This window comes from Zeugodacus cucurbitae, chromosome 4, assembly GCF_028554725.1.
Source record: "Zeugodacus cucurbitae isolate PBARC_wt_2022May chromosome 4, idZeuCucr1.2, whole genome shotgun sequence".
Lineage (NCBI taxonomy): Eukaryota > Metazoa > Arthropoda > Insecta > Diptera > Tephritidae > Zeugodacus > Zeugodacus cucurbitae.
In genome coordinates this window covers 67781772-68322115 of record NC_071669.1, presented here as the reverse complement: position 1 = coordinate 68322115, position 540344 = coordinate 67781772, and the positions used below count along the sequence as shown (strand labels likewise).

Below are 540344 nucleotides of genomic sequence, written 5' to 3'. Positions count from 1 at the left end.
CACTTCAAAGGCACACACATACACCCAAATCCTTCTATATGCAATATATGTATGTGTGCGCTGTATTTGTTGCTGTGTTTATGCTATTGCTCACATTTAGCTGTGAAAATCCTTACAGCTTCAACGCCATCAGTGCCTTTAATGGACTAATACTCACACACACACTCACTCACACATCTGCACTCTCACACTCTCAAATACATACTTCCATACATATGCACTTGCATTACTTGCCTTGATTTAGCTGGCTTCCACTACAAGTTTGCTTCGAGCTGCTGTTAATCTCATTTCACCACAACTTACCGCACTTATGCTTCGACACATTCACACACATATTCATACACATCCACATACAAACTCATATACATGTATATTCTCAGTAAATGCCTCTAACACTTTGCGCTTCAATTAATCCTTTGTTGTTTGTTGTTGGTCTTGGCCAACTCACCAGTACTATGTTTAACTATATGATCACGGTGTTGTTGTTGTGAATCATTCGATTTTGTGTGTTAGTTGGTGGGGAAGCTGTAGAAATTTATATTTATAATAATTAATTTTCATTAAAATTACAATAACAACAACTGGAATTTGATATCTTCAGCGCAATTAACTTTGCTTTAAGCTTCAAAGTGTTTGAGTGTGTATATGTGTATGAGTTTACAGTGTATAGCGATTTTAGTTCGATCGATTAATTAGTGAAATTAAAGTTTTCGTAATGCTATTGACACTCCAACTAGCATTATCTGGAGGATTGTGGTACGTTTAGAGTAAATCAGTTAATGTATATATTTCTCAGGTCTTAGTGCAAATAATAGATTAATAATATTTTATAAACTTCTCATTTATAATTTTCCAACAAGTGGTAACTCTGTACTAAATAAACAATAAAATAATTGAAAACCCAAAGAAAGTATTGAGATTGTGTAATGCTTTCTTAATTTTCTTACGCCTGACAAGTATTTCTTTACTATTTTACTCAACTTTTCTTTTATGGATAGATGGCAAACCTGCTTTTATTATACTCTCACCACAAAGTTGCTAAAGAGAGTATTATAGTTTTGTTCATAGGTTGTTTGTAACAACCAAAACTAAACGAGTTAGATATAGGGTTATATATACCAAAGTCATCAGGGTGAAGAGTGGAGTTTAAATCCGAATGTCTGTCTGTCCGTCCGTCCGTCCGTCCGTCTGTGCAAGCTGTAACTTGAGTAAAAATTAAGATATCTTGATGAAACTTGGCACACTTATTTCTCGGCACCATAGGAAGGTTGCTTTCGAAAATGAGCAAAATCGGACCACTGCCACGCCCACAAAATGGCGAACCGAAAACACATAAAGTGCCATAACTAAGCCATAAATAAAGCTATGGAAATAAAATTTGGTATGAAGGATTGCACTATGAAGGGGCATATGTGGATGTAATTTTTTTGGGGAAGTGGGCGTGGCCCTGCCCCCTAATAAGTTTTTTGTACATATCTCGCAAACCAATAGAGCTATATAAACCAAACTTTGTGTAATCGTTTTAGCCACTTCCTAATACAGTCCAAAAATGAAAGAAATCGGATAATAACCACGCCCACCTCCCATACAAAAGTTAGGTTGAAAATTACTAAAAGTGGGTTAACTCACTAACGAAAAACGTCAGAAACTAAAATTTCACATAAGAAATGGCAGATGAAAGCTGCACTCAGATTTTTTTACAAAATGGAAAAAGGGCGTGGCGTCGCCCACTTATGGGTCAAAAACCATATCTCAGGAACTACTCGACCGATTTCAATGAATCTTGGTTTGTAATAGTTCCCTTACATCCCATTGATATGTTGTTAAAATAGGCCAAATCGCTTCACCACCACACCTACTTCCTATATACCAGAACTTCGAAGACGATCTGAATCGTTTACTTCACAATATATAAAGTAAGCACTAGTGAAGATATCGGTGCAGAACTTTGCACAAATACTATGTTAATAGTGTGGAAGTCCCATTCTAAAAATCGCCGAAATCGGACCATAGGTTTTTAAGGCCCCATATATCGAATACGGGGACCTCGGTGCTTCTAACCTAATATTATGGCTTCCAACTTTCAATGGACTTTATACAATATATATGACGAATATGTGGGCCAAATTGTGTATTATATAATATAAATAAAGTTAAAAAAATAAATTGCGAGAGTATAAAATGTTCGGTTACACCCAAACTTAGCCCTTCCTTACTTGTTTTTTAATTTATATACTTAAAACTTGTAAAATACTCTCCATATCTTGCTTTTTTGAAAATTATCATATAGGTATCTGGAGATCAGATATGGTATAATATATTATACCAATTGACCAAAAAACTGTAGAATCTATAGATATTAAGACAAAATGTAACATTTACTTTAACAACAAAAAATCCAACTTCATTACTACTGAACTATCTCGGCAACTATAACGTCTTTAAAGACTTAAGTCAGCCATTCGACACTGTTTTATTTTGCATACAAATGTGCGTCATTTTATTGTCTGTCATAACATAAAAATCCAATGACAATTCATGTTAAATGTTCGACGAAATTGCTACGTTTCTACAACACTGAGGAACACATTTCACGGCTTATAAATTTGCCTGATGCGAAAATGAATTTGTACAGCATTTCTGCATTTGACGAAATTGGCTAGTGACATTAGTATTAAGGTATTTGTATCTCAAGAAATCATAAAAATTTGGTCTGTCACTAATTTAGTGTACGCTCATTGTCATTTGAAATCTCGTCTAATTCCTGGTAGCTTTTGGTTTAGAGTATATTTTAGTGCTACTACAGACTAACGTGTCATCTGAACAAACTGAACGGAATCTGCTTATCTGATCAGTACAGGTTCTGTGATCTGGCTGCGGAAACAACTGAGCATCTACTGGACTGACACGCGATTGCGAGGTTAAGTAGTCAGGCAATGTGGTATTTGTATGCCCAAAGGGAAAGTTTTGCGTCCATCAGCCCTGTTGCGCTACTAAGTCTTAGAGCTACAGGACTGGAATGGTATGGTCGCAGTGCGATCCTCAAATCAAATCTATCTATCTATCTATATTTTTTACTTACAAAAATGCTAATATTTGTATTGTATTTAATTCTTGAATGGAGTGCCATAAAGTAGAGGGTAGAGTGAATATTGAGTGAAAATATTATAAAGTCATTACACAAATCGGCCACAAAAAATTATGATGTCCATTCGCTTTTTCTGTTTACCTTTTAAACCATTCTACCCAATGGATTCACTATGGCACATAACGAAACTTGAAACTATAATATGTTAAACAACCCCCTTCGAATAAATAACACTAAAGGAGACCAATGGGAGCTTCAATTTATTGATATTCTGCTTGGAGGCCTCCTTGACGAAAAATGTTTTTCAACTTTGGCCTCCGACCTTCTGCTATCGAAAAGGTCTAGCAGTAACTATAAAATTAGTCGATATCTCTAGGGTATGTTGGTAATCACTATGAAAACACTAGGTTATGCATCTCAAGCCTTTCCCAAATAATATAATTTCTTGTCTGAATTATAAATCAATCTTAGCCTAGAATACTCTGACATGAATCATTAAATACCGTAAAAGCTCATCAAATAGTCATATATAGAGACTCACGATCACAACCATCAAGGTACTCAGTAGAGTGAGTTTTTGAAAAGTAAATAATATTAGAATTGTTAAGAAAGTTCGGCAATTTTGTGAAGAAACCTGAAGAATCGCATTTTGAATGATAAGCCTTTGAAGACGTAGCGAGCGGAAAATTATGAATCGAAAATGGTTAGTATCTTATGAGTTTGAAGATTACTAATTGGTTATTTCATTTAAAAAATATTGTAAATGTTGTTCGATTCGTCAGTTCAGAGTATAACGAATCGAACACAAAATTGGTATAAACTGGTATAAGCAAATGTTTATTGAATAGAAAGTTAGTAAGTATTACCAACATGATTTCTTGTATTGCATTATACTAGATAATTTTGTTGCTAGATTCCAAGGAGCTTATATACAAGTCGTTGTAAATATTACTCATAAAGCTCAGCTCCGTTCCACTCTCACTTCTTTGAGGCACTTGAAATTAATTCAAGTTCATAATTTAACCTTGCATGGCCAGCTTGTTTGTCAATGAAATTAAACAATTACTTTTTGTTATGCAATCATTTCATAAATATTTAAACAGTTAATTTACAAAGTATATATGTATATGTATATATTAAGCCATTGCCACTTTAATCGAACAAAGCCATTAGTTGCAATTGCAATTTGCGCAATGCCTTGATTATTATTCATGAACTGGTAAATGATTCTGTTGCCCAAAAGCATAGGCTACAACATAGCAATGCAATGTAATGTTGTTGTTGCAGTAACAACATAACCGGCAAATCGAAATGCAACAGCAACGGCAACATAGTCCCGCAGAACAATTGCAACTTTATCAGCATAAAACCAATTGAATTGTCAACTGCCAGCCAACGAGGACGTGGACATACTCAGACGACACACACTTACACACGTATACCGTTACGTGCAACAGGAAGCACTTTGAATATGCTCAGCTGTCAGCGGCAACAAAAGTTTATATCCCTAACAACATGCTTTGTTACCTTTTGCAACGCTTCCGCGCGATGACGTTTACAAAAGCAATAACAACAACAAAAACTACTGCGACAACAATATTAGAATAATAACTGTGGCAACACCATCACATCAATAGCGAGAACAACAACAGCAATGTCATTGCTGCTTTGACCAACGGATATGGAATAGTATCACGTAGCTTGGCTGCAGCTGCACAGTCAAACGGTACATTTTGTTTTCGCTCTTTTTTCGCCCAGCTCAGCAGCTTTTATATTGAAATTGCATGAAAATTGCATAGAAATGAACAGACGGACGGAAAAAGGATACACACGGAGAACAACAATCAGTACACTGTCTGTGTTCGAGAGCCTTTGGTGTTGTCGCAGTGGCCCCTTCAAACCGTCCGTCCACGCGTCTGTTCGTGTTGCACGAACCATTTGATTATTTCAACGCTGACGTTGGCGCTGCACGTTCGTCCGACGACGACGGTCGAGTGGACGTGCCGCGTATTTAGAGCAACCAACAAGCGGCCACAACGAGAAGTCAACAACTTTGTAGTAGTTAGTCACCAGACAACGGCTGAGAGCACTGGCAGCGCTGATGGCTTCGGTGGTGCAGGCAACATTCGTGGGGCCGGCGGTGAGCTGCCAACAGCAGCGGTCAGTGGCACTAGCACGTGCGCCGTGGTCGAAGACACCATTGACATAGTTTTCAACACGGTTACACGCCTCACTTGCAGCGCTGCACGGCACTGCACTCCTCTCCGTGGCACACACACACCGAGTTCAGTAGCCGGCTTCCTTGTTTGGGCTACTCCGTGGCTTTTTCATTATTATTAAGCTCGTAGCCGGCGCATCTCTTTAAACTCCCTTTGCCTTGGCATAGCCGCTGTTGCATCATCTCAAATGGGTGAGCACACAACAGCTGATGCCAAGCCTCAGCTGCCTTCGTTGCTGCCTTGCAGCGCCGACACCGACAGTTACTCATCCGTTGCTTGCCTTATTTTCTCTCCACGTTTTTCCCTGTATTTGTGTGTCTATGTGCGTGTACCGTTTCAGTGTCCATCGTAGTGGAACGTAATTTTTCTTTAACGTTCCCCATGTTGCATGGCTTCGTTGCGGTGCACGGCGCACGGGTTTGGGCGTAAAGCTCTTGAGGCGAGTTGATTGAATTTTTGCGCTTTTGCTCTAGTAATTTATTTAATTTGTGCAAATTGAATGAAATGGTTTCGTTAAGGACTGTCGGCTGTTCTTTTCGTGCTGTGTGTGTGGTGATCAGCTGGCTGTAGGGCTGGTCCGAGTACTGCTGGTCCATATTATGTATGGGCTCGTATTACTCTGTGATTAGGTTTGCTTTTGCTAGCGGCAAGTTTGCCATTGTCTCGTTGCTTTTGTGTGTTGGAATTTAGGACACACAAATTGTTTTAGGTTAGTAAGAATAAAGATTGAAGCAGAGGCTGAAAAATGTTACAGAATTAAATAAGTAGTACGTATAGAGGTGCTTGGAAGAAATTTAAGTTGATACAAAGTTACTTTCACCGGTTAGGCAAACCAACGGCGATATAATGCAGATATTAAGGATAGATTGAAGGCCCTTATTGACATTTAAGTTGACGCAGATGTTCAATAATTCGAAATTTAGAACATTTTTTTTACAGAAAACCCAAGAAAAAAATAAAATCTATAATTATAGATATTATGTATTTTTTATTATTTTTACCGTTACGCCGCCATATGCTACCCACAAAAGACTTTCGCCACACTCAAGTCTGTAAAACATTAAAACTTACATTCCACAGTGTCGCATAAATATAACACAAAAAGACTCCGCTAAAAATTAAGCAAAAGTCTAAAAAAGAAGTAAATAATATGCAAATATAGATACATACCAACATCTCATAAATAACTGTATACATTATACAGTTTTAGCGAATCGCTGTAAAACACTTTGAACGGCGAAAGTTCCCCAAAATGACCGCAGGCGAACGCGTTTTCTGCGACGCAATGAATATCCACAGAATATCAAAGCAACAACAACAAAACACACTAAATAATTCACAACGGAGCATAGCGGTAATGGTAATGGCAGCAAACCCATTTAAAGCAAATCGCGTATTCCCATGAATCCATTTACCGTTAAGTGTTTCTAAAATATAAAATTGCTGAGCGAAAGTGACGGCATGGAAAATGGTGGGAAATTTTGATTGCTGCGGGAGATTTGTGGCAAGAGTTGGAGAGGGTGTATGGGTGAAAGGAAAGTAAGATGGGAAGTTGGTTGCGGGTGGTGGTTTCACCAGTTAGTTTAGTAGGGAACAAATGTGGCAAGATTGAATGATATTATAGTAGAATACTGAAGCCTTCATGGGTTGTTTTATAAAAACTGAAACTGAAGTTCCCTTAAGGGGTTACATGGTTTTCGTGGGTTCGAAAAATCGATTTTTTATTTATTTTTTCTTATTAATTTCTACAACATCCCAAGAATATTATGCTAAATTTTCAAGTCGATCCGAATCATAGTTTCGGAGATACAGCCTTTGGAAGGTGTGCGCCCCAAGTCAAGTACTATTATTACTCAAAACTTTAAACGCGTTTTTCTCGGAACCGTGCTTTCAAAGTCGGTTGTCAAATGTTTTTGAAAACTACTCAACCGATCTTGTTGAAATTTTGCACAGGTGTTCGAGATACAATTTAATTTGTACGAAGGATTTTTTCTCTTTTCAATTACAACTATTTACAAAAAACAAAAAAAAAAAATGTCAAGCAAATTTGACCGAAATTTTTATTTTTTTGGAAAAATGTCTTCCAAAATTCCAATGCTTGCTTTGTTTTGTCCTTCGTTGAAGCACGAGTTTATGGTCTTACATAAAACACTTTTTTGTTTTTTAATTTGGATGATCCTGTCAGGAATTATGATGACCATTTTTCCCAGGGGTCACCGGAAATGACGTCACAACGGAGGAGTTTTAATTTTTTTTTTTTAATTTTAGAAATTATTCTTTAAATGTGTATCTATAAGAAAGACCTTTTTTTACCCGACAAAACCCATGCAACCCCTTAAAACAACCGGCATTTTGGGCTTTATTGATAAATTTTGGTCGGTATAAACTTGATTGTTTCAAATTTTTTTTCATAGAACTTCACCTCGCTCGACGGTTTCTTGTGGGAAGTTCCAAAATTTTTGTTCGAACCAGACAATCATATATTGGAATGGTGTTTAGTTGAACTATAAAATTTGCGGAAACTTCTCATATCGCCTGGATGGATTACTCGTACAAGTGAAACCCATAAATCAATATTAGAACATAAAACTCAAACAAACATGTTTGTTCTTCTTAAAGACTGACTATACATTTTCAAGGGAAGTCATTACTCATTTACTAAGTACAAATCAAGCTAAATTTAAATATCAAAGTAACAAATATTAAGTAAAAGAGCCTTCAAGACGAGAGTCCACCAACAAAAAGTAAAGGCTGCGCTAGCCATCCTCTTCAACCCACCACACGCGTATTCACCACAGTTGGTTTGGCAAACTTTTAACGAGTTTTTACTTAACTTTTCTCTGAAGCATTTACCAAGCCACACTTCACACTCGGCTCGCCTCCAACCGGGTAGCCAAGTGAAGTTGCACATAAACTTTTGTTGTTGCTATTGTTGAAGCTGTTTGGCGAAGTTGCAATTGCTGACGGTGTCGATGCGATTTGTTTGGCAGCTTTGCATTTCTTATTTTATGCACAATTCTTTACATTTGTGAGTTTGATTTTCTAATATGCGCCATTAAAATCTGTTTTCCTTTCTGAAGGTTGTGTAAAAATATTTGTTATTTTCACTTTAAACTTTGGTGGGAATTTAATTCAATATTCGCTACATTTGTTGACTTTTTCTAAAAAGTTTATTTTTATCTCGCAATTTGTTTTTATTATTTTGTACTTCATTTTTATTTTAATATTTTTTTTTGGCTTTCGGCTCATAAATCCACTCGAACTCGCCGCGTCGTGTGTGAGTGGCACCAAAAATATTCGATATCATTAAATTTAATTGGCAAACAAGTGGCGTAAAAATACTCAAGTGCCGTTGCTTCCACTTCAGCTGACTTGTTGTTGCCACACGGGCAAAAAGGTAGACACGGCAAAGCAAACAAAACACGTGAAACAATATTTATGTGTGTGTGAGTGTGAATATATTCGGTGTTTATGTTTTTGTGTAAGTATATGTATATCCTGCGGTGGTCTCGCCTGTTGCCACTCAGATTTGGCGTACAAATAATAACGAATGAAAAATCAAAACATCTGAGGTGTGAGTATTCTGGCTTCAGTGTTGCCATTTCAGTTTTTTCTTTTAATTTTTCGAAAATAAATCTAACAAGTAAGGAAAGGCTAAGTTCGGGTGCAACCGAACATTTTATACTCTCGCAATTTATTGATGTAATTTTATAAAGACAACACAATTCGACCCATATATTCGGCATAAAGTTCAATAAAATAACGAAAATCATCATAATTAGTATATGGGGACTGAGGTAATTCCTAAACCGATTTCACTCGTTTTCACCACCAAGATACAATGTATCGAAGACTATACGATCACTTAATTTAATATTAGTTATAATTAGGTATATGGGATCTGGGGGAAGTTATGACCCGATTTTTACTATTTCAGGTACAGAGAGAAACTTTTATAAGTTAAAAATTCAGAGGGAATGAATTACATTAAAATATCTGAGGGATTTACCTATATTTTCGGTGAAAAATTAACTTTAGGGACTGAGTTCTTCATGTTTGATATCAGGGGCCTTGAAAAGTCATGGTCCGATTTTGACAATTTTTCCACAAGTGATGTCACAGCTCAATTACAGTATTTGTTCCGCTAGCTTCATTGGTTCCTTATGAATACATTATAAAGTGAACGAATCAGATGGAATTCAAAATTGGGTTATATGGGAAGTAGACGTAGTTGTGAACCGATTTCGCCCATATTCCACCACTGTCAGCAGGGTATCAAGAAAATATTATATACCGAATTTCATTGAAATCGGTCGAGTAGTTCCTGAGATATGGTTTTTGACCCATAAGTGGGCGACGCCACGCCCATTTTCCATTTTGTAAAAAAATCTCAGTGCAGCTTCCTTCTGCCATTTCTTATGTAAAATTTGGTGTTTCTGACGTTTCTCGTTAGTGAGTTAACGCACTTTTAGTCATTTTCAACCTAACCTTTGTATGGGAGGTGGGCGTGGTTATTATCCGATTTCTTTCATTTTTGTACTGTATAAGGAAACGGCCAAAAGAAACGACTGCAGAAAGTTTGGTTTATATAGCATTATTGGTTTGCAAGATATACACAAAAAACCTATTTGAGGGCGGGGTCACGCTCACTTTTCCAAAAAAATTACATTCAAATGTGCCCCTCCCTAATGCGATCCTATCTTCCAAATTTTATTTTCATAATTTTATTAATGGCTTAGTTATGGCACTTTATGTGTTTTCGGTTTTCGCCATTTTGTGGGCGTGGCAGTGGTTCGATTACGCCCATTTACGAACTTAACCTTCTTATGGTGCCAAGAAATACGTCTTCCAAGTTTTATTAAGATATCTCCATTTTTACTCAAGTTACAGCTTGCACGGACGGACGGACAGACGGACGGACAGACAGACATCCGGATTTGAACTTTTCTCGTCACCCTGATCATTTTGATATATATAACACTATATCTAACTCGTTTAGTTTTAGGAGTTACAACCAACCGTTATGTGAACAAAACTATAATACTCTCATAGCAACTTTGTTGCGAGAGTATAAAAATATTCCATTTAATTATAGACGGATGTTTTTATGAGTATGTGATTTATAGAATTCTCCAAAAGATTACTCTACGTTAAAAGTATAATTTTCATTTTAAATGTTGAGTCGTTTATTCCTCAGCAGGCTCCGATTTAAACTAAATTTTTCTTTGACCCCCTAATAACATTGCGCACCCTTAATATCTCAAATTCAAGACCAAAGAATAATCAAAATTTCACATTAAAGACCACCTCTCACTAAACTAACTTTAATATCAAATATGAGGCTTGCCACATACGCGCAGGTCACATAACCGGAAGCAAAGAGCAATTTTTCAAAATTACTTAACCATTTTGCTTTACCACAACCCCCTTGGCGACCTCCTTCGAATCGACTAGCTGGCGAATTATTTATGAGCGCATTGTCTAGACGTATAGCGCCATTGGCGGAAGCCACACGCATACGCACACACTTACTATACGCCTGGAGATGTCTTTTTATTTCCAGTTGATAATACTCGTAGTGAATTTCCAAAGTATGTGTGAATGGTTGTTGTAGTGCAAAAGCTATTATTGTTGTAATGTCATTATGCTACAAAATTGTCGCATTATTAGCTGTCGCACTGCATAAATTAGCATAGATTTTTGGTATTGTTTGAAAATGTTGCTCATACGCTGCGTTGGGCCAATGAAATGTACGCCAAAGGATGGGTTTTAAAGTTTAAAAGTGATGAAAGTGTTTACGTAAGAAATATAGTAGACGGTTTTAAAGGGTTTGGGTGTAAAAAATAACGAACAGAGTTGCCACCTATCGAAAAATGTGTAGGCGTTGTAATAAAATAGGTAAATGCGAACATACATATATTTAAGAAATCTTTACAGAAAGTATATTTTAACGCTTTTAAGACAAGAGTTGCCACCTATTTTAGAAATAAACAATAAATAGCACCAAATTTGTAGCAGATGTATATAATTTGAGAGATCCGTAGACAAAATATTGCGGAAAATTATAATAAACAAAATGTAGCAAAGAGTTGCCACTTATTAAAAATAAAATTTAAAAAAATTTTACGAAAAAGTTGCTAAATTAGAGTAAAATGAAAAGAGTTTGATATGATGAAACACATTAATTTAAATATTTTCTGAATAGAGTTACCGCTTATCATAAGTAACGGAACTTATCAGAACAAATTGTTTGCATGAAGAAAATATTATTCAAAAATAACACCCACAAGGCATTCTGCATGTGTCAAATTTAGAAATATTTAAAAATGTTATTTGGAGCTGCCATCTTTTGAAAAAAGAAAGAAATTGAGTGTGTTATTTTAAAATATGTATGAAAAGTGAGGGACTTAAAGAAGCAATCCTGCCTAGACCTAATGAATATTTGAAAAAATGTTGTTAAATTTAAGTGAGTAAAATTTTTGTGAGAGTTGCCATATATTTTTAATTTCAAAAACTATAAAGTTAATCTATTGTATTCAAACTTTTTCTAATAAAAATAATATTCCCTCAATTTGACAGTTATTACTTGAATAATAAATTAAATTCACACCTTCCATCCATAATGCGCTATAAAACTCGCATATCACTTACAAGCAAACTGCATTTATGCTGCCAATTCCAATCGCTTAACAATTGATTGCAACACGATTTTTCTCTTTTATTTGTCAGTTACATGACAATTATTTGATGCCGTTAACATTTATTTTATAATTATAATCGTGTTTGCATTGCGAGATTGCAACAGACACCCAGATATACACATTCATATTTACGCAAACACGCTTCAAATGCGCATAATTAAATACTTACATGACACGCGCGAATATAATTAAATATTTATTAAGTTACTACAAACGTGGCGCCCAGAGTATATGACAAATACATGACGTAATGGCATGTTTATGCAACATGTGCAATGTTATGTTAAGTCGTGCGTGCAATACTGGTGGATATATTTTACAGATTTTTGGAAAAAAGATGAAGTAAAGAAAATAAAGGAAAATCCAATGTAAGTAATTTCTAAAAAAATTCAATGTTCAGAGTTGCCACATTATTAAGTTGAAGATTCATAAAAAACTAATTTAATTTTTTTTTAATTTGATCCGATATGGTATTGAATACAATAAATGTAAAAAAAATGTTCACCAAAAATAATTTTTAGAGTTGCCACTTGAAAATATTTAGAAAAAATATTTGATTATTTTTTTTAATTATATTTTATTTACCGACATCAAAAATGAATTTAAAAAATATGAGAATTTAATTTGATTAAATTATAAAGTTGCCACATTATTCACACAAAATTTTAAGTTTTGATTTTTAATTTTTACTAACAATAAAAATTAAAAATATATCACAACCAACACTTACATAACATAATTTAATATTTTATAATTATTTTCAAAGCAAACGAACTGCGAAATATGAACTACACATTCAATTTACAAAAATCTGAAAATCCATCCTTCACTATCATTTTATAAAAAATAATATAAATAATTGTACAATGTACATCAATAAACGCATCCACATTAATTTGAATGCTCGCATTCAATCCAAATGCAAATATTTTAATTCGCTGCACAGCTTCATTAAAAATCAATATATTCTCAACAACCAGCACTACGACCAGCATTTTCAATTGAATTATGCATTGAACTGTGGCAAATAGTGTTGCCACTGTAACACGCGGCTAACAGGCACGCACACACATCCATTACAAGCAAACATTAATCTACATTTTTGTGGCAATATTTCAATGTGACATAAGTAGACTTAAGTCATAGCAGCTATTTAGGTTTTTGTAAAAAATTTAGCATTTTTTAATCTAAATTTTCCTGTATTTTCAAACTACAGACTCATGGGTTTTGTATAAGCTAAACCCCATACTGGAAACTCTCGTAATTTAACAACAATAACTTGAAATGTTGCCATTAACATAAGTCGACTTATGCCGTTTTAACATGTTGCCACAATTCCATTTATTTATTTATATACTTCGTTGCCTCATTGAAATGTCATTTCATTACATTTATTGGCGTGAAAATTTAAATTAAAATGCAATTATCACAAGCTCAGTACATGGCGATTATATCTGACATATACCGAGGTATTTATATCATCGAAAATGTCCGTTTTATTTTCAATTTCCGCTTAAAGCGATTTTAGCGCCAAATGCATTTTAAATGTGAATTTCATTGTTTTTTTTTTTTTTGTATTTTCTGCTAATTAGCGAATGTGAATAATTTTACGATATCTCATGTCGAAATCTACACATAAATGAGTGCTTTACAAAAATATATTATTACTCAAGGGAATTATAATTTGATTTTTAGTAATTGTGAAGGTATAAGAGAAGATGAAATCGAAAAAATCTCATAGAAATAACGATGCTTAATAAAGGAAAGTATTTTGTGATGAAATTTGGTTAAAAATCTTATAATATAAAAAAGTGGCGACCAAAAAACACAAAAAAATCAAAAAACTAAACTAAAAATTCTTAAATATCTGGCAACTCCGTTCCAATTCTGTGACCTATTTTTTACAAATCGTAATTTTTCTTAAATAGAAATATAAATAGACATCATTAACATAACTAGGTTTAGATATTTTAACGCAATTTATTTCATATTAAAATGAGCTGGCAACCCTAATATGTAATTATAAAATTAATTTCAATATCTTTTAGCTTTCATTAATTTTCTTATTTTATTCTTATCCAAGAAAAAAATCTCAAATGAGACTACAGCTCGATTTATAGCAACTGTGACAATATTTCAAAGCCCTCGAGTTTCATTTTCCCTACCATTCTTCGTTCTAATTTTTCTTGCACTCCATCTTCAATAGCTTTCGTTCACTATTTTATTCATATACAAACTTTTCCATTATTTCGAAGTCACTAAACTACTCTACATCTCTTCCCCTCACCCTCCTACCCACTGGCAACTTCAACAAAGCGCTTAAAGTCCACTCCCCCTCCTCCGTTTGCATTTGCATGTAAATGTTGGCAAGTTTAAGTCGCGTTAATAATGCGACAACAAGCAATAAATTAGTAAACATCGTGTTGAACATAATGCACAATGCCCTCTTGCAATCTTGTAACGCACACAGCAATCGCCAAACGAACTTGCACCACGCAAACGGCATTCGCAACAATTCTGCTTCTCCCTTGTATACTCTCTCCCCGTGCATGCCGTGGCGGGTGTTCATCGTATAAAGTGTCTGCAAGTGCTTTTACAATTTGCACGTTGCACGCCTCTTTAACACGCCGCCCTCATTCTTCCAAGCGAGAAATCGCATTTTTCACCCAACAACACTGCACTATAATAACAATAACAACAACAATGCTATTTGGTGCATATATATATTCATTCACCAGTCCCCAGAAGTGCTCTATATATTTTGTAATCTGTTTTTTATATAATGTTGCACGTAGATATTTATATACATACGAGTATATATGTTTTACATGCAACTTAATGTCCAGAGTGAGACTCAGGGACAAAGGGGAGCTTTGGACTATGCTAACAAATTGGAAACCACTGAATTACTATCTATCTGAGTTCGAAAACTTAGTTGTCTCCAACTGAAAAAATATATATAATGATTATCCCAACTCAGACGAGGTTTACCAGGAATCAATGGCTTTGCAAACGATTAAGATCTCTCTTGGATAAGCAGTGCTTTATTTCCAAAAACTTCGGTATTCAACCTAATGTTGAAAACCACCTCTTTTCCGGAATTTTTTAGATAATCTGAGTACTAGAATCTTACACAGACAACATGTTCATAAGACACAAAAATACCAAATCTAATTTTCTACTATTGAGAAACAAAAGTGAAAACCAATAGTATGCTCTAGATCCACTCAAGTTATAGTACAATCAACTTTCATATTATTGAAGCCAGTTGTCTTGAATAAGGATCTTAGAACCAAAATCCACCAGATTCTTTCATTATTGCAAAAATGCTCGTTCACCTCTTTATGAAACGATGGTTCCAACACGTCTCCTATATATTTTACTTAATGTATTTAGACCGCTCATTCCATATTTTCTAAAGTTCTCCGATTTATAGTTCCTCCCGTTTCGGGTGTTTAACGGAACCCTTAGACTACCCTGGTAAACCTTGGTTTTGAAATTTGCGAAAAAAAACCTTCAGTCATTAGCTTCTACGACTACTCGCTTTACCCTCCCCACAGCATTTTTTGTTGCCCATGACAAAGGTCCTGCCAAGGAGACTAGCTTTAAAACTTTTAAAAATTAATTTCGCAGCTGCAACAGCTAGTGGCAATGGTAACGGTAACGACAATGACAGTGGCAATGGCAATGGCAAAGGCAATGACCAAAATAACAACAGCAACAAATAGCAAAAACAAAATTGTCTGTTGCAGTACAATTTTAAAAATGCAAAAATTACAATCTAATGACACTCGCTTACTCGCTGCTCGCGCTGATAATGATGATGTTGCAGTTGGCAATTGAGTTGATGACGTTGCCGAAATGCAGCAGAACAACGAAAGAGGTAAACAAGAGATACTAGAGCAGCATGAACTTCGGCGAGGGGGGATACGATTAACAGCTTTGTAAACAGCGCAAAATGGTGGCACGAGCAAGTTTTTGCGCGTGCAACAAAAGTAACGGCATAATAAAGGCGAAGGAGAAACTTTGCGCAACTAATGGGCGAGTGTTGAAGAGACGAATGAATAATGCGTTACTGCAAGTTTTGTCTACCACTAAGAAGAGCGCAAAACAAAGAGGAAGCTAAATGAAGCTAGACTCGCTCGTTTGAACTGTATTTTACATTTTCTTCAAGTCAACTTGCAACAAAACTAAATATTAAAATTTTACGAAGTTTCATTTGCGAATTCATAACTAGAAGTGTTTAGCATAAATTTCAGCTATTAACTTAGTATAGCTATTGAAGCTGCAAAATGGACAGTACATATGTATACCCAGAGAAATGCGACAAGATCAAGAAGCTTAAACAGGTAATCTCCGCAACACCAAAATTGGCCTGACGTTCTCTCTACCTCAAACTTCCTTGGTCCTTGTCTATAACTCCCTTAAACTAGTCAGGCTCCTAACTTCACCTAGCATGAATATCAGTTCAACTTCACTTTGACCCTCGCAAAAAACCAGACCAGATGTTAACGCCTATAAACTAAACCTGTCTATCCTTGCATGACACCCACGAATATAAACAAACCAAACCTCAAGATTATTGACCCTTCTAAATATAAAAAAAACGTAATGTCACCTTACAAATAAAAATTTAAACAAATCTGACATCACGAGATCCCCCAAAAATGTAAACACACCAGCTATCCCTTAATATCAATATGTAAATAGACCTAAAACACGCGACCCATCAAATGTAAACAAACCCCTGTCAAAGGTCAATGACCTTTTGTTTACATTTTGGCCAAGGTTAATGACCTTTCACCGGGTTTTGTTTACATTTAGACTTTAATTGGTCATGTGACGACAGGTTTGGCCACATTTTAAGAAATTATGTGATAACTTTTTAGTTTTTTTTTTACATTTGTAGTAAAATTTCTTTACATTTGGGGATCACGTGAGATCAGGTTAGTTTAGTTTTTTAGTCGTGACGTGATGTGAGGTTTGTTTGTAGTTTTGGGCATTATTTGTAGCCAGGTTTCATTATATTTGGAGGATCACATAAGACTTGAAGATAGTGTTTTTATAGTTTAGGGGATCACATGATATATTGTCAGGTTAATTTACGTTTCAGGCGGTCACGTGAGGTCAGGCAAATTTATTTTTTTTAGTCGTCACGTGATGCCAGGTTTATAGTTATGAAGATCATTTGAAGGTAGGTTTGATTATATTTGGAGGATCAGGAAAGTCTTGAACATAATTTTTTATGGTTTATGTGAAATATTGTCACGTAAAGACGAGTATGTTTAAAATTTGAGAAATAACCTGAGGCGATTTTGATAGTCGCCTGAAGACTAGTTTGTTTACTTATGCGCGAATCAGATATGTTTACTTTTTGAGGGTTAAATTAAGTCAAGCTTTCCAAGGTCTTATATATCTTAATTATAACAACTTAGTTATTTTCGGTTTTTCAGTTTACTTTATACCGAATATCCTTTAGAATGTCAATAATTTTATTTTGATGTAATTTTAATAAACAAATAATTATTTGCTTAATTGGAATCGTCGAGTTTTAACTTCAAGTATAAAATTATTGTGGCTTTGCTAATACCTGCCTTTATTTCTAGCAAGTTAGGAGGACAACATTATGCCATTGGAATACAAATGAATGTCAAAGTTGATAATTTTTATAATTATGAAATGAAATATTCTCAACTACAGCATGCCATAATTTACGCTGATTTATGAAAAGTAATTAAAATTATCACAAATTATCTCATCAAAAAGTGCCGATAATTCATTGTGCCACAAAGGATTACTGTTCTGTGTGTGTTGCCTTTTGATGTCTCCATGGACTTTTGACATAATGCACTCAGGCCGCACGCTCGGGTTTCATAAATCAGTTTTATCTACTCGCTGTGTCCAGTGTTAAAGCGAGCAGTCAACCAATAAATTACAAGCTCTTTGATTCGCGTTTAAATGGAAAATAAATATTTAAAGATTATGGCTAAAAACTGGCTCTTGAAATTTGCTTTGTATTTGTAATAAATTGTAATATTTACATGGTATTAATTACAGAGATATATAGTATTTAACAATTTATCATAAATTTGAAATATGTTAATATCTCAAAACATTTTTTCATCCATAAATATTTATATTAAAATTTATATTATTCTACAAATTGTTTTTGTATTTATTTATACCAGTTTATTTGACTTTTGTGCGGCTTAACAAAGCATGTTATTGATACTCTCAGTGGGAATTATGTGCAGCCAGGTAAAAGAAAAATATTTTTTGAATTAAGTGAAATTAAATTCAGCTTGTGTGCTCATTAGAGCAATGAATTCGAACTGCGTGCAATACGCGGAGCGTTTGATAAGTAAATGATATTTTATTATATAATATATTTATTATGTTTCTCTTGATTGAAGATATTAAATCTGAGCTCGGAGTAGAATGAGATATGTGTATAAATCTGAACTAGGTCGGTAGATTTGATATACTAGCTCCATTCAAAAATTGTAGCATGGGCGTGGCACCGCCTACTTTTAGATAAACTGTCATAACTCACAAACTACTTGATCGATTTGAATCAAATTTAATATAAAACAATTTTCAGTGCTAGGTGTTGGGTTAGTGCTAGAGACCGTTCCAGTATAAAAAGGTTATCGTAATAAATTTAACAGAAATATTGTTAATGACATATGAAAACTTTTTTTATAAAAATGGGCCTGGAAGAATAGATAGATTATCAAGTAGTTCAGTAAGTGACCACAAAATCATTTTTTTTGTCTCATTACGGTTTTAGGTCAAGGAAAAATACATATTTTCTGTTATAGACATGTCGAAACACCCTCGTACACGCACAAAAACTCCATTTAATCCATATAAATGAGCAGTGATTACAGCATTAATGCGTTGATTTGCCAATATTAACTTATACACAACTAATTAAAGCATTACATCAGTGCAAATATAATATTTAAATTGCAATTTTTTTGGCAAAACCGTTATGCAAAATTCAAATAGAAGGACGATAAATAAAATGACGCCATTAAAATGCCATTGATGTGAAACATTAATTTAGCTAATGAACCTACGCACTTTGAGTTTTAAAATATAACAAATCACACCATGAACTCTGGGGACACTGGAACATACATATTTGCTTAACACTCGGCTGTCAGGCAGACAGTAAATCATCAAAGTAATTTCACTCGACAACTTGGCTGGCAATGCCTGCATTTCAAACGCTTCTCAGCCGCTGGAGAGGCGACCGCAAAAACTCATTCATTAATTATCAAATTATTTGCAATTACGCGTGGAGCGCCTGGCCGAGCGCTTTGCCAACGCAACGCTTTTTGGCAGCGAAGTGAAAATTCCACGCTTTTAATTACTCGCCGACAATGTGCAGCGCAATATTGCCCACAATGAGCTACTGGAGTCTTTTCAAAAAGTACAAAAAAGAGCACAAATAATGGCAGCGCTTGGCTTGCAGCCAAATGTTGGCATCGAAGACACGCTCATTGCACAGCAATTTATGAATTATGCTCGTGAAATTGCTACTGCATTTTGAGTACGTGCTGCCAAGGGTCGCACTTGAGCATCGCGCGCAGAGCAGAGAGAGACTCCCAACTCCGCTGATGCTGCTGCTGCGGGCAACTTTCCGTTTGCCGCCTTCAACTGCAATTAGTGGCGCAACGCCACGCAACAGCGATAAAATTCGTTGAGTGTCCGCCAAACTGGCAATGACAGCTAACGGAAATTGCTAGTCACCACTTGGGCAGCGCCTCCGTCGTCATGCCGTCCGTTCGAGACACGCTCCCTAGTTTCTCCGCTGCCTCGCTGTGTACTCATCGCTGCTCATAATTTTGACGCCTAGACGGTGTGTTTATGCGCCACTTTGCGAACTCTTTGCAACGCGCACTGCTGTTGGCGCTGTTGCAAGTGTTGCTATGACAATCGTTGCTGCAACAAACACCCGGCATGCACTGCTTGTAATTCTTGCTTCACTAACTCGCTATTAAAGTTCCATTTCGCTTGCTGCGATTTAATGTATTTCGATTGCAGTCGCGCGTGTCTGTCTGCCGAAAGCTGTCTGTCTGCGGTGGAATGCATCATTGTGAATATTTTGGATTCCTTCATGGTCTGTGCTTGTAGTGGATTTGCTTAAAGTGTATCAGAGATTTATAGGAAATATCTTATACTACGAGGAACTTCATTCAATTACCTGACAAAGAATTACAAACGAGGTCAAATCATCAAGTTTTTCGAGGCTATTATCATTAGCATTATCATAGACCAAGTTTCGAATTATTATACAAAGGCCTTTAGAAATATCATAGCTAAAAAACCTCCGAAAGACTTTCCTGTCATGTGGTGTAAGACTAGAGATATGACGGGTTTAATGTAGTAGAACAAAGACGGAGTGCATCTGAGCCTGTCCTTGCAAATGACAAAGAACGTTATCGATTTCGACACTGAGTTCTTCATGTGAAGGCCTTGGGGCCTTGAAAGTTATAGTCCGATTCACCGGAACCAGATGTTACCGGAATCGGAAATTATGTTACCGGAACCGGATATGGATAATCGTGATATTGACACTCCGAACCGGAAATTTTCTTATGGGATAACCGGATATGATGTTATGGGAACCGAAACCGGATATGGAGCAACCAGACCGGAAATTTTGTCACCTGAACCTGATATGGGGAAACCTGATGTTGACACCCTGAACAGGAAATTATGGAACCTGATATGGAACATCCGGAGCCGGATATAGGGTTACCGGAACCGGAAATTAACAACCGATAGCGGATATGAGGTGACCGGAACCGGGAATGAATTTCATTGAAATCGGTGGAGTAGTTTTTGACCATTAATAGTTTTTGACCATTTTGCATATTTTAAATCTGAGTTAGAGAGTTAACTAATGCCTTTAGTAATTATTAACCTTTGTATGGAAGGTGGGCGTGGTTATTATGCGATGATATAAATTTCAGTCATATGTAATGTCGTACGAGAAACGACTACAGAAACTTTTGCTTATATAGCTTTATTGGTTTCCGAGATATTCTCAAAAAAAAACATATTTAATAGCGGGGCCACTCCAACTTTTCAGAAATAATTACAACCAGAAATGATTCAACCTTGTGCGATCCTTTATACCAAATTTTATTTGTATAGCTTTATTAATGGCTTAGTTATGACACTTTATAGATTTTCAGGTTTCTCCATTTTGTGGGCGTGGCAATGGTCCTGATAATTTTGATATATATAACCCTATATCTAACTCGTTTAGTTTTATGACTTACAAACAACCGTTTATGAACAAAACTATAATACTCTCTTAGCAACCTTAATTGCGAGAGTATACAAAAAAACTAAAAATTATGGAAGAATTATTTCGTGGTGGCAATGTGGAATACATATAACCCTAAACCATTTGATTTTACTGCTTCAAGGGATAAAATAAAATAAAATGTCTTCCCTTAAGCTTTCAAAAAGCTCTCTTAAATCAAATATATAATTTTACAAAATCATTGTATTTAATCACACCAAATTAATACTCTCCCTGAACAAAGGATTTCGTACCTCGAAATACACAAGCACACAACCCGAATTTATTTGCGCAAATAAATTTTAATTACATTCGCTCGATTAAACATTTGAAAGGGCGGGTTGTCCAAGAGTAATTACCACGCAAATTGCAGGCAACTTAATTACAACAGACAAGCGGAAAAATTGTCGAACCTTTTACGACCCTTTCTACACAACAACAACTTGGTGGCTACTTGCAGAAGCTTAGCTGTTAAATTCAGGCGTGACCGCAATCAATCATTTTCGACGAAAATCAAACAAATTCGATTCTACCCACGATAAATACAATCACAAAATGTTGAAAAAAGTAACAGAAGACATGTAAAAGAAATGGCAGAAACCGAAAAAAGAAGATTGAGCAAAAACGACAAGTTGTTGTTGGTTGTGGCAAACAAGTGACAAGAACTCAATGAAAGCGAGTGAAAACAGCACGCGAAAAACAGGTCAACAAACCAAAAAAGGCGACGCAAACGAACCGATGCGCACTGAGAGATAAGGTGTTTAAGGAACACCAACAACAACTGCAAAAAATACAAATCAAACAACAAATCAGCCACAGCAAAAAGTACACGTACGCCAAAGCGCCAAAGAAGCTTCAATTGCCGTATTTCGCTACAGAGGCAAAGAGTTGTGATTGACCTGATTTTGGTGTGTGGCAATGTGGAACTCTCTTACCGCTGCCGCGCTGCTGCTGAAATACGTATGTATATGCACATGGTCGTTAATAACGGTTCTGCATATATATGTCAGTTGGAGCTGGTACCTGCCTCACTCGACAACAGGCAACGCTGGCGCAATTTGTCGTCGTCGCAGCCAGCAACATGTCTCTACAATGAATCCGCAGACACATGAGTAATGTACTCCAAATCGGCGGTGATTTGGAAAGATAAATACTCGCAAACAGAAGACATTTACAGATTTGCATACTTTCTTACTTAAATTTATATGATTTCGCCTTTGTTGGAATACTCTTGAAAACATATTCTCGTTTCTTTTGAAAATAAAATTAACCTCACTTTGGACATTTCTGAAGAGTTTTGGTTTTGAAGTTCAATATATTTGATTGTTGGTGAGTAAATGGACTTAAAAGTTTGTCATTGAGCTTCATAATCCATACAAAATTTGAATGAGGTTCAAATCGATGGCCATATAAAACTATTCGAGGTAACCGACTAAACTTTGTAGAAGAAGTTCTAATGTTAGATTGCAGTTAATCTTAATATAACCCACACGATTGAAGTACCATCGATTGTGTGTACCATAACCAAGTTGTTCTTTAAAATAGTTTTCGAGTATGGTTATGAACCGTAGGATATAAAAGGATCGTACCTAGGGACAATCAATATATTCGGTATGGTGGAGATCTGGATCCTATAAACAGAAATTGTCTGTCCTAAAGTCTATGATGATAGCCTTCTGGTGTTCTAAGTCCGTCCAGTAATGAAAATTTCAGTCGAAGGCATAAATATCCGTACTTGGATGGTTTCATACATCGTTTATAATTCAGTTTGATATGAATTCACTTTAAAGTAATGCAATTAAAGAACCCCCGTTTTGGTTGTATTTACGACTTACACGCGCCTATACATTTCGATAAAAAATATTACAAGTTTAAGCATTGCTTCAACGCCCTTGTCCTTTAAAAATGTTTTATATATATGTATATTTTTTATACTTTTTGCTTTCCCCTCTTCATCTCCCTTCCCTTCTTCTCTTCATCTGAAGTTTATTGGCACTCTCTGTTCATGCGTTTGTGTGCTTAATTTCCCCCGTTGACCGTACAGCATGTGTTGACGTGTGATTACCATCACAGCAAGCTTTTAATGTGCATGCCCTCAGTCAGATCGTTTACGCTTTTTGATTAATTGAAATTTCACTTTTTCGCCTTTTTTTGCACGAAATCATTATGTTCGTCCTTATGAATATTTATGCGTGTACACGTGTGTCGTTAATAAATGTTTGCATGTAAATTTTAATGCTCGTGAGTACTTAAATTTGTATGTATGTAAATGGATATGTATTTATTTTCACGTGCAGCAAACACGCAAATTTAAGCTACGGTTTAATATACTAGGTGTGCTCAAAAAATTCCTCTCTCGACGAACAAAAACTAAACTCTATAAGTTACTCATGATTCCCGTCCTACTTTATGGTGCAGAAGCGTGGAAGGTGCCAACATCCGATGAGATGGCACTAGGAGTTTTCGAGAGAAAGGTTTTGCGGAAGATTTATGGTCCCTTAAACATTGGCAACGGCGAATACCGCAGACGATGGAATGAGGAGCTGTATGTGTTATTCGACGATATAGACTTAGTCCAACGAATAAAAACTACGCTGGCTAGGTCATGTTGTTCGAATGGACGAAAGTGCCCCAGCTCTAAAATTTTTCGATGCAGTACCCGCTGGTAGCCTAGGAAGAGGAAGAGGGAGACCTCCACTCCCATAAAAAGACAGTGGCTACGCTGGCTAGGTCATGTTGTTCGAATGGACGAAAGTGCCCCAGCTCTGAAAGTTTGCGATGCAGTACCCGCTGGTGGCCTAGGAAGAGGAAGAGGGAGACCTCCACTCCCATGGAAGGACCAGGTGGAGAAGGCCCTCTTTCTCCTTGTAGTTCGTTCCTTATTTTTGTGATCTCTATGGTCTATGATTTTTAAATGGGTATTCTTCTGCAATCTAGCTGTGTATCTATTGGGGTGTTGGCCTTTTTTAGAGACTCCCGAATACTTTCTGTGAGGAATTCTTATGTTTGAAACTAAACAGAAAACGGTCTAAATATCTGACTTATCGATTATTTTGGTAAAACTTACAACGTGGTAACTCTATACAAAATCAGTCTAAAAAGTCAGTCAAACCAAATAAAACTGTAGTCTTAACCAAAAATGATGTAAGAAAGAAGAAAAAATCCCAACCAACAATATAACGATATTTGTCTGTACACAAAAGCAAGACACACAGGTAGAATTCTAAAGTAACGAAAATAGAAACAATTTCAATCGTTCGAAATGCAAAGTGTCGCCTTTTCAAGTTTGCATAGCGCGATAATACATTGTGTCAATATTTGACATCCATCACGCTGACTGACGACCAACAGTCGCCGTTCGAAAGCAATACGAATCGCACTGTGGTAGCAACAAAACAAGCCCCAAATCAATGCCAACCGTGCCACAAAAGTGAGTGAAAAACGAAGGAGGCATTTGACAAAGGCCAAAAGAAGTTGGTAAGCAAAGGCTGTCGCGCCAGACATTTTCGCCACTTTTTGTGTTCCATTTTACGCCGAAATCTGTTTACAAACACCATATCAAAAGTGACACAGCCAGTTTTGGGTAACACCGGTGGCAACAATACAGCGGCAGCAGCGTTATTCACTAGCTATGTAGATGTTATGTTGTTGTTGCTGGTAGTTGCTATTGTTGTCATTAGGTACGCTTAGGGGAGACGCTGTGAGGGTATCGACGCTGTGAAATGATCGACGTAAAAGTGGCCAATATTGAGGAGTGAAAAATAGCAGCAACAACAACAACATGCCACACGAAACGCACGTACTGTAAACAAGCCAGGCAACTGTCACTGTCAGCCACCAACAGCGAAATCCAAACAAACAAAAAGACACTTCTTCACACACACACTCACGCACATGCGACTGAATTGTCGCTAAAGGTGGCTTAAATCGAGAAAAGTGAGATTTTTCACCGTCAACAGTATTGTTTACATGACGGCCATTGCCTTGATGGACACACAGCACAGTGGAGTTGCATGAAGTGCTGCTGAATTCATCATGCCACATTGAATGGTGACAATTTGTGTGCGCTGTTGTTGTTGTTGTGCTGTGGCAGCAATCGAAGCGCAAAATTTTTCGAAAATCACTGTGAATCTACCAGCGGGTAAACATGGAGCTCAATCATGTGGCATGAACGTGGGGCATTTAGTGTTGTTGCGCTTTGCTGCATTCGGTTGGTAAATAACAAAAGTCCGTACGATACATATGTAATGGCACTAACTCCAACTCTCTCATCAGCGCCTTCACTGCGCCATCATCATAGCAACAACAACAACAACCGCCACTGTTGTGCTCACATCCGGTATCACATTCGATTCAATTGAGATTTACCTGTACGTGACTGAAATACGTATGCCAAGCATGCAACACGACGCCGCTGAGGCAAAACATGTTTACAAGCATAGCAACGTGAGAAGTTTTATGTGTGTGAGGCAAGCGGAGATTTGTGGATCACAAAGACCCGGTAGGAAAATTTTATGAAGGTAGAGGCACTGAGTTGGACTGAGAACGGCTAAAATGTATTGAAGAGCGTAATGAAGATTGTAAAAGAGGTTAAGAAAGAGCCTTCAACTTTTCTTGGGCCCACTTCTAGACTTTTAGTTTGCTAAAAGATCTATTGCGACCCCGGCAAGCTTTGTGGAAATCGAAAGGAAACATTTTACTAAGGAACTCTTCATACAATTCTAACTATGATGGTCAATATGAAGACCACGACTGGGGCACTAGCCTTATGTTAAATATACAATTTTTTCTCTTAAAAAATTAAATGTAGAATTATTAGCTCAAAAGTCTAATTTTTTCATATAAATATAGAATTTTAAGAAATATTTTTGATTAAAAAAATTAGAGCTGTTACAACAATTATAATAAAAAAATATTTTAATTCTTTTTGTGGACCCAGTTTCTTTTAATCCTATTATTGTAACCACTCTTCTTGTAATATATTTTAACTCAAAAATCCGTAAATTTTTTCCGACAGGGACGCCTTTACAAGCCCACACACCAACGGGCATATCAGTGAAGGATGTGAAAAACTATTCGAAAATAGTTTTCCAATTATGCAGGAAAGTTGTAATTAACAAATCCACACACGCAATGAATTAAACCGTTGTTAAATAATAATTTCATGTTGAAAACTTAAAGACCAGATAGTTTCTTTTAATGGGAGAGACTTCTAGCGCATTAAAATAAGTATGCGGGAATTGAAAATAATTTAGAGTAGATAAGGCAAGTCTTGAAAAGTTGAGGGCAACAAAAAATATGTAAATTTTAGCATTATAGAGTAGACCAAAACAACCTTGATAATTCGCAAAAACAATCGATAGGGAAAATAATTAGCTTTTTAAAATCTTACAGCTTCCAAATTACTCAGAATCATTTGCTGAATGGAAAATAGGACAATGGAAGAAAGAAGTTTCATTTATTGAAGAAAGTTCATTTAAAAGTTTTTCTTCGAGAATCTGATTATGAATATGTAGTAAAGTCGAGTTATAAATCATCTATCAATTTTTGAGACAATATTACGATGCTCAGTCCTACCGTTAAATTTTCTCCGAGAATCGAAATTCGAAGAGAGAATAGAGAGATGGAGAAACGAATCAGGAATAACTGGTGACCAACAGAAGGTGAATAATAGAAGGAGGTGACCAATAGGAATGAAAATAAGTTCGATGAGGTTTTGAATATTCGATTTCGGGATTTGAACCTGACTTTTAAGTAGTGGGGAACCTTAAGGGGTTACATGGGTTTCGTGGGTTAATAAAATTTTTTTTTTGGCTTATTAATTTCTACAATATCCCAAGAATATTGTTTTAAGTTTTCAAGTCGATCCGAATAATAGTTTCGGAAATACAGCCTTTGGAAGGTGTGCGCTCCAAGTCAGGTATTATTGTTACTCAAAACTTTAAACGCGTTTTACTAGGAACCGTATTTTCGACGTCGGTTGTCAAATTATCTCGAAAACTATTCAACAGAACTTGATGAAATTTTGCACAGGTGAACGAGATTTACTAGTTCTTGAACGAAGGATTTTATTTTTTTTTTTTTCAATTACAACTATTAAAAAAAAAACACAAAGAGTCAATCAAATTTGACCGAAATTCTTATTTTTTCGGAAAAATGTCTGCCAAAATTCCAAATTTTACTTTTTTGTCTTTCATTCGTTCAAGCACGAGTTTATGGTCATACCTAAAACACTTCTTTTGTTCTTTAATTTGGATGATCCTGTCAGGAATTATGCTGACAACGCGGACCTACCCTTTTTCCGAGGAGTCAACGGAAATGACGTCACAATGGAGAAGTTTTAATTTTTTTTTTTTAATTTCTGAAATTATTCTTTAAATACGTAGCTATAAGACAGAAAAAAGTTTGAATTAAATAAATTAAAAAAAAAAATGTTAAATAGACCATTTTTTACGCGACAAAACCCATGTGACCCCTTAAGTGAGAAACAACAAAATATATTTTAAGATTGAGATATATTTTGACCAGACAACAGATTTTGACAACTTCTTAAAGAAAGTTTATGCGTATTACTCTAGATTATTACCTATATATATATTATAAAATATTTAAAAGTACGAGAAAAATGTGTCAGTACATACCTACATATTCCCACCAAATGCGCAACGACCGCGCACCGGGTTTCTGCTAGAATGAGCATCTCCACTGCAAACATCAGTGCGTATTTATGGAGCAACCATATGGCTGTGAGTCTCATCCACACATCAACATAACTGGCAATATTAGCCCACAACGACAACAACAAGTATGAGAAGCACGCAGTTAGCAGCGCATCTGTGATGAAGTCAAGACGTCGCACATGGCTGGGCTCGCAGAGACTCACAAAAGGTAGCTGAACGTAAATGGAAGTATGTAGATATGTATGTATGACTATGTGGGTATAAATAGGCGGCAAAATATTTGCCAACAACAAAATACGAAATCAGATGGGCGCAAAAAATGGCAAAAAGTGTAATAGGCAAACAAACAGACATTTACACATATACTTAATACATTTTTATACATATGAGCTGAGGCAAGTGTATTATAAGAGCAAGCCGACACACACATACAAACATAAACGAAATCTAAGCAAGGCAAGGAAATCGACAATAGAAAGAAATGTTTTGTGAATATAAATTGTGTACGTTTGTATGTGTGCGTGTGACAAAACTCTCAAGTAAGTTGGAAACTGTGAGCGAAGGGAGTAAAGGAGGTAAGTGCTAAGCGAGTAGAGATGGAGGCAGTTGCGTTGCATGCGAAGAAAGTCGCATGCATGCTTGTGGAAAATATTGCAAACTGTGACATATCTGCAATAAATACGAGTTTATTTATGTATTAACATGTGTGTGGGTGTGTGTGTGTGCTTTGCTATTTGAGTATTCGCATGCAGTCACAGACTGCTGGTGCCACCTCCCCATTGTCTGCAAGTTGTTAGTGTGTCTTGTGTGTGTGCGCCCATAAACTAGCATAGGGGAGGCAGCATGTCATCAGCCAAGAACTCATCGTCGTTCTCATATGCGGCGGCTGTTTCTTATGAGATTCTACGTTTCTTCTTGCCACGGAGCGTTGTTGCCGCCGCTATGCTGGGCCTAGAAAAAATGCGCTGAGCTATGCGATGACTTGCATGCCGCAACGTAGAAATCTTATAAGACAGCGGAACGTACGCTTGTTGTTGCAGTTTTTTTTTTGTTATTGGCGGTTGTGGTGGTGGTGGCTGCTACGCGTGAATGTCGCATGCCGGGAACAGATTTTTCAGTCTTGTTCGACAGATTTGTGCACCAAATGGAATTTATATCGGAAATGGCGCATAAGAATGGCACATTTGTAGGCTGGCTGGTTCATGATATACACATGTATGTATCTATGTGCAGCATGCATGTGCTGCAAATAATTCAAAAAGTATTGGAGTCTTTCAAAGTAACGGAAGACTTGGCTATTTTTAATTAGCTTCAATACCCAATCGCTTCAGGGCAATTACTTGCATTAGGGATTTCAAAATAGCAGTATGTATAGCAGAAAATAACTCTAATTACAATAGTTTGGTAGATGTCTTGGCTACCGCTCGAGGGCTTGAGTTTAGACTAAATATTAGATAAAATTATTGAAACAATTTTCTTAAGATTGCAGTCAGAAGGAGTCCTAAATATAATTGTTCGAGAATGAAAAATTTTCCTCATATAAACACAAAAGCCTTCCGAAGACCCTATATTCCTCCAAACGTCTTAAACCATCTAGACTCGTAAAACAGAATCTGCCAAAAGAAAGACATATTGTTGATACTCGAGCTCCATTTCGAATTCTGGAAACCACAAATATTATCGTACTCATGTGGATTGCTATATCCGCAAAATTCCACAAAGATATATCGAGAGAGATGAGCTTCATCGCATTATACCATTGTTCCTTCATAAATGATCCTACAGTCTCCGAACTACGAACATTATACTTGATTCGAGCTCAGATCAGCAAGTACAAAAGCTCTTTTTCTGGTCACATTGGACCAGAGGTGCCGAGGATTTATACCACCTACCCTTCCTGATAGATTCGAACCCTAGTAAAATTTTGCGATATGTAGGCATTTAGAAGGAAAAAATACCAGTTCCACCTTAATTGGATGTACAACTTGACAACTACTTTGGAACCTTAAATTTTTTTGATTGCCATCAGCCCGCTAGCATTAGTCATTGGATAGTTACTTCTACAATAAAATACTCATTTCATTTGTCCTTTTTACTTTTCAGTAGCGCCAAAGACAACTAAGTAGATATCTTATCAGAAGTCATCCACCGACCAAAGTGCGGTCGTTTATAGTCTGTCAGCGGTCAAACTTGTTTTGATATCACACAAAAGTCAAGCATTGGAACGTGGAAACTGGAAGCCAAAAAGACAACAACAAAGAGAGTAATATACCAAGCGAGAGAGGCAGATAAGTGAGAGCGTAATCATTAAAGGTGAATCTAAAGCGGAAGGCCGTTCAAGTAAGCAACATTACGTTGCGCTTGCACTCTGCAATACGTTCCACATTGCATTACACGGAATGAGAGCGTAAGAAACTCATACAAATGCACCAGAATGGCACTCGTATCTCATAGATACAAAAGACACTTGTAGCCAATGTAGCATTTGTATGCTGATGGTGTAGTGGCATTCACAGCTGGTCGACAATTAGACGATACCATCCACAAATGATACACATACACACACAGACACATTAGTGGTAGTGGAGATAAAAGTCGACGCTGTCGTCATGAACTGCGCAGTCGACAGCGCTGCTACTACAATTATTATTGCTTAGCTGTGCCTGTTGCTGCTGCCATTAATGCTACCGAGATAGTGTTAGCCGACTGTTGGCAACGCAGTCTCTAGTGGTCGCATCGTCAACCGACAATTATAAACTGTTTCTGAGTGGTTCGCTGTCGATGTCAATGATGGCAGCGACAGCATAGTCTTCATTGCTTTTGACGTTGGCGTCGTCGTCGCTGCCGCCATCGCAGTAGTAGTGGATGGTTGGTGGTGGTTGGGGCCTCTGTTGATATCGAGCAGATTGAATGTGCATAAAATTTATGTTCTTTTTAGTCCATAACGACGAGTCTGCGAGTGTTAACGTGCGCGTACGCAAGACAATTGTTGAGCTCACTACCGAAGCGTCTGTGCGTTTCAATCGGAGTGTTGATGTTGCTTTAGTGAGTTTTTGGCAAGTCAAGTGGCCAAGTTGTGTGTTTTAATAACTAATCAGAGAATTTAGTGTTACTGATTGCAAAAAAAAATTATAAAAAAATCAAACTAATTTTAAAATTATTTTAGTGCGAGAATTTTGAGTGAAAAAAAATATTAAAAAAATAATTTTCATTTAAAAAATTAATTCAGTGTTTCCCAATCAGAAATAAGTGCACGCATATTTTATTCCAAGTTACAAGTGTTGATTCTCCAATAAATTAAATAAAAAGTGCGAATTGCAACAACTGCGCAAATTGCCAAGTTACACACTCACACAGTAACAACAACAACAACAACATATTGTAACCGGCTTAGTTGGCGTTCAACGAGCCTAACAACCATTGAGGCAGCCAAGAAACCAATGTAACTGCAAGTCTTCTGCCTGCAAGTCCAGCTGAGTCGTGCCGTAAGCACCGCCGTGGCTATAGATAGCGCTAAAATACGTGTTGTTGTTGCAGTGGCAATAAGAAAAAATTTCAAATAAATGCAATAAATACAAAGAAAATAAATGGGAATTGTTGCAAAACTTCCATTAAACGAGTTTGATACATAAACACATGCAACACATGCAACACTGTCTTACAAGTGTATAAGTGTAAGTGTATTATTGGTGTCGGTGTGTGCGCGCTCCGGAAAAACCTGTTGCATTCACACGCTCGCTGGCCACCACAAACGTTGGTGCATTCATACTGCTGCAGTGTGTGTGTGTGTGTTGCATGCAACAAAAAATGTCCCGCTGTTGAATTGCATGTGGCATGAACGAAATATATATTATATTATTGCTGCGAGGCCAATAGAATAGAAGGCACTAAATAATCGCATTGCCTTAACTTAAGGTAAGAAATTAAAGCGTGTGAGTGGTCATCTCTGATCGGTGCTTTCTTGTACTTATGTATTCGAAGTGAGTTTGTCGAGGTGGTTCTTATTGGATATATGTAGGGAATACAAAGCAACTAAATGACTTTTCTTGTGCGATTCGTGATATGTAGAAAGATAAATATAAATTTTATAAACGAATGATTCTCTTCCTTTAATTTCCAACTGTTTGAGTCATTGGATATTGCCAGGATGAGTAAATAGACTCAGTCTTTCCAAGATGTATGAATGCGCTTTTTACTTTTGCATCATATTGCACCGAGAATTAGTCTTTGTTGTACGTTGGAAAACTAGAAAGTGGGAGATGTTTAAAATTATGTCATAATAATAGACTTGAAAGCTCTCTACTAATCACAACACACATCAGTTTATACGCATTTGTAAAAAATCGAATCAAAGGTAGTTAGACATGGTACTCTTTTCCAAATTTAGGCGAAATCAAATCTTTCAATTCTCTTCATTTTGAAACTATATAAGTGAACTAGCCATAATAATTGAATATTCTGTAGCAAAAACGAAATTATATCGATCTATTTTTCCCCTAAACCCATATATACAGATTTTCGTGAATTTTATTGACTTTAATATGGATATATCTGCCTTCAACTGAGGCATAAAATATAAATTACAACCAATGTGTTTCCCATTCTAAGCAACAACCTGTTCTGTGCTTGACTATTTGTCCGCCGGATCACTAATTAAATACAATTTACAACAACTACATATGTTGGCCTACAATCCAACTTCAAGTCGAACATGAAAAACGTCCACCCACGAGTCAACAAAAACAGCGAGTTTCATGTCAGCAATGTAAATAAACACGAAACATATGAAGAATAAAGCTGAAACTGGCGCTGGAATGTATGGCACGATTCATAAATAAATAAAAATGCTCTAGAAATATAGTGAAAATGTAGTAATGGGTGTACCAAAAAGGGCATTGCAACTCGAAATCTTTAAGCTTGACATATTTGTTGACTATTGTCAGTGGCGCACGCAGGAAAAAAATTTGGGGGGGTTTTAGGTAAAAAGACAATGTTCCATTATTTTATTCAGAAATTGAAGTCTAATCTTCTTTTAATTTGGGCCATAACATTTAAAATCTCTTCCTCCGTCACGTCTATATCTCTGTGGATATTCAAGAGAGCCATTCCGTTCAGGCGTGCTTCTCCAGTTTTATTTCTTAAATATGTATTAAGCCTGCGAAATGAGGAAAACGAGCGTTCACTTGAAGCGACAGATATAGGGATTATTGCTCCAATCTTTAAAAAACGATGCACTGTTTTGAAAATTTTTGCATCGCAACAATTCAACGCGTCTTAAAAAGTTTTGGATCTCTTTGTTTGATTTAACCAGTTCCTGAAAATATATTCAAAATTTTAGTTAGAAAATATAATCTGAAGAAAAGATTTTTAACCTTTTCCACATTCTAAATTCAGCAACGAAATCATCGGGATCTTCTACATCAGCGGTTAAGTTAAGACACTCAAGTATTTTTTTGCAAATAGCATAATTTTTTTTAATTTAAATTTATTTCACAACAGTTTGCTCATGGAACGAAAACTGAAAGTCATAATAAAAATTTTTCGAATTTTTCCTGTATTATGATTAACAATAAACTCTAAAAAAATAATAGAAACCTTATTGGTGACTTTTCAGTTCAGAACTAATTTTCAAAAGAAGTCCATTTTCGACTCACAATTCCCCTTAAATCTAAAAATATCCAGGCAAAGTCCAGTTTATATTTTTCTGGGTTTTTTAATTGGCCTACATTCCCACAACTTTTTGATACTATCCAGATACAATAGGTTTGTTTTAATTTAACATTTTCATAGTTTCAAAAAATTAAATTCTATCAGCAGAAAAGTATCAAAATAGGCCGTTTGTGAACAAAAAAGTATCAAATCACAAAATTTAGAAGATACAATTGTATCAAAACGGCAACGCTGTTAGTGACTAATGTATTCATTTATTTTACATATTCATACATCGTCGGAAGAAAGATTGCTTTGAAAAAAACAAATTACAATTTTTCAAATGACTATGTAGAATTAAATTATATTATTTAAAAATTCAATTACTTTGGGGGGGTTTTAACACCCCAAACCCCCCCCCCCTGCGTTCGCCCCTGACTATTTTAGTATATCGAAGGATCGCAAAAACCACTTAATCAATTATTTCTTAAAGCTCAAAGCTTCTGTTGTTGTTGTAAAAACATAAAATAATCTAGAGAATTCCGAGGTGACAATCATAGGGCGGATAAAAGGCCAGGTCCATTCCGGTTACATAGACCTGAATGCGGTGGAAGCAACTAAAAGCTTTTCAACCAGACTGCTTGATTTTCTGAAAAAACATTTCACTGTCAATATGAATTATTTATGTCTACAAAATATGATCACTGGATTGCAGACATCCAGAAGAGAAAGAGCACTTCAATGTCACTAACAAGCAATTTCATGCAATTTTCTCACAATAACTCTTATACGTACGAATTTTCATCCACTCACCTCGAGAGGATTATAAAACCATTCAACGAATCAACGAAAATTCCATTTTGGCGAATAAATTAGTTACATTTTCAATTTCAATGCCTACATTTTGAATTTTTGTATAGATGGTTTCTCAAACTATTTCCGACAGGTGGCGCTATGGTTGATAAAGTGTTAAAATTCATATTTATCGCATGAAATAATTATATTGGAGTTGAAAATACATTACCTAAGAAATGCATTCCAAAATAAGGAATAAATAAGATTCAATTAATGAATTAATCATTATCTGACGGTTATTGAAGCGATAACTTTAAATTGAAACATCAATATCTCTACATTAACTTAGGATTCATATAGGGCAGCATTGTTTGCATACTGGTTTTTCCTTTAGCGAAAATCATAACTGTTTCAATGCATACAGAATGGAAGACTGCGGAACTTTTTGATCCAGTGCTGGAACCTGGTTTAAAACTTAACCATTCCAGTTTTGAGAACATAAAGCTTACAGATAACCTCTTAAATTGTTCACTGGATACGGCACTGGTGTTCGCGAATTTTTAAGTAAAAAGTTATATTCAGAAGAGGTTAATATATTTCTCGTGAGACCACTTGAAAGTAACATGTTCCAACACAGCGCAGTTCTTTTTTATTGGAGAACAGTTAAGCGTAGCAACTAACTCTAGCTTCAGAAAAAAAATTAGCAAATTCTTATTGTTACTCTGTCAGCTTTTGCACTATTTTACATGCATTTTAACAGCGCTTTTCCTAGAATGTAGCATGCAACAAGTGACAAGACAGTAATAAAAACTGTATGAAGAAAAAGCAAAATAATGTATTTCTAAGCAAAAACGAGTAAGAAATGCATTGTGAGATCGATATACTAAGCGTAAGAAAAAAAATCACTAACAATATTCGCGCATGAATATTTCATTTGTGGAATGCGGTTGCGCATGCGCGGCAGTTAATTTACAGCCATCGCAACAAGAACAACAACAACAGTCTTGGGTGCATGAGAAGCATGGGAAAAAATGGGCATGTGGAATGTTGTGGTTGGGAAGCGTGAAAATATTATATGTTTATGCACACACATTTGAGGTTATGCGTGCGTAAGCTGATTAGCATATTGTTATAAATTGCTGTTGAGTTTTTTGCAATAAAATTTCTTACTAGTGTACTTAAGAACAAAACCAAATCATAACTTCAACTACTAACAAATTACCGTCGTGTAATTTTTATTACCAACACTTTTATTACGTAAGAAAATTAAATTTAACAAAATTAGCGAACAATAAATTGTTTTTAAATAAATTGCCAGCGAGCGCTCATTTGCGGCAAATCATGAATTTAAGCAGCTACAGATGGAGTTTTGTACAAACAAAAAGGTGAATTGAAAAACCTGATTTAACTACGCCAACCATTAAAGCTGCTGGCAACGTACAGTAACAACAACAACAACAGATGTGCAAAAAACTGTGTATTTAACTAGCATTGAGCATTGGGAATAAGCCGCCACAGTCACACAGCGCGACCAGTAGTCGGAGAGAACTAGAAAAATCCTATTAAAAGTTATTGCAATCAACAGCGCTAAAACACACAGACACATACACCTGCACATATACACACCTGTAGCAAGGTAAGTGCACACAAATCACGTGCAGGCAGCGTCGTCAACCTGTGCTTGCCACTTGCTTGCCCCAAAAGACACTTATTTACTCGTTCGGCGCGAGATTTGTTCGACAGCGCGAATATTCGGTTGCCTAGCTACTATCTTGATAGGTGTTTGTTGTTGTTTTTTTTTTTCATTCTTTTGTTTTAAGAATTGCAACAGCTGCTAGTGCTTGCCCCAACCTGTAGTGGACACAGCGCGCGCTATAATTTCAACTTTTCATTTCTTATAACTGCTTTTTAGTTGCTGATATTTAGTTGTTGTTGTTGTTCTCATTCGCATACACTCAAGGTGAGTTGTGACCGACTTTGATCTGTTAATGTAGATAATTTAGAATTGTAGCACCTGTTTCGCGTTGATTTGATAGTCAGCAAGAGAGCAGTTTAGAGCAGTTCTTAAATATTGCAAGGCTAGTTGCTCATTGGAATTTTTAAGCTCAAATTTTATTAAATTTTCGATCTAATTGGAAAAGATAATTTCTAATCTATTCTTCTAAAATCGTTTTGGCTCCGAAGCCCGAAATCGGCTAATGTTCCTCCGAATATCTCTATCCATGCGGGCTGTCCTAAGCATCATACTCATTTTAATCGATTTATCAAGGTATCCAATTGACACTTTAATTTGGGGATACGATATTGAAAAAAAACTCTGGATCTCTTGATAAATAAAGTATATTTCCTTATTTCACAAAAAATATATCAGAAAAGCTCAAAAAGCTTTCACTTTCTAAAGCTAACTTAAAGCTCAAAGCTTCTATTGTTGTTGTAAAAGCAAAATACTCCCCCGAAATGCTTCCGAGTTGACAATCCTTCGGATAAAAGACCAGGTCCGTGCCGGGTACATAGATCCGAATGTCGTGGAAGCGACTGAAAACTTATCAACTCGACTGCTTGATTTTCTGAAAAAACATTTCACTGTCAATATGAATTATTTATGCCTACAATATATGATCACTGGATTGCAGACAAGAAGAGAAAAAGCTCTTCAATGTCACTAACAAGCAATTTTATGCAATTTTCTCATAAAAACTCTTAAACGAACGAATTTTCATCCATCCACCTGGAGAGGATTATAAAGGCAACCAGCGAATCAACGAAAATTCCATTTTGAAGAATAAATTAGTTACATTTTCAATTTCAATGCATGCATTTTTAATATTTTTTACAACAATTTTATAACAAAAAACAACGCTACACACGCTCGACTTGCTGACAAGAGTGCAGTGGAGAAACGGTAAAATAATACAAAAATGCAAATTTCGCCTCTTCACTCTTCCTACGAATACACAGGCACACTCGTGGGCTTTCACAACCAATAACATAAACATTCCATTACAAAAACAAAAACAAAAGCAATATTATTATGCCTACTCGTACTGCTGCCTCCGCTGCTGCTACAGTGTGGCAAGGAAGATATGCCAAAAATTCACTGACAACCCATAAACAAGTCGATCAAATTGATGAGGAACGAACAGGCGAAGACAATCATAATGATTATGATTGAGGTGAATAGCAAGCCGGAAGGCATAAACAGATGCGGAAAATGCTCGCTTAAACCACATACATACATACATACATATATGTATGTATATTGAGTATACTGTCAAAAGCAACAACAATAACAATTGAGCCAATTTAATACAATATCCATTATAAACATACAAACATACATAAATTTAATGTTTATGTACGAAATTTTAATATTTATGCTACACCGTGAAGTTTATTGGCCGATATCGTCCGGAGTTCATAAATGCTGAAAAGAGGTCACCATGGCATTTTAAGTTGGTAATAAATTTAAAAATTTAATATATAATAAAGTGGTAGAAAAGTAAAAAAATCCACGAGTTCATGCTGACAAGTAACTCCTTGATATATAAATTATTAAATATGGATAGTTTTTGATTTGGTTTGGATGAACTGCTGACGTCTGAGAATGTTCTCTGATAAAGTCAAACGATTTTAGAGTATATTTAGAGTTTATGGCTCCTCCCAAGCTTTCAATTCAATACTTGAGCTAAGACTCCATTACTACGAATTCATTCTTGAGAGTTGAGGGTCACAAAGGTGTCAAATCAATTTCAAATAATTATTTTTAAATACCCTTGAAGTACATTCAATGATTCAATGATATATAAAATGCTTCTTGAAGGTAAAAGTAAAGATAGATAGAGAAAAGAAAGAGATTTCAAAGAAAGATTGAAAATGAAATTTGAAGAAGCTAAACTTGAACTAAAAAACAGTGTATCTTACATTTCCAAATTGAGTATTACTCTTTGAGTGCAATAAGACTAGTGAAAATAATGAAAAAAACGCTCGCATTTTCCCATTAACTCGAGTTTATTGGTAATAATATTGTTAGTATTGAATATAAAATTTCCAATAACTCTTCTCAAACATCGCTTTTTTGGACCTTTTTTTTACTTGACAAGTATTTATAAGCTCAAAACTGTAAACTCAAGTTTATAGCATAAAGCGAAGGAGCTCAGTCAGTGCTTCTTACATTCCCACCACTTGCCAGTACTTCATAAACTCGGGTTTAACGCTCTAAGTCTATGAACTACTGTCGAGTTTAACGCCCCGAGTTTATGACATAACTTTAATTCATGTCAAGCTCTGTGAATCACATATTTTGACCTCTTGAAGCTCTTTGAGCTTGCCAAAGTGAGAAAAAGTACGTCAAAAGTTATATATTCTAAGAAAGGTAGTTTTAAGGCGAAATAAGCCCTCAACTCACCTACATCCTCGGCTTTGTGAAGGTCAGCGTGTCATCACGTTAACTCCTTTACACTCACGGACAACCAATACCACTTAACTTTGCAAAGACTCCAATATTGAACTGATTTCTCTTAAGACTAGCTTTATATTCGACGTCCAAGCTATGCACTATAATTCCCTGCAGCTGAGAAATCTCACAACTTTTCGAAACATTAATTTTCCAAGTGTATGCTCATATTCTCCAACATATATGTTTATCATAATATTATATAAAATTTCCACCCAACGTTCATTTTGATGAACTCACCTCTGAGCCATACGAGCTGATCGTGTGAGTTGTCAGCTCTTTAAACTCAAGAAAATTGATGGAAGCGGAAGCGCACATTTTAAGCTACTTATTAGTGGCTTAAATGCAGATAGAACCATTATTATTCAATCACGCGCTACCTGACTGCACTATCGAGCTCGAGCTCAGACAAACCCAGCCCAGGCTACAGTGGCTGATTAGTGGACCAATAATGTTGTAAAAGGCTGCTTGGCTAAGAAAGAGAAAACGTGTGCATATTGACAGTTGGGCCGTTATGTTCGACATGACTTTGACTTGTTGCAACATGGTGAGTTACATTTGATCATTATCTACACACCACTACTACTACATAGAAAGTTGTATCAATATTTGATATGAAATGTATGTGAGTTTAAGTGTTTAGGCACTTCAAAGTGTTAATGTTGCGCAATGAGTAGTTATATATGTTTGTCAACAAGAAATTATTTTTTATTAATAAAAAGGTTTATTCCTGTTTATGTATGAGTGTGTGTTGCCCATTCAAATCACGTTTGATGTTATTAAATACATTAACCAACATTATCGCTCATATCGGTGTTTATTGGTGGATTAGTGTGTGCGAGCACATTTTTTAATTTTTTATTTTTTTCCTTTGAACCACACTGTGTGTACAATGTGTAAATATTTGTACACTAATCGACTTATCTTTTTGTTTGTTTTCTATTGAATTCATGCAACGTCGGCTGGAGACATGGAGACACATAAAAACGATCGCGTCCAATATCTTCTTACCTTTGGAATTTCCATTCTTGTTGTTTTTGGTGTTGTCGTTTTTTTTATTTTTGAAGTGACGACTGAGCTTGTAATGTGAAGCGTTGCTTTGGCTGCGTGTGTGTAACAACGGTGTCAAATTCGGTGCGCAGCAGCTTGGTGTCGCTTTATCTGATTTCGAGTTAAGCAATTCACGGATCAGCGAAAAGTGCTGGTGAAAACAATGGACCACATGACAGCTGTAAGGCCGGAAAGAAAAACGAATACGATTTAAATATTATAGATTTTTATTGCGATCGTAAAATCATCAAATAATAGTAAGCAGCGCTTTGTTTTTAATTAAACCAGTCTTTAACCCTTGTTTGAATGGTAATTAAGATTCTTAAGAAAAAATAAAAAAATGATTTTAATATAGTCTACATCATAATAATACCAAAAAATTTAATGGTAACAATACATTTCGATATTTTTTTGGTCTGCAACGAAATTGTGTTACGCAACAAAAAAACGTCACGCTCACTTTATACACATATATCTCATATAGAGCGCCACCTTAAGGAAGAATTTAAAAATTTCTTGCGATTATAGTGTTTTATCCGAACAGTATAAAACAAAAATCGTTTGAGGGTTGCCACCTGTTTGAAATTTTTATTTTTATTTTACGACAAATAAACACTACAAACTGTAGAAGTTATAGTAAATTTCTTTTGATTAAAGTGTTTTACCCGAACAGTATAAAACCAAATCGTTTGAGGGTTGCCACCTGTTTGAAATTTTTATTTTTATTTTACGACAAATAAACACGACAAACTGTAGAAGTTATAGTAAATTTCTTTTGATTAAAGTGTTTTACCCGAACAGTATAAAACAAAAATCGTTTGAGGGTTGCCACCTGTTTGAAATTTTTATTTTTATTTTACGACAAATAAACACTACAAACTGTAGAAGTTATAGTAAATTTCTTTTGATTAAAGTGTTTTACCCGAACAGTATAAAACCAAATCGTTTGAGGGTTGCTACCTGTTTGAAATTTTTATTTTTATTTTACGACAAATAAACACTACAAACTGTAGAAGTTATAGTAAACTTACAATTTAAAATAATTTTAGCGGTGTTGCCACCTGTTGGGAATTTATAATTTAATAAAATTTATTAATTTATTAAATGGACAATGCAAGAAATATAAATTTTAAGTTTTCTAAATATATGTACATGTATGTATATTCCAAGAAAAAAATGTTTATATATAAATAAAAATTTAATATAATATATACATATGTACACACACTCTTCGTTTGAACTTTTATATTTAAGAATATGGCAATGGTTGACTTCACATTTGTTAAATCCGTTAACCTACTTATTTCTACTGAATATTTCATATTTTTCCACTCCCTCCGCGCTCGGCCTTTTTCTTTTTGCCACAAAAAATCCACAGCTTATTTCTTTGTGCGACAATCCGATTTACTTATATAGTTATTTATTTATTTATTTATGCGCACAAGTTGACATGAAAATAAATCGCCTATCGAGATGAAATACTCGTAGTTTCAGGTTCATTCAACCAATTGGACGAGTTTGAACACAATCAGTTACACAAAGAGTGAAGAGATGTGAAGCAGTAAGTGAAACTATGAGTACAAGGTTAGGTTGTAGGTTGTGTAAATAGTTGGCTCTTTTTAATTGTTGCTTAATAGTGTACTTATTTGGGTAGTTTACCGTAATTATAAGACAATTAAATTGTTCTTTTGGTTTAGGGTTTAATACTTGTTTATTTATGACCACCAAACTTGTTGATTACTGTTTGAAATGAAGCGCGTGAAGCTTGAGAAATGGTTACCAAAAAAATAATGCCTTAGCAAAGTGTTTAAAAAGTGAGGTTAATTGGCGCCAGAAACAAGGGACTCTTAAATGTATCATATAAAACTGGCATGTGCTTCAGTGCTATACTGAAAGTAGGTCCGTCTTCTATAGATAGAGCTTATATGTAGAGCTTATCTTCTTCTACATATGTTAAGTTAGATATTTATCTCGTTGAGTAATATGGTAACTAAATATGTTGCAAGTTACTCGGAGAAGAAATGATATCATATGATGATTCTTCGATAATGTCGTTCACATAGGAGTTGTGGTGTGTAATTATGTGATGTGGCTCTGCTTGGCCTTAAATAGAACCTCGCTTTTGCGGGGAAAATTCTCAAGATGCTCTCAGCTGATTCGGTGTTTTGGAGTGTTCCTCATTTAGTAAATTATCCAACCTTTACAGATACCCAACACCAATTCCTAACCTCGTACTGTAGATTTCTTCGTCACTTCGCTTACAAAGTAAATATTATATTTACGAAGCCTAGAGATTAAATAGAAGTAATGCTCGGTATTGAAACGTCCATCTCTAATCTTGTCATTCAGCTGTAGAAACAGAAAACAGTTCAGGGAAAAGCGAAAACCGTCCAAAAAAGACGATCTAAACGATAATGGAATGATTACTCTATTTAGCTGAAAATTTATTTAAAATAAATCTGTTAAATCTAAAAAAAATATTAAAAATTTCAAACAAGCAGCCTACAAACAATTTTTCTTAATGGTATTCGGGTGTAATTCTCTATAATGAAAATATTTTTCTTTTTTTAATTTTACCTAAGCTGGCGCTGTACAAGAGAAATATGTACATAAAGTGAGTGTAACGTTATTTCGTTGCGTAACACAAATTCGTTGCATTCCACATAAACCTCCAAATGTATTTCTGGCACTTATAAAGATTACTCTATTTAGCTAATAATCTATTTTGGGCGCGTTTTTTGCTTGGTAGACTTTTCATTAAATACCTCGAAGTAGTAAAAAAGTTGAAAGAGACCTCGGTCAAGGATCGAACGGGTCTGATTGAAAGCACCATACACTTGCAAACAAAAATTTGTACAGCTCTTTAATATTTTATTTTTGGCTATCCCCAAACAAGTTATTTAGTCAAAAAATGGGTGAAGACCTTTTCAACATTCCATTCTTTCTAGAAAAATTTGAATTTTTTATATTTGTTTTCCAAGGTTCGTCACTTTTTCATTTCATTATTACAATTATTGTGCTTTTTGAGCAACTCTTTCCCCAATTCTTATAGCGAGTTTCATGAAAACTTTTTACTTACATCATTCCAATGGTTTTTTAGGGCTTCATGTGCTTAATTTCACCAACTTCATTTGCATTAACCAAATAAGAAATGCTTTGCTGCGAGTATAATTATGCGCGCATCCTCAAACCAAACGAGTGTAATTAAAAAAGTAATGCTTTCAATAAACGCAATACTATTACCGTTATACTTGGCAAAAATAAGTTCCTACCAACTACAGTTATATGTACATATATGTTGCTAACATGCAATATAAAACTTCTACCTTTGCAAAACAAATTCCCACATATGCATGAGAATATGCAAATTCGCTAGAGCGCGCTATTCCATATGAGTATGTTGGTTGGTGTGTGGCTTCATGTGCAGGCATTTAAGTGTTGGCTTCCCACTTTTGCATGAATAATTACAATGTTTATAGCAAAATAAAGCGCTAGCTTCCGCTCGTTACACATAACGGTTTAGTACCGCCACTGCTTAGCGTGTATAACTACATATATAAGTATATATGTGTGTATTGGAGTGTATGCAATAAAGCTGAGAATGCAGTGTAGTATAGAAGTTGGAATACTTTCAACGAGAATTGTTTAATATTTGCTTAATTTCTTGCTTACCTACACTAACACACATTTGAATACATATATATACATATGCATTGCTCATTATGCACTCCGATTATTACGCGCTTGTGTGCGTATGTGTGCTTGCAGCAAATTTGTATAGTCAGCTCATCATATTAATGTAATTATCCAAATTTTTGGCATACCAAAGGAGTATTGTGGCAAGCCAAGGTATAAAGAATGTTGTGCTGCATGGTTGGTATGTAAGTGCACTGAGGGAAAAACATTATTTTCATAATATTGGAATTGCATTTAATCTAAAAATCTCAGTGTAACCGACGTAGCTCACAGATAATTGAATAAATTATTCTGCAGAGTCCCTTATAACTTTCTATTTTAGAACATTTTTAGTAATTTGTAGAAATTTCTTAAAAGATCCCTAAGTAATATTTGATGGAGCTCTCATCGAGCTTAATACTCTTCTTATACAGTGGAACTTCCATAACTCGAACTTCTATAACTCGAAGTTCTCCATAACTCGAACTCTTGAAATGGCAATAGAAGGCAACTTCCATAAAAATTTTCTGCCATAAATCGAACTTTTTGGTCAGGGCATAATACAAAATTTAAAAATTTACTGTCGAGGCCATAAAATTTTTTGCAAAGTAAATAAATAAAACTGGGTATAAATCTATATATTACAGCCTTTGGAATTTTTTTATATTTAAATGAAAATTCTATAACTCAAAGTCTCTTTATCTCTAAGTTTTTGTGTAGATTATAGTGATTCGAGTTAGAGAAGTTCCACTGTATTATTCAATAACTATTTATAACCAGGGTAAAGTACACAGAGATCACTGTTTACAGATTCATAAAACGTTGAGAGAGAGGGAGAAAGAGGGACGTATTTACTTGATCCGAAAATACGCCGTTCGTGTCTTGGACTTAATATACCGATTACTATGGAATTTGTTGGCAGGAAATTAATATCTGATCTTAATTAACGAGGAATTAACCAAGATGTCCATAATAAAATGATCCCTGATCAGTACTTCGATTGTTTGGATCTTCACTTTACATTTTAAGGGGGGGTAAGGTTTGCCAACTTTTGTTTCATTTTTGTTTTATTTTTTTTCTGAACCATCAACATCTCAAGAATATTGTGTTAAAGTTTTAGGTCATTCGGAGAAAAACTAACGAAGTTACAGCAGGTTGAATAACGGTACCTCCAGCTATCTGCGCTGAGTGTACAAAACTTTGAATCGATTTTCCCAAATATGTCATTTTTAAAGTCGGTGACCAGCCTACAGAAAAAACTACTGCGTCAATCGTTTTGAAATTTTGAACAAAAATTCTACATATAGCTCTCGAATGACGTCGAGTTTTTTAATTTTAATTACTAACAATTTTACAACAACAAATAGGTCGATTTTTTCGTCTAAAATCGTCATTTTGGCTTGAAAATGGTACCAAAATTGAAAAATTAAAAAAAACTCGACGTCAATTGAAAGATAAACTAATAAACTAAAGAAAGCATTTTGATTTTTTGGTTTCGGATGATCCAGTGATGCTGTAGGCTGGTCACCGCACAAAAACTTCTTTTCGAGGTGCCTGCAGAGATCGACGATAAATCAAATGTTGTACTTTCAAAAATAAACCTACAGCAATAATTGTTTCTAAAAAAATTCATGAAAAAAGGTCCTTTTTCGACGAAACAAACCTTACCTCTCTCAAGAATGCAGGAATAAGGATGTTTGGAGTTGTGGTTCTTTATAAGGTAAAATACGTTTCGGAATCTAATGAAAATATGCATTGAGTGTAATGCCATTTGAGTGGATTATGACAAATGATTTGGATGAGTTTATGATGAACTTGTTTCTACGGTAAGATCGGCTTTAAATTAAATTAAATTATCTTAACCGAAGAGCAGTCAAATTAAGGCACCGAAAATTCTTCAGTGTAACCAAATTTAATTGCATTTCATACAGCGGTTTTCACCCAGACCGAAGTGCTCGAATGAGCACAGTACGAATTTTTTCAAAAAAATAGAAGAAGAAAATGAAATTATTCAAACAAAATTATAATAATAGCTTCAAGAGCATCAGGCAAGTAGGATGCAGCAGCAGACTCACAGACAGTAGCGGCTAAAGCCACTATCTACCAGTACGAGAAATAGATTCCTACTATTCTATAAGTGCTTGGACAATAAGCGAAAGTGCTTCCGCAAACGACACACCAATACTCACACAGCGCCGCAATAAATTGCATGGCAACATCATCTGTTTTATAAAAACGTTGGTTGACGGTGTGCGAATATTTTTAGTGCAAACAACAAATTACTACTGGCTCAGCGCATTTATTTAATCAGCACACACACACACAAACAAACCGACTTAACTGTGTGGGTGTGTGTGTGATAGGATACATGTGTGTGTGTGTTGGTATGGTTGTTGGCGTGCACTTAGCGCATTAACAATTTTATTGCGCACGTCCACAGGATATACACCGTCATTTATATCTATTGTTACACATGCATAAGCTCAGTTGAACGTTTGGAAGCTGCTGCACACTTAGTCCACCAACTAATTCTGGCAACTAAATAAAATGTAGAAATACCTTCGGACTTCTTTTTTCCTTTTTATGTGCAAACAACCTACACACACATCGCTAAACTGCAATTCAATTATTTTTATTGAAAGCCACGTTGAAGTTGTAGTAATAAAAAGTGGAGAATTCGCTCAAAAAACTAGTGAAAATGGTAAAGAAAATTCCAAATGAAATAAACGCGACAAGGCAAGTTAATTGAATGCTGACAAGACAACTGGAAAATTGATGGTGGCGGTTGGGATGGAATATGTTTTCAATGGCATGTGAGGCTGCCCTCCAACAACTGAATAGTTGATGCTTTTCTTTAATTATTTATTATTAAAAATATGCTGAAAATTCATTGAAACTAATTTAATGGAAATATTAACAGAATATCATGTCGATAAAACCACTTTTAAATTCATTAAATTAATTTAGAATTTACAAAAACGTTGCCTACATTAGGGCGTATTGCTAAATATTCTAAAAATGTTATCCAAGTCGCATACTAAGTGTTTGAGCTATACTTTTGAAAATAAAGTACTTTTAAAAATTTCTACTCAATTGTATGGCGTGTATTGTGATCTTAAAATTTGAAATTGAAAAAATGTATGTTTCTAAATTTCTAATTTTAGTATTAAGATGAGAAGACCTCCTCATAGGAAGATCATTTTCTATAGTATTTTAGATTTTCCAGTGCCGAGATGCAAAACTCAGCGGCTTAGCCTTGTAATAATCTAACTCATACCTTATAAATATCCAATCTATAAACTATGGATATTTTTATAAATTTTCCTGCTGGGCCCATCGATATACATTCATTATACACATGTGAAATTAAAGTATAAATTACTTTGGTGGTTTTGCTCTTACAGCCAGTGATTATGTGCTTTTAACGACTACGATATCCGATTGACTTACACTTTTTTTCTTTTGCCACACATTTTTTAATTGATATCAATATATTACTACCTCAATTTAATTTAAGTGGACACGTTATACAGTTATAATTGGTGAATGCATTTTTCATTAGTGAAGATTTTACGATTACGTTTTAATTGCATTTTTTAATATAAAGATATATATTGTTCGATTTTTTGAATATCAGCAGTCAAAGCTTTTATCGAAAGAATACATTTAGGCTCCTTATTAAGCAGCATTAGCAATTTTATTCAAGTCACGCACCTCCTAAAGTAAAGAAAATTCTATAAATCCCATATTGACAGTCCCTATAATGACAATTCTCCTATAAATCCTATTGATCATTATATTCTCGAGATCAAGGACAGCATAATTTGATAAGGCTTTCAGATGATTTCAAGCAGCATACATTTTTGCTACCACTTTATGCTCAGTAACGCTGACTATTGTAGAAGAAAAGTTTATATAGGCATCCCCGAGAATTTTTACTTCGAGAGAACACAACAAGTTCCATTGAGAACGGCTGTTTTATTTACGTCCGTTTATATATATATGTATATATATTTGGCGTAGGAACCGCTTTAAGCGATTATAGCCGAATCCACCAGAGCGCGCCACTCATTCCTCCTTTTTGCTTTTTGGCGCCAACTGGAAACACCAAGTGAAGCCTGGTCAATTTGCACTTGGTCTTTCTCGGTCGTCCTCTTCCGCGGCTTCCTCCACCGGGTACTGCATCGAATACTTTCAGATCTGGAGTGTTTTCTTCCATCCGTACAACATGACCTAGCCGCTGTCTTTTTATTCGCTGAACTATGTCAATGTCGTCGTATAAATCGTACAGCTCATCGTTCCATCGTCTGCGGTATTCGCCGTTGCCAATGCTTAGAGGACCATAAATCTTGCGCAAAACCTTTCTCTCGAAAACCCCAAGAGTCGTCTCATCGGATGTTGTCATCGTCCATGCTTCAGCGCCATACATCAGGAGTGGAATAATGAGCGACTTATGGAGTTTGATTTTGGTTCGTCGAGAGAGGACTTTACTTTTCAATTGCCTACTCAGTCCAAAGTAGCACCTGTTGGCAAGAGTGATTCTGCGTTGGATTTCAAGGTTGACATTGTTGGTGTTGTTGATGCTGGTTCCCAGGTATACGAAATTATCTACGACCTCGAAGTTGTGACTGTCAACAGTGACGTGGGAGCCAAGTCGCGAGTGCCCTGACTGTTTGTTTGATAACAGGAGATATTTCGTCTTGTCCTCATTCACCACCAGACCCATACGCTTCGCTTCTTTATCTAGTCTGGAAAACGCAGAACAAACGGCGCGGTTGTTGCTTCCGATGATATCAATATCATCGGCATACGCCAGGAGCTGTACACTCTTGTAGAAGATTGTACCCTCTCTATTTAGCTCTGCAGCTCGTATTATTTTTTCCAGCAATAGATTGAAGAAGTCGCACGATAGTGAGTCACCCTGTCTGAAACCTCGTTTGGTATCGAACGGCTCGGAGAGGTCCTTCCCGATCCTTACCGGGCGTCCGTTTACCGAGACTTAATTCATTAATTTCCCATGCTTTCAACTTCATTTCAATGGCTTTAAGGAAGAAAGCTTCTAATAATTCGGTAGTTTCGTATTCCTCGGCTGTTAGTCATTAGAAAATGGTTCAAAATTCGATAACTGCAAAAATTTAAACCCTCTCGTGATGGATTGAAATCAGTCGTTGTTCCAGAAAAGACGCTCTAGTAAATATCCGCCAATATATACAATTTTGCAATATATATAGAAGAAGTATAGGTATCTGATGCAATTACTTAACCGCAAACTCATATTGCATAGAAAATTAATTGCCTATATATTCTGCGGTTTTTCGCCATTGTTGTGGCTCTCTCGTGCTCGTCTTTTCTTAGCTTCGCTTATTGTTGTGGTTGTTAAAAAGCACAGTACATAGCTAGTAACTCAGCCAACAAAGTCTACAAATAACCGAGCATGCAATAAAGGCTTTGTTTACTGGCTCCAAAAGAAAAAAAGACGCCAAGCTCAGCTTGAGCCGAAGATGGTGGATAAGTGAGAATGCAATAAAGGTGTAATCAGGCATAACAATAACTGCAGTGAAGCGCTCTGTGCGTTGAAGACGACGATAGGTGGGGCCACTTCTGTACAGCTGTCAACGAAAATTGCTGCCATAGCAATACAGCAACAACAACAACAACAACAGCAGCAGCAATAATGAATAAAAAGGCATGAGCATTTCATCAAAGTCAAGCGCAAAATCAAACATCAAAGCGTGCAACAGTAATTGTTGTCGGTCAATCGGTGCGCTTGATTGGCTACGCAATTGTGTTTGACGAGCCAAACGGCAAACTACATTGTAGCAACAGTGTAGTTGCCACACAGCCATATGACCATGCGCTTCGCTCCTCATGAATGCAACAACTAGTTACGGTTTGTTGTGACCATTTATGGCCAGGGCTGCGCCAACATTTCACTGCAACGATGCTCGGCTAATTATGAGTGATATTTATGTGGCAATGACGACGGGATTATTTCTGTGATTAATGTTCCGGCTTTTTTCCTAAGGCTGAAAGGCCACCATTTATATGATCGAATGTTGTTACAGTTTGCTTTGTTCTATGGATTTTATAATAATTAGATGACCGTAGAAAGTGTTCATAAGGTTTTCTATGGAAAATAATTAAACAGTTAAGCCTATTTAATATGCGGACTATAAACTTCGCTCAGCTGTCATGTATCTGCGTAGTCAGATTTATGTGTGAACTTACGAATACTTGCCACATATCAACATGACACCACATACGGATTTGGTATTGCCGCTGCCCGTTTTGGGCTTTTGCGGCTTCTTAGCGATGCCTTATTTATAACTTTCGTGTTCATATGCGAATCACAAGTCTGCTGACACTGTTTTGTAAGAATGGATATGTGTCTTGTTACAAATTATGCCTTAGTCGGAAATTTGTTACAGCTTTCATTTATGATTTCCGATAAATGTAGCGCTTTTGAGCTTTTATGGAGCTTTCGAACGATTTATGGAAGCTTTTGCATGTTAGAAATAGGTCTCAAAAGGCTTTTGACTATAGAATACATCTCCGCTAAAGCCTAAGGTATTTCCAAGTCATACCTAACGCAAAGGCTAGAAACGTTGGTATCTTAAAATTGTATTTATTTTATGATATACTTGCTTTTCTTAAATATTGATTGCTTTCTTCGTTAAAAATAAGCTAAAAACTTCAGATTCTCTTTCAATAAAATCGTTTGTGATATTTCTTGAAAATCTGATCTCGACAGAAATGCTAAGCTCTTCGATAGGTGGCGCTGTTATTGTAATATTTAAGAATACCGTATTTCTGGATCAGGATAATGAAGTTTCTACCTCTATTTTGTGTATATTTTTACAACGAAAGTAATTCTTAATAAAACCAGTAATTATCTGAAATTTACGAACTAAAAAGTTTTCGAACTAATGCGGTTTTAATTACCGTTAAACTGCAACTGAATTGCAATTTTATTCACGTTTATTATTTCTTTACTTCTTTTCAACTGTCTGCAGTTTATGAACTTCAAAAATATGACATATGACACATGACGGAACCAAAATTCTGTCGATCAAACTGCGCTGACAGTGTCGATGTCGTATAACATATACTCATATACCTATACTAACATAACCTATAATATAAAGCAACTGCATGTCGTTGGAGTTTACCTGTCATATTCGCCATAAATGCGGAAAATTACAGAACATAAAGAGAATTGGCAAAAGTAACAAATGTCAGCAAGTCATGACAGCAATTAATTGACAATTAGAGAATAAATGTGGAATGAAGAATGAAAGAGGAACGTTGGACGCAGAAGAAGGGTTTGATATATAGTATGTATACTTATAGGTGAATATAATATAATAGGGAAAAACAAAGGGATATACTACTATCAAAGAGAAGATATGATATCTTCAATAATAACAAACTTGAAGAAGTTACTCGGTGAACAGGAATTTGAATCGAATGAGGAGGTTATCCCCACAGCGAAGGCCTACTTTGGACCTTTGATGAAGGCCTTCAAGTATCAGGTCATATCTACATCATACTTTGCAAATTTCTCACTTTCTATCGATGCTTTTCATTCAAAATTTGCTTGAATGCAATAGTTCGTTCTTAACATATTCCATAAAAATATAACCCCAAAATTCTTTCGAAAGAAGATAAAGCTGATTGTCTTTTCTTTTAATGCTGTAAGTCCAGATTAAACGCAATTATAATCTTTAAATGGACTCACTATAAAATTTACTGTATTTATGTTTAATGCTAACTTGACTAGAGTTAAAGATTAATATCTGAGTATTTCTGAAGCTTTCAAAACATCAATCCACTATTGCTTTGGAATTAACTCTGATTTTGTTGGTTTTTGTATTTTTTTGTTCATTCCAGAGAGAACAGATGACAGCTCTTCATACCTAATTCTAAGTACTAAATTCATGAATCCTCAAATCTTACCAAATAATCTAAGACGAAACTAAACTAATGAGATCTTATATAATACTTTTTTTGCTCAGATTTCAATCAAACTTTCTTGAGAGCTGTCATTGAATTGTTTTCTCCTGAAACCTAATTCATCACAGATAATTACAACCACTTGCATGTACTACATGTTGAATGTTGAAGAAGTTACTCGGTGAACAGGAATTTGAATCGAATGAGGAGGTTATCCCCACAGCGAATGCCTACTTTGGACCTTTGATGAAGGCCTTCAAGTATCAGGTCATATCTACATCATACTTTGCAAATTTCTCACTTTCTATCGATGCTTTTCATTCAAAATTTGCTTGAATGCAATAGTTCGTTCTTAACATATTCCATAAAAATATAACCCCAAAATTCTTTCGAAAGAAGATAAAGCTGATTGTCTTTTCTTTTAATGCTGTAAGTCCAGATTAAACGCAATTATAATCTTTAAATGGACTCACTATAAAATTTACTGTATTTATGTTTAATGCTAACTTGACTAGAGTTAAAGATTAATATCTGAGTATTTCTGAAGCTTTCAAAACATCAATCCACTATTGCTTTGGAATTAACTCTGATTTTGTTGGTTTTTGTATTTTTTTGTTCATTCCAGAGAGAACAGATGACAGCTCTTCATACCTAATTCTAAGTACTAAATTCATGAATCCTCAAATCTTACCAAATAATCTAAGACAAAACTAAACTAATGAGATCTTATATAATACTTTTTTTGCTCAGATTTCAATCAAACTTTCTTGAGAGCTGTCATTGAATTGTTTTCTCCTGAAACCTAATTCATCACAGATAATTACAACCACTTGCATGTACTACTGTTTCTCAAGTGATACGACCTTCAAAGATTTCCTTCAAAATCCAAATGCGCTCTTCTGCTGCCGTCAATTCTCCCCTTTGCTGAAGTGGTTTTTGTGGCGGCTTTTTTAACATCCACTTCACAAACTGCTTATTCAGCTTATATATGTATATAGCGTGTCATTGTTATTATTGTAATTGTAATTTTCATTTTTTGTTGTTGTTGCATACTAACTACTGATCTTGAGCGCATTGTGCGACCGTTAAACCACTTGTGATGCTCTGCCACTGACTGGCAAATCAACAAACCGCTCGCATCCTCACTTCCTCAACTTCAAAGTATGTGTGTGTGTGTGGATCTTCCGTCACTTCAACACAGCAACTCAACAACTTCAATCAACCGCCTCAACGATCAGTTATGATGGCCGGCACAAGTAGAATGTTGTAACTGCCATAATCGGCTGACAGGCGCAACAACAATAATACAAGCCGTTGGCTACTAGCGCTACTCGGTGCACGTATGTGGAGCGCATGCGTAGTGGAGCGGCAACTGTGGCAACAACAACCGGAGTATGCTTTGGCGCAAACGCACTTGAAAAGTACAATTATGGCGCGCTCAAAGTGATCTTGCAACCGTGTAGATATGATGATTGTCATAATCATGTTAATGACGATGATGATGATCGTGTTGAACGTCAACCTTCATGTAGTTGCAACATTTCATAATGATGCTTAGCATATTACCATTGCTTGTTGCCACCGCCGCCATCAGTCTGTTGGCAGCTAGTTTTTGTTGTTGCCTATTATCTTAGCTTTAGCTGCCGCTGATGGCTCGGTTGATGGGTTTTACTTACCTCATTGTCTAGCATTGCATGCAACATGCAATCGTTGGCAGCAAGCAACTGCAGCAGCAATCGGCGTCTGGTTTCTACGCGACAGCTGCGCGTTGTGCGGCTATTGCTGTGCGCCTGTTAGCTTGGCCATGAAACAGTGACTTCGACTGCCATTATCGCTCTAACTAGTTGGGATGGCAACACATTGCATGTGGCATGTTGCATGCTCGACGCTGAAAACAAGCCAATTGATAGTGGAAGTTGTTTGTGTGAGCGAGTCAAAGGAGCTTTTTTTCTTGCTGAGGTGCTCGCGGCGAAGTGGTAGCGCCGCGTCTGAAGTGAAAGAGTTGCTAAATGTGGTTAGCAATTGTTGCTGTTATCAAATTGATTGCCCGTTTCCTATTGCTAGCGATCTTGATTATGCTAACCGCAATTCGCCACACCATGAAATGGCTGCCAATATTTATATAGCATTCACATTGAGCATAAATAATTGCAGATTTGCGAGGAATTTAATTTGTGGTGGTTCGCTTAAGTGAATATCTGTGTGTTTTGAGTGCTCGGTAGCAGGAAGTTGCAATGAGAATAAATCTTCGACTGGGTTAAAACATGGAATTAGAGAGTTCAGAACTTCCGCTGACTTAAAAAGTGAAGAAAGTGGATGACTACAGTTAGAATTAAATATTATAATTTTTTAATGTTTAAGGTAAAATAATATCAAGGCTTTTGGCAACCATAATCTCAATGCTAGTTAAATCTAATCATCTATGTAATTGTATTATGAACTAATCGTAATGAAGCTTTCACAGGAGCTTTCACTTGTAGTATATCGTAATGAAGCTTTCACAGGAGCTTTCACTTGTAGTATATTGCAATGAAGCTTTCACAAAGATAACTTTCACACGTGGAGTGTGAGCTTTAAGCTGCTAAGTTTTTAATTGTCTTATTTTTGTGTGCATATCTTTCTGATATTCTCTTTCAAGGCCTTTAGAAGATATTAGTTGAAAACTATAAATAATCCACGATGTTATATAGTAAATTAAGCAGATTAATGATTTTAATTTGGATTTCCTTAATTTCAATCTCTAGATTATGAACTACATATTTATTAATTGATATACATACAGCAGCAGTTGGTAGAACTTGATGTTATAATCAATCTTCTTCTTCTTCAATTATTATATTGATAACTTTCAATGCCACAAAAGGCCAAATGACAACGAAACCACTAACATATGCTTTAGAAATACTAGATTAACAACATAATTAAAGAGCTATAAAGTAAGTAGTTTAACATTTTTCAAGACTCAGTGTATATTTTTGATAAATGGAAAACAGTTTGATGTGATTAGTTCAGCTAAAAGCTTAAGGGTACGCAGTTAATTAATTACTTCTGCTACCAAATGAAGCGATTAAAATGTGAACAACATGAAAATACTGAACTCGTGTGAGAAAGAAAGAAGAAGCGCAAACAAAGCTGAAGGCTATGAACATATGTACATCTGTATATATGTATAATATCAATATTAGAAGAATCGTTAATTCTGGGAAGGGTTTTGGAAACTGAGCGTATATTCTGTGAGAAGAAGGGGTATGGCTGTATGCCCTTTGACAACTTCTCAAGTATGATGTTCGGTTCAGTTAAAAATTTAGTGAATTTGGGGATAGGAAAAACACTTTTCATGTAAATAACTTTGGAAGATACAACTTATTGAAGGCCTTCATTTTTGTATTTTTAACCGAATCGAACAAATATATAATATACCCCCCACTATAGAAAATTCTTCAAATCGATTATTATATTAGCAGTAGAAGCCATTCTTTGATATCCTAAGTTATTCATAAAGACATACAATATTTTTCGACGTAAACTTATTTAGTTAAGATGGATAGATTAGTCTGGGTTCCTGGCCACTGCGGAATAGCGGGGAATTGTAAGGCTAATGAGCTTGAAATATTAGGAACGTCACACTAACTATTAGAAGCATGGAAGCATGTAGGAGCACCGTTGTCCTATTGCGGTTTGCTAGTGAACGGATGGGCCTCGGCTGAGCTGGGTAGGCGCTAGTCAGTTACTAAAACCTGCGCAGTCGCAGGACCCTTCTGGCCCAAGGTAAACCGCGATAGGTCTACCGAATTCTTCGCTCTCAGTAAACCTTACCTCTCCTTAGTCGTAGGGGTTCTTACTGGCCATTGTCCCATCGGGATCCACGCAGTTAGGTTAAAAATCTTACCGGACGCTAGCTGTAGAAGCTGCATGGAGGAGGATGAGCGGGAATCATCTCATCACTTTCATCTGGAATGTCCCGCCTTTGCAAGATCAAGAAAGAGATTTTTTGGATCTCACTTTTTTGAGCAAGCTCTCGAAATAGCGAATATAGAAGTTAAAAATCTATGCAGATTTGTAGTAGGCTCAGGCGCTTTGTCGACTCATAATTGCTAATCTATGGGGGGAACTAGGCTTCACAAAGGACTCTTTTTTAAAGTTTACGTGTGTTTCCTTTTGGAAAACAGCCTTACAACCTAACCTAACCCAACCTAGTTAAGACGGCACGTTTTAAAGAATACGGAGACTTTTACCACGGAATGGGAATAAAATATTATTTTTCATGGAGAATCAGCTAATGACAAAGATATGAAAATAGCAATTCTATCCAAAAAACAAAGCTAAATTATAACAGCGCCTACAAATATCATTATTGACTATGGACCAAAATTTGTTTATGAAAGCTGCAAGATTCCATTTCCTTTTGTCAATTGTAGAAATATATATAAACAATTTGGTATCACAGTTTATTAAAAAATAATATAAAAATGAAATTTAATCCTACAAAATCACGTTGATTAACACAACAATGGGATTTTCATAAATTTTTTAAATCATTATCGAAGTTTGTATGTTTTCATTAAAAGGATATGCACTTTAATCCTTGTGGATTTGCTTTATTTTCGTTGCTGTCATAACAAAAGTGACAATATGATGTATGGCAAAAATTTGAATAAAAAATTTATGAGACTTTAGTATAAAAACAATAACAACGCTTAAAACTATGTCAACTCCTGCAGTCATGTGCAAAATGATAGCCGCAACACTCAAAATTGCATATGCAGATGAGAGGAGGAAAACAGGAAATAAATATATATATATTTCGATATACTCTTGCATTTTTTTCAACTCTCAGCATATGCATAAATATTTTTGCATAACCGGTACGCAGTTGAGGCACTCGCATGTAGAATGAAACTAAAAAGAGATGAAAAAAACAAATATCGACTTTTTTCGCATACAATCGATTTGCCTTTTGCACTTCACTTAAAAAGCGTACAAAAAGGTGGAAAGTGTCATGACATTTTCATATGGTGTATATGCACCAGTCCATTACACCAACAAGTGCGCGTGCAGTAAAGTGAATACAAACGAGTGTGAGTACATGTGTGTGTGTGCTGTCCATATGTGGCACCACTTTTCCGGTAGCTTAAACTTCAATTCAACTTCGCTGACACTTAACATGCGGCATATATGACAGTTCAATGGTTTACACTTCACTAAACCGCGATGCCATAAACATATGAAATGCTGGTGAAGTTGGCTCGTGGACACAGCTGGTAAAGGGGAGATGGTGGCGGGCTCACAGCAGCAGTGTTGGTGGCAAAAAACTCAGCACAGAGTTTTTGCAAAGTCAAATAGAATATGGAAAACTTGTATGATATAAAAAAATGCCCTCGGAGAGATAGATGAAAAAGGAAGAGCGAAATAAATTATTTTTGCTTTCACATCAATTCGTTATCGAGAGGCAAATGTATTTTGACATCAACACCCACTAATGGTACTTTGCAAGAGGAAGCTATATTTTACACAAAAATAAGAGCTTATGCAATATAATGTTGAAGAGAAGTGATGAACATGAGTAAAGTGTATCAAGCTTTCTCAAGGTTTGAACCTAATATCAGGAGTATTTAAATATACTTTTCAACAGCGAATGTCTCTAAGTCAAAAATGTCATTCACTTAATCATAAAAAAAGCTTTTTAGCTCACTATTCGATTTCTCAAAGCTTTCATGATAACTTTTATATGAAAGCTACTGTGGAAAGAGCTTTCAAATGTATTTTGGTTAGACTATTCATCGCAAAGAGCTTTTGTGTGGATATATATCAAGTTCCGTGGCCACGAATCCTTTAGGAAAACGAGTGTACCACAAAATCACTTATTTAAAAATCCGATGAAAGCAATTTTCTTGAATATTGAAATCTTTTTCATACTTTCCACTTTTCATGGCCTCACCTCTCCTTTGCTTATCCCTTTTTCCTTTTCCTTTTTTTCACAAGTGTTAAATTCGACAAACACATTCGCGCATTTAATGCTTCATTTGGTTATGCCATCAATGTGGGCTATCATCTGGCAACACCCGAAACACCCGCTTAATGCAATAATATTGTTTGGCAGCGCTCGGCAACGAGACCGTGTCATATGCTTGCAATCTTATGACACACACAACCAGGCATATTTATGTAAATATATGAATCCATACATTGCGAAAATGTTGCTTCCGCCTCGCTGTTTTCCACTTATTGGCTCTGACACAGATTTTCGCTATATGCCGCTTCCTGGCTTTAACGCCTCGGCACATTTTGCATTCGCAGCTGCTGCGGCATTATGGATGCGCGATGAAATCAATTCAATCGAAATGATATGCACGCAGTAGGGTGGTACTTAAGTGAAAGGCTTGTTTTCATTAATATAAACTACCATCTTCCATAACTCCAAAAACTAAATATTTGGAATATTTCACATTACGATTAGATCTGGAGGCATTTACTCTTTTAAACTTGAAATAATAGTTGAAATAATTCCATGCATAATAAGTACACCCCTAACAAATCATAAAAGAATGTGAGTTCAGCAATATTTTTCATATTTTCCTTCTATATTTGTGTCTCATGTATTTCATTTTGCGACACTCTTTCGTATTGCAATCCAATAATCTTATGTGAGTGTGCACATGAAAATCACATTTTTCTTAATAATATTCGAATGGTAGATTGAAAATGCTATTTTCACTATTTTCAGTGAATTTGAGAATGATTTGAGCGCGATGGAAAATTAAATAAAGTCATAATGTGGTTAAGGGTTTGAGCAGATCACTAAACACTAAAGTAAATTTTTTAAGAATAATTAAAAAAAAAATTGTCGGCAATATGCTAATGATAGGGTTCAGTCTCAAAGCTGTCAAGGTGGTTGAAGCTGTTAAGATCTAAGTTCTCTTTAAACTATTGTGAGTGCATTACTGAATAGTTTTAAAGAGTAAAGGGTAAAGATGGAAGAGAAAAGCGCCTAATTGTAGGCAATGGCCTAGTCTATTGTTATTACTTCATAATTAGGCTGATCCTCCGCTTAGTTCTGGCTGATCCTCAACCACACACTTAGACAGCTTAATATGAACTTTTTAATTTCAAATTAGCGAAATTATTACGAATAAAATTCTCGAAAAAAAATGAGAGGCAACATATTTCAAGCTTATGCTCACAAAATCCGGATAGTCGAGAAATAAATGTTGAGTTGATTCCGAATGAATATCACAGTTTTGCTTCGACTATTAAAATGTTCTGCCTGAAATTAGAGGGCCAAAATCTCCATTTGACCTTAAAATAACAACTTTTTAAATAATTCTTAGAAAATCAGTAGATTCTCATTGGATTATAGGTGTCAAAAGTATATACAAATAACAAAACTTAGGCATTATGGATGGTGGTTTTAGTGCCGAAATGGTATAGACTTCTGGTAATAAATTACATAGAATATTACCGTTTTTAATAGTTTTTTGAATATACACATCCTCTAGGCTCTATGCCCATGAAATTCAATATTTCAACAAAACGTTGCTTACTTTTAGGGAAATATTGAATTATAACATCTTTTTACTTAATATCAAAAGTAGAATCCTTATTGACATATAAAATGTAATCTGAATATCTGGGGTCTTACTGCTTTAATTATTCTTTATGGATATATTTTCCTCTTCTCAAAGCTTGTATAAGCAATAAAAAACAAGAAAAAACGATAACTTCGGCTGTACCGAAGCTAATATACCCTTCACAGGTGCATTTCTTTTAGTAACTATGTGTTTAAGCAAATCTAAAGACGTAAGAAAAAGTAAGTAAAAAAAAAGAAAACATTTAACTAATGCGTTTTAGCCGGGTTGTTTGCTAGAAACATTAAGGTTATATAGTTAACCGATCTGAACAATTTCTTCGGAGATTATATTATTACCTTAAGCAGTAATCCATGTCAAATTCCGTGAAGATACCACGTCAAATCCGAAAATTTTCCATACAAGCCATTGATTCCGATCGTTCGGTTTGTATGGCAGCTATACCCTATAGTGGACCGATCTGAACAATTTTTTCGAAGATTAAATTATTTCTATAAACAATAACTCACACCAAATTTCGTGAAGATATGTAGTAAAATGCGGAAGTTTTCCATACAAGCCCTTGATTCCGATTGTTCAGTTTGTATGGCAGCTATATGATATAGTGGTCCGATATCGACAGTTCCGACAAATAAGCAGCTTCTTTAAGAAGAAATAACATCTGCCAAATTTCAAAACGATATCTTAAAAACTGAAGGACTAGTTCGTATATATACAGACGGACAGACAGACGGACATGGCTAAATCGACGCAGTTCAACATACTGATCATTTATATATATACTTTATAGGGCTTCCGATGCTTCCTTCTGGGTGTTACAAACTTCGTGACAAACTTAATATACCCTGTTCAGGGTATAAATATATAATTTCTAATACAAATTTTTGTTTGATCATCAGAAAGGATCCACAAATCACTTAGTTCTGACAAGAATTCACTTAAAAATAAAAAGTTTCAAGTTTTTAAAGAACTCTCCTAAGTTTCATTGAATTTAAATTGAAATTTTATTTTTACATTTCTACAATAGTTCAACGAAATAGTATTTGTGTTTCTGTTTACGCATGTAAACTCAAGCAAACATTTCGAATATTTATTCATTACCTACGCACACGTGAGCGTATTACCTGTAAGCCCTACAAATAATGCAAACCCCTATTTCGTGGTCCATATAAAGCTTTCAGCATTATCATAGAAAATCAAATAAACGAATGAAAAGCAGCAACAACTAAAACAAGCAACTTACCTATATTAAGGGCAAACAAACTTAACAAGAATTTGTAACAAATCCCTACAAATGAAAATAAACAGTAACAAGGGCAGTAAATAGAATAAAAAGGGATGCCATAGCAGCGAGAAAAAAGTAAAATAAGCGATGCTGGACAATTGCAGCGTCGGAAAGTTCATCGAGTCCCTAGTAAACAATGCTTGGCTTGTAAAACAATAACAAAGAAACTACAAAAGCGTTTCGATTTTGCTCGTTTTGGTACACAAAAGTACACATTCCGTTATATTAAAAAATACTAAAGTTGTACCGTATGCGCAGTGGACCCTTTCAAGTTACCCCAAACAACACACAGCCATGCACGCAAGTTTCGCAAAAGAAACCCCAAACAAACAAAAATCAAAACAATCCAAATATTACCGGAAATAAATGTGATAGCACAGGATACCTTTACAAGATGAACACGCACACACACACATAGGTATATAGATATAAACACACGCACTCTTCTTCTGTAGCATAGCAAATTTTGCGCTAAACTACTGACAACACAAGTGTATTCTACTGCTCATCACCGGCACAGAAATGTGTAAGAGACGAGCAAGAAGCAGCAGCAGCTTAAAGCCAAATATATAAAGTACAAAATAAAAATTTCGTTTTTATTTGCACAAGTAGCTTAGATTGCATGTCACTCTGAAATGTCTGCCATTCCACAGAGCCAGTCATATCGTATGTGAGTGTGTCTAGTTTTTGTCCGCTCTCTTTGTTTTTTTCTGCTTTGACAATTTCGGTCTTCATATGACAGTTTACAATGAAGTTCACACACACACACACACATGCGAGTTGTCACATGAGAGCTTCCCGCTTAATAGAGTTTCTAGTCCATTGTTGTGACGCGTCAGTGCTGCCATACCTTGACAGTCACCTTCGTTGAACTTCATAATGCTCACATTTTTACGATTGTCTGCGCAGCATATTAGCTGCGTTTATGTTACTTTGGAGAGAGAAAAAAATGGCAAGCAAGCTGCTACCCTGCAGTCAAAACTGACGGGTCTAAACTAGTTAGTTTGCTGACATAATTTGTTACAGCAGTGTTCGATTCGTCACTGCTTCGCACGTTTAGTTTTGAGAACTGCTCTCTTGTGAGAGTTAATATTTGAAGGCAACAACGAAGTTAAGCAGTTTAAGTAATGGCAAGAGAGTATGTGCCGTAAGTGGTATAACACTTGATATTCTAATTGTACTTATTATGCCAGTTTATGCAATTTATACCAGTTTTTTGTTCGTTTCGCTGGTCTCCAACACTTCAACTTCTAACTAACTAACTTTTTTCCATTATACCAGTTTATGCAATTTATACCAGTTGATTGTTCGATTCGCTACTCTCCAAAATATTATAAATCAAATGGGATCCTCATTGGTGTTTATCTAACTCTACTTTATTATGCCAGTTTATGCGATTTATACAATTTTTTTGTTCGTTTCGCTGCTTTCCAAAATATTATAAATCAAATGGTTTCCTTAATAATGCTTTTCTGATGAAACACTCTCTGGTATGCTACTTTTAGTCAATCACGTTTCTCTTAGTAAACAATTCCATTTCCAGGTCCAACTTTTCACGACAGGGTTTGCAAAACAATCCCCCAAAAAAACAATAACAATAGCAACCAATAAAAACTCAAAATATTGTAGTATCGCAAACGTGTTTTTCAACACATTCATATGAAGTTTATTGAAATTGATATGATGGCATTGTTACATGAAACCTAGAAATGGGAGTACGACCAGCAGAACCCCACACATACACACATACCTATTGTACAAACTCAAATAGACATAAGTACGAGCGTAAAAGTTAGTGATAACGACGGCAACAACACCGCGTCCAACCATTTAGTCGACATATTTATGTAGAGACAGATAAACACACATGACCACCGTCTAAGCCCTCGCATAGTATATATTTGTGCTCGTAGGACACTGTCGTTGCCGCTTCCTATTTCTCTATTACGCCCGTCATTCGTTTATGCCTGTAAATTGTGGTGAGTTGGTGGCGAGACATGCTGTGGGGGAGCGTAACAAATTCAATTCAGTTGTTAAATCGTTTGGAAATATCTTGTGCGAGACATGAGATTTTCGTTTCCACGCTTGTCAACTGAGCGCTTGAACAGTTGAGCAGTTCGTTAAAAGGATACTAGCGTGAGTGTTTTATTTTTTCTGGTGCTTTGTGCAACAGGATATGCGATATGCCGACATTGAAGAGGATGTGTTGAGCATAAGTTTTAAATTTAATGTGAATTTACCGAATGTAGTTTGTATTTTATATAGAATAAAAGTGGAATATAAGAAATTATAATATTTAACTGTTGAGCTCATAAAACATTTTTATACTTTGGAACTTGTCGATCGAGTTCTCTCGAGCTAATAATGAATCTAAATGATCGAGGCTGTGCAAAAAGGCAAAAAGTTTTAATAAAGAATGAGGAATTGTCATTTAGACACATTAAATGACTTCGAACAGACAGAGAGACGCCTCAGCGTAGCTAAAATCAGACCTTAGAGCACCAACATTACAGGGTGACTTGTAAATTTAACATCCCCTTTAGTAAGCTTTTAAGGAACATTGATCGATCCATTTGGTAATCTTAAAAGACTTCGACAATATAGAGAAAATCATCAGGATTACAAAAATTCCACCAATATTGCAGAACGAACTGCATTTTTTAAATACGCATAAGAAAGCTTTGAAGGAGCTTTGATCGAGTGAAAGCTTTCAAGTTTCATCTTCGTCAGCATAAACTCCAGAAATTTCATCCAGAATTTGAGATAAATTTCCGAGAAAAGTCTGAATTATTTCTCCGAAAAGAGTAAGCTTGTCTACCTTTTCATTACTTTGTTCACGTTAAGCTGACTCTTAATCTTCCTCCTAGCATATCTTAACTTGTGAAATATTAAGTGGACTCCGTCTTCTATATTAGATTTTCCCTCGAAATGGAAACGAATAATTTTTGTTCGCAAAAAATACCTTTCCTTTCAATTAACCCTTTCCCTCTTACTCATAATACCGCCAAAGCTTTTAATTTGTATTCAAAACTCACCATACCAACACCACAAGACTCCCTCTGTAATTTCGCTTTATGCACCGCCTTCAACTAATCGACCTTATTTCAAGCCGTTAAAGTGAGAAAAAACGACGACACAGACAAAGCTTTCAATCGCCTAAAAGTATGCTAAGCCAATATGACTTTCCAAGCAACGAGCGAATGTCTGTCAAGTACGCCACTCGCACGAGTTGCATACAAAGCTGGCAGTTTTCATATGCCGTTGCAATCATATCTTGGCAAAGTACTCTCATACCGCACAACAACAACAATGTAAATAACGGAAAATATACAGAGCGAAAACAAAGAAATGGAAAAACTGCATTTCAGATGTGTTGTATGTGTGTTGGTGTATGCAAGTATGTTGCATGTAAATATTTATAAGCTTCAAAACAATGACTTCAAAAGAATTCATGCTCCGCTTCATGTTGTTGCTGTCATTTTACGGAGAATTCAAAAGCTTTGTAGTCGCTTGTAGCCTCGTTACTACATTGAAATGGAGTCTATTACATATTAAGCCATTGTTGGATAGAAGGGGTGAGATGAAGTGAGGCACTCAGATGCATGTGGAATAGGTGACCCGTAAAACTGGAGCAAAACTTTAAAGTATATGTAATAGGGACAAAGAGATGAATTTAAAATTGGTTGCTTCAACATTTTCTTTGTTTAACAAATCAGGAATGATTTTCTTCTTAAAAATACAATGAAATGGGAGAAATTTTATATGCAAAAACTTTGAAAAGCTTAAGTTTGGTTAAGTCTAGACAACCCGGTACGAGAGAAAAGCTCGGCACTAGAGCTTTATACCCCCGATATGGCCTCGTCATACCAGAAGTATTCTTTAAAGTCCCGCAAATGATGTTTATTGTCTCAAATAGCTGCTAGTTAGTTCACAAAGCATTTAGCTTGATTGTGAGGTTAGAAATAGTTATCTGCCATAGGTACGAGACTGACCTTAGAACTTTGTCGATGAAATAAAAAATAATGAATTGAAACCCTTATAAGCCTTATCGAACACGTTAAAGCTCAGAGATAGTGAGCTTGAAACAAAGCAGTCGAAATTTCAGCCTCTGAGCTTTTACAATATTTTACAATTTTTTCCAAAAATTGTTTACGGGCTCATGCAAGTCCTGTACCCTACTTGTACCTTCGCAAATACGCAGACTGCACTCCCCATACTCATTGTAATACACTTTTGGCTTTGGCATTTTTATTTGTGCCCTTTCAAAATCTTCACTTGATGTCAGTCAAGTTAAGTCAAGTCAAGTGGAGTACTCTCCAAGCGACTTGACTCGGTGCTCTACTCCACTTAGCCAGAGAAGCGTGTGTGCATTCGTCTGCAGTTGCATGGATTTTTTTATATATGCATGTGAATATGTGTGTGTTTGTATTTAACGGTAAGTTTGTGTTGTGAGTTGGCGAAGGGCAAAATTCATAAATTATGTACTTGTCGACTTTTGTCTACAAAACCTGCTGAGTAAGTGTGATAATCACAGTTTTTGACAGAGTTGTATTTCAATTTTTGCGCTATTTAATTTTGTATTTGAAATTTTTAGCAGTGTTTTTTTACTGCATTTATGCAAATAACTAGAATATTGTAAAGTGGTATTTGGAAATGCTGTATGGGGTTTTGCGAGCTAGCTAAGCAGCGGTAGTTCATTAATGATGAGCTTCCACTTAAGCATTGAAGCTTTGAATAGAGCTTTCATTTAGCTTTCAAATAGTTTTTTAAAACGGCAAGTTCTTTATGCATATGGAACTTAGAAATATTTACATCTTTATTTCACATTTTAAAACTAAAACTGTATTAATAAAATATTAATTAACGACAAACCTCCGAAGCTATTATCACTAGTCGGTTTTTATATTTTTGTGTTTCTTTGGAAACTTTTAAGCTGAAGAGGCCTTAAAAGGAAGGCAGGTTGAAATTCTTATAAACATTATTAGTGTATTTAGACATACTATAAATACCCAAATTTATTAAGGCATTAGTCTGCTTTAGAAGCCGAAAAAAAGTGTTTTTAAGGAATTTTTTTTGAAAGGGAAGGAAATGATTGCGGTAAACGGAATTTTAAGACGATAGTGTACTATATTTAAGGCTTAAAAACAATATTTATTATTAAAAAATATTGAAATTTTTTCAAAGTTGTAAGTATTTTTCTGGAGCGCCTTGAGTTTGCACTTGTAAATCGATGCCGGTGATGGAGGTCGTGCGATGCATCTGAAACAGTCGAACCAATTTTTTTTTTTTAATTTTTATAAGTTTCTTATATTTATGAACTAAAAAAATACCGAAGAAGTTATAAAATTCCAAATTTTTTCGAAGTTTAAAAAAAAAATTCACTTTTTTAAGAAAAAAAATTTGCCGTTTTAAGTTGTAAAACAAGTAGTTTAAATAATACTTTTATCCAACTTTTTTAGTTCAAATAGAAGATAATTTAATACTGAAGCTAGATCACTTTGGTTTTTATTGATCGGACATATGTATATTCTTTTTGCTATCGCCGGCACCGTGTGAAAATGAAAACTCGAGAAAACGCGCTTTAAAGTCTGCCTGTGCATTCGCACCTGCTCGACGCTCGGCCACTAAAACTGCTCTAGCTTCGAAAATATATAGAATTGGCCTCTGGAATTTTAAAGACATATTCATGGATAGTTTTGGAGGAGATTTTAAACAAAACAAAAAAATCGATTTTTTGAAACTTGTAAAGCCGATTACTGCCTTAAACCCAATTTATTAAAATATAATAAATATTATTACATGGCGTGGCCACCTGACTAGAAATTCAAATTGTTACAGAAAAAGTAAGAAATTTAGATATTGCAGTATAACAGTAAGAAATATATAAATCTTTCGTAAAAAAAATATTAAATGGGGTTGCCACACTTTCCATATTTTATTATTTTCTAGATACAGCAAGAAAAAGTTTTAACTTTCCACCACTTCAAGCATTGCTAAACTTATTTTCAAATCTGAGTAAAAATCTCAGCATGAAAATTACAAAAAAAACTCCACAACGATAACATACGAACCAAACGAACAACACGAAAAGGAGCAAATAATTATGCTGACACTTTCGAAAGCGACTCCCAAGTCATGTTAACATCTTGCTTAACAACTTCACCAGCAACAGCAAAAACAACAGTGACAAGATATGAAGTATGTTACCGTTGCAACTGCATTGTAATGAGCGCACAGGAGTCGCAGTTAAACAACAAAAACAATGAAATAAGCAACCAAACACAGTTACATGCGAGTTGATTGTGTCAAAAGTGTCTTTACACTGAACAAAAGTCATCAAAATCGTGTGGTTGGCAACAATGTTGTATTAACATACAACCCAACAAGCAACAAAGTGGCAACACTGACAGAACGAATGCAACAAAGTAACAATGCACATCATGATGTGTCATAATTGATGTATAAAATGACAACAACATCAGTTGCATGTGTAGCAGTGCGCTAATGTGTGGGCGCTAAGGAAGAATAACAAATGTATGTCCGCTTGTTGCAACACATTTGCACTTGAGGCAGATACAGATACAATGAGATGTTGCTACTGAAATTTCTGCCATGTCATAAAGCCATTGTTCGCCCAGCACCAGCATTGTTGAAAGTCACGGAGGTGAAAGCGCGGCATAAATTTGGTGCCTGATAAAATTTACCGTTCCAAAGACTTTGCGGTTTTCTGCTGTTTGCAACATTGTTTTGTAAGCACTTTGTTGCAAAACTTTAACGGTAAAAAACCACTGTCTAAGTCATTAATTTCAATGCTATTGTCAGCATCAGCTGCATTATTTACTAACTAAGATGCAACAACAGCCATCTAGTGGCGCCACAGCGTAGGTGGTCACGATTTCTGCTGCCGTTGCAAGCAGGAATAAAAGTAAAAAACGACACAGAAAAGCTAGTTGCAGGCAACAAGGACACAAATCATTGGCGTCAACGACAAAAGTGTCGAAAGTGAACTTTAACTGTCTGCCACACAATGCATAAATAGCGTGCAACATCATAAATTATGTTGCGATTGCGAAAGTTCTGCGCCAAAGTGGCAGCGCTGATCAAGACAACAACAAAAAATATTATCACGGCACAACAACAACAGCAGCAAGTTTTATCAGGAACCTAAGTACAACCAATTACCTTGCCGTTAGCTGCAACCTGGCGCACTGCTTCGGTGGCGTCATCGAAGTGCAACCGGCTGCAATTTGTTTACAGCAAACTTTTTCCTCTTCTATCGCATACTTTTTAAGATATTTTTCAGTTTTTATTTTATTTTTTGTTGTTTTTTTTATTCGGGGGTTTTTGCCTCAAAAGTTTGTTGCGCGTCATTTGCCTCGTTGCTTCCTGTTTTGAGTTGTTATTCTTAAGGAAACTTTTAACCCCACACACACGCACATACACACTCAGCTACTTGCAACACATTTTGTAATAGCCATTAATGCATCCCTGCGTTGCGAAGTCAGTGAGCCAAATAATCTTTTTTATAACTTGCTAAGCGCTCAGGTAACAACCAATTTTTAGCTGCAGCTTTAGTCAAACAACTTGGCCTACATAAATAGCTAATGCAAGCATACAAATATATGCAAGTATTGGCAACACTGGCAACACTGGCTCCTTGAAGCCAACGTTATTAGTTAAGCCTGCAGAAAAACCCCTTCGCGGAACTTTAACCATCATAAACTTTGCAAAGCTTTGTACTTTTAGTTTTTTTAACTTGTGCACTTTTTGGGTTCACAGCGAAAAGTTGGAACGCGCACTTTAAAAAATGAAAACAAATTGAAGGTTATCAGGTGCAGCATTTTTTCTTTCGAACCGGGATTATTTTGTTTAGTAGGAAAATAAGTACAGCAGCAATGGTGAGGAGGGGAGAGTCTTTTGCTGGAAGCTTCCAATCCACTCTAGCTTGAGGTTATCAAACCACTGTAGTGTTTTTCATGTCAAGGTAGCAGTTGATATACTGCATCGTAGTGCGGGCTCCTTAAAAAGTTGGGCATTCACTCCGACAACACATCAGCAATATTGCTCTTGGGCGCGATGACGATACAGGTCATTAACAGCAGGTTAGTTAATGAGTGTTTGACGTCTTTATTTATATTCTTCAAGCTTCAAGCTATTTCGTTATGACTACTACTATTTCACTATTGATTTGAATCCAATGAGCTTGCAAGATAGGAGTGAGTCGGCAGTCCCTGGTTTACTTGTGTTAGATCGCTTGATATGAAGACATCGCGTGAGCTCGTCAAACCCTGGATAACAACTAGGATTTGTGCAGTTGTGAAGTCTTTTCAGCTCAGAGTGGAGCGTATCTCAACAAGGTACTTCCCGGCGCTATCATAGGTATGCTGGCTGGACACTGTCCAAAGTAGCTGTGATGATGTGAGAAAAGTTCTTTCCAAACTCGAATTTCCAAAGCTGTTTGGAGAAAAGCGATGTAAAATCATCTGTACACTTCCTCCTCCAATGCCAAGAATTCGCCATATTGATATTAATACACCCCTACGGAGAACCTAATCAACTGACTAGAATTGATATTAGCTGACATAAGAACTACGTGAAGTATTCCAAGCGCTTTGTCGAATTGTGAAAGTCTTTTTGATTCAGTAAGAGTGTTTTTGACATCACAAATGTTCAAGTTAGATCCGCATCATGCCCAGATTTCCGCCTGCATTATTTTTCAACTGACTATTGGGATCGAATCCGAAAATAAACATCACCAAACTGATTGTTTTAATAGTTTCGAATTACTATCCCTATAATGACAGTGACAAGTTACAGCAAGCTCCATTGCCTCAATCTTCGTCCGTAAGACTCCTGCAACCAATGTTCTTGAATTCTTGACTACCCTTAGTGTACTCTAGTATCGACTTTAGCTAAACAAATGCTGACTCCGTGTAAATTTATGTCACAAATGAAAAGGTAATTAAGCTGGCGATTTATCAGCTAATTATTTCTAAGCAAAGAAGAAGAAGAAGCATAAACTGCTATTTTTAATGAGCATATTAAATTTTGTATAAAGCTTCAACTCAGATATGTTTTGTAATTAAAACAAATGTTAACATGTAACCGTTATCAGGAAACCAAAGCCGATATTTTAAGACAAACCAATAAATTTTATCGGTCATAAATACTTTGAGTAAAAGCCATTTATGGCACAGAATTTGATAGTTAGTTATTAAATAATATTAAATAACAGCTGCCTAATAAAGCTCAGGCAACTAACTGTAGATATTAATATACATAAAATATATATAGTATATGCGTATCCTTACGGCATATCAAATTGCCAAAGTTGAGTTCATAATAATCAAATATTAGTAATAAAATTAAAATTAACACACACATACATATTTATATTCACCAATGAAAGCAGAAACATACACATCATCGAAAGCTCATCCTCCATGACTACACATAAAATTCAATGATGTGTAAACAATAACTGCAATAAAAGGACTAGAAACTGGCGCAAAACTCATGAAAGGCATATAAAACACATCGCAGCTAACAAAAACAAAAACAAAAGTGGCCATAACTGCGTAACTGCCGTTGGACGCTTTAAGCTTATTAAGCATTTTATTGCATACACACACATGTGCTCATAAAATCCTAATGTCACCAATGTCTGTCTGTTGTTTGGAAAAAGTTTGCTTATGGAAATTGAGACAGTTTGTTGGCTGGCGTTTGAATTGTATAATATATATTGGCAACAAATTGTAATATGGTTTATCGATAACTTTTAGGTTATGTTTTTGGAGAAAAACAAAGATTAAAAGCTTTGCAAAACTATTCACTCAAGTGGCTTCCTGTTTTGTGTAATATGCTTTTGAATTTGTTAGAGCAAAGTTTACATAACAAATCGGTGTGATGATAGGGTGTTGTTGCACAAATGAATGTAAGTATGTATATATATTTTAAGTATTATACTAAACTTATGGCAGCAGAAGTGACCAAATTTTGTTTTGAACGAGTTTAAAGAGGTTATTAAATATCGCAAAAGCTTGTAAGCTTACAAAAACAACTGTCCGAATTTAAATCATTTTTTGTTTATTTTCAAAATGATTAATGGATCTTAAATTTAATGAATTATTGTAAAAATTTAAGAGATGAGTTGAAAAAATATTCTAATTTAAAAAGGCTAAAGCCAGGATCTTGAACACACCCTTAAAGTTCATGTCGTTTGAAGTTTGCAAAAATCGAAAAAAAAGCTTTCAAAAGCTCGAATTTACAATAAGGACCATTGCGAACTTTATTCAATATTCAAAAATCTTCCCTAAATAATTCAAAATAATACAAGGTATAAGCCAGAAAAGGTCTTACTCATTCAAGTTCTGCCAAATTCATAGCTTTAAGGAGACCAATGTCACTTTTTTGAACTTAGGGAAGATACATTGTCTCCAGAAAAACAAATTCTCTGCAATACTTTTGAGCTTTTTTTTGTTGGCTGAGTGGATTTTGGGCTAAAATTCTGGGTTGAGAGACCACTGTCTAGAACATATGGATAGATATGCATCATGACAACTTCGAAAGCTTGCAAAGACTTGGTTAAAAAAAAGTAAATTACTTTGACTCAAAAAGTCTACATACTAATCTATCTAAATATATAAACTACCTATTAACCTCGTCTACAAAAATGTGCCCGCTTTATAACCAGACGATATCAAATTAGCGGCTGTATGTATATGTACATTTATAACAATTTAAGCTCCATACAGCTGTTGTCGCAATATTAGAAAATCTGCGTGACAACTCGTTTTGGCCGCAGCATTCCAAATATTTAACCGCACACCAAAACCTAAAAACCGAAACAACAACAGTTGCTGGCGAGACTAGAATTTGATATGGGCAGTGGCAAAATACCATTAGAGCCACTTAAATGAAGTTAAAGACTTTGACAAGCCACACAATTTGCCGCAACTGAGATGCCGCATGAATTTGCGAGTCAGCAGAATCAACTCATGCACACATACAAATATTTAGAAATTTCTGTACAAAATATAAAGGCCAAAATTTTGCATCCTCAGACACAATTAAGATTTTCTCGTTCAGTGTGTTTTTTGTTGTGTAACTAAAACCGTTAAGTTGTTTTTGTTGCTGCGCATTTTGTACTGTTTTTGTTGCATTTATTTGTTATAGTTGTACTTAAGGGCTTTTTAGAAGTTTGTGTATGCTTAAAGGTGTTTAATAAGTTTTGTAAGGAGGCTCAGAGTAAGGAAAGTAAATATGGTTGTTATAATTAAAGTCCTACCCGTAGCTTTTATTAAGTTATCTCAGAAGAAATTGAGATTTTTAGTTTAAAGCGAATAAATTACAAACAATCTCATACTAAATCCATCACATCTAAGGGTCACTTATTGGTACAAACAGCCTGGGAGCTTCAAGCAGGTCCATAAAAGCTTTCGATGGTAGAATTAAACTCTGAGAATTTTCACTTATGCGAGGTCTCAAAGGTCTTGGCATCGTAAGGATCGTCTTTATATGTTCTTTCGTACTCTTTTTCTATTTTTTCCCACGTTAAAGAGAGATGAATGAACAAAACAGAGGTCTGCTGTCCATTCTCTTACTTACTTTAATTAGATTAGATAATATAATGTCTTTAGATTCACTGATCCTTCTTCTATATATATCACTACCTCATTTTAAAAATAATTTCTAAGTCCATAAGTATACAATAAACTTTTCCCTAGACATATTTTTAATCTCAACACATTTTTCTTCTCTTTACAGCTCGTTCAACCAACAGTAACAGTAATTTAAGTAAAAAGAAGAACAAACAGCAAAAAAACTTAAAAAGAAGACGGTGCCATTTCAGCATCAAAATGCAGGACATACGTTTGCGCGTCGAACAGCCCATGTCGCGTGTGTCACCAACACAGTCGCGTCGTCCCATACACCTACTGCCACAAATAAGCTTAAGGTATGTTACTCACATAGAGACACATTTCTACCTCCATAGCTAAGTATGCTAAAGCTAATTAAGTTTTCACTCACACAGTTGCAATGAACCGCCTTTGGAAGCTCACCTGCAGCCCAGTCAACATGCAGTGCCGCGTTCGCCCAGCTCCGAGGAGGATAATTCACCCACAGAAATGAATAATTGTCGGCGTATGGCCGATAAGCCGCCTTTGGTGAGTCGACTTTAATGTAATAAAATTTAAGAAATATAAATATTCTTTTATAATGAGCGTTATTTTGAGTAATTTATGAGAGGTCTCTCTATGCTAAGTAACATCGGCAGGGAGATGTAAAATAATCAACTCGAAAGAAATTAATTTAATTTTCCAAGACAGTCCGGTTTAAATTCGGGTCGGATCTAGAGTCGGATTTAGAAAAAAGTGCAATATATTTGACTACAGCAGTGGGGTTCTAAATTATTTATAAGTATTTTTTGTAGTTTCAAGAGCTTTTTCGGCTAAGCTGAATTCTTGTAACGAAACTTTCTAAGATCGACCTAATAAATATCCCAGTATATGTTGTATTTCAAACCTATTGTACACCTTTTTTAAATGGCTTATGAAGACAGTTGTTTTCGATTTCCCTGGGAAGACTTCCGAGTAGAACTGAGCACTTACAAAATGTGATCTTCTAGATTACAGGTTTGGCACGATCGTCTCTACAATGAATGGCCGTATTTAGATTAGGTTAGGTTAATAGGCATATCTTCTCAAATATAGAAGAACTCACTTGGACAGTGTTCAACTGTCCTTTGTTATTCCACAAATCTCTTAATGGATCAGAAGGGCCCTCACGATTCAGCTTGAAATCTATTACAAAAATCTTGAGTCGACTAATGTCAATTCTCGCTAGGGTCGCCGAAGGTGTGCTTACCAAAGTGTTTCAAACGGCAAATGCCAGACATTCGAGTAGGAAATGCTTAGAAGATTCCATCAAAGCTCCAAACAGCTTTGGAAACTTGGATCTAGAACATGAAGCGCAAGTGGATCATGGACTGCCAATTCGCACTCATTCCGATGTCAATGTTGCTAGGGTACGATCTCTTGCAAGCTTGTCGGCTTTACAGTTTCCAATGATTCTGCGGTAACCGGATCACTGAGAAAGTTTCTAAAACCTTCAGACGAAATATAAATGAAATTATTCGGTGCTTTGAAAGTAAAATAGAGCCAAGGAAATATACCACACATGAAGAAACAGTAAAAGAAGTTGAGTTCTTCAGTTTATGTGGAATTTTCGGAAAGATTCTGAAACGTCCTTACTCTTATCAAATCTTGTATTTGGAAGCACTGAAAGAATTTGACATTGGACTCAGTTTAATGAACTAGAAGAGTACTACCAGGAAACGAAAAGAGTACTTCATATTACTTAAGTTGTTGTGCCTTATTTGGCTCATGTATTGCCTCAACTACTAGCAAAAAATTAAAAAAGTGCAAACAATTTCAACGAACTTTTCGGAATTCACACTCAAGTGCAGTCACACCGAAGTTCACTCGTATATTTTTGTATGTATGTAAATGTCTGAATGCGAGTACTTTAGCGCTCGAATTATGCCAACTAAGAGGGTACAAATACTGCGAGATGCAGAATTACAAGTCAAAACTTTTCTTATGGATTTTCACATTCAATTACACAGCCAACACGCACATGCACACACACAAGTGGATGTATTTATACACTGTAGAAACTTCCAAACTTTATGACACACATAAATCTCAGGCGATAAAAGCGTTGTAAAAAATTTGAACTAGAGACACAACCGAAAAATTATGCATGCACTCAACACAAAAGCCTAGAAAAGCGCGCTCCATCCATGTGAGCGTGTGTATGTGTGTGTAGAATTGAATTTCACGCCTGTAAATGACACGCGGCCCAGAAACTAGCACTTCTCCGTGCATTGTCTGAGTGCAGTACCGGAGCGAAGTATAATACGGATGCGAGTTTGCACTGGAATGTGAATGGCATTGTGACGCCTTTCTCATGTTGCAACGCTGCGAGGATGGACTGCATTAGACGTTGTTGTAAAATCGTAAAAATTCCTTTTTTTTTGTTTCTAAATTCGAAAATAAAACCAAAGTTAGCCACTTTGTGTGCAATGTGTCTTTGGACGGCGGCTCGGTTCGCATACAATGCCTGCGGATGCTCGTAGTTAAGACACGAAAGATCCAATTTCTGACTACACAAATGAAATTAAATTTAAAGTAAGTGAATTGGCTTCCGTCAGCGGTTTTGGCATAGACAAAGGTAGTAGAGTAGTATGGATAAGATGTCCATATAAAAGCAAGTGCATAGGAACCCTGTAGGAAAATTTTGGAAGTTTTACTTGGAAGTTCAACGTCTAATAATAAGAGGTGAATTGCTAACATGACGGGGTAGTGGTATAGGTTTAAATCATACGAAGAAGAGTACTTAAGTTGATCCCAGAGCCCCAGTCTTCTGAGGACTGATCCTTAACTTTCAAATGTTACGATGTATCTTTAGGTATTAATTTTTTTATCATATGATATATCTAAGGCTCAAAATTATCCAAACACTCCCATAAAATAGAAAAAGAGGTTGAGAAGTATTGCGAAGACACTTTGTTATTGTTATGTGTTATAGAGTCTTAGTCTTCAATTTAGACTTATCCACAATGAAGAAATCCTCGGACAAACTTCAACTCCGACTCTTCAGATTTTATAAGTGTGTTCTTCCAGTCCTAATAACATTTTTAATCTAACCGCGAAGAGGTTAGGTTAAAGAACATACTCTCATTGTTATCCACTTTTTCCGAGCTACCTCTCTTGAGATTCCCAACCGACATCCAATCAACTAACTTCAGCCACCCAAAATTTCCTGCAGACCTCTTTTAAGAGCATGCAATCACAAAAACATGCAAATGCACTTGAAGTGCGAAATGCTCACTGGCGCTTTGGCGGATATAAAAGGATTAATCGGCTACCGATAAGCTCCCGGATTTTTTACTTCATTTATGCACATCCCAAAAAGCACTTCAGGAACTTTGCTTTGCTTGTCTCCACTCTTAGTGAGCTGCAAGTTTGCATTTGTTCTTTTTTTTTTTTGGTGTGTGCCCATGTCTTATTTACCGGTTGACAAGGTTGTATGTCGTCTAAAAACAAAACAGCTGCCGGCGAGACAGTCTTCGGTCTGTGTTACTGAACTACAGGCCTGCCTACAAATCTTTCGAAGTGCTGCACAGGTTAGTATGTAGGTATATGTGCCCTCAGTTGCATAAGAACAAGCATGCATTTACCCAATTTGCCAGACGGTTGAATAAGCTTACTAACTGCTCGCAAAGACAAGCGCACAAACTTATACTCATCGAGATTTGGTGTCCTTAGCCCGAAAACTCAGTCGACCTTCAATTGCAGTCAATGAACGCTTGGCATTGTTTCTTGCACACTTCATAGTATAGTACAAACATACTTACTTATATATAAATGGTTCTAAAGTGTATGCTCAGCTCCCATTCTTCGCTTTGTCCTTTTTTATTTCCATTGTCTTCAAATTCGTTTCCGTTCAGCACTTGAGCTAAGTTAGCTTTGTTAGAAGAATGGCCATGGTTTTGTAGACTTTTGTTGTTAGAGTGGTTGTGTAAGGGAATATATGGTTTTTGTTGAACTACTTTTTGTATCAGAAAGAGCTTCAAGGTCTTAAAGTTTCTTCCAAGTGACTGCTATAAATATTGGTTCTCATCTCGAAGAAAAAGATAGATTTTCGAAATAAATTTGACCTCGGAATCAACTATTGATGGTATGCGATCTTAGGTATTGAAAAACCCCTGATTTGACTTTTTCAGCTTGTCTAGAGTGGCAAATTATATTGCAAAGAATCGAAACAGTGGGCACTAATTTCAATAAATGCATGGCTTCTAGAACCTATGCAATCGACCTCAAATCCACAAGATTTAGACTGTATAACTGAACACAGAAGAAACTATACATTTTCTTAAATTCTCCCCTGTATTGGCGACTCTCCAAACCTCGCCGAAGACCGTAGGAAAGCTTTCGTAAACTAAAGTATAGTTTTACTCAGCTTCAGACTTATTAAAAAATCACAAAGTAATGTTACAGAAGCACACACATCCAAGTTAATATATATTGAAAGTGAAAAACGTATGATAACATTTATGGCAAATATTCTCATCGGCCCCATACTTGACCACACTCTACCACTACATTGATCTCACTTGACCTCATAAAAGATTAACAATAACCCTTGCCTCATATGTCTAATACTTTACCCCACGTAAACCCTAGCGTGATCTCATAATCTCTTAAAAAATGTAAAAATCACACTTGACATCACCAGAAATCAATATTTGAAGAAAAGGCGAAAAATTCGAAACCAAGCTTGCCCGGCACCTTCCAAACAAATTACAACAATATACTAAATATTTTAAAAAATTTTATGAAAATTTCTGTGTTGGAAAGCTTATCGCTTGTAGTTTTTAAAATTTTAAATTTAAGCAGCTGTCCCTGGTCAAGAAATTTGTCAAAAATGCAAGAATATGGAAATTAAAGAAATTCAATCTCGGCGCTTATAGCCCGTAACTATGTAAAAAATAAGGCTACGGGATTGTAAGTAAGCTGAAAGAATCCACTATCGATATAAACTAATTTTTAATTTTAATAAATTTTTGAGAAAAATTTCATAGTTTTACGAAGTTTTAGGAAGTTCCTAAAATTTTCATTTTTTCATTGCAATTGACCTCATCAGACCTCTTGTAAAACGTAAACAAATTTTACTTCCGTGGTCCCTCTCTTCACTTTACACCAACCTTCAAGTCACCGTAAAAAAATGAAAAAAATATTACCTCATATGGCCCTTTCAAAATGTGAACTAACCTAACCTCATATTACTCTTCGATATGTAATAAAACCACCCTACATGTTACCCTTGCAAATGTAAATGTACTTGAACTCACGTGACCCCTAATATGTAAGCAAACAGACTTTACGTTAACTCAATTTGACGCCATGTGACATATCTAAACGTGACATCACGTGATCTCTAAAATGTAAACAAACCTATTATCACGTGATCCCTCAAATGTAAACAAACCTCACATCACGTGATCTCTAAAATGTAAACAAACCTCACTTCACGTGATTTCCAAAATGTAAACACACCTGACAGCACGTGATCTCCAAAATGTAAGCAAACCTGTCATCACGTGATCTCCAAAATGCAAACAAACCTGACATCACGTGACCGATTTGTTTACATTTCGGGGTGAGGTCATTGACCTTTGGTGTGGGTTTGTTTACATTTTGGGGTGAGGTCATTGACCTTTGGCGGGGTTTGTTTACATTTTAGGGTGAGGTCATTGACCTTTGGCGTGGGTTTGTTTACATTTTGGAGTGAGGTCATTGACCTTTAGCGGGGTTTGTTTACATTTCGGGGTGAGGTCATTGACCTTTGGCGTGGGTTTGTTTACATTTTGAGGTGAGGTCATTGACCTTTGGCGGAGTTTGTTTACATTTTGGGGTAAGGTCATTGACCTTTGGCGTGGGTTTGTTTAAATTTTGGAGTGAGGTCATTGACCTTTGGTGGGGTTTGTTTACATTTCGGGCTGAGGTCATTGACCTTTGGCGTGGCTTTATTTACATTTTGGGGTGAGGTCATTGATCTTTGGCGAGTTTGTTTACATTTCGGGGTAAGGTCATTGACCTTTGGCGTGGGTTTGTTTACATTTTGTTTGTTTATTATTATTGCTTATATTTTGAGGGGTTCCTGCACGTAAAGATTTTTTATATTTTGAGGAGTCAAGTGAAGTCTGAGTTGTTTACATTTTGAAGAGAGCTTCAAGTCAAACTGGGTTACATTTTAAGATTCACATGAGATTAGGTTTGTTTTCATTTTGAGGGATCAAGTGAACCTCAGTTTGTTTAAATTTTTAAATGACATGTGAGATTAGGAGTGAAGTAGGTGGGGTCACGATAAGGCAAGCTTGGTTTCGATTATAAGGTAAAGTGTAAGATAATAGATTTTTCGTCAGGACAAGAGAGATCATGTTTGGGGTCACGTAAGAGCAAGTTTGTTAATCTTTTAAGGTGTCACTTGAGTTCAGCTGTATTTGAATTTGAGGTAAAAAATTTTCCAAAAATTCATTAAAATTAAAACATAGTCTATATCTATAGTAAAATCTCTCAGCTATTATTTGCACAAATTAAAAGTCCCAAAACTGTATTTTTTAAATACTTATGGGGCCTAAAGCGCTGAGATGGAATTTATTTAATTTCCATATTCTTGCATTTTTGACAATTTTCTTGAACGGAGGCAATTGTTTAAATTTAAAGTTTTAAAAACTACAAGCGATAAGCTTTCCAACACTGAATTTTTCATAAAAATTCTCGTAAAATCGAGTACATTGTTGCAATTCATACGAAAGGTTTAGTTTCGAATTTTTTGAGTTTTCTCCAAATTTTGTTTTCAAGTGAGGTCAATTGTTATTGTTAATATTTTTCAGAGGGTCAAGTGCGATTAAGTTAAGAGTCGCGTAAGCTCAATGTGCAACAAATGTAACATAAAGCTAATTGTTTTCATTTAGCAGGAAGTCAAATAAGTTTAGCAGGAAGTCAATTGATGGCAAGTTCGATTGTTTGTATTGTCAAGGAAAGAAATATTCCGTCATAATTTCTTTAAAATATCTAAGAGACTTAGTTATATTTAGGCTTAAAAAATGTACAGAAAGAATTGCATATTTTTTATAACTTGTTACCATAACACTTAAAATTTTAAAATAATATTTTGTTTTTGTTTACTCACCTGCATTACCCAATAATTTCTTTATGGCCTACAATTCATTCACCTACAATTAAATACCAAAAAGTATATTAAAACCCACCATTTTAATTAATTTCAACGTCAAATCAATTCATTTACTCACTAAGTTCGTAAATCCAAGAAACAAGAAAATTAAAACGCAAATCACACGCAATAGATTTACTAGGTGCGAAAGTTTCGCAGCGTTTGTGGTTAACCACGAATTTGACACGCTGAAACTTTTGCAATTTCGCCACCAAAGTTCGAATTGAACCTGCAGCTGCAGATGCTAAGTACTCGAACTTAAACCGCTTGAGGCGCTATTTGCATTTAAAATGAGAAATCGAACTAGTTTAGTGGCATTCATTTAACATTTCCTTCTTTTTCGTATTATAAACGAAATTAATAGTAAATGAGCGAATTAAACGGAAAGCGTGAAACTTCGGAACAAATTAAATTAAAAGTTTAAAGACCAAATAAATAAAGTTTAGCAAAAATATCTCGATTAAACACATAAACTACCTGGAAGCTAGTAAATAGCTAACTATCAGTTGGGTAAAATATTCTAATCTTCAAAAAAACCGGATTAAAAGAGACATTAAATATTAAGCTCCGACTGAAGGAGCATCCGAGGTGAAGATTGTTGCGGATAGTCTCTTAGAGACACCTTCCAAAACACCAGAACATTTCTCCGTTTCTCACCGAACCGAGCTGAGCTAAGTGAGTTCGAAACTCAGTCGAATTCTATAAAATCTTATAAGATATATAGATATTATACCTCAAAATGACTCGTGATCTAGTTAATCCTTCTTCTTAATATTCCATTAGCTGTATTTTGTTTCTAAAACTTCCATTTCAATCCCTTTCAGGTCAAACGTCTCACAATGGGCATGGGTCTGCTGCGTGGAACCGAAGACAGTCGTCCGCTGGTGCATACAGCCTCATCTTCACTGAATTCCGGCTCGTCACAAACCATCTCCGATGGCTATGTGAACGAAGCCATTTGCGAACCAGAGAAAATGATCACCAACAAATTCGGCGACTCTTGCCGGCAATCGTTGACAGCGCTGCCAACGCTGGAAGCCGGTCATATGGGCTTGCAAGAACACACCGAATTTAGCTATAAGAAAAAGTATCTGCGTGAAACGTGTAGTGGTAAGACGAGAAGATTTCCTTTTTTTCTTTAATACAAATTACACCATTCTTTTACAGCCAACTCCAGTCCAAAGATGTTTGCGCCCAGCGCGCCGTTGCGGCTCGACAATCTCAGCTTGGCCGAACAGCACGAACTGAAAGGCGCCGCTTGGTTTCAAGCTGGCATCCCGCGTGAGATCTCATTGGAGGTGTTGTCGCGTCAGAACCCTGGCGCCTTTCTGGTGCGACAAAGTAGCACCAAACCCGGCTGTTTCGCTTTGTCACTGCGCGTGCCACCGCCCGCGCCCAAAGTGGCACACTACCTGATACTGCGTACGCCGCGTGGCTATAAAATCAAGGTTAGTTACATGCCCGATGTAATACGATACCGTTTGCAACGCAGCGAAGTGGAATGCTCATATATTTTCATTTTTTCACATGCTTTTGCAGGGTTTCACCAAGGAGTTCAGCTCGTTACGCGCGCTCATTACACATCATTCGGTAATGCCGGAGCTGTTGCCTGTGCCACTGGCATTACCACGTCCGACGAATATGGGCGCAGGCGCACCGGGTAGTCGACATGGCTCACGAGGCAGTGAATTGGATGGCTGTGATGATTTCGATACTTATGGATCGCTAAATGATTTTCGCAAAATGATGGCCGATTTGAATGTATGACTTTTGAGTGAAACAATGAGTGAGGAGAACGGACTCAGGGCGGCGGTGAGTGGGTGTAACGCTGTAGCAGCGGCAACAACAACTGGAACAACAACAAGTTGACAGCGCATCGGTTGTCTGAGGCGCTGGTGGTGTGGACGAGGTTGGTGAATTGGTGTGTAAAGCAACGAACTTAAACAACAACAACATAGTAGTAAAATGCAGCAGTAGAGGAATGAGTCAGGGCCGGCAATCCAGCAAAGGCCACTAAAGAGCTGATGTTGTAAGCATAGTAAGATTTAATTCATTATCGAGACAATGAGAATGTCAACGAGCACTCATCAGGAGAACATACCACATGTAATACAACAACAACAACAATAACATAATTGACAACCACAGAGCATAGTTCGAATTACAACACAATTCAATCAAGAGACACAGCAACAACAAAAACAATGATTACAACAACAAGGGAAACAACAACATTTATTATAAATAGCATATCGACCACAGCAATGACATTGGCAGTGACCATGACAGTGATACAGGCAACTTTTCTGCAGCACACACACAGGCCGCATCTTGCAACAGACTCATCAGCAACAACAACAACAATCTGCACTACAACTGCATAGGTGATATGCAGCACCCAGAACAGTTAAAGTGCTGTTTGATTAATCAACACCAACAAGCAATACACCAGCAGTAGACACCAGCAAAGGCCAGATGACAAACGAAATGTAGGTGCCACAAATGAGGCAACTTGCACCCACTCATGCGTTGCATGCATTACTGTCTGCTGTTGTCCACTCGCCACTGCCTGTGTAACACTCAACACTCACTCGCCTCTGTGACTTCTGTGTCGAAATTCTGACAAAATGCAGGAGTTTACGGCAAATAGCTGCATAACTGCAATCATCAGCTTTGGCTATGTGTGTGCGTAGGTATATGTGAGTGTGAGACTTGTGTTAATTAAGCTCAGCAATTATTTTAATTGGGCAACATATTCAAAGAAATTGCATTCGTGGCTAATGAAAATCGCAGGATTACAGAAGATTTACAGCACACAAACGAATAGCCAGCTATGCTACAAGTAATGCGTGTGTAAATATATTAGTTAGTGCGTGTAAGCAGAGTTAATCCCAAAATATTTAGGTGTGCTTTTGTGAAGGTATACGCTTGCATGGAAATGGTTTAGTAATTTAACAAAGCCAAGAAGTAATTGATTTATAGTAATTCCAGTAAGGCCGATTGTGTATTTGTATTTATGTATGTATGTATGTATCTACTGTGGGTCATAGCAAAAATTCGTAGTAAAGATGCCAAAAAGACCAGACGAGTTTATATATCTTCAAGCATTAAAAGTGTAACCGCTAAGACGTCTACAAAATGTCTAATAGTTCGCAACTGCTTAAAAGACAATTTCTTATGCAAAGACCTGGCTGAAAATCGAAATGAGTACAGAAAATTAGAAACTTCTATCATTTCGATACCATTATTTTTCTACGATTTGCCAATGACTTCAAAATAAGCCACAGTTTCAGCGATTACCGCTTCATTTGCGCTAAATTTATTTTCAGTGAGTTTCTTTAGAGGTCTGAGAATCAAAACAAGTCGCTGGAGACTAGATGCGAAGAATACGGAAAACATTTTCTGTTGTCAGCCCCACTACTGTTAAGCTTCTGTACATTAACAGTCAAGGCCGCAATGCCAAGCGAAATATCACAACAAGCAAGCATATTTACATACATACAAGCATACATATGCGTCTTTTTGGTTTTTATGTTTCAATACTGTGACTTACATACCTCAACATTTGCAACATCATTTCACTTAATAGATGTATGTATATGTAAAAGTGCTGAAATCCAACTCCACACACATTTAGCGAAACACCAGCAACATTCTGGCATTTTAGCCAGCGGAGCAGCCACAGTCAAACACACGCACTGTTTGATTCACGAAATTAACACATAAAATGCATTGCCAACAACATAATTTTGCTACTAGACAGTTTAAAACGCGCAAAACTTTCAATATAACAACACTACTACTCATTTCCAGTTGTATTTAAATAATAAATTTCGTTTTTAAAGTTCTTAACACCAAATTTGTGTAATTTTACACTCGCGAGACGGAAACTGACAGCTCGCGGAAATTTTTGGCGGATGAAGCTTAACAAATGCAGTGTTGCATTAAAAATAAATTTTTGGTTATTCGAGGCATGCTGTTAATTTCAATTTTTTTTTTAATTATTTATATTTATTTGAAAAATAAAATATTAAAATATTTCAAAATTCGTTAAATATTGTCATAAAGCATTTTAATTAATTTAATTATTCAAAAGACATTCACTAATATATTTTAAAAATTAATTTGTGAAAATTTTGCGCGAATTTATGTACATTAAAAAATATTAGAATTTTATATATTTTATTTTTCGATGCATTTCACTTTTTAATTAATTAAATTAAGTAATATAATTAAAAAGAAAATAACTTTATGTAATAAATTTTTATTAATAAAAATAATTGAATCGCCAGTGCACCCTGCACTCAGCAAACTTCAAATGCCATCTTAACCGCCTCCGTTAGTTTCCGTTTGCGCGTCTACAGCTTTCGCTCTACTTCGCAATTGCGGTTTAAAATTGTGAATTTCGCGTTGAATAATATAGCAATTGAGTTAATTCAACCGTACCTATATAGTAATAAGTAGTGCTTCGAAAGTAAGTAAAATTTGCTAGCGGGCTATGTTTTTTATGCGTTTATTTCGTGAGTGAAAAAGACAGCCGAAATGGTGTGCGCTAAACGCTACAGTGCAATTTGTTTGTGGTTATAAATGAGCAAATATATAAAAAGGCAAATGCCATAGTTCATTCAACAAGAGAAAATGCAAATTCAAGTAATCTATTTCAGTTTAAGGTGAGTCGCGTTGGAATAACTTTAATAGGTTATTTGTTAAGATAAATGCGATTTCGCTTAAAAGAACCAGTCGCCGGCAAAGCAATTGTGTGCTTTTCCTTTTATACATACATACATACATTCATGCATACACATACTGATATTCGCATGCATTTTCGCCAAATTTACTTAAAATCTATTATTCTCACTATAAATTATTTTTGTGCAAAATTCAAGCAGGCATGAGCTTAAAATATAAAACAAATATTTAGACGACATACAAAATTAAGTATTAATAGTGAACGATAATATAATTCCATGTTATTTGCAACAAAATTAAGAATAAAATGTGCCAAATTTTCTAAAATATAGTTTTCCGAAAACGAGAATAAAATATCTATACCTAAATAATCAAATATTTGCATTTATACAACTATATAAAATCTAAATTCTTATCTACAAAAAATATATGTATACGAGACCCAAATTAAGTGGAGCTAAAGTGCATTTGTGTATCAAAATTTAACTTGTAATTGGATAACATATGAAACTATAACTAAAGTAATCATATACTAAAAACTAACAAATTGCTAATACTATATACTGGATATATCGTATTATGGCACAAATAATAATTTAAAACAAATGTGGAAAACATATGGAAACATTATACTTACAGGAACAAATGCTATGTGTGTGCACTTAAATATTTTACAGTTACAAAAAATACATAGTTGTGTGCATATATGTTATGTGTTAATAAAAACGAATTTAAAATTGCATAGAACATTTTATAGATTCATAGACAGGCATGAAAGCTGAACTAAATTAAATTAAAAATATATAAATGGATAAATAAGGATCTTAAATTAAACAAAAAATTATAACAAAATATAAAGAGAATTACTTATATATTAAACAAAAAAAAATGTTTTTGTTTTTGCAATGTTTCAAATTGTAACATTTAGCAAAGGTTATGAGCTTTGTGACTTTACAATGTGTTTATATAATTAATATGAAAAAACAAGCTGTGCTATGCTACGCTACAAAAATTAAACAATAAAACAAAAACAAATATACGTATGAATGCTTATAAAGCAAAGGTATACTAAAAAAATATATATGTGCTTACTGTAAGTATGATAGCTGTCTAAATTCACAAAGGTAACAGTTAATGTATCTTTAATAATTTTGATTAATTAATAAAAAAAAAACATTTTATATTTGTTGGATAGTAGTAAATGCGATACAAATATGCTTTAAATTATTGTCTAAGTTAAGTGCATTCATATATTTATTTAGGCAAAATACCTAATTGTAAAAAAAAGAAATAATTTCATTAAATGTATAACAAATAGATATATGCATATATAATATGTGAAGTACGTAATTATGTAGTTATAAATTACTTGTGAGATAGAAAATAAAATTTATAAATGTTTACTAAAAAATATTTGTACTGCTTAAGTAACTTATAGTTAGTTATGTATACAAAATGTAATTAAATGATACAAATACACAATACAGAAAGCATTGACAACATAATTATTTCATTACGCAAACAATTAAAAGTCAAATAGTAGTATTTTTAGTAAGAAATTTGAGGTTATCTTCAAAGATTGGAGCATCAATTGCTTTTTTTAAGCCTAAGCGTGCTTAATAACTGCTTGTGAAATTGCATACCTCCTACTAGAGCGTCACAATGCAAGTTTTTGAATGAAATATACTTACATTTTTGTTTTTTTTTTCTATAATTTTTCATTTTATTACTTTCAATTTTACAATTATTTTCATATTCTTACAATAGGCTTTACTCCATAAATTCTCTCTGTAGCAAGTATTTAATACTTATATGAATAAAAATATATTTATTTATGTAATATAATTAATATATGTATATGTATGTATACTTATATACTTTAGGTGGTGCAATGTGCAATAAACTGCAGTGCATTTCATTTGAAAAAAGTTAACATTCTCCAGCCGTGCGTCCATTTATAAATGTATATATATATATATATATAATATTGCGAATACATACAAATTACTTTTGTTATTTAAAATATTTGTTTATGCTTTACAAACATTTCTGCAAGTCTTTACTTGTATGTGAGTGCTGTGCTGATGAGTTGTCTGAGGCACATAATTAACTAAAAATTAATTAACACGAATGGATAATTAACTATATATTAAAAAAAAAAAAACTAAAGCAATACATTATTTATATAATAAACATAAAATAGCAGTGAAATCAGTTAAATGTATTATAAACTAAAATTAACCTAAACTCGTACCCCAGACATAATCATTATGTTGTCGGTGCATGTGTTTGAGTCTGTGTACTAAGTATGCATTTGTTTTACGATTATTACGATAACAATATATTTTTAAACGTGCGAATTTTTAGTCAATAAGTGGTTTTTCCTTTTAAAATTTTTTATATATTTTTTTTTTCTTATTTTTCAATAAAACATTGCTTAATTCAAGTTAAATACAACGATTTAGAATCTTAAGTACACACGCGAGTACTTAAAGAGAATTGGAATTATAGTTTGCTTACAATCAAATACGGTTTCAACAAGTATTATTAAAAATTCAACACGCATTACAACAATATATATGTATGTGTTATGTAGAATCGAAATGCCTTAACAAATTGCAAATTAAAATTTTTTTCACAAACTTTTATACTTAAACAGCGCGTATAAGTGTTAAAGAAATTTTATGACTTAAAAATACTAAACAAGAGTTAGTTACACGAAAATGTGCGATTTTTAACAAATTTTTCAAAATCTTCAAACTACAAACTGTCGTGCATTTATACTTTTCTTGTAGTCCGCTAACATCCTACACTTTTATGTTACATGGCGCGTGCGTTATATTATGTTTTATCGAATACTATTCTGCATATTTGTATATGTATAGTTGTTTAAAAATCTATTTTAGGCGCTTGAGTGTCCAAGAAGTTGTGGAGCATATGGCTCCCGCTCCTCGTTTTTGCTTTCTGAGTGTTTGTTTGTGTAAATATGATAATTTCAAATTAACATTTAATTTAGGCTTGAATAGGCGCTTGTTGAATAGTTTAAAAAATATTGAGTTTTTGCAAGAAAACTTCGATCAGATTCATTTCGCTTTTAACAGCAAAAGAGGTTGTGGAATTAACGCTTGCGTCAATTCAAGTTTCCCTCTTTTGCCTCTTTGGTTGTTAATTGCTATTATGATTGCTCGACGTAGCAATATCATTGTGATTGGTGTGGTTCTCATTTGCTTTCCATGACAACAATTTGTTCAGTAACATATCCATGTAGGGATTACTACCCAAACGTGCGACCTGTTGGTGGTAAGAAGTGAAATTTGTAAATAATGCTAAAGAATTAACTTTAAAAGGTAATTTTTGTAAAATTTTAGTGAAAAGTGTGTTATATAATAATCCATTTGTTGTATATGTATATTTAATATTTTCTCATCTAACCTCAAAATTAAAAAAAAAACAATTACCTCAGCTCTCGCTTCTTTGTCGAGCGATTCCAATACTTCGCGCGTATATTGAAAGCTGCCTAATTTCTCAAGCAAACCAATGCAGTATTTCTTAACTTCTATGTCCTGAGTGCGTTGACGCAGAATATCTAATAAATTAAAATATTATAAATAAAACGTGATTTTTTTAATAAATAATGAAAGAGAACTCACGCAAAACCTGCTTATCGTGCTTCTGCGAACGTACGGCATGTATAACGGGAAAACCAAATTTTCCCTCGGTCAAGTCCTCAGCGAAGCTTTTATTTTGCGTATACTATATTTTACAAAAACAAAAATTATTTAAAATTATATATAATTCAATAGAAATTAATAATATACACACCTCCTTCAAGCTGAGATTGCAGTAATCATCGCGTATTTGAAAATACAAGCCAAGTATGGCGGTCAACTTCGTGAAATCCTCCTTATTCTCGCTGAACAGTTGCATCAAACGTATGGCCAACATGAAGAGGCCGCCCGTCTTGCGTATGGTCATTAGCTTGTAATCCGATTCGGAGGGGCAAGTGAAATTATCGCGCCAATAGATTTCCATGCCTTGACCACGATGCAGTTCCAACAGTTGTTCGGTGTAGACATTGGTAGCCTGCAGCAAGTAGTTGGTTTTAATATTTCATATGGCAATTAAAAAGGGAATTTATGAATTACCTCTGGATGGCCCAACTGTTGCACCTTTTGCAGTGAAAGAAAGAGCACATAATTCGCCGCATTGATGGTGCTGGGTACACCGTAAATAGAGTGGGCTACGGGAACACCTCTGCGAAGTATTGAATTGTCTTCAATATCATCAATTCTGTAAGAATTAAGTAAATACGCGTGACGAACAACATTCAATGGCATTCAATGCTTGTGTGTTTATTAATTTTGTGGGTTAGAATTGTTTGCGATGGAAAGCGCGCAAAAAAGTGGGGTTAGTTGTGTTCAAACATTTTAATTATATAAAATACATAAAAAATATGGTGCCAAGCTAAAATAATAAAAATAATTAATTAATTATAATTGCAAGCAAATCTAAAATAATAAAAATAATTAATTAATTATAATTGCAACCAAGATAAAAAGCAAACCATTTCAACGCATATTTCTGCCAGTGTGTAATTAAAAAAAATCATTAAAAAACCAACCGACATATTATAATAATGCGACAAATGAAATGTGTCATAAAATGACAACGACAGCTACTTAAGTAATTAAAATAAATCATATTGCTGCATTGTGCAAAGAAATAAAAGCAAAAAAGTGAAAATTAAAAGTAAAAAATTGCAGCAGAGACATGCCTGGTTATTTATAAAACAAAGAAAAAGTATAAATGGGTGCATTTGCAGAATGTAATGAGGTTTTCCAACTGCATAGCCATACATACATACATTCATTCATTTAGATTTAAATAGCCATATCACTCACTTACTATACACAAAGCGCCAAAGACGGTCGTGTGTGTGTTTGTGTGCATTTCATTAAGGATTCAACAATTTTTATCCTGCTTTATTTGCATTCACTCAATGTCAAGTTGTTTTTGTAAGCGCACTATCAAAGCGTATTGCAAGTATAATAAAAAAAAAATTTAAAATTCACACTTACTGCTGTTTTATATGTGTGTGTGTTAGTTGCAACAACTCTTCTGTTTTCATGCCGACAACGGTCGACGTCATACTTTTGCTATTGTAAGATTTGTGCTTTTGTTTTGTCTTAATTTTTAAGAAGTGAAATTCGTGATATTTTTAAAGTGAACTAGTTACATAGTAACTATTTTTGTAACTACTCATGGACTAGTTTCAAATTTATGCCTTTTTAAAATACGTTTTTTATGACAACGAAATTAATATTTTCACCAAAAAATTGTCGCTTACAACATTTCTTTTAACAAAAAAAAAAATTTAAGGCATCACTGGACAAGAATCTAATTTAAGTCCAACTTCTGCCAAGAAATATTTTATAATCTCATAGTTAAACCAAAAAAGTATCAAGCTTGTATTTCCTTATAATTTATTTAACCGTTCTATATGGTTAAAAATGGTCTCTGAGCTCTCTAAAAACCATAAATTAGGAAACAAATTTCAATTTAGAAGTTGAAGAAATTAATTTTGAGGTCTAAGTTACCCTTAATTACGCCTGTATACTATTAATTCAAGGATTCCGATTTTATGCTAGACTAACTAGTTCAAAATGGAATAGTAACTAGTCCTGAATGGAATAGTTACAAACTAGTTTTGCGAAAATCAATTTTTTACAGTATTATATTTTTATTCCATAGAACACTCGCTTTGAATATACATATCTAAACACTACATACATTTCTCTCTATCTTTAGATTTTACTTTCAACTCTTTGCCATAGTTAGCATGTCTATAGGCATCATTGCTTCCTGTTCAAGCAGCAACACACACACATTTCCGCTCGCCATCTTGCACACATCTGCAGTGTCGCAGCAAAGACATTGCCGATTCACTGTGTAAACTACTATAAGCTAATATTATGTGTTCTGGAAGCTGGCAAACACTTGTGTGCAAATGCCGGTAGGCAACGGTGGAAGAACATGTTGTCGACGACAGTGGCAGCTGGTTAACAAGCCAGCCAGTTAGTTAGACGGAGAATACGATATGAGAAGTGTAGGTATGTGCGCACAGTTAGCTCAAGAGAAAGATAAAGGCGAAAAAATATCACAGATTGATAATAGACAGCTTTTAAGTCGGATTAAGTACGTTTTTTGCTTGGATTGTAGGAAGGATTAGGGATATGATATATCTATGTGCTAGTTTATGCAGTTATTGGAATGCAAATTGTTATGCATAGTTAGGTTAAGTGAGATTCAACCAAGATCCAGAGAACAATTTCCATATGAAACTCATTTTGTCCAACAAAATGCTAGGTTTATTGTGATTTATTATTTTCTTCTTATTTTTTCCCATAATTTTCAGAGCATCACAAAAAACGTTGCATACAATTAGGCGCCGCAAATAACCGACACTAACGTTTTGAGTAACCATTAGCACTATTTTTAAAAAATAATATCATATACCGTAATTTACATTTTCATGGTCATCAGCCATATCGCATTCTAAAGCATAAACAATTGTGGGCATGTGTGTGTGTACGCTTTTCACTTGGCTAGCAAACAATGGATGAGTCATAAATGCGAGAAAATAATTCTTTTTTTAACAATAGAGCAAAGAAATATAAAGAAGCGCTGCACAAGAAAAAGGCTGACTTAAAAGCGATGCAATTGAATTGTCACCAATGAATGTGATTTCATTTCATTTTTTTTTTGCTTGCAACAGATATTAAATGCCATTGTAGATATGCGTGTATGTAGGTGTGAAAGTGTGCATGAACATGAATGCCAATTGATGAATTTTTCTGCGAAATTAAATGTTGAGGAAAATAAGTTGGATGTGTGTGTGTGTGTGTGTGTGCTGAAACACATACAGTGGAGCCTCAATAAGTGGTACTTGACTACAAATAAAATGATTTTTGTACAATTTTTGAGCGCAAACGACACTTTAAATATTTTAGTTGCATTTAGCGAGTACCTACTGTACTTACATATTGTAAATTTATGCTAAAGAGCAAAATCCAGATACAATGCAAAATTAATACGAAGAAATAAATGAACAGAATTGCAATCAACAATCAAGTAGAGTGCTAATTAGCTGTGCTCGAAGGTTGACAAGCGTCTATACTCGCAAATTAAGCTAACCTAGTTCTTTAGAAAGAAATAGTCATCGCAACTTAATATTAAATGCACATTGCACAATCGACAATGAAGGGACAAGTCATAAAATGGCACATGTACAAAGAGCATTGAACAAATCAAACGTACCGTAGGTTTCAAATAAGAATTTACATTCATTTATACACATACATACATACAATCATACATGTCACACATCCAGCACATAACAACAAAATATGAATTTCATTAAGTGAACATAACTGGCAGATCAATGAAATCGCTTACGAAGGGGGGGCCCAACCAGCGCTGAAGACAATGAATTAAAATTGAAATGCGTTGCGTCAGGCCTCAACAAGTCATTACGGGAGATGTATGTACATTTCAATGCAATATTATTTATCCTACGCACAGGCCCGCTAGGAAATTTTAAACGAGTGTTAAAAGCTGCGCTTTTTAATTGATGGTTCCAGGCTATTTATGTTGCTATAACGAATAAAACATACACCAAAGGGTTTGGTACTGGTTTTGCAGACCGAGTTGACGCGGGATTTATGTATATCATCAGTTTCTTGATACAATAGTAAAAATTTAAAATTATTGTGAAGAAAGTTTTAAAATTCTTTTATTTTAAGATTTATTATGATTGCAAAAACCATATTCTAAAGCTCTCTTTATGACCTTAGCATATCAAAAATTAATTCTCAACTACTCCAATACCATATTACAACTTATCTGCCTCCAATTTCTCGGCAGGGTTTAATAGTATCTCGTATTGAATTCTTTTAGACCCCTTTCACACAGGCAATTTTTGTCGCGGCAATTCTTATTTTTATAGGAGAGGGGGCGACGAGGAGAGGAGAATCGCGCCGAGTCTGCTGTGTTCAGGCAACACGCTTTGTGTTCTTATTCGTAACAGTTCGCTGCTACGTAACAGTGTTGCATTTGCACATATTTTAAAATTACTGTTTACAATATATTTGAAAATTTTAATTTAATCATTTAATTTTGTATGTAATTTGCAAATACATATAGAAATATGCATAATATATTTAAAATGTGCTAGAAAATTGAGAATAACGATAAAAATTAGTTAATTAAATATATTTTTTTGCTTGGAAACGATGCGTACAAGAAGTTGAGAAAATTATATGAAAGAGAATGACAGAAACACACGAACAGAGTTGTCGAACAAGAATTGCTCGTGTGAACGCAAGGGGCTACAGCAAAAGAGAATCGCCCGAGAATTAGCAACAGAAGTTGCCTGTGTGAAAGTGGACTTAATAGCCAACATATGCACGCCTGCTTGTTAACCGTTGGTGGGTGAATCGTATATTTTTTTTGTTATTCAGTTGGCATTTTTGCAGCGGCGAAGCAGTGTAACCACATGTTGAAGCCATACACAAACGTATGCAGACGCATATAATATTTTATTGCCTTAATTGTTGTCGCACCATTGCTATGAGACACATACTTCACTGAGTTTGAAGTACATAAAATATACAACAGTGTACAATTATCACTTACAGCTTCCGCAACTTCATTTTTTCTGATATTTACTAGAAATGTATATATGTATGTATGTATATAGGAAGTGCACTCAACCAGTTGCGAATGTTGCTCTTTTCAGATAGCTGGCTATTTACATATTGCTTTACAAAACAAATATTGTTTTTATTGTTTTTTTAAGGGAAATATTTTAAATAAGAGAGAGCTATTTGAATATTACATTATGTGCATACACATATTTGCTATTGAATAGTCTGGTTTTGAAATGCAAGTTCGGTATTCTATGCAATTGAATTTGTTTGAAACATTTTTACAATAACAATTTTTTATTTTTTATTTAATTATAATTATTTGTAAACACACTGTACTGTACTGAAGCCTTTTTATCAGATTTTCATGGTCGCATTTCCAAAATCTCTAAAAATTTCTTAAATGTGTGTTTGTATATCATAAATAAGAATGAATCTGAGTCATATATAATTCTTTCTGTATAAACATTAATCAAAATAGATGCATACAAGTGCCTGAATGCCGCGCCAATTGATTATTGGCAAATAAAGGCATTCATGTATATCAATTCAAACAAACAGGCATATTTCCCAGAATCGTTAAATAAATTTAAGTTCCTTTTTAGGCATCTGAATTCATACACAAACACATATAGTTAAATTGAATGTGGCATGTGCTATGCATGCAAAATTCGCGGCATCTTTCAATGAAGCAACGAAGAGTCAGCAGGATTCGACGAAATTTATTGAATTTGCAATTAAATTTGAAAATTAAATACACTTGCATATACTATAAGTAAAATGGAAAAGCAAAACACACACAAAACGTAAAGTAAACAAAAATTTCGGAATCGAAGTGTGAATTGAATTGAACCAGCCGCCCAAAGACTAAAGCAACGTATAAACAAAGGAACTAAAAATAAACAGCATACATATGTATATTAAACAAAAAATCATTACTTGTGCACATATACAAAAATATAACCTATACAACAGCATATGATTGAGTTTGTGCGGCGCCGCTAATCACATATATTGCAGATACCACACATTGACTCACACCTGCACTTGTAAACAATGACTTGATGTATTTTTGTGGGTTAGGATGCTATGGCCAACTGTGGTGGGGCACTTGCGCCTATTAATCAAACCGCTTGAATACCACACATACTATTAGTTAGTTAGTAGTAGTGTAGGTATTTGTTGCTTAAACTTCAGCATCTCACATGCATTAAAAATACACACATACAAATAAATACTCACAATAAACTGGAATTGTGCAGCATTTGCACAATTTCGCCAATCTGGTGAAGTTTCTCAGCCGGAATATTTAGCCAATGATTGAATGCCAAGGCCAATTCGGAGCGAAATTGTTTGCCTGGTATTTGTTGTATGTAAGCGAACGGCTGCAACAGAATCTACATAGGAGAAATAAAACAAACGGAAGATACACGTAAGCGTAGGCGATTTAAATTTACGCAAACGCGCACTTATGTTATACATATGTATGTTATCCAAAAGTGTTGCGTTACGGGTCAAAGTTAATGAATGAACACTGGTTTATCACCTCATCTTGTTCTTTTTGCGCTGATGGATCACGCGTTTTCGCGAGTATAGAGCACAATTCTTCCATGTTATTCATCACTGGCATTTAGGCAAATGGGATAACTTAAATAAGTACACAAATTTGGCGAGTGTTAAGAACACTTAATTTTCACACGACTGAACGACTTGTCAGACACCACTTGTCTGCTTGGAACAGATTGTAGAACGAAGGGATTAAACCAAAGAAATATACGATGTGTAGGTGATTCTTTGACAAATCACTTGCGTTTGCGATGTAAACAAAAGCAGTTTGAGTGTCACTGTTAAAAGTTTGACAGTTGCTAGGTAAAAAGAGATGCCGTAATCTAGTATTTTTTATGTTGTACTAAAGGCTTTAATAAGAAACTTACTTAGTTGAATGCGCTTGTATTATGGTTTTAATAACTATAAAAACCAAAATATATACTTTTATACCATATATTTCAATTATAAGCTGTTAAAAGCAGTCACCATTATCAAATTTACGATGACTATTTAAAATCCTTCAGTGGCAACACACGCATATGCAACGTGTCAAAATAACTTTTGTTGTCAATTGTTGTTTTGCTGTCAAATTTTTTTATTGAAAAGTGCAAAATTCATTTCGTATTTGTGTATTACAATTAAATAAGTTGAAATCATAAATAATTAAAAGTAAAATAATATAATGGCTGCCTCACAACCAGTACGAACAAATTGGCATCCGACCAAAAAGCATACTGATGTTGAACGGTAAACAATCGATATTTCACATGCTAAACACCACCTGACCATAAAACTGCTTTCACATTCCAGTTGGATTTGCATATATCCCGCATACATAAATAGTAAAAAGACACGTCAAGAAGGACGACGTCTACCAAAAGATATTTGTGTGGAAAATCCAACCTATGCTGAAATACGTGATGTCCTATCGGTAACCAATTTGCGCGTTGCTGTGGAAAACAAGCAGTACTCCAGGGAGCGCAGCAGGGTATAATATTTTTAGTCAACAACAATAAACAATTGTTTACATATTTATTTGCATTTCAAGGAGCTACAGATGCGTGGTCGCATACGTGTACAAATGCGCAACGATGATGGCACGCCATGCAATGCTGAATTGGGCTCCCGTGAGGATCTGATGCGTTATGTATCGACAAGAATACCGCAACTGAAAACACGTCAAGGCAAAACTGGTGATCATCAACAACATGTACAAGCACAACAATCTGCTGGTGGCAAAAAGGGCAAAGGCAAGAGGCGTTAAAAGTGCATAGAAGTTAATGTATTGCAACACATTTTGTTGTAGTATATTTGTAATACAATGTTCAAGAATGTGAAAAATGTAATTGCATATTTGAAAGTGCTAGCGCTAATAAGTAAATTTGCATTTTTTGTTTTACATACAATTTGTTATTGTAACTTATTTTTTATGAATAAAATTTAAGAACAATTACTTGGATTAGTGGTGAAATGTCCGTATGGTTGTGTGTGTTTATATGTAAGATTATTTCACTTAATTTTACACGCTTTAAGGGCAATTCTGCAGTTGAGCTATGTAATTTGAACCATCTTCTTTTAAATATCAACGAAACGTGACATTGCATATTATTTGATTTATTTACAAACGTATACGTAACTTCTCACATACTTAGATACATGTCTGCATTTATATGTATCTCGTTTAACCCGATTGTTTGAAAATACCGAATTTTTCTCGCTATCTTCACCTTGTAAGACCAGCTATGCTGTTGCTAATATCGGGAGCGGCTAAAATGTTGTTTTGTATTCTAAAATATTATATTTACTTCGTTTTTTCTCTTTTTTTAGAAAAGTATATTAAATAAATTTCTAAGGGTTAAAACATTTTAAATATAATTTCAACAAACCAAATATTTGATCTCACTGCTGATGTTCTTCAAACCTTGTTGAGGCTTGTTTAAGGTTGTTGCAAAAACAAAATATTTGGACAGAATTACATAAAAATCTATCACAATTATGTTTATAAATAGAAGATAGATATGTTTTCATTCACATTTTTGATAGTTACTACCTTAAGATATTAAAATTTTAGCTTAGTATAATATTTTTAAAATGCTATAAATTATTTTTTAGTAAAATATATGTTTACTTTTCATAAAGTTATATTTTTTATAAATTTTTGAGAAAGTCGATCTTTCAAAAATTAATTATTAAACCATATGATTTATTCTGGACCTCTTTAACCTAAAAATTGTGCATAAACTGCATATAATCGCATAAAAAGTATGAAATAATATATAACTAACGCAAGTTGACCTTAAAAAGTAACAACAAATAGCGTTTTGAACAATTTTTTTATGTAATAGTTTATCAATATATATTATGCGCCTACAGTTCGTTCTCTAAATGGTACTTTTGTCCAAAAATTTGTTTTTCAACCAATTTTCCTGTCTTAATAAATTACAATAAACATACAAGTTCGAATTTTCGCTATTCTGACTTAAGCCATTTAAACTTAACGCCATCGATATGTGCAATCCGCTGGCATTTCAACTTGCTGGGTCGACAAATTCTCCAACACTCCAACGGGCCAAGCCAAAACATTATTCAAAGCAGAATACTTAGTTCGGTTCAGACAGCATTGAGAAGACGGCACGAAAACAGAAAATAAACAATAATATTTATTAATATGAAAATTACGAAATTTACAAACATTGCGACATAACTCTATTTAACAACATGCAATTGGCCCAAAGCACAACAATTGTGAGCGCAATATAAAATCAATTAATTGCATTGCAGCAGCATTGAGTAGACAAAAAACCGTCGAGTGCAACGCAAACGCACGGGCATTCAATCAAAAAAGCATAAAAAATAAGAAATTGGAAACAACGAAATATATAACGGTTTTTTTCTGTTGTTGTTTTTTTGTAATATGTCAACTGTCGCGACAATGTCCAACAGCTATTTTTGGTTTTACACTGTGGGTTTACTGCTGTTTTGGGTGATTGTGATCACTACGGCCGCGCCGCGTGCACAGAAATCCACCACACTTGCGAAATTTTGGGGTAAGAATCCTGCGCAGGAGCAGCGCTTGGAAAGCAGTTGCAGGTCGCTGTGTGAACAATGCGGCTGTATTGGTTTCTATTGCGGCGAGCAGTGTCTGTGCGAGTATGACAAGCGTTTAACTAATCGCGGAGACAGCGCGACGGGTAACGACACAAAAATCAGCGCGCGCTCGGAGGGCGAGTGCATTGCCGCAATGCAGCGTAGGGCGCGCAAGCAGAGCCTACCGTTCGACATATTCATACAAGGACCAAGCAGTGAGCGTTTCATACGTACCGCCATGAAATACGAAATGGATAAGACGCGCGCCGCCGCCCAGCTGATGAATGCGCCCCCCAAACGCTCCACTATCGCTATTTACCAGCCTTATGCGCCTACGAAGAGCAAGTCACTGAAGGCGATCGACGCGCGTTCGCGTCGCTCCACAGATCACTTGGATTGGTTCAGCGATTTCGCGAACACATTAGTGCGTCCCGCGCCGCTGCGCAAGGCCGATGGCAGCAATAAGAAACGCGAGACACAGCACAGTGAAGATGACTCTGGTGACGAGAAACCCGATTCATGGTTTAGCGATCATCCCAATCGCTTGTTGCGTCCGGCGCCCATTTTCCGCCGTCACAAATCACAGAAGGAGTTTAGTGAAGAGTCGGATGACGAGCCGCGCGACTCGCAGGAAGCGCCAATGCCACGCGTCGGCCACTTAATAAAGAATACCATCAGAAATATACAAGAATCGGACTTTGGTGAGAACTTACGCGCCGGTCTGCGTGATGGCACCGAAATGTTGCAGAATACATTTCAAGGTACTAATTTAGAACTGGTTCCCAAACGTTTACGTAACGACTTCGTTGAGGTATTCGACTCGTGGCTGAAGAGTCAGCAAGTTACCGAGCCAAGTATAGTGATGCCGCCACGCACATCGCCGCATGTTTTCTTGCCTTGGTTCCGACCAGTGCGTTTCTTGCAACGCGTTCAACAAGCGCTGAACTGAGCGGAAAGCGCTCTGTAATACAAGTGCACTCATATATTTAGTATGACATTTTTATTTATTGAAATATTATCGAGATATATATAGGCTTACGCTTTTAATAGTTGCTGAGATATATAATGAATATATATCTGAACTTCTAGGTATATTTGTATTCACAATATTATATATACTGAAGTACTTTGTACCGTTATTATTTTTAATAAAGACATCACCTCTTAGAAATGTACTTATTCTAGTCTGATTAATGAAACCTGTTGAGATTTAAGTGCTTTCTTTCCAACGCTGTTGTTGTACCATATTTTATGTGTTCTTGAAAAAATGTTTATGCTGTATGAATTCTACGCAATGGTGGAAGCAAAGGATTAATTTCTCCATAAGTGATGTCTGTCGGGAGAGCAAGGACCAAGAAGGATTGTTACTTATTTTTACCTCAACTCCAAGTTAGAAGAATGCAGGAATCTACTACATGAAATTACTGAACATGTGCAAATATATGTAGGTACGAGGTATGTGGAAACTGTCGAAAGAATTGTGGTCCCACTTTCCAAGGATTGAAAATGATAAAATGATGTTGACTATAATGGACATAAAGACTGTAGTCCCTATAACTTTTCACACGTTTTCGCCAAGATACCAAAGACTATATCAAAGGTTTTGAAAGTTTTATCGCCACTTTAGCCTAGAGCTAGAGATTTAAAACTGAACTAATAAAATTTGTTTGAACATTCCAAGAATTATTGCTTGGATAATCAGTTCGCTATCTAGAACTCGTTGTTTTGAAAATCGTCGATCTGTATCGCAGCTATGTAATTAAGAAATGCCTTTCAGACATATTTTAAAGAAGTAAAATACAACTTTATTTTGTACTACTACCGGATCGGGTTCTTCACCATCAGAATTTTGAAATTATCAACTTTTGTATTCAACTCTAGTCTACATTCGTACAGTTTTTAATAGAATGACTCAATTTAGTAGAACAATAGGTATTTCTGCGTTAAGAGTCGAAGAAATATTCAGATTTTCTTTTATTAGGTCTAAAGCCTTAAATTTACTATATATATAGACCCGAGTGCAATTTTAGGTTAAACAATGAATTTTTTTTAATAAAAGCGCATCATTGAACTCTCTTTCTCCCAATTTGGCGCCTATTGGAAATATCAAGCAAAACTAGGTCCCTCTCCATCTGATCTTTCAAACGGAGTGGAGGTTTTCCTCTTCCTCTGCTTTCACCGGCATCGAACACTTTCAAAGCCGGAGTTCTTTCGTCCTATTGGACAACATGGCGTAGCCGCTATGTCAATATCGTCGTATAACTCGTACTCGCTCCATCATCTGCGGTATTCGCCATTGTCACTGTTTTGAGGACCATAAATCTTGCGCAAAACCTTTCTATCGTCTATGCTTGTGTGCTATAAATCGGGACGAGAATAATAAGGGACTTGCAGAGTTTGGTTTTGGTTCGTCTAAAGAGGACTTCACTTTTCAATGGCCTACCTACTCAGTCGAAAGTAGCACCTGTTGGTAAAAGTGATTCTGCGTTGGATTTCGAGGCTGTTACTGATGCTGGTTCCGTGACGTGGGTTCCAAGACGCGAATGCGCCGACTGTTTGTTTGGTGACAGGAGATATTACGTCTTGTCCTCATTCACCACCAGACACATTCGCTTCCCTTCTTTGTCAAGGCTGGAGAAAACAGAACTAACGGTTTTTAGGGGTAATAATACTAATAACTGTATATGAGCAAAAAAACAGTTAATTTAAATTTTTATTTCCATTTTTTGTTTTATTTATCATATTTACTAAACATAACACTATAATACAAAGTTATTATTACATTTTTATAAATTACATTACAAATTTCGAGAATTTCACCAATTTCGAAAAACATAATAATTCTTCGAACGTGTAAGCAAGACAGCAAGCTGAAGAATTTGCATAGAACAGAAGAGGGAAAGAGGATAAAAGAAGTAGTGAGAAGTAGATACGAGTACATATTAACGAATTAGCACAGCAAAATAAAGCTGAAATTTAGTATATCGTCTTAATGTTTATCACAGTTTTGTATATACAAACAGGATGTGTTCTATAAATTTATAAGGAGAAGTGTGAAACGAAGAAACATAAAAAAGAAATTGAAGAAGTGCTTTCTTTCTTTTTCGATTTTTGAGAGAGGTAATAATGAGTTTTTGAAGGGGAAAAGAGAGCGCGTAATTGAAGATAGAGAGAGAATTAAAGTTTTTTAAACGGCAGCTTGGATTGGCAGTTATGATATTTAAAAAATAATTATTTTATATGCACTACACACTAAAAAGCAGGGGGCACTTAAAATGTAACACGTTCGAAAGCAGCAATTTCATTTTAATTATAATATATAGTCATAAAAAAAACTATGCAAATTCGTTAACAATTTCAATTTGTTTGCAATTTGCCTCGATGTGCATTTGTATACAACATTTGTTTTTGTTTTTTGTTTTTTGTTTTGAGTATTCTTTCTTTCGTTAAATGTCAATTTTTGTATTAATTATCAAAAGTGAATGTATGAAAATTGGTTTTCGTTTTTAGTTCATAGATTGGCAGTTTCACTTGAAGCATTCGCAAAAATTTATAATTAACAACTACACACTAAATAGCAAAAATAAGTATGTATAGGTATGAGCAAGAACAAAAAGGTATTAACAAGTGTTTCATAAGTTCATAAGTAGTATGTAAGTGTGCTTCGATTTCGCTACACTTTCTTTCTTCGCATTGCATTCGAAATTTCATACGTTTTGTTCTAAGTTAGTACACAATATAAACGAGTATGTATGTTAAGTTTACAGACGGCAAAGCGATGTTTTAGGTGTTTAGGCAGGCGCTTCGGTCGGTTGGTGGCAACCCTCCACATTCTCGGGCCAATCGCATACATTCTCTTGTGGATTGAAAACTAAGTTGGCAGGACATGGCATATGATGTTTGCGTTCACCTTCGCACATGTAGTAGTGAGTGCAGTCATTCCAATCTTTGTGATAGCTGATGTGGCCATCTTCCTCTTCGCAGGTCACATCGTGAGCTAAAGTGGGGATAAATATATTTGAAACACTTGTAAATCAAGCGAAGGGCTCTTTGTACTTACGATCTTTTGTCGTGTAAGCGCCACGTGGGCCATGCGACTCATAGGGGCCCTCGTACTCCAATTCAACTTTGTATTCTTTCAGCTCATCGTTGAGCGCATTCAAAAGTGGATATTTGCCCGCGCCGCAACGTCCCGAGAAATCATCCATATCGATGGACCAAACCATTATGCCACCGAAACCTTGCTCCTTCAGCCATTCCATCTGTAATAATTTAAGGTTTTTGTATAAAATATTTCTGATAAATTCAAAACCAAACACCCACCTTGGTCTTGAGCGAGCGCTCATCGTCGAAGCCAACCCATTGATTGTCACGATATGCGAATGGCACTTGCTGTTCGGAGTCCCACACCAGCGTTGTATTGTCCGCCGCCAAGAACGAGCACACCTCGTAGTAACTCAAGAAACCAGCTTCGTTCGTAAATTTGCCCGCCTTGCCGCCACCAGACGCCGGCGCGCCAATATCGAATTGTGTTTCGTTGACCAGCTCGAATGAACGTCCATATGTGGGCATGCCAATGAGCAACTTCTCTTTGGGCGCACCCTGTTTCACCCATTCGCGCGCACTGTAATCCACAGTCAGTTTCTTTTGATAACCTGTTGTCGCTTCCAACGGGAAGAGTGGTGAGTTGTGTCCAACTGTGCGTTCCCATTGACCGTGGAAGTCATAAGTCATTACATTGATGAAGTCGAGATATTTCGAAATTTCCGGTACATCATAACCGGCAGCAATAGCCTCGAATGAAGCTGGCACTGCGGCTGTCAGCAGCAAACGTGGCTGTCCCGATGACTTGGCCTCACCCTCGAATGCAAGACGTAACTCACGCAACAGATTTACGTAGGCAGCACGATCTTCGGCGCCACGTGGATACTCCCAGTCTACATCAAGTCCATTGAATTTGTAGTCACGCAGGAAATCGATAGCCTCATAAACGAACTGATTCATACGGAAAACATTGGAGGTGAGCTCTTTGAATGGTTTCGAACCGAACGCCCAACCACCGATGGCCAAGAGTATTTGTATATCTGGGTTCTCTTCGCGCAAAGCAATAACTTGTTCATAGTTTTCGGGATCATCGTCGGTAGCTTCGCTGAGCTTGTGGTCTTTGAGTGTGGCGAAGGCGTAAACGACGTGTGTGCATAGTTTGGGATCAACATTTGTGGGTAAGAATTTGCCAGCACCGGGCCGTTTGGCAGACCAACTTGTCAGATAGCAGAATACTTGCGCGGGACGTGCTGTGGGGAAAGTGTGTTAGTAATGCATACTACTTTGAAAATTATTATTTGTCATTTAAACTCACTGTTTTGCTCCTTGGCAACCAGACCTGACTTGATGCGATGTTTCTTCGATGGTTTGCGCACCTTGCTAAGCAACTCCTCTACATCAATCTTGATAGGCGCGGGTTTCTCCTCCTATAAATAATATAATTTTATATTCCTCTGACGATTTTTTTTTTTCAAAATATATATATTTACCTCTTCATCATCATCTTCGAATGTTGCGGCTATCGCGGTCCAGTTAACATCCTTCGCTTCTTTACCACGAGAAATGCCCAGCAATTCTTCACGCATAGCGCCAATCAAGGGATATTTGACATTTCCTCCGCAAACCTCGCCCTTGAAGTCATCCATGTCAACTGTCCAAACCATAGCGCCACCGAAACCGTTCGATTTAATCCAATGCATTTTATTGCGGATAGCACGCTCGTCATCAAAACCGACCCACTAGTAAATGATAGCATTGAATTTTTCAATTTTTTTTTTAATTACGAAAAATCATACCTGATCACCATCCACCATGTAGGGCACTTTCATCTCCTCATCCCAAACGTAGACAGCGCCATTCAAAAGCATCTCACAGATTTCATAATAGGCCAGAAAACCACTTTCCTTGGTGTACACACCTTCGCGACCGCCACCAGTTGCTGGAGCATTCGGACCATGTTTCTCAGTATTTGCCAAGGTAAATGAGCGTCCATATGTTGGCATACCTATTTTGGAGGAAAACCATCTGTTAAAATTGAACTGAGTGGCAAAAAAGTCCGTTTAACTCACCAATCACAAGCTTCTCCTTGGGTGCACCCATCTTGACCCACATGTTAGCCGCATTGTCCACCGACAATTGTTTACGCCATTCCGAATCTGTTGAGGGTGCATACAGCGGTGCATTGTGACCTGTTTCACGCTCCCATTTACCGTGGAAATCGTAAGCCATCAAATTTATAAAGTCCAAGTAGCTAGCTACGGCTGGTACATCGTATCCACCGCGTACATTATCGGGACCGACTGGCACAGCTGCAGAGAGCAGTAAACGTTGTTTCTTCAACTCTTGTGCCTCGGCTTCGAAGGCTTCACGCAATTCCTTCAACAACAACACAAAGTTTTTCTTATCATCTGAACCCTTCGGGTACTCCCAATCCATATCCAAACCATCGAAACCACGTTTACGCAAGAAGGGTATGGCTGAGTAGATGAAGGTCTGTCGTGTGTAACGTGTAGCGGACATTTCCTTAAACTTTTGTGTGCCGAATGACCAACCGCCCAGCGCAAGCAAGATCTAAAGTGTGCCAAGTGATTAACATCCTGTCCCTAATAACGATTAATTAAATTTCACAACTTACCTTCAATTTGGGATTAACTTTCTTCAATGTCATTATGCGATCATACAGACCGGGCACAGTATCCTTTGTCTCATCATTCGCTTCGAATGAGGTCAATTTACCCTTCTTCAAACCACTAAACGCGAAAATGATGTGTGTACACAAATCTGCGGGTATATCTTCGGGCAAGAATTTGCCAATCTTTACACGATACTGCGACCAATTCGTGTAGTAGCACACGATCTTCATGCCACCATCATCGGCTTTGGTCTTTTTACCCTTCAAGTTGGAACTGCTCGCCACCAAAGCGGTGCCCGCAGCGGCAGCGGCTAGCGAACCGCGTGTTTTCGACTTCGAACGACCGCGTGCGCGTGACAAAGTGGCCGTGGTGGACGATGACAACGATGAGGAGGATTGTTGATCCACACGTTTCTCGATATCATCGATGGGGGATTGGGTAGCACGTTTCGTAACAACAACGCTGCTGCGTGAATCGGTCGCGGTTGATGTGGATGATGGGCGACGTAGACGTCGGCGTGTCTTGGCTGTAAAATGAGTAATATAAAAAATATATATTATATTACAGTTGCTTTGAGTATTTTCTATTGCAATTCGAAAAGGTATTGGTAAAGGTCTAAATTTTCTCAAATGGAGCTAAACCAAACTATAACAAGAATTGAGCTTTCTTTGATAGTAATTTGGACTTTGACAAAGTTCAGCCAAATTTAACTTCTATTTCTGTCAAAATCTTTGACAATCCAAAGACTTTGATCTCTCTTATTGAAATTCGAAGAGCAAGTTCTCTGATGTTGATGTCTTCCATCGACTATATACTTGGCTATATATTGGCATTAGTAACATTTCTGAATCCCTGGAGAGGTGGGTAATCCACCGAAACCCCTTCTAACCCCCCAATCTAACTTCCAAATAACAAGTCTTCTTGGCGATAGAAAAAATTTCAAACCATTTCGTATTTTTTTCACTATTTCCTCTTTTTAGATTTTGGTTTCCTATCGGCTTAATAACTACTGCTTCTCAAGCTAAGCTCCTATCAACTCATTTTCAGAGCTCATTAACAGAAACCAAAGCCAAATCCAAAATCACTACCGTTTGTCACAAATCGCTCAATCAAATTAAAGATCAAAGTAATTTCTTTTTTTTTCTGTAGAATTACCGATGGATAAATTCGTTAATCGCTTCAAAAATTTGCGTGTGCGGCACGGTGCGCATGCGCTGTACGCCTCCAACTCATTAATCAACTTGAGATTGTCATTTACTGACACTGAGTACCGCATTAGAGTGTGTGCGCTGACGAAATTGTAATTTACGCGATTGAAAGGCAATCAATTGCGTACTTCTACACAAACACTACTATATATATATATGTATATAGAATCTTAAGAAGGTAATCGGATCAACATAGATCAGTTGGCATTGTGACAAAATCTGCTAGCAAAATTGTTTTAAGTAAATGTTTGTATGTTTTGTTAGCTCATAAATTGCGTTTGCAATTCTCTAAATCCTCCATTTAACGCTATTATCGCCTATCATAAAATGTATATTTAAATGAAAACAAAGAAAAATTATAAGCGTCACGTTTTCTTGATGCAAAACGATTGCGAATACTTCGAGATGATATGGAAACAAATAGCATGAGAAATATTTTGCAGCTGCAGCAACAGCAAATTAAAGAAGCGTCACAATTATACAAACAAACAGCTACAGAAGTCTTCATCCAACCATTAAAGTGCCACAAAACTAAACTCTAAACTTCTAACTTCTTCTATCTGCCAAATGCCTTTCGGTTACTCATCGCATTTAATGAATATGAAATCTCAGGCACGATTTCGTTAGTTTGTTGGTTTTTTACAAAAAACAAAATTGACAACAACAACTATAAGCGTCATCTCAAAACGCTTTGATTAAAGCTGCAGCGTAACAAAGTAAGCGCAGCTGCAATGGCTTCAACTTCAGTTTCTCGACATCCATAAGTATGTGTCTATGTTCCATCGCATAAATTGTATTGTGGAGTCAAACATTTAATTGCCTTTGGTTTCGGAAACAACAGTTGTCAGTGTAACTCGGTCGTTTGCTGCACGAAGCGTTTGCAGTTTAAACGTTTTTACTATTTTACTATTTGTATTAAATGTACGTTTTCATTTTCTATTGGTTCTTAATCATAGTTGAAGATGATGTCTTTGAACTTTCAAGGGAAAAAATATGATTTGCGTGGTTTGAGTTAACTTATTATATAGTTGTCAATAGTTTTGAGCAATACTCTACAATTTTGACAAGTTGAGATGTATTTTTTGCTGATATTAAGACCATAAATATCAGCAAAAAATAATACTATTAAAGAATAAGAATAAAATAATCAGGAAACTAATATCTTAACATTGGATACTTCTAATCGTCAATGCTTGACTCGCTAAATGTGATCTAATCTTAATTATTCCAGTCCGCTAGTGGTTCCTTCCATTCAGCTCATTCAGAGTATTGACATAACGAAGACAACTATATATGTATCTATAATTTGGACTTAATATCACTCCCTTCATATTATCTAAATTCCGACCAATAAAAAATATTTCTTAAAGCTTCGATCGTAATTCAGCAGTCAATAACAAACATCTGAGTGCGTTTCACCATGATTCAGCATGTCATTAGACATATTAACCGATCGTGGAGAACTTTAAAACCCATATGAACCTCAAATTACTTCTTGTTTCGCAGATTTTTCTACTTCTTAAAAGTACAATTTCGAGGAGTTAAAGAACAGATTTTCGCTAAATCTGATAAAGCTCAACTTTGACCCAGTTAGAGATAGTATAATGATCCTCTAAGTGAACAATTTAAATGTGAAATAAGATTAAGACAAAAAACTCAACTCTCTGTATTAAAAAAAAAAACGTTTGAGTTATAAAAATATGGCGTTAGTTGGAAATAAATTGTACAGAAACTACGTTTCATGGATTAGGAGAACCTTACAAAATAAATATGTTTATCGAAAGTTCTACTTAAATGTTCTTACTGTTCAAACAGCTCAAATAACTGAGGCAATTAAGATGATTTTTATACCCTGAACAGGGTATATTAAGTTTGTCACGAAGTTTGTAACATCCAGAAGGAAGCGTCGGAGGTCCCATAAAGTTTATATATAAATGATCAGTATTTTGAACTGAGTCGATTTAGTCATGTCCGTCAGTCTGTCCGTCTGCCTGTATATATACGAACTATAAGATATCGTTTTGAAATTTTGCAGATGTTATTTTCTCTTCAAGAAGCTACTCATTTGTCGGAACTGCCAATATCGGACCACTATATCATATAGCTGCCATACAAACTGAACGATCGGAATCAATGACTTGTATGGAAAACTTCCGCATTTTACTACATATCTTCACGAAATTTGGTGTGAGTTATTGTTCATTGAAATAATTTAATTTCCGAAAAAAATATTCAGATCGGTTCGCTATAGCATATATCTGCCATACAAACCGAACGATCGGAATCAATGGCTTGTATGGAAAATTTTCGCATTTGACGTGGTATCTTCACAAAATTTGACATGGATAACTGCTTAAGGTAATAATATAATCTCCGAAGAAATTGTTCAGATCGGTTAACTATATAACCTTAATGTTTCTAGCAAACAATCCGGCTAAAAAGCATTAGTTAAATGTTTTCTTTTTTTTTACTTATTTTTTCTTACGTCTTTAGATTTGCTTAAACATATAGTTACTAAAAGAAATGCACCTGTGAAGGGTATATTTTATTCTAATTAATATTCAACTGAAGAAGATAACAACTGTTTTTACTTTTTAGATTACGAAAGTAGACTACTGAGTTCTCTGGGTTGTATAGAACCACTTATATAACTTGATTGTTAATTAAATACTAATTGCACAATTAGTTAATTGAGTCATTGGATAATAAATTTAGAACAATAAGGACTTAATTTGCTGAAATTCTCTCTCTATTTCTACCTCTATCCTCAATATGGTCTAATTAAGGCATTGTGGTATTGTTAGTGAATCTTATTTAAACTCTGTCTCAATTAACACTTCATTACCATTTTAAAAGTAGCTAATAAAACATAACCTTCAAAAAAATGGGGTTGCCAAATATTACTTACTTTGCGCACTGTCGGCTGTCTGTGAGAGTAGCGCTAAAAGTAGGCATGCCACAAAGGCCACTCGTATTAACCGTGGCGGTAGCTGTAAAGAAACAAAAAAAAATAATGAAATAAATTAAAATAATAATTATAACAAATAAAGGAAAGGCGTGAGAAACGAAAAATGACTGTGAAGTTAGATAGGAGGACACAAATAACGGCTTAAAAATATTAACTTTTCAGTGATTTGTTAAACTTTTAAGCCCACTTTCAAATAAAACAACAATAATATTTGACAATACGCATGCTAACGCAACAATGAAATATTACATTCACTAAATGCATTCAAATACAGATAAAATATAAAATAAATTAAAGAAAAAAATACAAAAAAAAAAATAAAAATTACAAAAGATCACAAAAAAAATTACAAAAAAATAATTACAAAAATAAGTTAAAAAAAAAAAATTGCACAAAAAACATAAAATATTATGTTAAAATGTGTAAAATCATTTATCATTTGTACAAAGTTGGCATATTTATTTCAAAATCGCGTACACGCACTTAATCACCTGAATAACACGCCGACGAAGGTCGCAGTAGGTGTTCAAAACGCTTACATAAACACAATGGACAAATTAATCTTTTGCGACTGCGCAGACAACCATTTGTGCGTTTGTGTGTCTCTACTTTATTTACTTTTATCTCTATGGTAATCTTTAATTCACTTATTTGCCACGAATTTACGCGCATTTTTCACACACGTGAGTCGCAATGACGAAATTATAGCATACAAGAAACCCATGAAATGAATGCCAAAGGTCAAATGTGGCAGAGAAAAGAAGTAGAAGAGCCGACACCTTCGTCTTACATTTGTGGGTTGCGCTCACAATGCACGCCAACTAACTGTCCGGCACAAAGGTCGCATGCGTTTTGTCTGCAAATTGTTATTGCTGTTGTTGGCGTACAATTTATCAGGTGCTATGGTATAGATAAAGGTCAACGCACAAACAAAGCGCGTGAAGATAACGAAAACAATAAAAATCGGTGTCACGAGCAGCACATGAAGCACCTTGCTTTGTAGATGATATATATATATACTCAGGTCTGTCTGTCTGTTAAGCCTGGTATACACGTGATGTATTCATTGAACAAAAATTTTCGTGCTAATCGCTTATTCTGCGCTTCACATACAACACAATACATTCTCACCTGCCAACCAACAAAATTTTTTGTGTAATTTATTTGTTTTACATTTTCGTCACTTTTATTGAGCTTTAAAATATTTTTTTTCGCTTTCCTCTTGAGTTTTTTTGTATTTACTACTGCTACAAATTATAAATAATTTTGTAAATAATTTTCTGTCTGACATTGACCCAGTTGACGACCGACGCATTCGCTGCGGCACTCATGGTTCACACACAAACAACCAACCAAGCATACACATGCCTTTAGCGGGTCAGCGCCAGTGAACGTCGTGTGCTTTTTTTTTTGGCTGTAAGACACACTTAAACTCCATTCAAATTAGCCAAAAACACACTTAGAGCCAAGTAGTAGTCTAAGTACTTGAAAGTTATTCGCCGGCGTTTTTTGGACACTTTGCAACTGTGTGACTTCCACTTCGAATTGGTTTAAGTGCCACTGCATTGGTGTGGTCTGTCCGCATGCTCGTAATAAATATGCATAGACTATAACAATTAAATGACAATGAAGAATAAATATATATGTATTTTGTGAGCAACAATTTGGACTCATCGAAATTCCTCAACACAATTAAGCAATAAAAAAGTTACTACAGTGTATGCGAGAATTTTATTTATTTATTTATTTATGAATAATGCATTTGAGTCGCCGTAACCTTAACAAATTTTGTGCTCGAGACATCAATATTTTTTAAACGTTATTTATCTACGAAATATGCTTAAAAATTTATAAGTGGAAACATTCGTTCAAATATGCATTGATCTTTGAATTTATTTCATTTAAATTGTTAATTGATTTCAATTTTGCTTTTGTTTTTACTACTTGAAACAGTAGTATCCAAGTGGGTTTCGTAAATTTTCAAGCGAAAGTATATCGATCACTTAAAATCGTAATTATTTTGTATAAAAAAATCGAAATTTGAAAATAGAATTGAATTTCCATAACCCGAACGTCTATAACTCGAAATTCTCCAGAACTCGTACTCTTGAATTGGCAATAGAAGTCAAATTTCATACAAATTACCTTCCGTAACTCAAAAGTCTCTCTAACTCGACATTTTTTTGTAGATTATGGTGATTCGAGTATCGATCTTGGACATTTGTGTCAACATTAACCCAACAAAATATTTGTAGAGATCTGTTTGCATCCCAAACTTATTCTCAACTGAAAATGTCACTTTTTGAGCCGAATTCTCGACATTTGCGGGAAATTTTGCTTTTCATTTTTAATTCAAAGGAAAGGTCGGCAATTAAATTTACAAAAAAACGGCGGAAGCAAAGTTGTAGACCTAATATTCATTTTGAAGATCGAGTAAAAGCGAGAAAATTAAAACATAGATCACTCACTATCAAACTATATTTATCTGTACTATTTAATGAATCAAGTTAGAATTTATCGATAGCTCACTATCAACTATTTTATATGACAAAAAACAAGTTAATATAAGATTTTAATCGATTTTATTAAATTTCGATTATATATAAATTATCGTTTATCGATATAAAATAAATTGATTTCGCAAGTTCAGATAATTTTTATGTGACATAACATATTCATATACATATATCAAAATTTTAATCCAGTTTTTAAAATCGATAAATTTATCGAATCCGTGTTGTTATCGAAAATCTTAGAATAATTTAATTTATCTTAGATTGAGTAAAATAATTTTTAGTGCGACGTAATTTCTAACGAATACCTTCGATTTATTACTTTTGAAAATAATCTAAAGACAACTAATATTCGATTGATTTTTTTAAATGTGAAAAATAATGAAACCTGGTTTCTGATAATAGTCAAGACTTCAAAATTAATCGACGTCAGTACGAATCAAAAAATTTTTTTTTCATAAAATTGTAAATTTTGGAAACGTTTTGGTCCATTATTTTTCTTAATCGAATAGCGTATGAAAATATCGAATTTCGATATTATTTTTTAAATCGATTAAAGTATTGATTCATAAATCATAAAAAATCATGATCTACTGCAGTCAAAATTTTCAAAGTATTCTCACAAACAACGAAAGATCACACCAGTGTCAATACATCAAATTGATCTCATAATAACAACAATAAAAAAATTATTTAAAAATCAAATAAATCAGTCTCCATATTACCACAAAAACGTCATTCCCCGCTTGCGCCAACAACATAACATTTAATTCTATTATTTGTATTATTTTCTTACGCCATCATAAAATTACTTAATGAACCTAAAAACCACTGCTTAATATGCTCACATCGTTGCGACGACTTTTTACAAATTTTACAAACAACACTCACCCACATTTTATGCGAAACAAGTTTTTAGCAGTGGTCATAGGATCAGACAAAGAATTATACATATCAATAAAAGCTTATGAGCAAACTACTGTATATGGATTTGTATGTGATAATTTCTGGCCAAATATTGTATGTGTTTAATATGCAGAACAGCATCGGCTCAGTTACTAGATCGCTAACACCATTTCACACATCATTTGCGGCTAAATTGCGAATTGTCAAAGTGTGACAGGCGACAGGTGACAGGCGACAAGACGTTTCGAATCGAATCTCCGCAACAAAAATCCGTTAGATTGCACATTAACAAGCACATTAACAAATGAACAAAACCACAAAATTATAAAAATAAGCAAAGAACATAAAATAAAGCATAAAATAGAATAAATAAAATAAAAATAGTTAAGAAAGAAGTTTTGAAATAAATACGAGCAACTTCTTGGTAATTTGTCACGGCATACAGTTGTCTACTATTTGCTTGTTCTTTTGCGTTTATTTTGTTGCTTTTGTCATTGGACAAAATGTTAAGTAATTGGAAATTGGCACGAAAATGACTGTGGCGTTGAATTGAAAATAAAGCTGGCGATGGCACAGTGGTGGCGTTGATGGTGGGGATGCTTTAAATATTATTATTTATTATTATAATATTATTAAAAAATATTAATAACATTTTATTTTTTTGTTTCCATTTAGATAATGATGCAAAAATTGTGGAATCATAACGGTTTATTGACAAAATCATCTCGTTAGAATTCTCATTAATTATATTTTTTAAAGGGTTGCCATATAGAATGCTTTCAGTTTCAATTAATTAAATAGTTTTTCTTTAAGAAATGAGAAAAGTAAACAAAATATTAATTTTTCATGTGTCCTGGTACATACATAAATGAATAAATCGCAATAAATTCGGACTAGAGTTGCCAACAGGTGGAATTATTTTGAGTTTTCAACAACAAAATATTAATTGTTTTTGGATTTTATTTTCATCACAAAAGTTAGTAACAATAATAGGGTTGCCAATTGCAAAAAATCATAAATAATTAATTTTTTTTTCATTTTGATAATGATGCAAAATACAGTTTAATCAACAAGTCTCGTTAGAATAATCTTTAATTCTATTTTTTTAAAGGGTTGCCATATAAAATGCTTTCAGTTTCAATTAAATAAATAGTTTTTCTATAAATAATTAAAAACATACTCGAAATATTAATTTTTAATGTGTCCTGGTGCACATATAAGTCAATAATTCTCAATAAATTCAGAATAGAGTTGCCAACAGGTTGAATTATTTTGTGTTTTTTTATAATTACAAATTAAAATAGGCTTTTAGTTTTTAAACAACAAAATATGAATTGTTTTAAGATAGACAATAGATGTCTCTAGGGTCAAGCACTGGTCGATTAAATCGATTAAATCGTTTTATATCGATCTTGGACATTTGTGTCAACATTAACCCAACAAAATTTTGTAGAGATCTGTTTGCATCCCAAACTTATTCTCAACTAAAAAATTGTCACTTTTTGAGCAGAATTCTCGACATTTGCCATTCCATTAATTCCAAGAAAAGGGCGGCTGAGGTTCATTTAATGCTTTCGGGTAGGTACGGTGAGGCTGTCCTAAGTGAACAAAGCCTTAAATTTACAAAGAAACGACGGAAGCAAAGTTGTAGACCTAATATATATTTTCATTATAAAAATCTTTAATAGAGTTGCCACATATTTTTTTAAATTTTTCTTTTTTTAATATAAAACAATTTAACGAATTTAGCGTTAACAAGTGAACCAAATTTTGATATTTGAGTTCTAACTTTTTTAATTATTATATTTCTATCAAATATTTAAGAATGCAAAAGAAATTCCAATCAACAACATTTTAGTATTGCTAACACGTCAACGATTCTTCAAAAATCGACAGACATTCAATTCAATTCTAACACAGTGTGTGAACACCCCCACCAATGCCGTTACTAACCCACCGTCCAACAATCGCCGCTTCGTAATCGCTGCACATTTGCATAAGTCTAAAGCGGAAAGTACTAAATTCACAAAAGGTTAACACGTACAAAGCACCATTACTTTGAATTCGTATGTATGTGTATGTGTGTGTGTGTGTGTTAAAGAGTAAATAGTACGCATAATTGAAATGCAAGCCATGCACATTCTTCAGCGCTTATGTGCTAGTACTCTACAGTGCTGCTTCGCTTCGCTTCGAAGATGCCAGCGGCCAGCTGAAACTGAAGCAAAACCACTTCACACCACACCACACCACTTAGACACAACGCACATGGGTGGGTAATTAATTTTTGTGTTTTATTTGACAAAACTTGAAGCTTTCAAGAAATAAAAAAAAAAATTAAAAACAAAAACAAACATACAAACAAATGTATGGGTCTGCCAAGCGCCAAGGTCAAACGCTACAGCGCCAACAAACGCTATATATTTGTGCTTTTGTTGGTATTTGTGTATGTAAATATGTATTTGTTAATTAAATGTCGATTAGTTTGATTGTACAAAAGAGTAGAAAAAGAAAAAGTGGAAGATAAGAAAAATGATGCGGCAAAAGCCAAACAATAACTAACGAAATAAATCATGCAAAATCTTTACTTCGAGAATGATTCTAAAATGCGGTTTATTTTTAAACGGATCTGTATGAATATATATACAAACATTTTTTTACACCGACAAAAGCGCTGTGCGTCTCAATTCTGTTGTACTCAAGTCAATATTGTTTTTTAATGTTTTTTTGTTTTTGCTTTTTTTCACAATTTATCTTTGCGAATGTCTAGTCTCACCGAAAGCCAAAGTCAGACAAAGCTTGTTTAAATTTGCATAAGTTTTAGTCATGTTTTTGTATTTAATTGTTTTTTTTTTTTGGTAATTGGTCAAAATCTACACGCTGTTCGCTAGAGTTCGAGGCGTAAATACCAAACAGAACATGAAATCGAAAATGAAAACGAAAACAATGAGTTGGCAGCGCAGAAACATCTAAGACCTTTTGCAAAATTCTACTAAAGCGTCTAAACGCTTAAGGCCTTCTTTCTAACTGGTTTCATCACCAAAGCCAAAGTATCCGCCCGTGAAAGGTGTTGCCTTCGCAACAGCTGTCGAGATTTCGCTGTTTTTTTTGCACAACCATTTTGATTGTCAAATAAATTAGATAATTTTTGTATATTAAAAAGAAAGCGAAATTGACGAGGTAAAAGTAAAACAGAAAACTTGTTTTATCACATTAAACTCATTTTTATGTTTATGAGCGAGCTTTCTTTGCATGATATTTTAATTTATTTTTGACATTATAATATTATGCATTAGTTTGACTTCCTTTCTAGTACAAAAGTTGATGTTATAATTTTATTTATGTTTTTTATGATAATTTTACTTTCTATTATACTTGTGTGCGTCATCTTAGGTTTGGTTTGGTTAGAATATATTAAAGAAGTTTGATGAATTTATTAGTCACACTCATTGCTGAGCATGAGCTCACAGTTTTTCGACTATTGAAGAAGGAGTTCCACGAAATTGTTCTGCTCAAAAGTTGACGTTTCTTATTCGATTTTATGTATGGTCTTTTAATCTAATGCTAAGTAGATTCGTTTTGTTATCATTACCGAAACGATTTCTTGCTTTAACTTGTGATATTCATTCTTACCATCATGTCATTAGATTACGAACGGCAAAATAATACTCACGAAATTTCAAGTATAGAAAGTGACAGCTTATGATGGACTATTTTGAGGCATTTACAACCATAAACTTTAAATACAGCAACAACAAATTAAAACGAGCATATGAACCAGTGTTGTTTAACGATTTTAGGGTATTTTTTGTGGACAAAGTTCTTTTCGAACTTCCTTATATCAAGCTTTATCTTATTGTTTTGGACAACCGATAGTAAACTTCCTTCTACCGATTGTCAATTGATAGAGAGATAGTCAAATTGTTCTCAACATCTGAACTAAAAGAATATAAATGTGCTTTGTTTGGCATTGGACACCAAATTTGTAGAATTTTTTCCTCGTTTAATAGTTTTCGAGAACATTTTAACCATCCAGCGACCTCTCCGATATAATTTATTTGGACTTGGAAATAAGACAAGTTCATAAGGGTCTGTCCTTATCCGACAAACATTTTTGTTGATACTCAAATTGAGATGCGTTTGAGAATCAACCTTAACTTCAAATCTCAAACGTTTCTTCTCAAATGCATTTTAATTTGAAAACATATTGAAGTCAAAGCTATTCTCAAACCAAAAGACATATTTTTAGTATGAAATTTTCCTTTGCTCTCAATTTGAGAATGTCAAAATCTCAAACATTTTCTCAAATATGAAACCAGAAAATGGTTTTTCTCAAATTGTATAATAAAATGATGGAAACATATTTCTTTCAAATTGCATAAATGTTGAAATTCAAATTGAAAATTAATATTTTCTCCAACGTTTGATAATTTCAATTCCAGTGTTTGTTAGGTAGATAGACGATGGTTTCAAATATAGTGAAAAATTATTTCTTATGAAATTTTACAATATATGTATTTGTAACATATTCAGTACTTGGATCCTTATTAAGAAGTAAGAAAACCCTTGAAGGTTTTGTTATATATATAGTTGTTCCTTCGACTAAAGTTGCAGATATTATACTCCCAAATTGTTGTTGCACTTCTTAATACTTCACTCCATCTACCATATAACAGTAATTGTAAACTGTAAACTACGACTAGATACCTTTAGCGGAGTTCATGAACCAAATAATGGACATTTTATGCGACAAAAGAGCAGCGAAAGAGCTCACAGCCGAGCAAAACTTCATCAACTCAGTTCATTTTGTGGTCTTAATGAATACGAAAATCAGTTTATGCGGTTTTCAGCTATTAACATACGAAAACTTTGCAATTTAAATTGCAAGCAAAACATTTTTATGGGCCTAATAAAAAATTTAAATGCAAGAGTGAAAGGCAGCAAAGCGTTATTGGTAGCTTTTAAAACGATTTAATGACGCTTTTGTTGAAAGTTTTTATTTTTTGTCGTACAATAAACGATTTAAACTAGTAACACTGATATTTATATATTTAAATATGCAGTTATTAACAAATGAAGTTCCATTGAGCTGCAAAAATCAATATAATGAAACAGTTTGTAAGCCACTGTCAATAAATATTTTTGTAGTGTTTTCTTTGAAATTCAATGAGATTTGTTGCTTTAGAAAATATTTATTTCAACTATTAGGTAACATATGTTTCTTTTAGGTCTTTATGTGAACGCCTGTGGCATATTCAACACAACAAGGCTGCTAATAATAACAGCAAATTGAATAATTGAAAAATTTTAATTCATTTTAACTCCTCACGCGTTTTTATGCCAAACAAAACTGAATGCAGATCATTAAATTAATTAAAGTGCCAACAAATTATTCATTTTCAGTTCTTTTTTCAAGCGTTTTTCGAACAATTTGATAAATCACTGCAATTGCATTGCTTTAGGCAAGAATGAGACTAAAATTTTTGATTAGCTAATTTTTATTGGCAACACACACACACCCATACACTCATGTTACCACTTTTTGACTACAATTCTCGCTTAATGAGATAAGTGTTTACGTATGTACCCAAGTTTGTATATACACGTACATATAGTATGTATTTGTATGCGTTCGGACATTTTGTGACTGTACAACCTTCAACTTAATTTCCGGTTAACCAGTTAACCAAAAGAATTCCATAAAAGTTTTTAGAGCGGCAAATGGCTGGCGCAGAAATAATAGTAAATAGCCAATACAAGTAGAGAAAAACACAGCAGAAATAATACCGACTTGCCAAAAGACAATACAGCAGACAAGGTAATACTTCTGTAGCTGGATAGGTAGGTGAGAAGGGTGAGAAGGCGACATACCGACAAGCAAGCACAAGCACAAGAACAACTAGAGCAAATCCGCATGATCGACAGCACACAGCTGTACTCCTAAGCTGGCACAGCTGCGCCACGCCGTTGGCCCACCACAGCCTCCTCACACACAGTCTTGCCAATAAATTATGTAAATTTATTTCGATTCGCGTCAAGCGTCAAGCAGACTACATTTCAAGACAAATTTTGTTGGATTATTCAACAGCGCTTTGTGATTGAGTAAGTAATGCGGGTTTGCATTATAAAAACTGAGTACCAGCAATAAATATGAGTGATATATTTTAGGCCTTATTGAGTTTATAAATCAAAATGAAGTATGATCTAATGTAATATTAATGAGTTGTTGGAAAAATATTTGAGAAAAACTTTCAAAAGCACATATTTATTTAGAAAATAGTATTTCAAAGTGAGATAAAAGGCAAGCATTGTGTTAAATGTCAGCTAATATGACGTCAGCAAGACAACCGATATGGTCCAATACACTGAGAAGTTATTGTTAGTAGCATGAGCAGCCTAAACTCTTCATAGTCTCAGTCAGTTTACAGCACCTTTTTAAGGGTATCCAATCTCTTGTGGGGCTTTTATGAATGCAGCACGATTGCTTTGGTGTAATTAAGCATATTATTTGATTTGGAAAACTGTTCAGTACTTTTGAAACCTACATTTTCAAAAAAAATACCTTTAAATATTGAATCACTTGAGTCACATTAATCACATATAATATTTTTTATTATATAGGTATGGGGTGGTAGTCTTAAATTAATAGTTCTAGACGTTAGAAACATCTTATACCTAAAAGTTAAATAAAGTGAAAGTTGCCTACATTTAGGATTATATGAATAGCTTGCGAGAAGCAAGTAAGGGAAACAAAATAATAAAGAATTATAAAAACAAAGTTTATTTTAATAAAATATAGCCAGTACTGTATAGAAAGCTTCTCGAACTAATCAAAATATTTTTGCAATTAATTTTTATATTTTATATTATTACTCCTAAATGTAGGCAACACATTAATTCTGCTACTTTGCCAACGAAAGAGTGAATTTTGCAATTAAATTAGAGGTAAGGAGGGTTGCGAATGCTAATAATAAACCGTTTCTTAATAAATCTAAATAAAATCGAAGAACATGTCAAAGATGTGTGATTCATAGCAGCTGCTGGGATAACCAACTTAATCATGGTCTTCTGCCTACTAAATGACTAATGCATGATCATTTTTGTGAGTTATGTTCATCTTTTAATATTTGTAACAAATTAATCAAAGTACAAAAGGAGGATTCAGTATTGTACAGCGATGCGCACCTTACAAATTTAACCACTTGTTCGACCATTTGTTGGTAAAATAAGGCAATTTTCCACTAAATTGAAGGGCTTGACTACAAAAAATACAACTTATTGTCACCACTTAACTTATGAAAGGATACAGAGCTCGCGAGTTTATTTTAAGATAATCGAAAGCTTACTCATGTGTTAACAAGTAATTCCAAAAGTAAATAAAAATTAATGAAAATTTAAAAAATTAAGCCCAAAGTGTTACATAAATGCTTATCACATACTTAAAAATTCATAAATATTTTTATTGTTTCATAATATGTGGCTTTTCTTCATTAATTTCATTTGATTTTTGACCGAGCTTCATTTGCATTAAAACAGGCATGCTAATTAAAATTGTTAATCTCAATATTTTGCACCAACAATTGCATTTGCTAAAGCACTCAAGTGACTTCTTTGCCAAATTTTATTACATTCCCTAAGAGTAACGGTTTTTTAAACCGTTACAGCATTAAGATTTCTTACTTTACAGGTCTTGCCAATATCAAAATTTTTTTCTTCAATATTATTGACTGCAAATGTGATTGTTCACTTGAAATTGCGTCAGCATTAAGTTGGCGGGTTTTCAATTCCGTTTCATTTGCCTTTCGAAAAAATGCGCTCAGTGTGCTATTATAATATGTAGACTGCAAGTGTGAAGCTTAGCTGCTGCTACATTTTCGAAAAAATTATTATAATAATAACACAATAATAACAAAAACATGCCACAATTATAATTAATTGCGCTAGAAAACAGTTTTACTGTAAAAAAAGAAACAAGTTTTTAATGCTGCGTGTAAATGAACTCTTCTGCGCACAAATCTCTGCTCTGTCAATTGTCGGAAATCAATCTTTTTGAAGTGAGTTTTTTTAATATTGTAGTCTTCTACATACAATTCACATATGTTTTTATTTAATTTTTCTAGAAAACCAGAAATATATTCATTAAGCATATGCATTAGTTAGTCAGCGCATTGCGGCAATATCCGTTTGCGCTAGTCATTAGGTGGGCAGGGCTCACCGATTTGCGCATTACTTGAAAGGCTAAAGCGGCACATTTGTGTGTCAGTGTGTGTGAGCAAATACCAAATTGTGCAAAGACTAGATTGTAAATTTGCTGAAATGTTGAAACAAGCGCCATATATGAGCTGCTAATTAGTGGTCAGTGGCACTGTGTGTTAAGTGCTTCCAAGTTGTTGTACGCTTGTGTGAATTTCGCATGGCAGCACACCCAACATTTATGATACCCGCCTGAGAAAACTTAATAATGCATAAGTTGTTATATTGCTCAAAAACTACTACAAAAAATACAAAACTAACAAATGTATAAACCAAAAATGTGTTGACTAATTTATAAAACGTTTTAACAAATTTTATGTTTAACAGCGCTGAAAAAAAAAATTTGATAATTTTATATTTTGATATTTTTTTTATTTTCTTATTTTTTCTATTTTAATTTTTTTCATTTTTTATTATTTTTTGTACTGCTTTGTACGCAACTTATACAAAACATGCCCCTCTATATGACCATTGACTTCTTATATCTTACACTTGCCAGTTCATATTTATTATTTTTATTTTTTACGACCGCTATTCATACTATTTTTATATATTTTTTACTTTACTAAAGATTTTTTTTTGTTTTTTTATTATTTATTTTCTTTTTGTCTTCATTTATCTACGTTTAAGTAAAGTAAATCTTGTGCAGTTGTCGATTTCGTCTGATGTTGCTGATGTGTGCAAGGTTAACCAGTCGTTTAATGCGAATGTGTTGTTGTTGTTGTCGTTGCTTTGTTTGTCATTAAATTATCAAGCGAAATATATATTTTTTATACACTTGCTAGCCTAGTATAACAAGCAGTTTGTGCACGCTTGACAGACTAGCTATTAATTAGTGTAATGTTCTGCTCGATCTCACGATCTCAACATCTCGAAACACTAAATGTCAAGAATTGTCGTTTAATATTTTTTGAAGGCGATCGTCTTTTAATGAAATGTTCAGTGTTTTGTTGGTTATCTTATCATATTTTACTAGCATTTATGATGGCAATTGAGTTATTTAAATTTTGAAGAATTTATGAATTCCGAAATTTCGGGATTCGAAAAATTTAATTTCGGGTTTGTGGTATTTTCGTGAAATGGCTAGTTTTTTGATGTTTAACGTACTTAATATCATAAAGCGGAAACTGAGTAACATCATTTTTGAAAATTTAAAAGGTCCGAAAATTCCGAGATAAATAATATAATTTCGGGATTATGATATTACGAGCGCTTTTATGTTTATCTTCTCATATTTCGCTAACATTTATGATGGCAACTATAATACATGATTTTTGAAAATTTTTTAAATTTCGATATTTCGGGATTCAAATAATCTACTTTCAGGTTTGTGGTATTTTCATGAAATTACTAGTTTTTTGATGTTACTAACTTACTAAATATCACTACATTTTATGAGCTAACTTGCTTGCTGAAATTTTCAAAAATTTTCAATTCCGAAATTTCGGAGTCCGAAAAATATTAGTTCGAGATTATTAGCATTTTACTGCTTATCTTGCGAAATATTACTATATTTTATGTTGCTAATTAAATTGCTTAAATTCCGATAATTTTTACAGTCCCGAAATTTTAGAATTACAAAGATTAGTTCGGGATTGTGATATTTTCATGAAATAACAAATGCTCTTATGTTCGTCTTACTAAATATCATAAATTATGATGGTAATTGAATTGCTAAATTTTTTTTGAAAATTTTCTAAATCCCGAAATTTCGGGATTAAAAAATTTAAATTTCGGGATTGCAAAATTTGATCAAATACCACAATATATTAGGATGACAAATAAATAATTTTATTTTTTATTGCTATTTTTTTTGCAAGTTTCAAAAATTAACATTTCGGGATTGTGAAATTTTATTAAAAATCACGATATATTATAATGGCAAATAAATTACTTTATTTTTGATATTTTTTTAAATTCCGAAATTCGATATTACCGAGAACGTCGCAGAAGTACTCAGTATACATTTTCTATTTTGTTTTTGTAATATTACTGTAATAACACACCTTTTACTGCACATTTTAAGAATTTTGGCACACCAGTCATTCTATCAACAAAAACCATATTTCAGGCATATCTAAGTCTGTATGAATCTTCATTACTGATTTTTTATTTCATTTGTGTAACTAAATCTCTTAGTTCATAGTTGAAACTCGACTGTTATCGATGCCTACATAGCTGGTTACTCAAGCATAAAAACACATTAAATAGTTTAGCCATAGAAGCGAACAACAGAAGACTTAAGCGACGAACTTCATGAAGCAGGCGAAGCCAAACAAAAATTTGTGATTTGAAAATTGCTGAAACCATTAACAGCTGTGCCTTGTAAAATTATATGCTAGTTATGTAAGCAACTACTTATGCAAATGCTAATGTTCAGACATAAGCAGCATGCAACATGCATGGAAATGCGCATAACTCGGTGTATTATTTATGCATGTAAATGTGTATTATTGTATATTACATGCATATTGCAGGTGCGTATGTGTTGGTAAATTAGGCAGTGAGCCAAACCACAATGCGCCCATTCGACAACAACCAATGTGTGTGTTTGCTGTGAAGCCAATTGTTTATGACAAAAACGTGTTGTATACAAGAAGTTAACTGAAAAAATCACAGCTGCACGTCACATAACAATGGTTAGGTGAGGTTGGCTGTTGGCGAATGCAAATGCAATGGCAACAGTCACCAGCAAGTGCGTTGCGTGCCAAAATGAAGAGGGAAAATTGAAAAAAAAGTGAAATAATAGAAAAATTAAAAATAAAAAATTCAAAATATTGAAAAAAAATATTAAAAATTGTTTAAAAATTTTACAAATAAATAAAAATTATAAAAAAAATTTACAAAAAAAAATTACAAAAAATTTTTTTTTTCTTTTTCAATATAGAAAAAATATATATTTTTTTTAATTTCAAAAATACAAACAAAAAAATAAAAAAAGGCACATGCGCATAAAATAATACGCAATATATTTTTTGCATAAATTTATTAAGTGAAACCCACTTTCAGTTCATAACTATGCAATCGCATGCGCATAACAAAAGTAATATTTTCATATATGCAAGTACATATATATTCACTAGGAATCCTCGTTGAAGACAATGGAGACGCTGGAGTGGTGGTTACGCCCGCGCTTCCGCCTGCTGTGATGCAGTGCATATCATTAAACTAAATTTCCTAATATCACTGATGCTTGTTACAATAGCGTGTATTGTGACTTCACTTTCATATTTATTTATATTCGCATTACAAATTAACTGTACACCCAAGTCGTTGCGCTTCATTGCTTGAGTTGCATGAGCGCTTGCATTTCCTGCAATTTCAACAAGAAAAAGGGCTTCTGATACAGCAATTGCGCTGCGCGTACAGGTTCGCCCAGCGCTTCAACAACGCCTAGCGCAGAAAACCGTAAATAAATTAAAAATAAATGAAATTAAGCAAAACTCTTGAGTGCAATGCACCGCTACGCTTGGTGATAAGTCAACTCGCCTCACATGTTGGCATGTCTGCAGCGAAAAACACAAAACTCAAAACTAAAATAAATAAATAAATGCGATGGCATTAAATATCAGCAGAGGGGTGCAGCTGCAGCAGCCGGCAAGCGTACTAGAAACGAGCGTGTAATGTTTTGTAGTTATCAACAACAATGACAACAACAGCAAAAAGCTGGCAAACTGCAACCGCTCACAGCAGCGTTTAAATAGCAGTCGTCCTTGGTTTATCAGCCAATGGCACAGCGCAAGTAAAGTGCATAAAAATAAACGCTTTGAAATTGCAAAAAACATGTGCTGAAACGGCCAGCTAGTCAGGCTACATATGCTTTAAAATTTCGTTAATTTTCAACAGCTGATCTTGTTCTCGCCGACGTTACTCATTCTTTATTTACTTGCAGTGATTTTAAGCAGTTCTTGTCTTGATTTTAGCATGTTATTTTATAAGCTTAGAATATTTTTAATATTTTTTTTATCTTCTTCTATTATATTTATTTCTTCTATTTATTTCTTTAAAAATTGATTTTCTAATTTATATTTCTTTTTTATATTTTCTATTTTTTTATTTTCTAAATATATCTAAAAATTATTATTAAATTTTTTTCTCTGCCTTCTAGGTATACTCAAGTGTCCATCTTTATAATTGGATTGAAAAAGGTCAGTCATATCTATTCATCACCATAATTATGAGTCACAATTAGTCGTTTATCGATATACAAATGTATTAAATATATATTTTCTCCTTAGGGAGTACTAACATACTGGCATATCTTTAGTTTTTCGATATATCGATGTCTGTTCGATAATCTTCGAAATGAAAGACTAATTAATAAATGTATATCGAAAGTAACGGTTAAATTCGATAACAATCGATAACGTTAGAATACAGTTTTAGCATTTAACACAGATTTGGTTTCGCTTATACATGAAAAAATCGATTTATCGATATGTATTAATCGATATATCGATATTTGTTAATCGCTAATTTTACAAACAATATGCAAATATTTTATATTTATCGATATTCATTAATCGACAAATCGATGTATATTAATCGATAAATCGATAGTTTTACAAAATAACAAATTTATTTTTTTTAAACTATGCGTCATTACTTGTATCATGCTTGTTCTATTCTTTGTTTTTAAATTTAAATGTTATGTTAGGGATGAGCTTGCTGGTCGATATCTTTTATAACTAAAAACTGAAGCACTTTTATAAAGAGAGAGTTTCTACGTTAAATGTTCAATAATTAAATGACTAAGATAATATTGAAATTTTTTTCGATGAAAGACTCAAAATTTAAAAAATTAATTTTTCGATAATAATCGAAGAAATGGCTTTCATTTAAATTTTTCTTTAAAGCTTTGAGATTTAAAAATTCAATATGATAATTTCTCGTGAAATATACCGTTATTCGAGAATTTGTAACGATTTGGAATATTCTTAAAAAAAAAAATAAATTATCTATAATTTACATGTACCGAGAATGCAAATTAGGCATCAACTAGTTAGTGGCGACTAATCGGAGACTTAATGACTGCATTTAGTAAATTTCTAACGATGAAATAAAACATTATACGCAAACATGTTTATGACTCATTGTGGTGGCCTCCCACTGCTGAATACCAGATACTGGACCACATTCAACCAAATAAATACACTCAACCGAATGCAGTCGCGTAATATGCATAGCCACATATCTGCATTTAAATTGCACACACAAACGAGCTGTAATATTGGCAAATAAATAATTCAACACTTGAATGGTTTCTAGAGACACTATGGACACTCGATAGCCAGTCAGTCAGCCAGCCAGCCAAGTCGTTTTGCTTGATGGGTGAGTAACTTCCGTTCCACTGATTTGTCACACAGCGTTAGGCAGCAGCCTTGGCGAGCGGTATGCTGCGAAAAACGAACGCTGTAACAAGCATTTGAATAACATATTTTTATTCATTACACTTTTTTTTGAAAATAGTGGTAAGCTTGCGTTTGTGTGCCTGCAGTTCTTGAGCGCTGGCGGCCGGCAAGTGAGTACATAAAATGAAAACATTTACTTGCGGCGCATAAAACATGTTGCCTAATTGCATTTTTTTTTCTTTTTTTGTTGTTTTTTGTCATGCGAAAAATAGGCAATCAACCGCATTTGAGTTGACATTCTCAGCGCTTGAAGTGACAACGACCGCTACACGCTGCTCTAGCGAACACTTTGAAGTTTTCTAAAGTAGCCAAGCAGCATGTAGCTTTACAGCCTTTACAGCTTTCAATGGCTGGTATTTTTCGTGTCACAGCTATAATGTTTTTTTGCTTGTTTTATGATTTTTTTTTTGGTATTTTTCCCCTCAGTTGCACATAAAATATTTGCTAAATGCCATTTAGCTGATATCTCGCTTAAATTCGGCACATAGCTAAGGCTAAGCTGTCATTCTGGTAATTTCTCACTGTCAAATTAACACAAAAGTCGTGGTAATTTTTCATAAGCCAATGCGCCGATGCTGAAATGGCTGTCGCAATGAAAAATCTACGCAAAAAAGTGTTAATAAAAAATGAAAAAAAAAATTAATAAAACAGCAAAATTTATGATAAGTGCTTCCGCCAAATGCCAGCAATTTAAAACAGGAATTTTTTTAGATTATTATTATTTTTTTTTTTTTAATTTTTAGATTTTTTTTTTGATATTTTTTTCTCAACATCACATTATTTTACTTTAGTTTGCCAGCAGCCCAACATTTACATGACACAAATTTATTTAACGTGATTTAATAAAAGTTCAACTCTAGTTAACTTAAACTTCTTTAGCGTTCGTTCTTTAGCAACTCTCTTCAATTGATGCGCTCGTGTTAATAAAAGACTAAGTACACGAACCTGATAACTGCATTAACTTCATCGCTATGACGACAATAGCAATGGCGTTTGGCGAATGGTAGCTGACACAAATTTAAAGTTTTGACATTTTGTTGATTGCTTCACGCTGCGCGCTGCAGAAATGGAAACTTCTTGCGCACGAATTGTTGGCTAAGCGCAGCGATTTGACAGGCCAACAAGGTCGTTTTAATAAAATGAGAATTTTGCTGGAATCTAAACCTCAAGCTGCTTTTATGACATGAAAGTATTTATGGTTTAAATAATGCGTTGATTTCGGATAAATTTGATGAATGGCTCATTCAATAAAAGTTAAAGAGTACCGTTGGAGATATTTTTTTGATTAGTGAATGCAAAAAAAAATGCTCAGTTGTTTAAATCATTATTTTATCTCTATTTTCTCTGTCAAAACTGCTGCTTGAACTATGGAAATCGAAAAAAATTACCAATTTTTAGGCTTTTAAATGAAGTTGGCTGCGGTTGGTTTATCTATATATATTTAGTCATACAACGAGGCTTTAAGTGTCGATCAATTAGAAAATAGATCGAACATTTGAACCAGACTGGAACATTTTCGGAACTCTAGAGAACCCAAAGAGGTAGTGCGTGGAACGTTTTTCTGGATTTTAAGCGAAGTTGGCTGCGGTTGGTTTCTTCTATATATATATCTAATCATAGATAATAAAAGGGATAAAACAACTAAAGGTTGTTGCTGAGCCTGGGTCGAACAGAAAATAGATCGAATTTTTTTAAGCTGATATCAAGCTCAACAATAACTAAAATTCCGAACTCTAGACAACCCAAAAATGTAGTGCGTGGAGCGTTTTTCAGGATTTTAAGCGAAGTTGGCTGCGGTTCATATTTTCTATACAAATTTAGTCATAGAAAGAGTAATAAAAGCGATATAAAAATACAACGAAGACGAATTCAGAAAATTTTACGAAATATTTAAAAACTTTATGCTAAAACAGTCAAAGTATTTCAAAAATACCTTGAAAAGTGGCAAAAGCTTTTCAGTGAAGTTTCAAGAATACTCTCGAAACCTTCACATGTTAATAGTATGGCTATTATATTTAAACAGAATTGTTGGAATTTCAACGAATTAAAAAAACCTGAATTCTCAGATATCTCAGTTATCTCATTTCAAGATAAAAACAACAAATTTGTAGAATTCTACACTTGAACCCATGTTTATTCAAACGAAAGAGCTTTTAACGCTGAAAAACTGACATAAAACGTCTTAAAGAAACCGATTTGAATAGTTGTGAGATAACTTATACATTAAATGGCAATGAGCGTAGCATTGGAAATGCTTAAATATCAACACTGCTATTTCTACAGTTGTAAAATAATAAAATATGCAAGCGTAGAGCAAGTTCTTCTTGGTTGAAGCAACTTCAATACCATTATAATATACCATATTTTAGAAGAGCAGATGACTTGTCATAAACAAAGTAATAAGCTAAGCATTTTTAATATTCATAAAGACAATTAGAAACTGGCAGAAGACTCTACGAATTGCAGACGCAATTACAACTGCGTTTCAAAGAATATGGCAAACGCTTTATTATTATTAACTTAGTTTTTGCTATTGTTTTTGTTATTGCTAAAACACGTTTGCTGCACTCAACAACAATCAAGCTATCAATAAACAACAACAACAGAGACAAAAACAATGAGTGCGGCAAAAGAATGCCGCTTAATGCATGCATCAAACGCTGATGGTAGATATGTAAATATATAACAATCATTTAAAACTCACCAACACACTCACACACCCAGGTGTATATGTGTGCTCTTGCACTTCACCGCAAGCAAGTATGTGTTGTTGTGTCTCGAAAGATCTTCGGCAGATTTTTGAAAACACATAAATTGCACTTTTTTATAACTTTTTGCAGACGGCAGAATTAATAAGCGCCGTCCGCATCTGCTTATAAATATGCATATTCAAATGCCATGTGGCTAAATGAACTGCGCAGCTGCTGTGTCATAAGCCGGTTCGTTAAGAATTCAAATGTTCTTACTTAGTGACAATATGCAAACAAGCTGGCTTCACTTGCAATTTAATTTTTCCATAATTTTTAATTACTTTTTGGTATGAAAATCTATTTTTAACATAATGACAATATTTTTTAGTTCCTTATTTGCTTGCTACGGGAATTTAAGTAGTTGATTGTGGGAGAACAGAAGACTTATGCAACGAACTCGCTTACTTCGTATGAGTCGGGCAGGAATTTAGTAAGAAGTCGGTAAAATATTTTGGTTAAAAAATTTAATTTTCTGCAGCAATACTTTTTTTTTTAATTATTTGTTGTTTTCGGTACGATATTTTATTATTTAAAATTAAAAAAAGTGATTTGTTGCCACCTGCTTGGAAATTTTTAAGAGAAAATGATTCCTATATAAAAAGATTTTCATGTTGGCAACAAACAATCAAACGGATTTAAAAACTTAGAAAATTAGGAAGTTTGAGGATTTTAAGCGAAGTTAGCTGCGATCGGTTTCTTTTAGTCACAGAACGAGTTACAGAAGATGTATAGAAATACCTTTAAGCATCGACAGAATAGCAAATGATATGGATTTTTGCACCAGTTACCAGGCTCAACAATAACTGAAAAATTTTCCCCGGGAACATTTTCTAGGGAACCCAAAAATGTAGAGCGTGTTAGATGAAAATGATGGAGTCCAATCTCATTGGACTTATTTTTAAAAATTAAACTTTTTTCGTGAGCATATCGCAGAAGCTTTCTATAAAACACAAATTTTTATAAGGTTGCCACCTGTTTAGCATTGTAAATTAATAATTAAATGAAACTTTACAATCTAGCTGTCGAAGTAAAATTGTAAATGTAGACTTATTCTTGAAACAATTTTTATAAAGGGTTGCCACCTGTTTGGAATTTTATAAGAGACACTTTTTTAAGATACAAAACGCTACCATATTGTAAACAAATAACTAACCGAATTCAAAAAATTAGAATATGAAATTTTTAAATAGCGTTGCCACCTGTTTAGTATTGTAAATTAATAAAATAATTACATGGCAATTTACAATATGGATATGAAAGTAAAGTTGTAAAAGGAGACTTATAACTGAAATATTTTTTTTCATAAAGGGTTGCCAGCTGTTTGAAATTTGTACTCAAACTAATTCATGATGTTATGTATATATTTTAACATGATCAGCAGTTTATGGAATATATTGCGCTATAATTATATCAAAATAGTCTTTTAGAATAGAAGAAGATTCCTCTTCCGTCTCCTTAAAAAATGCTTTATCATTTCAATACTATTTATTATTAGTATTATATCCCTTTTCTAGTACATTTAAAGCCTGCTATCTTTTAATGAAAACTTTGATTTCAGATTTACTGATTTACACTTTGACTATCACTATTAAATGGTAATACAAGATTGCCTATGGAACTATTTTTAGAGGAGCTGTCATTCATATACTCAATATGCATATAGCAAATGAAAGTGAATGCTTTCAAAAAAATATATTAACTCATATAACACTAAAAATCCGATTTAATTAACTTTTTCTTTCAAATCTAAAAAATAGAGAAATAAAAAGTTCAAAAAAAAATAAAAAATATTAATAAAATCCAACAATTTTAATTTAAAGTTAAAAGGTTAAATTGCGCTGAACTCCGCAATCATTAATCTCAAGTTTTCGATTTCCAAAAGCAAAAACAAAAAAGTCAATTGACTACACCCGACAGCGTTTTGAGCCTTTAGGGCCAACAGCGCTGTTAAACTGCAGACTGGTAGCAAGCGTTAAATTCATTTTTATAAACACAGACAACACAGACAACAACAACAACGACGAAGCTGAAAACTTAATTAGCAACAATTGTTATGGCAATTTTGTTTATTATGAAATCGTTGGCGTTCAACAAATCCATTTTGTCTAATTTTCCACATTTTGATTGATTTCGCCGGTTGCTCGTCGTGCGAATTAGCATGTGTGCAAGTGAAACGTATTCGCTTATGATGCGTGTAGTAATTAACTCTTACACAATCCATATTTGTTTACGTTAATGCGTTTTTTGTCGTCCACTTTTAGCTCTCCTTTGTTGTGCGCTGGTACTTTCTTAACTGATTACGCAAAACGCTTGAACTGTGCGCTGCTATTACATATGCGAAAAAAACGCATTGCGATGTAATGCTGCTTATCCAATTACCGCATTTCTTCTGCTGCTGCTCTTTCGCTTCTTTCTTTTTGCATGCAAATTGCATTTCTAATTTCTCTCGGCGGCGCATGCGCGAAGCGGTGCAAAGCATTACAACTGCATTTTTATTTGAAGCCACTCTTTGCAGACTACAATAAAATATTAGACAATGAATATTCATTTTTTTTTTTTTCAATTTATGCAGCTGCTAATCCAGTAGCTTAGTGAAGTATAACGCTGGTAGACTTTTGTCTGCATATATTATATATGTTCATATGAGCGTGCCGTCTATCATATAACTCTGTCATAATGTTTCGTAATCTTTTTTGTTGTTTGCATTGCTTTTGTTTTAAAAATTGCATATTATTTTTCAATTTTACTGCCACTCTTTGCTTGGCTTATGTTATTGACACACATTGATTAGCCGCTTTAATAAGTCACCTATGGCTTGTGAGCATTTTTTGTCGTCGTTCATATCTTCATGCCAATCAATTAAATGCCGCCTGTTTGGTGACTTTACCTTCATATTTGTGTTTTTGCGCAATTTACAGCTGGCGAACACGCGTGCTCGTGACAACTAATTGTTGTCATTTCGTGTTAGCATTGGAAAACGATTTCGATTTCCATTTTAATTATAATTGTGCAGAAATTCATAAATTTTATTATTATTTAATAACAATTGCCTTGAGTGATTGTGTGTTCTGAAAATTCAGTCGATTGGAATTAACTCTAATTTAAGTATTTATGTGTATATACATCCTAAGATAATTAATTAGTTTTAGATCGCATATTCTGTCGCTTAGGTGGTATTAGATGTTATAAAGTTAATTGAGTAATTAAAGATTAAAAGTGAAAACTATAAATGTCTAATTAGATTCAGTATTCCATTGAAATGTTATGAAATAATTTCACATAAGACTGAAAGACATCCCTACTAATCCTTATAACCAAATTCCACATAACATGGCCAAGTTAAAGCTATTTATATTTCCTAACCCAATTCTAATTGGTAATCTTAAACAACTAAGCTTAATCTAAATTACCAAAATCGAATATATTTTACCATATCAGACCTGATAAGAATATTAAAACCTGACCTAACTCAAACCAATCACTCTTAACCAAGTTCAAACAAATAATCTTATCTAATCCAGGTTAACCCAAGGAAATCTTAAATCAATATAATCAATGCAATCGATTCAAATCGTATCTAATCTAGATTTTAGCTCTAGCAGAGTTCTAATCTTACCTACCCTAAACCATTCAACTTTTAGTTAGATTATCTTATCTTACCTTAATGTTATCTCACTTAACACTGCAATATGCAAACATGTCTTATTTAACCACAACCTATCCCAATAAACATTGTCTAACTAAATGTAATCTGGTAATCCATAGTAGTATACATTTTGATACAGAGCTCTAGGAATGAGAATATAGTATATAGTTAAGCGAATAAAAAGACGGCGGCTACGCTGGCTAGGTCATGTTGTCCGAATGGACGAAAACACTCCAGCCCTGAAAGTGTTCGATGCAGTACCCGCTGGAGGAAGCCGAGGAAGGGGAAGGCCTCCACTCCGTTGGAGGGATCAGGTGGAGAGCGACCTGGTTACACTTGGAATCTCCAACTGGCGCCGAACTGCGAAGGAAAGAGAGGAGTGGCGCGCTCTCATCGATTCGGCTATAACCGGCTAAACAGTTCAACGCCAATCACATACATGCATACATATATATTAAGGTTATATATCTACATATGTATGTATATAGCTCAAAAAGTGAACCCTGAAGAATATGAAGACGACAAGTAAAATTATAATTTATACTTATTTTTGAATAGAGTTGCCAACCATCAGAAAAGTGAAAAGTGAACTGAAATTATTGTAAAATGTGCGCGAAAAGTAAGAAATTCAAGAACTAAAATTTAATTTAAAATATAATTATTTTTCAATAGAGTTGCCAACTATAAAAAAACATAAAATTTTTTCATTTTTCAAAATTTAAAATTTTTACATTTTTCTTCAGAACCACACCATTTTGTTAATTTTTGATATTTTTCAAAAATCGTAGGTCATTGTATAGAAAATATCTTCAACTTTAATACCCTTTTTAATTTTTTTGTTTCAGCTAAAAAAGCTAAAAATATACTTTATTATGTCAAAAAAACTTCGAAACATTCGATCGAGTAAAAAAATTCCCGAAAATCGCCTAATTTTTTCAGGTTACACTGGTACAGCCCCTTAAGTCTAATAAAAAAAATATTAAACGGTCAAAAACTACATAAAAGTAGTTTCGTTTAACATATTACCGATTGAATTTAAAATAATTAGTAAACTGTATTATTAACTACTCCAACCATAATTTGTGAAGAAGCTATTAATTAGAGTAATTCGAATTAGATTAATTAAAAAATTGGGCTAATTATTAGAGCTATTGATTATTCTGAATAACATTTCAAACATCGATATTTCTTCATTCATATTCAGATACACACATATACATTTATTTTACCGCTTAAATGCTAAAACCACTGCTAACCGTGTTTAATCAAGGTAAAATGTTAATTAACATCACTTTTATTTATCAAAACAAAATCGCTGTTCTCACACTTTCGCAAGCAAGAACAACAAACAGTGATGTTGTCTAATTTACACAGAACATGTTAAAAATTTTTGATAAATTGTAAACGGAAGTGGCAAGTAGCAAATTGAGATAGCCAAACAATGCGCCATAAATCTAAGCAAGAAGCCGAAAAACCAAGAAAATCTCATTTCAGCGCAATTGTTTGGTTATTAAGAAGTAAAACTAAACGAAAAAAAATGTTTTTAATTTATTATTGATTTTTTTAAACTACGAATTTTCGTTGGTGTAAATGCTTTGAAAATACAAAAATACAAGACACTCACACACACTAATGCGCAGGCAGGCGAAGGCGTGCAATTAAGCGATTCTCTTTTAATTTCCGCTATTTCTTTGTAATTTATTTTTCGTACCAAAGCAGGAAGCGCACGAAGACAATGAGCGACGCTGAGCTGAGGGGTTTTTTGCAGTTACTCGAATTTTAACAGCAATATATTGTTGTTGCTGTTGTTGTAGGTGAATGCTGGCAAAAGTAAGTGTTTTTATGTGCATATATATTTCTGCATTTCTATATGTGAGTATCGCATTACTGCAACTTGCCACAGTCGAAACACACATTTGCAACGTCACCAAGTCTTTTCAACGCGCGAATAATAATAACTGCAATCTCATATTGTATTTTATATTTGGTTAACCGCATTTATTTGTTGTTGTATGTATGTTTGTGTGTGGCTGTAAGTGTGCAACTATGAAAGGTAACGCAGCAATCCCGTCGCTTGGCTAATTTAATGGGTGCGTGAAGCAGTCGCCACTGCTGTTTACTTGAGCAGCAGTATATATATGTGTATTATATATAAGTAAGTATGTATATATAATAATATATCACTTGTGCTGGCGTTTTTCCAATGCTTGCGGCATTTTTTGTTGCACTAACCTTTTACAACTCGCAAGCACGCATAAAAATTTTAGTATATATATATATATGTATATATATATATATATAGCAATATAAGCGTATATATGTTTGTCTATACAACTATTCGCACACTTTGTACGCATAAAGTACACTGTCGCCAAAGGGATTGGCCTCTTAAAATAATACAAAAATAAAAATAAATAAAAAAATAAATAAAAATAAAAAAATTGTAATAAAATAAAAATTGTTTTATTTTCCGCTAGCTGTTTTGCTTAGCGCTTGTTTATGGCGATTTTTGTGTTGACGTTTTTACACGCCACACACAAGGACGAGCGTTTACCGCACGCACGGCGTTTTCATTACTGTAATTACAGCGAGTATTACTTTGAGGCGTGTTTAGTAAACGTAAATAAGAATTGTACACACACACACACACACATTCACAAATTAACATAACATTTATTAGCGTATATATATAAATATATATATATATTTTAATATTTTGCGGCGACACACAGAACAATCACCATAAATGTGCGCAAAACAACTTTCTCTGCACAGTTGCACTGCAACATTCATTATTGACACACTTATGTACACTACTATATACATAGTGTAAATAGAAACACATATAGAATTCTATATGTACGCTAGTAAGTGTTTAGCATTTGCGCATGCGCAACATTCCCCTATGCATATAGAACTTGGCCAACCATATTTGCGCACACGAAAGCGTTGCTGAGCAAAAAAAATAATAACTCAGCATTGTGGCATAGCGTATCTGTCACTACTGCGCTGCTTTGCATTGTGGTAGGTTTGTCGCTTGAGTCTTTTGTTTAACACGTGCAGTGGCTGGGGTGCTAAGCAAAAGTCAAATATATTAACAAAGCATATGTTTGATGTATGCTTATGACTAATGAAATATTTATGTTTTCACTCTGCTAACTTGAATGAAATGCGAGTATTCATACATTCTATGCTTTCAACTATGAAGGCGCTCGTGTGTGTGTAGTGCAGCGTTTCTTAACTAGTGCAAGCGTGTCAAATACACGTTTTTAATTACAAAGCACCAGTTTTGCAACGATTTTGTTATCTAAACGGATATATCGCAGTTTATTTCCATAAAAATTTCAATCAAATGTAGAATTAATTGCTCAGTGTAAAAAGGTATTTAATTTATATAATTATGCATAAATAGTTATTTTTCTATGTGAGAATGAGTTTATTTCTTTTACGTAAGTAGATTTAACAGGAAACGAGCTAGTCTAATTATTTCTTAAGGTATTTTATTTTTCTTATGATAGTGGTGTCAGCCACTAAGCCACTGAGACGTTAATTGGTCGTAATGAGAATTGGTTTATGTGTTTCATAACGCATTTTTAAACTAGCAGAAAGTTGAATCGTAAGTGTACAATAATTTTTTTAAAAAATATGTTATGTAGATAAAAGCAATAGAATAAATAGAAATAAAAAGGAAAAACAAAAAATAAATTTCAAAAAAAATTAAAAATAACTATGTTCGTTAGCCATAAAATACTAAGAGTGTTCAAAAAATAACGGGAATTTTAATTTCAAATTTCCAATTGTCCAAAAATCAAAACTTTTATGTCAAAACTCCAGCTGAAGCACAATAAAATCTCCACGTTTCTTCATTGCCTACTTTGGCTGCAACAGACACAAAGGTTAAACATGTTTTTATGGCGATTTTCGTTTGTTAAAAGCTCACACTTCGTTGCTTGTTCGTGTATTCTAAGCCAAAAACAATACCGTATTTACCAGACATGGGAAGTGTTTCGACAATTGGAAGAAGTTCAAAAATCGAAAATGCCCCTTATTTTTTGAACGCATCTCGTACACACATTTTTCGCAAAACTTAATTTTATGTTATGTGTATTTGTTAACATTTTTTGATTCCAATAAACCATTTGAGAATTACAGATGACAATCAATTAAATTGAATGAAATTAGCAAATACTTTTTTATAATGATTTAAGGTTAGCCTCACAAGGCTGACGAGTTCTCGGAAACATCATATAACCAACGATGGACATTGAGTAATAAGGAGTGTCTACCATGAAAACATTATTTTTCTGAAGCAAAATATTAAAAAAAATTAATAAATAAATTTAAATTTTTATAATTTATGTTTGATTTTTTTTTTTAATTTTTTCTTGAAATTTTGTTTTATTTCCAATTATATTTTTTATTTTTAAATATTAAAGATTTTTAATTAAAATATTATTTTTTTATGTTTTTTTTATTTTTAATTATTTTTTTTTTATAATTTTCTATATTTAATTTTTTGTTTTCTTCATGATCCTCAACTCGAAAGAGAAAATCTTATTTATGTTTGGAAAATGTGTAAATTTAAAAATATAATTTATTAAATGCCAACGGCAATTTAACAATATTAGCTTTGAGCCAACCCTTTCTAACAGCCAAAAGCATTAAACCGCTCCTCTTTAATTTTTTTTCGCGCTTTGACAACTTCTGTTTGCTCCTTTTTCGGCATTTAACCGAACATGACTACGACATTTATTATGCCAATATTATTTATTATTTTTTGAGTTTTGTTTTTGTGTTTGCCAACACTTGCCATTTACAGTTTTCCTTTTCCATGCGCCACTTTTTGAGCGCTGACTTGCAGATTTTCAATGCAACAGCCAGCATTGATTCGGTTACCGACTCGTTTTTCCACTTTGGGACACTTCGGGCGGTTTTCCATTTCAACTGGCGTTGCGGATAACTTTCAATGCACAATCAGGCTACACACATACTCGTATAAAGTGGCGCGGCTACAATAAAGCACACTACACACAGTGCACAGCGAGTGAAGTGAAGTGGCCGAAGTGAAAGGCGAATGTGTTGTGATGGCGGTCTGTCTGTCTGTTTGTTCATTTGTTTGTTTGTTTGTTTGCCCATATTGGCGGTGTAACTTTAGCATTACATTTTTAGTTATAGTTAGTGTTGTTGCTGTTGTTGTTAATATTATTATTGCAATTGGTTGCGTGGCGCCGGTGTACGCTATGTTGCGGTATTTCACTTATAGTCGCTGCCGAACGCCGGCCGTTGCAGGCCTATGGAATATGTATGTATGTAAGTAAGCTTTTGTATATATGCAACAGCTGAGGAAAGCTCACATACCTACATGCAAGCATGCATGCATAATCATATCCACACACATATGTATCCCCCTCTAGTTACTCGCTTACATATTGATGTTGTGGCAACGTCTGCATGTGCATACGAATCAGTCTGCATTTTCACATGCTCGACAACACACACACACACACACATCTATGAGGCTCTATGGCCTATCATACAACTGTTAGTTCCAGCGCGTCTCGTTTCGAATTCAGCTCATTGGCTGCGCTAACTACGTGTTGTTGTTTGGCATTTTTGGAAATTGTCAGTTTATTGACTACCTTTTTAACGCCATAAACTACATAGTTGATCAAACGTTGTAATGCTCGCGCATTTCAACTACAAAATAAGGGTTTGGTATTTCAGGCGACTAATAAATTACTTGAAAGCAGCCAACAACAACAAAACACCAGCAACAAAAATCATTAAAATGAAGCAGTAAACGACAGCGAACGAACGATTACTTAATGATTATGAGAGTATTGCATGGTCTTACAGTTTTCGCCAACAAAAGAAAGTGACTTGGGGTCAATGGTCATAGGACTGGTATGTGTGCTGTGTGCGATTTAAGGTAGATTAAGTAATAATTGAATTGCTACGACGTGCAATAAATTTTAATTTTGTGTGCAAACTGAAAAGGCTCTGGTATTTGCCACAATAATTACCCTATTGCCAAATTTTAGTAAGATTCGGCTCTGTGACAATACATTTAATTCTTATTGCTATGTCTGGATTATTGTTTTGGATTTTCTGAATAAATATCTTTAAATTTCTTCTCATCAATTTTCGGTTTTTTAATTGAATTAATTGCCTTAAGGGGTTACATGAGTTTCGTCGCGTAAAAAATGGCCTATTTTCAATATTTTTTTTTTCTATATAAAAAATTGTTTATTTAATTCAAACTTTTTTCTGTCTTATAGATACATATTTAAAGAAATTTCCAAAAAAAATTAAAACTCCTCCATTGTGACGTTATTTTCGGTGACCCCTCGGAAAAAAGGTGCGTACGCGTTGTCAGCAAAACTCCTGACAGTATCATCCAAAATGAAAAAGCAAAAATAAGTGCTTTAGGTAAGACTATAAACTCGTGCTTGAACGAAGGAAAGACAAAAAAAATAAAATTTGGAATTTTGGCAGACATTTTTCCAAAAAAAAAAGAATTTCGGTCATATTTTCTTGACATTTTGTTTTCTTTAATAGTTGTAATTGAAAAAAAAATAAAATCCTTCGTTCAAGCACGAGTAAATTGTATCTCGAACAACTGTGCAAAAAGTTTTCGTGAACATTTGATAACCGACTTGGAAAACACGGTTCCGAGAAAGCTTTCCGCGTTTAAAGTTTTGAGTAACAATAATACTTGACTTGGAGCGCACACCTTCCAAAGGCTGTATCTCCGAAACTATTATTCCGATTGACTTCAAAATTTAGGTTAATATTAATATTCTTGAGATGTTGTAGAAATTATTAAGCCAATAAACGAAAAATCGATTTTTTAAACCCACGAAACCCATGTAACCCCTTAAAGAAGCGAAGTCTTTGAAGTAGACAATAAAAAATGTGCAATATCTGGAATACAAATGATCTGCAATGTACATAAGTCCATCTAGTTTTTTATACACTTGGTAACACTTTTCTCAGTTAAACTTTTTCCAATAGGTGGCGACTCCCTTCCAAAATATTTTTAATTTCAAGCAAAATTTTTTCTGAAAGAGTTTCTTAAGTTTGCTGCAGTTGGTACAAATATTATTCTGATTTGCTTTTTTTGATATTTGGCAACTCTATTAGAAGATATGTGTAGATGAGTTACCTCAAAATACTTTCCGGAAGAAGACATTAATTTTGCGCAATTAGTTTTAAACAATTTTCTTTTACTTTCCTCAATAGGAGGTAACTCTACTATAAAATATTATACAAATGAACCCTCAATGACAATTTTCCTCTAACGATTTCTTGAATATCTTATATTTAGAGCATATTTCATAAAATTTCCGATTTTTAGTGGAAACTCAATTCTCAAATATGTATTAATTAAAGATTTATGGAATATCGTTTCGGGAACATCACTGCGGTATGTATGAAGATCTCCAGGTTTTCTATATCTCTATAGAGTCACTTTCAATGTTTTCAAAAATTTAAAGACTGGCCTAATTAGAACAGATTAACATATATCCAATTGAATATTTTTTCGAAAGAAAATATAATTTTATATTTATATTTAAATAATGCAGAATATATTCTTTCAAGCTCCTGAAAGTATACTTATGTTCTTAATAATTTCCGCAAAAATTAGAAAATATGCATTTTAGTGCGCAAATACACATTTTGATTATTAAGAGTTTTGAGATAAACATAAAATTTACAAGCTGAGCTCTAATAAGCATAAATTTATATACATATATATATATATTTACATATATGTTCAATTGTAATAAACACCTCAAATAGCATCAAATTCGCGCGAAAGTTAGCGTCCGTCCGTTAATTAGCATTCATTTTGACTTTGAAAGAAAAATGCGTCTAACGAGGCACTTAACAGGGGGTGTAATAAAAGTTGGACTAAACAATTACTCATACAAACATTAACAATCAAACACACATACAGATAAGCAATGTACGTATTATGTATGTATGTATGTATGTATGTTTAATGAACTTCCACTTAAGACATTTTAGCAACTTCCTGTTCGATCAATGGACAAAATTGCAACTCAGCAACGTGCTAAAAGCAACAACACTACAGTAAAGAAAAGTCAAGTGCCCAGCGGACAGATGACATCGAACACAGGCTTGCAGGAAAAATACACAGAAATCAAATGCTGCTGAGGACTTCAACCTTAATTGCGAGCTTCGCACGATTTTTCGCCTAAACAATGCCAAAGTAAACAAATAATTTGTGAAACAAAATCGAAGAAAATTGTAAAGAAATAAATGAAAATGAACTGCGAATTGACGAAAGCAGACGACAGTTTGACCAAAGTCTTTGCCGCGCATAACACACGTTGCCCAATGGTCATCATCAGCCAGTGTTTTTATAAGTTATTGTGATAATAGTTGTTGTTGTATTTGTTGTAGTTGTAAAGGTATAAGTTGTGGAAGTAGTGAAAACTGGTACTCGCATGTTTACCCATACTACCGTTAAGTGTTTATGCCGCGCTGCAGTGGTCAGTGCAGACAGGATTTATATGCAGACATACATACAGACATACAAATATATATGTAAATACTTGTTTACAGCGTAATTATTGTTAATTAAATAGGAAATCTCTCGATTCCGCACTCAGACATTGATGTGGCACACAGCCATACATATGTACATATATATATTAATGTGTGTGTAAACAAGTATTCATATGCATTGCTATGTGTGTGTGTATAAGCAAGCACTTGGCGAAATTCGCGTGTACATATGTACCGTTATTTGAAAGTGAATTTCGCAATTTTCATTAGGGCAGTAATAACGGTATTTTTTCTGGCCATTATATTTCAAGCAAACGTGTACATACATATATATTTCTTTAAGCGTTTTTCGTGCAATTCACTGGCTTCAATAGCAAAATTCGCGCAAAAAAAAGAAAACAAAAACAACAAAAATGTTATTTTGCTCCGATTTGTTTGAACACAGAAATTTCGCGTAACACATAGGTATGAAAACCTGCTGTGTTGAATTTAAACATGAATTAAGTGTATGAGATTTGTAGCAAATCGAACTTCATAGCATACAAGCGTTTTATGAATTATTTATATACATATGTAAGTATATATAAACTTATATACATGCATATATGTATATTTTACTTATGCGCCTATATGAATGGCGATTTTGATTGCGTACATTATATATGTATGTATATGCAATAAAAATATACTGGTATATACGATCGATCCAAAAACGATTTATGTATGTATGTGCCGCATATATCGTATCTCTGCAACTTTTAGCTTGATTTGACCAAATGTGGTCGAGTTTCGAGCTGGTCTGACTTGTTAGCTGCAAGCAAACCTAATTTTGTGTCAACTAATGTACACAAGCACACGCTGATCGCGGATTCATACATATTCATTAATATATGTATGTATGTATATATGATTTTTAAACTTTTTTCGAAACTTTTTGTAGACACGTTTTTCATTTGAAACAAATGCATTAATACAATTTCAATTATATTGTTTTTGAAATGGTTTAGATACAAAGATATTTATTTATATATAATTATATTTTAAGAAATATTTTTGTTTTAATATATTTAAAATTTTTTTTTCTATTTTTTACTGTGACCAATATTTTAAAAACAACTCTTCTTTATAAAATTTCTTGTAAATCTTGCAGACAAGTTTATAAAAACATTCAAAATGGGTGGATTCGAAAATAAACATGAACATTTTTGTTATAATTTTCATCCGAAATCGATTTAGCAGCCGAAATATTTATACGACACTAAGCAAGCTTAACTGCACTTCATACTTTATTCCAAATAGAAACCATTTCATAACCGCCCTGCTAAAACAATGTCTGATTCGAAGTTTATAATAATATAATTACAATATTTTTGCAAGTCTATTCAAATAATACCCATAAGTTTCCATATATTTCTAATTTTTTTATATTTTAACATGTTTTAAACAAAACATGAAATTATACAAAAGTCTTAAGCTACGAACTTGTTGCAGGAAGTCGTTTTTCTTTAAACTTCTAATTAATATAGGAAAAATATGAATACAACGCCATAAATATATTCAGATATTAGTGTGTTTGAGATGATTTCATTGTCTACTTGCATTAAAAATTCTAAAATGTTCTTAATTTTGTATCGCTTTAATGAAAATTCGAAAGACTTAAGCAACGAACCTGCGATGATGGTGAATTGTTGGATAAATGATTTGGTATTTTTTTAGAAAATAAATGTTTTTTTCAATTATTTTTGAAAACAGCTAATATATGTTATTAATATCCATTGGGCGTCACTGCGACCTAAATATACAATAATAGGAATTAAAACGACATCCTTCAAAAAAGTCTAAGGTTAGTTTTCAACCAAACTTTGGTCACGCCTTCAAGCAGTCTCATAAAATATTAATATCATTGTGCACTAGCTTCAGCAATTTATATACTTATTTTTTTAAATTTATTTAAATAAAATAGCTACAATAATTTTCAACACAAAGTGCTTAACCCGGTACTGCCCAGAACTTTTTACGTTTCAGAGTTTTCTGAAATGATATACACCTATGTATTTCGACCGCCTGAGCACGAACAAGAAATATTTTTTGCGATTCATTATATTAAATTATAAATTTTCTGGATAATGCGAAAAACAAGCGTAGTTGGTAGTTTTATAGTGAAAATTTCAAGTTATTTATGAAAATAAAGGTATAAATTTTGCGTACCATATGGTTATCGTGGATTAATTCGGGTTAAAATATAATGAATCACCTCAAACAGGGCCTTTAGTATACAAAAAAAGAGGAAATTAAATTTTGATAGAGTGAGATCTCTGCCCAACCCTTCAATAGGAATAAAAGCGAAAATATTTCAAGAATAAATCAAATTAAACCCCAAAGAGTTTGGTAATAAACCAACTCTTCATATGACGAAATATGATTACGAACTTTACTCTTGACAATATATACTGCTTATTTAATAATAAATAAAATTGATAAATACTAATTTTATTTTAAGTTAATCGTCATTTGCCTTTTCTTATAACCTATCTAATGAAACATTTTTTTTTCAACATGAAGATACATTAAAAAAGCGACTCCCTACTAAATTTTTAGTAGACTCAAATTAAATTTCAATATATTTATGGCGCATTTTATACCTTTGAATACAAATTTTTGCTTAATTTTATAACAAAAAATAAATAATTTCATAATTTATTAAATTAAATATGGCGTTCTCATAACAATTTGTGAGAAGAATCAAACGTGCAACACACTGGTACGTGATTTCTCCGAAATATTTGCAATTTTTTGCAAATTAATTTCACTTTATTTTATGCTTCATTTTCAGCCAACTCAGTGCATGAAATACCGCTACAATTAAAATGAAAGCACAGCGAATAAAAGTGCTAAATACAAGTCGTCTAATTTTCTATGCGCTCATTTGCAATTTATTTATCATAAAAAAGTAAAAAAATTACAATTTTGAAAGCGTCACCGTATCGTTTAACAAACATCTCATGCCATACAATGGAAAATGATTTGCTGTACTACTTTCAACCGCACATTATGTTTGCTGCGCAACGAAAGTGAAATTTGTGGCAGTCAGCATAAATATGCGCAGACAGACATGCGCAAATACAAGCATTTCTTGTGCATTCAAATAGAGTTGAATTAAAGAAACAGCGAATTTGGTGTAAATACAATATTTTATTTGATTATTTGATTATTATCACATAACATTCGGCGTGTGTGTTTTAAATAATGATTTTGCTGATTTTTTTCTGATTTTGTTCTTCGCAAAAAATCATTGTAATATACATACATACATATTTATACTCTCGAATAACACGTACGAGTACATTGCATGCATTTGCGCTTTAAATGGCCAAATCAGTCATTCACTGCGGCGCATTTATCTATTTGCCTGCATTGCATTGCATTGGCTCTGTGCGGTTCGAGTTCGTGTCTTAAGTCTTTCGTTTCACAACACTACTGCTGCTCGTACATATTTAATATGCGTTTGTGTTTTTCAATGCAATAACTTACCATTTTGTTTGTGATAATTCGTAGACTCAACGAATGAATTCCAGTAGTGATTCGCTGCTATGCGTTACAACAACAAAATATTTTAAAGTTTTACTTTTGTATTTCGTTAAAACTCAAAAAATAGAACAATTATGCGTTGATTTTTTTGTTTTGTCCGCGTATGTGTTTGGTTTTGTGTATTTTTATGTGTTCGTAGCGTTGCACAAATTTACAAACAGCAACAATATGCAGTCGTTGATTTAGTTAAGCTGCAAGTTGCACTAAATTTTAAAGTAAAATATTAAAAAAAATAATAAAAGAAAAACAAAAAAAATTAAAAAAAAAAAATATTTTAAAAGCACTGTTGGAATTATTGTTCGTTTTTTTTTGTAATTGAACTTTCACTATTTTTTTCGGAAAAAATTAAAATTTGTATTTTTATATGAAAAATAATAAAAAATAATTATAATTAAAATATATAATTTAAATAAAATTTTAATAAAAAATTTAAATATAAAAATCAACAAAAAAAAATATTTAATAAGAAAAAAATAAAACAAAACATCAGTCGCTCGAACTAAAAGTAAAAAGTTAATTTGCATTTGAAAAGTGAAATCGTTGCTAGCGCAGTCAATTAGGAACAGCGAAGCTGGAATTTTTTAGCGAATGCACACGATTAAAGCGCTGTTGTTTTACTTAATAAAACTAAAATTAAAAATTTTCTCTAACTTTGAATTGTTACAATAATAAAAAATGGATTAAATTAAAAATTTTAATTAAACAAATTAAAAATAAATATAATTTTATTTAAACAAATTAAATTAAAAATAAATAAAATTGTTTTAAAAACATTGCTTTAAAAAATATTTTTAATAAAAATATTTAATATTTATTTTTTAATAAAAATATATATATTAATTTTATATTAATTTTATATATTAATTTTTTATATATTAATTTTTTTAAGATTAGGATTTTTGCGTAAAACTAAATTGTCACTCCCACACGAAATATTAAATTTTGGTATTTCTTTATATTTTTATTTTTTTTTTCTTTTTTAAGTAATTTTTTTTAACAATTTATGCTCTCTTGATTTTTAACGAATCCATAAAGTGCACACGCAGGCGTTTTATAACTATTGCTTGCCTTTTCACAACAACTTTTTTGGCGAGTTTCTACTATTAACTTGTTTTCATAAAATTTTTTCCACAAAAAATCCCATATCATATATATACATATATATTTCTATGTATTTGTATTTGTTCATGCAGTTAATTTAATAATTTTCAAGTTAAAACTGTTCCACGCTTTTGATTTTGCGCACTAACCGTTCAACTGATCTCAACCGTTGGAGTTGGTAACTGTGACTGAACTGCTCGACTTGTGCGCATACGCAGCACTTCTACCGCCAGCCAAGACCAAAAAAGCCAAACCAGCTCCAACTAAAGACATTACATACATATGTACAAGTCTACTTTTTCGCGTGTGCAGCAACAACTCAATGATTTTGAGTTCTTTTGCATTAACAATGCGCTTGTGTGAGTGTGTGTATGTGAGTAGCTCAAGCAGCCCCAGCAACTCAATGTGTAGCCGCTAGCCAACGACCAACAAGCTAATCAGCCAGGCAGTCAGCCAGCTAGCGAACAAGGCGAGTGAGCCGCAAAGCCAGTTGTACTACATATACATTACCATTTCGTCCAAGCAGCCATGCCTATCCAGTAGCTGGTTTGTCGACTTTAAGCCAAATATTGCTTGTCAGCAGTCGGCACTTGTTTATTAGATTCGATGTCTGTATGTATACACATATGCATGTGTAGGAATATGTATGTCCGTGCTGCTTTATGCTTAACTTTTGCTCAAGCTTTGTCTTTTACTTTCGGTCGGTCTTTCATGGCTTGAGTGTAATGGTAACATTCATCGAAGTAACTCGGACTCAAGGTGCGTGCAAAAATAAGCTTCAATTGAGCGTCACTCAAGTGCGTAATGAAGTCATGCGCTTGTCGTATGCCAACGTTGTAAAGCGTTTGCTGTCAACATAACTGTTATCGCAATGTGAAACTTGAAAAGCTTCAGTCTCATTTTCATCGAGAAATGCCAAGCGTTGTGAAAAGCGGAAACGATATGAATATCCAAAGGAATTTACAACCTCTGTGGATTATTAGAGCCTAATGGAAACAGTTTCAGAATGGTTGATGATATTGAATCCAAAAATCGGTGTATTACAATCCCGAAATTTCGGGATCCCGAAAAATTCGCTGCTAAATATTTCGGGATTCGAAAATTTTACTATTTGCTCAAATTTTCTTATCTTCTTATACAAATTGAAATGATCGCTAAGAAAGATTTTATAATATACGCGGTTATAGCCGTGTCCTCAACAACGCGCCACGCATCTCTCCTTTTGGCAGTTTGGCGCCAATTGGTAATACCAAGTGAAGACAGGTCCTTCTCCACCCGGTCCTTCTATCGGAGTGGAGGCCTCCCACCAGCGCGTACAGCATCGAACACTTTGAGAGCTGAAGCACTTTTGTCCTAGCCAGTCTTTTTATTCGCTGAACTATGTCTATGTCTAAAAAATAAAGCGACTTAACGAAGGTTTCAAGACCGGAGCATCCTCATGTAGAGACCAAGGTGGTAATCTGGTAACCGATGTCCAGGGCATACTGGGATTATGGAGGGAACACTTCTCCGACCTGCTGAATGGCAGTGAAAGTACAACACCAGGAGTTGGCGAACCCGATTCCCCAGTCGATGACGATGGAATAGATGTTCCATTACCCGACCATGACGAAATTCGAATAGCAATTACCCGCCTGAAGAACAACAAAGCGGCAGGGGCCGATAGATTACCGGCTGAGCTATTCAAATACGGCGGCGAAGAACTGATAAGGTGCATGCATCAGCTTCTTTGCAAAATATGGTCGGAGAAAGCATGCCTGACGATTGGAATCTCAGTGTGCTCTGCCCAATCCATAAAAAGGGAGATCCCACAAACTGTGCCAATTACCGTGGGATAAGCCTCCTAACTATCGCCTATAAGGTTCTATCGAGCGTACTGTGTGAAAGACTTAAGCCCACCGTCAACAAACTGATTGGACCTTATCAGTGTGACTTTAGATCTGGAAAGTCTACCATGGACCAGATATTCACCATGCGCCAAATCTTGGAGAAGACCCGTGAAAAGAGGATCGACACACACCACCTTTTTGTCGATTTTAAAGCTGCTTTCGACAGCACGAAAAGGAGCTGCCTTTATGCCGCGATGTCTGAATTTGGTATCCCCGCAAAACTAATACGGCTGTGTAAATTGACGTTGAGCAACACCAAAAGCTCCGTCATGATTGGGAAGGACCTCTCCGAGCCGTTCGATACCAAACGAGGTTTCAGACAAGGTGGCTCACTATCGTGCGACTTCTTTAACCTGATGCTGGAAAAAATAATACGAGCTGCAGAGCTAAATAGAGAAGGTACAATCTTCTACAAGAGTGTACAGCTGCTGGCGTACACCGATGATATTGATATCATCGGAAGCAACAACCACGCCGTTTGTTCTGCTTTATCCCGCATGGATAAGGAGGCGAAGCGAATGGGTCTGGAGGTGAATGAGGACAAGACGAAATATCTCCTGTCATCAAGCAAACAGTCGGCGCATTCGCGTCTTGGCTTCCACGTCACTGTTGACAGTCATAACTTCGAAGTTGTAGATAATTTCGTTTATCTGGGAACCAGTATCAACAACACCAACAATGTCAGCCTCGAAATCCAGCGCAGAATAATTTTTACCAACAGGTGCTACTTTGGACTGAGTAGGTAATTGAACGAAAACACTCCAGTTTTGAAAATGTTCGATGCAGTACCCGCTGGAGGAAGCCGAGGAAGGGGAAGGCCTCCACTCCGTTGGAGGGACCAGGTGGAGAGCGACCTGGTTACACTTGGAATCTCGAACTGGCGCCGAACTGCGAAGGAAAGAGAGGAGTGGCGCGCTCTCATCGATTCGGCTATAACCGGCTAAACGGTTGAACGCCAATCACATACATACATCTCTATGTCGTCGAATAACACATACAGCTCCTCATTCCATCTTCTGCGGTATTCGCCGTTGCCAATGTTTAAAGGACCGTAAATCTTCCCCAAAACCTTTCTCTCGAAAACTCCTAGTGCCGTCCCATCAGATGTTGATGTCCACTCTTCTGCACCGTAAAGTAGGACAGGAATGATGAGAGACTTGTAGAGTTTGGTTTTTTTCGTCGAGAGAGGACTTTACTTTTCAATTGCCTACTCAGTCCATAGTAGCACCTGTTGGCAAGAGTGATTCTGCATTGGATTTCAAGGCTGACATTATTATCGGTGTTGATGCTGGTTCCTAGGTATACGAAATTATCTACAACTTCAAAGTTATGACTGTCAATAGTGACGTGGGAGCCAAGACCCGAATGCGCTGATTGTTTGTTTGATGACAGGTGATATTACGTGATGTCCTGGAAAAAGCAGAACAACAAACGGCGCGGTTGTTGCTTCCGATGATATCGGAGGATGGAGTCATATGTATAAGTTCACTTAAGTGAGGAAAGTTTCTGACTGTCATTCACTTGGGAGTAGCCAGGAACGATTGCTTTGCATGTGGCTCAAGCAGCTCATGACTTCCGGTCTTAGATCAAGTATCCTCTGGATAGCCAACAGACATCCGCTAAAGCGAGAAGGCGAATCCCGCTTTTGGGGTTGTGCGTAGGGCTTGCGACCCACCACATAAAAACGTATAACCAATGAACAGAAAGTAACAGCCTCGGAATCGGGATACTACATTCTCGTTATTTACAATTAACTCAAAATTTATTTTCTTTGCATAAACTTAAAAATTATAATGGCACTCTTACCACTTTCATTCATTTTTAATTTTGAAATTAGAAATTCCAATAAAAAAATTCGCCATTGCGTAAACCAGAAATTTCGGTATCCCAACTCTTAAATGAAATATTCTTATATTATGTTAAGTATGTCAAATTTCCACCAAAAGCTCATCCAAGTTAACGGTAATATACAAATGGCTAATAACGGTGAATACTACTGGTTTTCCTGAACTCTTCCATCAACTAGTTAACGGAACCAGAAAATATTGTTTATAAAAAAAGTCAATAAATTTCGATATGCCCAAAGATAATCGATGATACTTTATATGCATATAGATGTATAATATATGCTTTTTATTTGTTTAATAAATCGCAACTAACTAGTTTCCCAAGCGTACGCAAGCATATTTAACTAATTATGAAATGACGGCTAAATGATTATAATCTCCCACGTTGCTTTATAAAATTAGCATAAATCGATTTTTCTAGTGAAATGGCATTTTTTAATATTTCAATGGATAAACAATAAATGCGCGCTCAGCAACATATTTACGCTTTTCAACAACTGCATTAAAATGCTAAATTAAGTGTTATGGTTTTATGGTGACGTTATTAAAAAAATATATTAACGGTAAAGTTATATTTGAGATACTTTCGTTGGAGAAATTTCTTAGTTTTTAATATTTTATATTTTATTTCAACTCAGAGTAGCATAAAACATGTCAAAAACAAATTAAAAAACCATCTCAAAACTAGATTCAACAAAACTGCGAAAAATAGAAGAAAATGTATAATTTCAAAAACTAGTTTTTTTTAATATTTCGCACAAGTTCACTTTAAGTGTTAATTAAGCGCCAAAACAATTTAGTTCGGGAAATTAATTTATGTATTATCTTGATGCAAAACTGAAACTTTACTTTCTGTATTTTTAATTACTGACATGTGGTTCTATATTATGAAACTACTTTCAAATATGTTTTGTCATCAATGTCTGACGAGCTGAGTTCTTGAGTGCATAATTCAACATTTGACTAAAAATATACATAAACGTGTTATGCAGACAATCTTAAGGTGTTTTCATACGTCCTATATTAAAATTTGGCTTTTGAATCTTAAGCTATGCGCATAGTAGACGCAGCGCAATTGCTCTGCTTCTCTAACTCTTAACTCTGATCCTCTAAGTCTTGGAAGTATCGCCTTTTGACCAATTTTTGGAAATTACTTCATTTTAGTATTATCCTTAAGAGATTATATCTAATTAGGAGCCCTGAAAATGAGGTTTTTTAAACTTTTATCCTGAGAAAATGTATTAATATATTATTATTCTCAGAATTTGTACACATATTGTGGTAATTTTGAAGAATATTGAATAATTTTTCATTTTTACATTTGTAAAAAACATTTTAATACAGCAGATCTCTACTATATCTCTGAAGTGGTCCATCTGAAATGAAAAAATCAAACGGATTTCGTTAAAGTAATGTATAAAGATGTAATTAATCGAAGGAATAGGTGATTATTTCTTTTTAAATGGCGGCTTACGGCCGCTGTTCTGCTTTTTCCCGCATGGATAAGGAGGCGAAGCGAATGGGTCTGGAGGTGAATGAGCACAAGACGAAATATCTCCTGTCATCAAGCAAACAGTCGGCGCATTCGCGTCTTGGTTCCCACGTCACTGTTGACAATCATAACTTCGAAGTCGTACAAAATTTCGTAGTACCAGTATCAACAACTCCAACAATGCCAGCCACGAAATCCAGCGCAGAATCACTCTTGCCAACAGGTGCTACTTTGGACTGAATAGGCAATTGAAAAGTAAAGTCCTCTCTCCAAAATCAAACTATACAAGTCGCTTATCATTCCGGTCCTGCTTTATAGTGCAGAAGCTTGGACGATGTCAACTTGAGATGAGACGACACTAGGAGTTTTTGAGAGGAAAATTTTTCGCAAGGTTTATGGTGCTCAGAACATTGGCAACGGCGAATACCGCAGACGAAGGAACGAGGAGCTGTACGAGTCATACGACGACATTGATATAGTTCACAAATAAAAAGACAGCGGCTAGGCTGGCTAGGTCATGTTGTCCGAATGGACGAAAACACTCCAGCTCTGAAAGTGTTCGATGCAGTACCCGCCGGAGGAAGCCGAGAAAGGGGAAGGCTTCCACTCCGTTGGAGGGACCAGGTGGAGACACTCGGAATCTCTAATTGGCGCCGAACTGCGAAGGAAAGAGAGGAGTGGCGCGCTCTCATCGATTCGGCTACAACCGGCTAAACGGTTCAACGATCATTACATACATACATATAAATGGCGGCCTCTAAATAATTTTGGCCTTAAATATAATAAAAAATGTTTATCGATAATAAAAAAGCTTCGCTTAAGTATATGTTATACTCAGTTTATTAACCGTTCGAAGAATATTGAGAGAGGACTTAAGTTCTCCTTCCAAATCCACTCTGTTCTTAGCCTTAGTAATTACTTATTTAGATTCATTAGAGTGAAGACCAGTCAAGTCTTAATGAATTTCATGATAAAATTTTAATTTATTCAATTTACTGTTATTTTTCAATGTAAGGTCACTCAATGTCAAAAGAATGCGCTGATTGTTCTTGTTATTTAAACAATGCATATTTTCATTTATATAACAGTACATACTTAAGAACCACTCCCCGATTTGCCCAACCCAAGGCTGCTTTGTGCTGCGTTCACGTGGATCCCGAAATCAAAAACACTGCTCTGGGGTAAACACGTGCGTGAGTCACGTTGAGAAACATCTATGTACATTCATATACATATGTATGTATGTATGTGTATCACATAATTTATGCATACTTGGAAGAAATAATATAAATCCAAGCTAATTTCAGTTCATTAACAGCTGCAGATGCAGTTGCTGATACAGATATATATACAAATACAAAAACAAATATAATATTATAATAAAATATTCATAAGTCATCATGTGCGCATATTTTATTTTATAACTAGCCATCCTGTGACACTCCCTAATAAGCGCAATAATAATGTTTTATATATTATACATACACACAACCCTACAACAATATCTGGCAATATTTGTATGTATTTTGTTATCTACATTAATTTTAATTTTGTTTATCCGCCATGTGAGTATGTACCTCAAATATAATCAGGCATACCTGGCACATACAAAACAGCACCTACCTCTTTAACACACCTTTACGCACACATATACAGATGTACTATATATATGTATGTATGTAGTTGTAAACATAGTGTGGTTTGTAATGAAAGCGAAAGTTTATTTGGACTGACATCGCGTCGTCGTGGTTAATTTTACGCTGCGCACTCGCTATCTATCTATGTATGTACATATTTATCGGTAGTTTGTCGCGGCATGCGATAATTGACTAGCTGGCACTAAATAAATGTAAACAAAGGAAAAGGTAGACATGAGTTTACGCACATATAACGTATTTGTTGTAACGTTGATTATATGTTGTTGCAGCTATCAAGTCTCCCTTAAGTGTACTAATTTAACGCCTATGTAGATAGTCGATTTATTATCAGGATAACCTATAAACCCTTATCTATTATATATAATCAAAACATCGACGATACAAATTTTGATCGTTCCGAAATTAACGATAGATAAAGTGTTCGGAAATAAGTATAAAAAAGGTATACGATTTGGTTTATTGTACATTATAGCGATTAGATCAACTATTGTTATCGGTGAAGTGGAATGAGTCAGTGGTGGTAGTATCAAAAATATGATTAAAATTTAAAAAAAAAAAACAAGAAAAAACGTTTACTTCGGCTGTACTGACGTAAGAAAAAGTAAGTAAAAAAACAAGCCCTTGATTCCGATCGTTCAGTTCGTATGGCTGCTATATGCAATAGTGTACCGATCGGAACAATTCGGAGATTAAATTATTTCTATGAGCAATAACTCACACCAAATTACGTGAAGATACCACGTCAAATGCGGAAGTTTTCCATACAAGCCCTTGATTCCGATCGTTCAGTTTGTATAGCAGCTATATGATATAGTGGTCCGATATCGGCAGTTCCGACAAATGAGCAGCTTCTTGAAGAAGAAATAACATCTGCAAAATTTCAAAACGATATCTTAAAAACTGAAGGACTAGTTCGTATATATACAGACAGACAGACGGACATGGCTAAATCGACTCAGTTCAACATACTGATCATTTATATATATACTTTATAGGGCCTCCAACGCTTCCTTCTGGGTGTTACAAACTTCGTGACAAACTTAATATACCCTGTTCAGGGTATAAAAATAGATTTGTATTGCTTACTCATCAGCATATTATTTCGTAATTAAAAATTCGATAGAAGATGGATCCTTCAAAGGGGAGGTATAAACTAAATTGGAAGAATTTAGTCTCGTTTAATTACTATATGGTTTACATAATTTACAAAAACGGTAATTTTCAAACTCTCAGCGTTCTAGTCCCGAATACCAAACTTCACTCTCCTCCAATATATAACAAATTTTCGTTTTAGACGAAGTCCCTCCAAGAAAAATAAAAATATTGTAACTAATCAATGTCCAATTTGTACTCCTAAGATAAAACCATAAATATCCGGTGACTCCTCATACCACTTTCTTTTTGGTCATTTATAAATAAACCAACAATTTAGCCCCCAGTGTGTCCACGTAATTTAATTAAAACCGCTCTAAAAGCTTCAATTGCTTTGTTTTATAATTATCCGCAACAACAACATCTATGTATGGTGATAAAGGGTGATAACAGCTCTATAAATATTTGCGAAAATGCGCAATAGAGTGTGTATATACATATACTTATATACACTTGTCAACATATTTTAAACAATTACGCACAGACGATTATCGAAGCTGATAACTACTGCTGTCATATGTGTGTACATCACCTCTATCTATACCTGGAATACTTGTTGTGCCCACTGTATTATCAGCATTATCGTAGTTTTTTTTTGGAACAAGCGTTTTAATTGCTAACACTTGAATTGTGTTTGCGAATATGTTGTGTATTTTCAATACTTATTTACTAACATACATTGCGAACATATGCTCGAGTACTTGTATTACTATTTCTATTCAACATTAAAACATACAGACATAGATATATACATGTATTCAACATACTATCTATTAAATTAAAAGCGGAAACAGTCGTTATAATTTTAACACCTAAATAAATATAGCTTTAAGTGAAGTGAATGAGAGAAACTTTGAAAACTATTTTCTTCTTCTTCTTGACTGGTGTAGACGCCGCTTACGCGGTTATAGCCGAGTCCAAAACAGCGCGCCACGCATCTCTCCTTTTGACAGTTTGGCGCCAATTGGTTATAGCAAGTGAAGACAGCTCCTTCTCCAGCTGGTCCATCCAACGGAGTGAAGGCCTCCCTCTTCCTCTTCCTAGGCTTCTACCAGCGGGTGCTGCATCGAACACTTTCAGACCTGGAGCACTTTCGTCCATTCGAACACAACTAGCCCGCGTAGCCGCTGTCTTTTTATTCGCTGGATTATGTCTATGTCGTCGAATAACTCGTAGAGCTCCTCATTCCATCTTCTGCGGTATTCGCCGTTGCCAATGTTTAAGGAACCGTAAATCTTCCGCAAAGCCTTTCTCTCGAAAACTCCATCATCGGATGTTGACATCGTCCACGCTTCTGCACCATAAAGTAGGACGGGAATGATTGGGGACTTGTAGAGTTTAGTTTTTGTTCGTCGAGAGAGAACTTTACTTTTCAATTGCCTACTCAGTCCATAGTAGCACCTGTTGGCAAGAGTGATTCTTACTTTTCAATTGCCTACTCAGTCCATAGTAGCACCTGTTGGCAAGAGTGATTCTGCGTTGGATTTCAAGGCTGACATTATTATCGGTGTTGATGCTGGTACCTAGGTATACGAAATTATCTACAACTTCAAAGTTATAACTGTCAACAGTGACGTGCGAGCCAAGACGCGAATGCGCTGACTGTTTGTTTGATGGCAGGAGATATTAAGTGATAGGTTTTGAGTTTGAGAAGTGTTTCGAGGATTGTAAGATTCAATACAACAACATTAATGTAGATGAATGAATAAATATTATTTTTTTTTCAAAAAACAAAAGTTACCGTTATTTTTTAAACACACGTCGTACATTTTAATGTAAAATATTAAAGCTCTGAATGGAATTCTCAACTAATGTTTATACCCGAGAATCACTCGGCGAGGTATAATTTTGGGGTTATAAAAATATCTATTTCATCGCCCAAGAACTGAGCTCGAGCATAACTAACTGGTAAGAAATAACCGAAGTTAAATGGAACAGAACGCTAACTACTCTCGACCAGCTATTCTCTCGAGATATCTTCAAAAATTAGGAAATCAATGATTGTTAAGGATAATTTTATTTATTTTTTTTTTTGTTTTTGCTATAAATCGACTCAGCACACTTCCTCAAAACTTCCACCCTATCTCCACTGACGGTTTGTTTCTGAACTTCGAGTATTTTCTAAGTCTGACAGCATATCCTAAGTACCATTCAGAATCTTATCACCAGTTCAAAACCCCAGCAATGTGACAGCAGATCACCTGAAACAAAATTTTAGCTATTTTGCTGAAGACTAGCGCTTACTTGAATGCTTTCACTTGACGTACACACAACACTTCCTAGCTGCATGCAAAAACAATAATAACAGCAAATTTAACACATTACTATCAGTGGAAGTATTTTCATACATACGTACGAGTATTTTCGAATTAATGTTAATTGCAGGCGCCTAAACACGCTACAAAACACAGATGGGTATTAATGAGCAGAAACCGTGAAATGTGAAATTCAATGCTCTACTTCCTTTGGATGTTAAGTGAATGCGTTGCGGCGTATAATTAAAAGTAGAAAATGTAATTATTTGTAGCTTTGTTAACAGCTACTTGCCGCACGCACTTGCACTTAACACCAAAAACAAAAATACGAAAAAACGAACATTTCTGCACTCTTGCATACGAAAATGACAAAAAATTTCATGTCGAATAAGTAACAAAAACCAAAGCAAAGTCAAGACAATTTCTGCTTTATTTTCTGCATAATATCTCGTTTTTTAGTGAAACTCCCACTCATGGCTGAAATACATATATTTAAATGCACAGTTATACACAAATGTAATGTAAATTTGTAGAAATATGTGCAAGGCAATAGTGAAAGTACTTTCTAGTTTGCTCTTTCCTCAGTACAAATGCCGCATATTGATGGATAATGGCGGGCAAGGCAAGTAGTAAAAGGCTCGATACGGCTGCTCCATTGCTTTGCCATGCATACATACACACACACACACTTACATACACACGTACGAGTCTCCGCTATGCCGCTTAAATATCAATAACGGATATGCAAAACAACAAAAAACGCAAATCAATCAAAATTTGATTTCGTCACAGTTGTTCGTATTAGCATTCGTTTTCGATTAGTTTCATTTGCCGTGGTCAATAGTATGTGTTTTGGCATCAAAGTGGTCAATGAACTGATCTCGCTTGTGATATACTGCGGTAATATAGTTTTGTTTTTTATTACCTCAGTTTCATTTGTGCAAACTCCGAATATGATAAATGCACTAAAATTATTTAAGTTACTTCACACATGCAGAGATATTTGTATATCCATAAAGGCTAATTAATCGTGTTAAAAACGATCTGCTCATTTCGAAATTTAATGTATCGTTGAAACTATTCATAGAAACCCTGTAGGAAAATGCAAATTGTAGACGCTTTGAATTATTTATCTCAAGCGAGTTGCTGAGTCCAGAACTTCTCTGCACGCTATGTGTGAGTTCCGTTCTCTTGCCTAGAAATATTATAATTGTGGAAGCAACAAAAAATATTTGATATTTTATTTTCTGTTGATTAAGCCAATCTGTCTGATTTATATCAATTGATCGTTCGATTCACTACTTTCTAAGCTTTGAAAAAATTAATTTAAGAAAAATTTATCGATCTTTTTAATTTTATGCAAGACCTATCGTAGTACCTTAGGCTCCATTTTTTAAGGAAGCTCTGTAAAATTATTAATCTTAAAGGGTTAGGGGTAGCCAGAAACACGAAAAAATGAAAATTTACAATAATTTTTGACTTATACACAATGTTTTGACTTAAAGTCACGAAAATTTAAAAAAAAAAAATTATAATTTCCAAAGTTATAGCTGTCTGTGTTGACCCAGTTTCAAAAAAATGTCCTTGCGGTGACAATCATAAGTCCTTGGAGATTCTAAAATCAATCGAATAAAAAATATAGTTTTATAAATAGATCATCCTGGGCCTGATCCGAAGCCTTTCTTCAAAAATTAACAAAATAGCGGCCTCAGGAAATTTTTTTAGATGTTTGGGAAAAATCAAAAATCAAAAGTTGAGTTTATTATGTATTCTAAAAGCTGTATGAATTTCACAATTTACAGTTGTCACCAGTTCAAAAAACATTGTTTTGAAATAAACGCATTTAAAGTTTGACATTTTTTTTTGAAAATCCTGACTACTCCTAACCACTTAACATCAACACAGTTTAATTTCAGTATTTGTTTCGTATTCTCAACCCATTTAAAGATGAAGGTTCCATAAATCCTTCAAAGTAACAAAAAATGCACTACAGCGCCACCTATCTAAAGCCGGCCAACAATATCGAAAACCACGGCCCTTAAAATTATATCACTACATAACTTTTCCGAACAATATTCTATTTAATATTGTAAGTACTTTCTGTGAAGAGAACCTCTTAACCTAGCCTCCTACTAACCTAAAAAACATCTTTATTTGTTGAAATTCCCACTTAAAGTTGCCTCGAGCAGTTACGAGAACCGATAACCAGAGTATCTTTTAAAATCGATAAAGACAAGTATAGAAAAGCAAAATAAATCGAAAAGAGATCCGCATCTATTCTTTAAGAGTTCAATTTTGAAGGATATTTGTTACTTATTTTTTACTTTGAATAAAAAAATGTACTCGTATGCCCTACAACAGTCATTGCATATCAACAATTATTATATTGAAATTAATTTCATTTCCGGGACTGGTTTTCAAACAATGTCACTTCATATCAATCGATCATTAGCTCGTAAGAATATACATACATTTATCAAAAATAGTTCAAAGTAATTATGTTGCATTAATATTTCACATTTAAACACAAAAGAAGTGTGGTAAACTTTTTTTGGTCGTCAGCTTCGTCAGTGTTAATGACCTAAGGTAATATTGTCAACTCATAGTCATTTTTATCTTTTCTATCTTTTCATTCCCTTCACCAAATGTTAACGGAAGTTTAATAACCAATACATTTCTGGCTCACAAATTGAATAGATAATATAAGTAGGGAGAAAAACATTTTTTTGTTTAGAAATTCATAATGTTTGTCACAATGTGGGTTAAAAAGTGAGAAGCATTTCTTCTAAACCTAGGTTGGGTTAGGTTACATACTGTTAAACAAACTTCCTTAATAACACAGATTCTCGAATCCGAAATTAATTCCAATTCGCAATCCAAATAAGTCTTACGATGGAAAATGAACGAAATCGATTCACAGCCACGCCTACTTTCCTTATAACACAAGGTTTAATTCCATCTGATTCGTTCACTTTACAATATATACATCGAGCACCAATCAAGATATCGGAATAAAAATGTGTACAAATACAGCATTGAGGGTGTGACAACACTAATCTAAAAATTTTCGAAATCGGACTATAACTTTTCATGGCCCCAGATATCGAACATAAAGACATCAGTGCTAATGGATAATTTCTTTATTGAAAATACCAGTAAATTCCTCAGATATTTTACAAAAACTAAGGGGTTACATGGATTTTGTGGATTCAAAAATTCTACAACATCTCAAAAATATTGTCCTAAATTTTCAAGTCGATCCGAATAATAGTTTCGGAGATACAGCCTTTGAAAGGTGTGTGTTTTATGGTCTTACCTAAAACACTTATTTTTTTTTTTTTTTCATTTTGGATGATCCTGTAAGGAGTTAAGCTGACAACGCGGACGTACCTTTTTTCCAAGGGGTCACTGGAAATGACGTAACAATGGAGGAGTTTTACTTTTTTTTTTGGAAATTTCAGAAATTATTCTTTAACACTTTGAGCCCCGCGTGTCCACCCGTGGTCATTTTTTTTCTGCACCGGTGGACCGCATACTGACGAAGGGTTGTGCTTTAGTTAACAAGCTGGGACCAAAATTTGTTTACTTAGTTTTATTGAATTTTTGCGATTGAGGTGACTTTGTGATATTAATTTTTGATAAACCAAATGCATTTTTGTTGTTTTTTTCCTGAAATTAATTTTTCTTACCCAAATTTGATTCACTATTTTTTGGGCTTTGCAGACCAAATTACAAAGTTCAAGTCAAAAAGGCTTACATCCTGGGACCGAACAATTTTTATTTCAATGGAAAATGTATGCAGAACGTTTCCACCAGTGATCGCAACGTCGGTAAATGAAACACGACGTATGACCACGGGTGGTCACGATGTCGCGTAATGAAAATCCACCAATGCCCACGGGTGGTCACATTGTCCCAAATCGTCAAAACATAAATTTCTACCGGTGGGGCACGCGGCGCTCAAAGTGTTAAATATGTATGTATAAGATAGAAAAATGTTTGAATAAAATAAATAATTTAGGCCATTTCTTACGCGACAAAACACATGTAACCCCTTAAGAAGTAACATTTTTTCTAATAGTGTGCTTCTGTATTAAAAAAATAATGAAATTGTTCCAGCTCCGTTCCGGTAGACTTTATACCATATATATCGGTTAATATTTGAAATATTGTAGTCAAATCAAGTGAACGTATAATCTTGGATATAATATGAAAGCAAAGAAATTAGTCTACTACCATAGTGGTTGGATACACGTATTCGTATAACAGATGACAAGCTCGGCTTCCAAAGTCCAGGTTATGTTATTTAGCTTATGTTATGATAGTCTTAGATATAATATAAATGACAAGAAAAATTGTTTACTATTATAGTGGTGGGGTACACGATCACACTTACTCGTATAACAGATGACAAGCTTGGCTTCCAAAGTCCAGGTAGGATTAGGTTACGTTTTATAGCTACTAAAAACCTGAAGAGATTTTTCTTTTCACTTCTATATCCGCTAATTGGGTTATTATTACAAAATTGAGTTTCAAAAAGTCTTTGTCTTGAGCTTGCAAAGGCGGGACATTCAAGAAGAATGTGATTAGAACATTCCACTTCGTCCACGTCAAGACAACTTGCTTTCTAATATTTTTAACCTAACAGTGTGGATCACAATGGGGCAATGGATAGTTAGAACCTCTACGATTAAGGAGAGATGAACTTTGCCAAGGGGCGAAGAGCTCCGTAGACCTCTTGTGATGCAACTTCTGCCAAAAGGAACTGACGACTACACAAGTGCTAGTGACCCACTGCTTTTTTGAATTGAATTCCCAAACTAGCAATATCGATGCTTTAGTTTTGGAAATACTGCTAACCTATTCATGAACTCTACAAAATTCATTCGAAAATCAAATTAATATTTTAATATTTTTTTTGGTAGTTTGAAACTTTATTTGTAATTGTTGTGATTTCGTTCCACTTTTACAGTTGCATGTACTCGTACTTGAACGAATCGATCGATACAACGATATTTCGATTTCTTCTGACAATCTCGTTTACTTTGTTGATTATATTTTATGTATAGTATGTATTACATTTGTCATTGTTGTGACATTAGAATTGTATACGGTTATGTGTGTATGGGTGTGTGTGTGTGTATTTGATTTGCTATTTTGCATTTTGCTTCTGGCATTGCATTTCGCAGAATTGTTTAACTTTTTTTGCTCACTTCACCGCTGCGCTGTGTTTAACCATATGTATTTATGTAAGTTACTACTATTATTTTGCGTTGCAAATTCTATTTGTTTCAACAATTATGAGACATTTGCATTTGCTCTTTATGTCACCAGCCGTTCACCACATATTTACGTTACGTTACGTTTACGTTTTTCATTTTTTTTTATCTAAAAGTGCATAGTTTATTATGTTTTCGAATGATTTGCATTAGAGTTTGAGTGATTTCAAGTAGCTAAGTTTGTATTTAAGTGAGTATGAGTTTTTATACTAGATTTGCTTTCGTAATTCATTTTTTTTTTTAATTTCAACATCATTGTGAACACACACTTACATATAAATACGAGACGGTGTTACAAGTAAAATGTGTAATATACGAGAAAGCAAAATGGAAAAGGGATAAAATATTATTTTTTCTTTATATTTATATTTAAATTTATATTGTATATAATAATTATAATTTTTTTATAAAATATTTTTTCTATATTATTTATTTATTTTTTTTTATAAAAAAGATACAAGTTTAAATCAAATCCAGTCACTTGAAATTGGTACATTGCAGACAGACAAAGTTTACTTTTTACTTAGGTGAAAATTAAATGCGTACAACAAGTCAAAGGTGCACTCGTCATATTTCCTATAATAATATCAATAAAGTTGTATATATATAATATATTTTATAGCAAGTATAATAAACGCTTTGCTTGTCTTTTCAATATTATAATGGTAATAGAACATTCATAAGTATAAATTTCATGTGAGCATACCAATTTTTTTGTTTGTCTTTTTTGTCTTGAAAAACAAAGTAAATATTCACGCTGTAAACATTTTTATTTTTTATTGTTTTTTCTTCAAATTTTCTTTATTTATTACGTTTTTTATTTGCTTAACTTAACATACATAGCATAGAGTTGCACATGCATACATATGTTTGTAAATATATGTATACTGCAAGTGTGTTTATTTAATACATAATAATATTGTTTGATAATATACAACATTTGCGTCAGTTAAAATGCATTTTCGCATGGGTTCGTGTTAATTATGCTTTTGTTTTTACAACTTTACTTGTTCAAAATCTATTTTATTTTTATTATTCAAGTATTTTAATATATATATATTTTTTATTTTTATTTTAAATGGCAGTTTAAAACCGTTCAACATGCGCCTTAAATGCTTACTGTATGTTACTGCTTTCATATAACTCATTACGGTACTTTTGTTTACCTTTTTCAATGTTTTTTTTTTTTTGTTGCAAGATTTCATTTGACTTTTTTCTAACCTTAAATTATTTTGCATTACTTTATTTTTTCAACTTTTTTTTATATTCTGTTCAATGGCAGAAAAAATAAACGCGGCAGTAATTTAAAAAAAGCATCCAAAATTTTGTTTTTTACTACTTGAGCAATTTTATAAATAAAAGAAAGAGAAATAAATTGATTTAAAATTAAAATAATTTTTTCTTCAAATTCCAGAATGCTCACTCGATTTTAAATCCAATTGCCATACTGTAACCCTGCGAAAACAACCATTCAAGTTTCTACTGATATACTATCTAACTAAACAAATATTTATTTTTAGAAAAATTTGAAGCACAAATCAGCTGACTTCAACAGCTGTTCACATTTAGACTTTGGACATTTGGCTGCAGCTTACTATTATTATTTTTTTGATATTCTAAAACTATTAAAAAAAATTGTAAGAAAGCCTAAAGCGATATCTAGACTGTTCAATAAAATATTCAATTTAAATTTTATTTAAAATTTTTAAAAATTTGTTAAACTTTTCTGTTAATATTTTTTTTTTAAACTCCACACAGTGAGAATTAGTCATGAGTTTGTTAGAACATCTATATTTAAATTTTTTATTTAGTACAATGGATTTCTATTATTCATTAGCGCCACTTCAATGACTCGCAGCTTTAATAATAACCAGAAATGCATACATGCCAAGAAAGCATGGAGTGAAACCTAATTACAGTATAATAACATTATAATTCAACATAACCCATATAGCAGCTTGGTTTCATATTATCCGTTGAATATTTGTATGCTGCAATTATCATTTGGTTTCAACTCTCATCTACTTTTTGTTTGGAAGTTTTCAAAAAATCAATAGAAAATTTACTGAGTGACTTTTTAGTGAAAAATAAACAAATTAAATTTAGAATTATGAGCATTGCTTCTCTGTTACTAACGATTTTTTATATGCAACTCACATATCAATCTATAAGCTAGCTTCCCATTCCGCTACATATTTTCTACATCTCCTTCATAATTTTATTTTTTTTTGTTGCTTTCTTTTTATTGTTTTTGTCTATCAATATCACCCTTAATATTTATGAATACTTTGTTTTTGAATTTTTATACTTTTTTATTTATTTATTCAAAACCCTCAACTTACTGCATATTTTCACGCTCTCCATATCATAAAAATGCAATGTCTTCCGCGCGTACATTATAATATGCTTGCTGCTGTATTATCTGTACGCGCAGTAGTGACGAGGCAGCTTAGTAGTGTCTTTTATATTTGTTGCAAACTCGCATTTATGCATTATCTCACTTTTAAACGGAACTTCTGTCTTCGAAATTCTACAAATACTTGCTTTGCTGCCAACATATTACTTATCTGCTTATCAGCTGCAGCAAAAACTCACTAACATTGCCCTTGCCGGCTGCATACTTAACAAACGACAATTTTTGTGTCATATTTTATTGCCGTTAAGCAACTCTGCTCATTAAAGTTGCCGAGAATATATGTAAAGAAACCCCCTTTTAAACTTAATATAAAGTGATGTGCTCGCAACGTCGTCTACAGCATTTTTATGATTTATTTTGTAAATATAAAAAAACATTTGGTTGTAATAATTAAAAAAAATTCGTTCATTTCATTATAAATGGTTCATTACACAATTCAAATTGTTATTGTTTTTTTTCTCATTCTCATTTAATTGGTACATTTATGTATACATAAATATAGTATATATTTTAAAATCTAACAAACACTTGCAATTAATTGAATGGTGTACACATACAGTTTATAAATGCTTATAATAAATTTATGAATTCAATATTAAATAGTATAATTTTTTATTATCATTATCATTATAATTCTAAAATTCAAATACACGAATTGTGGCATGTTTTAAAATAATCTTGTGTGTGTGTGTGTGTGAGTACCTAGGTAAATATATATATTTATATGCAGCTAATGAGACATGAACTCATCAACTCATTAAAAGTGTTTACAAAACCTAACAAATACAGTCTCATTTCACATATACATACACATATATATATACTTGAATAACACTTCAATATATAAAACTAACTAAAATACTTGAGATTTTCGAAACGATTTTCGAGCATCTACTCTACATATGTATGTTTGTTTGTGTGTCGGGGGCGTTGGAATGAAAATGCATAATGGCGGTGTTTTTATTTTCGTTTTTCTTTTGTGTTATCTATGTTTCCTTTTTGTTTTTGCTTTGAAAATTTCATTATATTTCCTTTCCTCTATATATTTATGTAGCTATAACGTTTCCACACGCTTTTCGGTTTTTGAAACCAACATTTTTTTATGTGCAATCAAGAAATTGTTTTCACTTCTTTAAGTATTAATTGTTTTTGTTTTTTTTTTATTATTCGCTAAAATATGCTTCGTTTTTTGATTGTTTGTTTATATTTTTTTTTGCTTTGAGAGTAGAAAAACTGTTGTGGTTGTGGTGTGGGCAAGTGTGCCGCCGCTGCTGCCGTAATCAATTTGAATTCCACAAGTTTCGAAAACAAATGCGTTTTGGAAATGAAACGCTATTAATAACTTTTGAACGCACGCAATGTGTGCACATAATGCTTTGTTATTGTTGTACGAGAGTCTTTCGGTTGCACTGCACCGCACTGTCGCCCGCCTCCTCTACAACGGCACAGGCATTTCACAAATCTTCAAATTATCTCTCCACACAGCGTTTATTGTTATTATTGCATTTATTTTTTATTGTTGTATTTGCTGCTGGCTAGTCTGTTGGCGACATTTTAAAAATGTATCTCAATCTGTATTACTTAGTCTTGCTCCGTGGCACCCGGATAGTAATATGGCGGTGGGCGTTCGTACTCGGAGGCAGGTGGTGCCATTGGTGGATTTTGATATCTCGGTGGGCCGCCATCCCAATGCCTGCAAAGGAACAAATGCAAAAAAGAAAACATATTTGAGTTGAAATTTTTTTCAAAATCAAAAAATGCACGCACACATATATACATACAGTGGGGAGCAAAACCGTCAACATGTTTACTGAATGCGACTAAAGGTCCTTATATCTTTTTTTCTACGAGCAGTATCGGCAACATTTATACACCAAAATAAAGATAATAATTCAATTTATTAAAAATAGAAAACAGAACAGCTTTTTTTTATTCTTGAACGAAAATATACGATAAATTCCATTTACAAGTCATTTTGACAGTTTTGCACCACTGTATAAGTATGCCATGAAAGTCCCGCTATATTTACCGGAATGGCTGGGTTCGGTAATTCAATGGAAGTTCTGAGTAGAGACGGATTTAACAATTTCTATTAGTAACGTTTTGTCTGTCGTGGCGATTACTAAAAATTTTTCCAGGGGTTTTTTGTGAACCAAAAAAAAAAATGCGAAAGTTACTGCGAGACGTCGAAGATAAAGTTATTGTTTTAATTAAAAACGGCTATTCAGCTAGGAAAATTGCTGAAAAGTTAAATATAAGTCGACAAACGGTAATAAATGTGAAGAAAAGACAAAATATTGTCCAAGTTGTAAACGCTGGAGGCCGCCCGCGGAAGCTTACCGATGGTGATGCCCGTGCTGTTGAGCGATTATTACGCAAAAATGAATGTAGGACTCCTCGAGAAGCTGCTGCTAAGTTAGAACTTCAAGCGAGTACATGGACAGTTCGACGCTCTTTAAATAAAATTGGTATGGTTGCTGCGGTTAAACAAAAAAAAACTGTTTTATCTGAACGAAATGTTAAAGCTAGACTTCATTTTTGCCGAGAACGGAAAGATTGGACAATTGAGGACTGGAAAAGGGTTATATGGTCAGATGAGACGAAAATTAACAGGTATCAATCTGATGGTAAGGCATATTTTTGGCATCGTCCGCAAGAAAAGCTTCAGCGTGGACAGGTAAAGCAAACTGTCAAATTCGGTGGCGGAAGTTTGATGATTTGGGGTTGCTTCACGTGGTGGCATATTGGTCCTTTGTTTAGAATAAGTGGAATAATGAATAAGGAGATATATCTGCATATTCTAAATTCACAGTTGAATGACTTCGTGGACGAATGTGCCTATCCAACGGAGGAAATAATTTTTCAACAAGATGGCGACCCGAAACATACGGCGAAAATTGTCCAAGAATGGCTCCAAAATCAAAGTTTTAAAACTTTCAAATGGCCAACACAAAGTCCCGACCTTAACCCGATAGAAAATCTGTGGGCATACGTTAAGCAGCAGCTGGCTAAGTATCGAGATCCGCCTTCCAACATGGACGAACTGTGGAGTCGGGTACAGACGGAGTGGAGAAATATACCCCACTCAATCATTGAAAACTTGGTTGAAAGTATGCCCAGACGCATAAAAAGCGTAATAAAAAATAAAGGTCTATGGACAAAGTACTAAGCCCTGTGAAGAACTTAGGTCTAAGTGTATAAGTGCAAAACTGTCAAAATGACTTGTAAATGGAATTTATCGTATATTTTCGTTCAAGAATAAAAAAAAGCTGTTCTGTTTTCTATTTTTAATAAATTGAATTATTATCTTTATTTTGGTGTATAAATGTTGCCGATACTGCTAGTAGAAAAAAAGATATAAATACCTTTAGTCGCATTCAGTAAACATGTTGACGGTTTTGCTCCCCACTGTATATATATGTATATATATTTATACATATACAAAAGAATGAAACACAAACTTGTGAAGCAGCGTGTCTGCGGCAATATGTTAGTGACTGCGGCGTGGAATGTTTCAAATGTTAAATAGTATTAGTCACCTTGTGTGTGTGTGTTTCGTTTGTTTTGCGACACATACATTAAATAGCTACAAACATAATTTATAGACAAGTAATAAAATGTTAATACAAAAAGTCTTTTTAGTAGACTGTTTACGAGCAGTTTGGGCTCACTCTAGGCTGTATGAATGAGTAGCAGCATGAAAACTGTTCTGTTTAATGTTGATACTAATGTCTGGTGTTAGTTTAAGCGCATATTTCAAATCAAATATTTGCTTAATTTTTGACGCAAATGTTGGTATGTATGTTGTTTGATGTTGGTGATGAGGATGATGATGATGAATAGCGTGGACACGTGATTAAGAGTATTATGCTTGTGCGATAGCTTAAGCAAACTCACAGACGATTTGCTAGACTACTCATTATTTTTAAAACTATAAAGCAATGCTTTCAAAAATAATAAAATAGTGTATGTTTATGACATATGAGATTCTTAATATTTGCTTTATAAGAAAAGTTTGTTAGAACAAAACTTTTTTTTCTCAAAAATATCAAATTCAAGACCAATACAACACCAATAGCTTATGAAAAATACTTTCATTCGAAATATAAAATACTTTATAGCTCTAACTACAGATTTTATACTAATACACTTTAAGCAAATACTATTACGACCAATATTTAGAATTACAATCACTTTAAGTTTGAATATTTGTAAAAATCAAACATAAGTTAATGTTAATATTCTTGAAATTACTAACAGCACACATTTCAAGACCATTGAAGGTCTATATTTTACTAGAAAAAACATATATTTATTCTTTAAATATTAATTTACCGTTATTTAAATCATTGCGTGTAATTTCTTGTCTACAATTTTACAAATTTATCTTTCATTAGACGTTTTTCCATGTAGTAATTGTAGATTTACAATTATTTTGAGGTAAGAATCACCTAAATCATCATATTCAATTAAATATTACGAAAAAAATGATTTTAACTTAAAAATCAACTTTTTATTCAAAATTTACATTTTCTAAGTAGACATTTTTCATATTTGAATACATTTTCATTCTCAATTTGAGAATCCATGAAACCGGTTGTGCAAAATGATGATGAAAAAATATATTTAAAACATTCGTAAATGTGACTTGCTGAATGAAATGAAATACAATTGAACTTCCATAACTCGAACTCTTGAATTGGCAATAGAAGTGAAATTTCCATAACTCGAAGTCTCTCTAACTCAAAGTTTTTTTGTAGATTATGGTGATTCGAGTTAGGGAAGTTTAACTGTAGTTTCCTTACCACATTTACAATCATTTAAAAATAAATATAAATTTTTAGCGATTAAAATTAATGTTTAGCAAGTGTATAGTAAGCTCACGTAAGCATTAGTAATAGCAAGAAAAAAGCAAAAAATGTTAGCAACTGAACTAGGCATATTCATTCTAATCGTTCGCACACCGTGTACGTAACGAATAAAACACGCAAAGAAAAAAATTTGATATATTAACCAACGCACCACGCATAACATCATCATTATCGAAAATCATCATCAACGTCAGTGTTATAGAACCTAATAGAAACCATCGCCCATCAATGATCTTGGCCTCGTATCAACAGAGCCAACAATACACTTAGCTCTAAGGAAATTAAGATAAAAAATAAAAAATATTTAAATACCAAAAAAGTTACAAAATAAATAATAAAACTACTAGCATATTAAATATTTGAAATGCCGTACATTCGCATACATAGAAAAAAACTGAATACAGTTACGCATAGCAAATTAGCACTAAGTCAGCTGTTTAGTATATGACAGCGGCCAAGCTGAAGTTTATTATCCTATTATATGTATTTGTAGACAATATTAGCTGTTATAAGCGCACAACAATATTATTTGCCTATATTAATTAAATGCATTCAGCAAAATATGAATATCGGGTAGTAAGCACGAAAAAGCAGGGTTTAATGTTTAAGACTTACTTGGGTGCCATGTCGCTGTAACGCGTATCACGCACACCGACAGTTGGTGGCACTCCATGCGCCGTGGAAGCGACAGGATCCTCGTAGTATTCACGACCGCGTCTACGGTCTTTATTCTTTCGGCGCTTGTTCTTTGGTCCACTATAAAAAGTTAAAATGAAAGTGTATAGTTTTTGTGGCAAATAAACTGGGAAATGTGTTTGAAATAAAAAATATAAAAAAAATATTGTAAAAAGCTAAAAAGAACAAAAAAGTTTATTAATACATATAAGCAAAACAATTTTTTTTTTATTTTGACTAAATATATACTGATTAATACTAGCAGTTACTGGTTAAGGAGAGTTTCAAAAAATGTGCAATAACTCAATGAAATATATTCAATACAATAACTACTATCTAAATTATAGAAAATTTAGCGATTAATTTGCTTTAAAATTAAATTTTAAGAATTGATCTAATGGTTATTAATTTTATTTCAATCAAATTTTATCAATTTGGTAATTTAAAACCAAGGTTAGGTATATGCTGCTGTTAATGGATATATCCTCAACTTGTTGTTGCTGAAATCGAAATCCCCTCATAGTTGCGAATGATATAAATACGACGTTAATTTTATAATTTTTTTTTTCAAAAAACAACATTACTTTTTTAACAGTACAGACACTTGAACATAACCTAATATATTATTTATTCATTTAGCTGTGAAGTAAATAATAAATTTAATCAAAAATTACAATTTAAAATTTTTTACCAAGGAGAAACCCCTCTTTGTTCACTCCATTTCAATACAAAGTTGAAACTGTTGCTATATAAAAGTGGTACAAAACATAACCTCAAATTTTAAAACAAATAACTTCGAAAAATTACGCAGCAAAAGAAGATTAAAATGAATTGCAAAGTAATAATGACATTTCAAACAAAACGAGACGAACAAAGGACTAAAACAACGGTACATACAAAAACAAAAATGGCACAAAAGTTATTAAAATGTATTTAAAGCTATTGATATCTTAAATGATGCACTTACTTTGCCAATGGAATATGATCACGTTCACTATATGCGTCATACAAATACTCCCTGAAAAGTGGTAGTTGCAAAAGTATTTATCAAATGTAAGACAAAAACATTATGAAAAGCAGTGGGCATGCAGGAGGACAGATAAAATGTGGATTAATATATGTTAAAAATAAAGAACAATTAGTTTGGTAGTGTTGTTTATTTTAGAAAAGTATAAATAAATGTTTATTAACGTGTTTATTTTTTTTTTTTTAAGTATAAATAGTTAGAGTAAACTATAAACTACAAAACAAAACAGTATTAAAAATAATAATGGTTAATTTTTTTGTATGTTTGTGTATTTATAAAAAAATAAAAATTATAAAAATCTTCTTAGTACTCTCTATTAGGATAATTAGAAGGGTTTACTAAAATCTAGGTGGTAAAATTAATTTTTGTTTCTTTGTTATGCTCTGAATGTTTTAAAGCAGAATTTTCGGTTAAAGTAAACTTAAAATAAAGGAAAATTAGTAAAACCAAACACCAGCTTATTATTTTCAAGTACATATATGTAGGTAAAACTAACGGCATTATTTTATACACATATGCAATACATATAGTAGGGTGTGTGTAAGTTTTAGCACTTACGATTCCACTAGTGGACCGGGATATGGGTCCGACTTCTGATATAAACTAGCCAATTTGACTGCGACCATAAGCGTGGGCAAAAACAGTACAACACACAGCGCGGCACCAGCCCAGAAACCATTCTGTAAAAGCGGAAAAACAAAAAAAAAAAAAACATAATTTATATTTATTACTAGTATACACACAGCAAACCATGAACACTTACCAATGGATCAACAATAGCGCTACACAATCCCACCACACCAGAGTCATAGACATTCGCTAGTGGTGCACACAAGCCGATTTTCTTCTCCACGGCCAACACAACCATTCTCAAGTAGTTCTCTATTTCGCTAGCAAAATAGTGCGTCAAATTTACCGCTGTATTCTTAACGAATTGACGTCCGTCCACGCGGAAGAACAACTGTGCACGCTTAATCTCACTGACCAGCAACGGTATGGACTCCTGGAAGGGACGATCCTTATAGCGTAGACTGTGATCCAAATCGTTGGCTAGCCGTATAAGTTCCACCGATTGATTCTTCATTGGTATGACCCAATTTTGTTCGTAGGTATCCAAATGCAAAGCCTGATTGCGCAGACTCACCTGTACGTCTTTCATGTCTTCACTTTTTTCGATTTTCTTTGCGGTCTGACGCAATTCTTGAGCAATTTCTGTTAACGAATGCTTGGTTATGGTATCGTTCAGATTGTCAATGTATTGGGCGGAGTCGAAATTCTTCAATGCCGAATCGGCCAAATTCAGTATGCGTTGTTTATCTTCGTTACTTAAAATCTCGATATCGGTGTCGTCAAATGATATGCCATCTACTAGCTCGTCCAGTGTCTGATTGATTTTATATTGTGCTGGATAATCGTTAATTTCATGTATATCAATGCGATTGTGTATGTGCAACACTTCGTAGATGGTTTGATTGCGTTGACATGCTGTGATCACGTGTGAAATGCGTAATGGTGGTAAACCACCTGAGGTCGGTTTGCCTTTATTTTGCGGTGGATACAGCACGTTATTTAAGTCAATTGCGTTGTCGAATTGTGCGAATATCTCGTCATTTTGAGGGTCCCTAAAAAAAGGAAGAAAATGTAAATATTGTAATCAGTTCGGTTCAATTGTGTGCCAATAAGTGGTGGACATACTTTAATGGAAGACATACGCCGCGATAGGCGATTAGACCAATCAAAAAGTGCACCAGCGTTACGAAAGCAACCAGTGATATGAAGAGGAAAATCAACGCTACAGCACTGTAAAGAGAAAATTACGTAATAATTTAGCATAAAATATATATTAAAATAGTTGTGATGTGGCGCGCTTACATCATCAAAAACCGTGAGCCGGAGCCCTTATTGCAGCAATCATCGCCATAACCGTCCGGCCGTTTACCACAAATGCCGCAGAACAAAGCAGCGACTACGCAGAATAAAATCTGAAAAAAAAATATATATATTTATGATTAAAATTATTTTTTATGAAAAAAATATTATCAAAAAATTTTATCAAAATTAAAATTTTTTTTTATGACTAATAATAATATTCAGAAAAGATTATTAAAATTATTTTTTATAAATAATAATATACAAAAAAACTGTTTAAATATTCAATGTGACTCACCATTAACAATATAGAGCACACAGCGATGCCAAAGTACAAACGATATGGTCCATATTCCTCTAAATAATCATCGGCAACGCCTGTATATTTCTTAGTATTGTCTTTAATAACTTGTGAAAGTTTGTTAAGTTCCATTTTGATTTCGTTTGAGGCGTGTTGGAAAGCATGACCTACGAAAGTAAGCAAACGATATTAGCAATAATGTCGCACGCAATGTTTGAGCGTGTCACTAGTAGGCATTTACTCATACACACCTGCTTTATTTATTGAATCAATTATTTTTGGTGTATATTTAGCAATTGTTGTATTGAGATGTGCGCGCATTTGATTGAGTATATCACGTCCACGCTTTCCAGCCGAGGCTATGTCCTTACTAATCAAGTTATCTAAATTATCGATGATTTCTGTTACATCCGGCAGCTGTGGGGAAATTTAGACAGTTATTATTTGTATTTATAATTGAGGTGCCAATACGATATAGGTATGTGTTTAGGGAACAGGGATATACATATTTTTATATATTTTGTGTTTACCTTTGGAAAGTAACGGTCTACCATCTGATAGCATTAAATTAGACATATTGATATTAAAATTTTGTAGCAAAACATTTTTTTTTTCAAACAAAATTAATTATAATTAATTTATTATAAATAAATTTAAAATTTATTATAAAAAAAATTAAAATTATTTAAATTAAATTTAATTAAAAATTTATTATAAAAAAATTTAAATTTAATTAAATTAAATTTAATTTAAAATTTATTATAAAAAAATTTAAATTTAATTTAAAATTTATTATAAAAAAATTTAAATTTAATTAATATAAAAAAATTTAAATTCAATTAAATTTTTTTAAATTTGATATTTAATATAAAAAAGTATAGGTTTTAATTTAAATAATTTAACAAAAAATTTTAAATTTCTACTTATTTTTTTATATTTTAATAAAAATAAATCGCTCACCTGATCGTAGTGTATACCGTTAGCATCAAGCTTTCCGATCTCATACTTGTTGAGCACATCCTGGCAGGCTTTGTTATTGCATTTCGTCAGCATTACCAATAAATCGCGCTTCACGCCACGCAAACCTTATAAATAAAAGTGAACAATGATTAATTAACATTTATTTGTAAAAGCAAATAACAGTACTATGAAAGCCTACCATCGCTCAATTGTGAGGCGTAAACGCGCAATTCGTTGGTGATGCTTTTCATTTTCTGTAATTTTAGTCTAAGCTCTGGCAGTTTTTCTAGAAAGTCTGTTAGATAGATGAGCGAAACAGCCATCGATTTCTGTTCCAATTCTTTGATGATGAAACTCGATGTTTCTGCATAAAAAAATAAAAAAAAAACATTTAAAATACAAAATTTGAAACGCATACGTAAGCAACACGCAAATTACCGCGCATTATATTGTCCAGCTGAATGGACAATTGTTTGTAGTTCGTGATGAGCACGTGATCGACTTGCTCCGATGTGAATTCCAAAAATGTGCGCGTATCATTGCTGGCATCACGTACGCGATTTGTGCTTTTCTCAATACCCTGTTGCATATAACTGTTCGTTGCGAATGTGACTATAACGCCGAAACTGTAGAAGAGTCAAGAGAAAAGAGAAAAGAGGGGAAAAACAGTTAGCAAAAAGTAATACGGCGTACAGGTTTACAGGAAATGTAAGCCAATCGGCACAATATCACTTCTTCCGCTCAAGTATTGTATTTACACGCTTTGTAATGAATATGTAGGACGGTTAATTTTTTAGCAGGTTTACTTGCAAATATCGGTTGTGTGTTATTTAGAAATGCCTTGTGCTACTATTGAATGTACTCTACTTACAGCAAACCTGTTGCCAATACGATAAGCAAAAATCCCAAGAACACACGGCGGCAGGTGTCATGTTTCTTGTCAAACGGCTCCGAGCGTCCACCGCAAGCACCAGCGCAGCGACAACAGCAAAAGCATAAGCTATAAGTGTAGAAAACATTTCACTTAGTAAGAATGCTTTGAAAGTGTACTTTTTTTGTATATTTAGTTTAGTGCTCATTAAAAGCGAACATTTATGTATATGAGTTTTGCTTTCTTACCCCACAACTGGCATTGTAACAATTAGCAGTCCAACAAGCAAAACAATTAGCCATATTAGCCAATAATGTTTGACCAAATCAATCCATTCGTTGCGCTCAACTTTCGGACCAAATTCAATGTCGTTTTCCTTGACCACGAGGTAGCCTGTAAGAGATTAAGTTTATGAAATTTATTGCATCATTAAATTGTTAATATTTATTTAAGAAAAAATACATTATTATACATGCATTAACCCACCTTCTGGCAGTGGATGTTCACCGGTGAAGAACCAAATAATTTTATGTGTGATATCGTAGAGAGGCTGCATGCCACGCGCATTGTATGCGGTCGAGCTGACGTACGTGACATTCTTCTTCAATTCTGCGTAGTTTGTCGGCTTGAGATTCAACTCGTTGCCCAATTCGAACGCTTGCGTCTGGCTGGCCAAAGCGCACCAAGCCAATAGCGCAAACAGCGCGCTCCAGCTGAAGATATGGCCACGTATATGATTGGTGCTGGTATGGCGCTGCACTGTTGTGCGACTATTGCCGGCTTCCGTTGACATTTTCACAGTTTTTGCATTTGTTTCTAGTGTTTTTTGGTGCATTTTATGATTTTGCATTTGAAATGGTTTGCAATTTTTAGCGAGAGAAAGTGTAAAGCAATCACTTTATTTGCTACTTTACTTAAAACATGAATCCTTTGGTGTTTTGTTTCGGTTGGTGGTTGTTATTTTTGTTATTGCTGTTTTTGATTTTTGTTTTATTTTTTTATGTTTTTACTACAATGAGCAAACGCAAATTTCCAATATTAATTATTCCAGCGCTCTTGATTTGCTATATTTGCATGGTGTTGTTGTTATTGTTGTTGTTGCTGTAAGTGTTGTCGTGCAATTGATTTGCAAGTGCATGTGTAATTCAATGACTGTCTGTCTGACTGACTGAGTGACTATACGTATGACTGTTTGATAGCTTATGTTGCTGTAGATTTGGCACACACGAACAATGGATGCGCTCGGTATTTGCAGTTACGCTTCAGCAATTAACTACAAATTGCAAGTGCTGCAATGAAATGAAGAGGAAAATCAGTTATTAATTAAATTCATTCGTTCGTTCATTGCAACAATCAATGAAATAATCAAGTTATTACATATGTACATATGTATGCGCGCAGTTAGCACCGGCGCTTATGAGCTTACGTAGTATTTCTAAAGGTGATGTACACCGGTCTCAAGTGGCTCTTTAAACTTCAACGTGATACAATGCAATGTGAAAAAAAACCACAACAACACTAGCACTCACCCACATTAACCAACTAAACGATTTGTTGTTCTGTTCGTAATTGTATTAGTAATTCTTAAACTGAATTTATTCGTAATAATTTTTAAGAGGAATTTTTCAATTTAAATGTCTTTAAAGGAATTGATAAGAATTACAATGGGAAACCCAACAAATAAGAAAGGCCGAGATTCGTACAAAACCAAATGTTGATAAGCAAATGTTGTTCTCAAGTTGTTCTTTATTCCAAAGAAAAAATGTTTTTTTTTTACTTAAATATTGCGGTCGTTGGCCTCTTACGCTTACATAATTTCAATTTAAAATTTGTTTATCATCTCTTAATTGGCTTAAGCTTCAGAGAATGGTTCACGCATGGTAAAGCCTGCTGATTTATGTTGCTGAAAACATAAACACTCACTATATTCTTCACTAAGGGTTCTGCATATCAAAGATCAAGTTTTTTGGGAGGTTATATAGTTAAATATTTTGGAAAACCAAAAGAAGACCAACACAAACGATCTCTTTACTTTAAATGTGTGATCAAACGTTATTTTCTATTGCAAATAATCCATATTGATAAATATGACCATAATGATGACTAGAGTTTTAGATTATCTGAATTCCTTGGAAACTAGCAAATCAGCTCTTATCTCTCTGGACTTTCCGTATGATTCAAAACTCAGTTCATTGTGTTTCTTGCTGCTGCACTACATTCAAAAGCATCCATGCAAGATTTATTAAGTAGAGTTCTTAAAATTGCCTAGAATTTAACGACAATCACTATCGAGAGTGTAGGTGATAGGTGAAAAGTTCGTATCGCTTCTAAGAGAAAATGCTACTAGTAATTTAATTATGTATGTTTTCTAGTCAGTGCTCTGCAAATAAAAACAGAGTTGTGGCAGATTTCAAATGTGATTTCGTGGATTAATTAAACTATAGATTTGGGGAAATGGAATTTCCGCGAATTCTCACAATCTAAAACGCAATTTATTGGAACGAAATTTTGGCGACTGTGGTGAAAAGGTTATCACTGAATTCAGCGTATCGCCACGGATTTTAGATTCTAATTTTTATGATTATTACACATAAGAACAATTCGTGACAATTAATTATTAGTAAAAAATAGTAATATTTCATTTTAATGATGCTATAAAGACACACACAGTCATCAAAATTTATCAGCAGCACTGCAAAATGAACAAGCAATACTTTTATTGTCTTGTTTACTTAGTAAACAACAACGAAAGAGGTGATTCCCTGAGAGACTGACGGTATTCAAGCGAAATCAAGGTAAAATTCAAGCTTCTTCAAATATTTGCGCTCACATTTTTAAGTAAATTTGTTGAAAAGCAATTCATAAACACGTGTTTAAAAGTGTAATTACAGAATGTGTAATAATGCAAATATGGCATTTACACCTATTCAACATAAATATTTGGGCAAGCCACACACCGTCCAATTTGACTTTGGCGGTCAATTAAATTACATATTGTCTATATATGTATATATATGCGTGTAATGTAGTTAAAACACAAAGCTTTAATTTAGTAACATAATTACATATTGTCTATATATGTATATATATGCGTGTAATGTAGTTAAAACACAAAGCTTTAATTTAGTAACAAACTTATCATAATTCACATTTGTGCATGTACATAAATATTTTAAATAGAAATATGTAAATTCACCCACATCAATTCTGATATACATATATTTATGTTTGTAGGTATGGCTGTGTGTATCGTTAGTGTCATTCACATTGAAGAATAACTACTTAAAAATTGTCACCAATAAAATTACTCCCTATTGTTGAACCTCATGAATCACTTAACAAACGGTATACATATACATATATACACATACACACAAGCAACCAGAAACAAATACATAGATACAGCAATTCAAATAATCATCAACGGGGAAAAAACATCATTTATAGTAGCCACTCTCTTTCATATATCTTTGTAGTGGCTGTAATTGTTGAATCATACATACATACATGTTTATAGATAGATAAAGAGGGTTTCAAACCGGGTATTATATAACCTCTATTTTGGTGCGGCACTAATTTTAGTAAATTAAATTATAATTTCCGTGTCAAGTGACCGGATTAAAAGGCACAGAAACAGACAATGTCTTATGGATTTGAATGGACTCTGGCTCTCGTGTGGTTCAAATTGCTGCTAATTAGCTACATATCGCACAGAATTCAAATTAGCTTGAGTCTTAAGAGTCTTTGTCCCTATAGTACTTATACATATAAATACACAAGGATAGATTTGTGTCAACAAAGTTCTTACACAATGTGGTTAATTTGAACCCAAATTTTACAATATATTAAAAGGAAGATAAATATTATATACTATTATATTTTCAATATATCATAATGATTTCAGGAAAATTTCATACAACTAGTTGGTAAATTATGGAGCCTTCCTAATGTACTTAGCACACACATATCCATAAAGGCGGACAATTGTGTTTGTAGAGTTTGTTGGCTACATGCATAAATATTGTAGATGCGCAGCTTCCCAAGCAGCACACACTACACGCAGTTTATGGCACTGCTGATGAGTTGTGTTATTATTAATTTATCATTTGCTTCCTAAAACGTTACAAAAACATTGCAGACATGAATACACGCATACAAACATGTGTTTAAACTTGCGCCCTCTCTTTGAGACTGAAATTTGCAAACGCAAACGAGTGCGCCCTACATACATGCATTCATACTCGAAGGGAGAAAGCCTCAAGTAAGTGTCTTCTGGCTCTTCAAATTGATGAAATAAGAAAGGCTACTAATTGAATACATATTTCATTTTTAAATGTGTTGCTACAACATTACAAATACACATGAGCAGTCCTAAGGGTGTGTCATTATTTATTGTTCACTTTTCAATTTTAATTATTATATTTTTTAAGCGAAAATCAATTTGCATAAAATCAGATGAATTGATTAATACTTCTTTAGAATGATGATGCGGTCAGCGTTCGCAGAAAAACCATGTGAGAGGTAACATTTTATCAGCAAAAAGTTGCCAAAGCTTACACATATGATTACGTTTGCGTTTTGAACACAGGAGAGTTGTTATCGCCATTTAAAGAAAAAAATCATTTGAACCAAAGTCACACGACAACATATTACCAAAACAAAATTAAATTCATTCGAATAAAGAAATAAAACCACGAATTTTAACATCCGTACTTAAGTGCTAACATCCGTTTTTTAATTAAAAAAATAATAAATTAATAAATTAATAATATTCCAAGAATGTTTATCTGATATTTTAGAAGAACTATATTACAAATAACATATACATACACACCGCACTTGTCTATTGATAAGCAAATAAAGTCTATGGCACCGGTGATAACAGAATGAAGCACTTTCTATAATTAAATAAACAAATTGTTTATCTTGGCTGTTGATAGTTGAAGTTCTGTGGATAATAAAGGCATCTTATTCTAACAACAAAACTCATACTTTCGGAAAGCAATTTTCAGCAATTATAAAAAAAACAATAACAAATCACTATAATGCTGCTCAATTAAGTTAAAGAAATATATTAATTAATGGTAAAAAAATAAATTTTAATCAAAGACAAAAAATAAATATAATTTGTTATCAACGAAGTCCCTCATAAGATAACTTTGTGTAAATTCAATCAATACTAGCCAAAAATCCATCAAGCACGAAAGTGAAAAATATATTGTGAATCCAGTTTTTTTTTTCTTGTAAGCAAACACACCTACGATGAAGTGTTGTGGTTAAGAAATACACGCTTCTTCAAGGTGAAATGTCTTACTTTATTTTCTTAAGTTAAATGCAGCCAGACTCATATAGACTCGTGACTCATTTTAGCTAACAGCTTTACCATTTTAATGATTAAATTTATTTCTCTATTAAATTATTAAAGCGCCTTTATGGCAATATGAATGATATCATTATACAACTCTTGTTATAGCAGCACAAAACTTGTCTCAAATAAACTAGCTTAGACTTTCAATAACCGAATCTAAAATAAGTTAGGTTAACGAAACGGCAGCATATAGAGATGCATATAACACCCGAGTCAAATATAAATGCTTATAATGTAGAAACTACTGTCAAACTAACATTTCAAAACTGTAGTTGAGAATGCAGTTGGACTCAAATAGTAAACGAAGTTATATCTATACAAGTAATATCTGTTTTCATCGTAATCAAACATATTTGAAAAACTGAGCGAAACCTATAACTAACTCAACAATAGACGTCATTCTATTGACTCCGTGTCAAAGCATTACTCTTCGCAGTCAAAATGCCTGGAGAAACTAGAGTAACTCTCGTACAATTATGAGTTGAAAGTTAAATTCTCACTTTTCCAGACTACACTAACCTCTAGAGGTGGTCCCATTCTTATAACTCCTCTCTAAAAAGTAAAAAATTCAAGCTAGGTATAAAAACTTTGGGACTATTTTTTTATGAATTAAAGGTAAATAAAGAAATAACTACTTACATATTCCGCTCAATAATTGGATTGGTTTTAATATATCCAATATATAAATAAACAAAATATATATGTATGAACTGTCAATCAAATTTGCTGTATAAAAGAACAAGCCCATGTAATAGCAGTAGCCATTTAAGTAAAAGCTATGCCGTTAGCAGAAAATAGATTGGCTTTTGTGACATTCACACATGCTTTTATATGTTCGTCTTCACAAAGAAAGAAAGACACGGAATGGAATGAGCACAACGCATAGATATGAAGAACGATCTTTAAGATAACTGTGTTGGAAGTTGGTTGTTATTGTTGATAACATGTAATGACAGTAGATGGCGAAATCAGAGGCAACAAGACAAGGTTACTCACCAGAAGTCAAACCGAGCATCACGATTGTATTGTGAACTCAACTTGTTCTAAAAAATTCAAGAAAATGGCAAAGTAAAATACACAGCTAAAGTGGAGAATAGAATAATAGCAATGAAAGCAGAATGTTCATCAAGAAATATGTACATATGTATGCATGTACATATTGTATATAAAAATAGTACATGTGTTGGCTTATGTGTGCACAATAAATGGCAGACTGACGAGTTTAAAAAGATACAAGACCAAATTAATGCAATGTGTTATTATAATATAAAGCTGCAAACATACATGTATATTTATTTATTTGTAGATATGTATGTATGGGAATACATAAAATATTAAAACGCAACGTCGCGCTGCAGAATAAGCATACAACTGCGTACATATGTACACACATTTAGGTGTGTGTGTCTATTAAATCCAGTCTTAAAGAAAATCATGCATACACATAAACCAGTCGACTTGGAAATTATTGTTAATTAAGGCAACACATGTGCCACAGATGAATCATACCCGCCAATTTTTCTTTTGTTTAATAAAAAAGGTTGAAGAATTGGACGTCACCACGGTACCAAGCTACCAACACGGATAGAAGTAAAGTGGTAGAAGTATGTAAGCACGTAGATATGTATGCAGGTAAAATAGAGATACAAATTTAATAAAAAATATTACTTTCGTAATGTAAAGAATAAATACATTCATAATGTAAAAAAAAATATTTTATTTGTTGTATCTTTCCGATTGATAAACTGGTTAAAGATATCTACAATTTATCCGCCTACAAATTGTTTATCACAAGCATATGTATTTTGAAAAATCTGGGACATACCAAAGTGTCATAAACTTTAATTATCACTTGCCCTATTACTACTACCTTCTTAGATAACGTGTGTAAGTAAGTATTATTTTTTAAAAACTGTAACATTAACTTTGGAGCAAACTGAATGAATTCTATACTAATTTAAAAATAATGTAGTCACCAAATTATACATCTTAAGATAAGATAATCTATACTTATGAAGACTTAACCTTTCTGACACTGTTCTGATTTAGGTCAATATGCACATTAGGTCAATATACTCATACATACATATGTACATAGAAGCAGCTTATACATAAGTAGATTTTTGTGTTGTTGGTAGCAAATTTACATTAGCAATAGAAGTTTATGATTGAATATGTTATTTTTCTTCTTCAATGTCCAATTATAGGTTCAATTAATGCAATTATAAATAACCACAATTTGCGTTTTGTTATAATTAAAGCATCAAATTAATAGTAATAATAAAAAACGTTGTCTTTCATACATGCATACACACTAAAAGAGCAATAATGCATGCTTACAGATTATTCTTTATCTTTTTAGATACATTATAAATCACTTGATCTGTTGATATGCAATCAGTCTTCAGTTGTTGATCCCTTTCATATTGGATTGACACTTGAAATATTTTTTGCTTATTCTGAGTTCTTATCAAAACTCTTCGAATCACAAACCAAACAAGTCATTTTATTGTGTTTACAGTAGTAAAAATTTGTAAACATTAGCTGTATTTCTAGACAGTTGAGATATCAACTATGGATAAAGCGCTGCTTGCAGACACACAAACACACACATGCATGCATACTTATTTCCGTTTATTCCGAGGATATGGCATAGAGTTGTTCCGCTCTCACACAATTGAGTTGATGCGAGTCTTGGCGAGAACAAAGCAGTGAAGGTACGAGCGCACTATGTCAGTGGTACTGAACCGAGATTTTATAGCAATATCTTCAAATTGTTTGGAAAAAAACACTAATAATTTGAGTAAAGATTTCTTAGGTATATAATTATCAAATCGCTTTATTCGTTTGAATTTTTCTAGCTTTAGTCAGAAATCATTTTATGTGTTTTGGTTTCCACAATGCTTATTTGAAGAACTAAAATAAATTATTAGCACTTGTCCACATGTAGACACCCAGCTATGAATGAACTGAAGGAAGTCTTGTAACACAAAAAGAACAAAAGAAAGAACTAAGAAGCGATTAAAAATACCAAAAAAAAAAAAACCCAGCGGATGTGTGTGCCTACTTATGTTTTAAGGATTTGACTTTTTTTGTTCAATTATTTTTTATCTTTTAATACACAGTTGTAGTTTTAGCTGGGGGTCATCAAAATTTCAAGTACGCTCGGCAACTTAACACAAATCATTTTACATATATTCACATAAACTCAATTCTGCAGATTAAACAACATTCGAGCACGTATTATTTCTTATTATTCTAACGTGAAATCACATTTTATTTATTTAAAACCTGTGTGTTTTTCGTGCAACATTAATTCACTTCATTGCTTTGATTGTTTACTAAAACACCAAATAGGGGAAAAATCAATTTACATATGTATTGTTAGCAACGACGATGCAAGCAACAAAAAAAACACCATTTTAATTAGGCTAAACCATTTTCCCAATCATTTTATCACAGAGATTCAATTCACATATATTTCATTTGAATATTTATGATTCACCTTTTGTCTTAAACCATTCTTTTTATTTCCAATAAATAGTAGTTTACACAAGAAACTTTCACATCCGCGCCGCGGAATACACCCACATTACTCTCCGAAAATCGGAAATCGCAAAAAACGTCTTCCCCAATCGAAGCAAGAACTTCCACTGAAAACGAAAAAAATCCACAATTTCAATTCCACAAATTGTCCATTTCCCATTCTCATTTCGAAATTCATCATCCATAGAGAGTTGCCAGTGTGTGTTTAGAGCTGTGACTATTCAAACGCAATTGTTTTGATGTGTTAAATATGCAGCTAAGACCATTTATAAGGAGTGCATACAAAAATTTGCAAATCTTTAATCAATTTGGTTTTAATTATGCAATTATCATTCAATTAATTTTTCTTTAATTAAACAGTCAGGTTATTAATCTGGTAAGGCTCGTAATGAGCAGCAATGAATACTAACAGTGTTGTTAAATGACGGAAGGGTATTAAAAATAATACTGCCATAGAGACCTTTTGTACATCAATTAGTATTTACTTTTTCAATATACTCATATTTAACTGAATAATAAAACGATTTGCGTAAGGAAGGTAATAAATATATTTGAATTACTTAATTATATAATCGATATAATATATACGATTTTCGACATTTATTCTTTAACTTATGTCGTTCATTTACTAACTCTTATTATAGCGAATAGGTTGTGATAGCTTTTAATACATAAGCGTATAAGTTTTTTTTTGCTTAATCCACTGGATCCCACTTATCCCATCTCGCAAATTTTCAAACCAGCCTCTGCCACCTTTGAATATTTGACAGTTTATTATTTACAAAAGATGACAGTGGTTTTATCAACAAATACCGTTATCTTAAATTTATAAATATTAATCAAAGTATTTTGGTTAAATTATTTTTGATTAAAGCTTATTATATGAATAGAAGCGTTAATGTCCAATCCGTTCTTTCCGCTCACGGACCGCTCTTCAACAATTTCCTCCAGGGTTTCACCAACATTTTTTATTTCTTTTCTTGGTCGGCGGTGTGCCGACTTTGCCTTTGAACTGGAAGGGCCATTTGTGCAACAATCACATTTCTTTCTTTCGATTTGTGCCACTTTTGCTAATCCTTTTGATGTGGTTGGAGCCGGCTGTTCTTTAATTTCTTTAGCTTTCCTCGGCTTTCGAGCATTGGCTTTCCCCAGTGCCTTACTTGTATGCGCTTTTCCTTTAAGTAAAAGAGCGTTAGCTTGTTGCTTCATTGCATAGTTAGCGCTACCATCGTCAAGGCACCTTTTTCCACGTTTTGGCCCTTGCATATGACCTGTTCTCCCTGTTTTGCAAGCACAGCTTTGACCATTTGCAGCGCCCGGTGTTGTTGAATCTTCACAAAATCTTTTATACAAATGCCGCTGCATTTCGCCCATTAGCGTATTAGTATTCCATCTACCATCCTTCGCTCGGGGTGCGGCTGCGGCTGTCTTTGATCCTCTTTCCTGACAGCTACAGTGACTACTCCTGGACATGCCATATCCATATAATCTGGCTAAGTAAAGTGCTATGGGAATTAAGGGCAACACCAGCCATATCAAAATCAATAAAGCACTCCACGACACATTCTACAATAAATAAGTGTTAGCTCGATGAGAAGGGGATAATAAATGCGCTTGATGGTAATGTACCTGTAAATGTATGTTTACATCACAGTTCGTTGTCTGTTCTGACCCATCCGAAATCTTGCGACACAAACCAACTTGATTGACCAGCCTATCTGTTGCCATGTCCACATAACCGTCTAATTCCTTTGTGTACATTTCGTTTAAACCCGCAATTATTTCGCTCAACTCAAGTTTATCTTGCTTGGACAAACCGTCTTTCACACCCTCGATGCCCTTTAGACATTCGCCTGTAATTTTTTCATAATTCTCTTTAAAGAACTCTACAACCCGATTGCAATAAGTGGCTAAAAGAATGCCGCTTGTGAATACTACACTTGATTGGTATTCATCTATTCGATGTGTCTTAAAGCTTTGCAAGTTACACAGTGACAGCTCCTTCCATTGACCTTCGGGCATATCGCTGTTGGCGTACCTATACATTTCCGTATAAATTTCAGTTAAATGCTTCGGATTCGTGCTATTCTTAATCTCTTCACACAGATTTGTAAGATCGAGATTTTTTGATGTTCTAGCGCTTTGCTTGAAAGTTATTGCGTTTTTCTGTAATTCGGGTGTACCTAGATTCAACTCTGCAGCTGTTCTATTATCTGGTAATCTGAAGTTAATTTTCATATCGACATGGTCGTCGAGGATCTTCTTAAAGGTTTGCTCATCTACACATTGATCTTCTTCATTAAATTCAATGGAGCGTTCATTTTTATTTGTGTCGTCTCTTGTACATTCACTGTTATAACGCCCCGCACCATGCACAAAGTGCCACAGAAATGGATACAAAACGAGTAGAAGAAATAGGAACATCAAAAAAGCAGCTCTGAAAAGGATTGGAAATACAAGAAAACAACGGTTATAAATAAGCAGTTCATAGCTACCGTCACTTACAGTTGGAAAAGACAAGAGCCATTTTCTTGATTGCAGCATCTAGCTTCACTTCTATAACGCTTTCCGCAACATCTTCGCAGTAAAGCAATTAATAATATCGCAGTTATCTGAGAAGATAGTATAAAGTATGAATCAAATGTCAAAAATTCTTCGCCTTAAGCTCTATATCTAAAAATAGACTGGCTTTGAAACTGATTCCAAAACAAGTTAAATTATCTAGTACGTGAAAGTTAGCATTTAAGAACCTGATTAACGCTGTGTCTGAAGCTTTGTTCTCTTTTAAAATGCTCGAATTAGAGAGAAAATTACTTATTTTCTAACAAAAGTGCTAAATTCTTCTCAATTTTGTCTACTCACCAATAGAAGTAGTGTATAGCATATAATATCCAATATAAAAATGCATAGCGGTTCTTTTGACTTATGCTTATCATCATTCTTGTTTTCGTTGGCACCATGCATATCTTTGTCTCCCAGTTGTTCGTTGTCAAATTGTGTTGAGACCGACCGAAATTGGTTACCTTATATACAAATAAAACATGAATAGTGGTTTGTTATAGGACCTTCAGGATTTTATATGTGTACATACATACATACATATGTATAACAGTAATTCGAAATACCTTTATCGCCCAAATTCTTTGTTATTTCTTGAAAATACGGTGATAATGCATTTTTCGTTTTACTTTCCAAATTCACTGGCCAATCCATGGTCGAATTGTAAAGCTTTGAAAAGGAGTAAAAGAATTTGTCCACAATACTGAAGACTCGATAGAAATCCAGGAGCTTAAACATGTAATTTATGAATATTTTTATTATATATGTACGTGGGTAGCTATTTATATTTTTGCATTGAAAATTCATCCAGAAATGTTTACCTTTTCCACTTGCATCGTTTTCACAAGAAAGTGCCGAAAATCTAATGTTTTTAGTAATTTGCGACCAGGATCGGTTTGAGTGATACACGTCGTCATGTTTCGATAGAAAAATCGCATATCTATGTAGTCAATAAATGAAACAGTAATTAGATAAATTAAATCATTGAAACTACACGCAGTTACTCAAGCGCACAGAAATTACAAAGCCAAGCATAAAATATACAATAATAATTAGTGAAACCTGTCGAGTTTAACCAGATTTAACAACAACTTCAGATTTATAATCGCTTGAATGAAATGAATGCTGATGATTCAATAAAAATAAGTGATGAAAGTTAGCGACATCTGTCGACTTTAACAAAATTTAACAATAATATTCGAAAAATTTGGGCTAGTTTATTGCAAAGGTGTAAGACATAAATAATATGCCGATAACCTATAAGTAACACAATCGGCTTTTGCTAAAATCAGACCAAATCCTCGTCTAGCCCCTACGTGTATGTAGTAGTAGTCATCCGATCGAAAATATGGATTTAAGCTGTGTGCTATCTTGATAACATTTATTTAGACTTGGTGTGATCTTTTATATAGTATATAGACCTTTGTATACATACGTACACTCGCTCCACTCCAAGACGCCTAAACATAATACTTCAAATTCGTTATTTATATCTTCCACGCGCTTGTTCACCTCCGTTATATCCTCTTTAGGCGGACATAGATTTTTCGGTGCATCGCTTACAGCACCCCTTGTGGCAGTCCAATTGCGGACTAAATCTAGTTTACACAAAAGGTCTTAAAATAAAAAGAGAGAGACAGAGAGAGAATAATTGTTTTACAAACCATCAGCTGTGCCACGCGCTTGCAGTTGGAACTCATTATAATTTAAACCAAAAACATGATCTAATCCTCGATAGCCTTTTGTTGAATTCTTCTGCTGCTCTTGAATGTGTCTTTTGGAATTGGTGTTTTTTATAGCCATTATCACAAAATAACTTGAAGATTAAGAGAAAACGGTTCATGATAAAATTCAGTTACATTTTAGATATGCAAATTTACAGAATTCCCGCTAATAAAATGAGCATCAAAATCGTTAATATGCAGCGCACACAACGTTGATTACGTCGCTCAGCATAATCTTTGATGGGATTTAGATAGCCTCTGCAGCGCAAACACAAATAGAACAGCCTGCAATTACAGCACACAATTTAACACACAACTATTTCACGCAATACTTACACACATACACACGCATACGCATGCAACTTACCCGATCAACAGTACCACTATAATTATTATTAGCATGGCCATGGCAATTCCGAAAGTTTTCAATATCACACCCCAATTTTCACGATCCTCTATCATAAGTAATTATGCGACATATAAACTTGTGCTGCTAGCATTCGTAACGGCTAAAACTAACATACCATACGCCACCTCCTTTGTGCCAAAATCACTAACGGCATATTGTGCCCATTTCGGTATTTCAACGGTTTCATTCACGTAATCGTCATCTACTCGCCTCTCTTCAGGAATTGGTGTGTACGTAAAGTCACTAACTGGCATTTTAAATATTTGATACTATTCATGGATATACTATTTATATAAAAAATATGTTTTTGATTGATTTAACGTCTTTATTTCAAAATGAAAAAATAAATAAATAAATAAACGGTATTTTGATATTTACAAATTTTATAACGACGTAAAGAAAGTATTCGAAAGTGAGCTGCCAATATTTGTAAACCAAAAAGCAACAAATAACTGGTACACAAGCGTAGTGTAATAGTAATGAATTGAGAATTGTAGTGAGTAGTGTCCTGCTGCTTGAATTTGTTCTCCTTGAATGCAGCTGTTGTTGTTGTAATGTCATTAAACTGGCACCAAAGAGTTCCTTAGAGCTTGCATCTGATTCTTTGTAAAACCCGAGTTTATTTGATTGTTGTTGTTGTCGGAGCAATGTGAAGCATCTCACTAGAAATTTTCAAGCTGAGGGCCGAGTGTTGGCGTATACATTCGAGTTCCTTCCGGTCCTCTAAACGTAACTTATGGACCAACTTTGTAAATTAATTAACAATTTAAAAATAAAAATTGTCTCAACGAATGACAGTTTACTTAGTACACTAATTTAACAGTATAATTTAAATACCGTTACGCCGATTTTTTTGTTTAGCAGCTGCTAATCTATAGCAACAATAAATTAGTGCGAAATATGTGATTTGTAGTTGTCTATTAAATAGATCTAGTGTCTTAATTGATTAGTATAGCAGTGTTCCAAAGTATTAGACGAAATAAAGCTAAAACAAAGTAACTAATGGTGTTAGTAGTGCACTTGTATCAGAAAATTAAATTAAATCATAATTATAAAATAAATGCAAAATAATCTTTATAAAATGGAAAATTATACTTTACAAGTTTAGAGAAACTATACTATAGACGCAATACTAAGCAGTTAGGGTACTCTATAATACAATTTACACTTAAGAGTTACGCAGTCGAGAAGCTAAACTAAATTGAACTCAACCAACCCAACATCAACAACAATAACAACTTTTAAGATATGCAATCGGCGAATCGCACTCGTTCTCTTTTTTTTTATTATATTCCAGTACAACGCTAAGTTTAAGGTTTCACAAAAATATTTCAACTCTCGTTATTATTAAATTATACATTTGAACTTAGTGGAGTAGCCACCTAAAGTGAAAAAAAACTAAAAAAACAAATTGCAATTTAGGTGCATGTATCTGCACACTGATGCACTGATTATGTAACTAATAATTATAGCACAACATTGTATGTGGGAACGTTGGGGACATTGCGTACTTTACAAATTTATTCATCAAATTTTGGTTTTCAAAAATAAAACCATAAACAAAGCTCAGAGCTCTTCTTCTTCTTCTTTCTTTTAATATACTACATTTGTTTTTGTGTTTTTTTTTTTTTTGTTTGTTTGTTTTGTTTTATATACAGCACATACATACATACAGAACGAACATGCATACATGCATTAAAAATACATTTGCTCTTTTTAAATTAAAGTTAAAATTATAAATAACTTCAGTATAGGAATTCATTTTGTTATTAGCTTAAAATTTAGCAACTACAAAATAAAAAAAAAGTCAGCACTTATTTAAGGTTTCTTCTTATATCTTTTCATTTCTATACTCTATATTCCTCTGCTCTGCATTTCACAAATTCTTCGAAAAATACGAAAACAAATATGTCCTTTTTTATATATTTGGTTTTAATTTACTAAAAGCTACAATTGTGCCATTGAGTCGGATCGCATTAGTGGTGCTAGTGGACTCGTCGACTTGTTGCCGCACTCGATTTCGTACTGAACATCCACAGAGGCACCTGCAAATGCAATAAGAAATGCGATTTTATAAAATTTCAAAATATTGCCGTTATAATTATGAATGTGTTTGTGTAACATTTACGCTTTTTTTCACTTGATGTTCGATTCACATTGATATCATTTTTGTCTGGAATGTAGATAGCAACCAAAATCGCTAGTATAACCATAAGTGCGCCAATAGCGAATGGTGGACCTGGTATCAATTCTGTGTATTTATTACTCTCGTTTTGTACTGCGTCATCAGGTTTTGCCAACATGTCATCGTTCAAGTCCACATTAAATAAATAGAAAACTACACCAAATAAAGCCGGGCCCAAACCATTGCAAAGACCACGCATGCCAGTGACCATTCCTTGAACGGCACCTATAAAGAAAATTTTATTTATTAAATATAGATTTGAACCAAAAGTGTAATTGTAATATTGAGTTAATATGATTGGTGCATATTAGTAAATCGGAAAGTGACTCTCCTAAGTTTCTGAATTAGAAATCCTATACAAAAATTGTACCAATATTCATAATACCGGACGTTGGTTAAATTTTTATTGGGAATTGATTGAATTTAAAGTTCTCAAAACGATTCTTTAGTTACCGAAAGTCTCAATTTAGCTAACGGTACTTTAAGAGACAAATCTGGAGAGTATAAGCGAATTTAATATCAAAGAATACAATAAGTTTTCTTGTTTTTTTAATAGATAAACTCTTTAAGGATTGAGTTTTTCATAATCTTTACCCAGAGCGCTGCCTAGCGGCCACTTTCGGCAAATAACAGAGTCACACACATTTTTTCTGTCATGACCTTGGGGTTTTACTATGTGTGCCTTATGTTTTTGGGGTCGCTAAATCCGAATCCGAGGATCAGGGTATTGAAATAACCCCAGAAAGCCAAAATGGCGGATAGCGTTTTTAAAACTTCATCGGATTCGCTTGAAACTCGCACTCGGAGGTTTTCGGCGTCGCTGATTACGAATCCGGTGTCGGTTTTTCAAAATTTCAAATGGCGGACACAATATGGACGTTATTTTGAAAAATTCATCGAAATCGCTTGAAACTTGTTATTCGGGGATTTTCGGGGTCGCTGATTACGAATTTAATGTTACTTTTCAAAGATTCAAAATGCGAACCAATATGGGGGACATCAATATGATTAAAAAAGGTGATAAACTCCGTTCTCTCTATTGTTAGGCCTTCGAATCGGCCGCCTTTTTAACTGGCCAAGCACACTCTACTCGCCAGCGTTCTCATTGGCATTATGCTTGCGATTTTTCAATTAAAAAATAATACCGCTCACCTTGTCTGTCTGGATGCGAATGGATTGAAACAAAAGCGCTTATCGCTGGATAAGTTATCGAACCGAGTGCGGCCAAAATGCCGGCTGCCCACATCATCCTGCAACGAAAAGCAACACAAATTAATTATTCGAAAGCAATCACAAAAACAAAACAATTGCATTTGCAACTCACCATGACTTACTGCCAAGTCCATACCACAATAATTGTAACATTTCTAGTACTAAACCTAAAATAATAGTATTTTTTGCACCAAATACCCTGCAACAACAACAAATTGAATATATGTATTAGAAAGTTTTGCTTACATAAACGACAAAGATAGTAAATTCAATCTGTAAATGCAAGTCATCATGCACATACTCACCGCATTAGATAACCCAAAGTCACTTGCACGGATATGCTTAGCGTACCAACAACAGCAATGAAAACGGCCACTTCCATTGAATTGAAGCCCATTTTCAATTTCAAATAAACAAATATGCACGAGTATTGCCCCGCCTCAGGCAGATATGACAAAAGCACAGCGACACATTGCATTAGTATGGTCTGATCGGAGCCTACCTTCCGCAGCGCCTATTCATTATACAAATTACAACAAATTAAAGTCATTTAATATACATCACTCAACATATATACTATATATACATAATGCTAGCATATAGTTGAGGTTAATACGCATTTGCTAACTTACGGAAAAGGGATCAGCCTGCTCCCAGCTAATGGGCGCGCCCCAAGATGAAGGACGAATTTTTTCTGGCAAGCTTTCGGGCACGGCCACCAATATGAAGAAAACATCTAGAACCGCTATAGCGGTGGCTAGCGCGGCCACCAATGTATCGCCATACGTCTCCATTAACAAAGCGCCGAGTGCGGGCGAAATAACCTAAAAAGAAGCATACAAAGTGGTTGAGTCTACATACTATGGTATTTATTGCATTTGTTTTTTTTTTTTTTAATACTATTTTAGCTTTAATTAAGTTTGCCACTTGTCACACACATTTCTAAGGTATTCATCAGCTCAATTAACATGCACACATATAGACAATTTGTATATGCATAGAGTTGTGTACATACCAGACTGGCGGCGAATGTTGCTGAAACTAAGCCGTACGCACGCGAACGCTCCTCCACGGTAGTGACATCAGCCACATAGGCGAACACTACGGAGAATGTAACGGCCAGCGCACCACTTATGGAGATCATTGCGAAGAACCACCACGAATTGATGGCCATCAGCGGTATTGGTGCGCACGTAAAGAATACTGTGATGAGTAGGAAAAATTTACGCCCCCAAATGTCGGAGAGCGCGCCCACGAGTGGTGCACTCAGAAAGGACAAGATGCCCTTAATGCCCATGACCAGTCCGTTCATGAGGAACGTGTGATCGGGAAACGTCTGATTCAGGGTCTGTAAGCAAGAGAGGAATGGAGTTGTGATTAAAAAATAATAATAATAAAGTATTAACATTTCTTACTTACCGATATTACAGGCATTGTCAAAAGACCCCAGGCAAAGAATTCTAAAAATATAACAACCAAAGCATGGTACACGCTGGGCTCGCCAATGCCGGAACTCTGCAAAAAATTACAAATTTAAGCATTAAATATTTTGGTAAATATATTTATGTGTACAAAAAATTAAATATGGTTAAAAAATATAGAAAATGATAAAAATTATATTTCAGCTCAGTCTGGCTTAGTTCAGGGTTAAATTGTCGAAATTGTCGCTTAAAGCCGTTGAACTCTTATCTGCAATTGTAGTGGTATGGTTAACATGAATAAATTTTTTAAATTTATATGCTGTGGTTTTTACAGGGAATATGTACATTTGGCTTTAAAACCCAAAATGAGCATAGTCTAAAAATAACTTAGATTTTGACATTGTATTGTTTCAGCTGAAGTCAAGGTCACGTGTCTCAATTATTATAAACAACCTATATGAATGTCAGACACTATTTCTAAATATCTATCTTAGTGTCATCTAGCGATAAACCCGTTTTAATTTTAATACATATAAACAGATAGATATAATTACTGTTAAAAATAGTCTAAATTCGGTAGAGCTCAAATTTTTCTTTCATTCAATACTTTTGGTATAGCCTACATATCTTCATAGTATAATTACCAACGTCATACATATGTACTTATGAAGTGACGCATATTTTCTGAATACGAGTATTAACATATGGCATGTATAAAGAGAGCTGTTTCATCAAATTATTCAAACAACAATAAACAAACTGGAGAGAGGCAATATTTACCAAGGTAATGGTGCTACTGAAAGAGATTTCCAAACATTTACAGTAGCTTATTTATTTACCTTTAATATAGAGATATTTATATGTATATGTTATTTCAAATGGCTGTTTGCGGGTAGGAGCGAATAAATAGGCGATGTTTTCAGGTGCTTAATAATATATATATTTCACTACTGGGAAAAGGTTTCAGCGGTTTTACTCTAGCGCATATATAGTCATGTAAGGTTGATGTTAAGCAGAAGAGGTGATTTATATTTTTTCTTAAAAAAAATATATTGTTTGCACATTTTATTATTTTATTAAGAAAGACTGACTAAGCTCTACGTGATCAGTTATACCAAATATGTATATTTAACACTGCATTTGATTTGATTTCATTAAATCACAGTTATTTATTGTATTTGCATACTTTGAATTATGCAAACATGTTGTTGAGCTCATAAAGTGTACAATGGAATACATACATATTAAAATTTATTCGAAAAAAACAAGATTTTATATCTCAAGTTGAATTAAAGCTATTTTTAAATTTTATATTAATTTATATTCAACTATTTTTAGTAGTACTTTGAGCATAAAAAATTACAACGGCATTAAAATAACGTTATTTACATATGTGTGTAATCAAGTATCCATTCATTGTGTGGGAAAGCTTATCTAATCTGATCACTGATTATTGTATTGTCACTTGTAATTCTATAAACATTACAACGCTGGTCATATTTAAATATCATATAGCATAATAATATACTTTATATGTAAACAAGTAAGGAAGGGCTAAGTTCGGGTGTAACCGAACATTTTATACTCTTGAAATTTATTTATTTAACTCTATTAATATAACATACAATTTGACCCACATATTCGTCATATATATGCTATAAAGGTCATTGAAAGTTGGAAACTCTAATATTAGGTTAGAAGCATCGAAGTCCACATGTACTATATATAGGGGCCTTGAAATAGGATATAGGAAGTAGACGTGGTTGTGAACCGATTTGGCCTATTTTCACAACATATTATTGGAATGCAAGGAAAATATCACAAACCGAATTTCATTGAAATTGACCCATAATTGGGCGGAGCCACACCCATTTAAAATTTTGTATACCAATTTAGGTGGAGTCCTTCTGAACCGCCTTAATAATGAAATTTAAGGTTTCTGTTGGTTTTCTTTACTGAATTAAAGCAATTTTAGTGGTTTTCAACATAACCTTTGTATGGGAGGAGGGCGTGGTTATAATCCGATTTCCTCAATTTTTGGATTGTATAAGGTAGTGCCTAAAGGAAACGATTCTAGGAAGTTTGGTTTATTTAACTCAAGTAGTTTACGAGATATGTACAAAAAACTTAGTAGGAACGGGGCCACGCCCACTTCTCTAAAAAAATTACATCCAAATATGCCCCTTTTTAGTGCGATTCTTTGTTCCAACTTTTATTTCCATAGGTTTATTTATGGCTTTGTTATGGCACTTTATGTGTTTTCGGTTTTAACCATTTTGTGGGCGTGGCAGTGGCCCAATTTTGCCATCAATCAAGCAACCTTTCCATGGTGCCAAGAAACAAGTGTGCCAAGTTTCATCAAGATATCTTAATTTTTACTCAATTTACAGCTTGCACAGACGGACGGACGGACAGACAGACATTCAGATTTGAACTCCACTCTTCACCCTGATCTAGCTCGTTAGTTTTGGGTGTTACAAACAACCGTTATATGAACAAAACTATAATCGCCCCTATTCCCGTTGTCGTTATCGTTTTAAAATCACTTATTTGGCATTCCTGTTGGCGTTAACGACATTTATCGAAAATAAATTGAGATTTCCCAATTTGAAACGACTATAGAAACGACATAGAAACAGTCGTTTTTTGTCGTTGCTATAATTGTGAGCGACATAGAAACGACGCGGTTGTTTGAAGGAATATTTGAAGTGAAGATGAAAATTCCAAATCGGAAACAGTTTGAAATTTTAATTTCTGAAATGGAAAAATATCCTGCATATGCCAAAGACTTTAGAAAAGGGATAAATCCTTTAAATTTCGATTTTTTGGGAGCGATATTTTTTTCTCAAAAAAAAAATAAATCTATTCCACCGCCATCTCTCGTCGGAAATTGTTGGCATTAATAAAATTGCATTTTTAATATTTAAGAATATATTTAAGATATGAAAGATCTTAAAATTCAAAACGAAGAAAAAAATAGTACTCCAACAAGAGGAGGAGTTAATAAGCAAATACCCATGTCTCCTTTGGCTGGACCACTAGTTAGAGTAGTCGGATTAGCCAGAAGCAAGGAGCATGAGACGCTGGAAGTATAACATATTTTAGAAAAAAGTTTGGAGGACGCAGATGTCACCACTACTTCTTTTAAAAAATCAAATAAAGATGGAAGACTAACATTGTTGTACTTAAGTACAATAATTACAGTGATAACGTTGTTTAGAGTCAATATAGAATAGCATAAAATCCATTAAGGACTGCTTTAAAAATGTGTCTCGTTGCATAAGAAAGAAATTTTTATATGGGAAAAGAGCTCCTTAAAGTATACTATATAAAATATGTAGACAAATTTCGATAACTTTTCTTAGGCGTTACGATATACTTCAAGAATACCAATTTAGGAACGAAACGACGATAAGAACGACAACGACTTAGAAACGACTATTAAAACGACAACGACAACGGGAATAGGGCCGAATACTTTCTTAGCAACTTTGTTGCGAGATATAATCGATATTAGTTATCGATAACAGGATGATCGAAAAAGTAATTGTCTAATTTGAAAAGATCAAGGAAATTGTTTTTATTTTTTTAATATATTTTTTTCGTATTTTTCAAAAATTATCGCAACATCATTAGTGAAAAGTTTGCACGCATTGCCCTTCACGATAGCAGTTTAACGCAAATGAAATGACCATGCCCACATGGCTGATAATGGTTTAAACTCGTTAAAGTTGGATAATTCGAAAGAATACTATCAAAAAGTTAAATGAGATGAAAGATATGGTACCTACAGTGGCAAAAAATTCAAAATGTTCGCAGTGGGTGTGACCCAGCTAACCCATTTATCCACGAGTATGGTTCAAAATGAGAATTTTTTATTGTGCGCCTAAAAATATACCAAATCGGTCTATATATTTACCTTATAACTAAAATTGTTTGAAACGTCATTATAATGTGAGACCCTGAAAATCTATTGACGCATTTTTGCTAAAACCAAATTTAGAAATTATCACGATATTGAATTAATAACGGTAATTCAGAAACCTCATACAAAATACTATTAACTAAATTAAATAGAAATCTATAGTTTTTCTAAAAAGAGAAGAAATGCCTTAAAGTTCACACTTCTACTCTCCATTTTCTCCTGCATATCTCACTCCTCAATCTCACCTTAAAGTGCAAGCATAGCCAACGAGTCCAGTCCACCCAGCGCCATTGAGTTTTCACCGTTACTACCGGCGGTATTGGCATATCATTGCCGCTTGTTACATAAGATAATGCTGTTGTTGGATCATTATCAGCGTTCGCCGATACCGATCTACTATTTTCACTAAAATTAGCAGCTAATTGATTTTGTAGCATTGCACGCTTGGCCAGCATTAGTTTAGCGTCTGGACTTGCGGTGCAAATATTGTCTGTGTCTAAGTCAGTGATAGTTGTAGTTGTTGTTGTTGCAATGGAAAACGATATATTGTCCTCGGATATGGAAGCTGCATTGTTCGACTCGATTAAAAGCTGTGGTTGTTGTTGCAGTTGTTGTGCGGTAGCAGCCGAAGCGACGATCATTTGCAATTGTGCTTGTGTTGCTGGCAAAGCATGTGCGGCATTTTTCTTCAGCAAATTAAAAGCAGAAGCATCCATCATAGCGACGTTGGCGACATCTGCCGTTGTGGGCGTGGAGGACGTGGTGTGTGAGGCAGTGGATGTTTTTGAACCACTATTATCCTCCGTGGTGTCAGCTCTTGAGAATATTGCTGGCGTATTATTAGTGCGTTGTTGTTGTGGTTGTGGCTCCACAAAAGCGGTTGTTTGTTCATCAGCAAGATCGCTGGTCGTCAAAGGATTAAGCGTATTAATGGTAACAACGGCTATAAATTCATTCTTATTGAGATCACTTGCTAAGTTTGCATTCGCATCCCTCGGTATATTACCGATACTGTAGGTGCTGCTGTTGCTGTGACTGCTACTACTGCTGGAACGACTGCTGCTGCGGCTTTTGATTCTGAGTCGGCCTACGTTGTCGTTTTGGCGCTCGCCATTGTTGCACAGCGCATCGGGTATTGGGGCGACGTTCAGCGCCGGGGCGGTGGCCACATCATCGACCAGCATATCCGTGATGGTGGCCTCATCCTCGCTTTCGTCAATTTCAAAACTGGTCGTATCGGCCTCTGTGATCTCACAGCTGGAGACGGGATCGTCTGTGTTGTTGGAAGTTTCGGCGACATCATGAGACGCTGTGACATCAATGCTCATGACGGCGCAAAGTTTTTCAACTTACTGGTGTGGCAAATGTTAAACATTTGCAAGTAATCGATAACTTTGTGCTCGATAACTTTGTTCGATATATAATTTATTTTGATATCGATATATTTCGATAAATAATAAATTTGATTTTCGTTTTATTTAAGCAGTTGCAGCTGTTGCGCCGCGTATATAATATGGTTCTATGTGGTGATGTGTATGTTTTGTTGTATTTATAAAGCTGTTGTACTCAATGTTTGTTCAATCGCTCACACCATTAAGGCATTGGGAATTCACACAATCTTAATTGCACACAATTTCGCTTGGCGTATCACACTCTTTAAACAAAAAACGATTATGCTTCTCCTTCTACTACTTATTCACTCGATTATGCGCTCGATTTGTCTAAGTAATTTGCGTTTAATTTGCTTTAGTTTTAGCATTTACGATCACAGCATGATTTAATCATATGTATGTATGTATGTATGTATGTATATATGTGTGTTGGTATGTATAAGCGATCACTATGGTTATACTGATAAATATTTAACTGTTCGCCGTTTTTAATAAAGCACTTCACGATTGGAATTATAAAATTTTAATGAACACTAATTCATACAAGAACAGCGATACACACACATACACACATACGCGTGTTACTGTTGTGTGTGTATATGTGTGCTTCGTTATATGAATGCGTCAGCGCACACCAAGCGGGTGGAGTGTGAGCAAGAGACGCGCACAATTGATAAAATTAGCAAACTTTTTTTGTTATATATTTTTATGAAGCGTACGAAACGTGTTTTCACCAATTCAATTCAATTCACTTCAATGCTTTTCATTGACTGCACGCGCGTGACAAAGAATCGTTTCACTGCCGCAATGAACCATTTGGTACTGCAAAGATTCGCGGCTGGCTGTGTGCCCTGGCGTTTTATCAAACAGTTGGTGTTAGTTTTTGACTTGTTTACAACTGTTATCTTCTCGGAGTTGTCTGTTTACACACCGGCCTGTCAGCGGATCTGTCATCCGCCAGCAATTTCACATGTTGTTGATCTCTCTTTTGAGACTTTTGCAGACTTATTAAACGCTTGCTATTACATTTCAATGAGCGCAATTACAGCTGAGAATGTACGCGCCGATTTTCTTAAAAGACACTTTTGTTTGCTTTCTTAGTTTTACTTTGAATATTTCACCAAAATAATGCGCTTATTTTTTGCTTAGTTTCTATATTTTCTAAAGCCAAATTTCACGTGAAAATTTCATGCACTTTTGATTTGTGTAGAAACAATGCTTATGTGTTTACTCGTCGTTTTTGCTATTCCCATTTCAATGTTTTTGAAAAAAAAAATAAAATAAAAATAACAACAATGAAATTATGTCAGTCGCTGTACAGGGAGTGCCAGATAATTTAGTTATTTCGCCAGTGATGTGATATGAGTAAAAAAAAAATATTTTAATTTCACTGTAAAGGGTGCTTGCTCACAGCGGACGAAATGTTTAAAAGCATGACATAATCTAAAAGGTGTGCTAATTCGTTACAAAAAACCGGAATGGAATCTTTCAAATAACACGGCATAATTTTTTTTTACTTTTCAAAATTTGTTCACACAATTTTAATTGTTTATTAACAGTTTTCAGTCTTTCATAAGAGGTTTATAAATAGTGAATTCTTCGAATATGTAATGTTAACTCGAAAACTTTTAAAAACCACCTCTTCTTAAATTGTTTACGGAATTCATAGTTAATGAAAATCTTATTCCGTTTCAATTGCACCGAAGCTGCGCTGTCGTAGTGTAATACTTCTAACGTTTTATGATCTTCAGCGCATGCTATGGTGGCGAGGTATACATTTATTATTATTACAACATATTGTTTATTACTTATTTATTACAAAACCTTGTTTATTGCTTGAAAAACGTTCCACAAAGAATAAATGTCCAATCTGTGAAGGCAAATAAAATGTCGAACACTCCATAAACAGCAAGGCGCCGTACACGAATACGAATACAGTGGAACTTCTCTAACTCGAATCACCATAATCCACAAAAAAACTTCGACATAGAGGGACTTCGTGTTATAGAATTTTCATTAAAACATATAAATTTTCAAAAAGCTGTAATATTTAGATTTTTACACAGTTTTATTTATTGACTGCGCATAAAGTTTTATGTACATGCGTTAAAACATGTAATTCATATTTTTATTTGCCTCCATACCATATAGAAGACTTTTTTTTAAATTGTTCCCTGATGGTAAAATTTTAAATTTTGTGTAATGTCCTAATAGAAAAGTTTGATTTATGGAAGGAAATTTGAATGAAATTTGACTTCTATTGCCTCTTCAGGAGTTCGAGTTATGGAAATTCGAGCTAGGGAAGGAAATTTGTATGAAATTTAGCTTCTAAACGCTATTGCCAATTCAAGTGTTCGAGTTATGGAGATCTTCGACTTATGGAAGTTCGAGTTATGGAAGTTCTACTGTATGTTATAAACACCTAGAACAGGCGTAGACGCCTAATCATTCACCTATTTACATATTCCGTAGTGAAATTCGTTAGTGAAGCGAAGCCTCTGTGAACCCTATTCCCACTAACTATAGCGCCTAATTAGTTAGATAAATACAGTATGTGCTATTATTTTTACACCTACTTTATTACTATTGACTTTTTTCATTACGTCTAGCGCAGTAAAAGTAGCAAATAGCAGACGAAAAGCAAACTGAAATGTGCATTTATGAGATGTACGAGATAGACAAAGCAGTCGATTATATTTTTAAAGTGCGAATTACGCTGACATAACTACCAATAAACGATATTTCTGCTTTAAATAGATTTTTTAATAAATTGTTAAACAATTAACACGATTTTTTGCTAAAATAAAAAAGTGCCAATTAAGTATTGATCGCCAGTGTTGTGAATAAATTACGCATACGCCGTGTTGCACCGCATTCGATTAGCTGCGCTTGTAGGCGTGATGTCACAGGCGCACAAGCAACCATTTGTGTTCTAGACACACACACACACACACATGTAGATTTATGTGCTTACATGGTTGGTAATTTTACGCTTTTTTGAATTTTTTCACAAAATAATTGATATAATGAAGCTTATATGCTTATATATGTATATAGTATATACGTATGTGCTACTATGTATACATGTACATCTGTTTGTTTGTATGTGCAATTATTGGCAGCGGCGTGACAGCTGACTTTGAGTATAACACGCTTATGCGCTTGTTGCAAACTCAAACTCATTGTGTTTATGCATAAAAATTCCTTTGTTTGGCCATTCTCGAATTACAGCATGGAGAAAATGTGCAAAAGAGCAACAAAAAAACGTAAGAACGGACAAACCCAGTTGGCACTGTGAAAAAATTAGCAAAAATTCAACGCACAAAAGAGATGCAATAACAAAATTATCGCATAGTTGGCAAACACATACATATACATACAGGCATATGTACATAAGTATATGCGTGCACATATGTACATATGTTAAGGAAGCCATGGAATTTTACAGCACTAATCAGCGAGCGAATATGCACATACAATGAAGATGACATTTTTTTTTCAGCTACTTTATTTTTGCTTTATTACTTTACTGCCACTTCATTGCCTTATTATAATAGGGCCTTAGAAAATCGATAGGACACTACGTTCTATGAACTTTGCGTTATGCTGCATACACTCGTACATACTCACTTAAGTATATGCTTATATATTAAATAACACTTTCATTTTTTTTTCGTGTTTGAGAACTGGACAGTAACTCGCATTGATTAATTGTTACATATGTATGTATGTATATATATAACATTCATAGATACATATATAATATATAACATGCGTGCATACACATATAAATAGTTATAAATAAACACTTTTCATTAATGTTTCTCCATTAAATATTGATTGATGACACGTTTCGAACACTTCGATATCGGTATTTGTTGTTGTATCACATTGTTGTTTTGTTGTTTCCTAATGACATTGACAGGCAAACTTGCACTACAACAAAATTTCAGCGTTTAACAATTTTGTGTTTTGCATTAAATTTAAGCAAACTATTATTGACATTGCACAATTAATTTTAAAATATTTTGTTTTTTTTTTAGTTTATTTGTTTTGCACTATTTTGCTTAAAATTTGTAGAAATTGTAGAATTTTGTAGTATAATAACTAAAATAAAATTGTATATAAAAGGAAGCCGAGTTTTCACGACCGTTCGCGTATGCACACGTTTCATTTTGCACACACACGAGTGGGAAAAGCGTATGAACGGCGAGAAACTTTTGCTTTCCACAGAGCTTTCGATGGCTTTCGTTTTGTTTTGTTTTTACATCTATAATTGGCAAAAGTTTGCTGCATTGGCCCAGGGCCAAATTTGCGGCCAAAGAATGCAACGAAGTTTTGCAGGAATCGTGTATTAGAGCGATGTATGGCAAGAATATTAATTTTTTTTTGTTTGATTCAATAATGCATATGTTGTATGTGTGTATATAAAATAATTACACAAAAATAAGTAAATTATATTATTATTTTCCTTTAAATAATTTTAAAATTAATGAATTTTAATAAACGTTGAAACGTAATTTTTAAATATAATCAAACAATTAAAAAACATTAAATACATTAAAATTATTTTATTTCTATAACACTATATTTCTAAAAAATATATATAAAAAAAGTTTTGTTTTATTGGTATACTAAAAATTGATATTTTAAAGAAAATAACAATAAGCAGATGTTTGTACAAAATTAATCAATAAGCAGATATTTGTAAAAAATATTGCCTACATTTAGGCGCATAAGCCAAATAAATTATACAATTCACATAATTTCACATTTCAGTTCAATTTTTGCTGGTGCTAAGTTTATAAAATAAAAATAATTCGAAATGCAGTTTAAATTCCAGCAGGCTCGCTTGCAAAGCTCCGCACGCAATGTGTATTGCTTCAAAAGTACTTATTTCATTGCGTGCTTACCAACATCATTTTACTTTCATTCACAATAACAACAACAACAAAACTCACAACAACTACAAACATTACATTCGGTAGTTTACTAAGAAGACAGTAGCTTATATAGCATATGTTCACATACAAACACACACACAAACGTAGATATATGTATATTTGCTATGTTTGTTATCAATAAGAAAGAAAAAGCTCTTTTCCTAACTACTATGGTGTGCATTTAGGTGGGAAAAATGGGAAATGAGCGGAAATGAACCCAAAAATATATGAATAGAGAGAGAGAGAGAAAGCGCGTACGAGAGGCGGAGAGGAGCAACAAGCTTTACGCAATCACGTGTTATACGAATACGATTTCATTCACATATGCATTGCTACTATCCGTTATTCGCCCACAGTCTGTTCTGGGAAGCACATCTCTCAGAGATGGGAGAATTCGAAACTTTTTATTTATGATTTCAAGTGCGATGAATGTGCATAAACCGTATATACAAAGCACAACTATGTGTGTGTGTGTGTATGGCATAAGCTTGAAATGCAATTTTGAATTGCATATGTATGTATGTATGTAGCGCAATATGTATTTTTCAGATTTTCCTGCACATTTCTATAGTTTATTTTGAGTTTGCATAATTTATTTGATTTGTTTTTTCTTTATGGCGCAATATTCATGGAGAATTTCCCAGTAATTGGTCATGCATCAGCAGCAAAAAGTACAAACTAATCGCAAACCATTCGTGACATTGCTCGATATTATTCGAAAACAGTTTGCCAACTTGATGAATAAGTCCGAAATAAAACTGTTAATTTCTATGATTGATGTCACAATAATTATAATAATAGTCTGCTGGTCAACAGTATGCTCGCAGCAGAACAAAGTTACAAGTAAAGCCGCGATAAAAGCGCAGCGCAGCAAAACCAAAATAAAGGCATATGACATAATTGGACCACACGTTCTAAGGCTTTGTGTGCAGTGCAGCAGAGAGCATTATTTACATACAGTGGAACTTCCATAACTCGAACTTCTATAAGACGAAGATCGCCATAACTCGAACTTTTGAACTGGCAATAGCGTTTAGAAATCAAATTTCATACAAAGTTCCTTCAATAACTCGAAGTTCTCCATAACTCGAACTCTTGAAATGGCAATAGAAGACAATTTTCACACAAATTTCCTTCCATAAATCGAACTTTTCGACCAGGGCATAATGCAAAAATTAAAATTTTTCTATCGAGGCAGAATTTTAGGAATCTCTCCATATCGCATGGGTGCGAACCAAAAATATGATATTACACTTATGGATTGCAAAAATCATGTAAAAAAGGCATGGGATACAGACGTAAAGAGCGAAACAATAACAAAATTAAACAAACAAAATTAAAGAATACATGTTTCAACGTATTTAAATAAATCGTTATGCGAAGTAAATAAATAAGGCTGGGTATAAACCTACATTTTACGCCTTTTTGAAAAATTGTATGTTTTAATGAAAATTTCTATAACTCGAAGTCTCTCTAACTCCAAATTTTTTTTATGGATTATGGTGATTCGAGTTAGAGAACTTCCACTGTATTTCAGTTGATTTTTTTGTAGATTTTTTTGGATAAAACCGATCTATATTGTTGTTGTTTTTTTGTCATTACATTACTATTGATGTCCATACATGTCTACATAATATGTATTAGACCTTCGGCATTATAATTAACATGTCGTAAAATATATCGCTTTTTAAGTGAATCCAAAATAATAATTTTTTTATAATAATGGATTATTTTCTTTAATCCGCTTAGAAAATGATTTGGGGAAAAATGTTACGGTTTGTATATCAAACATTTTCCGTTATAACTTCGTCTGCTAATTTATATAGGCAGGTGTGATAATGAATTGATAAAATAATTAATATTAAATTGCCTCCAGTGATTCAAGGGACATACATACATACGAGTACATATATATTTAGCCCTCAAAACGATAACTTATCGATAAAGAAAAAAGTTATGATATGAATTTTAAGTCTGCAACGGGTATTTTTTTTTTGGTTTTACCGCAAAACATACGTTAATATCTGTTAGTATGACGTGTTCATTTTACTCACGTCAAAGTGTATATTGAATACAGTGGGCTCATACAAAACACAACTATAACAAATATGTTGAAGTACGTAAATTAAGCACACAATTCTTAAAACTCAAGTGTATATGTATGCATATAGACTGATTTTATACAATTATCTAAAAAAACGCAAACGTAGCTAATATGACATATGTGTTATCTCAAAAAAAATTGTTGCGGGGAATATGAAAAGTAACAGTGCACATGGAATTACTTACATCTTTATTTAAACTAAATTGAATGTAACTGTCTATATGCATATGTTTGCATATCCTAACAAATGCACTTGTATTTTGTACATATAGTACAAATAAATATAAATAAATTAATGTGCACTTCAGTCATTCAACTGCTTTGAACTGGCTATTTTTAGTATGACAATCAAATTAAGCCTTATAAAAATGGTTTATCCTAAAGTAGCTAGCGATAATCAAGAGACGAGGTACAAGCAATTTAAACCAGGCAAAACCACAACGAAAGCAGACATTATTTTAGTGGATTTGTGAAAGAGAATAAAGCTAAGGAATAAATAAATAGAAAAAGCACATGAGTGGTTTTGTAAAGAAATTTTAGTTAAATACCTTATATATATATGTACATGTGTGTAGGTACGAGTCATACGAGCTCCTATACATATGTACAAGCAGAAATAAACATTAAATTGAGGCGACATCAGCACCGCCCAGCTCTAATACTCATATATATATGTGCTGGAAACAATTCATGTGGGTGAAATTAGCTAGTTGCTGACTGGGATCAGTTTATTCATGGCGACAAATGTATTATTTTGGATAATTGTATATGACTTTTAAACCGATACTCCACGAAACTCATTTAGATAGCTATATCGTGCACTTGCTGTGAATCACCACAAATTAGCATTATCAGGTACTGAAATATTATCTCGAGAACATGATTTGTAAAAAACGTGCGTATGAAATACAACTAATTTAAAATAATATATGTAGGTATGTATATATGTTTTATTTTACTTACTGTAATGACCACGTCCTTGATGGCATTCCGATTACGTATCACCATACCACCGAGCGGCTTTTTAATATAAATTTTAGGCATTTTGTCGATACGATTCAAAAATATTAACTTTTTATTTATTTGTTCGTTTCTTGGAGAATATTATGCTACTATCCAACATGTAGGCAAGCAGGTGTTTCTCATACAATTATTTGTCTTGAATAAAGAATACGCCAATTGCACCAATATTGGTGCTTTGTTCGTGATGCACAGGTTTTAGACCCTTGGATACAATTTTCCTTTTGAAACAATGTTAGCACCAAATAAATTTTACTGGAAACACATTTATGTAAACACAGTTGGCGATGTAGCACAGATCCACATATCGCGTTGCGAGGCTTTAGAGCACCTAATGCAAATGAAAACAATTACTTTGCTATCAGCTTTACTAAGATTAGAGGGCTCAGCAATTGGCTAGCTTATCGAAATGTCCGCGTTATAATTCCTTTACGAATACAATAAATAACACATCGTCTTTCAGCCAGAGCTAGAACTATTGTTACGTTAATTTTTTTCACGTCAACGAAATTGCAAACAAATCACAGTTAATTTATAATGTTTTACATTCTTCGCATTTACGAAAGCACTATAGACACAATTATAATCCGTTACGATAGTAATTTCCACCTCAAATGACTATATTTATTATTATTTCCTTAAGTATTTGTTTAAAATGAAATTGTCGAGACGGGCTAAAAGAAAAACACACTCAGAACAAAAATTCATGCTGCCGTACTTTGTGGCCAGTTTGACGTTTCAATAATTCTCAATCTGTCATTTTTCTCTGAACGTTCAGAATAGGGTGACATAGAGTAGTAAATAATTATTTACTTGATTTTTGTGTTAATAATAGTCACCTTGTAACCTACAGACAGCTATATATAATTTACATATACATAGTAATAAAATATTATTTTAATTATACTATAGAACGTAGCTTAGAAAATAAAAATTGCAATTATTTCAAGTTATTTTATTCTTACAATCCAATCTGTTCAAAGTTTTATACATAATAAAAATTTTAAATTAAAAGCAGACTTATAGTAAAATTACTATTGTAATCATTCATCATCGTCTTCATCACTATCATCTTCATTACCACTGGGATTTTCTTCTTCCTTATCATCATCCCCCGCGTCTTCCTCATCACCATCTTCATCATCATCACCGTCCTCATCGTCGTCGTCATCATCATCATCGCCATCATCCTCTTCCCCACTATCATCTTCCTCCACATCCTCATCTTCTCCACTCTCATTTTCATCCTCATCTTCTTGTTCCGCTTCGCTATCATCTTCATCCTCGTCACCTTGGTCTTCTACCTTAGGCTCTTCATCTTTAGATTTACTTTTATCGCTTTTATCAGAAGTTATAACACTTTTTTCAGTTTTAGCCTTCTTTGCTGGCACAACCGCTTGTTTACCATTGGCCTTATCATCCTTATTTTGTTCAGTTGTGTTAGTTTCATTTTCCACAGCGGCGCGCATTTCTTTCAATTTACGTTTACGCTCCACCTCGGGTTTCGATAGCTTCAACAAGTTTCCATCCTTTGTCAGATTGAAATTGGACAAAACCTCGTTAGCTTCGCGTTTCAATTTCAGCGTACGCTGCTCACGTGGTCCGACAACATAGGGTGCCTCCGCAGGGGGCTCTGCAACGCTAAGGAATAATGGCAATGATGATGTACCCGCGATGTTAATCTTAAGATTTATGCCACGTATATTGGCCAATCCACCAGGATAAGAATTCTTCAACTGCTCTATTACGTACATAATATTCTCCACCAATTGATCGTCTGTGAACTTGTGATTACCGATCGGTATTGAGATAAGATCACCCTTGTCTAGCTGTTTGTAAGCAGTACGACGTAGGGATTTCTCAATTTCCTGTTTCAAGTTCTTTTGATTATCCATACGAACCGAGTGAAAGGTGGTACGTGGTTTTTGGAAGACCTAATTTTTAAAATGTAGTCATGAAGTTGAATATGTCATTTACATATATGAATTTATAGTATACCTTTCCGCAAAAACCAGATACGTGTCCTACTAAACGTCCATCGCAAAGGAAATACTCATACGTGTTTCCAAATTTGCGCACAGTTTCAAATGTATTACATTCGGTTCTAAGTTTATTAAATGGTATGATGGTCAGTCCTTCGATGCCGGCTTCACGGAAAATATCTTCATAATGTTGAATGGTTTGGTCATAATCCACTTTGGCTCCACGTTGTAAATCAGACACAATAATAGCAACATCATCATCTTTATCAACTAACGAATGTTTTAAATTGCTAAAATCATAAAATTAATTTTAATATAAATTTGGTAGATTATTATATTTTCAATAACTTACACCTTTACCATACGTTTAGGAACATTGGGTATTTTGAAGCAGGCCACATTTAAGAAGTATTGAAAATCACTAAAAATGGCCGTTTTCTTTTCAGCCACTTCCTTTTCTACCTGCGTTTTCAGGCCCTTTGCTATTTTCTTAACGTTTTCTGCATTTAAAATTGCATTAAATTTGGCTTCATCAAATTCAGGCGCCTTAAATAGACGTTGTACTGGAGCTTTCTTGGCTTTTACCGATTTATTTTCGAGCCTCTTCTTGATTTGTTGTTTTTTATATGCTCGTTTAGCAGCTTTTTTCTTTTGTAAGTTTGTTAAAGGTGTGGTTTGTTCAACGTGAGTTGGGCTTGCTTTTGGGTCCTTTTTCTTTTGGACTTTAGCCTTCTTTTTATCCTTCGACTTCTTTTCCAGCTTAGCCGCAGCTATTTTCGGTACTTTAGGAGATTCAGCCGGTGCAAGTATCAATGGACGTTTTGTAGCCTGTTCCCCCTTATCAGCAGAAACTTTTGTGGGTTTCTTCTTGGCTGGTTCACTTGGAGGATTTTTGCTAACTTTATTTAATTTATCTTTCTTTTCTTTTTTCAAAGGCTTCACAACTTCGACATCTTTAACAATTGTTTTTGCTACTTTTTCTTTTTTGGATTTCGGTGACTTCTCCAGTACAGTAATTGTTTTCTCCTTTTTGTTTGACTTTGAAATGCCAGCAAGTGGTGGTGCCGGCAACTTTGTTTTCTTTTTCTCTAATTTATCTAAAGGTTTAGTCAAAGATTTTTGCAACTTAACCATCTTTCTTAATTAATGTTCACGATACAATGAGCTCTGAAATACAAAATACTGTGAGAAGTAAACACGTGTGTCTTAAATAGTTTATACAGGGTTGTTCGTATTATAAAATGCTTCGAACGTTGCCACACTGCACTAATTACAAAAAGTGTTGTAAAGCACAAACAAAAATTTGATTTTGAAGTCAGTGGTAATTATTTTAAATTAATAAAATGAGGTACAATTAAAAATGTTATGAAAAGAAAAAATAGTTATTTGAGATGATATATACTTCTTTGTTGGTTTAACGCATTTGACGTGTTTAGTGCAAAACAGTGACAAACGTACTCATGTACACAAATGTTTACTCATGAAATAAATTTCAAAAAAATATATTTTTTCTCTTCTATTTATGTAAGAGTTAAATTTCCAGCTTCATAATAGTGGTACTCATTTAACGTCGTAAACGTATGGCAACATCGCAAAATTACAATGTCGTAAAACAGCTGTTAATTTTTACATGCATTTCATTTTACGACAATCTTGCAAATATGCGAGACCTTTTTTAGTGGCATTCATGGCATGCTTATAATTAATTCACAATAAGCTGATAGGCATTCATGGCATGCTTACAATTAATTCACAATAAGCTGATATTACCACAATATTGCCAAAAAGCGCTCATTTAACATTTGTTGCCATATTGCAAATTTACTATATTTATATCATTGCAACGTTAAATGAGTACCACTAATAATACTTCAATTGCTACAATGCTAAGGTTTTCAACACAGTTTTCTAGTTTGTTTGTTTCATTTTTATCCAAAAATGACACCCTTTTAAATCAGTTTGACAGTTCAGAATTCTTAATAGTGCAATAAACAGCTGTTTATTGTGTTTAAAATACACGTAAAGTGAACAAAATTGCATTCTTTGTTGATCGATATAAGTGCATCAAATGCGGATTTTTACATTAACTGAATGACAGTAACGTTTTTAGTAAGTATTTGCAACTATTTTGACTTATATTACTCATAATTTATTACATTTCGTTTTGATTTCCATAAAAGTTTACCACATAAATGGTACGTATTCTCTTTCTTCACCCTGATTTGGGAATTGGCGGCGCAGAGCGACTAGTGGTGGACGCAGCGCTTGCTTTAAAATCTCGAGGACATGATGTTAGTTTCTTGACAAATCACCATGATCCAAAGCATTGTTTTAAAGAAACTTCAGATGGCACCTTGCAAGTCCAAGTCGTGGGCGATTGGTTGCCACGTAAGATATTTGGAAGATTCTATGCATTATGTGCATACTTTCGCATGATGTATGCGGCCTTGTATGCATCGTTTGTATTGTCACGACGTGAAAATATTGATATATTCTTCTGCGATCAAATTTCTGTTGGTATACCTGTATTGAAACTAGCTAAAAGCCGGCCAAAAATTATTTTCTACTGTCATTTTCCTGATCAACTACTAAGTGCACAAGAGGGTTATCTTAAGAGTGTATATCGTGCTCCTCTAAACTATTTGGAAGAATTTACCATTGGTATGGCGGATGTGACATTAGTCAATTCCAAGTTTACCTTACGTGTTTTTGGTGATACATTCCATCGTTTGAAGATAGTCCCCGATGTTTTATATCCAACTTTAAACACCGATTATTTCGACACTATGAAAAACAAGAGTTCAGTGAAACAAAGTAACGAATTCGGTGTAAAGGGCTGTGAAGACATACCGCGAAATGCATTTGTTTTCCTGGATATTAATCGATATGAGCGTAAGAAAAACCATGCTCTAGCTTTGCATGCCTTCCGTTTAGTCATCGATACTTTACCATCCACGGAATCGAAACGTTGTCGTTTAGTAATTGCTGGTGGTTACGATGAACGTGTTTTAGAAAATTTGGAGCATTACGACGAGCTTCGACAGCTGGTGATCAAACTCGACCTCAAGGAAAATGTCTTATTGCTGCGTTCACCGAACGATGACGAAAAATTCATGTTACTTTATAAATCAAATTGTCTTCTATACACACCCGATAATGAGCACTTCGGTATTGTGCCACTGGAGGGTATGTACATGTCGAAACCAGTTATAGCAGTAAACAGTGGTGGACCAACTGAGACGATTGTGCACAATTCTACGGGATTATTGAGTGAGAAGCAACCACAGAGATTTGCAGAAGCCATGCTACAAATATACAAGGATGACGCGTTGCGCGAAAGAATGGGTGTAATGGGACACAAACGAGTACAGCAAAAGTTCTCATTCGAAGCTTTCAGCGACAAACTCAATAATATTGTGGAAACTATTATGAAACCAACATGGACGAGAGATATTAATGTAAAAAAAGACGCATGAATTAAATAAAAGATATTACGCCAGGTGTGAGCATAATGACATATAATGGCTTTGATTTTTGTATTTTAAGTAAACCAACTACAATGAAAATGAGAAAACGAACATTGATAAATTTATCCGATTGAAATTTTATTTGTCGCGACTAACAATTATCATTTTAACTGCATTATTAAGCTTTTATTCTTGAAGTATTAAAGTTTTTTCAGTTCTTTGCATTTAATACTAAGTGTCATACTTTAAGAATTCCATATATGTAGCAATAAAGGCAAGTTCATTCGAAATGCACAGTAATCCAAATCCGTCTTTGCAATTTACTCACAGCGCTTATATAAATATAAATAACCGAGATCCTTTGGGGGATTTTGGGAAAGCGCCACTTTACTGTCGTTATAAATTACCCATCGTCCATCTTTCTGAATGTGACACACATAGTGTCCAACTTGGGCTGATGTACCCATATGTGAGATGAAAGCTACGAGCTTGTATTTGCCTGCCCCATCGCGATATGACTTTTTACGTGTGTTACCAGCGTTGTTATCGGCCTGCTCTTGTGGTATTTCATCTGTGTCTATGTCCTCAGCGTGTGAGAAAATCCAATCTGTAGCACGCTCAATATTGCCATCCGTAGCTTTCAATGCCTTAGTAGCTTGGCGTTCCTCGAAGCCCATGCTCATTAGCATAGCGACACTTTCGGGGTTCGCAACGAAATCCAGTGCTTTGCTGTCGCCCATGCCACCAGTGGGCAAAACGAAAGGTTCGGAAATATCTGCATCACCAATATGCTCCATTAGCCAATTCGAGGCAGCTTCAAGGCTAATATTTTTAGTATGGAATACAGCACGCTTACAGGCCTCTTGTGGAAAGCCCATTTGCATTAGTTCGCCCATGAGATTTTCATCGAAAGAAAATTTCGGTTTATCGTCCGATTCGGGAAGCGGTTGCTCATTTGGCTGTATGCCAGTGGCTCTCCAGTTGCTGAGATCTAATTCGTCCGGCATGTCAACCGACACATCCAATTTCTTGGGTACCCAATCGGAGCCGAGTGTAAACTTTCGCAAATGCAACATAAGGAAATCCGGCATATTTACTAGTCTCGTAGATCTTTTGGCAGTGGTGATACAGTTAGCAGCCGATGAGTGGAATTGCTCAAGCACCTCAGTTGCGAAAAATCGTTCTAAACACGCGTGTAGTGGTACTTTGTGACGTACTATATTCTTGTCGCTGCTATGGTTTGCACCATCGGCAGCTTTACGTTCTAAATATTCCTTGACCTCGTCTAAATTTGTGGCCTTCTCCAAAGGTATTTGCAAAGGCAAGCAGAAATCATCTCGATGTGTATATTTTACTTTTTTACTAGTATTGCACTCAACACGATCCTCCAAATTAATTGTGAGTGCTTCTATGGGGTTAGCTTCATGTCGAGAATTACGCTCGATTATATTGATAAGGTGCAGATAGAAGTCAAAAGCGTCTTGCTGTTGTTTCGTGCTAAAATCAGGATGGTTTTTGCCAACGACATTTTTAAACATTGCAGGTGAAATGCCAGTACTTTCGGAATCCAATGAATTCTCCGAAATGCTGCTATACTTGCCAGACCACAGACCGTTACCAAGTTTAGCCATTTGGATGTTAAAATCATTAGCGGGATCGGCTGGAAATGCGTTAAAGTATTTCTCCGAACCTTCTCCCACATATCGCTTAATGAAATCGGGTAGTGTGAATATTACCTGTTTAAAAAGAAAAAAACAAAAAAAAAATCAGTTAACACTATATCATTAAAATTATGAAATATAAAAATTTAAAATTGCATATTATTCACCTGCATCACACTATTAATATAACATGAATTGCCGAGATTTCGCATACCGGTGTAGCCTGCACCAGCCAGTGGCTGCAACTCACTATCGCTTTCGGTCAACAGTGACCATTCACCAATGCGTTGATTAATTTCCAACTCTAACTCCACCATTGACTTTTCACTTTTTTTCATAGCTGCCATATTAATGCCGAAATGAGCAAGATGTTTTTCAAGCTGTGGGTCTATAACCATGTCATCTTCCGGATATGAGAAAACGTCAGATTTGCCATCGGCTGTTATTGTGCCCAATTTAACAGCCAATGGATAACCCATTTCTCTGTAATATTCCACAGCATGATCATTGCCACCGGAGCCATCAAAGAATTTACGCCCACAAAGTATTGAACCATCGGTAAGATTCAACCAAAGATTGTTGGTTAAATCGCATTTTTCGCATTTCCAACCAGATGGTGGTATTTTCTTACCATTATCTAATTGTATTAAAGATTCCGCATATTTGGAAACTTGACGTACCTCTCCATCCCATGTACCTAAAAAAGTATAGTCAATGGATTATGTTGATATTATTTCTTTATACGCAATATTTCAGCGCTTACCAGTTAGCGTTTGTTTTTCCAATTTGGCAATAGCAGACTCTTGTGCTAGCAATGCCTCTACAGATTGAGTTACAAGCAGTGGCAACTGTTCATCAGGGAATGGAAATTTCTTATCAATATCCGGCATTACTACAATACTATGAGTATCCTTAATATCATATGACTTCTCATTAGCGTCGTTATAACCACCCTCAACACCGATAGCTAGCCGGGTGATTTTGCGCTCCGGCCCACTTTCTTCGGCGGCAGCGACACCTTTTTTCGGTGTCTTCACACGATGTATATGCAGGAATACTGCATTTCCAGTCTTTTCAGCATAGTTTTTTACATACTGCTCCCCAAAGCTTAGAAAACTACTTAGACTGACGTAAAGTCCTGTTGGAGTTTCCGGCGTATCATATGAATACATGCACTCATCTTTATAGATAGGTGTATTATCGCATGGTACGCGAATTTTGGACAAATGCTTCTGTATGAGTTCCATCACTTTGCTTTTCACCGTAAACTGATAACGCAAAATTGACTTGAGTCTAACTATTTATAGCAAAATATCGCGTTTATACTTATTATTACAACGATAGTATTTTCGCAATTATTCAGCAAATTAATATTCTTTGACATATAGAATGTTTTTAGATTTTGGCAATTGAAACGACTTGGAATTTAATTGAAACGAAACAGCATGCCCAGTACATTAGGTATCAGTACAATTTGAGAAGTGGAATAAATTTAAGTAAGATTAAAATAAATGAAATTTCAGTGTTAACTTAAAATTGCTGAAGTTCTAATTCAATAAGATTTTAGTAATTGTTGAAACGCTCGGTCATCTGTTATCTCAGTTGGCAGAATAATTGCTGCGTAACCGGAACAAATGGTATTTATATCCGGTTGTTGGTTAACAATTTCCTGCTACAAGGTGGTGCAAACCTATTGTTTGCTATACATTTTTGGCGCCAAATATCAGTTTTTTGACAGATTACATCATAAATTGCGCTTTTCATGGATTTGAGTTCTTCTTGCAGTCTTAAATCGGAGAATTGTTAAAATTTGTGAAAATATTAAATGTTTGTGTTTTTTTACGATATTCAGTTGATGATAGAAATCTAGCAATTAAAAATTCTCATGGTTAGAACAACAACACGTTCTATGAAGCTACATATAGACGAAGTATCGCTTCATGGCGTTTTCTAGAGATCTCTTCTCCAGCAAGCTGCGATGCAAAATGCCGCTGACAACGTATAATGCAGTAGTTTTATGGTAAGACCCCAGCAGTTTGAAACGTTTGAAAGTTATGAATTGTCATGTTTACTAATAAAACTACAATTGTTGTATTTTTTCTCGAAGTAAAGTATCATGCCTTTATTCCACTGTTCTGTTTACTCTGAATATTTAATATTATTCTTTGTTTTTTTGCTCACTTTGATATATATGTATTTATGTGTAATATATATATATAATTTATATATTAGTTATTAATTATTTTATTTATTTTATTTTGACTACCATAAACACTACAATTTTAATTTAATTAGAAATTGAAACAAGTGATTATGTCGTTGCGATAGACACTTTAAGAGATGTTTGGTTTTCTGATTTGTTTTTTGTTTTTTTCATATGAATAAATTATATGTTGAACCTTGAAGAATACTTATTTAAGACAAATTGTTTGCATGTTATATGAAGTTCCGTCTTTTTTTTTTGTTTATAAACACCATTAAACTGTCTTTCTTTATATGTGTGTAAGCACGAAAATTTGTTTCACACATTATACAAACAGCTGAGACCGTGTATACTGTTACATATTAGCTAAGCTCTTTTCTTATACTTAAAAACCAGAAACTTCGTGGGATTTGGTGTGTATGTGGCATAACGGTGATTATACATCATATTATATATGTATGTATACATACGTTTTTTAAATAACTTCATACATACATATACATAAGTATGTGTGAGAAACCCATTTTCATGAAAGCCAAGTTCCTCTGCAAATCTTAGTTGATTTTAGATAATATAATCGATTATAGTTAAATAGCAATTAAATTTATCTACAATGTTTTTTACTTTTTCAATTTATTTTTATTTAAAGTCCAAAAGTCCAACTGGTGAGGATGTAAGGCAATAAGAAGAAAGAAAACACTATGTGAAATGCATACAAAGATTTTCTGAAATTATAATTTTGGAATCTCGCAAGCTGTAAACATAATCAGCACAAAAATAATATATTTGTGTATTTATGTTTAATAATGTCACATAGTGTAATCAGGGCGGACGTTAATGTGACGCTCGACCGATATTTTTTGCGAGTGTCGGTCACTAACAAAAAGAGGAGCTTAAAGGTGTTATGTACTAGAGGAATAACAATGGAAAATCACTGGTAACACTTACATAAAACTTAAGTAACTACATCTGTACGCTACCCACATACATACATATGTGTAAATTTAACTTGCTGAGCAGTTTAGCTTGCACACAGTAGCTACTGCAATTAATAAATAATTAAATTTAATTTAAAAAATTCATTCGGTGAAGTCCAAAATCAATAAGTTTCTTGTGTTTTTGTCTATTATTTTCGTTTTGCATTTCCAATGAAGCACTTTTGCGTTTTTAATTTGTTACTAACGCTCTTCAGTGCGTACTACTACACCGGCCATACAAGTGTTTGTATGTATGTTTGCATATACTTTATTGAACTGTGTTTTCAAAATTGTTTTGATTTTGTTTTATGAACTTTACATACACATTTACGTACTTGCATTTAATATTTTCAGTTTATTTGTATTATTTTGTAAACCCTTTAGTAATTGAGTAAAAAAATACATATCAATATCCATCGCCTTATTCTTATTACTTTCTAATATTCTTCAATTTCATAGTTCTACACATACAAACACACATCATGACTTGTCAGAAAACATCTTTATCCTTTAGCTATATTTAAGTACTTAACTTGTATGTAACTATGTGTGTATACATATGCTTTGCGCGTTGCAGAAATTTAGCTGAGATATATGTATATTCGACTTGGCTATCACTTTTGGGATCCAGCACTTGGCTACTTGACGCGTCGTGTAGGCTTTCAGTGTTTGAGGACTTGAAAGAGCTTGAAAATAAATATTTATTGTTTACTGGAATTGATAAGTAATATTTAACAAATTTCAATAGAGTTTATTTAAAAAAATTTAGTTTATGAATGAAATATTAGTAATTGTTAAATGTATGGTAAATAAAAATGTATATTGATAAGATCTGTCAATTTTCTCCTCAAACTAAATATAATACATTTTACTGCTCAGTAATGTTAAGATTTTTGTTTGCGTCAGTACCTGTCAAGCTCTACTTAAGACCATTTTCTACAATGTTAAATCTCTTTTCACGTTAAATCCCAACATATTTCTAATTGAAACAAAATTTTGTGTACTAAAATTAAGCAAAAAATATATTACTCCAAATTGTTTAAACAAATTCATTCTAAACCATCTCTGACTTCATATAAAGCAATAAAATTTCCTTGAAAATCAATTTGTTTGCCATCAACCGTTATATGCTGCTGATAGCACTTATAATCATCGCGCTCTCTTACCCACCATTACGTTTGATATTACATTTGATGTTTAACCTTTTGCTTAATTACTATGCTGTACATTGTGCCCTAACCGTTACTAATGTTAATAATATATTTCTAAACTTGAATCACACTTAGACATTTAGAGATGCTTGATGCTTAAAAAGTACACTTTACCTAGTTATACATACATACATATGTATGTGCACTTTAAAATGCGCACATACTACGCTATGCCATATCATTTTATGAATCATGGACTATTGTAATTGTCAGTTAGTATTTTTTTTTTTGTTTTTGTATTTTTATTATTTAATTATTATATTCAAATATAGTTATTATGTATTATTAATTTGCACTTGGATGATGAAGTTATTTCATTTTGGTTAGCTTGTGCGTCGCGAAAATAAATAAATTCAAATAATGAAGAGTTTAGAGATTAACAATTCTTGCTAGTCAAACTTCGTTACCTGCTGTCTCGCATACATACGAAATAAAGTGTCACGTGTCAACTTTTGAAACTTGTCAATCATTGAAATGAAACATAAAATTATCATTTTAACTTTTTTGTATTTTTGTTACTTAATTAAAAGATAAATTTGTAAATTTATAAAAGAAATGAGTTAAATTAAATTAAATACATATCTCTTCTTAACAGCATAAATCACTCGTTAGGATCACTTAAATTATAAAATATGCAGCTTAAGTATGCAAGCTGTTTCAACATCATTCCATTTAATTATAATTCATTACACTTAAAACTCTGCTCCGTACTTATTCCTATAGATATTTAGACATAGTTTTCTTCTTCGCTATTAGAAAAAAAAAATTAATTAAAATTATTTTAAAATTAAATTACATATAATATCGAGCGCATATATGTAGCATGCGCTTTCATTTCTTTTTTGGAAAATTCCACACTAGAATTAGGCGTATTTGTTGAAAAAAATGAAAATTTCTTTAAATTAGCTTATAACTTTGACAACCAACATGCGGTCGGTCGTTGCAATGCGCAAGCGTAAACACATTTATATTCTATTGTAAATATGTAAATATGCATTTTGCTGTATGCCCGCTCGACTTACATACATATATGGTAACAAATACAGCCAGACTAACGACTAATACTTATTGCGAAAATCATAGTGGCATGCATGAAAATGCAGCCGCAGCACTAAAACCAACAATGGGAATATCGTTAGATAAATCTAATTTGAAATTGGCGAGCGTTTCTTTTTTTTCATATAGAGTCTTTCTCTCAACTAAAATGGGGTACAACATGAAGACATTTAGCATAAAAAATAATAATAATTGTTAGAATATAAAAGCGTGTGTGTGTGTGTCTTAGTACTTCAATAAATCCGCTTGGCGCGCCTTCCTCTTCATACTATGTAACCATTTGTGCCACCTTTTTACTAATTTGCATTTCCATTCATTATGCTTTCATTGTTTTAAAATCTCACTTTGCCAGTTTTATACACAAATTTCTATGTACGAGTATGTTTCAAATAGTTTTCTATAGAGAGTTATAGTTTATAACTTGGTTGAAATTTCCATGAAATGCTTTGTTGCAAATAATTGTACATGATTGCTGTTTTGTTGTTTTTGTTTGTTTTCATTTTCATTTTGCTTTTTTGTTTTGTTTTGTAATTAATTCTGTTGTTGCTGCTGTTGTTGATATTCGATTGGACTGGTTATGGCCCGCAGGAAATCATATTGTTTCTGCAGTATGTTGCGTATGATGCGCAGCCACTCGTTGGTCAGCTCCACGGTGGACGCATAGCAAATTATCTTTAATCCCGGTTTATTCGGATCGGTCGATTTGAGCTGAAAACGATTGTTATCCAATTCTTCCATTTGCATTTTGTTGACCTGTAAGATGAGATTTATTAATTAAAAAGGTATTCGAATATAGGTAATAAATAAAAATAGGTAATAATTTTTAATTTTTTAATTTAATTTTTAATTAAAAATAGGTAATAATTTTTAATTTTTTAATTAAAAAAATATAAAATAAATTAAATAATAATAATAAAAAAAATAAACAAAATAGAATGCGTAATTGAATACTAAAAATTTCTATGCTTCGAGATCGAGAACAATTTTATCTAAATTTGTTTTTTTTGTACATTTTAAGTAGGTTTAAGGCAGTAGTCTGCTTTACAGACTTAAAAAAATCGATTTTTTTGTTTTGTTTTAAATCTCTTCCAAAACTATCCAAGAATATGTCTTTAAAATTCCAGAGGCCAATTCGAAATATTTTCGAAGCTAGAGCAGTTTTACTGGCCGAGCGTCGAGCAGGTGCGAATGCTCAGGCAGACCTTTAAAGCGCGTTTTCTCGAGTTTTCATTTTCACAAGTGTTAGAAAATGGTGCCGGCGATAGCAAAAAGAATATAAAGGGTGATTTTTTAAGAGCTTGATAACTTTTTAAAAAAAAAAAACGCATAAAATTTGCAAAATCTCATCGGTTCTTTATTTGAAACGTTAGATTGGTTCATGACATTTACTTTTTGAAGATAATTTCATTTAAATGTTGACCGCGGCTGCGTCTTAGGTGGTCCATTCGGAAAGTCCAATTTTGGGCAACTTTTTCGAGCATTTCGGCCGGAATAGCCCGAATTTCTTCGGAAATGTTGTCTTCCAAAGCTGGAATAGTTGCTGGCTTATTTCTGTAGACTTTAGACTTGACGTAGCCCCACAAAAAATAGTCTAAAGGCGTTAAATCGCATGATCTTGGTGGCCAACTTACGGGTCCATTTCTTGAGATGAATTGTTCTCCGAAGTTTTCCCTCAAAATGGCCATAGAATCGCGAGCTGTGTGGCATGTAGCGCCATCTTGTTGAAACCACATGTCAACCAAGTTCAGTTCTTCCATTTTTGGCAACAAAAAGTTTATTAGCATCGAACGATAGCGATCGCCATTCACCGTAACGTTGCGTCCAACAGCATCTTTGAAAAAATACGGTCCAATGATTCCACCAGCGTACAAACCACACCAAACAGTGCATTTTTCGGGATGCATGGGCAGTTCTTGAACGGCTTCTGGTTGCTCTTCACCCCAAATGCGGCAATTTTGCTTATTTACGTAGCCATTCAACCAGAAATGAGCCTCATCGCTGAACGGACGTAAAGCGCGAAACACATTTCGAACCGAACACTGATTTTGGTAATAAAATTCAATGATTTGCAAGCGTTGCTCGTTAGTAAGTCTATTCATGATGAAATGTCAAAGCATACTGAGCATCTTTCTCTTTGACACCATGTCTGAAATCCCACGTGATCTGTCAAATACTAATGCATGAAAATCCTAACCTCAAAAAAATCACCCGTTACATATGTCCGATCAATAAAAACTAAAGTGATCTAACTTCAGTATTAAATTATCTTCTATTTGAACTAAAAAAGTTGGACAAAAGTATTATTTAAACTACTTGTTTTGCAACTTAAAGTCAATTTTTTTTCTTAAAAAAGTGATTTTTTTTCAAACTTCGAAAAAATTTGGAATTTTATAACTTCATCGGTATTTTTTTAGTTCATAAATAAAAGAAACTTATAAAATTAAAAAAAAAAAATTGGTTCGACTGTTTCAGATGCATCGCACGACCTCCATCACCGGCACCGATATACAAGTGCAAACTCCAGTCGCTCCAAAAAAATACTTACAACTTTGAACAAAATTTCAATATTTTTTAATAATAAATATTGTTTTTTAAGCCTTAAATATAGTACACTATCGTCTTAAAATTCCGTTTGCAGACTACTGCCTTAAACGCTGACTTAATCCAAACTTTACAAAAATTAATTAATTATATTTCAAAACATAAAACTCGTTTTACCACAATACAAAATTGACTTGTATTTCAACGCACCTGTATATGCGAGCGATAGGTGTATGTTGGACTACTGTATTGCAGCTTCTTGCCATCGATATCCGCAAAAATGATGCTCTGCTCGAATAGGAAAACGTAAAGTTCACGCGGTTTCTGCAACATATAAGCATTGCGGTCAGCCTTTTCATCTTCAATGCAGTAGAGTCTGTCATGCAATAGCAGGTTTCCTTGCGAGTTGATTTTGCCATCGAATTTTTGTAAACGACGCAATTCCATCACTTCATTAGCAGCCTTACAAATCGTCTGAAAGTGTAAGCAAAAGTTGATTAAAATCAAGATTTTTGTAAATCAATATATTTTGAGGTTATGTATGAAAGAAAAAATTTAGAAAACTTACACCCATAATATGCATAGCTTCTTCGACGCCAACCACCTCTGCATCACGCCCAGCAGCACGTGCATATTTGGCAATCTCCTTAAATAACAGTACATACTTCGGCAATCGCTGAACGGGTTTTATGAGCAAATCGTTGAGCTGCGCAGGAAATTCGATTTAAATTTAATTTAAAATATTTCGATTTAAATAAATTTTATTTATTTAAATATACTTACATCCAAGCGACTACGTAGATTCTGTCTGATTTTGTCAAAATACAAAAAGTGCGTGGTCACAATGTGATCCGATACCGGTTTGTTTTGAAAATATTTTTTATACATATCGAATTTGGTTTGATAACGTTTGACTAAGGGACCCAAATCGGCGGGTGAATTGCGACAGCGCACTAATGCCTCCAAAAAGGATCTGCGGAAAGTAGAATAAGAATTGTTTTAAAAAATATTGTTCGCATTTTTTTTAGCTATCACAATTGCCTCACTTCTTATGCCACTCGTAGATAGCTTCAATGTTGCCAAAAACCATGCGCTCTTTGCCGCCCTTCAAATCATCGGGTTTGGGTATATCACTTTTGGGATCCAGCACCTCGGCTAGGTAACTGCGATTGCAAAGAGAAGGAAAATTTATGAAAGTTTCAGGCTTTAGACACACGGGAAGCGCCAACTTACTCATCAACAATGCTTCGTAAGTCCTCAATATATGACTTCTCGGTGGTTATTAATTCATCGATTGCGTATTGACGCGATCGTAGCGCGCTCTCAATATCACTGTTCTCGGTGTTGCGCTGGAAATGAAAAAAAAAACATTTGAATTTATCGACACGGCAAATTTGAAGCTAATTTTAATGATGCGAGAAAAGTGAAAATGGAACTCTGCGTTCATTTCACTTGCATGTTTTTGTTTTTGTTTTAAATATACAATTAATTAACCTCAAGTTAAATAAATATGTATCAGTGCTTACCCCATCATGGTTGTACGAGTTACTGTTATCGTAACTGTCTGTAGCATCTGTTTTCTCACCAACTGTGCTGCAACCGTTGCTGGCACAAACATCAGCATTGTTGCTATTACCGTTTGGTTTTAATATCTTCGATTTTTCCTCGTGTTGTTCCTGTGGCGTGGAAGGAAATAAAACAAATGTGATTATCAAAATGTGATAAATCTTTGTTGGCATTTAAGCGAAGATAAGAAGCATGACAAATCTACTTACCGTTTTCTCTTTGACAATTTGCTCAATTTCTGACAAATCTACGGCGGGATTGCCTTCCATTTTTCCAGCGCTTGCCTGCGAGTAAATGAAAAGACAATATTATTAATTAAATTGAGGAAAATATAAACAAAAATAATATAACAAATATATTATAATAAATTATTTATTTTCGAACTTAGATATTATATATAATATATATATTTTGCGTAGGAACCTTTTACGCGATTATAGTCGAATCCACCACAGCACGCCATTTCGAACTTATAGAAGGAAAATATATATTTGTTTGGAACGATTATACTTGGAGTTTCAAGCTACATACGATTTTTGAAGCGATACCGAAACAAAAGACAGAATTTCTCTAAAATATGCAGCCGAAAACCGCAGCACAAATTAAACCACAAAACCACTTTCCCGAAAGTGGACAGTGCAATAAAAACAGCACATGAGAGGACAATTCGTTCGTGCGTCCGTTGAAAATATATCATACAAATCGGATTTATTATTTTTATTTTTATTTATTATACATGAGTACACATTTTCAAAGGAAACCAAAGCGCACTAGCTATATTTATCAAAAATAAAATCCAGACTTTTTACACGAAGAAGCCGGGACTCTCCAATGACAATGATATATAAATTTCATTTTAAGGCAATAAACATGGACAAAGCTCTTCTAAACTGTTCTCCAAAATCTGTGAAAAATCGTTCATAAAATGACGAAACTTTTCTAGATTGCCACGGAAAGGTCAAAGGTTAGAATGACATGTCAAGGGATATTTGCAAAGGTTGAATAGAGTATGTGTCTGGAAGACGTAGTTTCTTTGAAAAAACCTAGACATTCTGTTTGTTTTCGAATGGTGATTTTATGATTATTGTTATGGCTAAGAGGTTAGGATCGAACTGCCTAATACCAATAAACTTCGAAAGCCATATTTGTAAAAATGGTATAGAAGTTGGAAAATCGATGTGTGTTGCTAACAGTTTTTAGTCAGCAAGCAACTCTCTAGGTAAGCTAAACAATGGAAACATTATAACCTGATATGGTTAGCCACTGGAATGCCTTTCATCAAAACCATTATATTATTTTATGCACAACTAAAACAAAAATTATGAGAAAAAAACACTTTTTTATCTTTCAAATAAACTCTTTCAAAACGTTTCCGAATTATATTGAGTCCCAAGCATGACTATCAAAAAGTTAGGTTAGGAGGGAGAGTTAAACAAGTAAGGAAAGGCTAAGTTCGGGTGCAACCGAACATTTTATACTCTCGCAATTAATTATATATTTTTATTAAGATAACACACAATTTGACCCAATTTGAAAATCCTATAATTAGGTATATGAGAGCTAGGGGAAGTTACACTATTAGAAGAAAAATATTTCCTCTAAATTAAATTAAGATACCTGAGAGATTTGCCGAAATTTTCGGTGAAAAATTACCATGGGGCACTGAATTCTTCATATTCGATATTCGGGGCTTTGAAAAGTTATAGTCCGATTTCGACAATTTTTTCACAAGTGATGCCACATATCATATACAGTATTTGTTTAAAGTTTTATTTCGCTATCTTCATTTGTTCCTTATGTATATATTATAAAGTGAAGGAATAAGATGGAGTTCAAAATTGAGTGACATGGGAAGTTGTCGTGGTTGTGAACCGATTTAATCCATTTACCACACGTGTGATCAGGGTGTCCAGAAAATATTATATACCGAAGTTCCTGAGATATGGTTTTTGACACATAAGTGGGCGATACCACGCCCATTTTCCATTTTGTAAAAAAATCAGAGTGCAGCTTCCTTCTGCAATTTTTTCTGTAAAATTTAGTATTTCTGACGTTTTTCGTTAGTGAGATAGCCCACTTTTAGTAATTTTCAACCTAACCTTTGTATGGGAGGTTAGCGTGGTTATTATCCGATTTCAACTAATTTCATGGTGTGTAGTGGGGTACGTAAGAGAACCGACTGCAGAAAGTTTGGTTTATATAGCTTTATTGGTTTGCGAGATATATACAAATAACCGCCCAAAATCCCAAAAGTGGTCCGATTTTGCCCATTTCGGTCCCAAGGAACATGTGTTCCAAGTTTCATCAAGATATCTCAATTTTTACTCAAGTTATCCGTTGCACGGGCGGACAGACAGTCATTCGGATTTGACTCGTCTCGTCGCCCTGATCATTTTGATATATACAACCCTATAACTAACTCGTTTAGTTTTATGACTTACAAACAACCGTTATGTGAACAAAACTATAATACTCTCTTAGCAACTTTTGTTGCGAGAGTATAAATATGGTGAAATTATAAATATTTACTTTTCAGAAGAGTCAAATCATCAGTGTATATGGCCACATTATATGGTGGTACATGTGAAGTACACAAAAATTCCTTAGCCCTTATTTCTGTTTAAAGTAAGTGAGTCGATGAAAATTTTCGCAATAAATTTAATAAATATTAACCCATGAGATTCCAATGGAAATCTTTGCATTGACAGCAATAAATAAACATTCCGCATAGGTCGAAAAGTTCGCTCATTCCTGCGAAATGTATATTTCAGTATGTAGTATGCAATACAAAAACAAATTTAATTGGCTGCACGAAGTAATGAAATGAAATGAAATGAAAAGCACCTCAACGCCCGCGTTTCCTGTTTTCCATTCTTTCTTCAAGCACACACACGCACACACACTGGTACACACATAAATAAACATAAAATGTTGCTTATTTCTCCACAATGCGCCACTAAAAATATACGCACGTATTTATTATAGGCGCGTCGCGTACATGACAGCGTGTTGCCGATGTGATTTGTCGGTTCTTAATTAAGTGCGTTCTGTGTGCATTCACTTACGAAATTCGGCTGGCACCGAGCTGCTCGCGCATATGCAAAGTGTATTTTGTGAATGACAACAAGACGCTGCATTATTGGGCGCGCGGGTAAGCACTTGCGGAGGTAATGATTGAGAGCAGGCTAATCCGTTGGATGATTTTCTCACAATAAATTAAATGTGTTTTTGAAAGTTATACAAGGAATGTTTAGAATATGAAAAGCAGCTAAGGAATTGACAGTCATGGGATTTGAAGGTAGAGAGGGAGGAGTGAGGAGGAGATTTAAAAAAAAAATCGAACAGAAATTTCGTAAAAATATTCGAACGCAATTAGATATATGAATAAATGATCGTTGTTTAATTATCATTATATTAGGTCTACAACTTTGCTTCCGCAGTTTTTTTTTTGTAAATTTAAGTTTTTTTTGTATAAAAAAAAGAGAAGAAAAAATTTCCCGCAAATGTCGAGAATTCGGCTCAAAAAGTGACATTTTCAGTTGAGAATAAGGGTTAATGTTGACACAAATGTCCAAGATCGATATAAAACGATTTAACCCCAGAGACATCTATTGGAAAACGGCGGAAGCAAAGTTGTAGACCTAATATATAGCTATGAACCTATATATTATTCTTCTTTTAAATATTCATTATTTTGTGTTTTCCTCTTTCAGGCAAGCCTCACAAAACTACTGAGTCCAGAAATTTTATTTCATTTTAACACATCTCGATGAAATTTATGATAATCACGAGATCATAATTGACTAGTTCGAATATAACAGCTAAACACTGATCCACTTAAGGGGAGGGGGTGGTTAAGGTTCGTTTCGTCGAAAAAAGACCTTTTTTCATGCATTTTTTTAGAAAAAATTATTGCTGTAGGTTTATTTTACTTATTATTATATGAAAGTACAACATTTGAAGGATACTTAAAAAAAAGGTTTATCGAAAAATAGCGAGGAATAACGGATTTATCGTCGATCTCTGCAGGCACCTCGAAAAAAAGTTGTTGTGCGGTGACCAGCCTACAGCATCACTGGATCATCCGAAACCAAAAAATCAAAATGCTTTCTTTAGTTTATTAGCTTATCTTTCAACTGACGTCGAGTTTTTTTTAATTTTTTTTAATTTTGGTACCATTTTCAAGTCAAAATGACGATTTTAGACGAAAAAATCGACCTATTTGTTATTGCAAAATTGTTAGTAATTAAAATTTTTGGAAAAACTCGACGTCATTCAAGAGCTATATATATGTAGAATATTTGTTCAAAATTTCAAAACGATCGATGCAGTAGTTTTTTCTGAGGCTGGTCACCGACTTTAAAAATGACATATTTGGGAAAACCGATTCAAAGTTTTGTACACTCAGCGCAGATAGCTGGAGGTACCGTTATTCAACCTGCTGTAACTTCGTTAGTTTTTCTCCGAATGACCTAAAACTTTAACACAATATTCTTGAGATGTTGACGGTTCAGAAAAAAATTAAAAAAAAAAAAAAATAAAAAACAAAATTTGTCAAAAAAAAAAAATCTAAATGAAAATGTATTTTTTTGTGTTCGGAATTTCGTTGCAACAAACACTGGCGAAAAGCTTTATAAACAAGTTTTCAAGCCATGCATTTTTTTCTGGACCACATTTTTATCAGTAACTGTCAAACACGCACTCGCGGTCATAAATCAAATCTCGTACAAATTTCAAGAGAGTTTATAAGATATTTTGTTAAATATCGAGACTCTGTGAAGTACAAGATTTCATAAATTTAAATTACACTTTTATGCAATGTCTTACAACAGAATTCAGAGGCCAGAAAATTGTGATCAAATAACGAGTTTGGAGAATTATTTTGTAAGCACATGCTATCGTGACGTCATCACAGCAATTGATAACTTTAAAACCACTAAGCATGGATTAGCGGGAAACGCTGTTCTCACAAGCCTGAGTCAATAAAATGTATTCACGGAATAGAAATTATGCGTTTTTAATTAAAGAAAAATAACATTTTAGTTTAAAATTTGTCGTATTGGACAATACAATCGGAGTCATCATACTACACATACTATTTGAACCATTTTTATATTTTTTTCGAAAATGATAGTTTGCATTTTTTTTAATTAAAGAGACTTCTAAACTTTTTCACTTAATTTCAGTGATGACCGTTACTCAGCAACTGCAGTTAGCGCCAAATTCAGTGTTTCTAAAGCAATTTTAATAACGAAAGTTATACTTCGATGCACTCTTTTTTGGAAGTTCTAAACAACTGCACATATTTTTTATGGTTTCCTTAGTACTTTCAGCAAACTTACTAGAACTGTGCCGAATACACTATGCACTCTGCGACGAAATTTTCGCCAACCACTGCGATCTTCGTATGCCAGCTTCTTTTTTTTGTGCACGCAAGTGGTCAAGCCACTTGGAATAAGCACTAATTTACAATTTATAGGAAAAAAATCGCGAATTTTTATAATTTTTTTTCGAAAGCGCGCAATAAATTACAAAATTTGTTGCTTTAACTTTTTCAACGATATTTGCGAGCGCACATAATTTTTTTTTTTTTTTTTGGTTTTTTTCAAACAACTTTTTTTTAAAAAAAAAAAAAAAAAAAATTTAAATTCACTTATCAGCAGCACGCGTGAAATTTGCGAAAATATTTGGTGAACAATGTGATCCGTGTAAAATGTATATAAATACTGAGTGCCACAGAAAGCACTCTGGCAGCAAGGCAAAGGCGAACTGAAACGCTGGCGTTGAGAAATATGCGTTGTGGTTCTCACAACCGAACCGCGATCGGTTCAGCTCAGCGGCGTTTATATGAAGTAGCGTGCGATGAGACGAGTGTGAACGTTGCTGAAAAAGCTAAATATGAGGCAAATAAAAAGTCAGTTGCATATAAATACGCTTGTAAGTGCGCGCATGAGTGTGTATGTTTGCATACAAACATCTATAAATACGCCGAAGCAAAGGCAAACATCTCATTAAAAAAATAATAAATGTGCGGAATGACTGACTGACTGACGGACTGACTCAATGGCAAGCGAGTACCCATCGTGAGTATATTTATTTATGAATATATTCATATATATATGTACACGTTTATACCTGTTCATCTCTATAAGCTATATGTTTTGCACTAATCAAGAGATCAACGAAGATTTAGTGGCTGCGGGTGTTCACGCTTTGGCTTTGTTGTTGTTATGTTTGGGTATAAACATTGTGTCGACTAACCGAACGCCACTCTTCCTTAATAACCACCAAAGCGTCTATGGGCGTCTATAAGTGTACTGCATTAATATGCCCGCTCCGTACTAATGCGGCTTAGTGTGTTTATTTTCGTATGAAATCCGCATGATTTCAATATTTTGCATATGAATTTCGGTGTTTCACTACAAATGCTTTGTTTTTGTTTTCATTTCTGTTTTTCGTTGCAATTTTCAAAGCTGATTCAGTGCTTAAAGTGAAGGTTTCTTTGCATAATGACGCGTTGTGGCCGAGCGAAAAGTGCGAGAAATATTTCGGCGATAATATTCGATGACCTTTTTCGAAAAATTTCTGTTTGCATACAAACAAACATACATACTTGATATATATGTATGTAGAAATTTCTTTAGAAAAATCGTGCATAAATTCAAGTGCAAATTTTAGTGGTTTCTTTGTGTGTTCTAAATTTACGCATACAAGGCATTTTAACGGTATATATATATATTATTTATATTTATGTATTTCTTAGTTGTTGAGCGTGTTTTGGCATTTCCTCACTGGGAGTGGTATGTGCCAAAACGCCTACGACAACCGTCTAGCCTTTTTTCTTTTAACAAATAAATACATTTGCATAGAAGAAACACGCACTTAAATTGAAAAGTAAACAAACAAAATGTCTTGAGTGTAGGTTTGTAGGTTTGGCCAGCTAATTTTACGCTTAATTGGTGCTAAATATACGTTGAACGACTGACACTTGTTTGAGGCACTTAAAGGTGAACACCTAGCAAAAAGAAAGGTGGTGAGAATTCAGGAATTTTTGCGTGAGAAAAAAGATTCAACGGAAATGAGTTGTACGACAGGGTCTCTTGCATACTCTGGGGTGTTTTTTAACCGCTTTCACAGTTAGAATTTACAGTATTAAGTACGAAAGCTTTTCTTCGAATTAATTAATCAGTCAAAATGCAATTAAACTAAGTCAATCCCATATTTATTAGGTCTACAACTTTGCTTCCGCCGTTTTTTTGTATAAAAACGGTTACAAATGTCGATGAGCCTCAGCCGCACTTTTCTTGGAATTAAAAAAGAAAAGCAAAATTTCCCGCAAATGTCGAGAATTCGGCTCAAAAAGTGACATTTTCAGTTGTGAATAAGTTTGGGATGCAAACAGATCTCTAAAAATATTTTATTGGGTTAATGTTGACACAAATGTCCAAGTTCGATATAAAACGATTTAATCGATTTCATCGACCAGTGCTTGACCCTAGAGACATCTATTGAAAAACGGTGGAAGCAAAGTTGTAGAATAAAACAGAAAAATCAAACAAGATATGACCTATTAATAGCGCCAGCGCTGTAATCATCGCTCATATTTGATATATTACTCAGGCCATAATTTACATATTTTTTCCAAATAGCATTTGCGCTAGAAACAATAATAATATATGGCTAATAAAAAAAAAAATAAATAATAAATATTGATTTTAAAAGCACATTGCTTCACCCTATACAAATATGAAATTATATGAGCTGTAAGACCATATTTATTTAGTGTCTTCTTTTATTAGTTTTTAAGTGGCAGCAATTTCTTTGTTTACTACAAATATAATAGTAAAATTTACATGTCGGTGCTTGAGTGCCAATTTTATGTGTCTATAGAACTTTTAGTTTGCGACTGCGAAATGCTCAGACCATTACGAAGCAATGCTGGAATGCTTTATTGGCATTAAACACGCAACAACTTGTGGATGCATGCATGTAGAGCGACGACGACTGCTAGCGCCTAATAATAATAACAGTAATAATAAAATCACTGAAGCTTAAGAAAACAATATAAAATGGAAATTAAGGACGAAAACAAAGCAAACAACTACACATATTACTAGTAAACAAAATAATATATCAAAGGTGTGGGAGTTAAAATGACTTTCAGTTTAGCACTCTTTTCGCGCTCGTTTACAAAAAAAAAAATACGAGCATAACATATTTAGTTAAATTATGCGAAATAAGCAAAACACCATTCCACGACACAGTGCAACTGGGCGTATGAGTAACATGCTTTCTAAGAAATTTAACAATTCTCATCACTAATTTCTTATCACAAAATTACAGTTATATGTCTGTGTAATATAAAGAAAAAATACATATTTCACAAAATTTTGAGAAATGCCATATCAACAGAGATCCAATGAAATGTGAAAGACTCCACGAGGTCCACACTTGTGATAACAAAAATTATGCTCCACTTTGCAAACATAAATGCCGAATCATGCCTTTAAACCTAATTAAATACAAAATTTCGTGAACTACACTAAGAGAGCGCAATATACTTGAGCACAGCCATTGACCTCTTTAAAACGAAAAAACCTCAAATATGGAATGTGTCAGCGAGGCGCCATAAGTAATGCGATACGACAGCATAGTACATTAAGAGTTTACGGCTAATCATAAACGTTGCCGGTTTAGCATGACAAAAGGTCTAGTGCACAATGAAAACAAACAAACAAACGCACCTACTTACATACCATATACACACGAGAAGAGCGTCGATAACTACAACTAAAATACTACTGTTCATTCAAGTCTTCACTCATTCAATCATTTGTGTCAAATCGAAATCGTCCGGCGTGTTTCACACCGTCGCTTATTTGTTTGCAATTGACTTACCAAGTTTTTGGAATTCTCTTTGAGATCCTTGGCAAACACGGGCGGACCATTGGCCATTAAATGTGGCTCCTGTAGCGGTTTCATGGGCGGCGGCAGCTCGAGGCCAGCTTCCTCTTCGGCCTCGTACTCGGCTGCTTGTGCGGCATTGGCCGACGCCGATGTGCCATAATGACTCCGACTGCTTGCTGTGGCTGAACTTGAAAGGTTCTTCTCGTCCTGTTCGCTTTGTTTCTGTGTCAACTAAGAAAGGGCGAAAGTATTAAGAAAACAAAGAAATGAATTAGATTAAGTTTACTGGACACGAGTGGTGGACGTAAACAAAGACACTATGCAGGCAATGACATTGCTTTTATTACACATAGTTGTGTCTTGGCTATGTTGCAATAAATGACCTCCATAAAATGAAATATCGAGGGAAGCATATTTTTATGATGACTATACACATATTTTTCTTGGAAAATAAGCTAATAAAATATTATATTCAAGTGAAGTTGAAAATATGATCCCTAGTTTATCGCTGTATTATTTTAATTAGAAAAGAATCTGTCAGAAAGTTCTCAAACCCATATTAAACAGTCTCTTCATTTGATAATTGGTAGTAAATATGCTAATTGACTACATTAAGGATCCCATAATTCTACTCAATAATTATTAGCTATATATCTGCAGAGAACTTCTGCAAAACAGTGTGTACTAATTAAGTTAATTTAGTGCAGATAATTTGCTAATTGACTAAATTAAAGTCTATATTTTTTTATAAAAATTGGTGTAGACAATTTACTAATTAACTTCCTGATTTTAAGGCGTTAGTAAGTTATGGAAATATTACCCAGTTTTTACTTCAAAAACTTTCGCAACAAATCGAATACTAATTGAGTAAATTTAGAGAAGTAAATTAGTTAATTGACTCGATTAAGAGTTAGATTGTAAAATCTAAATTATTTCTATAATTAATTTCTGGTCAAAAAAGTGTACTAATTATTACTTCAAAAACTTTCGCAACAAAGTGAATTGAGTAAATTTAGTGTAGTCAATTAGTTAATTGATTCAATTAAGAGGTAGACTGTAATATGTAACTTCTTTCTATAATTATTTTCTGGATTTTATGAGATTTACTGATTGATACCATCCAAAAGTTGGTACTAATTTAGTAAATTAAGTGTAGACAATTTGCTAATTGACTAATTTAAAATGAATTTAAAGATATCGTGATCCGGTTTCTCCACTACTAAGTACAATACTTACTCTTAAGCTCTTCTCTGAGGATTTCTTGGTAAGTGTTTTATCTGCTGGTGACTTCTCGTTCTTGTTCTGTGAGTGTTTGCGTAGAGGAAACCATTTTGGCCTGTAAAAAAATATGAAAAGGTTAATTTAATGCGATAGAATATTATATAACTGTAATTAAGATCTTAACTAGTATAAATCATTTAGAAATTCCAGTTAATAGAACCAGGAGGTTATTTACGCTATAACGCTCACAGAGAGTCATTGCATTGCATTAAGAATGCCTTAACTGTTTCAAGAAGCAATAGTAGCCATCCACATGGTCATGTGTCTTGTGGTTACATGCTCGGACGCCTGGCCGCACACATGAACACACATACAATATGCTTCTGCATAAATCTAACAGTGTATAAAAGATACCGCTATGCAGCAGGAACGGTACATCAACAAGCTGCTCACTCATTCGTTCAATCATCGCATTGTGTGCGCACAATTAAACGGAAGGAAAGAAGGAAGTCATAAAAAATGTAGAAATTAAGTCCGGAATTGTATGGTTGACCGCACTGTCTCATTGTCAATAACATTTTTGCCTACACCCACACACATCCATATATATATGTATCTGTAAGTTTACATTTACAAAAGCTAAAGCAACAACACTAATAGCACATCAACATATTTTCAGCAATACCACCCTTTTGAAAATTTTTAAATATAAATTTTCCAACAGACAAAAATCATAAAATTCAAAATATTTGACAAAACAGAATCGTCCTAAAGTCTAACTGGAATCTAAATATAATTTTTTTTTGAGTTTTAATGAAACCAAAGCATTTTCATACGAGAGCTGAACAGATGACTTAAAAAAAAAAATAAAAATAAAATTTCTAAAAATTTCCTACAGGGCTCCCATGGCAGCGCAATTATTTCTTATTTATGTATTTGTCTTCGGTAAGCTAAAATACTGGTAGCTGATGTGCCGTTTAGTCTCTAACACCAACACAAACAAACACACAGACGCATAAAAGCGACGCCACTTCTCCTACCATTTACAATATATACTGTGTATGCGGATCCACTGTCCTTACAACATGATACTCCTATGCCAGGATAATGTGTAGGAGTTTTGTGGCACAAGTGCTGTGTGTATATTTGCTACACGTGTGCGGATTGTACACACAAGTACACCTATGTACACACCACTACTATCTATGTTGGCGGTGCTGCAGTCAGTCAGTTTGAGGTCGTCGCCTTAGTCATATATTTGGCGACTCATTAGTGGCGTGTCGAACGCGTCGTCTATTGTGGTGCGTTTTGCGTTTTGCGTCTTGAAAGTTAGGTAAATAAGGATGTGTTTTGTTTGGCTAAGCGGCGACAGTTCACATGTTAATTTGCGTAGCCCTGAGTGTGAGCCACACCGCTCGCCAGTGGGTGGGTGGAAGGACATGTGTAAAAAAAACAGTAGGCGATATGCAAAAAGTAATGTATACAGTTGTATTTACTAAATGTCAATAAATTTATTTATTTGAGGCATTTCATTTCATTGATACGCGCCACAGCCTGGGCGTGGTAGTAATGATGAAATTCGTTTTTCTTGGAAATTATTTAGCTTTTATCGTGAAATATTTTTGTTATGACGGGGTACCATGAGCAAGAAAATATTATTCGCAATTTTGGTAAGCAGGAGAATTATTGTTTTTAATTAAATAAATTATTGCATATATAAAATCGGTTTTATTTTGGTACGATATGCGGGGATTTCCACTTTGTATATGGCAATCCTTATATAGAACATGAGTATGTCAGATCTTGCGTTGCTTTGGTACTGTTTGACATTTTAATCAAAAATAGAAATTTAATCACATGATCTTAAAGGACCTCTATTAGAACTGTCAGACGAGGATGCATAAAAAGAATTGCAGCTTCATTGAAATAACCACTACTTCCTTTGAACTTTAACCTAATTCTTTCTGAGAAAAAATAGTTTTTGACCAAAAATTAAAAATTTAATTTATAAAAAATTTTACGTCTGTGACTTTATAAAAAGTACAATTTTGGAATAAAACCACCGTTAAGGTAAAAAAAATATCATCAGCTTTTTGTCGAAATCAAAGCCGCTTTCGACAACACTGACAGGTGCTGCCTATTCGAGGTCATGGCTACATTTCGTATCCCTGCAAAACTCATACCGTTATGTATAATGACGTTGGGCACAACTATCAGCTCCGTCAAAATCGGGAAGAGGACGTTGCCAGACGGGGTTTTAAACGGAGTGATTTCCTCTCTTGCGTCTTCTTCAATATAATGCGTCGTTAATTTGAACACTATATTTTTTAAAACGACAATGCTAGAGTGATATGCAGATGATATTGACATCAAAGGCCATCTAGAATAAGATACGAATGTGGTTGATTTTGTGGTGAACGAGGGCAAGTCAAAATATCTGATGATCATACACAAAGATTACTCTCATCTTGGAAACTACGTCAATGCTGGCAGTTATAAATTTCAAAAAAAAAAATTAAGGAATTTTTCCATCTTGGAAACATAGACGATTGCAAACCGAGATGGGAAGTTACTTGAAGCATTTGAGAGAACTGTTCTCCGCAAGATCTTTGGAGCCGTTCGCGTGAGCGAGGAGTACCGAAGAAGATGAAACCATAAACTGTTTTCAATATAGGTTGTGTCATGTCGTACGTATTGAACACTCTGCTACGGTGAAAAGCTCCTTCAATTCGAGATGCATAAGGGTGGTCAATGGAAGCAAGGGCGCCCACGCATCGAATATAACAACCAAGTGCATAAGGATCTGTGTGCGCTTGGGATGTAAAACTAGCGTGACATTGCAAAATATAGGGGCAACTGGCGAAGTTTCGTGTTTTTGGCCCAGACCGACCCATGGTTGTTGCTCTCATAAATAATGTAAAGATCCTTTTAAATTTAACTAGCATAAGCTTTAAATTGATACAGGTCTAAGGTAAGTTTCTTTAGTATACGATTTGGTAAACAAAAACATCAGCAATAAGTCTTTCTCGACACACAAAAGCGCAGTATACCACAACTTTCGATAATAATACCATAATTATAATGAATTTTACTAAATTACTGTATGACTTCTACAACTTCATGTACACAATTAAAACAAACAGAACTTTACGAAGAACTCATTAATTTACGCTTTGGTTGAACTCTTGTCGATTTTTTTTATTTTGAACAATATGTACCACGTTTTTATTTTAATTTATATACATAAAAATTACAGCGAACTGCCAAATAATTTCCTCAAATGTAATATTTTCTTTGTTCTGTAAACGAAATTTATTTAAAAATTTGGACTCATAGAGTTACTGCAAAAAACTACAAAAAATAATAATAATAATCGCACATTTTCGCCTTCTGGAACAAGCGCCAAATCACAAATTATTGATGTGTATGTTTGTATGGATATATTTGTAGCGATATGTCGATACATTTCACCTCTTGCTTTGCTACGCTTATCACAAAGTAAATTTTAAATTCAATTCAATGAAATACAAATAAATAATAGCCATACAAGCCATGAGCACGTCACGATAAGCCTACGGGGCCTATATAGTACGCGGCAAGAACAGTAAATGGGCGCGTATCGTAAGGCCACACATTGTGAATCACACTTTTGCTACACTTGATGGTGACTTTTATTTGTGTAATTTTTATGTTTTTTTTTAAGTTTTTTTTTTGCGATTTCCATATTTATTTGTATTCTTTTTTATTTTTATTTTTTACTTTTAAGCTATTTATCGATAATTTGTGTTTCAATCTTTCAATAAAATTCGTTACATTTCTGTCGCAGAATTATATATAATAATACAGAATTTATGTGCGTCGTACCAGGATTTGTACTTCTCCTTGCGGCTCAGCGGTTCCACAGCTGCTGTCGCCGCGTCGGCACAACAAAAACACAAAAAATGCTCGGAATGATCACAATTCAATGATTTCGACATGATTGGATCCTCCGATTTAAAGGCACGTAAAATATTATTCATTTGCGGTGGAAGCGAATGCGGGAAGGAAAGCGGTTACAGACGTCGCCGCAATAATACGCGTGATACACTCCGTTACTCGACCGTTAAAACGTTCTACAATTGTGCCGTTGCAATTCTGCAATGATGACTGCTTGAATTAAATTTAATGAATGTGTATTTTCTTTAGAATATTTATTTGCACTAACGCCGTGAGATTGACTACTTTCTTAGCTGCTTAGCTGTTCGAATGTCTCAGTGTTGACTCAAGAGCGCATATGAGTAATATTCGTATTCCTGCCCGCGATAAGCGCCCCACAATAATCGAAACAAACAAAATACAAGAATTAAAAGCGGTGTTTTTCTATCGAAACGTTCTACCACATGAAATGAGAGCGACCAACTGATTTTCCGGCGATGGAAGTTACCGAGCCCAACGCCACAAATACAGATATGGCGAAGAAAACGACAGCCTGCAAACACAAGTACTTGGGCGACGACGACGACGACGACGCCGTCTACTACGTCAATCCACTTAGTGTAGAAGTTTTGATATGCGCACACAAAGCAGAGCGGAGAATACAATTCAATGCTTAAGAGCTAAGAAATGTGTAATTCGCTACCACTCATACTCATATTACAATATTTCTACTGTTATTATTTTTATTTTATTATTATTGTTGTTATCATTACGATTGTCATTGTTGGGTCTGTTTTGCCTTTGCTTCGTTTGCGCAAATATGTATTCAATGGCGATGCGAAGGAAGCGTGCGCTCATCACTTAACCCGTGTTTAAAGCTAAATTTATTAACCGCCTTACGGTAAATGTGTGTGTATGTGCGCGCTCATAAAAGCGTAGAGTGCGCTGAGTTTTGCATTGGCGTCGCAGCAGTTTGACTATCATTTTACAGGAGTCATATAGTTTAGCTCCCAGCATGTGTGGGCGTATTAAACGCTTAATGTACTCGTATATGAAGACAAAGCGTTATACTCGCTGTAAAAATATTGTTTTGATTTGTTGCACTAATTTGTAGATGACATTTTGAAAAACAAGGTGGTTCATTGAGTGATTCGAAACATAAAAAAACTATTAAAAAATTAAAAAAAAAATTTTAATAAAAAAATGTAAAAAAAAAATTTTAATAAAAAAATTAAAAAAAAAATTTAATAAAAAAAATTAAGATAATAAAAACAAATATTAAAATAATAATAAAAAAACTCAAAATAAATAAATTTAAAAAAATAAAAATAAAATTAAAAAATTAAAATAATAAATAAAAAAATTAATATATAAAAAATTAAAATAATAAAAAAAAAATAAATAAAAAAATTAAAACAAAAAAAATATTAAAAAAATAATAAAAAATGAAATAACTAGATTAAAAAAAATATATATAAAAAATATTATGATAATAAAAAAAAATTTAAAATAAAAAAAATTAAATTAAAAAAAAATAATAATTAATGGAACGCATAAAAATGACTTTCGCCACTGTAGGCTTTGTCCTTAATCGAAAACCGTCTTCAAACTATATTTAACCTAAAATTTTACATACTTTCACTTCTGAGCAGGCATTTATCTATTTAGGCCCATATTTATATGATTTTCTTTTAACAAAATCATCGAGTTTAATTAAATTTTTTTAGAGCAACATTTTTGTTAAATTATGTGGCAACATTTACCAAAGAAATTAAAATATTATTCCCATATCATCAATATACTAACTTACTGTCAATAGTGAAAAGAGAAATGCTACTGACAAACGAAAAATAAAAAATAAATATTTGGACCACCCTTTGTTACATATGATTACAAATCCTATTATTTTAAGTAGTTGTGCATTTTTCTTGGAATTCTTTCGCAACCGCACAAAATTTTCCAAATTACCAATGTATCCTCTACGGCAATCAGCTAAATAAACTTCTAATAAAAATAATTATTCTTAAATCGGCACGGATCGAAATACTGATGGGTGTATTTTCAATTGCAGCACGTACGACATTTATTAATTGTAGATTTAGTAGAAAATCTCAAAAAAATGCTAATTATAAATTTTTCAACGTAATAATCTAAGTTTAGTTCGGTTGAGTTCAGACGATTTTCTTTTTCTATATTTGCTGTTCTGCGAATAGTTCTGTTTTCAGCTTTATTCAATCCGAAGATAGTTCTTATTCCAAAGTTCAAATTCTCGACTTTGAAAAATAGTACTAAACTATTACTATTGTATTATATATTAGTATTATACTTATAAGTATTCGATTTCATACTCCATTCTATACTTCGACACATGTTAATTAGAAAAGGCGGTACGGTTTTCTGAATTGGAGATAACAATCGCTATAAACTCTTTTGGAGTTGTCTTAAGTCAGTCTTTAGGGCCACTACTTTCTTCTACATTTGTTCAAGTTTGGAAATATCGAAAGCTTGCATTTTCTTTTATGTTTCTTATGAGAGCCACAGACGAATTAATAATTAAAATAAGTAATTAGTCAATGGTTGGTGATTCCCCTTGCCATAAAGAAACCATTGTGTTATCAAGAGCGATATTTGTAAATATTGTGAGTGTAATTTTGGTTTTAATTTGCGATAAAAACGAATAAACCACGACAAAATTCTATATTTGCATTAGCTCACTCGTACTCATAAAGCCAATTTTTTTATTATACATACTTTTCAGTAAAAGAGATTATGTTCGATTGAAACGCTTTTATACCCTGAACAAATACAGATTACACAATATTATTTAATCATTGCTTCGATGCAAGAAATCTATTGCTATTCATGGCCCGGTATCATGTAAAAGACTTTGCTAACAGTAAAGGTAGGGAAGAGCACTGCTATTTCCCCTTCTTAACGGAATAGAGCCTTTTGGATGTAAAAAAAAAGAAATGTAGACTAAAACAAGTAAGGAAAGATAAGAATTTTTAGAATGGGGATGCCACAATGTAAACGTAGTATTTGTGCAAAGTTCTGCACCGATATCTTCACTAGTGCTTACTTTATATATTGTAAAGTAAACGAATCAGATCGTCTTCAAAGTTCTGGTATTTATGAAGTAGGCGTGGTTGTGAAGCGATTTGGCCTATTTTCACAATGGGCGTGGTAGTGAACCGATTTTGCTTTGCCTTGCTTTGCTTTTCGAAAGCAACCCTCTCACGGTCCCAAGGAATATGTGTTCCAAGTTTCATTAAAATATTTAAATTTTTACTCAAGTTACAGCTTGCACGGACGGACGGACAGACGGACAGACGGACGGACAGACAACATTTCAACTCCACTCGTCATCCTGATCATTTGTATATATATATAACCCCATATCTAACTCTTTTATTTCTTGGTGACACAAACAACCGTTATGTGAACAAAACTATAATACTCTGTGCAACAGGTTGAGAGAGTATAAATAATGGACATACTAGCGATAGTTTAAATATCACTACTTTTTTTGAGCGCGTAATTTCGAAATCGATTCTAACGGAACCTCAAAGTTTTACCAAATTTCTACGTACCAAACACGCCGAAAAGTTCATTCTACAACGATGATATTGGAAAGTTGAAATATCGCTTCAACCAGAGCATGTCCTTCCATAATTGATGAATAATAAAATCGAATTTCACCAAAAAAAAAATTGTGTTCCTTCGAAAAGATACGGAATTTATGTAGGTTTGTTATTTGCAAAAATTATTTTTTATTTTTAAATTATTTTTGTTTTTGCAAATAGGGTATTCAACAGTTCTTATAATGTGGTAGCGTAAAAAATATACACACCATAATTGGTGTTGTTCTTGAGGTTACTTTGAACTAAAAAAAAAGTGTTACACAATAAAAAAAAGAAATCAAAAAGTAAAGGAAAGAGTAAACACGATAAGAATTTTAGTAGAGTATGACGCCAATACCAAATTGATAAGACGATAAAAATACATACAAACGCATATATATACAATATTACGCATTTGCTGTATACGAAAACATGAGCTTATCGGAGCATATATAACAACATGCAGGTATATAATAATAATTACATACAAACATAATAGATATGCAAAAGTTGAATTTGCATGGTGATTAATTTAAAGTTTTTTTTATAATACATTATTATATTTTTGTTCATTTGTATAATTTGGTCATTAAACTATTTGACTACAGAAGGAAGTCTGAAACATGTATATGCATGTACTGCATATTTCCAGTAGATATGAGGGTGGTTGAAAGCATGGAAAGAATCATATGAAATACAAGTTTACAGTACGCATACAACCTTTTATATGTAATTTCACTAAAATATATTTAACATAAGTAATATCTGTACATTTGCATATTATTCATTCGTAGCGACCTTTGTTTAGCCGCTAATCAAGTTTAAAACCCATATTGTCAATTTCTAAGAAGTGCCCAGCAAAGAAACATAAACACATACATTATGATAATTCATTGCAACGCTTTCAAGAAGAAGATGATCATTGCTAATGACGTCAAGCCAGTGGTACAAACTTCGGTGAGAGTTGTATAAGAAATTACTCTATATGAAAGATGTATGCTTTTGCGGTAAAATTTTCTTGTTTTTGTGACGTCATATTTAGTAATGAGACTCAATTTGGAGATGATTTGATCTTTTTTAAATGTGGTTAACGGTTTAAAACGTAATTATAAACACCACATTCAAAATCGATCTGTCTAAAGGCTTTTATATATAAATAATTCCCAAGCTTGTACCCGCACATTATCCGCTCTACTTTATCCGGGGTTTATGGAGTTGCAACCCCGCTTTGCAGTGTTTGGCCGCAAGATTGAAATATTTCCATAATTTATAATCGAAAATCAAATTAAACACCGATGGAAAATTTCTAACACTTGAAAATTACCAGCGAACCAGATAAATTTTAAGCCATCTTCGAACTGTTGAGGGTTTTATTTGAAGTTCGTGTTCGAAATATTCGAATTTTTAGAGTTTCTGGTTATACATTAAACCTACAAATTAGCGAGTTCGGGAAAGCGGAAGTATTTGGGTATATCATACCTCAAAGTATAAAAAAAACGATGGAAAGTGCCAGAGCCACCTGAAAAGTCTGCGATCTAAGTTCAATAGACTTTATTACTTATAGACCTTCACCATATTCGATTATCTTCATACAATTAGCACAGTGGAAAGCTATAATTGCTATGCAGAACTTTTACTAGTCATAGATATCTACTTTCTTCCGAAATCTCTAATTTGAATAAAACTATTTTTAGGCTATTAAAACTTTATATAAAAGTGACATCGGGTGGTGAGGCTAAGTATGATTGAAGAACCGTATAATTTATTTTCTTTTAATTCTTAAATTCACTAGAATAGTTTTGAATCCATTGAACTATATAAACAACTCATTATGCAACAAGTTAAAGCACTACAAATCCATTTTTAATACTTTCACTGCTCTCCGCTTCCTAGAATAACACTTTCCTCGCTCGAAACTTTCAATTTATCATTAACAAGCATTCGCCTATGCAAAATCTTCACAAAGTTTCTGCTATCCGCTTTAAACTAATATGCCACTTCAGCAGCATTATTATGGAAGTTCTTGCAACACTTGAGCATCACTTTTTCGCTTCTGAAGGCGAACTAGTACGCGTATTTGTCTTGCTGTGAAACTTTCACTGAATTTCAGCTGGAACTTTAACGCTCCTCACTTTCAACTTTAATCCTTTTCAACGTTGTTTTTCTACTCGAATTACAAATAAACTAAAGAAATGAAAACTCACCCGCTAAACCCGCGTCGTTTGGTCGATGAAGTCAAGGGGTCCGGTTTGCCGCGATTGTTACCTGAAAGACCAGTGCAAAGTAAACATTTAAGACATTAATATTTTATAGAATTCTCTTAATTGCATAAAAGTCAGGCACTCACTTTGCTCCTGCATGACATCGTTTGTTTCCTTCCGCGCTGAACTGTTCTTCTGTGCGCTTGGCGATGGTTTAAGTATCGAAACGGGCACCAGTCCTTCCTGTACCGCTGCATCGTCGCTTTGTGGATTTAGGCGCACTAAACAGAAATCTGGCTCGGCGGCTGAGGGCGCTTCCACCACCTCAACTTGTTGCCCTTTAGACACACTCAACTCGTTGGAGCCGGGCGTAGCTATGTAATCGGCGACCACCCAAGTACCCTCGTGGCTGCCAATCTGCAAAAGGACACAAACAACAAAAACATGCATAAGAAACATGAAAAAAGGATAACTTAATTGAATATTTACAAAAAAAAAAACAAGAGACTACAATGTAGGTAGTGGCAATGGCAACAGCTTGGAAAAAAAATAATCAATAAATGTTGGCACGTTGTAGCGATATACTACCTACACGGCTAGTTAACATGGCTTATAGCGCGCCAGAGGCAAGAGGTCAGTTGGACCGACATTCCAGCCAAAGGCATAGCAAGTCGATAATGAAGCATATTAAATAAACAGTGGCACGGAAAGGTAGACATTAAGGCAAGTTAAACCAATGACGACTATGTAGTTGTCAAGTTGTATGGATGCAGTGGTTGTGTATGCGGCAGAGATTCAAGATTCGGTTGTTATTAAAATTTTCGAAATGAAAAAATATGAGGGTAAGTTAGGGAGTATAAACCCATACAATCAACCAAGACTTTAGATAATAATTTAATAGTTTAAAAGTTCTTAGTAGAGATGAGTTTGTTGTAGGGTTATCGAGATAAAGTTTATCTAGAAGATTTTTTTTTTATTTGTGGCAAATGAATGCCTTTATATGCTAAATGAATTAGTTACTTGTGTTAAGATTTATAAAATTGTATTGAATCTATTTTATTTAAACAACTTTTTTTACCACGGCCAGTATGATTTTTACTTGGCGCTGAAATGTAGGCTATATTTTTTAATTTTTTTACTGAATACACCTAAATAATTACTTCATTTTTTTATTCAAAATTATTTTGTTTTTTTCCTCAACATATAATTGTCAAAATTAAATATTTATTGTCTTATATCCAATATAAATTCAATGTATGCGCCTAAATGTGGGCAATAACTGCTAATGCTTGGTTTCTTCACAAAATTTGTAAACATAACCTCAAATAAAAATTGTGTAATGAATAAGAAGTGTGCGTACAATGAAAAATATGAAATTTAATTCTTTTTCTATACGAGAGCCATTCTTGTAAACACATCGTAAATAATCGCACTAGATTAATAACTTATAATTAACGTAAGTATTAATATTTATGTAAGTGGCTCAGTAGGCGCTGAAATGTAGGAAACATTTGAATTTGTTTACAAAATTTGCCAAGATAACCTCAATAAAAGTGAGCAGTAGTTAATAAGAAGTGTTTATATATTCAGATATGCAATTATTCTCCAATTAATATTTTATATCAGCCTATTTGGAAATTTATGGAGCTTTCATGACCAGATTTTTATATTTGACTATTAAGAAAACTTAAAAAATATTTTTCTAAATGTTTCAAGAAAGCGCCTTGATACTACAACAACAATTTGCTAATAGTTTAAATTCCTCATATAAAAGTATTACAAGGAATTATGACTGAAAACATAATTATAATATTGTTGACAGTATTTTCAAATTAATTTGAATACATTAAAGCTTTCATTATATCAAATGGCTTGAATATTTCATGGAATTTGTGTAAAAATTAAAAGAAGAAAACAAAAACAAAATCCATCAAAACTATCAAATATTCAAACTTTTATCGGTCTTTGTAAGCGTATCATCTTTCTGCAACAACAAAGCATGGTAAAATCTCAACACTGCATTGTGGTATCATTTATAAATTCCAGCTATGAGTATACGAGTTATGAGGTAGTAGCGTATCATTTTCACTTCATCAAACAAGCTTTTCATCTTGCTATTTCCAGCATAATGCATTGCTATTGGCACGCTTCTGCACCGCACACAAACACACACACATACACATAAACCAATATAATGAACTGTATTGTCGTCCAACGTATTGACTCAAGGCGAAACACACACAACACACATATTAACGGTAGTTGCTACTAACAAGCCCACTACTCAGCTATTTATTCAGCTGAAGCTAAATCTTTATATTGTGATACATTGTTGGAATTAATTATTCATGAGTTAAATATATATTGTTTGTATGTATGTATGTATGTATGTCGGGCCGTATCGTAGAAGAAATCCTCAACAGCAGTGAGTTGGTGTGTGAGCGCTGCTTCTGCTTCTGCTGTGTGTCGGTAGCTGCAAATGGGCTATAATTGGTAAGGATGAATAGAGGATGATGTTTATTGATTAAAATTGGCTATCCGTCAAGGCAATATAAATATGGTTTGCATAGATTGGTATAAATTATAGACGGGGTTGGTGTTGCATGGTTAAAATACACTGATTTACTGATTTATTTTGCGTCACAGCGCAGAATTATGTACATTGAATTTATAAGTATAAATGTAATAAGGTAGATTCTTTAGTAGCTTAATCCGTTTATGTTATTAAAATATAAAATTTCAATAAACCACATTTTCTTTCACTAATAGCGGTAACTGTAGGAACATTTTATGGAACTTCAGAAGTTTGTCAAATCACCAATTCAATATTGGTTTTGTCGAAAAAAGACATCGAATTCGAAGTGATGTAAATGTCATCAAAATGTACGTTGTCAATTTATCAGTTCATTAAATGAGAGTTTACGAAATATTTTCGTAGAATAGAAAAATACAAAAACATGAAAATTCAATTAGTCTCTAAAAATATATAAAAAATTGACGCTAAAAGCTAAACCTCAGTCTATACTACTATTATAAAGAGAAAATATTTGTATGTGTGTTTTTAATGAATAAACTCAAAAACTTTTACCATTGGAAAGCTACATTCACCCCGAGTAACATAGGCTATATTTATTGCTAGCATCTCAACTTTCTGGAAATCGTTCCCAGGTGAGGTATCAAAAAGACTCCGTGATGGAGAATCTTAATCTGAAATTGAAAATCGTCTGGCAAGTCATTCTATTCGCATCGCAATCGCGTGCGAGAAAGTCGAGTCGAGGACGAGCGCTCGCAGCTGCTTGCTGAACAAATTTTTAAAACCTATAACTATAACTTTTGAAATGTTTGTTTAAACCCGTGCGAAGCCGGAGCGGTCTGCTAGTAAAGAATAAGTTAAAATTTATTTTGTTTATAAATTAAAATTAATTAGCTTACTATTTATTTTATCAACTTAAATAAAATTATTTACTTTAATAATAAAAAAAAAAAATTGCATGATATTTTCATTATATCGCATGCGATATTTTATTTGTGCGATTATTGGTATAAGTCACTCATACGACCTGTCGCACATAAAATGAAAGGAGTTATAGAGAACCAGCTTTGCGCGTTTAATTTACAAATTCATTATATTTTTAAGATAATTTAACCATAATTTAGCTAAATTTTAGATAAATCAAGGTATCAATTTAAATTAAATATATTTGTATATGTTTGCATTAGAAGCAAGGTATTGGAATAGTCTGGTGGTGCTTTTTTGCCTATATTTATATATACCAAATGTGAATAATTTGAAGAAGACTAGATTATTAGATTGGATTATTATATTAAGCAAATGATTTTTACTGTTTTATTTGAGCTATTCAGACTAGCTATAGATATACCAAAAATCACTCATACGCCCCGTCGCACTTGAATAGTTTGGCGTAGCATACCATCAGGCGTAATATATTCTTATATTTAGAGCGGCTAGTTTTTAAAAATATTTTTAATTGAATTGAATGTTGGAATAGAAATATTAATATAATGTGACTCAATTCACATTCATTTGTTTACATTTTCAATTCCATAAATATTTACAATATTTAAATTATTAACGAATTCAGCGATAGCGTGAGAAAACAAGACCTGTTTGTCTTAAATAATTTGTGCAAATATTTTCCAGCTGCCAAATTTTGTTAATAACTAACAAATTAAATGGAAATTCACCTCAAACACTTGTACCGTTGACATTTACACGGTTATGTAATTAGCGGGTAATTTTTTATGCTCAATAAAAATGCGCGCACACCTTTATTTTTTAACACTTCATTACGCAGGCGTGTGTCAGGCAGCGGAAGGCAGTGCCATGCGTAATAATATGCGTGAATATGTATATATAGTATGTATGTATTCAGTTTGATGTGCACACACATGTATACGTGTTTTTATGTGCTTGCCCGCATAAATAAGCCTTTTAAGCGCAATTAAACCGACATTGTGTACATAGATGTAAACAATTAATCTCCTGCAGATTTACAAATTGTACGCTTGCACATGTGAATGTATGCAAATGTAGGTTTGTTTGCATGTCCCTGAAGATATTTCATGGCATATGCATACCTCTGCCGGGTGTACTTCTGCAGAAGTAAATAAATTCAATTAAAATATATTTTACAACAATGCCAGACCACACAGTGCTGGTCACACGGAGGCTTTAAAAATTATTTCAGACTTGAGTTTCAGTTTATTGAATTAAATATATTTATATTTTCTGTATTTTGTATTATATGAATAAAAAATATGCGTTTTGAGGTTATGTGTACTAGCCTAGAAATTTATGGAGTATAAATGGTCAATAAAATTATTTATTTCTTTTTCTTAGAGGCGAGTTTGAGAGATTATTATGACTTTTTTGATTATTGAACATTTGAAAGACTTAAAAGTCAAATAAAATTGTATATTATTAAAAGCATTAAATTTGGATCATCAAAAAAAGTTTGTTCACGAAAGGTGAGTTTTGAATTATTTCTTGTGTTTATTGCTAAAAATCACAAAATTAAATCACATATAAAAATAAATATGCCATAAAAGTATGATTTTTTTATAAATATCAATGACAACCAAAAATAAACTCAACAAACTACTGATATCATAACTGTACGATGTGTGTTCAAAAAATATCGGGAATTTTCCGTTTTGAAATAAAAATGTATTTTTTCGTCTACATTGATGTTGTCGCCTTGCAAATAGTCCCCCATTCTAAATTATGCTTACATGCCTGCGTTTCTTCCAGTCGTCGAAACACTTCTCAAACTCGATTTTTGGGATATTCCTCGCAAAACGACAGACCTTTAAGTTTCTGTCTATTTTTTTGAAATATAAAAAAGTCACACGGAGACATGTCTGTCAAATATTGAGACTGTGGCATCGTTACAATGAAGTGTGAGCTTTTAGCAAGCCAGAATCGTCAAACTCAGAAAAACACGTCTAACCTTAACCACCTCTATAGACAAATTAAGCGAATTCCCATTATTTTCTGAACACTCCTCTTATATTTTATTCTTTTTTAACAAATTTCTCGCACCTAGTAGCCTAACATGCATAAAAAACATTAAATTTATTATTTTTATTGCTTCGGTAACACCAAGTACTCGCCTTCACTTTGTTAATTTACTATGAACACATATGAACTTCCATGTAGCTTTGTTTGCACATATTACGCTCCAAACTAAACATTGCAACAATTTTCATTTTCACAACACACATACACTCCTACATACATACAAACATACATACATATGTGTGGTATTTAATCTCCCACCTGTACGAATATCCTGTATAGAAGATTGTGTTTGTGATAAGCTTTGTGGTGCCTTTGAGGTTACAGGTACATGTGGCAAACATTAAACTTTCGAAAGTCACAACGCTTAGCATGCAATCAATCAACCTAAGTACACATGGTTGTCTGCATGCACAGATGTATGTATGTATGAATGTGAGACTATGAAAGCTTTTGCGCCAACACAACAACGAGTGTTTCACAGGAAACAAAACTAACAGAAATTTATTTATGTATGTATAAAAGCACATAGTAAATATATATATATACATATACATTTGTATGTTTGTATATATGTATGAAAGTATCGCGTATTTGTGGTAGTTTCCGAGAAATTAACGATAATATGTCATAATAAAAAAGGTGTACTACTAACACACACACACACACACTCACACGCTTAAATGAACAGCAAACAAACGAAATGCATTGTGCAAATTTACCTTCAGGCAAACATATGCACATACATAGACATAGTTATGTCGATATGGTAGCAAGTATGCTTTGGTGTACTACAATACATATACATACATACAAACAGATATATGTACAAATATACTTATTTATTTGGCTCATTTCATAAGTGTCTGAGTGTGTGTGCTGCTGCTGCTGCTAACAGGTGCTAAATCATCAATTTACGTTATTAACACGTTCATGAAAGCGTGCCAAGTGAAGTAGCGCTGAAGATGCGCGTGTTGTTAATTATGAAATGGCGGCTGACCTTTCAAATGTCGAGTACTTTGATGTTTAGCAATTAAAATATATTAAACAACTAATTTCATCAAAGGCATTTTAATGAAAAACTACGGTTTAGTGTAATTGATTATAAAGCGCAAATATTTTCAAAAACTCCGACAAATCAGCTTTTCACATGAACACAATAGATAATAGTCAAGTGATATTCGAGTTTAAAAGCTAAATTATGCACACTTTGTAATACTTTCAGATATAGTAATGATTCGTAGCTAATAAGTTGCTGATTTTGCTCCACTTAGAATGTTCACTAACACTAATTTCACTGAATTGTCAAAATGAAGCTAACAACCAACAGTCACACTCCACATGTCACTTGAACTTTATGTTGAAAATCAAAAAGCGACAGTCTTTCAAACAAAATTAAATTCGATTAAGTGTCCATTAATCACTTATGCGCAAAGTTCCTAATAGCCTCTTCACACAGGAGCTAATTGATCACCGGAGCGAATTGACCGGCCTCTGCTCGATTAAAACGCTAATTAAGATCGATTTACCATACAAAATAAAAATCTATTACATTAATTTAAATTGAATTTTAATCGACTTGAAAATGAAATGCAACTCTGCTACAAAGAAGTTGAAACTTACCAACTTCTTATGAAAAGCAAAAACAAAAATGTATAACAGCTGTGTGAAGGGCAAAAACTGGTTTCTAAATCAAAATTTTAATTGATCAATTAATTTGGCTGTGTGAAAAGGCTATTAAACAGAATCGTTAAGTGACACTTCTTAATGAGATCCAGCTAAATATGTATATTTGAGCCTAAAGGCATGTTATTGATCATACTTAGTTCGGTAGCTTTGTCTTTGCCAGAACAGAGAAAACTTGGTGAAATTATTTTTATACGAGGTGTGTTCAAAAAATAACGGAAACTTTACAAATTTTCAATTTTCAATTTTTGCAATTAGGTTGCTATACATGCCTCTGAAGTACGGTAAAATTTTAAGCTCTAATCATTGCTTATTTTGTCCGTAGCAATCGTTAAGGTTAGATGTGTTTTTATGAGTTTGGCGATTTTCGTTTGTTTAAAGCTAACACTTCGTTGGTTGTTCTTGACTGAAAACAATACTGTAACGATTCTCCAGTCTTCCTATTCGTCAGACATGACTGCGTGTAACCTTTTCCTATTTCCAAAAATGAAGAGAACCTTAATGACATTGAATTTTTTAAGACGTCAATGTTAATGTAGATGAAGGAATAAATATAGAAAAAACAAGTAAGGAAGGGCTAAGTTCGGGTGTAACCGAACATTTTATACTCTCGCAATTTATTTATTTAACTTTATTTATATTATATAATACACAATTTGACCCACATATTCGTCATATATATTGTATAAAGTCCATTGAAAGTTGGAAACCATAATATTAGGTTAGATGCACCGAGGTCTTCGTGTTCGATATATGGGGCCTTAAAAACCTATGGTCCAATTTCGGCGATTTTTAGAATGGGGCTGCCACACTATAAACATAGCATTTGTGCAAGGTTCTGCACCGATATCTTCACTAGTGCTTACTTTATCTATTGTAAAGTAAACGATTCAGATCGACCTCAAAGTTCTGGTATATAGGAAGTAGGCGTGGTTGTGAAGCGATTTGGCCTATTTTCACAACATATCATTGGGATGTAAGGAAACTATTACAAACCAAGTTTCATTGAAATCCTGAGATATGGTTTTTGACCCATAAGTGGGCAACGCCACGCCCATTTTCCATTTTGTAAAAAAATCTGAGTGCAGCTTCCATCTGCCATTTCTTATGTGAAATTTAGTGTTTCTGACGTTTTTGTTAGAGTTAACCCACTTTTAGTAATTTTCAACCTAAACTTTGTATGGGAGGTGGGCGTGGTTATTATCCGATTTCTTTTATTTTTGGACTGTATTAAGAAGTGGCTGCAGAAAGCTTGGTTTATATAGCTCTATTGGTTTCCGAGATATGTACAAAAAACCTATTTGTGGCGGGCCACGCCTACCTTCCCAAAAAAATTACATCCAAATATGCCCCTTCATAGTGCGATACTTCATACGGACAGACAGACATTCGGATTTGAACTCCACTCTTCACCCTGATCACTTTGGTATATATAACCCTATATCTAACTCGTTTAGTTTTGGGTGTTACAAACAATCGTTATGTGAACAAAACTATACTCTCTAGCAACTTTGTAAATAAAAAACGAAAATTCCCGTTATTTTTTGAACACATATTTGTTTTCTGTTATTGAAGTGACAGCCTTTTTGTAATATAAATTCAGCAGAAATTTTGTTTTACTTATTTTATTTAATGTTTTTTTTACTTGCAAATTTAATAAAAATATTTAAACAGTTTCTAACATTTTTGAAATTTTTTTCAACTGAAAATCTTCTTATACTCATTCAATTTTATTACTATATTGTATTAAATATATTATTATAATAAGTTTATTGAAAAAGAAATTAATATGTGGCAACTCCATTCGAAATATATTTTAAATTACGCTGTTTCTTACACCCTTATATTCCAATATTGTAGCGTAATAAGCTTGAAGCACCGTTATCGAGAGCTTGTTGCTATTAAGTATAATGCCATTACACAACTTATTAAATATTTGCAATTATCTACTCAAAAACTTGTTTTCTGCTTTCTGCGAAACCCATAAGAAATGCTTTTATTGAAGTTTTCAACATTTAAACAACAACTTTGATGACACTTGAGAACAAAAAAGAAAAAAATACTCTATTGATCACGACTATGAAGGGGAGCGCAAGACGCATGAGACTTGCGAGCACAGAAATTCTTAATAAAATTGTTAGAAAGGAACTAACGCAGCAGCAAGTTGCACATGTAATTTGTCGATGTGTAAGTGTGTGTGTGCGTGTGTTTAATTGCATATTTATGCAGACACACACACAAGTTGGTCGCCAGGACTTGCCTATGCAATAAAGATCGCATTCGAGTGTGACATGTTGCACAAACTACTCTATGAACTATAAACTATTCCCAAGGAAGGCTCGTAAAATACATTCTACACACCATTATAGTCAATACTGCAGCACCAACACTTAGCCACTGGCAATTGAATTCCAACAATCAAAGGTAAACGAGGACCAAACAAACACACACACACACACGGAGAGAGATATATACAAGAAATACATATAGAACAGACATTCATTTGTGTCGCTTAGAATGTTGATGATAGCAGTTAAGGCTTGCAAGCAGTGTATGTATGTCCCTATCTACACCGACCCCGCCGCCGCCGCCTTGGTGGACGCCCAGTGGCTAGGCTATAGCTCTGGCATATCGGACAAATTGCTTGACAGCAAGGTATTACTCGCACAAGTGTGGCTAAGTATCAGCGCACACTCACACACATACACTCTCCCACATGTACTATATGTAGCTACATACATGGAAATGTCAAGTGTCAGTGCGTGGAACCGATGGGGTTTACACGTTCAACTATTTGCTCAGTTGATTGTGCCAACACTGAGAGGCAATATGTACATACGAGTGCCAAGGTACGAGCTAAAGGAGTGCCCAAGCAACTGGTCTTTGCATAAAACACTCAAAAAACAACAAACAACAACAACAGCAGCAAGGACGAAAGCTTGGGTTCTGTCCAGATGTTCTGTGTGTTTAATGGCATAGTAATGGTATACCATTCATATTAGCATTGATACGTTAATGGTTGTAATAATGTGTTGCAAAGCGAATCTACAGGCCTGCGAATGTACGTATGTATATATGTCTGTATGTCTGCGTGTGGGAGGTTGTCCAGCTTTAAAGTAAACTATGCAGCACATTTCATATTCTCAGGTGAACTATGCCTGCTTGTTTATGTGGGTGCGTGTGTGTGGCATAATACTGGTGCTGAGCATGTTGCATAAATGGATGCATGTGCTGGAAAACGCCCAACAATTTGTCCTTGCAAGAATCGCAACGACAAAGAATTCGCAAGTGCACGGTACCCGCAGAGGTGCTCACAATAGGGGTAACCAGGTGGTGACAACATGAAAATGGCTGTGACTGTGGCTTTGGCTTTCCGTTTTGGTAGCGAAATGTGGCATAAAATGAAATCGTGAAATGCATTTTACAGGGTGTTCATAGTGGAAAAAAGTATTTAATTTTTAATTTTTTTTTTTTTTTTAATATTTCAATGATGATGATTTCAGTGGGATGGCCTAAAATTATACTTGATCGCCAGCTGATATTAAAATGGGTTATAGCACTCATGTTTCGATCAAATCTATTATGAAATTGAGGTACACGAACTAAAATGGGATTATATCATAATTTTTTGAAAAAATTTCTTATTGTAAGTTCAAAATGGCAGAATTCGTAAACAAATTTCGATTTTGTGTGCTACAACACAAACTCTCGTTATTTGCGTGGCCTACTAAGTAGTTTATAATTAATGAGATTTCGAAGAAGACTAAAACCTACCTATCAAGTGCCCCTAAAACTATACTTTGAAGCTTTTATTTTATGTAAAAGAGCTGTGCGCCTAAAACTATACATTAAAGCTTTTATTTAACATTAAAAAAGTATCACAAGACTAATAGTACAGATCTAATTAATTATAAAAATAAAAATAATTTTAGTTCTCTTGTTTTGAGTTCCTCTGTAATCGTGTCTAAGCTTTGAGCAACGTTTTCCGAAAAGTAGCTTATTACTTACTAAGGGTTTTCAATTGAAATTACTACTTACGCGCCCATATTCAAGCAACTACCTCAGAGAATATATTTGACTTTTGTTGTTATTTTCGCTTGCGGCGCTAATATTCTGCTGAAATCGCCTACTTAAAAAGTTTGTGCGTCGTTATCTACATACAAATGTTTACTCGTATTTATGTATATATACTGACATGTTTGTATTCATCAATGTAAATATGCTGGTAAGCACATAGAAACATATGTGCATATGTCTCGTATAAAAATATAAAAAGCTTGATGTCTTGGACACTTTCCAAATGGGAAATAACATGAGCACAATTTTATTTTATTTCACAGAATTTGCAATTCGCATTAGATTTTCAATGAATGAATGAATGACTGAGCAAAAAAAATATATATATAGTTATACATATGCATATCTACATATATATGACTGCTGTAAGAACACAGAAAGCTTTTAGTTAACAACGTAATTTTCAAAAGTGTGCGAAAGTCTCTCCTACACTTTTGTTAACTGTTAAAATGTTTTGCCACATTTCGCATTTTTTTTTTTCATATTTATCAAGGTTTTTGCATTAAATGGCGTATAATATTTGTGTACACAGTAATAAGCCCATACATATGTACATACACAGTAGAGACAGTGACAATATGGCAGCCAGACATAGAGGCTGGCAAAAGTACTTTAATCAATTGGTTTGTAAACATTTAAAATTTTCCTATGCTTTAAAAAACAAATAAATAAAAATTAATAAGAATAAATACAAATTTAACAAATCTACTGTAGATGCAAAAACTATTTGGACAAAAGAGAGTGATCTTTAATATAAATACTCAAGTGAAAAATTGTGATAATCTTGGAACAAAAATTTAAAGTTTTCGAAAAAAAAATGATTTTTGGAGATAAAATTATCTTGGGATTTTCAAAACACCAAAAACTGTTCCACATTTACTCGATTTTATGAGCATGCCTTAAGGGGTTACATGGGTTTTGTCGCGTAAAAAATGGCCTATTTTCAATATTTTTTTTCATGTAAAAAATTATTTATTTCATTCAAACTTTTTTCTGTCTTATAGATAAATATTTAAAGAATAATTTCTGAAAGTTTCCAAAAAAAAAGTAAACCCCCCATTGCGACGTCATTTCCGTTGACCCCTCGGTAACTCCTGACAAGATCATCCAAAATGAAAAAAAAAATAAGTGTTTTAGGTAGGACCATAATCTCGTGCTTGAACGAAGGAAAGACAAAAAAGTAGAAATTGGAATTTTGGCAGACATTTTTCCAAATAACAAATAAAAATACAAATAAAAATTTCGGTCAAATTTGCTTGACTTTTTGTTTTTTTTATTTAAATAGTTGTAATTGAAAAAAAATAAAATCCTTCGTTCAAGCACGAGTAAATTGTATCTCGAACACCTGGTCAAAATTTCATCCAGATCGGTTGAGTAGTTTTCGAGAAAATTTGACAACCGACTTTGAAAACACGGTTCCGAGAAAAACAAGTTTAAAGTTTTGAGTAACAATAGTACTTGATTTGGAGCGCACACCTTTCAAAGGCTGTATCTCCGAAACTATTATTCGGATCGACTTGAAAATTTAGGACAATATTCTTGAGATAAGCCAAAAAACAAAAAATCGATTGTTTGAATCCACGAAACCCATGCAACTCCTTATAGCAGTTCTGTAGCGCACAGTTCTTCAAATTACCCTCAACAACTGATCCACTTATCTATTTCCAGCCACTTAAACCGCACACAAACCTCAAAAAATCATATTTAATAAATACTCAGCCATACTTGATTAGATTGCGCTAAAAATAGAATTCTCCAAACAATTTGTTTATCTTTAATTACTTTGAGGAAATCATGAACAATTTGATATTCTTAGTGAAATCACTGAAACACTGGTTGTTGCTGGTGAAAACAAACATAAACAAATTCAAAATAATTCAAACAAATGAAATACCTTAATGATGAGTAAAGAATTTCTGCTTTTGGACTACAAATCCATGGCGCGTGAGACGGCTGAGTGTTACACTTATTTTCGCAGAAATCACAATATTTACGTTTTGTGCTTAATTGTGGCAGGTGGTACGCACAATAAGGCAGCATCACGGAGCAAAGAAAATGATGCTGAAAGTGAATGGTATAGAGGCGGGTAGATGTGCGTGGGAGATGCACTGGGAAATCCCGCACAGTTTCTAGTATCTCTATTTAATGCGGTACTTTTGGCTCAAACTATGCGGTTGTACATATGGTGTTTGTATGTGAGTTGTGTGGGTTTCGCACATTTCATTTGTGCTCAGTGTGAGGAGAGAGGAGATACAAATCAAAGCGATTTATTTCAGCATTTGACAATAAGACATCGGCTGCACAAAAAATGCCCAACAGAGTGTGAGAAACTGTGGCTAATTTCAAGAGGCTGTTCAATATTTGGTCGTATAGTATATAAAGAAAGATGTATGTGAATGCTTTATAGAATGAAAATTTTTAATAAGTGGCCGACAGCTGGCAATGCAAAGGCGCAGTATAAAGAACTCAGATGAATTGGTGGTGCAGACACTCTGCGAAAATTATACTCATACAAACGCATGTAATATAATTATAATTTATATTTTTCATAATTTTTAATAATTAAATTGCGTATATAAAGAAATAAATAATCCTGAAAATTATTATCTTCTAGCAATTAATAATCTAATAATTAATAAAATATTTTTTATTTTTTTATCACCTTAATTTTTTTTCAAAATATTCAAAATTTTTCTATGCATGCGAATGTGTTATAAAACATAAGTGAAAAAGTTTCTAAAATTCAAAATAATTAAAAAAATTTTAATAAAAAAAGTTTGTGGTGTGAAAAATTGTATTGCATAGTGTAGAGTGTATGCTCCGCAATTAATTTATATCCACGTCACTCGTGAAAAACCACACAAAGACGTGCACTAATTGGAATTCTGCAATGCCATGCAATTTCCCTGCTCCAAATGCGTATTTGAGGTGAAATGGAGCTAACAATTCAACCCCCTTCAGATAGTGGAAAGTCATTGAGTATTATTCTGAGAATTTCATACGGTTCAATTTCAACTGTTTAAGGCCGCATTGCGTACTTAGTGCTGAATTGTAAGGGATTTTCGCTTTTAGGAGGCTGAGAAACCGAAGTCTTGTAGGCAAGTTCAGTCAGTCAGAGTCAGTGGGGGTCTCCGTGCCTAGAACTGTTCGACATTTGTTCGAGAGATATCACATAGTATACTCCAATTTATTATTATTAACATTTCCGACAGATATTTTATTAGATATACATATATATGAAAGATGGTTAGGCCTAACACAGAAACATCACAGCCCGTAGAAATTTATCTTTCTCTCGTTTGAAATCAACACACTCTCCTTCTCTCACAACACTCAAAATTATTCCACCAACCTTGAATATATTACTCGACTGACGAAAGAGCCGAAATGAGCCCGGCGAATCGATAGTGTACTGACGCGTCAGGCCGCTATTGACGACGCTCGTCTGTCGGAACCAGGGTAATGAGATTTTCCGACGACTCTTTTGCGGCTTAATAGCCGGTGCTGAGAGCGAATTCGAAACGCCAGTTGCGCCGCCTGCCGGCACATTGGTGGCGGGTGTAAAATTAAACGGTGAATTGGATGTGGGCGAACCGCTGTTGTAGCCAGTGGCGGCAGAGGAGGGCGAACGACTGCCACCGGTCATGGGCTGCAACTCAGCGCTGGGCGTCTCGGCGCAAATGGATGGGCTAGGCGACGGATCGGCAATGGCATAGGGTGCCATGGGCTCGCCAAGTATATCCACACTGCCGTTGCCGCCGCCGCCGGCATCTGGCATTAGTTGCACATCACTGGGCGTGGTGGACGAGTTGCTGCTATTGCCACCGCTAACGCCGGCAGATTTCTGCTTGTTGGCTGAGGGCTTCTTGCTGCCACCGGGCGATGCGCTGCCATCCGAATGATCGATGCTGCTGATGCGCTCGATTATTAATTTTTTTACGGTCTTCATTTGTGGTTTTTAGTATTTTTAATCTATTTTTTGTTATTTTAGTAGACTCTTTGTGCTTTATACGCCTCTTATGCGCTTATAATTAAATTATTAATATTTTTTTTGGTATATAAAATCGCAAAAATAAAGCTACCGTTGTGAGTTTTTTGTTGTATTTTATACTAAATTTTGTGTTTGTTGCGCTCTTTGGTTTGGTTTCTTCAACAATTTGTGACTTGTTGCAAGCTCGCTCTCTTTCAATTAGATTTGCTTATAGTTTGCATTAATTTTGTTGTTGCACTTGAGTAATTGTTGTTGCATTGCACTATTTTCATTTATTTTATTATAATTTTTTATTTTTTTCTTTGGCAAATGTATACCGTTAATATTGAAATGACGAATCACAGATATGTACACTTAATTTATAACACAAAAACGAATATCGCTTACGGACACTTCAAAAGCTGTTGCTTCTAACGCCAAATTAATCATACGTGAATATATATATATAACGGTGTATAACGTTACTTGCACTTTTTTTGCTAATATTTTTCTATTTTTAATTTTTTTTTATTTTTATTTTTTATGTATAAGTTAAATTCAACAATAAAGTAATGTTCGCAATGCTTTGCTCTCTGGACGATGACCGTTTCACTGAAGTGCGGCACGCTCCATGCGAACCAACACACTACGCTTGGCTCGATTTTGAATTCTATTTAAAAATTAATACACCATTAAAATTGCTGTTCTTTGTTGTTGTTGTTGCTGTTGTTGCCAATAGATGTAAAAAAGCCATGTAGTATACATTTATATATAAGCGCCATATGAGTTACAAATACTACAGTTATAATGGCTTAAATGTCGTTGCCAAAGTTGTTGTGGTTGTTGCACATATTGCCCCTTTCACAGCTCAGTTTACAACGGTTAAAAATAATTGCCAGTTGTTGGTCAAAGCGAGCGCTGGAGTCACACGAAAAGCAACCAACCAACCAAATGCTCAACAAATATGTGTGTGTATGTATGTATGAGTGTGTGTGTGTGTAGTTAAAAATCGATAAATTTCACAAAATGTGAACTAGGTTGTGCGTATGTGTTTGCGTGTATGCCATAACCTGAACTCCTGTGATCCTTCGTCACAGTCATGCACATTCGCACACACACATAGAAGTTGGCAAGTTTGCTGTACGAATTTGTAAAACACGCGCATTTTCTCTAAACTAACTTAAATATGCTTTTATATATGTAAATATGTACGCTGTGCACACAATCAACCAACCAACCAACCAACCATCCATCCAACCAAGCAGCCAACCATCCAGTGATGGTTGTGTGTCAACTGACATGCTGTTGCTTGTCGGATATCTGAAAGATGTTGCCTTGACTCTTCAGCAATCAGTAGCGCTGACATGTACAGTTAGTTGACAGCGGAAAGACACATCACATGCGTATACCTGACTAGAAACCAAAAACAACGGAGAGAAAAAAACGAGCATTGCAAATTTTCGCTTTACTGATTACTTTAGTGACTCTTAAAGCTTCGATGTTTGTAAAGACAGACATACATATTTACTTATATATTTGTTTAGTATGCTGTGGGCTTCGTTAAAACCCCAGTTAGCGAAAGCGAAAGCTTTTTGGAATTTTGTTGTAGGCGAAAATCCTTAACAACTTACGAGAAGCACCCTTTGACTCTGATTAAAGCATTACTTTTAAGCACAATTAAGAAAAAGCTCTTCAAGCTATACTATCGCATTAAGATCATGATAAGATCTAATTTTACATGCTGCCACACCACTCTTATTAAATATAAGAGTTATGTAAAACTCTAAGAGCCTTTGGATCCTGGACCGAATGCTATTAAAAATTGCCAAAGCTTTTCAAGAGCTTTCCACATCAATTTAAAGTGTGGAAAGTTTCCCAAAATGAGATTCACATTTTCCGGTCAAACAAAAATATAAAATTTTAGAAAAAGTTTTTCTAATGGCGATCATTCCAAAATATACAATTTGAAATAAATTTATGGACATAAAAAGCTTGCTTAAAAAAGTTTCCTACAGATGGTGCTGAGTTTATAAATTTCGATAAATCAACTGTTTAGATCATTTGTATTGTTATTGAATTCATATTTGAAATAGGAGCGGAATAAAAACAAACAAAAAAAAATCTAAAAAGGTTTATTTCATATTTTTAAAATACGTATACGTTATTAAAACGGTGAGAATGTTATTACAAGAATTGAATGATTAATTATTCAAACTACAAGTTCAGTTCAATCTGATATCAAAAAAATATTTTTTCTAATTTTTCCCCAAAACAAAAAAAAAACATTAAAATGATGCAATCATACTCCCTGCTGGGTATACAACTAACTCTATTTGAAATTTCTACACAAATACATATGTAATACGTATGTATGAGAGCATACACTGTCATATATAAAATGTGTTTATTTACGGAATTTGATGTTGTTAACTGATTAGGGGCACTCAAACTGATGTAAACGAATTTAAACAACGCTTGCTGACATACATATAAACATATGTACATCAGCTAACTAGAGTTAATAATAATAACTTTGATATGAAAATTTTAAAGAACACAATTTACAGCTTAAATGCTCTCTACAAAAAGTAACTAAGCAACGGTAAACTGTGCTATAAATAGCATTTCACTGAATGCGCAGCAAAAATATGCGATTTAATTACTAAAGATTAACAATTAATAATAATAACAATATGCATACAAGCTAATTAGAAACTAATGGTTTCGCCGTGTCTGGCTGTGAAGTATTAGATTTAAATTGAATGAGTGAAACACTCGACACCTGCACAATCGTGCCATCATACATATACATATGTTTGTACATATGAATGCTATAAATCAATAATTAAATGATTTCGAAATGTGCATAATTTATATTTTAATTTCATTTTTCTATATACTTTTGCATTGATATTACTGATATTTATCGCGAACTCATTATCACAAGACTTCTATTTCTAGTACACACTCCCATTTTTCCACACATTTCAATGCCAGCAAGCGCAGGGGATTTTTATTTTACCGCAATAATCGCATGCCATTTGCTTCAGCAAAGCCATAAAGTTTGAGAAAAAAATATTAAAAAAATATTAACGGGATGCTTTAGCAATCAGAAGTGATGTTAATCTACATATGTATAATAAATGTGGGAATTTTTATGTTTGCACATAAATATATAATCTCACATATGAGATATATAAAAGTGTAAGAGCAGTTAATTTATAATTTCTTCAAAAAGAACGGAAACCCAAATAACATTTATATATTAAAAAAAAGATTATCCACACAGGCTTGATACCACCAGCATATTTCGAAGGGCTTCTAACTAGACATTTTTGTATGCCAATTGAGATTCTCTCCAGACTTTGTATCGAAACTTAAGGCATTCGGGTTAATATTTAAACAAAAACCTAAACTAAGGGATATCATTACGAACAGAAAGTGTTCTAGATTTGTTTTATTCGATTGCTATAAAATTATATTATTGGAGACCTTTTTTTCCAAACTTCTTATGGATCACTCCGTATTGTGATTGTTGAGGGTCTGACTAGTTTTAAGGAGACAGTAGTATTTCACAGTTTTACGAATCGATGAAGACTAAGAACGTTCATCAATTAATAACCATCTCGTATGAAAAGGAGCATGGACTCATTTAGAAAACAAAGCTGATGCTAAGTTCAACTTTTATTAAGGGAGGGGTCTGGGTCTGGGATTTTAATCCGATCTAAGCAATATTCTTGAAGTTATTGTTTAATTAGTACGTTTAATTAAACGCGTTTTTCTCAAAACTACTTTTTTGAAGTCCGTGTTCACTGCCATTTGAAAACAACTCGACCGATTCATTTCAAACTTGGTACACATTTTCTTCACATAAAATAATTTTTTTTTTAACATTAAGGGTGTTTCCCACCCTGAAAATGGCGGAAATTTTAGTCGAAAATAACGGTTCACGTTGGCGGTTTAGATGGCCGCCAAAAATTTTTAAATAAAAAAAATAAAATAAAACTAGTAAGGAAGGGCTAAGTTCGGGTGTAACCGAACATTTTATACTCTCGCAATTTATTTATTTAACTTTATTTATATTATATAATACACATTTTGACCCACATATTCGTCATATATATTTTATAAAGTCCATTGAAAGTTGGAAACCATAATATTTGGTTAGAAGCACCGAGGTCCTCGTGTTCGATATATGGGGCCTTATAAACCTATGGTCCGATTTCGGCGATTTTTAGATTGGGGCTGCCACACTATTAACATAGTATTTGTGCAAAGTTCTGTACCGATATCTTCACTAGTACTTACTTTATCTATTGTAAAGTAAACGTTTCAGATTGTCTTCAAAGTTCTGGTATATAGGAAGTAGGCGTGGTTGTGAAGCGATTTGGCCTATTTTCACAACATATCATTGGATGTAAGGAAACTATTACAAACCAAGTTTCATTGAAATCGGTCGAGTAGTTCTTGAGATATGGTTTTTGGCCCATAAGTGGTTTATATAGCTCGATTGGTTTCCGAGATATGTACAAAAGACCTATTTGGGGGCGGGGCACCTTCCTATGGTGCCAAGAAATAAGTGTGCCAAGTTTCATCAAGATATCTTAATTTTTACTCAAGTTACAGCTTGCACAGACGGACGGACGGACGGACAGACCGACATTCGGATTTGAACTCCAGTCTTCACCTTGATCACTTTGGTATATATAACCCTATATCTAACTCGTTTAGTTTTGGGTGTTACAAACAACCGTTATGTGAACAAAACTATAATACTCTCATACTCAACTTTGTTGCGACAGTATAAAGATCGTTGGGGGACGATTTGTTTAAAATTTAACTAAATTTTTATGGTTTTTCATTTTCGGATAATTTCCGGACGAGTTACAGTGAACACCGCAAATTGTTTTTTTTTTTTCAAGACGTCCTAGGGGACGTCTCTGTCACGGGCTAATGGTTTAATATTTTTGCATGAAAAATTTACAGAACATAGTCAAAACTATGCACAATAATGTATAGAAGGTTTGAATAAAATTGCTTAATCGATATTTGAGATTAAAAATCACAAAAAAAAGTGTTTTTTGCGCTGAAACCCTCCCTCAACATTTTCAAGGCGTCGTTTTTGATGTCAGTATATTTTTTGTGATTTTGCTGTTTTATAATAGTACCAATTAAGGAAATGATTTAGAAGAATTGGTTTTTTGCTACTTTTGTAAGATTTTGCATGGGTTTGCCGTTTTATTGCTTCCTTCTGTCAGCTGTCAGAGGAGTAAAAACATGGTGCTCAAAAAATTGTCACAGAAAGAAAATATTTTTTCTCTCGTTTCTTCTAAATACAAATATTATTCCTTTGTATTCATTGATAAAAAACTATATTTTTCATTTCAATAAATACATTTCATACTCCATTTTACTTGGAGTTGGCAATCATAACATAAGTTGCTGTGTTTATTTTCACAATAACATGCCAGATGTGGCGCTGGTGAAGTATGATAATTTGGTTAACAGGTTTGATTTTCATTTGGTGATAACATTGCAAACTCATACATAAATATATACATATACAGCCGAGAATTGTTATGTTGAAATTAAACTGAAGTTTTCTACTGCATTTCGTAGTTACACTGATTTCCATTTGTTTTACATTCCAAATAGAAGCGTATACTAAATAAAACTGTCAACAATTTTTCATGTGTAATAGGAATTTTAATAAAAATATAAATAGTAACGGCACTCCCCAGAATACACAGATTGTGATAGGCAGTGATTTGTCAAAGGCATGCTGTGCTGTGCTGCAGTCTAGGCGCTCGTGCGAAAAATGCAGATTTTTGCCATAAATTTTATATTTTTTTATAAATTTTATATTTACATATGTACATACTATAGAGCTATTTGCTCATTGAAATGCTGGCATGTAAACAAAACTAGACTGTGTTAATATATATCTACTACACATACATATGTATGCATATAATCGCTACTTTTTGCTGTTTATCGCAAATTTCCCCAGCCTCTTCGCGCACACACAACCAGGCAGTGGGAGCGCATGGAAATGCTAATTAAAATAGTTAATTGCAAAATCTTATAACAAAAAGTTTGTAATAGTAAACAATTAAAATAACAAAATTGCATGAGGGCTCTCTTCGCTCGGTTGCAAGCGTATTTATATTCTGAAATTCCCCGAACTGCGCGAACTTACAAATTGCATGTTTGCATTTCTACTCGCGATTCTCAGCTGCCTTTGGCGTTGCATGCACTTTTGAATCAATTTATATTCATTAATTGTTTGAAATATTGTTTACTTGTGCTGGAAGCAGTTAGAAATCGTGTTGTGCAATTGAAATTATGTATTACAATTTAGATTAAAAATGTAGTGTTTAATCAGCTATCCGGATGCAAAAAATGACAAAAACTTAACTTTTTAAATTACTAAGAAATTATTGTTTCTCGTGAAAAGTCAGCAAGCTTGAACTGTAGTATACGATTCGGATATATGGATCAGAATTATAAACTGAGTTGAATTACTCAAGCGTTCGTAGAATAGGCTAGAATAAAAGTATGTAAACTTATCGCGCTCTTTCACATTTCCCTTTCTATAAAAATTACTGCTAACTAAGAATGAACTTTGATAAAATAAAAAAAAATATTTTAGATATTATTTTTTATGTTCCCCTTCGCAATTGGTATATTCTCGAAAACACTCTTTATCAGAAAATAAAAGTTATGAAATTATGAATAACAGAAGAAAGCAATTTAATTAACAGATACTATCAAGCCCAAGACACAAACCCATAACTTATAGAGGGCCAGCAAAGAACTATACCACCTCTACCACAACAATCACAGATTTAATTTATCTTATTTGTATTGATTAAAAAGCCTTAAGTTTATTATAATATTTGCCAAGTGAGCTCTATACAATTATTTTATTGTTTTCGACAGCGCAATTGGATAAAAATCTGTTTATGACTTTGGCCGCCGAGCAACCGAAAACTACTATCGCCAAACTAAGACTGATAAGATATAGATTTCAAATGCTGAGCTATAAGAGGTAAATGTAAGTAAGCAAGGGAATAATGGAACTATAATTAAAGAATAAACTGAACATGTGATTTGAATGAAGGACAAGTTCAAAGAAAATTATTTCTTAACGTTATAGATTTAATTAAAAAATGAGTACCAACTATGTTGCATCAAGGTAAAATTTAGAGATGGCTCTTATCAAGAATAGTTGTTAGGTCTACAATTTTGCTTTTTTTGTACATTGTAGTCTTTATTGTATAAAAACGGCTACAAAAATGTTATTCAAAATATTGGCCGTCGCTAGCTACCACTTTTGACTATCTTTCTGGCAGCATGCGTATTCCGTGACGAAAGAACTCCTCATCTTTCGAGTCGATCCAAGTATCAATTCAATTTTTGAATTCTTCATAAGAACTGAAGTGCTCGTTAGCTAGACCGTGTGTCATCGATCGGAACAAGTGGTAGTCAGATGGAGCAACGTCTTGAGAATACGGCGGGTGGGGTAAGATCTCCCATTTCAGCGTCTCTAAATATTTTTTGACCACCTTTGCGACGATATCGATTGCGGTCGATATCGATCTCCTGTGATGGTTTCACTTGGTTTTAGCAACCAATTCAGCATCTTCGAAAAGCTTCTCCTTTCCACCACCATGCCGGTCTTTGACTTCATAATCTTAAAACGTTGAAACCATTCGCGGCATGTTCTTTCACTTAGGACAGCCTCACCGTGCGTATCCCAAAGCATTCGATGAGCCTCAGCCGCACTTTTCTTGGAATTAACAAAGAAAAGCAAAATTTCCCGCAAATGTCGAGAATTCGGCTCAAAAAGTGATATTTTCAGTTGAGAATAACTTTGGGATGCAAACAGATCTCCACAAATATTTTGTTGGGTTAATGTTGACACAAATATCCAAGATCGATATAAAAAAAATCGATTTAATCGACCATTGCTTGACCCCAGAGACATCTATTGGAAAACGGAAGCAAAGTTGTAGACCTAGTAGAACTAGATGACCCCGAACAACATACTTGCAACCCAATAAGCCAGACACTAGGTCTAGAAAAAAATATGTATAAGAACATTATTTCTCCTCTCCAATCCAATGACTTTTAATACACCTAATTAGAGGATTAAGAAGTTCATGGCTTCTTATAATCTGAACATCCCTTAATACTTTTGAGTGTAAAAAAGCACTTAATTTTCATATGAAAACTACTCAAATTAACCTATTTCCAATGTAAACCAACAACAAATCTACCACTAAGTACCCTCCAAAGCAAACAAGTTCAATAGTCAAAGTAGCAAGGATAAACTGCCCTTCATTGATCCATCGATCAAATTGACAAATATTTGATTTAATAAAGTTCATAAAAATCCTTCGAATTCTGCGCAGATTTGCTGCCAAACTTTTTTGACAACCCAATATGTGATTTGCCCTCAAGTGAAATGTGTGCAACGAAACTGAAAAAGTATAAAATATATTGGGGAAAAAGGAAAAAGAAAAGAAAGGAAACCTTCTTCTGCAGTTGTTACCAGCAAAATGTTCTCACAACACTTTCACTATTAGAAGTACGTCAAAGCACAGCTGTGTGGGTGTGTAAAGCGCTTTCGGCGAATTTGATTACATAAAAGTGTATTTGAAATGCTGCTGGTAAAGCGTAGGAGACGCTTCTTGCTTACACTTTGCCTTTGCTCATATGGTAAATAGACGCTTGCTATGAGTGTACTAATGGACCGAAACCGGGCATACATACATGAATAGTAATTATATGCAATATTTGACGTCTAGTTTTATTTTCAGTTTGATGTTTGTAAGCTTCCCGGCAGGAAAATTGTATACTGAGGATTGGCGAGCTTTTATAATATTCAAGTGTGCTTTCGTTGATCAAATTAAGCTTCGTTGAAAGGATATAAAAGTGTACACGATTTTGAGAGATTTTATATAAAGCTTAGCAGCATTTTATATAATTTACCGTTAATATGAAGCTTTGAGAATTGTAAATATGTAAAAAATAGAATTAATTACAGTCAAAATGTGGTGCTTGAGCTTTCACTTAAAATTGACACAACTCACATTTTCGAAACTAGTTCCAAACTATTCCCAAAATAGTTCCATTATCTTATAAAATGACACTGATAAGATAATTTTGCCTAGGATAACTAACCTCTGAGGCCACAATGACAAAAGCGACTAGATAACTAGCTTTCATTTAAAGCTTTAATTTTTTTCTTTTTCCACTCTGGGACAACTCGCTTTCTCCAAACTAGTTCAGTCAGAGATTTTACCTTAAATTCGTAATATGACCTTAACTCGATATTGTCATAGAGCTTTCATTTAATTAAGCTTTTCAATTAAAGCTTTCATTTTGAATGCTTCCTTATAACTCAAATTAGAATGTAAGAAGTCAACCACAACTATGTTGTGCCTAAAATCGACCTTAGCTGTCAGTAAGTGCAGCTTTCACATATCCGCTAACGCTTCTAACCACTTTCAATTTCACCGCAGGGTCATGTGATATGTCGCGCGCTGTGTGTGTGTGTGAGCATGACTATACGAAGATATGCGGATTTGTGGCAAATCTGCAGATGAGAACTAGCTGGCATGTTATGTGTATTCATCGTACTTACGACCTTCTTCCCACCACAAACAACAACAAACAAGACAAAATAGCAGCAGCAGCAGCAGCTTTGGCAAAACTGTCAGCTGCCAGCCGCCAGCCATCATCAGCCACTGCCATAGCTAACGCCACCGGCGCAATTTACAAGGAATGCGTTACATTGCGATTTTGCGATTGCTAACGAATTTTTGTGGGTCTCATATACTCATATAAAATATGTACTATACAATTTGCCGCTCGTTTGCCTTTTTTGTGCCAACTTTTCTATGCCGATTGTGTGCTGCCCTTTTGTTTGTTTGGCTTGTGTCTATTTTCTAGCGGCTCTGAGTGTGTGTGTGTGTGTGGTTGCTTCGTTTTGTGGCATACACAAAGTTTGTTGGGGAATAGAATACATGTGTGTGGCTGTGTTGCAAGTGTGTGTGAGTGTTTGTGGCACGATGTTGGTGACAGCGACAGCTTTAAGTATATTTCGGTTATCCAAGCATCCCGCAGATGATATCTCGCATAGATTTAACGCTTAGTGTTTACACACACATACATACATACATACATATCTAACTGTAAACCTGCGCACATAGGAATTTTGACACTCGCTTTTAGTGTGGCTGTGGCATAAGCGTATAATAGAATTTGATAAAAACCCAAAAAGCTGCAATATACTAAATGGTGTTCCATAAAAATTCCAACACACACACACACACACACTTAAAGCAATTACTATACATATTTATACATGTAAATATGTCGGTATTTTTGTGTGTGTGTGTGTGCTTCTGCATTTTATTCAAAATCAACCCAATTTTTTTTTTGTTTTTTTTTTCTGCTTGATCATCAAAGTCAATAGCATTCCAGAAATATTTCAACGCGTTGGCAATTTTTTCATGATTTTTATTTTTTATTATTGTTGTTGTTGTTTTTTATGCACTGCAACAAAGTGTTTTGCTAGCTACTGGGCCATTTGCGGCTTATGTATTTTACTAAAACCACCAAAGTTTACTCAATTTAACCAACTGAATTTGTTTTCTTAAAGCTTTTTTTGGCGTTTTTGTTGTTGGTGTTTTCATAAATAACTGTTTGCACTACAAGCTGCATTAAAAAATTCAAGATTAGATAGCACACACACACATGCGGCGGCAACATCTTTTACAGTTAGTTGGCACTTCAAAGATAAAGATAGTAGTACACTTTAGCTACAACAACAGCAACAACTTTGGGCGTAAATGTCAATTAAAAGCTTCTATTGGCAGAAAAGCAGTTTAGCTAAATTAAAATTAATAAAAAAATCAATATTTTTACTAACATTTTAAGCAACACTTAATTATTTAAGATCACACAGGGATTACGAAATTTTAATTCACAAAAAAATTTTAGTTTCAAAATTTTGTCACTTTCAATAAATTTTTTTTCCCAATTTTAAACTTGCAAAAATTTCCAATTTTGAAATTTCAAAAATTATAGTTTTCGAAAATTTTGGATTTTCGAAATTTTTTTTTCAAAACTTTTTTTGAATTTTTTTTCCGAAATTTGTTTTCTAAAACTTTTTTGAATTTTTTTTTTTTCAAAACAAAAAAAAAAACAAAAACTTTTTTTTTTCAAATTTTTCACTACACCAACAAAGTTACACGCACCAACACAAGAATAACAGTTTTTAGCCGTGGAAAAGCGCTACCACTGCAGCAGTCACGAGCAATTTGTAGCCAGTAAAGACGGTCGGAAGAAGTAGTACTTCTCAAGGAGGTTTTTTACTTGTTTCTTTTATGCTTTTCTAATCAGCTGCTTGTAGTTGGAGAAAGTTTAGTTGTTAAGTGTAAGTAGATATGTTTTAGCGAGTAGAGGGAGGAGAAAAAGATCCACGAAAACTATTGCAGCTACATGATAGACCGCGCGGAACGCGTTTTTGTGTTTTTTTTTTGTTTGTTTCGGGAGCGAGTTCAAACGGGCATGCGACCGACCGTGCGACTATTTTGAACACGACCAACCGACACACTTTCTGCACCGCGTTAGACTGTGTGCGCGTTTTTTGGCATACCGCATAATAACGCAACTGGAAGCCAGTAGCAACGGGAAGTCCAACAACAACAATGAAGAGCGTATAAACGACGTACGGCGGCTGGTGAGCTTAACTGCTCCTGCTCCTAGCGCACAACGCACACGAACGAGATAACACAATTAAAAGTGTCGGTGGTCCACGCACGAAGAACACACACCGCCTCACGGCGCTCGCAATCAACATCGTACACGTAGTACATACACTTTTCGCTGGCACTGTAGTACACAAATGGGCGCTTAGTTTGGCGCACGATTGTTGACAAACGAGCGGTTTCGTTGGTAATAAGCAGCAGCAGCCAATAACTATGACAATTGCTATGCGTTGCTACATAAAGTCCACTTTCACACAGGCAACTTCTGTTGCTAATTCTCGGGCGATTCTCTTTTGCTGTAGCCCCTTGCGTTCACACGAGCAATTCTTGTTCGACAACTCTGTTCGTGTTTTTCTGTCATTCTCTTTCATATTATTTTCTCAACTTCTTGTACGCATCGTTTCCAAGCAAAAAATATATATTTCATTAACTAATTTTTATCGTTATTCTCAATTTTCTAGCACATTTTAATTATATTATGCATATTTCTATATGTATTTGCAAATTACATACAAAATTAAATGATTAAATTAAAATTTTCAAATATATTGTAAACAGTAATTTTAAAATATGTGCAAATGCAACACTGTTACGTAGCAGCGAACTGTTACGAATAAGAACACAAAGCGTGTTGCCTGAACACAGCAGACTCGGCGCGATTCTCCTCTCCTCGTCGCCCCCTCTCCTATAAAAATAAGAATTGCCGCGACAAAAATTGCCTGTGTGAAAGGGGTCTAAGGGAATAATGCAGAGCGTAAAGTCGTAGAATCCGCAGGAGCACACGCTCGCGTCCGCACACTCTCACGCTCTGCGTGTGTGCTTTTTATGGCCGCGCGCTCTCACTCTCTCTCTCTGTCGTCGAAAATATTCTGCATTGGCGAAAAAGCTCCATCTTCACTAGCGCCGTGTTTGCGTGTTGTTTTTGCATTTACTTTATTAATATTCTAACAATGCGCCACATTGTGCTTACAAGCAGTCAAAAAAAAAATAAATAAAAATAAAAAATACAAACAAAAACAAAAATGCGTTAAAGAAAATTATGATACGACGACTGCAGGTTAGGAGTAAGGCTATTATCTACCTATCCGTACGTATGTACGCCCTTACCGCTCAAGTGGCGTATAACGAAGCGCACGAAAATAATGCGGTGCTGATAATAAAGTACCAACAACAACAACAATATACATACTAGGTGTTGCCTTAGATATAGCCGAATAATTGTAGCACTCGGAATTGACGTGCGAAATGTGTGGGCTCATAACGACCCTAAGGAAATCCGCATAAGATTGGGTAACTGTATTTTCGGGTTAATGCAATCAAATGTCATAAAGCATTTCGGGGCATGTCATAAAAGTTTGCTGATGCATCTTTCATTTTATTGCTTGCACGCGTACGAATTGGTGAGTGCAGTACGGAAGCAAGAAAAAAATTAAAAAAAAAAAATTTAATGAAAAATACAAAAAATCGCATCAGCTAATCAAGGGTGTATAATGGAAGTACAGAAAAAAAAATTAAATAAAAAATAGTATTTAAAGAATTTGAAGAAAAAGTTTTAATATTTTTCTTTTATTAAAAAACGATTTTTGAACTCTCTTTATTCACTCTTCTCAAAGTCCTGAGACCACAAAATTTGCAATCAAAATTTAGCTTTCTTCTATCACTACTACTATTTTATTTTACTATTAGCCATACTATAGTATTCTTCTTCTTTTTAAGGCAGCGCATAATAACTGTAATTTCCTGACAATGTCACAATACTTTTTCTTGCCGCCCACCACAAGCCATTTATTATCATATTATATTATCACCGGTGGCTGTGTAGGTGGCTGACACCATCAAATGCTTTCATAATCTATACGGACAAATGCAATGCGCCTAATAGTAGGCAATGCTTTATTGTCCTTCTTTCTTTGATTGATAATTCGCAAAGCGGCAATAAAATATTGTCACAATTTATGCACGGTATTAAATAAACGAGGCAAAAAGAACCGTTATTATAGAACGGATTTTCATGAGAAGATCGGTAAATATTATACGCTACAGTTTGGTGGCAGCGGTAGGCATCAGGTTCCAAAAACATGTAAATTTGTAGAAATTCTTATTAACCTTCGAAATTTTATGCATCTTTCGAAAATTAAAATGTATATTTCTAAACTATATCTAATGATATAACTTATCTGGTTAAGTTATTAACACTAATGAGTCTGTTGGGACCTAATTCTCTTCGTTCGAGTTAAATACGCTCGACTGTCTTCCTATCAACTAGGTTAGATTGAATGATTTTGTTTTTAGAAAGCAGCTTAAAAGTGAAATGGGTCCACTCCCGTACCTTCTTCTTGATTATCCAATTTTTCGCAGCATAAAAGTTTGCTTATGTTGTAACTCTTGGTAACAATTAGGTTAGTTTGAATAATTTGTCTCACCTCATTTTGTGAATTCTTCTTGTAGATGAATATTTTAAGATTTGACTATTTGACCTGTCTGATTTGATCTTTAGCATCAAAAAAACTATTTTGTCTTCGCTTAATAAGAAACATTAAAAAAAAATTTAACCTTTTGTTTTTGTAAATTTTAACTATTTTGAGATCTCGACGCTTAAAAAACGCTTTCATGACTCGGCAAATTCCGCTCGTTTGCGGTTAATCGAGGGTAATAGTTTAAGATTAAAAACATATTATGAATAAACTATGAAATCCAAAATGTTTCCTTCAATATTTTTCTACATAATATTTTTAAAACATTATTTGAATTTTGAAAATATCGAAAAAATTTGAAAATTAGATTGAGCAGATTTTGATCATACTAAAAGACGCTTTTAAAAATATTTTATTAGATACATTTTATAAATAGAAACTGTAACAAGCAAGAGATTAACCGTAATATACCATCGTTTATGATTCAGGGGAATTCCTCACGATCGTATCTGGCCTTATATACTATACTGAATGAAAATTTTAGAAAATCTACATAAAAACTGCTGAGAAATAATAAATAGGGTTTTCTTAAACCGATTTCAAGAGGGAGTTCAGATAAATTCTTTAAAGTTTCCAAAACTTGAATCTCTCAAGAGATGATAAATGAACATCCAGTTTTCAAAAATTCTTATAAAATTTAATAAATATTTTGTAACAATTATCTCTCATTTCAATTAATATTGAGCAAACAAGATTCCACGTAGAAGTGGAAGTCTTGTGTATCAAAATAAACATACGTATTTAAGTGCTTATTCATATAAGTAGCTGCTCAGAAGAAAACGCATAAATAAAGTGTTATTAGTTTATGGCACAAAGCTTTTACTGGGGTTGAGAAGAAATGCGCTCGCTCTCTCTTTGCATTTACACTCTCTCTCTCTCTTTGCATTAACACGCACGAGAGCAATATTCTGAGAGCGCACCTGCTGGTGGGCCAGCAAAGGGTGGCTGGAAAGCGGTTAAATCATACAAAAGACGACACAGACAGTATACATATATATGTATGTTACTGCTGGCAACGGATTTTCGTGCATAAATGTACACCAAATTCCAAAGTGAGGTAGGCCAAATATTTGTTTTTGTTTTTGCCCATGTCATATGGTGTGGTGTGGTGGGGGCAGTTACAACAGTAGCTGCCGAGCGCATTGCTGCAGATGCGAGCTGTAAAAGCTGCTGCTTTATTACATATTTGTGGACGGTACGCCGCAGCAGCAGTGAAAGCTTTGCTGTTTTAGTTTACAAGCGTATTTACTTAATTTTATAACTTATTTTATACCATATAATAACACAAGTTACGCATTTCGAGCTTTATTATAATATAAGCCAGCATAAAGCTTCGCTTGTGGAAATCTGCTACTATAATTGCGCAGGAAACTGCGTGTTTATTGTGCAAGTTTTGAGCGGAAAATGCATTCACTGTGTATTCTTATGTAATTATAAGATTCTACTAAAAGATAGTCACAAAATAATTTCACTTAGTTGCGCTTATTGCACCCGCAGTACGAATGTACGTGTGTAAGTCGCTGTTTTAATTTCGCTTTTTCGCTTTTTCATTGCTTTCACTTTATTATTATTATTTCTATGGCGGTTCCTTTAAAGGAATACGGGCAAAAAACAAAAAGCACACGATGAAATCATCATCAAATGACAGCAAACAGGCGCCCAGCCACTCAAGCAAACAATTGTGTATGTACATATTGGCGGTAATATAAACAAACAATTGGCCGCTACAGCAGATTCTTAACGCTTTTTACATTAATTTATGAAAATATTGGCAAACGTTGTTGGCAAGTGCAGCTCAAAACAAAGAAAAAAAGAAGAAAACAAAAATAAAAAAAGAAAAAAAGAAGACGTCAAAAATAATTCAAAGGAAATGTGATACAATTAATGTGTTTGCGTGAAACAGGAAAATGAGGGTGTGAATTATTTTCCCGACTTTTTTTTATTGTTGCCTTGGTATTCTTAGAAATGCGCGAAATGTGCCAATATACATTTGCAACACAAACGCATGTGAAATACACTGGAAAAGCTGATTGCTCACAACCGTTTAAATGAATTCTTTTTTTCTCTCATTTTTTCACATTTAAAGCCTTTTCCTTTACTTCGCGCCGCCATTGCAATTAATGGAATTCAAATCACTTACCTTATTGTCACTATCTGTGGTATTGCCGGAACCGAAGCTGGCCAGTGAGCAGCGATCGTGATCATTCTCCGTCAATGGTTCATCTAAATCGCGTGATGAACGTTGCGACGAGCCAGAATTCTTTGCCGGCGATTTCGGTAATGTAAGCGAGGTGCCCGAAAAGCAGGTTTCTTGCATAACCTCACGCATTTTCTTAACCCAAATCTGGAGAAAAAGCAAAAAAAAAAAGAGTTAGAGTAAAGGTACAATGTTTTTAGAAATTTGAAATTTTCAAAAAAAAAATAAAATAAAAATATTAAACCCAAAGACATTACATCATTCAAATTCATGTGTACCCACCTGTTTGGTCTCCAAACTAGTTGCCTTCAACACAATACGGCAATCGGAGAGCATTGGCGAACGCCCGGTCCACACAGCGAATTTGGTTTCATCACCTTCAATGTGTTCGGTGATGCCCATATCTAAAAATAAAAAAAATAATTGTTAACAAGTTAAAACTAACTGCACAACACTTTTATACAATAACCAACCGACCTGTTGTCATGAGTTTACTCTTGAATTGATATTTAACGGAACCGTTTGAGTCCTTCACCTCTTTGGCGAAGAGTAAATACAATTCAAATAAGAATACGCGCCGCTCACGTCCTTTACGTATCAGCTGCTTTGTATCCCAAGCTTGGAATGCATCCTGCAACACCACCTCACCCAAATTATCAATGGGCACATCACAGTTCTCCAACAATGACAAATGCATTGCATCGTTCGCCTTCTTCGGCACATTCAACATAACCTCCAAACCTTCTTTGATTTCACCATGACTCTCCTCACAGCAGGAGAGCAAATCCTTGAGTAATAATTGGTATTTCGTAATGCGTTGTACGGGCTTGATGAGAAAAGCCGGTAGCGGATGTTCCACTTTGTGTCGATGTTGTAGCTCGTCGAAATAGGTGCCCGAATGTTGTACCATCAGATTATTGGAGATCGGTTTATTTTTACAATAATACACATACATATCGAATTTGGTGGCCCAAGTGACGAAGCAATGGCCAACATCTTCGGGCATTGTCTCGTATTTTTCCAACTCGCGTAGAAATATTTTCTGATGGAAATTGTAAATTTCACGTATATTGCCGAAGAGTGTGTCCTCCTTGCCGGCCAATGCAGCTGGTACACCTTGCCCGGTGCGGAATTCTTCCAAGAAGCATTTGATGCAAGTCTCCAAGTCTTTTACATAGGTACGTTCAGTCTGCATTAGTTCGGCCATAATGAACTCTTTTCTGCGTGCCGATTTGCGTTTCTCTTCGTTAATCTCCTTCGATGCGGCCGTAGAGGATGTGGTGAGTTTGGCCTCCAGCGAGGGATCTGAGTGGCGATCGGTGGTGGAGCCTGTAAGCGATACAAAATTATTTTAGAATGGGCAGATTTTGAATTTTTTAAGCTTGGTCTAAAGCACTACTGTGTCATGAACTCATGTATCACAGTTTATAGTCGATACTCACCAGAGGCAGAGCTAATTGAAGAGTTTGCGTCTGATTCCACCGGCACCACCATTGACATGCCCAATGACTTCTCCAATTGCTCTCTATAAGTGTCCATGCGATTGCTGAAGTCCTTATATCTGTTAGAACAAATAACATATTTGAAATTTGAAATTGATATTACAACAAAATTCATCATAACAAACCTTTGATCGACAGACGCCACCCATTGCTTGATGGCGCTGGCGTGTGCATGTCCCTTCTCCACCAAACTGTCGGCCAGCTGTATGAGCAGTTTAACACGCTCACGTGTCTCCTTTGCCGTGCCGCGGAATTCGTTGTGCTCCTTGAGCAGACCTTCGGTCTCTTCGCGTGTCTTACCCACCAGATTGGTGCGTGAGGAGAGATAGGCCTCGCCTGTGTTGTGTATCCATTCGATGGCTTGCTTGGCGCTGCGCTCGAACAGCACAAACTGCTGGCACTGATCCAGCGATTTCTTGCGTTGTGTCCAAAATTCGAGCACCTGATTCTCCTGCGTCAAGAGCTTATCGAGTATGGTGCGTACGTGCGTCTCGCAGTTGCCCTGCGACTGGTACTTGTAGTACTGTTGCGAACGATTTGCATATTTAAGGAATGTTTCGGCGGTGCGACGTGCCAGTGTGCACGCTTTGAGGAATGCCTCCTTCTGTTCCTGATGCTTCGAAATTAGCTGCACAATTGTTTGAGCTTTATCACTAGAACCGCCGCCGCCGCACCAATCGTCTTCGCGGCGATACTCGCGCTCCAAGCTGTCTAGTACGGAGCACACTTGCTCGGCGGTTTTGTAGAAATTCATTGAGGCGGTCACCAGTTTGTGACGCTCTTCGGCGTAGGTGACCAGTTGTTGCCACTTTTTGGTGACGTCATCGGAGATTTCGCGTATCGATTGTGGATCGTAATGATTGGCATTGATGAGCGCATCGGCGCGATATTTCACCTGCACAGCTGAGGTGTGTGTTTTCTCAATGGCAACCTGTGAACATAATAACATTTATATAAAAAATAATACAAAAAACTTCAAATCAAACCCACCTGGAATTGTTCGTGTTCCTTGCGTAGCTGCTCGGCCTCCTGTAAGCTGTTAGGCGTAACAAAACTGGCCACCAGCATGGCTTCACCATTGCGTATCCACGAAATAACTTGATTGGCATCATTTTGAAACTGGCACAGCTGCACGGCTTGTTCCAATTTGGCGCGCTTCGCCTCAGACAGTTCCTCAAGGTCAATTTCACGCTCGCCCAAAAAGTCCAAGAGGTACTGTATGCGCGCCTGCGCTGTGTGCGTTGCATCAGCCATCGAAATGATGCCAGCCGTTTCGAACATTTGCAGCAGGTCTTGTCCCTGCTGTAGCACCTCGTAGGTAGTGTTCTGTATGTCGGTTACCGAGTCGTTGTGCATGCGTATCAATTGTTCGGCCTTTTGGTAGTCACGTGACAAGTCGGCATGCTGCAAATCCTCCGACCAAATCTCCAATTGTGATGAGAGCTCCATTGCGTCACGCTCGAAATACCGCAAGCGCAGAATTAGATCGGCGCGATATTGACGCGCTGACCACAGCTCCTCTAATTCCACTTTCTGTTTGGTCAGTTTCTCTAAAGTAGTTTCGAGTCCCGATATAGACAAGCTGTTCTCGTCATATTCGAGTGAGCGCATTTCCTGCAACAGCGCTTCGCCTTGCGCAATAGTCTGCATACAACCCTTGAGTGTGCTCTCTTGCTGTTCACGGAATTGTTGCAGATGTCGTTCGATGCCTTCCAGATTCTCTTGAGAGAGCATAGTTTGATCGGTGGACACGTCGGTGCGCAACTGATCAATCCAAGCGGTCACCTCCTTCTCGTGCGTGTAAAATATAACAGCCATTTCTAAGCGGCGACGCCTTTGCTCTACGCGCTCAGCGAAACTGGCCACTTGCAGCTCCAGTTCGCGCGCAACTGAGTATATCTCATTGGGATCTGCTTCGCCACTGCGTGCTAGTTCGTCGGCGGCCGAGAGCAGTTTCTCCGCATTGCTATATGTATTCTGTGCCACATTCTCAAAGTGCTCATGCGACTTTTGATAGACACGTGCCTTCTGCAGATTGCGTCCAATGCCGGTATTCTTGCGCAAAAACACTTCACCATGATTCTTCAGCCAATCCAGCACTTGTTTCACATCCTCCTGGAAGAGACGCAACGCCAGGGTTTGGTGCAATCGGATCTTCTCTTGATGCCATTTCGCCTCCAGTGAGCGGTGGTGTCCCAGTATTTGGTGAATTACGGCGAGCACATGCGAAGCGCCCTCACTGTAGTCAGCTGCCGGGTTTTGGCGTTCGTATTTGTTAAAGCTACTGTTCTTGCGGTGATCGGGCACACCAGGTGGTGGTGGTTGGTTGCACACCTGCACCAGATGATCCAATTGGTAGAGTAGTTTCTTGCTGGTTGAGTGCACCTCTGTGTATGCCTGACACATGGCTTCGTACAGTGACTGATGCGTGCGTATTGCCGTCTCCAAGCTCTGTATGTCCGATGGTAGCGGCTGCGAGGCCTGACAGGCTGCTGCCCATGAGGCCACGCTATTGCAATACTGTTCCGCTTTGTGATGGAAGAGTACGCTAAGCTGTAGCACCGCCGTGCGTTCATCCAGTCCAGCAGCGAAGTCCTTCCAAGTGCGGTCGAGGCGCGTGGCCAGTGTTTTGATGTGTTGCGCCGCGTAATGTTGACTCTCAATGAGGCGTGAGGCCACCGCAAGTATGCGATCAATATTGACTGACACATTCATCGAGGCGACTGCGAATTTCTGATGTTCATCCTGCAGTGATTTGGCCACAGAATAATTGTGACCAATTTCAACGTAGGACATCTGAAAGACATCGCGATTATGCAATATCCAATCGAACATTTTCTCGCAATCCTGCTCGAATAGGCGCCACTGGAAACACTGATCCAACTTGGACTTTTTGTGCTGCCACAAGGTGAGCAAACGCTGTTGCCCGTTGCGTATGAGGTCAACTTGGCGCAGAGCTTTATTAATGGCGGCGGCCATGTCGGGATTATTGGTGGCAGCGCGAAAGGCTGGCGAAGAGTTTTGCGTCTGCGTTGAAGTGCCGGAATCGCTGCCGCCACAATCGGCGCCGGAGCCAACACAGGGCTGCAGAAAAAAAGTATTTTACATTTACGTTAAATTTTCAACAATTGTATGCACTCACCTGTCTGCCGGGCACACCAGCGCCGCCGGCATTCTTATTGATTTTAGCTAGCAATTTCTTGCTCTGCAATTCCAAATCTTCAATCGGCAGATTCTGTATTTTCTTCTTCATTTCGTTGTGATGATCGAGTGAATGCTTAGCGCCATTAACATCTTCGGCGAAATCATTGCGCTGCAAGTCTTCCTGCAGATCGTCGATGCGATCGGCCATATCGCTCGCTTGCCAAAAGAAATCTTCGATTGCCAAACGCGATTCGGTCCACTGTTGATGGTCGTACGGCTGTGTGCCGTCAAAATCGGAAGTCAATTGATGCGCCTCGGCTATTTTGTGTAGCGCCTCGATCGATATATTCGATGTTTCAAATTTGTATTTATTTGTCGATATCGAAGCGCGTTGCTTCTGCCAAAAATTATCCGGTTTAATGAGCACCACGTTGTGTATGTTGGCGCTGAAGTGCTCCTGCAGTACTTTGAGTATTGTCTTTAGGTTGGTGGAGCAATTGCCATTGCCGCGCATATCAATAATGACCGTGAAGCCGAGGTTCTTCGCCGAATCACTGTAACGAAATGAAAGAATAGGAAATTAGTGAAATTAGTTGGAGCCAAAACAAAGCTTTGATGGTAGCGTGAAACGCAGTGGGCTGGGTGAAACGAAATACGAAAAGAGCAATAGAGAGAGAGAAAGAGGGTGAAGGGGGGAGTGTGTGAACGTGCGAATGATTGTACGTGAACAAGCCGTAAAAATAGGAGCGAAAACAACAGGCCGTACACCGGCGTATGTGACTACATATGCTCAATGAGGCAATGAACTGCGACACACATACAAATATACATACAAAGATACATATATGTAGGTAACAGCGATTGTTTAAACTTTAAAGTTTGCATAAATTAAGATTTTTACAATGAATTAATGTGCTGACACAATTTCTTTTCATTAATTTCTTTTTATTAACAAAAGTTTTGATAAACAAGCTTTTTGGCGCAATGAGTGATCCAATGGCCGGAGATCGCGCAGTTTACGCTTAGGCAAGTGATACTAGTGAAATAAATATTTATATAATTATAACTAAAAAAATGCCAAACATATTAAATTGAAAAGATTTAATAAAAAAATTAAAAGAAAAGAAATGATAATAACAAAAACAATTAAAAAAATAATAATAATTTTAAAATTAAAATAGAAATTAGTGACAGCACTCCATATGGTATCGCTAAGACCATAAGTGGGCTATGCGGGGACTGCTGGCCCACCAGACTAACCTAACCTAACCTAAAATAGAAAAAAGTTTATAAACTTTCAGTTCAAGTAAGAACTAAAATTAAGTTTAAAAACAAATTAAATAATAAAATTACAAATAAATTTATTAAAAAGTATAATAATTTAAAAAAATATCAAAAATAAAAATTAATTAAGTTAATACGAAATAAAAAAAAAATAAAATAAAAAACAAAAATAAATAATATTTAATTTATTCAAATTAGTCATAATTTTAAAGATTTTTAACATTAAAGAATTTATATAAACACAAATAATTAATAAGTATTCCACTTATCAACGCTTTACTGTACTTGAGAAATTTTAGGCATTAAAAAATGTGATCACATTATAAAACACTGATAATATTGTCTTTTCAATTGATTCTTCGCTATTATAATAAATTTAATATATTTGTTAGATATTAGTTAACCACAAACCACAAAGATATTTGAAAGCATACACACATACAATCATAGAAAAAGACAAATGTATGTATGTTTATAACCACAAATATATTGTATGTAGGTTTATATGTGTATCGTTAACTCTTTCCAATGTGTGGCGTTGAATGCATAATTAAAAAAAATATATATATAAATGGCAAAATAGGAGCCATGCGACGATTGCGTCTGTCACACACTTGATTCTTTGGGAGTAGACGACAAATAAAATGACGTGGGTAATGTACTCATAAATATGCTATTGTTCTTTTTTATGGACTTAGAAAACCCGTCGGCCCCTTATAAGGGTTATATAAAGTAAAAGTAAAATAATTACGTGTGTACAGGGTGTTGGGCTAGGTAATATGCTTATGGGAGACGCAAGAACTCGCCAATTAGCAGAAAAATAATTTTAGTATTTTTCAGAAATGTAGAACTCTCAAGTTGTTATCTAACATTTGTCGGTTGTTCATGTTCTGCTAGTTTTGTCGTTCTTAAACTACTTCGTTGAAGTTAGGTTCTGTGAAAGTACTGATTAGTTAAGCTCAGATTGAAAAGATTATCGAAAGAGATATATGTAGCTTTAATTTTTAATTAATTAAATTAATAAATTTTGGCGCCGTTCATGTTAGATAGACCCAATGGTACTGAGGACAGTTATCAAAGATTACTATAACCTCAATATCTTGAGTCAACATCGGATCAATACGTTTTTGACTTGATTAAGGTCATTCCTTTATTTACAATAAGTTTCGAAGTTAGCACTGTATTTGATATTATTTTTAATATTTTATAAACAATTTGAGTAAATATCAGAATTATATCAGATTTCCTTTAATTTCTCCTACGAGTATTTCCAACATAAATTATTATTTATATTTGTCTGCAAAAAATACAGGTAGGTTCATATTACTCACACAACGCCTGTTTGTTTCCGGTGCCAAGCACACACTTAATAAATATACACAGACCATAGTCGCATATACATTGAACCACAATCAATATATAAACATAAACAATTCAAAACAAATTCACGATATTCGACACCACAGCCGGGTATACGGAAAGGCAAATCGCACGAAGTTTTGTAGATATGAATGTATGCTGGTTATACATATATTTGTCTGAAAAATGGAATGCACCAGTAATGTATCAACCAAAGCAAATAACTCAGCGTCTGTGAAAAATAGCAACACAATTCGAAATAGAAGTGCCGAAATAAAGTTAAGTAAATATGTAAATATAAACAATATGTATGTATGTCTGCGTGTGCAAACCACAATTGCTGTTGGCGCGCTGATAAGCGACCCAGTGTGATGGTCATGCTGGCTGCTGAATTCAGTCGCTTGGAATTTGCACTCGCTGTGACGCTGGTACGAGAATGTGCTGATAAGAATTGTAGGCGGCACACGACTGCCAGTAACGAGATAATTAGACGCTTTGCTTGTTGTTGTTTTGTGTATTTTTAGAGCCGCAGCAACCACAATAAAATGCACCATTTGGCACTGACAATTGAGTGATAACGCGTTTTCTACTGATTGCGTTTAATATTTTTCTTCAGATATGACAAAAATGCTGCCAAAATGGACGCATTCTTGAAATTAAAAAAAAAAAAATACAGCGCGCTTGGGTAAACATAAATTTAATCAGTTGTGTTGCAATGAGTTATCAAAGAAGACATTAAGAAGCTAAAGACTTATCGGTCGTTTCAAACGCCGTCGAACCCGAACGCTCGTACAAATAGCGTAACAGTGAAGTCTTATCGTTAATAGTACAACAGATAGAGCACAACAACAAAACATAAACAATAATTGATTAAGCATGAGAAAAGATTAAATGGAAGCATGGTTAAAGCAAACCTTTAACCCAAAATATTCGAGACGATAAATGAAAGTTTGATCTTTCAAGACCAGAGATTTCACTCAGAGTACGATTATGTGGTATTTTAGAGGAATTAAGAATAACAATTATAATAACGTAACACTATTAAAACATATTAAGTATTATTCGCATGAATATTTGTCTTCACATCCTTCATTTAATAAATCCCAATGCAGCTTATCGGAAGCATGTACATATGCAAGTATCTTATAGATGCCTCATGTACAATAAACTTAATCACTAATTTCGACAGAACATTATTTACACACAAATATGCACACATTCACATACATTTATGCAAATATAATATAAATATGCATATCACTGCATATGTATATCATGTTGTCCACAAATGGGGCATCACTAAGAGCAACCCGTAAAAAAAAAACTAGTCCCCATACTACCCACATTCGTGTCAATACTTTTCTTTCATACAATTGTTGCATTGCCAATGACACATTTAGTTGGCGAGGTGCGCTAACAGCGCATTATTCAACGATCACTGGATTAGTTTCCCCAATAATGTTGATTATGGCACCACCAACAACTTATGAAAAAATACTCAGTATTAGCTGGCCTTGAACGACTTCGATTTAATGCAGGGTATTTTTAATATTTAGCTGCATATAGATACATAGATACATACATACATTCATCCGAAGTCATATATCATTTGTATTTTTGTATTATTACGAATGTATTTATGCAAAGACGTATTTTCAGCGCTTATGGATTTCCTTAGAAATTTATGCCACTGTGTGTTTTGGCACTGTGGTCGACGTTGCTGACAATGATGTTTATGATGCCGGCGTAGTAGGAGGCGTTGTTCGGCACTCGCTTCTGCAACCAAGCAGGCAGGCAGGCAGGCAAGCAGGCAAGCAATAACGTCGCCAAAGTCGCGCCATTGCCGCAGTTATAGTCACAAGTCGTCGACGTAGCCGCCACCGGCGTTGTTTTCCTCATTTTTGTTGCTGTCGCTGTCGCCGTCACCTTCTCCAAAGTTGCCTAAAGTCTCGACATATCTTTGCAGTGTGCTTCTCCATTGCTGCTCTTTGTCTTTTAGATTTATTTGTTCTTGTTGTTTTGGTTTTTGTTCTTTCGCTTATTTTGCGTAATTTTTCACTCGGACTTTTTTCCATTTGCCTTATTGTACATTGGGGCTGCCTGATTCTTTTATTGTTGTTTTGCTTTCATTTTTTATTTTTAATTGTGCGTTTTGTTGGGGCGTTGCGTGCAGTGGCGAGGTTCCTCACTGCCACTTTATGTACGAGCATATAGTTTTACTTTATTTTTTAGATTTTAATTTGTGTAGTTTCCTTATACGTAAGTTAATGTATTCGACAGTGGCGAAGCCCCTTTCGGTTTTGTAGTGACAATATGCTCATGTAAATCTTTTTTAGTTTTATATTCGTATGCATTTTTCATTTTCTGCATTTCATAATGCTTTTATACAATAACAATAATTCGCTTTTGTTTCCGAGTGCCAGTTTTGAAATCTTTATTATTATGCAAGTTATTATTTTTTCGTACTTTTTACCTAAAACACAATTTGTGCAGGAACACACATATTCATACGTGCATACGTAACTATCGGTTCAAGTATGAATATAATATACCGGCTGGCATACCATATGTGCGCAGGTTGCATTAAGCCTGAAGCCTTGCGCTTTGGAGTCCATAACGCATAGCACTTAGATGAATCATGCTTTAATATACAACCGTGTTTATACAAGTACTGTATGTGAAGTGAAATTTCCCTCACCAATCTTTTGTCCAAAAAGCGGACAGTGGAAGCCAAGAAATGCAAAACACAACCAGAGAAAATGCTAGCAAAATATAAGTGCAAAAATTAAAGAGTGTGCAGGAAATAAAAGCAAATAATTATTTCTGATTAATCTTTGGTTGCACTCGTCATATTGTGTAGACGAATAAACAGGAACAGGAACTAAATAGAAATTTTTAATTTATATTTGTCATTTACATATCCGTTTTGAAAACAAAGCTAGACAACTGTCAAGCTGTAATAAGTTAAGGTAAAAATTGTAAAATACATTTACAAGGTTTTTCAATTTAATGTGTAATGACTAACCTTGGTATCATAATCAAATAGCTGAGCAAACGCCGCAAATCCTCCGGCTTAAGGCGATCACGTTTCGGTGTTGCTGGAAAGCATAACAAGGGACCACCACGTCTGTCACGTCCACCCGTGAGACAGACAACACGTTCTTGAAGCAGTGTTAAAATGTCCCGCGCCCTTTGTCCGTCCATATTTGTTTATTTTTAAATTCCGTAATTAAGGTTATGTTAGTTTCCTTTTTATTGGGTAAAAGTTCTGCGGTTGGCAACGTTTATAGTTGTGTTAATCGATATTTCTGTCGACCTTTTCACGGATTTTACGTTCAGCAAATGTTTTCTTTTTTACCGCCATAACTAATTCGTTTTTTTCTGTAATACACTTTTCGAAATTTATTTATATTTATGTGCACACTTGTTACCACTTTATAATTAATTTTTTAATAGTAGATGTACTGCGAATGCCAACAAATAATGTTGACTCATACAAATAAAACAAAATTCACAACATACCAGATTGGCACACTTCACACATGGTAGGTAATAATGTTGTTTTAATCAACATATACGTTCTAACGATTTGAAATTCTTCACCAATATCTAACTTTTTTCGCAAATTATTTTTAATGTTTAAAAATTTAACAAAATGTAACACTTTACCATACACTTTCCAACTTTGTGCTTAACAATATATTGTTTCTCCACGCTAATTATTTGTTAATTTGCATTGAGCAATCATTACTTGTCGAAGATATTTCCGTTTACAATGCGTCGTCCATTGCTACCATTGCCGCATTTGCTACCCACCGTTGCCGTCACTGTCACTGTCGTCGTCGACGTCGGCCTCAGCAGCATCAATAAAACGACGTCAACAGCACCATTCCAAATTTCGCTTCATTTTCTTTTATTTTAAACCTTTCATTATTTTTGTATTTATCTCTTTTCGGATATTCTTTGTGTTACTCTTCATCTTTAACTACAACTCATTAAACATTGGAGCAGTCACTTCCAAAATAAAAGAAAAGAAAAAAATCACACAAACGCGAATTGAAAGAACTTTTTTGTTGTCGGCGCTGGTTGCGGCTAGCGGACTGGTTCACTGTCTGATTTCGCTGATTGCTGCTTAACTACTTGCCTAGTTGGTTGCTTCTTCTTTATCCTCCTATTACACTCCAACGATTTCAGTTTCCTCCCGCTATTCTTTTGCTCCTCCTGTTGTTGCTGATGATGGTGGTGCTCCGCTGTTTTTTTGCTGTCATTGATTTTTTGAGAAATTTTATATCGCCGAAAAACCACTATTCCACCACAATTTTGCACATCTTATATTCAATTTGCATAACGCGTGTGTAGATTATTCACTTTCCAATTGTATTTTATTTAAAATTTATGTATTTCTGGTTAAAATTACAAATTTTGCTGGAGGATTTAGCTGCCCAATATGAGAACGAAACGAAACAAATTTTTTCTCTTGAGCTCTCTCCAAACTCTCCACTGTTGTCGATGACAACGAAAATACGAATGATGCGAAAGTAAACAATTGCTAAAGGAGAATGTAAATTGAAGAACAAACAATAACAACATTTCGTAAAGAGTATGCAAAGTTCTCTGCTTTCGAAACATTAGAGAAGTTTACTATAAATAAATAATACATGTGTGAGAACAGAAAATATATTAGTCTTGTTTAAAATTAGTTCTGTTGTAGTTTACTTTTTAAAATTCAGTTTTATTTAACTTTTTGTTTACACTGTTCATACTTGAAAATGCAACTCTGCAATTTGGAGAATTTTGTCGCATGGTTATCGCCGAACGAAAGAATCTTCGTTATAATAATTTGTGATCTGTCAAGATAAACACAAATATACGTTCGGGCACTCATATTTAATGTAGCTGTACTATAGACTCAAAAAATCACCAAAAAATATGTATATAATTACATTTAGTTCACTTATTCGTCCAAATTTCATGTTTTGTCACTTGCCAAATAAAATCTAATTCCAATTCTGATTAGAACACCGGCCAAATAATTCCAACATCTCTGTTTTGTTAATAAATGCATTTTGGGTGGAATGTCAAACTGACAATTTAATTTGACAGCTGTGTTTTTGGTGCATTCGCTTAGATATTTCCAAAATTTTCATTTTATTTATTTTTCTACAAAATTCGCAAAAATTCTACGTAAAATCAAATTAACACTCGAACATCGTAAAAGAAAATCAAAACAGAAACAACAATCATTAACTGTGACCTCATCAACACACTCAACGTTTACCAAAAGTGAAGCTATTACGACAACAAAGGAATTATCAAACGAAATCATACAAACACCCAATATGGATACCAATATAAATCGTGTGCTAAACCAAACCTTGCGTCATCCATTGCACGGACTGCTCTTCAAATACACCAATGTAATGAAAGGTTTGTGCTTGACTTTCAAACCTTAAAAGTGCTTAAAATTTTAATATGAAAATTGATAGGTTGGCAGTACCGCTGGTTCACAGTGGACTCACAGACCGGTACACTTAGCTATTATTTGTGTGACTCCTCCTCGACTGGTGAGGAATCAGCGCCATCGGCACAGGTTCTAGCTGGCGCGCCACGTGGACAGGTGCATTTAGCAGGCGCTGTAGTCTGCCCGAGTGATGAAGATTCACGCACTTTCTCAATCGGCTGTGCCTCGGGCGATACACTGAAATTGCGTGCAGCTGACGCACGTTCGCGACAGGAATGGGTCGATGGCTTGCGTGCCGTCGTAGAGAGTCATACGAAAGCTATGGATATAAGTAATGCATCAACACTGCCGCCGCGTGAATTGTTAGCCGCATCAGATGCGATGGTATCGGCGCGACAAGCGCTCTATCTAACCGAACAATGGTGAGTAATTATGTGCGTGTATTTGATGATACATTTTACATATTTATCTCTGTACAATCTTCTAGCAATGCCTCACTAGCGCGTACAATCGAGAATATTGAATGCGCGACATTTTCGCCAACCGATCCGGATTTACTGCTGCTTAAAGCCATTTCGACAGCAAGCACACAATGTTTGCATCAGTGTTTGAGCCTTTTGCAGCGACACGAAGAGATACACAACACAAGCGGAGAGTCAGCAGGTGTTTACTAGGCGCATAAAATATTGTTGTTTTTTTTTAAACAATTGTAGTTACATACATACATATATATATATAGCTTGTTTTTATGTATTCTACTAACTGTTCCATTTTAAATGTTTATAAATTTATGTTTTGCTTAAGCATCAATACGGCTATATGTAATATATAAGACATATACACTTTATTGTATTGGACGATAGTCATATAATCATATAGTTTAGGTATTAAAACATTCAAAGAAATTAAATATACGCACACTTATTAAGCCAAATATGGATTTTTTGCCTTTTAGCGTTATTTTCTTATCGGAATTCATGCGAAGTAAATGTCATAGAGAATAGTACTTACCGTTATCTAAACCCAAGTCACTTAAACACAATTTTAATTTTTCCATCTCTTTGTATATTTTACGGAATAAAATAAAAGTTATTACGTTACTTAGCTTCAATTACAGTTATAATTATAATACCATCATTTAATCGCTCATTAATCGTACATAATTTACTTAGAGAGTTGATAACAAAAGTATTTTAAACTAATTTTTGCTTTGCATACCACTTCCATTGCCCATTTACATGAAAGCGCTGCAAACATTTAAGACTCTTCCGCTGCGGCAGAGCTGTGTTTAGTGGGTAATGAGAAATTTAAATAAACTATATGCACATTTCTGCTTCGTTTTTCTGTTTTTTGTTTTTCTGGAGTAAACGCTACATTTTTTGGTTTGAGTTTTGAGTTTTGCTTACACATACATACATACATATAAGTACAGTTAATACTTTATATACGGCTAGAAAGAAAATGCTTTGTGCGCGCTTCCATCCGTTTTGAAATTATTATGGAACATATTACACATTTTACATTACTTCTGCAGTACTTCGGCGACCATTTGACGGATATTGTGATTTTTAATTATTTTTAAAATGTTTTTTTTTTTTTTTTTTGTTTTTAATTTTAACTCTGCTATGTTTGTTTGAAGTTCGTAATTACAATGGGGAGTTGAATGTGTGTGTGTGTGGAAACATATTTGCTATAATTTTTTATGGCTTAGTGTAATGAAGTTTAGTATGTACTGGGTAAGTCCAATGAGGGGTACTGTTAAGTTAGTTTTTCATTTTTATTATTTTTTAAATTTCTTTATACTTTTGGTAGACATGAGGGTTACTAAATAGAAAGTTGGTATATTGGTTATTGCAGAATTTATGCTTTTTAGGTTATGTTTTATGCTGCTTTAAGTTATTTTTAAAATGTGTCTATTGTTGTTTTTGCTTATGTTCGGTAATAAAATTTATTTAAAATTTCTGTTTTTCTATTTCTTGTTTTGCTTGTTGTTGTTTTTTCATTTTATTTTAATTAATGCTGACTTCAATTAGTGTTCGCCAAGTACAAAGCTGCAATCAAGTGTTGTATCTGGTTACATAATTAAGCTAAAGGATTTGCAACTGTTTTTTGCTTGCGTGAAAAACATGAAACTTATGCGTGTTATTATATATTATTTAGAGTTTATATTTTGATTTCTTTTGTGTGTTTGGTTTATGAAGTTCTTCTCTTGTTTTTATTTAATATTTCTCTCGTTCGTATGTTTTTTGTGTGCTTTTATCAAAAAAAAAAAAATGCGTAAAAAATTAATAATTTAATTATTTGCCTAAAATTCGATTTTGTTTGGGCCGAAACATTTTTTTCTTCATAAAAATATTAGGTACTAAATCAATTTGTTAACTGTTTATACTTTTTATGTTCATATATCCAAAATGTTTTTTATAAACATATAAAAATGCATTATTTATACAAATTTCCTTATATGCAATACATTTCGTGGCTGTGCGTGAAATTGGCAAATTTGCGGTTGAAACAATTAAGAAAAATATTTTAAGAAAAATGATGTGAAAGGAAAAAAATATTTTTTACAAGAAGGCACTTTATAAAAATTTTGAAAATAAATTTGCTTTAAAATTCTTAAATTATATATATTTTAGGTTGCCGTAAATAATTAAAAAAAAAATGAAATAATTAAATAAAGGCAATTCATCAAACAAAAAATATATTATAATTAAATAAAAAATTGACTATTAAAAAAAAAAAAATAGAAAATAATTTTTAGAAATAAAATAGAAGTTTTAATAAATTTTTTTTCTATTAAAATTTTATAAAAACAAAAATAAAGATTTTATAATTGAATAAAAAAATTGACCATTGAAAAATAAAAAAATGTAGAAAATAATTTTTGGAAATAAAATATTAGTTTTAATAAAATTTTTTTTTCCATTAAAATTTTATAAAAACAAAAAAAAATATTTTCTATTAAAATTTTATAAAAACAAAATTAAAAATTTAATAATTGAATAAAAAAATTGACTATTAAAAAAATAAGAAAAATTTTAGAAAATCATTTCTAGAAATAAAATATTAGTTTTAATAAAAATATATTTTTTTTCTTTAAAATTTATCTTTTTTTTATTAAAAAAAAATAACCAAAAAAATAATTCAATATACTGAATTTTGATTTCAAGTGTATTAAAAAAACTTAAAAAAGATATAAAAAAAAATTTAAAAAAAATTTTTTGTTAATCTGCAATTTCATAACCTCCGACTAATCTGCCACATTTCACGAAATTTCTACGGTTTGCATAAAAATCAGTCTAAAATTTTGCATTTCAATATAAATTTTGTTGTTTTTAATTTTGTTAATTTGGTTAATTTTGTTTGTTTTTGGTTTCTTTTGTTGTTCCTAAAATTTTCCTAAAATTCCACAAGTGTATAAATAGTAAATTTTGTTTTGCCTTAAACGCTTCTTCGTTATTTTTAATAATACAATAATAATTAATTTACATTTTTTTCTTGTAAATTTTAAGCTTTTGTTTCCACTTTTTAATATTTTTGAATTTCATTCCGAAAGGCATTTGTTGCAATTTTGTTCGCTATAATTTTTGTTTTTTTCTTCTTCATTTCTCGTTAAAAGGTCCTAAACTTTTAATTTAATATTTTCCACTTTACTTTTTATTTAATTTTTGTTTTGTTACCAAAAATAGGCTCAATTTAAAGCATAATTGTATTTTTAATAATTTTGTTGCTCCAAATTTTATATAAATTTTGTACATTTTTGTATAAGTTTGTAAATAAAAATATATTTTTTATTTAAACTGAATTGGGCACACATTTGGAAATACTTCATGTTTTATTTTTTTTAATAAATATTTATTTATGTTTTTTGTTAGTGCTTTGTTTGTGTACGTTTTCGTCAAACCGCATGCTTGGTTGGAATGTACTTAATGTGGGAATACTGTACAGTGAAACACATACACATTATACATATTTGAATATAAAAGAAGAAATTACTTAATATTTAAGAGATCTCTGCATTGTATTGAGTGAAATATGCTACATAGTTACTGTTGATATTTTGAAAAAATGCAAGATAAATTAAACAATAGGGGCGTTCGTGCAACGAATTCTTTCACTTTTTATGGAAGTATTCGACAAATTTGAAAGAAGAACCAATTATTTATGCTTGAAAATTACAGCGGCAGCCCAATCTGACTTTTTAGACATCCAGCTCCTTATTCAGCTAATATTTTCATGAGCTGAATAAGTGCTGAAGTCTCAAATGTCTGTAGAAACTTATATAAAATCGTTTTCTTATGGTATCCAGTCAGTTTGGACTTATTCAGCTTGAGAAAGTGTTAGCTGAATATACCGCTGAATACCAACACGCTCGAAAAAGCTGTTGTAGAGTTTCACATTTATATATGGAAGTTAGTGCGTGTATCTATGACAGGCTCTCCCGTAATTTGCGCTTTATGTTTGCAAGTTCACTTTAATAGATTTTCCAATAAGTTTAGCTTCCAGCATTTACTCAGCTTAGAAGAAAAATAGCTAAATAAAGCGCTGAATGTCAGAAAAAGCATTTTAAATCTCAAATACAAATTTTTGTATTTTAGATCAATATTTTCATGATCTTCGAAATCAACATCTTCGTTGCTTGAATACCCCTATTGTATGTAGGTACATTTTACACCCAAAACTAATGCAATACCTATGTATATTTTTGTTATTTTTTTTGTTCTTACATTTTATATGTGACATATTTATTTATTATTACTTGTATTTCTTACTTAGGAAGCATACTCTTACTTAGTATAGAATTATATATTTTCTTAAATAAAAAATAATACATTTCCATAAATATTTTATAAGTGTTTCTATCGCTAATGATTTTCAAAATTAAAAACTTGAATTTGAACGAAATCTCTCTTGTGGTTTTGGTGACAATTCGTATATCCTTCTCTGGACTTTTGAAAAAATATATTTCTCTTCAAAAACTTATGTCTGGAGGCACAGTTTTTGAGGTTAATTACTCTACCAAGGAACCGGATATAATACAAAAAAGTGAAAAAATCTGTCAGACACGGAATCCCTCTTCTGAAGACATATTATAGGAGTTTATTATCCCTTTTTGTTGTATACTTCAGGAGTCAATCAAGTTTGAAGAAATTAAAAGGTGTAACCTTAGATTGTAATTGATGAATTACAAGACCCCTACTTTATTATCAACCAACGCTACAAGTTTTGGACTTTGCTCGACTGTAAAAACTTAGCGCGAGTCAAAAAAATGTCTTGTACCTCATAACAGGTGTTAATAATTTGAATAAAGATTTGAAACCCGGAGTCCAAACTATGTCGGATTCAAAGAAAAGGTTAAAGTTCATAATTAATAGAGTTAAATATTGTACCCTGCTGCAAGAACTTTCGTATCTCCGTAAATTGTTTAATACAATAACAGAGAAATGAAATTTTATACCCACAAAAATTATGCCTCCAAACTGCAAGTAAAAATAAAGTACTTCGAATGAACCTAAGAACATCTTAATTAGGAAAGACAATAATTTATTCGCTACTGGTCGTGATGGGTTCGATTTTTATATTACTGGAACTTATATTACCGCTCGTTGCACTCGAGGTAATGCTAACGTCCGGGTGACTGCCAGACGTTGCGGACGTCGTCACCGTGCTGGTACTGCTAACATTGGTAGAGGGCGCCGTGGTGCCCGGAGGTGAGTCTTCGCTGGCGCCCACCAGAGCCGCCAAGTCTTCGGAGAAGAGACGTGTGGGCGAGTAAGCGCTGCTACGCGTTGTCTTATAGCCCATATCCAAGCCTAGCTCGGTAAGTGTGGAGTGTAGGTGTGAATCACCGCTTGGACTGCCGCGACGATGTTCGAGTAGGGATGTGGGGGAAGGACATTTCGCTTTTGTCGCAGTCGCGCTAACCAACGATGATTGATGGTGTTGCTGATGTTGGTGTTGTTGTTGCTGCTGATGCAACTGTTGCTGTTGAGCTTGTGACTGCTGTGACTGTGGATGCTGGTGCTGATGTTGGTGTTGTTGGTAATGTTGACTGGAAGCTGACGTTGCTGTTGAAGCTGAGGCTGCGCCATGATGCGGCATGGAACTAACACCGTAACCGTAGCCATGTTGTTGTTGTTGCTGATGATGTTGCTGTTGTTGCTGTTGCTGTAATGCTTGCTGCTGTTGCATATGTAGGTGTTGCAACTGCTGCTGCTGGCTGAGCACACCGGTTGGATCGCAACGACCCATATGTAATGCCATGGCCATGCTGGGTGGTAAGTTCGGCGGAAGACCTGGTAAGCCAGGACCACAGGGCGATGGTGCATGCCGCGGTCCAAGCATTGTGCCCGCGCCGGGGTTCGATGTGGTACTCAACGCAGGAGATATGCTCGTCTTTGGTAGCGGTACGGAGCCATGCACACCAGGCGCGGCGCCACCAGATCCAGCTGATGCTGCGGCGGCCAAATGTGGTTGCAAATGCGGAGGTATATTAAATAGACCTGGGCCCGAAGGACCCTCCGACGGATGTTGATGTTGTACGGCTGCGGCCAATTGCATTTGCTGGCGTATATTGTGCGCCACAGCAGCCACAGCGGCAGCGGTCGCCTCTTGCGACATCTGATCACCGGTGGGTGTGGGCACACCATTCGGGCAGGGACCACTCATGCCCGGGTAGTTGAGAGGACCGTCCTGAAATGGAAACATGGGCTAGAAATCGTAATACAGTTAGTAATGCTGTGAATAAACCAGCAAAATTGAATTATGTACGACACTTACCGAGTGCCGACCATAGGGTAAATGTGGCACTATACTATCATCCTTGAGATCTTTTGCGTCGCGGAAGACAACTGTCTTAATGACACCCTTAATGTGTTCATCCGGCCAAATGCCCAGCAATATGCGTTGCGGACGACCACGACCCTTTGGGCGCAGATCAGGTCCCCCGTCAATGGAAGGGCCAAGCATATTATGCACACGATTCGCATACAATACGAATGTTGGATAGGGTATATCGTATTTGCGTGCCGCCTGCGATAATGAGAGTCCCTCCTTGAGTACGCTAAAAATTGCCTCGGCCATTGTTTCGGGACGCCACGATTTGAGTGGGCCTCGTTCGCGGAAGCGCAGGTGATGCATGAGACTTTGATTTGTGTTCCAACATTTCTGCCACATGGATTGCAATTGATATTGATAGCTGTCTGCTGGAAAAAATACAAAAAGTAATGCCCAGACGGTTATATCTCAAGAGATTGTCAGAAATCTAATGAATATTTAAATATAAAATTTCAGATACTAGTATACAAACCTGCAATTGTTGAAGAGCTTGATGGGCCCATCCAAGCATGTGAATTCTCCAGCATTTTGGCCTGCAAGAACAGAAAGAATTTGTATTAGTTTGGTCTAACAATATTGAAATTTGGAAAAATAATGGCAAAAAGGGTTTCTAAACTTATGGAAAATTAAGTTGTCTTTTAAGGTTAAGACTGACGGCAAGACTAATGTCCTCAGCATACTTTGTAAAATATGAAAATAAATCTTCTCCGATCTGCTGACTATAGAAGCAGAGAATCACAATGAAATTATGATGAATCCGAATCCCAGACCAAGACGTCGGACTTCATGTTCCATTAGCCGATTAGGAAGAAGTTCGAAAAGCAATAGTAAATCTGATGGTTTTGTAGAATTACTAGATGGTTTACTACAAAGGGCTTCTGAGTATAGGTAAATAAATAATATTTGTAATATTACATTTGGAAGAAATTAAGATGTCTTTTAGGACAGACCAATATCCAGAACATACTTTTCAATTACGGAACGAAATCTTCTCCATCATGTTGACTGCAGACAGTAGAGAATTCCAAGGAGAACACGATAACACCGAAGAGTAATAATTTTTTTTTGGGGGGTCAGCGCTATTGGAGTTATAGAACCAAAGTTATAGGTCTTTATCGATCGCTCTTACTGACTTAAAGGTGAGCATGATTTCTCGAAAGCCACTTTACCGATAGTTTTGAAATTTTTAGATGTTGTTTTTATATTAACAATGACTAGTTCGTGAACAAAGGAAATTGAATTTGGAAAAAAAAATTAATATTTTGGTTGGAAAATTAAATTTTGAGAATATCAATTTTGAATTTTTGAAAAAGTGTACTCAATTTTCGTTTATAATTTTTTGTAATGGTTTTAAGAAATGATGACCAGTGTTTTACAATAGTGACCACAATGGATCGGAATAGTTTCAAACTCTGCAGTTCAGGAAGTATATATGCGATGAAAGAACATTTCATAGGTTAGATTAGGTTTGCAGGCAGATCTCTGCAAAAAAAAAAACAGAAAATCTCACTTAGACAGCTGGCGCGTTCCATTGTGATACCAATAAAACTCCCTATGATTCAGCAAAACGCTTGGAATCCGTTACAAATTTCTTAAGACGGCTAATGTCGATTCTAGCTAATTCGCTAGGATCGCCGAAAAAGGGCCTTCTGAGGTGTTTCTACCTCAGTCTGGCAAAAGCTGGGCAATGAAGAAGGAAATGCTCCATACAGCTTTGGCAACTTGCATCTGCCACGATCCTAAGTACAGTAAGTACACCAATGATCGCGCTGAGATGGACCTTGTCCAGAGAAAGCAGTTGAAAGGACCGCTTATGCTCCACAGAGGGCCAAAAGGACCTGGCCACTGCACAAGTACTGGTAGTTGGCCAGCGTTTGACGAGCTCAAGCGTAGTCGGCATGTCCAGCGCTCTTGCGCAGGTGGACCATGGACCACCAACGAGCTCCCATTCCGACGTCACTGTAGCTAGGGTACCCTCTCTTGCCAGCGATCCCGCGGTGACCGGGTACCCACACTAGTCGGATTGCAAAATAGCTGGAGGCTATTGATAAGGATCTAAGACACTCCTTAACTAGCACAGAGCGTACCGTCATAGATTCCAATGCCAGTATTGCCGCTCTGCTGTCGGAGTGAATACATACCTCTATAAAAGAGGTCACCATACGGAGCAGTGCGTCGACTGCTACTTTGATAGCAGCGACCTCTGCTTGGAAGACACTACAGTGGTCTAGTAGCCTAAAGCTGGTGTTGATAGAGAGCTTTCTGCAGAAAACTTCCCCTCCCACCTTTCCCCTTAGCTTCGATCCATCTGTGAAAAAGCTGACTACACTTCTCCTCCATTGACTTCTCTATTTCAACATATCCCTCGTAGGTATGTGCGCAGAGAAGAAACCTCTGGGGGACGGTTCCGCGGTGCAATTGTGAAGTAGTTCATAGGTTGTTTGAGATATAAATATAATAATAATCCATAATCCATAAATTAGGATTGAATAATATATTGTGAGACTCCTTGTTCCATATCTCAAGTACTCGTGTATCATAAATTATTTAGTGAAAGTCGTGAGAACTCTTAACGCTTTGGAGCATGAATTCTGAATAATAGGAAATCATGGGCTTGCTTACATTGTCTCAAATGAAGTTCATATTCAAGAGGCTTCTAAAAATGTTTATCAAAAATTATAAAATTAATTTTTTTATAAACTTTCCAGGCCTAATTTGATGGAAGCGAATTGGATAGGTGCCTGGAAAGTGTCTATATTTCAGGAAAACATTTTTTTTTGTAGAAACATGGTATCTTTTATACAACAAGTCGCTGACCTATGAAAGCACCCTCTCCTCATCCTGTAGATACTCGTACATACATAAATACAAGCATGCAAGCAATCATTATTGCCAGTAGAGATGTGCGCGCTGCTTTTGCATTGTCACACTTTTTCAACATTCATTGACTTGTTAAAATCGACCTATATGCATACTTATGTAAGCAAGCAAATATAAGAGTATGTTAATAAACAAATACAGCAAATGTATGCGCTTTGAAAAAATCTGCTGAGTGTATGAGTGTGCGCCGACAAACCTTAACGAGTTACCCCAGTTGTTGGATAAAAAAAAATGCAGCAAAACAAATCACTGAGGTGCAACGCTCCCGCTCAAGCCATAAACTGCTTTGCAACCAAAGCAGGTGCTGCACCATATGACTGTATGTCTGTGTGTGTGTGTGAGAGAGTGTTTGTGCGCTCAAGTAGGCAACCAATGCACCGATATACATATACATACATATCAATGTAACAATGTGAATGACTGCAGTTCGCAATAAAGGATTCTCAAGTTTTAACTAAATCGACTAATTGCATAACAAAGTAACATTTTACACAAGTGTAGGGGGGAGGGGTTTTCAATATATTCCACTTTCGAGTGGCTAAAGCCAATGGGGATGGCAGAATAATTTGCAATTTCACTTAAACATTTTCGCATAAAAAATACTCTGCGCTTGTAAAAGGAAAACTTTTGTAGTTGAACAATTAAGCCAGGCACTGCCACTGCAGCTGTATATATGTATGTGTGTTCAATTGTTTTTATTGTTTTTGCAATTGGCACATATATTTACATATGCATGATTATGACGTCTCGTGTTACGCCCCCATCACTTATGTGCCGTAATATGCAATTGTTACCACAGTCGAAATGGCATAGCGGAAGTAATGGGCAGAAAAAAAAGCGACAGCAAGTAGAAGAAGAAGCATGTAGCAGTGATATAGCGTGGCAAATGTGTAGAAGTGGCCGCAGTCGACACACAGTGGCAGGCATAGTTCAAGAAGTCATCGAGAGCTGGCACCTCTTCAAAGGCTATTTACATATTAGCAAATAAAATTGGTGCTTGCACACACATACACACATACACACGCTCACATATTTGTAAAAGTAGTGTTTGTGGTTGCATGCAATAATTATTACAAATACATAGATTAGTGTTAGCGATTGTCTGCTGAATATTTCCGCAAAGCTAACTTGCTTTGAATATTACTAGAACACACACACACACACACATTAACATCAGTAAATGCCATGCGAGCATGCTTTTAAGCATTTTTAACACACGATGACAAAGTTGTAAGGCAATACAACAACAACAGCAACAACACAGTGAGTTTGAATTCACTGCATTTTAAATAATTGCTTCATTATGCTATTTCGCCACAGTGCCAGCGCTTTGTTAGCATATAATGGAATAAATCTATTTTTATCTATATTTGTATGGAGTGCATGTGCTTTGTTGGAAACGAAAGAAACGACAAAAAAATAAATTACTCATACGCCTAGTGGGCACTTAAGAGCGAAAAAAAATGTAGAAAGCGGAAGTTGGAAGTCGCTTTTGTGTTATGCAGGTGAATTTGTTTAATGTCTGCTGTATAATAAAGCTAAATTAAGAAGGAAAATAATTTTTAATTTTTTAGCAAACTTTTCCAATATATTAATATTATATATATTTAATATAATATTTATTTGTCCAAAAACAGTTAATTTTGAATTCACTGTACTTTTTTAACCGTTATTACAAATATAAAAAAAATTATATTATTTTTTTTTCAGAACAGGTGGCAACACCATAAAATAAAATTTTTGCAAAAATGTTTTTAAGTTGTTTTTAGTATTCATATTTCATCTATATATGTATATATATTTTTTTAAATTGCTACTTATTAGAAATCAAATATGGGTGGCATCACAATTTAATACAATCATTTGTAAACATTTCATATTGCACATCTAATGGTTAGAAGAGGTTGTTATTGCACATCGATAAAGACCTGGCTTCGCTCTTTAAAGTACAAACATATTTCAAAAACAACAAAAGTTAGTAAAGGGTAATCCATTTCAAGTTTCCTTACTTTTTTAAAGAAAAACACAGAAAATTCCAATTTAATGGGCAAGGTTTAATATCATTCGAAAGAACATTCTTTGGCATTTATTATCTCTTTCAAATTTTGGCTACGTCTCAGATAGTCCATCCGTTGAGTCCAATTTTCGATGACAGGATCGAGCATTTCGACCGGTAATTGGCGAATGACACGTGTTATTTTTGCTCCAAGGCATGCTTCGAAGCGTGATTGTCCGCATAGAGTGTAGACTTTACATATCCCCACAGGAAAAAGTCTAACGGTTCGATTTGTGGTCAATCGACCGGCCCAAAACGTGATATTATTTCCTTACCAAAGTGTTCTCTCAATAAATCCATTGATTGATGCGGTGTATGGGAAAGTGGCGTCGTCTTGTTTAAACCAAATGTTGCCGAGATCTCGAGCTTCAATTTCAGGTTTCAAATAGTCGGTTATAATAGCGTGTTCGCCATTGTCCGTTACGTTCACACTGACAACATTTTTGAAGAAATATGGATCGACGATTTCACCGGCCCACAAACCACACCAAACTGTTGTTTTTTTCTGGATGAAATGGCAGCTCTTGAATCTCTGGTTGCTCTTCGTCCCAAATACGACAATTTTGCTTATTTACATACCCATAGAGCCAGAAATGGGCTTCATTGATGAACAGAATTTGGCTCGAAAACATCGGATATTCTTGGATTTTTTCAAGAGCCTATAGAGCGATGGGATGCCGCTTGGGAAGGTTGAGTAGCTTTAGTTCTTGTACAAATTGTATTTTTTACAATTTCAATTTAAGATCTCGACGTAAAATGCGCCAAGTCGTACTATACTCTAGTCCGAGTTGCTGCGAAAGGCGCCAAATCCATGGTCTTCGTGTACACTCTCAGCTACAGGTGCCTATATTTTTGTCACTGCATGCTGGACGTGGTCTATTTGGTTGGATATTATCTAATGTTGAGTCTCAAGAAGGGTGATGGGCCATATATTGAGCGAAGCTCGTGAAATACATTCTTTACAGAATGTGAATATTCGTAATAAAGTTGAACAATTTGTTAACGTTATTCAGGCGTAAGTCTATGATAAAGTTAAGTACAATTTTCCAGATGATTCGAAAGAGTATAAGCTTAGCAGAAAGGTTTGTAAGTGTGCCCTTCATATATGTATAGCGAGTGATAATAATGAGTAAATTCGACCAAAATTATACAAAAGTTATTGAAGAGTAACTAAACCAAAAAATAGTGAATTTAATAAAATATATTTATTTGAGTTTGCACAAAATTATTAACACAAATGTCAAAATATCTCAATGCCAAAATATAAAATATATATATATGTATACATTTCCGTTATTCGCTAAGATTTCGATCGAAACTACTCGATACCTGCTATAATTTGCCATTTACTTGAAGTTTAATATGCCGCTGTAATTAATTTAAGTTATGCTTATTACGCTAAGTATACGGCTATATAATCGATGTATGATTGTCTAAACACACACACACACACACACAGACTGCAAATTAGTATATACATAGGTAAGTGTGCGATTTTGGTGTAGAGCACATTGTAATTAGTAACATAAAGCACACCGCATTCAAACCTGCTGATTACATATCATTATATATTATACTATTTGACCAAATTAACAATAGCACAAACCGTGAAACCATGAGCAACAACAAAAGCACACATACATAGATATGAACGCGGTCATAACTGTATAACGCTGATAATATGTTGAAGGAGACTAAGTACATTTAAGTTAGTGGAGTTAAAGTGAACTATTTTGAACATTTTATACAGATTATTCAAGATATTTTAGCTTAGTTAGTAACTTAAAAGCGACAGCTTGAATTTATGCTGAGGCAGTTATGAAGAATATGCGCTGATCTTGATTGAGAATCAAAGTACCCAACTTAACTTAAGTTGACTTAAGCTATTCTAACTTATTAGCACAGATATATGTAGGTGTTATGAGTTATATGAATATATAAGTGAGTGAGTTAGATCAATTAATCAACATAGCTACAACTACAACTACACATCAATATTTCTGGAATATATGGCGGTAAAGTTGAATTATGGAATCCAGCAAGAAATGTGTACCATAGAAAATATTCCGATGTCTCCAGATGGTATTATATATCACTTACAAGTATAAGGAGCTCGTTTGAAAATATTTTCTCACACTAAAAATATCCAGAACTTAGTTTTAATGCAAGTTACTAACTTTTTTGGTATTGCGGCCCATTACAACCCTCGTACCACCTGATCCGCTCCTGTGCGATTGATTAGTTAACATGTCTCAGCGTTCAAAGACACACGAAACTATAATATTTACATCTGTTCGGCTGTGCTCCGCCGCAGTTGTTGGACATTGTAGTTGTTGCTGCGCGAAATTACAAACATACACACACACACATACACACCTAGAGGTATAGAGATATAGAGTACATACTTAATGTCACACCTAATGCCAAATGTGTGTGTGCGGCCTACTAGGGAAGCGCATATAAATAATGCAATGTGCGGCGTTGTGGCGATCCCCAAACCGTTAGGAAATCCAGTCGAAGTGGTCACTTTTACGGCGCAGACAGTGACAACGACGAGGCTTGGCTGCTGATGCGAGCTTTGGCTTTATACTTGCAATTATATTCATCGGTATGTATGTGTGAATGTGTGTGTTGGTCAATTGCAACGGCGGAGTTTACGTTGAGACACAAGTACAACGTATTGTTGTTGTTGCTGTTGTTCTACGGATTTTATAATAATGCTCGCCGTCAGCATTAACCGACGAGCCGTTCAATATTCTGCTGTTGTTGTTGTTGCTGCTTTTGCTGCTGTCAAAGTGTCTGTTGCGGACCCGCCGCAGTTAATTCGCGAGGTGCAACACTAAAATAATAACAACAGCAACAACAACAACTGCAACTGCAACTATGCCAAATATGACTCACGGCCTGACCACCAATCGAAGAGACGAAATTAAGTGAAATGCTGGCAACGCCACCAATACCAGCACCACCACCGCCACCGTCACCACCAACGCACTCACACCAGCCACACCAACATCTGCATCGTCATCGTCATCGTCACCGTTGCCACAGCAATGACGGCAGCAGTTGCCATCGCGGCGACATTGTTCGCCAATGCAGCTCGGTCTGGGTCTCGGTCTCTATCAGCGCGTGTGGCGTTATAAATGATGTACTAGCTGGCGGTAACGGCTGATGAATCGAACGGGTGGGTGAGTGTGAGTGAAGGGGGGCGCGTGTGGCAAGTAAGGCTCAAAGGCAGTGAATGCAGTGGACAATGTCGGCGCGTGGGGTGTGAGCATGGCAAAATGCAGTTGCGTGCATTGTTAATAACCAGTGGCGGCTAAGCAGCCGAGAACAACAGCAACAACAACAACAACAATAATAATGATAACAACAAGTGCAACAGAAATTGCTACAAACTGCCAGCGGCCAGCTAACCTGTGCCGAATCGATCAGCGTATAAAGTTATAGCCGACATATTGTACACATACACCTGTACAACAACAACAACAACAACAACAAAGCACGTAAATATTTGAGTGCAGTTTAGTTGTGAAGCAGTGTGAGAGCAATGCTTTAGCTGCTGCTCAAACGTCGCACACTTGCTGAGTAACTAACGGCATTGCATACATACATACATACATGTGCCTGTGTGTGTGTTGTCTGCTTAGTTAATGTCCGTGCTTTGTGCGCTCAACTTGGTTGCAGCATTTGCCATTGCCATTGCATATTCGGTGAATTTTAGATTGACATTAGTTGGTCGCGTTGTTGCTTCGAACGGGTGTAGATGCCCAGCAGCAGGGCCCCCCGTTACAAGCATATACACTTACAGCTATGTACATATGTATGTGTGTGTGTGTGTGTGTGCTTTTGGTACTCTCTGTGACGCTGTGTGGATTCACGTGATTTATATAGTTCGGTTGGTGGGGCGGGCGCGCGTTTGTACTTAGTGTGTCGGCTATGCCTTAGCCGGACCAACGCTGTTTAAATAATAAAATCAAATTCAATCAATCAATCGCAAATTAACAAATTGACAATTGCCGAGAAATCGATCAATTTACATAATTCAGTTACGTACACATGCATACGAGTAAATATGTATGTACTAACATACATAAATGCAGGCGTTCTTCAGTTCATCTGCATGGGTGTGTGTGTGTGTGTTTAGTAGCTGAAACGGCCAAACTTTGGCCAGCGGAAGTGCCGTGCTCATCCGTTGTGCGGCAGTTGGGAGAGCGGCGCAAATACTCGTGCGCTTCATGTTGTTAAGAATATGTGGAAGATAGCGTATGGCTCACATGTGTCGTTGAATTGGCTAGAAGCATGGCTGTTTTCAGCTTCATTTTTAACTTTTTGGACATTTGACAATTTTTTTTTCAATTTAGGATTGCCATTTGTACATGTACCGATAATTATTACTAAAAATTTCGTAAAATATTGTATAACGTTGACTAAAGCCGGTAAAATATTGGAGTCGTAATCAAAGCTATGATCCACAACATATCTTCAAAATATATTAAAATTTCAAATCTACTGAATACTCGAAACGAATGTTTGTAAAAATAGAATTCTTGGTATGAGCGAATCCTCTGCTATTCCAATTGCCGCTTTCATTTGAAATAATCAGCAAACTTACATTAAGTTATAAGATAAGCCACTCGTTCTCTACTATCTAATTATAGTCTACTGTTCTAAAAATGTTCAAAAAATAACGGCAATTGTAAAATTTCAAAAAATTCACGGGTTTGGAGAGTCCAATTAGCAAAAAAATGTCTATAAATATAATAAATTTTTAATTATTAATATACTTGCCCCTAAAGTACGACCAAACTTTTGGCTATTTCATTGCTGTAGCATACGTTTCGTTTGTTAAAAGCTCACGCTCCGTTGCTTGTTCGTGAATTCTTGGCCAAAAACAATACTGTAACTATGCAGACATGACTTGGTGTGACTTTTTCCTATTTCCAAAAATAAAGAGAACCTTAAAGGTTAGGTGAAATCGCTGAAAGAGCTAAAGATTATTCCAAAAAATCGAGTTTTAGAAGTGTTTCGACGATTGGAAGAAGTACAACGGGGCAATTTTAAAGGTGACAAATTAATTATTAATCGAAACGAAATCTAGTACGAATATATCTTACACACATACACACCTACATCGCGAACTCTTAGTAGAAAGATCTATAGTCAATATCCGAAAATAACCAAACATAACATAACAACATACATATACACATACATATACACATACATATTCGTCATAAAGTCCACTATAATATCGAAAATCGTTATAGATTATATGTATTAGGACTGACTTTGCTTCCGCCGTTTTTTTGTCATTTTAAGGCTTTTTTTCACTTAGGACAGCCTCCGAAAACATTCGATGAGCCTCAGTCGCACTTTTCTTGGAATTAAAAAAGAAAAGCAAAATTTCCCGCAAATATCGAGAAGTGACAGTGTTCAGTTGAGAATAAGTTTGGGATGCAAACAGATCTCTACAAATATTTTGTTGTGTTAAAGTTGAGTCAAATATCCAAGATCGATATAAAACGACTTAATCGACCAGTGCTTGACCCTATAGACATCTATTGGAAAACGGCGGAAACAAAGTTGTAATATATGGGGGCTGCGGTAATTCCTTATATCTAAGATTATACATTGATTTCATTTTGCTAAGATATCCTACATATTCACAGATATATGCGGAATAAAGCCCAAAAATAAGTTTGAAAATACGTATATTAGGTACAGGAAGATTGACCCGATTTGGCATAGATACACATTAGTAGAGGGAGCACATCTCCTTTGAATTTATTTACAATATTTGAGAGATTTGATGATTTGATGATTTGATTTCCTCAGATTCGATATCTGGGGCCTTGAAAAGAAATTTTCCGATTTCGGTGATTTTTATACGGGCTAAGCTACACTAGAAATATAGTATTTCGGCAAAGTTTTGTTTCGATATCTTCAACGATGCTTAGCTTATAAATTGCTAAGTGAACGAATCAGTTTGGCTTCACAATTGCGGTATATGAAAGTAGGCATGGTTGTGAACCTATTTCTCGCATTTTTAGATCATATAAACCAGTGGATAAAGAAAATAACTTTAGAAAATTTGTTTGATATAGCTTTAGTAGTTTATGAGATATGTACAAAAAACTTAGTAGGGGCGGCGACACGACCACTTTCCCAAACAACCGTTAAGTGAACAAAACTAGTATTCTCTGTGCAAAATGATGCGAGAGTATAACAATATAATTTGTATGAACACACTGAGAATTGCTGACGAACCAATTGAGTAATGAAATATTCAAACTACAGTCTTTATTATGATGTAGATGATTTAGAAGAAAATATTATATCTGAAGATAAAGTAAATTTTATTATGAGTTTTCTCTGCAATTAAAAAAAAGTATGTATAGACCTTTTAAACATTTCCTGTAAGAATAACGGTAAACTATTAACGAATCATGGTAATCTGCACAGCAGATTATACATCGTATAGTCTTAACAAATCCTTGTTAGTATATACTATACCTTAAACAAGGTAATATAGCAGAAATCGGTATAAAGATTATTGACAATCATCATCTAGCTGAAAGAATCTTGCCTGCTATACCACCAACTGCTGTTTTCCCCTGAGCAGCAACAGGAAATGGGTGGCACCAAGTGCGATTATAAAAACACCGTTCGAACGCCTCCAACGAAATCGTTAAATTTACGCTTCACTTAAGCAAATAGAAAGCCATGTGAAAATTAAGGATTTTAAATTGTGGCCTTTAGCAGCCATGAGCAAGCATACACACAATCTCAACCGCATATGAGTTCGCACTCAGCGCTCAAGTGCAGCACTTCGCTGTCATTGTGTGCGTATAAGCAATAGTATTTCTTGAAAATAACCACTGCTATTTATTGAGGCGTTAAACCGCGGCAATTGAGTGTGAAAAAACCCTTTTTCTTTGACGGGGGTTAATGAAATTTGTCGTGCTCACAAGTACTCACATGAGTGTGTGTGTGTGTGTGTGTGTAACTGTCAATGCTGTGCTTTTTATGTCGGTCGGTCGGTGAGTTGTTGGGTCGGTCTGCCGTTCGTTAAGATTGCAACCACTTTGCGGTGTCGCCGAAGAGCACTTATGCGTGTGGACAACAACAAGTGGGTGCTAAAGTAACTGTATGTTTATGTGTATGTATGTGTGCTGCTGCGAGTGTTGGCTCGTGCCTGCTGACTTTCTTGATTGCATCCCCAAAAGCAGACTATGACATATTACATACATTCCTAAACGGTTTAGTGAGTTGAAGTGAAGCTTCAAATATACGCCAAATTTAATAAATTCACAGCTGGTGCTGCAATCAAACACACACACACTCACATACGTAGGTTTGCTTAAGCATTCGGCACAAAGTATTCGTTGAGGCGCAGCCGCCAAGTGTTGCGGAAATCGCAAATAACGTAAAATCTGCTCGAACGGAAATCATCGAAGTTAGAAAACCAAAAATTAATTAGCGTGAATATAAACACAGGCCTCGGATGAGAAACCCCCCTTTTGATGACGACCACGGCAAACGTATAAAGGACTATGATTTGAGGGCATGCACCTGGAATGTCCGGACTCTTAATTGGGAAGGTGCCTCTGCCCAGCTGGTTGATGTCCTCATACAACTAAAGGCTGACATCACCGCCGTCCAAGAAGTGCGATGGACGGGACAAGGACGGACGAAGGTGGGTCCTTGTGACATCTACTACAGCGGCCATATAAAGGAGCGCAAATTCGGTGTTGGATTTGTGGTGGGAGAGAGACTACGTCGCCGAGTCCTGGCATTCACCCCGGTGGATGAACGTCTTGCCACAATCCGCATCAAAGCGAGGTTCTTCAACATATCGCTGATTTGCGCCCACGCCCCAACGGAAGAGAAGGACGATGCGACCAAAGATGCTTTCTATGAGCGCCTAGAACGCATCTATGAGCGTTGCCCCCGCCACGATGTCAAAATCGTGCTTGGCGATTTTAACGCCAGGGTGGGTAAAGAAGGTGTCTTTGGCACAACAGTCGGAAAATTCAGCCTCCATGACGAAACATCGCCAAACGGCCTGAGGCTGATCGACTTCGCTGGGGCCCGAAATATGGTTGTCTGTAGTACCAGATTCCAGCATAAAAAAATTCATCAAGCAACGTGGCTGTCCCCTGATCGAAACACGCGCAATCAAATCGATCACGTTGTGATAGACGGAAGACATGTCTCCAGTGTTTTAGACGTGCGTACGCTCCGAGGACCAAACATTGACTCGGACCATTATCTAGTAGCAGCAAAGATACGCACTCGCCTCTGTGCAGCAAAGAACGCCCGTCAACAAACACAAGGAAGGTTCGACGTCGAAAAGCTGCAATCACAACCGACAGCCGAACGATTTTCTACTCGACTTGCACTCCTGCTCTCGGAGAGCACTCATCAGCATCTCGATATAAGGGAGCTGTGGAACGGCATCTCAAACTCATTGCATACCGCTGCAGCCGAAACAATTGGTCTCCGGCAACGCCAAAAAACCAGTTGGTACGATGAGAATTGTCGTTCCGCAGTGGAGAGAAAACAGACTGCCTACCTCGCAACGTTGCGATCGACCACAACACGTTCGGGGTGGGATAGATATCGAGAACTGAAGAGGGAAGCGAGACGCATTTGCAGACGTAAAAAGAAAGAGGCCGAAATGCGTGAGTATGAAAAGCTTGAAAAGCTGGCCGACATGGGTAATGCTCGAAAATTTTATGAAAAGATGAGGCGATTAACAGAAGGTTTCAAGACCGGAGCATTATCATGTAGGGACCGAGAAGGTAATCTGGTAACGGATGTCCAGAGCACACTGGGATTATGGAGGGAACACTTCTCCGACCTGCTCAATGGCAGTGAAAGTACAACACCAGGAGATGGCGAACCCGATTCCCCAATCGATGACGATGGAATAGATGTTCCATTACCCGACCATGAAGAAATTCGAATAGCAATTACCCGCTTGAAGAACAACAAAGCGGCGGGGGCCGATGGATTACCGGCCGAGCTATTCAAATACGGCGGCGAAGAACTGATAAGGTGCATGCATCAGCTTCTTTGTAGAATATGGTCGGAAGAAAGCATGCCTGACGATTGGAATCTTAGTGTGCTCTGCCCAATCCATAAGAAGGGAGACCCCACAATCTGCGCCAACTACCGTGGTATAAGTCTCCTCAATATCGCATATAAGGTTTTGTCGAGCGTATTGTGTGAAAGACTAAAGCCCACCGTCAACGAACTGATTGGACCTTATCAGTGTGGCTTTAGACCTGGAAAATCTACAATGGACCAGATATTCACCATGCGCCAAATCTTGGAAAAGACCCGAGAGAGAAGAATCGATACCCACCATCTTTTTATCGATTTTAAAGCTGCCTTCGATAGCACGAAAAGGAGCTGCCTTTATGCCGCGATGTCTGAATTTGGTATCCCTGCAAAACTAATACGGCTATGTAAGCTGACGTTGAGCAACACCAAAAGCTCCGTCAGGATCGGGAAGGACCTCTCCGAGCCGTTCGATACCAAACGAGGCTTCAGACAGGGTGACTCACTATCGTGCGACTTCTTCAATCTATTGCTGGAAAAAATAATACGAGCTGCAGAACTAAATAGAGAGGGTACAATCTTCTACAAGAGTGTACAGCTCCTGGCGTATGCCGATGATATTGATATCATCGGAAGCAACAACCGCGCCGTTTGTTCTGCGTTTTCCAGACTAGATAAAGAAGCGAAGCGTATGGGTCTGGTGGTGAATGAGGACAAGACGAAATATCTCCTGTCATCAAACAAACAGTCAGCGCACTCGCGTCTTGGCTCCCACGTCACTGTTGACAGTCATAACTTTGAAGTTGTAGATAATTTCGTTTATCTGGGAACCAGCATTAACAACACCAACAATGTCAGCCTTGAAATCCAACGCAGAATCACTCTTGCCAACAGGTGCTACTTTGGACTGAGTAGGCAATTGAAAAGCAAAGTCCTCTCTCGACGAACCAAAATCAAACTCTATAAGTCGCTCATTATTCCCGTCCTGATGTATGGCGCTGAAGCGTGGACGATGACAACATCCGATGAGACGACTCTTAGGGTTTTCGAGAGAAAGGTTTTGCGCAAGATTTATGGTCCTCTAAACATTGGCAACGGCGAATACCGCAGACGATGGAACGATGAGCTGTACGATTTATACGACGACATTGACATAGTTCAGCGAATAAAAAGACAGCGGCTACGCTGGCTAGGTCATGTTGTACGGATGGAAGAAAACACTCCAGCTCTGAAAGTATTCGATGCAGTACCCGCTGGAGGAAGCCGCGGAAGAGGACGACCTCCACTCCGGTGGAAAGACCAAGTGCAAAGTGACCTGGCTTCACTTGGTGTTTCCAGTTGGCGCCAAAAAGCAAAAAGGAGGAATGAGTGGCGCGCTCTGGTGGATTCGGCTATAATCGCTTAAAGCGGTTCCTACGCCAAATATATATATATATATATATTTGCAAAATGTTTAATACAACATAAGTGGGCGCTACAGCGCAACCTCACACACACACACACACACAAACGCACTCAAACACTTGCAGCCTCACTAAGTTGTTGTTTGTGTGTGTGTTGCTCAGATTGCGATAGGCCGTAGACTGCGAGGGTGCAACTTGCTGCTGTTGCATAGATTTACGAATATATCAATACAAATATACACTTACATACATACATACACACATACATACATACATAGAAAAGTGTTCTAACATTCAGTGTATTAGCAGCAACTACTGTAGTGATTAAATTTGATTTTCTATTGCGAAAAAAAAAAAATCAACAACTGCACCCCTCCAGGAGGCCGCACAAACACACAGTCAGCACATATATACATACATACAAGTGGAAAAAGCATTTCACATATCGACAGACAGTTGTACAGCAGCGCTCATATGAGCAACTCATATGAGCAATCATACACATGTAGTGAAAGGATATTGAAGCGCAGGATATTCATAGGCACACACACACACACACTCACTCGTGCATTTCTATGTTTCTAATCAGCGCTTGCAGCGTCGGCAACGTGCTGTTGTGTGCACACAATAAAATAAATAAAATTCTCAACTTTGCAAAATCTCTGCGCACTTGAAAAATAAATTACAACAACTTGCAATAAAATTACAACAAAACGATGTAGCACAACATGTATGTTGCATGTAGAAAATATTGTTGTTGCATGTCTTCGTATGTTTTAATATGAGTACTCGTATTTCATAGATTATTATTTTTTTTTTGCAACGGCTATAGAGTTTATTGATCTGGAATAAAGTCCTTAAAAAACACGGCGCAAGCTTTAGCGTGTAACGGCTCAAGTTATAGCAGTTGATGGCGGTTGTTGAGGCTCCGCGATAGAACTCTCGACATATTTTTATATAAAATTGTAGAATTTTTTAGAAGAGTTTTAATGCCAATGAGTGCATATGATATATGAAATCTGGGAGGATCTCAAGAGTGGTTCTTAGGAAATGTCTAAGATGGTTAAGTTTATGAAAATATTAGATGGTCAAACAGTGGGCAAGCCGGGATTGGCGGCCAGGAAGGTTTTGCTGTGTGTTTGGTGGAATTCGAAGGGAATCATCCACTATGAGCTGTTCCCATTGGGAGACGCTTAATTCTACCAACTACTGCGAACAACTGGACCGCTTGCAGCAGGAAATCGACCAGAAGCGCCCAGTGTTCCACCAGGACAACGCCAGACCACACACTTCGTTGATGACTCGTCAGAAGCTACGAGAGCTCGAATGGGAAGTTTTATCGCATCCACTACGAGGGCTGCTATATATGTATATTTCTGGCCTAATAATGAAAATAGGAATATTTATCAACGAAAATGGTTTTTATTGTTTTTCAAAATATACTCCATCAAGATTTATACACTTTTGCATGCGCTCAAACCAATTTTCGAAGCACTTTTTTTGAGCGATTGTCAAATTGTGAGGGATCCAACGAGAACAAACCTTTTTTACGGCCAGGTGTTCATGCAATATCGAATGTATGCTGGTGGGAGAAATGCATAGGCATGCCTCTATCTGAAGGTATGTTACATGACGGTCTTGCAATATCAGTTCACGTACGGCATCGATGTTTTCTGGCACAACGGCTGTTTTTGGACGACCTTCACGGAATTCTTTGAGTCTTTGAGCGAGCGTCGGCCACGATTGAATTCGTTGTACCAGTTTTTCACAGTGCTATAGGATGGTGCTTCATAGCCATACAAAGATTTTAGTTCTTCGATGCATTCTTGTCGCGATAATCCACGTCGAAAGTTGTGAAAAATGATCGCACGAAAATGTTCACGAGTTAATTCCATTTTTTGGCGGGGTTGCAACACTTAGTGTTGCCTAGGTCAGAAATATGTATAGCAGCCCTCGTATATTGCCCGGACATAGCGCCAAGTGATTACCACCTGTTCCTGTCCATGGCGAACGCCCTTGGTGGTGTAAAGTTGAACTCAAAAGAGCCTTGTGATAAGTGGCCCGAGTTCTTCGCAAATAAGGAGGGGGCTTCCTCGAGGGGGGGGGGGGGGTTTGTAGGTTGTATAATGACACTTTTTATAAAGCATGGAATAGAAGTGCTGCAATTGTTCAAACGTTAACATTCGTTTAAAAATTCGAAATCCGACTACTTATATATTTAATGTTTTTGATTTAAAACGTCTCCTGTTCATATGAAAAAATATATACTGTTGTGTACATTTAGGCGATTATTCGATGAAAATTGTAAATCCGAAAATTTTTATGTCGAATATTACAATGTTTAATTTTTTTTTGGAGAATTTTAAGATATATTATGGTTAATTGTAAGTTCAGAGAGCACGAGAGACGAGGTACATACGAAATTTTTGCACTCTAGTAGAGAACACTTGTTGGCTTTGTTAAGACTTGACTTTTTTAGAATACATACATACATTTGTTCATCATGAAAATATATTTATTATTATTGCAATTACAAATATAGATTTATTCATTTGTGAACATAATAAAACTTGTCTACAATAATCTAATTTTATATTTATCTTTTCCACGACTTAAAACTTTCAATTGTATTTCTAATATTGAATAAAAAGTGCAAGCTGAAACTAAATTTAATAATTTTAATGAAATTATATTTCTGCAAGACTCATCGAAGATTTATTACTCATCGAAGTTTATTTAAGTTGCATGCAACTTCCAATTGCTATTGAGTCTGTCTAACTCAAGCAGTTGTACGAAATATATATGTATGTGTAAATGTAAATAAATGTGAACGTTAACATGATGGAAATCATTATAAACAGGATGCAAGTAATTTCCTGTGTAATTTTATAATATTTCAAATATTTCTGTGTTATTGCAAATTTATTGGCAATTCCTTTCCTTATTGGTATACATATTACTATATATTTATGTATTTAAGTATTTAATATATTTATGTAAGGTTGGAAATTTGATCAAGAAAATTGAATGCGCAATTTGTAATAATAACACTATAAGGCAAAATCGACTTCTTTTCTGGGTATTGGACTAAACTAAATTTTTTCAGGAGATTGAGTTGTAATTGAAAAAACATTATTTTTCCCGGTTTTTTGAAGTTAGCCTTCAAAATTAAAATATTTGGATTCGAAGTTCGAAAAAAGGACTTTTTTAAGAAAGTATTATTAATTACAGAATTTAGTTACTAACAAGTAAGGAAAGGCTAAGTTCGGGTACAACCGAACATTTTACACTCTCGCAATTTATTGATATATTTTTATTAAGATAACACACAATTTGACCCAATTTGAAAATCCTATAATTAGGTATATGAGGTAGGGGAAGTTACACTATTAGAAGAAAAATATTTCATCTAAATTAAATTAAGATACCTGAGAGATTTACTGAAATTTTCGATGAAAAATTACCATGGGACACTGAATTTTTCATATTCGGTATTCGGGTCTTTGAAAAGTTATAGTCCGATTTCGACAATTTTTTCACAAGTGATGTCACAGATCATATACAGTATTTGTGTAAAGTTTTATTCCGCTATCTTCATTTGTTCCTTATGTATATATTATAAAGTGAAGGAATAAGATGGAGTTCAAAATTGAGTTACATGGGAAGTAGTGGTGGTTGTGAACCGATTTCATCCATTTTCCACACGTGTCATCAGGGCGATATGGTTTTTGACCCATAAGTGGGCGATGCCACGCCCATTTTCCATTTTGTAAAAAAATGTGAGTACAGCTCTCTTCTGCTATTTCTTCTGCAAAATTTAATGACTCTGACGTTTTTCGTTAGTTAGTTAACCCACTTCTAGTAATTTTCAACCTAACCTTTGTATGGGAGGTGGGCGTGGTTATTATCCGATTTCAACTATTTTCATGGTGTGTGGTGGGGTACGTAAGAGAACTGACCGCAGAAAGTTTGGTTTATATAGCTTTATTGGTTTGCGAGTTAAATACAAATAACCGATTTGTAGGCAGGGCCACGCCCACTTCCCCAAAAAAATTACATCCAATTATGCCCCGTCCTAGTGCGATCCTATGTTCCAAATTTTATTTCCATAGCTTTATTTATGGCTTAGTTATGACACTTTATGTGTTTTTGGTTTTCGTCATTTTGTGGGCGTGGCAATGGTCCGATTCCGCCCTTTCGAACTTAACCTTCTTATGGAGCAAAGGAATATTTGTGCCAAGTTTCGTCAAGATATCTTAATTTTTACTCAAGTTACAGCTTGCACAGACGGCCAGACGGACGGACGGGCAGACGTCCGAATTTCAAATACGTCACCCTACTCGTCACCCTGATCACTTTGGTATATATGGCTCTATATCTAACTCTTTTAGTTTTAGGTGTTACAAACAAACATGCCGGTCTAACTCCATGTGGCATCTCATGATTTGATCGGTATTCGTCATCAGAGGTCTTGCGCCGGCAGGCTTATCCATGGTGTCGTTTTTACACGCTCTGAATCGTCGAAACCATTCCTCCGCAGCTCGAAGAGATAGAGTACCATCCCCAAAAACACCATTAATCTATTATTTTTATAAGAATATCCCACAGAAACCTCATATTATATGAAAAATATTTTATTCATATTAAAAAACCTAAGCAAAATTCGCTTCTAATACACACTACGGGTCTATACCAGTGATATTAATGCTATTCGTGCGCATTCCCTCTCCTCTTCACCAACTATCTCTATTGGCATTTGTGGCAAAAGTTTACGCAATTTACGCCTGGTACGAGTCCTTTTTTCATTGGAAGTTTATAGGAAATTGGCGCAAAATCGCAATTATTTAGTTTTTGTTTTCGCAAAGTTGTTTGTTTATACTCTTTAACCGCTTTTTATTGCAATTTTTTATTTGTTTTCAATTTGTTTTTTCAAATGTGTATTTGCATATGCGATTCAATTTTTTTTCTAACCACTAAACGCATTGCGCAAAAGTTTAGTCATTGCTTGCGAGTATAACAAGAAACAATAAAAACTAAAACAAAAACAAAAAAACCGCAAGGAAATACCATTTTAATGCGATTTCAAACAAATTAGTGTAATGCAAAACGCATTCGTCGATACAAACAAAAATTAGAATGAAATGCATTTGAGTATTAAAAACACGCACACACACACATAAATACCCATATGAGCATACAATAACGGTACAAAGTGTTTACGACTATTGTAGGCCCTGGCTGTGTGCTGTTTGTTGGCGAAACTTTTTGCACGCAGATAAACGCACACGCTCGTGCACACACCAACAACAACAAAAACAGACACACACACACATTCGCTAACAATTTACATAATTCATTTTCGCTAATAAGGCGCGCAAAAGTTCGCTCAGTTTGAGGTCGCTGCGCAATGCCTCGCTAACAAGCCCAAAATGCCAGCAAAGCTTTCATAAACATTTTTACTATATTTTGTTATTGTTGTACCTAATGCAATTCGTTTTAGTTTTAGCGATAAACTTAAACTCCTATTAAAAATCAGCAAATCCTTGTAGGCAACTAAGCCACAACAACAAAGGCGATAAAGTATAAAGTCTAAAAACGTGCCTGCAACTAATAGCGAGGCAAACGCAACTTTAGCTGATAATAATAACAAGTCGTAATTGCAGTAAGCCGTCAAAATACTTCACATGCAATTCGACAGGCTCTCTGAAACGAAATTCCAAGTAAAACACTAATTTTGAGAGCCTTGGAAAAAGCGCATGTTATATGAAAGCATAGTTGTGTTAAGTGGGCAATTAGTGCTAGTAAAGAGTTCCAGCGATTTAGAAATTTAATTAGACGATTTTCTTATTATTTTGAAGAATAAATTTCCATTGCATTAAGGGGTACCCCTAACCCAAGGTTTTTCAGAAAATCATTTTTTTGTGTTTGCTTTTTTTTCAGTTTAAAAAAATTTTCTAAAAATGGCGTGGCAATAGACCGATTTTCGAAAGCAATCCAAGGAACATGTGTTCCAAGTTTCATTAAGATATCTCAATTTTTACTCAAGTTATCGCTTGCACGGACGGACGGACAGACATCCGGATTTCAACTCCACTCGTCATCCTGATCATTTATATATATATATAACCCCATATCTAACTCTTTTATTTCTTGGTGACACAAACAACCGTTATGTGAACAAAACTATAATACTCTGTGCAACAGGTTGCGAGAGTATAAAAATCGGAAAATGTTGGATCAGGCTCAGGATTAGCTATTTATAAAACTAATTTTTTTTCGACTATGTTTAGATTAATCTCAAATTCACTGACAGTCGTAGTCAAACCAATGCCATTAATATTTATACCCCAGTTGGCTAGCCATTCTTCAACAAATGTTAAGCGCTCCTCTAATAATCTTGATGCTCTGATGATGATGAATCATATAATATTTTTATACTCTCGCAATAAAAGTTGCTACGGGAGTATTATAGTTTTGTTCACACAACGGTTGTTTGTAACACCTAAAACTAAAAGAGTTAGATATAGAGTCATATATACCAAAGTGATCAGGGTGACGAGTAGATTTGAAATCCGGATGTCTGTCCGTCTGTGCAAGCTGTAATTTGAGTAAAAATTAAGATATTGACGAAACTTGGCACAAATATTCCTTGGCACCATAAGAAGATCAAGTTCGAAAATGGGCAGAATCGGACCATTGCCACGCCCACAAAATGGCGAAAACCAAAAACACATAAAGTGTCATAACTAAGCCATAAATGAAGATATAAATATAAAATTTGGAATAAAGGATCGCACTAGAAGGGGGCATATTTGGATGTAATTTTTTTTGGGAAGTGGGCGTGGCCCCGCCCACAAATCGGTTATTTGTATTTAACTCGCAAATTAATAAAGCTATATAAACCAAACTTTCTGCAGTCGGTTCTCATACATACCCCACCACACACTATGAAAATAGTTGAAATCGGATAATAACCACGCCCACCTCCCATACAAAGGTTAGGTTGAATATTACTAAAAGTGTGTTAACTAACTAACGAAAAACGTCAGAAACCCTAAATTTTGCAGAAGAAATAGCAGAAGGGAGCTGTACTTAGATTTGTTTACAAAATGGAAAATGGGCGTGGCAACGCCCACTTATGGGTCAAAACCATATCTCAGGAACTACTCGACCGATTCGAATGAAATTCGGTATATAATATTTTCTGGACACCCTGATAACACGGACAAAAAATCGGTTCACAACCGCTACTACTTTCCTTATAACTCATTTTTGAAATCCATCTTATTCCTTCACTTTATAATGTAAACATAAGGAACCAATTAAGATAACGTAATAAAACATTACACAATTAGTGCATATCATCTCTGGCTTCACTTGTGAAAAAATTGTCGAAAACGGGCCATAACTTTTCAAGGCCCCAGATATCGAACATGTTGAACTCAGCGCCTAAGGAAAAATTTTAACCCAAAATATAGGTAAATCTCTCAGATATCTCAATTTAATTCAGAGGAAATTGTTTTCTTCTAATAGTGTGTCTCTGTTCCAAAAATTTTTAAAATAGGGTCATAACTTTTCCATATACCTCATTGTAGGTTTTTCAAAAGTATCTTCTCCTAGCTCCCATATACCTAATTATAGGTTTTTCAAAAATACGGTGAGCTTTATTCCGCATATATGTATTGTTTAATTTTCTTCAATAAATTGCGAGAGTATAAAATGTTCGGTTGCACCCGAACTTAGCCTTTCCTTACTTGTTCATAAAATATTTTTACCTTTAGCTATACGCAAAGGAGCAAGATCAGAATTTCTAGGTCCATTAAAAGGTGGTTAGTCCACCAAACTTTAAGATTCATTGAATTTGATTTAATGATAGATGTCTTTAATAAAATTTTCTGCCAAGCTTTACAACAACACATTATATAATATTAAAGTACTCAAACATTTCTATCTAGGTGCATCAATAAGCTGCATAGCTGCTCTTTGGATTCCGAATGATTAAATGAGAATAAAGAAGTTTATTTCAAATAAATTCACCGCTCAGTCATCAATGTAACCAGCTTGAAGTGTATGTGTATGTGGGCGGTAAATTCATACATGTTTGTTGTAAAAACAAATGCAATGAATGCATGCAAAAGGGCAAAATTGGCAGAGGATACTCAGGATACTCGGCGCGTTGCATTAAGCGCCATAACCGCAACAGCATCCCACAATTGAGCGACGATGAGGAAACAGGATTTGTACGGACGGTTAAACAATAAATCGAACGGAAACAAGTGTATGAATGCTGAAGCACATACACCCACACACACCAACACACAAAAATACAGACGCCAGCAGAAATGTGTGTGTGTGTTCGCGCATTTATTTACATGTGTTTTTATAACTAAAGGTCACCGATACAGATCGTTTGTTGTGTTGTTGCAGTTTTTTTTGCTTTCGCATTTTATTTATGCATTTTCGCCTGTTGCTGCGCATTGGCTTCGCTTATGGAAGCTACCGGAGGAGTCAATGGGAGTTGAAACGTTTACTTTACAGCAGAGTGACCAGAGGAGAGTTTTTGCAACTTTAATTGGAAATATTTTATTCAATATCTTTATTTGTGATGGGTAAGTGGACTGGCAGGGCTGGAGGTATGTGTTTAATGCATAAGAAATATTAATGCGAGTTTCGGTTTTTAATGAGTTTCGATTTTTTTTGAACGGTAAGGTAAGGTCGTATAAGATAGAATTCTCACTTTGACTCAAGCTTCTAATTTCTTAAGAAATACTATCCTAGCTTGTCGGTAGTCCCACCTAGAAACACTCTTGACAACACATGCTACTATGAATTGTATGTGAAATTTATGTATAGGGGTCGACAAGCCTACAGGATTAACTTAAAGAGGTATGTATAGTAGATGTTGGACACAAGCCTTTTAGGAGGTCAATTGTAAACTGGAGGCCCACCGGAACTGTAATGCCCTCTCAATGCCATGTCCTCTCGGAACCATTAAGTGGCCTGGATAAAGCTAATCAATTCAAAAATGTCTCTAAAATCATGACGGATAATTGCAAATATTTTCCTATAGAACGCCTTGTATCCGCATAGAAGCTGTAAAACAGTCTCTTCTTTTTCTACTTCTTGACAACTTCACCAATATCTCCAGTCTTCTGGCGTGTTTTCCAATCAGACAATGGAGGATTGATATTATACTAGACATAAGACGTCCGCTGACATGCCAGTCGGAACTACATATATAAAGAAAATGGTCTCGGGTATGTATTTGAATAAGTCCTTCGGTTGCACTTCCATAATTTCTTGAAGAATCGTTTACGTTGTAATATTCCAATAACAATACTAACATTCGATAAAACGGAATAGCAGATGTTTCGCGAACTTCTTAAATTAAAATCAAAGGTTGCGTTGCCTGGGACCTATCTTATTGTTCGATGGATAATCCATAACCTTCTTTCAAAGACCTTATATATCTTGAAAACCCTATAAATTTATTAATTAGAGGTTCTGAGCACGCTTTGCCTTTCGAATGGGTGATAGATTCCAGGAAAAGACGCAGCTCAGTGTTATTTTGTGTAACATTTTAGACGGTTTCGAAATCGAAAAAGAGCTATTTTTGAACCAATTGATTTGTATATGGATCCCATGCTCTATCAAGACGGTTCTGCCAGTTGCCTTGACGAGTTTTTTCTCCAATCATGATGCATTTTTTGATGGACTTACATTGCTTAGGTCTCTTCTAACAGACTGATTGCTCATATAGCCAGCTTTTCATATTCAGAGGCTTGAAATTATTTTCAGTGGAAATTACAGAGAGACTATTAAAAAGTTTTTTGCATTGTAATCCCAAAAAAACACGACTGGAAGCTTTAAGGGCAGTGACATATAATCAATTCTATAAATCCATGCTATTTGGTCACCCTATAATGCGTTTACTGTTAATTTAAGTGCAAAAAAGCGTGTGGCAAATGGGGCGTGTGCTAACAATCTGCTACCTGCCACATGCATATGCAGCATTGCTATGAGTTCATAGATGGTTTGCAATGTTCTATGTATGTGGCGGTGTTATATCATGATAACCTCAGTGCATCCATAAGTTACATCCCTACAAACATTTGTGTGTCAGTGTCCACTGTGTTGCAACAACACCTGTTCGCCACTGCTAGCTATTGCATTTGCTATTATTTTTGTTGTTGCATTCACATTTTTTATACCGTTAACCATTATAGTATTGCAGCTATTTTTCGTGCACCAAGCGTCTTTTTTCTATTCGGTTGTAACTCGAATGCTTGTTGCATGCAACTGGTGTGAGTGGCATGCAGTTTGCACGTCATGTTTGTGTAGGTGTGTGTGTTTGATTCACCTGCACAGGTCAGTTGCATTCCGTAATTTCTTTTCGTCGTTTTTTCTGCCATACCACACACGTGACTAAAATGCACAAATCAATTGTAATAAAATCAAATAAAACACAGTTGCAATGAAGTTGCAACGTGCAGTAGCACTCCACAATATTTTATTTGTTGTTTTTGTTTTTTGTTTTTTTTTTCTCCTGTGTCCTATCTGTTGCATTGCCGTTTGGTCGCACCTAATAAATCGCCGTAAAAAGATCATCCAAACTGGGAATACTCGAGTGCTCAATTGCTGTCAGTGTGTTTATTGGCAATGATTTGCATGCGAACACACACACACACACACACACACACACACACACACACACACATACACATACACGTGCACATGCAAATATGCTGTGTTTTATTTGTTTTGATTTGATTTTTACCGCTAGTGCTGCTTAGCCATTGTCGAATGTGTTGAAATGCCATTGAATGTGCGGTGAACCACAAAAGTACCACTATGCGGTTATGTGTGTGTGTGTTAGTCTGTTTATATATGTATTTTACATACTTATATACAGCTATATTCTAAATCCGATGGGAAAATGGCAGGCAGGTAAAAGCGCATTTTGAATTGTTTCAAGTGAATTTGTCCTTTTGATTAGTGGCAATACACATCGACAAGTACTGTTATATTATTGTATCCAACACTTTTACTTGCCACAAAATTACTGAACAAAACGCAAACACTATATAAAGAAATATAATTGAGAGCTTTGTCAGCGAATTATCAAAAAGCTTGGGGAATATTCATTGCATCAGTTCTCGTAAATTGATTTTTTTTTTCAAATTATCAAAAATTTTATGAGTTTGCTTGATTCGCCAGAGGTTCCCACGTCGCCTTCGTCCATACAGCAATGGCAGTTTGCGTCCGATAGGATTCCTTACGTCACCGTATGTACTCGTATGCCTATTCCACAGTGTACAATGAGTACTCCCACTTTGCGGCAAGATTAATCTTTTTTAAGTGCAAGTATTTCAGCCGACCCCTTCCGTTCCAATCTGGGTCAAAGGATTCTCGCAACTGAGCAAGTTAACTAATGTTTACCTAACTCGTGAGATGTCCATTGAACCAGCGCTGAAACTCAAGAGGACTACGGAGCCCCAGCTCGTTCCCAACTTTGTGTAATAGGAACATGGGTGCCCATTCTTGCGAGCTCATCAGATCTGCTGTAAGATGAAAAACATTGTTTGACAAAAGTTGGAAACCACGTGTTTCCAAACTTATTACTCTTACTAAAAACTAAGTCCATGACACCTCTAGCTGAACTCTGTCCACGTTGGTATAGTACTTTAGATATACAAGAGGATAAACTGTTGGAGTCTTCACTTTTCCATTACTTTTTTATTTTTTAGAAATAAATTGAACTTTTATAAATACATAGAATATCATACCGGTTTATAAGTGTGTTATTATGTTCCAAGAATAGTTCTTTCAAAGTTCTCAAGATATTATTTGTGAATCTTTAGTCATATATATGATCGACAAATACACGATTCCACAATCTAAAAGCTGTCTTCATTCTCTTAAGCGGACCCCCCATTCTCGGTTTCAAAAAATCTATTTTTTTAATTTAATTCGAACCTATAACTATTCAACAATGTTCCTTTAAAATTTCATGTGAAATTTTCAAAAACTCTTGAAGATATAGGCAATTAATGGTGGTAGCGTAGGTAGGTTTTATACCCAAGAATTTGCTTCTCAAAACTTTAAACGCGTTTTTCTCGAAACAGTGTTTTTACGACTGGCGCATAAGGTTACTCAAAACCTATTAATCCAATCGGTTCCAAATTTTAATACGTTATTCTATACATATATAGCTATAGTATGAACTAGGATAAATCAAATCTGTGAAGATCTTCTTTACTTTTCAACTTGATTTGTGGCTGAAGAAAAGGCGATTTCAAAAGGTCCGCTATTTTGTTAATTTTTGTGCGAAAATAATAATCGTAGTTCATACCAGAGCAAACAACAACAACAACAACAAAAATTATGTACTATTTTTATTCTTTTTTAAGAAGACGTCTTCAAATAAATGCAAAGTTAAAACTCTAAAAAATAATTTATGTTCATTTACCAGCCCATTGAAAATTATCAAAATTTTGGGGGGTCTCCTTAATAATGTTGTAAGGATTTGTCCTATTTGGTATATGCTAGTTCTTAAATTTTTAACTTATCTTGTAAATATATGTCTTTATTCGTTATTTAATCTTCAAAAATATTCAATTTTATTTGTTATAGTTAAAAACAACACAACAACCACATGCATAACTTATTCGCTCTACTATGTTGAAAAATATTTTGGCAGATTCAATTAAAACGAAATAAGTGAGCAATTCATTTGGCTTAATATATAATGTAATTAACGAAGTGCCAATATACGCAATTTGATGGCAACAAACCAATATACATATATTGGTGGAATATGTATGTAATATAGAAAATATATGTATGTATTTTTAACAGGGGCGAAACCGGTGAACTGACTAGTTGCAGATCATACTGATTCATTTGTATAATAAAATATGTAAACCACTAATCATTAAGATTTCATTGTGCAAAAATATTTTTTTTATATTAAATGTTTTTAAAATTTTGAAATATTGTCTGTAGAGACTGTTAATAACATTTGTATTTTTTAAATTTATGAGTTCGAAATAATACTGTAAAAATTATTTTATTTTTTTATTTTTTCGCCTTGTTATTTCACTCACTGGGTTATCGCAGAACACTTTACATAAACTCAATAACAGCAAAAAAAAAGTCGATCGATCGACATTACAACTGCAATGCGAGAAGTTATGCAAAATTGAAAATTAAGTGACAGATGAAATGTCACATAATAATTATGAAAAAATCGCATGCGTATTTACATACATACATATACACTTAAATATTTGGAAAACTGACGCATTAACGGTGTATTTATATATACATATATGAATATGCAAATATATGTATCATTCGGTTGCATCAAAAATTCATGGAGAAATGTGTATGAAGTGCACATGTAACTCAATTGCTCTCAATATAATTGTCACTCGTTTATTACCGCTATCAATGTTCGTTCGTATGTACATATATAGCAACATATGTATGTATTTTGCTTAAATATTTCACTCCTGAATTAAAGCAAAAGAAGTGTGGGACACAATTATCGCAGAGTAAAAAGTACTTTTTAATGAACTTGTTGACTTTAACTGTTATTTACTCGTGTATTCGATAAGTTTTGAGGTCTTTTTGGGGCAATAATTATGTGCTCAACTTATCTCTACTGGATTGAGATTATATAAAGTCACACTACTTAAATATTTCCATTAGCACAATTCTAACATTCGAGTGGTATGTTTAAGGTTGTTGTGATTGAAAGATTCATATTATCGAAGCATATATCGTCTCATGGCTTTTCAATGACGTCACGACGGTTTCCAAAATGTTCTTATGAATGTGTAGATCGATTTAACATTTATTCGATGTACTGTTCCTACTTTAGTGGCAGAAAAAGAACCCCAAAGTTTTACACTATACTTTCGAGACAATTTTTTTAGTAGTATATTAAATTTTATGCAATGTGTTGCTGCTGTTTAAATATAAAACAATCAAATATTGCAACGATAACATATTTCTTCTTAAAATATTTAACAGGAAATGCGCGTCAATCATATGCCAAACTGAAATCTGATGAGCTGACGAATGGCGAGTTAGTTTTATACTTGAATGGTTGCAATAACTTTTTTGAAGTAATTACCCTCTAGGAAAATGCGAGCAATTTCGTTATTCTTACTAGGCTTTTTTAAAAGAAGTTTTTTTAGCTGATGAGATGCTTAAGAGAATCAACTCGAAAGAATTTTAAACAAATTTAATAAAAAGCCAGATCAGAGTCAAGATCAAGTGAGTGATAATAATGAATGTTGCCTACATTTAGGCACAATTAAAAATACTTAACCATATTTAATAGTAAAGTTTCACACCACATTTGTATTATGGCGAAAAAACTGGCCTACAATTAGAAGAAATCAATAGTGAAAATATACAAATTCGACAAGTTCCATACCAAAGTCGAGAAGGTAAACATTTATACAACTAATATAAAACATGTAGTAGGAACATTACTTATCTATATTTATAAATTAGTCTACTTCGAGCATTGTCTTCCAACACATTCTTCATCAAATAAAAATTCTCATTTTTCACTAGTGAGCCTAGCCTTCTAGCTTCGTTGGCGGCAAGCCTCTAAGCTTATTCAATGGTTACTACTACAACTGGACCCTCTTGGCTTTGTTTACGCGGGAAATTACTTTACACCAACAACAATAACAAGCATAACCAAAGTAAACCGAGCAACAACAAGTGCAACATGAGTGCAAATTAAATAGGCTAACAGTGTGGCAAGTTACTCGAAACTTCTTTTGTTGCAACAATTCAACAAAATTTTGAATAACAAAAACAATGCAACAACAACAACAACAACAAGAACAAAGTAGAAGATTGTGAAGCATTTCTATACATAAATCTAACTAGGCAAGGCATAACTGAAATAGACGGAAATACGCAAAAACAAAGAAGCACACTAACAAAAAAAAAACAAGAACAATGCAAGCGGGCGCTAGCAAGTGTGCTGCACTTGCAACAAAAGACGCTTTGTGCCTACTACAACAATAGCAATAACAATAATGCAACGTAACTGTAACGTTTTGTGAAATATTTGTGAAATTTCGAAATGCGCGAAATGCTGAGACACAGAAAGCAGTGCAGCGTGCGGTATAAGAGGTGTATAATGGTGCACTCATAGACCTTAGGAAGTTGGCGCACTCTAGTGACCATATAATAAAATAAAACAAAATTGTATTATTTCATATGAATTATTCATATTGATCCGGCAGGCAACTTGCATAAGAAATGTTGGCAATTTGAAGAATAACACAAAAAACAACAACAAAAACAACTAGTTGCGCTAGCCTATCAAAAGTGTAAAGGGCTGTAGTGTAGTTGGTGGGCGCTTGCCACAAAAGATGTTGGCCATATGCAAAAATCATCAGTGTGTTGCACCATTGTGGGCATATATGTATTTATGACTGTGTGGATTTCAAATACATACCTTTGCACTCGTACATGCCTATTACATTTGGTATATGACAGCTTATTTACCGTAACTTCAACGAAGAGTTGCAACAAGCAACTGTGGCGTTGTGGCTGGTGGTGCAATAACAAGTATGCGAAAAATATGGTTGGGGTTGGACTAAATGAAAGTGATGGATATGCAACAGTGCGGCATTTCTTTGTTTTCTTTTGCACAAGTGAGGTTATGTGCCGCCATATTGTATAGTGATCTGAATATTATATAACTCGGTAGAAATATGAGTAATAAATGAAGCTTTTTTGGATTTTTTGAAAATTAGTTTAACTTGCATAGCCCTTGGGATGTATACCGTTAAAGAATGTTGAAGAAAATAACCAATTTTTTGTCTTTTGAATTTCGCGGCTATTTATAAAGCGCTACAGAGCTCGTATTTGAATATCGCGTTCAACAGTTATAGGCTAGAGAAATGCTCCGTGAGATTAATGGTGTTTTGGGGATGGTACTCTATCACTTCGAATTGTGGAGGAATGGTTTTGACGATTCAGAGCGGGTGAAAACGACACCATGGATAAGCCAGCCGGCGGAAGACCTTTGACGACGAATACCGATCAAATCATGGAAAACATCGGCATCTAGTGACATCGCCCAGGAGATGGGAGTTAGTCACCAAACCATTTTAAACCATCTGCAGAAAGCTGGATACACAAAAAAGATCGATGTTTGGGTGCCGCATGATTTGACGCAAAAAAACCTTCTGGACCGAATCAACGCCTGCGATATGCTGCTGAAACGGAACGAACCCGACTCATTTTTCAAGCGGATGGTGACTGGCGACGAAAAATGGATCACATACGACAAACCACAAGCGAAAACGGTCGTTGTCGAATTGTCTTAAACAGTTGCCAAGACGGGATTGACGAACAGGAAGGTTTTGCTGTGTGTTTGGTGGAATTGGAAGGGAATCATCCAGTATGAGCTGCTCCCATATGGCCAGACGATTAATTCTACCATTCACTACGAACAACTGGACCGCTTGAAGCAGACGATCGACCAGAAGCGTCCAGAATTGGCCAACAGGAAGGGTGTAGTGTTCCACCAGGACAACGCTAGACCACACACTTCGTTGATGACTCATCAGAAGCTACGTGAGCTCGGATGGGAGGTTTTATAGCAACCACCATATAGCCTGGACATAGCGCTAAGCGATTATCACCTGTTCTTGTCCATGGTGAATGCTCTTGGTGGTGTAAAGTTGAACTCAAAAGAGGCTTGTGAAAAGTGGCTGACCGAGTTCTTCGCATATAAGGAGGACCTGTTTTTATGAAGGAATTATGAAGTTGCCGTCTAGATGGAAACAGATTATCGAACGAAACGGCGCATATTTGAACTAAATCTGATCACTTTTTATACAGTATTGAATAAAGATCAAAAAAGCGGAAGGGAGATATTTAAATTTATAAAAAATGGTTGCCCACATTTAGGCTTTCATAATTTTGTTTAGCAAAGATACACACCAAATATTTTGTAAAAACAAATTATATTAATATTAAATAAATTCAATTTTTGAATATTAAATTATTAATAAGCCAGTACAAAAAATATGGTATCTAACACTTCTTAGTTATTATTCTTGAGTAAATACCATCCCTACTCTGAAAATTTATAAAAATATATATTTACATATAAATTATTTACATCATCGTCTACTATTTATATATACATATATTTATAATAATAATATATAAGTATATATATATATATATAGTCCCTTAGTTAAAGGCACTGTTCTCTCTTGGCTATTACCATTTTGTTCGAACTTCCTTAAATACACACCTTAACTGTAGCACAACGCTCTAGACACTCTCACGTTTACGCGCTTAATTTATGCGCACATTTTAAATTAAATTTATAACGCTTCAATGTCTTGGCAGACATTTTGCCAACTAAGTTAACTTGAAGGTGGTTGCCAAGTATACTCGTGGCTAAGTGTGTGTTATACTATAAATTGTTGTTGTTATTTCGTCAAAATATAAGCGCTTATGTATGCACGGAAGTGGTTTAGCTAGCACATAAACGATATATATACATATGTACGGAAATATATGTTAAGTTAGATGTATAAATACGTAGTCGAGTCAACAGAGGGGCTAAAATTTAATTTATACTCACACGTAAATATTTTTATCTATTTATATGCGCATTTTATGCAAACTAATAAAGCTATTTGTAGATGTAGCCAATTTCATAAGGAAGTAAGAAATTTTCTTATTTAAAGAGGGTTAGCTCATTTTGTATATTTGGATTAGATATTGATAAAATAATATAAATTTTGTAAATATTTACAGGAAACTGATTAAAAAACTCTAGTACTGAATAATTTGCGTGTATTAATGTAATGTATAGCATACATTTAGGCGTTATACAATAAAATTTAATTTATCATTGGTAAATTAGTACATATTTAATATATATACACAAATGATTCGTTAAAAAATTTATTTAAAGCACATAAAAAGCTCAAATAGTAAAGAATACTGCGATGGAATTTAAGTTAGGCATAAATTTAGGCGTAAGAAACTAAAAAAAAAAAATATTTTTTATTGATAAATCCATATGTATTTAATATATATATTCACGAAAGTCATTAAAATGTTTATGAGAAGCGCATAAAAAGCGCAGAAGCTAAACAATATAGCATACATTTAGGCGTTGGACATAAATTAACTGATTTATAACTCTCAAATCAGCTTAAATTATTAAATAATAATCCTCGAAAATACTTTACAAACTCTTTTATTAAAAAATAAAATATTAAAATATAAATTTATATGTATTAGCGTTTATATGGCTTTATAAAGTTCACATAAAAATTTTTAATTCAAAAATAATTTAAACACCTCTAACGCACATTTAATTTGTTGTTAATGAACTTTGTTGAAAGTGTGAAATTCGCTTTTTTGTATAATTAATATTTTTCTAACGCCATTATGTCTCATTTGCTTTCAACACCCCTCCACCACACCCTCTCAGCTAAAGAGTATACGTTTTGTCTACCTTTTATATTATACTTTCCGCTATGCAAAGCAAATTTAATGCTCGAAGACACGCTTGAACGTAAAATAATTAAATTTACTGTTTTAAATATCCAGCAAATGAGATATACACTCAGCCATTCGTCACTTCGCCTGTTGCTTTGTGACTTGTGAAGAATTAAAAATATGAGATAGAGAGAGAGAGAAAAAAAACGCAAAAAAGTTAGACTGTCTGAAGTTTATAATTATTTTGCATAACTTAACCAAAAGTATTACGGCTTAAGAATAAATGAGCTGAAATCGCGTAAGCGAGAAGAAAGCACAGAACAAAAGAAAAATGTTGGTTTAGGGATTTATATATATTTACGGGTGTTTATAAGTATTTATTTAGGGGTTCATGCCACATTTATATATTTACATGTATGTTGGTAAAAATATAATTAAGTTAATAAGGGATATAGAAAGAAGCAAATTAAAGTTTGAAGCTTCTTTTTAATATAACAACTATGACATTTTTTAAATCTTTGTAATCTTTAAAGTGATTCTGAACTGGTTTGCATCTTCATTAAGTCGCAGCAATTTTATTATATACATTATTAGGCAGTGCTTCTAAAGCTAGGCAAGCATAAGAATTAGAACACTTATTTCCACATTTTTTATAACAACAACATCCCGTCCTCGCTTTCTGTGTATAAGCTGGTTTGCGTCTTCACTAATTTAAATCTTAAACTTTTCATTTCGCGCTTTTTAAGAAATGCGCCTAATTGTAGGCAACAATAAAATAAAAATATGAATAAAATTGTTATTGTCGGTTTAAAATCTCTCAAAATATGGTAGATTTGCTTAAAAATCATGTTTACTTTATGTTTAAATATATGAATTTAAGCCTGGAAACATTTGAGATTTTTTTTGATATCCTACCTCTCAAGGAATAGCTCATATGACTCCACGAACTAGTTTTCTTATCATAAACACTGATATTCAGCAATTTTGTGCTCATCCACGTCCATTTTGTACTATTGCTTATGAGTTTCCTAGTTTTTAAGCAGAAATTCCTTGCCATAATGTCCATATTCCAACCACACTTAATTGTACTAAATACATATATAGACACACACTCATGTGGTCATACACATAAATTACAGAGTGTGATTTTTCACACCAGAAAGTATCGCATTTGACACTTTGAAAGCTCAACTCGCACACAAACACATACACACGGAGGAGTTTACAGCTATAGAACAGGCTTCCTTGCCAATACCGCGTGGTGTCAAAGGATATAAGTAATTAGTCGGCGTATAAGTGTGTGTGCGCACATATTTACAATTGCATTAAAAATGATACTTTGCTCAGCGGATATCTGTTGCAGTGCGAAAAATATTGCATTGCCATAACTGTACATATTATTTACATTATTTGAATAATTTAATCATTTTAATTAAATTTGCTTAACGCATTGCCGACATCCACGTCAGTCTGCAACTGTAAATGTATTGATATCCACATGCGTATGAGTACTTGTGTGTGTGTGTGTGTGTGTGTAGCATGCATTTCGGCGCAGTGCAACAAAATGCCATGCAATCCATTGCGTAATAATTCCAATAATGAATAGCTCCATATGTACTATGAGTGTTTGTTATATACTCTCACACATACATACATAGAAATATATTATTGCCTGCTAATAAACACGCATATACTCTCAATTAAATATTATCGATAATATTCGACTCACAAATATATTTGTGTGATGTTGCGATTTGCAGTGAATATCTTTGAAGATACATTTCAATAACATAAGTAAAGTGTCATTAAATTAGAAGGGAATACAAAGGTTTTCTATTAAAATTTAGTTAAATTAGATGAACTAGTCCATCGCCTTTATGAATAAATGATAAATTCATGAATTTTGTGTCCACTGTTTATACAAAATTCCTTTTCAATATTTTAATGTTGTAAGCTATATACAAATATCTAGCTCTGAGATGCAATCTTTAGTAAATGTAATTCTTAGTAAGCCATATATCTAACCAACTAGTCTCAAACGAGTTCATATGGAACTAGTTGCTAACCATTTACAAAGAAATCTTCGCAAGAAAGGACTTCTGAAATAGTATTTTACTTAAAATACTGAAAAATAAGTATCTCCTGTCATCAAACAAATAGTCAGCGCATTCGTGTCTTGGCTCCCACGTCACTGTTGACAGTCATAACTTTGAAGTTGTAGATAATTTCGTTTATCTGGGAACCAGCATCAACACCGATAATAATGTCAGCCTTGAAATCCAACGCAGAATCACGCTTGTCAATAGGTGATACTATGGACTGAGTGGGCAATTGAAAAGTAAAGTCCTCTCTCGACGAATAAAAACCAAACTCTATAAGCTGGCTAGGTCACGTTGTTCGAATGGACGAAAGTGCTCCAGCTCTGAAAGTGTTCGATGCAGTATCCGCTGGTGCAAGCCGAGGAAGATGGAGACCTACATTCCAATGGAAGAACCAGGTGTAGAAGGACCTGGCTTCGCTTGGTATAACCAATTGGCGCCAAACCGCCAGAAGGAGGGATACGTGGCGCGCTGTTGTGGACTCGCCTATAACCGCGTAAGCGCTGTAAACGCCAGTCAAGAAGAAGAAGAGTTCTAATTAAAAATGGACCCGTTCAAAAAATTTTACTTTGAAATTAAGCGGTTCAGGGCCATAATTCGGATAAAAAGTGATTGCAAATAAACTGTAACGCATTAAAGCTATAAATTCTTCTAACAAATCGTTAAAATTTTTACTGAAACGCATAAAAGGTCTGATGTATTTTATCAGAATTTCCTTGGGGTTACACACTACCCCCACTCCAGTCATCCTGGTCATTTTAAGGAATTTCTTTAGTTTTTTCATTGATAATTAGAATTCTCTTCAATCAATTTGACTCTAAACCAAAATTTTTCGATTCACCCATTTTGAACTAGTTGTGGACTAATTGCGCGAAGACTAGTTACAATTTAATAAGTAATAAAAATACAAAAAAATTCTCTTCGATCTATTTGACTCTAAACCAAAATTTAACGATTCACCCATTTTGAACTAGTTGTAGACTAGTTGCCCGAACCCTAGTTACAATTTAATAAGCAATAAAACTATACAAAAATTGTCTTCAATCCGATTATAAACAAAAATTGAACGATTCACCCATTTTGAACTAGTTGTGGACTAATTGCCCGAAGACTAGTTACAATTTAATAAGCAATAAAACATACAAATTATTAATGCGCTATAAACTCGCGCGTGGAATACCACAGTCAGCTATAAGTATCATTTAAATGCTGATATATGTACCTACATATATATATTTTATACTGCACTTGTGGACCAGATAAGTGTACGTTTACAAATATTTATATACATCTGTATGCATATATGAAAAGTATTTCACACTCGAAAATCAATTTGCCGCGCATAATTGTAAAAAATGTTTTCAGTAAACACATTATTTGATTATTATTGCGGCAATCAGCGACGCGACGCGCACCGCTGCTGTGGCTACTGCCAAAGCAACAACAAACCATGCCATTCAACAACAACGCTGGCGTTCATAGCATATTGTCCTTATCCCAACGCATATTTGGTTTACACGCATATTTAGCGCCGCAAATGTGGCGCTGTGTGTGTGCGTGTCGCCACGTAAAGTGCGTTGCATGCCTTAAAACGGCATGTTTTTTGTGCATTTATTATATTAAAAACGCGTTACATACACACACACACACACACATATAACACTTTGCCCACCACAAATATCCGTGCCAGGCGTGACACCAGCAGGCCGCCTCCAGCTCTCCACACCACTTGGCATCCATGAGTGTGTGTGTGTGTGTGGAGCTACTTCGCATGCTTTTCGAAATGGCATAACTTGCGGCACAAGTGGTCGGGTTTTTTCCACTGACATTCGGAATATGAATATAATTGTTGGTTGGCTATATAAATAAATATATGCAAACAGAGAGCTGCATGCATGTGTGTGGGAGTGCGTGTGTGTGTTTGGGGCTCATCAATGACACCGTGTGTGACAGTGGCGCACAATCGGTGCTGCCACGCGCTGCAGGGATTGACAGTAGGACAGAGGGAATGAAGTTAAAATGTTTAATTGCCTTGTATTGCGGTTGGATTGTCTGGCAGTTTGCTGTTGTTCGTGTTGTTGTTGGCATGGTTATTATTATTATTTTTGTTGTTGTTGTTGTTGTTGTTGCAGCCACTGCTGGTTGCCACGCTTGTTTTCACTTTAATGCCGTTATGCCACTGATTGCTGTTGTTGTTGCTGCCACTGCACATTGTTGCTGTTAGTGTTGTTGTGGTCGCTGATATTTTATTATTTCCACCGCTATTGGACAAATTAAAAAATATTTTACATACAAGGTTATTGAGCGCGTAACGTACATTTCACCGTTATCCTTCTTATTTTAATCCACAACGCTGTGTAACGGTTTTTTCGTTTTTTTTCGGTCTTGTTTTTATTGGTCAGCTGAGTGGCGTTTTTACAGCCACTGTGTCAGTGTCGAAATGTGCTACAGCAGCAATAACAACAACAACAAATTATATATCAATAACGCTAACAACAATAACAATCAGTTCGGTTATCGCTGATCATCCGCCCAGTACAAGCTGCCACAATCTGCCCACCCCCGCCTCATATTCAACTGTGTCCGTAGCACAACCATATTCGCTGTCATATTGGTCAGTATTATTAAATCGAAGTTTAATTTTTATGAAGTCAGCATTTGTACGATTATGGAAATGTGAAAGGAATTAAATTATTCCATTTTCGTTAATATTGAATTTTAATTTGCAAGTGTCACTGAGTAAAGTGAGAGAGTGTGTGTAACTGTGGCAGGACACAAGCATACGAGGATACATATGTGAGTATGTAAATTCATTTAGCTACATATATATGTGTGTGTGTGTGTGTTCAGGCATAACCTTCCGAGTCAAAAATTGCTTATTGCATACTTGCAACTGGCGAGTGGAAGGAGGTATTTGAGGAGTATTGTTTAATGAAGATATCTTGGCAACGACAAAACTCAGCGATTTTTCCAGTTTTTTGATATACAACAAGAGGAGAAAGTCGAGCTATGTCTATGTTCATTTCTCATTTAACAGTTATTAGAAGAAAATGAAGGCGTTTGACTCTGACTATATAAAACAATAAAATTCAAAATTCAGATAGTAAGCCTTGTCAAAAAAAAATTGTACACAACATGATAAAACATAACATAACATAGCATAACATAACATAAGGTAACCTAACATAACATAGCATAACATAACATAAGGTAACCTAACATAACATAACATAACATAATATAACATAGCATAACATAACATAACATAACATAACATAATATAACATAACATAACATAAAATAACTAACATAACATAACATAACATAACATAACATAAAATAACTAACATAACATAACATAACATAACATAAAATAACTAACATAACATAACCTAACATAACATAACATAACATAACATAACATAATATAACATAACATAACATAAAATAACTAACATAACATAACCTAACATAACATAACATAACATAACATAACATAATATAACATAACATAACATAATATAACATAACATAACATAATATAACATAACATAACATAACATAACATAACATAACATAACATAACATAACATAACATAACATAACATAACATAACATAATATAACATAACATAACATAACATAATATAACATAACAGAACATAACATAACATAACATAACATAACATAACATAACATAACATAACATAACATAACACAACATAACATTAGATTAAATCAATTTCTTGAGAAAAAAGATAAGTTTGAACTGCTATTTTAAGATTCTAATCTCTTCCGATTTTTTTCTGATATTTATTATCTATTAATAGTAGTTTCAACTTTAAACATAAGTTTTCAAGCGTTGCCAAACTTTACTTAGCAACCGTTATTCTAACGGAAATAATTTCTTAAGCTTAGTCATTGCGCTTACAAAGATATTTACACTAACATATAGATAACTTTATAGTTGCAATCGATTGAATGCGCTGAGACAACCGCTAATACAACAAATGAGGCAGAGATTGCAGCAAACACTTGTATATCAACATATATACTTATATACACATCTATATATATTTGCATGAGATGACATAAGGTGCACGCACATAAGCACATGCGCATCGGCGAGTTTATGCACAGACGCATGACAAATTATGTTCAACTTCACTTTAGCATATTTAATGGAATCATTACCGAACAGGGATACAACACCCCGAATCTCGTGCGCCGATTTCGTAATTATCATATAGCACACACACAAACACAACATACTCACATACAAACTTATGCATTTTGGTGTGTCAGCGTGTAGGCACAGCGAGGTATACACTCGATTACACAACCAAACACGTGAAGTAACTTATAAACACCGGATGGAGGATAGCTCTAAATGGGCACAAAGCGACAGGAAGCACAAATATGCGCACAAACATATGTGAGACGATAATAAGTTACTTATAGGCCAGTAATGGACAAATAGTTATACCAGCATACAAGCATAATTTTGTGATTACTACATTGGTGTAAGGAAAATGTGCAGTGGGAAAATTTTAAAAATTAAAAAAAAAAATTATTATTAACAACAAAAAAATTATTATTAATTTTAATTAAATTATTTTTTTATATTTTGAAAACTATTATTAAGCTCATTTAAGTTAAAAAAGTTATTATTAATTTTTTTTAATTTTTTAAAATATGTAATACTTTTTTTGCGGAATATTTTTATCTAAAAATTGTTTTATTTTATTTTATTAAATTTTTGATCTAATTTTATCTTTAGTTTACCTGCTAAAACGGTTATGTGTTGCCTAATAAAATTCTAGTTATGCTAATTGTGTGCTCAACACTGTAGCGGACACATTAAATATGTAAGGCTAACCAATGCGCACGATTGCCCGTGCATTGGTGGACACTCAGCTCGTCAGTCGGGCAAGTTGACAAAACAGCGGCAAACACTAGACGACATTTATTGGCATACGGACACACACACACATACACCAACATACAGAGATATTTGTACAAACAAACACATAAATAAATACATAAATCACACACAAGTCCACAAACGTGGGCCTTAATATGACATTACAAACACACTCATGCAAACCTAGCACACTTTCGGGCTGACGTTCATCATACGCCAAGGTGGACAACAATATATTGCGTATACGCAACCGCGTACGCACATCTTCACGCACACATCATAATAATTACGAACTATCAACGATGGAGGTGATGGGAGGGATGGAAGTGAGTGTCGAGCATTGGCGACACAACAACACCAGCACTTACTGAGCATCGTAAGCATTACCGTTAGCGCAAACAATTGCAACGTCAACGCTGGCGCTGCCGAAGAGGCCAGCATACATCTACAAGTATGAGTAAATCAGAAAGCATATATGTGTGTGTGTGTGTGTGTGGCGGCATTATGATAGCAAAGGTTATGATCGATGGCAGGCGAGTGTTGTGCATTGGCTGTTGCTTGATTGTCGCCTGACTAGCGTTGCATGAATGTCAGCCTGCCATTTCTATGATTCAATAATGATTGAATTAATTGCGTTAATAATTGACACTATCTTTGATGTTGTAACGCATTACACATACGTTTACATATATATGCGCAAACGCACTCGAAGTATATCTACATACATATTTAAGCATTTGCATATTGACTGCTGCTCGCATGTGTGTGTTGAATTGCTCGAGTGCGTAGTATTTACATATCAGCGAGTGCGTTGAAGTACATACAGTTATATATATATATACATATATGTATATATATATTTACATGTAAATTTCGAGAATTTCAACATTTAAATATGTTTGTAAATATGTCAGTATAATTATTATAAACTGGTTGCTGTGCTCTTTCCCATAAGTTGCTGCCATTACATATGTAGAGTTGTATATGTATGTATAATCACTTTACTTCATGCGTAATATGAATTTTTTGTGCGTAAAGTAATATGGCAGTTTCTATGTACATATGTATGTATGTAAGTATATGTGCGTGTAATTGCTTGAAAAAAAACGCCAGCTTGCTGACAAAATTATCGCAATTTTCAACACAATTATCATTAATTATTTGTGGCAGCATAAATATTTTGTGTCTTAAGGTAGTATTTACATATACCAATATGAACATGTAGATACTACATAGCAACTGTAGAGCATATGTATGTAAGTATCTACGATATATTATATTATATTTAGTTTAGTCAAGTAATGAAATTCATAAAAATTAGTTAATTATTTATATTTTTGAAAGTACATTACATTTTTAAACTGAAATTTTGTTAAGTACGCTAGTATTATCGATCGATTGCAACGAAATTGTGTAGCGCAACAATATTGCGTCACGTTCCAAGTGTACAGTGTGACACCTTAGTAAATACTGCAGCTTTTGAATTTTTTTTTCTGATTTTTCGGGGCAACATTTGTCAAAAAAAATTAAAAGGTTGCCACCTGTTTAGTGATTTGGAGAAAAAAAATTTAAATTGAAAGAAATAGAAATGGAAAATTGGCATACCAAACAGAAGCGGCTTTTAAATGTTTTTAGTTAAAAAATAATTTTAGAAGCGTTGCCACATGTTTCGAAAATTTTAAATACATAAAATAAGGAAACAAGAAATTCAGTAATATATAGTTATGAACTAAAAATTTTGAAGAAAATTTAAAGTTGAAAAAAATGTGTCATTAAGAATGCCAGCTGTTTTCAATTTTTGAGATAAAACTATTCATAAGTTAAATAAATTATTACAATCTGGTGGTGTATAATTATACTTTTAAAGCTTATAAAAATATAGAAAAAACTCTCGTAGAAGCCTCCTCCTTATTTACGAAGAACTCAGACAGCCACTTTTCACAATCCTTTTCAGGAACAAATGATAATCCCTTCGCCGTAGCTTCTCACATGTCATCAACGAAGTGTGTGGTCTGGCGTTGTCCTGGTGGAACACTGCACCCTTCCTGTTGGCTAATTCTGGACTCTTCTGGTCAATCGCCTGCTTCAAGCGCCCAGTTGTTCGCAGTAGATGGTAGAATAAAGCGTCTGGCCATATGGGAGCAGCTCATAGTGGATGATTCCCTTCCAATCTCACCAAAGCAAAACCTTCCTGGCCGTCAATTTCTTCGGCTTGGTCAATGTTTGGGACGATTCACCGGCCTTCGACCACGACCGATTTTGCTTGATATTGTCGTATGTGATCAATTTTTCGTCGCCAGTGACCAAGCCTCCATGATTTGATCGGTACGAGGGCTGCTATATATATTTCTGGCCTAGGTAACACTAAGTGTTGCCAGGAGCAATCTGACATTTCCATTGGAAAGTTTGATATTTTTTAGCATAACATTACTCAGAACGTTTTGTCATTTAATCGTGAATTGTTTTATTTACAGGGAATTAAAAAATTCATCTCGGCCAAAAAATTTAATTAACTCGTGAACATTTTCGTGCGATCATTTTTCACAACTTTCGACGTGGATTATCGCGACAAGAGTGCATCGATGAACTAAAATATTTGTATGGTTATGAAGCACCATAGCATGCTATATGAAGCACTGTGAAAAACTGGTACAACGAATTCAATCGTGGCCGACGCTCGCTCAAAGACGAATTCCGTGAAGGTCGTCCAAAAACAGCCGTTGTGCCAGAAAACATCGATGCCGTACGTGAACTGATAATGCAAGACCGTCATGTAACATACCTTCAGATAGAGGCATGCCTATGCATTTCTCCCACCAGCATACATTCGATATTGCATGAACAGCTGGCCGTAAAAAAGGTTTGTTCTCGTTGGATCCCGCACAATTTGACAATCGCTCAAAAAAAGGCTCAAAAAAAGTGCTTCGAAAATTGGTTTGAGCGCATGCAAAAGTGTATAAATCTTGATGGAGAATATTTTGAAAAACAATAAAACCATTTTCGTTGATAAATATTCCTATTTTCATTATTAGGCCAGAAATATATATATCAGCCCTCGTATTAAGAATGCCACCTGTTTTAAATTTGTAGAAGAAAGCTATTGAATTATTAGAATGTAGATGTATAACTATACTCATAAGGCTTTTAAAAAAATGTTATATGGAAAGAAATTTTTGTTAAAAATATTTTAGAAGTGTTGCCACCTATTTCGAAAATTTTAAATACAAAAAATGAGTATATAAGATATACAGAAATATAGATATCGAGGCGAAAGTTTTGAAAAAATTTTAAGTTGAAAATATTTTAAGAGGAAGAATGCCACCCGGTTGAAAATTCTTAAAGGAAGCTATTGTTGATTAATTTCTTACAATATGGTTTATTAACAATGGGCATTTTAAAAGGCTTAAGTTTTAAAATGTATATATTTTTTTAATACTTGTAGTTTAATAATTTTTTTTTTGAGGGTTGCCACTTTTGAAAGTTTTTTATTCATTTAAATTTATGACGTATACAAAATATTATAATATGGGCCATCAAAAAAGAAGATTTAAGAAATATTTCTCAGACACATTTATTTTAAGGGTTGCCACGTTTTTGAAACTGTTCCTTTAAATAAATTTGTAAAATGAACTCCATATTACAAAATTGTTGGATTTTATGGCAATATAATGTAATGCATGGTTACAAAGTCAAGTTGCCAGAAGATTAAACAATTCGATGTTTTAATTTGTCAGAAAAGATTTGGAATGAGCTGTCATATCGAGAGCTATAGTCTTTGAATTCAAAAATAATTTTAAAAAATTTAAAAGAATATTAAATCAAAAATAATAAATGTTATCTTATCCACCAAAAATAATTATTTTGTAACTATTTGTACTTAAAATTTTATCAAGATTATTTCTGTAGGGTTATAAGCTGAAAACACATGGTTTTATAATACACATGAACGTACAATATATTTATTTATTACATGCACTCCCATATATTCTACCCACCTTTATTTTAATTGTTATCTAAATTACATGCCTAATTTATACCATTAATCAACACATGATTATATTTTTCCCATCAACTATATGATATTTTGACATACATACAAACCGAATAAATTGATTGATATCATGTAATTAGTTTAATAACATGACAAGCGGCAGCTGATAGTAACAACTAAAATAAATCGAAATACCCATGAATTGATGCATAAAAATACAGCTGAACGTTCACACAACCGCATAATTATCAAATGTCAGCTGACATATTATCACATAGAAATGCATGGAATACAAGGCAGCTCACTCGCTACTGGCTTACATGTGATTACTGTAAATATTTGCTCCCCCCCCCTCTCTGTGCGGCAATTTCCTGTCAGCTGAGTTGTCACTGCAAATATTTCGAAAACAACACACTGAGCAGTGAGCGCTGGACAATCTGAGCTATGCTGTGCCAACGGCTATTTGGTGAAACTCACAGCATTGACTGCCAAACAAATTACAATATGGCACCCATAACTTATTTGCCTTGCAAATCATAATAATAAATAGTATTAGTTTTGTTAAAAATTTACATATTGCATATTAATTTCCACTTTTATCTGTGTAAACTTGCTTGCCACTGTCTGATGTGTGTGTGTGAGTATGCGCAGGAGGGCGTGTTCCATGCGAGCATATGTCTGTCGTAGTGCTTGTAAAACTGATAAATTATTGGCTGCAACTTGATTTATTTGCATTATTTAGTTTAAGAGTATGACAAATTTTGTATTTTGTGGGCGAGAGAGCAATTTGTTATTTGATTAACTGGCATTGTAAGGTGTCTTAGGTGAAAATTGTAGGCATATTTAGTGAATATTAGATTACAGAGTAATAAAAATAAATGTGTTTTTATAATTTATTGTAAAAAATTCAAGTCAAATATTCAAATACGGTGGCGAAGAACTGATAAGGTGCATGGATCAGCTTCTTTGTAGAATATGGTCGGAAGGAAGCATGCCTGACGATTGGAATTTTAGTGTGCTTTGCCCAATCCATAAAAAGGGAGATCCCACAATCTGTGCCAATTATCGTGGGATAAGCCTCCTAAATATCGCATACAAGGTCGAGCGTACTGTGTGAAAGACTAAAGCCCACCATCAACAAACTGATTGGACCTTATCGTATATAGTACCTGGAAAATCCACAACTGACCAGATATTTACCATGCGCCAAATCTTAGAGAAGACCCGTGAAAAGAAGATCGACACACACCACTTTTTTGTTGCTGCTTTCAGAAACTCCGCATGATTGGGAAGGACCTCGATACCAAACGAGGTTTCGGACAAGGTGACTCACCATCGTGTGACTTCTTTAACTTGATGCTGGAAAAAATTATACGAGCTGCAGAGCTAAATGGGGAAGATACAATCTTCTATAAGAGTGTACAGCTGGCGTGTCAGCCTTGAAATCCAACGCAGAATAACTCTTGCCAACAGGTGCTACTTTGGACTGAGTAGGCAATTGGAAAGTAAAGTCCCATCTCGGCGAACCAAAATAAAACTCTACAAGTCGCTTATCATTCTCGTCCTGCTTTATGGTGCCGAAGCTTGGACGATGTCAACATCCGATGAGACGACACTAGGAGTTTTCGAGAGGAAAAATTTATGGTACTCAGAACATTGGCAACGGCGAATACCGCAGACGATGGAACGATGGGCTGTACGTGCTATTCGACGACATTGAAATAGTTCAGCGAATAAAAAGACAGCGGCTGCGCTGGCTAGGTCATGTTGTCCGAATGGACGAAGCTCTGAAAGTGTTCGATGCAGTACCCGCCGGAGAAAGCCGAGGAAGGGGAAGGCCTCCACTCCGTTGGAGGGACCACGTGGAGAGCGACCTGATTACACTTGGGATCTCCAACTGGCGCCGAATTTCGAGGGAACAAGAGGAGTGGCGCGCTATCATCGATTCGGCTATAACCGGTTAATCTGTTTCAGCGCCAATCACATAAATACATTGCAAAAAATACTAATTTATGTTCACTCTGACAAAAAGAGCTAAAGGCTAACCCAAAAATCGAGTTTGAGAAGTTTTTCGACTGGAAGAAGAGCTAGCCATAAATATCTAATGGGAACTATTTTGTTTTCAAAAAAAATTCCCGTTTTTTTTGGTCCACACCTTGTAAAAGAAATTTTCATGTTGAAAGTTTTAACACAGAATCTTGTAAATAATTCTTCAAACCTTTTTCTCTTCTTCTTTTATTTCTTCCCTAAGCAAAAATATATGTATGCACAAATTTCATTTTACTTGACGGCCTCATTTCAACATCCGCTCTTTCAAGTTTTCCCACCAGCTAACTGTTTATGTTCACACATTTGTATTATAATGATTATCACGATTATTTCTTTTAAAACTGACAAGTCAAAAAAAAAAAAACAACCAACGACGTTACTCTCCTACACAATATATTATCAGCGGCACAAACAAAGGCGTATTTCCGTGCAAGCCGAACATTCATGGCGTCGCTACAAGTATTTATTCGTATGTATGCCTTCCTTTACCGCTTGGAAAAATAATAATAATCGCACAAAAGTTAGGCTGCTACGTTGAATAACGGGCACAAGCCGAGGACGACATATTAAGATATAGACTACTCAGTATAAAGAGAGAGAGAGAGAGGGTAGAAAAGAGAAGATTACATAGAATAGGGTCGTAGGATAACCACGTATGCTTTGTGCTGATGCTGCTATGTGTAGAGGTGGAAGAGGGCTTTGTAAGCTGCCGGATGTGGTAGAGCACAGGTGTTATTAAAATTCTGATATTATTTGCCTGCTTTTGTTTAAAATGCGAATGAATAAGTTTTTCGAAAGAAAACAATTTTTGTTGTGCACATGCATATATGGATTATACATGAAACTGTGATTAAAATGATGTGTTTGTGGGTGTTTGACTTTTCAATTGCTAGTAGACAGCACCCAGTGAGTAGTGTAATTATTTTCCAACTGTCCTCAAACTAGGTAGGTTTTATGTATTTGGATAGGCAATATTTCGTATCTCTTAGTATTATTAATGAATCCGTAGAGATTTAGTAACTGATGGAGTCCGAAGTATCTGCGGAAGAATCAAGCACTCGCAAAGAGGCCTTTGGAACTGACCTAGATCAAAATCTAAGCTCTACATGAGGTCAAGATCTGGTAATTTAAGTTCTATCTCACATATTAACTGGAATATACGGTCCACTGGAAGTTTGAAAATCCGTTTATTAGATATATGGGAGTTGGAGGAAATTTTGACTCGATTTTTCACATTTTTGGCACCATTATAATGAAAATTATTTTTAGAATATCTGAGAGCTTTACCAGTATTTTCGGAAAAATTGCCACAAGCACCGAGGTCCTAATGTTAGTTATCTGGGGTCTTGAAAAGTTGTGGTCCGACTTATAGTTGCAAATCTACATATACTTTTCCTGGAACTGTTCCATTAGTCCTTTCATATGATATGAATAAAATTCCGATTCTAATTCTCTTATTTTGACGCGATTAACTATAGGATAATCTCACTTTTCAACTACACTTTGAACACTAGCAATCAGCACACGAAATAGTAATGACATTACTCACATTGCGACTTTAAAAATTTCGAAATTTCACAAATATTTTCGCGAAAGTTCTCATATAGTCCATAAGTAACCAGTTTGTTACTACTGCTTAACAAAATGTGAATAATTTTGCTTTATGTGTTTTCTTCAATTGCTCATAATAGAAAGATTTATTAAAAAGATCTAACATCTTACAGAAAGCAAAAACAACAACCAGCATATATATATGTTTATGATTTGTATAAACGTGGGCGGGGTATGAGTAATATTGTGTTTTGGCATGTAGATGCTCTATGAATGTGCAGTGTAGGTATGTACATATATGTTACGAATTATTTTCTTCTTACGTTTTTTTGTCGTAATGACTTGTTATTTGTGACATTTTCTTGTTGCCTTCGTTTTTAATTTCACGCAAAAATGGAATATTCGAAATAAAATCGCGCGAAAGAAAGAAAATGTTTTTCTTCACTTGAAACACACACACACACACACACATACGCTCAAACACACATTTATTTATAATATATGCGCACTCATTTGGCATTTCCATATTGACATGTAGGTGTATATGTCTGCGAATTACTGTTAGTTTAGATAAGTCTGCATGGCGATCAAAACAAAGGCATTGCCACCCATCCATTTGCTGCAGTGCTTTGACAAAATATGTAACACAAAAAATTATTATTTCCAATAAGACAAAGGCAGAGCGGAAAAAACGCATGAACGCATTTGCCTGATTAAAATATGCCGTTGAAGGCAAAAAATTAACAATGGCACATTAAGGCATTAATAACGTGAGAAATATTATGCAATTGCGAGATATGGAAAGCTGTTGTTGGGCGCATGTGGGTATGTGACGATATGGATTTTTCTACTGTAATATACAAGTTTAAAGAAAATAAGTATGATCTATATATTTAGAAAATGTGTTTAATGCAATTTTTATATGAGTTTTGAAAAATTCAATAAATTTATTTACAACAAGTAAAACAGTCATGAATTCGTATGTAACCGCACATTGTAGACTCCCGCAATTCAATTAAAAATTTTTATTGAGTTAAGACATAATTTTACCCATATATAATCATTAACTATATGTTGTAACTCTTGGAACGATTTCAAGTATTTTTGCCACTAAGTTCCATCTTTTCTACAAGAGTGTACAGCTGCTGGCGTACGCCGATGATATTGATATCATCGGAAGCAACAACCGTGTCGTTTGTTCTGCTTTTTCCCGCATTGATAAGGTGGCGAAGCGAATGGGCCCGGAGGTGAATGAGGACAAGACGAAATATCTCCTGTCATCAAGCAAACAGTCGGCGTACTCGCGTCTTGGCTCCTACGTCACTGTTGACAGTCCTAATTTTGAAGGTGTGGATAATTTCGTATACCTGGGAACCAGTATCAACAACACCAACAATGTCAGCTTCGAAATCCAGCGCAGAATCACTCTTGCCAACAGGTGCTACCTCTCCTCGACGAACCGAAATCAAGCTCTACAAGTCGCTTATCATTCCCGTCCTGCTCTACGGTGCAGAAGCTTGGACGATGTCAACATCAGATGAGACGACACTAGGAGTTTTCGAGAGGAAAATTTTGCGCAAGATTTATGGTCCTCAGAACATTGGCAACGGCGAATACCGCAGACGATGGAACGATGAGCTGTACGAGTTATACGACGACATTGACATAGTTCAGCGAATAAAAAGACAGCGGCTACGCTAGCTAGGTCATGTTGTCCGAATGAACGAAAACACTCCAGCTCTGAAAGTGTTCGATGCAGTACCCGCCGAAGGAAGCCGAGGAAGGGGAAGGCCTCCACTCCGTTGGAGGGACCAGGTGGAGAGCGACCTGGTTACACTTGGAATCTCCAACTGGCGCCGAACCGCGAAGGAAAGAGAGGAGTGGCGCGCTCTCATCGATTCGGCTATAACCGGCTAAACGGTTGAACGCCAATCACATGCATACAAGTTCCATCTCACATATTAAATGGTATATTCGATACTAGGAGGCCACTCCGCCTTCGCACGGGCTTAAAAAAATATTTCAAAAGTTATAAGTTTTTACAGATATATACACCCCCTTCCATACATATATATAAAAAGTAAAATGAGGAAAATTCGCACATGAAATTATATATTACATTTACTCTACTCTCTCGCACGCGATTGCGATGCGAAGAGAATGACTGCAAGACGATTTTCAGTTTCAGATTAAGATTCTCCATCCCTGAGTCTTTTTAATACCCTCACCTGGAAACTATTTCCAGAAAGTTGAGATTCTAGCAATAAATATAGCCTATTATGTGAAAGAGTTTTTGAAATCGGCACAGTAGTTTTTGAGTTCATTCATTACAAACATACATACAAATCTTTCCTCTTTATAATAATAGTATAGATAAAGTCCAGCGGAAGTTCGAAAATCCGTTTATTAGATATATGGGAGTTTTGACCCGATTGGCACTATTATAAAGAGAATTATTTTTAGAATATCTGAGAGATTTACTAGTATTTTCTGTAAAAATTGGCCACAGCCACCGAGGTCTTAATGTTAGATATCTGGGGTCTTGAAAAGTTAAAGTCCGATTTGAACATGATTTTCAATACTGGTGATACCACAATATAAGTGAAAGAACGATATATGTAGCTCAAATTTTTGGAGTATTGAAATGCCAAGCCTATTTAGAAACTGCAACATAACGTTCCTGAGATATAGTTTTAGCCGTTCTGTATCATCTATACCTCACATAGGTACCATCTTTACCCATTGTTATTTCCAACTTTCTTCATTGTATATCTTACCACATCAATACTTTCAGAGAAGCCTCTTCGTATTAGAAATCAACTTTAATGCCCTGGCATTACTTCCCGAAATTGACCGTGGTTACAATTTAAAATATTTTCTTTGATATTCAAACGCCGTAAATTCGGAATTTTCTATCGAAAATAGTATCCTTCGTCAGTCTATCTTACTCCTCCAACACCCAACAGTTTATTATGCACACAGAATAGTCTATTGAGCAAATAATATATTATTGGATATACACAAGTAAATCTTAGATTTTCTGGTCTGTAGACTTTATCAATTTTGCATACACACTTGTATTCCATTCCTTTGCTTCATTCACTCTTAAGGCCAAGTGAGCAGAGCAAATGGCAATTTCATGAAGTGTTTATGCACATACAGATTTACAGTCCATTTGTATTGCCTGTTACATTTAGGCAGTTCAAAGACACTTGTAGCTATCTATTATGTTTGCAAGGGAAGATTTTACTTGTGAATATTTACATATTTGTTGTAAGGTATCTGAAAATGTGGTTTTTGGTTTGCTTGTGCGAGGAAGATAAAGAATTTAAGGCTGCTTTACAGGCTTCAAAAAATTTATTTTTTTGTTTTTTTTTTTTAATCTCTTCCAAAACTATTCAAGAATATGTCTATAAAATTCCAGAGGCCAATTCGACATATTTTCGAAGCTAGAGTAGTTTTAGTGGCCCAGCGTCGAGCAGGTGCGAATGCTCAGGCAAACCTTTAAAGCGCGTTTTCTCGAGTTTTCATTTTCACAAGTGTTAGTAAAGTGATCTAGCTTCAGTATTAAATTAAATCTTCTATTTGAACAAAAAAAGTTGGGCAAAAGTATTATTTAAACTACTTGTTTTGTAACTTAAAGTCAATATTTTTTCTTAAAAAAGTGATTTTTTTTTTCAAACTTCGAAAAAATTTGGAATTCTATAACTTCATCGGTATTTTTTTAGTTCATAAATAAAAGAAACTTATAAAAATTAAAAAAAAAAATTGGTTCGACTGTTTCAGATGCATCGCACGACCTCCATCACCGGCACCGATTTACAAGTGCAGATTCCAGGCGCTCCAGAAAAACACTTACAACTTTGAAAAAATTTCAATATTTTTTAATAATAAATATTGTTTTTTAAACCTTAAATATAGTACACTATCGTCTTAAAATTCCGTTTACCGCAATCATTTCCTTCCCTTTAAAAAAAAATTTGCTAAAAAAACGCTTATTTCGGCTTCTGAAGCAGATTACTGCCTTAAAGGTTATTGCTGTGAGAATGCATTTGGGTGTTTGATAAATTTTGGGGATTTCTACAATATTTTTTTTTTTAGAAGCAATTTTTGGGGTGTTTTTTGTTACTATATGTAATTGTGAAATATTTAGTAATTTTTATTTTTTTTTTTTACTTATAATGAGTGCCATTAAATCACTCTGTTAACAAGCAATACCACAAATAAGCCCACAACACCACAAATGCAGAGGCAACAAGAAGTATGATGGAAGCCGAGTGTGAGGAAGTCACGTCAGAACAATAAAAAGCTAATATGGAATCATGTCGACACCCAAAAGTTAACCTTTTTCAAATTGACTTGACGACCGCGACTACATAAACGTCAGCGTCAACACTCAACACCAACAACAACCACACCAACCCTGATGATGATGAAGACAATAATATTGTGGCGGCAGTGCTTCAAGCGCCAGCCGGCAGACGAAGCCAAGCAACAGGAGCGTGTCCAAAACACACACAAACACTTGATTTACCACGAAATGTGTTTGTGTGTGTAGAGTGCACTAAAAGACGCAAGCAGCCAGGCGGACAGCATGACAGGTCGGTCGTTGTTGGCAGACACACAACTGTAATTCGGGCGAAAGTGCGCCGCTGCCGCAAACACACAACGCGAGTGCCAGAAATTACACTTGAACGATGGCAACAGGATCAACTGCGAAGTGGGAATACAAAAAGTGAGAAAAGAACACAAAGAAAAAAAAAACGAAAAACGGCAACCACGAACAAGACCCCAGCAATGGCACATAATAATACATAAGTGCTGCTAAGCAGCAGCGCGTCGTCGCTTCAAAGGCAACCCTCAACAATGCCACGAATGCCACATTCCACAGTTGGACGAGCTGTGAGCATTCAGTTGTCTTGTGACTGCCAAAGTGGCTCGGGTGTGGGGCATGTTGTTGTCTTTATGCTTATTGTTACAATTGCTTTGACTGCGCTTTCGCATTTGGTTGGCTTTTGGTCTCTATATAGACCAAATTATTTTACCAAATGTTTTTACAGCTCTTCTCTGTGCTGTGTTCTTGTTCATTTGTTATGTTTGTTGTTATGTCTTCGCTGTGTAATCTTTCTTTAATGAGGGTTGACGCCACACGAGTTCTTTTTATTGTTGACCGCTCCTGAATATTTTGTTTAAACTTTTCTGACTGTCCGGAACTAATTCCACTAGTCTTCATATGAAATAGCCCCAGCTTCTGTTAAAATATGAAGTATGCTTGAGAAAATTGCCTAACGTCTTAATGAGGTATCGAAGAATGGTTCTATCAAACTTCTTCATCGATATCCGATAAATCCGTATGGTAGACACATTTTAAAACCCAATTCGTAATCAGATCCCCGAGTAACGAGTTACAAGCAAATCCGATGAAATTTAAAAAACCCCATATTGGTTTTCTGGAGTATGTCAAAACCTGATCTGATGGGGTTCAATGGACCTCGGATTCGGATTTAGCGACCCCAAAAACATCAGGCATACATAGTAAGACCCCAGGTCATGATAAATTTGTTGTGTGCCTGTGTTATCTTTATTCGGACGATAAGGTTAAAGTCACAGAGTGGTTCAGAGAAGACATGGTAGCATGAGAGGATTGCAGTCCAAGTAATTTCGCAATGGGTCTCCTAATGGTTTCGATTCGTCTCCCTACAACCACTATGCCTACTTATCTACTTCACATCTCTTAGTACGCATCTCTCTTGGGTTCCAACGGCCTTTTTTTCTATGGAACGGAGTCAATTTTGAATTGGCACTTCTATAATGGAATAAAATATTTTACATTATATTCAAAAAGTCCTTGGTTAGATTCTTCTTGTGACTACTATCACTAGCGGTCGCATAGACCTATCTGTAGCGGGAACGGTAGAACTCCGTGTCTAAACTTTAGTGGAATACTCTCACAAAATGAGATTGAGAAGACATCTAACCGCAAACAACCATTCTTATTTCCAACCCATCAAACATTGATTGTTTTCCTTATTGGCGGTCGTTGCACATAGCTTGTACTTGACCTTGAGCAGGCAAGGCAATCAAAACAAACAACCCGCAAACACTCACACTTAAAAACCAAAAGTGGCGTCTTTCCACAGCATTATTGTGAATATATATATGTGTGTTTTCCCTGTGCAACAAGCCAAGAACAGCATAATTTGCCATCCAACTTCTACTGACCTTCTTCCTCTTCTAAAATCTGACCAACGCATGAGACAACTACAGTTTCTCCGTTTATAAACGATGCTCTTTAAGAGGCTATCAGCCATACTTAGAACGAGTCTGTGGGTGTGATTGCATATAACGGCACCGGCAGTCAACAAACATTTCGTTTAGCAAGCGCCAAGCATTGTCAAGCTCCATGCCGAACAACAAACTTTTGGGCAGAGAATTCTGCTGCTCCTTACGACTTGCTCTTCGTTTGTTTGTATGTGCTTGCATTTGTTATTGTTGTTGTTCTTTATAGTATATGAAGCTACTTGAGTAGATTTTCGGTTATTGGTGACAACTTGACTGTGTGCTTCTGCTGGCTTGTTGCTTCAATGGCGTTGCGCTACAACCACACAACGAGACACTTGTGTGTGTGTGTGTGTGTGTGTGTGTGAGAGAGTCTTCTTCTAGTGACTTGACGGAGTTCCGAGCATTGTGCGCTTGCTGGCAACTTGCTTGCTGGTGTGTCGACTTTCTTGGCGCAAACACATTAAAATATCCATGAAGAAGCAAGTATCCATGTGTGTGCGAAGTGAAGAAAGATGAAAGAGCAGATGATGCCAAGGACCTCATGAATGCTTTAGTTTATGAAAGTGTGTTTGTGTGTGGCGTGGAAGGTGGTTGAAGGCGGGTTAGATGTCTTGGCTGGCTTTGGCTACAGCGTCGTCAACACAATGCAGCTGCCGGGATTCGGCAAGTTGTGCCACTTTTATGGTTTCCCAGCAGAATCTGTTTGCGTTGATTTGCGGTAATGCGTGCAATTGTGTGCGTGCGTGCCAATAAGCCTACACACCAGCTACGTGCGTATATTTAATAAGCCTATGCGGCAGGCTAACATACTGATATACATACAGATATATATATATACATACATTTATATAAGTAAATAAAATTGTATCTCTGGCTTCTATGTAAATATTATTCGTCCTTGCAACCACATGCTTACACGCATTTGTTGTTTGTGTGTGCTATGGTTGTTGTTGTTACATTTATTATGTGGCAAATTTTTGTGGTTTCCGGTTGTTTGCCTTTTTTGCTACTTTCGCCGCCACGCTGCCACATTGAAATTTCGGCAAGCATTTGATGCTGCACATACACACAACTCACGAATACATTTGCGCCACTGTGGGTGTCTATTTGCTTTTCACATCATTTGTTGTTGTCGTTGCAGCATATGTTGAAAAAGTATCTCTGTGTGTATGTTGTATTGGTGGCCTGAAGGTGGCAACCAACTGTTGCATCTAGTATATATTTCTGTATGTATATATATTTTGACGCATGGCTGATTCATGTCCACGCCATAAATTCGTGCATTTGCATATGTTTGTATATATGTATAAATGAGTTTGCATAGAGAATAAAATGTGCTTAAAAAGCTGTGTTTAAATACCCGAAAGGAAAATAATTTACTTTCAGTTTTTTGTTATATTAAAAATCTTCAAATGACTATCATCAAATCTCTATTTTTAATTTTGATCCGTTATCCGGTCTCATTCATATATGCTACCAACTACTGCAACCAACGGTTGTGATTTTTGTGTATCGATTAAAAATCACAATATCTCTCAAATGTTATCGATAAATGTGAAGAGATAAAAAAGCACATATATCTAGCACATACTTACTTAAATCTATCGGCAAAGATTATGTTTGTTTGGAAGAAATAATAAAAAGCGTAAAATAAAATATAAAATATTCAAATATCTCCAGACTTTTGGAGACTTCGATAATATGTCAGGATTATATTTATCGATTAATATTAACATAAACAAAAAATTCACATTCTAATTGAAAACTGTGGTAAATATTAAAATGGTAACATTTCCTATTAAAACTCGATATTATTTCAAAGAAGTTAAAGCAAAGTGAAAATTTAGCATATATTAGAGACTAATCGATATAAATGATCTATTGTTGCAAAGTTCAAAAACAAGAAAATGTAATGTGAAAAACTTTCCAATTTTGATTGGGAATATTTAAAGAAAAAGTATATAAATAATAACCGATGCTTGCTAAGAATCGATCTGATTTGAATAGTGACACCAGTAAGAGAGCTCAGAAATAGCTAAAATACTTAAAAATGGCATTGAAAATGTTATCGAAATGTTATTAGAGAACCAAATAATTTGTGTCACTTACTAAATATGATCGAAGTTTAATTGCTCAATTATCGGTAATAAAAAAAATTTAAATTCGAATAAAATTAATTAATTATCGTTTTGAATTCGATAATAACACTAATAGCGATCGAAATGATGATAAACGTTAGGTTAGGTTAATCTGGCAGGCAATTAGCCACACATAGACCAATTATGGCACTTTGCGATACCAGATGGAATGCCGTCACGTAGTCAATGTGAAGTAGTCGTCGTATAGGATGCTTGCGCTTGATGCGAATTTCAAAAGTTGCTATGGCTTCAAGACAAGAACAACGTTGATAAAACATCACTAGCAAAGTAAAATTAGATATTTTGGTAATAAGTGTAATACAAGTATCGTTGTTAAGTGTTTGAAACTCTTCAAATCAAGTTAAAGAATTTTGTGCTTCGATAAAAACGCTAAGTATCCCACTTGTATCGAAGGAAAATAACAACAATTATATTAAGTTATTTAATTTTTGATAAAAACGATAAACGATAAACACTCCAGCTCTGAAAGTGTTCGATGCAGTACCCCCGGAGGAAGCCGAGGAAGTGGAAGGCCTCCACTCCGTTGGAGGGACCAGGTGGAGAGCGACCTGGTTACACTTGGAATCGCCAACTGATTCGGCTATAACCGGCTTAACGGTTGAACGCCAATCACATACATACATACTCGTTAAAGATAATTAAATTTATTAAATTGTATAATTTTTACTAAAAACGATAATTTTGAAAAATAGATCGGAAAAGTAATATCGATAAAAATTTTTCTTTTACTATTTACTTCACTTTTTTTTGAGTATTTTCCAATTTAAACAGCCTTACTCTTACTTACCTTAAGTGAAAATTAAAAAAAATATCGGATTGAAAGTGAATTTACTTGAATTTCACTCGGAAGTGAATATGTATTAGGTTATATCATTTTTACTAAAAACGATAAATTTTTGGAAAAATATTATCGATAAAATGTATATTTTACTTTTACGTTGTTTTTATTTCTGAAGTATTTTCGACTTTAAAAGCTCTAAGTAGTTTCCAAATCGATTTTCTTAAAATGTCTATATTCACCATAAATCAACGTTATACCACAAGAGTTGAGTTCCAATTTCCTACATAGCATACACTATACATACATATGTATGTATATTTCTTGCATAAACTTTTTATGCATATTTAACACAATTTTTCCAACATTTTCACACAAATCGCAAAACAGTTGGTTTATTGCAAGAAAGCATCGCTTATACACACACCACACATATGGAAATATAAATTTATATATATTTTTGTGTGTTGGTGTGTGCGTCGGCTTCTGTGTTTGTGGGTGCTCAATTGCGTGGCCAGATGATGTTTTTGTTGGCATTTTGTTCAATGTCATTTGTGGCAGTCAATGATTTGCCCGATTAAATGCGCTTAACTGTGGTTGATTTTTTGACACAATATAAACAGTTGATACACACGCACACACAGGTTAGTTTGTGTGTGTGTGTAGGTTTAGTGGCTTGTCTAGTTAATGAAATTTGGCAGTGCGGTAGAATATTAAATAAACAATCTGCATTTCAATAGTTTCTATGTGCATGCATACACGCTGGGTTTTAAATAACTGCGCATACGTGTACCGTTAAATGTTTGCTTTGGACTTAGTAATAATGCATTAATGACTTAATTGCTTTCAATTATATTCGTGCTAAAATTTTTTATCGTTTAAACAAATTTAGCGGTTCATCAAATTACACTAATTTGTGGCAGCTGTGGATGGCAGCAGCATTTGTTGAATGCTTAGGCTAATTTTTGGGAATTGTGTTGGATTATCAGTAGAGTAAGGTAATCATTTGGCCGTGAAGGGATTGATGCATCCGAATCATTGATGCCTAAAACATCTTATCTAGATTTATTTATCTTCGTAAGTCTACTGTTATTGTAGCTCTCCGAACATAACAAGTTTCCTAAGTATTGGTCATGAAATAAAAATTAGTCAATATTCGAGACATTCTCCTTTATGTACTCTCAAATTGAAGAAGAGAAAAAAGCAAGAAGCAACAAAAAATTATTATAATAGTTTTCAAGAAAAAAACCCTCTACAAAATGCATTGTGATTATGCAATTTTATTTTCCTCTTCTCTCGTTTGCCTTTCATTTTGTATTTGCCAGTTTGTTGTATATGTATGTATAATAAAATATATGCCAGTTTTTGCACTTCGCCACTTATCCAAATTTCACAACATTTTAACATTTTATATTGCACGTCATTAAAGACAATTAAATGCAAAGTAGTTTCCTGTTTGCCAAAGTGCAAAAAAATTGTGTACGAAGCAAAGAGAAGAGTAACATGTTAATGTATTAGCAAAACATATGTAAAAAAAATATAAAATAAAAAAATAAAAATAGCATTTTAATAGCTTTGACTTTTGCAGCTTATATGATAAATGAGTGTTGAGAGAAGGCGGAGCAAATAATTATAGAATATCCCAGTAGTCATTGCCGGTATTTTCTAATGTTCCGAAATTGTACGATATGCGTATATGTACTAGTTTTTACCTCTCTCGAATATTTTCAACTCTCTGCTGTTCACGTAGCTTCTGTTCATTTCATTTTAGAATACTTTTCCAGCTATCCTTATAGCGTTTTTAGACAGGAGCTAATTGATTAATTAACTGGCCTCTGCTCGATTAAAAAGCTTATTAAGATCGATTTACCATAGAAAATAAAATCTATATATATTTTTAATTGAATTCTAATCAACTTGAAAATGAAATGCAACTCTGTGACAAAGACGTACGATAAACGTTCTTTGTCTGCGATTGGCTGAATTTTATTTATAAAAAGGGCAACGGTAGATGTCGCTGCTAAAATATTAATCAACCGATGACACTTACCAACTTCTTTTAAAAAGCAAAAACAAAAATGTAAAAATAGCTAATCGTTTATCGAGTAGTATAAAAGGCAAAAAAAAGGTTTCTCAATAAAAATTTTAATTCGTCTATTAATTTGGCTCTCTAAAAACTCTATTACGTTGAACTTAAAAAAATGGCAGCAGTCTGGTTGAGATGTTCTATGAGAATCTCAATATGTCTCTCTTCCTCGCCATTTCAGAAAATTTCAAGATGAACCTGAGCTTGCTGCTCGTATAACCCTTTTCTATTTTGATTTGTTTTAAAAACAGGCTTAAGATGTCTTTAGGATCAAGCACTGCACTGGTCGATTAAATCGACTAAATCGTTTTATATCGATCTTGGACATTTGTGTCAACATTAACCCAACAAAATATTTGTAGAGATCTGTTTGCATCCCAAAGTTATTCTCAACTGAAAATGTCACTTTTTGAGCCGAATTCTCGACATTTGCACGGAATACGCATGCTGCCAGAAAGAATAGTCAAAAGTAGTAGCTAGCGATGGCCAATATTTTGAATAACATTTTTGTAACCATTTTTATACAAAAAAAGCCTTAAATTTCCAAAAAAACGGCGGAAGCAAAGTTGTAGACCAATATTTCGAGTGAATTGGCACGTTAAGCATATCGCTTTCTATCCAAGTCGTATCGCATACCATGTTACATAATGTTGCGACGTTCTCTCATTTGCTGGAATTTTATTTTAATGTGACTAGGAAATACACATTTTCCATATCCATATCAGCACCAAATTTCAAGCTCTAACGATTTATTAAGATTTTTGACAGTTTTTTTATGCTTGACGTAAAAATTGACAGAAAATTGTTAATTCTATAGGCTTAATATACTTTTCATACTTCCAGAAACTGATATTTAAGTAGGTTCAACTTGAGGAGGGCAAAAATTATATCTAGATCAGTTAGATACTTAGCTTTAGTATGATCATGTCTTGATCAGGATGAGGTGAACGCGTAAGCATTCACAAAATTATCAGTAAAGGGATCAATTTGAAATATATTCATTTGTTTAATATTTCATGACAATTCCTCAAATTTTTTTTTGAATAATCTTTTTGTTTGAAAATATTGATCCCAACACCATCTGTAAGTTGTATTCTAAATCATGGTAGCTTTCAGTGAAAGGTATCCTCTCTCATTAATATTCGTTTTCAACAACTTTTTGGCATTATTCGTGTATCAATCCATCATTTGCTGCATTAATCCCGTTTTTTCCCGTGTAGTTCCCGACTTTTTGCGACTCACACATTACTCCGTGTTTCCATTCGTTTAGGAGTACATATGTAACTAGTGCTTTTGAGTGTACCACTCAAATGCTCACCACTGGGCGTGGTCAGTTTGTAATTTTATATATTTGACTTAATTGCGTGTATTTGTGTAAAAAGCACATATATCAGCACATATTTATGAAGAACGGCGAATAAGTTCGTTCACAAAGTGCATTAAACCAGACAGCTATTGTGTAGAGACACATACATGTACATATGTAAGTATACATTGCAACAATAGCAACAACTTGGCGGCACTCACTTTTTTATGACGGCAAGATAAAAATCAAAAGTCGTTAAATTTTCAAATTATTATTGTATTAATATAGTAAAAGTTTGATGTTGTTCACTCTTTTTAGCGCTGTCGCATGCCAATGAGTGTGTGTGTGTGTGCGCACACTCCTTCATGCATTTTATTTTATACTCAAATTAATGCAGCTTGCAACAATGTTGCAAATTGTTTTGCACCAAGCTATTATCGTGTGTTGTGTACGGCAACAATGTTGCTCCTTTTATTAATTTTATGGCAATTTTTTCGTTTATTATATTTTTTGTTGCATATAGTATATAGTATTTTCTGTGTTCGTTGTTTGTTGTTGTTTTTGCAATTTTATTATATTTTTTTGCAGTTGATTTACTGGTTTTCTTTTAATTTCCTTTTATTCACCACGAATTGCTGGCAAGTTAATCACATCAGCTTAACACTTGCAGCGCCGTGTGTGTGTGTGTGTTTGTATATACTGGGTGGCAACTTTGTTAGCATTGTGCTCGTTTTAGCCGCGCTATTGGCATCTGTTGCATGAGCATGGCAATTAGTGCATTCGTGAAATATTTTACAACTGTACAATTAAAAATTGCTCAGTTCGTTTTATTTTGTTTGGAGTTTTGTTTTGGCGCAGTTTGAGAGTCGCCACAAAATGCTCGAGGGCTTTTCGTTTAGAATGCAAGTTAATTAAGTACATATTTGTAGTAAGTTGAGCCGTTCTGGTAATGCAAGTGTATAAAATATTGGAAAGAACTAATTGGTGGAGGCCAGGATAAGTGAAAAATATAAAAGTTTACTCATTATTTGCATAGGACTGTACTGGAATTAATGACTCCTGTTCTCCTAGTTGAATGAATAAAGAAGTCACAGGGCATCAATTATAGAGAATGAGTTGGTTCGGCTAGCAGTTCACAGTCTACTTCGAACAATTCAGGCTCGACTGCTGTAAGGATCTGAAGCACAATTTGCTTACCTATTTGATATTGATTTGATATTTTCACCAGTTCGGCCAAATAGCTTCATAACAGAACCCTATCTCCAGGTGGTCGATGTAAATCCCACTTTGTCAATCATGGAACACAGTGTCCAACACTTCGGAACGTGTTACCCGGGTGAAATCCACGGGTTCTACTATTATTAGGTCTATGATCTGTTTATCTTTGGCCGCTGGTCAGCATACGACGAAGGAACTTCTTCGGTTTGCGCTTAAACAGATCCAAAAACTGCTGTGAAGATGTCTCACGGCTACACTTTTTGTCCGGAGAAAGAAATGCGGCACCCTTTATTGCACCGACCCTTTACAGCATAATATTTCGCGCGGAATATTAACTACACCATCTGAGCTTCTAAGCTTTATCAACACTTTTGTGTTATCATCGATATGTTAAAGCGAGAATGGGGTATTCTGTTACATTGTTCTCTACCAATTTTTGAGGCTTATCGACAACTGATTTGCGACCACTTTTGAAACTCATTAAACCAAATATTGAAGGTCAGCATAGAAAAGGAAGGAATATCCGAATACGAATACTCGTACATAATTCGTGTTTTGATTTTTGCGAGATTTCTCTTCTCAAAATCGGAGATATTTCAATATCGCTATGTACCATTTTTATAAAATCTGCGGACTCGCCCACTTCCATACGAGTTTAAAACAATCCTATGAGTCTGATTGGATTGAAATTTTGACGTCCGACGACAATTATGTACTGACCAGATCGTTGTTATCTGTATGTAGAAAATCGTTATCTGTATTAAAAAAATATATCATTATCTCTTTCATCAATGATACATATTATTAGCTGACAGATTCGAAAAAATATGGAATGTTTGAGGCTTACTTTAGAGACGGCTCTTGAGATTTTAATGAGATATGGCCTGTAAGGATATATGTATATATATTTTTCAATAAATATGGTTTACTTTTAAATGAAGCCTTTCGGCTCTAACTAAAGTAAAGATTCCGATCAAAAGTGACTCTATAAAACGGTTTTTTGCTATAATTTGATTATGACCTCACCTAGCTTTTTAGGAGGATTTATATACATATAAAATTCTCCTGTGTTCACTTCCACTTTGATTCCACTTCTTCAAACAGATTCTACTATAATATAAAAATAGTTTTTATTAAATCAAATAATTTTTCAATCCATATGTACATTTATATGTACTCATTAAAAAAGACAAATACTTTTTGTATTATTTCTGCTGATTAAAAAATTAAATTGCAATTTGTGAATAAAAGAAATCTAAAACAGCTTAAGCCTCAATCTGTCCGCAAATGCGGTGCTTTTCATACCAACTATACTATACAACCTGTCTGTATAGACATATGTAATCGTACAGTTGTCCGCATTGTGGGGGATTTGCGGTACATTATTTGACTACTGTTATTTCATTTTTTTTACTACACTGCATTGCAACTGCATCATTATTGCTTCTGCTATTGTTGTTGTTGCTGTTGTTGCTACTGTGCCGCATTGTAGTCACAATTTAAAAATTTTATTATTTGGCGGATGTTTAATTGTATCTATTAAATTTTCTATTATTGTTACGGACTTGACGGTGTTTTGCTTTAGCTTGCTGTACACATAGTTGTTGCTGTTATTGTTGTTTTAATTTTTCTATTCATTTAATTTTCGTATTTTTCCCAACGACAATTTGCCACTTTTAATAGCACATTTACACAATTGGGAATTTGAATTTTTGTATGTTTTACAAATAACTACTTTACATACAGTTGGCTACAGATGAAGGCAAATAAAATAATATACCTAGGGACATACATACATACATACATACATAAATACACATACATCGTTTTGAAATACTTATTCAACGGAAAACCAAAGTGTCTAGTGAATTGTGACGGTAAGTACAGTGGGGCAAATGGGTATAATTTGCGAGAAAATTATTTTAGTTTTATGTGGGTGGTGAATATACTTGCCCCTAATAACAGAAATAATATTTGTGACCTTCAATGTTATCAGATAACACTTTTATGTTACAGACCAGTCTAGATAGATCTTGTCACACGAGCAAAAAGTTGATCGTAAAAATTAAAATATAAATTGAGGAATTAGCCCTAGCATACCAAATACTATATGTGGAGATCCTTTGTATAATTCTAAGCTAGTCAAGTTCATTATCTTCAAAAGAGTGGAGAAAAAGCGTCGATATTTTTATGGATATAGTTTAAACCAATTCTTGACTCTTGAATTTTGTTTGAGGCCTTCCTCTTCCTCCAGCCGTAACATGCGTTTCAATCCATCAAAAATAATGTCGTAAAGGTTCTAGATCACTCTCAAATAGCTGCAGAATCATCAAAGAAGCTATTCCATTACATAATTATCTTTGAAGCTTCCCTATTTCCCAACGAATATTGATCACTTTTGAAAATTTTCTTGAAGTTATTCGGAAACTGTAATTGAATCCAAGTTCTAAAGTTTCCTCGAGACGGACTCGAAATGCTTATGTAATCTTGAAAGGAGTAAAAATTCCCTCAGCAGGAACAACTATCGTAGTTCATATCGTTTACTTATACGGTGATTGTTAGCACAAACTGTAGGTTTTCGAAGCGTTCCACATGTTCAACGAATATGCTCAATTATTTCGAGAGGAACTCATGACTTTGAAGTAAGCAATTTTTCCAAAAGTCTATACGGCCTTTTTGGCACTTTAATGACCCTATATAACCCAAGAGTGAAAATGTTATAATTTACTTGGCTCCGGAATCCTTTATTCAGTTTTATCTCTTCAATTAGTTTTTTGCTTGAAATTAAACAAGTCATTCGATTTGCAATAAAAAAGTCATTGGTGAAATAAGGAACACTTACATTATTAGAAAACTTTAATAAAAACCCGCTATCAATACCGTTTGACTTAATTGAAGCATTGAGGGACCTCCAAATGTCTCTTAAAATATTATGTTTCCAGTATCTGAGAATATATTTGTGTACTTATCAGTTGTCCGATATTAGAAGAGATACCTCTCGAATATGATTGACAAACTTACATGACAAATATTCGGCTGAATTTAATATTTTCAACTGTTCCACAAGTTCAATAAACATTTTAAGTCACTTTCACAGATAATGCATTACTTTAAAGCAACCATACCGTAAGCTCTTCATAAACCTGATCGAATGATCTATTCTCATCTGGTAATATAGTGCAAGTTTAACAAACTAACCCACTGTCAATGACACTTTGCAATGCGTCACTCGTGACAGGTTGCCTTACTCACATATGGAAAGCGGCTGGGGAAAAGAGCGTGCAAAAAATAGAAGAAAGCAAATCGTGCAGCTTAGCGGCAGACACACCGGAGAGTAACAATTAAACTAAATTTAAATTATATGTAATGTTTGTAGTGTTTTGTGGCTTTCTATTTATTTTTGCAGCTGTACAGATATATCCATACATACTCATATGGATGCCTACGTGCATTTAGCTGTAATTGTAAAAAATAAATTCCCTGCGCTGCCAGCGTCTCGGCGTAATTACAATACATTTGCACAGCTAAACATATGTATATGCTTGTGAAAGGCAAATTGTCGTTGCGCAGACACCTACATACTACTGCCAGGCGTAGTGCCTTGGGGTGGCGCGCTACTTGTTGCGGCACGTCTAAGTAGATGCAACATTTTTATTACTGTATAATTTCCACTTAACAAGAGGATGTGATGCAATCCACAGCAATGCACTGGCTACTGCTAAGTGCGGCTGCCGCAATAATCCAGCGGCAATACACGTTGCAGCAGCAGCGCAGTGGCAACGGCAGCTCTTGATTTATGCTCGTGTATTAAAGTATTTGATTACTTCGCTTTTTAGCTGAAAGTAAAATTTTACATACAAATAGTCGTTTAAACAGTCGTCGAGGTGAGATAATTAATGAATGCGAGTAAACGTGTATTTTTTCATTCATTCAACGAAATGTGCGCTCTGGAGGCTGTGTGATTGAATTTGATGAATGGCTTGCATGTGTGGCGGCTTTTGATTATTTTGACTTATTTGTGTAAAATTTATGCTGTTGACTGGAAAAAACTGCCTAAAGCTTTAAGGAGCTGGGGAAATAAGAAAATTCTAACAAAATTATAAATTTTTCTAAAAAATCAGTTTTGAATATCATTGAGCCGACGCCTCTAAGGCTGTTGCTATGTGAGTTCATTTTGGGTCCACTTTCACTCAAATGGGATTGAAGTAACTGTAAACATAACAATTTATTCCCTTCCTTCCTTTATTCCTGTTTCCTGTTTTAAAACATAAAAAAAGCTTTACCTTTTTTCCGGAAGCTATTTCCGGAATGACGAGAGATGTCCAGAACATGCTTAAGCTGTTGAAGTAATATTTCTCCATACAGTTAGACTGAGGCTTCTAAAACATATTTGAACACTATAATTAATTTTAAAGGCGATTATTAAGATGATGAGTTAATCACATATGATACATGAATAACACCTACTTACGAAAGCATGTCTAGTGGGATTATTGGAGTCTTCAAGTCAGACAAATTTCATAAGTTGCCACTTCTATCCTAGACTTAAAGCTACTAGATATTTTAAATAAGATTCTATCGATCAATATGACTTTATAACTGCAAAATCGTCAACTAAATGCTGAAACTTGAAATTTGATGATGGGTTTCAAAATTTGAAAAAAAAAAAATCAAATCGATCCGAGTAATATTCTTAGAGATATACCCTTTGGAAGTTCCGTCCATCAGGCCACGTCAGTACGAATGTAAAATTTTAAACGCATTTATCTCAAAACTCAATTTTTCAAGTCGGTGGACACGATATCTCCTAAAGTTATGAAGCGATTTTGTTCAAATATTGCACACATCTTTGGAATAACATTAACTAGTTAATGAACGAAGGATTTTTATACCCTGAACAGGGTATATTAAATTTGTCACGAAGTTTGTAACACCCAGAAGGAAGCGTCGGAGGCCCTATCAGTATGTTGAACTGAGTAGCCGTAACCGTCTGCCTGTCTGTATATATACGAACTAGTCCTTCAGTTTTTAAGATATTTTTTTTTTTTTTGAAATTTTGCAGATGTTATTTTCCCTTCAAGAAGCTGCGCATTTGTCGGAACTGCCGATATCGGACCACTATATCATATAGCTGCCATACAAACTGAACGATCGGAATCAAGGACTTGTATGGACAATTTTCGCATTTGACGTGGTATCTTCACGAAATTTGACATGGGTTACTGCTTAAGGTAATAATATAATCTTCGAATAAATTGTTCATATAGTTTAACTATATAACCTTAATGTTTCTAGCAAACAACCCGGCCAAAAAGCATTAATAAAATGTTTTCTTTTTTTTACTTACTTTTTCTTACGTCTTTAGATTTGCTTAATCACATAGTTACTAAAAGAAATGCACCTGTGTGGGGTATATTAGCTTCGGTACAGCCGAAGTTAACGTTTTTTTTTTGTTTTATATTGTTATTATAACTCTTTTTTTCGAGCCAATATATGCCAAAAATTTGACCAAAGAAGACTATGAAAAACTAGGTCAAAAATTCAAATTTCAATATTTTCTTTTTACCTTCGTTCATTAGTTAGATTTGTTTTATTGTTTTTAGATAAACTAATCATGAGTTATGATGTCCACTGCAAGACCATTTTTTTTGGACACATCATGGGAGATGAGGTGCAAACGACTGAGTTTTCGAAATTTTTCATAAAAATTTCATACAATACTGTTTAAACATGTATCTTCGATACGCTGAATTGTTCAAATGAAATATATGATTGCATATATAAAAAAATGGAAAAATACCCCACCTAACCCCTTAAGGGGTTACATGGGTTTCGAGAATTCAAAAAATCGATTTTTAGTTTTTTGGCTTATTAATTTCTACAATATCCCAAGAATATTGTTCTAAGTTTTAAAGTCGATCCGAATAATAGTTTCGGAGATACAGCCTTTGGAAGGTGTGCGTTCCAAGTCAGGTATTGTTGTTACTCAAAACTTTAAACGCGTTTTTCTCGGAACCGTGCTTTCAAAGTCGGTTGTCAAATTTTCTCGAAAACTACTAAACCGATCTTGATGAAATTTTTGGTGTTCGAGATTTAATTTGCTCGTGCTTGAACGAAGGATTTTTTTCAATTACAACTCTTTAAAAAAACTAAATGTCAAGCAAATTTTACCGAATTTTTTTTTTTTTTTTTTTGAAAAATGTCTGCCAAAATTCCAATTTTAACTTTTTTTGTCTTTCCTTCACGCAAGCACGAGATTATGGTCTTACCTAAAACACTTATTTTTGTGTTTTCATTTTGGATGATCATGGCAGGAGTTACGCTGACAACGCGGACGCACCTTTTTTCCGAGGGGTCACCGGAAATGACGTCGCAATGGAGGAGTTTTACTTTTTTTTGAAAATTTCAGAATTTGTTATTTAAATATGTATCTATAAGACAGAAAAAAGTTTGAATTAAATAAATAATTTTTTCATAGAAAAAATATATTGAAAATAGGCCATTATTTACTCGACAATTTGATACTATTTAATTTAATACTATTTTGTAATTTGGTTGCTTCCTGAAATCTGCTTATAAGGTTTTAAAATCATAAATGGCTCTCGCTTTCATCATTTAGCTATAATAATTATAATTGTAATTGATACTATCGTACAAATCAAGCATCTTTTAACAGAGTTAATTTGGTGGCAACACTAATTTATTTTCTGAATCTACTTTAAATATAATTTATTCGTAATTTTATTTTTGAAAAGATGGCAACTCTTTTTGAAATATGTGTCATAAACCTTTTTATCGTAATAATAATCTCCCATTTGATAAACACTCTTTGTTTATATATTGAAGTATATTTATGTTTTTAGACAGGTGGCAACGCTTTCCATAAAAAATACAAACTTAGCACGAACATCCTACTTAGATTTTGAACGAAGATCGGGCCAGTTGTATATATATATTTTACATATGTAGATAAATGTCAATCAATATTATATAATTATGAAGGAAGGTAGTACTATGTATAGACACTAATCGCACCTAATTAACGCTGCGGTGAAAGGTAGACTTTCAACAAAAAAATATATCTTATTCATTCAAACATGCACAACAACAAATTAGCTGTAAAAGCTCCAAGGAAAACCACGCACAGTTTGGCCGGAAGCAGCTATGTGTCACTAATTTCTCGCATGCAACTTTGTAAGTGCGCATGAAGCGCCGACTTGCGGCTTGCAAACAAATGAGACGCTTAGAAAATTTACATAGTAAATGCATGAATGAACGCACGGTCAGCTAAATGAATGAACTAATGAATGAATGAATGAATGAGTGAGTGAGTGACTAAATGTAGAGGCGTCAAAGTAACGAGCAGAAAAACTAGCGCGTAGCACACACCTAAAAGCAGCCATTAGAATTATGCACAAGGAAATTTATATACATACATACACACTTCTAGGTGTGTATGCAAGTGCATATGAAAATATTAAATCATAAATGAGTTCTCACTTCGCTTTGTGCACACCACATGCTAAAAAAAATATATAATAAAATAGCCAGAAAAATAGCAAATGCATATCTGCCTCTATTTGTGTGTAATTGTAGTTATATAGTATGTTGCCTAAGTACTGGTAATTGTACGATTCCCTTGCTATACTCGCACACACACGCTCTCCTCCCTTGTAAGCGTTTCCTGTTTGCACATTTGGAGGGCATTGCATTTGTTGCGGAAATTGCTTTGAATTAAAATAATATTTTTTTTTTCCGTAAATTTTTTGTTGCGCTCTGTAATCACCTTTGTTGTAATTACAGCAGTCTTTCGCATTATTATTGCAATTATTGCAATGACTGTTGTTGTTGTTGTAGTCTATTGTTGCATATGCAAATTTTTCTTACAGTAAATTCTATTGTTGCTTAGATTAGTCGGCAATTTTATTACTTTTGTTTATTAAGTAGTGATGAATGCGCTTTTTTTCGCAAGAGCTTAGTTCTATATTTATTGCTTTTCTTTAGTTTAAAATGTATTTTAAGTTTTTTTGTTTCTTCGTATAAGCGGATGCGGTGGGTAGCAGCATTAGTATTCAGCGCTGAATTGTGGAAATTTAATACTTGGGTGTGTGTAATAAAAATATTTCGTGTATCAGATCATAATGGAAATGCAGTAAGTAAGGTAGTTTGTTATTAGTGTGGCACCATATGGTATTAAATATATGATAGGAGTGGCCATGTTACTACAGTTTCCTTCAGTAATATCAATCTAGTACCGGATAAAAAAACTAAAAAAATTTAAAAACGAGGTCTGGCAGACTAGGAAATTATCGCAGTTAGTTCGGAACTTATGTCTAATTAATCAACTATTTTTTACTTAATATGACTTGAAATCCTAATATGAATTAGGATAATATTCTAATGATTGTTCTAAGAAAATATTAAAATTCGGGTATGGTTTCTGAAATTTGAAATTTAAAATTTTAATAAACCTCCTAAGGAGTAAACTCAGGGTACTGATGGGACATTATACAGGACACTGCGAGCTTAACAAACATTTATACAAAATTGGGCTTAGTCTCGTTAGACAATTTCCGCTTTAACTGCTACTGGAGTGTGTAACACTTCTCAGAAACCGCAGTAGTATTTTGGAGATTTCATATCCAACAGAGGAGCGCATCCACTCGCTTACTTTCAGCACTTTACTCGATTTAGTCAGAATACTGGGACTAACGGAGTCGCTCTTGGTTTTATGGGAGACCAAAGGTCGGAGGGCAAACCTCATATTAGATCTCTCTATACAGAACATGCATTTACGAAAATTATAGTATGAGAGAGAAGTATTTCTCGCACCTTTAAGCTAAATATTACAATTTATGTAGACACTACATCAAACTATGATAAACTTGCTGCTCTCTAAGTACCGATCATACCTGTTAACGAGTCGTCTATTCAGTAATGAGTTAAACGTAAGCTATCTTTTTTAGCGAACGAGGTCACTATTAGAAAATTGGTCTGTTAAGGAAGACTACAGACAGTAGAAACATTAAAGGGAGAATAAACTTCTTCCGTTTCTGAAATAATTATATGAGTAGGCAATTAAAAAGTGAACTCCTCTCTCGGCGAACAAAAACCAAACTCTGCAAGTCCCTCATCATTCTCGTCCTGCTTTATGGTGCAGAAGCGTGCACGAGGTCAACAACCGATGAGACAGCACTAGGAGTTTTCGAGAGAAGGGTTTTGCGGAAGATCTATGGTCCCTTAAATATTGGCAACGGCGAATACCGCAGACGATGGAACGATGAGCTGTATGTGTTATTCGACGACATTGACACAGTTTAGGTAATGAAAAGGCTGCGGCTACGCTGGCTAGGTCATGTTGTTCGATTGGACGAAAATGCTCCAGGTCTGAAAGTGTTCGATGCAATACCCGCTGGTGGAAGCCAAAGAAGATTGAGACCTCTCACAAGTTGGAGAAGGACCTGGCCTCACTTGGTATTACCAATTGGCGTCAAACTGCCAAAAACAGATGAGTGGCGCGCTGTTGTGGACTCGTCTATAAACGCGTAAGCGGTATCTGCGCCAGAAGAAAGATCTATATAGAAGAAGATCTATATATTTCGAAAAGAATTTAAGTAAAAACATTTTGTAAACCTAATTATTTCCATAGAAACATAATTAAATAAACTCTTTGCCTCTTTCCAATGTGTCTTTGTATAACAATCGAATTAAAACATTTTTATGTGACATATAATTAAATATCAAATTCCATTTTGAAATAATAATTTCAAAAAAATTACTTCCATTTCACTTTCTTCTACCACTTGCTGACTCACATACTTAGACAGTTCCGTATTCACATACATACATACAAAAATCATAGTTCATTTTAAATTATTTTGCCACAAATTGACTCTTCACTCTCCACAAGCTACACAACACCAAGGGGATGGCATTTAATAATCCACCAAGGCCAAATAAGAAGTTCGAGACGCAATGGCATAAAACCAATAATTTATGTATGCTCTTCATGCTGCCACGCTGCGAGACGCCGGAGTGCGACGAAGGATATCTACCCACTTCGCTGCGTAATTTTGCATAAATATCAAGGCTTGCAATCAATGTAAACTTAATGATATTTATTAAATTTTTCCTATACCACACACACATACACTCACAACCACATATAGACATACATATATATACATATATACATTTGCAAAATAACAAATTTAATAATATTACACTTGTGCGTCAAATGAAGCGTTCAACATTTTCGCTTACAAAGCAACTGCTCGACTGTGTGGCTGGGGGGTTAAAGGCGGTTGAGGCAGTCATAAAGTTGGTGGTATTACTGGTAGCGCTATTGTTGTTGTTGGTTGTAGGTTGGAAGATTGTGGTAGTGAGTGGTGCGCCTGTGATTATGCTCAGCGCTGGGTGGCGCGCTGTGTGTCGCCGTCAAGGACGCAGGATATGTGAACAAGTGTGATTTTAGTAGCAAGTGGCTCAGTAGGAAATTTGCAATTTGATTGAAGAGACTTATTGAACTGACAATAGAATATGAAAAAAAACGATTTTAAATTTTTTTATAATAATTTTTAATACAAAAATTATATATTTAATTTGTTTTTAAATTTTATTTCAGCCATTTTCTTGCGGCAGGTTTAATATCAAAGTCATGATCTCGATTTTCATTTATAAGTGTTTGTATGTGAGCTGTTCCTTGCTATAAGGCACTTATATACATTTATAAATCTAGATATCTCATATTAGTATATATACATATACATATATAGTATATACACTTTTCCATATCTGCTTTGGTATTTAATTGATATGCAATAATTTCTTGCCTATCACAGGTCTTTAAAGCACTCGAGCGCTCGTATGGCGGGCGCGCCTGTAAGCCGCAGCAATTGATTTTTTACATTTATTAATATTTTTTGTTTTTGTTTTTGTACACACTTCTCACATATCTTATGTGTGCGCGCATTATTCATTTATTATTATTATTATTTGTATGTTATTGCTGTGGCATTATTTTGCTGTTTCTTGAATAAAATATCTGCGCCACTCAATGCAATATATTCATAAAATATACATATTTATATATATCTCTCTCTGTGTGTATATATTTATTGAGGTTTATGCACTTGTAAGCGCCGTCGCTCATGTATATTTATTATATTGTAAATTGTATTTTTGTTTTATTGTTCTTTATGGAAATATGAAAAATATGTGTTCTCTGCTATATACTTACATATTTATACATATATACAATATATATATAATTATATGTACATATTTTCATCCCAACCGCGTAAGCTCAGAGTAAGGGCGCTGTTTCATACGTCTCACACTAAGGGTGTGCTGTTTTGCATTAGAATATTCAAATATGCAATCAAGCAAAATATAAGAATGGAATAAAATAAATGTGCATAAAAAGCGAAAATTTATGAATTTATTGTAATGAAGGCGGAATATGCGAATATGTTTGATTTAAGGGAGAAGAAGTCATATTACAGATGATTATAGGAATTATGTATGTATTAAATGTGAAATATTTCTTTGTGCGCAATAATTTATGATCAGCGAGCATAACAATTAAATATAACCTCTATTTATAGGCATAATTATACTTTCATATTAGGGATGATTAGAAATACACATGTCAGCAAAACTCTATTTTATGGAGTGTTGAGAGTATGTAACCAGCAACAGAATCCCTCAGATATTAATTATTTTTTTGAGTAAAAATATTTAAAGTGTTGTTGTTGTTGTAGTGGCAGCAAATATTTTCCAAATAATTTAGAGGTATGCTGTCAGGACAGTCTTTAGCTGCGAGACCGGGTCCAGGTCCGTTCCGTTTACCTAGACTCGACTGTCTTGGAATCTTGCTAGAGGTTTCCATTCCATTAGAACAGACTATTTATATCAGATGTTCAATAAATCTGATAGCACTTGAATAAACTTGCGGAAAAATGTCCTTTGACGCTGTTAGTTTCGAACAGAGTTCATGCCAAAAAATATATGTGTTTATTAATTTTTTACGGTATTTGCCATTTGAGTCACTCACAATGTTAGAACTGGTCGGATTTACGACAACTCACAAAATTCACGATAATTATTCTTGAATTTCTTGACCTGGACCTCTTATCGACCTCTTTTTCGTATTATATCGTGTAATATATGTCCGAATCGGATGAATGTTCTGATTATAATATTGTCTTTACGTTCTTAATTCGGTTGATAGTTGACTTGGTGACGTCATTCTGGGGTAGTACTTCAAAACAAATGCTTTTCAAAGTTTCATCGAAATAAAATTCTGGTTTAAGTTTCCACTGAGACGACACTATGAGTATTCGAGAGAAAAGTTTTCCGGAATCTTTATGGTCCTCAGAACATTGGCAACGAGGAATACCGCACACGTTGGAACGATGAGCTGTACGAGGCTAGGTCATATTGTCCGAATGGACGAAAACACTCCAGCTTTGAAAGTGTTCGATGCAGTACCCGACGAAGGAAGCCGAGGAAAGGAAAAGCCTCCACTCACATAAAAAACGTGATTTGGTAGATCTCTGGAGTTCGTGACCAAGATACATTTGTACCAATATGTTAAAATATTTTATTTGTCTATAATCTAACACATTTATAAGAAAAAATCCATAAAATTAAAGATAGAAAAATGAAGAGCCAACTAATGTTAATGTTGTTGTTGTTAGTTGAGAGCCAACTAAAACCATTTAAAAGTAAGAGGATCGTTACCAGGGAATCATTATGGTTTGCAACATAGATTGGAAGAAGAGGATGTAACCATTCCGTGAAAACAAAGGTCAGTATTTTCTAATAAGTGTTCCTTTCCTCTTTCCTTTAGTAAATTCCCATAAATATTGGGCCTTCCAATGTGATCTTCATAGTACAGTTGCTTGTGATTTATCTCGCTGCATAAGTAATGTAAAGAAATATAAATATATATAATATAGAATCTGATATATGTATGAATGTACGATAATGTATTTATCATGAGACATTTGGCTAAGCTAAATGCTTGCTCTGCTACAAAGGACGATGCCAACTGTTTCAAATAACAGAGATATAATAATTATGATAACCCAAACTCGCACAACATAAAAAATTAATAACCAAATGTGACAAAAGGAAACTAGAATATAGAATGCAAAACAAAAACAACAAATATGAAAGCAAAATTAACTATGAAATTCGAGCGGAAGATGTTCCCTGATGTTTTAGCTACATGCGACAAGCAACCCCTAAAAATTACATTTAATTCGAATTTGACTATCAACAGTCGAAATATAATTTTAATTTATACAATAAAATGCAGCAAAGCAAAAAAAAAAATCGAGCGCATGAAAATCCACCCTGATTTCTATGATATGCAAGCTGACAATATTATTTGACGCCACCACAGGGCATTAGTGACCGATACACCCCGAACTTGCAACACCTTCAACGCGCTGGCATATTCAAATTTCATAAAATATAAATACAACACCGTCTGCCATATTTTTATTACAAATATTTATTATAATCAAAAAAAAAGTTCTACGAGCGCTTGTCGAAGCCATTAAAGCGTTCCCCCAACGCCAGACGACAATCTCTCCGCTGGTAATTTATTAAAAAGAGCGCACATAAAAAGTGCCTAATACACAGCAAAACGCGTAAAAAATTTGAAAAATATAAAAAGTGGATCTACGCAGCAGTGCTGGCAGGTCTGTAGCCACAAATACGGGATTCGCGGCGTTCGGTTGCCCTTGAATGGAAATCGAAAGTGGCGAAATATAATAATCTCTGCTGATTTCTCATGCCAGCAAAGTGGAAATTGCTGGCAAAATTTTAAAAAATATCTACAACAACAACAAAGGCAACTGCTGTGACAAATGCAACAACAAGGCGTAATGTGAAAATAAGCCCGCGAAATGCAGACAATTCATATTTACAATATATTTCACACACACACATATATAATATATGTATATATATATTTATATATCCACATCGCGTATTTTATATGTCCACCGAAGTGTGGGTGCCCGATGCATGTGACACCACCAATAATACACAGCAGCCCGCAGCAGCGGAGTCTTGGATTTAGCAATTGCCACTTGAGGCCGCTTAAAACGGCGCGGCGACAATGAAAGTGGGCTCGATGTCAAGTTGTTGCCGCGTCGCGACATGCCACATGCCACACATACATACATACTTGTACATAAGTGCGCGTATAATTTTTCATTAAAACTTGGCTATAAAACTTTTTTAACAGCTTTTATTGCCGTCACCGGCGTTTGCAATATTAATATATAGATTGTATTTATGAATATTTAGGTGCATTCATATATATTTTATTAGGTTTTGTGTTATAAAGCAAAATTTTTTATGGCTTGGAGAACTTATTCCTCCTAACAAAAACCGTAAAATTTGTGTAATCACAAGTTAAATGCTTCGAAATCCGAGAACAAGGCTGAAACATGCATAATCTCTGTTAAAAGTGTATTGATCTCGTGAAGTCTGACACTCCATGTTCAGTTTGTAATTTGAGTCCCTTCGTGTTTTCGTCGAAAATCGCTTAAAATTTACGATTTACATAAGGAACAATAAGATGTTTTGATTAATAAACCTGAGCTTCAAACCACCACAGTAAGATAAATTGGTCTTTTTATACTCTATACCAGTACGTCCAAGTAAAATATCTTGAGTTATAAAATACCAAATAGGCATTTAGTGAACTCAATTTCCTAATCGGATTAGATCTGCAAAAAATAGCACTTGGACGAATAAATTTAGTATCGATTCTTTTTTCGAAGTGACTTTCATAGGAACACTTTCAAATCCGCTATGATTCTTCAATATCATTTGCAAGACGTCGTTTTACGAAGTACTCTGTAAACAGTATCTCTTATCTCGTCCAAGCAATCAACTCTGTGTAGACCTACTTAAACTAAACGCGTCAATATAACTCGGAGCTACTTCCAAAAATTGTAAAAGTAATCGCTGTTCCATTAATATCAACTCACATTACACAGAGAGAGAGCCAGGGGCAACCATTCATTTCTTTTCCGTAAGTGTTTACTTTTATTTGAATACAACCTATTGCAGAATAATCCAGGAACAATGGTGGGACGTCTTTGGTTTCAATACAAGACACTTTGGACACTGAATTTCAGCTATGAGTTCCCTGAAGCCTGCTGAATTCTGAAGCAATAAGTAGAGATTTCTCCAAACCCCGGATTGGAAACCGGATTTATCATGCAGTTCCAAAAGGTAAGGTCCATGAAGCTTCTACTTCATGTTAGGTCCGGGAGATGTATTGCGGAAGTTTGGCTTATGTTTGGGTATGTTTCATCTATTTGAGAAGCGAAAAACAGTTTAGTTTACAGCATTGGAGGTCCTTTAGAGGTCAGTTTCCTTTTCGTATACGGTTATGAGAACGAGTCATCCCGCAGGACTATGTTATCGTGTTAGTTTTTGAAAGTGAAGATGTTATATACATAAGTCTCTCATATCAGCGGATTGGTTCTCTGTATTTTTATAACTCTCCTTACAAGTGGCTGAGGCAAGCTTTTATGCTAGAATGACAATTTAAAATGGTTTTCTCTGTGAAGTCCCTTCAGATATTTCTTTAATAGAAGGACGGTTGTTTAGCTCGGCATAGACGATATCATATATATATTTTTTTGTGAAAATTGTAACCTTGTAAGGCGAATTTCGGCGAAACAGGGGAACTGGTCCGAATACATATTAATTCCCTCAATAAATTTGCGAAAGGATCAAAGTGCTTTGTCTGTTCTTGAGGATCTATGTCATTCATATTAAAAGGTTTGCGACATCACAAAGGACTGGCGTCTTTAGCTGTCTAAGTGGAATCTCTTGCGGCTTTGTAACATCGATCTTCCCTATAAGCTAATCTAACCTAAACTTGTAAGACTCCAAAAAGTTAGAGTTAGTTTCATCGAAGATGCCTTTCGAGTGCTACTTCTTTCAGCATTTTTAAACGCTGGTGAAAGAACTCGTTCAACTTCAACTTGCAGTACAACTATGTTGCATGCAGCTCTGTATTATGCGATTAAATTTTTTTCTGCTAACTAATCAATTTAGTTGCAATTTCCATTTGCCGGCATTTATTGCATATAAAAGTGTAGTATTTTAATTACAGCATTTGAATATACTAAAATCTTGGAATGTTTCCTTTTATTGCAATGCCATATCCGCTGCCTTCTAAATGCATTTATGTCTCTATGTATGTGTGTGTGAATATCTATTAAATTATATTCATTGTTGGCTCCAGCACTTTTCATTTGCCTACTCAACTAGGACGCTCGCTGGCAAATGAGCAGCGCAGAGGAGTGCGGTGCCGTGCCGGGCAGCCTGCTTGACTGGCTAATAACAGCGCTGTGTGGATTACATTCTCGGTTTTGGGCTGCCCGCCATTGCATTTAACATTTGAAACATTTTAGCGCAATCAATTGCATTTAAAAGCATTTTTCCTTTTTATTACTTTTAGCTGCAGCAAAGTAATGCAATCTCTTTGCCACATGCGCAACGCACACACACACACACACTCACACAAATGCCGGCGCACTTACGGCTAGTCACGTCGGTATTGTTTTTCGCCAAAGCGAAGTAATGAAAATGGAATGCACATAAAATTGGTATCCTTGTTACGATTTGCGCGTGGGTGTCTGCCGCATGCCACATGCCACAAGCTGCCTGCTACCACCGAACGACCGACTGCATTTCTTATGCCACACATAAACATATACACACGCAAAGCTAAAACTTGCTTGCGAAACAACTGCAACAACAAGTGAAACAGTATAACGGTGTTGACTCAAGGGTTAAGCACCAATACACTTGCAACGCGATAGCCGCTTGCAACATTGTAGGCTGCCAGCGTGCGCTGGGATTGAGTTGTATATAAATATATAAACAGTTATGTATGTGCGCGTACATACTTTGTTGCAACGCCTGTGGTATGTTGCATGCAACACACGGCTGCTGCATTAATGGCGGCTCAGCGACTGCACTATTTTACTTGCAACACATTATGACCGGCCAGCGGACACGCTCTTGGCCGCGTAATCGTGACGTTCGTACGTTGCACAGTAACACAGCGTACAACAACAACAATAGCAACAACGAAAAGAAATACAAATACAGAGTGCTCTTGATGGAGATTTGTTGCAAGTATGAGAAGTACAGGCAGGCAATGCGAAAGGAAGTAAATTTTTATATGACTGCCAATGCAACTGCACTCATACAACAAAAACAACAACAACTCAAACATATAAACCACTTACACCCACACCCACACACATACTAGTGTTTACAAGCCGTTGTTGCACTCAGCAACCGGCGGCGTCCAATATCCTGCGACTGGTCAGTGCAACAGCAGCAACAACAACAACAACAATGGAGTGCACAATATGTAATAACCAAGGATGTGTGTGTGTTTGTAATCGCCAATCACTTTGCTCCCATCACCCCCGGGCACCAATTGCTCATGCCACATGCAACACATACATACCAATAAACGCGCAACACCACCACCACCACCACCACCACCACTACTAATATACCTACAACTACTGCGACTGGGTCCAGCGCACTAATATTTTATTACTTACATTTCTGGCGCGCTGAGTTGAGTAGTTGCGTTGTAAATTTTATAGTTTTGTGGTACTTAAGTTCTAGATACAAAGTAATTTTGCGGTTGTATTGGTGCATTGCCAACTAACTGTAATGCCAGAGTCAGCCGCCACACAGCCAACCAGCCAGCCTTGCAATGACCGTGTTGTTGCCGTGGCTAGATTTACTATCCTGTGTGCAACACACACGGATGTGTGGTGGTGAGGTGATGTGGGTGTTTAGGCATCGCCGGGGCATCCACTTATTTGTAATTCAGCTACAGCTGCGATTTTTATTAGCGCCTTGTGTGCGAGAGTTGAGAAATTTGCGAATATTCGCAATAGTAACTTGTTTTAGAATATTAGCAGATGTTAGCTACAAATAGCGGTACATGCAGCTATATTAGAGAAATGCAATTTTTTTCTTCGATATTAAGTGTGTTGGAGGAAGAGAAAACAGCGTTGCGGCATTAAAGTTTAAATGAAACATTTTCAAAATTATGTTTTTACAATGTTGATAAGCTGATGAAAGCTTAACTGAGCTTTGGAAAGCTTTCACAACTCTCTTCTGGTACAAATAATTTCAATAAATAGTTATTCGAAATCATTATATGCATCAATTCTCCATTGAAAGGGTGCAGTTCAATATTTTACTTGAAAAGACATTGAAGAAGAACATCACTTTTATCCAAAACTAGGTTAGGCTGGTTAGCTATTAGGAGTCGCCTAAGGTCCCTGAACCTTCAACAAATCTGGCATATTTGTATGTAATTTTTTGGGGAAAGTGGGTGTGGCCCCGCCCCCTACTAAGGTTTTTGTACATATCTCGTAAACTACTAAAGCTATATCAACGAAACTCTCAGGTGACTTTTTTTCAGGTATTTCCTTATATAGTCCAAAAATGGAGAAAATCGGACTATAACCACGCCCACCTTCCATATAAAGGTTACGTTGAAAACTAGTAAAAATGCTTTAATTCAGTAAGGAAACCAACAGAAACATTAAATTTCATTATAAAGTAGGTACAGAAGGGCTCCACCCAAATTGGTATACAAAATTTTAAGTGGGAGTGGCTCCGCCCACTTATGGGCATATCTCCGAAACTTCTCCGAAACTACTAATATCAATGAAATTTGATTTGTAATATTTTCCTTGCATCCCAATAATATGTTGTGAAAATAGTCCAAATCGATTCACAACCACGCCTACTTCCTATATACCAGAACTTTAAAGACGATCTGAATTGTTTACTTTACAATATATATATCACTAGTACTCACTGTGAAGATATCGGAACAGAACTTTGCACAAATACTACATATATAGTGTGGCATCGCCCTTCTAATAATCGCCGAAATCGGGCCATAAATTATCAAGGCCCCATATATCGAATATGAGGACCTCAGTGCTTCTAATTTTTTTCTCTCTCTCAGATATTTCAAAGAAATTCGAAGGGAATATCTTTATTTTAATAATATGTCTTCGTGCCTAAAATACGTGAAATCGGGCCATAATTTCACTTAACTCCCATATACCTAATATTAAGGATTCCAACATTCAATGGACTTTATACCATATATATGAAAAATATGTGGGTAAAATTGTGTGTTATATTAATAAAATTAAATAAATAAATTGTGAGAGTATAAAATGTTCGCTGACACCCGAACTTAGCCCTTCCTTATTTGTTTCTTTTAATATTTTCTTGAGAACCCAAAATGTTCAAAAAATGTTACTAGAAGCAGGCGAGTTGATATACTCTCAACTGCGACAAGCGTCATAGTCAAATCAATAAAAACAGTTTTTTTAGCATCTGCATACGAATTTATGACAACATTTTTCTTGCAAAAGTGGCAAACAAGTGTCCAAAGTTATATTTGTGCTTGTCAATTAAGTTGGTGTGAAATGTTACCATGATTGAAGTTGACAGCTTGTTGCTACTAGAAATCATTTTGCCCGATGCAGTGAAACCACTTTGTCAATATAGTTAATGTCATTAAAATTGACATAGCGGAAATCGCACGTTAGTCTAAGCTAAATCCTTGAGTAAATAAAAATAAAACAGGATCTTTCGATTCGGTAGTACTTGGAGATTTGCATAGCTAGCGAGCAAGTGGCATACAACCAAGAGACTGGTATAATAAATTTCAGATAAAAGAGAAGGTGTTTATACCAATTTGAATTGGTAATTTTATTATGTCATTTATTTTTCCAAAAAAATGAATTTTATGATTAACTTCGGTGACATTTTTGATATGAAAAATCAATCAATAAAAAACAAAACCGTCTGTACTTTAACTTTTCAGCACCACAACAACATAGATCAATGCAAATTATAGTTGAACACTTCAGGTCCACAAATCAAGTTCTTAATTAATATAATAACTAACAGCTTGCCGCTTGGTAAACAAAAAATGATGAATGGTTTTTAAGATATAATTGCCACATTTTTGCCAACACTTCTTCTACGATAATATATTGCCATAAATTATTCATATTTATTAGAGTTAAGAGGTGGTTAGTTAGCGAAACACGATATTTTCTTATATCGTCCAGTTTTGACCAGATCAAATAGCAATTTGTTATTTATATTCCCAAACCAGCTGCCATAAATTTCAAAGTCTATGTCCATGCAACGATAAAATATAGTGTGCAACATGTGTATTTACATGCGGTACGGGTGCTCTTGTGCATTAATTGGCAGCGTTTAGTACGTGTAAATGTTGTGTAGCAAGTGACGGCTACGGGTACCTTTAATCGACAGTTAACTGCCACAGACGTTTCACTCGCTTGTGCATATACATACACATGATAATACTTATATTTAGGTTGCCACACAGTTAAATACATACATATGTACATGTATGCGTGAGTACTGTTATTTGTTGATATTTGAAAACAATGTTTTCTTTTATGTGTGCTCTTACCTAAATCTAATGCCTTTCGTACGTCAATTATTGCGGTTAAATTAATTACAATATTTAACAATTAAGTTAATTTCATTATATTGAATTTTTAAACTGTTGTACACACATGTCATAATTATAAATATACATAATCCGCACATATGTTCGAATACACCTACAAAGCATGCGTGGACAAGCACCCTGTTGGGAAACCGGTTGGTAAACTGAGATTCATTTATATAATATTACTTGATTTATGAATAATATAATTTCATAGAACATATCGAATTTTTGGTTAAGGTTTATTAATATTGTTTTATCGTACGATTATGAAAAAATATAATCATTCGACGACTATCACGTTGCTAATCTCCTTTTTGTTGCTGGTCTGCATGATACCAAGTAAAAGCGTCGGTACATGAAACTGTTAGATATAATAAATTTGTTGATGAGAAACTTCCTTAAACGGGAGTACTAACACGATCATATTTTAATTCTTCGTTCAGTATCTGCTATATAACATAATGTGTGAACATATTCTTGTCTTGATAGAACTTCCTTTAGTTAAAAGAAAACTGAAGAGCTCCTGTTCTCAGACCTGAAATAGCTCGATTAAAAATCTAACAGCGAAGTGTATCCCCTGTTATCGAAGGCGGAGACCTTGAAACATTCTAAATGGTTCCACAAGTGATTGGCAGCTGTGACTTTGAAAACTACACCGTCGTGTAAATTATTATTAAAGATAATTGATTCAATTTATATTCACCAGATTTCTTAAACTGTCGCATTTTTATTTTTTAAATATTAAAGAAGTGGTTAGGGATAAGAGTTTTGAAAAATGAGAACATCATCACTAATAGTAAATATAATTCTGAAAATGTCGATGGATTAATTTTAAGTTTATTAGTTTATTAAGTTTAATTAAGTGGCAGTAGGTCAATTTTATTGTGACCTTCAATGAGGTTTAACTAACCTAATAACGTTTTTAGACAGCCAAATTAATGGATAAATTAAAATTTGTATTGAGAAACCCTTTTTGCCTTTTATACTGCCGAACAAAAGTTGGGGCAAAGGGGCATATTTGGATGTAATTTTTTTGGGGAAGTAGGCCTGGCCCCGCCCCAAAATCGGTTATTTATATATCACGCAAACCAATAACGCTATATAAACCCAACTTTCTGCAGTCGGTTCTCTTACGTACCCCACCACACACCATGAAATTAGTTGAAATCGGATAATAACCACGCCCACATCCCATACAAAGGTTAGGTTGAAAATGATTAAAAGTGGGTTATCTCACTAACGAAAAACGTCAGAAATACTAAATTTTACAGAAGAAATTGTAGAAGAATGCTGCACTCAGATTTCTTTACAAAATGGAAAATGGGGGTGGCAACGTCCACTTATGGGTCAAAACCATATCTCAGGAACTACTAGACCGATTCGAATGAAATTCGGTATATAATATTTTCTTGACACCCTAATGACACGTGTGGAAAATGGATGAAATCGGTTCACAACCACGACAACTTCCCATGTAACTCAATTTTGAATTCCATGTGATTCCTTCACTTTATAAGATATATATAAGGAACCAATGAAGATAGCGGAATAATACTTTACACAAATACTGTATATGATCTGTGACATCACTTGTGAAAAAATTGTCGAAATCGGACTATAACTTTTCAAAGCCCCGTATATTGAATATGAAGAATTCAGTGACCCATGGTAATTATTCACAGAAAATTTCGGTAAATCTCTCAGGTATCTTAATTTAATTTAGATGAAATATTTTTCTTCTAATAGTGTAATTTCCCCTAGCTCTCATATACCTAATTATAGGATTTTCAAATTGGGTCAAATTGTGTGTTATCTTAATTAAAATATATCAATAAATTGCGAGAATATAAAATGTTAGGTTGCACCCGAACTTAGCCTTTCCTTACTTGTAATTTAAAAAAAAAAACTCAGCCAATCGCAGACAAAGAACATATATCATACGTCGTTGTCGCAGAGTTGCATTTGATTTTCAAGTCGATTAAAATTCAATTAAAATTAAATGTCGATTTTATTGTGTATGGTAAACCGATCTCAATAAGCGTTTTAATCGAGCAGAGGCCGGTTAATTGATCAATTTGCTCCTGTCTAAAAGCGCAATAAACCTCTGTATGGATTTATTAAAACTTTTTTTTCGAAAAAATTTTAAACAACTGAAAATTGGTCTACTGCAGACGTAAAGCTTTACTGATTAAAAAAAATACATTAGCGTCTAATATTAAAATAAAACGGTTCTCTTAATAATAATAATTTTTCTTCACAGTTTTGCTCATTAAAATATTCCTATTGAGTTTTGAAATTTATACAATGTTACCCACTCGACTACGCCACAAAGCGCGCACTTAGTTACGCAGTGCAAGGACACTTGCCTATATTCCCACAAACGCACACAAACTGAGAGCGCAGAGTGGGAGAGTAAGGCAAAAGCCACATAAAACCTAATTAAATATTAATAAAAAATGTTAAGTTATTATAAAGTGAAAGAATAAAATGAAACAATGGCGCTATGGAATTGTGGAAGTGGCGGAAGTACAATGGATTTACGTGCGAGGAATGTGGGTCACACACACATATACACACAAATACATATTATATTATATGCAGACATTTAATGGACGTCACATAGATAAATATTGCCATAACTATGAAATATATGTATGTGTTGTATTTAATGAGTGCCTGAGATTATATACACACATGGTGACATACTCGTATGTATGTATATGTAATGTATAGTAAATAAAGAAGGAAATTAAATATGTAATAAGAAGTGATGGCAAAGGTCGAGAAAATGATTTGGATTGTGGAAATGGGAGAGTGCGCTTAATTAGCTTGTAGCACATTATAATTTATTTAAGGGAAAATAGGAAATAATTGCTTTCTTTACATAAATGGGCAATCACAATTTAAAATTCAATCATTGGAATATTAAAGCAAATATAATTGGGATTTTTAAACGATTTTTTAATTGCGCACAAATCCTCAGCTAATATTGTAGGGTCGTTCCTGAATGAAAGTAGCATACGACAATATTGTTACAATGTCAATCGTGAAGGTGATGAGTTTTCAATGATTTTATAGAACATATGATCACTGATGTCATTAAAATGTTGTTTTGTAGAATATAGTTGGAATAGGAATATCGAAGAAATCTGCTTCCGTTGTTAATATTTTCATAAAACAACGCGAATAATCGAAAATTTCGGAACATCTTCCAAACATACATAGCTGTATTTAAAAAAAGAAAATCATCTTAAAATTCAGTATGCCTTGCGTATGATTCTTCCAACATTATCAACATATATAGAGTAAGAAAAATATGAGCAAGCTCTGGTCATAATTATCTGAGACAAAATCAGGCATCATCTTTGTATTGTCATAAATTTCGAAATAAAAGAAAGTCAACAAATCAAGCGAAAATTATGTATAATAATTTATCAACTTCCATGATCTGTATTACTAAGTTCAAGAACCTCTTTAAATCTTTTCCGGCCCATACCAGTTTAGGCAGATCTTGTTACCACGATATTGCTGCCTATCGCCCAGCATATATATATTTGGCGTAGGAACCGCTTTGAGCGATTATAGCCGAATCCATCAGGCAACGCCGTTGCCAATGTTATGAGGACCATAAATCTAGCGCAGAACCTTTCTCACGAAAACCCCAAGAGTCGTCTCATCGGATGTTGTCATCGTCCAAGCTTCAGTGTCATACATCGAACGGGAATAATGAGCGACTTATAGAGTTTGATTTTGGTTCGTCGAGAGAGGACTTTACCTTTCAATTGACACTCAGTTCAAAGTAGTACCTGTTGGCAAGAGTGATTCTGCGTTGGATTTCGAGGCTGACATTGTTGGTGTTGTTAATGCTGGTTCCCAAATAGACGAAGCTATCTACGACTTCAAAGTTATGACTGTGAACAGTGACGTGTGAGCCAAGACGCGATTGCGCTGACCGTTTGTTTGATGACAGGAGATATTTCGTCTTGTCCTCATTCATTTCACATTTTTATCAAGTCTGGAAAAAGCAGAACACACGGCGCGGAACCATTTCCAGCTTACTTTTAAATCCTTCATTAACACCACTGTACTCAAAAATTCCCAGTAAATATGAGGTGAGTTATGAAGTCGTCAGAAGCAAACTCGGCTCCTACAAAGGCCACACAGAACATTACAGATCCTATAGAGTAAATTAAAACTTTTTGATGAGGGACCGTTGCTCTGTCTAATGGTCCGTCTCAAGCAGTATATGGCAATAGACAACCTTACTCTCCCTACGAAAGTTTGCTATCGAGGGTAAGCTCTTGAAGCCTGACACCTTGGTAAAGAAACTGTAAATTTTTTCGTTTTAGATGTCATAAGAAAGTTCTTTAACATTATTATCTGACACAAGCTACATATTCCATTCAGTTTTGCTGTATAAAAGTCGTAATACTTTCTTCCATACAAAAGTCTATTTCTGCTGCCATTAAACTTTTTCAGTTGAGTTTTTGTTGTCTTTTTTTAATTATTTCATTTTTTTGTGCGCAGCATTAAAATACGAGTATACAGACTTTGTATAATTATTAAAATTTCATAATTTTTTCTACTTCACTGCAGACTTTTCCGCATTTAATTTCTTTCATATCTTTTTTCGATATTAATAATATGCTATGCTCGCTGTATAATTACATTTATTTAGCTTTCAACTTTCTTAAGCGCGTGTCTATGTGTGTGTTCGAATGTATTTTCTTCGCGGCGGCTGGCTTTTCATTTTCATTTTAATCTAAAATAAAATAATAATAAAAGTATGAAAGGCAAACGAAAGCAAAAAAAAATATATATGATTACAATAAAAATTGAAGTAAAGCAAAAAAGTAGCAACAACAACAACAACAATGAGGCGAAGAAAAATGAGAAAATCGATTTTATGCAAATTGACTTTTGCGTCGCCGTAATCATAAATGAGGATTTCTTTGTGCGTCTTCGCCGCGTCTCGACAGCCGTGTTTCGGGTGCTGCATGGACGGCAGGGTGGTGTGCGGCAACAGCGGTGCGACGCAATATTTTCTTTGTACTCATGTACATACCTTTTACTTATTATTTATTCTTTAATTTTATTTGTTAAGACAATGGCAGGGCGGCGAGTGAATGTGGCGCAGAAAATGTGAGGCTAGCGGAGAGCATGAGTGGCATGCCACACATACAAGTCGGTGGAAGACTGGGTGTCAAGCGAAGACACGCGGAAAATTGGTGAGGTGTTGAAGGAAGTGTGGCATGTTGTTGTATTACAGTTGTTGCACGTTTGTGTGTTGAAAGCTTCAAGTGCCAATATTTGTTGGCAATGCTGTTAAGACAATGTGCATAATTGAAAAAAAAAAAAAAATTGAAGTTGAAATTAAAATTAAAATTAAAAGAAATCGTAATTAGATTTGTACAGCTGAAAAGCAACAACAACGTAAAAAGTGTGGAAATTATGCCACTTTGGTTTCATGTGCTGGCTGTTAGTGTAAGCTTTTGTAGGGTTGCCCGTATTTAAGAACGTTCCCCTAATGTCTAATAATAACCTACACACACTTTGCTTTTAATCAATGAAAAAATATTCTTTCAAAGGTTTATTAAATTATACTGACCGGTCAAAGGTCACTGTCCCAAAATTTTCGTTTAACATTTTTTCACCCGGAGACTGATGTGCCACACAATGTACTTTAGTTTTTTCATAGGGTTGAGGGAATAATTGATTTAGTCTCGTCGGTAAGTATTTTACCGGGTCGGAAATTCAGGCCTGTGCGTCATCCGGGTAGACTTGGTATGCATGTACCTTAAAGATTTTATGATCAAGGTTTTGGAGATGTCAGTGAGTCAAATATTCAGTCAAACTAATTCCAAATATTAGTATTAAGTGCCGATCCCAAACTCTTCACTTTTGCGAAAAAAGGATCTCGTGGATCCCTTGAGTACATATTGTTGGACAAATAGAGATGAAGAGTCTAGTTGTAAACTGGGTTCGTATGACTCATGGCTTCGATGAGAAGCTTGAAAATCGCTTGTTACTAGTAGCTCTCTATATAGTGCCACTTTTAGATGATTACTTCACTGGGATAATAAGCTTGGCACCATCCGCTTTCTCAATGAAGTCGAAATCAAACGAATCTGAATATATTTTACGAATTGCGGCAACCCTATTATACGATCCTCAATATGTAGAATACGACGTTGCCTTTAATACTTTTAGATTCCCGTACAGGGGTATAAAATCGAAGAACCCAATCGAAGTCCACCATTCCTTACTTCTACTCAATTTTGCTATGATTTCTATAATGCTGTAGCATTTCAATATTTCTTTTATTACCAAAACATACACACAAAAACACTCTCTAAAAGTATATTTTCCGAATTCACACCAAAGCAAAATCGCGTTTACATCAAAAGCGATGTACCCCCAGCAACTTTGTAGAGTCGTGCGCACATTTGCGCTTTACGGGCGCATTCCTTTGACGCTTTGTTTCTCTGCGTGATTTTTATTTTATTTTCACTTCACTTTTATTTCGACTTCGCCATTACCGGCTTTTTATTAGTCGCCAATTTAATAACATTTCTTCATACATTTGCTCTGCCATTCGATTCGAATTCTATTAGTTTTATTTGTTTTTCGATATTTTCCGATATTTATATTCGCCGCTCGTTGCACACTCACATAGAGGCGAGTATATTTTGTATAAGTAATAAGCATATAAATACAAACATACAGACAATGGTCCTCTTGGACGCCTGAATTGGTGTGGATTTTATGGCTTTCTGCGGGTGGCCACGGCGGTCCAGGTTTAATGGTCCGTTCGCTACATTGTCCCTTTAACCGCCAATGCGGACTTAACCTCAACTTACTCGCATTTATTTGCTTAGTTGCCGCTGCTGCCTTTTACACTTATTTCCTTATGATTCTATACATTGTTGTTGCTATTGTTTTTATACTATTTGTATAAGCGCGCGGCATTTGAAGCTCGTACACCAATTTAGCTTAAAACAACAACAACAACGCAAGTACAACACTTTCGTTTGCGGCTAGAAGAGCATCACCACCGAGCAAGGCTGATTGCATTGGATCTGAGCAAGGAAGAACGCAGTTGCCTCAAATGGTTCGGTCGGTATGTTAAGTTTGCAAGAAAGAACCCGTAGTGGTTGAAATTTTGTATATGAACTGTTCATGTGACTACTTAAATATATTGCATTCTAATTAGGTGCACTGTGGAAAACCTTTGATAAGAACACTACAAAAAGCTTCTGGAAAAAATTTTTTGCAGGACAAAATTAGCATGAGCTAGTTCAAAAGGACACGTTAGCCAAATTTACCTCTCTATTAAGAGAGCTTCTTGTTTCTACATCTGCTTAAGAGATATTCTTGAATGGTTTTTGAGGGATTCCTGGCTAAAGTTGTGATCCGTAAATTCCCATTCATTCATACTGTTTTTATTGTTAAGCCACCGCAGTTTAACTCTGAAGATCTCAGTAATGATATTTACTATCTTAATTAACTATCTTAAGATCATTCCGCTCTTCTATGTTTAACCAGCTTTGACAATAGCACTATCTGAAATGTGAAATATTCGAACTTCAAACTTTACCGTCCTCATATTTTGACCAAAAATTGGAACAGTTGGCTAGATTTGATAAACCTTCAATTTTCAAAGAGGCAGCTCAAAAAACGAAGTCACAGATGACCTTCGATATTGCATTTTCGATATACATATGTTTCGGGTACTAATGGATAGAAATGGCTCCAATTACGGTTTAGTAATCTACGGTATTTTTTTCACAAAAGTTTGAAAAATTTTTTTTAATGTATGACCCCATCATATTCTGCTCTACCACAATATGAATGAATATCATACAAATACATTACTCTTCAAATATTCTCCTAATTTATCACATCTGTATTGAAAAACCGATCATTGACCTATTGAATTAAAACTGTTTTTTGATGCTTTCACCTAGAGAGCTTCCTCTTGCTTTTTTTTTTGTTATTCTAGGAAGCTTTCACGCAAAATGCTCAAAGATTTATTTTACTTATGGAGCTTTATTTTTTCATTCACTGTTAAAATACATTACTCTTCAAATATTCTCCTAATTTATCACATCTGTATTGAAAAGCCGGGCTTTGACCTTTTGAATGAAAACCGTCTTCGAGTGCTTTCACCTAGAGAGCTTTCACTGTTTTTTTTTTTGATATTTTATGAAGCTTTTATGCAAAAGCTCTGCGCTTTGTGTTTGATTCTTGACATTTTAAGTAAAAATCGGTTTTCAGTGCTTTCACCTAGGGAGTCTTTGAACTTTCATTTGTAGAGTTTTTGTTATTTTACTTATGGAGCTTTATTTTTTCATTAACAGAGCCTCTGCTTCTCTTCTTCCGCACAATAGCTACTAACACAGAAGATTTAGTTGCTTTGTGGCTTTCTTAAATTCTTGTCAAAAAGTTTATGGCGCTTAGAGGAAAATACAATTTTAGTTACTAAGTTTGGAGTGCAAAAAATATATTTATGAATTTCTCTTTAAAATTTCAACAATTTCTGTATTGTTTTCCTTAACAGCATATAAACTATTTGTGCAGCTCTAAAATATAAATTTCACTAATGTCTTTCCACTCTAGAAATTATAATTGCTGCAGTAAATTTGTTCTACAGTTTTTATTGCTTTTAATTATTCTAATTCCTTGTTTTGACCAACTTTTTTTTCGCATGTCCTTCAAAGTATTGAGTCCACACATTTTGTTCAGTTTTTTTTCTTTTTTTTCAATTTTAATTTTTATTGCGCTTCATTTGGCCAGCAGTCGCGCCAAACCGTCGGCGGCCATACTGCTGCAAAAATATTTAATTATATTTCATTTATTACTTTTTGTCATTTATTTCTTGCATACATTGTACAGCCAACAACAAACAAACACACACACATACATACATATGTATTTGTATATCTATAAAAGCTGAAGGTCGAAGGACCCGCTGCAGTTAGATTGGGTTTTTATTATTTTATATTTCATTGCAAACTGCATTATTGACGTCGGTCGCCCAATGGTCGTGTGGCACCAGTGCGCCCCCAACTAACCCCCCGGGCCGAAGCTGCCACATGTTTTTCTGCATATTTATGCAGCGTTTTTGTTGTTAAGCCAGTTCCCACCCCATAGTCAATGCTAAATGCCACCGTTTTGCTGGCTGGTTCGAGGAAAAGTAAATTAATTTAGTTGAAAGCAATAAAGTTAAAGCTTTGTTGAGTTTTCCAATTGGAATTCGCTGCAGCTAAATAGCACACGAACGAACACACTTTGGTATATATTCAAAAGCAGCGACGCAAGCAGCGCGCATAAGGAACCAGCTAAGTTTGTATGTGTGTATGTGTGTGAAATACTTTATATTAATGTAAGACAAAAGCGACAACAACAACAACAACATCCAATCACCAACAAAGAAAACAATAATTGTAAGAAGAAGAATGCTGACTGTTTAAAAGAATGTTGCGCACACACACACACCGCGCACACTCCTTAGCCTACAACCATGCAACTTACAACAATTACAAGAATAACAACACTGCATTGCATGATGGCAGTGGCTGACCGGCTGACTTGCTTCTGATGACGCTTAAATTGCCGAGGTGTTGATGGCATTAGGAGTTGGCTGGCCTGGCCTGGTCTGCATGCCGCGTGTCGTGTTGCCAGACAATGCAACGTCTAAGTATTGGTGTGAACGCATATATTTTAATTGTTTGTTGGTGTGCGTGGCGTTTGCTTAGCAGCTGCAGCAGTTCTGATTTTTTGTTGCAAGGCGAATGTGCCACAGACACACGCACACAAGCGCTCATAAACGCCAGCGTTGAAGGGAAAGTGTTGAAAAGGTCAGGTCACTATATTATTACTACTGTTGTTGTTGTTGCCATTTGTTGTTGCTTTATATATAGTGTTGCCGTTGGGGCGTTGTAATGCCCACATCGCGTTGCACGAAGCTAAATAACATTTTATCGCATTTATATCGTCAACTGTAAAACTGGCAATAACAAATGCGCAAAATGTTGCAAGCCAACAACAGCAATAACAACAAGCGTGTTGGCAATATTATTGAAATACGTAAATACATATAAATATGCATTAGTGTGTGTGCGTGTTACTTGTAAACAATTACACTTGGCCGCTTACAGTCCACCACCCTGTGTTGGGTGTTTATAATTTACAATTGTTCGTGACCTCGCGCTTGTTTTTGTAAAAAAATAAAAAGTTGTCCAATAAAATATTGGCCATTAAATTGTCCAAAGTTTGTTTTTTCATTCGTTTTTATAACCGAAATCTAGAATATTCAATTGCTTATAATTAAGCATGTGGTATGTGTCATCGATGATCTCATATTTAGGTGGATTTGGGTCTTAGCTGAGAGCTTTTCTAACTTTTATTAGAAATATAAAAACAAATATATATGGATCTGAAGTATCCTATGTCCTGAGATCAAAAAATCAAAGCCACTGAAATGTGACCCCTGTCGCGAGGGTCTGTCAGGTCCTCGTTTTCATATCTAAATAACTCTAACCGAGATCATCATAGATTACTGTCAAAGACGGTCTCTTACCCGTACATATGCACATATCTATTTATCGAAGTATCGGTTAACAAGTCTGTGATAATCGGAATGGTCTACAGTTGCGGATATTTTAAAGAAACTGATAATTAATCGAAGAAAAAAAGTTTAAGTTCACAATTAAATGTTTTTCGATATGCAGATAGATTAGGTTAGGTTAGGTTGTAAGGCTGTTTCCCAAAGGGAAACAAACGTAGACTTTAAAATATAGTCCTTTGTGAAGCCTGGATCCTCCCCTAGATTAACAATTAGGAGTCGACAAAGCGCCCTGAACCTACTACAAATCTGCAGAGATTTTTTACTTCAATATTTGATATTTCGCAAGGCCCATCTGTCCATTAGCTTCCAACCTTCTAATAATGAGTTCGTCGTTCCTGACTTTGCAAGCTCATCAGCTTTACAATTCCCCGCTATTCCGCAGTGGCCAGGAACCCAGACTAATCTAATTGAAAAGTATAACGATGCCACCGACAGTGAGGATAGGCATTCCTTAACCAACCCTGAGGGCATGGTCAGTGAACCCAGTGCTAGTATCGCCGCTCTACTATCCGAGTGAATCGTCACTTCCCTAAAGGTTGTTGCGTTTCCGGTAGAAAAACACTGCAATAATCGAGAAGCCTGAAATTAAGGTTGATGCGAAGCTCCCGACAGTAAACTCCCCCGCCTACTTCGACCCATCCGTAAAGAAGTTCACCTCGCAGATATGCAGATAAGGACGCATTAAAATGAATCGGTACTCTGCGGTAGATCCGTGTTTCTAGTAATAATATTTGTTGTTCGAATTGTATTTTTCTCGCCTCATTTAATTAGAGACAGAATATTCGACTGGTGTGTAAAATTAGAATATAATGTTCGTACAAAGGCGGTGCGCCAAACTTTGTTTTCAATAAATCGATTGTGACATTCGCTGAATTGGCTTGTGACGCCCTCCTGTTGGAACCACATATTGTCCAAGTCCATATTATCCAATTCGGGCCAAAAATATAAGGTTATCATTGCGCGCGATTTTGACGACTACAAATTGGACGTAGCGCTCTTAAAGTTGAGGCCATTGACTCCGAATTTCGGTGGTCAATTTTATTAATTTCGACTCATTGTTGGTTCATATATCTTACAATGATGAAATGGCAAGCTTGACTGAGGAGAAATGTCAAAAAAGGGGGGAAAATATGGCGTCGTTTGCTGTCTCTATCGGTCTACTTTTGTGGCGTCCCTTTTGACTGAGGAGAAATGTCAAAAAAGCGGGGAAAATATGGCGTCGTTTGCTGTCTCTATCGGTCTACTTTTGTGGCGTCCCTTTTGAAAAACCCTTTATAAGATGTCTTAATATTAATAACAAAATAATTGATAATTGGAAATAATTATAAGAGAAAAGTGGATTAAGGAAAGTGATGTCATAAAAGTGAATGTTCAGGTAATCCATTAAAGTAAATTCTCACATGACAGATCACACGATAAAAGTATAGTTTTCATAAAAACAGTATTCGAAAAACGTACCTTCTTGTAAACGAAAGCGATAGGTATGAGTGATATGCATTATTTATCATATTCGAACTCAAATTCGAATATAAAATATATCTTACGAATTAAAACTTAAGCAGCAATCACATGTCAGTGCATAAATAATTTTGAATATCCGTTTTTGAAACACCTTTCATTTCGATTTACATGCCATTTCGTTCAAATTATAATTTATTCCCACTAAAAATTAAGCGAAAAAAATTTAACGTAGATATTTATATGTAAATTGGTGTATATACACCTCATATATCGGCATACAAACGACTATTACGCGCACAAATGAGTTGCAGCGCGGAATGAATGATCTCACAAGCATTAACATCGCCATTTCTATGTATATTATGTGTTGTTATGTTATATGGCAAATGTTATTAAATTCCATTGCCATCGATACATTAAGGCAGTTTATATTTTTAATTACATTTTTTTTAAATCATAAAATACATTTTATTGCTGCAATAATAATAATTATTCAGCGAAAAACCTCGCTTGTGTCTTTGATGATTTCATTTTATTGTGCTATTTCGCACACTGTTAGTGCTATGCGCACGCTACATAGGTGTGTGCGGGCGTGTGTGTTTGTGTTTTTATTCAACATTTTTATAAGAATTTAATGAAAGTAAATAAACACATAAAAAATGCAAAAAATTATTGTAATATTTGAGAAAATAAATCATGAAAAAGTTTGTTGCTTTGATCGAGGCGGCAAATTGTTTGAGTGGAAAATGTTGTTGTTATTGAAGCTCCACATACAATAGAGAATATTATTATATAATTCAAGAGGAAATATTGAAATAATACTGAAAATATGGAAGAAAATGCGACAAATGCCAAAAGTACTATAAGTAGTATTGGAGGGGAGAGATAGACAGTGAAGAGACATGTGAATTTGTTCTAAACTAAATTTCGGAAGAACGATGAAGAAATGGAGCTATACAACAAATTTACTTTACCTTATTTTTAAAAAATGTGATCTTTTTTACAATAAATTGATTTAAGAAAGTTGTTAGGTCTGCTCATTTACCAAAAATGTTCCGAAAACTCAACCCGTATCCTACAATTTTGTCATTTTAAACTTAATTAATTGTCAAGATGCTAAATCTAGGATATAGGATACTCATACTTCATTAGAACCATTATAATTCTTTTCAATTAAAAGGCACCTATTGAGTAAACACCTATGTATAATTGGAGAGATAGTCTATTTCAGCTCGTAGAAGGATTAGATGAAACTTTAATTTAGTCAATTAGAATAATTTAGTCGCTTATGGAGAAGAATTACTAATGGACTCAATTTAAAGACTAACTGATCTGAAAGCCCATGTAAGTGTTGTGTTAGGAATATAGTAAAAAGAGATGACTAACATTAATTGAGTCAATTAGTATATTGATCGGAGTAAGTTAACTAATATAAATACTTAATTAAGAATAAATAGATAATATTGATGTTAGAAATAAAGTTAGAGTTGATATTTCATTAATTGATTTAATTAGGAAATTGAATTGAGAACATTAACTAATCGACTAAATTAAGTGAATTGCTCCAAATGTGGTGTTATAAATATAGTTAAAATATATAGTTCATTAACTCAGCCACTCAGCATGATGGTTACTAAAAATTAACTAATTGAGTCAATTAAGTAGTTGCCTGAAGCAAATATAAATGTGACAATTCAGAAATTATGTATTCTTGAAATAAATAAACTATGCAAAGAAAGACAAACGTCATACTAAGTTTAGAATAAATATATTGCGGAATAAACTAAACTTTAATTTTTTCTAGAGAACTATAACTAATCACTTAATTCATACAGTTGAAAGATAAAATAGTGCGAACAGATCTCATATTACTGTCTGTGCCGCATAAATGCTCAAAACTTGCATATCATAAGCTGCGGGCAACCAATATCAAGTCATTATGCCGCCGCAACGATCAAATGCCACATTTATTGTCGGCATAGAACCGGTGGGCCGCGAAGGTTCACGTTTCAGCCTATACTTTTCGCACCCCGCTGAGCCAACTAAGCGCTAAATGAATCGCTTCATATGAAGTGTTGAGTTTTGCGAATTTGGAACGTTTACCTTCCTTAAACAGTCTACTTTTTGAAGCGCCCTCCCCCCTCTCGTGTTGCGCATAATAATTGCAATTGAATGAATGAAATAGTGTTGCATGCCACAAAGCCCAGTTGGAGTGCATAAATATGCTTATGTTTATTAAAACTAATGGGCATATAAATATAAAAAAAATATTTCGAGTGAATTTTTGGTTTTTTTAGCGCTAGTGTAGCAACATTTTTGTTAATTGATATATTTATGTAAGTAAATATGTATGTTTATTTTTTACAATAAAAATTTGTAAATATTAATGAAGTTGGTCGGTGCATCGGCAGCTAATAGCTGAAGTTGCCTGCAGCTGTAGCTAGCAACGGCGGCGACGGTAGGCGATTAAGCGATTTTTTTTATTTTCAATATTAAAATGTAAACAGTAAATTTATGTCAAATGTCAGTCTGACATGAAATATTTATTTGCGAATGCATGCCTACACACATGTGCATTTAACATAATAAAAATATTTTGTAGGAATGCCTGTATATATATATATATATATTGTATACTCAATGTTTAATAAATAAGTTGCAACTCATAAGCGCGCATTATGGCCGCCGCATAAAGACAGCCAGTCAGGCGACAGGTAAGCACACAGAAACGGGCGCATAAACGAGGCTGAATGTGCCACATATATAGTTTGTGTATCGACTGTCTGTCAGCTGGCAGACACTGACAATCGTCGTCGTTGTCGTCGTTGCAGGCCGGTTATAAAGAGACTCGGTAAATATTGTACAATAAAATACGATTGACATGCTTAATTATTTATTTTAATTTGTACAAAAAGAAATTGGTGGAACAAACCACCAGACAGTAGTGTGGCTTGTAGAATTTAACGTTACACATATATATACATATATCATGTAGCTATGTATATAATGATAGCATATGATACATATAAATAGATGTGTATGCACATAAATTACACATTGGCAAAGTTAATGTTGCGGCTAGTAGTGTGAGTTGCCTCAGTGCCACACTGGAAAACGAGAAATAAATGCATTAACGCATACCCCCTTACACATAGCAAACATATACATATATGTACATATGTTAGTATCTCCGCAATATAACTAAAAGCATGAATAAATATTGTAAATGTCACAAAAAAGCCGCCAAGAACACATGAAATGGTGAGCATTAGCATGGCGTTCTGTTTGTATATGTGTGTAGGTGTGTAGGTGAGGTGGTCGCTAACCGACCGACTACTGTTTAATCGCTGCTTTTTCGGGCTGTGAGTAAATCGTGTTTAATGTAACTGTTGGGTTATTTTATTTAATTAGTAATGCTTATTGCTCTTACTGTTGTTGTTGTTTGCTACTTTTGTTGTCTAGCGCTATCTTACTTGTCGCATGCAATTTATGCTTACATGTAGACCCACACCGCGTTACCGGCACACAAACCATTTTCATGCTTTCCTCCATTGTTGCTGTTGCTATTTTATAGTGACTTTAATTAAGGCAAAATGATTTGAATGATTTTATGACATGTTTCCTGTCCATTTCTATTAGTTGTCAGCGGTGGAAAACAAAATTATAAAAGAACAAAACTAATTGACATGAAATGAGGCGCTGAAATGTGTGTTGGCCACTAATGCAAATACATGCATACATACAAACATACAAACAAACAAATAATCATAAGTAAAATTTATTAGTGGGAATATCTCTGTGCTCAGCTTTCGAAGGGTTGGACAATTTGAGTGGTATGCTAGGCTTTAGAAGTATATTTGAGAGGTGTAAACTTGGAAGCGGAATGGTTTTAAGCTAACAATGGCCTTTGTATGGTTAAAATTAAGTTAATGAGTTGTTGGTAGCACAGTATTCTCCTCTCTGGCTTATTAAGTAATTTTTTTTTTCAGCAGACAACTGTAGAGGGTGAACTGTGAAGCGAGAGAAGCGCTCATTTTCGGATTTGGATTTAACGAAAAATCAATTTTAAGCTGAAAATAAATACTCTCCATGAAAGGGATAAATGAGATAAATATTTGTCAGTTGTATCAATCATTTGCTCTCTGAAATTTCACCTCAAACAGCATAGTTTTTCGAAAAAGATAAATGATACGACGCTCATTTACTTCAATAGTGTCACAACTCAAAAAAGTAGATTTTTCAGGAGACCGATTTAAAGTTTTCAATTGTCTCTTATTTAGCAAATATAGAAAAATGCTATCAGTTTATTGACAAATCTAGTGGCCAAATATAGTGGTAATATATTAAATATTATACAATGTTGAGCATAAATGGACCAAATAGAGTGTACTAATGCTTTTTCTTGGGCATAAATGTGACCAATTTATCCGTCATAAGTCAAATGAGTCGTTTTTGCTGAAAAAAGCAATATGAAAAATTTAATTAATTTTTCACCAATATCGTTTTAACACAAAATATGTCGATATTGTGATTAAAAAATAATGCAACATAACAAGTTTAATAACGGCAGATTCTTATTTTTCGGAATGTAATTTTTATACAATATGGACGATGAAATTGCGCACATTTCTGCATACTCAACTCAAAAATCGTGTTTTTTGTGTTATGACATTATTCATGTAAATGAGCGATATGTACATATATTTGTTAGGCCAGAAGATCCAAGAAATTAACCTATCAAATAATTCGAGCGATCTAACTAGCTCTTCTATAATTCAATGCACCCTCAGAAACCGTCTCATAGTCAATTTAATTTAGTGTTAATACTTTTAATGGCAGTTTTCCAGGCTTCGTTTCTAAATTTGTTAGGATAGGATGAATGATTCTTTCGTAGGGCGAATCTTAGAATCCTGGAAAGTTTATCTAAAACTTTTAATTCAAGAATTATTCTTATAATTTTCCGAAGGTTATATAAAATTATAGAGAATGGACATCTCTGAAAAAAGCTTGGCCATTCAACAAATTTGAACTGTGCTTACTAAGTTTGAGATATCAATGAAGTTGTTAATATGACAAAAAAGTCATCCAGTTAATGCAATACAAAACAAGATAGTTTGTGGATACTTTATTAAAGTGGTATAAACGCTTGCTATTCTATGTTTTTATGTTATTATACCAGTTTGTGCAATTTATACCAGATGTTGTTCGATTCATCACTCACCAAGGATTTGTAAATCGAAATAACACTATCAAAAGCAAATCTTATTAAAGAAATCTTATTAATATCGAGACTTTGTCAAATAAATCCTTATCTGAGAAATTAGTGAGAGTGAAAGAGCGTAGAATGATAGGCTATTAGGGAATTATATGCTTTATAGCGTTTTTAGACAGCCAAATTCATTGATCAATCAACATTTTTATTGAGAAACCCTTTTTTGTTCTTCACACTGCCGGCTACTCGATAACCGATCAGCTGTTATACATTTTTGTTTTGCTTTTCATAAGAAGTTGGTATCATCATCTTGGTATCATCAGCTGATTGATATTTTTAGCAGCGACATCTACCGTAGCTTTGTTTTATCAAAAGAACTTACGTCGTACGAGTCGTACTTTGTCGCAGAGTTGCATTTCATTTTCAAGTCGATTAAAATTCAATTAAAAAGAAGTGTAGATTTTATTTTCTATGTTAAATCGATCCTAAGGGGCATACCTAGTTTAATGGCCTAAAAAGGTGATTTTTTTGAATTTTTATTAAAAAAAAATACTTTATCAATTATTTCAAAATTTTAAGAATATATTTATACATGTTTCAAGAATACTCGTATACAGTGAAATTTTTGAAGAAAAAAATTAAATATTTTTTAAGTTATAGTTTATCTCCAACGGCGCGAAAAAAAATGATCTTCACTGCTGCAGTGATTCCGGCCTTCTCCGTGGATGAAATCTAAAAAAAAAAATTATCCTTAAACTAATAACTAATAATATTGTATTTAATAATATTGTCTGTACAATGACCTACGATAAAAAAAATCAAAAATTGACAATATGGCGGCGTTTTAAAAAAAATAGTCGAATTTTACCCAAAATTTCGGATCATTTGTTTTTGATCTGCAGCAAATTCGGAAAATGCTGTTTCGAGAAAAACGCGTTTAAAGATAAAATGATCGTTTTCACTGTTACCGAGCGGCTGCTCTTTAAATTGCTCTAACTCAAAAACTATTTGAGATATCGATTTGAAATTTTAATATCTTATTTTTAAGGGTGTAATCTACCGAAATATGAAACATTAAAAATTGATTTTTTTGAAATTTCACACTAGGTGTGCCCCTTAATAAGCGTTTTAATCGAGCAGAGGCCGGTTAATTGATCAATTAGCTCCTGTCTAAAAACGCTATAAATTAGCAAAATTTTTAAGCAAAACTTAAGCCAAAACTCATAGACATACCGAGCATATTTTGTGTGCTGATAGAAAAAGTTTTAAGCTCTTTAGTAGCAGGGAGAAGTTTTTTGCAATTACTTTATAGTAATTAAAACCCCTCAAAATATGAGTAAAATTATCAATCATATCAAAACCAGTCTCCACATATTCCCCTCAGCAATTAATTGAACTCTAAAGAAAATAATTCACACTGCTTCCAAATATTTTATGGCATGTAACTCTTGCAAGTAAAATATTTCGAAACTTCAAAATATTATTACCAAACACACACACTCACATGTGGGCACATATCAACAATGTATTTGAAGTCATTAAATTGCGCATTTTAGTTGCATGTGGCATGTGGCAGCACACGCGCATACGGGAATATAAACTGCCACGCAGTGTTATTATAGAAATCGAGCAACCGCACGCAGCACATGCCGCACACTGAGCAGCCAGCGAGCTTTACTTGCAACCCCACACCCTAACACCGCACTCAACCCAGCCGCAGCAGAGCAACTTGATTGCTCCGAGAGTAAATCTAAACATTTACAAACATTTTATGACTTTCCTATTACATCAAATCAAATCGAATTTGCCATGCCACACGGCGATGTGATGAGGTATGTACGCGTATGTGGCACGGCAACTTATTTGCAACAAGCAGGTACACTTTCGATGTCTTGTTTAAATCAAATGCAACATTTGTTGCAATTTTAACTGCACACCGGTTTTATTTTTTATTTACTATACATATTTGCTTTTGTTTTTGTCTTTTATTATTTATTGTTGTTGTATAATTTTTATGAGTTCTTTGTTGTTGTTGTTGTGCATACTTAATGTAATAAAAATAAAATGTTGCAAATTCTATAAGCCAAACCACCACCCAAGTGCGCGCACACACAGCATGTTGCAACGCCGAAATGTTGCCAATGTTGCAAATGTGCGTGACTCCGACGCAACGCTGGCAATGGCAACACAGTCGAAATGCATACCCACATCTCATAGCAAATAAACGCGGTGGAAACAAACAAAATGCAACAGCAGGTAATAAAATTAAATGGAATTAAAACCAGCTACAATGGCAATAGCAACAGCAACAAAAACAATTCGACATAAAACTAGTCAAATGACAGAAATGCCGCCGCTGGCTTGAGGCAAGCTGGTTGGCTGTCTGACTGGCTGCCTTGCTGCCGGCTTGGCAATGACAAAGAAATGGCGAAAGGTGTGGACAATGGCAGCAAGTCAAGGCGGGTGCAATGTTGCAAGCATTCACAAAACAACAACAACAACAACAACAGCAATGGCCGTTACCATCACATGCGAATAAAACTAAAAGTGCAGGAAAATGCGAACTTAAACTATAAAATAAACATTAAACATAGTAAAAACACTTTTTATGAGGCTCTCAAAGTGACGGAATCGTACAAATGGCATGAAATGGTGCAAGCAACAACGTCGTGCTGCCGACGTTGCAGCAAATGCAGCACGCGGCATGGTTACAGCTTTCTCGCCGCTGCAACATGGACGGGAATTTACGTGCGCGTTGTTGTTTTTGCATAATGTTGTTATTGTTGTTGTGTTGGTGATGGTGACTTTATGTTGTTGTTGTTGCAACGCTGTGTGGCACAGTGTCGCACGGTGTTGCCATCAACATTACGATTACACCAACTTATAGTTATTGCGACACTCGCACCACACTTTCGGCTTGTCTCATGCTTTTATGCTCATTTGTCTGCGTTTATGTTTGTAGCATATAGTTGTGCACCATTCCATCCATTCATGCCACCAATGTGATCAACATTAAAATTCTACATTTTAAATTTTATGTTGTCATATGTATTCGGCACGCATACAAATGCCCGTGTGGCAACATGCAAGAATTGTATGCGTTGCATAAGTGGCGTGCTAAATGTTTGCTTGCAGCTATTGTTGTTGTTGTTGAGGTATTTAGAATTTAATAGCTTAGCTTTGATATAATAAAATTCATTATCCCATACATTGTGTCTCATACTAGGCTTAGGTGGTTGGAGATTTGAAAGCCTAGACTTATGAGACAGCTTGTGGAAGAACTAAGTAGCGTTAGCGGTATGTTAGGAGACAATGTGCGGTTCATTCTTGAGTATCTATATAATATCTATTTCAGATTTCCATGGAAAATAAATTAAGGTCAAGTGCGTGTCTTGGCACAAAAAGTTGTAGTTGTTTTTGTGGTAGCAGCGACATAAAATATTTCCCCGGATAGTATTGAAGAATACTGTTATATTGATCAACTTTTGATGGATACAAATTTTAAGCACATAGGACCAATTGTCCTGACGATGTAGTAGCCTTAAGTTAAAATAGTAAGCTCTATGATCAATAAGTATCCATGAATATCAATGATTTTAAAGAACCCTTTCGGAAAAATATTTTTCCAAAGAGCCTAAATATTTTATTGAGATTATTTAAGAGATTACGAAGTATGTAACACCCAGAAGGAAGCGTCGGAGGCCCTATAAAGTATATATATAAATGATCAGTATGTTGAACTGAGTCGATTTAGCCATGTCCGTCTGTCTGTCTGTCTGTATATATACGAACTAGTCCTTCAGTAAGATATCGTTTTGAAATTTTGCAGATGTTATTTTCTCTTCAAGAAGCTGCTCATTTGTGGGAACTGCCGATATAGGACCACTATATCATATAGCTGCCATACAAACTGAACGATCGGAATCTAGGGCTTGTATGGAAAACTTCCTCATTTTACTACATATCTTCACGAAATTTGGTGTGAGTTATTGTTCATAGAAATAATTTAATCTCCGAAAAAATTGTTCAGATCGGTTCACTATAGCATATAGCTGCCATACAAACCGAACGATCGGAATCAATGGCTTGTATGGAAAACTTCCGCATTTTACTACATATCTTCACGAAATTTGGTGTGAGTTATTGTTCATAGAAATAATTTAATCTCCGAAAAAATTGTTCATATCGGTTAAAATGTTTCCTTTTTTTACTTATTTTTTCTTACGTCTTTAGATTTGCTTAAACGCATAGTTACTAAAAGAAATGCACCTGTAAACGGTATATTAGCTTCGGTACAGCCGAAGTTAACGTTTTTTCTTGTTTTAACTGTTTTCAGTTGAAAAGGCTTAAATTCTATATCTGTCTGTCATAGAGAAATATATAAAGATTAGGTTCCCTTATGATGGGAAGATATAGAGATTAGGTTTTCTCAAGGCGCTTTAAAGATTGAAAAGTACAAATTGGGATTGGTATAAATCATTTGCCACGTTTAGGACGGCCTTTGCCCTCTTCAACTGAAGAAAACGTCGACAAAATAAAGGAAATGGTGCTCGGAAATCGTCATTATAGTTTACGAGAGATAGCCCAAATAATGGGCATGTCTCATGTGAAATGAGTTTGACATGAGTCATATTTTGGTTGATGTTTTGGAAAAATCTGAAAATCTGACTCATACCTAAAAACATACCCCTAAAAGTTAACTACTGGTTAATGGTGACGTGTGAGAGCAAGGCACTCAATGGAATTGAATTTACTAGCTGGCTAAGCATTTTGGTCTTCAACTACAATTTATTTTAATTGGAATAATTTTATTTGTCTTTATGTTTATTCATTTTGCTCGAACACAAACCTACATATCGGTATATAATTAATGATCCTTTGTTGTAATATGCTCTGCCATGGATATAAATACAGTTATATTAATATATATTTATGTATGCGCGCCAATGAGTCGTTGCTATTGAGAAGCGGAACATACCATTTCGAGGAGCGAGCGGAGGAAAAGCGTGTTGGTGTAAGTGAAAAAGTTTAACTTTGTGTAATAAATATATTTGATATATTTGTTTGGCTTTGGCGAACTTTGAACAGCAATGACGCACCCATACCGGCGCTGGCGACGACCAAACCAAAGCAGGGTTGAAATACCCAGAAGAATGCTTACTCATACAAAGGCGACCCTCTCCATACTCTCCAAGCAGCGCATTCATGCCACGTACATTAAAATAAATGGCATTTGTTATCGTCTAATAATAAAAATAACAAAGTTGTTTCGGTAGCGCACAGAAAATTATAATATATAATTATATTGGATTTATTGATTTATGACATTGATGACGACGCTGAGGCTATTACTAGGTATATTTGATGTTAAATAGTGTGCTGAAAAAGTGTTACTTTGGGCATATCATTAAATGGGTATGTGGAAGAAAATTATAGAGAAAATGTAGCATACATTTGGGCGTCTATGCTTGGTGAGATGTAAACACTATTATTTATTGAAGCTTCTAAGACCGATAATCGTTAGTGGGTATTTCGAAAATAGACAACATATTGCTTTGAGTTGGCATCTACATACTCTATTCTCAAGATTATTCTTATTCTTAATTCAGAACTTTTAATTTAATTTTAATTAATTTTATATTTTTAATTTTTAATTTTTAATTTTTAATTTTTAATTTTTAATTTTTAATTTTTAATTTTTAATTTTTAATTTTTAATTTTTAATTTTTAATTTTTAATTTTTAATTTTTAATTTTTAATTTTTAATTTTTAATTTTTAATTTTTAATTTTTAATTTTTAATTTTTAATTTTTAATTTTTAATTTTTAATTTTTAATTTTTAATTTTTAATTTTTAATTTTTAATTTTTAATTTTTAATTTTTAATTTTTAATTTTTAATTTTTAATTTTTAATTTTTAATTTTTAATTTTTAATTTTTAATTTTTAATTTTTAATTTTTAATTTTTAATTTTTAATTTTTAATTTTTAATTCTTAATTCTTAATTCTTAATTCTTAATTCTTAATTCTTAAATCTTAATTCTTAATTCTTATTTCTTAATTCTTATTTCTTAATTCTTAATTCTTAATTCTTAATTCTTAATTCTTAATTCTTAATTCCAAATTCTGAATTCTTAATTCTCAATTCTTAATTCTCAATTCTTAATTCTTAATTCTTAATTCTTAATTCTTAATTCTTAATTCTTAATTCTTAATTTTTAATTTTTAATTCTTAATTCTTAATTCTTAATTCTTAATTCTTAATTCTTAATTCTTAATTCTTAATTCTTAATTCTTAATTCGTAATTCTTAATTCTTAATTCTTAATTCTTAATTCTCAATTCTTAATTCTTAATTCTTAGTTCTTAATTCTTAATTCTTAATTCTTAATTCCTAATTCTTAATTCTTAATACTTAATTCTTAATTCTTAATTCTTAATTCTTAATTCTTAATTCTTAATTCTTAATTCTTAATTCTTAATTCTTAAATCTTAATTCTTAATTCTTAATTCTTAATTCTTAATTCTTAATTCTTAATTCTTAATTCTTAATTCTTAATTCTTAATTCTTAATTCTTAATTCTTAATTCTTAATTCTTAATTCTTAATTCTTAATTCTTAATTCTTAATTCTTAATTCTTAATTCTTAATTCTTAATTCTTAATTCTTAATTCTTAATTCTTAATTCTTAATTCTTAATTCTTAATTCTTAATTCTTAATTCTTAATTCTTGATTTTATCTTTACTCTATCTGTGCGTGTGAGGTCACATTTGCCCCGGCAGTCGCATTAGTCTAAGTGCGAGTTTGGCTTGGCTCTCATGCGACATGGAACGCGGACTTACGCAAATTTCCACAAGAAAACTTTACAATTCAGCCAAGACAGGAGTCTCGGTGGCTGGAGCGGATTGCAGCGAAACTATCGCTGCTAGCATACTTACATACATACATACACATATACTTATTCCACTATTCTCTGCACATTTTCCTTTCAGTAGTTTGGTTTTGTTGCTCTTGGTTGCCAACAAAAGTTTAAGTTTCTTGCAAGACGACGCATTTGGCGAAATCGAGCGAACAACTTTCTTCCATACATACATACATACATGCCAGTGTATCGCAGTAAACTTATGCTTCTTCAGCATCTTTAGCTTCGTTTTCACGGTTTCTTTTCTGCATGCATATACAAACACACTCGAAGGCAGTCTCTATTGGCTTCATCTTATAGCGTGTTGCAAGTGGCGTCGCTTCTTTAAGTAGCTTTTCTTCTTGTGCATGGTTCATGGTAGGAGGCATGCATTTGGTTCAGATTGCTCTTTTGTATGTTGTTGTTGTTGTTGTTATTATTGTTGCTTGACTTGATCACCTACTGGCGGTTACTGTGCTCCTGGTCGCCGTGCAGCATCTGCATTCACGCAAATGCATTTTTCTCGTCGCACGCAACATTTGCTGCATGCAACAATTGCAAGTTGGCACCGCTAATGCGTTAGTGCGTTGTGGCAAGTGCAACTTGCAGCGGTTATGTAAGAGTTACTCATATAAATTCGAGTATAAAGGCAACAATAATGGCTCAATGTCATTGGCGTGCCACGGCGTGGCATGGCAACTGCAGCAGCGAGTGTGAGTCTCAGTTAGTTTTTCCTTTCAACTCACGCACATAATAAGCATGCCAGCATGTGTAACGGTAAGTTTATTTCGCTAGCTGCCCATTCATAGCGCTGTTTGCCTTGTAGTTTTTCGCATTTGTCCAATGTATTTTTAATGCAAGTGCAGCTAAGAGTGTTGCAACGAGTCCTTTGTGGCAAGTTTGCACACAATTTTTTTTTTTTGCACGAATGCAACGCTGCATTTCTTTACGGCAAATTCATTGAATACTGACTTGCTAGCAACTTTTCAAAACGAAAAAATCGGCTCTCATGCCCTTTCTTTGCTATGTGCATTTTGCGAAGAACCCTCGGCGCGTGTGTAGACCCGCCAAAATTGTTCACATTTCAGTGCATAGATGTTGCATTGCAATACTCAGCTTGTTACTTGTGTATGAATGTGTGTCTGCGAACCCATACTCACACCCACAGCCCTCCTGAGTCTTTTTTTTTTGACCCACCGATAGTTCTGTGAGCTCGCTACATACATTATATATGTATGTGAATGTAATCTATATTTGTATTTGTGCGCTCATCGATTTTATCTACGCATTCACATTCTCATTCACATTGCATTGCCTTGCTTGCATCACTTATACATCCCCACCCACACACATACTCATGCATTTGCCAAGTTGACTATTTTATATATTTTTTGTTGTTTTTTAGCTGTGCTTTGCTGCAACTTTTCTAGCTTGCGTGTTCCAAAACGCGCACTTCCTTCCACACACACACACATCTTCTTCTTAACACACACATATACACTCGCATATTTCCTAAACTTTCAGGGTTTCTTGCACTCTGACAGTGTTTGTGCAAGTGTTCGCCTCACACAAACACACGCGCGTACATGTAGAGAAATGTCGTTGTGTATTGCTACACGCTTGTTTACGCAATTTATGGCAATATTTACAGTTTTCGGTTGCAACATGCATTTTGTTTTGGTTTGTAGATAGAGTCCTGCAAACTTATTGTTTACCACATGGCTCGGCGTAAAAGTTCCGTTAGTGAGGTAAGTTTAGAAATGGAAGGTTGGGGGTGTGAACTGAATTTCGAAACACTCTATAATATTTGAACGGATTACATAAAGTGAGGTTATCTTTTTTTCCAAAAAATGGAGAACCTCCAAATTTCAAGGTGTTAGAGCGTTCATTTATCGAACCACTCATTTCGAATGGTAACAACGTCATCGACAACTTCGTGAAAATTTAACCGAAGTAGTAGAATCTTCTACGACACTTCTTCCTCGAGTGCTTAACCTTTGCTGGGCTGTAGTGGAAAGATCATGGAAACAAATAGGCCCAAAGCGCTTCTTACAATAGATACAAGAGGATATCTTGCTACATATCTTGAATGCATTTGGTATTCCATAGGATCGGTGTTTCTGATGTGCAATTGGGATTAATATGATCTCCGTCGCTGTGATCAGCGCTGAAACCTAACTTAACCTGATTATATTATGTATGTATATAATTGAAGACTTCAGGTCTCTAAGAAAATAACAAAATCAGAATTCTGTTTGAAAGTCTACATGTTCTGTCACAAGATCGTACTCTTTGTCCTGATATTCTTGTTTAAAGAACATCGACCTTTAAGCAGAGATGCTATCCGAGGACAACCAAATAATACTAATCCGATCTGTTGTTCTTATAACCGAAACCCCAACATCTGATTCTGGTACGAAAACCGGTTGGTTTAGCTGTGAGTTAGACAACAACAATAATCGAGATCATACGATTCATTGCTATCTTCATATTATCTGATTATTTACTTAAGAATCTCAATTCTATAACGTTTCCAGTGAAAATAACTGCAAAGTCTAATACAGTCAGGCTTCTTTATAGTGAATACATTACTCCAAACGAACACACTATAACAAACTTAATTTAAACTTGAGATCAACAAGGAATTGTAAGGAATGGAGGTTTCAGATAACCGACGAAAACTATAAGCTGCCCGATTCTTAAAAGAAAGAAAAGAAAAGTGCGATATGTCCGCCATATATGGGGAACAAAATATCTATAAAGCAGAGTAATATTGTTTATCAGTTTTTCTCTCTCTTTTAGCTGGTTTCGCGGACTCTTTGAGACTGACAAAATAATTTATTTTCACTATACAATATGTATGTATGTAATATGTATATTTATTCAGTACACAAAAGCAGTTTGCACCATTGTACCTCAGCTGGCGCTAAAGTCTTTTGTGGGTTGATGTAAATTACCGAATAAAATTTCAACTTGCAACGCCAGCAGCTAGAACTAATTGAGCTTTACTTTCATATAATAAACGAAAAGTATGAAGATATATATTTATATATATATGTACAATATAATATATATATGTATATATATACGTTTGTATGTGTATGTATATGCATTAAAGAAATGTCTGTATTTTAGAAGGGTAATTAATCTTTTTCATTTCCTCTTTTTATATGCATTAATATTTACTTGGAGTTTTATGTATTAAAATATTCCCGCAACAGGAATCCAAGGAGTGTGTGTGTATGCGCTGGTGGCACCATTTGTGTGTGAGATGTGGTGCCATCAACCACCACCGGCGTCTTCTGCTGTGCACTTGTTGGCGTTGTTTGTTGGTTGTTTCCTTTGTTGCACCAGCGTGTAATTTTTCATTTTCCACTTGAACATCTGCCATCACATATGTATGTATATACATACATATTTATTTATAGGTGCGCTCGTTGGAGTGTATTCCTTGCACTTGAATATTTATTGTTTTTATGTGATTCGTTGCTTCTTATATTATTTTTAAATTCTTATTTACATTTCAACTTTTTATATCGCTTATTTGTTGTTGTGGTTGTTGTTGAAGGCGACGATGGTGTGGCCTGCCGCAAAAGGTGAATGCAGATAATTTCACATGAGTGTGGGTATTTTCGACTGCAAGCGTTGCATTCTGTTGGATTTTTAGCGTGAAACGGGTCAACCTAGCAGTCAGTGTGTCAGCAAATCTTTTAATTTTCGCAGTTAAAAACAAAATGATTAGAGTTTTCTTTAGCAAATATTATTATTTTCTTGTCTTTTAGTTTGTTGTGGGACTACCATTGGCAGTAATAGAGTTTACAATTGTCTCTAATTATTTAAAATATTCGCGATCATAATTCGCATAGTATATGGCATACAATAGCCACCTACTTAAAGAATGTCACTGTGGAGAAATATGATAATCAAGTCCGCGTAGTCAAATAATTAAATTTTAAAGCTGTTCCAGTTTATTGCAAAGGAAATCAGAACCACCCAAAGAACTATAAAAAATTGAAGACCTGAATTTTTCCGAAAATAAATGTCGTTTTCCGAAAGAGGTTAATCCTGAGACGGATTACCCCAATTATTTTTTCAGAAAAATACCAATAATACTGTAATATTTTTCATATTTTCTTAAATATATTCGAAACTGATGAGACTCTAACCTCTACAAGTCCCTCCTCATTCCCATCCTACTTTATGGTGCAGAAGCGTGGACGATGTCAACATCCGATGAGGCGACACCAGGAGTTTTCGAGTGAAAGGTTTTGCGGAAGATTTATGGTCCCTTAAACATTGGCAACGGCGAATACCGCAGACGATGGAACGATGAGCTGTACGAGTTATACGACAACATTGACATAGTTCAGCGAATAAAAAGACAGCGGCTACGCTGGCTAGGTCATGTTGTTCGAATGGACGAAAATGTTCCAGCTCTGAAAGTGTTCGATGCAGTACCCGCTGGAGGAAGCCGAAGAAGAGGGAGACCTCCACTCCGATGGAAGAACCAGTTGGAGAAGGACCTGGCTTCACTTGGTGTTACCCATTGGCGCCAAACTGCCAAAAGGCTACAACCGTTTAAGCGGTGTCTACGCCAGTCGAGAAGAAATATAGTATAGATAGGATATAAATCAGTTAGTACATCACTACTGATTTTCTGTGCTTCGAAATGAAGGTAATAAATTAATTGTTTATCTTGAAACATCTTGTAAAATTAGAAGATCTCGTTATCGTTGTACTTATCTGAGTATTGAATTTATTCGCTTTTATTTAGGGGGCAACTCCTTTTAAAATTCTTTTCTTATTAATCTTCTATTATCATTAAATTACCTTCCGGTTATTAGTTTTTTAAATTTAGCCAATTCCAATACGAATATCAATATCAATATCAATTCCAATATCAATATCAACACCAATACCAATACCAATATCAATTCCAATATCAATACCAATACCAATACCAATACCAATATCAATACCAATATCAATTCCAATATCAATACCAATACCAATATCAATATCAAAACCAATACCAATACCAATACCAATACCAATATCAATTCCAATACCAATGCCAATATCAATACCAATATCAATTCCAATATCAATACCAATACCAATATCCATACCAATATCAATATCAATACCAATACCAATACCAATACCAATACCAATACCAATACCAATACCAATACCAATACCAATACCAATACCAATACCAATACCAATACCAATACCAATACCAATACCAATATCAATTCCAATGCCAATACCAATACCAATATCAATTCCAATATCAATACCAATACCAATATCAATTCCAATGCCAATACCAATACCAATACCAATATCAATTCCAATATCAATACCAATACCAATATCAATATCAATACCAATACCAATACCAATATCAATATCAATACCAATATCAATTCCAATATCAATACCAATACCAATACCAATACCAATATCAATACCAATATCAATTCCAATATCAATACCAATACCAAAATCAATACCAATACCAATATCAATACCAATACCAATATCAATATCAATACCAATATCAATTCCAATATCAATACCAATACCAATATCAATATCAATATCAATACCAATATCAATTCCAATACCAAAATCAATACCAATACCAATACCAATACCAATATAAATGCCAATATCAATACCAATATCAATGCCAATATCAATACCAATATCAATTCCAATATCAATATCAATACCAATACCAATACCAATACCAATACCAATACCAATACCAATACCAATACCAATACCAATACCAATATCAATACCAATATCAATGCCAATATCAATACCAATATCAATTCCAATATCAATACCAATATCAATATCAATATCAATATCAATACCAATATCAATTCCAATATCAATACCAATACCAATTCCAATATCAATACCAATATCAATTCCAATATCAATACCAATATCAATCAAATATCAATACCAATACCAATACCAATACCAATACCAATATCAATATCAATACCAATATCAATATCGATACCAATACCAATATCACTTCCAATATCAATACCAATACCAATATCAATTCAAATATCAATACCAATACCAATACCAATATCAATTCCAATATCAATACCAATACCAATATCAATACCAATATCAATTCCAGTATCAATACCAATACCAATACCAATATCAATTCAAATATCAATACCAATACCAATACCAATATCAATATCAATATCAATTCCAATATCAATACTAATACCAATCTTCAATCATATATGTATCTTAATCTAGATATAAACTTATATAATTTTGTAACTATAAACTACAAACACTCTCTTTCCAATAAACATTTTCTCTCCTTCTAATATATAATTCTGACTTTAAGGGCACTTATTGTAAAAAAGCAGGCCCACCCTAATGCAAATTTGCATACGCGAGGAAACGACTGTGTAATTATTTCAATTAAAATTTCAAATTATATATTATTCTGTTATCGCCGCTGTTGTGAAGATGTATTGCTGATGAAAAAAACCCCATATGCATACACACATACTCACATACACACTTCCATACATATGTACATAGAGACATAAAGCATAAATTAGCATTTTAGCAGTATGCCGTCTACAATTCGTTTGCGACTTCGGCGAAAGAAGGGATTGAGTGCCAGAGAGTAGCAAATTGTTGGTTGTTTTTTACAAAAATGTTGCTGATTTGATCGGTTTTATGTAGTCACCAACACTTACAAATATTCACAACTGTTTTTATACTGCTTTTCCTTAGTCAGCTTTTTGGTAGCACTTTTAGGATTTTTTTTTCTGCGAAATTGAAGAAATTGGCTTTCGAAGTAGAGAATAAATATCAAGAGATTGTATATATATTTATTTATATATGTATGTATGTCAATATATAGACACACTCCAATTAATATATCTATACCAACATTTTTTTGTGCTTTAGGCTAATTTCGCTTGAGCCCCAACAACAGCTTAGCTTAGTGTATCATGTACTCCTAATGGCACAGTTTAAATTTAATTGAGAAAAATTGATAACTTATCCATAAGCGTATTAACTTATCAAAATGATTGAAAACATGTCTGTATTAAATATTTAAATATTGTTAATAAATATTCAAACAGATAATGGAAATTCAGCTTAGTTTAAGCCAATTATGTTGACAATTATCACCTGTCCGACTGAGTGGATGCTGAAAAGTTGATAGATGTTTATTGAAGTGTCCAAAATAATTGAAATGGCGTAACCAGCACCGATTAGTTAACAAATACCAGTTTCACCAAGTGCATAATCGATTTAAATATGTTTGGCGCGTTATCGTAAAATTTAAATTGGATCACTAAGCTAACACCTACGTGTGTGTATATAAGTATGTTAGTATCTAAAGTAAAAACGAAACTTGTAGCAGCCACGAATAGAGTACAAGTTTTATATGCAAACTACTTGTCAGTACAACAACAGTCACTCCTAAAACTGTACGCAACTACGGATACACACCCATATGGATGAGGAGAGAAAAATCGAGATAATTGAATGTGCCTTAAAAGTTACCAAGACCAACATTTAAAATGAATACTGATTCGCGATCAGATATAGATCATTATTACTTTCAGAATTTATGAACTTTTGGAACACAGAAAAACTCAGAGTTAAATAAAGTCTTTAAATTTGAATTCTAAGAATACATGTAAATTAAAGAATCAACTTCGCTACAACCATTACGAAGTCCTATGTATGCATATACTGTCTCTCAATCACCAAAGTATTGAGAATAACGAATCGAAGAAGCAACTGGTATAAGTGAAATATTTGGTATAATCAATAGTATAAGAATAGAAAGAGAATATTCATTAAACTAGAGATTTCAGAATGCTAAAATCAAGGTACAATAATTCTAAGCTCTACAGCTGCAACGTACTGTAGATTCTCGTTTAGGGTAAAATATCATAAAACATTTTTCGGGATTGCTTTCTGGAACATAAAACTTCACCTTCAACAATTTTTCTAGTTATCACTTGTAACTGATTATTTTTGCTAAGACCTGTACATTATCATACTTAATAGCAAATATAATATAGTCTAATCTATCAAATCTGATCAAGTTAACGAATATTGATACTTACAACTATTAGTTCATAAACGTATGCTCGTAACCTCATTAATTTTAAAAGGAGGTTATATAAATTAATTGGAATTTGGTGGCAGCTCATTTTAGAGTGGCGTATAGTAAATCTAAATTAATTACTGCATAATTAAGCTTGTTAGTATTTAAAACTAATACTCGTATTAACTAGACAAATTAGTTATGAGAGGGAGGCTAGATTTTTTTCTCAGATATACATATTTATATTTGGAGACTTTTACCAAACTGTCTCAAATATTCAATTCGGAAAATTCAAAGGTTATTGCCTGCGCTCAGTAACAGTGCATTAGCGAGTGTATTAAATCCTTGCCTTCGGTCAGTAACAGCGCCATTTTCTCCTCCTCTCTTCTTTTCTCACTTTATTCCTATCTGTTTTTTAGCAGTCAATCTTCAACTTGATTTTTTATTTTTTTCAAGGCAATTTCTATTCTTGAGTCTCTCTTTTTTATTTTTATTTTTGATATGTAAGTTATATCGCTTGAATGGCTAAGTAGGCGTTTCATTTGCGGCTTAATATGCACCTGTGATGCTTCAGATTTTTTCGATTATGAAATGTAATTGCATTGTCCATTTCCTTTTTTCTGTGGAAATCGAGAGGAAATGACCATTTGTTATTTCGCTTATTTTACTTTTCGCCTTTAATTCGCTTTCTTGTGTTTTTTACAGCCTGACTTTTGATTTGCCATTTATGCAAAGTGCTGAATTCGTGAGCGCATTGATTGCACTCCGAGTGTAATTGTCCATAATTAAAGGATATTAAATTTAATGTCGATTGCGAAGTTTTATTCTTGCGTTTCCTTGTAGCCACAATGTTGCAAGGTATTGGTTAGAGTTTAACTTGAATGGCTGGAATTTATATTTTTTTCTAAGAACCTTAGCAGTATTGCTCAAATATTTGAAATTATGGCAGACTCATTCTACTGCGCTCCCATAAGATAATGAGATCTCTCTCTCTTAGTTACTGGTTACAATATACAGTAATTAGTGAGATAGCGGTTTACAACAACGGTATAACGAAGTCCGATAACTTGACCTAGGTGGTCAAGTGACAGACCCATTTCTTGATAGGTTAGGTTGGGTTAGGTTAGGTCAAGATTTCGCCACTGCGCCACTGTAGAGAGTCTCACTTAGAAAGCTTGGACTGTCCTTTGTGACACCCAAATACTTTTCACGGATCGCCAAAACCTTTATGATTCGGCAAATCGCTTGCACTCTATTTTAAAGTTCTTAAGTCGACTACTATCGATTCCAGTCACTTTGCTGGATTCGTCGTAGATGTGCTTACCGAGGTGTTTAAGTGTAGCGAATGCTGGACATTAAAGGAGGGGTTTGTGATAGGGTTTTGTGGTCAAAATTTCGATACGAACCAGCTGAAACCATTTTGACACTTGTTTTGATAGTTATCTACTAAGGAACTCCTAGATCTCTATTACTACCATATATTTTTTAAAATGTAGTAGGATAAGATCACTTATTTGAACTGAACTCCATCTTGGCAATATTTTTATATAAAATTGATAAATATATTTGCTTCAACAATTTGCTTTACTCACTAGATATGAAGCTTTCATTGCACCCTGTGTCCACTAAAATACTTTGCATAAAAGCTTACCTGAAAAGAAATACAAAAAACATTAATTATCACTATTTGCAGGTTATGTTGAAATAAAAATATTAATTTTAGTTTAAAGATACACTTTTTTTAGTAAACTGATGTACAGGGTGGGTCATATTTATATTAGTAAATAACTTTGGATTTTGGAACTCTATAAATTTATTTTAATATTCATTTTGCCAATATTTTGAAGAATTGATCGTCTAGAAATGTAACAAAATATATATTCTGTCAAATAAGTACCCGGAAATTCTCATTTTAAATTTTCCCGCCGACAATATTTCAAAATTCACTCCAAAGAGGGGCGAGAAGAAGTGAACGATTTGCCACTATCAGGACGGCCATCGACCTCTTCAACTGAAGAAAACGTCGACAAAATGAAGGAAATGATGCTCGAAAATCGTAATTATAGTTTGCTAGAGACAGCCCAAATAACGGACATGTCACATGAGACCGCTCGTCATATTTTGGTTGATGTTTTGAGTATGCGGAAAGTCACAACGCGATTGGTTCCAAAAGATCTGAATTTTCTTCAAAAAGTTAATGACAGTAAAGTGGCCGAAGACATGTTTGAACGCGTAAATTTCGATACAACGCTCATCAAACGCATCATAACTGCTGACGAGACATGGGTTTTCGAGGACGACAAGCAAATAAACTCTCCACATAAACTCTTTGTTCAATATTTTTATCCATAGTAAAAATCGCAACGCACCCAAAAGGTTGACTTGTTCCCAATGACAGAATAGTGGCTGACAGTTGTGCCAACCTGGGGAAAAAATTTGAAATATTCTCAGCGGGAAAATTTAAAATGCCAATTTCTGAATGAAGAATGTATACAGACATAAGAAAGTGAAGAAATTATTTTTGCAACGCATAATTTCCAACGAAATATACATTATACAAAGAGTGTCTTAAAAACTTCAAAAAGAGACTCTTATTGCGGACATTTTTCACATAAAATTTTTATTTCTATATTTTTGGAAAAATATTCACCAAAAATATTTTTTCTGTTTCTGTTTTTATTTTGTTTCTTTCTACATCTATACATACATACATATCTATAATGTCAACAACGCCAAAAGAGACTGTCATTTAGTACTCTCAACAATGCAACTGCAGCTTGTTTACCAACAAATAGCCAACAACAGTTATCTACAAGTTCAAGTGGAAGCCGAGGATATACAAATTCCTTTGCCCACACACACACACACATACACAGTTGGGCGTCCATGCATATAGACAGGAGTGTGTTGTGCAGTGGGCATGGTTGGAAATAAATGGAGAGAAACGAATAATATCCTTGCGTTGCAAAAACAAATGCTAATCAATAATAAAATAGTTCGCGCTATCCCATCAAAAACTCGCGCTCAACCGCGCGCGCAAATTGCATGCGTGTGTGTGTGAGGCATACAAATAGGCGCGCATGATAGTGCGAGTTAGCCACTTCTATGCGGCAGACAACGACAACAATTGCCATGCGGCAGCAGCGTATGTCTATGCGTCTATGCGAAATGCGAAATGCGGCATCTACAATTCATAGAATATCAAGCAAATGATGATTGAGTGGGTGTATGGAATATTATGCGTTTATATATACACACAAACACATGGAAATACAAATGTGTGTCTGCAAGCATGAAGAATGCATTCAGTGATGCGTTTTGGCTTCGTACAGAGGATTCCTGCACTCGTTGGGTGGGAGTATATGTGTCGCCTTATTTTGCTTGTTAGTTGCAAATATAACGTTATAAATTAAAAGTATTTGTTGTATGGTGTGAAGTTTAGTTGGGTAGCGCGCCTTAAAGTGTGCTACGAAAAACTGGTTATAATGATTTAAAATTATGAGAACATGTAGATTATTCGGGAATTTTTGTCAGTATCAATTTCGTCAATTTCCCGATCATTCCAGGCGATATATTTACTAGCTCCTAAATATTGTCTGTAAAATCGAGTTTATTGTTAAAGGGGTTACATGGGTATCGTGGGTTCAAAAAAACAATTTTTATTTTTTTTGGCTTATTAATTTCTACAACATCTCAAGAATATTGTCCTAAGTTTTCAAGTCGATCCGAATAATAGTTTCGATGATACAGCCTTTGGAAGGTGTGCGCTCCAAGTCAGGTATTATTGTTACTCAAAACTTTAAACGCGTTTTTCTCGGAACCGTGCTTTCAAAGTCGGTTGTCAAATGTTTTCGAAAACTACTCAACCGATCTTGATGAAATTTTGCACAGGTGTTCGAGATACAATTTACTCGTGCTTGAACGAAGTATTTTCGTTTTTTTTTTTTTATTTACAAATTATTAAAAAAAAAAAAAACAAAATGTCAAGCATATTTGACTGAAATTCTTTTTTTTTTTGGAAAAATGTCTGCCAAAATTCCAATTTTCACTTTTTTTTGTCTTTCCTTCGTTCAAGCACGAGATTATGGTCTTATCTAAAACACTTATTTTTGTTTTTTTCATTTTGGATGATCCTGTCAGGAGTTATGCTGACAACGCGGAAGCACCTTTTTCCGAGGGTTCACCGTAAATGTCATCGCAATGGAGGAGTTTTACTTTTTTTTTTGAAATTTCAGAAATTGTTCTTTAAATATGTATCTGTTAGGTAGCAAAAAGTTTGAATTGAATAAATAAGTTTTTACATGAAAAAAAAAAATATTGAAAATAGGCCATTTTTTAGGCGACAAAACCCCTTGTAATCCCTTAATGTAAATTATTTAAGGTACTTGGAATATTTAGTGGAAAAGATACATCGGTCAAAATTCTTTGCAAAAGGTCTGCTTGGCAGACAAATTGTCTTGGTTTTGCTAATTTAGAAATGTACTGAAATTAGAGACAGAGAGAGCTCCAGAGATTATAAACCTTTTCATATAAAAACCTCTGAAAAAAGAATCTCAAAGGTCACCCTAAACTCATACTCAAAAATTAAAAGGTACACCCTTGCATATTTGTAAGTATCACAAAATTTAGGAGCTTGTAACCAAAAATTGTAGCCCCCAATATAATGCTGACACATCGATTGGGCCGCTCTTAAAACACTTCAGAGCTACATGCATGTGACACCGTTAAACAGCGACAAAGACCGACCGACTCAGCTGCACTTGTACTCCACATCCACTCCAGAACTGCACAAACTTTCAAATACTTTCGGAAACATGTATTGACTAAACCGGCACATTGCAATGGTCGGCGAAACCACAATTGTCCAGCGTACGAGTAACGGCCAACGGCAACGGTTGTCTGCAGTCTACGGCTATGGACTGAAAAGCTGCCACATTTTACGCACTAAGATTGAAAGCCAAGCGCTCCGTTGCGACGGAAATAATGGCAGCTTTGGTGTGAGATATTTATTTGCAACAACGGCAGCCATATAATAAATATATATCTGTGTGTGAGTGCATGAGTGCATGCGAGTGTGTGTGTGTGTGTGCATTTTTAGATAATAGGCAGTGTAGGCTCAACGCCGGTTGAAGTGCGCCAAAAAGTGCGAGATAAATTCATTTTCGTATCCTATAAAATATATAAAAAGCCAACAACAGCAACAGCACTAGATGTATCATTTGTGGCACGCAGGCGATTTTATGTGTCCAAGCAAACGGAATACCACAACGAGGCGTCGCACAAAGTTTCAAATGCGCCTGCAAGGATATGGATATGCATTGCGTTAGTAAATACAAGCGTGAGGGGGGTGGCTGTTAGAGAGGCTTCGTTCGTTAGTTGCCGGACCCATGGAAATCTAATTCCAAATAAATTTAGCCACAGCGCGCGCTTAGGGTGCGAAGCGGTGGTCCTACCGACCGTCAGTGCAGTTTGTTGGGTATTAGAAGTGTCTGTAATGGCGTACAATTTATATCGCCGCACGGCCTATGTGTGTCTGGAAGGTTTTACACACACACACAGAGATGTATACAGGCGCATAGAGGGAGATATATAGACACACACATGTGGACTCACTTAGGCGCAGGATTTTATTTACGCGCGCCTCTACTACTACATACGGTATGTCTACTTATGCTCTTCTATCCATGCATATGCGTTAATGTGTCCTTGTGTATGTATGTGTATATGAATGTGTGTTTTGTTGTTGGCAGCGCGAAAAGTTTTTGGCCGATAACAACGTTTGCGATTTTCCTCCTCGAAATACGCGATATGCGTAGTTTTGCTGTTGTTGCTGTTGTTGCTGCTTTTTCAGTTAGTTTGATTTTTGGATTTGATTTTTATTGTTGCTATTGTTTTTGTATTTTGTGTTTTTGTACGCTTTCGACTGCATTTAATGCATTTGTGAGAAGCACTTCGCCTACTATGAAACGGTTTGTGAATTTTTGGTGTTGGAAAATTAGTGGCCTATATACTACACTGTGTATCAAAATTATGGGCCTAATTTTTTTTAAAGAATATTTCTGGAGTTTTTGTGCGGTTCGAGACTCTATCAGAACGGTGTTGGTGCCTATATAATTCAAACAAAGTAAACAAGTCTAAAACGTGGGCGAGTATTTTGCAAGATTGAACTTTAATAGAGGTCGCCAAAACCTCCATCGTCCACTATCCCTAACAAAACTGATGACTTAGATTGATGATGTCGGTGTATCTTAAGCCTTGAAGGCTTTAAGAGTACATCCAAATGGTCAAGCAGTCATCAAACCGCACTTTGATCATACAAATCCATTCATATGACAGATAGAAACGATCTATCAATTTGAAAGTGTTCTCTTAAATTATTTGGGAAATACACCATGGAAAGAAATTGCAAAAGGTGTTTGACTAGAGTGATCCATATTATATATTCATGATTATTTCGATTAAATTTTGATTATGACAAGAACAAATTCCATCGCTCAGTCACATTACTTGTTTGAATTGACTCTCTGCGACATTTCCAAATATGAAATGTGTGGATTGAATTTCTTAAGTCAAAACACATTAAAGACTCCTCGGACTACTTTGTATATATGTATAAAAAACTATATTTATCGATAAATATAAGCTTCTTGAACAATTAAATTTTTAAACCATTTCACTTCAATGACAAGACAACTAACACTCTAATCTTAAAAACTTATGCAAAGTAAAAAGTTCAATATTATTTACAAACGAGGAGTGTTCAAAAAATAACGGGAATTTAAAAATTCCGTGGATTCTATTGTCAACATTTTTATACTCTCGCAACAAAAGTTGCTAAAGAGAGTATTATAGTTTTGTTCACATAACGGTTGTTTGAAACACCAAAAACTAAACGAGTTAGATATATATACCAAAGTGATCAGGTTATATATACCAAAGTGATCAGGGTGAAGAGTGGAGTTCAAATCCGAATGTCTGTCTGTCTGTCCGTCCGTCCGTCCGTCTGTGCAAGCTGTAACTTGAGTAAAAATTAAGATATCTTGATGAAACTTGGCACACTTATTTCTTGGCACTATTGGAAGGTTGCTTTCGAAAATGAGCAAAATCGGACCACTGCCACGCCCACAAAATGGCGAAAACCGAAAACACATAAAGTGTCATAACTAAGGCATAAATAAAGCTATGGTTTGGTATGAAGGATCGCATTATGAGCATATTTGGATGTAATTTTTTTGGTGAAGTGGGCGTGGCCCCGCCCCCAAATCGGTTTTTTGTATATATCTCGCAAACCAATAGAGCTATATAAACCAAACTTTCTGCAGTTGTTTTTTTTAGCCACTTCCTAATGCAGTCCAAAAATGGAAGAAAGCGGATCATAACCACGCCCACCTCCCATACAAAAGTTAGGTTGAAAATTACTAAAAGTGGGTTAACTCACTAACGAAAAACGTCAGAAACACTAAATTTCACATAAGAAATAGCAGATGGAAGCTGCACTCAGATTTTTTTACAAAATGGGAAATGGGTGTGGCGTCGCCCACTAATGGTCCAAAAACCATATCTCAGGAACTACTCGACCTATTTCAATGAAACTTGGTTTGTAATAGTTTCCTTACATCCCAATGATATGTTGTGAAAATAGGCCAAATCGCTTCACAACCACGCCTACTTCCTATATACCAGAACTTTGAAGACGATCTGAATCGTTTACTTTACAATATATAAAGTAAGCACTAGTGAAGATATCGGTGCAGAATTTTGCACAAATACTATGTTTATAGTGCGGCACCCCATTCTAAAAATCGCCGAAATCGGATCATAGGTTTTTAAGGCCCCATATATCGAACACGAGGGCCTCGGTGCTTCTAACCTAATATTATGGTTTCCAACTTTCAATGGACTTTATGCACTATATATGACGAATATGTGGGTCAAATTGTGTATTATTAATATAAATAAAGTTAAATAAATAAATTGCGAGAGTATAAAATGTTCGGTTACACCCGAACTTAGCCCTTCCTTACTTGTTTTATATTAATTTTAGTAAAAATCACACCCGATATGTACTGCTTAGTAGGTCAATTATGCTTAATTATATCACACCCGATTTGTAAGTCACAGCTGACTAGACGCGAGAACTCAGTGTTTGGCCCGGCCGAACTTGATGACGTTTTCAACTACTTTTGTATATGTTGGCGTGTAATTTTGCCAATTAATCGTAAAGAGATTTATTTACAACAATGGTGTCTTTGGTGACCCCCACTGAAATTTTCCGCCAAACATTTTCGTAAAATATTTTAATCCTTAAATGTCCTTTTTTAAAGGATATTTTTTTATTTTCTCGAAAAAAGGGTCAAATGTACCCATAAAGAAACCAGTTAGAGGGTTAAGATCTTCCACAAAAATTATCCTCATACAATTCCACAATACAACTCTGACCATAAGAATTCTCTCAGACATTAACTTACAACATTGTTTTCATATAGTATAATGCTCCCTTCGACCAAAAAATTAAAACTTTGACCCACTGTAAAAAAAAAAACTCAGACGTGCTGGACCATAAGTTTGTTCTACAAAAATGATCTACTCAACATACCCTTTTAGAATTATAGGGTCGCTATTCTGTTCCAAAAATGCTGTTGGACAGTGTAATTTTAACCCTTTGAAAAAGCGAAGAATTTTTACCATTTAAAGTTAGTGTTAGGAGTCTTCTGACACATCTTTGGAATCGAATAAATATATTTTGCAAAATGTTTTTGTATGAGAACTTTAATAGAGGTCTCAGAAAACAGTCTAAATTCATTTTCCATTCTTGGGTTCATTAAGGGGTTACATGGGTTTTGTCGCGTAAAAAAACGGACTATTTTCAATATATATATTTTTTAATAATTTATTTGATTCAAATTTTTTTCTGATTTATAGATACATATTTAAAGAATAATTTCAGAAATTGAAAAAAAAAACTTAAAACTTCTCCACTGTGACGTCATCACCGGTGACCCCTCGGAAAAATGTGGGTCCGCATTGTCAGCATAGCTCCAAAATGAAAAAAAAATCAGTGTAAGACCATAAACTCGTGCTTAAACGAAGGAAAGGCAAAAAAATAAAATTTGGAATTTTGGCAGAAATATTTTCCAAAAAAATAAAAATTTCGGTCAAATTTGCTTGAAATTTTGTTTTTGTTTTTTGAATAGTTGTAATTGAAAAAATCCTTCGTTCAAGCACGAGTAAATTGTATCTCGAAAACCTGTGCAAAATTTCATCAATATCGGTTGAGTAGTTTTCGAGAAAATTTGACAACCGACTTTGAAAACACGGTTCCGAGAAAAACGAGTTTGAAGTTTTGAGTAACAATAATACCTGACTTTGAGCGCACACCTATCAACCGCTGTATCTCCGAAACTATTATTCGGATCGACTTGAAAATTTAGGATAATATTCTTGAGATTTGAAAGAAATAAATAGCCAAAAAACAAAAAAATCGACTTTTGGAACCCATAAAACCTAATTTCTATCACCTCAAAGGCAAGACAACAAATGTTCGTCTATAGCATCTAATCTAAAGTAGTTGTCGTAAAACATTGTGGCTACCTACCCCTGTGGGTCAATAGACAATTGACACATGTGTATGTCTTTTAAGAAACCAAAAATTTCAGAACATAGGGAACCGGAAGGCAGTATAAAATTCTGTGAGCATTCCATCATCTGAAAGCTTTTGGATGATTTTAGACAAAGTCAATAAGGTTACATATTAATTATAAATTTTTTATAATTATTTGTTTTGAACTTTATGTAAATACGTACATTTTAATAAAGAGTGCGAGAAGTCTATGAATTACAAATGCTAATAATGTTTTGTTTATAAAACTAATTATATGAGAAATATTTTTTTTAAATCAAGCTTATCGCAAAAATCGGCTCACATTATATTACAAGACATTAATTACATTGTGAAACTCATTATACGTGTACCTGCCAGCACAATCAGAGAAATAAAATTAATATGAAAATAAACATATAATAATAGTTGTGTGCCTTACAACTTAATAAACACATGTCATTTAGTAGATATTCTAATGAACTTGAATTGAATTAACATTGAAACAATTCAAAACTTCTCACATTCATAATTATTATTATTTATATTGTTTTTGTGTTTTTGTTGACTACTTAATGCAATAAATGCAATGGGAAATACAAAATACTTCAACAATTACATTACTTGTTTTCTATTATTCTATTGTGTGTTTCCATCAGCATTTTATGAATTAAAGATTTGTGCGCCAAATTCAGATATGTGAAAGTTGTTGCATTAAAAATGAGGCCATTTACATTACAACTATTCTAAAATAAATTATATTTGTTTGTTAATATGTTCGTTATAGACAAGCGGAAACAATTAATAGCCTAACAGGCGCCTAATTGCGATATTTTAATGCAAATCTGTTTGAAATCGTCACACGCACTCAATAAAATCTGCTTCTACTTCGCGTAATTAAAATGTAATTACTGGGAATTGCATGCAAAAAATTTAGTTTGAAAGAATTTTTTCTTTAAGCCTAAGACTGCTAACATATTGAAACGAGCAAAAAATATTGAAACCCGTAAATTAGGTTGAGAGAAAGTCAGTTTATATAAGGTTGTCAAATATCTCCCTTCCCTTTTTTTGTCTTTTGAATTTCGCGGCTATGTATAAAGCGCTACAGAGCTCGTATCTGGCAATACTATACATCTTTGAAAGGTCATGACAGAATGTCATGCTGAAACGGAACGAGCTTGACCTAATTTTGAAGCGAATGGTGACTGCCGACGAAAAATTTATCACATATGACAATATCAAGCGAAAACGGTCGTGGTCGAAGGTCGGTGAATCGTCCCAAACAGTGGCCAATCCGGTATTGACGGACAGGAAGGTTTTGCCGAGTGTATTGAGGGATTCAAAGGGAATCATCCACTATGAGCTGCTTCCATATGGCCAGATGCTTAATACTGCCATCTACTGCGAACAACTGGACCGCTTGAAGCAGGCGATCGACCAGAAGCGTCCAGAATTGGCCAACAGAAAGGTGTAGTGTTCCGCCAGACCACATATTTCGTTGATGACTCGTCAGAAGCTACGGGAGCACGGATGGGAGTTTTTATCGCATCCACCATATAGCCCGGACATAGCGCCAAGTGATTACCGCCTGTTCCTGTCCATGGCGAACGCCCTTGGTGGTGTAAAGTTGAACTCAAAAGAGGCTTGTGAAAAGTGGCTGTGGCAAATAAGGTGGGGGGCACCTAATATATGCTACTTGATCACAGCAAATTTTCTCATTGAATTTTGATCAACATTTACCATTAAAGGACAGGGTTGTTTTTTTAGTGTTTATGCTCATAGTCTGCCGCAATGTGTTCACAGCCTAACCTGAAATAATAAAAAAACTCATAAATTCGTTAGTTGACCACTTCACATTGGCACGTCTACACATTGCAGTTTGAAATTACAGACGAATGCATAAACAGATTACTAATACTCATATTAAAGCTTAACTCGAGCATAATTTCAAGGCAGCCCGTTATATTGACTATCGACAGTGCGTTAAGCTGTTAAGTTGTTGTCTTTGCTCGCGAATTCCGCGAATATCAGCTAAGCTTAGTCCCACTAGCATTGGTATGCAGTGGCCAAATTTATTATGCAAACGTTGTTAAAAATAACCAAGTCACGTGGCAAGTGCAGCTGCTACTTTTATGCTACATATACTTATGACTGTATTTTCTTGCGACATTTTATCTGGTTTTAGGTAAACCAGCAACAACATAAACCTCCTTTATCATAAAAATATATGCATTCCAATTTTTAATTTATTTAAATTAAAATCGCCCCTTTTATTTTTCCCAAAAAAAAAAAAAAAATCGTTGCATGCTACATGTATGTATTAAATAACGGTACTTATATGGCTATATGTAAAAATAAAAATAAAAATAAAAATAAAAATAAACTACACTTTAATGAGCAAACAAATTCTATATAAAAGCCAAGTGGCGAAAAGTTTTTATTAAAAGTGTTGCAACATGCCGCAAGTGCATATCCACATACCCTCATTACATATAACGGGTGATTTTTTTGAGGTTAGGATTTTCATGCATTAGTATTTGACAGATCACGTGGGATTTCAGACATGGTGTCAAAGAGAAAGATGCTCAGTATGCTTTGACATTTCATCATGAATAGACTTACTAACGAGCAACGCTTGCAAATCATTGAATTTTATTACCAAAATCAGTGTTCGGTTCGAAATGTGTTTCGCGCTTTACGTCCGATTTATGGTCTACATAATCGACCAAGTGAGCAAACAATTAATGCGATTGTGACCAAGTTTCGCACTCAGTTTACTTTATTGGACATTAAACCAACCACACGAATGCGTACAGTGCGTACAGAAGAGAATATTGCGTCTGTTTCTGAGAGTGTGGCTGAAGACCGTGAAATGTCGATTCGTTGCCGTTCGCAGCAATTGGGTTTGTGTTATTCGACCACATGGAAGATTTTACGCAAAGATCTTGGTGTAAAACCGTATAAAATACAGCTCGTGCAAGAACTGAAGCCGAACGATCTGCCACAACGTCGAATTTTCAGTGAATGGGCCCTAGAAAAGTTGGCAGAAAATCCGCTTTTTTATCGACAAATTTTGTTCAGCGATGAGGCTCATTTCTGGTTGAATGGCTACGTAAATAAGCAAAATTGCCGCATTTGGGGTGAAGAGCAACCAGAAGCCGTTCAAGAACTGCCCATGCATCCCGAAAAATGCACTGTTTGGTGTGGTTTGTACGCTGGTGGAATCATTGGACCGTATTTTTTCAAAGATGCTGTTGGACGCAACGTTACGGTGAATGGCGATCGCTATCGTTCGATGCTAACAAACTTTTTGTTGCCAAAAATGGAAGAACTGAACTTGGTTGACATGTGGTTTCAACAAGATGGCGCTACATGCCACACAGCTCGCGATTCTATGGCCATTTTGAGGGAAAACTTCGGAGAACAATTCATCTCAAGAAATGGACCCGTAAGTTGGCCACCAAGATCATGCGATTTAACGCCTTTAGACTATTTTTTGTGGGGCTACGTCAAGTCTAAAGTCTACAGAAATAAGCCAGCAACTATTCCAGCTTTGGAAGACAACATTTCCGAAGAAATTCGGGCTATTCCGGCCGAAATGCTCGAAAAAGTTGCCCAAAATTGGACTTTCCGAATGGACCACCTAAGACGCAGCCGCGGTCAACATTTAAATGAAATTATCTTCAAAAAGTAAATGTCATGAACCAATCTAACGTTTCAAATAAAGAACCGATGAGATTTTGCAAATTTTATGCGTTTTTTTTTTAAAAAAAGTTATCAAGCTCTTAAAAAATCACCCTTTATATAATACATATATATGTATATGTATATACAAATATATATTCATGCGCACGCCTAACTGTATTCACATGCGAGTAGATAGATTTTTATTGCATTTGGCGCTCCACTGGTTGTTGGAGGCTGCTTTTGTTGCTGTTGCAACTTCTTTCCAGCCGCTGATCACTGACGCTCGTTGATGTTGCCGATGATGCGGCGCTTTCATAGGAAAATTGTGCGCCACATCTGTTGTAATTTATAAAATATACTCGTATATTACATAGATGTAATTAAATAATGCGATTGCGATGAGAAAGCAACTCTTGGAAAATTTGTTGAAATGCGTTCACACATAGACACATATAAATGTAAATATGCATATATATGATTTGAGTAGAGATTTATCTGCATGTGGGATTTCTCTACATTATAAATAAGTGAGCGCACATTACTACTTTGTATGTGTATTATTTGGAATATTTAAAGTTTTCTTGGAAAAAATATGCCTTGCCATTACTGTAGTGGCTGATTAGGGGTATGACGTTTTTTAGATATAAATCAATGCTTTATGAAAAGAGTTACAGTGATCGGATTTAGTATCAAATATATTCGATCGATAATCTGTTTCCAGCTAAGCTTCATAATACCCTCCTCGTAGAAGCCCCCTCCTTATTTGGGAAGAACTCGGACAGCCACTTTTCAACAGCCTCGTTTGAGTTCGACTTTACATCACCAAGGGCGTTCGCCATGGACAGGAACAGGTGGTAATCACTTGGCGCTATGTCCGGGCTATATGGTGGATGCGATAAAACCTCCCATACGAGCTCCCGTAGCTTCTGACGAGTCATCAACGAAGTGTGTGGTCTGGCGGAACACTACACCTTTCTGTTGGCCAATTCTGGACGCTTCTGGTCGATCGCCTGCTTCAAGCGGTCCAGTTGTTCGCAGTAGATGGTAGTATTAAGCGTCTAGCCATATGCGAGCAGCTCATAGTGGATGATTCCCTTTCAATCCCACCAAACACACAGCAAAACCTTCCTGGCCATCAATCCCGGCTTGGCCACTGTTTGGGACGATACACCGGCCTTAGACCACGACCGTTTTCGCTTGATATTGTCGTATGTGATCCATTTCTTGTCGCCAGTCACCTTCCGCTTCAAAACTGGGTCGAGTTCGTTCCGTTTCAGCAGCATATTGCAGGCGTTGATTTGGTTTTTTCGCGTCAAATCATGCGGCACCCTAACATCAAGTTTTTTTTTTTTTTGTGTATCCAGCCTTCTGCAGATGGTTTAAAATAGTTTGGTGACTAACTCCCATCTCCTGAGCGATGTCATGAGATGCCACATGCTGGTCTAACTCGATGTTTTCCATGATTTGATCGGTATTCGTCGTCACTGGTGTTCCCCCGGCGAGCTTATACATGGTGTCGTTTTCACCTGCTCTAAATCGTCGAAACCATGCCTCCGCAGTTCGTAGTGATTGAGTACCATCCCCCAAAACACCATTAATCTCATGGATAGTTTCTCTAGCGGATTTGCCTTTAACGAAGGAAAACTTTAAAATATCGCGTTGTCTTGGTTAAGCTTTGAGAGAACATAATTGCTGTACGGAGCTTAAAGCTCATTACACCCTGAACAGACAGGGTATATTAAGTTTGTCACGATGTTTATAACACCCAGAAGGAAGCGTCGGAGACCCTATAAAGTATATATATAAATGATCAGTATGTTGAGCTGAGTCGATTTAGCCATGTCCGTCTGTCTGTCCATCTGTATATATACGAACTAGTCCTTCAGTTTTTAAGGTATCGTTTTGAAATTTTGCAGATGTTATTTTCTCTTTAAGAAGCTGCTTATTTGTCGGAACTGCCGATATCGGACCACTATATCACATAGCTGCCATACAAACTGAACGATCGGAATCAAGGGCTTTTATGGAAAACTTCCGCATTTTACTACATATCTTCACGAAATTTGGTGTGAGTTATTGTTCATAGAAATAATTTAATCTCCGAAAAAAATGTTCAGATCGGTTCACTATAGCATATAGCTGCCAGTAGAGTCAGTTTTTTACTTACTTTTTCTTACGTCTTTAGATTTGCTTAAACACATAGTTACTAAAAGAAAAGCACCTGTGAAGGGTATATAGCTTCTGTACAGCCGAAGTTAACGGTTTTTCTTGTTTTACATAGAAAACTTTTTAGTTTGATTTAGATTTTCAAGAAATTTTCACCAAAAAGCGTCACACCCCAAATCTACATAATTGCATGCACTTACATACATATATTTCTTCCCCAGCAATGATTATGGATGAAATGCAAATCAAATGAAGCAATGTGCTCGTTCGAGATGAACTGTTTGGCGCCGAAATGAAAGGAAATTTAATTAAATTAATTATCTAATTAAAAAATCCAATTTTTTCTCTCCATACACAATAACTTAAGTTCTGCGTTTGCTGTGTCTTTCAATCTTGCTGCATCATCTCCTAAATTGAAAATACAAAACACACGCTCAGTACTCCTGCTGTGCCGCAAATGCAGCGCACATACGGCAACTGTAAAGCTACTTCAAACAACACTTGTGTGCGTAAGTATTGAAGTATGTTTAATAAATGATTATAATTGTGAGTACTCCATATATATTTATTGTACTGTCTATGTATGTGTGTGTGTGTATGAAGCTATATATATATTTGTGTTGCAAGAATTATTTTTATGCGTATAAATTAAAAACGCATGTTGCATGCAAGTTAACAACAACAACAACAATCATCAAAAGCGCCTGCAGAAGACGCTGCCACATAATGAAGCACTCTTCCTTGTTTGGTTGCAAAAACAAAGCGCGTAAGCGGCTGCAAGACGCCACATTTGTCGAGTTTGCTCCCCTCAAGCAGACATTTCTATATGCAAGTATGTATGTAGATGAGTTGTCTTCATGCCTCCGTCTGCGTCTAAGCTCTGGCGTTAAACTCAAGATAGACATCATTCGATTTTCTTGCGATTTTATTTATCCACGCTCTCCCCTTCACTACACCCCTCTGCTGATGAGGCATTGCAATAATGGCAACATTTTATTTATTTACGTATTTATTTTTAAACCGACTCGAGTCGGAGGAAACTTATTTTAATTGCAAGCGCAAAGATATAAATTGAAGTATGCATAATAGATATCTTAAGAGCCGACACAAATAATAACAAACACACACACACACTCATACAAAGCTTATCGCAATGGTGGCGGATAAACTTATGCCGGAATCAGTGTGTGCTTGTGAAGAGTGTCTAAAAGAGGGATCAAAGTGTACTCAAGTGATTTGTTATGGTAATTGATTAAAAGTACTATATACGCGCGCACAAACAACACAAACACTCATACGCATATGTACATATGTGAGTTGTTGTCTGTTGATTGCATTTGCTTTTGCCATAAAGTGCAACACATGTGGAGTAATGTAGGAGAGTGGGTGTGCATGCGTAATAATTATCTTTACTTTGAAGGTATGTTAATAATATTTAATTATATTAGAAAACTTTCAGACAGCACTCAGAGACTGATTACAATTTTTAGTTGTTGAATACTGAAAATAAAAAGAATAGTTCGTAAAAACGTTGAAGAACGCCCGATCAACATTAGATGCTGGAGATATCACAGTTAGTGTGCATAGTTGTATTCTCCGTTATGTAGAACTATTCCGATTCCGAGCAATACTTTAGGACAGCAGTTACTTCACTTTAAAAGTGGTCGAAAATAGAACCTCTCAGCTGGATTTTATTCGACTCGGTAATGGCGGTCACTTATCCGTAATCATTTTTAAAACATAGTAACAAACCCTTAAAATTGAAATCATTATAATTATTGACAACAATAATAAACTATTGCGTTTTGTTCCTTCTTGAAAACCACATGTCTAAAATAAGACTCTATATGCCAATTCAAACGGATAAGTTAGAGTAGTTTCAAAACAAATTTTTACTTTTTGCCTTGTTGAGTTTATTATCATTTTATGTATGGTAAAACTATTATACTTCTATATATGGGAACTAGGTCACAAAGGTAACTTTTTCAAAGCACCAAGCAAATATTTTTCAATCGTTATACAGTGCCAACATACAAATTATTGCCTTACATATTTTCAGAGATAAAGAGTTCGTATTCGTTCGCTTAACAGAAGCTAATCGAAGACCCTGGCGGAACTTGGTCATCTCTAAATTTGATAATACCATAAGGCAAGTGATTAACAACACCACATGTTTATATTTTTATATACTCGCAACAAATTTACTAAAAAGAGACTAAAGAGACTAAAGAGACTTGAGTTTTGTTCACAAAATGGTTGTTTGTGTCTCCCGTCCGTCTGTTCGTACGTCTGTCCGTGCAAACAATAACCAGTCGGTTCCCTTACATATCCAACCACACACCATGAAAATAATTGAAATCAGATCCCATACAAAGGTTAGGTTGAAAATTACTAAAAGTGCGTTAACTCACTAACGGAAAACATCAAAAACACTAAATTTTACAGAAGAAATTGTAGAAGAATGCTGCACTCAGATTTTTTTTACAAAATGGAAAATGGGCGTGGCATCGTCCACTTATGGGCCAAAAACCATATCTCAGGAACTACTCGACCAATTTCAATAAAATTCGGTATATAATATTTTCTTGGCACCCTGATAACACATATCAAAATCGACGGATATACGACTACTTCCCATATAACTCAATTTTGAATTCCGTCTCATTCCTTCACTTTAGAATATATAAATAAGAAACCAAGGAAAATAACGGAAAAAAATCTGTACAAATACTGTACATGAACTGTGGCACTACTTGTAAAAAAAATTGACGGGACTATAACTTTTCAAGGCACCGGATATTGAATATATGTCGTTGTTCCAAAAATTATTCAAATATAACTTCTCCTAGTTCCCATATACCTAATTAGAGGTTTTTCAAAAATACTGTGAACTTTACTCCGCATATATCGGTTAATATGTGAAATATCTGAGCCAAATTAAGTGAGCATATAATCTTGGATATAATGTATGTTTGGTGGTGAAAATAAGTGAAATTGGTTCAGGAATTACCTCAGCCCTCATAAACCTTGTATGATGATTTTCGTTATTCTATTGGAATTTATGCCGAATATTTCGTTGAAATTGTGTAATATCTTAATGAAACTATAGCAATAAATTGCTTGCGAGAGTATAAAATGTTCGGTTGCACTCGAACCTTTCCTTATTTGCTATATTTAAGGATTTTTTCTTTTTAAAATCGACTCACAACCATTTCTGGTCGGCTACGCTGAAGCTATATATGTCCATATTGTAATGAATGAGCTCCCTTTGTCATTAGAGTACATTTATTTTTATTTTCTTCTCTCTTGTCAAAGAGGCACTAACAGCATTATTTTTTTGAGCGATGTCCATTTGAAGAACCTAACTGAACTGGTACCTAAATCAGTTCCGGAACCAACCACTGTCCATACATCTTAGTTTCTTTGCCGGCATCATCCCTTCCTGGTTTGCAGACCTATTTTCATTATTCCCTATTCTCAAAGATAGATCGTTGTAGAGGAAATCATTTGACTAAAAAGTGCTCCAACTCTGAAAGTGGTGGAAGCTGAGGAAGAGGGTGTCCTCCATTCCGATGTAAGTACCAGATGGAGACGGACCTGGGTTCACATAGTATTACCAATTGGCGACAAACTGCTAAAAGGAGAGATGCGTGGTGCGCTTCTGTGGACTCGGCTATAACTGCGTAAGCGGTGTCTACGCCAGTCAAAAAGAAAAAATAGTTCATCTATGCAAACTGTGTTAGTTGTGTTTATTGTTAGTCTTATATTTTTATTTGATTATACCAGATTATTACATTTATACCAGTTTCTCGTTCGATTCGCCACACTGCAAGGTTTAGCGTATAAAATGACAATTACTGCATTAACTTTTTACAGGAGTCTCCCACCTACAAAAGACTTAATACATGAACACATACGAGTATGTTTATAAAGGAAAATTTTGCAATTACGCAACAATCTCACACATACATTATAAACAAATTCGAGTGCCTACGTGCGTATGCATATGTATTGCTGATAATAAGACTTATAAAATTCCCTAGCATATAATTGGAATTATGTTTAAAATGCTTTAGTTGTCATCAATTACGGCAATTTGTAGAATTTGTTGCTTAATAATTAATTAATCGGCTATTTCGCGTAACTGCCTCTACTTATTTACGCACACACACACATACATCTATGTATGCCATATAGGCATTTATGTAATCGTGTGGGTATACTCGCCAGCGCTCGTGTGTGGAGACATTTTGTTGCAAATTGTTTTCGCAATGATGACGGAAATTATTTATGCGAAAATTGGAATATGCAAAAATGCTTTTGTATTGTTTTTAATGACGGGAATTCGACAATCTGACTCAAGTATGTAGCGAAATGACGGAATGCAAAACTCAATTGACGGGCGTATGCTTTATGCATAAGTGTGCAAAATGGTGCTTGGGCAAAGTTTTAATATGGAGTTTTTATACTCTCGCAACAAAAGTTGCTAAAGAGAGTATTGTCCACATAACGGTTGTTTGTAAGTCCTAAAACTAAACGAGTTAGATATAGGGTTATATATATCAGGGTGACGAGTAAACTTCTAATCCGGATGTCTGCCTGTCCGTCCGTGCAAGCTGTAACTTGAGTAAAAATTGAGATATCTTAATGAAATTTGGAACACGTATTCCTTGGCACCATATGAAGGTTAAGGTCGGACCACTGCCATGCCCACAAAATGGCGATAACCAAAAACACATAAAGAGCTATAACTAAGCCATAAATAAAGTTATGAAATAAAATTTGGAACATAGGATCGCATTAGGGAGAGGCACATTTGGATGTAATTTTTTTGGAAAAGTGGGAGTGACCGCGCCCCCAAATAGGTTTTTTATATATATCTTGCAAACCAATATAGCTATATAAACCAAACTTCCAGCAGTCGTTTCTTTTAGTCGTTTCCTTATATAGTTCAAAAATGAAATAAATCGGATAATAACCACGCCCACCTCCCATACAAAGGTTAGGTTGAAAATGACTAAAAGCGCGTTAACTCACTAACGAGAAACGTCAGAAACACCAAATTTTACATAAGAAATGGCAGAAGGAAGCTGCACTGAGATCTTTTTACGAAATGGAAAATGGGCGTGGCGTCGCTCACTTATGGTCAAAAACCATATCTCAAGAACTACTTGACAGATTTCAATGAAATTCGGTATATAATATTTTCTTGACACCCTGAAGACACTGGTGGAATATGGGCGAAATCGGTTCACAACTACGCCTACTTCCCATATAACTCAATTTTGTATTCCATGTGATTCCTTCACTTTATAAGATATACATAAGGAACCAATGAAGATAGCGAAATAAAACTTTACACAAATACTGTATTTGAGCTGTGACATCACTTGTGGAAAAATTTTCAAAATCGGACCATGACTTTTCAAGGCCTCTGATATCAAACATGAAGAACTAAGTGCCTAAGGGTAATTTTTCACCGAAAACATAGGTAAATCTCTAAATAAATTGCGAGAGTATAAAATGTTCGGTTGCACCCGAACTTAGCCTTTCCTTACTTGTTAATATTAAATTCGACATATTACGCGATTGGGGTCAATCAAATGTTAAAATGGCGATAGTTTTCTATTGTGGTCTCAAATTGCTTGAGGAATTAATACTTTTTACTTTTTAATAGTATTGCGCGCCGCAGATTCCTTAGCCATCCAGGGATCTAATTCGAGTCTAACTTTTGTCTAACATTACTCCATAGATGCATCGGTGGGTAATACCAAATGTTTACATCCCTATTCCTACATTACGGATAACGAGAACGGTATATCGTAAATGGAAGAAGAATCCCAGCGAAATACCAATGAAATGTTATTTACTTGAAAGCTTGGAGAATATGAAAAGTCTACATGAGACACTCTTGTCATTCTTGGAGAATATGAAAAGTCTACATGAGACACTCTTATCATTCATAGTTCCGTACGCTCCAGTACAAACTAGCGACATCGAAAGATGTGGTTCTAGGATGTTCGAGAGAAGAGTTTGGCGAAAAAATATTTAGTCTCTTCGTTTTATGCGAGAGTCGGCTCTTTTTAGAACTTAGTAGTACTACAGATGCCGAAAACTGCAAACGATGTAATCTTAAGTTCCGATTTTGTTCAATTCTAAATGTGAAGCTCTTTTTTATGCTTAAGAAGACTAAAGAGAACAAGATTTGGATTAACATAAGGTTGAGATTTGTTGCCAATCGTTGGATATATAGAGTGTGGCAGCGTTTTTGTAGTTTAACATCTCTGAGGCGCTGGTAAAGACCGTTTCTATTTTAACTTCAGAAAACCTTATCTTCAAAAACAATTCAAATTCTTTCTCTAATCTCATCTGCGATAATCGGGTATTTTCCTTGCGTTCGAAAATACTTATTTTCTCCCAGAGTTTAGCAAACAATGAGTTCCACTATAAAGTTGGTTAAGTTGAAGTTATATGAACCCGAGGAGTAAATCTAACCTCAAATTAGTTGCTGTATGCTTTGATGTAAACACTAAAAACGCATTTTCACTAAGAATAATATCTATTTCAAACATCTTACTCAACCAAATGCCGGCCGTCGGCTAACTTTGTTGTACATTCTTTTTTTTTTGTTGAGAGACTGTGATTTGCTTGTCAACAAATGTGTCATTGAACTTCAACTTTCGCACCTTTGCGTCACGAGGTGCAAGAGCAAACAAATGCACAACAACACTAATGAGGCAATTACAACAACAATTACAACGACTGTGTGGCGTAGAGTGGAAAATCAAGCAAAGGCAAGCGGTGCGAAATAGGTGAACACACAAATTGCCAGCCAGACAAGTGGTCGACAGTCGACAAGCCGCGAGAAACGACGGCGACTGGCATTGGAAAGTGTGTCTGGTTGCACGGTGGCGATAAGCCAGAAATGCATGCCTCAATGTACATACATACGTTCTTGACTATGTGTGTTTGTATGTGATAGGCAGACAGGCATCTATTTGTATAAATTACATAACAAGACATGGCCAAGACACGCTGCAAGTTGTCAAAGTCGATGTGTTGCAGCCATAACCGAATTGGCACATTGCGCCACAGACTGGCAATACAATCAATGAACTAGACAGCGGCAACAACAACTACAAATGGTAACAAAAATAATATTAAACTAATTCAAAATGAAAATCATACAACTATTAAAATGAATTAATTAACGGTAAAGAATGTGTTCATGCGCAAACGAGTACTACTGGATATAACCACAACAACAACATACACGTAAACAACATTTTTAGCAATTCATTGAAAAATATAAAATATTTATGTTGCGGTTACTTAGTATGCTGCAGTGATTAGTGTTAGTTGCGTGAAAAAAATGGAAATATGAAAAAACTTGATAAGTGTTAATTACATTTTAAAGTTAAGAGCACTGCACCAAACACTCAAGCGTATTGCACGAAATGTCAGTGCATTTATCACTCAATTAGATTACACTGACAGCGTTTTCATTCCGTATACATAACTTGTCGCAGCATGCGACGCAGCTAAGCTTAGGACAAAACACTAGAATTGTCGAAGACTTACTAAGATATTGGAGGAACGAAGAAGTCGTCATGTTTACAGAGCGCTGTGGGTCAGCTAACACTCAAAGCGTTGCCAGAATAAGACACTCATGAATTCAGGGATTATTGAAAGCAAAAGAAATTGTTTTGTAATTGAAAAATTGAAATTCCTCTGAGAAGAAGAAGGTATTGACACATTAGAACGAGCTTAAAACATTCACTTGCAGAAAGTCAAGAAGAAAATGCAGCAACCTAATCATGACTATATCCTTATTAAAGTTTATAAGTTATATAAACCAAAAATACTCACAACATACGCGTATGATCTCATAGAATTAGCAGTGGCTGAACTAAGATGACTTGGCTTAGATGACTTGGCCCTCCCTTCCCAACAAGCTATAGTACCAATCGTGTTCTTTGAGTTTTAAAAAACATGTAGCAACCAAAAAGAAAAGGTCTTGCCTTCCGAAAGAAATATGTTGTCGATCACAATCGAGGATTTCGTGCTCATTTTACAATTTAAACTGGATAGCTTGAGGGTACTGTTGAAACATAAATCCCATAAAGATGGACAAAATCGGACCACTGCCACACCCACAAATTGGCGAAAACCGCAAACACATAAAGTGCCATAAGTAAGCCATAAATAAAGCTATGGAAATCAAATTTGGTACAAAGGAACGCACTAGGAATGAGCATATTTGGAAGTAATTTTTTTGGAGAAGTGGGTGTGGCCCCGCCCCTATTCAGTTTTTTATATATATCTCGTAAACTACTTAAGCCATATCAACCAAACTACTAAAAATGGGACATTCAGTATGGGAAAACATTAGATACCTTAAATTTCATTATAAGGAAGGTACAGAAGGGCTCCACCCAAATGAGTATACAAAATTTTAAGTGTCAAAACTTATGGGTCAAAAACCATATCTCCGAAACTACTCGACCAATATCAATGAAACTTGGTTTGTAATATTTTCCTTACATCCCAATGATAACTTGTGAAAATAGTGCAAATTGGTTCACAACCACGCCTACTTCTTATATACAAGAACTTTGAAGAACTTTCAGAACCGAATCCTTTTTTTACAATACAGTAAAGATATCGAAACAGAACTTTGCAAAAATACTGCATTTATAGTGTGGCAGCCCCTTTCTAAAAATCGCCGAAATCGTTCCATAAGTTTTCAAGGCCCCATATATCGACCATGGGGAGTGCTTCTAATGTTTTTTTTGTACCGGAAAAAATAGGTAAGTCTCTCCGATATTTTAAAGAAATTCGGAGGGAATATATTTCTTTTAATAATATGTCTCCTTGCCTAAAATACGTGAAAGCGGGTCACAACTTCACCTAACTCCCATATACCTAATATTAGGGTTTCCAACTTTCAATGGATTTTAACCATATATCTGACGAATATGTGGGTGTCAAATTGTGTGTTATATAATATAAATAAAGTTGAATAAATAAATTGCGAGAGTATAAAATGTCCGATCACAACCGAAATTGGCCCTTCCTTACCTGTTTTTAATTGAATTTTAATGAAATGCAATGAAACTTACCAACTTCTTATGAAAAGCAAAAACTAAAATGTATACCAACTGATTGGTTATCGAGTAGCCGGCAGTGTACAAGTCAAAAAGGAGTTTCTCAATTAAAATATTCATTGATCAATTAATTTGGCTGTCTAAACACGCTATAATGGCTGAAGGTGCTTCGTGCATTGAATCAAAATGTTGGGAGCATGCTTGGTTTAGTGGATTATGCTAATAAAGTATGAATATATTTAAAAACTAATTTTCAACTAATATGGATCACGGCCCAACTTGTTAACTCCTTTTCCATACAAATATCTTGAAGTTATAAGTGCTCAGTACTTATCAGATGCTAATAGTTAGATTTTCGGCAAAAAATATACCGATTTCAGACATGTTCCAAAGATATACATAACTGCATAGACCACATTTTATTCGTACAAAAAATTGTGTTGCGAATACGAGGGCTGCTATATATATTTTTGGCCTAGGCAACACTAAGTGTTGCCAGGTGCAATCTGACATTTCCATTGGAAAGTTTGACATTTTTTAGCATAATATCACTCAGAACGTTTTGTCATTTAATCGTGAATTGTTTTATTTACAGGGAATTAAAAAATTCATCTCGGCCAAAAAATGGAATTAACTCGTGAACATTTTTATGCGATTATTTTTCACAACTTTCCACGTGGATTATCGCGACAAGAATGCATCGATGAACTAAAATCTTTGTATGGCTATGAAGATTCATCCTATAGCACTGTGAAAAACTGGTACAACGAATTCAATCGTGGCCGACGCTCGCTCACAGACGAATTCCGTGAAGGTCGTCCAAAAACAGCGGTTGTGCCAGAAAACATCGATGCCGTACGTGAACTGATAATGCAAGACCGTCATGTAACATACCTTCAGATAGAGGCATGCCTATGCATTTCTCCCACCAGCATACGTTCGATATTGCATGAACACATGGCCGTAAAAAAGGTTTGTTCTCGTTGGATCCCGCACATTTTGACAATCGCTCAAAAAAAGGCTCAAAAAAAGTGCTTCGAAAATTGGTTTGAGCGCATGCAGAAGTGTATAAATCTTGATGGAGAATATTTTGAAAAACAATCAAACCATTTTCGTTGATAAATATTCCTATTTTCATTATTAGGCCAGAAATATATATAGCAGCCCTCGTATTTTTAGTTACTACGCATTTATTTTCCGAAAAAATGTTGCAACCCTGATCATAATCTGACTAATTAGTATTTATTAAGTTACTTTAGTTGTAAACAGGTATTTTCTAGATTAGTTTCAAGTGTTAGCGTGTGTGCTCATTTAAAATGCATTGCATGTCAACAAATCGGACAAATAAATATAAAGTTTATAATAAATAATAGTCTATGTTAATTTTTTTTTTTGTAATAAAAACTCGCATTCCTTCAGCGACAAATATGAAGATAAATGCTTGGTATGTGCATAATTATTGCATAATTAATTAAGTACATTCTAAAAATTAGCCTGATTTATTAAGAGCAAAGGCAAATGCACTCAGCGCAATTAGTTTAACATTTCGCATTTAATGCAGAAAATAATATAAAAAATTTTATTATAAATATATAATTACACAACTCATAAGATAAAAATACTTTAATACACACACACACACACACGCATACACATTTATTACTATAATTAAGCGCTCGCTATTTGAGAACTAATACCGGTTGTTGCAGTTTTAAGGTCTCAAATCGCACTGAAAGCTGTTTGAGCGCATTATTTCGTCGTATTATTTTTGCAAAACGTCTAACTGACATCGATAATGTGTAATAATTATAACTGTTAAAAAAATAATGGTGTTCAGCGGCGTTACTGGTGCGTGTACATTTGTGGGAGGAGTGTGGGTGGAGGGTGTATACTTATATATTAATAATTGTTGTAATCTCGGTATCTATTGCATAAGATTGTAGCAGCTGCACCTGATTGTAGTAACTGTACCACCTTGAGATAATTAGGTTTATTTATGCTTATGAAAATCTTCAGAAAAGTTGCTAATGGGATGTTCTCTAATGGACGCGTCATTTATTATTCCTTTGCTAGATGTTTTAGAGGCATTTCCTATCTAATATTAGATCATAAAAGCTTTAAACATGTTCCGAATGACTGATAGATATTATTGGTTTAGGTTTCTTTTTTTCCAAAATTTGCTTCACCTACTCAGATTCCAAGATCCTTACACAAACTCGTGTTTCTAGCCACTATAACATCGTGGACCTATTATTAAATATCGTGAATGCTAGGGATATGTTATAATATATGGAGTAATCCTTCTTTAACCTCTGCCTCCGCAAGATTATGCGGGTGTTCTGGCCCAATCTCATAAATGATGCTGTTCTTTGGACTGTGATCAAACAAACACTTAACCATATCGAAATCTCTCGCCCCAAGATGATATCACAAGAATAGCATTAGAGTGAAATCCTCAAGGGAATCGCTGACGAGTACGGCCAACCAATACATAAAAGCAGCAAGTTGAAGCCAAATTTCTAGCTTTAAATACATCGAATTAAATTTGTTTATTGGGACCCTGTGTTCCATCGAGGAACTTTGAGAAAATATATATTATCTGATTTAGGTCTAAAATAATAACAAAGAATCGCAAAGCCCTGAAAATGTAGCTACTTTCTGCTTCATAAGAAACATTCTAAAACAACTACTTTCCCAGTATAATAATTGAGAATATGTCAAAACATACAGAGTTCGTCATCTAGTGTCTTAAAGTCGAGTCGTTTGTACAGAAGTATACATTCAGTCAAAAAACTACCCGGAAATTTGAAATAAAAAAAAAAAATTGGAATAAAACACAACCAACTTATCAATCATCTAAATTTATTATATCCCCTGAGGTCTGAGGCAATACACTTCTTCCAACGAACAATCTAATCAGTGAAACACTTTTTAATGCTATATTATGGGATGGCTTTCAGTTCTCGTTGCGAATTAGTTTTGATGTCTGCATTGCTCTCAAAACGGGTTCCACGAAGTGGTAATTTGAGTTTTGGAAACAGGAAAAAGTCATACGGCGCCATATGTGGAGAGTACGGTGCTTGTTCGATGATATTTGTTGAATTTTTGTTCAAAAACTCGTTCACAATGATCGCTTTGTGCGATTCACTTTTTGAAGAAAATTCAGATATTTTGGCACTAATCGCGCTGCGACTTTCTGCATATCCAAAACATCAACCAAAATATGACGAGCGGTCTCATGAGACATGTCCGTTATTTGGGCTATCTCTCGCAAACTATAATGACGATTTTCGAGCACCATTTCCTTTATTTTGTCGACGTTTTCTTCAGTTGAAGAGGTCGAAAGTTGTCCTGAACGTGGCAAATCGTTCAATTCTTCTCGCCCCTCTTCGGAGTGAATTTTGAAATATTCCCAGCGGGAAAATTTAAAATAGAGAAATCCGGGTACTTATTTGACAGAACATAGAAGCAAAATTATACTGACTTTTAGAAAAACACTTGTAATATTATGGAGTCTTTTTCTCGGTAAGAATTGTTTGTGTTCTTGGTACGAGGTTTCGGTTGGTTCGGTATGTTTTCCTACAGAAAGTGTGTCTTATAAGATTTTAGCTTTAATTCAAAAATGCTGTTGAGAAATTTTAATTTTAATTTTAAGGGCTTTGAAATATGTCACTATTACAATAACAACAATAATAATGCTTCTTCTCAACAATTTTGAATATTTCAGCGCTTTCAACGTGGCTTTAAATCGACGCCATACTATAACTTATAGTGCAGCTTTAATCATTTTACCGTACTTGATGTATATTACGGAGACTTAACTACCTCATTAAATCGAAAGCGCGAATAATAATTCTCAGTTTGAATCAAGTAATATTATTAACAATAAACTAGTCGCTTACACCGCGGTGTTTGCAACACCTTTACCTGCAGCGGTGTATTGTCAAGCTTTTGTATAAAAAGTGCTGTCGACTCGTAAAAAGTGCAGCAACAATGTCGCCACGATTGTGTTGCAGTTGCTGCGCTTGCTGCTTGCTTTATGTTGCAGCATGCGACGCGACGCCCTTTCGTGGCAACATTGTTGCGCCGCTATTAGAATGATTATTGCCATTTAATGCTTAACACTAATGATATGCGACATGAAAATGAAAATAAAATGTAATCTAAAGAAAACGAAATGCGGCAAAAGCAACAGAAACACACAGCAGGCAGCATGCGGCATGCCACATGCAGCAGTCGGCAGCTCGGTGTGCGGCAGCAATGAAAACCGTGAATGGTAATGCGATCATTTGGCAGCGCACGCACAGCATAGCTCTTTAACATTACTTCGCTGCTGCGTTGCATAAAATTCCAGCGCATTTATTTCCTGCCACACATTCAACAGCAACACCAACAACAGCGCTCATGCTTGCGGCAGCGGCAAGACGCGTCGTAAAAGCGGCAGTTTTTAGTATTAACACGAAATTTTCTATACTTAAATAATGCAATCAAATAAACAGCAACAACAACAACAACAACAATAACAATGCTAACAATTTTCGCAATGAAATAATTTTTCTTTTATTATTTGGCAACAATGTAACGTGGAATTGCCGTGAGGATTGCTTGATTTTATGAGCTCATTGCATTGCCTTTGGGTAGAAAAGATTTTATATTAATTACTTTAATAGTGTGCGTGCGCTGCGCTGTGTGTGTATGTTGCAACTTTTATGCCCAGTACCTTTTTATTTCTATACAAAGATCCTTAAAATCACATGAGAGTATATATGTAAGTGTGTGTGTGTGTGTGTGCGTATTTGTCTTAGGAAAATACTATTTCCTTTCGCTTTAATTACTTGAGAGCCGTTGAGACACACATACCTCCATGCAAGTGTCTTTGGGTGTTTGTGTGCTCCGCTGCGTTGCTGCATCGTCTGCATCTGGTTATTACTTTTTATTGACTTGGAAATGCAGTTTGATGTCGTAAAAATTACATTGTATAAATTTTGATTATAAATATTACTCAAATGTGCTCACGTATGCATACACACACACAGACACACACACTTGCTGCATTTGTTGCATTTACAATGTTATTTTGATTGCTTTAAATATCTACGCTAATGCCGTGTCGTATACATTAAGTTACTTGTAATATCCGTATCTGTGTATGTATGTGTGTGTGTCTGCTTGGATATTTAATACTCGGTGCATTTTGTATGTGCGAGTAGTTGTTTAAAATAAGGACCTCATAAAGTCAGACATTTACTTCGTATAGTAATTAAGCAGGAAATATGGAACAATAAAAATGTGATCTGCGCAGAAAGAGCCGGCCTTAGTTTTTCATTACTCCATCCGGTTATTGCGCTGGGTGTAATAACATTTTTGTTTTAGAAGTATCTTTTTTCATTTATTTGTCTGTTGCTTTAATTAATATAGGTAGCATAGAAAGTATGATATCGTGGGATAACAAGACAGTGTCATATTTGAGTATGTAATATATATCGTGAGTCTTTACAGTATTAAGACAAGGTTCAGGCGGTCCACAATGGAGTAGGTCCTTTTGCGGAAACAAAATTTCGATAACAATTGAAATCCCTATACCAAAGATCACTAGTCCGTCATTAATCTGTTTTATTTTAAATGAAGAAATTGCACACTAACTTGTTTGAATTCAGTCTCGTAAAAGTGGGAACAGAACAATATGGGTGACTTCATTTAAAAGATCACCATCTTCAACTTCAGCATCTTCTAACTATATATTGCGTCCAGTCGAACCCCCTATTACTAGACCTAGATGTGACCTAAAGCCATAATCAATTGTCAAGGCAAACTGTCATTAATTTGAACCAGAAGAACTTGGTTACCGTGTTGGTAAAGGTGCTTTAACGACACTTGGTGAAATTTCGTGAGATTCAGGTGAGGTGAGAAGACAATTGAGAACAAGATAACTCCAAAGAGATCCCTCTAATAATCAAGAGAGAACACCCTCCCTTTTAAGCCTTACAGAACCTACTACAAATCTGCAGAGATTTTTAACTTCTATATTCGCTATTTCGCGAGCATGCTCGATAAGGTGAGATCCAAGAAATCACTTTCTTGATCTCGCAAAGGCGGGACATTCCAGAAGAAAGTGATTTTTAATCTAACAGCATGGATCCTAATGGGACAATGGCCAGTAAGAACCCCTACGACTGAGGAGAGGTAAGGCTTACTGAGGGCGAAAAATTCGGTCGACCTACCGTAGCTTACTAATGGACAGATGGGCCTCGGCTTAACTGGGTAGGCGCTTGTGAGTTACCTACACATGCGCAGCCTCAAGATCCTTCTGGTGCTCCGACATGCTTCCATGTTTCTAATAGTGAGTCCGATGTTCCTGTCCTTGCAAGCTCATCAGCCTTACAGTTCCCCGCGATTCGGCAGTGGCCAGGAACCCAGACTAATCTAATTGAAAAGTATAACGATGCCACCGACAGTGTGCATAGGAATTTCTTAACAAACCCTGAGCCCAAGGTCAGTGAATTTAGGGCTAATATCCGAGTGGATCGTCACCTCCCTAAAGGTTGCTGCGCTTCGAAGCAATATATCCGTCGCTGCCTTAAGAGCAGCCACTTCCGCTTGAAAAACGCTGCAATAATCGGGAAGCGTGAAACTAAGGTTGATGCGAAGCTCCCGACAGTAAACTCCCTCTCCAACCTTTCCCTATGTAAACAAACTGAGTGCAAATTATTAACTTGCCTGCATTCTTCAAAATCTTTTTTTGCATGTCCTCCACCGCTACAACAACAATATACACAGTTTGCATCTCGAAGTATTACCAACATGAACTCGCTGTTCAATAAGCGAGCTTTAACCTCATTCGTTCGAGAGCAATACATGTATATTTAGCTTCAGTTCTCGAGATTGCCAATATAAATCTGAACATCAAAAGGAACAACTGTATGGAGTTATGTTTTTACATTTTGAAACTAAATGTTATAACTGACCTCTAAATAGACAGGGTTGTATCTATAAATATATAAAATAAACTCAAGGTTCCTACCTAGAGGGCTGTTTTCTTGTTACTGTTGTCCTGTTAGGTCGGACGGCTACTAGCGTTCCTAAACCAGTTTTCGGTGATACGTTTTTTGCGCAGTGTTGCCAGATATTACAAAAAAAATTGTAATCGTATTTTCAAAATCAACTGAAATTGATCTCAATAAAGTTTCTAAAATTTAAGAGTTGTTGAACTTTTCATGCTCGAAGAATATACTTCTGGTTGTATTCCCAGCTAACTTCGAATATTTATTTTTCTATGACTTTGGATTTAACTTCATTCGTGCGTCATATTGCTGCACACACTAAAAGATAAATTTCGAAATTTAACATTTATTACACCCTTCGGCCTGCGCCATTCCTTTGGGTCACTAAGCAAAAGGAATTACATAAAAATGGCGATTACAACAAAATCATGCATGCAACATGCATTTGCATTTCCATTACATTTATTTAGTTGCATTTATTGCTAATGCAATTGCTGCTGCTGCCGCTATTGTTGTTGTTTACTTTAAAATGCACAACAACTGCCGCCATACAATTTAACTGCCATTTTTTGCATGTTGTTGTTTTAGCAATAAATGCAAGCAATAAAATGTGTAAGGAAAAGCATAAATGTGCAAGTGCAAGATATGCCGTTACGCAAACGGCAGCACGTTGTGTGTGCGTTGAAGAAAGTTTCGGCATGGCAGGCGTGGCAAACATTTTCGCAATGCACTTCAGAGCCGCCGCCGCACCACGCGCTGCCATTGCCATGCTTTGCCCAGCCATTTGCTAACAACGTGCTCAATTTATGGCCGTAAACTAATTTAACTTTTATAAATTACGAAACACGCATAAACACAATTTTATGTGAACTTTTTATGTGCGTTTCCAGGCGTGTGCGCGCGTTCGTGTGTGCGTGTTCGCGTTGCTGCAACATACGTACGGCAGTACAACTTTGTTGCACGTTGGCACTAGCCTGGCGGTCTGAGAAGTCTCATTCTGTCAGTCAAACATTGCCCTCACCAGCCGACCAACCAACCAACCAACCTGCAACCTACAAGCTGCCTTGCCACAAGCGTGCGTCGGCATTTCATTGCATTGCTGCGGCTACTGGTGACTTTGCTGTTGCCGCGTCATTGTTGCAACAGCTGCGGTGACGGCGATGGCGGCCACATTTTTCAGTTTCGGGTGGTCAGACCACACTGCACGACGGCCGGTGAGTAATGTCTGTGTGTGTCTCTCTATATAAAATCATCTGTCCTCAGCTGTTTTTGTCGCTCGCGATTTTTAATATAGCCATACATACACACACACACCTACATTTATATACATGCCACATACATACCAACATGCCACATGCAAATGTGTGCGTTTGTCTTCCAATTTTACGGTGTTTCTTGCGTGCGACGAAATTATGATTTTGTCACATTAACGACGGACATTACACACTCATTTGTCAAGTGTGGATTTTTAGCGAGAAATTTTATGCGCCTTCGTGGTGGCCGAGACTTCAGCGTTTGGAAGATTTGTGTGCTGCTGCTGCTTCGTGGTGGTGGTGATGGTGTTGGTGAATGTGCTTGTGGAAAAGGAAATTATGGTGATTTTGTTGTTGCTTGTGTTTTTCATAACAATTTGATGGTCTTTAAAATTATTTTTGTATTTTTCTACTTTTCTCCAGTAAGCGAGCTGCAAAACACCACTCGCTAAAGAGGCAGAAACTGGAATTCTTTGATTTTTATTGAGTTATGATCAAGCTTGGTTCAAAATATGTATCTCCTAATAAAGTATTATCCTTTGGTCATTGAAAAATTTTGGCAAATTTTCGTCAAAATATTAACAAGTCTCAACCGACCTGTTTAAACCCAATTCCAATTCTTGCGGTCATACAAGACATACACTAGACTAGAATCCCCTTACACTACAATGTTCTCAAAGTTTTATGTGTGCAACCTTCGAGACATCGTCGAGAAAACCGTGTCCGATTACTGTGATTCTTCTCCTGTATAATGCTTTGCATTCGCATAGAAGTTGTACAACAATCTCTTTTTCTTATACTTTTTGGCAGCTTCTACAGTAGAGTTTTTATGGTATTCCTAGTCTGTGGGCGTGTCTTTCTAACAGACAATAACTTGTTAGTACTCCTACTAGAAGTCTAATGTCCTACATTTCAATAGCCGGCATGTACGGCCTTTATTCCATTCGGGCCACGTTTGTCTGTTGCATGTCAGATAATCTTTCCACCAGGTCTCAGCTCAATCTACCTGAGATCTGTTTGCCAATTTAGTGTATGCAAGTGGGCTAGTTCATCAGCTTCGCAGTTACCTAGAATATCACTGTGCCCAGAAATCCATTACAGATTTATGGTGTAGTAAGAAGTCAGTGGCATTAATAGCTCCTGGTATTCTTTTACTATTTTAGAGGAAATCCTGAAGGTCTTAAGTGATTTTAAAGCCGCTTGACTGTCTGTAAAAATATTTCTTTCTTTCTTCTCATAAGCACCCTCTTTGTCAATATGAGCAGGCATTCTTTAATTGCAGAATTCTACGTCTTGAAAGACGTGATCTGCTAGTTGGAAAGCGATTCTGGTAGCTAATTTTTCTAATCGTCCCCACTCGTTTATCTAACATAGATTTCGCCTGGTTGGCCAAAGTTACGACTTCAGAGATGTTTAAACTTCAGTCTTAGTAAAGCCGGAAAGTGTAGAAGAAAATGACTCGGCCTGTCCAACTTATCCGTCTCCATACAAATTTACCAATTTCCGTTAGCATTTTTAGCGCCAAGTTGAACAATGTTTAGAGTTAGTTGTCCATTTTACCTCCTGCCTTCCACTCTGGGCCATATTAAGGCCAAAATGATGTTGCAAAGTGATTTTAACACAGTGTAATAATTTTAAAGCCAGAAATAGTTCGCAATTACATCAGTATTTTGAAAATAATTTTGAATTCAGAACGAGATATTTTGCATTTATTTAATAATCCATTTCGAATCGAATCAAACCTGAACTGAATGAATCGAGCAACCATTTGACTTGCATAATCAATTTGAGATCGACGAGCAAGCGACTTTGACACTTTAATGAGTTACCAGTATACACTCTAGTATTTAATTCAACTGCATAGCTTACATGGTTATTGCTTTCGGTTGCAATTATTTTGATAAGCGTGTGGAGCAGTGTCGAATCGATGACGGCTCACATTACCAAAGCAGGTATCAATACTAAGATACTAGTTAACATATTGTATATACATATATATATTCGATATTTAAATGCGAATTTCCACTCCAATTAAGACAAATATTTATGTAATAAATTTCTGTATGCTTTAATTGATTCGTCGCCTTAAAGAGCTTTCATATAAATTACCGATCGCTTATCGCTTTGACGGTTATTATTTGAGTTTTGCGCATATTTTATAGCCGAACATAGATTACATTTTCCGAAAAACACCTGCCATTAAATAAACGAAATATGTATTTTAGTGGAATGGCAATTAAGCAAAGAGCAAAGGAAATCGAAAATGCCGCTCACATTTTTATGACGAGCAAAACAAAATGAAAAAAAAAAAAAACACAAAAATCATAAAATCATATTCCATATTCCATATGAAGTCGTTGGAGTGTGGACACTTTTATAGTGCGCGAGTCATGATTTGACTTAAATAACTATTTATATGTTGTTTACATGTGTACCATGCGTAATAATTTTTAAATTAAACAACATGCACAGTTTTGTTGTAAATTATTTTTTTTTTTATTTTATTTAATTTTTTTTTTTTCAACTTAATGTGCTTGCATTCGCCAGTTTGTTTTTTGTAATATTTTATTAATAGGTCGAACGTGTTTGGGCCCAGGCGCTCGTCATGAGTCGCGCTGTCTAATCACACACACACACACAAAACACATATTTAATGCATTAATGTAGATACTTATAAGTAATTTTTTTATTCATTTTGCTGCGTTGCAAGCGCGTACTTTTCCATTTAATATTTATTTAAGTAAAACATTTTTTCCACCATTACAAGAAACACTTAATTACTTCTTAGTTTTACTCGATTTTGTGTTGTAATATTTAATTGCTATTACATATTTATGCTAATGATTACATATACAATTATGTATTTGCTCGCTTCTGAGCTGTTGGGGTCGTTTATATTTATATTTAATATGAGTGACTAAACTCAAGTATTTACACGCCTAGGAGCATTTTTTGTTGCTAATTTTTCTAGGAAATTTAATATACAGTGCAGTGAATTATGCAAACCAAGGCATTCTAATTATTCTTCAAACGTCGATAAAACAATCTTGGAAACTCAATTTGGATGAAATTCGAGTACTAACTCCTCCGACATTTAAAGATGTTTTTTTTGAAAAAGTTTCGACGGGAATCAGTGCTTGTTATCATTTAACCCGACACTAGGGAATGATTCCTCTCTTAATTTTGTTGGATTTTGTTTGATTGGAAAAGTGGGCATGGTTCTGTCCCCTACTAAGTTTTTTGTACACAAATACTTTCTGAATACATTTCCCTTTGGTACCATCCACCATACAAAAGTAACGAAAAACTCCCGAAACACTAATTAAAAACAAGTAAGGAAGGGCTAAGTTCGGGTGCAACCGAACATTTTATACTCTAGCAATTTATGGATATATTTTTATTAAGATAATACACAATTTGACCCATATATTCGGCATAAAGTTCAATAGAATATCGAAAATCATCATAAATAGTATATGGGCATGACTGAGGTAATTCCTGAACCGATATCACTCATTTTCACCACCAAGATAGAATATATCGAAGACTATACGCCCACTTAATTGTATATTACCTATAATTAGGTATATGGGATCTGGGGGAAGTTATGACCCGATTTTAACCACTTTTGGTACATAGACAAACTGTTATAAGAAAAAAATTCAGAGGAAATGAATTACATTAAAATATCTGAGAGATTTACCTATATTTTTGGTGAAAAATTATTTTTTGGCACCGAGTTCTTCATGTTCGATATCACATTAAAATCACATAAAAATATGTGAACCGATTTCGCCCAAATTCCACCAGTGTTATCAGGGTGTCAAGAAAGTGTTTTATACGGAATTTCATTGAAATCGATCGAGTAGTTCTTGAGATATGGTTTTTGACCCATAAGTGGGCGATGCCACGCCCATCTTTCATTTTGTATAAAAATCTCAGTGCAGCTTCCTTCTGATATTTCTTCTGTAAAATTTAGTGTTTCTGACGTTTTTCGTTAGTGAGTTAACGCACTTTTAGTAATTTTTAACCTAACCTTTGTATGGGATGTGCGCGTGGTTATTATCCGATTTCTTTCATTTTTGGACTGTAAGGAAATGGAAAAAATGGGAAGTTTGGTTTATACAGTTTTTATTTATGACACTGTATAGGTTTTTTTTTTAATTTCGCCATTTTATGGGCGTGGCAGTGGACCGATTTTGCCCGATTTTTTCGAATACAACGTCCTCAGGGTGCCAAGGAATGTGTGTTCCAAATTTCATTAAGATATCTTAATTTTTACTCAAGTTCTCGCGTGCACGGGCAGACGGACGGACAGGCATCCGGATTTTACATCCACTCGTCATCCTGATCATTAATATATATTCTTCATATATATATTTCAGGAACTACTTGGCCAATTTCAAATGAATTTCGTAAATAACATTTTTCAATGACCTGATATCCCACCTCGGAAATGGGCCGATAAAACAAATTTTAATCACTCTTGCTTTCCATATACATAGCTCATTTTCGAGTTCCATCTGATCGATGAAGATATGGGAATACAAATTAGCAAACTACTGTATTTTTGTGGGGCCCATCTACAAAAAAAAAAAAACAAAAAAGAATAAAATGTTCAGATACCGGGTATGGGAGCACAGGTAGTTAATGGTTTATCAAAAATATCGGCAAACCTTTCAGTTATATTATGAAAGGTCAGAGGCCATTAATTTCTTGTCATAATATGTTTTTCTGCCAAAAAAGTGTAATATCCGGTATTTACTTCCCCTAGCTCCCATATAACTAATATTAGAAATTTCAAACTTCCGTTGGGCTTTCTATCGTACTTATCGGTTAATATGTGAGATATCTTAGCAAAATTAAGTGAACGTATAATTTTGGATATAATACAGTTAGAGAAGGGTGTTGGATTATTCGTCATATAAAATATAGGGACTGATTTGGTCTATTCTTGAAACGAGAGAAGAACGAAAGGGCATCGGTTGTATAAAGTTATAATTTTGGATGTTTCAGTTATCTTTTTGTTGGTTAGTTCAGATCCCTTTATGATCTCCTCCTTGATGTCGATAATCGGTCTGAGAAGATTTAAAGATACAGAGAATGACTGACGATTTATAGGATGATTATACAAATCATACTTTATTTGTTACTACTGTACACTTGGATGAGATTGAAAGAGCTAGGATGATTGTTTCTTGAGAGTTAACTGATTTAAAAGGCAGACATCAATCCATCATTGGGTTCGAAACCAAGGTTGGATTCTCTACGAATTCTAAGAATGTCAGTGAAACATAGTAAATAAATAATGGAACAATGTGTGGTCTACAAGCATCGAGTGGAAGTGGAATTTGGGGTTGCTCTGGCTTAGCTAAGGTTCTAACTGCGACAATCACAAATTTCTTACTATAACTAGCGACTAATCAACTGGTTTTGTAATAATTTATTAAGAATTAGCAAATTCTACAATAAATCGACAAAGCTACAACAATAATAATGACAATCGCGTCGCATAAAACTGCCTCTAAGACTACAAAAGGCTGTGTGTATGTATATAGCGATATTAAATGAAAAGTAGAGCAAACTGTGGATTCTCAGGGCACAGTACACACCTTAAACTAATACCTGCTTGTGAAATATATAAATATAACTGCAGTGTCTGTATGTCGTTCGAAGAATGCAAACATTTTATCCGGACAACAGCAAAGCAGAAACAATAATAATAATTTACTTTTGCCATCATAAATAATGCAATATAATAAAAACAATACTTATATACGCGGCAGGAGTATAAAATATTTGTTACAACAACAACAAACATGAGTTAGCTGTAATAACGTTAGCAGAAGCGGCAAAACGGCAAATACGCGGAGCGAGAGAGAAACAAATAAAAGTCGTACAAATAATGCGAACAACAACAATAATGTTAATAACCAAACAAGAAAAGCAGCAACAACAATAACAACCGTAGCAACATTGCAACTTCTTTGTGGCACAACATTTCGCCGCTGCTGCTTAGCCAGCAAAGCTGTCGGAACTTGGAGCGCGAAACCGGTGGAACAGCGGCCGAAGAGCAACGTTGCGGCATGAGCGTTGGCTGGGGCATGTTGGTCGCAAGTCGATTATGCTGCTGCCGATCATGATTGCGATAATAACGACATTTGTTATTGCAATTGTTGATGGGCGCCTCGCGCGAAGACAATGTTGCTGCCGCGGCCAGAAACATATTGACGATTGTGGACGATTACGAGCTGATGACAATGACGATTGCACTCGCCGCAGAGACAAACTAACGAAATAAAATGGCTATTCTTAGTGGTCGGCCACTTTTGGAGTTGGTATAGTTTGCTGTTGTTGTTGTTGCATGCATTTCGACTTTCCTCAGCGAAACTAACCTTGCCATAATACTCGTAACCTCGCAGTCAATTTGGCAGACTTGTCGTTTGATCGCTGGCATGTATGTCTGTGTGTGTGTGGCGCTGTGCCAGTGTGGCAGTGTAACAGTAGTGCGGACGGACTTGCCACATTGTGGTATGCAGGTGGCGAACAGACGACTACTAACTGCTCGGTTATTATGGGTAATCAAGTAATGCAGGAATTCAAAAATTATGTTTTATGCAGATTGGTGAATATTGAGGCATGTGTTCATATGTTGTTTGAGTAGATTTTTCTGCGCAAAAGTATTTCTTTAGTTATGCCAGTCATAGTTTGTTATGCATACTTGTAGAATTAGCTAGAAGCTAGATTTTAAATTAAATTTTAATGAAGGCGTTATCCAAGACATGCCAGTGGCCTCGATTAACACGATTAACACTTTGGTAATGGGTTCGTTGTGATTTTAAGATACTAAATACTGCCGTTGCTTTCGAGAGCGCGATTGGTGTTGCATGATTTGATTTTAAGTTGTATCAGGTAAAAATAAAATAGTAGTATTCTCTCCGAATATACGGTTCTTATGTATATTATCTGATCCCTCTATGGGCTGTAGGTTTTAATCTCAACCAATCCAATTCATAGCGTACTAGATTAAGATTTTAGAGCGCATTGCTTCTTGGCAGATATGCTGTTAGGTATCCATTGTTCAGAATGAATATAGATCTATGGATCATTTCAAATATCGAATTGTCGATTGTTCTCCGTCTCTTTTTGGAGAGAACTTCTAAACCAGCTCACCGATTTAATAAAGTATGTCATAAAACAAGAACCTCTCAGGATGAATCCATATGAGAAAGGTTATTGTCAACTATGCTGATCCTTCGGTTATTATAGCTTACAGGAGAATTTAAAAAATGTTCCAAGTTCAATGTGATCTGACCAAAAAACGACAACATATTCAATAATCTCACCCCGCTACTAACACCGAAAGGATTATTAATTCAACTCTTAATTAACTTTTCAGGATGTACATATCTGTAGCTATATGTAGGCTAACAATTTTTTTTCTAAAGCTGACCAATTGAAGCTTTCAACTATTGCACATTAGGGGCCATCCATAAATTACGTCACACCTTGAAGGGGGGGAGGGTATCATTCAGAAGTGACATTGTGTGACAAGGGGCAGGGGGGAGGGGTCAAAAGCTTTGTGACATGAGTTTGAGTCCAAAATGTGACAACTTGTGACAAAGAGGGGGGGAGGGGTTAAAAAGTCCTTAAATTCGTGTGACGTAATTTATGGATGGCCCCTTACAACATAGAACTTGGACATTGTCAATTGAGAATTCAACTTATATCAGACATTTCCAAGTTGAGAGCAATCAGTTCGTCAAAGTTTATGAGAAGCTTTAACAATTGAGTTTTAGTAGAACTTGAGGCTATAACCTAGTATGGCTGTAAGATAATTGAAGGTCCATAAAACACAATATAATTATGAACTTTGAACTTTAAATTATTGTTGAAATTGTCCAAGCAAGAAAAAAGTTTAGCTATGTAAACTGACGTTCAGCAACACCAAAAGCTCCGTCAGGATCGGGAAGGACCTCTCCGAGCCGTTCGATACCAAACGTTCGATACCAAACGAAGCGTATGGGTATGGTGGTGAATGAGGACAAGACGAAATATCTCCTGTCATCAAACAAACAGTCAGCGCACTCGCGTCTTGGCTCCCACGTCACTGTTGACAGTCATAACTTTGAAGTTGTAGATAATTTCGTTTATCTGTGAACCAGCATTAACAATACCAACAATGTCAGTAAACCAACAATTGAAAAGTAAAGTCCTCTCTCGACAAACCAAAATCAAACTCTATAAGTCGCTCATTATTCCCGTCCTGATGTATGGCGCTGAAGCGTGGACGATGACAACATCCGATGAGACGACTCTTGGGGTGTTCGAGAGAAAGGTTTTGCGCAAGATTTATGGTCCTCTAAACATTGGCAACGGCGAATACCGCAGACGATGGAACGATGAGCTGTACGATTTATACGACGACATTGACATAGTTCAGCGAATAAAAAGACAGCGGCTACGCTGGCTAGGTCATGTTGTACGGATGGAAGAAAACACTCCAGCTCTGAAAGTATTCGATGCAGTACCCGCTGGAGGAAGCCGCGGAAGAGGACGACCTCCACTCCGGTGGAAAGACCAAGTGCAAAGTGACCTGGCTTCACTTGGTGTTTCCAGTTGGCGCCAAAAAGCAAAAAGGAGGAATGAGTGGCGCGCTCTGGTGGATTCGGCTATAATCGCTTAAAGCGGTTCCTACGCCAAATAGATATATATATATATATATTTATATATATATTTACGATTTTATGAATAATTCATAATTTCTCCTAGAACCTTCCCCATTGGGGTTGTGGTTTCAGCTAAAGGGCTATAGTCTTGAGAGCTTAATTATTGGCATCTACTAACGTTGAATATTTCTACTGGCAATACTTAAATAACGGCAAGGTAATCTTTTAACAGCTTCCTGAAATCCTATTAAATGAGCAGCAGAAGTTGCAGCTTCCTCGCACCCGCTAAACCCACAATGACGCGCAAATGTCTTGTACTACTACGCCAACTTCTGCGTGCCACTCTTCATAAGTGCTACACTTTTTGCATGCAACAAGCCCCCTTCCGCCGCCTTCCCACCACTTAAACTTCAGCTTCAATTATAAAGCAGATCCCTACATTTGTATGTATGTATATACATATATATGTAAGTGAAGTGAAAAAGTTCGTTGCGCCCTCCATGAACCGCTGTTAGCGGCTTGGCCTTGCTGCGTAGGTCTCCTACTGCCACCCGATGCCTCCTGCGGCCCGCACAAGCCGGTCGTTAAATTATTTTCTACATATAAAAATGCAGAAATATAAAAATAAGCGACTTTTTGTTATTATAAGTTGTTATTGATGGCTTTGCCTTCTTCTCCTACCCGCAACAGCAGCAGCAACAGCCGCAGCAGCAGCGCAGTAACATTAATATAAGTTATAGCAATAACAATGATGGCAATACGAACAACAACAACAACGTCGAATCAAATAAATAAATAAGCAGAAAACATTCCATTCGTCGTCATAAACTTCAATTCGAAAATCATTTCCTTTACTTTGCAGCTGTGGAGTTAAATAATAAAATAATATAAGAACACAGCACAACGGACAGTGGGACGGAATTGTGGAGAAATTAAGTAATTTTTAATTTAAATTCATTAGAATATTTTTAATTTTTTGTAATTACAATTTAGTAATGAAAGCAAATAAAGAAACGCGCCCTGATAAGTATCGCAAGATCAGCAGGGGTGAATGTCATTTAGGTTGAGCATCTGCCTATTGTTGGGGTCTGAGGTCTCAATTGGATGTCTAATTTCGAAATATACATTTGAGATAATCTTTAAAGATTCTCAATTAAATTTCTTAATTGTTTATATTTTTTCTGAATGCTTTCCTAGAGATGTAGTAATGGATTATAACGACAGCAAAGAAGTTTAAAAGACGAAAACTTGAAAATTCTTCTTTCTCAGCCCTAAAAACCTTAGATAGCAAAAACTATTATTTTTCGGGGATTATTTAATAACAACAACAATATCGGGGTCACCGAACCCATTAATTGACTATATATTATACTGTAAAACTATCGTCTGGGTAGTGGACCAAACTATTTTATTTCCTGAGATTGAGTCATAAGGGGAGCCAGGACACAGTGACATTCCTGGAAACTATGTGGTAGATGAACTAGCCAGATTGGGCACCACACTGCAGTTGGAGGCCAATAAAGTGGGAATCTATATACCTCCGGCAACTTGCAAATATTTAATCGATAAACATGCAGTAGATACGGCTGAATCACAATGGAAACAACTAACGACTTGCTCTGTAAGCAGACATACTTATTGAAATTTAAAGGATATGAAACAAGTACCCTTGTAGGGGTGTTAACGGGACACTGTCTAATTAGGAGACACACCAGCAGACTGGAGATACATTTCAATGAATACTGCAGAAGCTGCCAAGATAAAGAGAAGGAGAAACGATTACACACCATCTATGTGGATGTAAGGCTCTGTTTAGGAAAAGAATCGCAGCTATTGGGCGCGGTTTTCACGATGATGTGGGCGAAGTTGCTCATGCCAAATTTACTATGAATCTACAGCTTTCAAAAGAAAGATTTGACTCATAGTCTTCCACCTATTTTCTGGTTCATGGGTTTAAGTCTCAGTTAAAGTAAAATTTTAAAGTCAAAATACCAATCTTTTTTGGATAGAAATAGTCTTTTGTGATATATGTATTGGGAACACTTTAAAATACATCTCTACAAATGAGGTTCTAAGCAATTATTTGGTATGTGGACTGCTTACTGAAGATTCTACAGACATTTAGAGTGAAGACATGTCGCACATCGTGTATGTGTTTCAAAATTCGAAAGTTGTTTGAATAACTTTCAATTTCTTTATATCCCGATTCTAAAAAAAAAAGATTTGCTATTACTACTATTTTAGTTTTATTTTAAATTCTTTTTACCTCTAAATACAAATTTGCCGAGAAAGTTTTTTTAAATAAATAATTTACACTCTTGCACCACTGTGCACGCATATTGCCCTTTGCACATCGTTAAGGAATATTATAAATTACTACAACAACAATAATGAAAGCAGCAGCAACAACAGCAGTCAAAGGAGGCCAATGAAAGACGCAAAGATGCGAACAAGCGAGTGCTCATTTATATAAGTATACATTTATGTACATATGTGTGTGTGCGAACTCATTTACAATAAATACATACAATACAATGAAATATGAGCGTATGTACATAAATAAATTTGAAATATTTATTTTATATTTTATTTTAAGCTAAATTAAAGAATATCTTCCTGCTGCTCCAGCTCCGTCCGCTGCCACAACTCTTGCCTGCATCCGTGTGTATTCACGGCGAGTGAGTGTCTGCCTCCTGCGGAGCTCTTTCACTCAACTAAAGTGCCAGTGACTGCAGCTATCCGGCTGTGGGCACTACTACGCCTTTGTATGCATGAATGCGAGTAGTTGTTGTTGTTGTGCAGCCGCTGTTGCGGTTAAAGTTATTGGCGTTGTTATTGTGGTTGTTAGCGTCGGCCGACAGAATTAGTCTTCTTCTGCCGCAGCTTCACAGTTTTGCCCTTTTTCATCTACATCTTTCTAACTTTGCTGCCTTTGCCACAACTAAGTTGTTGTTGTTGTTATTTTGTTCTATGCTCTCTTTTATGATTTTTTATATAATTTTTATTATTTTTTCTTTTGTATTTTTACACTTTGTTTGTTTTGTTGTAATTTTGTAGCACTTAGAAGGTCGACTTGCCGCAGCGGATGTGAAAAACACCACAGCGCGCAGAACAAGAGACAAAAACAAAGAAGAGAGCAACGCGTGAAGAATAAATGCGAAGACGATAAAATATAATTTCGGCTTTATATTATTTTAATGATGAAAAATGTTGAAACTTTATTACGATCACATACAAAAACAAAAGAAAAATAAAACTCAAGAAAACGCTCACAAACGAAGCGAAAAAGAGCAGCAAAGTGGTGATTTTGTGTTAGTTGGGGTGTGCATTCGTGTGTGTGTATGTATGTGGAAGGGCAAGTGCATACAAAAGACGTTGACTAAGAGCAGCCAAGCAGTAGAAGAATCTCGGGTTGGTTAGCTGTGAAGCAGTGGTCAGATTAGGGCTGCCATAAAGGACAACTCTAAAATAATTATAATTAGCAGAAAAGGCAAATTCGTTATCTTTCTTATTTATTAGCTTCGCTGCACAAAATTGATATTACAGTATTTATATTTATTGGGTCGAGGTTCATGAACTCTTATAAAACAGTATTTTTTATTTAATTTTTAAATCGTGAAATTTCGTCATGTACTGGCGTTCGAACAAGCAAATGGCCTAATTCAAATAGTGATTGAAAAACTAAATGGGGATATATCGCGATTATTAATGACTAAATACCATTTAAGATCCTTCATATTCCATAGTAACACTGTAATGGTCGTTAAGGGGTTAACGTAAACCACCAATTTCCTCAAATTTAATGACATCGAAATATTTAACTATATGTCATGATATATCACAGTGCTTCATATACTCAGTAAACGGCAATAAACCAGCTAATTTAGTGGTTAGTCTTTCTAGGTGTGCCCTATTTTCTAGTTCACAATTCCTACAAAAAGTGCCCTGTCAAGTATAAATTTGCAACCATTAAGTATGGAGCTACATCTTATGTGAGACAGTGGTTCAGTTGTGGGTGGACTTCTAACATAAATATTTATAACTAACGTATATTACAAAGCCACTCCTTTTGATCATCCAAAATACTCCAGTCTATACCTAGACATCAACTGATTCACTACTGTGATTGGAGTCCTATGTTATACTTCGTATATTAAGATTGTTCTGGCAAGAACTTGAGTTATCCTTTTAATTATCCAATAAAAATAACAGAAACTAGTTGCGAGACACAGCGAGCCTGCAAAAAGTTTTCACACATCCAAAGAATAAACACAAATAATTCGAATCTTACATTCCTGAATCATCAAGAGGTAATGTTTTATGTTCTGAGTTTAGAATCCATTCCGAATTGCAGAGATATTAAGAAAAAGAATAAAATAGAAGGTAACATAAATTTTTCAGAATTATTGGCAAAAATTAATTCTCTAAATCTTGATGTGACTGAGATGACATTGAAACGTACAACAAATAGGACTGACTGAAAAATCGAAGGGAACAATATCAAACAAATATTATGGACCATTAGCAAGCTAGAGTTCTGAGAATGACAAGGACGAATGAATACCTTCCATATCTTACTGGAAGGAATCCCGAAGGCTTAAAGGGATTCAAATTCAATAGCCAGTGGATTTAATATGTAGATGAAATCGGTTATCTCCACAGTTATCTGGAAAACTTTTGAAAATTGATTCGCTACTATCTTAAAGATAAGATTATTCCGATCGATGGAAGATATATATTTGAATATCTCTCGAATCATTTTACAAAGTAAATAAAGTGTTTATTTCCTCCTACTTGGCAACTCTGTTTGCCATATTAAATTGTAGCAAAATGTTCTCGCACTAATACATAAAACATAAAAGTTATGCTAAACTGCAATAAATAAAAGTAATAAGTTGTACGAACTGTGCGTCTGGCGGATGCCATAAAATACCGGAAAAATTTGTGCTGAAAAATAAGCATATAAAATATAATGTACACACACACACACACACACAGACACACAAATATCCGCGATATATAATATTTTTATTACACTTATGCCGAGCTACATACATACATAAAATACGGACTTTTGTAAGAAATCGTAAATCTTACAAAGCGACGAGTCTACGAACAAATACGAAGACTTAAGAAGTAGAAAAACATTTCAGGAAACTGCATGAAAATAAATTAGTTGTAATTTTTTAGAACAAAAACAATGCAACAAATCACACACATGTATGAAAAATCGATGAAAAGGTAACAATAACTTAATGAATAGCAACAACAACATCAGAAGGAAATGTGTTAAAACTCACGCTAAAAAGTGACTAAATAAATAGCTGATACATACATACATATATACATATGAACAGAACCTTATATATAGGAATATATATACTGACATACAGGGTGTTTATTTTAGACATGTGGTTTCAAAAAGACAATACTCTTTTCGGAGTGGGTCTTTTGGACAGCTGTTATTTTTCCGGAAAATTGAGACACAAGAAAAAAATATTCTCCGAATTTCGAAGTTAGCCTCCAAAATCTAAATATTGGGATTCGAAATTCGAAAAAAATACTTTTTAAAGAAATAATTATTAATGACAGGATATAGTTACTCAAAAATCCAAAGTAGGGATATAATTTACATTTTTTTCTTAATGTAATGGTGTATAAATAACCATAGTATACAGTTGAGATGAAGGATAGAAGTGAGATCTTCGAAAAACATAAAATTTGAATATACAGTGGAACTTCTTTAACTCGAATCACCATAATCTACAAAAAAACTTCGAGTTAGAGAGACTTTGAGTTATAGAATTTTCATTAAAACATATAAATTTTCAAAAAGCTGTAAAATATAGATTTTGGCACTATTTTATTTATTTACTTCGAAAAAATTTTTATGGACATACGATAAAAAATTTTTTCTGTAATTTTGTTTGTTGCATTTTGCTATTACTTGGCTCTTGACGTCTGTATCCCATGCCTTTGTTAGATAATTTACACAATCCATAAGTGTAATATTATATTTTTTGTTCCCCTTTGTACGATATCGAGGGACTCTTTTAAAATTCCTCCTCGATAGTAAAATTTTAAATTTTGTGTTATGCCCTGGTCGAAAATGTCGATTTATGGAAGGAAATTTGTATACAAGTTTCCTTCTAATGCCAATTCAAGTGTTTGAGTTATGGAAGTTCCACTATATTAAAAAAAATTAACGCCTTAAGCATCTTCCATATCAGCTTGCGTGAAAAAATGGATACACCTTAGAATTAGGGAGAAAAGTAGATTTTCTCCATGTTTTGAGTTTTTAGTACCTATATCTTGTAATTAGTCATTATTATTTAAAAAAAAAAAAACCTTTTTTCGAAATTCGAATGCAAATATATCGATTTTGGGGGCTGTCTTTGAAATGCAATTTTTTAAATTATATCTCAATCTCCCGGATCAGTTTGGTCCTATACCCAGAAAAGAAGTCGATTTTGTCGTATAGTGTAATGGAAAGTAACTTACTTAATGGTCGAAAGTTGGGTCTCTCACCTGGAATTTATGAGAGAAAAACGCGGTGGTCCCTTGTCTGAAATAATTTTAAAATATAATACCAACTTTATAATAAAGTTAAATTCTTGGCCTTAATATTAAATAAAGGAAGCATACTTTCTTTTTGAAAGCCACATGTCTGAAAAGACACCCTTTATATAACAAAAAACGGTCACTAAGCTAATGTATTAAGCATACAAACTTGCGTCTTGAAGAACAGGTGCCAACTGGTGACTGCCGAGCGCAGGTGGGGAAGGGAAGACGCAAACGCATCACTTTCGTCGCCTTTAGAGCTCGAAGTGTGACTCCGTAGGCCAAACACTGTTTGCCGACGGCATTGCAGTGAAGAGTCAAAGTCAATGTGCGGCAATGAGACAATGTATGGCAGCATGGAAGAAAGCATGAGTGTGTCTGTAGCGCACATTATATGCCGGCATCAACAAGCAACAAACACACATACACCGAGACATGAGTGTGGAAATGTGGCTCGCGTGCTCGTTTGGCTTTTCTTGAGGCAGGGCATGGCCGCACGATCGCGACCGGCAAACGACCGACCGACCGACCGGGCAGACAGAGAGGCTGGCTGGCAGGCAGGCGAGCAATCACTCCAAGTAGCAGATTTTGTGCTAATTGCTCGCGCACTGGCGGCAATGGTGTGGTTGTTGTTGTATTAGTACTTGTTGTTGTTATTGTTAAGATGTGGGTTGTTGTTTTTGTTGACTTCGCATTGATTTCTGTGCAATAAGACATCGCTAAATTCACTGTAAATTCGATCACGCCGCGCCAACTGTATGATGCTGCTGCTGCCAGATGTGGCTTTTGTCGTTGCATGCCACAGCGCTTGAGTGAGTGAGTATCGCTCCCTCTCTCTGTGTGCGCGTGTGTGTGCAGTCAACTGTCTGTCTTTGCTGCTCAGCGGCTGCCACAAATTCTTTATGGCATTTTAGCAACATATTTTATGGGGTCTTTGGCTTGCAATGCCGCCGCTAAGCATACGCGTGTGTGTGCTTGTGTGAAACATCAAACGTGTGTGTGTGCCAACAACAAAGTTGCCGCAATACAAATAGTGAAGTGCAGACAATAAGAAATATCAGCAAATCAAGCAGCAGTTTTTGTTGTTGCAGTGGCATAAAGGCTTGTTGCAACACAGTTGTTGTTGCAGCTAGATGTTGCAGGGTATTTGCATGCAAATAAATATTTACAATAAGTTGTGGCATTAATCATGCAGCAGCCGTGGAGCCCACTAGGGTCAGTAGTTGGCCTATGTGTGTGAGTGTGTGTTGCAGGAAAAAGCGTCGCTTCGTCGGTTGAAAAAGTGCAAGCTGTCTTCTTCTACCTACTACTCACATGCATTTGTATATTTATCTAACCATATGCAAATTGAAATAAAAAGTACCGGTCGCAATCAAGTCAAAAATGTTAGGACGTCCGATCCACAGAGTTCAAAGCGTTTTGCTCAACGCGCTGCGACGCGGTATGCAGGGCGCTTGTCAATTTGCATGTTGCAAGCGCACAATTCATCTCGGTGCTAGTGGCGGCGCGCTACTTGCTTCCTTCATTCCTTGCTCCTTCGCGAACTCCAATGAGCTGCGCGCTGCCACATGCAGCACTACCGCTGAGCGAAAAGAAAACAAACATACGCTATAATTACGCCAACACTACGAGGTGACGGCGTCTGTGGCAGTGGCCGCGGCGCAGTCCTTTACAGCTGCCGCGCGATCAGTCAGTTATTCGCATTGATCGTGATTGTAAACACAAGCAGTTGATGAGAAGCGCGCACACACAATCATATATATTTCTATATATGAACAAAGGAAAACACTATTAGTCTATTAAATGCTGGAAAATATATGAATGCTGCCCGCGTCACGCCGCCATAAAATCCGAATGAATTAAACATTAATAAAAATCGGCGCAAAATAAATTAATTAAAAGCAAATGTGCGCGTTTACAACAACAACAACAACAACAAAAGTTGTAAATTAAAAGAAAATAAAAACGCAAAGAAAATTGCGCCAACACAAAGTCGCAGCTAAGTGTTTACAATCTATAGACAACCGCACGGATGTGCGCGCGTCGGAAGACCTTTAGTGGCCCCTTTCAATGCGGCGAGTGGCTTAGACGCTTGGCGTTGGAAAATCTTGCTGCGAACATTTTATAATATTAATATGTACATACATGGTGGCTGCCTTTGCTGACTGACAGCCCGCCTGACGGTCGTGCGCGCCTTTTGTGGCAGACTGGCAGGCGTTGTTGCTTGTCAGCGCTCAAACTTTGACTCGACGCAAGTGCGCTGGTGCGTGACTACTTCGCTCCATCGTATAATATATATTTATGAATATGTCTGTTATGTATTCATAATTTAATGATCACTATATTTCCGAGAAGCGCACTTGGCATTTTTGTTTTCTTAATAAATAATTAATTTTGAATTTGTGTGAGAGTGAAAATATACAAAATTTTGCATTATAATTTATTTATTTACAAAGTATGCATATTCGACTGCTCACATAAATTGACAGTATACCTTAACCCGACAACGATATTACTGGGTCAAATTGAGCCGTATGTTAGATATTTTAACTATTTATGTATAAGCTTGAGAGAAAAGTTGTTGAAAGTATGTGTTATGGGATATAACAGTACTGCGACTCTTCTCATTCGATGGAGTCATTGAAAAATTAGTTCAACTTTCAATGCTGTCAATTTGTGTTGAGGCACGTCTAGATGCCCCGAAGGCAACGTGGATGACGTGATAAAAGACGATGATAAAAGGAGTATGACGTGATAAAAGGCGACGATCTTCCTTATTGAAAGATGCATGAGACAACTGAGACAATAGGCATCTCAAAAGACCGTATGGGTCCTATACTGCATACAATATTGGACATAAGAAATCTGACGCCGCGATGGGTGCTGCGGTTAATTACTCCATACAATAAGATATCCCACACACCAATATTTTACTCTATTTACGAACAACACTAATGAGTTTCTGCATCGTTTCGTGGCTGTAGACGAAAACTGATTTCCAACGCAACTGATTTCCTACACCAGAGTCTAAGGCAGTCCGAAAAAGAAGATGCAGACCATCCTATCGGACTATCGGGAAGGAAGTGTCCACAGTTTTCTGAAACTCAAAGGTTAGATCTACACCGACCTCCTGTAGGAAAGCTATTTACTTTACTACAAAGCTTTTGAAGCTATTTAGCTTTAGGAGGATGGTATCATGTGTAAAAGTTCACGTAACTGAGAAAAGTTGTTGATTTCCATTCACTTGGGAGTGACCAGAAATGATACTTCTCCACATGGTTCAAGCAGCTCACGACTTCCGGTTTTAGACAAGTATCCTCTGGGTAGCAAATAAACAGCCGTTCGGAGGCGAGCTAAAGTGAGAAGGCGAACCCGCCTCTGCGGTGTTGCGTAGGGATCGGGACCCACCACATAAAAATTAAGTACAAATGAAAAATCGACGAAAGCATCGTATGAGAAACCACCCTTTTGATGACGACCCCTGCAAATGTTAAAAAGAAACAGCTTTGAAAGTGTTCGATAAGTACTAACTGGTGGAAGTCGCGGGTGCGGATGGCCTCCACTCCATTGGAAATACCAGCTGGAGAGCCATCTGGTTACACTTGCGATTTCCAACCGGCGTCGAATTGCGAAGGAAAGAGAGGAATATGGTTTCTACGCCCTTTACATGTATGCATACCGAATTATTGGACTACTTCGTAATCGAATTGAAGCGAAAGCGGTCCTATTTGCATAGCCATGGCCAAATTTTAGAATAATTAGCCTACGTACTACTTTCTCTCCACAATATTCTCCACATTTGGCCCATATTTTTGTTACAACAATTGAAAGAGTGACTCACTGCCACTGAGGTCCACTCTGCAGACCACTAGAAAACAAATTTTTGAGACGGTTCGACGACGAAGTGGGAACAACGCTCGGTCAAGTTTCACGAGCTAAAAATGAAATCGTAATTCTCCAGTGTTTTCAGGAAAGGCAAAGTAATCATGCTGAAATTTAGTCTAAGTCAACGAAGCTCGACTTGATAAATAAATAGCTGGGTTTAAAATAAATGCAATCAAAAGAGAAATAAATAAAAAGTGAAATAAAAATTAATACTTTAAACGTTTATTTAAACCGAATGGGCGTACGTTGCCAATAAATGTGTTTAAGCGCATAATTGATGCTTGCTTGTAATTATTATTATTTATATTGCTAATGTTGTTGTGCCTAAACTGGACCGTTTATTAACAAGTTTGCTGACAAATGCATGTAGGCGCATGTTGCCTCATATGAGAGCACGCGCTTTGTAGACTTTACAAGCTACTATTATTGTTATTGTTGTATTTTAAATTTATTTCTGACCGTATTCGCGATAAGATAAAACCGTAAATGCGACGAGTGGTTGCCAAATGTACCCGTTAATTTATGGCCAAAACGAAAGAGAGCCAAGCGTTTTAATAGACGTGTTTACAACAGCAAAAACATATAAGTTATATAATATATGTGCATTATGTATATATATGTATACAATTAAATATTTTGAAATTACTATGCTTACAACTTTATTAAGTCGCAGCTGGACAAAAATCGTAGAATTTTGAACGAGCGCTTTGAACGCACCAGCCACTTATCTTAAGCCACGTTCATATCAAAGCATAAATTTCATAAAATCACTTTTAATTTAGTTTAACTGATCACCGGCGACATAAATAAACAATTAACAGAAATTCGAAAAATTAGTAAAAAAATATTTTTTGAAAAAATATCAAAATCTTTACATCATAATTAATTGCTGGCAAAAACTGCCACCAGATTCAAATCAATTAAAATTTTTTTTTTTCGATAAAAAACAGTAATTAACACAAAAACAACAAATAAATGCGTTGTAATTGAAATGCTACAGCATACAACAAAAACAACAACAAAAATTTGAAAAAAAAAAAATCGCGAGACAACTTTACAGCGCTTGGAATGCCGACCTGCTTGCTGCATTGCAGTGGTAAATATTTGATTTATTGCAATAACAGCAATAACAACAAAAACAACAACAACCACAAAAACACGGCAGCAGCAGCAGCAAGTGTTCGCGCATAAGAAAGCGATGACGACGAGGCAAGGAGCCAAATGCGCGCCAGCAACAGCATCCGCAATGCATTTATTAATACAACAACAACAACAAGCGTGTGCTCTGCTCAAATTAAAATAAATAAATAAATGAATATATATATATATATACCATATATTATATACGATTATATACATATATATATTTGTGTGTGTATAAATGATAAATGTGAGGCGAAGTGAAATAAAACAGAAACACAACAAAAATGCGCGCCGGAAATATAAATTAAAACTATAAATAAATAATTTTTTAATATGTATGCGCTTCTATGTGTGAGTGTACGTGTGTGTGTGTATGGTGAGATGCTGAAGATGAGTCAGTAGCGGATGCAGCCACCGCGTACATTGTACTGTTGTGTGGCACCTTTGGCGCAAAGGCTTCAAAAAAGTGAAGACGAACTAAAAAAAAACAATAACAAGGCCATGGAGAGTAAGGTATGAAAGTGGAGCTGAAGTTGTGGTTATAAGATACTACTAAATGAATACACGGAAGGTAGGTGAATGCAGGATGCTGGGAAAATAAGCAACTCTCAAGAATACCGTTATGTTTACGGTTTATGCGATGCGAAGCATTTTTGTTGTTTAATTGGTAATCAATATTTCTTAAAGGTGTTACCACAGTGAGTCAACGGAGATCTTATATTTGCCACAGCCTCTTTTAAACATTTCGGACTATTGGGAGTTGGATCAAAGTTTCTTCAACTAGATCATTATGTTGTCGATTTTCGAAATAGGAATTTGTTTCAACTTGAAAAAGAACCTCGAAATTTAATTACTTGGATCATTACAGAATGTCGATATGCAGAATTCCTCTAATTGACTTCGTTGGACCTTTGAATTAATAAATTGATTGAATCTATATATATATACAAACGTCTTTCAACCTGGGAAGACTCACTTTGGTACTATCTATGCACCTATCTTTGGAGAAAAGCCGAGAGAAACGGATCTGTATTAATTATCTCTATTTATTAAGACACTGCATATACACATGGCTTGCGCTAAGCTTCTGATTTTTATATGGGCGTATAAAATAACGGGAGTGTAAAACTGCCTCATCAGAAACAAAGTGGTTCCCTTCGTATCGCTTCAACTATCAATCAATATTGGCCTAAAAAAAAATTCCAGCTTTGTGGAAAAGAGGTATATGGATATGCTTTGTAGAGAGATCAAGACGAGATAACTTCTATTATACCTTAATTATATTATAACTTCAACTAAACAGATTTCGCACTAATATCTCGACTCACACTTCTCGTTTAACCGATATGACTTGGAATTTATGTATAATTCATTTCGCTTCCCATCCAGCACCAATATCAAAACCAAAATTGGTATCAGTCTGGTGATCCATTGACCGATATACATATTTTATCTAAAGAACTCTTATTTAGGAACTAGGAGGAAATTCAGGACCAAAGTCTCCTGACACAATTTTTATATTTAATGTCCGAAGATGTGTGTCTAGAATCGTGGTCCTTCATATTATCAAAAGAATTGCCAATGAGGTCTTTAGTTTTGTGAAATTTATATAACTATAAAACGTAATCTGAAGAAGGACTTGTCTTCACATATAGTTTCAGAAACGTAGAAGCTTGGAGTTCAAATAACATCTATATTCTGGGCATCAGCATCAACAACACCAACAATGTCAGCCTGGAAACCAGCGCAGATTCACTCTTGCCAACAAGTGCTACTTTGGACTGAGTAGGCAATTGGAAAGTAAAGTCTCCTCTCGGCGAACCAAAATCAAACTCTATAAGGCGCTTATCATTCCCGTCCTGATTTATGGTGCAGTAGCGTGGACAATGTCAACATCAGATGAGACGACACTAGGAGTTTTCGAGACGAAAATTTTGCGCAAGGTTTATGGTCCTCAGAACATTGGTCACGGCGAATACCGCAGATGATGGAAAGATGAGCTGTACGAGTTATACGACGACATTAACATAGTTCAGCAAATAAAAAGACAACGGCTACGCTGGCTAGGTCATGTTGTCCGAATAGACGAAAACACTCCAGCTTTGAAAGTGTTCGATGCAGTACCCGCCGGAGGAAGTCGTGGAAGGCGAAGGCCTCCACTCCGTTGTAGGGACCAGGTGGAGAGCGACCTGGTTACACTTGCGATTTCCAACTGGCGCCGAACTGCGAGGGAAAGAGAGGAGTGGCGCACTATCATCGATTCTGCTATAACCGGTTAAACGGTTCCAACGCTAATCACATTCGGCAATAAAGATATTATTGAAATGGTTTTGAGGACGCTATAGGGTTCTTGATAAACTAAATATTGCTGGCCTTAGGGAACTTGATAATATTTTTTTGCAAAACAAAAAAAAAAAAACAACGCTATTGTGACGTCAGCAAATTTTTAGTGCTGCCATATTATTTCATACCCAATCTGCGATATCCACTTTTCTGTTAACACTTGCCTACGAGTTATTTTCCTAATGATACTTGATTGCAGAATGCCATAATTTACATTTTTCAATTTTTCGAAATTCAATTAAACATTGAGTTATCCATCATTATAATTGACGATCGAGTGCTTTGTATACACCTACCAACACAATTGATTAATATTAATTGCAATTAATGTTGCTAAAGCATTAAATAATAAAGAACTTTAATCAAATTCATAAGCGAACACACACACACTCTCCAAAGAGATAAATGAAAATAAATAAATAAGCGCAATAATGAAGCTAATAAAAATACCAACAATATGAGTGTGAGGTGTGTGTTTGAGTGTGTGTGTGTGTATGAGGCAGTCAAAGCGCGGCCAAGATGTTGATGAGTGCGCTGATGAGTCTCTAAACAATTCAAGCGAATTATATACCACAATTCCACAGAGACAGCATAACGCTATTAGAAAGATATATATATATATATATATATATATGTATATTTGTATTTGTATCTGTGTGTGTATTGGCAGTTGTTGCAGATGTGGCTTAGATACGCGCACAAATGGGCAGGCAGCGAGAATGCGCAGCTGCCAATGGTTTATTGCCTCATCATACATTCATACATATGTATGCCACATACATATCTACACTCATAATAATAAATTTCTTAGAAGAAATAAACAAAAATTCATTAAATTTTAAAGAAATGAAAACAAAGCAAACTAAACTATAAAGTAAAAATCGGGAAAAAAGTAAAATTAAAAACAGTGAAAAGAATTAAGAGCTGAGACGGATTAAACAAAATGAATTAAATAAATCAATTTGAGCAAAAGCAATAAAAATTTGTACAGATGTACAGTGAAAATAAACAAATAGATGTACATATGTATCTCCATACAAAGCAAAAGCCAGAAGACTCACAAATTGCAGCGCATCGCAGTGCAGAGTTGTTGTGTTGCATGCGCTGCCACTGACTCTGACGCTTAATGGGCGTATTTGGTTGTGTTTGTATGTGTGCATTGTTGTTGCCATTTGCCGCGCACATTTTGCATTACTAATTACTTTTATAGTTTCGCATGAAATTAAGAAATTAGAATTCCCAACCCAACTTCGACTTCACGCAACTCAGTTTTTACACACACACACATACACATTCACATACATTCATATACAGACATAAAAACTTGAATTGTTACAACATAAATTTTCTACATTAGCGAAATAAAATAAACGAAATCAAAAAAGTTGTCTGAAGTGGGCGCAGAAGCCGCTGGGTGTGTGAAGGCACAGGCATTGGGTGATGTAGAAATGCCTCAAATCTACAAAAATGTATATTGCCACTAAAACTATCTATGTATATATAGTGCTTACTTTTTCACTACTTGATATTCTCTCAGATATGATAATTCCAGAAGCCCTTCTGTGCAATATTTTATAAAAAAAATCTCGGTTTCAACACAGTGCCGTTAGCAGTGCTTGGTCTACATAGGATAGGCAATCAAGCATGAAACAAATCTGGTACTGGATGAGTTAAAAAAAAAACAACAAACAACCAAAGCTTCGAATTTTAGTTCCTTGTCTCTGTATTAGCTTCGAATTTATAATTTGGTCTTATTTGGAACCGATATAGGCAACCATTATGACATCGGATTTGAAATCGGACATGGAATAGTTCAAATCAGCAAAATCTTCTTCAGTTTCAGGAAGCAATTAAGAAGTTAGGTCTTCTTTCGACAACAAGCAACAATGGGGTGGCTCTCGAAGTTTACAAAAAAAATATATATAAAATAAAAATACTTAAGATGCAACGGATCTACGTAAGATGGATCGCCAAGCTATACGAACTAGAGCCTAATCTCAAGATAGAGTATTTTATGCTCTAGTAGTCTTAAGTGAGATACCAATTGGAAAAAGGATAGAGGTTTCTTTATATTGGAAGGATTTAGCTAGAATTAGCTCCTACTTTCGAAAGGACTTGGGCTCTACCATGGACTTTTTTCCACAAAGAGAAAGAATGATGTTTGCAAAAATATTGTTCGGCATCCTTAATAGTATTTTGGATGATATATAGATATTTCACAGAGTTCCAGATTTATATTGACCTTTTTCAAGTATAATTGAGCTAATGCAATCTAAAATTAAATTATTAAATTCTTAGGAGTTACTTGGATTTTGTCAAGTAAAAAATTACCTATTTTCAATATCTACATTTTTTTTAAATTATTTATTTTCAATTATTTATCAATTTTTTCTGTCTTATAGATACATATTTAAAGAATAATTTCAGAAATTTAAACAAAAAAATTAAAACTTCTCTATTATGACGTAATTTTCGGTGACTCCTCGGAAAAAGGTGGGTCCGCATTGTGAGCATAACTCCTGACATGATCATCCAAAATGAAAAAACAAAAATAAGTGTTTTAGGTAAGACCATAAACTCGTGCTTGAATGAAGGAAAGACAAAAAAAATAAAATTTGGAATTTTTCCAAATAACAAATAAAAATTTCGGTCAAATTTGCTTGACTTTTTGTTTTTTTTTTTTATTTAAATAGTTGTAATTGAAAAGAAAAAATAAAATCCTTCGTTTGAGCCCGAGTAAATTGTATCTCGAACACCTGTGTAAAATTTCATCAAGATCGGTTGGGTAGTTTTCGAGAAAATTTGACAACCGACTTTGAAAACACTGTTCCGAGAAAAACGCGTTTAAAGTTTTGAGTAAGAATAGTACTTGACTTGGAGCGCATACCTTCCAAAGGCTGTATCTCCGAAACTATTATTCGGATCGACTTGAAAATTAATGATAATATTCTTGAGATGTTGTAAAAATTTATAAGCCAAAAACGAAAAATGTAACCCCTTATGTACAAAATTTTGGTTCATAGTTTCATGATATAACAAAAACAAATGTTTTATTTTTTCAGTCAAAACGACAGTTATTGGGTTGAAACCACAAGAAGGAGAGAGTTATACGCTCTTATAGCCTCAGGCCTTAAGTGAAGTTTTTCTTAGTCTTTAGTTCTTTTTTGGGAATCTTCTCGTTGATTCGACATGGTTTTCTAAGGCTGATTGTTCGTCGACCCACAAACCACAATTCCGACTACAATAATTATATATACTATATTTAAAGTATCAACCTCTTGGTTTGTTGGGCAATTAGCCACTTTGGTTTCACGTAAAGCAAGTGCTGATTAACCAAAGTAAAATTGAAAAGCAGAAAATAAAATAAGCAAAGTCATATTTATTATAAATTTGTATAACTGACGTCTCGCACTTATCTATAATTTCGCATCTTGCTATCTTAATGCGACTGCGTATGTATATGTAGATGCCGCACGCACATGCTCTGGAATATGAATACCATTCCAGTGCATTAATATCCCCCAACAACAAGGCATAAAAATTAATTTTGTTTCTTTTATTATTTTTATAAAAATTCTGCTGGCTTTGGTGTTGCTGCCCTGCAACATTCTAATCGGCTTTAGTTTGCTTTGCGCAATTTATTTTATTTATTTCCATACTCCTAATGCGGCATAAATAATTTATGCATATAAATAACGCACGATAGCTGATACCCGCTTGACTGTCTGTCTGTGTCTCTGGCAGCGCGAAGATGCAGCAGCAGCAGCAGCAGAGGCCGCCGCCGCAGCGGCTGTGAGCATTAGCAGCAATTGGCCGAAGTCATAAAGCAAAACCAGACCGCATTCTCATGTTCACCGAAAGACACTCTACGGTGTGCCACCACCGTGTGGTTGATTGTCTGCGCTGCCTTTGCCGTTTACCTTTTCTCATTGAGATCATTTGTGTGTGCGACCCCTGTTTAAAATCTTTTTATATCCTTCTTTAAATAAGTACATGCCATATGTGGCGTATCTGAGTACAATATTTATTTATTTTAGATTATTTTTTTTTTACTTTTTCAATGTTCGTAAGCATTCGATTCACAATACGAATGCATTTATTTTCTACTTACACGCGCGAATGTGAGTTAGATCTTTACTCTGCTGCCGACGGACCGAGATCTGTCTCATAACTATCTGTTATTTGTTTTGCGAATTAAAATACCTAAGGTTATACAAGTATTGACTCTATTGACTTCTGAGGTTTCTGGAATTGTTAAAGAAGCTATTAGTAACAGAGGCATCATGTTTATTGTGGTCCTCATTCTCTCTCGCGACTATCAAACACAAAATAAGCTGAATTATTGTTCTAAATGTTTCCAGTAGATTCTATGATACTAGTTATGTATATTAAATCTTCATCACAATTAGAAAATCTTTTTAAAATATAAAATTTCAGTTTATTTAAAAAATAATAGACATAATTTGTGATCAATTTACTATTGATTTTGTGACGACCTCTTTCAATATCCCTCAATTTCAGCCATATCATCAGGTATGTGTACCTACCATACCCATACAAATCTTGCTTTTGGAAAATGTTTTAACGATAGATTATCGCCTAAATCATTCAGTCCTCTCCTGCTTGTACCTCAATAATAAACTGGATCTATCCAGCAGTTCAATGTAATAATCTCTCTCCAAACTAAGCGAGAACAATTTGCTTCCTGGACAGTCCCGACAGTATTTATTATAAGATTAGTGCTCTCTTTTGAACATTCCGGGTTGTCCGGGCTATATGGTGGATGTGATAAAACCTACCATCCGAGCTGCCGTAGTTTCTGACGAGTCATCAACGAAGTGTGTGGTCTGGCATTGTCCTGGTGGAACACTTCCTGTTGGTCAATTCTGGACGCTTCTCGTCGATCGCCTGCTTCAATGGGACCAGTTGTTCGCAGTAGATGGTAGAATTAAGCGTCTGGCCTTATGGGAGCAGCTCATAATGGATGATTCCCTTCTAATCCCACCAAACACACAGCAAAACCTTCCTGGCCGTCAATCCCGGCTTATCCACTGTTGGGACGATTCACCGGCCTTTGACCACGACATTTTTTGCTTGATATTGTCGTATGTGATCCATCTTTCGTCGCCAGTCTCCATCCATCAAAAATGGATCGAGTTCGATCGCAGGCGTTGATTTGGTCCAGAAGGTGTTTTTGCGTTAAATCATGCGGCACCCAAAAATCAAGCTTTTTTGTGTATCGTTTAGGTTATGTCAAGACCTTTCTGATACGAACTCTGTAGCGCTTTATACATACCCGTAATTCAAAAGACAAAAAGGCGGAAGGAGATATTTGGCAACCTAATATTATAAATATAACCTTAATTTTTGAAGTGGAATGTTTTAATAAAGATTTGTAGTGATTCGTAGTGACTAAGTCTGTAATATCTATTAAACTGATGATGATTCGATAGTGTCTTCAGAACCCTTCAACCGAATTTTATGTACTATTTACAAGAATTAGATTTAGAAGATGTTGAGAAAGCCTAGAAGAGAGCCAAGAGTGCACTTAAATCTTTCAAATGATCAGATTGATACTAGTATTTGAAATAAAGTTTATTTTTCTGATTTTATATTTTACAGATTATTGTGGAACATAGCTAAATTCAGACACTTGTGAGAACCGATTAGACGATTTCCTATTTCTTTGAGATTCTTCACTATTTTTTTTAATTTAATTTATTATATTAATATTTTTTCCAATAATATAATAATAAAATTTCCAAACTTTCAACAATCTTTAGTCTTAAATTAAACCATAATCACAACTGCATTTTATTTAAAAAGCACATAATTTTCCATTTTTATAGCAATAAATATCGTAAAATCTCTGCCAACAAACGTTAATGGACTTTCATTACGTTAACGCAAACGTATCTAATCAGAAAGCAAGTACAGCTTTTCGCGCGCCAGACACCTTCGTCTCCGGCGTGAAAAGATAATTTGCGCATACAAATCTCCGCATTACTGACGCGCTGCGCAAGCCAGTGCATTTTTCACGCATTTTTATTATTTACATTCCATAATTTAGTCAATTTATACTATTTGGTTAGTGCGTTTTTTAACAAATCATCTGCCGCTACGACGCAACGCGACGGCCTTTGGGGGGCCGCTGGTGGCATAGCAATTCACAGGCATTATGAAATGTATTTTATAACCGCCAACAAACAGTTATAAAATTATTCACTTTATTCATCATCTTTTATACAATTTAATGGTGGATTTTCGTATCTTCACAATTCTTTCAGTTTCATGAAATATAAGCTAGAAGAAGAAGCAGAAGATAAACAAGAAGAAGTGGCAGCCTCTGAATAACATATGAAATAATTTCAAGACAGCATTGCAACAACAGCAACAACAACAACAATATGAGTTTATGAATTTTAGCATTGAATTGCGTCCAAAACAAAAACAACAACAACAACAAAAGCCGAAAAGCATTTAGACGGCAAAACTGAGCTGTTTTGAGTGCGAGAAAAGTTTCGACGACTGCGAGGAGAATGCACGCCGGAGCTGAAGCTCACTCTGTGTGGCATTAGCGAGCATCGAACTGTCTGTCTGTCTGACCGTCAGCCAAGTGGCGCGGGTGTCTGCGGATCAACAGTGCGCTGCTCTTTTGGTGCTGATTTGAACTGTGTAAACTTAGTTGCTACTATGATTTGTTCTTGTTGTTGTTGTTGCTTTTGATTAGTCGAAGTTTGCCATAGCGTTAATGAGCGTAATGAATTTTGCCGTTTTGGGTTAAGTGGATTGTTGACTTCCTTCCGCCTTGACAGACAAATTCAGTGATTTCGTCTTCGCTCGTTGCGATTGTGCACGCCACCGCTAGACAAATACAACAACAGTCGTTGTGTTTAAGCTCTCGTTGTTGTTCATAATTGTGGTAACGATTGCGAGTTGTTGTAAGTCACCAGCTTGTCGAATATTATGCATTTTGAAATGAGTATTTAGAAACATGCGTGTGAGTGATTGGCGACAAATGAGTCAATATATTTTTCTCCTTTGGACCATTCTATGGATTGATTTATAAATCAAAGAAAAAGATACGAAACAGCCGATAAGGCTTTGGCCTCCATCAGTATTAGTCATATTAAGAAAATGGACTAGCAAAAATGATTGAATATTTTGAAGTATTTTCGAGTTCTCGTACTGATTATACACTGTGCGTCTTCATAAAGTGCGTTCCTTAAATAACGATCCATTGTATAATATCTTGTTTGATTCGACTTATAAATAATGTTTATTAAAAACTTTAGTAATTACCTAAATTTTTTCGTTTAATTGGCTATTATAAATCTCCCATTAGGTTCTTGTTAGTTCCTTTGGAACGGTTTATTGTTATTCCAGCTTTCAGAAAAAGCATGATCTAACAATAGATCACCCCATTTTGTTGTTTTGAAGAAAGGATGTTTATCATTATTGTTTCCATGGATGTCAGTAATCTTCGTTTTTGACAATTTTCTTGGAATCGAATCTAATTTGGCCAGTGAATATTTGAGTTTATTATCCCCACACCGTTCTCTTTAATTTTCAGGAAGCTTTTATCATTTATTTTCAGGGTAAACTGAATGCAGATGAGAGAATAGTTCTCCGTTCCCACGAAAATCGGACCCACATAATCGTTGCGGACCCTGATTTTTTCCGATTTTGGATTGATTTTTTCTCGACAGCATTCATAAAATTATTTGGGGTATGTTTTCTGCAGCTACAGCAACAACATGTTCTGAGCATTTATATGGTTCGGAAATTTAGAGTTTGGATTGGAACTTGAAAGGACTAATTTTTGATATGTTGCTTGCTCTTCCTTTAGTTGAAGTTTAGTGCATTATTATTTTGCCAGCTCTCTTAAAACTTGCTTCTCCAGAGTGAAAAGAAGGGGTTCTCTCTCAAAACCTCTCTCTCCTAATATCCTAATATCGCCTAAATTAGTTTTAAAACAGATGGTATAGATTAAAGTCACATTATCTTAGATCAAATTTCCTTTTCTTAAATTCATTCCCTGCATCCATATACCTTCATGGATTTTAGAATATTTAATATTCCTTCAAAAGCTTTTATTCTCAGCGAGGGTCATGAATATATCTCACAATACAATAGTCGAAGTAAAAGAATGACTAAATAATTATTATTAATCGCTCGAATTTTTTATGCTTTATTGAAAAATGAATTGCATAACGACCCGGCATTAAAAATGCGCGCTGAGAGAATTAAATAATCATGCCAGAACCTTAAATATTAATAACAAAAAATATGTTTGTATGTAAGCAGAGGCTTAAGCCGCTCACAAGTGCCACAAAATGCATTAACTCCGCGGCGACAATGGCAAAGCCACGATCATTGCCAACAGAGCCATTGATCTGATGTCCGTACCCGGGACACTGCGTCTAGTCTCCAGCTGTCGATGTGTCATTTGTTGGCATTTGTTTGAATTACAAATAAACAAAAAAAAACAAAAAAACAAATATACAAATATACAAAAAATATGAAATTAAACAAAAATAAAAATAAATGTGTAAAAGAGAAATAAAAATGAAATGATTAAAGCAAAGGAAGGGCTTAAGAACACAAAGCAAATGCAGCTAGAACGGCGTATGCGAGACAGACTCAAATATTGACAGATGAAGTGTATGCTTTGTGTTTGCGCTGCATCGCCGACGACCGTCTTAAATAAATACATACATCTATTTACTTTGCTGCTTTGTTTGTATGCATGCATTTGAAAGTGTGTGTGTGTGTGTGTGTGAGTTTGTAGGCTCTTTTTAGTTGCATTCATTCAATATTCAATTCCATTGCATGCCGAAGCGCAAGAATCAATTTCATTTTTTATAAGCAGATAAAAAGAAGATAAGTGTCAGTCAGTCAGTTAGAAGACAAGAAGTCAGCGGCGCAGACTCAGCAGCGTGTTGCTGTGCGCCGGGCAGTTGCGCCAACAATACCCGTACTTAGCAGCATCCAGCCGATGCACAAACGATCGCGCTGTGCGCACACACACACACACACTCAGACAGCGTTGAACCTGCGCTTTTGTTTTGCTGTGTGTCTGCTTGGTCTGCGCGTCTTGGCTTCGTGATTAATTGCACTTTTATGTGAGTGTTATTTTTTTAAGTATTTATAATAATTTTTAATATTTTTTTCTCACCCCTCCACTGCTGCCTTCTACTTATGTATGTATGTATGCAGTTGTGCTGCGTTGCTTATGCGCGTCATTAGATGTTTTTGTTGTTGTTGATTTTTGTCGGTTATTGTTTGGCTTGCAGTTCGTTGAACCGCTGCTGCGATCTTTTTTCCCGACACGATGCGATCAATTATGGATTTTAAAATAAGAAAAAAATAAAAAATAAAGTAAAATAAATATTTTAAAAGCCATGCGGAAACCGATAAAAGGCCACAAACATAACGGGTGATTTTTTTGAGGTTAGGATTTTCATGCATTAGTATTTGACAGATCACGTGGGATTTCAGACATGGTGTCAAAGAGAAAGATGCTCAGTATGCTTTGACATTTCATCATGAATAGACTTACTAACGAGCAACGCTTGCAAATCATTGAATTTTATTACCAAAATCAGTGTTCGGTTCGAAATGTGTTTCGCGCTTTACGTCCGATTTATGGTCTACATAATCGACCAAGTGAGCAAACAATTAATGCGATTGTGACCAAGTTTCGCACTCAGTTTACTTTATTGGACATTAAACCAACCACACGAATGCGTACAGTGCGTACAGAAGAGAATATTGCGTCTGTTTCTGAGAGTGTGGCTGAAGACCGTGAAATGTCGATTCGTCGCCGTTCGCAGCAATTGGGTTTGTGTTATTCGACCACATGGAAGATTTTACGCAAAGATCTTGGTGTAAAACCGTATAAAATACAGCTCGTGCAAGAACTGAAGCCGAACGATCTGCCACAACGTCGAATTTTCAGTGAATGGGCCCTAGAAAAGTTGGCAGAAAATCCGCTTTTTTATCGACAAATTTTGTTCAGCGATGAGGCTCATTTCTGGTTGAATGGCTACGTAAATAAGCAAAATTGCCGCATTTGGGGTGAAGAGCAACCAGAAGCCGTTCAAGAACTGCCCATGCATCCCGAAAAATGCACTGTTTGGTGTGGTTTGTACGCTGGTGGAATCATTGGACCGTATTTTTTCAAAGATGCTGTTGGACGCAACGTTACGGTGAATGGCGATCGCTATCGTTCGATGCTAACAAACTTTTTGTTGCCAAAAATGGAAGAACTGAACTTGGTTGACATGTGGTTTCAACAAGATGGCGCTACATGCCACACAGCTCGCGATTCTATGGCCATTTTGAGGGAAAACTTCGGAGAACAATTCATCTCAAGAAATGGACCCGTAAGTTGGCCACCAAGATCATGCGATTTAACGCCTTTAGACTATTTTTTGTGGGGCTACGTCAAGTCTAAAGTCTACAGAAATAAGCCAGCAACTATTCCAGCTTTGGAAGACAACATTTCCGAAGAAATTCGGGCTATTCCGGCCGAAATGCTCGAAAAAGTTGCCCAAAATTGGACTTTCCGAATGGACCACCTAAGACGCAGCCGCGGTCAACATTTAAATGAAATTATCTTCAAAAAGTAAATGTCATGAACCAATCTAACGTTTCAAATAAAGAACCGATGAGATTTTGCAAATTTTATGCGTTTTTTTTTTTTAAAAAGTTATCAAGCTCTTAAAAAATCACCCTTTACATATATATTTGTACAGTCATACATACATATATTTATGTGTATGAATTGTGGGAATCAGTCCTTTGGACGGCTTATATAGTATTAAAGTTTTTTATTGTTTTTATAAGTATTTAAAAAATATTGTATGGTATTGGTAGAAGATAGCTCTTGCTATTCTTTAACAGATACATATAATACATATATATTTGGAGTGTACATACGCATTCCGATAATGGAAAGATAGATCCTAAATGATTTTCAGGTTATTAATAAAATTTTATTCTAAAGGGATAGAAGATACGTTTACCAAAAAGAAGCGACCGCTAGATGGTGCTTTCACCGAATAATTAATCAAAAAATGCCAATAAAATGTGTCCTTAGTGTCCAATTCAGAATCACTCTTGGACTGAGTAGGCAATTGAAAAGTAAAGTACTCTCTCGACGAACAAAAATTAAACTTTACAATTCCCTCATCATTCCCGTCCTACTTTATGGTGCAGAAGCGTGGACGGAGTCAACATCCGATGAGAAGGCTCTAGGAGTTTTGGAGAGAAAGGTTTTGCGGAAGATTTATGGTCCCTTAAACATTGGCAACGGCGAATACAGCAGAAGATGGAATGATGAGCTGTATGTGTTGTTCGACGACATAGACATAGTCCAGCGAATAAAAAACCAGCGGCTACGCTGGCTAGGTCATGTTGTTCGAATGGGCGAAAGTGCTCCAGCTCTGAAAATGTTCGATGCAGTACCCGCCGGGGAAGCCGAGGAAGGGGAAGGCCTCCACTCCGTTGGATGGACCAGGTGGAGAAGGACCAGTCAAGAAGAAATGTGATAGATGTTGAGTTATTAGCAAAATCTTGTTTTATTTCTCAATTTCCATTTACATATGTTTGTATAATATGCAAATCGCATACAAGATCTCACCGAGGATATCGAGTGTAAGAAACGAGAGTTGTTGTTACAATATGTGCAATTTTCAAATTACTGTAATCTTAAATATATTTTTGTTAGTCTGCGGAATGTATTTTTTCGAGTCGCTAAGTGAGTTCAATGTTATTGTAAATTTTATTTTCGATAAGGTTTCAATGATTTGGACGTAAAATTTTTCGATCGAAACGGATTCAATGATTAGGCCCAGTACTTTTTTTTCTTATAAACAAATAGTACCAAATATATAGAAAATTTCCTATAGCTAATCCATAACAGTTTATGGTTTTTTGCGATTCAGTTTCCCTTAGCGGAATACCATGTGAGACATAACACATCGCTCTCCTAGAATTATTTCCACGAATGATGATTAAGTCTCAAATGATCCATTCGTCTCTAACTTACAAGTTAATTTAATGTTTAGATTTTAAGAGAAGGAATCTATATTATGATACAAGTTAAAGGAAGTTTTCCAAATCTATCTAGTGTTTTAGAATTAATTATGAGAAGAATCTCAATGTTTCTAAATGTTCATGTTTGATACCAATCAATTCTACATTTTTTCTACATAATCTCACAAACCTCTGAAGAAAGAATTCATTTCACAAGTAGAATTTAATTATAAATTTTTTTTTAAGAATCTTAGATTACCTACAACAATCTACATATAACTATCTATAAAAGAAACTTAAGAATTGATATTAGTTATTATTCTATGACATATATATATACTTGAAAATTCTGGTTGAGAATTACAGACACTATGCACAAATGTTCTTAAAAACCGTGCTATGATCAGTAAAGTGCATAACACACATCAAGTTGAGGAAGCGCCGATTACAGCAATCAAAGTGTACAAGCGATGAGTGTGCATGATCGGTAAAGGACACAGAATTATAAGTATTTTCCGCATAAAGAGACGTGCGCCGTCAACAACATGCGATCGACAACATGAAGCAGGTAGCGCGATAAAGAGTGAAGTTGTTTGTTGGAACAGAATTTCAGTTGAATTTCGTATATATATAAAAAAATATATGTAACTGTCCTAATAGCTAATTCACCGACGATAAAGTGGAGCACTAAAAACAGCATATATTATATTAATGAATGAACGCTTTGTTGTTGTTTTTTTTTTTTTTTTCAAATGATATCAGACGAACCCTGCAAGAATACACATAACTTCCGTAATCCACGATCCTCGTTTAGTAATAAAATCACACGAATTCTATTGTGATTTTATTCCATATCTCCTGAGCGGCTTAGGGCGTACTCTAATTGCTTCAACGAGCACGGGCGATCTCCATTGGTAACTTTGTGCTTGTACATTAGGACTCTGAGGGCATTGAGATCGCTGAACATTAAACTAAACTGAAAAGTTTTCTTTTAAGGGTGGTGAATCGAACGAACGGTTTTTTCTTGTCACTTCCACCTTTATAGTTTTTGATAAGAGGGTAAATTTTTCAAGTAATATTTTCGAAGAAATCCACTTTAATATTACTATAATCTGCTTCGGTTATGTACAATTTTTCTGCAGGGTATACACTTGAATACTAGTTGGGTAAGATTAAGTATGATTAAGTCAGTCGCATATTAGCACGATCACCAGATTTGCCTCGAGCGGTAAGCACGCTGTGGTGGCTAAAACGCAACGCAGATTAGTGTCACATTTGTGACGTCAACTGAAGCGACACGAACCGCGCAATGTGCTGCGAATAAATTAATAATTCATGCGGTGCTCATGAACGTGGCGCTCAAGTGACGTGTGGACACAGTGCACACGCGAAAATGAGAATCAAAATAAAAGCGTGACTTTCAATGAGCGATCGCTTAAATGAATGTACTGAACTTTGAATTAATCACTTCGCCGTCGGCTACACAAGTACTGTGTAGGTGGTTGTGATTGAGGAAAAATCAGTAAGCAGTCTTAAGAGTAGAGCTGAACATGAATTATTTTGTTGAATGAAATTACTTAATGGACTCACCCGCTCTTCCTCGCGTATCATTTCCGCAATACCCGGTTTTATTTCCAGATCATCGGCCAGTGAGGAGGTGTGATGATGCGGCGCATGCGTCGGCGGTGGACCACTACCGTGTGGCATACCCATCGCTCCTAAGTCCATCTGTGCGGCTACAGCGGCCGCCATCGCAGCCGCTTGAGAGCCCAGCGCGAACCGCGAGTCACTAGCGCCAGCACCCTGCTCTGAACGGCCGCTCACACCGCTACTACCCACGGGTGTGGCTGTTAGCTGGCCACTGATCAAGCTGGACGGGTGTGTAGGTGTTGCCGCCGCTGAGGCAGGCGATGCGCGATGCGGATGCAGAAGATGCGATTGTTGTGACTGCGCTTGTCCGGGAAGATGTGACTGTTGCTGCTGCTGCTGCTGTTGTTGTTGTTGGTGGTGCGTTAGATGGGTAGCTACACCGGGCGGTGTGCGCATTGGACGCAAGAGAGATGGTGCTGGCGTTGTAGATGGTGAGGGCAGGTCTAAGTGCGCAGCAGTCTCGAGTAATGAAGGTGTTAGACGCGATGTACTACGCGCGCTTGACTGTGTTGTGCTGGAGGGAGCGGCGCCAGCAGCCGATGTGGTTTGAGGCGGTGTGATTATTGTACAATCACGATCACGTTCTCGCTCGCGTTCTCGTTCCCGCTCTCGCTCCCGTTCACGCTCCCGTTCGCGTTCAGCTCGTTCGGCTGCAATGAGTCCACTTAAGGGACTTGGTGGCGGATTGAAGATCATGTCAGCTGATGGCCAACGGCGCTTACGTACATGACGAGATTGCTGTTGTTGTAGTTGCTGTTGCGAACTTTGATGCTGCTGTTGTTGTGGTAACAGCAGAGGTGAAAGACGCAACTCAAGATTGCTGCTGGCGCCGAGAATATCGCCGCTGGTGCTGCTGCCACTGGTTGCCGTACTGAAATCCCAGTCAGCGCGACCTAAACGCAACTTCTTCTCAGCGTCCAGAAAAGCCAACGGCTCTTCTGTTTCTGCAATCGGATCACTATAATCCTTACGTTCACGCTTTGAAGCAGGAGACCCGCTATCTCCGCCTCTTTTCGGTGAACATGACTTGGAGGGAGAATGCAGTTCTTTCAGTAAACGCTCCGCCGCCGCTTCTTCCGCGGACACACTGCCCGCGCTGACATCCGCCAGCCCACGTACCTTCAGCATTTCTGCAATACGCAAAAGTGGACCAATCTGATCTTGACTAACATTGATCTCACCGCGATACATGAATTCCACGATCGCCTTTAAGTCGGACCAGTTGACATCGCGCATAATAACAATGGGATGCTGACAGGGTGTGTCTGAAAACAACATCTGAAAATAGGGTGAGCACGCGGAGAGTATCATTTTGTGTGCCTTAATCGAACGTCCATCACAGGCCAAGGTCACATCGACAAACGATTCGGTTTGCAAGAGCTGATCGAAGACGCTCGTCAAATTGCTTTGGTAGTTGTTCCAACGCAAACAAAACTGTTGCGGCACAGTGGTGGTGGAGCCGGTCGAGGAATGCGGCGAGATGGCTTGTGCCGCCCCAATACCACTGGTGCCATTGGGTGATGTGGCACGTGCGCCAATGTTCTCACCACCAGGCGTAGGTGTGTGCGTCGTGGTAGAGGAAGCGGGTGGTATTGGCGACTCATCACGCAACAGTGGACTACAGCGCGCTGCTTTGGACTCGTGCTCGCGCGTCGTAAGACTTTCATCGCCTTGTTCTCCGCCGGCTGCGGTCGAGTGTGTTGACGCTGACTGTGGCGGCGGTGTGAGCGGACTGCCAAGAAAGCTTGGCAACACGGAAGCGGGTCGTGGTGGCGGTGGCTGCGGAGACGCGGGCGATGAAACCGATGAGGTCGATGAAGTGCGTGCTGCGATGTTGGCACGCTGTCGTGACAACATTGGACTTGAGAGTAGCGAACGAAATGGCGAGGAAGTTGTCGCACTATCGGCAGCGCTCAGCGGTCGTAGACCGCCGCTTTGCGGTGGCGGTGAGTTGGAAGTCATTTTAGCTGCTGTCGCTCGGTGGTTAATCTATGATCACTTATGTGTTTATTTTGGTTTCGGTTGTGGCGGTTAGACTTGTCGTTGGCTAATTGATATCATTACATTTTCACTTCAGTGATTCAAGTTGTAAGAATGTACTCATATTTTTACAATAGAATTTCACACAACCGCCGGCAAATCATTGCATTGAGTGTAAGTCTTCATTTATTAAGTGTATTCACATTTTGTATATTGTTTATTTTTATTCCTTTTCATTTAAACTGTATAGAGATAGAAAGAAATTATAAGAATATATATTTCCAATCTATATAACACAATTTTTTGTTTAAATCCTATGTTGTTTTTTAATTTTTTATTATATCGTCTATTTTAGTTTTTAATTTGTGAGTTTTAAATTAATAGTCCCTGACTTCTTTGTGATTCTTAAAGATCACTGTCACAAACTTATAACTGATAAGATCCTTCTCCGTTGCTTGTTATAAACCATATTTTCTCACGAATTTATTAAAAATAGCTTTATAACTTATTTAAATGTTGGAGCGAATTATATTTCCTTTCTGAGATATATGTGTTTGTATATTTTACGAGAGATGGAGTTTGTGCTATTGAACAGCAAAGCATTTGTTTATGCTTTGATCAAGCGAAGATAGTCTGGTGCTCTCGGACAATTTGACGATTTGATAGTATTTCTTATGATAATCATTAGCGGATCTATACAACATTGGCTGGAAACATAACCTATTTCCGGTTGCCCTAGAATAAATTATAAATAATGATATTTTTCAATACAGTGGACATGGCACCAGAAACCAAATCAAAACTGGGTTCGAACGGACTATTATTATCGCTATTAGATTTAACGGCATACAGATGTCGATGTGTGTTGGTGTTTAAACCATTTTTTTAAATCCTTTTGTAAATAAATATAAATTTTTAATACTTCTTATATCCAAAATTCAAAATGTGAACTAGAAGCAGAAATAACATTTTCAGCTTATGATTGTAAATACATTGCATGCCGACGGCATTACTATGTATACAAACTTTAACAGCCAATTTTCGCTATATAATATAGCTCGTAGATGTCTGAATTTTAACCTCGATAACATATAACTTAGTTTTTGTCAGAATTTTGTACTTAACCCGGTACTGCCCAGAACTTTTTACGTTTCAGATTTTTCTGAAATTAAATACACCTATGTATTTTGACCGCCTGAGCACGAAGGTGAAGTCTGTTTTACGATTCATTATATTCAATATATAACCTATCCGGAAATGCGAAAAATCAGCGTAGTTTGTTGTTTTATAGTGTAAATTTCAAGTTATTTATGAATATATAGGGAACAATTTGCGTTACCATATGGTAATGGCGGTTTGATTCGGGTTAAGAACAGAAAACATTGCCTAACTCAAGAGTTGATATATCTAATTGAAACATTTTTGGGTTAAAATGGGTATTATATATTTTTAATTCGGATTTTTGAATTACTAAGTTTCGTGCATTTTGATTTATAAAATCGGAAAGTTCAAAATCATTATATTCCGAAAATTGGAGTTTTAACCTAAAGTATGTTCAAGGAAACCTTATCACCAATGTGTTTAATATAATTAAAATATAGCCGGATATATATGGCATAGAGTCAACTGAAATATGTTTCGGATATTGAGGTCTAGAAAACGTTAAATTTTGTTTCGATATTTTCTGAGTTGGATGTTATATAGATAGATATAGATAAGCTAATGCCATATAAAATGATCTTATATGAGGAAAAATGGGGCAGTTTTAGTCTAATTAGGCTCATTTTCAAGTAACGTAACATATGTTTCGGTATTCATGAAACTGTAGATTGAACATTTATTAGTCTTGGACTTAATCATTATGGAAATCATCTGAGTTCAACGGAACATTTATAACAATGATTATTTTCTTATTGTTACTGATATTATAGATTTGTAAAAAAGAAGAACAGAGAGTCATGTAGAAATCAATTAATCTCCATATCCTGGTAAATTTTATGTATAATAAAGGCAGATATTTATTTCGATTATTTAATTTTTAGTGAAAGTTCAATGAAACTAGTACTCTATGTGCAAGATTTTGCTATGATGATATACAAATTTATTTATATAGACATTTTTGTATTTTATTGGGCGTCGAAAACACAGAGCCAATCTTTATGGAAATTTATGGATAGAGCTTAAGGATCTCCAGTAAAGAACAGATTTCACAAATGAATGATATTTATATTTATTATATACAGTTCTGCGAATAAAAAGACAGCGGCTACGATGGCTAGGTCATGTTGTTTGAATGGATTAAAGCACTCCAACTCTGAAAGTGTTCTATGCAGTACAGGCTGGTGGAAGCCGAGGATGAGGGAGACCTACATTCCGATGGAAAAACCAAGTGGAAAGTGACCTGACAACACTTGGTGTTTCCAAATGGCACAAACTTGCTAAACGGAGAGATGAATGGCGCGCTCTGGTGGATTCGGCTATAATAGCGTAAGCGGTTAGTAGACCAATTGTCATTATGGATAAATATATAGCATTTGGCGTACAAAAACCAGAGTTTTTGGAAAAACATTATATTGCATTGCGGTGGAATATCCGATAAATTTATTTATTTTTGTCGAAATATAAATAAAAATAAATAAATAAATTTTTAAAAATAATTATTTAATATCATAAGGAAACTGCTATATATGAGAACCTAATTTTTATAGAAGAATTCCCTTCATTCATAAGGTAGAGCTTGGAATTAAATTCTAATATTAACTTAATTGGTATTTATTTATTTTTTATTTAAAGGAAGCTCAATATATATATATTTATACTACCTAAAGGATACAACAGATCTAGCGGCAGTGCCTTAGGCTGTATATATATTTTTATCATGAAAAAAATGTTTTTTCTTGTAAGAAATGGAAATTGAATTGTGAATGTTCGAAGCTTCTACCTATCCATACTATTTGAGGTCAACTCTCTATCATAAGATCTAGTGGGTTAGCTATATTATAGATTTTGAAAGCTTATATAATCTTTAACCAATAAATTCATATATGTTTTGATAATTGAAATAATTTTATTGAATTGATTTATAAAAATTATGCAATCTTAAGCAAATTGTACTAATTTACTACTAGCAATTTTTAGATAACTAAAATAGGTCCGTTACAATAATGCACGATCTTTATGGAAATCGTTTATTCTTAAACTTGATTTACTTAATTTTTAATGTTTTATTATTTTTGTATTTTTTTTTTTTAATTGGATATTGTTCATAATTTTTTTCAAACTATGACACACATCACCTGAGCAAGCAGCAGCACATATACACCCAAACCAATAAGAGTTCATTCTACATATTAATATATTATTATTGTATAAGTGCATATATAGACAAACAGCGTTGCATGTGTATGTAAGAACGGAAGTGCGCCTTCGAAAGTTCGCTGTGTGTGCGTGAGCGCGCACCGTTTTTACTTCTAATATTGCGTATTTTTCAGTTCATCGCTGTCACACACACATACACCACACACCATTATTTATTATAATACACTTGCATACTAATGCATAACATAATCGTGCGCTGTCATTGCGAGCGTTTGTTGCTGCGTGTGTGTGTATGCGCGCACGTGTATATTGGTGCCACACATGTATAATGCAAAAATGTACCGGAAAACGCGCGATTACGCCACAAACACACACACACTCACACGTAGAAGTCAAAGCGCACACACACTCACTTCGATTTGTCGTCGTTTTTTGTTTTGTTCCATTTCTTTGCCACACACAAATCGGCTGATATAATGCCGGCACACAGTCAACGCGTTTTGATTTTTATTATTATTTTTGTTGTAATGTCACTAATACACAACAAATAGTATTTGTGTTGGATTTTTTGTGTTTTTCGTGGCGCGCGTTGAATTTGTTTGAAATTTGTTACTCGCGTGTGTGGCGCTCAATTCAACAGCACGTTAACGCAACGCAATGTAAACTCAACGCGGCACAGCGCCACTCAACTCAACTCAACTCAGTTCGTTGGCAATGCGAAACTCGACGCGACTCGACTCACTGCGAATGTGCCTTTGGCCGGCATCGCTAGCCAGCTAGCTGACTTACTGACTGGCTGCTTGACTGCTTGCTTGGCTAGTTGGTAGGCCGGTTGGTTGGCGTGTGGCGGCGCACCGCTAGCGGCAAAGTCGGCAAGGCAAATGGGTGCAAAATAATCGCAGCGCGCTGCGCTATTTGTTGTTATTGTTGTTGTTATTGTTTAGCGCTACATTTTTGCTTAATTTAATATACTTGTTATTGTTGTTGCTTATTACTTTTCGCTTTGTTTGATTGGCGGTTAAAGACGTAGCTTGGCGCGTTGCGACGTTCTGTGTTGAGCGCTTGCCTACCGCGTCCATGCGTTGGTGCGCGGCAAGCGCGGCAACAGTGACGACGACGGCGCGAATTTTCCGCACACGACGATTTTTCACTTTTACCGTAAGCCGGTACGCATGTGTGTCTGTGTGCGGCTGTATTAGTGTATGTATGTGTGTGTGTTTGTGTTCTCAGTATCGTGTCTGCCGTCTAACATGAGTTACAGTTGTGTATTGGTTGTGTGTGTGTGTGTGTGTCGTGTGCGCGTTTCGTTTCGTTCTGTGTGTGTGTGGGTATATTTTTATGGCTGTATGCTGAAATGACGTTCAACAACAAAGTCTTCTCAGCACGACCGTCTGAATTAGACTGAAATCGTTTCGCACATTTTGTTACGGAAAAACTAAACTGAACTCAACTCAACTGAACCAAACTGAATGCCACTGAAATCGCAACAACTTTGACTGGGGGAAAATTTTCGCTGTCTGTTGCTGTTGTCTGCGCGCCATGGCCACAACACTACAAGCACAAGCACAAGCACTGGCACTGGCACTAGCACGTCGGTACGTAAGTAAGTAAGCGAGTAAAGTAAGTCGGCACATTTACATATGTATGTTCGTGCATAACTGCAAATATTGTACCTACGACTTGCCTTAAACCGTTTCGTAGTTCCTGCTACTAGAGCTGCTGCTGCCACTACTGCTATCACTATTGTTGTTGTTGCCGCTGTCGCTGCTGCTGCTGCTGTTGTTGCTACTCTTAACGCCGTTTGTTCTTACCGTGCGCTTTGTTGTTGTTTTCGTTGCCGTTTCAGTTTCGGCTGACGCTGTCTTTGTTGTTGCTGCTTTTCTTGTTGTTGTAGCTATAGTTGTTGCTGTTGCTATTGCTATCGTGGGGAGACGCTAAAAAGCCCAAATCGTATCGAGACGAGTCGAGTCGACAAGGCGCACAGCACCGCCGGCAGCACGGCAGTGGCAGCATTGCGGCACTGGCACTCAGCCACCGTTGCACTAGAGCTCCAAAGTAGTTTGCCGCCGTCGCCTTCGTTTCGGTAGCGGCTGCTACATTTCACTTACATACCATCCATATTGGCGCTTGCTTGTGAGTGGCCGCGTATGCGCGCACTCCTCCAACATGCAGACAGCTAGCCAGCCAGGAAAGCCTTTGCACCACCTGAGCAACTCTGTGCCTGTGTGTGTGTGTGCTTTTTGCACTATCCCCACTGAGTAGCGTCGTCGTCGTCGTCGTTGTGCTGTCGTTGTAGTAGTTTTCGTATAACTACACACTCGTAAGTGTTGCGACGTCGTTACAATGTGCTCTATCCGTGTTTGGCCGAGTCGTTTTGGTCGTTATTTTCGTGTTGCATCAGCGTCGGCAATGCGTTGCCGGCAACGTTTGTTGTTCTCGCCCGTATGAGTTGTCGGCGACTCTAACACAACATCATCGTCGTAGTTACCGTTGTCGCAGTCGTCGGCTTCATCGTCGTCGTCGTCGTCGTTGGTGTTCTCCATATTGGCGTCGTCGTCGTTGAAGTCATTGAAGTCGTCATCGTTATCGTCGTTGCTGTCATTGTCTTTGTTGCAATCATTCTAGTTCGCGTTGCTGTTGCTACTACTTTTCGCTTTGTGTTTGTTATTGTTTTTGCATTTTGGTGGGCATTAGTGTAAACGGCGAAATTTTGCGCGTTTACCGTCGGCTTTCACATATGCCTCGTTGCAATAACAACTGCAACAACAACATGCAAATGCAACTAATAGTGCTGAGTTGCGCGTGAGCTGCGGGTTTATTGGTCACTGCTGCTGCTGCAACTTGCTTTGGTGAGAACTCAAAAAAACAAAATTTTTTCTGCGATTTAGGAAGTCATATTTTGGGGAGTGAAAACCTCTTTTGCAGAAAAAGTAGTCGAAAATTGGCAGTAAAGTTTGTCTTAGGTTTCGAAATCGTGTAATCTTCGTAGAAGATACATCTATGTAGAATCATTCATAACCGTCCTTTCAGTTATTCGGTTAGAGGTTCAAAGACAATGAGAAAATCCTGAGTTTTCTACGGGGTCCATAAGCAGTTCTTGGTTCCGGCTGTGTTCTCAGCATTTCTTAAGGCACTTTGCGAGGAGTTCAAGAAGTTTACGGAACCTCTCTATATCATCTATTGGTTTTCAGGTTCAGGAGAAACTCGTCTTTATGTGAGCTTAAGTGATATCATTGGGTCGTCGGAGCCTCTCAAGATAATCTATTAGGTGTCAGGTTCAAGAAAAACTCGTTCTAATGTGAGCTTATATGATCTAATGGCGTCATCCGTACCTCTCGGGATGATAGGCTGCTTCAGCGATCTTTATCTCTTATGACATTAAATAAAAAATATAAAAGTACAAAATTTTTCTGATTCAGCATTCCGCACGGTAACCTCCTTTTTTCGACAATTCCAAAGTCAAGACAGACAGAGTCAGCAGAGTGACAGCGACTGCAGTATTTCAGCGGCCAAAGTTTTTTGCCGAAAATTTTAAGATAGGCGCAGTGAGAAACACACACACACATGCCGCGTAAGTGCAACGACACCTTTCTCCACAGCCAAAGGAAAGAAGCTCGCTGAGAATACGCATGCAAGTGGCGCGACAGCTGCGCCGTGTTTGGCTTTTAGGCCTCTCCACTTTGTTGGCAATAAAAACGATAGTTCACACTGCTTGCCTTGTTGTTGCAACAGCCACATCAGGGTGCAACTAACTACAGCAATAACAACGACGGTGAATAATGCACGACGCAAAGGGTTGCACTGTCCGCCCGCCCGCCACTGCGGCCGCGACGTCGTCGCTAGTCATACAAGGTGCTGCTGCCGCTGCTGCTGTTGTTGTCTCCTTGTTGCAACAACATGCCTAAACTGCATATGCGATACGCATTAGTGGCGTAGGCCTAAAACGCGTTGTGCAAACCGCGCGTCGTTGTCTGGGCGCGCGTTCTTGATTGGTGGCGCGGCAAGAGCCTGCTCGTAGAACGCGCCCGCGCGCTGCAGCCATTATGGCAATGCGGCAATAACAGCAATAAAATTAGTTTGTAGTTTCCGCACTCAACGCAACTACACGCAAAGAGTGTGCAAGCTAAAACGCGAAGTTGCGTCTAAAATGTGCGCCTACGACGCACGTCATTGCAATCACTTTGTTCTCCAACTCACGGTGGTTCAGTTTTAACGGCGGCGCGCACACACACACGCACACGCACAGCGGCAAATATGCGCACATTTCCTGTGCGAACGAACGAGCCTTTTTCCCGTCTAAAGGAATTTTCACATATGCAGACGCATGCACCTGTATGCGTGCGTCCTGCTGCCGCGCAACAGTCAAGGCTTGGTTGTGTGCGCGGCATGCACGCGCTCTGACGCCCTCTCACGATAACCCATCAGCCACCCGGCAGCGTGCATTCTACATGCAGCAGCGACACGACGCGTTTGCAACCCTTTCATGGCTGTGTGCCTCCTTCAACGATGCTACTAACTAATCGTCACTCAACAACACCATCTCTAAGTGCAGCGAAGTAACAACAAAATTGCGTATGTGTTAGCTCACAATCACCGCTACCATCCTCACATTCACTCTAAATCACTAAAACTCCACTGTTGTTGCTTCACTTTTCTACTGTCGAAAATTTTCCAACTTTTTGGTGCTCTCCTCTTTTTTTGTGGCAGCGTACAACAACACATGGAAGGAGTGCACCTCACTAAATAGCATTTGTTTTTGTGTCCAGCCAATTTTCGTTGTTTCTCGGCTGTAGTTCTCATTGTTCATGTCGGTGCGTTGCATCTATTGCATCGGTAGCTTTGGCGCTCCTATTTTTCTTAAACCACACAACCCCAGCCTTACGGTTCGGACGCAATTCGGCTTTTAACTGCATTTTCCCCACATATGTTGTTTGTAGGTCTGTGTTAGATTTCATTTCCGGCTCCTAGAATCGTATTTTTTGATAGTTACAGGCTTGTTGTGTATGCGCCGAGGAGAAGGTGAGGTAACACTCTATGCAATTTTTTTGGTTGTTGGGATTAGAAGCGTGAGTTCTTAGTGCTTCGAGAAAATTCGTAAGAATTTCAAAATTTTATTTAGAAACCCAGATTTTTGGAAAGAACACTTTGATCCAAAGTCAAAGTAAAACAGATTTATATGAGTCATGAATTTAACTCTAGGGAATAAGAGCAAATCCTCCAAAATCCTCTTATTGAGTGTCAAATAATATATAGCGAACACTTTTAAATCAATTTCCTTAAAATTAATAGTTTTTTACTCATTTCTTATACCTCTTCTTATTTATCGTTATTTATCCAAGTGGTAAACAATATCTGGTAAAGACAGAAAGGTATTTGTTGATGTTAAAATGGGTCGAACCTCTATATTTTTCAAGCTAAGTAGTCATAAAGAATCGGATTTGTTTTGAGATATCGTCGTTGATATTGTTCAAATAATCGGTTCGGGGAAAATACTGATACTGTAGCAAGACCCTGCATATATTATATTTGCTGGGAGACCTTAAAAATTGTTTATAGATTTTAAAGTCGTTGAGTAATAGATACTTTGATGGCAGTCCAATACGGACTAAGGGATATAAATTATTTTCCGAAGTCTGAAGGAAGTCTTTGGGCGAGAAAATAAAATGATCTGGTCCTAAACACAATTTCCGTAAACATATTTAGAAATTCGGAATATTTTTAAAAATTGTGGAATATACAAAGTATCTATTTCTGCAGTGTCTTGACCCAACAGGCCATCAATAATATTTGAGCACATTCTGTATATGACAATTTTTATTTTAACAACCATAAGTTATTTAGACCTGGCAAAACATTTTTTAGAAAACCTCAATGGTAAAGGAACAATAATATTTATAAACCCCAAAAATAATAGAAACTACTACTTAAAATATGCCACTGGGGTAATAATCAATTATATATTGAACCATACAGACTTTTTTTCTAATATCGGATCTTCCTTTCAGCTCAGTTTTCGAAATAGCAAGACTCGTGTGCACTGTTTCTACAAATTTCTTCCAGCATTTACCAAAAATCACTCGCAACGCTCTTCGTACCCAACCACCCACACCATACACCACTTATTTCCTTGACTCACGAACTCCCCAACGCACAATCACTGCACTCTGCCTTTGAGCTAACGCATCAGCTTTTGTGCCGCTGCGTCGACAGAACGCGCTTTTACAAATCGTAAGAAAAATGCAATGAGCATTCATTTTTCCAATTGCCTGCGTTCGTATTAACGAAGTGCATGTGTCGGTATCGGGGTGTGTGTGTGCGTGTGCTCTCTTGTGCGACCGTTTTGATAATTGGTGCCGTTTGGCGAATTGCTGTTGCTTTCGATGCCGCGGCATGCGCCATTACGGGCTCATTACAGCTGGCGCTCACGCACTCACACAAGCGCGCGCGTTGGGAGCGCGCTCACCTACTCGCACAGCAACTCCAATTGTGGGCAGCGGCTGTTGCAGCAGGTAAACAAAACAAACCCATTTGTATTGTTGTGAGAGCGCGCTGCATGCGGAACGTTTGGTAGTGAAACGCGTCAGCACATGTGTTGTGAATTCGCCGTGCAGCGAGTGTGTGTGTGACTGAAGGCTCAGTGAGTAATTATTTTATATGCGCTCTTTTCGTATGTTTATCGGTGTTTTATGCTTGGCACTTACAGCAAACGATTTGGCTAAGAGAGCGCGCTGCTTGTCTCTGCATTATTTTCATACGCTTGTGTAGCGCCTTGCGTGTTTTCCGAGCCATCAGCTGAACCCCCTTACAACTGAGGCGCTTCACCTTGCTTATTTTGAAGTGTAAGTGCCTGGTATGCTTTGGGAGCATGCTGACGCTCTTTAAGTTTTTCCTAGCAAGTCAACAACAAAGCGTCTAAAAGCCGGCGTCTCAATTTGTCTCTTAAGTTAGACGACTTCAATTTGCTCTTACATTTTATTGCCAACCTTTTTTATTTGAGCCCTCACATTGTAGGGGCCATACTTACACTAAGCGCTCCAGCGCTCTCATACCATGTATTAAATATGCTTTTTTTGTTGTTCTTGTAAAAATATTAATTATAATGTGGATAAGTATATGCAAAAGCTCCGACATACGCGCCTCCTCTTCACTGTGTCCACCCATTCGCTCTGCCACTACAACAACTATTTCATGCGAAACTAAACACACTCACACACACACACAGAGGCTTGAGATACATGACCACTGCTGTTGCTGTTTAAAATATCGTGTATATTATATGAAAACTAATAGCATGCCAAAAGCAACAACACAACAACAACAACTAAATAATAGACAGCATGCAGTTGGCAGATTGATTATAAAAATATCAACTATATTTTATTCCTCCACACGCTCGGCTGCTAAGCAATGAAAAAATAGGTGAGCAAGTGAGATCGACGATGCGGCGAGAGCAATGCGAATATATAATTGAACGCTTTTTGCGAAAAATATGCGCAAAGGTGTGCATGAATGTGGAGACATGCGATATATACATACATATGTATATTTTCATATATATTATATAAATATGTATTTATGTAGATACTTTCAATTGTTTAGTCGTTTAGTTGTTGTAATTTTTCTTTTGTGTTTTAATTTACACAAACAAGGCGGATATGAATACATATCTACATACATATGTATATATACATATATGTATACATATGCATTTTAAACATTTCCACTAAATAAATAAATATGTGTTTGTTGTTTTTGCAATTGTCTAACTAATAGGCGTATTCGTTCAAATTTGTTGTTATTGTTTAGTTCGTGTTTATTTGTAAACAAAAAGTATATTTTATAATTGGTCACAATTTAGACGATTCGGTTACAAGTAAGATTGCACCACCCATCCAAGGCTTTCTTATTGGTCACAAAATGTTTATGAGAAAGCACATATAAAATGTATGAATTATATATAAAATATGTACATATACTCGTATATAAATATATCTAATAATAGTTTCTTGAGGTATACATTCTCATATGACAGCTGTCTGTTATCCATTGACAGAAAACAAAAAATGTATGAGATTGAGAATATTCGAATTTCTTAGAATTTTGTAGAGAAAGAATTCTTAGTCACAATGTTTATAAATAAAGTATATTATTTGTGAATTCGTCAAAAAACATCCATATACATATGTGATACATATCATTTTGAATAAAAAAGTTACCTTAAACACGAAAAATATTGTCCAATCAATGGCTTAAAAATTCAATAATAACCTATGTATGTACATATATTTTATTTCATAACCGATCTTCTCAAAAGTCGTTTTGAATCACTTAGACAAAGAAAACATTCAGCAAGAAGTAATTCTAAAACGATTAAGCTTTTTTCTTAATGCCTGCCAGTGGTAGCGATCAAACCTTTATGTTATATTAAGCCGTTGGTTGGAGTATTGAAGAAATGTGTGGAATATAACGGGTGATTTTTTTGAGGTTAGGATTTTCATGCATTAGTATTTGACAGATCACGTGGGATTTCAGACATGGTGTCAAAGAGAAAGATGCTCAGTATGCTTTGACATTTCATCATGAATAGACTTACTAACGAGCAACGCTTGCAAATCATTGAATTTTATTACCAAAATCAGTGTTCGGTTCGAAATGTGAAATCCGCTTTTTTATCGACAAATTTTGTTCAGCGATGAGGCTCATTTCTGGTTGAATGGCTACGTAAATAAGCAAAATTGCCGCATTTGGGGTGAAGAGCAACCAGAAGCCGTTCAAGAACTGCCCATGCATCCCGAAAAATGCACTGTTTGGTGTGGTTTGTACGCTGGTGGAATCATTGGACCGTATTTTTTCAAAGATGCTGTTGGACGCAACGTTACGGTGAATGGCGATCGCTATCGTTCGATGCTAACAAACTTTTTGTTGCCAAAAATGGAAGAACTGAACTTGGTTGACATGTGGTTTCAACAAGATGGCGCTACATGCCACACAGCTCGCGATTCTATGGCCATTTTGAGGGAAAACTTCGGAGAACAATTCATCTCAAGAAATGGACCCGTAAGTTGGCCACCAAGATCATGCGATTTAACGCCTTTAGACTATTTTTTGTGGGGCTACGTCAAGTCTAAAGTCTACAGAAATAAGCCAGCAACTATTCCAGCTTTGGAAGACAACATTTCCGAAGAAATTCGGGCTATTCCGGCCGAAATGCTCGAAAAAGTTGCCCAAAATTGGACTTTCCGAATGGACCACCTAAGACGCAGCCGCGGTCAACATTTAAATGAAATTATCTTCAAAAAGTAAATGTCATGAACCAATCTAACGTTTCAAATAAAGAACCGATGAGAAATTTATGCGTTTTTTTTTTTTAAAAAGTTATCAAGCTCTTAAAAAATCACCCTATACTAGAATAGAGTCAAAGGCGAGTCGTTATCAGTTCATCCAACGCGCAAATAATGATCCAAGAGATCGTTTCATATTGGATTTACTTTTTTTTTTCAAAGTCTTAGTGACGCCCGATTTTCATAAATCAAATTTTTTTAGAACGGCCACCAAGAAATTGCTACCAGCTGTCTTACCTTGGTAGTCTGCATATAACTTTTTAGGTTGTAATTTCCATTTTGAGTTCCTATGGTGTAGAATTATAGTTTTTAATCAGTAATTGCTAAGTCTTTTTATGTTTTCCTGCTAAATAGATGCAAATCACTTTATTTTATTGCTTGCTAAAGACTAATTGCCCTTTCCACCGCCTCAAAAACTGTTCGAAATTAATTTTCATTGCATGAAATTGCATCTACATCAAATGCGAGCGATAATATAGTGAATTCAAGCACCATTCCAGAGCCTGCTGACAGATTTGCAGCATTTTACAGACTAAGGTGAGTAAAACTCTTGCAAACGTATGGATCTCTAACCGCTTCATTATGACGATATTCGGATGTATTAAACAGATCTAACTAAGAAAAGTTCGATACCAAACGAGACAAGGTGACTCGTTTGACTTCTTGTGATATCAATATCATCGGAAGCAACAACCGCGCCTTTAGTTCTGCTTTTTTCCAGCCTTGATAAGGATGGCTTCTGGCCATCTCCCAATTATTTATGCATTTAGATTGAAATCGTCAATAGATAGTTTTGAAGATCGATTCCAAGGAAATAATTGTCTATTAAAGCCACTAAAAGGTTGAGTGAATAAAAATTTATGAATAAAGCGATGTTTTTGTTAATACCGTTGTGGTATGTGCTATACCATCTCAAGTTCAGGCTTCACTCTTTGGAAGAGTATCAAAAAAGTTACTTTTTCTTTTAATGGTGATCTTAGATTAGTCGAGGAAAGCCTCCGTGCGTATTTCTAGACGTATTTCTATGAAAGAGTATTTCATGAAAATTTCAGCAGCTGTACAAAGCAAATATCAATGACAAGTTGAATTTATAGGGGGGAGTGAATTTCAACTATACCCAAATGTATATCATGAAGAGTTTCATGTCTCAATTCTCGGAGTAGCCTATATATATATATATAATGAGCAACAATGAAAAGAAAATTGTTGTTATCGCACTAAGTTCAATAATATAGCTCAAACCAATACTTCTAAAATTGCTACAAATATACTTTTATATGTAAACAAATATATGTATATTGCACTTGGATTACGAGATATTTATATACACATATGTACGAGTATATACACATATATTATGTTTGCATAATATTGCAACGAGATGTTATATGCAAAGCACATATCGAAACAAAATTGCATTAGCAACAATAACAATATCAGCAAAAACAACATTATTGGCACAAGTAGATAAATAAAATCGGCATAAACACTGATGCAACGGTACTACACATAACACCCTCCGCCCTCACACATGCCACAAACTCACCACATGCCACATGCAATGCAACGGCGGTGGAGAATAACAAGTAAGCCGAACTAGAAGGGTCAAAAGATCCCTTACAGAAATGAAAACTCGCATAAAAGCGTCTGCAATGCAATGCTCTGCTGCGCCGACGTACGGAGGGGGATAAGCAAAGTGCGGAATATGACGAAAATCGCCAGCGAATGTCGCATTTGCCACCTAACCTAAGCTGTATGGCAACTATGAAAACTGTGGGGCATTCCTTCGCATACAAACATGCCTGTGTGTGTGTTGGTCGAAGCCCCAATGTCCTTTTTGCATTGAAGTCGAATGCAACAGCGGTTGTCGTATGGCGACTAACGGTGCAAAGTGTCGTTAAGCCTATTTAGCCATATATGAGTGAGAGGGGTGAAAAGGGAAGAGCGCGAGAGTTGGCGAGTGCGGGGCAGCTTTGAGAATATTGCATTAACCAAATGTTGCAGTGGCCCTCTTCGTGACTGCGTGGGGGGCACAGCTTTTCATATGGCGAGTTGTATAAAAACCAAAGTGGAATAAATGCACAAATAACGCGACAATAAAATATCACCAAAGCGCAGACATGGCGAGATGCAACGCTATTGCTATAACAAAGGGGTGGAGCTGTGCAACAGCAAAGATGCATACAAATCCATTTATATGCGTGAGTGGTTGAGTGTGGGTGTGTGTGCGCTTGTTTTGCATATTTTGCATGGTCGCGTAAATTGGCTAAGCAAGTGCGCTTTTATGCCCACCCAAAAGTGCACTTCACAGGCGTTAGCTGGAAAATACATATCTAACGGCTGAGAAAATAATTGTCGCTCCATGGTGCAGCGGAAAAAAATATGTTTGTAAATACATGCAGATGTGCTATGTTCATATTAATTCGTGAGTGTGCAGAGTGTTGGACGCAACTGAAAATGTGGCATGTGAAATGGTGCACCCTGTAATACAATTAATGCATTTTTTTAATTTTTTTAAACTTGTTCAAATTGACTTTATGGGAAAAGGGTTTTAAGATTTAATGTTAATTAAAGATTCTTTTAAAAATATATTATATATTAAAGTATTTCTAATCTCTAATTCTCCAAGAATTATTTACTTTCCAACTATGAGCTCTTAGAATATGTTTCAATGGTGCCTCACAATAGAATCTCCATGTATATGAACCAATGTCTATATATAGTACTATCTGGTTACAAAGTCTAGCAAGTTCCTTAGATTCATTGAGAATATCTGTAAATAGAATAATAAAAGTAAAATCATGCCAAGTACCAACTTTAGAAATAATATGTATGTAAGAAATAAGGAAAAGAACTATCAAACTCTAGTCTCTGCTTTTCGCAAAATGGGGAGGGTATTCTTCTTTGAATTAAGCATAAAGAATTGGGAGAAATTTAGTTCGGTTTCGTGAGAATTTAAAGCATCTTTGATCAAGTCTAAATCATCGACACGGTACCCGCATCCTAACCTATCCCTTTCCACTCATTATTTATTTATGGGGTGGGTACCAAGTTTCGGACCTTCATATCCTCACATAAAAAGTACGTGATGTGGTTTCCGAAAAGTGTATAGATTGAAAAACCGTTGGCTTAACCGATACCTCTGTTTGAGAGACTTGGAATACTGTCAAAGAATTCATACATTTTATCCAACTCTTTTCAGAGTTACAGACCTCACAATGATGCTGCCTCAACAACTTATTTTGAAAGGAAAAAAATTAATTTCGTCTTCGGCTCCCTCAGCATAATATCATTCCGATAAATTGTATTACGATATGTACTATACCCACGACTTCCGGCCCAAGGTATATCGCAAGGCGTGTTCTCCTTGAGCAAAGTTTACCTTTTTGTTGCTGTATGTTAGATTAAGCATGTTATCGGACGTCAGCTGTAGAAGAAGACGGAATGAAATCATCTCAACATTTTCTTCTGGAATGTCCGACCTAAGCAAAATCATCTTGGATCTCACATTTATGGACATTCAAGTGAAGTAGAAATAATAGGAAATATAAATCATAAATAAAATAGAATAAAATTTGTATAACAACTCAAGTGGTTATTTGGTTTCTCAAAGGGCTTTCTCATATGATTCAAGTGTGAAGTGTGATTAGGGATCCGCCATATATATATATGTGTATAACCTAACCTAACCTAACTTGATCCGTTTTTGGCCATCAGCGACTACTTTCTCGTTCCAGACACAAAACCTTGCTAACTGAAGCAAGATTCGACTCAAAAGTGTAGAATGAAATGGAAGCAAACGGCTTTGTTGAAGGTCATTAAACCATTATCGAAATATTGGATGAAACGGTGCTTATTTATAATCATTACGCTAGATGAAGATTATGTCGAAGAATAAAACCATTTTTTTTTTTTTCAAAAAACGTTCCTTCTTACTAAGGCCATAAACCTTTTAGTTTCAAAAAAACAATTTTTTCGATGTTAATAAATTTTAAATTCACCATGGTTATCGAAACCAGTGATATCTTGATTGAATTCAAATTAATATTAAATTTATCTTAACTTCATATTCCGATTTAAAGAATATCCAATCGATGAACTTTAGCGAGCCGCTGAAGTATGGAACCCATCTGCGTGGGATGGATAAAATGTGCTCGTGAATGTATTCCGACATAAAGGTGCATATTTTTTGTTATTCCATTGCAATCAGCGTGTATAGTAACCAGAGAATAGAATTTCTAACGTTAATAACAACAATAGAAACAATAAAATAACAGCAAAATCGACAAAAAACAATACGCTGGAGACGAAGCTTGGAGACGAAGGCGCATGCATTCGCATGTGGGCTCATGACAGCCTCTGCAAGTTTGTCTGCAAGCTTTCGATTAGCGAAAATACATATGACTGCGTGTGTGTGCCGGTAGAGTCTTAAAAAAGAGGTACATAGAGGCCACACTGGTCGGTCGGTGGGTCGGTCGATGTAATGTCGATGAGCAGCTTCGTTGTAGACAATGGAGCACAGCTATTGGTGATGATGGTGCAGCGGTGAATGTAAGCGCGTGAGTGATTGCTCATTGTTGGCCGAAGAGTCGTGGTCCGCACACGTAGTGGGAGTCGATGGCAAACGGTAGTAAAGTTTCTGCATTTTATACAACAATTTATGTGTTTAGCGGGTGACGATGACGACGTACAGACGAAATGCTGCTGGTGACCAGAACGGTATTGAAGGAGACCGACCAGCTGTTGGCTATGCGCTGATGGGGAGCGACGTACACCACACTTCGTGAGTGGAACTGATGCAAATACGCGCACAGGCGGCGTGGGGTAGGTGAGTAGCGGTGGCTGGTCACACCACAAGGGGTATGCCCCGCCGTCGTCGGCAACGCCATCGTCATCGTGGACCAAAGTAAGCGTTCGTTGGAGTTAAATGTTTAGCGGGAGGGAAGTTGAGTAGCATGCAGCTGCTGCTGGTGGGAGAGTCCAGTGAAGGTGACCAAACGTTAACAACGACATTTGAACAGTTCCACATACGTCTATATCGGTATATATGTGTGTGTGTGGTTTGCTGCTGCGTGGAAAGGATTTTCAACTAGAAATAATGCGAAGAACGACAACGAAAGCATTTGCATTGGAAACTTTAGCCGGCCTACCAACTTCAGATACACATGTATATATATATAACTGTATGCGCTTGTGCTTAGATGTTTATTTGTATTATGCGCGTTCACATGCAACCCTCATGTCTCGCACAAAAATACGAACAACATCAATAGCATTGCAACAATAACAACAACAACACCAGCTGTATGTATTGTGAATACAAAAACAAAAATGCAAATATTCAAAAACGTAAAATGCGAACATTGCATCCAGACGCAGCAGCAGCAAGGGCAGCGGGCAGCAATCGCGCCATTCAAGGCGCTGTTGACGGACAAAGGTGCGGGTGCGGGTGTAAGCGCAATGGGGCTAACCGAATCAGCAGGGCCGGTGGTCGGTGGAGAAGGCCAAATAGAATATATTGCAGAAAACGGACATCGACAAGTATATGCATATACATATATACATATATATGTACTATTTATGTGCGGAGATGCAGGGAATTTGATGGTTCATCGCGCGCTCACATCCATTTATTATATCAGTGCATGTTCCGGTGGAAAGAGTTCTTAGAGTACGCTAAGCAAGAGGCGTAGCAATCACTAGTTGTGGTCAGCACGGTATATACATATGTAGTTGTGGAAAAAACCAAAGGAGCGAGCCGCAGCTTTCGCGATATTGTTCATATTCGTGGAATACCGCTGATTTTGCATCCCCAGTGTCAACGACTTAGGCGGTCTTACTATCGGGATCGTTAAGTTAAGCTCTAAGCAAGTCGGAATTTGATCTTTCATCGTTGAAGAAGACCACCGTTAGTTTCCGATTTAATTCTCCAAAATAAATGAGTCCAGGAAGAAGGAACCCCATGGAACCCAAATAACTTGCCCTAGGCACTAAAGAAATTTTCTTGGAGACACATTTTTTTGTCCTTACTGTAACTTTAAATCCAACTTTACTCTTTCAAGCAGTTAATTTATTCTTCATTCTCAGGCTTCGATACATCTTCCACAGTTCTTCTCAACTCACGGATTTCACTCATTCATATAGATCCAAAGGTTATCTTATTTATCTAATACAGGTGCTTGGACCAAGCAATGATTGTCCTGAATATTAAAGCAATTGTCGGAGAAACTTTGTATGAAGAACCCAAATAATTTAAGGAATAGTTTAAGGAATAGAAATTTACGGTTGGTTATGTCGATGCTTTATAAATATGTAAGGAGAACTTCCCATTGCCAACCATGTCTGAAGTCAAGAAGATACCTGGTTTATTATTATTACTTTTTTGCTTTAGCAGGGCTAATCTTCATCGCTGAGTACTAATTGATCGGTTGGTTGATCGAACGCTTCACCAAAGCTTTCCCAGATTGCAGCAGAAAAGCCTTGTTTTGCTTCACTGTACCTTCACCTAAGACACACTGCAAGTGGGAACTCGTCCACGCGCTCACTCCGCTCCCTATTACTTTTCCTGTTGCTGCATACTTTTTATTGCCGACTAAAGTTGTTGTAGTAGTTGATTTGCCATTGGCTTTAATGTTTGCTGCCGATTACAAATGCGTCTAACAACTGGCAACAACGACGACGACAACGAAACAACCGGCCGACCACGACTGCAACGGGGCGACAAAGTACACGATGACGACGACGACGACGACGGCGACTGCGACTGCACGCATTTTTCTTGTTGTAACCATGCAACATACGTCGAAGTCGCCAGCGGGGTTGCACGTTGCGTATACGTGATGGAGAGGGGACCAATTCAACCAGCGAGTGGCTGGTGTCGATAGACTCGAACCGGCACTGTTGGCGTTGGCGACTAATGAAATTGGCGTTCTTTTAGAAAACGAAGCTGTAGGCATCGATGTTGCCATGGCTTCGGCTGAAACTTTGCCATTTCTGTTGTTGATAGATACAAATGAAAGTGTGCGCATGGATAACCAAACACACACACACACATACACATATGCGTGGACCGTGTAAGTTGGTGTGTGAGAAGTTGGTGTATGCAAGTTGTTGCTTGAAGGGTTTTCAGACTTCCTCTGCGATTTGGTCGCGGCATTGCGAAATTTCTAAACGCGAAACTGTACACAGCATGTCACTCGTTGGCTCTACCACAGAGGCGCAGGCCTCATATGTGTATATGTGTGTGTTCCATCCGTTGTTTGCATAGCAATAGTTTTTCTTTCTAATGCCATTGTAGTTGTTGTTGACATTTTGGTGCAAGAATTTTGCAACATCACAAATTCGAAACGCCCCACGAGTGCTTTTTCACCCGCCTTTCAAATCTTTCTGCACTTGACTGCAACAAATGCAGATGCAAGTCTAGCGTACGTGAAGCCCTCGAAAGGTGTTGGCCGAAGGGGCCATCAAATTGGATTTCTCGACTGTGGCGTCTGTTGAATTTAGGCATAAGCCTACGCCTCGCTGCGTCCTGCCGCTAGGTTCCTACACCCTTTGTATGGCTTTGTGTGTGTAACGGGTTTTCAGCGTGTCCTACTCCTAAATGAAATAGTTCAGGCAATCACACACACATTTGCACACTATATGCCGCCTTTGATTCACATTACGAAAATCGCTGCGGGTGTTGCAGCTGCTCCGTTATGTTGCGTAGGGACATTGTGTTCGCGTTTTCGTTGTTTTCTGGCGTTTCCATTAGTTCCTGCAGACTTTTCGCTTCGCTTGTCCATTGCTTAGGCTGTTGTGGCTATCATAGTCAAATATTTTTCGGCCATTTTTATTTTCTTCCATTGAGGATATGTCTCAGCGAAATTCTATTCGTTAGCTTTTGCAACTATTGCAAATACAAAGTGCGAACACACACACGCACCGTGCTTAGTTTTTCAGCGCGTTTTTTACCGTTAGCTTAATCCCACTTTCAGAACCACATCGAACCAATTCCTTTTATTGCAACGCGGCTTAAAATTTTGTTTCGCTTGGCGTGTTTTTTGACGGAATCGCATGGAAAGAAAAGACAATCAATTTTAAGGCTGCATAAAAACTTCCTATGTGCATAGTAAATTTCATTGGTTACGAGCTTTTCGTACTGCATTTTTTGTTCTTATTTTCGCACCAAAAACGTCATAAATCCTTTTCATAAGCTTCATTTGTAACTGTGATGTAGTGGTTGGGTTTCATTGGATAGTTTAGATTTAGTTTAGATGTTTTAATGAAGATTTTCGTTTTGAAAAATCATCAATTCGCAAGACACTTTTTTTTTAGTATGCTCCTAGAGTCAATCAAGTTTACCAGGCAATATTAGTAAAAATTCTTCTTCCCTTACCAGAACTTTATACTAAACCACATGTTTTGTTCTCAGTTTTCTGTGGGATTGTCTGTACTAGGAAGAAACTATTAAAACTCTGATCTAGACAGTCCGTTATCAACTTAAATAAGCTGTAGATGCTGTAAAACTCTCCATTTGCCGGAATATTCAGAAACCTGCCAGCCGGCCTGAATGGCTACATAAAATCACCTAAGTGTGAGGTATTCTTATTCCTTGACATTTCTAATCAATGAATTGAAGAATTTAATTTGTGTATAAAAAATTTTGGAGGGAATCTTACAAGAAACTCTTAGATCATATCGTACTAACTCATTATCCAAAATCACTAAGCCACTAAAATGTAACCAATAGTAATCATGTAAGGAAGTGATAAGTTCAGGTGTAACCGAACATTTTATCTCTCTATATTTTATTGATATAGTTTTATTAAAATAACACACAATTCGACCCATGTATTCGGCAATAAAGTCCACTAGAATAACGAGAATCACTATATAAAGTATATGAGGGCTGAGGTAATTCCTTAACCGATTTTACTCATTTTCACTACCAATACTATAGCAAAGACTAACTTGTTTTGGCTTAGATATCTCACATATTAACCAATATATACGGTATAAAGTCCAGCGTAAGTTTGAAAATCGGTATATTAGCTATATGGGTATTAGAGTGTCCCTTAAAAATGCAATATTAAGAATTACGATGTGGCACACAATTTTTTTTTTCCTTTCGATAAGTTGAATCAATCTACAAAATTTCAACTCTGTTGGAAAAACGAATACCCTGCCTCAAGGCACTCGAAGTTTTACGCTTTTTCAATATTTTATAACTTTGGCAGTCTGGCATCTGAGAGAAGTAATTTTTCTCATGTATCTGCCTTTTAATTCATATGCAATATAAAAATAAATACCGCTGTATGTCCACTGGCATTTACTTAGCAACTTGACAACTTCTATTTTACTCCGCGATTTGAGTCAATAAAGTATTTCTTTTCGTTCGCGCGCCTGGCCCTTTGACTGAGGGCAGCTTTTAACTGTCGAAAGTTTTCTTTATCCTTCGTAAACTGAGTTTTGTTTTTTGAGGATTTCTGGCTTCAAGTGTCATGATGAGTGGTCTTAAAATAAGGAAGCATTTATATCTTATTGACCATAGTGAGGAAGAGATACCCCGTCTGCAAATGCTGTGGTATTTGTCTTATAAACTGCAAGAAAGGAATGGAAGTGTCAGTGTTTCTGAAGCAAGTCGGATGACTTCAGATGCTGTTTGTGAGTTTTGGGAACGAGCAAGAATTCCTACTAGTGACAAAGCTTACGTGGTGAAAAAAATTATCGCTCTTCACGATGAATATAGAGCACTCCAGAAAAATGCCTCTCGACGTTCAGCTCGTCAAATTGAATTAGAAGCTTCTTTTGTGGACAAATTTAACGATCTCGAACGATGTGTCACACAAAGATGCAATGCCTTTGATTACCATTCCTGTAGACCGCGAATTTCTCTTACGACAGAAGATGAAAGGATGTGTAGGTGCAATGTTACTTGCAAAAGATATTAAAATTGCTGGTGTCGAGAAGAAGCGACATCTAGGTATTTAGGTCTGTGGTATTTAACACCTGAGTGGGTGACGCTTGCCGTATTTGATTCCACTCTTTCTATTGAAATGAAACGTAAGATGTCACAGATACTCTGCTATATGGAAAAAGAGGATACTGCATCTAATCTATCGCCTCCATCCTTGGGTTACAAAAAAATTATTGTCAAGCCGAAAGATGTTGCAAATTTTCTGGAAAAAGCTTTTATGAGCTACTAAGTCCAAGCTCTCTCAAAATTTTCCGCAGGTTCAGTCTTAGTTATGATTTCCCACAAATTGATAATATTGAGTGGGCCTCATGTAAAAGTTTTATTATTGTGAAGAAAATGTTTACAACGTTTCCTGTTATCAATGACGCTGCTGAAAGGGCCGTAGGCTTAACTCAAGAGTATTTGGGACAAATGAAAACTGAAGACAATTTCCAAGACCTTCTCCTTGTTAGTCAGCACGCTCGTAGAGTAATGTCTATGAAATCATTGATTAAAAACTCTGTTCTTTCAGGTGTATTTGCCAGTAAATAAATAATAGTTTAACAGTCTTAAAGTGTTTGTTTTCTTCACTAAATGTACTGATATCAATATAATACATATTTTGAGCTGCTTGAGGCAGGGTATAGGATCATCGCTGGAATTCTGAATTCAAACCAAACGGAATAACCAAAAGGAATAAGAAAACAATGTTTCGCGCAAAAAAATATCAAATTTGGAAAATTTTAAAGAATAAGGGACACCCTAATGGGTATAGTGTTGATCCGTTTCTGACCACTTTTTGAACAGAGGCACACTAGTAAAAGAATCTTCTCTTAATTTCTTTAGGATATCTTAGAGATTTAAGAACATTTTTGGCAAGCGATGCGGTCATCGTGTTCTATATCTGCGGCCTTGAAATGTTATAGTCCGATTTCGATGATTTTAAGATGGATGGTCAAACTAGGCACGCAATATTTGTTCCGATATCTTCACTGGTTCTTAAATTATAGATTGCTAAGTGAGGCTTCAAATTTTTACTCAAATTACAGCATGCTTGTAAGGCAGACTGACAGACATCCGAATTTGAACTCTACTCTTCATCATTTTAGTACGAGGCCTGCTATATACATATGTATATTTCTGGCCTAATAATGAAAACAGGAATATTTATCGACGAAAATGGTTTTATTGTTTTTCAGAATATTCTCCATCAAGATTTATACACTTTTGCATGCGCTCAAACCAATTTTCAAAGCACTTTTTTGAGCGATTGTCAAATTGTGCGGGATCCAACGAGAACAAACCTTTTTTACGGCTATATGTTCATGCAATATCGAATGTATGCTGGTGGGAGAAATGCATAGGCATGCCTCTATCTGAAGGTATGTTACATGACGGTCTTGCATTATCAGTTCACGTATGGCATCGATGTTTTCTGGCACAACGGCTGCTTTTGGACGACCTTCACGGAATTCGTCTTTGAGCGAGCGTCGGCCACGATTGAATTCGTTGTACCAGTTTTTAACAGTGCTATAGGATGGTGCTTCATAGCCATACAAAGATTTTAGTTCATCGATGCATTCTTGTCGCGATAATCCACGTCGAAAGTTGTGAAAAATAATCACATGAAAATGTTCACGAGTTAATTCCATTTTTTGGCCGAGTTGAATTTTTTAATTCCCTGTATATAAAACAATTCATGATTAAATGACAAAACGTTCTGAGTGACGTTATGCTAAAAAATGTCAAACTTTCCAATGGAAATGTCAGATTGCACCTGTTGCCTAGGCCAGAAATAACTCTATATCTAACTACTTTAGTTTTGAGTGTTACAAACAACCGTTATGTGACTCTCTTTGTAACATGTTGCGAGTGTATAAATATATATTTATTTATTCTGGATATATCCAACTATATATTTATATGAAGTTCAAAGGAGTTTCATAATTTATTCTCATTGATGACTAAAGGAGTACTGTTGCTTGGGTGAATATAGTGAAATTTGAGACAAATTCAAGTTTATAAGTTTTGTAGTTTTAGTTTATATTTAGTAAGTTGTATATTTAATAAAGCTAACATATCGTTTATGTCACTAGAATTCCTTCCAGTAAAACTTTCTGATTGTTCATGAACCATCATTTTTTACTTGCTCTATGTTTTTAGGAACTTTGAAGTCGTCGATCTGTTTGATGGCCGATTTTTTCATATTAAGAAAATATGCCATATATTCTATATACATATGTATATAAGCAGTTCTTGTCAAATTACCACATATCCCTGATAAGTGTTAAAATATAAGAAATTGAAAAGTTTATTGACTAATAATCACTGAGAAATATTACTGATAAAGTCAATATACAATTTTTTTAGAATGCTTGAAGCATCTGTAATTCAAGTATAAGCAACTCACTGTTCCAAATGAGTATGAAAATATATCTCCATTCGGATTTTCAAGGTATGTATGTACTCATATTTATGTATTTCTATTTATGTTTTCCTCAACATCTTGAATTATAAATTTAAAGCAAAGCATAGAAGAGTGGTAAACAATTACCTTGATACATAAATACCTGCCGACATACATACGCCTTATCAAAAGCGAGAACTGCAATAAGCGGTGAACTAAGAAATATATATACTTCGATATAAATGTTACAAACAAGTCAAAATAAGAATCAAACCGCAAGCAATTCGCTGAAATATTTACTTGTCATCTACGATTACGACGAAATAATTAAAAATCGCGGCTAATTAACATCGAAAAATGTGAATTAAAAATGTACTCGAGTATTATTTGCTTTTGTTGTAGCGTTTTTCTTTATCAGCAAGCAATGCGATATTATTTTTCTCCGCAACCATTGTTGCTTATATGGATGCAAGTTGTAGGCGTTCGAAGGGGGAAGTGCAGTGGTGAAGGGCATGATGCTTCAACCGACTCGCTGACTCACTGCAGCGTCACAAAATGGCGCAGCGCTGCGCCGACATATTAAACGAACAAGGAATTCGCATTAAGTCGAAAGTTAAGAAAATGTTTATTGTTGTTGTTATTTTATTTTTGTTTCTTCGGTTGGTTTTTAATTGCGAATATGACTAGCTGTGATGCTGAAAAAATACCGATTTCTGTTGTCGCCCGTTTAAATAATAATTAATAATAAACACAAAATCAGATAATTGCAAGTTGTGGTGAGAGGGAGAAGGATGCAGAAGAAATGAAAAGAAATCTTTGTAATAAGTATGAGAGAGTTTAATCAAAATAAAATTGTGAAAATGATGCTGATTAAAAATTCCCAGATTGTGGGAAGTAAATGCATGAGGTAATACCTGTAAATAGTGATATGAATCAGTCAGAGCTATTTAAATGTATGTATGTGTGTGTATATGTATGAGTGTGTAAAATATTTGTATTGCTTCCTGTGTTTCTCACCTTCACGCATATTTTATTTGTAAAAGCAAGATGAATAACTTTCGTATTAATAATATATAAAATTATAAAAAAAAGCAATTTTACTGCATATTTCTGTTATTATTATGATGGTTGTGTTACCAGAATTTTATAGAAGTTATCATTATGAAAAATAAATAATATAATAGATTGAAAAATAAAATAAATCAAAGCTATAAAAAAAATTCTTAAATGTAACCAAAAATATTGCTTTTAATTCAGTGCAGCCCGTAGAGAGCATACTATATTTTACCCAATATCCTTAGACCATTTCCGATTAAATTGATAGCTGCCATAAACAGTCAAGTACAGAAATACAAGAGCAGCCAATTTATTTTGGTTCATAGAAGATACTGCATAAGAGAAGGCTCCATCGACTGAATTTTTAAGTCAATCAGTACGAAGGTATAATATCATGAATGAATTTGCATACAAACTTTTTTAATCCAGTAGGAATTAATACTTTCGGCTAATATTCAAATTTAATATTTGGATTCCTAAGGGGTAAGGAGTAGTCGGAAACACGAAATAAATCATGTTATTTTACAAAAGTAATAATATGGCATTATTACGCAATGTTTTGACGTGAAGACACAAAAATTAGAAAAAAAAATTATAATTTTCAAAGTCATAGCTGTTTGTGGCTGGCATTTAAAGTTTCACACCAGCGTTTTGGAGTGCCTGAGCGCTTGTTATGAGTTATTGGTCGAATAACTCGAAAAGTAAATATCAGATGAAATTCAAATTTTCAGAGAATATTTTTAAGATTTACACTTTACGAAAATGCAAAAAAAATTATTTTTTTTTTTTTAATCCTGACTACCGTTAACCTCTTAAGGTAGATCGCCTTCATTCGCCTAAGATAGCGCAGTTTTTTCGCAAAACCCGTTACTGAGGTATTTTTTTTTCCAAATTTAAAATAAAAATTCCGGAAGATGTTCAAAACCTTAAAGATTAATGATATAGTATATATCAAAAGTGTACAGTTAACTAGCTAAATCGTGACCGAATATAAATTTTTTCTCGATTAAATATAGAAATTATATTTGTCTTCCAATCGTTTTGCGGCAGTATGAGCTATTAACTTGACGTTAATCATAAATTAAGGGTTTTCCAATGGATGGTGATATCAATGAACCCCTTTATTTTTGTGAAAGTACATTCGATACCATTATGTATGGAACTCGATTTCTTACACATGGCCACCACTAGCACGTTCGCAGAAGTCCAGACGCTGAGCCCAATTTTCGTGAGATAAGACATTCATCAAACTTAGTTTTCAATAAATCGAATTTTGATTCGTTACGTGACTTGTAGCTCACTGGAACCACATATTGTCCAAGTCCATATCATCAAATTTGGGTCTAAAATATTCGGTTATCATTGAACGGACAGACAGTACGATTATGACGACCATGAATGCTCTTAAAGTTGAGGCCACCGACTAAGAATTTCGGTAGTAAATTTTAATAATTTCGATCCTTTGTTGGGTAGTATATCTCTCAATAATGAAATGGCAAACCTTACTGATGAGAAATGTCAGAAGAGTGGAAAAAAATATGGCGCCGTTTGCAGTCACTATCGAACTCTACCTACCTTTGTAGCGTGCCTATTGAAATACCATGACCCTTCAGTTCTTAGTTGAAATCAAATATTTTGGGAATGAAAAATGAAATATAAAATTTTTTAATCAGGCAACTTAAACCACCTGCAAAACATAATTTCGCTGCAGTTCATTAATTCTAACACCATATTTAGAGGTTAGTTGGTTAGTTAGTTAATATTCTGATGTTCAATCTTCCAAATGAATTAAAATTAATACCGATTTTGACAAACGAACCGTTATGTTGGCCAAATAATTGATTCCAATGTTCAGCTCAAAATGGTCTCAATATTTAAAAATGCACATTTTGCTCACCTTGTGAGCCCCATTTAAAATATTCATTCACCAAACAACATCCGCTCGAAAAAAGATAGCAGTATACTTTAAATGAACACCAGAAGCGATATCTTTGACCTTGAATCAAAAATTTTCTGTACAAATGAAAACCACATGGGTAGATGACGAGGTTATAACCTCCTTCCCCTTCACACTGATAATTATCAGCAAAGTTTGGGAGCATTTAACTCTATCCACCAGATTAGAGATAAAACGTATATATGCAACAAGCACAGAATAGCCTTGCAATATGTACAACCTGTTTATGCAACACAAAAATTATATAAAAAGAAAAAAACTCCCGAACAATGGCCACCTTACTTTTGGCAATGCAGTCAACTGCGCACGCTTCCCACCTCTCTCTCTCAAGAGACGCACACTCCCGTTTTGGAGGCATTGACATGTGAATTAACGCATCAAACATTGACTGCCGAACATCATTAGCATCGATAGCAACTGAGGCGCCACAACAGCGATGATGCGACGCGACGCAACGCAAAGTGCCAACACCAACAATGCAAGCAACAGCATGCAATTGACCGACCGCATACGCACACTGCAGCTGCAGCTGTGAGGCACACGCACAAAAAGAGTGCAGCAGTGACGCGGTGGGAGCTTAAGCGCGTGCCGCACGTAGCAAAAAATAGAAAAAAAAGAACAAAACAAAAAAATACAAAACACCAACAAAAACACGAAAAACCAAAATCCTAAAGGTAGACAAGGCACAGCTGCGGGGGCACAGTGGCAACATGGATGCGTGCCGCCGCAATTGATTGTTGCATCATGGCATGTGTGGCACGCTAAATTGCATAGACAGTTTGCTGACACATCCAATGTTTATGTATACGTGTGTGTGTGTGTTGCTGCGTGCTTATGTAGTATATAACATGCAGGTGTATGTGTGTGTGGCAAGTAAATATATGCTCGGTGTATGTGTTTGTATGTGTATGTGGATAAGCGCGTCAAGGTCATCACGCGAAATTATGCCACAAATACCGTGGCGTTGCAGCCACAATGGACATGAACGCCAATATCGCACCTATACAATAACAACAACAACAACACATACACACTCACGCATAACTATGCGATACATTACATGACTGCAGCAGTGTGGGTCGCGTGAGTTTGTTTTGGCCAATGCACAGAGCTGCAAGTGCACTCGTCGCGAGTTGTTGCAACGCGTCGCTGCATGCGAGCGACACACAGTTGTTCCAATTTGGAGTTGGTAAAAAAGGACACGACATCGCATAGATAGGTGGGCCGACTGTGTATTTGTGTGTATCGTATAATAACGGCACTCGGAACATGCAACTCGCGCCACCTCTCGCTGTATTTGGCTGTTTTTTACGGACCTGCCACACGCTTGTTGCATGCTGCTGCTGATTGGCTCTTTTGTGGCTACAATTCGCTTGTTTGCCGGCCTGTCCACTTGTTGTTGTTCTTGTTGCAACTGTTTATAATTTTTTTGGATGCCACCGCATTGCAGTTTTTCATTGCATTTCGATTTGCGCAACATTTCAACCAACGGCCACTCACACCGCGTCCGAGTGTGTGCCACATTGCATGATGATGCCGCCGGTTGCCAGTAGCAGTTGACCGCACAAGTGGCAGCAAAATAATGGTTGCACTCGAGCAACGTTGTTGTTGTGTGGCACAGACAGCGCGTGATAGTGGTGGTTGTTTGGGTGCCCCAGCGAGTGGCCACTGGTAAGGGAGCTAAGCTGCGGCAAAGCAAAAAATCAAAAAAGTGTCATGAAAAATGCAGTGTCCTTCAAATCGTTGCAGCCATGAATTTTTCTGCATTTTTCACGAACAACTTTTTTCACGCCGCCAATTGACAGTTATTGACAGTGTGAGACCCGTTATGTGCCGCGCAACTGCACTTTTGACACAGCCACCCGGCATAGTGCCCCCGCACACGGTTTTGCGCAGCCACCAGTGAGCATGTTGCAACAACACCAGCGCAACAACTTCACGCCACTTTAGTGCAACACTTTATGGCTCGTGTGTTTGCTGGCTGCATTTAGTGGCTTTGCATTTTTTCCGCTGCACAGAAACACAGGCATACATATACACATACCTATTTGTATGCCAACAGATAGATGATGGTGTGTGTTTCATTGATGCTTGTCTGTTCATTCGCGCTATCACATCGATTTGCTGACATATGCACTGATTGCAACGATTATTAGGGATTTTCAGCCAAATTGACTGCACTCGAACGCGAAGTGGGAAAAACTGTAAACACACACACACGCACGCGCCCACAATGCAGTGAATTGGAAATGTGTGCAGCATGTTGCACGTACATACTAACATCCACATTTGTATGTTTATGGAGAGGTACATAGGGAGTGGATGGAAAACTGCTGAATTTTGCGTCATAAAATACATAGAAACACTCAGTTAATGAATTTATAACTAGAAATACGCACATATGAAAAACGATATAAAGGGGATGCCACAGAATATAGTTCATAAGACCCATAATTCACCAATTTCTTTGTGTAGGTAAGGTTAGGTCAAAGGGTAGAGTCTCACTTAGATAGATTCGTCAGTCCTTTGTGACACCCTGATACTTCTGTCGGATCACTAAGACCCTTATGAATCGACAAAAGCGCATGGACCCTATTCTACATTTCTTCAGTCGGCTAAGTCGATTTCAGTCACTTCACTGGGTTCGCCGAAGATGTGTCTACCGAGGTGATTTAAGTTAAATCTAGCGAATGCTGAATATTGAAGGAGGAAGTATCTTACTAAGTGCTCGGGTGATACCTCTTCGCCTTCCTCCAAACAGCTAGCGTCTAGCTTGATCCCTAACCTCATCGCATGTGTGCCTATTGGACAATGACTACTAAGCACACCAATGATTGCGGAGAGCTGAGACTGCAGCCACCTCGTCGTCAATGTTGCTATGGTACCTTCTCTTCTCTTCAAGCTGGAGACTCCTCTTCTCACCTTAACCCTGAGCTTTGATCTATCTGTGAAAAAGCTCACTGAGCCTATTCTCCATCGGCTTCTCTTCTCTCACATAGCTCTTGAAGGTATGTGCGCAGTGAAGTAAGCGATGGGAGACGGTTCCGCGATGCAGTGGGGTAGATCAGGGATAGGCGCTAAGTGACGGAGGATTTCAGGGTGTCTGTGTTCCCAGCTTCTCTGACTCCGGCGACCTTCGCCGCAATGTACCAGCCTGCTGCATACCCGGGTGCATCAACCGAGGAACATGTAAGACTGTTCAAATTTATTCCCAATGCAAACTCTTTTGGTTATTTATTTTTTCAATGACTATCAGTGTTATGGGCCCAAAACAATTTAGGAAGATGTTGACCGTTTTCATTTATAATACTAATTGCGTGAACTTACAATAGTGGATATTATCTAGTCTCCTAGCGGTCTACTTTTGGGTAGGTAGACAAGTAAACATTGGTAATGAGTTCTTGAACCATTATAACTTTTTCTAGCTGAAGATATAACATAATAGAACTAGGGAATTTCTTCTGCTCACTAGGTATGACTATGTCATGACTTATCGTAAATCCGAATAGCGATAGCTGATCGATATTAAGACAAATATTTATTGTCGACCTCGTAGTGGGCTCCTGATAATTTAATTTTTCTGAAACTATTTACAATTCTGCATCCGGAGAACCTTGAAACGTTTTATTAAGTTTCTATTTATTGCTTCAAAAGAGCTATGCCATCGTTTCCTGTAATGGGTATTTTCGGAGGGTATCCCAAGGCCAAAGATCTTTCCTAACTTGTATTTATAGTTTCTTATATAGTTTCTTATATATAGTATATTTCTTTAGAGACCTTTAAATTGAAATTGTCTTCATAAAAAAGTAGCTGCCATAGGTTCTATGTTGCAAAATACAGTCAAAACGTGCTCAAGTAATCCAGAAGATATTTGGTTAGTCCCTATTAACTATATTGTTCAAGCCGGCCGTTGACGCTGATACATTTAACTGGACGGCTCGAATGTGGCAGGTTTTCCACGATCGTTCGACCTTTACTAAATATTTTTAACTACTGGAGTGCCTGGACTCGTCACATTAGAGGGTTCCAAAATAGTGTTTTGGGAACTTTTTCAATGACTACAATAACCGTTCAAATTTTTACAGTAGTCTCCCAGTAAAATAATGAGTACAGTAAACTAAAATTGTTTGCCATTTGCTGATCTCTAGACAAATGGCATTCTTTTGTTTATTCCGATTTTTTTACATACGTGTGTGTATATATCTATTATATAAATTAGTTGCAAGTTCTTTTTTATAGAGAAATCAACTGATGGCTCCCCAGCGCCGTGAAGCAACAAGTTCTATTATATAATAACAATAAAGAAACAATCAACACAACTGACCGCAAACCACGACACGGTCTGTGGCATGATAGGGTGGGCCGTGAGCAGGCAATTTGTTGCAACAATGCGCCGATGATTGCCACTTCAGTATGTGCGCGAACAATTAGTTGCAAAAAATTATAAAAAAAGAGAATTTAAATAACTAAACATGTGTGTTGGCAAAGCTGTAAGCCGCCATTATACATATCATATACAACAAATAGCATAAATAGTACAGCGGTGTGTGTGTGTGTGTGTGTGTGGCGTGTAAATATCGTGCTGTCCTGCGGCCTATTGACTGCATGATTATTGGTGGCATTGAAAACCGCAGCAGCAATTTATAGTTGCAATGACGTTTACAACTGCAGGCGTTTGAGAGAGGAACAAATGCAACAACAACAACAAAAAGTGTTTTATATCTATATAAAAATATATATATGCAACGTAGAAGCAAATAAATGCATTTGAGTCATTTGCATAGAAGAGTGGGTGCGTGTGTTGGTGTTTTCGCAATTTCGGAAAGCATTAAAAAAGAGAATATAACAACAACAAAAATTATATGTGGCATGTAAATATGCCACTGCAAACACCTGTGGCGCTCAAACGGAAAAAAAGTTTATAAAGTTTAGTTGTTGCTGCAACAATGCACAAACAAACACCTTGGAGAGCGACGAGTTGCCCAATGGGACCCATGCGAATGCACCAACGACTGTATGTATGTATGTGTGTGCGTTGGAAGTTCGGCATAAACGTGTTGCCGACGCGTGTTGCATGCATTTGGTAGCGACAACTTAATAAAAAAGCGACAACAATCCGAACAGCAACAGCAACAACAACAATAAACAGCAGCGCCACTTTCATTTTCGCTTTCATTGGAGCGCAAAGCAATAAAAAAAAACACAACAACAACAAGCGGCGCATTGCAAAAAGTGAGTGCAATCATTCACATGCCCAATGTGTATGTGTGCGTGCGTGTGTTTGCCTTGATTTCACACAAAAACCGCAGCGGATGTGGCTGAGGCTTCGAAAAAATGCAGCGCTGTGACATTGCCACGTGCACTTGCAACAGCCAAAGGCAAACGTTGCAACGTTTCAATTGAAGTTTCAATTGCAGTTGCAGTTGCATGAACACACACAAAAGCAACAGCAACAACAGCTAGCAGCCGCAAAGCAGGAAAAAAAATTGCAACAACAACAACAAAGCCAACTCACCCATTCGGCTATTAAATGCAATGAAAAGATTTTTGTTTGCCATTTTTTTTGTGGCAACATTGCGCGCGCATAATGTTGTTGCTGTAGTTGTTGTTTGCTTGCACCTCACGCAGTGATGCAACTGTTGCATGCACTGGCGCCACGCAAACACACTCGCCAATTCGCACGTTTTGTTTTTGTATTTTTTTTTTTTGCATTTTCGTGGCGCAAAAAGTGCAGCACAACAAAAATGAGGCAACAAAAAGCGGCGCATTGGCCGACAGTTGCATGAATGAATTTACGATAGTAACAACAAACCAAATGTGGCCGAAGCTATGAATGAAAGCCAACAACAACAGTGCGATGGCGGCGCAGAGGTGGCGAAAATCGGCGTGTTGCATCTTTTGTGCAACAACACCAGCAACAACAACAGTGCAACAGCTAAAGCAAAATGCAAAAAAGCACAACCACAAACACATGCACACTCACACACAATAGCAAAACGCGAAAAGTGCGCGTGCTTTGTGGCATGGCATAAATGACGGGCGCCGCATTAGGAGTATTGGTATTGATGTGTACAACAACAACAACAGCAGCACTCACATGTGGCATGCAATGCAGCGACACATCGCATTTTGGTGGCATAATCCCGACGGATGCAACAGCAAAGCCGCGCAGAGCATGAGGTATGTGGCACGATGGTTAATTGCAGTGCATGCAACGCCAATAAAAAACTGGGTTTTGGTGGCAAATAAAGAGAGTTTCCGCGTGTGCATTTGCGCGAGAGCCGATGTAGGTGCATGTGGCGTGGAAGCAAGGGGTGGAGGCGACGTGGTGTGTTATTGGCGCTGCACAGCTGTTGTTTCAATGTCACACAAAATGCCACCAACAATGCACCGTCGAAAAGATCACGTGAGGTATTTGTTGGCGCCAACAACAAAGAGGATGACTAAATTACAAAAACAAAGTCAACAAAGCGAATGATAACCCGTTTTAGCGGCCGTGCAACATTTCAACACCTCATCAATAACATCGGCTGCGACGCAACAACAACAACAAATGGCGTGGCGGCATGCCACCTAGGCACCCACTGGTGAAAAATGAAAAATCCAACAACAACAACAACAACTTACTGTGTATGTGGCATGTAACTGTCAGGTTGGCTACATTTCGGACATGCATGCAACATAAATAAAAGTGAGCGTGCCAAACACTCAATAGTGTGCCACACACATCACTTTAGCAGATGTGTGCGGGTGTTTGTCGGATGCCAGTAAGCGCCGCGGCGGCATGCGTGACGCCACCCACTCCATCAAAGCGCGCTGACAGCGTTTAGACAGCGCGCGCGTGCCCCACATTCATCTACATGCAACACACTTTGCAGTAGACCAACTGAGCGCGGGTTGCAAGTGCATTCATTGTAGTGCAACATGGATTACAACAACCACAACACATAGCTGCAGTTAGTTGGTCAATCAATTTGTAACGCATAATTATTAGCTTTTTCCCGCGTTTTTTTTTGTTTTTGTTTTTGCAATTTGTTCACTTTGCTGTTCTGCCATTCGCATTCACACCTCTTCCGCGGCAATGTCAACAGGTGCATTCTGTGGCGCTGTTGCATGCATTCCGAAAAGAAAAATGAGAAGTTTATGCAACAACATGTGTACTTGAGTGAGTGGGCTGAGTTTGTTGCATTGCGGTTCTTTTTGTTAATGCATTCAGCTTAAGCACGAAGTCTGACCACAAGCTGTGGCAAGGTTGGTCGGTTGCATTTTTATACTGTAATTGCAAATAATAGTGTCAAAATGACATGTTTGACATTTGGAAATACTTCGCTTTCGTAAGATTTAATGTTTTCTTGGAGAAAACTTGAAGAAATAAGGTGATGGTCGGGCGAGACCAAGCACCAAAAATGTTCTGTTTTTGCGCTAAGAATATTGAATATGAAATATTTCGAGGCGTCTACAAATTTGTTTGTTAAAAATGTAATCAAAGGAAAAGTATACGTTATTCGGCGAATTTAAAGACCCATTATCTAAAAAAAGCAAAAACTCAACCTTTTCTGAAGGCACTATGAAATTAGTATATTTGGTAAATGACGAGATGTTGGAGCTGTTGGTTGATATCTTTAGGACACATTGTATTCAGTTCTTCATTCAATCTGAAATTATTGATATGCCTTCTGAATGGACTTACTGGAACAATATGAGAAGATGATATCATAGCTTTCGGCTTATGGAAGATTTAAGGGGTTAGGGTAGTCAGCGACACGAAAAAAATTAGAGTTTTCAGTAATTTTTTTTTGCTATTAAATCATGTTATTTTACAAAAGCAATAATATGGCATTATCATACAATGTTTTGACTTAAAGTCACGAAAATTTGAAAAAAAAAAATTATAATTTCCAAAGCTATTGCGGTGACAATTATAAGTCCTTGGAGATTCATCTAAAATCAATCGGATAAAAAAATTTAGTTTTATAAATAGACTAGCAGACCCGGCCACACGTTGTTGTGGCTAAGTTATACATTAAATTAAGTTGGTCCAATCTTGGCTTCGGCGACGATATTGATTACTCGAGGTCGATTTATGTTACGCAGCATGACGACAACTCACACTACTTTTAATTGCAAAGTGAGTGGTGATAGTACAGGCAATTTTAAATAGTTTGACTACCTCATCCTGGTTTGTAGCTGTGTCAACTCTCCTCGAAATTCTAAATTGTCGCATTAAGATTATCGATGTCTTTGTTTTTTTACCACCAATATAGGTCATTCATGGTTATCATATTGAGGTTTCATGTCAGGAAAACTTCTCTTTCAAGTCAATGAAGTGACAGAAATCTGTTGGAAATGCTATTAATCCATCGAGGTGTCAACTGCGACCCTACCATTTCCAACTGCTTCTACAATCGAAATTTGATATTATTGCAAAAACACTCATATGTTAGTTGTTAATTGGCGATACTTTATGTGTCGCCACAAATTAGATGATTTTAGGAATGTGATTAGTTTGTCAGCAACACTTGTTCCAGGAATAGTCTGGCGAAAATCACCTGCCAAAAGAATCATGGCTTCACCAAAAACGTTTATCGACAATCAAGATCTTTTAAAGTCCTTTGCAGTACCTCCAGCGACTTCTTGAATATTTGGAAAATCTTCGTTATAGCGCTATTTTTGGCGATTTTGCCGACTGGTGTTTCGTTAATTTGCAATTTAGGAGTAATTTCAAGGCCGAATGTGCCGTTTGTTTGCCTACTAACAGGTGCCTATTCCCGTTAACCTTGGAAACATTGGAACCTTGGTGAAAATGAGTATATGATGATTTTCTATTGGACTTTATGCCGAATATATAGATCATAGCGTGTGTTATCTTAATAAAATTACATCAATAAATTGCGAGAGTGTAAAATGTTCGGTTAGACGTGAACTTAGCCTTTCCTTATTTTTTACAAATTGTTTTGGGCTATCGACACAACCTTATACGTTCAATTGTATAACAAAAATATTTTAACAAAGCAACAATGACAACCTTCAAAATATTATTTCTTTGTTTTCTCTTTTTATATTTTTCTTGTCAACTCGAATAAAATTGTCTTATTGATATCTTCCTCGCAATTTTTCCATATCTACACACTTTCTAATCTTTTTCGGGCCTTCCACAAATATTTCAAGACTAGAATTAGCCAGATCGGTTTGAACTTCAACAACCAATAACTTCCCGATTTTAGAAAATTTTTAATTATCTTCGCGGAAACTTAAAAAAAATTTAGGGGTGGACCACCCTTAACATTTAGGAGGATGAAAAATAGATGTTGTCCGATTCTCCAACCTAGCCGATATGCACGCTAAGATTCACGAAAATCGGTCGAGCGGTTTCAGAGGAGTTCAATAACGTACACCGTGGCACGAGAATTTTATATATTAGATAATCCTGGGCCTGATCGAAGCTTTTTTTCAAAAATTAACAAAATGGCGGCCTCAGGAAATTTGTTTCTAGATTTTCGGGAAAAATCAAAAATTAATTGGTCTTAAAAAATCGAAATTTTTGAAAATAAAAAATTCTCAGATCAGTCCTGAGTTTATAATGTAAGCTGTATAAATTTCATTAAAATCTACTGAGCGGTTTGCGAGTTACAGTTGCCACCTGTTCAAAAAACATAGTTTTGAGAAAAACGCATTTAAAGTTTCACACCAGGAGTACCTCAGCGATCTTTGTTATTTGTCGAATAACTCGTATAAGTAGTTATCGGATCAACTTCAAATTTTCAGAAATTATTTTGAAGAGACTATAAAAAATGTTTTTTTTTTTTGAAAATTCCGACTACCCCTAACCCCTTAAACCAAATGCTTTTCAATAAACAATCTCAGAATTAGAATTCTGTGGATAGGTTTCGTTCGATTTTAAGCTACAAAGCGAAGCGATTGATCATTCCAACACAGACCATTTGAGCTCCGAAAAGGATTTACCCAGTGGACGTCCAAAAGATATGGTTATCAAGGAAAAGAAACTATATAAATGTATTTTGATTTGATTATCTTAAAAGAAAGTTCATCGATATAGCTGTCACTCTATAAATATTTGTGTAATTTAAATCCATAGCTTATTAGAAATCAAATAAAACGGTCGAAAATGGTAGGAATTGGTCTTGTAATTGCTTCCGCATTCACTATACGAATAATACGAGCTGCAGAGCTAAATAGAGAAGGTACAATCTTCTATAACGATGAGCTGCACGAGTTACACGACGACGCTGGCTAGGTCATGTTGTTCGAATAGACGAAAGTGCTCCAGCTCTAAAAGAGTTCGATGCAATGCCCGCCGGAGGAAGCCGAGGAAGGGGAAGGCCTGCACTCCATTGGAGGGACCAGGTGGAGAGCGACCTGGTTACACTTGGGATCTCCAACTGGCGCCGAACTGCGAGGGAAAGACAGGAGTGGCGCACTATCATCGATTCGGCTATAACCCGCTAAACGGTTTCAACACCAATCACATACATACAATATAGAAATTTGCAGAAAAAAATATATTTATTTAATAATTAAACTCTATATTTCGAATATAAAAAAATAAACATATTATCTCTGAAGAATCGCTGACTTTATCAAATGATCTCTTCATCTTCATGAAAGTTAAAAGGTCATTGATGACTTTTCACAAAAAAGTGAATTAATTATATTTATTATTTACTGTACGTGTTCTAAATTTTTCATCTTCATATATAACTGTACACAATTTTGTACTTTTTTTTAATTTTTTTGACATTTTTACCTATCACAAGCGACAACTGTACACATCAGAGTACAATTTTTTATTTTATTTTATTTTTGACGTTTTCATTTCCAGGCGACGAATAATTCAATTAATGTTCAAATATTGAACCATCGCATACAAATTAAATACAGTCGTATGCAATCACATATACTTGTATATATGAAGATACAAACATATTTACACATATAAATCGGCTTGCAAAGCATACCAACCCCAATTTGTTGGATTTATAATTTATAGAATTCCATTAATTCGTAACTCCCGTTACAGATTTACGAAGCATAAAAACATACACACATATGTAAATATGCAAATATAAAGTATATATCAATATATGTGTATGTATGTATATAGCTATTGCAAAGTTCTTTTGCCAGATTTTTAATTGTATTTGTCTCGCGAAACAGCTTTTTATTTTTATTAGATACAGTGACACATTTGATTTATTTAGACAAATAAAAAATATCGCTTACATATGTATAAATGTATAAAAAAATCACAAATGGAAATATTGGGAGATAGACATATTTATATGAGTGTATATGTATGTGAGGAGAATCATTTCATAAATTGTTAAAAATTTAAATAAATCCACCAAGATTTTTCAAAAATATATCTCTCTCACGATAGTCGGGTATTCGTAACCGATATGGACCCCGATTTATTTACAGCCAAGAACTAGCAACTCAACAGCATTACTTAAATTTATATAGAATTTGTTTTCGGCTGCAACAACAACAATAAGAATCATAAAAACTGCTTTCATCGCAGCCACGGTGTTTCAATGCTGTTTCGGCTACAAAATCACACAACTGTAGACATGTAAATACAAAAAAATTGATTTGTTTTTATTTCGCTGTTCAAAAATATTAACTTATTCCCCTTCATACGTGAGTTGTATTTTATTTATTTATTTATTTATTGTTGTTTTTTTTCTATTTCGCAAAGCATCAAAGGCAGACAGTTTTGACAATTCGAAATAGACGCGACGCCAAAGGGTGCTCAACCACCGCAGGAGCTAAGAGTCTATACGTATATGTAGCTAAGTGCTTGCAACAGACTGAGTCAGTTAGTAGCGAGAAAAGCGCTGAAGAGTGTATTCGAACGCGCACAAAGCAGTCACCTTAAATGCCACCTAACGGCCAATGTTAATGGCTTTTGGTCGAGCGCACAAGTGCATAGACATATGGACACGCTAAGTCAGAATGAATATACATACATACATTCACACATATATGTATCTGTGTGTGTAATCAAATGCGAAACTTTCGATATTTTATTTAGTATAGTCTGCCTCACACATAATAATTTGCGCGATACACGTTGCAGTGGGTGGCACTCGTCATATGTGCTTAGACTCAAGCGCACACACACACACACACACACACACACACACATATAGAACACTAGACTCAAATACAAACGTATAATCGCCATACACTTCCAAGTGCTTCATACGAGTGCTCTTGCTACCGAGCCTGAGTTGAACGGTGGTTGACATGCAGCGCTTGGCTAGTTATCCCCCCATCCACTTGCCATATGCGCCCGGCGAAATTTCAAATTCATTTTGCGCGAAAAAAGGCATCTGAAAGATATTCGTTCGACACAAACGACAGATGAAATAATAAAATCAGTAAATAAAATGCAAAAATCCAAGCGCACACACACACACCCACACACAAGAACACACGCGGCAGCAGTGAAGCGCCGCGTCAGCGGAACGCGTATGTAAATTTCAAGACCAGCGAATGGCTAGTAAGTTTTTGTTTTAATTTCCTATATTTTGCATATTATTCTGTGCGACAACGCGTTAATATTTGCTCTATTTTCTTGTAAAAACTTTTCGGCGGGCTTGGACGTTGCGCCACCTTGCCACATATTCACCATGTATGAGCAACTGCCTCCACCAAATGTAATTCGAAGCGTCAGACATCGCCAAAGCCCAACGACTAATGTTTGCTTTTACGCGCCTTGTTGTTAGTGTTGTTACCACTCTCGCGAACCACTGATATCATGGTGCGCCTGCACCTTGTAGTCGCAGCGCTTATTGTTTTTGTTGCAACCGGGCTTCTATCAAATGGCCAAAGCGAAAATATCAAAAATGCGCACAAAACAAAACTTAAAGTAAAGATTTTTTAGATTTGTTCGATTTTTGCAAAGGAAAAAATGAAGCGCGATTTTTTGCACAGTTGCCACACATTACATATGTACACGTATGTGCAACACATTGTTGTTGGTATGTTGTAGCGCCTGTCAAAGTGAGTCGGTCTCTGTTGTGTTTGGCGGCTTAGGCAACGGGATATCGCAGTGCGCTGTCCTTGACGGCGCTGTTGCAACACACAAAGTGCCTCTGCAAGGCTCCCTTTGGCGCTTAAATGCGTAGTGTGCTGCAACAAAAACAAATAAGTGAGGCAAAGAAGCGCTGTGGCATTGTTGTTGTTTTTTCAATAAAAGCCGGTTTTCGAAAAAAAATGCGCAGAAATTGCAGACAAACTAGGCGCGGACGTTAGAATTTTGAAAATAAACGCCTAAATGTATCCCTGTTGGTTTGAGTGTGGCACATGTCAGACGCGCATCGATATGTTGCAACAACAAACATACATACACAAAAACAAAAACAGCAAAAACGAAAAAACCAACAAATAAAGCGAAACAATGCAAATATCTATGGCGTAACGGTTGATTTGGAGCGCGTCTGCAGGGATGCAGGGTTGCTGCTGATATCTGAGTTTTCATGCTTATTGTTGTTGGTTTTTGTTTAGATATCTCCTCCCACACGGCGCACCCATACACTTTCTCTTCTTCAACTAACGGAAGTTCTTGCAAAAAAATTCGCAAACTTAGGGTGTGTGCAACAGCCTAGTAGCCGCCGCAACAGCAACGAAGCCGCAACGCCTAAAAGCACACCACACATCACTCACTCACACCAAGTTGGATTCTGAAAGCCTTTCACTATGTAATATTTGTTAGTTCTTTTTGTTTTTGTATGCATCTAGTGTGTGTCAAGTGCAGAAGTTGCTACTATTTGGCAAATGTGGCAAGTGGCAATTGTAGTGCGGGTGTTGGTGTAATTCGTTGCTTCTCCAAAAGTGAGCAGAATGGTCTCCTAGCCATTTTATACAAAATACTTCCGTAGCAAAGCAAACCAGCTCAACATTACCAGACTGGCAAATCGTCTGTGTGCAACTGATACCCACTTTGGCGTTTTTTCCAACACAATTAAAGGAAATAGTAACGCAGATTTTTTATATTTTTTTTTAGTTTTCGTTTATTGTAAAAAAAATACTCAGAAGCACATATATATTCAACATATTCGTTATTTAGGCTTATTAGCCTTCAAAAGCATGTTTTGAGTCTAGGAAAAATTTTATTTGCTGTTCAATATTTGAGTACAATGGTTTTTCTATACTACTATTATAAAGATGAAAGATTTGTATGTATGTTTCTAATGAATAAACTCAAAAACTACTGCACCGATTTCAAAAATTCTTTCGCCATTATATATACCAAAGTGATCAGGGTTACGAGTAAAGTTCAAATCCGGATGTCTGTCTGTCCGTCAGTGCAATCTGTAACCTGAGTAAAAATTTAAATATCTTAATGAAACTTGGTACACGTGTTTCTTGACACCATAAGAAGGTTAAGTTCGAAGATGGGCGAAATCGGACCACTGCCACGCCTAAAAAATGGCGATAACTGAAAACATATAAAGAGCTATAACGAAGCCATAAATTAAGCTATGAAAGTGAAATTTGGTACAAAGGATTGTAAACATAAATATCTAGGATCTGTCATTTTTTTGGAAAGTGAGCGTGACCCCGTCCCCTACTAAGTTTTTTGTACATATCTCGTAAACTACTAAAGATATGTCAACGTAACTTTCAGAAGTCGTTTTCTTTAGGTATTTCCTTATACAGTCCAAAAATGGAGGACATCACGTGACCTTGAAATGACATCACGTGACCAGGATGGGGTCATTGACCGCACTCAAAAATGTAAACAAAAATATCACGTGATCTTGAATTGACATCACGTGATCTGAGAGGGGTCAATAACCTATAAACAACTATATCACGTGACCTTGAAATGACTTCACGTGATCAAGGTGGAGTCATTGACCTCACTCAAAAATGTAAACAAAAATATCACGTGATCTTGAAATGTTATCACGTGATCAGGGTGGGGTCATTGACCTCATGGGGTAACCGGATATGATGTTACCGGAACCGGAAATGGTGCATCCGGAACCGAACAAGGATAACTCTGTAGTCGGAATCGGAAATGATGTTACCGGAACCGGATATTAAGCAACGGGATATGAACGATAGAACCGGAAATTGGGTAGCGTGACATGGGTTGCCAGAACCGGAAATGGGACATCCGGAAACGGATATGGATAACGATATTACCGGAACCGAAAATGGGGTGGCTGAATATTGGTCAGTGGAACTGGAAAAGGAACGAGACAACTGGAACAAGATATGGGATAACCGATGGCACCAGATATGGGAATGATGTGCCGGAACCGGAAATGAAGCAACCAGAAATATTTTACTGGTCTTAAAAACCAGAACGATGGCGCAACAACAGACACCTGATAGCAGCCAAATGAAGGGTACACCCAGCTCAGAAAGATGATCATGCTTCCTGGATGCCCTAACGCCAGATGAACGTTTGCATGTTCGAGGAACATGCCAGAGACGTCGACGTGCCCTCAACAAGCAGCAGCAGGGTGGGCTTGTCACTACTTCTGGCATTCCTGTCAGTGTATCCCAATCTACAGGTGAACCTGGAAGAAACGAACACCACAAAGCACCTTATAGCAGTCGTGCTGAGTCGAATAAGCAACGACCCAGTACAGGGGCTCAGAGGGGGAAGAGGCATCGAACGGGTAGGTATGAGTGGTACCACCATCAAGTAGTACCTCAGGCTGCTGCAAGACGGGAAATCTTCTGATGGAGCTAAAGAGATTGCTCTTGGCAGGGAATGAGAGGAAAGCGGAAGCAAAATTGTAGACCTAATACTTAAACGGTATTATCATTTTCCAATGTGCAATTCTATATAAATCTTTTAAACCAGTCCAAGAAAACTGCTCACACTTAAAATTCTGAAATGTTTCTTCCTCAATCAAACACTTTAAGACTATTAAAGAAGTACAAACATATTACAAAACTTTTCACTCTACTATTTCCTACTTTCGAAACAAATATTCCAATCAGACAATACGCTCAGCATTATTATGTGGTTAGTTAAGTATGCTTAAAGAAGAAAACGAGCAATCTCTTAATCAAACAATACAATTAATAAATTACACTGGCTATTCAACTACAGCGTTGCATTGCGAAACCGGCAACAATTTAAACAATATGAAGAAATACACTCAAATACGCTTGCAACAAAGCACAAGAGATGAGGCAACAAACGAGCGCAATTTGAAGGAAGCGAACGAAGACAATCGAGTAATAATTACAAGTTTCGCAAACAAAGATATTCGCAGATTCGAAAATAGTTAAGACAAAAAATTATATAAATTTATTAGAAAAGAAAAATCAAATTGCGGAAAATGCAAAATGCAAAATGAAAAGATCGCCAAATAGAGATAGTGAAGGTCCATTGCGGAGCGTTTCCTGTCCACTGAAAAAAAATATTAGCAAAGCAAACAGTAAGATATTTCTTACTGTTAAGTAGCGAAATACAAACAAAACAAACTTAAAATACGGACAAATCAAATTGACCTAAAAGGGAATGTCAGCTTGTATTCGGTATAAGTGGTATGGACCCTATTGGAAAAGTTTGGTTGAAAAGCGAAACATGTTTTATTCTAGTTGGCACTTTGGAGCCTTCGAAAGATCATTGCTTTAATTCACTATCCATTTGGGGCTTCATATTTTTGGGGAGCATTACGTCGGACACCTTAACGGGGGAATTGGATTCGATGTTTTATTAAAAATTCTCGGATTTGGTTCAGATTCACATTGTCTTTATTAGGTATCACTGAAGACTGAATACTGATGTCTTCAGATAAGTATTTCCGCTGGGAAGATGCTGGTAAAGTGCGACAAATACCCCGAATATACACTATATTTAATTGGAAACCAATCAATGAAGATTGAGCTCAAGATCATCTTGTCTAAAACCTTCAAGGCCTTATACAGGCAAACCCCGTTAGAAAGAATGCGCGAAAAAATGCCTTTGGAGGAATAAATTTATTGCGTAGAACTCTCCTTGATGCTCAAGATGATTTTATCTTCTTTATTAAAGCTTCATATGTCATTCTTCAAGCTTAATCTTCAGATTTTTCCTACAGACCACAAACTAGCAGAGTGCCAGTGTGGGTACCGCCTGAACCAACAAAAAGTGCACGCGCAACAAAAGAAACAAAACGCGTTGCGGCAATTGGTAGTCGAAGACAAAGCAGAAAGAGATCTTTACGGCATTTTGAAAGCGATGAAGACGAAGACGTTACGAGCCCATAAAACAATTACCAAACAGCATTTCCTTGAACATATTTATTAAACCTGTCCATGAGGAAAATGGGTTGGCTGTAATAAGAGAACCGCAAAAGCAGCAACAACAACAATAAAAGTAACAAGCGAACGAAGCATTTTAGACATACTAGAGAATGGAGATTAGAGCAAAAAAAAAGACGAAGAAAAAAAGCAAACATGTAACAGCCGCAGCAGCAACAATAAAAACAACAACTTTAGCAAGCAGTAAACCATGCAGTGGACGGACAGCGCGGACAGACAGACGGACAGATAGAGAGATAGACATACAGCGCATATTATACGCGCATTATGAGCTGCCACTACAAGCGGCAACCGCCACCACAACACCGCCACCACAGCTTGCCACTGTAATTGCGGTAACTGCAATTGTTGCACCATCCACTCATACACACACACACACAAACACTCGTGCGCGCGGCCAATTGCCGTCTGCAGCGAGGCGCGCGATAGGCAAATGAAGCGCTAAGGGATTTACATACTTCGCTGTGTTTCTGCTACACTGCCTTTATTTAGTGAAGACATTACAAGCGCCAAGGAGACCAAGTGCCGCGCCAAGCTGCAACGCGCGCGCCGCCTGCTTGCTACCTTTGCTGCCATGTATGCGCTTGCAATTGGGCGAGTGGTTGGGTGGCGGGGAAGGTCTCGCCGCTTATTGGCATGCATAATGTTATTGTTATTTGTGTTGTTGTATTGCTGTTGGTAAGACAGTAGCTGCATGTTAGCAATTTTTTGCGCTTGTTGCAGCGGCTACCGCATTTTGCTTGTAATTGCAACGCGCGCTGTTGCATGCGCGTATGGTTGTTGCAGTTGTTGTTGTTACTGTTGCTGCTGTTCACAAATGCATGTCGTTTCCCTTGCTGCCTGTTGTTGGTGTTGTTGCGCATGGGCGCCTGCACGTTTTCGTGTTCAACGTGGGCGATACAAAAACGCATCGCCGTTGCCGCGCACACCGCGCGCTACTTGCAACAACATACATATATAGTAGCGGCAAGAAGACGAACGAAGTCTTTCTTCACTTTTTTAACATTCAACGCACCCACAAACACACACCGTGACGGGGCAAATTGTGTGGTAGTGGCAAAGACAAAACGATTGTCTGTACAGACATGCCACACAAACATACATACGTACCACAAACAAATGTTTTGAAGTCGGCAACTTGTGGCATTTATGAGTGGCATCGTGTGGCAGCATGACGACGCATGCGCACACAAACGCACATATCTTCACTTGTGCTTGTCTCAAGACAGCGCCAAGCAGTGGCAAGCAGAGTTGGCAAGAAGACCGAGTTGAATTCTGCATACCGACTGTGCTACATACTTGTGTATGTTCGAGTTGACGACAGCTTGCTGTGTATGAGCGGTGAATTACTGGCAATTGTTGGCAAACGTGTAGCATGCAACAAGTAGCAGTAAACATACATACATGCCACATAATCGTTACGTTATGGAAACAATTGAATCTGAACTGCTGCAGTGCAATACAGCAATAAAAGCAACACCAACAAACAATATGCTACCAAATGTGGCAGCAACAGTTTGTCAATAATCTGCCGCATGCATGTGCAACACAATGAAGCCACACACAAGTTTTGCATATAATGCGCTGCGCAAACAAAAAACAACAGCAATCGCCATTAACAACAACAACAACAACTGCAACATACTTTATATTAAAACACACTAAAAATTAAACAAAAAAATTTGATTTTTTTTTGCTTGCTGCGGCTTGCAACATGAACGCTTCTTCCGCAAAATAATAACTTTAAGCGCATTTATGGCAGCTACCTCACACCGCACACCGCTGACCCCACACCCACACAACTTGCAACATCATAGCGGTGCGTTGGTGGTGCCGCTACGGAGCGCGGTCACATGCAAAATATGTGTAATTGTTTAAAAATTTGCCCATTGTTCGTGCATGATTTGTTGATTTTCATATTTGTTGCTGCCACCGCATTGCTTTGTCAACCGTTTTAATATTAATGTTGCTGTTGTTGTTGCTGTTGATGTTGTTGCAACCAGTGCTACCGCTGCCGCGACCGTTAAGACCCTTGTTTTGTGTGTTGTCAACTGTTTTGCATGCCACTGCCGCGATTACTAAAACAATCAGTGGTTGTTGTTGCCATTGTTGTTGTTGTTGTAGTGGCGCTTTTATGTAATTTTCATATTATGGGCAATTGTCATATGTTGTACATTTTTATCGTTTATGTTATTATTTCTTTATAAGGCGCTATTCGTGCAACAGCATGCCTTATTGCCGGTTCGTCTGTCCGTCCGTCCGTTAGCTGGCATATTGCGAATGTCACTCTTGTGTTGGGGTCACATCTTTAGCTTTGTACATGGGTTAAACGTAAAGTATTGAAACTATATGAGTTTATTTTCAGGTCCCTTCGAGTGATTCTGGCATTCTAAAGTCTATCTAAAACTGAACTTTACTATCATTTTAAAAAATTATTATTTATTTTACAATTATTAGAAGAGTACCAAAAAAAAGGTCGAAAATTTTAAATTTAAAAATTCCCGTTATTTTTTGAACACACCGGTACTCGTAGTGCTATATATGGGATACTTTATTTTTGAAAAAATTCTCTAATCAAACCATAACCTCAGCTATTCTCTGAGTTTGAAAAGTTATGATGGAGTTTTCTAATGAAAAATAATCCACAAAGCTTTGTTCTTTTGAAAATTCATCCGGTCTTCACGAACAAATAATATGTATACATTCCACTTATACTTGAAACTTAAAATATAACTGTAATTCTCCCTTTTTCTCATTATATTCTTTTAGTCATGTTTTTATACCCCTTTTATAGAAACAAGGTCGACTTGTAATAGTTATAAATATATTAACGCCATCGCCTAAACACATGCAAACTCTAAAGGCAGCCCTCGTAAATTCCAAAACACTCACAAGTTATGCGCTTTGCATAATACTAACTTACTTGCCGCTTATGACTTGGCAAAATTTATTAAACATTAATGCGAAATAAAAACGCAAATTTTATTTTAAGTTTTTGTTGCACGATTCGATGGACATAAAGTTAATGCAACATGCTACATAGCTACTTTGCATTGATGAGTTGAATCGTAAAATGCAAATAATTGCTGTTTTAGGGCTGCGAGTTGCATGAATTGTTGGAAATTGGTTTTTGTAGCCACGCTAAATAACTAGAGATTATAGCAGCTATAAATATTTAAGGTAAATTTGTAGGTGTATTGGTTCAGATGGTTATGGGATTCTAATATATGAAAATTAGATAAAAATGTTACTTGAGCAGAGCATTCTTTTGTCAATTGCTTAAAGAAAAATTTTGTAGTAATGGTTCAAAAAAATTTACTTGGAAAGAAAATTTATATCATGAAAAATAAAATATCAAAAAATCAATAAAAAAATAAAATTCGCGTGTAACCGGACATTTTATTAAAAACGGCACAGCTGTTACAGATATATTTTAAGTTTCAAGTAAAGTTGAATTTTGTTTGCTCTGAAGTTGAATTTTGTTTGCTCATGAAGACCAGATGACTTTCCAAAGGAACATAGCTTTGGACATTAGTCTTAATTAGAAAACTCCATCATGACCTTTCCAACTCAGATACGTCATTAGCTGAGGTTATGGTTTGATTCGAGAATTTTTAGAAAAGCAGAGGATTATATATATAGAACTTCGAGAACGGCGAGTATTCAAAAAATAATGGGAATTTAAAAAAAAATTTCAACATTGTTTTGGTTGATATGAATTATGATTATATTCTAATAACTGTTAGGCTGTTAATTTTTAAGAAATTTACTTTAAATTTAATTTATGAAAATTCACTCTCGGGGTTACCGGAACCGGAAATGAGGCAACCTGAACCGTATGTGGGGTACCCGACCCGGTAATGGGTGACGATGTTACTGGAACCGGATATGGTGTAACCAGATACGAGGTGGGCGTATGTAGGACATTCGGAACCGAAAATGAGGTAACCATATATCATGTTACCGGAACCGTGGGGTACACGATGCCGATTATGTGGTAACCGGAAATGATGCTTACGGAACCTTATAGAGGGTAACCGGAGGTGGGCGGTTTTGGGTCTTACGGAACCGGAAATGTTGCTACCGGAAAAGGAAATTGGATAAGAAGAACTGATGTTACCAGAACCGGAAATTAAGTTACCGGAACCGGTAAGGTACTAAGAACTGATGCTACCGGAACCGGAAATCAGATACAGGCACCCGGAACCTGAATGTTAGCGAATATGGAGTAACCAGAACCGGAAATGATGTTTCTGGAACCGTATATGGGGTAACGACAATATGAAGTGGCCCTATATCTAACCGTTATATGAACAAAACTATAATACTCTCTTAGCAACTTTTGTTGCGAGAGTATAAAACAGATTTAAGATAGTAATTCTTCTTCTTCGTTTTGCGTTCTTCTTCTGTTAAATGTTGTCTTATCCCTTTCCAGCGCAGTAATCAATATCGTTGCTGTACTATTTATCACTGAAGCGAAGTAAACTTAAAATATATTTTTATTTGAATTCCATCAATGTTATTCAAAAACTCGTCGAACATTCAGCAAACATTATATTTTAGACTAATGGATTTATTGAGAGAACACTTCGATGAGCAGATAATTTGACGTTTTGGACCGGTCGAAAGAATGTAATTTCGAATGATAATGAACATTCCACATTAAACTTAAATTTTCCGTATTTTTTTTCTTTAAAAAAAAGTAGGGAGTCTCGTAATGGATCACCATTTATTATATAGAGCTTCAGGTCCGAGAAATAGCCTTTTTGAAACATTATTTATTGTGATGGTATACAGTCCAGTCGGACACTAAAATGAAGTGATTGTTGTAAACGAAAATATACATATATTCCAATGTAAATTGGAATCCAATTCCAAAATCAAGAAATTATTTCCATTGGATATAGGATGCAGATTATGAACGGAAAACACAAAGTATAGACTTCCAGTCTTTAAATCGATCGAGAAATATTGTCCTATTTTGGAATACTGAGCACATTCTGGTTCGGAGTAGACTCGAGTACCTCAGCCAGCATCTTATAGTCAGTTCTCATTTCCAATAAAATTGTTTTGATCAAAGTTTAATCAGCTTTAATGTTTCAAAATAATTATGGTGAAGAATCTCCATCCAAATTATTGATAGACGTTCTATAAACAAAAGTTGATAAACTCAACACAAGCTCCCTCCATGCTTGGGGGTCTCTAAAAAGCAGCCGACTACAAATAATGAGTTCAATATCGTGGATACACAGGTGTCTAACACAGTACGCATAAGCAAACATATTCACGCCAAAGCCGTTTTTAGAAAACACACTCTCTCTGGATAGTGACTCGGCCGTAATTAGACTGAGGCGACAGAAAATTCAGCTGAAACGCTTCGTTAGCACAAACTGGGCTCAGAACTACAGAGAGGGTGTGTGGGTGTAGGTTGACTGTGCGTTGCAATGATTTTTCGGCACAGTAGCAGACGATAATTGAAAATTGCAACTCACCACTCACTAAATATATACATATGTACTTATATATTGTGGTCAATGCAGTTGATGCAATCAATGGTTCTCGACGCTGAAAACTATTTTTCTTGTTGTCCGCAATGCATTCGCAATGTTGTTGCATGTTATATGTGGCATGCGGCAATTGTGTATAGTTTTTTTGTTTTGTTGTTGTAGTTATTTTTGCTATTATGCGCTCCGTGCAGTGGCAATTTAGTTAAACAAACGTACTTTGAAAACGAAAATCAGTTGCAACGAAAAGCAGCTTCTAAAGTTATATTTCGGTTTTGCTGCATTTTTGTTGCACTTTGCCTTCGCATTGCCCGGGCAACGTCGATGGTGGTGATGTGGGGTGTACATCCCTCGGAGCTGTGCGAAAGCTCAGCGACGCAACCAAAATGAAATTACTGTTAGATGCTGCTGTGTGGCCTGTGTGGCGGGGTGTGGGTGGTGATGTCAAATACTTGTACATAATGTGTTGCACGCAATGATGCAACTCAAAAATCAACACACACATACACACTTATTAAGGACGCATTTTTGTGTGTGTGCGTGTGAGCGGATATGCCTCCATTTCAATATATTTGTTTGAGCAACGAAGCATTTGAATTTCGAGATTTGTGCATGAGTAGCTGCCACACACACACACACGCACACATGCATGTAGATTTGTGTATTTATGCACCTATGCGTAGCCGACATTAGACACAGCTCGGCCTGGGGCAACAATAGTGCAACAAAACTTTGCAATGCCTCATATTTATTTAAACAGCAAACGAAATTGAATGTGCGTTGCATGCCACACACACACCCGCCACACAGCAACGGAAAGTAACCGTTATTGCATACATACACGCATACGTAGCGTTATTTAGTTGCTGTGCGTGTCGGCTGCAACGAATGCCGCTGACTGCTGCCGCCATTGGAGATGATTTTCGCTTTTTGATTGTAAAACAATGCTCGTTGCTGCCACACATTCATGGACCTTTGCGCCTAAGACCATCACTCTGAAATGAGAACGGCCAACGCTCGGTCGATTCCTTGCAATCATTATGAGCGCATTGTGGGTGCCTTGTGTGGGGACTACCTCTTCACATGCATACTTCGAAATGCATGCGCCACGCTCGCACTCATGCTCTTTCCTTGCTTTGCTTTACTCTCAAATACCGTTACGTTTATTCACATTTTCGGCATCCATATTTGTGGCTGTATTAGTTATTGTTGTTATTTTTGTCCTTTTCATTTAATGTTTATCTGCAGGATATTCCGTACATTTGATTTCGATTTACGATTTCCAATAGTAACAGCAACAACATGTGTAAAGCGCTTTTTTCAATTAGTTGTTTGTTATTGTCCCTGTTATTGGCTTACAAATTCTTCAAATCAGCTTATTTCGAAAATCGTATTCTTAAAAGTTATTTAGAGGACATGCGTTTAGGAATGCCAGTGTCAAAATATAAATCTGATGAATATAAAGAATAAAACAATTACATTACAAATCTGATTACAAATTTCATTACAATAGCATTACAATTACATTACAAATTACTTTACAATAGTACTACAATTACATTTGCATTACAATTACATTATAAATTTGATTACAAATTTCATTACAATAGCATTACAAATTACTTTACAATAGCAATACAATTACATTTGCATGACAATTACATTAAAATTCCTTTACAATTACAATACAAATTACATTACAATTACATTCCGAATTACAATATCATTATAATTACTTTTCAAGTATCATTACATTTATTTAACAAATTCAAATTCAATCACATTATAGATTTCATTTAAAATTACATTACAATTACATTACGATTTCATTACAAATTACTTTACAATAGCATTACAATTACACTACAATTACATTTGCATTACTATTTCATTAAAATTACATTACGATTTCATTACAAATTACATTACAATAGCATTACAATTACACTACAATTACATTTGCATTACTATTACATTAAAATTACTTTACAATTTCACTACAAATTACATAAAATTACATTTCAATTAGATTAACAGTGTTGAGATAATTCCGCCGGGTGAGAAAGCTCTTTGAACTCGAAATTTTCTAGTTATCAGTGTCTTATTGTTGTAATACTGTAATGAATATCTACCGCTAAAGGTGTTTCCTTACTCTTGCAAACAGATCGACATTTTCTATTATTAGGTATACAACTTTGCTTCCGTTTTCCAATAGATGTCTCTAGGGACAAGCACTGGTCGATTAAATCGTTTTATATCGGTATAAAACCGGCTTTGTCGAGCTATAGCTTGGCCAATATTACACCACATGCCTCTAAATTTTGCTTGCTTTAGAAATTGTTGTGAATCACACCCTTGATTCGACCAAGTTAGCGTCCGAGATACGTCTTCGAAGATACATCTCATTATTCACTAATTTATCCGCTCTATCCTCACTTATACTTGTGAGTTCCTGCGTCTGAGAATACAAATAAGAAAGACATCCATTTACATTTATAAGAGTTTTCAGTTCGTCTTATACGGCTTAAGATTCTTCCTCAGTGTATTTGGGAATGCTGAGGCTAGTACCGTTGCCTGGGTATCATTAAATATATTAACTTCATTTAATGAGAACATTTATGTTTAGTTAGCAAACTCCCATTACCCTTAGGACTTGCTTCGAACCTTAATAGAAGGCAGCGAGAAATGTCGAGCTGCTCAGAGTACATCCCCCACAAGTGAGGTTGCTGAACCAGTTTCCATAGTGATTGATGTATATATTCCTTTTCTGTCAGAGATCTTCTTCTCGCCGGCTTCTTGAGGAATACATCTCTTGAGGTTCCAATTGATGTCTAGGGAAGGGATCTTAAAATTTCAACGCACGACTCTAAGGACTATGCTATCAATTATGGCTCCATACTCCATCTAACCTCAAACTTAGCTTCCTTCCGATCAGCCTTCCACTTGATAATACACGATTTACAAAAAAATTTCCATTACATCAGGCAAGTAGACAATCTGAATTTGAATGGGTCCGAATCGTATGTTTTTTCTTCAGCTCCTCCATCTCATTTACCGGGTCACAGCAATGTCAATGTGATTGCTTTGCATGTTTGAATTGCCTCCATAAAGTCGAGGCTGCCGCCTGCGGTGCCTGCGAATAATTTGCAATTTTTTTTTTATTTTTGCATTATGACAACAAAGTGCAACTGCAGCCAACTCATCAACACTGCATGTATATGCATGAGCCTATGTATGGATGTGTGGCATGCGTGTGTTTTATTTATTTTTCACACCTACATAGTTGAGGCGGTCAGCAGCGCCTTGACCAATGCAGTTAAAATTAGAATTGTTTGTTTAACAAAGCAACTGTAATGCGAGTGAGTGTGTGTGTGTGTGTGTGTGTGGTGAAAATTGACAAAAATGACAAATGCAGTTGTGGCGCATAGGAAGCGTCTGTCAATCCGCATACGCACACACACCACACCACACACAGCGGCCGTAAGTGGCTGTTTATATTTAGTTGTTTATGTTTGTATGTGTGTGTTGAGTTCTGTTTTGCACGTGGATGTAGAAATTGTTAATTTGAATTTGTAAGCAATGCTATTAACGCACATACTCACACACACACGCAGCAGCGCACTCACTTGCAGACGCTGCAGTTGCATGCAATTCTCATTCGCAGCGCAATTTGTTGCCTTCCGTTTTCCTCAATTTGCGCATAAATTCGTTTGCATTTTTATTAATTGCCAAACACTTTACACCACGCCAAAGTAAAATAAATAATTTATGCCCGATTTCGTTGCGATTCTCAAGTATATTAGCTCGCCCATACATACACCTACATATGTTCTCATTCTCGTTCCTCCCTCCCACCGCTTGTCCATAACACATTTACGATTTTTCTTCTTCTTAATTCAATTAATATTCCTGTGTGTTGCTTTGCTTTCGCCCAACAACATTTTCCGTGGTCGCTTATTTTCTTTGATCTCATTAATTTTTGTTGTTTTTGTTCAATGTCTTTTTATACCCTCGCAACATGTTGCACAAAGTATAATAGATTTATTCGTTCAGCGGTTGTTGTATCACTTAAGAGTAATGAATATAGATGACATGGAAATATTTTCTCGAAAAAAAATTATTTTGAGGGATTACATGGGTTTCGTCAGGGGAAAAACCGGACTATTTCAATCATTTCTTATATAAAAAACTTAAACTTTTTATGGTCTTAAAGATATACATATGGATATATAACGAGGAAGCAGAATTAGGCATAATCAAAATAATAATAATAATGAAAAATATATATATTTGTTTAGTTAGGAATGTAACATAGAATTTAGACGAACGAAAATAATAAAAATTGGATTTTAACCTTTTGTCTAAAATTCTACGGCATTTCTTTCCTAAATAATTATTAGGTCTACAACTTTGGCTAATTTAAGCCTTTATTGTATAAAAACGGTTTCAAAAATGTTTTTCAAAATATTGGCCGTCGCTAACTACTACTTTTGACCATCTTTCTTTCTGGTAGCATGCGTATTCAGTGACGAAAGAACTCCTCTCTTTCGAGTCGATCTAAGTATCAAGCCAATTTTTGACTTCTACATGACGTGTCAGTTGGAGCAAAGTCTGAAGAATTCGGTGGGTGGGTTAAGATCTCCCATTTCAGCATCTCCAAATATTTTTTGACCACCTTTGCGACGTGAGGCCGAGCATTGTCATGCTGGAGAATGACTTTATCGTGTCTTTCCTCGTACTGTGGTCGTTTTTCTTTTAGTGCTCGGCTCAAACGCATCAATTGCGTTCGGTATCGATCTCCTGTGATGGTTTCAGTCGAGTAATGCTTCCAATTCAGCATCTTCGGAAATCTTCTCCCTTCCACCACCATGCCGGTCTACGACTTCATAATCACCATTCTTAAAACGTTGAAACCATTCGCGACATGTTCTTTCACTTAGGACAGCCTCACTGTACGTACGCGAACGCATTCGATGAGCCTCAGCCGCACTTTTCTTGGATTTAAAAAAGAAAAGCAAAGTTTCTCGCAAATGTCGAGAATTCGACTCAAAAAGTGCAAACAAATCTCTACAAATATTTTGTTGGGTTAATGTTGACACAAATGTCCAAGATCGATATAAAACGATTTAATAGACTAGTTCTTGACCCTAGAGACATCTATTGGAAAACGGCAGAAAGTTGTAGACCTAATATAAATTCTTCATCTAAGCCCGTAAAAATAATTATAAAAGTGTATTCCAAAGACGTTTTAAAGACCGGTTTAAAATTTCACCATAGTTGGTTGAGAATTTCTCGAGGAACCTTAACAACCGACTTTGAAACAACAGTTTTGAGAAAAACGCGTTTGAATTTGTGACGGACAATAATGGTACCATGGAGCCTGCAACTTCTTCAGACTCTATCCTCAAAACTATTACTCGGATCGCCTTAAAATTTAAATAAAATTTATAGAGATGAAACCATAAATGTTAAAATTAGATGAGTTAGATAGTTTCCGACATTTCCCTAGCCTCAATATATCCAATATTGCGATATTTGATTTTCTGGTACCGTATATATCAGTCCATCCAACATATGTGTGATCAACTTCTCTTATTCATAATATAAAATTTCCAAAGTCATTTCACACTTTCTCCTAACCTCAAATATTTAATATCATGGTAGACTATATACCACACATTTCGATATGTTAGAGAGATATCTCAGCAAATTCATTAGAGAATATTTTGAATAGCAGATTCATACAGTTAGAGTTCGTTAAATATTATTATTTTATTCTGATCAGCATACCTTTTATAAATAAACCACCTTTTTCAAGACACCTCTTCCTCTATTGATTCCTTCAAATTAGCTAGAGTAACCTTTCGTTCGCTGCAACCGAATGAAGCACCACCTAACTTGCGGTTATTACATTTCGAATTTGTGTATTTTATTTGTACATACTTTGTTGTAGTTGTATGTTTGCTTTTCCGCTTTGATTATAAATAAATAAAAGTACAAATTTCGCTTTAAAATTTTAGTGAACTGCAACAACAACAACAGCAACAACCACGGCAAGTAGGTGAACATCACAACAACATAGAGATATAAACAAAATGTACACGATTATTAATTTCTTGCATTTTGTTGTTTTCTTTACATTTTCCTTTACGTTTTTTTGATTTTCTATTAGTCGTTTGTTTATAATATTTATCTGTTCCGTGTGGATGTGGGTGTGCACGTGCGTCTGTGTGCCTTCCACTTGGGTGCATTTGCGCGTGCAACGCAGGCAATATGATTGACTTACATCAAAAGCGGTGCAATGGAATGTGCAGCTGACGAAAATTATATACGAATGCGCTCCATTAAATTTTATGTACACATTTTCATATCTATGTATGTAAAAAAAGAAGCGCAGTAATTTCAAAGTAATGAATATTTTAACAAAATTCCATAAATATTTTGTTGTTTAATTCTTCACTTAGTTATTCCGTAACGGTTATATAAGTGATCATAATCGTATACCTTCGGATTCCAATCTCAATATCTTCAATCTTTAAACCACTTATGTCGAAATTTCGTAACTTATGCCCAAGATAATATACCCTACAAATACTTTTTATTTGTCCATACAGAAAATTATTTATCCCTCCCACACGACAATCACTGTATTTTGGTCCTGGTATTATGTTGAGGTGATTCTCATTTTTCCTTAGGAATCTTAACCATATAGAGTATAACAATTTCTTTCCAGCAACAATTATTTGTGGCCTGAAAACCAGCAAAAAGTATTTGCTGATCAGATCCGAAGAATAACGTGGATGTGTTAGTAGTTTCAAGCCCAATTCTAGCAATGTTTCCATAGTTTTCATTGATTTAACATACGATGAATCGATCGGTTGTGAGTTCATTCGGTACCAGAAATTTCGTATACTCAAAATTTTATTACCATATATCTTCCGATATATTTGAAATGACAGCGCTGTCTATCACTATGATTTTACGGATAACCAAATTATTTTGGAACAATTTATTTTATCCTTAATTGAGTTTAGAGTATTCGCCTGGTCGGAGAGCGGAGAACACCATCGTTTGTAACCAAAAATAATATACTCTCGTAATTTATTGATATAGTTTTATTAATACGAGGGCTGCTATATATATTTCTGGCCTAATAATGAAAATAGGAATATTTATCAACGAAAATGGTTTTATTGTTTTTCAAAATATTCTCCATCAAGATTTATACACTTGCATGCGCTCAAACCAATTTTCGAAGCACTTTTTTTGAGCCTTTTTTTGAGCGATTGTCAAATTGTACGGGATCCAACGAGAACAAACCTTTTTTACGGCCAGGTGTTCATGCAATATCGAATGTATGCTGGTGGGAGAAATGCATAGGCATGCCTCTATCTGAAGGTATGTTACATGACTGTCTTGCATTATCAGTTCACGTACGGCATCGATGTTTTCTGGCACAACGGCTGTTTTTGGACGACCTTCACGGAATTCGTCTTTGAGCGAGCGTCGGCCACGTTTGAATTCGTTGTACCAGTTTTTCACAGTGCTATAGGATGGTGCTTCATAGCCATACAAAGATTTTAGTTCATCGATGCACTCTTGTCGCTATAATCCACGTCGAAAGTTGTGAAAAATGATCGCAGGAAAATGTTCACGAGTTAATTCCATTTTTTGGCGGAGTTGAATTTTTTAATTCCCTCTAAATAAAACAATTCACGATTAAATGACAAAACGTTCTGAGTGATGTTATGCTAAAAAAAGTCAAACTTTCCAATGGAAATGTCAGATTGCACCTGGCAACACTTAGCGTTGCCTAGGCCAGAAATATATATAGCAGCCCTCGTATAACAAACAAGTTGACAACCATATTTGGCATATACATATATGGTATAAAGTCCATTGAAGGTTGGAAAACCTAATATTAGGTATATAGGAGCGATTTAACTCATTTTTGGCACGGAAATATATTATTAGAAGAAAAATATTTCCTCCTAATTTCTTCAAAATATCTGAGATCTGAGATTTTTGGTAAAAAATATATTCGAAGCTCTGAGGCCCTCATGTTCGATATATGGGCCCTTGAATACTTATAGTCCGATTTCGGTGATTTTTAGAAGGGCGATGTCACACCATAAATGCAGTATTTGTGCAAAGTTCTGTTCCGATATCTTCACTAGTGCTTACTTTATATATTGTAAAGTAAACGATTCCTGATCGACTTCAAAGTTCAGGTATATAGGAAGTAGGCGTGGTTGTGAACCGATTTGAACTATTTTCACAGCATATCATTGGGAAAGCAGGAAGATATTGTGAACCGAATTTAATTGAAATTGCTCGTGTAGTTTCGGAGGTATGGTTTTTGTTTTAAAATTTTGTATACCCACTTGAGTGTAGCCCTTCTCTACCATATTTATAATGAAATTTAATTTACTTTTTTTGCGCTTGTCGGGAAAAGCATGCGACAGATCTTGCAGATACAATTTGTTTATTATAAGGTAATGGAGTGAGGGGACTATAGAAATAAAACAGTATTTAGCTTAACTAACCAATTTTAGTGCAACATTAGCTGTATTCGATTGGAGAGAAACTATTTGAACACAATATCCAGATGTTCAAAAAAAACTAATTGTACTTGAACAAAAAAAAAAAACAAAAAAAACACAAATTTTTATCACTCCTTTCCGAGTTCCGCCCATGTCTTACGTTTTCTTTAATCAATAAAAATGCTGTTTAAGTTGAGTCATATTCCCCATTCTGAATGGTCTATATATGTAAAACAAAATAGCGGCGATAGAATTTTTAATGAGGTATATGCATACTCTCTTGCATGAATTTACAATTTCTTGCACATGCAAAATTTTTGACAAGCGAACAACAAGTAGCCAATCGATTACAGCACAGAATATCCCTCTGGGTTTATTGATATATTCTGTTCAAGTGTAATAACTGTCAAAAATTAGAAACAGTTCCAATAAATAAACGCGATTTTCTGAGCAGTATTCTTTATCAACTCTGACTGAAATTAAAAATATCAAACTCCAGACACAGTAAGTAGATAATTAATGATATCACTAATGTCGAATATATCATATCATATCATATCATATATGAATATGAACATCCAAGATTGGAAGCGCACATAAAACTATTTCATTATATTTACATGTAATTGCTTCTAGTTATCTGCGGCAACGGTAACGGTACTTCGAGCATTGCATAATTTAACTGTTTTATGAACATTTTAGACATAAAACAAAACAAAAAACAAATTAGTTTCAATTGAAATGAGAAGATAGCGGCAGCAGCACGCTGTACATTCTTGATTTGTTGTAAAAAAAAACAGAAATACATACAACAATATGCAAGTTGTTGTTGCTGTTGTTGTTGTATAAATTAATTTCGTTTTATAAATTGTTATTGACATGTTACCTCAAAGCAGATATCATTTACACGTCGCCACAAGCCAACAACAACAACACACAAACATACATTATTTATATGGCCCATTTCCAAAGCGAGCCGAGCATTTAAAACATTTGCGTTGTTGCTGCTGCTGTTGTTGTTGTTGTTATTCTTGTACATTTTATTTTTGTAATTTGCTTTTCTTTAATAACGTTTTTCTTAGTGAATATGTATATAAATAAAAGGAAATCACCAAATGTAAACAAATTCCGCATAGATCACAAGATCGTCTTTTATCACTGCCGCCAAAGCGACAACAACAAACAAAATGCCAACAACAATAACAAACAATCACCCACACACACACACTACTGCTGTGCCATACGTCGCCGCAACATGACGAGTAGTACAAGTTAATTTGTTCTCACACGCCTGCCACCGCCGCACTTGTCGCTCCCATTGCCTTTACCATATTTTTGTTTAAATAACATTTCGTTTGCGTTTAATTTTCATTCAAGTCTAAAAAATAAACAACAAATTTAAAGAAATCATTGTGAGTGATAATATTAATGTTAATTTATGGGTGGAGCGGGGGTATGCGGGGCACATGGCATGCCGCAAGCGCATATCGCAATGTGATGTGTGTCGGCTGGCTGTTGCAAGTTCGCCTTTTTGATGTTTGATGTTTTATTGTTGC

The 540344-nt window shown here is 35.4% G+C and overlaps 14 protein-coding genes and 1 long non-coding RNA gene across 29 annotated transcripts; 6 read left to right on the top strand and 9 right to left on the bottom strand.

Annotated features, from left to right (window-relative positions):
* The first annotated feature begins 30725 nt into the window (after window positions 1–30725).
* Window positions 30726–86371, top strand: LOC105213967 (EGFR adapter protein). Its single transcript, XM_011187096.3, has 6 exons — window positions 30726–31925; window positions 72223–72412; window positions 72491–72623; window positions 80085–80370; window positions 80428–80708; window positions 80800–86371. Exons 2-6 carry the CDS (start codon window positions 72315–72317, stop codon window positions 81025–81027), a joined length of 1026 nt encoding a protein of 341 aa, XP_011185398.1. The 5' UTR covers window positions 30726–31925; window positions 72223–72314; the 3' UTR covers window positions 81028–86371.
* Window positions 86372–86920: 549 nt separating this feature from the next.
* On the bottom strand, window positions 86921–94469 carry LOC105213977 (terpene synthase). Of its 2 annotated transcripts, none has more exons than XM_029040666.2 (7): window positions 94201–94469; window positions 93897–94051; window positions 88095–88203; window positions 87772–88032; window positions 87600–87702; window positions 87408–87535; window positions 86921–87240 (listed from the first exon to the last, which is right to left on the bottom strand). In XM_029040666.2, exons 1-7 carry the CDS (start codon window positions 94282–94284, stop codon window positions 87115–87117), a joined length of 966 nt encoding a protein of 321 aa, XP_028896499.1. In that variant the 5' UTR covers window positions 94285–94469; the 3' UTR covers window positions 86921–87114. The 2 variants fall into 2 exon arrangements, with proteins under 2 accessions (XP_028896499.1, XP_011185410.1); XM_011187108.3 differs by having other exon boundaries at window positions 88095–88239; window positions 94201–94468.
* Window positions 94470–94737: 268 nt separating this feature from the next.
* LOC105213983 (signal recognition particle 19 kDa protein) lies at window positions 94738–95677 on the top strand. The gene is made up of 3 exons (XM_011187120.3): window positions 94738–94949; window positions 95013–95190; window positions 95251–95677. The coding sequence occupies exons 1-3, from the start codon at window positions 94885–94887 to the stop codon at window positions 95464–95466; spliced, it is 459 nt and encodes a 152-aa protein (XP_011185422.1). The 5' UTR covers window positions 94738–94884; the 3' UTR covers window positions 95467–95677.
* A 1045-nt stretch (window positions 95678–96722) lies between these two features.
* On the top strand, window positions 96723–98464 carry LOC105213991 (uncharacterized). Its single transcript, XM_011187133.3, has one exon. It carries the CDS (start codon window positions 97117–97119, stop codon window positions 98236–98238), a length of 1122 nt encoding a protein of 373 aa, XP_011185435.2. The 5' UTR covers window positions 96723–97116; the 3' UTR covers window positions 98239–98464.
* A 2230-nt stretch (window positions 98465–100694) lies between these two features.
* Cht3_6 (probable chitinase 10) lies at window positions 100695–145126 on the bottom strand. Of its 2 annotated transcripts, XM_011187146.3 has the most exons (11): window positions 144992–145126; window positions 143685–143944; window positions 108083–108164; window positions 103969–104492; window positions 103403–103904; window positions 103130–103338; window positions 102824–103072; window positions 102649–102760; window positions 101613–102583; window positions 101350–101551; window positions 100695–101286 (listed from the first exon to the last, which is right to left on the bottom strand). In XM_011187146.3, the coding sequence occupies exons 2-11, from the start codon at window positions 143685–143687 to the stop codon at window positions 101081–101083; spliced, it is 3060 nt and encodes a 1019-aa protein (XP_011185448.2). In that variant the 5' UTR covers window positions 143688–143944; window positions 144992–145126; the 3' UTR covers window positions 100695–101080. The 2 variants fall into 2 exon arrangements, with proteins under 2 accessions (XP_011185448.2, XP_054085033.1); XM_054229058.1 differs by lacking the exons at window positions 143685–143944; window positions 144992–145126 and adding an exon at window positions 111547–111567.
* Window positions 145127–160615: 15489 nt separating this feature from the next.
* LOC105214017 (prominin-like protein) lies at window positions 160616–182437 on the bottom strand. Of its 6 annotated transcripts, XR_003752487.2 has the most exons (18): window positions 182278–182437; window positions 173891–174693; window positions 173653–173797; window positions 173405–173533; window positions 172972–173159; window positions 172733–172897; window positions 172534–172658; window positions 172104–172127; window positions 171825–171990; window positions 171571–171740; window positions 171276–171385; window positions 171099–171203; window positions 170167–171025; window positions 169962–170083; window positions 169344–169394; window positions 168317–168457; window positions 167853–167973; window positions 164408–164523 (listed from the first exon to the last, which is right to left on the bottom strand). XR_003752487.2 is itself a non-coding variant. In XM_029041779.2 (17 exons), exons 2-17 carry the CDS (start codon window positions 174252–174254, stop codon window positions 164412–164414), a joined length of 2976 nt encoding a protein of 991 aa, XP_028897612.2. In that variant the 5' UTR covers window positions 174255–174693; window positions 182278–182437; the 3' UTR covers window positions 160616–164411. The 6 variants fall into 6 exon arrangements, 5 of the variants coding, with proteins under 5 accessions (XP_028897612.2, XP_054086321.1, XP_028897617.2 ...); XM_029041779.2 differs by lacking the exon at window positions 167853–167973 and having other exon boundaries at window positions 160616–164523; XM_054230346.1 differs by lacking the exons at window positions 167853–167973; window positions 182278–182437 and adding an exon at window positions 181397–181420 and having other exon boundaries at window positions 160616–164523.
* A 630-nt stretch (window positions 182438–183067) lies between these two features.
* On the bottom strand, window positions 183068–188106 carry LOC105214038 (uncharacterized). 2 transcript variants are annotated; one of them, XM_029039682.2, is made up of 12 exons: window positions 187126–188106; window positions 186969–187056; window positions 186758–186886; window positions 186542–186693; window positions 186317–186475; window positions 185699–185817; window positions 185444–185606; window positions 185181–185341; window positions 184824–184930; window positions 183948–184755; window positions 183559–183884; window positions 183328–183493 (listed from the first exon to the last, which is right to left on the bottom strand). In XM_029039682.2, the coding sequence occupies exons 1-12, from the start codon at window positions 187262–187264 to the stop codon at window positions 183475–183477; spliced, it is 2370 nt and encodes a 789-aa protein (XP_028895515.1). In that variant the 5' UTR covers window positions 187265–188106; the 3' UTR covers window positions 183328–183474. The 2 variants fall into 2 exon arrangements, with proteins under 2 accessions (XP_011185518.1, XP_028895515.1); XM_011187216.3 differs by having other exon boundaries at window positions 183068–183884.
* Window positions 188107–188249: 143 nt separating this feature from the next.
* On the bottom strand, window positions 188250–205928 carry LOC105214047 (hippocampus abundant transcript 1 protein). Of its 5 annotated transcripts, none has more exons than XM_054230350.1 (10): window positions 205821–205928; window positions 205155–205542; window positions 191827–191922; window positions 191423–191755; window positions 191040–191231; window positions 190713–190921; window positions 190520–190606; window positions 190348–190445; window positions 189139–189420; window positions 188250–189055 (listed from the first exon to the last, which is right to left on the bottom strand). In XM_054230350.1, the coding sequence occupies exons 2-10, from the start codon at window positions 205233–205235 to the stop codon at window positions 188958–188960; spliced, it is 1476 nt and encodes a 491-aa protein (XP_054086325.1). In that variant the 5' UTR covers window positions 205236–205542; window positions 205821–205928; the 3' UTR covers window positions 188250–188957. The 5 variants fall into 5 exon arrangements, with proteins under 5 accessions (XP_054086325.1, XP_028895517.1, XP_054086324.1 ...); XM_029039684.2 differs by lacking the exons at window positions 205155–205542; window positions 205821–205928 and adding exons at window positions 195999–197643; window positions 201035–201322; XM_054230349.1 differs by lacking the exons at window positions 205155–205542; window positions 205821–205928 and adding exons at window positions 195999–197643; window positions 197879–198526.
* On the top strand, window positions 191137–191756 carry LOC114803896 (uncharacterized). Its single transcript, XR_003752240.2, has 2 exons — window positions 191137–191272; window positions 191355–191756. It is a non-coding gene; the product is annotated as an uncharacterized LOC114803896 (long non-coding RNA).
* A 223-nt stretch (window positions 205929–206151) lies between the features above and the next one.
* Window positions 206152–208429, bottom strand: LOC105214059 (ribosomal L1 domain-containing protein CG13096). Its single transcript, XM_011187249.3, has 3 exons — window positions 207546–208429; window positions 207210–207483; window positions 206152–207145 (listed from the first exon to the last, which is right to left on the bottom strand). The coding sequence occupies exons 1-3, from the start codon at window positions 208325–208327 to the stop codon at window positions 206255–206257; spliced, it is 1947 nt and encodes a 648-aa protein (XP_011185551.2). The 5' UTR covers window positions 208328–208429; the 3' UTR covers window positions 206152–206254.
* A 714-nt stretch (window positions 208430–209143) lies between these two features.
* On the top strand, window positions 209144–210680 carry LOC105214076 (alpha-1,3/1,6-mannosyltransferase ALG2). Its single transcript, XM_011187274.3, has 2 exons — window positions 209144–209302; window positions 209374–210680. Exon 2 carries the CDS (start codon window positions 209386–209388, stop codon window positions 210667–210669), a length of 1284 nt encoding a protein of 427 aa, XP_011185576.1. The 5' UTR covers window positions 209144–209302; window positions 209374–209385; the 3' UTR covers window positions 210670–210680.
* Window positions 210681–210777: 97 nt separating this feature from the next.
* Window positions 210778–213737, bottom strand: LOC105214069 (ubiquitin carboxyl-terminal hydrolase 5). The gene is made up of 3 exons (XM_011187261.3): window positions 213085–213737; window positions 212489–213018; window positions 210778–212396 (listed from the first exon to the last, which is right to left on the bottom strand). The coding sequence occupies exons 1-3, from the start codon at window positions 213566–213568 to the stop codon at window positions 210981–210983; spliced, it is 2430 nt and encodes an 809-aa protein (XP_011185563.1). The 5' UTR covers window positions 213569–213737; the 3' UTR covers window positions 210778–210980.
* A 3462-nt stretch (window positions 213738–217199) lies between these two features.
* LOC105214085 (triple functional domain protein) lies at window positions 217200–285248 on the bottom strand. The gene is made up of 20 exons (XM_011187286.3): window positions 283780–285248; window positions 278110–278665; window positions 275958–278051; window positions 275093–275898; window positions 274908–275026; window positions 273943–274794; window positions 273748–273869; window positions 273409–273612; window positions 241886–242156; window positions 241743–241803; window positions 232019–232118; window positions 230774–231013; window positions 222085–222159; window positions 221836–221985; window positions 221543–221658; window positions 221356–221472; window positions 221093–221282; window positions 220878–221015; window positions 220520–220783; window positions 217200–218521 (listed from the first exon to the last, which is right to left on the bottom strand). The coding sequence occupies exons 1-20, from the start codon at window positions 283956–283958 to the stop codon at window positions 218300–218302; spliced, it is 6876 nt and encodes a 2291-aa protein (XP_011185588.2). The 5' UTR covers window positions 283959–285248; the 3' UTR covers window positions 217200–218299.
* A 520-nt stretch (window positions 285249–285768) lies between these two features.
* On the top strand, window positions 285769–286913 carry LOC105214093 (oxysterol-binding protein-related protein 11). The gene is made up of 3 exons (XM_011187299.3): window positions 285769–286181; window positions 286241–286637; window positions 286703–286913. The coding sequence occupies exons 1-3, from the start codon at window positions 286094–286096 to the stop codon at window positions 286887–286889; spliced, it is 672 nt and encodes a 223-aa protein (XP_011185601.1). The 5' UTR covers window positions 285769–286093; the 3' UTR covers window positions 286890–286913.
* A 4004-nt stretch (window positions 286914–290917) lies between these two features.
* Window positions 290918–479663, bottom strand: LOC105215040 (protein bric-a-brac 1). Of its 3 annotated transcripts, none has more exons than XM_054229192.1 (4): window positions 477388–479663; window positions 293525–293585; window positions 292996–293420; window positions 290918–292926 (listed from the first exon to the last, which is right to left on the bottom strand). In XM_054229192.1, the coding sequence occupies exons 1-4, from the start codon at window positions 479407–479409 to the stop codon at window positions 291760–291762; spliced, it is 3675 nt and encodes a 1224-aa protein (XP_054085167.1). In that variant the 5' UTR covers window positions 479410–479663; the 3' UTR covers window positions 290918–291759. The 3 variants fall into 3 exon arrangements, with proteins under 3 accessions (XP_054085167.1, XP_054085169.1, XP_054085168.1); XM_054229194.1 differs by having other exon boundaries at window positions 290918–292908; XM_054229193.1 differs by having other exon boundaries at window positions 292996–293417.
* Window positions 479664–540344: the final 60681 nt, after the last annotated feature.

Coding starts and splice junctions, on each gene's coding strand:
- LOC105213967 (XM_011187096.3), top strand. CDS start 72,315: ATGCAGGACATACGTTTGCGCGTCGAACAGCCCATGTCGCGTGTGTCA. Junction 72,624..80,084: donor TGGCCGATAAGCCGCCTTTG/GTGAGTCGACTT, acceptor AATCCCTTTCAG/GTCAAACGTCTCACAATGGG. Junction 80,709..80,799: donor CGCGTGGCTATAAAATCAAG/GTTAGTTACATG, acceptor ATGCTTTTGCAG/GGTTTCACCAAGGAGTTCAG.
- LOC105213977 (XM_011187108.3), bottom strand. CDS start 94,284: ATGCCAGTGATGAATAACATGGAAGAATTGTGCTCTATACTCGCGAAA. Junction 87,703..87,771: donor GCAATCTCAGCTTGAAGGAG/GTGTGTATATTA, acceptor TGTAAAATATAG/TATACGCAAAATAAAAGCTT. Junction 87,536..87,599: donor GCACGATAAGCAGGTTTTGC/GTGAGTTCTCTT, acceptor TTAATTTATTAG/ATATTCTGCGTCAACGCACT.
- LOC105213983 (XM_011187120.3), top strand. CDS start 94,885: ATGGCTGCCTCACAACCAGTACGAACAAATTGGCATCCGACCAAAAAG. Junction 94,950..95,012: donor AAGCATACTGATGTTGAACG/GTAAACAATCGA, acceptor TTCACATTCCAG/TTGGATTTGCATATATCCCG. Junction 95,191..95,250: donor ACTCCAGGGAGCGCAGCAGG/GTATAATATTTT, acceptor TTGCATTTCAAG/GAGCTACAGATGCGTGGTCG.
- LOC105213991 (XM_011187133.3), top strand. CDS start 97,117: ATGTCAACTGTCGCGACAATGTCCAACAGCTATTTTTGGTTTTACACT.
- Cht3_6 (XM_054229058.1), bottom strand. Junction 103,905..103,968: donor AAGTTAATCCCAAATTGAAG/GTAAGTTGTGAA, acceptor GGCACACTTTAG/ATCTTGCTTGCGCTGGGCGG. Junction 102,761..102,823: donor TCGAAGATGATGATGAAGAG/GTAAATATATAT, acceptor TATTATTTATAG/GAGGAGAAACCCGCGCCTAT.
- LOC105214017 (XM_029041779.2), bottom strand. CDS start 174,254: ATGCAAAATCATAAAATGCACCAAAAAACACTAGAAACAAATGCAAAA. Junction 173,534..173,652: donor GTTACAATGCCAGTTGTGGG/GTAAGAAAGCAA, acceptor CTACACTTATAG/CTTATGCTTTTGCTGTTGTC. Junction 171,741..171,824: donor TGATTCAATAAATAAAGCAG/GTGTGTATGAGT, acceptor TTACTTTCGTAG/GTCATGCTTTCCAACACGCC.
- LOC105214038 (XM_011187216.3), bottom strand. CDS start 187,264: ATGCCAGTTAGTGACTTTACGTACACACCAATTCCTGAAGAGAGGCGA. Junction 186,694..186,757: donor ATTTTATTAGCGGGAATTCT/GTAAATTTGCAT, acceptor TTAATCTTCAAG/TTATTTTGTGATAATGGCTA. Junction 183,885..183,947: donor ATGTAAACATACATTTACAG/GTACATTACCAT, acceptor TATTTATTGTAG/AATGTGTCGTGGAGTGCTTT.
- LOC105214047 (XM_029039684.2), bottom strand. CDS start 197,081: ATGAGCATTGATGTCACAGCGTCTCATGATGTCGCCGAAACTTCCAAC. Junction 190,607..190,712: donor ACTTTGGGTTATCTAATGCG/GTGAGTATGTGC, acceptor TTGTTGTTGCAG/GGTATTTGGTGCAAAAAATA. Junction 190,446..190,519: donor GGACTTGGCAGTAAGTCATG/GTGAGTTGCAAA, acceptor TTTTCGTTGCAG/GATGATGTGGGCAGCCGGCA.
- LOC105214059 (XM_011187249.3), bottom strand. CDS start 208,327: ATGGTTAAGTTGCAAAAATCTTTGACTAAACCTTTAGATAAATTAGAG. Junction 207,484..207,545: donor CCTAAACGTATGGTAAAGGT/GTAAGTTATTGA, acceptor TTATGATTTTAG/CAATTTAAAACATTCGTTAG. Junction 207,146..207,209: donor TATCTGGTTTTTGCGGAAAG/GTATACTATAAA, acceptor TTTAAAAATTAG/GTCTTCCAAAAACCACGTAC.
- LOC105214076 (XM_011187274.3), top strand. CDS start 209,386: ATGGTACGTATTCTCTTTCTTCACCCTGATTTGGGAATTGGCGGCGCA.
- LOC105214069 (XM_011187261.3), bottom strand. CDS start 213,568: ATGGAACTCATACAGAAGCATTTGTCCAAAATTCGCGTACCATGCGAT. Junction 213,019..213,084: donor GGAAAAACAAACGCTAACTG/GTAAGCGCTGAA, acceptor ATACTTTTTTAG/GTACATGGGATGGAGAGGTA. Junction 212,397..212,488: donor ATATTAATAGTGTGATGCAG/GTGAATAATATG, acceptor CTTTTTAAACAG/GTAATATTCACACTACCCGA.
- LOC105214085 (XM_011187286.3), bottom strand. CDS start 283,958: ATGGACGGACAAAGGGCGCGGGACATTTTAACACTGCTTCAAGAACGT. Junction 273,613..273,747: donor CTAGTTTGGAGACCAAACAG/GTGGGTACACAT, acceptor CTTTTTCTCCAG/ATTTGGGTTAAGAAAATGCG. Junction 232,119..241,742: donor AAACGACGCGGGTTTAGCGG/GTGAGTTTTCAT, acceptor ATTTTTTTACAG/GCCAAAATGGTTTCCTCTAC.
- LOC105214093 (XM_011187299.3), top strand. CDS start 286,094: ATGGATACCAATATAAATCGTGTGCTAAACCAAACCTTGCGTCATCCA. Junction 286,182..286,240: donor ATACACCAATGTAATGAAAG/GTTTGTGCTTGA, acceptor GAAAATTGATAG/GTTGGCAGTACCGCTGGTTC. Junction 286,638..286,702: donor CTCTATCTAACCGAACAATG/GTGAGTAATTAT, acceptor ACAATCTTCTAG/CAATGCCTCACTAGCGCGTA.
- LOC105215040 (XM_054229192.1), bottom strand. CDS start 479,409: ATGACTTCCAACTCACCGCCACCGCAAAGCGGCGGTCTACGACCGCTG. Junction 293,586..477,387: donor TGATACGCGAGGAAGAGCGG/GTGAGTCCATTA, acceptor CTGTTCTTGCAG/GCCAAAATGCTGGAGAATTC. Junction 293,421..293,524: donor AAGCTCTTCAACAATTGCAG/GTTTGTATACTA, acceptor TATTTTTTCCAG/CAGACAGCTATCAATATCAA.